General features: G+C 40.2%; 14 protein-coding genes across 34 annotated transcripts; 6 read left to right on the forward strand and 8 right to left on the reverse strand.

The window, feature by feature from the left end:
* Positions 1-20792: 20792 nt before the first annotated feature.
* On the reverse strand, positions 20793-38686 carry C1AH12orf75 (chromosome 1A C12orf75 homolog). Of its 2 annotated transcripts, none has more exons than XM_064702543.1 (6): positions 38469-38686; positions 31384-31408; positions 24386-24421; positions 23361-23440; positions 22544-22579; positions 20793-21193 (listed from the first exon to the last, which is right to left on the reverse strand). In XM_064702543.1, exons 1-6 carry the CDS (start codon positions 38509-38511, stop codon positions 21186-21188), a joined length of 228 nt encoding a protein of 75 aa, XP_064558613.1. In that variant the 5' UTR covers positions 38512-38686; the 3' UTR covers positions 20793-21185. The 2 variants fall into 2 exon arrangements, with proteins under 2 accessions (XP_064558613.1, XP_064558612.1); XM_064702542.1 differs by having other exon boundaries at positions 22544-22584; positions 23351-23440.
* Positions 38687-53788: 15102 nt separating this feature from the next.
* On the forward strand, positions 53789-83522 carry APPL2 (adaptor protein, phosphotyrosine interacting with PH domain and leucine zipper 2). The gene is made up of 21 exons (XM_064702545.1): positions 53789-54047; positions 58720-58818; positions 65090-65149; positions 65649-65720; positions 67950-68037; positions 70209-70250; positions 70368-70426; positions 71400-71546; positions 73553-73635; positions 76181-76339; positions 77405-77593; positions 77911-77953; positions 78030-78086; positions 78198-78286; positions 78723-78875; positions 78995-79047; positions 79827-80001; positions 80710-80746; positions 80856-80996; positions 81660-81707; positions 82504-83522. Exons 1-21 carry the CDS (start codon positions 53994-53996, stop codon positions 82630-82632), a joined length of 1977 nt encoding a protein of 658 aa, XP_064558615.1. The 5' UTR covers positions 53789-53993; the 3' UTR covers positions 82633-83522.
* Positions 83523-83983: 461 nt separating this feature from the next.
* Positions 83984-123437, reverse strand: WASHC4 (WASH complex subunit 4). Its single transcript, XM_064702544.1, has 33 exons — positions 123325-123437; positions 119294-119433; positions 118185-118238; positions 118009-118074; positions 117792-117837; positions 115498-115565; positions 113169-113251; positions 112151-112193; positions 111533-111636; positions 110675-110795; positions 109083-109206; positions 108854-108981; positions 108090-108250; positions 105828-105954; positions 104417-104542; positions 102957-103064; positions 101588-101734; positions 101404-101483; positions 99866-99971; positions 99035-99151; positions 97852-98020; positions 97563-97717; positions 95958-96032; positions 95046-95150; positions 93561-93695; positions 92742-92850; positions 91971-92037; positions 91170-91256; positions 90513-90660; positions 90257-90353; positions 89589-89785; positions 88505-88604; positions 83984-87046 (listed from the first exon to the last, which is right to left on the reverse strand). Exons 1-33 carry the CDS (start codon positions 123383-123385, stop codon positions 86979-86981), a joined length of 3522 nt encoding a protein of 1173 aa, XP_064558614.1. The 5' UTR covers positions 123386-123437; the 3' UTR covers positions 83984-86978.
* Positions 123438-131342: 7905 nt separating this feature from the next.
* Positions 131343-159975, forward strand: ALDH1L2 (aldehyde dehydrogenase 1 family member L2). Of its 2 annotated transcripts, XM_064702547.1 has the most exons (23): positions 131343-131570; positions 136989-137130; positions 138942-139176; positions 142768-142933; positions 143731-143832; positions 144393-144482; positions 145244-145378; positions 145779-145904; positions 147292-147383; positions 148189-148336; positions 148619-148738; positions 150326-150453; positions 152906-153056; positions 153780-153850; positions 153955-154060; positions 154418-154505; positions 154945-155038; positions 155306-155402; positions 155892-155990; positions 156718-156883; positions 157435-157540; positions 158514-158713; positions 159614-159975. In XM_064702547.1, exons 1-23 carry the CDS (start codon positions 131520-131522, stop codon positions 159667-159669), a joined length of 2769 nt encoding a protein of 922 aa, XP_064558617.1. In that variant the 5' UTR covers positions 131343-131519; the 3' UTR covers positions 159670-159975. The 2 variants fall into 2 exon arrangements, with proteins under 2 accessions (XP_064558617.1, XP_064558616.1); XM_064702546.1 differs by lacking the exon at positions 159614-159975 and having other exon boundaries at positions 158514-159232.
* A 1861-nt stretch (positions 159976-161836) lies between these two features.
* Positions 161837-165834, reverse strand: NOPCHAP1 (NOP protein chaperone 1). The gene is made up of 4 exons (XM_064702549.1): positions 165470-165834; positions 164739-164825; positions 163097-163233; positions 161837-162022 (listed from the first exon to the last, which is right to left on the reverse strand). The coding sequence occupies exons 1-4, from the start codon at positions 165804-165806 to the stop codon at positions 161837-161839; spliced, it is 747 nt and encodes a 248-aa protein (XP_064558619.1). The 5' UTR covers positions 165807-165834.
* A 2617-nt stretch (positions 165835-168451) lies between these two features.
* On the forward strand, positions 168452-255596 carry SLC41A2 (solute carrier family 41 member 2). Of its 5 annotated transcripts, XR_010438688.1 has the most exons (13): positions 168452-168640; positions 175920-176651; positions 177869-177976; positions 182688-182759; positions 183931-184075; positions 185909-186055; positions 190478-190625; positions 190960-191039; positions 200935-201066; positions 201968-202116; positions 237948-238205; positions 238370-238439; positions 247596-247665. XR_010438688.1 is itself a non-coding variant. In XM_064702551.1 (11 exons), exons 2-11 carry the CDS (start codon positions 176097-176099, stop codon positions 247677-247679), a joined length of 1620 nt encoding a protein of 539 aa, XP_064558621.1. In that variant the 5' UTR covers positions 168452-168640; positions 175920-176096; the 3' UTR covers positions 247680-248185. The 5 variants fall into 5 exon arrangements, 3 of the variants coding, with proteins under 3 accessions (XP_064558621.1, XP_064558622.1, XP_064558620.1); XR_010438687.1 differs by lacking the exons at positions 237948-238205; positions 238370-238439 and adding an exon at positions 255468-255596 and having other exon boundaries at positions 247596-247844; XM_064702551.1 differs by lacking the exons at positions 237948-238205; positions 238370-238439 and having other exon boundaries at positions 247596-248185.
* CHST11 (carbohydrate sulfotransferase 11) lies at positions 221237-383457 on the reverse strand. 3 transcript variants are annotated; one of them, XM_064702554.1, is made up of 4 exons: positions 383191-383330; positions 316695-316780; positions 225309-226087; positions 221237-224899 (listed from the first exon to the last, which is right to left on the reverse strand). In XM_064702554.1, the coding sequence occupies exons 2-4, from the start codon at positions 316776-316778 to the stop codon at positions 224794-224796; spliced, it is 969 nt and encodes a 322-aa protein (XP_064558624.1). In that variant the 5' UTR covers positions 316779-316780; positions 383191-383330; the 3' UTR covers positions 221237-224793. The 3 variants fall into 3 exon arrangements, with proteins under 3 accessions (XP_064558624.1, XP_064558625.1, XP_064558623.1); XM_064702555.1 differs by lacking the exon at positions 383191-383330 and adding an exon at positions 343332-343402; XM_064702553.1 differs by having other exon boundaries at positions 221237-226087; positions 383206-383457.
* Positions 383458-422546: 39089 nt separating this feature from the next.
* On the reverse strand, positions 422547-458016 carry TXNRD1 (thioredoxin reductase 1). 2 transcript variants are annotated; one of them, XM_064732355.1, is made up of 14 exons: positions 457986-458016; positions 444857-444982; positions 441719-441791; positions 441483-441602; positions 440522-440664; positions 440277-440392; positions 438708-438933; positions 436585-436677; positions 434795-434871; positions 433037-433193; positions 430901-431008; positions 429440-429535; positions 427231-427365; positions 422547-424110 (listed from the first exon to the last, which is right to left on the reverse strand). In XM_064732355.1, the coding sequence occupies exons 2-14, from the start codon at positions 444947-444949 to the stop codon at positions 424048-424050; spliced, it is 1500 nt and encodes a 499-aa protein (XP_064588425.1). In that variant the 5' UTR covers positions 444950-444982; positions 457986-458016; the 3' UTR covers positions 422547-424047. The 2 variants fall into 2 exon arrangements, with proteins under 2 accessions (XP_064588425.1, XP_064588418.1); XM_064732348.1 differs by lacking the exon at positions 457986-458016 and adding an exon at positions 447088-447194.
* Positions 458017-475142: 17126 nt separating this feature from the next.
* Positions 475143-491335, forward strand: NFYB (nuclear transcription factor Y subunit beta). Its single transcript, XM_064732367.1, has 7 exons — positions 475143-475299; positions 483395-483488; positions 483968-484098; positions 485815-486012; positions 487628-487709; positions 489917-489996; positions 490218-491335. The coding sequence occupies exons 2-7, from the start codon at positions 483395-483397 to the stop codon at positions 490248-490250; spliced, it is 618 nt and encodes a 205-aa protein (XP_064588437.1). The 5' UTR covers positions 475143-475299; the 3' UTR covers positions 490251-491335.
* A 6755-nt stretch (positions 491336-498090) lies between these two features.
* Positions 498091-517182, reverse strand: HCFC2 (host cell factor C2). 4 transcript variants are annotated; one of them, XM_064702560.1, is made up of 16 exons: positions 517008-517182; positions 515102-515250; positions 514560-514720; positions 513312-513520; positions 512720-512804; positions 511552-511655; positions 510732-510920; positions 509444-509629; positions 508916-509019; positions 507798-507957; positions 506615-506815; positions 505374-505444; positions 504012-504149; positions 502520-502705; positions 501841-502126; positions 498091-501019 (listed from the first exon to the last, which is right to left on the reverse strand). In XM_064702560.1, the coding sequence occupies exons 1-16, from the start codon at positions 517171-517173 to the stop codon at positions 500994-500996; spliced, it is 2421 nt and encodes an 806-aa protein (XP_064558630.1). In that variant the 5' UTR covers positions 517174-517182; the 3' UTR covers positions 498091-500993. The 4 variants fall into 4 exon arrangements, with proteins under 4 accessions (XP_064558630.1, XP_064558628.1, XP_064558629.1 ...); XM_064702558.1 differs by having other exon boundaries at positions 507759-507957; XM_064702559.1 differs by having other exon boundaries at positions 498091-502126.
* A 322-nt stretch (positions 517183-517504) lies between these two features.
* Positions 517505-534593, forward strand: GLT8D2 (glycosyltransferase 8 domain containing 2). Of its 7 annotated transcripts, XM_064702565.1 has the most exons (13): positions 517505-517785; positions 518823-518995; positions 520486-520762; positions 522037-522156; positions 522659-522713; positions 524181-524221; positions 525405-525573; positions 527247-527364; positions 528724-528808; positions 532240-532352; positions 532788-532954; positions 533383-533495; positions 534037-534593. In XM_064702565.1, exons 4-13 carry the CDS (start codon positions 522111-522113, stop codon positions 534207-534209), a joined length of 1080 nt encoding a protein of 359 aa, XP_064558635.1. In that variant the 5' UTR covers positions 517505-517785; positions 518823-518995; positions 520486-520762; positions 522037-522110; the 3' UTR covers positions 534210-534593. The 7 variants fall into 7 exon arrangements, with proteins under 7 accessions (XP_064558635.1, XP_064558634.1, XP_064558641.1 ...); XM_064702564.1 differs by lacking the exon at positions 517505-517785 and having other exon boundaries at positions 518549-518995; positions 522015-522156; XM_064702571.1 differs by lacking the exon at positions 517505-517785 and having other exon boundaries at positions 518549-518995; positions 524126-524221.
* Positions 534594-534692: 99 nt separating this feature from the next.
* TDG (thymine DNA glycosylase) lies at positions 534693-544707 on the reverse strand. Of its 3 annotated transcripts, none has more exons than XM_064702563.1 (10): positions 544631-544707; positions 542030-542178; positions 541014-541243; positions 540476-540545; positions 539761-539896; positions 539600-539682; positions 539428-539522; positions 537775-537946; positions 537371-537499; positions 534693-536875 (listed from the first exon to the last, which is right to left on the reverse strand). In XM_064702563.1, the coding sequence occupies exons 2-10, from the start codon at positions 542121-542123 to the stop codon at positions 536736-536738; spliced, it is 1149 nt and encodes a 382-aa protein (XP_064558633.1). In that variant the 5' UTR covers positions 542124-542178; positions 544631-544707; the 3' UTR covers positions 534693-536735. The 3 variants fall into 3 exon arrangements, with proteins under 3 accessions (XP_064558633.1, XP_064558632.1, XP_064558631.1); XM_064702562.1 differs by having other exon boundaries at positions 534693-536872; positions 544402-544642; XM_064702561.1 differs by having other exon boundaries at positions 544402-544642.
* LOC135442607 (ubiquinol-cytochrome-c reductase complex assembly factor 6) lies at positions 544674-546755 on the forward strand. Its single transcript, XM_064702573.1, has 2 exons — positions 544674-544869; positions 546492-546755. Exons 1-2 carry the CDS (start codon positions 544714-544716, stop codon positions 546585-546587), a joined length of 252 nt encoding a protein of 83 aa, XP_064558643.1. The 5' UTR covers positions 544674-544713; the 3' UTR covers positions 546588-546755.
* A 3263-nt stretch (positions 546756-550018) lies between these two features.
* HSP90B1 (heat shock protein 90 beta family member 1) lies at positions 550019-559957 on the reverse strand. Its single transcript, XM_064702574.1, has 18 exons — positions 559798-559957; positions 559249-559348; positions 558526-558667; positions 558317-558433; positions 557613-557944; positions 556559-556670; positions 555748-555867; positions 555049-555165; positions 554201-554338; positions 554036-554113; positions 553886-553951; positions 553364-553633; positions 552915-553160; positions 552496-552632; positions 552032-552110; positions 551780-551935; positions 551141-551239; positions 550019-550282 (listed from the first exon to the last, which is right to left on the reverse strand). Exons 1-18 carry the CDS (start codon positions 559844-559846, stop codon positions 550253-550255), a joined length of 2388 nt encoding a protein of 795 aa, XP_064558644.1. The 5' UTR covers positions 559847-559957; the 3' UTR covers positions 550019-550252.
* Positions 559958-576716: the final 16759 nt, after the last annotated feature.

A 576716-nucleotide genomic window follows, 5' to 3' on the forward strand; every position in this document is an offset into this window, starting at 1 on the left:
CCTTCCACCCCTTCCTGAGCCCGAGCCCAGACCCCCCGGAGCCCCCAGGGGACCCCCCGGAACACCCAGGGGACCCTCCAACCCTCCCGCGGAGCCCACCGGGTCCTGGCTCCCCCACGGAACCTTCTGGGGAATCCGCGGTTTCTCTACCCAACCCTTCCCAGCCGGTCGCCGATCCGGCGCAGGAGGCAGAGCAGCGCGCGTGGTCCTTTTGGGGGGATCTCGCGGAGGAGGCCCGAGATGCCGAGAAAACGACTAGTGCAAATACGCGGGCGGCGGTGCCCCCGCTGCTGCACACGGCAAAACATGGCGCCGGCGACCCAGGGGATGGGCGGGGCGTGCGAGTCCGCGGCGGGGAAACCCCGGAGGCGTGAGCGGTCGCAGATGCGCATGCACGGGACACAGCACAGAGCGCACGCTCGGAGCCTTGGGTCCCCACAAGCGCGCATGCGCTGGGGAGCGACAAAGAGCGCATATTTGCTCAAGAGCTGCATCCAATGCTGCTACCATATAAGGGAGAGATCCCTCCCTCCGGGAGGCAGGGCAAGCCCAGGGGGCGGTAGTGGCACCACCCCCAAAGGGAGGAGCGGGGTCGAAGCCGAAGAAAATGGCACGGAGCGCAGGAAATGTGCCGGCAGTCAACTTCTGACTCACAGTCAAGTAACAGCTGCTCAGACAGCTCGGAAGAGTCAAGTGAGCCCGGCTGGGACTTGGAAGCCGAGAGGGCAGAATTAATGCAGTTTCAAGCGAAACTGAATAAAGCTTTAAACAATATCGGGAAAAAATCACAACACAAACTCACCGATTGGGGAAAAATAAAAGTAGCTTGTGCAGACTGGGCACCGGCAGCCACGATACACACTTTCCCGGTGAGGGTCACTGGAGCTCAGGGAAACCAACAAAGGGCATATACCCTAGTTAACCCAAAAGAAGTGCGAGCGATTGTCAAAGTGATTTCAGAAAAAGGGATCAGCTGTAGTATCCACTCTTGTGGATGGCCTTTCTAGCAATAACGATCTGCTCACTTTTGATATTACGCAAATAAGCTGCATGCTTCTTGATGGGGTGGGGCGGATTGTATTTAAGTAAGAGTGGCAGGACGACTGCGTTAGCCCAGGCTTCTGGGGAAGGGCAGCGACTCAGCGAGCTGTCCCCTGCTGGCACAGCTTTCCATGGCAGCATCCCCACTCCAAGCACGCCCAAGAGGGATCTGTTGGAGCTGCGGGAAGACACCTCGCTAGGGAATGCAGATCCAGGCCTCGGGGAAATGGGAGAGGGAGGGGGTAGCCGGGCCGTATCCAGCCTCCTCCCACCTGGAACATGCAGCGGCCCAGCTACAGCATCCCCCAGCGGGGCAGGGGACCCTCATACCCCATGCCCCCACAGGGAGCAGTCAGTTTCGCACCCCCGCCAGCGGTACTTGCGCACCCCCCCACTGAAACCATCATTCAATACATGGACGACATCCTAGTCGCAGCGCCATCAGCAAGCCAAGTAGATCACCTGGTGTCCATAATCATGGAAACCCTTCGGGCCAACGGCTTTGAGATCGCGAGCGCAAAGATCAAGAGAGGACCCTGCGTGACTTTCTTGGGAGTGGGGATCACAAGCTCCTATGTGACCCCCGCCCGAGGCGAAGGTCTGTCGAGACGTCAAGATGCTCCACGACGTGCAACGCCTGGTGGGATTGCTGCAGTGGCTTCGCAACATCGTCCTGATTCCTCCCGAGGTCATGGACCCTCTCTATGACCTCCTGAAAGGAAAGCACCCCTGGGAACCCAAGGAGTTGACGCCGCAAGCCACGAGCTCCCTTGACTTCATCGAAAGCCAGATGTCCACTGGCACACTTGCCAGGTGGAACCCAGCCATGCCACTGGACCTATATGTCCACTTTACACCGAAGGGGGGAGTGGGGGCACTGGCTCAAGGACCTTCTGAAAAGACCCGACCAATCCAATGGGTGGTCCTCGGAAGACCCGCCCGTGCATTTTCCCCGGGAACCTCATCATGAAAGGCAGGAAACTCGCCTTGAAACACCTAGGAACCGAGCCGACAAGCATCCACCTTCCGTTTCGCAAGCAGCCGACCATGGAGTCAGCCACAATATCGGAGTACCTAGCCCTTGCTCTCACCGGCTTCGGAGGAGAAATCTCCTACTCTGCCAGACTACCCTGGACTCAGCTGCTGACCATTGTCGACATGGACATGCCGCTGAAGGTCAAGGACCGACTGCAGCCAGGACCAACGGTCTTCACAGACGCTTCCTCCATGACTTCAACCGCAGCAGCAGTGTGGCAGGCAGGAGAGCAATGGCATTGCATCAAAGCGTGTGACCCCACACTGTCAGTGCAACAACTGGAGGCAGCAGCAGTGGCCTTGGCGTGTGGACTCATTCAAGATGAACACCTCAACATTGTAATGGACTCTATATTCGTGGCAAGGCTTTGCCTAGCCATGGCAGGACCAGGAGTGTCAACAGCAGCAGCAGCCCTAATGCTGGAAGAAGCACTCTCCTTGCAACAGGGCACTGTGTCAGTCATTCACATCAACAGCCATGACCCAGTCAAGGGCTACTTCCAGATCGGCAACGACAAAGTGGAAGCCGCAGCAAAAGGCGTATGGACGTTGCAGAAAGCTCGTCAACTGCACGAGTCGCTCCACATCGGAGCCAAAGCACTGGCGAAGAAATGCGGAATCTCGACAGCAGACGCAAAACATGTGGTGGCCACCTGCCCTCATTGCCAGAAGTCACCCCTATGAACCTGTGGGGTCAACCCGAGAGGTCTCAAGCCTTCAGAGATCTGGCAGTCGGACTTCACCTGGTGTCAACTGCTGAAGCCCCAAACATGGCTTGCAGTGACAGTAGACACTTATAGCGGAACGATCATAGCCACACAGCACCCCAAAACAAACTCCAAGGCAAAAATCCAGCACTGGCTGACAGCCATGGCTTGGCTTGGTGTCCCCAAGCAGATCAAAATGGACAACGGGTCCAATTTCACCTCCGAATCAGTGCAAGAATTTGCCTCAAAATGGGGCATCACATTAGTGCAAGGGATCCCATATAACAGTACCGGGCAGGCCATAGTAGAGAGAGAAAATCAGACCCTGAAAACCAAGCTAGAAGTGTGGAGAGCTTTATTAATAGTTGGTTAGCTGAGAAAGGCCATACTGACATAATGCCGCTGGTTAAGCTAAGAGGGGGAAGTCAGCAGTCAGCAAGCTGAAAGGAGATGTCAGCAATTAGCAATCAGTGACCTTGCTGCAACATGAGGATAGGGAGTAGAGATTATTCCTGAATATCTCCTGAGAATATGTAGAAAGTATCAAAAGTAGAACCATAGGAATGCAGAAGTAGGTGTAGCTGCTGATACGTAACTAACCAATCCTGAGCTCAACTTTTGCAATATGCATGAAGTTCATTATGAACTGTATTTAACCCGCCGTACTGAGCAATAAAATTGGGCTTGTGATGATCAATTGATGTCATGGTCTCCTTCCTTCGTCAAATGGTGGAGAATGCGGGCAACGCTGCGGGCAACGCTGCAGGCAACGATGTGGCAACGTTGAACCTCTGTCCTTTTTTCTCAGATTAAAAAGAAAAAGGGAACTCGCCACGGTCGAGGAAGTTGGGTGAGGGTCCTTGCAGCCGGGACGGTGCCGGATTATAAAAGCACCCTTGAGGATCACAATGGTGACTCAAGCCATCTACGTGCCGCAGGAGCCTTGGAGAGCTGCAACAGCGCGCGCTGATTAATAGGTATGGATAGGCAAGCGGCATACGATCTCTTCTCCTCATATTTAGAAAGGCGAGGAGTAAAAGAGATAGATATAAAAAAGGAATTACCGGGGTTATTAGCTTACGGCCATGCTAAAGGTATATTTAGTAACCCGCACACAGTTCATGAGATATCAGAGTGGAAAAAGTTTGGGGAAATAGTGTTGGATACAATGTTAGACGGTGATAAGTCAGCTAAAAAATTCGGGAAGTTATGGCGGGTGGTGTATAATGCGTTACTTCAGCAGGTCTCTGAGAAAAAGGCAGCAGAAAGGGCGACAGAAGCTCATAAGAGGAATATAGGATATGGTCGTGAGGATGATCCCTTAGCACCTTCTGTAACTAAGATACTTATGCCTAAGAGTCCCCAGCATAGTGGTGTGGAGGATTGCCTGTAGACATAGTGGAACCGTCGGCACCTCCCTGGTCAGAGGGGGAAGGCAAATCGGATGGGGGAGGTAAGAGCAAACCAGCTTTGCCTCCGCCGCCGGCTTCAGGTGGGTCGGATGGTGGGGGTGGGAGCAAGCCAGCTCTGCCTCCGCCGCCAGCTTTGCCTCCGCCGCTACCCCCGAGCAGGTCGGCTCCGGTTACAGCTCCAGCGGGGGGGCCACTTCCCCCGCGCGAGCCAGCCTCTGCTTCACCGCTTTCCCCGTGCGAAAACTCGGTGTCTGCACCGAAAAGCTGGCAGCATAGCACTGCCAAAGAGCCAGCTCCCATCCCAGGGGCACACCGTGATCTATGGGGGGAAATGGCTAATCAAAGGAGGGAGGCTTGGGCTGCTGTAGCAAAAGAAGTAATGCAAATGGGGGATGGCGAGGCAGTGGAAATAGCTTCTAGCCTTGCATGTCCGGTTACATACACACCACAGTATGATGCACAGGGGAACCTTACGCATAATATAGCAGCATATTCTCCCTTAGATTGGAAGTTGTTAACCCAGCTACGTTCCACGGTTAGTCAGTTTGGAGTAAAAAGTGAACCTGTTAAGCAAATGTTAGATTATCTTTTTAATACTCAGATTTTATGCCCAAATGATTTAAGAGGAATAGTGCGTTTAATATTCACTCAACATCAGCAGTTATTGTTTAATGCACATTTGCAAGCGTTAGTAAACGAATCAGTTGCTGTACAACGAGCCCAGGGAGACCCATTACATGGGGTAACAGTGGATGAGCTCATGGGCTTAGGGGCATATTTGCGTACAGAGGCACAGATGATATCGGGACCGGATAAACTTAGAGAGGCTATGCGATTAGTGCATACAGCAATAGATATGGTTAAAGAGCCAGGAGGATTACCAGCTTATATGGGCATTAAGCAAGGTAGAGAAGAATCATTTGGAAATTTTATCGACAGGGTAGCTACTGCTATAGATCGGGCCGGTGTTGCAGACTACCTTAAGGGGGCGCTATTGAAGCAGTGTGCCTTGCAAAATAGTAATCCAGCAACCCAAAGAGTGTTAACTACTTTAGGAGCAAATTGGACCATTGAGGAAGCATTAGAGCGAATGGCGTTAATGCCAACGGCTTCGCAGGCATTCATAGTAGAAGCTCTAAAGGAATTAGGATTGGGGTTACAAAAGCAGGCAGAGTCTAATCAGAATCAGGTGTTAGCTGCTCAGAATCAGGTGTTAGCTGCTCTTGCTCCTCTCCGAAGTGGCTCACTGGCATTCACGCAAGGAGGTTCAAAGCCATTTATCAAGTGTTACTGGTGCGGCAATGAGGGACACACACGCCGAGCTTGCCGAGCGACTGGCATTTGGTGTCAACACTGCCGATCCAGCTCCCACAACACTACGGCTTGTAGGCGCCGGTCGGGAAACCATCAGCGGAGCGCGCTTCACGGGGACCGCGCCCAGACACAAGTTGCCGCCGTGACATCGGAGACACCAGCTGCCGCAACATTGCTGCCACCTCCTGTCTGCAACCTGCAACAACAGGGAGCCTCGGTTTGGACTTATCAGCAGCAGTAGACGTCACACTAATGACGAATCGGCCTGAGAAAATACCAACTGGAGTAAAAGGTCCTCTTATATTAAATGGATAAACATGTGGAGCATTATTATTAGGGAGCTCTTTTACAACTATGTTGGGATTATTTGTTTTGCCTGGAGTTATTGATGCAGACTTTACAGGGGAAATACAAATCATGGCTTACACCCTTTATCCTCCAATTAAAATAACAAAAGGACAACGCATTGCACAATTGGTACCACTATCACAAATGACATCGGGAATACAACCATTTACTGGGCAAACACGGGATGAAAAAGGTTTTGGCTCTACTGGTGTTACACTTTTAACTGTGGATTTACAAAATAGACCAAAACAAAAAGTTGAAATTACTTATGGGCATGAAAGCATAACCCTTTATGGATTATTGGATACAGGAGCAGATACCAGCATTATTTCTCCAGAAGCATGGCCACAACATTGGCCTCTATTCCCATCAGCAAACATGCTCACAGGAGTAGGAGGATTTACATTGGCAAGCAGATCACCTTCTTTGTCTGTGTGCATTGAGGATCAACAAATATCTGCTGTGTTTTCAATTGTGCAACTGCCTCCTACAGTCTCCTGTTTAATTGGAAGGGACATTTTAACACAATTGGGAGTGGTGTTAACTAATCAGCACCCTTTGGGGTAATTGCCATTGCTTGGACTTTCCCCATTCCACTCACCTGGAAGACGGATACACTGCCGATGGTTAAGCAATGGCCACTAAAAGGGAAAAGCCTTATGCATGCTCATGAATTGGTAGAGGAACAATATTCAAAGGGACGTTTACAACTTTCCACGAGCCCTTGGAATACACCTATTTTTGTGATCAAAAAGAAATCAGGAAAATATCGTTTAATACATGATTTGAGGGCTGTAAATGACCAAATGGAACCTATGGGGGCCTTACAGCCTGGTCTTCCAAATCCAGCTATGATTCCAGAACACTGGCCACTCTTAATTATTGACCTAAAGGATTGTTTTTTCACCATTGGCCTGCATCCTAATGATATGAAGAGATTTGCTTTTACTTTACCAGCAATAAATTGTGGAGAACCAGATAAAAGATTTGAATGGACATCTCACCTACAGGGCCTCTGTGGGTGCCTGCTAAGTGGACTAAACCTGCTTTTGATGCAGCCTTTGGTGGACCGCCTCACGGAGGAGGACAAGGAGCGACTGGGGAAGAAACTGCTTCTGGTCCTACAACCGCTACTGCTACAGCTGAAGGGATACTCAAAAGCGGTGGACAGAGCACTGACACACTACTGTTGGACAACACAGGAGCTGATTGGTTTTATTGACTCATTATCAACTTTTCGTTTAACAAATCCAGCAAAGGAACATTGCCTTGACTGTCACGATCCACACTGTGCTGCCTGGATAGCCCTACATTGTGGGGGTTGTGATAGAACTTTTTGGTTAGAACAATCATTATTGTGGGATTTGTGGTGTCACACTTGTGAACACGAGCACCGGTGGGGTAAAAGTTGGCAAGATGAATTAAGGAGACAAACAGGGCAAAATGCGTATATAGCTCTAAGTCTTTATGAGTCTCCTGAACATAAAATTCTTGCTTATTATCAATGGGAAGTACAATGTGTCGTGAATAGAATTAAGGTTCAAAGTAAATCACGCATAGTCTCTGTAAGGTGTAGGAAAGTAGTACCTTTAACACAGCACTCAATTGTAGGGCCCTTCAAGGGAAATCCTGAAAGGGCACTAAACTGCTGCATTGAAAAGTTGCAAAAATTGAGTTTGCAAGTGGCAGGACCAGCAGAAGTAGGAGCAGCAAGATTGAAGGTAGATAAGAAAAGGAAGGCAAAAAAGGGAACGACCTCGTGTAAATAAGGCTATTGGTGATTGCTAATTAATTTTCTATGATTAGGACACCTTTACAGTTGTGGGACCCTCGGGAGGATATAGTTGTTGAGGAAGATAACGAACAAGAACTACGATTGCGAAATAAAATACGTCTTGTGTTAAAGAAAGACCTTGAGCTATTAGCCTCATATAGTAAAAAAGCTAAAGAGGCTTTGCAATCACCACCATTGAATTGGTTGCATTGGATTGAAGAGACAGACTTTTATACTGGTCCTTACTTACATTCACTTCCTTGTTATGTTTGCAAAAGGGATAATGATAAGTGCTATGCATGGGTAGCTTTGCATTGTGCAGATTGTAATCAGGTTTATTGGTATTCACAAAGGTCAATAGGATATTTATGGTGTATACCTTGTTTTGGAAAGTGGATTAGAAATTTTATCTGGGTTAGAGCTCTTGAACAAAGTACTGGCCTGCCAGGACGGACAGGATTACAGCTTTTTGAGAGTGCAGAACAAGCAATTATAGCATATCTTAGGTGGAAGTTACAGGAAACACTTAAAATATTTGAAATTACTAAAGCCTCACGCATCATAGCAGCTCGCTGTAAAGCTGATTTGCCTTCAAACTTATCTTATGCTATACCTGTAATCAAAGATGCTGATTTAGAATTAGATCAGTGTATTCAAAAATTGATTCAGCCTTACAATAGACAATCTAGCAAACCAGGGAAAAGACAGCGAAGAAAGGAAAAACAAAGCAAGCAGAAGGAAAAATGAGGTTTGTTCTTGTTATATTGCTCAATGCTGTAGTAAGTGAAGCAGTAGAAATAACACGTTTTAGTCAGCCAAGAGAAAATTTATGGGTAACGCTTGCTAATCAAATTAACCAATCATCGCTTTGTCTTAGTCTTGGAGGAGTCACTAACCCATTTCAAACATGCCTGGTGGGACTTCCGGTGTGGTCTCCTGGAGAATTTTGCAGCTTGATAAAAAATCGAACCTTATGTATGCCTAGCATGTCAAACATCAAACTGCCAGGGCAACAAGGATATACTGCAGGTCAGAGTGATGGCTATCGTCAATGTTTACTGATCCAATCACTCAATACCTCTTTGCATTCTCCTCCTGAGGAATTGGATCTTTTTGGCAGTACAAACGCCAGTTTGTCTAACACTACAACTGGTGGATGGTTTAGCTTTGAATTTTCAAACCGACCGAAAGAAACATGGGCCACCCTAGATTCATTCCTGAATGTGAGTGGAATCACTCCGCAGCATTACAGTAAATGTAACAGCACAAAAATCACGGCACCAATGAAATTACCCACAGGAATATTTTTAATTTGTGGAGACAGGGCGTGGAATGGTATACCAGCTAGACCACAGGGTGGACCCTGTTATTTGGGAAAATTGTCACTGTTTCACCCTAATGTGTCCTTGCTAATGCAGCTGAGTCAAAATTCAAACAGAAAGAGACGTAGCATACATGACTTAGACTGCAGCTCGATAGGAGATCCACAGTTTTGGGGCACATTCAAACAGGTGGTTGTTTCAACTATCTTGCCGGGAGGATCTGCCAATAAGGCTATGAATTTAGCAAAGCAATTAGGGTGCTGGGCAAAGGATGAGCTGAACAAGACATCACAAATTCTAGACATGCTAACCGCAGATGTGCAGAGTGTTAACCATGCTGTTTTGCAAAATAGAGCTGCCGTAGATTTTTTGCTTTTAGCACAAGGACATGGATGTGAAGAGTTTGAGGGAATGTGTTGCATGAATCTGTCTGATCATTCGGTGTCCATTCACACTAAGATAAAAGAACTGCAACAGGGACTTCACAATCTCAAGGAAGAAGAAGGTTTAGGAATTGACGAATGGCTTAAAAGCTTAGGACTTGGGCCATGGCTGAGGAACCTTGTGATCTATGCTATAGGACTGCTGGGTGTAATTTTACTGTTTTTGCTTATTATGCCTTGTATCTTTAATTGTATTCAAAACATGGTCAGCCGTACAATAGCAAAAACCTAGCAAACTAATCTCCTTGCTCAAGAAGAAAACAGGGGAAATGTGGAGAGCTTTACTAATAGTTGGTTAGCTGAGAAAGGCCATACTGACATAATGCCGCTGGTTAAGCTAAGAGGGGGAAGTCAGCAGTCAGCAAGCTGAAAGGAGATGTCAGCAATTAGCAATCAGTGACCTTGCTGCAACATGAGGATAGGGAGTAGAGATTATTCCTGAATATCTCCTGAGAATATGTAGAAAGTATCAAAAGTAGAACCATAGGAATGCAGAAGTAGGTGTAGCTGCTGATATGTAACTAACCAATCCTGAGCTCAACTTTTGCAATATGCATGAAGTTCATTATGAACTGTATTTAACCTGCTGTACTGAGCAATAAAATTGGGCCTGTGATGATCAATTGATGTCATGGTCTCCTTCCTTCGTCATAGAATTGTTGGCGAAAGCAGAGGGCTTTGCCAATTCCATTCCCCCAGGAGATCAGGCACGTATGTTGGCAACCGCTTTGCTAGCACTGAATCAATTCCCTAGGGGAGATGAAACAAACAGTCCCGTTCAAAAACACTGGGCCAACCGAGCGCTAGAGGAGGGCCCGCAGGTTGTAATTAGAAATGAGCTAGGCGAATGGGAACAGGGCTGGAGGCTGATGCTCACGGGGAGAGGGTACGCAGCTGTCAAAAAGGACGGCAAAATTAGGTGGTGTCCATTTAAGTCAATCAAGCCTGGCCTTCATAACGAGCAGAATGAGACTGACGAGAATTGCGAGTTTCTGTTTACAGGACATGCTTGTGGGACATCCTCGTGACGCGTACATTTCCATTCCAGAGGAAAGAGACAGACCACCAAGCTGCCAGGCAGTGCCCGAGAGATCCGCACGGGTGAGACCCAAGCATCAAAGGTGTTTCTGTGTGATTTTGCTGTTGGGGCTTGTCGCCAGAGGGCAAGCCAGCCCAGACCACTACCCCCATCAACCATTCAGGTGGGCCATGCGACACCTTAGTAGTGACAAGGTGCTCAAAGAAATCACCACACCGAACACCCCATCCTTCGTGCTCCGCATCACCGACCTGTTTCCAGGACAACCAAAGGTAGACCCCAATTCCCCACACGCCACACACATGTACCTATCCTACTGGTGCCCAGCCTCAAACCCAGGAAAAAGCTACTGCAATCACCCAGGGTGGGGATATTGTGGGTACTGAGGCTGCGAAACCATAGTTACAGATGCCTGGCCATCAGGGCCTGGGTGGGATCCACAAGAGCCCGACAAATTCTTACAGTTCACCTGGGCACCCAGCAGCTGCAAAACACCAGTCGTCCTCCAGGGAAGCTTTTATCGAAATCGCCATAAAGTCCCAAAAATTCGGAAATGCACTGGCTACAACATGACAGTCATGCAGCCAGAACACCCTAGTTGAGCCATAGGCAGAACGTGGACAGTAGTCCTTCAAGGGTCAAAAGAGAGGGTGAATGTGCGAATTATCAGGCTCCAACCATCGGCACCCCGAGCAGTCGGACCCAACAAAGTGATTAAAAGCGTGCTGAAAGGGAGAAACGCAACCTATCCCAAAACCTTACCCACAGGGGTCAGCAATGTCCCGACTGGCCATGCGGAAACCTTTCAGATAGGCCGTTCAGCTGGGTCGGACTCAGACCCAATCCTTCGTATGTTAGAAGCTACCTTTGTATCCCTGAACGAATCCAACCCTAACCTAACCGAATCCTGCTGGCCTTGTTACGATGTCAAACCCCCCTTTTACGAAGGAGTCGCTTTAAACACTCCCTTCAGTTACTCCACAACTGATGCCCCTCACCAGTGCAGATGGGATAGCCCTCGCAAAGGAATCACCCTGAGTCAAGTCACAGGCCAGGGCAGATGCTTTGGCAATGCAACCCTAGCTAGGCGGAGAGGCAACGTCTGCACCAAAGTAGTCAAGCCCAACAGGAAAAACAATAAGTGGGTAGTCCCATCCGCACCTGGGATGTGGGTTTGCCAGCGATCTGGAGTGAGTCCCTGTGTGTTCCTTGCCAAATTCGATGACTCTAACGACTTTTGTGTCCAAGTTCTGATTGTTCTTAGCGTCCTGTATCACTCAGATGAAGAAGTGTACCACCTTTTTGAGGAACCCAGCCGGCTCCACAAAAGAGAAATAATAACAGGTGTAACTATCGCGATGTTGCTCGGTTTAGGAGCAGCAGGAACGGCCACAGGTGTCTCAGCCCTAGCGACACAGCACCAGACTGTCCCAGCTGCAAACGACCATCGATGAGGACCTGCAAAGGATCAAGAAATCCATCTCCTTTCTAGAGAAGTCAGTCTCCTCACTCTCGGAAGTGGTCTTGCACAACAGGCGAGGTCTGGACCTCCTGTTCATGCAGCAAGGAGGCCTGTGTGCCGCCTTGAGAGAGGAGTGCTGCTTCTATGCGGACCACACAGGAGTCGTAAGAGACTCCATGGCGGAACTCCGAAACAGACTGGCTCAGAGGCAGAAAGACAGGGTTGGTTCGAGTCCTGGTTCAATCAATCACCATGGCTAACCACTCTGATTTCTACCCTAATAGGTCCATTGGCATTGCTGCTTCTAGCAGTTACCTTCAGACCATGCCTGCTGAGCAAGCTGGTCTAATTCGTTCAGGCCCGCCTAGAACGGGCCAACATCCTGTTCATAGGCCGGCGACAATTGCTGTGAATTCAACCAGGGAACACTGCCAGTCACAAGTCCTAAACTTGTCTGGCAAAAACTTACTCAGGTTTACCAAACCCCTTTCCCTTGTCGAACTACAACCTTATACCTCATTTCAGTGCCTATGTATATGACTACTTCATTCATTTGTGAAAAAGGTGGGGGGAGATGTGGTAGATAGGGACAGGCGGTCAGAAGATCACGTGATGTAACGGAAAGGCAGGACCCTCTTTTCCCCTAAGATAAGAAATTATCCTAGGAATGTAGCCCCCTTAACAGTAGTGCCAGTAACTTTCCATTCCACACCCAGTAACTTTCCACTCCTTACTAACCATAGATAGTAAAGGCAGACCCCCTCTGACGTAGAGAACCCCTTAGACTATAAAACCCCACGAGAAGAGATAATAAATGCCTTTTGACCATCCACCACATTGGTGTCTGCGTGCTTCATTGGCCCGAGCGACCCTGGAGAGTTTTGGGTCGCCGTGCTGTTCCTCAGAACCAGGTCGCCTTGCCTTGTATCAGAAGGCAACAATTCTCTCTCATCAGAACACCTTTTCTGTAAAGTACTGGCAGAGGATCCAAGGTTCAGGGAGCTGTCATTGCCATCTACGTCTGTAAAGCTCTTTCCCATTTGAAAGAAAAGTATCACTTTTGAAGAAAATTCTTAGGAGCAATAGTGAGAAATTTGCTGTCCCTGATTGAAGCTGTTGCTCGAGGCCAGGCATGGTTTGCTGACCTACTTTGGTCAAGGATTTTTTTTTCAGCCTACAGCCTAGGATGAGACTCTGAGACTGCTGGGAGAGCCTGGCAATGTGCAACTGATGACAGATGATGATGAATCTGATTGTCACCAGCACAGCTTTGAACATGAGGCTTGTCCAGGAGGTACACAAAAGGAAATTCAGTGCAGTTTCTTGGGTTCTGCTGCTAAGAGAGCAAGAGGTGCCGAAAAAAACCCATCAGAATTGCTTAAGACTTTGGCCAGCCAACGACCAGCCCAGCCTCTCCAGCACAGTAGTGTTTGTGCTGGCCTGCTGTCCTGGGTGGGGACAGCACCCGGCCTGGGGACAATCACCAGCATGTGGTTGCTCCCTCCGTTGGTGTGAAGCTGCCATACCTCACGGAGAGCAACAGAGACAGTGGGATCAACAAAGCTCTTTCTCCAGGCCAATATGACTGCTCACACAGGCAGACAACATGGAGGTGCACTACAGAACCGTGTGACACAACTAGCGTGCTGCAGAGCAGGGGTTCCAGATTATGAAGAGCTACACCCTGTGTACATCAGCCAGACCCCATGACCTAGGCAAGAATACTGATCAGTCACTCTGAGGAATTAATTTTTAGGGTAAAAAACTACCAGGAGTAATTTCTTTTCCTATCTAGAGGGGCATGGAGGTGAAATTTTCACAGAACAGAACACCAGATACTGCTAGCATTTGCAATGTTTAATACAGGTATTTGTGATACTGATTCCTTATATCGCTCCTTTTGTCATCATTTCAAGGCACTCCAAAGAGACTGAAGTGTGGCCAAGTCGTCTATCCAACTAATTCACCAGTAATGCTTGCTCTTGTTCTGCACATCACTGCACAAACTGAAATGTAATGGAGACACTTTCCCACCATTTTGTGTCTTCCAAATTTGTAATACAAAATTTAAAGGAGCTTGCTGCTGTTGGCTGGGTTAAGAATTTATTTTCATCAGAGTAGCTCAGATATGGCTGTGGTTTTGTAGATTTTTGATGGAAATAGTGTTAGTAATTCAGGGATGTTTTCATTATTGCTGAGCAGAATAAAGGCCATCTCTGCCTCTCACCGTCCCACCAGCAAATGGACTGAGGGCTCACAAGAAGCTGGGTGGGGACAGCCAGGACAGCTGACCCCCAGTGATCCAAGGGACATTCCATACCTGCATATAAAGCTGGGGGAAGAAGAATGAAGGGGAGGACTTTCAGAGTGATGGTGTTTGTCTTCCCAAGTCATTGTTGGGCATGCCAGAGCCCTGCTTTCCTCAAGATTGCTGAACACCTGCCTGCCCATGGGAAGTGGTAAATGAATTCCTATTTGCTTGTTTGTTGTGTGTGAAGCTTTTGCTTTATCTCAACCCATGAGTTATCTCACTTTTCCAGTTTTCTCTCCCATCCCACCTGGGAGGAGTGAGAGAGTGGCTGCGTGGGCTTTAATTGCTGGCTGGGGCTAAACCATGTCAAGTAGGTGTAATGCAGGAGCCAAGATGAGGTTTCAATATCCTCATGGATAATGAAGACTCCTCAAACTGTGCCAGTGCAAATCTCAAGATGACACAGTCATACATGCAGTGAATTCTCCTCCTACAGTATAATCAGGCAACATTGTTCCTGTTTCAACTGAAGTTGAGAAAGACAGCTGAGTAGTGAAACATTCAGGATAAAATCTCCAGCAGCACCTACTTGGAATGCTCAGCTGAGCACAGGGGTGAGCATAGCCCTTTGGGAAAACATAGTCTGTGGCAGAGGTTTTTTATGCCAGAAGTTGAACTCTAGATAAAAATGAGAAGTAATGCAAGAAGTGCTGCAAATTATAAAGAATTACACATTCTTGCAACAAACACGGAAGAAATATTTTTTCTGGGGATTATTTCAACCAACAAGAAAAAAAAAGAAGTATCATGTTTTAATGATAATACTTGAAAGGAAGAGCATGAAATCTAGTGTAATCTACATGAATTTGTTGAAGATTTGGATTCATTTCAAGTGTATAAACACATACATTACTACTACCAGTTATGTTTTTTCTTGTACCTCTGAATGAGAATTATCTGTGATTGTTTGCAGGCAAGGAGAGGTAGGCTGTTTACTCACTGGCTCCAATGAGAATTTGGCTTCCTCTTGAAATTCAAGGAGAAAAATATAATGCTGCTCTTGAGAAAATATTATCATAAATCAAAACTTATTTTTCAAGTAGTGATTTTCAGGGTTCTTTCCAATGGAAGTTTAGGGTTTCTCAAGAAGCAATGCTTATACAAGCAATGATGTCTTTTAAAAATGCTCTTTAATAGTGCTATGTAAATTCTTCAACTATTATTCATCCTATTAAAATAATTTGGAATTTATAAGCCCTTCATATATCCTGGCTGGCACAGTTTCCCTCTTAGAAATTTATTCCCTGCCAGAAATGGTTTGTTTCTATCTGATGATCTGAAGCCGTTCCTTGTAAAGCCAAAAGAATTTATTTATTTATTTATTTAGGTAACTCACAATTTGGAAGAGGAAAAAGAAGCAGGCAGCTAATTTAATGTGAGACTTCAAATATGAAGTACATTGTTTTAATAACCAGATACTTGGAGTTTGATCAAGTTGATATTATTTATACATTATGATCTGATTAAATCTTTTCATTTTAGAGAAAGTCTATTGGTTGATTTCCCATAAGCATGTGAGGCTCCTACAAACAACCCAGGTAGTGGGAGTCCTTCCAAGGCTTCCTCAGAGCAATAACCTTCAGGGAATGCATACCTAGCTGCAGGTAAGGTAAATATTCACGGCTCCAGGTTGCAGTCAGACTCCAGTAATACATAACCATAAACATGGTATTGGATATAAGCTCGAAAGTGTGTGTTACCTCCCTGATTTTGTTTATTTATGTGTGTGGTTTTATATTTGCATACTGACAAGTCAAGTTTGATAGTGATGCGGTGTGGACTCTCCAAAGTTTGAATGCCTCCCTAACTGCAATGAAGTCTTGCATTTTCTAGCAGTCTGGTATCCCCCACAAAACTGTTATCAAATATGACTTGCTTCTAATTAACTGTCATTCTGAATCACAACCTCAGTTTTTATGGAGATGAAGCCATCCTGCAGACAACACTGAGATTCAGACAACACAAGAAGAGGACAACAAAGGTGAAGTGTGGAATTTAGTATTTCACATTACTGCCATCTCCTGTAACATAGGAATCAAACATCAGAAACAAAATTCTGTGAGTGGACAGATAATTCTAGAGTACCAATAAGGTGCTGTGACCCAAATGAATAATTTGCACAGTGATTCATTGGTTATATCAGAAATCTAAAATACATGGCATAACTAAACCAAAGTTTAGGTTTTATCTCTACACTGTTTTTCAGATTAAACATTGGCTTCCTTTTTGCATGTTATCCATTCCTGCAATGTAATCTATTCTTATATTAACCCTGTTAATTGTTTTTACATCTTTGTATTTACGTCTTTTTCACAGACTGCCTATAGACATAAACTAAAGGAAACAGCAAAAGAAATTTTGAAAGATACAGCGGGATATTTATATATCCTGGTAACACCCAGAAGGACCATTAAGGTGCATGGGCTCATTACACTGGACTTTAAGCAAATAAAAATGAGACAAGCTATTTCCTTAAAGGTTTGCAGTCTCAGACATCTGAGGGTTGGAATGACCTGATAAGCCAACTCACATTTCTCTTCAAACAATTGGCAGCTGTCTACTTCTTGCTGTAGAGTTTACAATCACAGAGAAACGCAGTGGATACTTTTTTAAAATAATTTTGTGTTCCTAACCTCTTTCTACATCTCTCTTCACTGCACAATAATCCCCACTCTCCTGTTCTCCTATGTGTTTTCTCCTTTCTGGGACACAAAGCTCACTTTTACCCAGGCTTCATCCTGTGGTACTTTTCTTGGTACAGCTATGCTAATGAGAGTTTCACTGCAGTTCACAGAACAAGCTGGTTCATGAGGTGAGTCCTATCTTCAGCTATACATATTTTAATAGTGACCAGAATTTTAATAGTAAACAGAAGATTCCACAACAGGGGTGACAGATTTCTGCTGTCTAGGAAGTTCTTCTGTGTTTGAAAACCCCTGAGTTTCAGCAAAAATTGTTAGATCAGATAAAATGAAATAGCTCCTATTATGATAAACCTAAGTTCTGTGCTTGATCATCTTTAAAACAAGGGTTGAGTCATTTAGCCCAGCCTCAAAAGATTTCCTGCAATACTGGACCACCATTGCTCTATGGAAAGTTTACAGAGTTGTTATTTTCTTCATCTTGTTCTAAATACATTGCAAAACAAAAATACTCCCCAAATCCCCCTCCTTCAGCCTGTTCTCCACTAAGCCAATTCACCGGAAGCGTTTAAATTGCTGTCAGTAAGAAGCAATGATGATGCACTGCAAAACACCCAGGGACTATAACCAGGTAAGAGCTTTTAGTGGGCACACACAACTGCTAATCTTTAGTAGCAGCCCATAATAACTGTCACTTCTGATCACCATGGGAACCAAACAGAGGTCTACTTTGCAGAAAACAGATCAGCAGTGACTCACTGACTGCTTGAGAAGCACGATTATTGGGAATTACTAGACTTGTGTGGGTGACAGGGAATAGTGATGCCATTTCAACCATAGTTCCATATAGCAGTGTCTCCTTTGCCAGCCATGCAGGATGAAAACAAATAAATTAGTACTTTGTGTTCATTAGAGACAAATTTCACCTCTATGATTTTCTTCAGTTTCAGCCTTGTGTGGACTTTGCTAGGAAAACATTTAATTTCTAGTGAATGAAGTTCTAACTGAGCTTACGCTGGCTTTTACCAGGTCTTCTGCAACTCTCTTAGTGACAAGATTTAACCCTTGAGCAACATAGAGGCTTAGAGTTGTCACATCATCTGAACTACACCAAGATGTGTATGGCACATAAAAGACAGGCATTATTTCTGTCTGGACTACCCAGAAACAGACAAGTTGGGCACTTACAACAAAGCTCCTGCATTAAGTAGAAAGCAAAATAAATGCACTGTCTCATTAGCATAATTTAAAAGAGAAGCTTTGAGGTGATACAGTTTGTATGAGACTAAAATTTGCAATATAAAATATTTTGTGTTGTTTCAATCTTACGTTTTCCTACTCCAGAATTTTTCAAGATTCATGAATTCAAGCATAATATTTCTGGGTTACCAAAGAATTTCAGATCAGAGACTGTGAGATTATGAAGCCCAAAAGAATTCTTTGCTGAATTATTTCCACTGGCTCCTCAGCTCTGGCTGGAGAAACAGTAATCACTGCAAGGAAAATGGTATTACAGCCCCAACATTTAAATGTTTATTTTTCCCAAATGGTAATTCAAGATGTTTTGACAAAACCAAAGTATATTCCTTAATAATAACTCTGTCATTCAATGACTCCTTGTGTTGTTCTCAGTTTTCCCATTGAATCATCTTTTGAGTGCATAAATATTCTCCAAGGATGCCGTCACATGCACAGCTGGCAGCTGGCATATAGGATTTATTTTTTGTTCCTCCTCCTAACAGAAATATCTATAGATTGTAAGTTTTGAAAGAGCAGATACACCCATTTCTCCATGAAATGACTTGTGCTTTTCTTAACAAAGGCGGCTCACCATAGAGGACTTTTCATGAGCAGAAAACCAGTTCCCCAAGTGGAATTTGGCCAGGACAGAATACAGCATCCTGTAACACAGTTTCTAGATTCATGGATCTTTGGGAAAACAAAAGACAATAATCAGCAAATTGAGACAAGAGCATGGCCATAGCTCTTCAGTTTGATGGCACAGGCCTGCATAGCATAAATGAATGTATGTCTATTTTAGAGGTTCCAGTCTGTGATGCTGCACATTTGTCAGTTGCTCAGTAAACTTCTGAGATTAAACGACGCAGAGGAAAAAAAGATTGAGAAACTACTGTACCTCCCACACATTCAGAGGATGAAACATTAAAAGACCAATTCTGCAAAGTGCTCCAAGCTTCTCTGTAGCTCTGCACAGGAAAAACAAGCAATGATGTGAACCAAGGAAAGTACCCCTTGCAACTGTCCCACCACCAGCTGCGAGGAGCTGTTCATCAGCAATCACCTCTTTCCTCCCTCTGCCCACACATGGGGCTTCAGATGTCACTAGCAGAACAAGTGATGTTCGAGTTTAGCCCTGTCCACCTTTTTGATAATTCTTCTCAGCAACTGAAGGACAGAACTGGGTAAACAACTGGGTTGATTACTGGAACCAGCTGTTGGCTTTTTGAGCTCAAGCTGAATGCTGATGTATTCTAGGATGATCGATGCTTTTTCTGCTTTGGGGAAAAAAATTGTGATCAGGTCAGGCATTGCTCTGTACTAAATAAACTTGTGCAAACCATTTTGGCCATTTGTGGAATATGTGAAGTGGAAACTATACCCTCATGCTATGGTAAGTAGGTAGGAGAAAAGCCTGCATGTTTATCACCCAGGGCTACTTGAGTCCTCACCAGTCTGGGTTGCAAGACCAAGACATGGCAGATACAATCTACAGACTTTCATTCATACTGAGAGATATTTAACACCACATCTTCAAGCTTATTTAATCTCAAGCTTATTTCATCTCAGTTTGAGGTTGACAGTCAAGAATGAGATACAGGAGCTGGAAGCCTGAAATCATTGATAACCCAAGTAACAGATTGCTAGAGAATAGCAATAAATAATGTCAGAAATAATTAAAAGACAACAAGCAAGGAATACTTTTAAATATCTCATTTTGCAAGCCTCACATCAAACTACCACTATATAAAAGTAAAAGCTACAAGTTACTGGAAATCATAGTCAATGGTAGTTCATTGGTAGTAATGGGTATCAGTGAAAATGGCAGGAATTTCATAGTTCACGGCAGCTTATTTCTTCATGCCCAAATTTTATGGTTTGTTGTTTCCTTTTAATTTTAAAAATGGTCATGAATGTACAGTAATATATTAATATGGTGCAGATTAGGTGGGGTTTTTTTATTTGACTATTTAAAGTGTATGGTGTATCAAGTCTCATTAAAAAGAGTTTGACTAAAGAATGCTGCAAAAGGCTTTAGTAGTTTAAATACTTATTCAGCCATCTGTAAATGCACAATCTGTTTTATGTTCTATGCGAAACTTACAATTGCTATTAACTTAATGAATTTTAAAACCTGAACAACTTGCTAAAGAAGTAGTAATGCTCATTCTGTTTCAATTTGCCATACTGGAGATGCTTTCAGATGAGACAGGGATATAAAACTCTAATAGTGATCAAAAATACTCTACAGGTCAGGAGGATGCAGCACTGGAGTTTAGTCCCACTAGCTCCGAAAATACTATCACTTCATCCTTATGCAAGGACATATTATTATTACATGGAATGGGACACATAATAGTTTATTTTGTTAGTATTTTTATATGTAATGCTTTATAAAAGAGATATAGCTAAAGTAAAATATAAACAGACATGTAAATAATACAATGAAATATATAATTCTTATTTGAATCAATTTCTTTGAGCAACATCTTTTTACAAGGTGAAAATCAAACACTAATATTTGTCACATGGTATAAAAGGGACAGTAATAATTATAAAGAACCTTAAGGTCTTAAGCTTATTTCATCCTATTCTTAATATTTCACAGCAAAAATATTAAAATTTGCAATATTCCCAAAAAGATGCAAACTTGTCAAATATATTACTCTGAAGTAAAATAACAATTAATTTACAGGAACCTACCATAGAAACTATTGAGTGGACAGTAGTGATGGTTTTCTATATAAAATCTATCAAACTTTTTTGAGGAAATATATGAAGCATAGCTGATAGCTGATGGAATCTGCAATATGGCCACAGAGAAATAAGTTGCAGATCATCAAAGTTAGCTCTTGAACAGAAACATCCACGATGAGTTCACTAATTTCATCTTTCACTGGAGAACAGCGGGAGGTTTCCGTAATGCAACTATCACTGGAAAGGAATTCAACGCTGTACTTTAAGCTTTACCCGTTGTTGGAACTTGGAACAGTTTGGATTTTTTGGTGCTCTGATCTCTCCTGCTCTCTGGAAGGCTGTGTAAATATCAAAATCTTCAGCAAAAGACAGCTCTCTCCAAAGCACTGGCAACTGTTCTTAATAGACTGTTCAAAAAAAAAAAAAAAGGAACAGATTTAGGTAGAGTGGTAAAACAGTAGTGGAAAAGCAACACAGGAATGTTCTATACATAAACCAGAGAACTAGGTTGTCACTAGAAGCTGAGAGATTTGTAGTCCATGAACTTCAGACACACACGCACATAAACTTGCGGAGCTCAGAGGAACCTTTGCAGTTTTGAAGCTGCTCTTCTGTGCAGCTTGAATCAGCAGCCAAGCTCTGATCTTGCATGAATGAAGGCAAAGCACATTTTCAGCTAGTTTAAATAGCAAAAAAAATGTCAAGTGATTGATTATATCCAGCCTCAAGCATTCAACTAAAGCACCTAGACAAGGACCTAAGCAACTCAGACTCTGTTCATAAACCACAGACGGAAAGCTGCAATCTCAAGATGGTGCTTGAGCTTTGACCTGGTCAAGGGTGATGGTGTTTCTAGCTTAGACATCTCAGCCAGGTTACTGAAATTAGCTGTGAAGACCACCTAAAGTTCTCCCTGTTTAGGGCTGCTCCTACCAAAGTTCTGGGGCTTTAATCACTCATATAATAAAGGCACTTATTATATGTGTTCTGCTCTACAAGGCCTGCATCCACACAGTCAAAACTGTTTCTCTAGGAAAGAGTTCTACTTCTTATGGAAATTGTCGGCAGCTTAATAGTTTTCAGCTCCCCATTGGCTAGACATCAAAACAATTCCATATCAAAATTTGTCAATGTTTATTTAGTTCAAGTACTGAATGGAAACTTGATTTGTTTTTATTTTTTCTGCAGATGTGAACTAATAAAGCATTTTTTTACACTTAGTCAAAACTCTTCATTTAGGAATAGAGCCTATAAATCTTCAATGTTCTATTATAGCTGGTGGAAAATGAAGCCCTCACAGATACTCCCATAGCAAGGGGAAAGCTCCAATACATTACATAATGGGTGACACACTATGGTCTTCAAGGTCCTTCCAAAAAAGGAGATGTTTTCTAACTGCAAAATCCTCATTCCTGGAAAAATCTTTGTCTCTGCAAATGCTGATCTGATGTACCTCACCTCTTATGGGAGATCTGAGTACCACTAAGGACATTTGATTTTTATTTGCTCCCAAATGAAGTTTCCTTGCTTCTCAATTTTCACCAAGAAGATGACTTTACTACTGTCTAATTTATATCTGCACCCACTGAGAACTGGTCCCTGGTCCAGCCTTTAGAAGTTACTATGCAGCTGGAGATGTAATTTGGTGATTCCCAGACCAACTTAGAGCATCACAGGGAGCATTGCTGCCTTGTTCTGTTCAACAAATGCATGCCAAGCACATAATGTTAATGTAAAAAAATCAAAACGTACTGTACCTCGGGTTGCTTGCATCTTGATGTCTTTATTTCCTTCTAATCTTAATTAGAAAATGAAAGACAAAGATGGTTAAAATCTTTAAAAAAACAAAACACGTGTTTTGTTTAGTTATTACTGTTCCAAAACCAGCTACTTTTATTTTGGTTAAAAGTGCTACTGTTTTTCATTTTCTTGTTTTGCAGCAAATTTTGAAAGCACCAGTCAGTGACTAAACTCTGTGCTGTACATATGTGACAGTAGCATTTTTTTGTGTTAAATCAAAAGAATATTGCATTATTTCATAATTACATGTTTATGACTTGTCAATTAAATAGCTATAAATCTAATGCTTTTTCCCACTGCTCAAAAATATAACATGGAAAAGAAACAGTTTCTGCTGGGTTTCATTTAAAAACAGAAATAAACCTGAAAGCAAGCACTTACTGTTATTACTGGAATTCACCACAATGCAAGTAAATACCTTCAAAACTAAAAATAGCGCTGGGGCTCTGCAAGTGCATCTATCACAGCCTCTTAGTCCTAACAGGGTTTTGTTTTCTTTCAATTCACAGAGCAGTCAGAGAGTGGAGAAGATGTTCAGAAGACCATGTACCTACACTGTCAGCATCTGCTCTAGGATCCCTCTGCAAAAGCGTGTTAAATTTTAAATAAAAGGAAACAAACCCTTTGACAAGTATAAACAGCCCCACAGCATTAAGAGGCTTCAAGGCTAGTCAGTCTGTCTGAAATAATAATTGACTTTTAAAGGACATACATCCTACTAGATAAAATGATCCCCAGAAAGCAAGAGAAAATAAATCTACAACCTGCCAGTACCTTTGGGTGCAGCTTTCGTCTGACTGGGAGCCATGGCAGCCGCATCTGATGGCAGGCCCACGTACACCCCTCCATAGTTCCTGGTGGAAAAATAATTACAGGCACATCAGAGCTCAGCTGGGACACTTCTCCTTGTGAAAGGAGGTACTTTTTCACTCAAATTCCTGAGGTTTATCACAAGATCCCAGCTGTCTTGTGACAATAATAAACCCCACCTGCCCAGCTTCTTCTGAGTATATCCAGCTGAGGACAGAGCTAATCTGACACTGATGTTTGACACTGGGACCACCAAAGCACCACACTTTAAACAATGCACACCAATTAAATAGCTCTTTTACCTCATTAATAAATGCAACCTGCCTGCCCCTGCTTAGGGTTACACTTAAAGAAAACTGTTAGTATAAAGGAGCACAAGTGTCTTTCATGGCCCAACCCTCTCCCTCTCTTCACGGAGTTGCAGAGGATACCTTCTGGCTCCAAAGAGCCTGTATGAAATGCAGGGACAGATAAAGGGGGGTAAAAAAATGGGTCTTAAAGCCTCTACTGTGCCTGGAATAACCTGCAGAGCCTGCCTTTACACTGCTCTGCCCTGTTAGGTGCTGAATTAATCACACCTTCTCCAGCTCCTGGGAGTCTGAGCCAATTTCTAATTTGCTTGATGATAGACTCATACTTCCTTCAACTTCCAGCCCAGCAGAGATCTCCCACAAGCACTAATGTCACCTTCTGTGGCAGTGATGGTGTGAAGGCAGAGGCCCCCAGCCCTTATTGAGCACACCACCTACAGCTGCAAGATAATGTGCTCTTTTTACTACCAAGCTCCCACCTCCCTAGCTCAATAACAGACTGGGTGGACTCATCAATACCTGACTCTGTGTGAGATTTCCCCCTCTCTTTTTGTTTCTCCTCTGCTTTGTTGGTGTTGCTGGGACTTAGGGGAAGGGAAGGAAGGATGCAGAACCAGCAGCAGAACTCGCTGCAGCCTATTGCAAATAAAGCTAACCCTGGTTGAGCAGAGCACCTACCTCCTTTTGTCATCATCTGATATGGATTCTTCTGTTCTGCAACATCAAAAGATACAAAGCATGTTAGCAGATTCTTTCTTTCAGGTGCTCCATGTCCATCTGGGTAAATTCAGAAGCATTTTGAAGCATTACTGACCCCAGTTTAAATTAGGGCATCCACCATTCAACAAAGTACTCACACAGGTATAAAAAAGGGACAATTTACCAGTATAAGGTACAGAAGAAATAAAGGACTGAGAAAAGATGCAGCTTACTTTTTATGACCCCCACCAGTGAGATCTGAAAGTAGATTTGGGAGCAGAAACACGTGAATTAACACTATTCCTGAGTGAGTCCCCACACTACTCCCCACATAAAAGGAACATTAAGGCTCTACACGTAACAGGAACAAGCCTGGACTGCTATTCCCCTAAAAGAGGAAAGAAAGGGACTGGGTGTCTGTGCTGGCATGTGAGTGAGGATGAGGAGAAAGAAACTTTCACAGCAGCTATTACAGAATCCAGAAACTGTTACAAGGCCTCTCTATAAAATGAGGCACTGCAATTCCTGTTGTTTACAGACCAAATGCTGTTAATCATCCCATATAAATGGGCAATTACATCTCCTTTAACTTTAGGGCAAAATCACAGGTCAGTCTGTAGATCCACAGAGTCACTGAGGTTTGATTCCTCCCAGTTATATTGATGCCAGCAGTTTATATACAGACACAAACGGGACGGGGTCACTTTGATCAGCGTCGTGAGCTGTTTATTTCCAGCATCAGTCTCATTACATGGCTATGGCAATGAAGCGATGCTAACAGCTTGTGGGTCAGACAGCAGACCAAAGAAACTTAATGTTACAACATACCATAAATGCATCTTAGCCAATCACATAGAGCAAAAGCATACTGACAGTAATTCTATCCAATCACCTGTAGCACACGTAGCATTGGTTAAAACAATGGTAGCTTTTCTCAAACACAGTGGCTCATTTGTAAGAGACAAAGCACAGAGCTCTATTCATATTTAACCTTCTAAATTTATACTAAATAAACTTGTTGCAACTTAGAAAGCCCAACTTACACAGCCCTATTGTTTTCTTTCCTATGTCTTCACTACAGCTTAGAAACCTTTTCTGCTCCCTTAGCACTGTTTACAAATCTGCTGTATGAGGCCTGTCTTTTTACCACGTTCCTAAAACCTTCTGATTTTTATGGATTCCCACAATTCCCCCTCTCTGCTGACTCAAAAAGAAACGCTCATAACAGTGTCGTTTACTACTTGCGTTTCACAGCTCTACTATAATATTGTTTCTTATTATCTGCTTGAGGCCTATTCTTGCTGACACTAAGCATTGCTATGTTACAGCACAGCAACTTAATGCTGTGAAGGCCCAGTCAGTGAAAAGGGTATGAGTCACATCTGACAATAGTTACAGGTCATTGTTCAAAAAACTCTGTCAGTTCTATGCACTGTACTGTGTAGTACAATGCAGCTGAACAGGAGCAGGGGTTAAAGTAACCAGCACTGACATGAAGGCAAAGGTAATACAAAAAATTAAAATAATTTATTCTTACTCCTTCAGTGTGCAATGCCTGTGCTGCAGTCTCAGTCTGTGTCCCAACATCAGTCATCATACAAATTACTCACCCACCTTCGCTTAAATATTCAGATTCTGAGCTCTACTTCCATGACTGGGTATGGATGGGGCAGCAGATGCACTTCAGCTGGGTCTCCGACCAATTTATTTACTCTAAAAGGTTGATGTGCCTGCTGTTTAATTGCTGGGGCTCTACGCCCTTACAGGGCCCTGAAGTCAATGGGATTGTGGCCTGAAGAGCAGAGGGCTCAGAGCAAGATGCAGTCTTAAGTGCAAGAAAATGCCCTTAAACCTCCTGGGAGGGGAGCAAATGCCTTAAACTACTGCTACAGCTTGGAAATTTTCTGGCATCTACCTTCTTCCTAAGGGACATTACCAACTATCCTTTCTGCATCATCACAGTGAGTAAGGGTACACAAGTCCCTTAATAGTTGAGGCTTGGAGAAAATCTTATTATTCTTCAATTTTGCTAAATTATATTTATGCAGGACATAGCACTCCTCGTCTGCTGTCTTTGTCTACGTCTTACCACTCAAGAAAGACTGATCAATAAACTCCTCATTTCCTGGCCCTCCGCCATCCCTTCCTGGAGGAACCAGAGACATGTCAGAAGGCATTTCCCATCTCCTGTGACCCCGTGTAGTCACCTAAGTCATCTTACAGTCTTCACACACACTGACAGAGAATGCAGAGACATTTTTTCTTGAGGACCGTGAAGCTGTTCTGTCACAGTGTGGGCCAGTTTCTCCTGAAGAAAATGGAAAGCCTGTGTATATCAGTGGGTGGAAATGAGGATGTATTTTTAGGTGGAAAAAAAATTCTACTTAAGGAAAGGGACTTTGGATCCCAAAAGATCACAGACAGTCATTTCTGTTGAACCAACTAAATGTGTCACAGGCTTGATTTTCTCATATTATTTGGAACATTTTCTATAATCCAGATTAACCATTGTCCAGAGAAAAGAGTTGTTTAAAGGCACCAAAAACCACAGGCACAGCTTGAAGCCTCTGAAATGGAGTTGTAAGAATAATAATCAGTATTGTCCAACAGGAAATTAATGTTGTTTTTGTTTTGGGTTTTTTTATGTTTCCTGGTAGGAAACAGGGCCAATTTCTTCTGCTCCAGAAATGTTTTGTAATATGGCATCACAGACTATTACTGTAATTCTCTCATGAAAACAAATTATCCGGGTTTATGATTGAGCAAACAAGAAGGTTTTTTAACATTTTGCTTTCCTCCTTTCCTCTTACTAGCTATAAATCAAAGCAGTAATTTTGCAATACCTTTTTTCTTCAAATGCATGACAGAAAAAATAATCTGGGATTGTACAGACAACAGCTCTTGGGCTGGGCAATGATTGGGGGCTAACTGTTGTAGCCCTACCAGAAAAGAGGGAATGAGCAGAGATAGGAGTAACATGGGAGTGTGAGAAGGAAAAGAAAGAAATATTTGTACGATGGCACTTAAGGAATGAGCCATTTTACACACCTTTCTGGGAGCTCAGGAAGGAATGCTGCCCCAGTTTATTTACTACACATTTATTTACTACACACCTCTCACCTTCACAAATGGTGGCTCAAGACCCCCTTTTGCAGGGTGCCCACTAATTTTGCATGTTTAGTGTCTGCTGAGCCACTGAGACAGGTGCTGCTTCTGTGCCCAGGCTGAGTGAACACGGGTGGCTCCATGGAGCAAAGCCACAACAGCAATGCTCAACCACATGGCAGTGAGACTGGAGAGAAGCTCCTTTGGTTTCGGCACTGTTCCCATTGCCACATCTCCTGGGCTCACATGGACACAAGAGTCCAGCAGTCCTCCAGGGACAGCAAGCTAGGATAAGCTTTTCTGCACCAGGAATAGAAAGCAAAAGGAACTTAACAGTTCAAGGAGCTTTGTGCTGACTGGCTGCTGTGTCGCTGCCTCAGATGCTGTTGACATGAGCAGAGTAGCCGAGAGCATGGTTCTCAGCAGGTAGCATGGGCAGAGTCATGGAGCCAGTGGGCAGATTTAAGAGCAAATCCACAAAATGGCATTATATTTACAGCTCAATAAGTGTTTCTTTTGGTAAGGTTTTGTCTGTCCCAAGAGTCATCCTGTCACCCAAAATCTGAAAAACACACTTTGTTCATCTGTCAGCTTTTACATCCATCATTCCTATGTCCATTTGATGGTAAAAGAAGCTGTAATTTCTCACATATTTTAAATGTCAGATGACAGGCTGTCCTGGGGTGACATATGATGTTTGTATCCCCATTCCTCTGTTCTGTGCCTTTAAGACTGGCTCTGAAGAGTGGAAGTTTTGTTTGGGTTTCTCTTATCAGGGACCCAGAGAGAGCGTACATCGGGCTGTTTTTCTCTCTTCTTGCCTAGCTTGCTGCTTGGCTGGCTTGCTTTTCTGCTCTTGCTTCTGCTTCTGCTCTGCTTTGCCTCTGCTTATTAGTTAGTTTAGCCAAACAGTCCACATTCCGTCCTGGACTTTTCTCCTCTCCTGTTTCTGTGACCATCTCGAACCTGCTCCGGACTGGAACCCGGGAACACCAAGGTTTGGCTGCAGCAGTTGCCCCAGCGCCGGAGGGACTGAGAACAGAGCAACCACCCCCGAAAGAGACTTTCTGATTTTGCCATCTTTCGCAAAGCGGTGTCATCTGGTATTGTTCATTTTGTGTGCTGGGGGGCTGTGTCTGTCAAATAAACAGGTTCTTTCCACCTCTCTCCGAGGAATTTTTTCCCGAACCGGTTGGGGGGAGGGGCCATGTGGGTTTTGCTTTCTGGAGGGGCCCTCCTTTGCAGATTCTTTAACAAATTTGCCCTAAACCATTACACAGGCATTCACACCAATTCTTTTCATCCACATTTTTCTTACCTCAGCTTTTATGGCTCTGTTTGTTCCGATCATTATAGAGACTCTTTCTACATGGGTTCAGTAGTCCCACTAATAATGATCCATTGAACTTTGAACAAGTGACAGACAACTACTCCTCAGATTCTTGGTGTTTCTTGGGAACAAGTGCCTTTAATTTGTATTTGATGCATTTCTTCTCAATATTTTGAAATGGAATTTAACTGCTGTATCCTTTCCTTCCTAGTGTAACTAATCCTCCCCCAGACTTAGCTGAACACTGAATACCACAGGCATTGCATTACTTTCTAGCATATCCTTTACTTCTCCTACAGCTAGGCTTTCCCAATTAGCAGTGATGAATGTTTCTTGATTAATGGGGCAGGAGTATGGGCTGAAGCTGGCTGGCAGATCCTGGGTTGGAGCACAGAGGGCAGACATGCTCTCAGAGCATGTGTCCTTGTCACCACACAGCCCTCAGAGAGGAAGAACCCTTTCAGAGGAAGATCATATCATCACCCCTATCTAATTGATGGAGAAACTCCAGGCCCAGAGGGCAAAGCAGCTTCCTCACAGTCACCCAGGAGGGCCCCGAGCAGGATCCAGCCCTCTTCGCTTCCATCTGGCTGTGCACTCCAGGAGTCATGGTGCTTTGGCAATGAGTCACAGTCAAGAAATGAGAAACCTCATGTTAGAATAACCAGATTTGGTATCCAAAAGCATGAAAGGATGGACACACCTAAATGTTTTTCTGGATCAAAAGTGCTATGACTGAAATTTGACAGCAAAAGAAAAAGATAAGGGTTACTTAAAGAGAAACTTTAGCTGATGAAAGTAAAAAGGTGTAAAAAAAGTTTTGTGGATCTATAATATTAGTTAATACAAATCTGCTTTTTTTCATTTCTATGAAATGAAAGTAATTTTTCTGATAGTTTACCTCCTTCATAAAAATCTTCTGTTAAGTATTAGAATGCCTGATTAGGGCTTTTGGGTCATCACTGCCATTCCTCTTTAGTAAGTGTGTGTTTCTAACATCCAAATAGAAGGCTCAACCATGCTATTACTCATATGGGTTGTTTGGTTGGCTCCACTGTCCCTAATCTGAATGAGAAATAGCTCCAGAATAGACCCTTTCACTTTGTTGAAGACTGCACAAGTAATTAATTTTTTTCTATGTTATTTTGATACTATTTTGAAACATGACAAATGAACTCACACTAATAATAGGATGTTCCCATTTTAACTCCTGCAGCCAGGCTCTAAAAAGGCTTACACACAGTTAAACACAGTTCTACATATACTCACAGTTTACATATTCCATACCTTTAAGCACAGGAACATGCTTACAACATTCATAACTCAACAGTGCATGAGATTTTGAAATTTAAAACTACTGATGAGCAAAAAGAAAGATGCAGTTCTAAGTCAGTCCTTAAATCGTCTAAATTGAACAATAAATAAGGTCCTGCCATAAATAAAACCAGTGTGTTTGTAAATACAGGAGTACTGAGGGCAGTGATGCTGCAGGCTGCATCAAGAAGAGGTTCTTTATAAGATTCCCTTCTGTAATTTATTGTCTGGCACTACAAGCCCAGAAAACAGACTACAGAGGTAAGACAGATGTCAAGAGTATCTGTGGCAACAGTGTTGATCAGCCAAGTGACACCTGTTGTTAGTTCTCTTGTCCTTGCTCTGTAATAGCAAGGACAAGCCTGTTGTTAAGCTCTTCCCTCCACTTGTTTATCTGACTTGACTGCCTTCATTTCTACACAAGGATTCCTCCATCTAATTAGAGGAGTTATTCTAAGCGAAGTAAATAACACCGAAGGATGCGCCTATTGCATAACATAACAATCTTTCCCAGCTAGTGGCAAATACAAGTAACAAGAAATAGGAGAAGGCAAGACCTTGGGGAGGAATTCTTTATGGTTTTCTTTGGTAGAAAAATACATTTATGGCTGAATAAAGCTGTTCCTGTGCATTCCTGTATCAGCAAGTAAGTATAGCCGTAAAAAAGATCTTGCACATTTAGAGAAAAACAGGATGGGTAGGGCTGCCTCTGCTACCCCGTGTCAAACAAATAGATGCTATCTTTAATGCAGAGAATACCTAGAGAAGGTGGGTACTTTGAAAAGGAAGTTGGACAGGTTAGTGGGTCTCATGCAAAAGAGAGGGATTTTATCTCAGTGGCTTTCTAAATCTCTCACTGGGCCTGGTGGAAATGTATGTGCTGGCTTCATACAATTAGATGGCCTTTGGAAAAAGGTGCACTGGCACATGATGGGGAAAAGCAGTCTGAAGTAACATAACCAGCTCTGGTAGAAAACTGTCTCAACAGAAGCAGAGAAATTTCTGTTAGAGAAATAACAAGCAAAGAAATCTGTAGAAAAGTAAACAAGACAAGGAGTTGTTTTGTGGAGATGAAAGCTGTCACTAGAGACAGTAAACATCTGGTTGTGTTGATTATATGTTAGAAGCCAGATTAATCATGTATGACTAAATCTAGTATAAGGCTAGTATGACTGAAAATATATCCAGGGTTATATATTTAAAAGAGTAGAGAAGAGTAAGTACTTACACATCTTTAGTAGTCCCTGTAGCACCTAGGACAAAAAAAAACACCAAAACATGTTTACTAGGTAATGGCATAATCCTGTAAACCAACCAACAGTGCAGGACTGTTTTTCTGTCTTTCTGTCCTAAACAACACAGAAATAGCAACAAAAATTTGCTACTGTAAGAGAACACATTTCTTATGATTGCTACATTTATCCTTAATGACTATCCACACAATCTCTTAAATCTATCACATCTGGGCCAGACTCAGTGGCCCAGTGTGAAAATGATGCTGCTGTGGACCAGTGCCCAGGTGCAGTCACTCAAGATGGGAGCAACATAAGAAAAAATACTCTTTCTGAATTTTATATGCTTCCATTTGCTCAGAACTCTGGTGGTTTTGTCTGCCACAAAGTTGGCACAACTAACCAGGCAATTACTCCCAAATGCCCGATTATTCTGCCACTTGATGGAGTTGTAGAGCTGGCACCACATGTGTAAAATGCTGCCTCATTCTTCCTGCCAGATAAACAAAGTTTTATAAAATGAGTAGCAGAACTAATATAAACATTGGGACACAACCCTTCCAAAGCCACAGACATCTAACGAGATCAACCACCCCTTAATTCATCTTGCTATTTAACAAAAAACCAAAGAGACAAAAGCTGCCACCTGGCTGCCTGGTATAAGTGACAGACTTTTTTGTTTTGGTGACTCAGATGTTTCTTGCTGGGAGATAAACATTTACCCAAGTACAAACTCTTTCTTGCTCCTCCCAAGTTACTAATGTTATGTTGCTCTTGCTAGTATATAATTCAGCTGAGTAACCAGTAAATTATCCCTTCTATTAATTACAGAAGTTAGAGCAGACATTAGAAAAACCTTTCACTTCTCCTTTCCTCTCAGTACTTAGCTGGAAAAGGTGATCTGAGCTCATTCTGAAGAAACTGAAGTAGCCAATCACAAAGATTTTTTTGAGGTTGGAGATAGGTTGCGTTTTTTTCTTCCACAGTACTTCATTTTTTGGCAAACTTTTATTTCTTCTGCTGATGAAAAATATATATAAATAGCAAATACCTTTCATCTCTCTTTGATGTGTAAGAATATGCCTTTTGCATACTTATTTTTAACAAGAGGAAGTAATAGACCTGCAAGGCTTTCTGGCTCTGTCTACCTGAATGGATTGCTTGAACGGCAGAAAACGTCACCCTTTACAGCTAATTCCTGAACACAATGTCATTCCTATCTCCTATGGCCTGACTATCCCTCATTTTCCCGGCAACAACATCGACTAGACTAGTATGAAACTGTACACATTTTTTCTGTTAGTCTTGCTTCCAGAGTCAGCAAAATCTCAGTATGGCTACATGTATCAGCAGAAAGCCTTAGATAAGTTGAAGGGAGTAGCTCTAGTCACAATAAGCTTAGGCCTTTGCTTTGCAACCTTACTCCACCAGGCAGCCCTCTGAGACTTTTCGGCTTTGTGGGCACATCTATGAAGCACTACCTGTACAATTAATTGTACCCAGATGGAAGGCTGGCATTGCTGTGCAAGCTCAATCTCTGTCAATGTAGGGAGACATTTTCTGCTACCAAGGCCGGTTCATGCAGTCAGCTCAGCAATGAGCCTTCAGGGCACCCCCTTGTACCCCTAGACAGAGCCCAGGCATCGGCAACACTTCAGACAACATGCGTTTTGAAAAACCTAGCTGGACCTAGCAGGATTTTTAATTTTTTCCAGAAGAAACTATTCCTTTGCTGTGTCTGCACAAGGGCCATAACTTTCCTATGTTTTAGTCTAAACTCTCTGTGATCAAAATCAGTTTCTCTAAAAGGTTCACAACCCTTTCAGAGGCCTTTGCCAAGACTCTTCTGAGTGTAAGCACCTTGGATGCCGATCTCAAAAATTTGTCTTGCTTGCAGGAAGTACAGCAAAAGTACAGTGTTTAATCCCCAAACTGAAACCTCAAGCCAAGGGAAAAAAATTGTGTGCCAACAGCAGCACTGCTACACTCCCCAGAGGAGATAATCAAGTTCCAGTCAATCACTGGGCGTACTTCAGTGCCACGTCCATGTTCAGTGCCATGCCTGCCTTCAATGCATTATGGTACAAATACATCCTCACTCTGGAGATGGGAGATGTCACTCAAACCCATCAGCCCGGGCTTTGATAAGAGCTATAAAATTCCATGTTTGGAAATATGCCACTAACATTCACACACTGCAGCACTTGTTTTCTTGGAATATTAGCAAGGGTACACTGCTGAAAAATCACTGCAGTGTTTTGAAATGTATTTCACACAAAAACTTTGAGAACTGAGTATGATCAAAACAAATTCACTTTTTAAGAAATCAGTTTTACTTTTACAATAAATTTAAAAATACATATAAAAAGAAAAACATTGTTTTCTACTTTTTTATAAGCACAGCAAACCAGTTTATCCTCACCTTCATTGATGGAATTCCATTAATTTCAGTGGGGTTTATTTCTCATTTTCACCAGCAAAAGTGAAACAAGTGTTTGGTTAAAATTCATTCAAGTATCACTGAGGTACCTGACAACAGATCTGAGAGTGTTTCCAGTTACCAAAGGAGTTTTCTTCCTGCAAGAGTTCTGAGCTTGCAAATGAACATAATTTTAGCTAGGTGTACTATAAAAAAATCTCAATGTAAAAACTTCTAAATTTTTGTTCATTCGGGAGCCTGAACATTCCTTACACATAGATATTATTTCTCAAGGAACCAAAACAATCTCAGTTCATACGGACATGTTTATTTGTGAAGTCCAATCCATTCACCCTCACTCTGTTACTTCACCAACATATTTGTCTAACTCTTGCACGTTTAGTGAGCAACACAATTTTATTGCTGCCCAAATTCCTTCTGTCAGAAGTTCAGCCAAAGAATCTTGTTTACTCCCAATCCACAAACACTCTACAGCTCGCTCCATAGCAGCAAGGCCTACTGCTCTCATAGATATGATGGTTTCCATAAATGACTTGAGAAAAGGCTCACATATATAAAGTTTGTCCATTTTTTCCCACTATAAGAGCTTGGCCTAAGAAAAGGCAGCACTTGACCCCATAAGCCTTGTCTTGATAGGCTCTTCCTTGCTTGGTTTTTCTAACCGAACCTCAGCAAGACACTGAAGAGTAGCTACAAAGTCACATCCATAAAAAATAGGAAATAATGAATTGTCCTGAATGACCTCTCTGCTCATACCATTTACACAGTAGAATCACGGCTGCGTTTTGGTATTTTAGAGCTGCAGAAGGAGAAGAAAGAGTACAGCCTGCAAATAATCGTGTTCCATTCAGCCACACATTGCTCTGAGCCCCACTGATTACAGAAGAAAAACATTCTGTGTAGAAGAGTGGAGCTGTGATCCCTCAGAAAAACCCCACAGCATTTAAACATCAACAAGTAAAAAAGAAGATGAATTTATCCCAAAGCATCTTCCACTAGGTGAGAGGGGGTTTTGCTCTTTCCGAACAACAGCAGCTTCTCTTGGTGATACTACAGGATTTTGGTAAATGCAGGCCTAATGCAAAAGATGGTTGAGAGACATTTGTAGCCACTGAGGATACTCTTCTGTGCTGAGAAATGCATCATGAGTGAAGGTGAGAGGCAAAAGCTTCAGAAAAGTATAAAAAGCATGAGATGCAACCCCTCACATAAATAAAATGGATACAAAAAATGCCAGGACCTGACTTTTGAGCAGATTATGAAACATTTTTCTAATACTTTTTAATGAACGATGTTCTATGACATTTTCTTGCACACCAAATTGTTACAAAAAGCAAATAAAACCCCTGCAAATTACACACACATACATGCAATTGTTAAGAATGAGTTTTCTATTGCAGGCTTCTTTCTATTGCAGGCTCCAACAGTCAGCAGTAAGGAAGTGCATTCTAACATCCATGAATTTATTTTATTTATATCCCCATTGTAACTGATGACAGAATATCATCAATTTGCTTCATGTCAATTATTTCTTCAGCTCATCAGGTGGGAGTTCGGTACACAGATTAGACCCAATCAATAGAATGGCATGATGACTTCCTGGGCATTGCACCAAACTTGAAGTTAATAAATATGCTAAAACTTGGTGTGAAAGATCTCCTTCATCATAACTTGACTGTACTTGAAGCTTTCCACAGACAAAGAGCTTCTCTATATATTTAAATTAAGGCTAGACTGACAGCCTCCAAAGAGTACTATAATTTAAGGTGCTGTCATTGCTACTATACTAGATATGGAAAGGAGGAGGCAGTTAAAAATTTTTAGTGAAGAATCATTAGAATCAAGGGAAACGCCTTAACTCAGGAAAAAAAAAGGGAATGAATGTATAAGAGCATATTTTAAAAAGACGTACACAAAAAAAAGAGCTATTGTTGAGCTTCTAAAACTCTAGGAAATAACATGAAAGAAGGATATGTAAAATGAGACAACAAAACATAAGGAAAACAACAAGTTGAGACATACATAACTATAATCCATAGTTAATACATAAAATAGCTAGGTAATTTAAGAAGGATGTATATACATCAGTTTACTTGGATAACTGAAATTGCCATTTCTCAATTGAAGAGATTTTGCCACTGTCTGATACTCTGGAAAGAACATTTGAATGCTGTGAGTTACATTGGTGTTCTGAAGTACTGCACCACAGACAGAAATGTTATTCTACATCATGTCTATTAGTTTAGATCTCACAGACCATAGAGCTGAAAGGTCTGATGTCATTCTAGCCATGCAACAGAAGATAATATCATTAGCTGAACTATCACTATATATACATCTGCTCAGAAAAAAATCAAATTAGGCTACAATAGGAATTTTACCAGAGTAAGAAAATGGTGATCGGTGTTAACACATTTAATGTGTTCTGTATACTTCAATATTTTACTTAGTCATCTGATATGACAGAGAGTGTTACAGGTTAATTACATGTTATGTACCTCTAGCTTTGACATTACCGATTACAGAATAGTCATAACTTTAGCATTAAAAATGTAGTCATGCTACGCATGCCACAAAATTTATTTGTATTTACACAGTCTTCACATCTTTTGGTGAAATTAGGAGTTGCATTTTCCTGAAAAGCTCAAGGATTCCAAGCAAAAATGGAATATCCCCTTTATAAAATAATTTTATTTTTATTAGACTCACTTTGTAAGGAATGTTAAATGAAGTAAATAAATAGTAGACATCTGACATCTTGCTTTTATTACCAGCTGTTTGTTATTTTAAGACCATAGACTGCACAGAGTAATTCCTGACTGACAGTGGTAAAAGTGAGAAGTGAAGGGGACCTTTCAGAGCTCCATTGGATTTGGAGAGGTCTATCAATGCAATAGTAATAATTCCATTATACTAAAGATGGGGTTTACGTGGCATTGTTGGTTTTTACCTGCACTAAGCCCTTAGAGATCTGTGGAATGTTTCTAAAGAGCATTTAAAAGTTTACAAAAATGCAAGTTCAAATGTATATGTAAAACATATAAGTAAGTTTAACTATCAAAGGGGTCAGACCATCAGTGAAAATACTTAATGTATCAGGCCAAAACCTGTTCACGACAACTACCTCTAATGCAAAGGGACACATTTAAACAAACTTTGAGAGAAAAACACTGCTGTCAGAGTTAGTCTATTTGACATTTACCCATTTGTACTCTGGTACAAGTTCCACAGGACAGTCAAATCAACATCAACTTAGAAACTACCACAAATGGACTAATAATTGACTGAACAGTCTGAACTTCTCTGGTGCTTTTATCCAGCAAACAGAAATCGGATGTGAACAAGCATCACCTCAATGGTATGAAGCTAGACTGGTCATATACAGAAGGAACTTCCAGTCACAGCAATGTGGGAATCAACTGAAGGGAGAGAATTCATGTATGCAAATGGGACAGCTCCAGTAAGAGCACTGAATGTTCAAGCGAATTCACACAATGTGTTCTTTATGGGTGAGAGAGGCCTCTGATGGACAGACATAGTATCTAAAACCTAAGTTATAATCATTTAACAGAAACCGAGTAAGGAATGGCTGAATCACATTCTCCTCCAAGTGTGGAGTGCAGAGTTGAACAGCATCTCCTCTGAGTGTGGAGCGCAGAGTTGAACAGCATTGCACCCACAAGCATACACACATATGTACTCCCTAAAGAAGACAGCATCATTCACGCTCACAGGCAGGACCAAGAAAGGACTAGCACCACGCAAAGCACTACTGAAACTCTGGTTAATTCAAATCAAATCAAAACAGTAAGAGATGGGGACCCAGTAATTCTAAGTTGTCCAACCATTATTTTGCATATTTTGAAGAGCTGAAAGCTCTCAAGTGCATCTGAAAGACTTGATAAAGGTACTGGAACAGGTGGCAATGTTTGCCAAGTGCAGCTGGGATGAAAAACGATTGGGAAATGCTCATATTATAATTACAGGGTGAAGGTCCACTTACCAGTTTCCATGTACTTTCCTATTCTGCGGGGGCAGGGGGGAGGAAAAGCACAACAGCACCATCTTCCCAGATCTTATCTCTTTTGAAAATAGCAATGAACAAATAAGGGAGCCAGCTGGACTCACCAGCCAGCAGTACACATTAACATGCATGAAACCTCAATCATGGAATATCCTCCAACTTCTCCAACAAGCAAAAGACGAAGATGTCGCACAAATTCATTTCAGAAGTGGCATTCGTGGCCTTATAGGGAAGCGAGGAGGATGGAGCTGACACCCCTGGCGGGATCGTTACGTCCAGCTCCCGGCCTGGGTTCGCCGTGCCTTGAGCAGCTTCTGTCGGAGGTGGTGACTCTAGCGACAAGCAGGCACCAGAAAGCCGCCGGGGCTGCGGCAGGCCACATCACCCTCTCGCCCTGAGCAAACGGATCAGCCTCGGGAAAGGAAGATGCTCTTGCAAGAGGGCGGGCAGCGATTCCCGCGGCTCGGACGGGTATCCCCCGCGCCGGGGGCTGTATCCCCGCCGAGTGCGGTGCGTGCCCGCCGCCGCCCCCCGCAGTCCCGCAGAGCTGCCCAGCACGGCGGGGATGCTCGCTCCGCCGCTCGCCCAGCCCGGCCCGGCCCGCCCCGCCGCCCTACCTCGCCCGCCCGCGCTGCCGGCCGTGGAGTTGCCGCAGCCCATGGGCGCTGCCCTGCCCGCGCTGCGCCCGCCGGTGCGCTGCGGTCACGGGAGACAGCCGACGGCGGGCGGAGCCGGGTGGGAGATAAAGCCGCGAGGACCCCTCCTCCTCCTCTTCCTCCTCCTCCTCCTCCTCTCCCCACCCATCGCCTGGGAAACCGCCGGCCCCGAGCGTCGCCGCCCGGCCTCAGCCCCGGCCCCTCGCCTCACGCCCCGTTCCTCCCCAGGGAGAGCCACGCCCCGGGCTGTCCCCTCGCCCGGACGGGCTGGAGCTGCTAAGCCGGAGATATAGCTCAGTCCAGACTCAAGCCTGCAGGACTACGAACGACCCCCACTCTCAGGCGACAAGCCCAGAGCCTCCCCGGGCAGTGGAGATGCTCCTTGGCTCACGCTCCTTGGCTTCACGAGAGCTTTGGGAAGCCCCTCATTTGCAAAGGGGAACATCGGCGTAACCACAGGAACAGGCTGCAAACTCTATATCTGCTATCAATAACATCCTGTTCACTATTTTAAGCAAATCTTTATCATGGATTTGGGTATTTCTCTCCTTAAAAGAAACATGATGGTGAAACTGAAGACCCATTGAGTTGAGAAGAGCTTCAGATTCACTTTCCCCAAGCAATATCAGCAGCACTGAGAAAGATGAAAGATAAGTTTACAAATTCTTCAAGCAATCATTTTCATTCAACATTTGTGTCATTTACCAAAAAGAAATTGACTTTCTGTTAACCCAAACCTGTCTTCCACACAAAGGAGTAAAATACTCTAAAATCTTGATGGCTTGGTTTCTCCTCCTCCATCCTCAAATGAGCAGGAAGCTGAAATCCAATGGATACATCTAGATACAGCTACAAATACTCCAGATAGATAGATAGATACTACTGCTACAACAAATTTGTTTAAGGGCTCAGAAAGATGTTTTAGGGGTGTCACAGATACATCAGTATGATCATCACATATGCATCTGACTGATAACTGTCTTCTACAAAAGGACCAGATATAAAGAGCTTCTGCCTGATCTTGCAGTGTGTTCTGAGAAGGGGGTAAAAAAAGAAATCACAATTCTCTTACTGGTTTCCCAAGAAGTACACATTAAAACAAAGCAGCTCCATAAGCAGCAGAGGCAATAACATCCAGTCTCCTATGGATTTTTGGCCTAGGGAGGGACAGCTACATGGGCTCACTGATGTCCACCTCATGACAAGGGTGTAAGATCTCCCTCCTCTGACTCCCTCCTCTATTTTCATGTCAATTGCAGAAAGTCAGTATTTCCAAGGTCTTTGTCTATACCTTCCCAAGAAATTGTCTGAACTGAACAACCAGCTCAAAATTTAATAGGACAGGGCTAATGGGCACATAGGTTTGACCGCACAATTTCTTCACCATCACTGGTCCTACAGCAGACAGACAGTGCAAATGTGTGTAGTTTTCTTCAGAAAAACAAAATCTCACAAAGGTTCAAAACCACATCTTTTTGATAGTCAGTTTTCTGAAATTCACACATTGAAAAATGAACCCTCAGGCCTAGCTTTCAGCACCAAAGCATCAGCTCAAAGAGAATTTTTAGTGGCAGAGTTAAGAAGGAAGAAAGGGTGCTCTGAAAGCAATGCTGAAAGACATCCTCCTTAAGGCCCCATGGTTTTCTAAAGTAAAAAGAAACAAACAAACAAAAAGCTCCCAGCAACCCACACTGACCATAGGCTTGGCACATTTTGAAGTATCTATGAGCGTATTTTTAATATGCAGTTTACATTGGAGGAAGCACTTGTGGTGAGCACAGAAACCCAGTCATGTCCTCACATATTAGAAAAGGCAGCTGGGAGGCAAAATTCCCCTGGAGATGCCTTGACACCGAGCCACTGCCCTGGCCATGAGGAGAAGATATGAGGCTGTGGTAACCTGCAGTGGTAGAAAGGTGATGTTATTTCTAAATGTTCTCACTCCTCTACAAGTTCAGTGTATTGCACACAAGCCAAGCACCCTGTGTGCACAAACTAAGGGCTGCACTATTGTCTACACAGTAAGACAAGAAACTTCCAGCACACCCATCCAAAGCTGGAGTTAGTAGCACTTTCAGGGGACTTATGACAGGAAATGTGATGTATTCCTCTATACAGTGTCTGGGATTGTAATGAGTCAGCCCCTATCTTGGCAGCTCTATTGTACTTGCCTCCTACTACAAATGGGAAGACACATTTTAGTTTCAACTTTACTTGTGTTTTACACTAACAGAGCATTTCACTTCATTACTGAAAATAACTGGTAGCAAAATACAGTCACCTAAGCAAGTTAATTAAATGAACACTTGACATTAAGGGAAGGGAGCGATGTGTTACGTGCATCAGCAAACTCCTGCCATCACACACCCTGTGTATATCATCTCCTCTGAGGAAGACTGGGAGATGTATGGATGTAAATTTCTGTAAGTATTTCAGAAGATGTAGTGGAAAAGGATTTTGTTATTCTTTCCCTAAATTAACAGAAAATTTACCCAGCTGAGAAAACAGATTGATTGATGAGATTATCTAAATCTGAAATTCCAGTGATTTTCCCCTTTTGAGCATTTTTGCTTGTCTGAGTGCTTAAAATCCAAACAATCTGTCTGTCAAGCTGGTATGCAAGTCTATGGAAAGGATTGATGAAACCCATTACTTCTGGGTCCTAGGGAACATCCCTTATTTGCACAATAATATATACTTTCCAAAATCCTTTTTTCATTTAAGTATCCACACAGAAACATTATGTATCCATTATTTCTTTCTAACAAAACTTTTGCTTACAAAAGGTTAGATCTCAGTTTATGCAAGTATAAAAGCAAGACTTTGATGATCCTTGTGCGTCTCTTCCAACTCAGGATATCCTATGATTTTATATTAAAAAAATATAGTGCTAATTAGCATCTTCTGAGTATTTTTTTGAACTGTGTCTCGTAGACATGGCTGTTCTCAAAATTGCAAATGTCCTGAAAATATTGTCAGTTCTTCATCAGTAGTTAGCACCATGAGATAATTTTTTTCCTAATCAAACAGGAATTCAATTTAGACCAAACTTGCCCTGTTTAAGAGGTGCAAGTTGCACTGCAAATATGTGGTCAGAGTTTGCCAGTACAACCACCTTGTTTATGGTTGATTCTCAATTGCATTGCTTTCAAGTTCTACTTCCCATGTTTTCAGGCTACCTTGTATTATGTTTCTCCCTGTCCAACTTTACAGTCTTGCTAGAGCACTGTTGTTTTATAGCTGGCAACCTGGGCTTGTAGGTTTCACTGACTTCTTCAAATATTATGATACAGGATAGATGGCGCTTGTGAACACTTAGCCAGTAAATGACAGAAAGTTACGACTCAATTTCCCAGTAAGCCTGAAAGGATGATTCTTGAAAAATTCTGTAGTCCAAGCCCCAGTCTAACCAAAAAAAAACCCCAACCCCAAAAACCCCCCAACCCCCCCCCCCAAAAAAAAACCAAACAAAAAACCCCCAAATTATTTACATTAATAGAAAGGGGGGGAAATCAAGAACTTCTTTTTACTAAGAAATTCTGATTATACAGACCTTGAAGTTGCTTACTACATGGCAAAGGGAGACATTGAGAAGATCTCTACATTGCTGGGAACATTTAATTCTTAACAAAAAGGGTTGACCAATTTGATTTGGGTTACAGAAGCCAAATGACAGTCATAACAAAACACAGAGGGCAACAAAAGGAAAGAAACCTACAATCCCCCATGTTTCTATACTATTTCCTAATAATGGCTATATTGTGGAAGCACTTGCTTGCACCAAGTGACCCCAACAGTGCAAGGTACTATCTGAACACAACAAGAATGTTCATCTTTGCTGGCAGTCAGAAAGACAAGAAATAGCTGATGGATGAGATAATAGAGGAGCCAAAGTAGGAAGCAGTGAGATAGCATTACTATTTATAAAATGGATGTGCCTAATAAGAACAAAAAAACAACAACAAAAAAATCTATATCAGGTCAAAGGAAAGATCAACCTTATTCAGAATTCTGCCTCTGACAGCAGCTGAAGAGAACATAGGAAACTCATATGGTATGTGCCCCCCAAAGTCTCCCATCATCCAGCATTTACAGGTCACCATCTGCCTGAGGCAGATGTATTTAGCAACCCTTAACACATTCTCTTCTATAAGCTTGTTCCACCAACCCTTGAACACATGTAAGACCCTAGCACCCACAGCATCCTCTGTTCCACCTCCCAGCCACATTGAATTGAAATGAAGATCCTACTTTCGCGTGCTTTGAGCCTGGTCCCTGCCCACTTCAGCTGCTGGTGGTTTGTTCCTTATATCAGGATAAACATTGAATAATCAATTCCCCACCTCACACATTTCTGGCTTTTTGTTCTTCATAGTAGAATAAACACCAAAGAATCAATATACCATATCCCCTACCTTCACCTTTAGTTAGCAGCAGTGATAGCAAGTTGTCATTTTCTGGCAGTTGATCAATAGGTAGTTAGAACACTTTGAAAGAGATTTTCTGTGAAAGGGTTTAGAAACTCCATTCTAGAGACTAGGTTCTGCTAATAATACCAAGTTTATATGACTTGTGCAGGGGAGGGACCCTGCATGGAGGGAGCAGCCACATTTCTTTGCCCCTCATAGACTTACTGTAATCCACGCAGCGTCCCCCCTTGCATTCCTTGTCAGCAATGAGAAAATGTGGTAGAGGGCTTTTTACATGCCACTCAGTCCCTTTTCTGGCTGCCTGGCAGCCCCGCACTCACCATGGGAGTTTTTCAGCGCCTGCCCTACGCTCCTCTGAGCTGGTCTTGCCTCACCTTCAGCTCACACCACAGTGAGTAGCCCACAGATGGGCCAGCTACCATCTAACCTTAAATGATCCACGTGGCATTACTTATCATGCCAGCACAGTGAGGAACAGAATCAAACTGCAAGAATGTAAGGGGAAAAGCAATTTGTCTTTCTCCTTGAAGGGACTGTGGAAAGTTTGTCTTGAATATTTTTTTAAATTAAAATTATGACTCCTTCTGTTATAAAAACCACCACAAAATGGTAGAACATGTATGTTTATAAGGGTTTGTGGAAGCAGACTTAAAAAATATTATTTAAATACCTCACTTTAAAGCAAAAAAATAGTATTTGCCAAAACGAAGGATTTTCTTTCCTCTTAAGTCAAGATTTTAATTTATCTATCTGTTCCTGCTCTCATGAAAGTGACTAATAAAATTCTCACTGTTGGGCCAAATCAGACATGAATTGAGACAAAATCAATGATTTCTCCTAAAAAATCTAGTAAGCAATGAACAAGGAACCCATTGGCCCATCAGTAAGTGCCAAAGAAATGTGAAAATTCTGTTAGTGGATATGCCAGCTTTACAGAAATTTCTGCACCCCCTTCCTCCCCGGTCTCTGACAGAATAAATATCAATTAATTTTGCAATAATTCTTTCTGAATGTGATTGTTGTCCACAGTCATGAAACCCCCTTCGTTTTTAAAAGCTTATGGGGCATATGATTCTCAGCTGATTCACAAAGTAGAAATGGAGCTCAAGATTAAAACATTCAAAGGTATGTTCAGGGAAGAAATGTCGTAATTCAATGCTACTATGCTCACATCAGTGTTATATCTGTTCCTAAAAAGTCTGGATTTTAGCACACAGACCTGAAGAATTGAGCTCAGCTATTACCCCCTCCCTGCAAATATTTCTCTTTAAGAGTTATTTTCAGGTGCCCTTGAAAATAAAAAATGGCCAAATGCTTAAATCGGATACTAAGAAACAGTTTGGAGTCCTTTCTGTGCCCAAAAGGTTGATATATATGATGTATGAGATTCTTCTATTAAAGGTTTCAGAAAAATACAGGAGATAAGTAAGGTTGCTTCTTACTTCTGAGATGCCTGAAGCTTCATTGTACTATCTCAACAAAAAGCCTCCCAAAGCTCTATTCCAGAGGAGAAAAGCATCTTACTCTCTTATTTTAATATACTATGCAGACAGATTAATTTCTTTCCCTGTCTCTCACTTCATAAATTAATTTGCAAGATGCAGCTAAATCAGCTTTTCCAATGACAGCAATACAAAAAACAAATATGAAAAACTGACAAAATGCTAGAGAAAGGACCTTTACACTGTGCCGTCTTGAAGATGTCAGTGCAGCACTGCATCTTCTTGAAACAGTGTGTGCATCACTTCAAGCACATGTGTACCTCAAACACACTTGCTCCATTTGAAAAGCCCAAATTAGTACTCAAGTAGTGCAAGACAACTGCATTTAGATCCATGACAGGAAACTCTCTCTGCCTCAGAACTGTGTATGAGAAAGGCACATCTCTTGTTTTAAGTCTCACACTTTTATTTCAAGAGGCCCCTCTGTACACACAGCTGTTATTTGTGCACTTCTGTGGGAAGATGATATCCCTGCTTTATTATGTTTTATTTTCCTGCACTTTTTCAGATGCCAGTTCTTCCTGTGTTGTTCATATAAATTTCCATTACAGTTTTCCACACATAAAAATTGCTTTTGCCCTATATTGGTAATGATGCCAACCAGCACAGTCTCTGCCCTGTTTTTGTATGCAGTGTGCCTGAAGACTATCGAAGCAGCAGACACATCCTCACAACAAAAAATGTCTTCATCAAAGCTGTATATTTATCTACCTCTGCTTAATTAACGTCTTAGTTTTGAAAACTTAGGGAAAATTTGCTAGTCTTTTTAGAGTAGCTATTTATAATTCACATGGACTGTGACTTTCATAACTTGCAAGTGCCATTTAATTGAAATAATAGAATTCTGCTTCAGCAAATACCAGCCAGACTAAGAAAAGATAAATGTACATCAAAACGGCACCTCTCTATATAAATATGGGTTTAACACAAGAAGATGCTAACAATTTTGATTAATCAAAACTTCTGTTATACTCAGCATACAGTAAACAGAAGTTCTTACCATTAGCAATATGGAAGCAGTGTGTGTTAGGTCATTAAAAAGAAAAAGGCACCCACAAATACCGAGTACATATTGTGCTTTGGTGACTTTTAACACACAGAATGTAAGTTCTTGACAGATAAAGTACTAGCAATTTTTAAGCATTTAAGGATGGCTCTTGTATGCATAATTTCAAATATTTGTAAGAGCAGAATATTTGTACCCATGAAATAAAACCAACTGTAAGCAATCCATAGTAGTTATATGAGGTCCTCACATGATGTTCTCATAGGAGGCATCCTTTCAGTACCTATATAAGGGTGACAAACTCCTCTCATGTATATTAATAAAGATTAAGAAATTCACCCTTGTTAAACACAGACTCAGCTTTTGGAGTCCACAAATAGAGGCAAATGGTAGAGACAGACAAAGAAATTGACAGTTTGGGAATTTCTGCATTAAATACTTTATCTAGTTTCATTTATTCCAGGTTTAACAGCAAAGTGGAGGCAGCACACCCAAACCATCTGTTCCTTAATATATACCTGGAATTACTCCCAAAACACTGGTATTTTGTTTATTAGTATTTGCATGGCATTTCAAAATACATGACTTGGGGCTCCTAAAATGCACAGAATTGTGTGAAAACAATGAACATAGATTAAAATAATTGCTGTGGAGATTTAATTCTTTGATTTCTGACAGTGAGCATTTAGGATTCAAGGACTTGCTTTTCTCTTTCCTCCAGAATGAGATGGGCCAATCCCAAATCCCTTCCATCTCATAATAAGAAGAACATGTCACTTAGGGAAGGTCTGATGGGGGGCTGACAGCCTGGTAGCCCCTCACAGCAAACCCGTCCTAGAAGGCTGAGACATGGTAAAACCACAGGTGCTGGCTGCAACAGTTCCGATGTACAACAGCAAAAACAAGAAGAGATCTGGACTCAAACCTAACAATGACCAGAGCACTTATTTGAAACAAAGACACTCTTTTTTGATTTAGTTTTCAAAGTACTGAACATTGCTCCATTTGGCAAGGCTACAACACAATGTAAATCAAATCTAATAAAACCTCTGAAATTCTGTATGCACAAGCAGTTCTGTTCAGGGGAGCGATGAAAAACCCTGGCAACTTCTCTTCTGTCACAGATTTCTTTCAAAACTTTTAAGTTAGCTAAAACACAGATGAGAACATTTCCCATTGCATTATTATTCATGTTCTCCCAGTAACAGATATGATACTGCTCTTTTCGGAGGGCTTTTTTTCTTTTTGCTATTTCACAGAAGTGGGATTTGAGAGGGTGAAAAAATAATTAGAAACCACTGGTCCTTTCTGAGAAAAAACTATGCACATTACTAGGTGCTGTTGACTCTAACAGCAGTACATGCTGTCTGCATGCTTCACGCTTCAACTGAGAGATAGTTGCTGACCTAGGATCTTGGAAGCACTTACGTTTACAGAGTGTTTAAAGATAATGACTGTATGTGACTCTTGAACTAAATGTTCTGGTTTTAAAATGTGAAAGAAAAACAAGGAAAAGCAATATGTTATCATAAATGAACTTGAAAGAACTGAGAAACTATTTAGTGATCCAGCCAACATTTATATGCCTGATTAATTTCCAGGAATCTGACAGGCTAAACACAAGTTTCTAAGTTTGCAGGACTGGAGCTGGGCTGTCAAGTCCACAGGTAACATGTGGCGTTGTTGCAGGGTTACAAACCGCCTGCCTGCATGGCAAATCACATGATGGAAAGCAAAAGGATGGAGCAGCTTCTCAGCTGCAAGGCAAATTCTGCACAAGTTCAGGTGCTTGAGCAGTCACATATCGTGGGCATTTTATAGCCCAAAGAGCTGGCCATAGCCTGGTGAGATTCACCTTGCTTGTACCTTGCTCACAGTGACCTTTATCCAAGGAAAATATTGAGAGAGCTTTGCCAACTGGAAGACTTATTTTGCTAACAGCTCCGCTGTCAGCCTCCTAGGGGCTGTGCTCTGTCACCCATGCTGTAAGGGCAACACACCTCTGAAAAGACACTCCAAGAGCTACAAAGCTGCAAAAGGCAATCACAATGTGTAGCTTGCAACCGCTCCTATAATGATTCAACTCTGCTCCCCTCACACTCCTCCCTGGCCCTTCCTAAAGCAAGTCACCAGCTTGCCACAGCAACAGCCCTGCATCCAGCAGCAATGCTGGACGGAGTGCTCAGTGCACATGCTGCAGCATTCCAGCTGTCTGGCAAGCCCCTCATTTGCAGCAGTAGGTCCAGTCATATGATAGGAAAGGGTTCCCAGTATTTGGCTTTCTCCAGACAGCAGAAGAACTTCTAAGCAGCCGCCACAGGAAGAAGAATTGGAAACATCTGATCCTGTGACAGTGGAAGCATCTGAGCACTGTGGAGGAACCCAGAGCTCTGGGGTGAGAAGGTTCCTGCTGAGCTAAACTGGGGGTGCACAGACCTGCTGCCTGGGCAGCAATGCAGCACTGTATTTTCCTTGTACAACTGTACTTGGTTGGGTACTTGTGCTCCTGACATTGTCTCAGCAGCCTGCTGGGAGGAGTCACTGCCCAGCAGGAAACAAACAGATTGTGGTATCTGTGCTATTTGGGTACTGCCTAGCGTTTCCTTAATGCTTTCTGTATCATCCTCTGGGGGTTTTTGCTGTTTCTCTAAAAATACAAAATGACATCCTATTGCACCACCACATCCTGCTCTGCCTTTGCCCTGGGCAGCACAGACAGGCCCTGCTCAGGGGGGAAGCAGGCAGGAGAGCTGTTTGGGGCTTCTGTGGTCTCCAGCAGCCTCAGTTATGTACCCAGACCCTGTTGTGCTACATGGTGTATGGAGAACAAAAAGAGTCCAAACAGAAAATAGGAAGACCAAAAAGGATATAATTATGCTGGCAAACTTTTGTGGACTTCTAATAGGCCTTAAGGTATGTTCTGCTACATATAAATGTTAAGACATTATCAGTCAGCTTTTTTTTAGCCTAACCAGCCATAGAAAAATTAACAAAAGTGAATCAAAGGGAGTGATCAGAATTAAGACCACATGAACTTTTCAGTTGTGTTCAGAAAGAAACACAAAAGTACAGGGCTTGATTGGTTCATGTGATCTCATGATAAAAAAATTAGACCAAGAGCTGGCTTTAGACACAGTAAGGGCATTTGCTTCTGATAATTGTATTGATGTTGCAAAGACTAAAAAAGCAGGTTCCCTCTGACACTGAACTGACAGTCTTTTCTGCAGATCCAGCCTGCACTTGAATGTGGTTTTCTGACTTTTGGTAACCTTTATTTCTAACAGGTTATTTATTGGCACTTGATAATCATATGTCAGGCATTGGAGGTCTCATATTAATGTAAAGAATCATATTGGACATGCATTTCTTTGATGAAGTACCTGTATCATTCTTTCTGTCACTTCTTGTATTTCATCCAAAGATTTTTCACCACTTCTCACACAGCCCTGAACTCTATTGGACCATCACCTGAAGCAGGTTAGGGAGCAACATATACCACAAAAAGCACAGCTAGGAGGAGGAAGGAGCCTGTGCATTGAATTTGCACTGCAAAACCATAAAACTTTTAGCTTAAAATATTCCACTAATTCTCCAACGAACTACCCGCTATCTCATGTTCCTGTTTCTTGCAATGCAAATGCAAACTGTTAAATCAGATGCCCTCCATCAGACAGGCCCCCAAACAAAATGTCACGGCAACACTATCCAAGCCCCACACAGCGCAGGGCAGGGCAGGCATGGAGGAAGTGGTGGCAACACCTCTGACTGGTATTGCCATCAGTGACTCCAGCATTTGAAACCATATTTTTATTCTGGATCTGGGGGGAGACTGCTGCTGTGCTTGGTTACAGGAGGACACTTAATTGTCCTTAAATTACATGAAATAAAGATGGTAGTTATACCCTTCACCTTCAATGAGGTTTTAATTAGATTCATCCCACCAGCCAGTCCATCTGTGCATGTCCATTTTGGCATATTAGTAACATGTTTAATGGAAATAAACAAAGCCATGTGTTTTATGTTAAAACAAAGAAAACGACCTCTTGGTCACAAAGCAATTCATAATTTCAGTGGAATTTTATTTCAATTCAGTATTACGGGTCATACACAAAATCACAAGATACTCGTTTCCTGTGTATCCGAGAGATGTCCAGTACATCAAATGTCCTAGTATTAATTTAACCAGTAATTTATTCAGATACTATTAAAAAAATTGTTTTGGGATGCTTCTGATAGTGAAAGTACTAAGAGTCCTTTTCACATCTTTCACTTGTATTCATTTGAAGCAATTTATTGCTACTATTATATAACATATACTCTGTATTTATATATAAATTTATATAAAGTTGCACAACTTATGGTAAATTATTACATGTCTAAAAGTCATCTGTAGTTCAAAGATGTGTTACTGAGCACAAAGAAGAATATGAGACACTTTGTTGAAAGCATAAATATACTCAGCTGACTTAGCAAATATGTGACTACCACACCACTGCTTGGAAATTTCTTGTAAAGTATAAGGTATGAAGCCAAAAAGGAAGCATAATGCAATAAGTTCTTTAAAGATATAATGGAACATATGAGAAAGAGAGCACAGTGCACTATGACTTAGTCTGTAACCAGTCTAACCAGAAAAAAATAATTGCAGTCAGCTCTCCATTAATACTGGGTGGATTATCAAATTTGGAAATAAATTAGGCTAAGGATGCACAACAGCTGCCTTGCTTCCAAACAGTCCAATTAAAGCTGGCAGGGCTTATTAACTCAGGCACAGCACCATCCAGGCTTGGCGCTGCTGCTTCCAGCCCTGAGCTGGTGCTGGGCAGTTAGGGGGAAAGCACTTGGGCAGACTGGAAGCATGGCACTGACACCTTCCGTCCTGCAGAAGGCACAGTCCCAGCTGCCACCTCACACTGTGGTCCTTCCTGTCCTGGAACACAGCCAGACTTGACTGGCTGGTTACCAAGGGATTTTCCTGACCATCCTCAAACAGGAACAAGACTGTTCTGTGTAAAACCCCAATTTTAGGTTTGAAGATTCACCAGTTTCTGTGGACCTACAGTAATACTGGAAGATTTTATATCATTTTGCGAAGAGATTTGTTAGGAAGACAAATCTTGAAATTCCAGATGGATTCAAACTTTCTTCTTTCCTTTAAAATTGATCATTCTCCCAACTATGAGATTTTTTGGCTACTGTCAGGCTTTCGCTGGAAGGAAGCATCATCTTTTCTTAGAAGTAGGATAATTAGTTTATGTAATAAATTACTTCATACTCAACTCTCAATTATTTATTGATTTTACTTGATACTATGATCTCTTGCTAGTTTTGTAAGCAGTATGGATCACTTTAATTGTAGTTTTTCTGAGGTTTTTTCCCTAAAGTTTTCCCACTCTAGGAGCCATTTTCCTTAACATGATTGAGTCATCTGTAGGTTATAGAATACACACATGCAAATTAATTGAGTTGCTTCCTGAAGTGATCCCAAGCTCACTTCACACTTCCGTGGCAGGTCTTTTGAGCAGTCAGGTGACTGATTCTGGGTACTGTGCCTACTGTTTCCCTGTTCTCTTTCCTTATGTTCAGTGTTCCCAGAATGGCTGTAAGAGTGCTTTTCAGTCAGCGTGACTTTTTGTAGTAGTTGAGTATATTGCATTCAGTACCTGGATATAGAACATGGAAACTCAGGAAATCCAGAAACTGTTTTCTTGTGTCAAAGAATGAATCACCTCTACCCAAAGGACTGCCCGTGGACAAGGCACTTAAATTCGTTTTATAATACTGCTAATGCTGCATAAATAAATTGTTGAAATGTTTGGTGGTGGTACTGTGGGTTATTTTAATTCTTTTAGAAACATTATTTGGAGTTACCAAAACTGAAGAATAATTCTTAAGACCCAATAAAACCAAGTGACTGTGAAATTAATTTCAATTCCTAATAGGCAACTTTTGAAATTCAAAACCAGCTGGACTGAATTGGTAAAGTTCAAAACAAACATTTTTTCACTATAAATAAGCAATCTGCCAAGTTTACAGCTGTGTAGGAAATGATACAACAAAGAATGACAACTAGTAAAAAACATCACCCTTCAGTAAGTTAATGAAGTGTTTTTTCGTTTTATTTAAATAAAACCAGTAGAACCTGTTCTGGAAATAACTATTCTGAACTTTGGAATGACAACAGGTTTCCACTCTTGAACCTCAGACTAAACAAAGACATCAAAAAGAACACAAAACCTTCCAGGTTATTGCAGTGATGTGAAATAAAACCACAAACCACCTCAACGCTTTCCTGGTGAAGGAAATACTTCAACTCAATGGGTAAGAGCTGTTGCTGAACTATTTCAAGACAAGAGGGGGAAAGGAAGAAGCAAGAGTTATAACTAAAACTAAGTATTTGGGAAATATTAAAAAATGCCCTGAAAGTACTTTAACAGATACAGAAAATCTGATGCAGCATGGTTTTCTTGTTCTCCATTAATGTCAAGTAATGCTTTCAAAATCTCTAGTGAAAGAAAAATAAGACTTAACACAGACTGACAAAATTGGCTCAAATGTGATCTCAGAGTCTTAAGCCTAATGCCTAACTGGTGTCCTATTTCATATTCTGTAGAAAAAAAAAAAATCTCTGGCCTCTTTTCACCACTCTAAAGTTCTCTGAAACATTATTATGATAAATATGTATCTATTTTTCTTTTCTCTTTGTGTAAATACATACTGTAATCCATGGTATTTTTGGTATTAGCTAGAGATTTTTATTATGGTTCAGTGTCCTTATTCAGGCAGGAAAAAGAACTGAATGTGAGACCTCTCTTCTTACTCAAAGGCCTGGAACAGGGAGTCCAGCTTCAGGACTGGTGGAGCAGTCCCACTGTTATGGCATGGCACATTGGGTTAAAGGTCCCGTCACAAGCTTCAGAAGCAATACCAATCAATGTCAGACACACAGAAATACTGTAGCCGAAATTGCAGGGTTCAGTAGTCTTTCTCATACATAATTAAGCAAATAATCATCTAGCCAATCTGCAAAAAGTCTTTTAATTAGGAAAAAAAATCCTCAATCTTTATTAGCAATCACCTTGTCATATAAAATGTTTCCTATAGCTTAAGAACAACAGAAGTGGAAAAATCCACTAGGATTTAGATGCAAAAAGCTGGTCAATATTAATGTTTGGAGTTCTTTTACAACACAAGCTGCATTTTTTAGAATTTTCTTCTTTTAATAGAGGCCAGCAATATGAGTTATCTGAAGACTGTGAAATTTCTTCGAAGATGGTATCATCTTAGAGCCAGTATGGTTGTTTGCATATTATTTAATTAGCAGGATTCTTCCTGAAGTCTTCAGAAGTGGGTTTTTGTTGTTCGGGTTTTGTTTTGTTTGTTGGTTTTGATGTTGTTGTTGTTATTTTGGGGGTTTTATATTTTGTTTGTTTGTTGGTTTTTGGGTTTTGGTTTTTTTTTTCCTTAAATGAGATTCTGGATTTGAGTATCTCCATTTTTATCTAAAGCCACACTGGAGCAACAAAAGCTACAGCTGACAAGAATGGAGCAACTTCCCTACAAGATCTGTAACCCTGGACTTTTGGAGAAGCTAAGGTACCTAAAAGCAATGGACACCCTTCAAAGGCATGTACATAATCAAATAAATATCAAGCTGTGGTTTCTTTGCAAATATTAATTTTGTTTAACTAAGCATCCAAATTAATGTCTAAATGCTGAAGTTATCCAACACAATTAAGACAGCATTAGGACCCATAAAAACATAGCTCAGTACATGAACGACTAGTAACTCAAAATGCATCCCTTCCAACCCCCCAAGTGTTATGGGGTTATGGTGATATGGGCTATGGCTGTGCGGGGATTTGCCTGTTTCAAGCACAAGGTCTCACAGTTTCACTTGCAGAATTGTCCATGCACAAGAACAAACGCAGATGCCACAAAGGAGGGTCACTGATAAGCAAGCGGCTGTGTGATGCCAGAAGTGTCCCTGCCGCGCACCTGAGGAGAGCACAGCCAAGGGCTCACCAGCAGCTGGGGATCCCCAAGCCCCACGAGCTCAGGCTGGAGGAGCTGATCTTCCCCTGGTTTTTATCACACCCACGCGCCCTCACAACCTCTCTCAGCTGAGGGGGCATCCGGGGCCGCTGCTGCGTCCCTCGTCTCGCCACGGAGCTGCGGGAGGCCGCCCCGAGCCGCCCTCCATCGGCGCCCTCCATGCCGCGGCCCGCAGAGCTGAGGGCGGCAGGACGCCTCCCCCCCGCGGCGCTCCCCGTGACTCGCTTCCTCCGCCGACGGGAACTGGGCGGAGTGAGCGGCCCTGGCCCCGCCAGCGGAGTCGTCTGGGCGTGCCCAGTGCGTGCAGAGCGCCGCGGCTGCCTCCGCGGGGACGGGACGGGACGGGACGGGACGGAGAGGGAGAGAGAGAGGGAGAGAGGGAGAGGGAGGAACGGACGGACGGACGCACGCACGCAGCCGAGCCCCGCCGCCGGGGCGTGCCTGCGCTGCGCACCCCGCTCCTGCCAGGGCTCCGCCGTGCTGCAGCGCCAACATGCCCGCCGTCGACAAGCTCCTGCTGGAAGAGGCTCTGCAGGACAGCCCGCAGGTAGCGGCCGCTGCCGGGACAGCCCGTCCGTCCGTCCGTCCGTCCGTCGGTGTGACGCACCTGAGTGCTCGGTGCCGGCGGGTCTGGTCGGGCTGGGGTGGGCTGAGAGCAGGCGAGAGCCGGGGAGAGGGGTGCCGAGAGCGGTGCGGGGGGATGGCGCGGCGGGCCAGGAATTGGTCGGGGCGAGCTGAAGTGGTCGGGGCGAGCTCGGCGGTCGGAGCCGTCGGGGAGCGGGGATGCGCTGAGACGCGCGGGCGGCAGCCGTGCGGCCGTGGGGGAAGTCTGGTGTCCTGCGGGGCGTTCGTCGGGGGAAAAGCAGGCAGAATCTGCTCCTCGGCGTCCCCCAGCGCGGGGGACAGTGCGCCCGTTCTCCTCACCGCCCTTAGTGAAACTGCTGTGGCTTTTTCCTCGTACCGTCCCGTCTGGGTGTGCGCTTCATGGCTATAAATGTTGCCTGGAACAGCCGAGATGTGTCGGGGAAGGACAGGTGGGCTCGGTGCGCTGGCTTCCCCCGAAGGGAAAAGACACCTGTGCGCAGTGAGTCACCTTGCCCCCGTGGCAGAATAGGCTGGAGGAGTGTCACCACCAGCGTGCCTGATCCTCAAGGGCCGCAGTTCCCATATAGGAGCTTCCATGAGGATAAGTGAGGCGGATACCATCGAAGATGACCTCCTTTGAAGGGGTGTGAGGAACGAAAAGAGGCGGTCGCCTTCCCTTTCCTTCCCGAGTGCGGGCAGGGGAGGATATTCCTCCTTTGGCCCCAGCGTCCCGTGCCCGCCGCCGGGAGCCGCGATGTGCCGCAGCTGCACAGGGCACCCCTGGCACTGTGGAAGCCCCCCCGAGAAGAACATGCCGTGTCTTGATGTGTTCAGGGGCTGGTTGAGTGGAAGAGAGAAGTAACAGGAAGGGGAAAGAATGGAAATTCATCCGCTGGGGGATGTGGAAGGTGTTTTGGGGACAAAGTATGGTGTGGAACGAGATACAAAAGTAGTTGGTGAAGCAGGGAATAAACAAATGAGGGCAGGGTGGATCAGTATGGGTGCAGCTCCCAGGTAAGCCTGTGTTGTAATCCTAAGTCGTGTGCTGATGGATCAGGAGGAGGAATGACTGGGTAAGCTGTAGAGCAGATTGCTCCAAGGTGTTACAGAGTCTGTCATGAGACATTTTGGAGGAAAGATTGGAAATGCACTTGTCAGGACTTAGTGAGCTTTGGGTCTTAATTGCCTCATTTTATCCTGTTTTTTTGGTAATTTCATGAAATCTCATTCTAGTAGGAAGGATTTCATCATCTGTTTGATGTGGCGTGTTTGTAATCATCCTTAGGAATTTTAAACTCTGGGCTGGAAGAAGTGTTGAGTAATGTGATGTTACACCAAAGTCAGCCCTGCTTGGAGCAGAGGTTTGGACAAGGTGACCTACAGAGTTCCTTACCAGCCTGAACTTTTCCATGTTCCACAGTTTACCAGAATGTACCAGATTCATTATGGGTAGTTAGTAACATTTTTAGTGTTAAACTACCCACTGTGTCCTAAAGCTGAAGAAATTGACATGCAGGAGAAATGAACTAATTTACCTCTTCAGTCAACACTTCCCTCAATGATAAAAAATATAACGCTGACTGAAAGCAGCTGAACAATGCAATGAACGGAATTTGGAGGTCATCATCTTTCCTGTGTCCTGAAATGAAAGCTGTCAACGTCTCCTTTGCAATCACTGGAATACCGGGCAATGCATAAACCTGGGTATTGCCAGGATGTTTTACCCTGATTTGGTCATTGGTTTTTCTTCAAGCTCTGCAGCTTTTAGCGGGGGTGACGTTTAATTTTTATAATGGCCCAGTGTTGCTAAAATATATTATTGTCATGCAAGGAAGAAGAAGCGGGTTTTTTCAATCTTTTATATTTTTATTATTTTTTTCACTGGGGAGAGCTTTAGATTCACAAAATCAAGGCAAAAAATTAGTCTCTGTTCCACAGAAATAAGCAGCATAGCATTTTATAGGATCAGTTACTTCCGGAAGAAGGAGCCTGATTCTGTCCTGCTCTCTGCAGTTACAGGAGTGCAAAGGGATGGCGAAATGAGGATATAACCTCACTTTGCATAATCTGTGGGAAGTATGTGATTTACATGCAAGACCGAGGAGAATTAGCCAAAGTTATTTCTTCATCAGATTTCTGGAACTTGATTTATCTCTCCCCATCAGTACAGTACTTTTGTCTTGATTTGTCTCCAGACACTGGCTGAAACAAGCCATAAGAAGTGTCTTAATTTTGACATGTTTGGCTACAAAATACAGAAAAATTTATGTCAGCAGTCATGCTAAAATCAAGGGAAGTACTTACATGAAACTAGAATTTTTTTTTCCTGTCCTTGCAGACATTGAGACAATGTTGTGAATAATGGAGCCTCCTAAATGTTAGCTTAATATTTGGATTACTGATTTCTTTCAGCAGAATTAGCTTCTATTCCAATATTTGTCAATACAGCAAGAAAGAAAATACATACATGCTAGTATTTTGTTACAGTGATTTCATGTGGTATTCTTAAATGTTAAAGTTTCCAAGAATAACTTCCAAACTGTCTGAATAATTTATTGTTTTTATTAGTTTTGAACAATGTGACAATAACAGAGGCCAAGACTTTCAGAAGTTGGTTCCTGGAGCTGTTCTACCTCAAACCGTATTTAGACAAATGAAAAATCTGAATCTGCAAAAATTCAGTAAAATTTACAAATGCAGCTGACATTCCTGTATTTGGGAACCTTTTCCAGCAGGCAGAAGTATGTGATTTGTAGCCTGCTTCAGGCAATTTCTTTACAACCTTTGAATTTTGGCTTGAGATTTGGCTTGTTAAACATTGTGTCAAGTTTTATAATTTTTGCTTTTCCCAGATTGATTTTTTAACCATCTTTGTACCCTGTACTTTTTATGTGCCATTGTAACACAAATTGAGTACTGCATAGATACAAAATAGCTTGTTGACATTATTTTGCTTTACATCATTGAAGGTAAAACATTTGAAACCAGATATTTTTAAAAATCAATATATTTGCAATTACTGAAATAATATGTTAATGTGGAAGACACTCAAAATCGTGCCCCTGTCCTTACAGGGATGTTCTGTACAAAGGTGCTTTAAACATTTGGGTTCATGCTATAAATTTCATTGACTTGGACTTCCCTTCATTCTCTGGTTTTTATGTTCACTTAATTTGAGAACAATACTTTGTAATGCATATTCCCTTACATGCTAGGATCTCAAACTAGCTTCCCAAACTGCCAGCATCTCTCAGGTAGGGGGTGTTGAAGCAGCTCAACACATCAGCCAGGTGAACTGTTGAGAGCTTTTAAAGCTGCTCATAGGAAGAAGGTTCTGAAAAGAACCTAAAGACTGACTCCCAGGTCATGTATTTTAACCACTGACCAGCACTGGTTTCTGACTTGGATACTTCTCAGCAGAGATGAAATCATAGTCAGTCATAGGCCAGAATTCTTGAAGGATGCTGGTGTTGAGTTTTCCAGGATGAATAAGGTCTGGGCAGAGAGTTTTGCATAGAAGAAAAAATGCCTTGAAAAATGCACGTGCCTTCTGTCAAAGTAGTGGATTATCTTAAAACTTTGAAAAATTTCCCAAATTTGAATCAGGTACATTAGAGATTCCTGTAAGAGGGGGATAAATAAAGGCCTTGCTCTTTTACAGGACTGACATGTTTATGAAAGTATTGGAGTTTGTGTGCCCCTCATGTAAGCAGATGAAGCTCATTAATATCATAGGGCTTAGCTGTGCAGATGGAGAGACATTTCCAGTTAGCCTCTAGTAGATTGGATTTATCAAAGCTAAGACTAAATATGGATCATGAGTTTGTTAAAGAGACAATCTTTCCTCTTTAATTATTGTAAAGATCTAGCAAATTTTAGAGCCTGGCATTATTCTGAAATATCTTTTTTATCCTATCTTGGGAGCTGTGTCAGCAACATAATTCTTTATTCCTGACAATTCAATCAAAAAAAAACCAAGGGAATTTCTGTCTTTTAAGATAACACAAGTTCTTCCTTCCCCTTCCTGCTTGCTGGCTAAGATGAATTAGTAGAGTGAAGAAAGTACAGGGTATCTCTGAGTGGGTGTATCCTTGTGTGCCTCTTGGAGATGAACACTCAGTTGTTTGGTCCAGTGACATCAGCTTGCTTTGGCCAGGGCCCCTTAAGAGTTGCTCAGGACAGTGGGGAGTGAGTAACAGAGTGTAAATTATCTCAGTGGAAAGGGGTGCTTTCAATGCAGTCTGACACTGGAGAAGTAAAATGAGCAAGCAGTGGTGTTTGACCCCCAGTCCTTAACAGGGTTTGAATTACTGTTGTCAGGAAGATATTCAGGATTTTTTACATCCCTGATTATGGACTATTGGAAGGACTGCTAGTAGGAGCAAGAGCCTGGGAGTTGTGATGTGGCTCTAGCATTTTATTAGTTTGCATCCTTGTGCCTCAGTTTAGCATCCATAGTAAAAGAACCTATTTCCGCATGTTTAGAGATTCTGAATAAACAGAGTTATGCAAGTCAAGGGCATATTATTTCTGATCGTTTTTTACTTTTTACTACCATCTCTTTGTAGTTGTTTAATTCTTTTTAATATTTCTGCTTAGGACTGAAAGCTTTGCTTTTTTTTCTTTTATTGAAGACTCGTTCTTTGCTCAGTGTCTTTGAAGAAGATGCAGGAACCCTTACAGAATACACAAACCAGTTGCTTCAGGCAATGCAACGAGTCTATGGTGCTCAGGTAATTTTTCATTTGTATTTCTTTTGTTCTATCTGGAGTAGAAGATAAATTGCTATTATGATGCTGTTATTTACATTAGAGTTGCTAAGTACATGCTTCTTATGTAGTTTAAGAGGAGTTGTGTGTGTTTTTCATCTGATAGCTCAACCTCTTCCTGCCTTGATGCTCAGAAAAGTAGTATTCATTTAAAAAAAAAAGTTCTTTATTTTGTCTGCAAACAATTAATCAGAGGGAAACTGTGTTGTGTCCTTACCTTATGGTACATTGGGAGGCCAGCCTTGGCAAAATTGCTTGCCAAAATGCAGACACAATTCCCAGGTCTGCACACTGACTTTAGGCACATAACTTTGATGCTGTGTCTCAGCTCATGAAGGGAGCTGCCCATGTCCATTGATTACAGAGCAGATGTGCACTTTGGGTCATACTAAAGTCAAGTGCCTAGAGTAGTTGTGAAAGAAATTAGCAGGAGCAGAAAAAATAACATTTTCTAGAGTGTTTACATGACCTAGATGACTAAATCCCTTTGAAAGTAAAACCTGTAAGAGAAATTGCATGCAGTGCTTTGGAAAATGTAAATCTGAGTGATTTTCCGTGAAGCTGATTCCCATGCGCATAAAATTAGGTGCTTCAAAATTCCATATCTGGGTCTTTAAAGACATACACAGTGTCTCGGGGAAGTTTTGCAAATATTTATGTAGGTTAAATTCCTGAGTTCACTAGAAACAACTTTTCTGTTCTTAAACCAGTAAATCAGAGCCCGCAGAGAGATTAAGAGCTGTGGGGTATTTTGAATTTCCCTGAGGAGTGTGTGATCTCTACATTATTAGAAATCAGCTCAGCTGTAAGTCTTGCTATAAGCAAGGTATATGTCCATTTGATGGGATTGCTCTTTGGATGACTGATAGTTTGACCTGGAGGAACAATTTGCCCAGGATCTGGCTGCCTGCACCTGGATGAACCAGCTTTGGAGAGCTTCCACAGTCTCCACATCTTGGATGTAGTGCAAATGCAGAGCAGACAGAGGTTTGCAGCACAGCTTAGGTACATAGGAAATTATGCAGGACATGGCCAAGGGCTTGAGAGGTAGCATGAAATCAGCACTAAAAGTCGGGGATAGGCATTTTGGTAGAGTCACTGTGCTTTAAGAGTTACAAAGAGTGTGGGCATGTTGTGTGGTAGGAATCTGACAGCAAAGACTGGGTAGGATTGAAATGGATGAAGAAGGGAATCAGGAGATAAATCTGATTCTTAATGTCCACCCTGAGGGCTTCATGTCCCTTTCCACTGCTGATGACATTTTAGGATGGCATTTTAGGAAGTGGTTGCTCTATGTGATTCCAGAAAAAAAAGCGCTTTTTCTGCTTTTCTTTTCCTCTTCCTTTTGATCTTGGTTTTTAGCCTTCTCCATTTCTGTTTCACCATAATTACATTTCCTTTTTCTTCTCATTGTCTCAGTACATTTACCCATCACTGTTTTGCAGTACTACTGAGTCTACTTCATTTTTCCAGCACTTTTTCACCACTTCTTTCCTGAACAGATGTAAGATGTACTTTAGTTTGATGTAAGTATTCAGTTGCTTGTGACTATTTGATATAAAATCTGATTCTTTAAAATAGGTCTTTGGAGTTTGATGCAGTTTTGAGATGTAGAAATAGAAGAGTAATGCTGAATTGCCTACTAAACATAAAGTTAGTTATTGACAGTTAAGAAAAATGTATGTGGTATTTCTTGGCTGCCTAATCACAACTTGAGAGAAAAAGCACTTTTGTTGATATGTTATCTGGGCCTCAATAGCAGCATATTAGCAAATGTTACCAACCCTGTAAAAGCTGAGTATTGCGAAGCCACTTTCTGAATTTGCCTTTTTATTTTCATGACTTAAATTTTGACTCTGCAAAGCCAAATTTTCTCTTTGCAAAGTCATTGTCATCTCCTGCTCTGATTGCCATGTCTGTAAGGTAGGAATTACAGTTACTGATCTTCTTTAAAGCAGTGGCCATAAAATGACTGGGATCACAGTCAAGGCAGTCAGACAAAGCATCAGTGGGTTGTACTAGTATCCAGTACTGAAAATTCTGGGTTTATGCCCCCTCAAAACACTTATGACTGTTTAAAAAAAATGTTAATTTTGTTTTCTTCCATAGTTTTTTCTGAACTTTAACATTTCCCAGATGTTTTAACCATGTTTTCAACATTTTTTTGGACTAGCTTACTAGAAATTTGGTGTTTCTTCTGATGGAAACTCTGATTTTCATGTTATTCAAGCCACTGTAGCTTGTGATCAAATAACAATAGTTAATGGCTCTCTAGAGATTCAGTGCAGAGTCTCAGGGGAGTAGCAATTAGTACCAACTGCATGCTGTCTCTAGCTGTGTCAAAACACTGCTCTGTGTGGAGAGCCACACTAAATTTGTAAAGTGACAGCTCAAACTGCTTAATGCACTTTGATCAGTGCATTTGAAAGGAGTGTGAAAAAGAAATACTTGCCCTTATTGTAAAAATAAAAACGTTTAGGAAAATAGGAATCCTTTTAAACATCTTTTCAGACTTACGTGTGTTCAAGCAGGACTTTTAAAAGAGTGTAAGGAGGGATGTGCAACATCCTGTGTAGCAGTGGCTCTGTTGCCTGGGCCGCAGCTGGGTGATGCATGGAAAGCAGATTGCCTTGGCTGCAAGGCCCTCAGTGCTTTACAAGCCTCTGGTTGCCCTGCAGGATGAGGACAGTGCTCTCACCTCCTGGGCACCCACACCACATGGGATCAGGTGGTAACTCTTCAGTGCAAAAGAAGCTGTGATGCTGCAAGGTAGATGCAGTGTGTGATGCCCTGATTAAGAAGTCACAGGACCTGAAAGTGGCACTAGGGGAGTGAGATTGCCCTGATGCCCTGATTAAGGAGAAGTCACAGAACCCAAAATTAGCACTGGAGGAGTAAGGCTTGTTGATCTGGCAAACCAATGTGATTAAATACAGTGAAGCATTTTTATATTCATCAAATAAACCACACCTGTGTGAGTACATACTTCCTTTTGTAGATCTCCCAGCTGTGCTGTAGTACTCTGGAATAGTTACTGCAGTAGTGGTCTTATACAGGAGATCTTCCTTGCAGAGTTTATTCTTGTAGTGCTTCCTTCTTGTGTGCAAGCCCTGATGTTGCATCTGGCATTACTGCTGATTTCTGTGAATGTTGTGTTTGTCAGTCTGGATATTTTATTACCTGAGCAATATTATAATGCAGCAGCAAGCAAGGACTGTTAGAAAATTTAATTTGCTGAATTTACAATGCTGAGATTCTTGCAATAGTGTATGAGCAAAGTGTGCCCAGTTTACCTTCCTGACCACTGTCATAGTAAATTGTTTTCAGAGCTTTGCTGTCATTTCCAGTTCTCCATCATGCTCTAGAAATGGCTGAGCAGGGAATCTTCACTTGAAGCAAAATGCCTTTAGGAAACTTAGAAGACTCTTGTGTCTCTGCTGACTATTAGAAGAGATAAATAGTTGAGCAGGTGAGAGGAGAGTAAGATGCAGTATTTTGTCATTGTAAAGATATTTCATCTCACGAGTCCTGACTAGACCTCTCTAGATACAGGGGCAGTGATATCAGAAGAGGAGTACAAAGAAACAAATGTTGTGTTTATCAATGTATCTGGAGAGGGAACAGCATGGGAATTGTGAAGCATGATCTTGTTCAGCATCTCTGTCTCTGTGAGCAGTTGTCTTGTGATTCCAGAGGCACACGGGCAAAGCAGCAACAACTGTGGTGGCTCACGGCCTTTTTACATCCAGACTCTTACAGAAACTTTTGACAATTATATAACAGTCTTGGTTTATAGGTACCATGTTATGGGTGTCAGGACAGCTTGAATCTGTCAAGCTATTTTTAAAGTAGTGCTGTATAAATGTTACTTCTCTCGGCAAATTCATGATTCCTCACGTCTGCATTTTTCAACAGTGCTGCTTGTTTGATTTTCCTGTGTATTGCCTTCAGGAGGCTGTAACTCAGTAGTTGGGTGTCAGGCTCTTTAGACTTCACATGGACTTTCATATTGATTATGTTGCATAGCTAACCCCAAGTGCTGAGAGTTCTTGCTTATTTAGCAAGTAAGCACTGATACAGCTTTTCTTTTAATTGTTTTCTTTTCATGTCTAAGGGAACAATTGTGTTGGCTTTTCAAATTATAAGACCTTTTTTTTCCTAAAACGTTTTGATGGAATAAAAATTAAGTTAGCATTTTATAAACTTCTAATTTAACATAGAGAAGCTTCAACAGAGTGTTAGAATGGGACAAACATTTGCAATAAACGACAGTTGGCATCACTGACTTCTGTGAAATACTGTGTGTGTTATTATTCCATACTTGCAAGTTTGCATCATACCTCTTGCCTTCCTGAGGCTTATTTACCATATATTGTATTTAATAATATTACAATTATTTGTAATGCCATTGGGTAATGCAGTTGGGTTTAGTGCTGCCTGTAAAGTCAGAGTTGTCACTGTGCCTGGAAGCAGGTTAACATTGTGCTAAGGAGGATCTGGGGATCTGAGGCATCGTGAATGTATAGATACTCTGCTGATAGTAATTGTTTTGACAGAAGAGGTTCTTTCTGTACTGAACTAACCATGCTGTAGATGCTTTTGGTGTTTTTCAGCAGAACTTTGACTGGTTGCTTCTGTTCGTTGGAGCTACTGGATGATTCTTTGCTGAACTATGTGATAGGTGGCAGCAGGCCAAAGCAAAGGGTGCTTCTGGGTCTCTGGCCCAGATAGTTCACTGTGCTGGGCTCTGCTTGCTCAGGATGATAAGGGACAATAAGAGAGCATACAAGTTCTGTCCCAGTTTTAATGGTTTTCTGTATCAGCCCTAGTAAAAAGAGCTCTATTAAAGCAGTTCAGAGATCTGTTCCTAGTTTTACAAACTCCCTATGGCCTTATATATTTGGAGACAGGAATAGTTTGTTAAGGTTTAAAATTAAGTTTAAAGTTACTAGTTCTCTGCCTTTCTGAGGATGAGAAGGATCTGATAGGGATTAAGATGGGTGTCAGTTACCCCCTTCCCTTTTTTCTTTTATTCTTGTTGTAAGTCCTTGTTAACAAATCAGGGACAGAGCACTTGATATGCTACTGTTAGGAATACATTGATTAAAGATTGACATATCCAAGTGCTTGTCTGGTTTTTCCAGCTGTCAAGTAAAATTATACAACTTCCCTACAGATCTTACCTGACGTAAGCACATCTTAAGTGTGTGTGTATTTTCAGGAAAAGACAGATGTGCTGGTTTGTGCTCTTGTAGCCACTTAAAGTGCTGTAATTACATTGGTACATTCCCTGAGTGTGAATGCAGTGTGAGGCACACCTTCTGTTTCTCTTTATTGATGTAGGTTTTGGGGAGAGATGATTAACCAGTATGAAACATTCATTTGCTGGTATGGCAGCCTATGTCTTTGATGTTGTTCTAGTTTTGTTATATTCTTGTGATATAACAAAACATTCTTGTGATGGGGGAAACCCAAGCCTGAAACCAAACCCCCAAACATTAACTCTATTCAAAGTAGTTAAACTGTAGATCTGAAGTATGTCCCTCTTACTGCTGCTTCTCTGTTGTCATGGTTTAAGCCCAGCTGGAAATTCTGCCAGCCCCATTTGTGGGGCTTGCCCAACCCCATTTCTTTTTGCCTCACCCCAGTGGAATGTGGAGGAGAATCAAAGTAAAACTTGTATTTGGAGATAAAAAAGTTTAATAATGGAAAATAAAGTAAAATACAATAATAATGGTAACTTATAATAATGATAATAAAAAGGGGAAAAAACTGTGATGTGCATTGCAGCTGTTCACCTCCCACTAACTGATGCCAGAGCTCCCTTCCTGAACCCCGACTGGCCTCCCGTAAGGGTACTTGCCCCAGTTTATTTACTGGGCCTGATGTTCTGTGGTGTGGAGTATCCCTTTGGTCCTTTTGGGTTGTCTGGCCCAGCTGTACTTCCTCCCAGTTTCTTTTGCATGCCCTCTCACTGGCCAGGTATGGGACAAGGAAAAAAAATCCTTTACTTAGGATGAACACAGCTTCACAAAAATCCAAAACATAAGTGTGTTTTCTGCACTATTATTAATCTGAATCCAAAACACAGCACTGTAACAGCTGTTGAGAAGAAATTAACTCTGTCTTAACTGAAAGCAGGACATCTGTGCAGGTATTTTGGGACTAGCTGTTTGCACACAGCAGCACTGAGGACCTTTCATTATTTCTATTAACATGTCATTTTTGTTTGTAGAATGAAATGTGTCTTGCCACACAACAGCTTTCGAAGCAGCTCCTTGCCTATGAAAAGCAGGTATGTTCAGCACGTGACTTTGATTTCTTTTCTGCCTCAGCACTTGTGAAGAAGTCTGTAAACTGTAAACCAGCACTTTTCTGGAAGTGCTCAGGGCATTTGCTTTACTTGCTATCATGTGAAGGCAGTTGTGAATTTCCTCAGGATGTTCAAGGGAGTTGGGTCATTTCTGAGAATCTTACGAAAAGAACCGGATTAGAAAAAACCCAAAAAGGTACAAAATCCGAGTTAATAAATTTATGAAGATACAAGTCAGTTTGTTCCAGTTCTATGAGTTTAAAATGAGTATAATAAGAATTAAGTGCTGTCCAAAATTAATTCATTTAACACAAGAAGAGCAGAGTAAAATGATGTATATTAATGAGCTTGTTTTTACATTTATTTTTAGTATTTGTTGCATTTTGTAGAAATATTAATTAGATTTGCAGTAAAACAAGCGTTGTATTTTATATTCATCTTTAAATAAAGTTATGGACCAAATGTGTTTTTCTATTTCCAGCATTTTGCCTTAGGTAAAGGAGATGAAGAAGTGATATCCACCCTCCATTATTTTTCAAAAGTTGTGGATGAGGTAATTTGAATTGCTAATATTCTCTTTTTACAGTACAGAATATTAGTGGTTTTTCTTTGGGTCTCTCCTTTTGATTCAGTGCCTTCCCACTGAAGGCTAGATTTAGAGTAGTTTAATTTTGGATGAAGACATTTGAAACCACCTTTCCATAATGGTTAGAGCTGTTTCTGTGGCTTCCTCCCATATTCTATCCTCAGAACAAGGCTGAATTTCCTTGGGGAACTTAGAGAATAAAACAGGATGGGCCATCTAGGCTAGGGCTATCTTTTCTATAATTCCATATTAAAATGACACATTTCTAAGCTTTAAACACTGCAGTTTGAACCAAAACTTGCTGGATGTGGATGCAGGGCAGCTGTGAATTGGTAAAGTTGCAGTTTAGTTGCTATGAGATCATGCAGAATCCAGAGAAGTTTGGGGAAGGCTGCAGTACTGTGAGGTGAAGACAGTGAATCTGTGTGCACTGAATACTCCCATGCCCTGGAGGTTTTTGCTAATTACTGGAAGTGTTTGTAAATGCTTTTGTTAGACCTTCCCATGTAACATTTCAATATGGCCTTGGTATCTAGGTCCTTCTTGCTTAGGTTTCGTCAAATCACTCTCTCTGCTTTTTCGTCAAATCACTCTCTCTGTGATTTCGTCAAATCACACTCTCATCTAGGCTAGGGCTATCTTTTCTATAATTCCATATTAAAATGACACATTTCTAAGCTTTAAACACTGCAGTTTGAACCAAAACTTGCTGGATGTGGATGCAGGGCAGCTGTGAATTGGTAAAGTTGCAGTTTAGTTGCTATGAGATCATGCAGAATCCAGAGAAGTTTGGGGAAGGCTGCAGTACTGTGAGGTGAAGACAGTGAATCTGTGTGCACTGAATACTCCCATGCCCTGGAGGTTTTTGCTAATTACTGGAAGTGTTTGTAAATGCTTTTGTTAGACCTTCCCATGTAACATTTCAATATGGCCTTGGTATCTAGGTCCTTCTTGCTTAGGTTTCGTCAAATCACTCTCTCTGCTTTGAGCAGTGCTGTGCCATCAGAAAAGTCTGTTCTTGTTGGTCTACTTCCAACTTTGATTAAGAAGGCAAAAGGCTGTACTGAGGTCTGCTGTTTGGGAGAGGAGAGAAGGTTGTGGGACAAAAAGTAAGTTAAAAATTTTAGAGCCCATGAATAGCTCTGAGGATGTATTGAGAGGAATCCCAAAGGTTTACTTTTTTCTTAGGCTTTTCTTTTTGCATGTGTGTTCTCAGGATGCTTGAAAGTAGCATTTGTTATCGCAAGTCTTGCAATTGCTTATGTGCCTCCAAATAGATCAAAACAAGAAGTTTATCCTTCCCAGGTTCAAGAGAACGGTGCCATTTGGGGGCAGAAAGCTGAAAGTTGCTGCTCAGTTCTGTCAGTCACATTTTCCGTCATGAGAACTCGCTCCATTCCTTGGCTTCCTTTTCTGTGTGTTAGCTTCCCCTTGTGCCTGTTTTAGTTGTCTGTTCTATCAGCATTGAATTGTATTGTCTCATGGGAGATCTTCAGTTCACCCTTACCTGCAAGAGGCTGCCTGGAGGTATCCAGGATGCTCAGCAAACAGGCAGGATATCACTGCAAGGTGTTGCACCCTCTTGGTGCTCCAGCAGTGTGACTGATAGCTGTCCTACCTGCTCCCATTCCTAGCAGGCCAGTGTTGACATGAGAGCCTTGCCTGCCTTCATCCTAAATGGTGCCACGTGGGTGCTTTAAAACAGCTATTTGCTGAAGTTTAGAAACACAAAAACAACAGTGGGCAACTGCTGTCGAGGTAAAATACTTGAATGGGATCTTGCGTTGCAGTTGCCCCCTGTTGTGATTGTGTCCTGGTGAGTCCTTGTTCATGGAAAGACAGTGTAGTTATGGTGGTGGGACTGTAACTCCATGGCATTGAGACTTAACTAAAACAGGTTAATAAAGGATAATTACAGTTTAAATCCTGTTGGGTTAAGCATTAGAATTAATGGTCAAGTGAATTGCCCTAATCCGTCATGTGGGAACTGAGAAGTTCTTGGATCCTTGAGAAATACCAGGCAGGAATGAAGCATTTAGGGAGAGCATCCCCATCTGTCTTAGATACCATGAGAAGTGTATTACAAGTATTGAAGTACATTATATCCACTGGACACAAATGGCAGGTGTGTTTTGATGTTCTCTGTGGTTTGGGTTTTTTATGTACATTGTGTCTCAGAACAATTCTCTGTTTCAGCTCAATATTCTTCATTCTGAACTGGCTAAACAGCTTGCAGATACAATGGTTCTCCCAATAATACAATTTCGAGAAAAAGATCTCACAGGTAAATTTTATTCTAAGTTTCAATTTTCCTTATATGCTCCTTCTTGTTTATTTCATCACACACTGAGACATATTTTACTCAGACAAAAGCAGTTCACGTTCACCTTGTAACGTTTTATGCGCCATATGGTGCAAGTTTAAAAATACACAGCTTTATTCTTTGTTGGGTCACTGTGTTTTTATACTAATGTAATTTCACTGAAGTCACTGATGTTGTAATTGCCAGAAGGGAAATTTAGCAGTGAATTGGGCTTGCAAACAGTATTTGTTCCACTTCAGAAGTTTGGGGCTGTTTGACAAGCACAAACAAGAATGTTTTAACTTCAGAGAATAGTATATTCCCTCCTTTTTAAGGAATCAGTCCTCTTTAAATTCTTGCCATGCAAGGGTAATTCCATGCAAGTTACCTGATTTCACAAATTTGGGATTTCATTACTTAAACAGCAAGGCAGTAACACAAACATTCTATATAATTACAGAAGAAAAAAACTCATATTCAAGGTCATGGGCCACTGCCAGTCTACTTTTTGCAACACCGTCTTCGACTTTTTGTCAGCTTCTTGTCTTTTTCTTTGTCTTCTTTCTTTCTTGTCCTTCCGTTTTCTTTCTTGTCTTCGTTTCTTTCTTGTCTTCGTTTCTTTCTTGTCTTCCTTTCTTTCTTGTCTTCCTTTCTTTCTTGTCTTCCTTTCTTTCTTGTCTTCCTTTCTTTCTTGTCTTCCTTTCTTTCTTGTCTTCCTTTCTTTCTTCCCACTACTTATTTCACTTTTTGCAGTCCCACTTATGTCCTTCTTGTAGACATCATTTTGGTGTGAGACAAAATGACTACAGCAAAACATTGACTGGTTTAAGTTCGTTATGGGATCTGATTGAAAATTGTGAGGACATCTAGGTGTCTATGTTAACAATATGTTGTTTATCATATACTGTCAAATATAAAGGAGAATTTGGATGGTAAGATGTTGATGGGATAAACGCTTCCTCACCTCTTTCATGTGGCCTCAGAGATAGTAATTCTTTTTCCATATTTATGGTTTCTTCCCTCTTGTTCATTAAAAAAGATATGAAAACACATATGAAGCCTGCAACCACAGCTTCAGCTGCTGCATGACAAAAACCAAAAGTTTCTTCAACTTCCTTGGATGTCAATTTTTTTTAAAATTCTATCCACTTTTTCTGATGCAGTTTGTAGAACAGCATTTTTGGTAGAGACCTGGCTGCATTGGAATTTCATAGAGGGATTAAACAAGGAAGCCAGAAAGAATAACTGTGTTACTGTTTTTACTTTTCATCTTGTTAAATCTATATTGAATATTGTAGAAACCTCTAAATACAAGTTAGTTACAAATGGAAAAATCTTCTGTCTTCATCTGAGTAATAATGAAGCATTCTGGGGGAAAAAAAAGGTGGAGTCAAACGGATTAATGAGTAGGATGTTAAAAATAATCAGAGACCATGATGACATCCTACAATTTCCCCTTGGTATTTTCACAGTTGCATAATGTCTGTTCTTGTAAATGTGCTTTCTTTGTAGCTTTTTGAGAGAGTTTTTGCCAGTTGCAGCATATGTCGGTGAGGATACTAAGAGTAGCTTGTGTCTGACACTTGTGAAGTTACATTCTGTTCAGTCTGTCTTCTCTCTACCTGTATCAGAATCTCATGGCCAGTATTTGTAATGCAGGCATCATTACACCAGCAGTCAGGTGTGTTTTATACAGATTTATTTTCACAGAGCAGCTTAGCAAAAATGTTCCACACTGAGGGAGATTCATGTACAGGAAAAAGGCTTTACTTCATACATCTGTGGGTCTTAAATTTCTCAGTATCACATAAGCACTGTCAGGTTGTTCAGAACTGCTGATCTTGCATGATAGTGGTGGGCCTTTAATCAGAATAAACATACTGAAATGGTGCTTCTTTGGACAAATGACACTGGCAGATAAGGCATCTTTCTTGGAGTGACAACTTGCTCAATAAAATAAACTCACTCCACCCTTAATTATTCATTTCTCTAGCAGCTGATCTGGTTTAGCATTTTCAAGACAGGCACAATGTATATGTCTCTGCTGTGGAAGGGCTGGAGTGACTTGGACAGTAAATATGGCATAAATGGTCTAAGTTGTACAAAGTGTTCACAGCTGGTTTTACTTTGAATATTTGATTTCTCTTTTCCAGAAGTAAGCACACTGAAGGATCTCTTTGGCCTTGCTAGCAATGGTATGTGTCACTGTTTTGTTTCTACTCATGTGCAGCTGCTAGAGCAAAGAAGACATGTTGAATCTGTGCACATACACATATCACATTTCTAAAAAAAATAATATTCCTTGTCTACAGAACATGACGTATCCATGGCAAAATATAGCAGGTTACCGAAAAGGAAAGAAAATGAAAAGGTAACAAATGTGAAAGGGAAAATAGAATGTTTTCATCAGCCATTCTGTCTGCATCCTTGTTCGTTGTGAACTTCAGAGAGTTCATTGCTTAAATTCACAGTAGCTCAAGAATACTTGTGATTTTGTTTCCAAGCAGACACAAAGCTTTTAAACATCAGCTCAGCACTCACACCTGTTTTCTCCAAGTTGGGAAGGTGGTGAAATATTGTGCTCAACTAGAGCCTTTCAGATCCATGGGAGCTTTTCAGATAGAAGCAATCCAAGTGACTATAAATAGCTTTGTATAGGCCTAGAGTTGTACAGCTGAGGTGGTGATGCAGTATCACTGAGCACAATTCATTGTGAACTGCCATGAAGCCTTGTGTCTGCTGTTCCTAAAGCATTGCATTTCTTTGCATGTACCTTCCTGTTTAATTACTTTGTATGGCCTGTCATTCCACTTAACTTAAGCAAGAGAGTGCACAAAACTCTCTTGGTAGGACTGTTCTACATTCCTTCTTCTTTGCCCCCTGGACTGCTATTCTAAAATACATCCCTTTGTCAAAAAGTGTATGGCTGGCCCTGTCCTGAGAGTCAATCTGTTCTACAGGATAGTTCTTGAAAGGAAATGCCTTACAGAGCACAATGTGATATAGCATACTGTTAATTACTCACCTCTGAATTCTGCACTTGCAGACTTATGTTGTGATCTCAGCTGCAAATAAATTTCTTGCACGGACATCTGATCCAGATTTTTAGTGGCAGTAGTTACATAGTTTGTAGTCACAGGGGCTCCCCAAATGCTTTAGTTTCATGGCAGATAAAGGCTTGAAGTACTTGCTTTGAGTTTTTCATTTGCTTTGTTTCTCATACTTCACTTTAACCTGGAGATGTTCTTTAAAGACAGTGATTTAAAAATAACTTGAAGATGATCAGTAAATACATCCATATACACAGTAACACTTTGTCAACCTCTTTATAATTTTTTGTTCAGCTTAAGGCAGAAGTTGCAAAAGAAGTGGCAAATGCAAGAAGAAAGCAGCACCTTTCATCCTTGCAATATTACTGTGCCCTGAATGCTCTGCAGTACAGGAAGAGGGTGGCTATGATGGAACCTATGCTAGGATATACACGAGGACAGGTATTGACAGCAAAGTGTCTGTATCACTTAGACATGTTCCTGGGAAAGGTGAAACATTGTCGTTCTGGATTTATTTTGAGACCTGACAAATTATAACAAGGGTGGTGGGGAAACAATTTGCATTCAGCTTGCCTAGATTCTATCAGCAGATTTTGTTTGTGGCAGATAGTTGAATGTTTAGATATTCAGGAAAGACACTAATGAAAAGAAAATCCAATACACTTCTATGCAAAATCAGCCTAGGGTTAGTCTTTTCACAGCTGAGCTAAATGCAGTAGCATTTACTTCCACTGTTTACCCAGTCTGCACAAACTCTCCTATGTAGCAGTTCCCTTCCTGGCACATAATGTTCAGCATACTAATGAGGAGTGTGCATGATGAGGAACAGAGCATGCTCTGGAGAGCTGGAAGGACAGAATAGTAGAGAGGATTGAGCATAAGGCTGGCAAATCCTTTTTCTAGTTTTTATTCTAACAGCAATTTGATAGAGCATTTCTCAACTCTGATAGTGTGACCCTCCAGAATATCAGGGGGATCAACAAACCAGTATTATCACAGCACTTGACTCTCACTATCACCCATTTTAAGGGTCTTTGATTTTGATGAAAGAAAGTGTTTGGAAAATGAGAACTGGGCTATGAAAAGAGGAAAAATGAATGTGGTGCTCTGTTTGAGATTGTAGTGTGGCTCATCATCATCTACATCATCCTGTCTTTTGAAGCCCATGTGCCTCGTTTAAAATAGGTAGTGAATGAGGATTCAGTCACATTCCTCACCACGGGAGATCACACTGCTTCTCTGCTGTAGCTATCCTAAGTGAAAGAACTGCATTGATTTCCTTTACTGGAAACCAAACAGAACTTTCTCCATACTTCATCTGGCAAAACTGCTTTATCTATATGGGGAAGTCTCAGGCTGTCATGGGAATGTCTGAATAACCAGAAGCCAGTTGATGCTTAAATTTTGTGAACTGCCTTTCAGTACAAATATGTATTTTCTTAATTAATTACTCAAATATGTGTCTCCAGTTTCACATTTCCAACAAATGAATAGGTCAAATGGAAATTTTGGAAGAAGCAGTGGCTAATAGAGGGTTCATTTTGACTGAAAACTGGCCATCAGCATTTATCATCAGTGGATTTTAGAGCTCTTTCCTCTTGAAGCAGGCTTCTGAAATAGAATAGGTAAATCATTCTTTAGGAGGCCATTCTTTCTCTCCTTTGTAAAGGGAGGCCGTGGTCTATAACATTTGCTTTTACATCTCTTCCCAGAGTAGATCACTGATTTTTATGTGTTTATCCTGATTAATTGCACACACATGCTATCTGTATCCATGTTTCATGCAGTTGCCAGTAGGCTCTAATGATGACTGATAGTACAAGGTCAAGTCTACACCAAGTGCTTTGCTTTATTGTGTGCCTGCTGAGCAATACCAGCTAAGAGAATTAATCTTCTGTCACATCATGTGCACTTTGGCCCTAGTAGCTTTTTTTTTAGCTCCTTCAGTAGAACAAAACCAGTGGTAAAACTGTAGTTGATACAACCAATTGCTCTGGAGGCTTCTGCAAGCACAGCTACACTTTCCTGACTGACTTTATTACAGCACTTTGAAGATGTTCATCATGGTAGTTCAGGTTGGACTGCAAAATCTAATGGATGATTTCCCTTTGATAGGGTGGCATTGCACACAGCAGTTCCTAACACCACGAGCCCCAGCCCTGCCCAGTGCCAATGTGGGAGAAGCTACCTGTTCCTTTATTTGAGTCATTTAGCAAGTTCTTTGGAAACGTACTTGTCAGCAGCCAGCAGCTTATCTGTGTGTGAAAGGTTGTAGAGTTGCAAAAGTGGGAAGTAGCAAGAAAGGCAATGCAGCTGTTTTGCCCATGTGTTTGATCACCTGCCAGAAGTTCAGTCATAATGGGAGCACTGTTAACACTCCCACAATCTGCTCCTTGTCTGCCAAAGCCAAGAGAACCTTCAGTGCCCTTTTTCTTGGTATTTTTCAGATCAACTTCTTTAAGAAAGGAGCAGAGATGTTTTCCAAAAGGATGGACAGCTTTTTGTCATCTGTTTCAGACATGGTTCAGAGGTAACCTAGTGCTTTTGTTTGCTTTTGTCATTCCATTGGAGTCCGAGCTGTAGCACTCTAACCTTCGGCACATACGAGAGAGTGCCTCTTTTTCTTTCTAATGAGATTCCTTTTATGCTTACTTGGCATTGTTGGGCATATTTTGTTGAAGTAACAGGTAGAAAGGAAATGTTTGTACATGGAAAAGAAAATGCTGTCTGTACACTGAAGAGAGTATTTTTACAGTATAGTCAGAAACTATATACTGTAAAATGTTCACATGCTTTCTTACATCCCTGTGTCTTGTCATGAACAGAAAAGCATGGAATTTGGGCTAGAAACAGGTTAACAGTATTAATAAAATAACTTAAGGTGCTTTCTGAATTATAGGTATTTATATTTACTGGGTATTCTGTAATAATACAGCAACAATAACTCATTAACCTCTCAAATTTAGGACCTAAAGTGTTTGATGGTGTAGCTACACAAGGCAAACAAAAATCCTCACTGTAGGGAACATATTCATTGCATCCAGTGTAGACTGTATTAGTCCACTGAGTTCAACCTACTTTGACTAAGTTGTAAATTTCAGTAAACTGCTTTTGTACTCCTAATTTTGTGATCGTTTTTCTTACACGTCCCTCCACATCTTCTACTTGTATTGAAGCGTTTAATTATAATTAAGTCCCTGTAAATGCAAACTTTACATTTGAACTGTAATTGTAATAGCGAGAATATTCTTCATGGAATGATAAAATGTTAACGGGTTGGAATGGACCATAAAGATAATATAGTCCCAGCTGAGTCCTTGACTTAATCCTTCATTCCTTTCATACCGAGCCGTAGCCAAATCATTATTTATTCTCACTCTGGTGGCACTTTAAATAATGCATATTTGTTAATTTGAGAACCATGCTACAAACAAGTGCTCTGTATAGTGGATTATTTCACTAAATGATTCTTTACTTTTTCTGCTTATATAATTAAATATCTTGGCACACTCGCTTGTGAAATAAATCCCTCTACACAACATTTGTACTGACTGGAGGACAGATTTTAAATGCCATTGAAATTGTGAGTTTTGTTTAAAAAGTGTAGGGCATCTTACTTCTGTCTTACAGGCACAGGGAGGATCTTGCTCTTGGATCCTCACCGTAGAATAAGCCCGTTTTCCACAGTCAGATGAGTTTGAGTTCTGGACAATGTACAGTAGTAAATGGAAACAAAAATAGGCTGCTCAGTTATTTTCCTGAGTCTGGTTTTTGTGTTTAGAGTCTGTCACACAGTAAAGCTTGAAAGTACAACTCAAATGTAACTAGTAAAAGAGTATGATGTCTGTGGAAAAAACAAAAGAGAAGCTTGTAAAATTCTGAATGGCACTGTGCTGCACAGAATTACTGACAGAGGACAGAGTTTCATGACTTCAGTTTGCACAGCCACAGAAAACTGTGCTGCCCGCTCCTCTCCTTCCTTAGTGCTGGGGATCACAAGGCCTAAGTGAGTGCTGGCTAGTCAAGCTAAAAGCTTTTCACTTATCATATTTGTTCTTTTGGAACAACAAGCTGATGTGACCCATTATACAGCTACAGAATTTCAGTGGTATTTAAAAGCATTTTCATTTATACGGTGAATATTGTTAATGGTGTAAAAACACAGGAGATACCTATGCTAAGACATTCTCAGTGACCACTTGGCCTGATTGCCACAAATGCATATAACTTCAGAATTGTCAGCACTTTTCTTCCTGCCTTGGAGATGGGAGAAGCACATCTTAGAAAGAGGAATATAGCCTCAGAAACCATGAAGGTGCCAGGGACATTTTGTCAAAAGCATTTTGTGGTGCAACAAAAATGACAGATCAAAAGATTGATTGAAATAACACTGAGGTAAAAACTGACAGCATAGTTCCATTGTATTTAAAAATGGAATTTAAATAATTCTTATTCTGATATTCGATGATGGAGTGAAAAGGCATTAGTTTGCAAAATATGGTCTAACTTAATTCAGATCTGATGTTTTCTGCATCACACCAAAACAGGACGCAGTATTATAAACAAAGAATTAAAGCTAAAGGGAGATTTGAGCTATAGGTCTTTTTACTGTATTGTTCTGAATTAATGAAAATCCATTACCAGTTAATAGGTGGTGTCAAGGCAGGAATTCCTGTGTGTTACAGCCTTGGAGGCATTAGACAGTGCTAAGAAAGTCTAGAGATCCTCTAGTACAGCCTGCTTTGAACTATGCTGTTATAGTAGGGCAATGTCTGTATGTGTTCAGCAGTGTAAATTCATAGAAGCATTACTTTTAGAAGCTGTCTCTCAAAAAATAAACTTTACTCTTTTTTCTCAACATGTCTCAACAGTTCTCACATGCTCATTTCAGTATCACAGAACAGTATTTCCTATAAAGTCTATTTGAAAAATAAATTTCATCTTTGCACTACCCTCCAAGGTAATCTCAGATGGTATTTTTGTTCATTTTGGCTTACAGATGTTACCTGTATCCTGGTATAAATGGCTAATGATGGCTTGTGTTTCTTTTTGTGTTGTCGGTGGTTTTTTCCCAGCATACAAGGAGAGCTGGATGCCGAAGCTGAAAAAATGAGAATATCCCAGCAGGACTTAATTGCAGTTAATGAATCTGTTTACACTCCAGATTCTGATGTAATTTCACCTGCTATCAATAGAAATCTCATCCAGAAGGCTGGCTACCTTAATCTTAGAAAGTAAGAAGATTGTTATCTGTTGATTTGTTTAGTGGCTACGTTTTTTGGGGGAGAGTCATAAGGACTCATCAGGTATTGATGTTTGAGGGTCCTTAATCAGTTTGGTAGCTCTACTTTTCGTCCTCTGAGTACATCTGTCATCTTTGGAAATGTATTTTTGAAGCTTTAACCAAATTAGAGACATTTGAGACTGTTTTTCTGAAAACAGAATTTTGCTTCTGATTGAATGTACCTACCGGAAAAATTTCCTGCATTCAAGTGGCTAAAAATTAGAAGCTAATGAGACTGGGTTTACATTGTTTCCAGATCTTAAAGGAGACATGGTGTTTACAAAAGCAGCTATATTTTGTAGTTAACATGTGTTTTCATGAATGACCTTTTTTACATAAATAAAAGCTTTATGGACAATGCAAGTTTGTAACTTTGAATGTGTATCATATGTAGAACTACCTCTTCAGATTTTACATATAAAATTTTCCATGAACTTCCACAGAAGTAAGGTATACTGGTGGCATGTAATAACCCTATTTCTCTGATTGATTAAATATCAGTTTATTATTTTGTTTATCCAGTAATTTTTTTCTTTGTGAGTATGCATCTGATAATTTCTCTTAGTAGTCCAAAAGCTGGATTACATTATAATAGGACTCTACAGCTAAGCAAGAGATGGACTCTTGCTTAGCTGTAGAGTCCTATTATAGTGTAATAGTAGTATATAATAATACTAGTATATAATAATAGATAGTACTGCAGCAGATACTTTTTTATATTATGATTTTGTGCTGAAACTGCTCATAGTATTTCATGTCAGTTACTCAATACTCTTTTATTCCTTAGCTAGAAGATACGAATTTTAACTTCGATGTTTGGAATTAACTTAATTTTTCAGCTTTCATTACGGATTAGTTTCTGCTAGAAACAGGTGCTGCTTTTTCTTCTTAAAAGAGACCATTAAAAAATGCCTGGGTGAACATGAAGTTCTGATTAGTATCAGGATGTGTTTGCAGTTTCATATCTGTTACTTCTAAACAGTAATGAGTCTTTATCACTGTATCTCCTCATCAGTAAAACAGGTCTGGTGACTACAACTTGGGATAGACTCTATTTCTTCACTCAAGGTGGCAACTTGATGTGTCAGCCAAGGGGAGCAGTAGCTGGAGGATTGATTCAGGACCTGGATAACTGCTCTGTTATGGCTGTGGACTGTGAAGACAGAAGATACTGCTTTCAGATCACTACTCCTACAGGGAAAGTGTATGAGAAGTGTTTTGTTTGAGGACAGCTAGTCACACCTACCCCTTCAGATGCTCTTTCCTGTAAAACTTGCTTGGTGTAGTAGTAAGCTTTTCTGGGTTTCCAGAAGGATGTTTCCAAATTAAAAGCATATTCCTTCCAATCCTCCCCCACAAGTGCCTGAATGGAACATGTGGTGTCTTTTAGCTGCAGCTTATTCACGATTCTTGTTCCTTTGGCAGTTAATAGATAAAAAGCTTGGTATATTACTGTAAGCACTGCAGTCAAACAGTCCTGGTGTCCACTGTTAGCACTTATACACTGTGTTTATATTTTAGGGGTATAACCCTTCAAGCAGAAAGCAAGAAAGAATACGAAGAGGTAAAAATATTTTCTTAATGTTATTATTCTTGCATATAAGTGAGCTTGAAGACTTCAATTTCATTTTCCCTTCCAGTGGATATGTGCTATCAACAACATCTCCAGGCAGATCTATCTCACTGACAATCCAGAGGTGGGAGCTTGTTTTGATCTTTCAATCCATTCCTTCAACTTGTTCTCCCATTATTCAACATGGTAAGGTAAGCTGCATGTCTAAAAAAACTGTTCTGTCTTGTTTTCATAGGCAGCTGCAATAAAATTAAATCAGACAGCCCTGCAAGCAGTGACTCCCATTACCAGCTTGGGAAAAAAACATGAAGTTCAGCACCCCAGGTAATGTTCTCCCTTGTGTGGAGCAGAGACCATGTGCAGTTGTATTGATCGTGGGGCTGAGGGATCCTAAGATGTTGGAATTGTCACTGAGAAGTGTAGACACAAGTCCAGGTCTCTGCTGGTAATGCAGCTGTGAATATGGACAGGGCAGGGAGACACATGGTCACCTATTACTGAAAGTCAGCCCACGCTCAGAGTTGATCTGTATTCAGGTTTAATATACCAATGTTTATTTTTGTCCTAAATAATGCTAGATTAAAAAAAGGATTTTATTGGAGCCCTCAGTAATAGGTAAATAGGAAAATACCTTACATATCTGCAGAGTGGTTCAGTCCCTCTTTGGACTTTTGAATAATCTTATCTCTGTTCCAGAGCAAAGGTAGGATGTCACTGATGGATAGAAACATAATTTTTTTTTTTTACATTTGCACTTCAGCCAGACTGTAAAGAATATGGAAAATGATGAAGTAATTCCCAGTGGATCAGCCGGCATTCAAGATTCCACACAACTCATTGCTCCTGGAACACCAATTCAATTTGATATTGTACTGCCTGCTATGGAATTTCTGGACCAGAACAGAGGTGGCAGGTATGGCCAGAGACAGTGATCCATCACTGTAACAGTATGATTTCAGGCGAGATGAAGTATTGCAGCATCTGTTAGTAGTGATAACCAGAATCTGTAATTCAAATTTTCTTATTTCACAGGCGTGCAAACCCATTTGGGGAATCTGAAGACAGCAGCAAAGATGAGGAGGAAGGTCAGTGCTTCTTCATCCAGATAAAATCAGTCATGATTTTAGCTACTCAGTGTCTCTTAAGAAAAGCACCTGACATCATGGAGCAGAAGTAACAGATCCATAGTAAAGTGACCTTCCTGTACTAGCTTGTGTAGGGCTTGGCCCTGGCTGTTCTCCTCTGTGCCTGGAACCCATGGCCCTGTCAGAAAGGTGCTCTCAGAACCAAAGCACTACTACCTAGTGCTCTGAACATTCACCCTGCTTTCCCTTGCTCACCATCGGCCATAAAGGGAGCCTGATCAAGTGTGATGGCTTTACTGCATAATGGCTGCTTAGTTGTCATTAAATCTTCTAGTGACAGTCAAGGAGCAAGGAAGGATTTGGTGAAAACCTCACTGTGCCCAACTGCATGGAAGGTCAGGACATAGAAGAAAGGGAAGAATGTATGAGGCTTAATGGAAGCCAAGGCTTATGCCCAGTCATAAATTCATCATAGTTTATGTGCACCCAATAGCAAAATAGGCAAGGGAATTTTACTAGCATATGATCAAATGAAGCATAAAGGACCAGTCACACTTTTAAAACTTCCTTCCCCACCTCCACACTGCTGCCTGTTCACACAGTTTGAAACTGGGTCAGGGCACTGTGTGACTCATGGCAGAAAGCCACTGCTCATGATGGCCACCAACCACAGGCTTACTGTTGAATTTCTAAAGTGAATAAAATAATTCCATTGATACTTTGAGCTACTGGGAAATTGAAATAGCGTAGTAAAGGAAGTCATGGCTTTTCTCTTGCAGATTCCCTGCTGCAGCAGATGTTCGTGGTTCGGTTTTTAGGGTCCATGGCTGTTCAGTCCGATGAGACGTGCGAGGTGATTTATGAAGCCATGAGACAAGTGCTGGCTGCTCGGGCCATTCACAACATCTTCCGCATGACTGAATCCCACCTCATGGTCACCAGCAAGAACCTGAGGTATTGTAAAAGCTTTAACTTGTCAGTGTTCTGTTCTCTTCATACAATTTGTGATTTATTATGTATTGTTGGTTTTGTTTTTGTAAGACACACAACCTTTGAGGAAGCAAGATCCCAAGAGTCACTTTACCTAGAAAGAAATGCCTCTTTTCTTATTCTGTGGTACCTAGAAATGATCCTCCAGACCAAGTTGTAAGAATGTCCTATCAAAATCTAAGGGACAGTCTTATAGTGGGGGGCTGTAAGACCCTGCAAAGATACAAAAAAGAGATGCAAAACTATGATTGTTTTAATGCAAAAATCTTTCCTAATAATGTCCTTTGACAGTAGTGTCACTGTAGAATATGCTGATGTCAGACATTCCCTTTTAGTGAGGTATGTTTATGTCCCTCTGCATTTGTGTTAGTTTAGGCACTCAGGATCCTTTCCACGTGACTAAGAAAGGTGCTATCTATAATAACAACATCACATCTATCTATATAGATGTGATGTTTTATTTGCTGTATATTTTTGCTGTACCTGTCATGCAGCTGAGAGTCAAAGCCTAGTTTTGAATCTTGCCAATCAAAGTTAAAGCACCTGATTCTATGCATATGTTTCCTCATCTGTAAAACTGCTGGAGTTACTGCTTTTCTATTATAAAGGCCCTTGAAATTACCAGGAATCGCTCTAAAATAGTTTTCTTTTTTTCCCTACATGTAATTGCAGGTTAATAGACCCTCAAACCCAAGTTACACGAGCAAGCGTAAGTAACTTTTTCTATCACAGCAGTGACTACTCAGTTACATGAACCTGAGCTAACCTGTGAACTTGAGCTGAATAAAACAAATAAATAATTTATTTGACTTTTCCAGTTTGAACTCACCACTGTGACACAGTTTGCTGCCCATCAGGAGAACAGGAGACTGATTGGCTTTGTGATCCACCTCAGTGATACTCTGGGAGAAGAATCCATGAGTGCATATGTTTTTGAGAGCAACACAGAAGGGGAAAAGGTTTGTGTAACATTTAATAAAATTCTTTATTTAGAAATAGGTCTGTGGCTTCTTGACTTACACATCTGGGAAACAGTGCTATAGAAATGAGCAGCTCAATTTCTGGTCAAGAAAACATGCGTTAACATGCAAGCCTTTACTGGCTTATGTCTAAAAGGGACCAAATGGACAGATAATGAAGCAGCATGTATAAGGAGGAAAGGATGTGATTGCTAATCCCAGCATTAAGAGAGATGGGAAAATGCTCTCTAGCAGCAGCACTAACAAAAGGAATGTCAGCTATGCTGAGACATGTACAGCTGTGAAGCTTTCACAGACAATGGTGTATGTGCTTACACCATTGACTGCTTACTGCCTGCTGCAACAGAAATAAGGAGTGGGATGGAGAACTTTTGTCCCTACAAACACTTACATGCACAGTGTGGAAATAAAGTGTGGTGACTAAAACTGATGAAGATTTACCAGCCCCTGTGAGCTTTGAAGCTGAACCCAAGACAGTTTTCTTCACCAGTAGTTAGCATAGCAAATTGGTATTCCACCTCTGCTTTTAGGCCTGGTTTTAAGACTAAGTCTGCACTGACAGTTGTGTGGTGTATTTCTAATCAAGGAACAAAAAGCCAAAACAGAACTGAATGGAACTTTACATGTATTTCTTCTTTGTAGATATGCTATGCCATTAGCTTGGGAAAAGAAATTATTGAGGCACAGAGGGTAAGTTAGTTTCATTCCCCACATGTGTATGATACATCTTGTTCTGGTTTTCACCTGCACTGTCCAGGTAGCTCTGGTGTGCATAAGAAAAATGAACTGCTACTTTTCCTAAGGACAGTTTTGCAGGTATTATTTAACACAGCAAAAATAAACTTTGATTTCTCAGTAATGTGATTTCAGAGAAAATGTGCCACCTCAATCCAAGTTCAAAATTACACAAATCCAAATGTTCAGGTCTGAAAGAAAGCTGTGAGCAAAGTTTTCAAAAAAACCAAACACACTCTTTGGGATGATGTGTAAATCACACACACTGCTGTTTCACTTTTAGAAACTTACATTCTTTCCTCACCTAGGCATGAAAATCAGTGTTTCTCCAATTAAAACGAATGGCAGAATTATCCTGTCCCTTGTAGATATATTTTATCTATATAGGTGTGATGTTATTATTTGCTGTATATTTTTGCTGCTAAGGTTTCAGAACCAGTTGGGGAATGAGCTTTTAGTCACAACTACTAAGCACATGTATAATAAATTCTTGAGACAGCTACTTTTTTCCTTGCTTTTCAGTAACTAAAGCAAAATAAAGGCTCAAAATTAATTACTTTTTTTTTCTTCTTAAATGCTCAAGCTGTACTTGAGTCTTTACTTACCCAAAAAGGTATTACTTATGTTTCAAATCTTTATTCTAATGCTTGTTAAAAATAGCCAAAGTTGCAAAAGCTTAGCAAGAAGTACTGGGAAATGTGTGTTCCTCAAAGGCTGCTGCAGCTTGCTGACCTCTCTTCTTTTTTTTCAGGATCCAGAAGCATTAGCTCAGCTAATGAAGTCTGTGCCATTAACAAATGATGGGAAGTTCATGCTTCTGCATGACTTGTCAGAAGAGGATGGAACCATGCATGAAGGAGGGGAGGAATCAGAAGCATAAGCAGCTCCTGTCACTTCCTGCAGCCTGTGTGGGAGCAGAAAAGCAGGGAGTCTTTTTGCAAGAATCTCTGGTTTTCAGTCACCTGCACACACCTGAGGCCAGCTGCCCTTTCCTGCTGGAGAGCAGTGGTGTGTCTGCAGTGGAGTCCCTCTGGATTTACAGTGGAAGCACAGCAGGACTCGCATTTAGCATTTGTGAACGTGTAGGGGTGGAACTGTGTCTGGGGAGCTGACAGTCCTGAGAAGGAGGCTAGTGCTGCTGGTGGGCAGGAGAGCACAGCTGTCAGCAACTAAGGGTTAATGGCATTTCTTACATTTACAGGGCCAGCAGCCTCTCATTCCAGTGAAATTTGTGTGAGCTGCCAGCTCCTCTGACAAATTTCAGGCCTCAAATTTCCTACCACAGTCAATGTTCATAGTTTGCATGATCATGTGCATCTGACTGAAGGTTAAAAATGCACTATCTACTTTATTTCAGATGAAGTTATTTTTAGTCTAGTTTGTGTGTAACAAGATTTACCTTTTGTGTTAGCCTATTTACAAAACGATTTGTTAAACACTAAATTTTTCCTATTAATATAATCTATTTTTATATTGCATCTAGAAGAAGCTTACAAAACAAATTTTTAAGTGCCTACTCTTACCTTCCAGGGGACTGTACTCTCACATTCTGTAATTAATAGACAAATTGTACTTCCTTGGTTTATTATTCTAAGTACCACTGACATGCAAACCTCAGAAGCAGGCAGCTGAGTGCAGTTTTTCTGTTGTTAGGTTTCTTGCCACTTCTTACTATATGAAGAAGTAAGAATTCTTATGTAACATGCAACAGCTGAGTCTGACAGCAACCTTTGATTTTAAGAAACTGAGCAATAAAATGTTAGATTACAAGTCTACAAGGTACTGAAAAGTCTCACAGTACATTCGTGAGATTAGATGCTAGAGAGATTTGGCTAATAAGTTTACATTTTTCCATCCTGAAAACATCAGCAACATCACTTTGCAAGAACAAACAAAATAGACAAAATAAAGAGCTGTTAGTGGGGGAGGGGGTGTAAGCTGTAGTATAGTTTATATTAATCAAGATAAGGTACCTAGAAAATACGCCTGAAATTCTTCAAACTTAATTTAACTCTTCTCAGTCACCAAGAAACTAGATTTTCCATAAGCAGAATCTGTGCAACAGTATCTGAAAGATCCCAGATTGGAAGTGTTTGATGTGGAATAAGTCTAACTGGTTATTGAATGTTTAAAAGTACCGTGGAAAAAAACTTCATAGTAAATAAAAGCTGAAGCTATCTTATTAAAAAAATTAACACCTACTGAACTGGTGTTATTGAAAACACTGGGAATGAGGTTCTCAAAATTGCATTTATTAACACAGTTTTATATACATAATGTTCTCTACTCCCAAACCAAAGAGACTGGAGTAACAAAATACCCTTTTGTACAATGAGTTAGGAAACATTAAGTATTACATTTGGTCCTTTGTACCTGAGAAGCTGAAAACAGCTGTTGATGGATGTCTGATGCAACTCAAATGTTTTTCTGGTTCAAGGCTGCATTAGGACCTGCAGAGTGTGCCCTTCAGCACCAGGAGTTTGCAGCTGCTGAGGCCATGCAAACCCTTGGTGGCAGGGCTGACAGAGAGCTGGGTGTCCACAACCCCTCAGAGCAGCTGATGCACTTCCAGCAGCCTTGGCACAAGGCTGAACACCTGAGGGCAGTGTTGACAGCTGCCTGCTGGGGGTGAGAGCCTGGCCTTTAGCCTGTTCCAACCCTGCCCTGAAGGAAAAAAACCCTAGACATGTTTTATATCCCTGCAGAAAATTCATCATCACTTCTATCACCCCTGGGAATTTCTGAGTGAGCAAGTTTGGTTTAGTTTAGGGGATTTTTTTGTTTTAGCTCCATTCTCCTCTCCAGACAACAATTTAGGGTCCATTTGGTTCCTGTAATTGCGACAGGAGGTCAAAAGCAACAGAAAGAGTTGTAGCACCACAGCATGAATTTTGCCCCCCTTCCATATCCTTGTGGGGAGAAAAAAGACTTAATGCAACTCAGTCACGTGACATCCAAACCCAGGACCCACCTTGGATTTCAGATGAGAAAAATCTTTCTGCATGTCTATGCTGCTATATGACAAAGAAAAAGAAGGAAATACAAACTACAGTCCTGTATTGGCAAGAATAGCTCTATTATCACTGTACATGTTTGCGTATGTATATATTTTTGCCACATAGAGTATACATTCAGTTCTCCCAGATTAAACAGGCATCTATAAAAATAGGCTATGTCTTTCCTCTAGAATTTCCATCACCAGAACCACATGAATTTGTTAACTACTGTACACGAAGGCAATGCTCAGTTCACGTTATGTTCAACTGCAAAGTCTTACCTTAGCAAGATAATGGCTCCAAAAGAAAAAATGGAGAAGGGAAAATAAAAGTGCAGACTAGAATGTGAGCTGTGTATTGACTGCACACAGCCCCCTAGCAAGGCCATCCTGGGGAAAGGAACATCATGTGTGGGTGATTCTGCCGTTGCTGTGGAAGAAGGAAATGCAGCACTTAACCATTCCACTCCACGAACTTGGGTGACTTCAGCAGAGATGGGATTGTGGAAGGATGTGCACAGCAACTGCAGGATGGGAAGCAGCAGCAAGAATGCTGATCTCAGCAATGCTACTGAGCATTCAGTGTGGGCAAAATTTGGTCAAAAAAGTGTACACAAATTAAAAAAAAAAAAAAAAACCCTGTATCAAAGTACAAAAGCAAAAATATAAATCAAGTAATGCAGCATTTTTTAGGGCAGTTATAATGAACTAAAAATAAAAACTTTAATGAGCCCAGCTGATTTTAACAGTCCACGAAGCTTGTGTGTCATGTTCTCAGAACCAATAAATGGAACGTTCGTATCAGTCTGGTCTTTCCAGTTGCGACAAAACATTAATCCTTGCTGTCTGAATGTTGAAGTGACTGGCAGGAAAGGGCGAATCAAAGTACGCCAGGAATTGTTTAAACCAATGACCCAAGAGTGGGTGGAACAATTTGAACCATTAAACCAAACATTAAAGAAAGTTTGGTCTAAAAATACAGTTTAAGAGTGCCAGAAAACCCCCCAGCAAGGGTAGTTCTGTCAGCTGGACTGACTGGAGTAGTGTATTCTGGTTGGTAAGAACTAGAAGGGTGTTAATGTTCTGGGAGATTAAAACACACATGTATATTTTAATAAAGGTGGTGTTTTCTTTTAACTCTAGCTACTTAAGTTAGGAATCTGAGTAATTCTTGCACAATCTAGAACCTCTGCTTGCAGGCATGGACAGATGTTAAATAAGAGTTCTCACAGTGTTCAGCAGCTTCTGAGCCTGCAGTGCAATTATTGTTAATAATCAGGCATGTAAGACTATATGAACAACACACAGTACAACAGACCTACAAAGGCTAGGAAATACAGAATTGAGGCTGAAACTTGCAATTAGGCGCAACATGTTCATGAACTGTGAGATCACTTAATAGTTACAGACACTCATCACAGTGCCTGGTCATGAAAGAAAGAGCTGATTGTGGTTCTGTCTTGGCTCTGGATTTCCTTACTTCTGTGGATGCAAATCAAACCTTCGGTGTGAAATGAGAATTTGTTAACATTCACTTTTCTTGTTTCCCCATTCTTTGATAAGGCGGCAGAAACAGGGGGAAATAAATGTTTGATGGGATCTTAAGTTCCCACAGTACAAATACTGTCTGTAGTAATAACAAGGGAGTTAGGAATAAAACAGTAATAAGCATTTCCATTTTGTGTAACAGATTTAACATATATTCACAACATACAGTTACACCCACAGTGTAATCTGTGACTGCATTAAATGCAACAGGACTGCACAATGACATGTCTCAATTATTTTTTGGACAATAGATACAGCCAATATCTGGATTCAGGGGTTTTTTTTTTGGGTTGAAGAGATGCCAGTTCAAACCTTGGACCAACAGCCTATGAGTTCGGGTTTTTTTAAAATGCTATGATAGAGATGCGAAAATGCATCTAGAAATTAATAAGGATTTTTTTATCTGCACATCTGTACTTTAAAATACCTCCAAGGTCAACATTTTATTAAATTATTTTCAATCTAAAGAAAGTGCTGTAAATAATGCAAACTCCTGAAAAATAGGAGTTTCTACAGAAAATACAGACAAACACAGACCTAGCCCCAGTGGATGCTAGTATGCTTCTCTTGGATTTAACAGAGCAAGTAAGTCAAATCTAGAGCTTTAGCCCCTACAGAGTGTTACTGATGAAGACAAGGACATGAGTTATTTGAGTAAGTAATCTTCACCCATACCAGCCACGTCATTTCACAACAGGCTCTGCAGGTGTAGAGTTGGAAAGATCTCCATTGCTTGCTTTACCAGATTCTTCTACAAAGACAAAAAAAAAAGCATGGATCATGTTTAACACTCTATTTGAAACAAAACCCCTCAAATTCTACTGTGCGTATGTATATATATTATATAAATATAAATATAAATATAAATATAAATATATATATATATATATATATATATATGATGCTGATGTCCAAATGAACACCTTATGCAGTATTTCACAGTGAGCATATCCAACCTGATCTCACAGCACAAGACCTTTGAAGAAATTCCTATCTGGGGTGAAAGGTTCTTCAATCAGCAGTACTTGTCTAAAAATTACATATACAATGCTCACGCATTTTTCAGAGTCCAAGTCCAAAGATCATGGTAGAGGGCATAGGTATTATTACCATGTTGAAAACTCTCCACCCTGGTATGCATTTCCAGTTTTTCTCCCTGCAAAATACATTGCCTGGGGAACTGAACCGGTATCATAACAGAGAATATTTAACCTAAAATATCATTAGCTGATGTTCTCCAGAATGGTCTCCTACAAACTCCAGAGCAGCATGTCTATTCTTCCCACAATTCTTGGAGTTCTTTGAATTTATTTTTTTTCTTGCACTGAATATTTATCTGAGCAACTTCACTGAATATGATCAAATATAAATTAATGCTAAAAGAATTTTTCTTTACAAACAGTTTTTCTAGTGCAGAAGAAAACTAATCTTTTTCTCCAGTGACTATAATCTCACAGGTCACTCGTGCCTTTGTCAGAAGTACAGTGGAGAATTATTTACCAATTCAGTTTTTAAGATACTACTGTTCCTTGAGTTTCTAAGTAACTTGTGACTGAACTGCATTTCCGTATCTTAATCCTTAGGAGCATTCTCATTTCTTTGGAAAGAATTTTCCCAAGAGAATCTTTCAGAATTCATGAGGGAGAATATACAACCAGGAATAGAAATGCAAAATACCAGTGTTACCTAGTCAAGAGACCACACCACAAATTAAGATCTTATCCTTTGAATATAGAGTTCAATGGGTGAACAAGCATATCAAACATCTAAATATCTATAGTAACTGCATCATCTGCTATGTAAGTTGAAAGCCAGTCAGTACAAAAGGTGAAAACCACTTTATTTAACACCACCTAAGGCTGTCATTGTCAACACTGGTAACTGAAGAGGTAAGGATGCTGAAGTTACTGAATTTAATATTACTGCAAGTATGCAATTCTCCCTGTACCAGACTTTACAGCCCATTTTTTTGTCAGCTGGGTCTTCTGTGGTGGTGTTGTTTTTTTTTTCCCACACCCCAGAAGCCCAGCTTGGAATTCACCTATTCCAAAGAAGGACTTCTTGAGCTGTTCTTGCTGAGTCTAAATCACCCATGACCACATAAACCTCTCTCATTAACCTATGAGCAAGAAAGCAGATATTAAAAAAAACCTCTATTAAGGCACACAATCTCATTAGCCAAAATGATCTACATATAGGATTCACTCGCCTTCTTTTTCTTTCTTTTCCTGGCTTTCTTCTGCTGCAGTTTTATCTGCTCTGAAAAAAATTCTTGCACTACTTAGCGAGAAATAGAGGAGTTCAAATTCCTAAGGGAAAAGATAAAGAGGAGCATCAGTGTATCACAAATATGTAGACAAATATCAATGGGATTTTTCATTAGTATCTTAGGCTCCTACATTTCAGTATCTAAATCACTTAAATGCTCCTGAAAATCTTCCTCCTTTCATTCCTTATTCACACACATTTTACAAAGCAAACATCAAATTACATTAAAGGGCAATCTAAGCAAAGCAGCATCACTGCAATAAGTCTGTCACTGATCTACTGAGGCTGAAAATGAGTTTTGTAACAGCAGTGAGAACAGAGCAACTTGCCCATGGAAACTCATGCAGCCAATAGTTTAAACAACCACAAGCCTGTATGAACAAGGCTCAGCGATGTGTTTTTTTAACAGAGGACCAAACAGTGCACATTCCTGGGAACCATGAGGGCATACAGGGCCTTATCTATTCCAACAAGACATTACAGAATGTAATCATGGGTTGTAAAAATATAGCCATTGACAGATTTGTCAAATAGGCTTCTCCAATCCAGAGAGAGAAAGCACCACACCATAGATGAAACCTGAGCTGCTGTGCTCCAAAATTCAAATGCACCTTTCCTCTATTTGATAGGTAATGCATCATTCATTATGCATCACGCAGCTCAGAATTAACACACAGGCAGCTCTGAGGGTTCACAGCGTTATGTGCAATCCTTGTTATAAGCTTAACCAAAAGATATTTTCTCCTATTTAAACATTTATGGTTTAGTTGCATTAGCCTTCAAATTCCATGGGACAAAGAATTCCAATGAAACAGGTCTTCAAATATCACAAAAACCAATGGCATTCCCTCCAGGTCATACACCAAGTCCTTATGCTCTTTCTGCACTGTTGCTGTAGTCAGTGTTCAGGATTTTGCTCTCAATGTGTTCCATTAGAACAGTTACATGATTTGTAATGAGTAAGTGCTGAACTCAATACAGAACAGAAATTGTTACCAGAACTCGTAACCAGGCTCATGCTGTACCTGTAAACAAACTTCCAGTCGCTTGTGGGTAAGGTTCATAGTCTGTAGTAGTTTTTCATCTTGATTAGTGGACTGTACGTTCTGTTGCTTAGCTACTGCTCTTATTTCCTTCACATACTTCTCTCTAACAGACTGGAACCAGTGAAGAGAATCAAACTCCTGGTACTGATCCAAAAGCTTCAGAATGTAAGCCACACCTAGTCATTAACAAACCATGTATTGAAGTCAACATGCAATTAGCAAAACATTTTGTGAATGTCTTCAGTGGATGAACCTAAGTTAATATTTCCATGCAAATATAATTTAAATTGCTATCAACTTACAATTAATCTATCAGGAAAAATCACAATAAAGAACAAGCTTAAATTTTTTTAAAACATCACTTCTCCAAATACTTGCATTCCTTCTCATCTGGATGAGAACCACAAGCTTGGAAAGAAATTTGGAAACACCACTGTGTTAAAACTGTATGCTCCCATACACACCTATTCCATGGTTAGGAAATTCTGAACACAACCATAACCCTCAAATCCCTTGTGCTGAAGCAAAGATAAATCCAAATAAATTATGGAATTTTTAATTATGGGAACAAAGTATAAACAAAACTTTTCTTGCAAATGTCCATTATGTTGGCTTACCCAAAGGCTAGTGAGAATGCTGAAACTTACCCATGGCAAACCCATCATCAGTGAAAGCTGCTCCACTTTTGTTCTTCTTATTCAACTTTTCCTTGCAACTGATTGAATGCTCCACAAAATTGAGGGTCTGAAGGAATGAAAGGCTGTCTTGGAATCACAAAGAAACTCACAAATGTCACAAAGCACTGTCATACATGCTACTACAGTCTAATACAAAACATTTAAACACAGCCCTGATCTGACAAGACCTTTTTGAAGAAATCCCTGGTGCAATGCAGACACTCACCAGGGGGGGAACAATGATGTAGAAGTTCCGCAAGTGCATGTTCTTCGTGCTGCGGAACTCGGGGGCAAACACATCCACCAGCATCTTGAAGTACTCTGTTCCCTCTGCAAAGTTCCGGGTCAGGTCACTCAGCACAGAGTCCAGCTGCCTGCAAGGGATGAGCAATGAGTTACCTAGTTCTGCTGAAAATCCCTTTGCTTACCCACCTCTTGGAAAACAACCCTCTCTTTGCCCTTTGCCAGGGTCCACAATCCAGGATTTGGAAGAGTACCCTCCCTCTACAGCCCATTTGAATAGTGGTTTTTGATTTCACATTGTCCCAAAAAAAGGCCTGTGAATAGAACACTTGCATCTTTTTTACCTAAGACCCTGAAAATTTTAAAAGTAGAGCTCGGGCACACAGTGAGGAAAGCTTGTTAGCTTTTGAACAAGGATTTCTTCAAGAAATCAGGTTCTAGGTCTATTACTATCAATGCTACTTCACATTTTCAAAACAACTGCTTCTATTTGCTTTGCTTAGAAACAAATAGTTTTGCATAAAGGCAGCAGAACTTTTAACACATACACACACAAACAACTAATAGCTGCATTTAGTAACATATAATGTCAATTTTCTCATCCCACCCCTGCCCCAGACCTCAAATGATGTTAGTGTACCTTGCTGCTTTTTGTGTTTCTTCTGAGAGACCTTCTTCTTTCACCAGCTCTTCAAAGTTAACAATATCTTCCAGATCAGGAACAAACCTGAAAATGTACTGTTTGCTAGGATTATGCTCATTGAAGTATCTACCCTAATTTACAATTTACTTAATTTAACCTTCTGGGCATGAACTACTTAGTTCAAGTTATGTCATATCTGTCACACATTCTCATCCAAGCATTATTAACCTCATTTCCAAACACAGACACATCATCAGTTGTACTTCTGTTTTTACTGGGCTATCATCTCCTCCCTCTAGCACTGGATACTCTTGGTAACTCTGTTTCCTACTATTTGCAAGAAAACTAACTATTCCTTATTATGTAACAGTTACTATGTTTTAATGACTTTTCATAAACACAGACAAAATCTGTATCAGAAAAAGGTATGAAAGGAATGTGTTTTCCAAGTTCCTCAATGTTTGTATTATTTTTCCTTAACACATCCTTGAAATTATTTAACATCACAAATTGCTGGCTTATGGACTAATATCTTACTAATGTGTACATTCTATTAACTCTTTTGCCATGTTTTTGCATGCTTTGATAGAAACTGTTTTATTTTTAGTGATTTATGTCCATGACTGTACAGTGCTGAATCCCAGCACTGTCTTCAAGAATTACACTTAAATAAAAGCATATAAATGGAGCTTTTCAAAATTGAAGGGGAATAGGAAAGGGTTTAGGGAATATCAGCAAGAATAGAGAGCAAGGGGAAGAGAAGGAGCTAAGAGAAAAATGAACTATTTGTAGAAATACCTAATGGCACTACTGCAGCAGTGAAGTCCACCAGATCTTATCATTCGTACATAACCCAAAGCGTTGCCTTTAAAAACAAGAAAAAACAAAGAAGCAATTTATAATTACTTAAACACACACACACACTCTGCATAGCTCCTATAGGCTCTGAAATGTAAATTAAAGTTGCCATGTAGTTCTGGCACAGAACTTGGCTCTGAAAGCTAAGTTAAGAGAAGTTAAATTGAACCGTGCTATCAAAAGTCTATGTAAAGAAATAAAACAAAAATGCATCATCAAGCAAGGTTTTGTCCACTTCGGTACAAACTCTTTCCAGTGGGCACATTAAACAGTTGTAAGTTCAGATCAGTTCTGCACATTTACAGCATCAGTGGCTGAAAATATCATTGTCACATCATGCATCACTCAAGGAGGATACTTCAGCTGGATATATGGCTCATTTTTGAAATACACAAAACTAAGCACTAATAGGTTTTTACTAGGAAATACACTCAACATGGGTAAAAGTCAGTTCCATAACAAAGAAAAGAACTCAAAAGGGAACAGGAATCTATGCAAACTATAACTGTATTTTAGATTAAGACATGTAAAGGCCATTTCTGTGAAAATACGTGAGAGCACGTTCTTAGCATGGGATACAAGTGAACTATTTTCCATCTGAGTGGAAATAAATCTAGCTTTAGCCTCAGCTAAAAGGTCAGTTACTAGGTGATGAAGATCTCTTCTCTTACATTTAATAACATTTATAACACGTTAGATAGCATTACATACCAATTTGACTTATGAGTTGTCTGAACTGGTCAAGATAGCTCTGGCCATCTGGAGTTATTCCAAGTTTTCTGATGCCACGGTTGAATTTATCTGCTCTTTCAAAGGGATACTAGAAAAAAAATTTTAAATTATTTGTAATAATTACCTCCCTGTAGAAAAAAAGCTTTTCATCACATCAATAAAGTTCTATTTGAAATGTAGTTCTACATCTCATTTACAGCTTTTTTTTTTATAAATTATAGACCTGCTTGTCTGTATTAGTTCCTAAGAGTCATTTTACTAAGTCACTTCTGCAAGTTGACAAGTTAAATAGTTTTACTTTGAAAAAGAAAGTATTCTTAAACAAATAAGCACTGGACATGTAAAGAAGCTAGCAGTCTATTTTAAGAAATACATTGTCTCTCTCATTTTTAAGACAATCTTCTAGGATGGAAAACCTCATTCCCAAATCCTGACATACTAGAATGAGTGCTACATGATCATCATTTTGGATTCCATTCAAGTAAGCTCATTATTCAAAACTGAAAACTATTATGCATGAGTTGAACAAGAAGCAACCTTCAAGAGACTACAACTCCATCAAATCAATATTTAAGCCACTGAAGAGAATGATTTTAGCCAACTCCAGATTTACACAGCAGACAGAATGAAACAAAGCCCTCCTGAATACAGACATTGGTAACACTGCATTTTGCCACAAGAAAAGCTGTCCCTTTGTCTGGGGATACACATTTGAATAACAGCAGGGTTATGGTTTGGTCACATGACAGTAGCACTTCTTTTAGAAAAATACTCTTGAGCCTTCAAAAGCTACTATACCTTGTGATCACTTTGATCTTTGACTTCCCTGAAGAATCTGATGTCTTTGATAAGTCTGGATTTGATATGTTCATCATACATAAACTGGCTAAAAATGTAAAACTTTTTTCTCAAGAACTGGTAAGTGAAATTTACCTTGAAGGCAAGAAGAAAAAAAATGTCAAATCAAAAAAGTTAAAGTAAAACAAAGACATCTAACACCCTGTTTTCACCACATGCCTGAGTAACTTCTAATGCAAGTTCTCAACTTACTTCAATTTCACTGTTTTAAAAGAATAAGGAAAAATGAATAAACATTCTCCTGGAAGGCCTACTCTCTTCCAGGAAAGGACCAAAGAACAAGGTCAGTATTTCAGTTGATCCCCTGCCCTACACAGCCATTAGTTTATCTGGAATACCCTGTAACTGCCCTTTTGAAACAATACAAAGATCAAGTGGAAACAGGCAGACACGATCAACTTCCTCAGTCTGTAGAATCTTCATAACCTCCTGACACAACTTTTTTACTTCCTCAAAAAGTTTTCTAAAGTACTTTCTTATCTCAATACTTCTCATGTCTGCCAAAACAACTTAACGCACCATCACAAGTGAGTAAATCTACATCACCAAAAAATAATGTCTGTAGCAGCATTTTATGAGACAGTCCCCACTGTCCCACTCTCAGAAGAAAAGTGAAAGAAATCATCAAAACTTTTCACTTCAGTAATTTCCACTTCTGAAATAATGACTTGAGAATGGGTTCAATATTTCAACAAATTAATTTTCTTTTTTTTGTTTCCTTATTTGATAGAGCCAGAAGAATAGAAAAAAGGAAACAGCAACAAGGTAGAACTGAAGCAGCAGACTGAAAAGCACTGACCTGAAAACACCTTTGTCACTGTATCCAAATTTGAGAATCCCAGTGACAAATTCCTGCTGTAGCAGACACAATGCACGTCTTTGCATTTACCTTGCAAAGAGGCAAATACCTTTGGCTGGTTAAAATGGCCACCTACACCTCAGACATCATTTAAAGCTTTGTAATAGGAACCCATTTTTCCAACAAGTGATCAGAGGTCTGTAGCTTTATTTTGCAAATTGAAAAGCTGGTATTTCTTAAGCATAACAATTACAAGAAGAACTTCAAAAATCAACATTGCATTTTTTCAAGATTTGCTTTAATAGATACTTTTGCTGCAGTTAAGTGTCAATAAGGAGAAAATCAGGCCATACTGTCCAGAACAATCCAACCAGCACACCTATTTCTCCTTTGATGTGGTTTTAGATTGCTTCCTTAACATATAGGTAACTGGAAGTGATAACACTCAGAACATTGTGATTTGTGCCATATCCAAGAACTCATTTGTTTTATTAATTCATGCAGAACATTATTACTGCATTATTAAATCTGCATAATCAAATAAACTATTAGGAGATGCAAGGAGGAGGTTTTTGTGCACAATCACAAACAAATAACCCAACAGCAGCAGAGCAAAAGATACTCACTGTTGTGTTCATGATTCCTGTTCCGTGAGTTCGAATTGAGTTAGCGATGTGTCGGATATTGATGGTGTTCAAGTGTTTGTTATTACTTGTTCTTTCAATGAAGATCTGGGAGGCAGGGAGGGAAAATAAACTTAAGTACTCAAAATTGGTTCTGTGATAAATTATTGATCAAAATAGCCCATATCCTGAGAGCAGCTGATAACTGGTGATTAGGGAAAGAACCAAGAAAATCCAGCATGGATACAATGAACTTTATTTAGTCAGTTCTTCCAACTTCAACACAGCATTGATTCAACAATTCTAAGGCAAATGTTGCACTAAAGACTCCCATATCTGAGATTATATCCTACATTAAGTGGTCTAAATTCTTTTGGCATCTGTTTGCACTTTTGACCCCACATATACCACAGCAATGAGTTCCACTACTGAATTTTAAGCTACGAAAAAAGGTACTTATTTTCTTTCAGGAAGTTGCTCATTTTTGTAATGCGCACCTCATTCTCACACTGTGAGAAACCCCAAAGGTTTGTTCCCTGTCCATGTTCTCCATGTCATTCACCGCTTCATCTCTCCAATAAGCCATTTTCAGATACACATTTTTCAAGCTCAAAAATCATAACATACTTAGTATGTTCTTATAGAGCAGCCAATTATCCTTGCTGTCATCTGGCTTCCCTGGAAAATTGACATGCAGTGATCCTACTGGCAACACATTTCTAAAATATGCTACACAACATTCTCCAAAACCAAGCCATAGCATCACCCAAGATGTTTTTCTAGAGCACCACTACTATTTTATAGCCTCTCACTACGCATGTTCAGCCTGGGTGTTTTTACGCGTACTACACTCTGCATTTCACAATCCCTTCAAACTGGAGCCAAATGCCAGGAAAAGTATGGGATATACCTTACCTGATTATTCAAATTGTAGAGGTAGCGGGATACAAAAACATGAATATTTCTCATTATTTCCAAAACATCCAGACCCTGAAACAATATTATTTATTGAGAATTACTATGACAAGACTTCTCAAGACCTCCTGACACACCGAACCACTAAGGTGCAGAAATACTATTTATGCAGTTATTTGAGGTATTTTAGAAAGCAGTGTCTTTCTTTGCAAAATGAAGAACCTCTTAACAATTTTTGTTTGGTGTCTGAAAGATAACACTTAGAGGAGAAAAAAGCAGCTCAGCCCATGTTTTAATATTTGCACTCCTGCCTGGCTTTTTCCAGATTCTCCTGAAAGTAAGGAATTCTCCAGCCTATTCCACAAGGTGGAATTAAACAATAAAAAATTAAAAATTGAGATGTATCTGTTTTCACATTCTAAAATATAAAATCTTGCCTTAGAGATTCCTACAGACATATAGATGTCTACAGAGAAATAAGCAACTAGCTAATTATCAGTACTGCTGACCCAGCCTGTAAAAAATACTGAAGTTTGCTATTTACCAGTATAAATTTTACAACTGTTTACACTATTTCCCCTAAGGAGTCCTTTAATTATCATTGTGCCTAGAGATGATGCTATTTAATTTATATACCCTGTTTCCAGTTGTGCCAGGGATTTCATTGCGCTTTTGAGGCTGGGGGTTTTTGAAGTATGAGGTGTCTTTGTTGTGAAGTAAAGTTCATACCACAATCCATGTCATGAAACCAATTTGTTAAATTGTTTAGTTCTTTTAACAATGTGCTGATCAAATATGGCCAAGAGAAAACCAAAGCTGGAAACAGAAACTGATCTACAGCACTTCTGTGCCAAAAAAACAGCTCAAGTTCTTAGTTCTATGCAGTCTTTCAACTTAGGAAGACACAGCCATTATGAACATCAGAAAAAAAGGGGCTGTGTCTCTAAGAGCCTTCACCGATGTGCTAACCTAAATGAGGGAAAGAAGCAGACTGTCAAAAAATGTCCAAGATCTTATAACTCCAGAAGGAAAGTCTCCAGAACTATGCAATATGTAGACCCTGTAACAGTGAAAATCTTCACCACTAACTTGATGACTCCACAACTTTATTCTGAATGTCACCATGTGTAACAGCTTTTAGGAGGCTCTAAATCACTCTCCTAGAATCTAACTCACAGGTGTCCCAAAGTCTTCCATCTCCAGCCTGTGAAATAATTTCTCTTGATGATCACTAAGCAAAAGCTAGCAATAAACCAGGGAGAAAGACCCATCACTCAAAGGTCATTCCAGACTTGTAACAGCTGTCTTGGCAGTTTGCCAAACTGTTGACACTGAATTTTCAAGAACACTGTCTCTGGCTTTGCATACTCAATTCATTTCATTACATTTCATTAAAAAATGAAAAATTCAAGTCCAACATAACATTAATGAATATCAGTGTGATCTCCAAAGGCAGATACAGATGCTGCCTCACAATTCAACCAGAAATTAAAGGTCACTTTTTCCAAACAGTTCTCTGCTCTCAGATACTTTCATTTCAGTGATTCAGTCCTATGACAGTGGAATGGTGGTTTAAATTCTATTCCTGCCCTGTGGGCACTGTACCTGCTCCAGAGTCTGGCTGGGAAGATGAGCCTCAGTCATACTTAAACCATAGCGCTGGGTTGCCAAATTTCTCATCTCGCTGTAGGTGGCCCAATCGTGAAGTGCTACAGTTGTTAAGTTGTAGAAGGTCTTGTCCAAATAATGAGTTACATAAGCTGTGAACACGAAGGATGAACTAAAATAATGCTATCTATTTAGTTAGGAAAGTGTGTAAAGAAGTGAAAAGATAGACAAAGCCAAAGTATAAGAGATGAAAATAATAGAACCAAGCAAATGCTTAACTCCTTACCTTTTATGTCAATGAACCGATTGAAAAAGCGTATTGGGTTCAGAAAGAAGAAGTGAGCCAGGTCCTTCATGCCAGCTCTGAAGGGGTTTCTGTCATCTAGCTTCAGGTGAGTGTGAACTGATAAGCGCAGGTCCTTTTCTATCTCTTTACACAATTTGTCCAGCAAGTGCTATTCAAAAAAGTTAAAAAAAAAAAAAACAAAAGGAAAACCCACCAAAACACCAAACAAACAACACACACACAAAAAAAGTCATGTTCAGTGTCCACTTACAATGTTAGAAGAATCAACATTTCTCTCCACAGATATGTGTAAGACTGATTAAACTAGTGAAGAAAGCTTTGCTTTGGGAAGGCCACACCAGTCAAAGTGAATAAATACTTGGGAACCAGAAAGATACTGATTTCCTGTGTTCTTGTTCTAGTACAAATAGCAAGAAAAAGCTACCCAGCTCAGAAAACATAAAGGTTTACCTACCTAATGTAATTTTTTACATGCTTAAAACTTCCACATGCAAGTTTAACACAACTCAAGTATTCTCACTTCTCATTTTAAGGGGAACTAAGCTTAGGGCTATCTATCTAAATAGTAAGAACAAATTCAGTGAGGAAGAGTCTTGCAATAAGAAATTTGGTCTGATTTTCTGAATAATATGTAATGTTTTGTCTTGAACTAGTCAAATAAAAAGCATATTTCAAAGGTTAAAAACTAAGACTTGGGAAATCCAAATTTGCATTTTCTTTGTCAAATCTCCTTCATAATTCTTGATAATAATTCACTCAAGAGGGCATCTGTATTTGCAGACCCTTCACTACTAAAAGCCATGCATGGAAACTAAGAACAGTAGCATTGATTTTAGGCATTCATCCAAACAGAAGCTAATCTGAAACAAAAGCACTCCTCTGTCTGCACAGTCAAATCTATAACTGAGGTTTTGTAAATTTACATAATTCAGAGTGCAGTATTTTCATGTTCCCAGCCAACACAGATACCATTAAGCATGAGTCTTAAATAATCAAAATTGTCAGTCAAACCAAACACTTTCCTATTTATTAAAACACTTCACACCAAAGTTCTCTGTGCTATTTTTACAGATCACATCAGATTTGCTACAATAGATGCTAATCAGAGCTAAAGATATTTCAAGCACAGTGGTGTGTTTAATTCCCAACCACAAAAAATTACCTCATTGAGCACTTCCATGATTTCTTTGTCATAGCATTCCAGAAGCACCTCATAAGATTCCAAGTGTCTTGCATACAACATAGCAGGTACACAGTCCCGTAGTGCACTAAACATATACTTATTAAAAAACACATATTATTAACAGACAGATACGTCACCAGCACCTCAAACAGAGTTGAAAGGTATCAAAAATCAGAACCACTAGTCTTCCCATTTTCATTAAAAACTGACTTCATAAAGCCTACTGAAGTGTCCTGTACTTAATCTGAAGTATTATTTGCTACTGACTGGAAGATCCTAATTATTAGCTATTTCATCAGAAATTATTTGCACTTTATTCATTTCAGTACTATACAACCCTGCAACAGACATTTGATTTTTATCAGGATTATCATGCCAAAGCCTGATTCACATCTGCAGAAAGCACACATTACTTCAACATGAGGAGAAGAGATGAGGGGTGGAAAAAACTACAGAACAACTATCTAACACAGAACCCCTGAACACAGTGATAAATACTTTAGAAATATGTAACCACAAAGAGGAACAAAGACTTTTAATGTTCAAGTCTAGCTGGTGTTCATTTCAAATTAAAATGAAGAGAGAAACAAAGAGACAGACACAGAGTCAACAATAGCAACCCGAGATTTTTAAAGAAATCTAATAGATTTAGAACAAATATTGCTTCTATATCCTCCTGGATGAGAAGAAATGTCTGAGTCAGTAGTAGTCAGGGATCTGCTTTTTGAGCTCTTCATTTAAGAGCTTCAGTTTGAGGTTTATCATTTATTCATCTGAATCTGTCACAACAATTTTAACATTATTACTCACATGTAGTCTAGCAGAATCCACTGCATTTTCATAGACATCATCTAAATAGATTGGAAAGACAGCTCGATGCCAGTATAAGAAACAACAGTCACATTGTGCTCGAACTCTGGAATAAAAGTTTAATTGTTAGACACAGATTTGGAAGAAACCATTCTTCAAACACAATGAGTGTGTTTAAACTAAAGACAAGTGCATTTCAAGCCTAAGTTTTACACCAGCACTTTAATGTTCCAGAAGCACTGACCATCAGAAGAAAGTTCTTTATTAAAGAACTTTTTATTTCCACTAGCCTATTTATAAATCAAAGGTACTTGCTTTTGAGAAAAAGTTAACTCAGTTTCTGAAAGACTTAAATCTTACATTACAGCAAATTTCTAAATAACTGTTTTCTTACTACATGCAATTAATAGCCTAGAGATCAAACATATTTTCTAAATTTCTCCTGTATGTCAAAGGAGAAACAGTCCTCTCCTGATAAATTCCTGGGATAAATGCAGACAGGTTGTATCTCATAAGTTGACCACTAAGAGAGCCCTTATTGGCCTTACCCCAGGCAGAGCACGAGCCCGGGATCCCTGTCCCCAGGGGCACAGAGTGCCAGAAGCTAGCTTGCTTAGACCAAGACGCCGCGGGTCAAACTGCCAGCAAGCAGGGTGAGATTCAGCTCTTGTAGTGATTAGCCAGCTCATAAGATTTCAGCTTGCTGCTGGGTAAGTTTGCCCTTGGCTCGAGGCTCCAGCAGATGGAGAGAGATGAGAAGGAAGAAGACGCCAGCTATTACACGAAGATGGCTTTATTTGGGGAGTCCATGAATCTCAGAATCTCAGCTCTTCTTCTTCTTCTTCTAAGTTAGTAGGGGTACAGTATGCTACTTTTATAGCCTTGGCCAGAATCCAAGCTTGACCAATGGCAAAGGGTTAGAGGGACCATAAAGTGACCAATACAAGCTTTTTCCTTAAAAGGGTATAAAGATAGGCTCTGAGTCAGGGGGTCAGGAACTTCTCTGCTGCTGTGTCAGCATTCCTATTGTTAAATCCTCCATGGTGCCTTTGCTAAACCTGTGGGGTTTGCTACAAACCAGTAAAGGTGTTTGTCTCTCCCCTAAAAACGGCATGGAACCCAGATATTCACCTGGCTTACAAATGGCCAGCATGATGTAACTTGAGTGTGCACAGAAACTACAGCAGCAGTAAAACATAGTTCACATGTAAACTAGCAGCCCAATCTCCCAAACAGACTGATACTAACTCAGAAATTTTGGGGTTGGGTTAATGGGAACACTTCAGATTATCATAAAACAAAGTCATCCAAGAAAGTCACGGAATTTCTAAACAATCAACAACCAGGTGAAATATAACTTGCACAAAGACACGTGAGCTTCTGGCTTAACTCTGTAATTCTTTCTGTTCATTTCTGGTCTAAAAAACATGCAAAAATCACCACCAGCATGAAGAGACCAGATTTTATTATTCACACAGTGAGGATCCACCTTCCCCAAGACACTATGCTACCTTCTATATACTGCTGTCACTGCTTACCTCTCTGTAAGTTCACTGATCAAGTCCAGTTTTTTCAGAACTAACTGAAGGGGAATAAGTTCTTCATCTTTAAATGTTTTCTGTAGAAATGAAGGAAAAAAAACCACATGAGATCACAAGCTGATACTTTTTCATAAGACACTCCACCAAACAAACGAAGGGCTGGCACAATGATGGCACGTACCATCTGTGTTCCCACACTCAGTGCAAGGGAAACAATCAGTCGCCTCTGTTTTGTGCTTGGCCCATTGAGGGTGTTCTCAGCCAACACCAAAGCAGAGAGGACATCCAGGCGCTGCTCACTGTACTTTCTATCAGAAATCACCCTTTTCTTGATGACAAAAAGACAGAAATTCAGAGAAAAGTTACCTAAGCCTACAGGCAACAGCTTACTACTACTTCCCAAAGCTTGTGGACTAGTCATAAATTGAAAATAAAAATATATTTTGTGAACAGAGTTAACTGAATCCAAATTCACTTACTCTGCCAATTCAGTGATATCACCTGTCTATACTCTTGGAATATGTGCAGCCAACATGAACACAGGTTAAGTCATACTAATGGATCCTTCTATTTACCAATTTGCCTTTTAACATATTTTCTGATAAGCAGTCAAAATATCAAGACCTGTTCACACAAGTGTTTAATATTCTTCAGTGCAAAAGTTTTAACATATTTTTCTTAATTTAAAAATAATTGCAACGTAATTACAGCTATAATTTGAAGTGTTTATGAAAGATATATACATATACACGAAGCGTTTGAAGATATACAATTTTTCTTAGTGACTTTGAAGTTTGGAAACTCCTCAGTTCAATTTATATATCTGTATATAAATTTTTCTAGATACAACTATTTTTTTGCTTACCCTAGAAAATACAGAGATGCCAGATACATAAATTGAGATTACAGTCAAATAAAAAAGAAATTTCATAGCTGCACCAGTAACAATAGCACATATCCTTTGTAACTCTGCTAGTGAATGTGATGAAAGAATAAAACCAATGAGTAATACATCAGAACAGGCATGCTAAAGTCTCATTTTTCCCTTCGACCTGAATTATGAAATTGAAAGTTTGACAAGCAAAAGAAATTATTTTATTCCACAGTGAAACAGAATTTATGCCCACAGTAGGCTGCTGTAAGCCATCACATACTGCTATTTTGCCAAAAAGACAAAGATTTAAGTAACAGCCTGTTTGCTTAGCCCAGCAACAGACTGCTTTATCAATGTGCATCAGAAAAGATATAAGCAGAGGTCAGCTTGTGAAAACTCACAAGAAATAAAATCTAGAAAGAACAAAAGAAGATAACAAGAGATGCGGCAGCTTAGAGGAAGAGGGGAACCATTTTTTAGTCAAAAACCAGGTAATCATCTATGCTGTACAGTTTTCTAGGAAAAAGCTTGGAATGACTGGAAAGCTTATATATCTCTGGATTATGATAGAGCATTACACTACACATGTAGAAAAAATACAAAACCCACTTTAAATTAAACTTAATAGTTTTAAAAATACTTAGGGAGATTAATTATTAGAAGTTTGATTACATACCTTGGCCACAGAGATAGAGAGAAGAGCCTGATACTGCAGATGCTGAGTGATGTGCGTCACAGAGTCTGCCACAACCATGCTTCTTCGGTAAAACATATATTCTATTGCCTGAAGTCAATCCCAAAACACATTAGCTCATGTAGCTACCAAAATTGCTGCCTTAGGAATCTGGCTTTATGCTGTGTAACTCATCCACACTGCAAATACAGACTCTTTCAATTTTGTAACGTGCTGTTACTAGCAGTTACAATTAACCCTTAGAAACCAAGAAAATAAAACTATTTTAGAGCATTAAAAAGTTTCAGTTGTGCTGAATTAAGTTTTGTTTTTCAAATTAAGCTGATTTAAGCTGAATTAAGCTGATTTAAGTTTTGGTTTTTTGGTTTTGGATTTTTTTTCTGTTTTGTTCACCACTGCTTTCTGAAGTTATCATGAAAAAGAGTATCTTCTTTTTGGAAAAACTACCAGGAGAAACATGAAGTGCCACATCTGGGGAGGAACAATCTCTCATACACGAGTATATACCAGGAATCACCCAACTGGAAAGCAGCTTGGAAGGAAAGAACCTGGGGGGTCCTGGTGAACAGCAGGTAGAGTGCAAGGCAACAATGTGCCCTTGTCCCAAAGAAGGCCAACGGTAGCTTTGGCTCCACTGGACAACACTTTGCTGGCAGCTCGAAGGAGGTGACCCTTCCCCCTGTGCAGCACTCGTGAGGCCACATCTGGAGTCCTGGGTCCAGTTCTTGGCTCCTCAGTACAAGAGAGACATGGACACACTGGAGAGAGTCGAGCCAAGGGCCATGAAGGTAATTCACAGACTGGAGCACCTCAAATGTGAGGAAAGGCTGGGAGAGCTGGGACTGTTCAGCCAGAGAAGAAAAGACTTGGAGGGGGATCTTGCCATTGTACATAAATACCTGGAGGGAGGGTGCAAAGAAGATGGAGCCAGGCTCTTGTCAGATGTGCCCAGTGACAGAACAAGGGGCAATGAGCACAAACTGAAAAACAGGAGTTTCCCTCTGAACATCAGAAAACACTTTCTTACTATGAGGATAACCAAGCACTGTCACAGTCTGATTGGCCAGAAAGGTTGTGGAGTCTCCACCTTTGCAGATATTCAAAAGTCACCTGGACACAGTTCTGGACAACTGGCTCTACATGTCTCTGCTTGAGAAGGGATAGGCTGGACCAATGATCTCCAGAGATACCTTCCAACCTCAAACATTCTGTGACATCAACTAAGGAAGTCAGTTAGAAGCTATGGAAAAAAACCAACCAAACAAACAAACCAACTCAGTCCTAGCCTCCCTAATCTATTCTCTAACCAAACCACTCTCAAACAAGAGGTCATGCATGCAAAAACACTTCTCATCACAGTTTCTATTTTTTAATATGGGATGTTTGGTCAATGTTCTCTGTATTTCCTACATGAAAGAAGTAATTTTCATCCAGTGACCTACCTTCAGAAGCTCCACAAGTCTGCACAAGGCTTTTACTGAGGTTTTGGTCATAGGTTTTTGCATTGACATGTAAAGATTCATTGTTGTTTTAATGATGTTGCTAAGACTGTATGCATAAAGAAAACCCTAAAAATAAAATGAATACAAGGGGAAGAAAAATTAAAAATCAGTTTTTCCACATGTCAATAAAGTAAGTGCCCTCTGTTCCGTTCCATACATGACAGCTAATCTTTGCCTTTGCACAACAGAGAGCCTGGGATACCAAAGCTGAATGAGACCATTTTATTAGCATACACCATGAAACTGCCTATGACTCATTAGATCATCTGATTAACATCTTCTAAAGCCATTCCAATTAAACACAGTTTAGTGAGTCAAATAATCACAGAGCCTCAAAGGTTTAATAGCTTCAGTCTATTGTAAACCAACCCATCAAACAATTTCCATCTGCCTAAGAAATATCCCATCACAAAAACAATCTAAACCTTCCAGACTCTGTGGAACAAATACACTGACAGTATTTAGACAGTTTTACACTTTCTAAACAGAGATGTCCATCCCATAATAAAGATACCAATCATTTCTATATCAATATATGCTAAGCTTTAAAATGTTGATTATATACAACATGACAAACAATTATTAAACCTACTTCAAAGAAGAAGCAGTAACAAAAAAGAAAAAACTAAAAAGGGACTAGGAAAATACAGTAAGTGGTGTGGCAAACTCAATTCAGTATGGAGCAAATTTTTAAGTCCACTGCAACTAATTCAAATGTAAAAAACACAGATCCTGGTACATGCCTATCTTTAGCTAAAGGAGACTCAAGATCATGCCACTTTCACACACCTATTCTCATCAAATCTCTGTCGGAGAGATAGATACTTATAAAAACTACCAAAAAATAAATTAAGAAATAATTAAGATTACATGCTGTTTGTAGGCAAAAATACCCCAGCTGTCTTGGAAGGTAGTAAGATTCTTACCATGTATCATCACTAGGCAAAGCACAATGAAACAACACAAAACCTTTACTGGGAGTATGTACCGTCCTAGATAAAACTAAATAGACACCGGTTCAATCCACTGTAAGTACCTCATGACTCAAAAGAAAAGAAACCCAAAACCTTTACTACAGAGAAGGTTAAGCTTTCTTGATTTCCTCTGTCGAGAAAAATCCAAAATTCTAGCTACTGAATATTTAGTCAGATTTCCCTCTCCCCACATTCTTTATCAAAAGATCTTTTATAGATTTTCTTGGAAGAGTACTGGACATTAAAAGCTTTATAAGAATTCCATAACTGTGACATTACACACCAGTAATCACAGAGCTCCTGTGATTTCTTTTTATGTTCAACAACTTGCACCAAAACATCAGTTTGCTGCATCACCACATTAAAAGATTGCACACCTGGATGAAGACATTGCAGCGGTTAGAAAGATCTTCAGAAAACTTTGTTGTGCGCTGATCCTTGGACAAGATAGATTCCATTTTTGTCATCCATGAGCTCACAAAAACATAATATGACTGCATATCTCTGGGGAAGGAAACAGAGAAAGTTGCTCACTTCAAGTAAGAAGATTATGAAGATTTTCTTATTTCTTTCCAAACCTTTCCCTTGCAGGGGAAATATTCTAAACCTTAAGTCCCCAAAATAATTCACCTTCCCTAAAGTATCAGAACCCTACACTCATTTACATTTAAATTCTCTACAGGTAAGGATTAGTTAGTCTGCCAATTATGTCTATACAATGAGTCAAAAATAATCTACTTTTCAAGAGAACACATGGCCCTGTTATCAGTGCATATACCACACTTCCTTAAATTAAAAGACTACATAAAACTGTTAGAAAATGCTTTTAAACACTAGACAGAAAAGTCCAACACTGGTGCTACTTTTTTTCACCCCAGTTCGAATTTTTGTTGCTTACACACACACACACACAAAAAAAACCAAATACAATTTGTGATTACATCACTGCCAGACTGGACTGTTTTTAAGTAACATAATTCCACAGAAGTTCATCTGTGTGAATTACACTAGTTCAATAAATGGTTAAGTGGAGTTAGAGAATTGTGACACTGTAATATAAATTCTTCCAGCAGTTGTAGTAGAAAAGTATTTAGGTCATTGATGCTGGGAACAGTCCAATTATCAAAGGCAGTGCAAGGATTTGTAAACAAGCAAGAAAAAGTTATTTGCACAATTCAAATCAGCAGATGCAAAACCTGGATTTTATTAAAATATTCTCAAAATTGTGTGTAAAAAGTAGGGCAACAAAACTGGGGAAGGAGCATAAGGTCTGCAAGGGAGCTGAGAGTGTTCTCCCTGGAGAGCCAGGGAGACCTCACAGCTCTCTACAACTCCCTGAAAGCAGATTTTTGTGAGGTGGGGTCTGGTCTCTTCTCCCAAGTAACAAATGACAGCCCAAGAGAAAACTGCACAAGAGGTGGTTTAGATTGAAGATTAGGAAAATTTCTTCACCAAATGGGCTATTAAACACTGGAACAGGCTGTCCAGGGAAGGGGTTGGATCACCATTGCTGGAGGTATCTAAAAGATGTGCAGATCTGGGCCCTGGGGACATGGTTTGGTGGTGAACTTGGCACTGCTGAGTTATAACTGGTGATCCTTCAGGCCTTCTCCAAGTTAAATGATTCTATGTTTCTGTGAAATGTATATGAATACCAAGATGTTTTTCTGAACTTCTTAATCTTAAGACTTGTACCACTGCCCAAGACCAGAAGCAAAGCAGCAGTGCAATTATGCCCTACCTAGGAATTAAAGCCCAGGAAAGAATCAGGGCTGGGAAAAAGTGGGTTGAAAAAGAAAGCAGGGCAGAATTGAAAATAATCTGTCAGAGAATCAGGCACAGAGCTGCCTTTTCCCCCTTCCCTCCTTTGTCTCCAACTCAGTTCTGCCAGCTTGCTTATTGGAAGACAAAATGCAAAACTTAAGTTTTTATTGCCATTCCACAGACCCCAGTTTGCACTTTCTTGTTTTGTTCTCAAACATACAAACCTTACCCCTGTTATCTTCCTATGCAGGACACTTGTTCTTAAGACTAACAGCTAAAAATATTCCATCTCATCTTTAAGCATATTTTAGAAGATAATGAAGTGAGCTGCACACTACATGCAGAACACAAAACAAGGGAGGCTTTCTTCAAAAACAGATAATTTCAAAGACCATTAAACAAGCAATAAAAAAGTCACAAAGAAAGAAAACCTTGCAAAGAAAGTATCATCACCAAGCAGAGGAAAGCTCCACTACAAGCGTACTAGCAATTTACCTCCATAAACACATAGAAAGCAGAGAGCCCTAATAGAAAACAAAGCAGCCCACGTCACTAGACACTAGTTTAAAAAACAAAAGGGAATTTGAAAATATGGAAACAGAAGTAACTGAAACAAATATTTAGAACTGCTAGGAACATTGCTATTTTGATGTAATAATACATATTTTTCTGAAAGCATGACATGAAATGCAGCTTAGTTTTGACCAAAATTTTGGCACCAACCCTAACACACACACACTGCTGCAGTGAAGTGGAACAAGTGACTAACACCACTGAGAGACACCACAGAACATGCTACTACACTGAATGAAAAAGACCATGTGCTCAAAAACTATTTGCCAAATAGCATCATGAGGCAGTATTAGGATGCATACTTGGTAAGTGACTGTGCCCTCTGCTGCAGAAAGTTCTCCCTTTGTGTTTTAACTGTATGAATACTTTTCTTGTCCAGTAGTTTGGCAGCAGCTGGAATCTTCTGAATCAGAAAATTGTCAGCAAACCAGATAATGCTAGCTGTTAATGTAATGGCTGGTACCTGGGAAGACAAAAAACAAAGGAGGGGGAAATACTACCAAGTAGCAATAAACACAATTAAGACACTTCAGTTTATTTCTGTGTAACTGTTTTCTACAGAGTATTGCATTGATATTAAAAAAGTTTCCCTGGATGTTCACTAAGGACACCATGGGCAAAATTATAACCACTCTCAGTGATTCTAAACAATATTAGACAATTTAATAATTTCTTCATACCATCCAATATGAAAACATCCCACTCAACTTTGCATTTAGAGGTCTTCCAAAACAAATGTTTCTAGTCACAGTCAAAACCCAAAGCATTTATTCAGCACCAGAGTATTCATAACTCAAAGAGATTCTTGTCTTCAGTGCCATATTAATCTTGAGAAGAAAGATTGTAATAGAAATGGTAAGTTTATTTTGCCTTGCTGTTATGTAAGTGCACCAATTTTAGATCATCTTTAAAAGAAAATAGCAGGGGGGTGTTATAAAAAGTGGAAAATTTTTAACTCTATTTTCAGACGTTTTTGTGCTCTTTCTTTTCCCAACACTGTAATACACTATGTAACTCAGGAAATTATCTACTTCATTACTGAAAGACAAAAGAATAAAGCACTTACCTTCTTACAGACATCCAACAATGACTTATAAAATTTCTTGTCTACAGTCCGAAAAATCTGAAAATGCAATACAAACAGGCCACAGATGCCCACATATTTATCTCTCTGGTCAATTTCTGAAGGTTCACCTGAAAAACACACCCTTGTGAATTTTACTCCCACACAAACAATATAAACAATTTGAGAAACAGGGAAGCTGTCTCTCTGGAAAAGCATGAGCTTGCCTTACCAAGTTTGGCTTCAACATTTGAGAAAGATGTACGAAGAATATGAGCAAATTCTTCAGCAAATGTGCTGTTCTTTGACACAGACACTCCACCATTTAAAGAATCAAATTGTTGCTCTATACAGGCCTGAATAAAAAGGGGGGGGGAAATATCAACATATCAAGATAATGCCATGAGTTCTGGACCTTGAAAGAATACCGGTTTTCAAGAGAATACTGGAAGAACACACTGATTTAAGACTAACCTAAAGTAAGCCTTAACCTTTTATGACATACATATTCTGAACTATGACATACATATTCTTAACTATACTTACATTTTTAAGTATAAAATAGAAAATATTAAAACACTCTTACACTTGACATTTCAAACCCCATTTTATTTATTTTCCCATTTCCTTTAAGGAGCATTTTTAAAGAAGCCATTTGATGACCTAGTGCTAAGAAACTAGTTGCATATTTTTATTATCACATTATAACCTGTTACTAACTGTCCTTTAATCAATATTATCACACAAGTCACTTACAGGATGTGGCTCATGGCCTTGCAGCATAAAATCACACTCTACTGCTGGCAGTTTAAAAGCTCCCAAAACCTCATGACAGTCAAAAAATAGAGACACATTCCATAATTTACAAAGAGACTAGAAAAGTCTTTATTAGAACTGCATCTAATATTTTTAATGAATTTTTGTTAGGAAGAGGCATTTGCAGGACAGGAGAGGAAACTTTCTGAATAAATTCCAGTCAAATCGTATTGATGTCTCAAACCTATAATTAAGTCTTTGTACTTAAACAGCATTAGGGAAATACAACATGAAAAATGGATAGCTTGGTAGCATTGTCCTTTGAAAGAATAAGCCAAACTGTGCTTAATTATTTACCTACAATTTCATTTTGAAGGTCGAAACAATTTTTTCCTAATGCCATTTAAGATGTAATGGCACGACCCAAGCAACTGACTCTGCTTTGAACAGGTTCAACAATATTATCATCTGCCCACTATGCCACAACATCCCATTTCAATGTCTGTAATATACACTTTTCTAAAGAAATAGCTTCTTGTATGAATTTAATAAAGTTTAATTTAACTATACAGAAAATGTAATGAAATCCTTCTCATGTACCTGTATTGCTGAATGATCCAGGGGTATGTACCACCACAGTGGTACCTCTAATGACAGGTCACACTCAACATATTTTAAATTTTAAAGATTACTGAGGAAACTAATTAATTTGCAGTTAAAATAAAGACCTATGCTATGTAAACCTGCTCACTATTATGCGGACAAAGCAGAATTCTGATAATACACAGTCCTAATGCCAAGCTGTCTGTGCTTCTCTAGTTCAGCAAAACAGTCAGCCTTTACTGCTATCATTCAAAGCTTGGCACAGTTCAAGCTTGCACGAGAAGTGCAAGAAAGGCTCTGTTGTAAGATCCTTTTTTCTCCCAGGCACAGATCCAAGAGCCAAATTCACACATCACTGTGACTGGAACAAAACCGAAATACAAACAAACAAACTAACCATTCCGAAAAGAGTCTTGCTTTCATGTAAGCTTCCTTTATCATACTGGGGAATATGAAGTTCATTACCTGAAATATCATTCCATCAAGTAACTGGCATTCCAGTTTTAACAGCAGTTTTTCAAATGGCTTTAGTTTATCTTCTTGAATCCCAAACTTAGAAGGGTTGTGATGGACAGATTTTAGCAGCCTGTAAGGGGTAGATGTGGAACACACACATGCAGCACACTTAAAACATAGTCACAGTTTTATCATATCCTGCACTATTTTGATAAGACGTTTTAATTCCCACCTCCTGCCCTTAGCAGCAACCCCAAAATTAAAAAAAAAACACAAAAACAAACAAAAACCAAACAAAAAAAACCCAACAAAAAACCCCCCACAAAAATCAAATCAACAAATAAAAAAACCAACCAATCAAACAAAAAAAAAGCCAAAAATCCCCAAAAATACACTCAGACTGTATAAACAAATTGCATTTGAGTAACTACTTGGGTTTTCAAGGACAGAGTTAATATTCCACTAATTCAGCCACCTTTATAATTGCTGACTCTTCAGCTTTTACTTAAGGTACCATCCCTTTTTAAAGCTCTATGCCCATTCCCATGATCAATATGGACAGGGATAGTCTTAGCTCAGTTCTTTACACAACTAAATTTCTTACTGAATATTCTTTAAATTCCACCAACTATTTCGTTATTTGCCAAGATGCCTACCCTGAACTGAAAATGCAACATTCATACTCAAACAAACAAAATATTTACTGATGCCTTTAGAAGGACACTGTGGGAGCTTAGCCCTGCTCTTCCACAAATTTCTGGAGAGACTACCAAAATCCATGTTCCCACACTGACTTTCTTGGAACACAGACAGTCATATGCTTTTATGGCTTAATTTGTGGGAGTGTTTTTCACATCGGAGACACACCTCTTATACATGGTCCAGTGATCTTTCAGTGTGGCATGATTGTCAATTATTTCATCCAAAGTTATCAAGATTGTGAGCAACTCTCCTAGATGCTCATACATAGCCTGTTCGCGAAGGGGAAAAAAAAAAAAAGAAAGTAAAGGACAGTAATTATTAGAAAGTTTACTGCAGTCATATGAGGCACATAAAATTTCAGTTCCTTTCAATGCATTTTCAGCCAACAAGATATCAGCTAGAGAGTTAAACAGGAGAAATTGTGGCTTAGCAGCTTAAAGATTTGACTTGTAGTGACACAAGAAATATTAAAGGGATGTCTGCACACAAATTAAATTCCTTGATCTATCTTGACACTGAAGACCCAATTTTTTAAGTAGTCTATATGCCAAGGCACACATTGCAATAAAGGAGCATGCAAACACTTTGTTGTTAAGATATCTAGAATATGACAGACATGGAGACACCAGGCCTTCCCATACAAAGGTCAGAAAAAGCTGATTAATAAAATAAAACCTTTAAATTGAAAGCTGTTCTCTAAAGTCACTTTCATGCTGTCTTTCTCAGGATTAATCAAGACCTACATATATTCACATAAGCAAAAGAGTTCCAAATCATTCCCACCTGAAAATGAACTCCAGATGTCTCTATAATTTTAGGTGCATTCCTGTAAATAAAATCAGTATTTTAATGCCTTTTTAATCCTTAGAACAGATCACATTTATCAGTTCTGTATCATGGTATGTTCTCTGTGTTCTGGGTACATTTTTCTTCATTAACATAGTAGCTTCAGGAAACAAAAGAACATCAAAACCTGATGAAAAATATATACTGTTTGGAATCTGTATGCTCTGATCAAATTTAGAACTGTATTTTTAAAGACACAGCATGTGACTGATTGAAACCACCAAGTGTATTCAATGCACAGGTGTGTCAGCAATTCCCACTTCAGCTATGCGAATAGCCTTTACACACCCAGAGAATAAAACCACTTTGTATTTACTCAAGCCATGTCCAAGCTACGCATCCAACACCACACAGGAAGTCTGCCTTGTGCTGTGGTATAAGCCAAAAATAAAAGCAACAAATAAAACTGAGAAGAATGATGCTATCCTACTGGGGGATGGGGAAACAATTGAGAGTCCTGCACAGGTATTCAAAGCTAACTCCAACAATCCTGTTCAGAACTAAACCTTCCTCACAGTTTTCAAAGGAGCTAAACCAAACATCCCTTACTAAGCTAAACTTCAGATGTTAAAACCATGGCTGTTCTGTGAGAAATATATACCAAGATTTACATTTTCAAATTAGACTGTAGAAGTGATTTGATTTTTAAGCTATGTATCAAGAAACAGGAGGAGCGTCTCAAACAGAGCAAGGATAAAAATATCAGCAATATTTCTCAAACATAAAGACTAAAAATGACAAACACGAACATCCTTGCATCTCACTATATACAAGCACTTATCTTTTCTGAAAGCAAAACAAAACCATTTCCATAACTGTTTATGAAACTTACACAGCAAAGCACTCTATCTCTAGACAACAATATTCCAAAAATGACTATGACTTAAATAGAACATTAATGTTTTATACATTTAACTCTACATAGTAACAATACAGCACTTTAGAAAATAATTACTTGTTGCTGGTATACAGAACAGCCAGCTGATGCACTACATTCACCACCACTTCATAACATCGGGTAACAAAGCAAGACAGCTCCTGAAATACAAGAAAACAAAATGCATATAAATGTATAGATCCTCCTCATAGACAAGGTGTCATTACACAAAAAAAACCCCTGAACATACACTACAGAATATGGAGCCGAAGCTCCAACTACATCCCTAACCCAAGTCAGTGGACAGATTTACAGCAGGATGGAAAATATCCTACTAACAGCTCTGAAAAAGGATCTGGGGCTAAGCTAAGAAACTACCAAACACAAGCTTCCAGTACAACTCTGACCATTTATATAGTATTGGTTCAATTTATCAAAGACAGCAAGAAGTGACTTGACAACAGATCCCAAGTACTTTCAGGGACAAAATCCAGCAGAGGTTGTGCTTTTTCCCCACTAGATTCAAGAGTCACACTCTGGATGCTGGTAATAGCCAAATTCAAATTAGAAATTACCATAGGAGCTCTTACTGTAAGAGTGATAAGCCAGAGAATATTGCTTTAAAACAAAGAAAGTCAATGTCTTTGAAAGGTTTGCCTGACGAAGGCAGAACTTAGGCTTGGTTATGTAACACAAAATGAGTAAGAACATGTCAACTCTGACTATGTAAAGAAGCATCTTAATTTCTAAAATGGATTTTAACATGGCACTCCTTGAACAACAGGATAAATTAATATGAGTTTCCCTTAACTGCAGTAATATCTGCTCATTAATTTACCTTACAAATCCCATCAGGGAAATGTCAGTGTGTGATGAGTCTAGCCAGTCTGCACGTAGATGGCTTTATAGCAGACAGCCCACACTGGATGAACAGTCAGCCAGCCAGGAGACTGGCTAGCAGCTGAATTCTGTCTTCCTCTCCATCAAAAATAGATCCTATTTGGGCTTCTGCCTTCTATTAGTCATCAGTTTTCACAAAACATTACTTCTTAAAATTGTACTGCTCTAACAAATGCAGCTGAAATAAGCCAACAGATTCCAGAAGAATGGATTAATAGACAGATGAGATCATGTTTCCTGGGGAGGCAGCACCAGCTGCCATTTTAAAATTTCTGGAAAGAAGTCCAATTCAACAGCACATGCATATTAGCAGCTACATAATACAAAAAAAGACTGTAATAAACTAATATTTCAGAGCATTATTTTGATAATGCTTTAAAAAAACTTTCTGACCTAGCAAATTTGAGGCTACTGCATCTAGCTAATCCAGAAAGCCCAGAAGAGCCAAGAAACCAATACAGGGTGATTAGCTCTATGAAAGCAACTTTTCACCTTTTTGTTAATTTCATATTTTCACACCACCCCTGGGGATATGCTTCTAACACTGATCAGAAGAGCATTTCCTAATCTAGGGAGGTAGAACACTGAATGGATTTAGGAGAATCCAACTGCTGAAAAAGAACAAACTCCATAAGCAAAACAGAGAATGAAGGATGAAACCTACAAAGCTGGTAAGACAAAGAGGTTGGAAAACGAGAAAGAAAACATGAGTGATCCTAACAATTCACTGCACTTCAGCATGGTAAAGGAAGTTGAGAAATTACTTCCTACACAGCATTTGTCTTGTCACGACAATGATTAGTGTCATGCTGCAGAATCAGAACATAAATTTTAACCCTTGGTCAACCAGAATTTATTTAAATATTCTGGAAGCTTCCTCTATATTCTCTACTTCATCACATCTACTCCTTACAAGCAATATTGCATAAAAATAGAAACATTTTTGGGAATGAGACAGTTGCTTAAGTTATACTAAGGACAAAAAACTCCACAATAGACTGAATCCCAAGAGCACAGGTATTCCTCAGAATAAAAACAGATCCTGTTTTCATTGAACGGAGTGATCTTCCAAAAATGTTTGAAGGAAACATAAGCAATTTTTTTCAGGTACATACTTTGATTTTGTTTTTTTCTATCAGCTAAAAAAACCCAAATATATAAAAAAAATTAACCCATTTCCAATGTTCAATAAACACCAGAACTTGCTAACTAAACTCAGCTATCTTTAACTACGGATGAAAGCAACCTCAATTTATCTTCTCCTACTGAAATATTTTTAAGTAATTTCTAATTCCTTCTCTCATTAGACTTCCAGAGAGAAATATAAAAAAATCCCCAAACAATGTGTGATACATCCATCAGCTGGTCTGCAGGCAAAACATAGCAACATATCAGATGACTGCTATGCCTTTCAGCAAAATGCAAACGGGATATGGCAGACTGTTAAATCCATTTTGCAAGTAAAATTAAGATTATATTGCTGTCAAACAATCAAAACATACTCTACCTGCAAGAAAGAAACAAATCTTCCCATCTGTATTTGGCAATCTCCCTCCACCATGCTGGAATCTGTGGCTTAAAAGAGAAACATTTGTCAACAGTTTCTAAAGCCTGTATTGTACCTGTTAAACTAACACTGAATCTTGTCCTCCAAGCCATTTATTTGTCATACTAGTAGAGTGCACTATTATAAGTGTATTGATGGAGCCTCAAAACCTCCTAATTTTGCTTTGCTAAGGTGGACTTATTTTTGGAGTTTCTTTTTCATTAAAAACTACATGGTTTATAAATTAGTTACAAAGCTGGGAAAAGTCTTCTTCATCTGAAAGAAAACAAAATAAACCCCATAATTCTTTAAGGGCATATGTATTATGTAACTTCATATAAATGTTTCTATTTTTAAGAAATTTGCATGAAAATACTAGTTATTTATCTTGCAAGAAACATCCAGATGTTTTTTATGGAGAGAATATACTACATGATTAACGAGAAAGATTTTTTTTTTCCTACATATCCTTCTGCACAAAAGAACAGGCTTACCACCATAGCTTCACAGCATTATCTGTATGACACAGAACACAGAAATACAATAATTACATCAGCCATGCCAAGGTGTTTCAGTCATTTGGAGCGGTTTGAACATCACCTGACACAATACTGTCTTTTTAATGTGACAACAGATAGATGCTCTAGACTTGAGATTTTTCTTCTGAGTCACTCACTCTGAGCAAGAAGAGCTCACTTAAAATTACAAGTTTACCTAAGAAGTGCAGGTCTTCTTGCTACATAAAATATATTCTTTTACAGCTGTCATAGATTAAAGGAGTCTCCATTTTTCTCTAACATGGAGCTCTGGGACAGAATACTAAACATTGCTTTGCTTCCCATTTCCATATTTTATGCAACTTTTAATCTCTTCAGTGTATGTTCCAAAAAACCCTACCCCACTACCTGAAGTTCCTAGACTAGTCCTAGCCACTGCAATGCCAAGATGGGGCAAAAAGTTCTCTTTACATAGATAGAAAAAGCCAGCATAGTATTGGTTTAAATTTCAACCATCCTTGAGCAAGTAACTTTGCCAGTTGTTTAAAGTAAGCAAGCTTGCTGTTATCAAAGAAAATGCTACAAGTAGGGATATGGAAAAAAAGAACATAATTACTGCATTCCTACTTAATCCTCAGAAGGCTGACCTCTCAGTTCCTGACATTTCCAAGCATTCTCTGCACAATACCCATCAGGAACAAATTGCTGCTGTAATATAATAATCTGCTATACTCTGGCTTTTTCACACTAGAGACATGGAAAATTCTGAAGGATCTCCTAGTACCATTTTGGCAACATATGACTTTAAAATATTTAAAACCATATCTGATAAGACACGTAAGTCTACTAAGAAAAAAGGGAAAAAAACCAAACACCCCCCAAAAAACCTCCCACATAACAAGCTAACAAATCCCCCACTTTTCCATGTTCCTTAAGCACAACAGTTATCTTATATAGCACTTAAAAGAATTATAAACAGCCCCGAGCTCAAAGATTTCACATTCCCTGATATTTCTGATGTCTCGTATGACAACGATCTGTGCTTATTCCCACACTAGTACCCCTAGTCATTCAGGAGTTACCAGTTTTAACTCCAAGGCAAAAAGCTGTCACCTACAGCAGTGTCTCACCATTTGTGAACTGACTTATGATGACTTGGGCCCCTTCTTATGCCATGGTCTGAACATGTAGTGTGAGTTACCTGCACTGAAAGGGGAGGTGCTATCAACATACTCCAACTTGTCTTGGAATACCAATTGCATAAGTGAAGAGGCCAGGACTTGGGCCAAGTTATTTATTAATGGTTTCATTGTTTTACTTAGTTAAATCACAGATTTACTGTTTAACTACAACCGATGTCAAATGTAGCTCCAAAAGGAAGTAAATTGGTTTAGGATGTGTTTACATGTGAAAAACATGTTTTCAGTGCCATACCTTGCAAAATAGCTGCTACAGTAGACAAGCTGTATGTAGGGAGCTCACACTCCCTACTTCCCATGTAAACAAGGCTGCAACAAAATTTCCTGTTCGTGTAACAACACATACTGCAGGGCTTTACAGAGAAACCTTATCTTAAGCTAACTCAGGATAGCTACAAGACACTAACATATATCCCTATAGGCTCAAAGTTCTCTATTTGGTGTGCATCACAGAGAAAGCATATATCCGTATAATAAAATTACAGTAATTGTAGCATTTAATATAACCTGAAGCAATAATATAAAACTACATACATTTACAGAAAAAGAAGCTACTTACCTCCTTCTCCATAAAACAGGAGGCCATTATAAAATTTAGTTTCTGCCTAACAACAAAAGCAGAAATTTGGTTTTTAATAAATAGGATATATGTAATTAAGCTACAAAATTATTTAGACATGTCTTGTTCCTTTATTGATAAAAATAAATGCATATATCAGCAGCATGCCAAACTGCAAAACTTTTCATATACAATAATAAAAGTCAGTTGAATTTACCTCATATTTTAACTTCTTGATTTCACAGCAAAGAGCAGCATACACTGTAATAACTTTGTTTAGAACCTAGACTCAAAGTGAGGAAAAAAATCACACAGATTACAAACAAGTTCACATTTAGAGGGCTTGGATTGAGGTTGAATAACTTTTTTTCCCTTTAAGCATAAAGTGCTTACCTTGTTTTCTGTCTTTATGAGCTCCAGTAGGGAGGACTGTTCATATGGCAAAAGCTAGAATTAAAAAAAAAAGCAAACAAAAAAACACAAAACAACCAAACAGAAACAAAAAATCAACAACTTTAAATAAGCATTAGTCAAAAATACATTCATCCAACTAGGCAAGTATTCCCTCCAGTTTAATCTCAAATAGGGTCAGTAATAAGAGAGCCACAATTGCACATGACTGCCAGCCTGCACTGGAAGAGCCCTTCACTCTTCATGTTCATAAGGAAATACCTTTCCTTTCACTTTAGGCAGACAGACAAATACCAAGGTATATTATATAGCATTTTCAACAATTTACTTACAAAACTTGTAAAGCAAAAGCACAATCATTATGGCATATGTAGGAGAAAAACAGCTCAGGAAAACTAAAACATTATTTAATAGTTCCAAATGCTGGAAACAGGAAGCAGAAAGTACACCTGTATGCAGGCACTGGCAATTTGTACTTAAGTCAGCCTGATTTTGACTAGTCCATAAACATGCAGTACTGTGCAGTACTACACATAATTTATTCAAATTGTTCAGACAGATGACTGCTTGAGAGTGCGTCTTCAGCACAGACAAGTTTCATATGGCAACAAAAGTGCTTTTAAATTATGTCTGCAAATTCAGTGAAGAGGAAAAGCTAATGCTCCACAGAGGAGACCAAGAAAACAGCCAATACTGCACCAAGGCCATTAGGTCAATACACACACAGTTCACTGTGCAGTTTTACAACTATTAGTGAGCTCTCAGAACCCCAGCCCCCAGATAAAAACACTAACTGTCACAGGGAAGACATCTGCTGCAACCAGCCTTCCCAACACATGAAGAATTAGAAATTCATTCAACTTCAGGTAGTAACCATAAGACTAGAAACTAATAATGTGAAAGCTTCTTCTCATATGATATGCACCAATTTATTAATTATTTGATAATTAAAATAGTACTGGATAGTTTTCTCAAAGACACAAGTCAAAATTTTAAGAGCACAAATGCATCAAGCTTTTACTTAGGAGGTTTTGAAGGAAAGGATAAACTAGGAAAGTAACAGATGCAATGTATATTAAATATATGAAGACCTTTAAAGCAATGGGATCAAGACTGAAGTCCCAAACATCTCCAACAGAGTCATCCAAAGCATCTTCAATTCTTTTCAGCTGAGATGTATATTCCTCAAGAAATTTTCCATAGCTCTTCAACTGCACTTCAGCATGAATTTCTGAAAATTGATAACATCATACAGTTTTACAGACAATTCAATAAATGGCAATTTCAAAAAATGTTATTAAAAACATTCAGTATCTTGCTATTTAACTTTAGTCCTGTATTCTTCTTTTTGCTGTGGCATTTTTCTTTAATAAAATGTAGATTTAATGCAAAGTTCTTATTTGTTTAAAAACAATTCTATAACTTAGTGTTGGTTTAAAAGAAATTCAAATACTACTTGAAGAGTTTCGAATATCTAAGCAGTATGCAGAAAATTATTTTTTTTCAAGGTACGTGTATTGTTAAACTAAGACTTTAATAATCACATAATCTTTGCTGAGCAAAGAAACTACTGTGGAAATTGCAGCACAGCAGGTGACCCTACCCATCAGCTGAACCAGTACAAATGCATTTATATAAGAACTTTGAGGCAATGGGTCTAATCATTTCAGCCTGAGTGGCAGTTGAATTTCCAGCAATACACTTTCCACTTCTCCCTGGTATCTCTCAGTGAGTTATTTGAGCATTACATGGAAAGCTTATGGCTTTTAGTAATTTCCTCCCACTTTCAAATTCACTCTTCTCAGGCAGAATTTTTCTTCTGCTGGGCATTGAAATGCATAGCTATCCTGTTAGTGTCAGGGGCAAGTAGTTTCAAAGGGACAAACAGGTTCAAAGGCTAACATTCAGCTGGTCAAACAAAAGCAACAGTGGTCTTAAGTAGCAAAGTAAATCGAAAGGCAATTGGTGCAAAACAGTTTCATGCTCTCTATCCTGATCTTTTTTATTTCCCATATTAACACTCTTCCCCAAATTATACATAATTGCCGACTTAGCTGCACAATCTGAACGACAGAGTAAATGTTCAAGGCTCCTACACTCAGGAAGTACAATCTTTTTTCATGTGAAAACTAAAGCGCCTTTCCCATCATTAGATAACAAATCTAACAGCTTGTGATCATCTGCTATTCATTGAAAATAGGATTATCTAAAAAAAGTTAGAGAATGAAGGTCAACTGGACAACTGAACTTTTCTTACACAAGAATTCAGCTGTCACGTAGCTTTATAGGTGCCCTTTTTGCATTTCAGCAAGTGGACTTGCCTAGAAGTTAAAAATAATATATTCTTTTATTCTGCATGTTCAACCTCTTAGTCATTGTCTTTGCAAACAACAGAGCCAAATGGTAGCTGATGCCTACTACAGTGGGAGAGCACTGCTAAATCAATCATCATTGAAATATTTTTTGCAGAAAGAAAATATCTGACTGAGAAAGTGCACCAGCCAGAAAAGGAAGAATGAATAAAGACAAATTGATAAGGAAAAGATGAAAAGGACTACGTGCAGGGAGGTTGAGACTGAGAAGGAGAAATGACTGCAGTGAAGGCTGAATTAATTTTAAGATAGTACTTTGAAAGTAGCAGCAATGCCAACCATAAAGGCATGCAGACTGCAAAGCCTACCCAAGGAGCACAGAACACTCTCCCACAATAATGGCATTAGTGCCGTTCAGTCCTAGCAGTACCTGCAGCCTAGAAAGAGCACAGGCATTGACAAGATCAGGAGACTGAATTTCACGTAGGAGAAGTGAGTAAAACACTCTCCATCAGCAGCACTCCAAGCACTGATGTGTAGCCCTTAAGTTGTATCATTGTACAATTCTATTCCATCAAGTTCATCTCATCCTTCCAGTTCTTTCCAGTGCATATTCTGCAGGCTCTGCTGCAGCAAGCCAGTAAAACACTGATAGATCCACAGCCCCGTTGAATGGATTTTAACCAGCCATCATGTCAGCTTCAGTGCTTTACTGCTACAAAATCCAGAGTAGGGGAGACATTAAAGAGGTATGCTCTGGTGCTTTCCCCATCACATCTCCTCCCTTCACACAAAAGACAAACTGAGAACAAAAAACCAGACAGGCACTGGGGCTTTAAAGGAAGAACAGAAAAAACTTCAAAGTCATACAAGAGTAGGAAATCGGCACTGCTGTTCAAATCAGTTTCTATGAATCAAAAACATTGAGCATTTCTCAAACAAACTCTCACAACAGCACTCTGCTAGAAATTCACTGACTGTCACCTTTCCAGCAGACAAATGATGGATTTGAGCAACAGTACACTCATTAAATACTTCCAAATACTTAATTATTGACAGCCATCAATTTGCTACCTATAAAATAAGGCACAGGAATAATTTCTCACTTTCTTAGTGAGACAAGAGAGTGGAAGCTCTTAGCTAGCCAGAGATAGGCAGTTCCACAAGTTAAGAATTACCTGGGAGATGAGAGAAGCTTTCTAAGATGCAGAACATTTTTCCTAAATAAATTGACTCACACAGAGGAAGAAAATGAAATCATAGAAAGCAAATATCATCCTTTTCTTCAGAGCAGCATACATGCTTAATAAGGTCTAATGTGTTTACAAGAAAGTTCGACTTAGTTTCCCCTCAGGTGATAAAACTAAAGCATTATAGTTCGAACAGTGCAAGAGACCAACTCAGCAGCAGATGCCTCAATCTTAACTTCTTCCATAAAATCAGCAATATCAATATTCAATGAAGTTATTGGCAGTAAAGATTTGCAAGCGTCATAGCCATATATGTCTAGGACAGAGATCTTACAGACTAGACTTATGTCCTCAGTTGAGAAAGTTGTAATTGCTAAGTGTTAGCAATGCGAAGCAAAAGTAGACAACAAGAACAAAAAATGCCTTTCAAGTCACACGATTATTCTTTGGCTTTTCTCTAGAACACTGTGTGCTGTTCTCTATGGAAGATCAGCCTGTTTCTTCACCCTTGAGATGGTGATAACAGGGCATATTAAGTCACGTCAATTTTTTGGAGTTTCATTTCATGTCCTGGTCAAACTAGTGGAGAGCTGGCATTTTGGGTAAAAGCTACATTTTCCTTTCCACAGCTAGAGAATTGATAAAAAGCTCTGCTCAGGACAGCCTGTTTCCACTGAAACCAGACTATCCGAACATGGCATAAACAGTATCATCCCCTGGGATACCATTATATGTGAAACAGTTGGTCCATGAGTGACATATTTCCACAGCAACACCAGTAATAATTGAACTTGCACAGTTCAATTTACAGCGTGTTTTACAGTGTGACAACCATATAAGTTCCCTGTTTAGAAACTAGGTCACCTCCACAGGCTGAGTAAAACGTGTATTTTGACGGGCATACGAATCCATCGTGAAAGATTTCAGCATCGCTGAAGATCTTATTCAATTCTATTTTAAAGGTGAAACTACAAATGACCGCCCACCTGCCGTGACAGAGAGCCTTTACCAATGAAAGCTGAGTACAACTAACTGCTCACAACATATCTTGATGTGACTTCTCTGGATAACCAAGGAAGCCACTGCAAAAATTTGTGAGCCACAAGAAATGACCAGGAAGGAAAGAAACACCGTTCCCACGACAAGCCCCGTCACTGCGAGAAAAGACAGGGCGGCACAAGCAGCCTAACCCTCCCCGCCGCACGGGGGGCACCCCAGACGACTCCCCCCGGGGAAGCAAAGGATGAAGGGCTGTAAAAGCTACTCCCCCCACCCTAAAACAACCCCGACAGCTACGGAGAAGGTGGTGAGAGCAAAGAAGGTCACGGCGGCCGCCCACTACTGCAGGCCGGGCCGCAGGGGAACCAGCACTGGGCTGGCGGCGGGGGCGCGGGGCAGAATCCGCGGGGCGGGGAGAGCGACCCCGCTCAGCTCCCGCGACTGCTTCCTCCTCCGTCCCCCCCCCTCCCTTCCGTTCCCGACGGAGATGCAGCGGGGCGGTTCAGGGGGAGCAGGCTCTGCTCAGCCCGCGCCTCCCCCCGCTCCGAGGTGGCTCCGAGGCGGCTCCCGCCGCACTCCGCCGGCCCGGCTCCGCCCAGCCCGCCCTCCGCAGGTGCTCACTCTGCGAGCCGTCGTCGAGGCGGTCGAACTCCCAGTCCGGGGACAGGGTCTCCAGCGCCATCGCCGCCGATCCAGGCAGCGGCCGCCCCTGACTCAGGCGCACGGGACTTCCTGCCCCGCGCCCGCGCCGCACGCCGGGAAATGGAGGCGGAGGGGAGTCTGGGCTCAGCAGGAGGAGGCGGGACAGCGCTGGCGCCGCTCCGCCGCCCCTCCCTGCTTCCCTCCGTCCGCCCGCCGCGCCCTGGGGTCGGCGCCGGGCGGCGCTGCCGCGGCTGAGAGAGCGCGCCGGATGGGCCCCGCGGGGCGCGCCGCGATGCCCCGATGCCCGCGGCGGGGCGGGGAGTTCGCTCCCCCCTTTCCTCCGACCCCCGGCAGCTTGAGCCGGTCGTGCTGGGTGAGGCAGGGCTGGCCTCGGAGGCACGGGGGCTTTCCTGGTTTTCGGCTGGGGCTCGGCACCCCAGCCCAGTCCCTGTGACACCGACTCCGCAGCTCTGCCAGGCTGCTGGCAGAAGGGAAAGCTCTGCCGCCTAAAGCGTGACAGACCCGCAGCCGCCCCAGCGCTTCCCCTTTCTGGTGCCGGAGGAAGGAAGCGGTACGAGGAATTGCCCCTGCTCTGGGACGGTCTGGAGCTCAGGGAGAGTTGCGAAGCTCCCGCTAATTATCCCCCTTGTCGTTTGTGTCACGGCCTCACAATGGCCGTGAGGTACTTACCGGCGTACCACTTTTTTTTCCCAGGACCCTAGGGGGTGTAAAATCAGAATAAGAATATAAATACTTGGAAAGGAAGAGAAGTAACCGTTCAGGGCCATTAGCAGCGACAATACCAATTTCATTAGCTCAGCAGAATCAGTAGCATCAGCAGAAAAGGAAATGGCTTTCAAAAGACATATCATGAGGAGCATCAGCAATGTCAGTGGGGAAAATGCAAGAAAAATAGCAACCCGGATGAGACATGTATCAGGACCATCCATAAAAGCTAATTTTGTAATGCAACAATTCTGAAATGAGTGCATGACCATCCATAAAAGCTAACTTTGTAGTGCAACAATCCTGAAAATAGCACCTACCTTCTGGTTGCTTTCACAGGAAGCCATCCTTTGGCATCTATTGATTTTAGAGTTTCTAGAGATAAAAGATGTGGTTGGTTGAATTATCACATTTATTGATGATTTTTTCTTACCTAAAGTGCATTTTAAGAGGCCATCCTGGGAAAGAAGAAATCAAATTCAGCTTTGTGTGAAATGAAATAAAGACTGTTTGGAATAAGTTGTTTGTTTTGATGGGTTCGTTTTTACTGGAGAGAACTCTGATTTGGAGCATGTTGTCAAATAATCGTGATGTAATATGTCAATACATCTTCTCCACCCTTTGGCTCTTACGCAAACTGTTCACACTGGGTTTTAATGGAGCCAGAAGTTTAATTACGCAGGACATTGACAGCTGGCAGTGAACACAAGTGCCTCTAAGGAGATGATGATTATCACACAAAATGAAAATACAACTTCTGCTAGATTTTAAGGATCTTTTTCTATCCATGCAGCTTTATTAGAAGTCAGTATAGCTGCTGTACATTTATTCAAAATCAACGTCTTCCAATTCTGAAAAATGAAATAATAAAATAGAGTTTTCTTCACAAACCTTCTTTGAAACAAACACTGTTTCTTTCAGCTGTGTAAGACTGCACATGAACAGAGGCTTTCAGACCGCTTACAAGGTAGTTATCAGGCCTTTTGCTCTCTGTCCCAGGAAAAGGCGTCCTTCAATTCTGCAGGACTGTATAAGGGAGGAACCTGCAGAACTGGCACTTGGTAGGGCCCTCACTTCCCACATCTAAACTGAATTTGTAAAGTAAATATTGCAGTAAATAAAGTAAACATTGCTTATTGCAATGTTGTGAGATCATCAAAACTGGATGCAAGGTAATCCAGGTGGGTGGCCTGTGCAGTGGCCACACCAAACCAAAGGGTGCACTGTGATCCCCACAGCATAAGTGATGTAGCCCTTATTTTAAATATGGAATAAGAAAATTTCTTCAAAAGAAAATACATTGAAATAGAATGGGTTTTTAAAAAAAGGGAGCAGGAGGCTCCTTAACTAAAAAAAAATTTCACAATTATACTCAATTAAGTACACCAGTTAAATTCATGGCTGGTTTTATTTAAATGACTGATAATTGTCTTTTCCTTTGGCCCCCTAGGTGGCAGTATTTTGTTGCTCACATTGAAATCATTTAGGTCATTTGGAGATTCTGCTAGAATTTCTGTTTTCTCTGAAAATCTGATTTAGACTTTGTCTTGAAGCTCACTGGCAGTGAGACTGGCTTGGATTTGATTGATAAGTTTGCTGGGCTGTCTTATCAGTGAATGGCTTTATGCTGTTCACTCGTGTGAAATTACTGACATTTTATAAACAGAATTTCTGCAAGTTGGATGACACAGCTTCCATTGTACCAGGAAGCTTTTATGTGGTACAAACTCATAGGAATTGCTAAGATTGCTCAAATATCTGTTAGAATCTTTAGGAAATAGAGTAGTAAGAAATTTCTTTAGACTTTCTTTGATAGACAGTGGTTTCTAAGCTGACCATTACTGAACACAAACATAATCTATAAAACAATCGTTTCTTTTGGTCAGGCCAAATTGGTCATGAAATGAAATTTCATAATGAACTTTCACAGGAACTGAGTAAAACGTGAACACAAATATGTTCCAGCTGAAATTACTTGTTATACTTGAGTACTAGAAAAAGTAGATGAGAGAATAAAGTCCAAAATACAGTAGAATTAATATTGTGCTATGACTGTTTCATTTATGAAGTGGTTAGGTTTCTATGGATTCGTAAATCAACAGGACCCTGATTCCATGAGGTATTAAAAACCCTTTTTCCTTGAAATAATCCCAATTGGAAATATCATACTACAATGGACAATTCAGTTGCCTGGTATTTTAAACAGCATTTTTCTGATATTTGAAACCATCCATCAGATATTTTAACCATCCAAACAGAAACCATTTTCCAAAAAAAACAAGGGGCGGGGGGCAGAAAAGCACCCAGATCAGATATTGCTTCTAGTGTATACAGGCAAAGCTCCACCAAGATTATTGACAGTCATTGATTACTAGAATTATAATTACTTACAGGAGAAAGAACTTGACTTGCTGTATCTACAAAAACTCAACTATTCTCTATGTTCCTTGTCTGTGGAATGTTTGATGCTTAACTCTGAACATTTTAAATAAAATGAAGATCTTGCTTGAAGTTCTTGTGGCAGAATTCCCAGAAAAGATTTACTATCTGAGATCTGCTCTTTGCAGCTCCACTCCACTAAGACAGCAACAACTTTTGCAGATGTAGTTCCTAATCTGTCGTATGTAATGTGAGAGAATTCCATTTATCCATATGAGTAAGGCATCAGCACATGATAGTTCTTGCTACTTGTTACATTGGTGAAATAATCTCCTTTTCTCATGAAATATATACCTCCTTTTGGTTAGTCTGGAAAAATCAAATGTCAAGTGTAAGGTTTTAAATGGTTAATGTCTAATTAAGATCCTCTGGGGGAAAAAAATAATAAAAGTTTAAAATATAAGTGTTTCAGAGATAACAGACAAAGTAACTTTCCCATAAAATTTTGCTTCAGCAAGTGGAAATGAACATGAAATGTTTTTATTGTGTAAAATTTTAGTTTAAACTTGTCATGCAATTAACATACTTAGCCATTAATTAACAATTAACAACCATACTAAGCCTTATTTTATTTTTTTTAATTACTCAGTCTTTAAAACTGGGTAAACTCTAAAGTACTCCTGAGGAATTTGAATCTGAACTATGACCAAATCTTTAATCATCATGAAAAGCGCCATCAGGGCTGATTTCCAACAACAAAAAGCCTATGCAGAACTAATTTAGTTGATTACTGAGTCCTAGGGCATAATTTTCAAAAGAAAGCAAATCCTGGAAGATTCCAAGAAGTTTCTCAAGCACTTCAGTTTGTGCGCGCTGTGCGGAACAGTCTTTCCTAATGATCTTGCCAAGTCTTGATAGTGTCTTCAAAGACACTGGGTAGCTTCTGCTTCACAGAAAGTATTTAAAATATTCAGCTACATTAGGTCTTATATTTGTTCTGTACATTTCTGCACATGCAAACACATTTTTGCTATTGTACAAGCACGTTTAACTCCTGAATAGCTTTGGTGAACATACCCCCTATCAGTTTTTGCCATTTTCTGACATACATTTCCTTAAAATTTGGTGACACAAAGAAAAAATCCTATGCTGAAAAACTTACTATAGGTAATTGCAGTTTTTTTCCCCATAAACTTTGGCTTTATGAAAAGGGATCAGAACTGAAAGGAGAAAAAAATCAGAAAATGAAGCTTAATGTATAAAATGTGCTCCAAACAAAGTAAGCACTGGTACTAGGATATTTTTCCCCAAACGAACAAGAAATTAATAATTTGCAAGGTACTTCTCTGACTGGAGTACAAAAATTAATGGGTAATACTTTGTGTCACTTTTTCCAATAACCTAAAGCCCAGAGGAATGCACTGTAATTGTTATGATATTTAACACTTATGATGGATTTACTAGGTCATACTAGACCTATCTCAAAGAGGTCAGTCTAATAATTTTCTGGATACCAAAAATCTTGATTGTAAGAATTTGCACTTGAAATTCTACATATGCAATTTGTTATGTGGTTATTAAAACCCATTTGTATGAATTCATAACTCTGATGATAATGCAAAGCTGATGGTATGAAGATACCATCTTTGTCTGTGCTTTAGCACACCTTCATGGCCATTCATGTCCCTGCCCCTCTTATTGTTAATAAATCTAAAATAAATCCCTCCTCTTCCTTCCCAGTTCTTATTTATATAGCTCTTCTTATATGGTGACATCAGATACCTCCTCTTGTGATTTTTCCCTTTCGTTACCTAACATTTTAGTAGTCTGTGAAGTAAATAGATGTCTATTATTTTCTCACTAGGTTAAGAATTGTGTTTGGAGATGAAGGTGTACCAACTAAATAAACTTTGGTGCTTTACACTTGTATTGTTGAACTGTCTATGTTGTGTGTGTACAGGGAATAGAGCCACAGGTTATTACAAATTGCTTGCCCAGGAAAACCAGGCATTTTGCCGTAAGCTTGTGTGTCAATGGTTAAATGCCAAGAGTACTGTTCAAGTTGGAGAGGATTTTGGATCATGAACCAAGATTTGAAGTTCCATAAACTTCAGCAATGCTTTAATTCAGTTCCAAACTTTGATTATAGGACCATATTGATGCCAGCTCTTATAGTAGGAGTTGATTGCATCCTATTTATTGTATGGAATTCGTGCAGCTTCCATCAAGTCATGGGAATACTACCCACACATTCATTTCTCCCACTGTCAGAGGTAGTGTTATAATTCCTTTAGTGAGGACTGTCAATACTTGTTTGTGGGTTTGCTCAGCTGCAAATTGAGCTGCACATGAACTTGTAAAATCCTTGTATTGCTACATGACCTATCAGACTGGGCAGTTAATCTTTCTGAAAGAAACTGCCAATTCAAAAAGGAAAACAAGATATTAACAACAGGCATTTCAGAGCAACGGCTCCTGCAATAGTTAAATGATGCATTTTAGTCCAACAAAATTATGAGGTTTAATTGTTTTATTGTACAATTTAAAGAAGGAATATTTTAAAAAAATGTAGCAATGAAATTTTGTAGATTTTCTGTGAGATCATTGGAAGATATGAAGCTGCATACCCATGAAAGTAGGCAATAACAATATTTTAAGAATAAACCGCAAAGCAAAATCTTTTAGCTTTCTTAATGAAATCTGGAATTATTGTACACCATTCTTTTTAAACCCACAGTGCCAAAGATACTAGAGAAGGAACATCTTCTATAAACATGTTGTCCCACTTTGTTAATAGAACTTTTTGATGAATTTTACTTGTTTAGCTTTTAATACTTCAGAGCAAAGAAAGTCACTAACTCCCTTGGCTGATTATTCCATGATCTAATAAATCACCATACACTCTACATGATACCATCATAAGAATAATTTTCACTGAAGCAGACAAGTACTCCTGTAGCTTTTTCACCCTATAGAAAAGAAATTATAGGAACTGACTAGTGATTTTTCTTTGTGGAACTTTCTTTGCAAAACAGAAGTGTAGTGGTTTATAATAATTTAAAAGTTTTGTTTTTAATTTCTGTTTATTCCACTCAGTGCCACCTACACTTATGACCCTTGAATAAAGGACAGGATATAATTGTGCTACACAGGACTAAATCAGGGAATGAATAATGGTATGAGAGTCATGATGCAAGCCCTTGTGTAACTTTACTCTGTGGGGGGGTTGTGTTGTGCCCACCCAACTTCCTTGGGGACTGACACAGTCTACCTCTTGCAGCACCTCTTCTTCCTATGCCCCCCTGAACAGGGATGGAACAGCCAGACTTCAGCAGTTCTTGTCCTTAAGGTACTTCTCAGCATTTGAAATACCCTGAGGAAGACATTGGGGGCCTGGGAGTAAAACCCTGCTGATCACTGCTGCAGTTCTTTTGCAGAAAAGCATATAAAAAAGTGATATCTCACTGAGATATGGATATTTGCATATCTACTCGATTTTTAACTGTAGCAAGGTGACTGCAGTTCATAACTTTTGCTTAATCATTGTCTCTGACATAGTTCACAACTTGGCTATATGAAATATTTTTCCATTTTTGTCTTCCTTGTTCTCCTGACAGGAACGTCATGTATTTCAGTTTATTACACACTCATGTTCTTTGTATTGCTGGGGTTTAAACCTGACCTAATTTGCAATGATGCAAATTATTACTGTCATGCTATCTACTCTTGCTTTTGCTATTCCTGTCCTTTTTGGGGTCATTTTTGCTTCCTTTCTGGTCTTTTTAGCACCTTGAATATTTGTGTTTTTAAGACCTTCTCTATACCTCTCACAAGAAGATTTTGTTGTAGCTTCCAAACAATATTGAAATTGAAACACTTTTAGTAGTAGAACTCAAGAGCAAGATTTTTAAGAAATAGCTAAGTAGAGTGAGCTGCTTTAATAATACTTGGCAAAGGAAGTGATACAGATTTCCAGTAAGTCATTAATGTTTTTTAACCCCATTACTAGCATGAAATAAAGTAAAAATTAATGCTAATAATCCACATGATTTTTTACTGCCACGGGAGAGTCAAGGGAATGTTTTGCCAACAGTCTCGGTAGAGAGAGCAAAGGTGAAGCCGAGGGGTTCTGTCCCTTCAAGCTGCAAATGGCTAGAGCACTGCTGGGACACTGCACGCATCTCAGGCCGCAAAATGCCCCCCGGGTGGTATTGGTAGTCGTGACTATGCAAAAGACAAGGAGCGGCTGGAGAGGGTGCAGTGGGGAGCCACAAAGATGATGAGGGGTCTGAGCAAGAGCTGTGGAAGCTGGGTCTGTTTCAGTCTAGAGAAGGCTGAGAGGAGACCTCACTAACGCCTACAAATACCTCAAAGGAGGGTGCTTACAGGGTGGTGCCGAACTCTTTCCAGCGGTGCCCAGCAACGAGGAGCAATGGCCATAAACTAAAACACGGGAATTTTCACCTCAACATGAGGAAGAACTGTGCATTGAGGGTGGCAGAGCACTCGAACAGGCCGTCCAGGGAGTCTCTCTTCATGGAGACATTCAAAACTCACCTGGACGCGTTCCTGTGTGACCTGCTCTAGGTGACCCTGTCTTGGCGGGGGGGCTGGACTGGATGATCTCCAGAGAACCTTTCCAAACCTAACGAGTTAGTGATTCTGTGACTCCCGTGCTCTCGGGCCGGGAGCCCGCCACGACACCCCGCTGGTTCCTGCCCTGGTGCCCGGCGGCATCAGCGGGAGAGCTCGACCGCCACGCTGGGATCGGGGAGAAGCGGCGGTCCCCTCCCCTCCCCTCCCCTCCCCTCCCCCCCTCCCCTCCCTCCCTCCCCTCCCCCTCCCTCCCCTCCCCTCCCCTCCCCTCCCCTCCCCTCCCCTCCCCTCCCCTCCCCTCCCGTCAGGTGCGGGCCGGCCCCGCTCCCTTCGGTGCCCGCGGGCCCGGGCGGGGTGGCGCCGCCGCGGATGCAGGCGCTGGCCCGTCGCCAGCGGATCGGCGCGTGTTGCATCAGACGAGGCGCTCCGCCGCGGCCGCGGAGCCGGCTCGGTGTTGGCCGGGTGGCCGCAAGATGCTGCGGACATCACCCCGGCTGCTGCGGACCATCTGCACCACGGCTGCGGTGAGTGGCACGGGGCGGGCGGCCGCGGACCTGGGTCCTCCCGTGCTGCGCTGTGCTGTGCCGAGCCCGCGATAGAACCGGTCGGGGGGCAACTGCAAGGAGGGGGATGGCGGGAGTGGGTGTTTTCCAGGATGTGATGGCTATTGTCTCTGCCGAGGACTTAGCAAAGCGCTTGTGGCGCGGCAGGGTCGGGAAAGGGCTCGGTGTGGGTGCGAAGGCTGCATCTTGCCCTTTTCGGCGAGCCTGGTCGCAGCCATCATCTGGGCGCTGCATCTTGGAGGGATGTGCCTGGAAGCTGCGGGGAACAGGTACCGGCGATGCTGTGATAGTGCCCCGTAATCGTGTGTAACAAGAACAATGTGATGCAGCCGTTCTCTGCCTCCCTCGGGCCGGATTTGCCCTGCGAGAAGCTGAAGGCTGTCTTCTCAATTAGAAGGGACCGTGCTCGTTCCCAGCGCCACAGTGAAGCCCGCGGCTCTGGCCTGTTTCGTTTGTGACATTCTCATAGCCGGTTCATTGCTCTGGCATGGGCTGCTCAGGGCTGAAGTTGATGGCCTAAATTCCTCTGCACCCCATGGTTTAGTCTTTTACAGCTCTGAGCATTTGTTTCAAGCCATTTTCTTTGTGTCTGGTTACATATAAAAACTGCAGGACTCCTGCAAAGAACCTCTCCCTGAAAGCCATGTCCAGTCCAAATTGTCCAGATGTGTACGTCTGGCTAGTTGAATGAGGCTCGGGGGATTTTTTTCTTCTCTAGAGATTGTTCGTTGTTTCATGTTTGGCTGCTCAGTTTTCTTTGAGGACAGCAATCCTCCAAAGGTATCTGCATGGAAGGCATTAGAATAAGGAGATTTAACACAAGCCTTTTGGAAATGCAACCAGCAGTGCCAAAAAAAAGAGAATGAATGAACGATGGGAACATTGCCCTGGATGTGTATGTAGATGGGGCGGGGCTCTACTATAGGCTTCTATTTGCAGGCACTGGAATTCAGCACATGTATGGGGATCTCAGTAGAAATAAAGTTGCAGTACTGCTTTTCAAAAGAAGCATCTCTCTGTAATAATTTTAAAAAGATATAATGTTCAAATTTTTTAGCTTTACTAAATTCTTATGTGAATTAAGTAAAATATTTTAATCTTTTTTATTAAAAGGTTTGTACCCAGAGTAGCAGTTACTAAATCTTAATTTTCAGGAAATTTATTTAGAAGCGATAACCAATTGAAGTTTAGATGCACATACAAAAGAAGCAGTAACAGAAAATTATTTTTATTTTATAAAATATTCTCTTCTGAAGAGATTTTGTAAATTTAGGCTCTTCTTAGAGAAGAAAATATAGATATTGGATTTATCTCCCGTTTCTAGAAAGTAGAAATTGACAAGATAGTTACCAGTATTTGTCAGGCTGTCATCTATGCAGTACTTAATTCTATTTGTTAGTTTTATTTATATTTAAATGTTTTGGAAGAAAAAGAGAACCAGGATGGAATCAAACATTAAAATACTGGATAACTTTTAATGAGCTATTTTAAAATATATTCCAGTATGGTATCAAGAGATCACATGGATAGAATTTTTAAATACAGAAGTTAAACTTAAATCTGTGCTTTTGTATTGAGGTGGTCAAACACATGTGAACTTTGAGACATGTTGAGCATTTGAGATAAGACTGCTTGTACAAACACTTATTGGATTTTATGCTTCTACCTTTATCTTACTGTCTTCATTCAAATCATGAGTCAAGGAAACATAATCACTGTTAATCTGTGTTATGCTATAAAAAATACAAAGTTAAAGAAAAAATTAAATGTTCAGACAGTGAAAACAACAGAATTACAGTAGTGTGAAAACTGATTTCCTTAAATATTGTATTTGGCAGCTCTGTCATAATAACTGTATTATTCTATGATTAATCATAAAAGAAGGGCCAGATCTCCCCAATGCACTTGAACTACATTGTTTACTATAAATAGGAATTGGACAATCTTACAAAAGTGCAGCAAAAGATCCACTCTGATGCTACATGACCATTAACCTTCACAGGCATGGTTCATGCACACTGCACGTTCATGGTCAGCTGCAAAAGGAGTCTAGTGTATCTCTTAACATCACTATCGAGAACAATAAAAAGTTTAATCTCTGTGTATAATGATAATGATGTTAGTGATAATGATGGAGTATCTGTCTAGCACATTATTCAAAACCAAGATTGTTTTGTTGTTCTTTAACAGAATTTCTAAAGTTTTGTGATGAAGGCTAGCAGTGACACTCTAGCCAAAATGTGCCATTTCTGTAAGACAGAAAACACCAAACTCTTTTTCTTCTCTGTGTCATCTTATAGAACTTTCCATTTTAATTGAGTGCTATGTCCACATTAAATTCTTCTACAAAATTTTCCCACTTCCACAGGTCTGACCCATTTTAGGTAAAAATGCTTAAGGAGAGTTTCCAAGAGAAGATATGAATGGCTATAACACCTCATGCACTTGTTCCACTGTAGTTTTTCAAATAAAACAAAAAACAAAGAACTCAACTTGTGGTCTGAGCATGCAAGCCCTTCCACACAGATTTTTTTTTCACACACAGTTATCCACACAGATAGCTTTTTTTTTTAACTCAGTAGAAAACCTGTTTGAAGCTGACTTGTGGGTACCATTCAGTGGAGAGAGAACTCAAGAATCACTGCTCACGGTTACCAGAATCATTTTGCGATTGAAACCAGTCAATTTGAGCTATCTTCTGGAAGTGTGAGGCAGCAAAGCTGATTTACTGCCAGAGTGATGTTTTTGTGCTCTACAGAATTTTCCACACTGCAATCTTCTCAGTCTTGCCAGTTTCAATTTGGATTTGGTGGGGTTTTTTTATTTGTTATTCATTTGGGGACTACATTCTCTCTTTGCTTCTCACCATTTGTTGATTCAGTTCCACAGCTAGCACAAATTAATGTGTGGCTTTACTGAAAATATGTTGATTTACAGCAACTCATGATTTGGTACTGGAACTGCTATGCCATTCCATGTAATATGAGAATCAGATTTATTCACAAGGCAACATGAACTGAAAGTGTAGGAATAGAAGGTGCATATGTTATCAACACTTCATGAGTAAACTCTTCGTGAAAAAGTAACTCTTCAAGTGGTGATAAATTTGGACTTAAAATTACAAGAAGATTGTCCAAATATCAGAAAATCAGCAGATAGCACAGTACAGAAATCAGAGGATTTCATACCATGTTAAACATGGTCAGTGATCCAGCAGGTTAATCTTTCTCCAATTTGCCTGGCTATAGTTAAAATACTTGGGAAATTCTAATAGTTGTTTTTTGTAGCGCAGCAACATTTCTGCTGTAACGACATCCATCATAAAACATTAATAATGAGCACCACCTGCATCAGTTTGGCCTTGCTGGATAAGGATTGCAAGGATAAGTTGTAATTCAGAACAAGGTCTTGTCTTTGTTAAGAACAAAATAGTGGACTATTTGAGGTATAGCTGCCAGCAATGCAGTGTTGGTTAGTAGTATTGTTATCAGCAGTGTCACAGATGTTTTTTGCTGGCCAGTTTTAACAGTCTGATTTTGCAAGGGCCTGAGTTGTGTCCATCTTTGCATCTTACTGCTTGTTTCTGATGAAGTGACACTTTACTATGCAGTTTCATTCTCAGGGAAAATATTGTTTCCAGTACAAATAATTATTTCCTATTGTTTTATATTTAAAAAGCCCCACACTTCAATATTCCTGTAATGGAACCTACCAATTTATAACTCCCTTTTCTAAAGCCAGCTGCACAACAGAAATGTAACCTGAAACCAGTAAAATACATCCATGATATGTCAGCTGTGAAATGAATTTCAGTGAATTGTGGTTTTAAGTAACCTGTTTTTCAGGACATTTCTCTTTGTCATATGATCTGAGGGGCAGTGCAGACCATTTGTTATCCAATCAAAGTATACTCATGTCCCAGCACCCTAAGAAAAGGAAAAGGAGGGAGAAGATAAACATGCAGGTGCCAGCTTACAAGGAAAACAAACGTCAGTGGTTAAGACATTCATAGGGCGCTTTGATTCCTCTAATGGGTCATAAGGAAAAAAAGAAGGCAAAGTCCAGTAGTGAAAAATGAAGTTCAGAACAAAGGTGGTGGGGAGTGTGTGGATTTATTTCCTATCTTTCTATCAGGCCTCCCAAGAGGAGGGATCTGTATGGTTTGTGCCAGATTCAGCTTTGAGGAAGGTTAGTTTTCTCTTTATTCTGTGTGGACCTTTCCTTTTTAACCAGGTGTCATAGTCTATTTCTTTTTCAAAGGTTTCCAGTTTTTATTTTCTTCTACTGACTAAGACTGAGCTGACTAAGAATGCAATGCATATAGAGACTGTTCCACCCTTCTGCCATGTTTCCATGCTCATTCCTGCTCCCCTGCTGGCCCTATGTTAGGACTCATGTCTGTGCTATAAATTAGACCAGTGGAGAGATCCAGTTAGAAATAAGCGGCATTTTTCATGTCGGTGCCTGCTCATTTCAGTACCCTAATGCAGTTCTTGCAGCTACAGCAGTACCAGTTCTGGGATAAAGGAAGTGTTGGAGGTGAGGGACTGGAGTTAGGGCAAGAGAGAAGAAAAACTGCCACATAAATCTAAAAGGACTCAGAAGGAAAAAGTAGTTTTTTCAGGAAGAAATCACTTGAAAAACATAGCAATATCTGATATTGTGATATAATTGTAGTGTTGTGATTCTATCATATCATAAATTTAACTATCATAAATTAAAAAAAATAGTGGAGGTGGTTACTTGCTCTGTCTGAAGAAGCTCAAATCACTGTCTGAAGAAGCTTAAATCCCAGTTCAGTGTGTTGGGATCCAAATGCAGCAGGCAGTAGAAGTCCAGCAAGGGAACCTCACCTTTAGCACCTTTTTTTGCTAGTAGGCGTATCAAATGGATGATCATCACCTTTAACTTGGCAGGAACAGTGCAAGTTTGTCTTCTTTAGCCTATACATGTTAACCACAAATAATATACCTCGGTTTAATTACAGGGATTTAGAGGGCATGCTCCAGCCACATAAATTATGTCTACAAAAAGTGTTTTATGTATGTTTAAAAAAATGTATTTTAATTTCTGACTATGGATAAGATCATGGAGCCTCTCATAAGAAGCAGTGGCTGGTCTGTCTAATGAAAATTCTAAAAAAGCCATACAGACACCACTGACAGTATCAGATGATAAGTTTCATGTGAAGTATGCTCTCTCTGAATTGTATGTTACCTGTCATTAATCTCAAAAATTTGATTATTGTTCCTTCAAAGATTATTAGGTTAGAAAAACTATTCCATTTTAAATCAAACTGAAAATTGACAAAGAAAGAGCAAGACAGAACATATTTTCTTTGCATTCTACAATATGTTTTGTTATAATTCTTTTTACCAGGCTTATCAACATAAGCTAAAGCTAGCCCTCATAGGCCAAAGTATTTTTGGACAAGAAGTTTATAACAAGCTGAGAAAAGAAGGACATAAGGTTGTGGGTGTATTCACCGTGCCTGACAAGAATGGACAAGCTGATCCTTTGGGTAAGTGTACCCTGAATCCAAACGTAAAAATTACAGGTGTACATAGTTTCCCTTTTAATTAGAAGGTTGTATCTATATGGGAATGACTTGCATATATTGCCTTAGATCCACGAAATCCAGTACAAGACCTATCCTTTAACAAACACCGGCCCCAGAACCAGTTTAATCTTGTCCATTGTTAGTACTTTAGAAAAGCAACTTTTAAAGTAATTTCTAAATATGCAGGGCTGTATATTAAGGTATTGGAAAACCAAAATTAATTTGAATATCTTATTTGAATGTACACCCTAGAAGTAATCATTCTGAACTAGAGCTGTATCTTATAGCAAGTAGCTGCTGAGCCTACATTCAAGTGCAAATGTCTGTCACCTGCTTCTTTGTGCTGGCTGGGACACTCAAGGCACAGAGCCAAGATTGTTTATCCCGGGCTTTCTGCCCTTTTTGACAAGCTTGTGTGTGGCAGTGTACCTGCAGAGGCTATTTCTCTTCCATCTGGACTATGGAAAACACATTCAAAAGGTTGGAGGAGGCTTTGCTCTCCCTTTTTCCATTCTCAAGGTGCATAAGGATTTTCTAGGCTTACTAAAGAAAGAAATTTTTCTTATTCAATTTTGTACTCATTTTACTTAGAACCCAGCATGGCAAAGAAGCTAATTTGGAACCATCTGAATTGTCACTTTTCTTTGTTTTTGTTTCAGTGACACAAGTTAATTAATATGATTAGCAAATAAAAGTGCCAGAATGGAATGTACTTTTATGGAGAATCTGAAATCAAAACTACATTACATGAGCTGTTTCAATTCTCTCTTGGTTTGATTGGGGGCTTTTTTGGTGGTTTTTGTTTTGTTTTGATTTTGGTTTAGTGTTTTGGTTTTTTGTTTGTTTTTGGTTTTGTTTTTGTTTGTATGGTCCTGACACGTTTTTACAGAACTCTCATGAGGGAAGAAACAAACATAAGTTTTGCTTACTGGTGCTGTGGTGTTCACAGACTAGTATGTAATTCTCAACTCTACCTCATTAAAAGATTTAATCACACTTTGGAAAAATTAGAGAAGGCAACTATTAGCTTAGAAAACGAAAAATTGACTATCCAAGTCTTGTTGGATTACATTGTATAAAAAGTTTATGTACAATATAGCATAACTTGTTTACATTATATAAATTATTCTTGTACAGTTGTTACACTAACAAATGCAACTGAGTAAATCTTCCAATCTTGCAATCATGTGTTTATTTTTAACTAAAACCACAGGAATAATTTAGTCAAATCTTTCCTGATGGGGGAAAAAAATGAAATTAAATTACTAAATAACTTCACTTCTTTTTACTTCCAGATGACTCAAAAGCTTAAGTCTCAAGTGTTTCCTGAAGTTTTCTGTGCCCTCAGTCAGCTACAGTCTTTGTTTTCTTAAAGTAACTTCACTACACACTAACTTGCATGGAATAATATTTAAATAAGAATTTACCTAAGATTTATTCAACAGGCTAAAGATGCTTCAGGTCAAGCTCAAGAACAAGTTTCACAGACAAAAAAGAGAAAATAAAGTTTGAGTACCTGTCTTTTCTGCTTCATTGGTACTTACCAGCAAAGTCATAAGAGTGAACTGAAAGTTGAGATTTACCCAAGATGTAGGAAAGATAATCAAAGACAGAATTAATAAAATACATCCAAGCACAAAGGTTTTTAAACAGCATACAGAAGAGCACTTTGTGATCACATAATGGATGATTCACTTCAGTTGTCATATGTCTCTGACTTGAATTTTTAACACAAAATGAAAAAAAAAAATAATACTGTTCTTGTCCCTCAGCATTGGCAGCAGAGAAGGACGGTACTCCTGTTTTTAAGTTCCCCAAATGGAGAGCTAAAGGCAAGCCTATCCAGGAAGCAGTTGCAGCCTACAAATCAGTTGGAGCAGAGTTAAATGTCCTTCCATTCTGTACACAGTTTATCCCCATGGATGTTATTGACTGCCCAAAACATGGCTCTATTATTTATCATCCATCCATCCTACCCCGCCACCGAGGAGCTTCTGCAATCAACTGGTGAGTTCTGTGCACCCAAACCACGTGTTTGTCATGTTAGGCTGCTGGTCTGCACCTGTTACTCTTGTAAATGCTTTAGTTCTCTTGACTTGCAAGTGCTCTGAAGGAACTTCTCTGGAGCAGCTGACTATTTGGTACATGAACTGCACTTCATATCTGGGATTCATTATTATTTCCAGCGTGAGCTCAGCTGTTACTCTGGAAGGATCAGTGGTATGAGCTGTACATTCATATATTTTACTCACATGCATGAATTGATAATCTGGAGTTTCCATAAGCAGAACACTGCTCTAGTGATTCATGCAAACAAACACTCGATAACTATCACAGGAACGTCTGATACAGACCCTAAGATTTCACAGAGTGGGAAGGGAGAAGAGAGAGCCCACAAGAAAAAGCTTTATCTCACAACATAGGCTCAAATCATCACCCTAAAAGAACTACACTGCAAAAATGGCCTCAACAGACTCAAATTTGGCACTCTTGTGACTACAGAAATGACATTATCACAGTGTCTAAATACAGTAAGAAATAATCTAAATATGGAGAAACAATGTTAAAAGAATCTTACAGGCAGCATGACGATTATCTGAATCCAGAGTGTTGTGGATTCAAAGCAACAGCATACTTAGTTTTGTTTAAATTTAATCCTTCCTGGAAAAAGTACTAAACTGAAATACTTAAACAGAGGTGTTGAGGAGACTATTAGAGAGGTAAAGATTTCAAAAAGTGTCAGTTGTGTCCAAGTGTGTAAAGTAAAATAGCATCAACTCAGCAGAAAATGAGAGTGAGACAGTCCAGAAAATAAATAAAGAACCAGCTTTTTAAGGCACAAAATGTAATACCAACAGTTCCTCCAAATATGTTAAAGGTGGGAGGTATGTAAGTGGTAGAGATGTGGGATTTAACAAAGGTATTTTATCAAAGAGAATACCACAGTAGGAAATCTGTATTGGTATTCAGGATAAAGGAGCTTAAGATGTTACTATCCTATAGTCCTTCTTTGTGTGGAATAAATCAAAACAATTCTTTTGAGCTGAATTGTGAGCAGAAGATATTTTTGTGAACTGATGAAGGAATAAGAAACTCTTTGTCAGGACCACAGGACTTCAGCAAATTGGAAGTTGCAGATTTGAGATGACGTGCAACATTTCATTTTCTTAAGGTTATGTTGATGCAGGTGACTGGGAAATAGCACAAGTAATACCATTTTTAAAAAGGCTGAAAGAGAAAGCCAGGAAACTTTAGATCAATGACTCTGATTTAAATATTGAAATTCCTTAAATAATAAGGAATACACTTTCTATGCAAATGAGTAAATGTGATAATGTGAGAGTAAGAAAATGAGAGGTCAAATTCAAAATTAAGAAACATTACACAATGCACACAAGGGGGAAACCCCCATGACTATATATAAGCAGTGTTAAAGTTAATTGTTGTTACTCAGAAAAGGATTATTGTTACTCACCATGTAAGGATCCATTCATTCAAGAGTTGTACTCGATGGTCCTTGTGGGTCTCTTCCAACTCAAAATATTCTGTGATTCTGTGGTCCTAAATACTGTCTGCAACTCAATTGGAACATGAACTAGCTAAGTTCAGAAAAGGCTAAGAAATATGGTCAAGGGTATAGGACAGTTTTGACATGACTGGAGACAAATAATGGAGTCTTCAGACTGGAAAAGAGGTCATTGGGAAGGACATACACTAGCTGAGCCATGGAAGACATGGAAAGATGAAAAAGGAATGTTTGCTCATTCGAATCAAAATCAGGGAGCAGCTAGCAAAGACATCAAGTAGTAGAATTTTTCCAAATAAATGAGTTCCTTTTACTCCATGCTGTTTGTTGTTAAATTGTGCAACCTCATATATAGAGAGCTCTAAAAGGATGCTTTTATGGAGAAGTTCATCAAGATGTATTTCACAGTAAGGTGTAGACACAAACTCTCAGGAAGTTCTTTCAGCAAGTGCAAAGATTTGCAGAAATGGAATGTATTACAGTGTTGTATCACTGTGTCTTACTCTATTTTGCATATTCCTTCTGCAAAAGGAATCTATCTTCTCCTGCCCTTCTCAAGTAAAGGCCATTGTCCCAAGGCCTTTAAACTAAACTAGGATTTGGCCTTGACTGACTGTTCTTGTGTTTCACCCTCTCACCCCTTGCTCTAATCACTACTTTCACATATTGCGGCTACAGCCCTGGTGCTGATCAGATCCTTTATCCCCACAGTATAACCAAGAAAACCTTTGAGAATTAGGCATGGCTAAACGTAATTAGATACAAACAAGGGCCCTGGGGTGCAGAGGGTTCCTCACTCACTTCTTTTACAGTCTCTTCCAGCTGCTGCCACTCTGTTATCAGCAGCCCTTTGTGGAGGGAGCTGGTGGACAGAGGAGGGGACACACAGTAGTTCTTACCTTGTCACCTATTGGGCATCAGAGGCATTTGCTTATAAAACCTTCTTTTCCATGCTGAGGACATCCATTTCTCACTAGAGAACTCTTTTGGAATTTTTACGTAATAAAAGCCAGAAGAAATGCAGCTAAATATGTGAAAGATCTGATAAGGGCTAGCCAAACTTCTGTAAGCTTTCACTTCTGTTATACCTGCCAACTTCCCCAGTTGTCTTTGGAGTTTGTCCCTTGTTCATCCTATATGTACTTTTGTGTACTTCACTCATTTTAGTAATGCAGCTTTCACTGCTTATAATTAATAATGAATTTTCCTGTGTATAAGCCAGATCTCAGACAATCCTGCTACAACATGGGCTGCTGAGGGAATACTTACATGAGATATGTATTACTTAAAATAGCATTGAAGTTTGCATGCATACAAATGGCTGAAAATATGCAGGAAATATTTTTCTCATAATTTCTGGCTGCTCCCTTAAGCACACTTCAGTCTGATTTTCCATTATTCTGAGACACGTGCCAAAGGAGAGCTGTAAAATTTTAGTTGGCTGAAGCTCCCTTTGGATGCAGAAGCAGATTCTGAGCTGAGGTAAATCAACACAGGTCTAATGTAAGCATTGCTATGTTCATGAACAGCAGCTCAGAATCTGGCTGGAAAGCCTTAGTTCCATTAATAACTTTTCCTTAAATAGTTGCATATTTATCATTTTTCACTCTGAATTTAACTCCTTTTCAGCTGTGTGTCAAATGTACTTTCCTTTTTGACCTACAGATGAGCTATGAAGCTTAGCTAATTACACTAAACAATCATGAATTATTAAGATAATATTCTGTTAGATGCTTCCATCTTTAAAATTCTGTCATAACTGTTGCACAGATTTTGCTCTGTGTCTTACCATTAATAATACTTTAAAAGTAAATATCACAGTAACCTATGTGAGACAGCCTGGGTTCCCTTGCAGCATTTCCTGTGTCACTTTGTGGGAACCATACATCAACAGTTTCAAAACTGTGGGTTCCTGGATGTGAAATGAGCAGCGAAAATATAGCAAAGATTGTTAGGATTTTCTTTTCTATCTTCCTGAAGAAAATGAATGCAAACATGAATGTAACGTGTGAGTTGATATTCCTAACTACTTTAATTTTTCTGTATTTACTGTAAGTATTTTTTATGCCTAGGACTTTAATTCAAGGAGATAAGAAAGCAGGATTTACTATTTTTTGGGCTGATGATGGTTTAGACACTGGACCGATACTTCTACAGCGAGAATGTGATGTTGGCCAAAATGATACAGTGGATGACCTGTATAACCGGTTTCTCTTCCCAGAAGGAATAAAGGCTATGGTATGTTTAAGCTTTTAAGAGGAAAAGGGCTTGAAAGTAAAGGAAAAACAGACAAGATATATGCATTTGGGAAGGCAGAGGTTGTGATACTCAGCCAAATCCTAGATTTCACTGGAGCTGTGCGGCTGCCCAACAGCTGAGAATATGACCTCAGAATATTTGTTGCTGACAGCAGGCAGAGCATATTCTGTTTCCACAGATGGCATGAAGTTGAATTTGTTTGGAATGTGGCTCTTTCCATACAAGACCAAATCTTTTAAAGGCTTAGCAACAGCAAAAAAATTAGGTGTGAGATTTTTTTAAAAAACAGCAGAATGGTGTTTGAGGCTCAGAGTTCTGGTGGATTGGCTTTGGGTTCTCTATGCTTGTCATTTTTTGTATTTTTTAAAGTGAATTTAAAAAAAGGCACAAAAAATACTCAGCATTGCTCCTTAGAGGTTTTTTTCTCTCCTTTCATTTAAATGCAGAAAAATAACTTTTTGGAGAGAGAAAAAGGAAAAAGTTGAATGCAATCATACTGAGGCACATTTTTGTTCTGGAGAATTCAGACAGCTGCTCTGAGTTTGGTGACTAAGTGCTCCCATGAAATTCTGGAGGCTATTTCTTTTGTCAAAGAGACTCAAGGAAACACACATGTTTGTTCAGGGCAGCACTGGTCCCTTGGAGTTTGGAAATACCAGGTTTGAAAAATTCGAAACCAATTCATCCTTGTGGCAGAAAGTCTTATGCTGTCATTCTGAAGTATGACTGAAGAAAAAGGTGAACAAAGCTAACATTAAATCTACTTTTTCATGTAGGTGGAAGCTGTACATCTAATTGCTAATGGTAAGGCCCCTCGTATACCTCAGCCTGAAGAAGGGGCAACATATGAAAGGATCCAGAAAAAGGAAAATGCAGAGGTAGTGTGAAGTAACACCATTTTTTTGTGCATAGTACTAGAAAAGTTATTAATTCAGATTACAGTAGCAGCAATATGAAGTTAACGTGAATTTTAACTGAGTTGTTTCCTTACCTCTTTTTCCTGGAATACCTCTTAGGATGCATGTAATGGAGCCCTAGGTTAAGTTCCATTTTCCTTTCAGTAGTTACATGTATTTAGAAAATTGGTGTCCTATTCGGGATCATGTACAGGCAGCTAAGAGGCAGCTGCAATTTCAGTGGATTCTTAGTAAGCCACCATACTTGTGAATACAAAATTGAATCAAGGGCACTCTCTTTGTTTGCCAACAGGCCATTATGAAATTCTCTACCAGAAATACATTTGATTTTAGGAAAAAAAGTTTTGGCGCCTTTTCTTCTAGTGCCAAAAAATAACACTGGCCATATAAACAACAGATAAAAATATTAATTGAATTCTCATATTAGAATTATTTTATCTAAGCATCCCTACTGCATTATATGATCTTATTTGTGTTTGGGAAGGTGTGGTGGTGCATCCTAGCATGTCTTGATTTCCTAGATCTCCTGGGACCAACCTGCAGCAACTTTGCACAATTGGATTCGAGGGCATGATAAAGTGCCTGGAGCATGGACAACAATAAATGGACAGGTATGCTCTGAAAACCAGAAAAATATTTTTATCTATACTCCCTTTTTGACTCGTTTTTATTATAAAATTAAAGATATCTGCATACAGGTGAATATAAATGGCTATTACACTGGAGTAGCTCTAGTCTGATGACTTTATGTTTTGTGTGTATCTAGAACAGGCACCTAAAGAAATATGCAGAACACAGTAGTTAAGAGGTCTTAATAGTAGAATTAATTTAATTTGAAGAAAGATAAATACAATATATGAAAAAAAAGAGACATGGTACAAAGGTATGAAGAGCAGAACAAACTGTGCCAGTCATTTTGGGAAGCAGGTATGCATTGCAATATAATACAGCCCACGTATAGTGGCCAACATCACAGTATGGACAGCAAAATGAAACACTGTGGGCTGCTGAAATAACAGGATTTCATTTTAAGGAGATGTGGGCCTAGATAGTTTGCAAAAATAAATCTATGAAATTTTATAGAGTGAAGTGGTCCCTCACTCTGGGCATGCACTGTCAAAAGCTGCTCCCTTTCCTGCACTGGTTGCAGTATGCACATTGTTACAGCTCAGCTGCTTTGCAGGTTTAGGCAATTTGCAAAGTTTTACTTGTTCGGGGTCGTAAAGATCTAGAATTGTTGTAACATGTTTTCCATGTATAGGTAATTATATTTTATTTCCATTATATTAAAGCTTCAAAACAGTATAATAAAGTTGTTAAAACTTTACAGCGCACCTAGAACCAGTGCACTTTTAATTACATTTCTTTTTAGGTGGTTACTTTTTATGGCTCATCATTACTTGATGCTTCAGTGCCTGCTGGACAAGAGCTGACAATAAAAGGTGCTTCAAGACCAGGACTTGTGACAAAGAATGGTCTAGTTGTTTTTGGAAACGATGGGAAGATGGTAAGTGCTCAGTCTGGCAAACATAAGCATGGATGGAATAGTTTGAGCAAGAAGGGCAGGTAGTGCGGAACTGTCAAGCTAGATAAATCCAGGTGCTACCGACTGAGAGCTGATTCACGTGGAGTTTTATCAATCCTCTACCATCCTATAGAGAAGACATTCACATTGTACTTTTCACTCAATCCATAGTAATTTCCTATATGGAGTAAAATCTGTTCTTACTAGGAGAGAATTTAAAAGACAGGTACGAGTGGCCTGTGCTAAATTGCCTGTGTCATATCAGATTTCCTGTAAGCAATTTATTTCACTATTTCAATCACTCTATTAATGCCTAAAAACTCTTTATCCAAGGATGTGCTACCTCCCAAACAATTTAAAATCATATCCTCTCATTTTTCAGGTACTAGTGAGAAATCTGCAGTTTGAGGATGGAAAAATGATCCCTGCATCTAAATACTTCTCTGCTGATGACATAACTGCCCTGGAATTTACAGAAGAGGAGAAAAAGATTGCAGAAGATATCAGAGTAATTCCCTAAACTCCTTCAGTGGGATATTATTCAGACAAAAGCTTTACATACTTATTTTTGGCAAGGCATATCTTTTGTTTAGTCATGCAAGTAAATTTTTCATAAAATGTACTCAAAGTATATTGGGGGTGAAGGTTTAGTTATTGATATTAATTCAGGAGGGAATTCACTGGTGTATTTGTCTCACTTTACAAACTTTTCTTTCAGATACAGGTGATACAAAAACAGTCAGTGCAGGTAGTGGTAAATATCTACAAGTGATGAAGGTGGGGTGAGGAAAAACAGACTGAGCTTCACCTCATAGAAGTGAAGTTTTCAACACTGGCAGACTCGGACAGTTCTGGAATCTTTTTTTCACTGTGGTGTTCATCACTAGGATGTGCTCAGAATGCGCCTGTTGGACAGGCTCCAGGAAGTCTCAAAACAGCATTCTAAAAGCAAAAGGCAGCAGTTTTCTCACTGTACCTGTGTGCACTTCTTCTACCACAACAACACACAAGGGGCTGGCTGCCAGAGGGATGGGAACAGATGGAGCAGAAAACTCTCATAGCCAGAGAGGAACTTTCCTACCCTCTCTTGAAATCCATCCCTCTGTAGTGTCAGGGGCTTAGCTGAAAGCTGCATTTATCATTAAAGTTTTGTGCCGGAGCAAATGAATCATAGATGTCTTCCCTTGTGCTGACTCTGCTGCAGGGTTATTAAATTTTGGCACAGGTCAGGCAGCTTCATGTACTAATATTTTAAGCTGCTGATTCAAGATTACCTTGAACCTGCTGCCAGCAACCTAAATGCTGTCTGAAGCAATTGAATGACTGAGAAAATTATGAAAATAATTGTAAACTGATCAATTGAAGACACTGACTGCTAACTGCGAAACTCAGTTATAATTAATTTAAATATTACATTACCAGTTATTGAACTGTTTATTTCTCCATCTCATGCATGCAGCTTAAACTACTTCTCAGCCTTGGCCAGGTGCCTGAAATACCATCAATCCATTCATAAAGTGCCCTAGGCTGTCCTTGCCTATACTGATGACACATTCTGTAATGCAATGGGAACTTATTATTTGGAGGATAAAACATCTTTCAAAGATGGGCCTGAAAAGTTTTAGCATTACACCATGCAGGTTTCTTGCCTGACTGGATAAAATTACCATGGACAAAATACTATATTTTGATCATCTAATTGTACTGAAAAATTTCCTGTCTGACATCATGTCTCTACACTGTTTTAGACCCTTTTAAAATAACTTCATGTTTTAGAAACCTTTGAAATAATATATGTTGTAGGTACTAATACTACAGAAAATACAATTGGATAAATGCTTTTTGCTATTAGATCATTATTCATTATTGCCTCTGTTATTGTTCTGTATTATTAGGCTATTTGGAAGAGAATTTTAAGCAATGTTGCTGTGATTGAGGATTCCACAGACTTTTTCAAATCTGGAGCATCCTCTATGCATGTTGTCAGGTAGGAATATTCAAAATAAGGAAATTGCAAAACCAAAGTTAATGAAAAAAGTTGTCATGGTGCATTTAAATCAGTGATGTTAAAAAACCTAATCCCTCTATGTTTTCCAGTAACCTAAATATTCCCTTTCTTACCTTGGAAGCAGTTCTTCTCCCTAAGTTGAGATATTGCTGCAATCCTGCTCTTTCTACTGAAGGAAAATTCCCCTAAACTTCAGGAACATCACGCCCAGGGGAGCATGGTGATGCTCAGACCTGTCTGTGTGCAGCCACATCCAGACCAGGGGACTGACTGGGAACCTGAGCAAAGACCTCCCCAGAGGGAAAGAGAAACCTTTCACAGAAAGAATTGAGCCCGGCTTAAAGATGCACTGAGTTTGTCATGGCTTGGGTCACCTTGTTTGCCTTCTTTTTGCAGCACACACCCTAATATAAAACCAGCATTTTTAAACAAACAGATTATTGTGCTGGTTACCTACCAAGCTCATAGTCCTCCATATTTTGGTTGGAGTAGTCCCAAATATTATTTTCCAATGGCATATCAATATCTTCTAGTAATTGATTTTCAAAAGTTCTATTGAGAGTATTCCAGAAATGACGTTTTCTTTTTCATAGCATCCACAATTAAACCAACAGATTTCAGGAAAGTGCATCATTTCTGTGCCCTTGTCAGAGAAACACACACACATATTCACATGCATGCAAACTGAGGCCCAGTTTTGATCCCGTTTGCCTTTCTAATGATTCAATTATCTGGAGAATTCTTTAAGTTTTAATTAAACTTACTCCTTCTTCAAAATCTTTAGAATGCTAGAAGAGATCAAACAGAAACATTGTGAACTGCAGCTACAGAATGAAGATGTGTATATGGCCACTAAGTTTGCAGACTTTATTCAGATGGCTGTCAGAAGACTCAGAGGAGAAGACAAAGAAGAAGAGTTAGTCATTGATTATGTAAGGCCTTTAATTTTGCATCGTTGCTTAGTCTTTCCTGGGTTTTAGGGGGGGCAGACAAAGCATTTTATTAGACTGCTTGATGCAGTAGGAAAGCAAACTACGTGGTTATACAAACTTCTATATATTTGTATCTGCTTTCCATTACATTTTACTTCTAACAGCCACATATATAGGCTAAAATGTGTCTGGATATTGGCTGCAGATATCAAAAGCTTGTTAAGCTACATTAAAATTTTAGTTATTATAATTTTAAAATAATTTAGATTTTATTTCACCCAGGTTTCAAAAAATATGAACAACATGACTGTGAATATGCCATACCAATGTTTCATAAATGGGAAATTTATAGATGCTGATGATGGAAAAACATATGACACTATAAATCCAGCAGATGGATCAGTAAGTAATTTCTAAATATGATTAATGCCAGTTTATTTAATTGGTATTGCCTATTAAAAATCTGAAACATCACCTGAATATTGCTAATTCTAAAACTTGAATTTTAAAACTTGTATTCTAAAGTATAATAAATTAAACAGCCTCCTTAAATAATTTCAAATTTCCATTTACTTTACATTTGGGGTATTCTACAATTTCTTCCATTTGAGTCAAGCTACAAAGCAAAAATAACCTACTTCTACTTCAATTATTACATCACTTTTCACACCCAGCTGAACATTTTGCCTTGATTTCATTCTTGTTTAGCTTTGCAAACAGAAATTGATGGAGTTTATTTGCTAAAGAAGTGTTTCTTTTAGGATATTTGGTATATTTCTGTCAGTAATCAACTTCTTTCTTTTTTTACTTTTTAAGTAAATCTGATACATTAGGGTAATTTTGACACTAAAATGTCCCTTTAAATTCCCAGTAAGAAAAATAACTTTTCAATAGGAAAATACATACTGTTGCACTTTAGTCCTGAACTACCCAATATTGGTTGAGCAAATCATAACTGTGAATTATATATAAGTGATTCTGATGTCCATGTAGATGCCATTTAATTCTGAAGTAAATGAAGTCTCCTGAAATCAATGACAAAAATTTCACTATCATTAGAAGTCAGACTCTGTTACTTTTCCTGAAACTCATTATAGAATGGAATGAAAGTCAAAACCATTCTGTGTTAGGATTTACAATGTGTGTATTTAGAACACAATCATCATAAAATACTTATGTTTATGGTGGTTTATGATAATAGAAGCTGCATTCCTTAGAAATTGAACATGTAGGAGTTGTTTTAGCATGTTGAGATTGAGATACCACACAAAAAGACTTCCAGCTTTTGTTGGAAGCGTGAAACCAATCCCACATTGGTTTTATATATGGAAAGAGAGGGTGAGATTCAGTGGGACAATATAGTATAAGCAGGGCAACCCTGATGAAGGGAAGAAATGACAAGGAGGACTCCATTGATAACAGAAGGCTAATTAATTACTTTATTATACTATATTACATATAAACTGAATCTGCACCAGCACTCAACTCAACTGAACAGAATCTTGTCCCTGTCTGCTGACTGACAGTTTGGACATGCACTTGGCCCTGATAGGCCAATGAAACAAAAACCCATCACTTTGGTTAAACAATCTCCATATTGTATTCTCCTTTTGCACAAACGGAGGCACAGCAAATGAGATAAGAATTGTTTCCTCTTTCTCTGAGGTTCCTCACTATGATTCCCAGAAAATATCCTTGGGAAGGTGTGCCTTGCTTTTCTCTGTGAGGAGAAATGCAGCCACAGGACAGTGCGCCTTACTTTGAAGAAAAAGAAAGATTAAGGAATCTGTCTCCCTGCAGTGTCCTCCAAATTCTGCCACCTCAATTGTGTCTAAACTTTTTGCAGCCTACGTGGCTTGCCCACGACAACTGCCACAGATGAGGATATTAAGTATTTTCTTATACCCAGTCTAGAAGTTTGGGAGGAAGGAGTAACATTCTGTATCCCAATATTTCTTTTTGAGCTAACACAATGCTACCTTTGCACAGGTAATAGCCAGTGTATCTTCTGCCTCAGTGGCTGATGTTGACAAGGCAGTGGCAGCAGCAAAGGAGGCTTTTGAAAATGGTGAATGGGGGAGGATGAATGCGAGGGAAAGGGGGCGAATCATGTACAGGTATGTACAAGACAGCTTGCATTTGTTTCATTTTCTCAAATCTTGTTTTGTTTCTCTGAAGAGTTGTTGTACACATTTTCTGAAGATGATGGATGTTCATAATTCCACTGTCAGAGGATCCAGACTAGCCATCTTTTCATCCCCTGATTGATTTCAGTGTAGCAGCCTCAGGCTCTTAGCCTGCCAACCTTTCTTGTGTCAGAGAAGAACTTATGGTCTCTCACTGCTGCCAACCTTTCATTATTATTTATGAATGGAAGCAAAGAATTTGAGCAAAATATATTTTAAATACTTGATGTCTTCATTTAATTTCCATGAGTTTCATTGCAAAGATTGAGAATTCCCTTGTAAACCCCCATTCCTTCCATGTAAGTGAGGCTAAGCTTTAAAAACTGTACGTGAGTTAGGTAGGCAGAGATTTGACCTTGCTAAGCCTGCCTGCATGTGCACTCCATACAGTAAATGTACACCTTCATTGCCACTAATTTTGAAGTAGACTGTAACTGATGCTAGATTTTTCCAGGATCATATGCCAGCAGCTGGCTAAAGACCCATTGTAGGAGATGTGTTATGGTCTGCAGAGAAAGAATTGTCCTGTGCAGGAATTTTCTAAGCTAATTCAAACATTTACCTGAGATACTTTTATCTCTTTTTTGTATCTATCTCACCGTGTCTGGTTAATGCCTCTTATTTTTGGCCATGTTGCTGTTGGTTCAGAAGATAAGCAGAGGTTTTGTTGAATTAATGCTATTTTAATGGTGAGCTTTGGTTCTTGAAGGGGTAGAGGTGATCTTAGAAAGATGGCAATGCTGACTAGATAGTGTGAGCGTGACACAGAAGGCAGCTAATAAAACCCCAAGTATTATAGATTCTCCATATGCAGTATGATGCTTCTCCCAAAGCATAGGGAGAACACTGTCCTGCAAACTTCAGGTGACTAGAAGCATCAGAACTTCCCTATTAAGAAAACCTCTTTGGTGGGCTATATGAAAAGCTTTCAATGCTTTTTCAGGTCTAAACATGCAAATGAATGAGCAGACATGAGTAAAGAAGCTACTTTTTCAGGTTGCTTCTCCTGAAAAAACGCCACATGTTTTATAAAACATTGCAGGAATCTTAGCAAAAAAGAATGAAAGCAAAGCGGAACATTCTTATCTTATTAAGTATGTGACCAGGCCATGGAAAAAGACCTGCAGGGCTCTTGCAAAGTTAGTAGTCATCACAAGAGAAAATGGTCAAGTCAGAGCTGAACGTTAAATACTTATGTTTTTCATAAGTGTGCACATACTCAAGGCATGCATAAACTTGTGTTTAATTTTTATCAGGAATGTAGAGTACTTGAGAAACGAAGTTAACTCTGACCTAAAGAGAAAATTTTAAGGTGTGAAAACTCCTGCTCTCTTTTAAACTTGGAAGATTTGCAAGAATAGCAATATTAGGTAGAGAAAAATACAGTTCTCTTACCATGGGCTGGTTATCCCTGGATTAAAAGCTTTGCTTAGGGAACTTCAGGATAAAACACCAGAGTGTTTATGTTGCAAACCATTCCCAGTGGATAAAAGTTCTCTCTGGACCACTTTAATTGAAATAAGACCCCTTGTTCTCAGGCCTCTGTTCAAACTGGAGATTTTGAGTGCTGAACCAAAGGGAATGTGTGTGCCATTAAAGCTCCTAGCTCTGCTGCTTTGTCTTAAGTATTCATTAATAGAAAATATTAAGCACACTTTAAATGGAACCTTCTCATTTGTCCCTCACATGCCCAAATCCATTCTCTTACACAACACTGCCAATGCCGTGACCTGTAGCTGAGTCTCCAGGATACACTTAAAGCAGGTATTAAAAGTGCGTTTTCCCACATCTATGCAAATGGTTTAAATGGTTAGAAGTTACATAATGGAAAAATTTCACAAGTTTTACACCCAGTTTTGAATACTGTTTACAGGATCCAAAATGCACTTTTCTTAAGCTCACAAAATCACGTGGGAGCACTGATTATATATCTGAGTACCAAATCACAGAGGGAAGTTGAAGAAAAACATTAATGCATGTGAGACAATGTGGAGGACTGAATGTGAAAATTCTTTGATGCAAATAGACCTCAACAGGGGACACTAAACTAACAGTAGGGCCTCATAAGTACAGGTATCAATCTGTGCAGATGTATTTTTGAGACATTGATAGTTATTATCAATTTAGTAATACTTACTATGGTCTTACTTACACCTTAAGTGAGTTTGCACAGTTCATGTCTTCATTCAGTCTCTACTACAGGCAATGTAAAGGCATTTGCAGAGTAATGGGCAATTGTTCAATCCTTTGCTGATACTAAGGAGTAGTGCCTCCACCTCCAAATTTAGTGGCAATGCTATTTTTATTATGCTTCTTTGCCACACCTAATATAATTTTAGATGTCATTTCCTTTAATGCGGATTTTTAACATTTTTCTAAAAAGACTTGCAGATCTGATGGAAGAACATCAAGAGGAGTTAGCGACAATAGAGTCTATTGACTCAGGAGCTGTCTACACTTTAGCTCTGAAGACTCATATTGGAATGTCTGTGCAAACATTCAGATACTTTGCTGGATGGTGTGACAAAATTCAGGCAAGTGAATATGTAAAGGAAATGATCAATGGCAGTGCTTCTCTACACTTCTTTTTTGTTGTTATTCTTCTGAAACAGTGCCAAAAAGTAGTAAAAGGAAAAATTTATTGAGGAATCAAAAACTAAAGCAAAATTAGAATTTTACCTAGAATGGGTTTCCCTGTCAATACAAAAGGAAAGTCCACCTCCATCTGGAGAATATGGATTTAGAATGTAGCTCTAAATAGTGAAGAAATCAGCTGAGGTGTCACAGTTAATATACTTGCTTGGTCAGCTCTTGGTTATTCATGGAGCAGAATGTCACTGTGCTTATTAAGCAGGTAAGTGCAGAGACTTGTGCTTTGCTGCAGTCTGACCAAGGCTGGTGAGTTTGCTTGATGGCAGAACGTGTGGCACACATTCAAGAACATTTCTTCCAGTATCTTTAAGACCAATCAAGAATATCATCCAGCTTTATTTTTGTTCATCAGACCCTTGATTTATGTTCTCCTATACATTTTTTTAATCTGTGCTGTTATTTCACCCAGCTGACAATCAGGACCCTTACAATATTCACAATAGGAAATCATACAGTAGAAGCATCTGTGCCCCTTTCCCTCATGCAAAAATGCTTGTGGTTTTGAAGCCTACTCTGTAGCTTTCTGAAACATACTTACATGGCAAATATATTTGTAATAAAAGTTATAAATCAGTATGAAGATTTGTCCGTCCTCTGTCTTTTAGGGTGCTACAATTCCAATTAACCAGGCCCGGCCAAACCATAATCTAACATTCACCAAGAAAGAGCCAATCGGGTAAGTGTCACTTTTTCTTCTTAGTGACAGATTTGACATACAGAAAAGCCATTGAAAAGCTGCCATCAAATATTTAATCTTTCCCCATTTTTCCCCACCTGAAGTGTCTGTGCAATTATTATCCCCTGGAATTACCCACTGATGATGCTTGCATGGAAGAGCGCAGCATGCTTGGCTGCAGGCAATACCCTTGTACTCAAACCAGCTCAGGTAAGAGCAAAAAGAAATATACAGATGGCCCAGATGCCCCTGTTAAGGCAGAATGATTTAGGCAATATAGAAGATTTCACTCATACATTGATCTGTCATATGTTGACTGTGTCATATATTTGAAAGTGCATTTGTAATAATACAAACTGCCATGGTGATAAAAAGTATTGATTGACTCCAATTCTGCTCCGGTGCTAATCTCATTTTCAAGAATTAATTATTTTCCATAAGAAGCCATCACTTCTAATATGCCAATACTGTAAGGTGAATATTGTATCAAAACTAAGATGTATTGAATGTAAAAGGTATCATGCATCTGATTAAAATAGGAGACTTAATATAAATGTTTCTACTTAGGTCACACCTCTGACTTCCTTGAAGTTTGCAGAACTCTCAGCTAAAGCTGGATTTCCTAAGGGCGTTATAAATATTCTGCCCGGTTCAGGTAAAACTTGAACTCATTCTTTTTCTGGGAGAAATCATGCTAAAACTGGTGAAGTTCTTCACGTTTTTGAAGCTCTTTTACATAGGTCTGTTCACAGGTACTAGGCTTGCATCTTTTCATGCGGTGATTTCATATGTTTCCAGAAGAGAATTGGAAAAATTTGGCTTTAGTCTGTGGTAGGAGCTGTCAGCCTACACTATTTACAAGTTCACACAATTGACACAAACACTCTGGAAAAGAATGTATTACAGAGAAACATGCTCACTTAATTATAAAACTTATTCATAGACATAGGAATAAAGCTGCAAATATAAATAGAAATGTGATACTGTATTTGATTTGTGGTGTAAGCTCCTTCTCAGCAGCTCCAGTGCTGCTGCTGGAATAGTAAAAATTGTCCATGTACCATCCAGTTACACTGCTTTCCTCACTCTGATAGGTGGCTTAGTGGGACAGCACCTCTCCGAACATCCAGACGTTCGCAAAGTTGGATTCACTGGTTCAACACCAACTGGTAAACAGATCATGAAGAGGTACTCTCAGCAAAAGGATCATAAATAAACACTGCTTAGTCTGGTTCTGAAGTACCTTACTAGATATGTTGTGCATGTAGCAGTAACAAAAAAACATAACTGTATATGGTTGTTTACCCCTATGTAGAATTCTATTAAATCACTACTTGACAGTAGAGTTTATACATTTTCACTAGTTATAATTCAAAGGAAACAATGGAAAAATATATTAAAAATTGGGTTTATATTACTACTTTGGTTTTATATTACTATTTTTATTTTTTACAGTGCAGCTGCTAACCTGAAGAGAGTTTCTCTGGAACTTGGTGGCAAATCACCATTGATCATATTCAGTGACTGTGAACTTGACAGAGCTGTAAAAATGGTAATGTTACTTTGAAGTAAAATTTATTCAAAGCCTTTATCCAAATCCTCACAGTACTGCAGTATTCTTCTTGACTTGACAAAAAAATACCAGGGATCCTTTACACAAAAAACCTTGAGATCTGTTAGAAAACAGACTCATATTTCTTTGTGCTAGCACAATTTAACTGTTCATGCTGCCCCAAAAAGGCAATACTACAAGAAATATACATTAGCAATTACAACAAAACAAAGAATTGAGCTCCCTATTGCCATATAGTTTTTATTTCATCAATCGATCAATCAATCAATCATGCATCAATTATCAATCATAATAATTCACCTCCCTACCAGCCATATTGTGTTCAAAGTCCATAAGATATTGCATTGGTAATATCCTTTAACATAAAGCATTAAACATCTGGGGTCACAAACACTGCATACAACCTAAGGGAGCAGAATGGTGACTAAACAACATGCATATAAATATTTATGTTTTTTTCCTGATCAGGGTATGGGAGCAGTGTATTTCAACAAAGGAGAAAACTGCATTGCAGCTGGCAGGCTGTTTGTGGAAGAATCAATTCATGATGAGTTTGTTAGAAAAGTGGTAAGATATTCAAGGACAAAAGTTTAAGCATATGTTTTACTGTGGCAGAAGGATCCACTAGTTTTATACACACTTATGTTTCTTATTTTCAATTGCCTATTTTCTCATTATTGCTTATGATAGACAGTGATGCTTCTCAGGGTCCTCTTACATGGTTAAAAGGAAGCATTGAAGGGAGATATTTGTACCAGTAATACACAGCTAAGTGGCAGTTAAATAGATATTGTACCTTCAGTGAAAATTCATATTTGACTAGGAAAATAAGATTACAAATAATTACTGAACTCAGGTCAATATGTTTGAAGAAGGCTTCTGTAAAGTCAAAAAAAGGAATATAGGAAGCACAGCTAGAATAATACAAAGGTCGCTATTAAAAAATGCAATAGTCGCCATGCTGTGGCACTGGAGAATTCATTTATTTTGCTTAAGAACAGGAAATGTCTGTCCTAAGTCATTTACCACTACTAAAAGTTAACATTTTACATGCCTATCTTAATAGCAGAAGATAATACACACATAAACAAAGCATCAAAAACTTTTGGAAGTAATTAGAGATTATGAAACAAAAGACAAAGCCTAATTACAAAAAGAGAAAAGCATTATATCTAAGAATACAGTATTTTCTTAGATTCCATCTTCCTAGCACCAAAGACAGCATTCCTAATTTCTGGTCACTTTAACGATATTGCTGTGTTATGTAACTTCATTTTAATTGGGTAACCCATAGGTTGAAGAAATAAAAAAGATGAAAATTGGTGACCCACTTGACAGAGCTACAGATCATGGTCCACAAAATCACAAGGCACATTTGGAAAAGCTGCTTCAATACTGTGAAACTGGAGTAAAAGAAGGAGCCACTCTAGTGTATGGAGGAAGACAAGTACGTAGACCAGGTAAAAGGCTTTCCAGAGATATTTAGAACTTTTACACTTTATGCAAGAGCAGTCACGATTATCTCAGCTGTATTTTGTGGAGTTGCAATATCATGGGAACAGTACCAGGTAAGCCCATGATACCACAGAGATTTCAAATCTCATATTATGAGAAGCTGTGCAAATAAAGTATGAGATCTTTATTTAGATCTTACAATCCATCTTCTTGTTGGGTAGCAAGAAGAACAGTGGCCTCTGTGTCTTGCTGTAACCTTGTCTTCCTGCTGTCAGATAACAGGGGTCTTCCCCCAAGAAGTCACCTGGGCTGTGGCATGCAGACCTCCCAGCCTGGCAGGGAACAGCACACGTTGTCACTGATGTACAAGCTGTTCTTTTACCCTTTTGTCCGCTATTTCTCTTGAAGTGCATATATTTCCATTCACACTTCATTCATAATTACTTTCTGTTTCAAGTTGCAAGTTATTTATGACCTCAAAGCATGGGACAGAAATGGCCTGGACAACAGAAAACCCTTTTACGATGCTCAAAACCATGCTCTATCCTCTCTTTAGGTTTCTTCATGGAACCCACTGTATTCACAGATGTTGAAGACCACATGTATATTGCCCAGGAAGAATCCTTTGGTCCTGTGATGGTCATCTCTAAATTTAAAAATGGGTATGTTCTCGTCTGGTTACTGTATTTTCATCCAAAGTGAAGAAGTAACAGCATACACAGTAGTTTGTAAAATCTTGTTGGACCAATCTGAATACCTAGTATTTAGTGAAACGTTTTAGTGAAGTTTGTGTGGTAATTGCAACAGCTTGCTCAAATTACAAAATGTGTATTTTTCCCAGTGGAATTACTTATTTTTCCTGTTATAGAAGACTGCAGTGTTGTGTATTGTGTAACACTGGCACATTACTGTTGCAAATGAAAATTGCTCTATTTATTTTGTAAACTGTATTTTCTAATCTCTTTCATTCTGGATCATAAGAATTATTTAGCATACAGATGAGATTAAAACACTACATAGAAACTTCACATAAATATTTCCATCAGGTTTCATCTTCTGCAGTTTGATAATAAAGTTAAGAACCAGCCACGTAGATAACCTTTCACATCCATAAATTCTGTAGTCTTAATGAACTGCATTAAATTTTTTAAAGTTTTAAACTACTATTGATTTTTGAAGATGTATGGAGATGAGATGCAGATAGAAAACAGCACTCTGGAAATAGTCTGAAAAGTTATGTTTTGATAGCAGTTTAAATTCCAGCTTTAATTCTGCATTAACTTGTAAAGCTGGACACAATTTGAGCAAACTGATTCATCATCTGCTTTACAGGCATTTTTGTATTGCTCTAATTCCCAAGTTGTACAGTAGCAACATTTCCTGTGGCATTTCTCAGTGTAGCTATTAACCTTTGAAAAGTGAAGTTACGAGCTTCATGAGCTTGAAGCAAGAGTGTGAACTGCCATGGATCTGTCAGATTGACACACAGATTCGTCCTTAATAAGTCATCTTTTAAAAAGCTCGCTGGAGAAGAAAGGCCATGGGAAAAGTTGTCTCAATGACACTGAAGGTAGAAGGTTGCTAACACTTGTTTATTTTACATAGCTGCAATTAAATAATATATTTTCCCCACAGGGATGTCGATGGAGTATTGCAACGGGCAAATGCCACAGAATATGGCTTAGCTTCAGGAGTTTTCACAAAAGACATAAACAAAGCTCTCTACATCAGTGAAAAGCTAGAAGCTGGAACAGTTTTTATTAACACTTACAACAAAACTGATGTGGCAGCGCCATTTGGTGGATTTAAACTGTCTGGCTTTGGGAAAGATTTAGGTAAGTTGTCTCCTTCCCTCATTTATTGTCTCAGAGTCCTAATCAATGAAAGAATTACAATCCTTAACCCAATTCCTCTCCCCCCCTAAATATTCCCACTTCAATACCTCCCATTCAGCATTTCCTGTACATTTGCTAAATAACGCAGAATATTCCTTTTCAACTGCTCTGAGAGCAGACAAATAAATTACAGCTTTTAGAGCTCTGTATAGGCTACAAAAGGCTGTCAAGTAACAATGGTATTGGCCAAAATATTATTTCCCTCAGAGAGAATGCTAATTTAGGTTTCTCCTCTAGGTAAGAGCATGGGAAACTTTTTATAGCTTAAAATGTCACCAAAATTTGTCAACAGGCTCAGAAAAAGATGCATTAAAAAACACTCTCTTTCCAAAACAACTTTCTAGAAAAGTGAAGTCCACTGTCAAAGAAGCTTTGCAAGTCTGGATAAATCAAGCTTCAGGGCAGAGAAAAAAGGAAAATCAAATTTCATTCACACAACAGATTTTTGCTTTTGGAATCTTCAAAGACATTTCTTGAAACCAAAATGAGTGATGATGTCAGGGAAAAAAAAATTACTGCTTTTCACACAGCTTCTCTATCTCTTTAATAGAGGAGAAGCAAAGTTCATAAATACAGCTATGAGTTCCCCAGTGGCCATCTAAAGACTGCTACTGCTTGGGGAACTGCTTGTTAAATCCAGTTCCTTTTTCTTTCACATGTGTTGGGTCTGGCCCCTTGTCAAACCAGGTTTGTAAATCACAGTGGGAAGGTAATTAGTTTTCATTGTTCCTTAAGGACTCAAATATTGGCTACAGTGTTTCAAATTTTTTCTTAATAAAAATTACACTCACACAATTCATTTAGCTGCTGTTCTAACAGGTGAATATTGTGCTTGTACAGGTGAAGAAGCTCTTCATGAATATCTCAGAACCAAAGCCATCACTGTAGAATATTAAAGTAACAGCTTCACTTGGGAAGCAGACTTTCAGCAGAGTTTGAATCTTGATTACCACATGAAGCGCTTGATACCACACCTAGGATATGCTGTCTGCAGTGCTACAACCAAAAAAACAAGTATTCATTCCACGGATAAGTTTCTACAAATTAGGTCCAGATTTTAGTCTGACTGACAATGGCTTTTGGAAATCACCCTGAAGTTATTTGAATTATGTAGCAGCAACAGTTGGTAGCCCAATTTCCCCCCAACCTCCCCCCACCAAAACCACCCCCCCCAAAAATATGGTTCAGTTTCTGTTTTTTAAATAGAACTGAAGAATAAGTTCTCACACACCTACTTCATATTTCTGTGACATAATGTTTACATGATCATTTTAAATCCTTAAGTCATAAGGCTTCCAAAGTTGAACTAGAATATACTGATTATGCCATTTTTGCTACAAACCAGTTCAGGTTTTATGGTAGCAATGAAACGCTCTGCTCTGGTGACTTTTCAGCAGTACAGAAAATCTTTGTGCCATAAGAAGTAAATCAATGCAAGGAAGTGCACTTACTATGATCTTTGTATAGTACATACAGAGTTCAATATTGGTGTTAAACTATGCATATCAAGCTAAAGTTACTGAAAATATTTTCTACCTTTTTGTTGATACAGAATGTGTGATCTGCCTGCAGTTTAAAAGGTGGTTACATTAATGGATTAAAATCACATTTTGTGTCTGTGCACATGGACTGTAATCACTGTTTCATACTGTATGATTATTACTTTGTATTTCACACTTTTGGGTTCTTTTTAATCTCTGGGAAAATGCCTTGTTAAATGACCAAGATCAGATGTTGGTTTTCAAACTTTTTTCAGTTTGGAAGAAATTTTCTATAGATTAAGACCTTATTTAACTAAGCCTTCTAAGACTCCTTGCTCTTGGAATGCAAAAACACCCTTCAGAAAAGCTTCATTGATCTGTGGGCTGCTATTAAAGGCAAATAGTCTGATTCTTTGATCCCCATCCTTCCCCTTCACTAAAATATTCCATGGTTTAATCAGTAAATAATCTTATATTTAAGCCACATTGTAAAATAAAGACTAGAATCCCTGTTATTTCTTAGCACAAATACTACAGAAACAGGTATTAAAACTAGAACTTTAAGTACAGGATTCAAAATAAATTCTATAGATAACTGCAGATTTCAAGTCATGACATTAAGTTTAATATTTGAGCAAATACAGTATAGAAAGTTTTACTTTAATGGTGTAGAAAATACAGTGTTCCTTTAAGAAACAATGACATCCAGGAGCATGACAGATTCTTCTGAAATGCAGACTGATCTATGAAGTAAATGTAATAGCCCAAACCATTGTACTTTAAGAAAATTCACCCTTTTGTCCTTTTGTCAGTAACAAAATGGAGACTGGAAACATGGCAGGGAAATCAGGGGATGAGATGTGTAGCTTAAAGCCATCTTAACACCCCAGAGGCAGCCTTGATCCTTTGAGTATGGAGGGTGTTTGCACCACAGCTACAAAGGTTTCCCAGAGGAGCCTCTAAGCTCCCTGTGCTGGTGTGGAGCCCAGCGCAGGCACACAGGGTAAGTACTAAGTAACCCTTTGCTGAACTCTGCTCAGTCCTTACCCAGGCTGGCTCATCTGGAAATGAGCTCAGCCATGGCTCCAGTGTTGAGCAGTCACTGCCATTAATGCAATGTAGATATACCTCTAGGGTACTTAAAGATCATGTTTAAGAGTGAAGAACAGTACATGGAATATGAAAACAAAGCTTTTTTCCTAGTTAACTCTTTCTTGCCCCTGAAGCAAAAACTTCTATCTTCCTATAAAAAAAAAAATCTTTATTCAACAAAGAACAAAGCAACAGAACAGGAATTTTCAATTTTCAAGTGTCCCTTTACTCTAGCTGTTTTCTGGGTGTAATCTACTATGAAGTGCATTTTCCTGTTATTTGATGAATAAAATTGCACTTCATTCTTCAGAAACCCAGCCTTCCCCAGCCATGAGCAGATCCTGAATTCTCCACCATGTAAACTATAGCATTGCACAGGATCCTGAGAGATCCTACACTGGGAAACAAAGTGGTTTTAAAGGACAACTCTTCGAAGTGAAAAAACATTATTTGGTTGGTTTGGGGTTTTTAAAAGTAAAATAAAATGGATTTACTCATTTGCTTTGCTGTCCAAAATTTCTATTTTGCCCTTTTCTCCCTTTTTTTTAGGAAACTTAATGTTGTCTGCTGTTACTTCATCAATTACAGAGTCATCTTCATCAGATTCTGAGTCATCTTCTGAAGTCAGCAACTCTTCATCTGTATCAGAATCACTCAGTTCAACTACAGCCACATTCTGAAAAAAAACCATCTTGTTTACATGTAATGTATACTACATACATACACATATATATACACACACACTACAGCACTTCTATCACTGGAGTAAAACAAGGTAAACACACTAAACATCCTGCTACCATAAGAAAATCACAACCACCATAAAAAAGACTTTTGAGTTTCCCTAGGGTTTTACAAATATCATTAAGAGATTCATCAGTATTACTGGCCCAGGAAATCTAACGCCATATTTATATCACTACCAAAGACAGAACTTAGTCAATAGCTGAACTCAGATTGTTTAAATCAGGTATTTAAACTAACAAGCAGCAGGCAACAAAAGTACTTTTCAGTAAAATATTCAAATTAAAACATTTAGTGTATAAGGGGTCTTTACAAAAATACAAACACATGTAGATATAAATATTAATATACTTTATATCTTAAAATGTAGTAGTATTCAGGGCACTACAACTACGCTAAAATAACTAGCAGTTTAAGCCACCAGAATTTCTTTTGAAGAGATCTCCTATATGCATATACAGAGCTATAATTTTTGAGGTCTGCTTAGCCAGAAGGCATTTGGCTGGGTCATGCACATATATCACCTTCAAAACAAAGTTTTCTTATATAAGCATGTGGCTGCAGCACTTCAGTTAAAACAGAAATAAAATATTTATGTGACTGTAAAGAAACAGACAAATAGCATCAACAAAGGATCACGACAACACCAGCAACTTTTCTAAACCCAAGATCTAGTCATTCCTAAAAATACCAACAGAGCAGAGTTGAAAGCCAGTTATTATTCTTATACTAAAGCCTTCTGTTATGCCTTACTAAGCTTTATATTGTCCTGTTTCTAAACATAATCACCTAGATGACATTTAAAATACAATTTGTGACTTTTGATTCAGAGTTGTAGATTCAAAAGCATGTCTTATTCCAGTCTTAAACTACTTTATCTCCTGTGATTAAATTCCGCAAGTATGACAGTAAAGACTTTGCTTTATCTATCATATTACTCATTCTAAGATCAGAGAGTTATTTTAATCCCATCTAGATTGATGTTAAAATAAAAAAATTTATTTACCATTTCTATAACTTCTTCTGTTTCACTGTCTAGATGTTCAATATCAAACTGATGAGCGGGTGCTGTTACCATTTTTCTTTTGAGCTCATCATTTGCCTGGGCCATCTGTGGTAAAAAGCTCTGTACTTGGTCCAAAACTGAAAAGATACATACATATGTAAAGTCAAAGAGATGCTCGTTAGTGCTCACATTTATACCTCAGATATAAGCCTTTATAACAGATTCCATTTCAACTGTAATTTCCAGCTGTCTACGATAACTAAGTACAGACTGAAGGTCTCAAAGAAGTTGGAAAAATTAGCTGCAGCAGATGCCACGATAGACTAATGAAAGGTCAACATAATTAACAAAAGAAAGTCTGAAATTAAGACGGTGGAATAGAGATGGAAGCTCCAGGTTGAAGTATAAAGCACTTATCCTCTACAGCTCCAGTGGGAGTTCACAAGAATTTTAATGTAATCAATGGAAATTAGGAGAATCACACTCATAAACCTTCCTTGGAGGAAGACAGTACTTTCACCTCCAGAACTTCTTCAAATAAACTGCTCCACACATGCACGCCATTGGCACACTATATACAGCCACAAACAGGGATGGGACACCCGAAATCAGTGCCGTGAGCTGTTTATTTCAAACATCAGTCTCAGTACATTGTTAGGACAACGGAGACAACAGATGTGAACAGCTCGCTGATTCAAATGGAATGCCAAGGAAACATAACGTTACAGCATAGCATAAAGCCATCTCAGTCCAAGTTTCAGCCAATCACACATAAAGCAACAACATATTGACAATAATTCTATCCAATCATATGAAGTGCACGTAACTGTAGTTAACACAATAGAGACTTCTCTAACACAATGGCTCGTTTATGAGAGACAAAGCACAGAGACTCATTCATATTAACCTTCTAAAGATATACATTAAATAAACTTGTTGCAACCTAAAAGGGTAAATCACAGAGGCTTATTGTTCTATTTCGTACGTCTGCTCTACAGCCTAGAAAACTTTTTCTGCTGCATTAGCACTGTTCACAAATCTGCTGCCTGAGGCACCTGTCTTTTTTACCATTTTCTCAAAACCTTCTAATTTTATGGATCTCAACAATGCAGATGAGCCAAACACTAGTCTTCTTTCTTTAAGAAGAGGTACTGTTTCAGGTGAGCTACACAAAGATCTAACAGTTATAATCTATCTTTGAAACACTGTCATTTTTGAAGAGACTTTTATCCAACAAAGAATTTGATGTAACAATCTTTTCAAATTTCAGATCAATCACAAAACATAAAGTAATTTGACAGGAGTCCTTTTTAAATTAAATGCTTTAATACAACAAATATATCATACTGAGAAATTACTTCTAAAAAAGAGCGCCCCCCAAAAAAATCTTCTAAAAAAATACTGGGAAACTACAGCTCTAAAGAACAATCTTTAGAGCTGTAACACCAGCATTGCAAAATCTAATTTTGCAGCAGCAGTTAGATGACTCACCAGTGGGACATGGAACTGTAATGGGAGGAGGATCAGCCACCTCTAGAAACTGAATACAAAGGCTTCTCCCTTTTCAAGGAAAGCGCCAAAGCAAAAGTTGTGTCACAAATGTTAGGTACTACTTGACACAGTACAAGGGACAAGCACTTACCATTGCTCCTTGGCACCTTAACCGTCTGTAAAGTTGTGGCCTTTTTGCTGCTACATTTTGAATTAATCAGCAAAATGTCTTCCAGCCCTGCAAACAAACAAATCAGTATTGAAATGCTTAAGCTGACAAGTTCTCCATAATTGCCATCAGCTTTTCCTGCTCTTGGAAGAAATACAGGCCTACATAGGGGTCTCAGCCTGCAGGTCACCTTTCATACACTCCTTGAGTTTAAGCTAAAGTTCCTTAAGCTGTTTTTGAGACAAATTTTGATTAAGCTACAGTAATAGCAATTAAAAAAACAACCTCTAATTCCCCTCTGCAGGGCACGGTGAGGTGGGAGCTGAGGCGTGCCAGTCGCACTGATTTAAATCCCGGTGCCAATGACCTCTGCTAACCGTGGGCAGCAGCAGCGCCGGAAAACCCAAACGCGTGCCAGGAAATTCGGCATTAATTATTCTTATTATCCTTATGACCATCAACGAAGCCATCCGCCCGGTATCATTAATTAAAGCGCAGCGTTCTGTCTTTTTAACTTTTTTCTCTGTCCTCAGAAAAACGTCGTTACGACTTCCCATAGCTTAACGTGGATTTCCTCGCATTGCCCCTCCCCGGGAGAGCAGCCCTTCAATACACGCGGGACGCAATCACCAGTGGGTCACCGGCGGCCCGATGAGCCCCTCCCTCGGGCTACCTGGGAGCCCCCGCTGGCTGCAGACCGGTGCCGGACTCACCTGGCCGGGGCCTCACGTCCAGCAGCTCCCGGGCCGCTGCCGGCCCCGCCGCGCCGCCGGGCCCCGCCATGCGCCCGCACACACGGAAGTGGAGCGACCCGCGGGCTCGGCGACGGCTCGCCCCCTGCTGGGCGGGAGGAGCAGCGGCGCTGCCGCCCGCGCGGGGGCGGGGACAGCGCTCCGTGGGAAGATCGTCGTGACACGGACTGAACCTCCTGAAACACAACAAGAGCAAAGGCACGAGGGGCACCGCTGTCCTGGCGTGCATTTGGAAGGGCATTGCCAGCAGGTCCAGGTTGGTGGTCCTGCTCCTCTGCTTAGCCCTGGTGAGGCACATTTGGAGGGCTGTGTCCAGTTCTGCGCTCCTCAGGACAAATGGGATATGGAGCTCCTGGAGCGGGTCCAGCGAAGGCAACAACGGTGATTAGGGACTGAAGCATCTCTTTAAGAGGAAGGGCTGAGGCAGCTGGAGGCCTGTTTAGCTTTGAGATGATTGAGAGGAGATTTCATCAGTGGCAAGAGTGACAAGAGGATGGAGCCAGGCTCTTCTTGGTGCTACCAAGCAACAGGACAAGAGGCAAGAGGCAGAAACTGATGCCCAGGAAGTTCCACCTGAACATGAGGAGGACCTTCTTTACTGTTCAGGTGACCACACACTAGATCAGTTGCCCAGACACATTGTAGAGTCTCCCATACTGGAGATATTCAAGAACTGTTTGGACATAATTTTGTGCAAACCCTGCCTAAGCAGGTAGGTTGGACCAGATGATTCACTATGGTCCCTTCCAAACAGATTGATTCTGTGATTTGGGACAAAAAGTCCATCCCAACACCATGAAGAGGCTGTCGAACCAATCTACCAGCAGGTAACATCACCTGAACACCTGCCAGTAGCTGCTTGTCTCTCAAAACTCTCCCATTTTCATTTTCAGAATTTGATAAATGAACCTAAAATGAAATATCAGAGCCTGAGGGAGTTTTAATCATCCTTAGGAAAAGAAACTTACACAACCACCAAGTTCAGATGACACTGGTACAAACAGCCTGTTAGTCAGGATTTCTTCTGCAATCTCTGTCCTTATCTATCCTTATCGGTTCCGCAGTTTCTGTCCTTTCACATCTAGACAATGTGAAAACTGCAAAAAGAAAACTGAATGGTTCATAAGAAACAAGATAGGAAGTCCAAGATGAAAATGAGAATAAATAGTAATCAGGTAAGTGGTGATTATAGACCCTCATTGCAAAGGACAGAGGAAAATGATGAAGGAAAAAACCCAACCACACAACCATCCAGATCCCAGTATCTTGGAATTAACATGAAGAAGCAAACCTCTTCAAGGCCTCAAGCAAGAGACCACCCTGCTGTTTTCCTGACAGACTGTCCCAAACAAGTGTCCTCTGCCACTTCCCCAGCCCATCCACAGTGTCAGGTGCATTCCACCGAATTTGCTACCTGCACCTTTTCTTCCTCAGCTGCACTCCAGAATTTTTATTTCCCAAAAAAATCCTATTGCTAGCTTTAATAACTGAAAAATCTTGAAGACTGAGTTTCTTGCCCTGGGCCTCAAAAGTGAATTTCTGAATTTGTACACAACCCAAAATAATAGTGTGTGAACCTCAAACAATATATTTCATCCATGGGTATGATGTGATTTCCATGGAGGGTGGGGCATAATGCTGTCAAGGAACCTGTAGTTGTAAGTGATGAAATGATTGCCCAAGATAACCAGACAAGCAATTAGAAAAGCCAGAAATAGCACCCTCAGGTGCTATTGCCAAACCTCAGATTTACAGTCTCACCTGTTGGCAACATAGGCAGATGTGATCTTCATCTGATTTGTAGGGTATCCACAGGCCATGGATATATAGGTTTGGTACTAGGGTAGGGAAGTTATGGTATCTGCAGCCCAAATCCCCAGTACATACAAGCTTGAGACAGCCGAATTATTAGCTCTGAAGTTTGGGCTACTTCATTCATTTAAGGTGGTATTGATGTGAATGTTCAAGCTGATCCTGTATGTTTCACTCTTGTAGTGCAGAATGTTCTGGCCCGCCAGTCCTGCGAATACATTTCACCACCGCAACTAGCTCCAGTTTATGGCAGACACTTGGTGACTTGCCAGTGCTTTTTTCTCTCTGTAGACAGGAAAAGAGATGCTATGGGCTTGGCTGTTGTCACCAATCTTCTCCTTTCATCCTCTTTCTTCCTTTCCTCCCTTTTACCTTCCAGTTAAGGCATCCTCACCTCTTCAAAGTGTTGAGCAACAACTGAGGAATAATACTAGTATTGATAATAGATGCACAAATTTAGATGGCTTGACCATTTCAATGCATTAATGTAAAGTGTTAATATTAAGTGTTTTGCAAAACAGGAGTCCAGCAAGGCCTTGGCTTCATACTTAGTTAAACAGAGGCAGCTGATGTCAAGGGAGGAAATTGCAGACTTACATGCTGTTTGCCGGGTGCAGAGTCTAGTTGGGCAAGAACAGGGATATTCCAACTGACCCAAACACTTTACAGAATTGGATTCTTGGGGAAGCTGCTTTTTGCCAACTGGCAGGAAAGAGCGCAAATGTTCTGGTAACTGGCAATCAGGAGGCAGCACAAAACGGCGTCTCCTGTGCTACGGCCAAGAAAGCTTCTGCGAGTGGAAGCAAAGGCACTGCCGCCGCCGGCGCTGCCCGGGGAGTGGTCTGGCGCCCCACTCCCCAGCGCTTTGTTTTCCTGGCTGCGGGGCACTAGCCGGGCTCTTGCGGGGCAGAGAGGCGGGGGTGCAGCTTCGTCCCCCGCTACCGCCGGGGGGCCGGCAGGACCAGTGACAAGGGTACTCAGGCGGGCTCGCAGCGTGGGCAGGGGGGATTCGCCCCGGGGGCCAGGCTGGGAGCGACCATGGCCACGGAGCCCCATCCCATCCTGTCCCGTCCCACGGGCGATGCGGGGTGGCGGCGCTCGGCTCCTCCCTCCCCCGCCCAGCGGCGGCTCGGACCGGCCGGTAGTGGCGGCAGCTCTGCGCATCACGGGCCACATCATCGCGGGGGCCGCCCGCTTTCGCGCCTGCTCAGTGGCGGCGGCGCTTACCTAGCGCGGAGCTGTCACCGCCGACGGCTGTTCCAACTCCGCCGCAGCGATGGAGCGCAACCCCGCCACGCTGCCGGCACCACTCTCGCCCAGGTGAGGGGAGGGAGCGGCTCGAGGAGCGAGGGCAGCGGGGCTGGGCGGGCCGGGGACCTGCCGCCTCGAGCCGTGGGAGGTGGCGGGGGCCGCGGGTGAGAAAGTTTCCTGGCCAGTGGCGGGCCCCCGAGCGCCACGCTGGCCCGCCCCGATGCCGGGGTGCCCAGAGCGCCCAGGGCTGGGGGGCACTCGTTGCCACCTGCCTCCCGCCCCGGCCGGCGTTCCCGGATGTCGCGGGGCTCGCTCTCCCGTGCTGCGGGGCCCGACGCTCCCGCCCGCCCTTCTCCCGCACCCCCAGCTGCCCCCCGGCGCCGGGCGGGCTCCGCTGCTCGCCGGCGGGCCGGTACCCTGCTCTCCTCAGGGCCCCGCAGCGCGTTTCATCATGTGCGCGTAATTATTCACTGCTCCAGGTAGCCGAGACAATGAGCCTTTTCTTCGTTTTCTCTGTGCCTGCATAAGACCTGCCCAACACTCCCAGTAGCCCCTTTTCCTTGGCACTCTTTACATCCGTATGTACAGACAGTTCTGGTCCCACCTTTGCACCCATAAAAATGTGCCAGATGGTCACTGCATATGCGTCACTAGACAAGCATGGAACCTGTACCTGAACAGCACGCGTATAGACTTCAACGAGCATCTATTTTTTGTTAACAAACGTTATTTAATGTGTAATTAAGCGTAATTAACGTGTGATAGCACATTTATTCTCTTTCCATACTTTTCTGCTAAAACATAGAAACATTTTGTGATTTATTCTACTTTACTTTCTATGCTGTCATTAATTCTCAGTTAACTTCAGGTTGTAGCTATTTCTGTAGTTTCACTGAATGTTATTATTTCTGCATCCCCTGGCCCACTGTTCAGGATGTAGTTGAGTGTCTTCTTCACTCACATTTTGAATCTAGGTTATAGACCACACTACAGTATGTGGATCATGTAAAATAAAGTAATTGTTTAGTCTTGAGGAAGAGTCCTAGCAATGTTTAGAATACATGCCTAGTTATCCTCACTTTACCAGTTTAGTAATGTGAGTAAAAAGATGAGAGCAGATAGGATGACCCGTTTTGGCAGCAGACATCTACTGCCCTAAAGAGATTGTGAAACTGGATCCGTAAATACTGTAGTATGCCTGGTAGATACTTCAGGAGGAAAAATAACAGTGTATAATTTTCTTTTCAAGTATCTTTACTATATATCCACAAAAGCAGTAGGAAGTCTGTATCCTAGTGCCTGAGTTAATAAGTAATTAATCTCTCCTCGGTGATGACAGTAGAGACCTGTAATCAGAATCCCAAAGTGTAGTTAGGATTCATCCTGGTAAGTACTTATTGGTTACTTAACCTAGAGGACTGCATTAACCCCACCTGCTTTTGATGGTCTGAAGGATGTGATTTGCCTGGTATTTTTCATGCTGGTATTCTGTTGGGAATTTAGCTGCTAGAAAATGGAAAAGTACAAAACCATGGCTAATTCCAAGTCCTGCACCTGCACAGATAGCAGTGTCCTTGGGCCTAGCTGTGGTAGGATAACAAACAGTGAAAGAGACATGAGAAAAGAGAGATGTAACCCCTAAGGAATGAGGAAGAGTTGATAGTATAGTTTAACCAAGAGATTGCTTAGCTTACAGAATATTCATAAGCTTATTACTTGCTGTATAAGTGTCTGATGCTCTCTTCAATAAACGGAATTTGCTTATCACTCATGTTGAGTGTCTGAGTCTCCCCTCACCGACAAATGGCTTGACCCCGACAAAGGCCTTCATTTCTCGGTGACAGTATTCCATTTGTGTCATTTTACAACCAACTACATTTCACAGCCTTGCTGTTGTGTTTTGACTGTTTTGATCTTTTCTAGATGACTTGCCTTAAAAGTGCAGAGTCAAACTAAGTCTTTTTCTCTCAGTTGCTTTTCTCTTCCTCAGGGCCAAAATTGAAAGCTGCTGTGTAAAGGAAGTGGAATGCAGCAGTCTGAAACTTGTCTGAAAACTGAGCCTGAGGGTGGCAGATCATTCAGTGCCTTACTGACAAGAAGGCATCTGGCAGTTCTCTAGTCTTTTTTCCTCTTGTTATTTGTTTCTTTTGCTGTTAATTTAACCAGCAACTGCCATACAATAAACACAGGGTTAACCAGTTTACTGCATAGTACTTAAAAATGGTACGTAATATTCTTATATCTGTCTTGCATGCAACATTTGTTGATTTTCAGCATGTTTTGCAGCCTTTTACGCGCTATCCTCAATATCTGGTGTAAGTAATCTTAGCCCAGTGTACCACATTGGTTTCCGGATTCTGTGGAATGGTTGATGATAATACAGCCTCTTTACTCTCTGTAATGCTGAGGTGATATTATGTAGCATTCCCTTTCTACTGATAGGCCCACTACACTAATATAAATGATTAGCCCTGGCTGTGATAAGGGTGTCAGTGTGATAATGACACTTGTATTTATACATATGACAATAGTGGACAAGAGGCCATGCAGATCCCTGTATCACCTGTTTTCTGAACTTAAAGAATGCCCCCAAACCCTCATATTTCCAGCTTTACAGAATCTCAGAATTGCCGAGGTCAGAAGGAATCTCAGGAAATTTTCTATTCAGCCATGTCTGCTCAGTGTAGGGTCAAGAAGAGCAGGTTTCTTGGGACCATGTCCACTTTGTTTTCAAATGTCACCAAGGATGGAGTTTCCAGAACTTTTTTGAACCTGTGTTCAGCCACTGTCATGATTAAAACCCCCAGCTTTTTCTTATATTCAAATGCCATTTCCATTGTTTCAATTGGTGCCTGCTACCTCTCATCCTTTCAGTGGGAGGAGTCTGGTTTCATCTCTGAAGACACAAAAAGAGTCTTTCATGCCAAGGAATAATCCAGCTTCATCTTTGCTTATTATGGCAAATTGTTAAAGTTCAGTGTTTTGTTAGCGTTTCATATTACTTTCCTGAATCCTTTTCTAAGGCTTGTTCTTGTCCTGAGAGGCATTTCTCAGACAGGTATGTTTACAGAATTGTATTTTATTGTGGACTGCCTGGAAGTGCAGTGTAGAGATTATTAATGCTGTAAAAAAATGTTGGCAACTTCAGCTGTGCTGTGATTAGCTTTGGGTCCCATGAAAGCCCTCAGAATTACTTAGATAGATGTTATCTTTTGGTTTTGTTAGCCAAGCTCTGAAAAAAATCAGAAATTTCCCTCAACCTAAACTTTGGTAAGTATTTGTTTTAGCCTGTCAAAATGTTTACTCTACAGAAATTTCATGCTTGATTCTTCCTCCTTCCCCTTTTTTTGAAGGTTCTTAAAAGGTCACCCTGATTTATTGTGTTCACGCTTTAAATGAATTGTTGGCAGTCTAACATTTTTCTGATCAAATTTAGCTGTAGAATCTGGTCCCTTAATCCTGCTAATGCTAGATGTTCTTTAAACCAAGGGGAAGTAAAGAAGAAGCATTTTCTTTCCCATGCTCTTGAGAACAGCATTATAGATCTGTCTGGAACAATGTGGACAATTCTTTGGGCAATAGTGATGAGAGTTCTTTGAGCTTCTTCCTGAACAGTTGAATATTTTTGGTCATGTGGTCTTTCTCAAATGAAGCAAGCCAACCAACAGTGAAGGATAGAAAAATGTCTTAATGATCAGGTGTTCAGTTTCATAGCTCAAGTACCTGAGATCTTTCTAAAGCAGCTTTGCATTTGCAAAAGTCAGCATCTCTTCCATTTTGTGGTCCTGTTCTCTACAGCATTTATTTCTTCCTGTCAGTCATGTACACTGTCTCCATGTGTGTTTTTTAAATTGCTGCATGCATTGTGTTAACTCTTATGGGTAAAATTGGCTTGCTCTCTTTTGGATTGCCAAGTGTTTAATTTTTCAGGAACACATTTTCAATGAATGGCAGAGTATGGCTGCATTTGCTATTTGTTTAGGTTTACAGAACTATTTGTTTTTGTTTGTGTATGCTTGCAGGACTGAGAGAAAGAGGTGGGTAGTACATAGGAATTGTTATTTGCTATGAAATATATGAAGGAAAAGAAGAAACTATTGAAAGTAGATACCTGGGAAACAATATGGAAGAGGGAACAATTATTTTCATAGTTTGGGCATAACTCATTATTTTGTCTGTAGGGACAAAGACAAGGTGTCCTTTCATTTCATATGTAATATGCCAGCTATGATAAATCTGAGGCTAATTCCTGACTTCTGAAAGGGTCTTTGTCTCTTTCTTTTTTTTTTTTTAGTACTTCATCTTTTTCTGTAACCTCCAGATTATATGTCAAGGAACCAGAACCACTTATCTCCTCTTCCTACAGAGACCAGGAAAGAGATTTTTGAGATTTTAACTGCCTTTTCTTCACATGAATTACTCAAGCAGAGCTTGCTTTTTTAGCTCCCGTGTCTTTTCTAGACAACACGACAACATAGGCATTTTTCTTGTCAATGATAAAGCTTCTCAGGAAGTTCTTGTTCTTCCTTAGTACAACACGAACAAAAGGGTTTCCTGCATCTTGTGGGTACAAAATACCCCCGAAAATGCAGCAATTATTAGCATCTTGTAACTTAGGATGAAAATATTGCACCAGATGACATTTCGTAAATCATTTTTGTTGGAACACACATTTAGAAATGAGTTACATTTAGCATGTAACCAGATGACATTTGGAAAATCATTTTTGTTGGAACACATGTTTAGAAATGAGTTACATTTAGTTACATTTAGAAGGGTTTGTAGTTATCTTCTCTCTGTATACTCTGAAGGAACTATTACTCTTTCCTGTATATTGTACTATACAATACTTTTCCAACCTAAACAATTTTATGGTTCTATGGTTTTCAGTTTGTCTTCTTAAGTTCTCATTTTCCAGGTTTTATCACTAAGTTCCCATATTGTCATTCTAAGTCTTTGTGGTAGGAAAAACATAAAAGGCTGTCATCCAAACTGCTTTGTACTACTCAATTACTAGCCATCTGCACTAGCCCTTCCTCCATTTGGAACTTGACCAAATAATGTGTTGGGGAGGATGAAACAAGAAAGCCTTTTAAATATGACTGCTTAGCAAAAGATTTTGAGAATATAGAAACTATAAGTGAGATAGAAATGAAAGCAACTTTTGAGATACTTTAGTTGAGACTAGTTGAATGTAATCTCCCCTAGAGGAAACAATTCCCTCTGCAAGCAGGCAGGCCTAAGAGTCAGAGCAAGCCTTGTAGCTTGGCAGATGGGGCTCAAAGAATAAGATTTAGGGTTTAACACGTAAACATAGTATGGTAATGTAGTGATTCTTATAGATTGTGTGGAAATGTTATAAGATATGCATGCTGTAGTAGATTGGTTAATGAGAATCTGCATATTCAACACTGAAGACGATTTATTGTATTGTAACGGGAACTTCGCTCTCTTTTTTGGCGCTTTCTTATCTCTCTTCTCCCTTATCTCTTCGCTCGCTCTCTCGAGCTCCTCTTCGCGCCCTTTTCTTTCTTTGTCTCTTTGTCTTCCCTCTGCACTCCTTCACCTCCTCCTTTCTACATGCTCTCCGCTCTTAAACCTTTGCTGTTAACTCTCTTACACTTTAAGCCTCTCTTCTCTCGGCCCTGCTCCAAGCTGCGGCTGGCAGCTCGCAACAGAGCCCTTCACCCACGGCCTTTGTAATAAACTACAAGTTATACAACTTAGCTTCAAAGAGATCTCGTCTCCGTCTGTCCCTACCGTGCATGACCCCCCGTCACTCCTACAATAATGTTTGTTTCCTTTTTTTTTTCCTTTTAAATATGATTTCTATTTCTTAATACTTTCTTATATTAAATGAAACCGCAATCTTATCAAATAATTCATTTCTCAAAAAAACCCTAATAAAATATAAACATTTTAAAGGAGAACAATCTATATGTTAAAAAATATATGGATAATTAACCTAAATATTTTTGGCCAGAGTTCCAGTGCAGTGAATAATTTCCATGAGTCACTGGTCTAGCACTTTGGTGATGTGAATGGCGGACATATGGGAGAAACTGCAGTGAGCCGGACTCTGCATTGCTAAAGCTATCAGAAAATTTTCTCAATGCATTTTCCTGGGAGTGAAGTGAAATCCTTCAATTTCTTCTTGTTCTGGCTTTCTGTAGCACTTAACAGAGCACCATTTTGACCTGTGGTTAGAGCTGCTCCAGGATAGCAGCTACAGTTTTTTTTTTTAATTCCTAATTAAAGTGTATGGAAACCAGAATTGAGGCCTAGGAGTTTTTTATGCACTGAAATGGAAAGATTCAACAATGCACAATCTGCTAGAGTGGCAAAAGATTGAAGGAATCTTGGTTACTTAAATTCCTCTGTTGGCTTTGTGGAAAAAAGATTGCTGTTTCTTGCAAAACTTGGCTTTTTTCTAGATCAAGCCATACATTTCATTGTCATTTTTAAAATATTTCTTTCTTGGTCAAAGCTCCCTTGGATAAAGCAAATGGTAGAGGGAAAAATCATCATGTTGCTTCTGAGTCTTTTCACTCAGAAACCCCAAATCTAGTAGTTCTATGAGCAGCAGGAATTCTGAAGTGGACTTGCTCTGGCCATATTGGAGTGAGTTATCCCAGCTAATGTTTGAATACACTTGGCAGCAAAGGCACAAACTTGGGTCTCTTACAAGTCTATTAGTTGCTAAAAGCTTTGGCGTCTCCACTTCCTGTAAAGTCTACCTGAAATTGCTCTAAAAATACTGGGTGACTTAAAAGTTTTGAAATAGAGGGAAGGGAAGTATAGGAATCATAAAAGATATGATCATAGGAAGCTGAGTTTCTTAGGAAATGCAGTTTAAAAGTCCTCCAGCTCTACAATATTTTCATTTGCTGCAGTCTGTAAAATGTTTTCACAGCTTTGCATAGATACCACGCCATGTGTTTTCCTACATTGTGCTGGTGCAGTCTCCCTGACTATTGTTTCTCTGTTTATGCCAATAATTTACTTGTATTTATGGAGTTTAGTAATAAATACCAAAGTCAGTAAAGCTTTGTGTCACATTAGAACTGTTCTTCTAGTAAGTTGCTACAATTATTACCACAACATGAAGATTGAAGAAAAGCAAGGTAAAGTGGCTTCTCGTGGAGCAAATGTGAAATGACTTCATACTGTCAGTATATCATTGTTTATTTTCTTCCCATGATGGAAATGTCAAAATAGAAGCAACATCACTTTAAATCATGGTAAACAGAAAAAAGATTGTGATCTGAAAAATTAAACCAATGTCTCATGTATTCTGTAGAGTTAAAATATTTTAGAAGTGAATATATACTTTCTACTTTTTTTGTAGATCCAGTCTTGTGTATGGAAATGTTGAAGATTTGAGAGCAGTGAAAAAACACTTTTGCTTGCAAAAAAGGAACATTTTGGTCCACTTGTAAGTGTGACACTTGGTGACTAACCTGCAAGATTTCTTGGCTGACATCTGAAGAACAAAGTGCTTTTCAACCTGTACTTCTATAGCACTATGACTAACTGTAAAGGCAGATCTACCATCTCCAAAACAAATGGCAAAGTCCATGACAGAGAAGGCTTTGTAAACTGGACCGTAAATCTTAATACAATTCAGTCTGATAAATTTTTGAGGCTGCTTTTAAGTATGGTTCCTGTTGTTTACCAAATAAACCAAGAGGAAAGACACAAAAAGATGAATGGTGTCTGGCAAGATGGATTGCAACCAGTAGGACACAATTTTAATGTCAGGTCCGAACAACACCCGGAATACCATCACTTCTCAGAAGCGAGCTTTCATGGTAGCAATGGACACAGCCCATCCAGCTGTAGCCCTAAATATGATGATTTTACCAGTTACAATTACTGTGATGGAATGGACACTTCAGAAACAGATGCCATGTTGCAGGACGACACTCTTTCTAGTGGCAGTAATGAGGATGTCATTGTGGAAGGAAGTAGAAAACAACCCAAAGAATCGAGTAGTATTATGGCACTGCAGATACTTGTACCTTTTTTGCTGGCAGGGTTTGGAACTGTTTCTGCTGGCATGGTTTTGGACATTGTACAGGTTGGTATTTGCTTTGTAAGGCTTTTTTAACAGGTAGTCTGTTAGGTCTATAGTTCTAACATGTGACATTGTAGATGTCTGCAATATTGAGATGTAATTGGGTCTGTGTGTGGTTCTACTACTATGAGCTTATTAAAAAAGTTTGAAATAAGCACAATGTTTAAACAGAACTACAATACAGAACTTAATCTTTGTGGATTTCTCCACTTTTGTTTGGTTTTGCTTTGTTCAGATGTAGGAATTTCTTTATCTACACTTAAAGAGTTTACAATGTTAATTAAAATACAAGGAAGAGGTGGCAATCTTTGTCACTCAAAATCTTAAGAAAGTAAAAGAAGCTTGGACTTCAATTAGTTGCAATGGAAAGAGACTTTGTTACCTGAAAAAAAAGGTAAATAAAATTTCACATAGAAACTTTACTGCTTTCTTGGGGTATTTGACACCAGTCTGGTGCTTTGTTTATTTACATTGTACAAATTTATTCTTTATACAGATGCGTTAATTGAATCCTTTTATTTTCATTAAAATAATAATTTAAATTGTTGCAGATCCCCAAATAAAAAGACAATTTACAGTTTTGTTAGTTTAGTTAGAGTTGGTAAATGATGACAAATTAAATAACATGGGTTGACAAGACATACAAAGTAGCATAGCGCTTCAGTGCTAAGAACTTGGTGCACAAAAAAGGAAAATAATTTTCTTTTAAAAATCTGGGTTTTGGAAAGCTGTGCTCTTGTAAATTTCACACTTAGAGATAAAAGAATAAAGATAAGCTTTTTTTACTTACAAGCTCTGTTCATATGATAATTAATTCCTTGGTGATTTTATGTAAGGTTTCTACACAGCTTGAAAGGAAAAGATGAAAATATTGAAAATTAAGAGCAGAATTCAAGAGCAATCATAGTATGTGGGACTATTTTAAATAATGAAAAGCAAAAACTTCAGATTGATGACATATTTTTTAACTATATTTGTTTTAAGGCCAAGTTTTGTATCTCTTGCTTATAGTCTTCTTATCTTTGAAGTAGTAATATGCAGTCATAAATCTGTTTTATCTAAATAGGTAACAGTTCTGACTTCAGACTTTTAGGTCTAATACAAAAATAAAACATTTTTTTAGAGGGTTAAGTTATGATTTACAGAATTTCTTTAATAGTTTATGGATGGTCTAAAGATAATCTTTCAATTAAATGTTTCCCACTGTATCCTTCGTATAGCACTGGGATGTGTTCAAGAATGTTACTGAAGTCTTTATCTTGGTTCCTGCGCTCCTTGGTCTCAAAGGAAATTTGGAAATGACCTTAGCATCCCGGCTGTCAACTGCTGTAAGTAACTTTCTCTTCCTCTTCACTCTTCAGATACATGTTTAAACATTTCAAAGGAAACAAATCTTTGAGGCATGAGTGTTTTATGTTTATGAATTCATCTGGCTGTTATGGGGCAGTTTAAATCTGTTATTAAGTTGGCAAAGTGGAAAAGGTGACCCTTGTTTCCACACATCAAAACTTACTTCTAAAGTCTCTTCCAACTCATCATTCAGAACAGATAAAGCAGATTTTTGAGATTTATAGGTGTATTGAGAGATCTCTTTGACCTTGAGGGATTTCTAATAGTCTAAAAAAAGGTTGTGTTTTAAGCGCATTTTTTAAAAGACCATTAGTGTGGCAGCAAAATAAAGCATTGGTAACATTGCTATTCCAGATCTCTGTTGATTAACCTGCAAGAATTTTTTTAAAGCTTTCTGGCTAAACAAATTCATTTATTTTTGTTGTGGCAAGGTTGTTTTGGTTTTTTTTTTTGTGCTGCTTATTTTTTGTGTGTGCCAACACTGTAATGTAGTATAACTAGGGTTTTTTCTATGTGTTCTTTCTCATGTATTTTTTACATGTTAGCTGTTTTTTACATTTCAGGGGATGTTATATATCTTTGTTTTTTTAGTCTAAGTAAGGCAGATTGCCTTCCTGTATATCTTTTGTGTGTGTGTGAATAACTAGTGATTAGATCAGTCTAATAATGTAGCTAGGCTATTTCTGATGGCTGCACTGGGTATCTCTCTAAGACTGCCTAACACAGAGCTTCTGTTCTCCAGCAAAGCCCCACTCTTTGCCTCTTCCTACTTGAATGAATTTTTCTAGTATATGTCTAGTCAAAGGTGTACATAAGTCTAGATGATATTTTACTATGTCTTTGTAGAATATTGCTCTTGAAACTTTCTATGGTGTTATGTGCTTTCTTGCCTAGAAGGGTCAGTTCTAAACCCCAGTCACTTTGTGATCAGTGGCTGTGCCCTATTATTTATGCTTTTGTTCATTTCCAGCTGTCACTTTTGTCTTCTGTCAGTAATATTAGTCCATAAGTGCATGACCTTACATTTCTACTTTTGAATATTATCAGCAGTTTTTGCTGCTGTAACCGTCAAGGACATTCAGTTTTTGTATTGTATTACGAATGCTTTGTATTGACAAGGTCTCCCTGTGTTCTGTCATTAATAAATGCCATTCCCACATTCTATTGAGTTGTTGCCTGAATGCACACTGTGATGGACACAGCCTTGGCAGTCCTGTGAGGGTTTGCTTGTTCATGCCCATTACAGGAATTGATTACTTTAATACATAAGGACATTGACATTTCTGTTGGATCTTTATCAACATCATCCTTAGTCATTCAATCTTGTTTTCTGTTTGATTTTATTGTTCTTACTTTTCTGAGAATTCTTACTGTTTCTTAACAGTATTTTGTGTTTAAACCTTACTACCTTTATTGTCAGTCATGAATGCTTTTATCTATTACTTTACCTTTTGGTTTTTGTTGACCTGTTGCTAAATTGGTTTCTGATTGGTATAGTTTGTGGCCTGAGGATTAAAAATGCTTGTATTGCATAGTGAAAAATACACCAAGTCCAAGATCTACCACTGTCTTACTGAAGGCTTAAAATAAAGAAGGTCAGAGTACACTTCACCATTTCGGCTTAGGTTAATGTGATCTTTGATTCTTTGTCTCAGTTGAGCTTATGACCTCTGCCAGATCACAAATCCAGAACTTCTCTGGCTTGATCAGTGACTGAATTCCCCATCCTCACCAGTACCATCACATTTGTGAGCATCACAACTCTCACAGGACGTTTGGAAAAGGGTCACACAGACCCTTTCTCTGCACTGTGACTCCTGACCTAGGTCCTTGTTATCCACCAGCTGTTGCCAAGACAGGAGATGATCCCCCTCTCACACACAGATGAAGGGTACTGGAGTTTCCACAACACAGGCTGCATGTCCAGTGGATAAACTAAGAGAACAATCCTGTACAAGATAAGAACAGTGTGCATCATTCATTATCAAGGGTATGCTAACAAGATTATATTTAAGTTTTTATGTTAAAAAAAGCCTAAAAAACCCAAACAAATAAATAAAACCCCAAACCCAAGCTGTGGAATGTTACAGGTGATGTCTTACTGCTAGACCGGCAATTTACATGCCAATTCTCTCAGAAAGAGGTCATTCTGACTTTTGTTTCTTCCCATTGATTTCATTGATCCCTACTCTCTTTAACCACTCAACCTTTGGTCCTGTCACCCTCATCCTAGGAGAACAGGAGGAGAACATTAATTCAGAGTATATCTAAACAGTTGTTTGGAACCCACTTGTCTGATTAATCTTCCCCTCTCTGGCCTACGTTTGCCCTTTTTGGCACCCCAGCAGACACCTGTCTTTCAGTAAGAGCTAGATGGTGTCCCTGTGACCAGCTTTACCTTTTGAGGATGAAATTTCTGACATGAGTTCAGCATTGGAGTTAATTCATGTTCTGCTCACTCACTTTGCTTATTATTGCATCTGAATTTGCAGACATGTCTGTGCTCCTGGGGCTGTATACTAATTATATTTACTTCATTGTTAATTATATGGTCAGCCAAAAAGTAGTGTCTTCTTAGCAAGTATCTTATCCATAGTACATCAGTTTCAAGCATTGTCTTGTCTGGTCACTTTCCTTCATCTTGTTGCCCAAATTTCTCTTTTAGCTGCATCTTGCTGATTACTCACAATTTCCCATACACTTTAGAATCAGTTATTTCACTAAATCTGTCTTAAGACTGTGTTTTTCATCTGTCTCAGCACAGATGTACTTCCCTTTGGTGTTAGTTAGTGTAAACATTCCATACCCTGTCAATCTTACAGCCTACTGTTTTTAAAACATTATTTTTATCTCACCAGAAGTTACTTCATATGTAGAATACAAATAGAAAAGAGCAAGAAGGTGCTTCTGGAGTTCTGTCTCTGTAAGCCCTTCTCCCTCTGCCCATTGCTGTGCTGGCATAACTATGGGTGGTGCACTTAGGTCAACTGCCCATTCAAGCCCAATATTTATGTTGGGTTTTGTGTCCTTCAGTTCTTCAGCTTTGTTCTGTTCTTTGGGTCATTGTCATTGTCTCAATTCACACTGCTGTCTCTTCTCTCTATTCTCTTTTAATTTTTAAAGAGTAACAATAACAAAAAAACCCCAAAGAAATGACACACCACCAACACCAAAACACCGCTTATTCATTCATTCCTGTAAATGTGTGCAGACTCTTGTTCAGACCGTGTGTTCTCATTGTTAAGCATTAGCAGTATGACTTTACAAACCTTTTGTTTAGATCCATGTATTTCATAGTATCACACTAAACTTGATCTCAGTTTGTAGAAATTTGCAGCTGTGAGGAGTGGTCCTGCTCTTTCTCCCTTCCAAACCCTGAGAGCAAGGTTACATGAGTGGATGTGATGGATCGGATAATTTTATAGGAGATGACCCCTTTTCACTCCCTGAATAAAAATGTTTTCCATCAAATGAGCATTTTTTTGGTGCCATGAACTCACTCATGGAACTGATTCAAGAAAAAAAATGTGAGTATGTAGGTGACAGTAGGAGAAAGAAGAGCTGTGGCATTTGGCAGGAGCTCACCTTTAGGATTAAGCATTTTGCAAGATTACTTTTTTTAACAGGGATTTTTGGGATACTTTTCCAAAACTTTTTTAAAGGAGAGAAGGAGTGAAACTCCACAGCCTGCCATTTTGTTCATTTAGCATATATATTTAAGAAGGATGCAATGGAGATTCTTATGAGCAGTTCCTGAAATAATGGCTGTACTATATAAACTTACTGGATGTATTTGCAGAGCTTTCACTGTAGTTTGAACATTATAAAGTATTTATAGTTTGATTGAGATAAAGTGCCTCATTATATTTCTGGTTTTAAATTAGCATTTCTTTTAATACTTTGTTCCTTTCAAGTCACTACTATCACAAAATGGAAAAGAAATTGAATTGAAATCTACTGAAAAGAAATTACCAAAAGATGAAAAATATATGAAGGTTTTTTTTATTTTTTGAGGAGTATGTTATCTTATCAATTAGTATTGTATAGGAAAAACCACTAAAATTTATGCTCAACATGTAAAAAATGTTCTGTTATCTCAAAAATGAAGTTATTTTAAACAGTCATGTATCAGATCTTGTCATCTAACTCAAAAAAAATCAAAATAAATACATTATATAAGGGGTGTATGTACTTTTAAATTGCTTGGAATAATTTATTTACTGTCTTTCAGCTACTACCTTAATACTGGACTTACATAATTTTTTAGCATCAGAAATCTCTAGCTGTACTGTATAAATGAAAAGTTAGAATGCTAAACAGTATTAGATTCTAGCATTTTTTATTTTCAGAATTTAAGCACCATAGGAACACGCTTAGTGTAAAGGGATCTTCCAGCCACTGATCTAATCACTGGCGGTTCTTGGACATTCCAAGAATTTAAGATGGCTCTTATATCTTGCAGAGCAAGCTAATGGTAGATAAGTTACTATGTAAAACTCCATCAAATTTAGCTGCTTTTGGAAGGATAATGTAAGTATGATGCAAAATCAAAAGCATTGTTTGACTTTTTAAAGACATATCTTGTTTTTAATCAAAGTGTCTTATTTTATTAGCTGAATTATTCCTGGGTATTTTCAAATAATACCATTTTAACCCCAAATGTCTGAATTTCTCTTCTGATTTTGATAGGTAAATGTTGGAAAAATGGATTCTCCCATTGAGAAATGGAACCTAATAATTGGCAATTTGGCCTTGAAACAGGTAAATATAATGGGTTTATTGGATTAATTCTTGTGAGTGAAGTTATTGAAAAAGTTAAATCACAAACATTGTTAAGTATGGAGATGAACACTGTTAATGGGAGAGTAGCTCTACTACACTGACTCTTCTCTAAAACAATATGAGCTTATATTTATTAGAAAAAGAACTAAAGTATTGCTTATGACTGTACCAAGGGTATTTCCTTTATAATTTTCCCTGAGAAAGAATCTGAGGGTGATTAGAGAAAAATTTCAGATTTGGTAAAGCCCTTGAAATTTGACCTTTCAAATGTTTCTAGTACCATATTTGCATTTGATTTGATGTTTAATGGAAGTGTGGGATAGAGCTTTTGGATAATAAACAATATTTTAGATAGCTGGGTCATTTGAGGAAAGGAGTGCATGCTCTCCAAAGCAGCTGTTTCTTGAGAACTGATTCATAAGTTATAATGTAACATTCCTAAAACACGGGTGAAATATTTATGTTGTGACTTCTCTATTTTGAGTGGTTTGGAAGCTTCTTTAGCATTGGCTTCTTGTAATTTCTGAGCTCCTCTTCCTGATTTTACTTCTTGTCACAGTGGTCACAAGGGTTTTCAGGGTGAAGAGAGAGACGAGAATGTTGACCTCATGTTCAGAAGGCTTAATTTATTATTTTATGATATATATTACATTATGACTATACTAAAAAGAAATAGAAGGAAAAGTTCTCAGAAAGCTAGCTAAGCTAAGAATAGAGAAGAATGAATAACAAAGGAGCTCTCTCTGACTCTGTCCCAGAGAGAGCTCGGTCCTTGATTGGCCACATCCAACATGGGCCAATCACAGGTGCACCTGTTGCATTCCACAGCAGCAGATAACCATTGTTTACATTCCCCTTCTGGGGCCTCAGCTTCCCAGAAGGGAAAATCCTAAAGAAAGGATTTTTGTGAAAAGATGTCTGTGACAACTTTTGCTATTCTGGAGTCTGTAAAATGCTGCTATAGCCCTTTCTGCTGGCCTAAGATTTTTCTTCTTCGTCATCCAAGTTTGTTATCCTCTCTACAAAATAGATGAGCATGCTCCTGTTATACCTGGCATGTTAATGTAGATAGGAGGAAAGGCTAGCAGAAAATGATTCTGTGGTCCTTCTAAGTGTGTCAATTATTTTATTAATTCACTTTCTTTTCCAGGTTCAGGCAACAGTGGTTGGTTTTCTGGCAGCAGTGGCAGCAGTAATATTGGGCTGGATTCCAGAGGGCAAATACCGCTTTGATCATTCAGTCCTTTTGTGTTCTAGCAGTGTAGCAACTGCCTTCATAGCTTCTCTTTTGCAAGGTAAAGGGGGTACATGTATTATTTTGTGGTATTTATTTTTCTGTGGATGCAGAATGTGTCTTATGTTGCTATTCCTTTAGAATTTCAATCCGGTAAGGTACAATACATCTGAAAAGCAGCTGAGGATATTGCAGTTTGCAATTTCCATATAGGTGGGCATGTTGCATTCCTCTCCTCTCATAGTCTTTGAAAAGCTTTTGATTTTCATGACCTGCTGAGCATATCTAAACAAAAAAGCGTGGTCTTGAGAATTTACCTACTATGATGCACAACTTCTCCCCCGCCTTCTATATTCATTAATGTACAAAATATATTCTTACTACTAAGCAGGTAAAACTTGTTTATAATTACACTGAAGTGATCCTGGATGTTAGCTTAACTGAATTCAGAGTTCCAGGTTGCCCATGCTGCTTGTGTGTTAGTTTGTGCTCTGCTTTGTGGCTGAGGGAACAATTTGGCTCATTATTTGAAAGTTTGGACCAAGTTCAAGTCCAGCTCTACAAACAGTGCCAGTGTCTGTCTGGAGCAATATGGCATGATGAATTTAATTCTCTTCGTAATTGTCAGGAAACATTTAACTATAAAACATTGTACTTAATGGACAGGAAGGGGAGGAGGAAAGTAGCTCTACTTGTGACATGTTCTTAATGAAAATACACGGTCAGTAGTCTTAAGAATAGTAAGTCAAGTGAAATTCCTTGTTTTACTGCTTTGCTATCCTTACTTATGTGAAAATTACAAAACAGTTAAAGTTTTGCATGGAATTAAGAGCACACATATTTTTTAGAGACTAGAAAGCCACTGAGTTTGATCATGTGCAGAATTAAGGGCAGTGAGAAAACTGTGGAACATGAGTGCATGTTTTACACTTCTCATGTATGATTTGGACATGAAGAGAAACTTTGTTTTTTGTCCTGGTGATGTGTCAGTATAGGAAACTACTTTCTAAGCTTTATTCTCCTACATGTGAAATAGGTGCTTTTGCAATATATTTTTACCCTACAGTATCATGCCAGTTCATTCTTTAGAGAATTTCCTGGTGTCTGTAATTCCTTAGGCTACAATTCCTTATAAATCCTTAAATTCCTTAAACTCTTTAGTTTCTCTGAAAGTGAACTCCTAATGTCGCATACCATTTATAATATAACTTAAAGGATAGCATATACTGTTGAATTTCTTATACGTAATATCTGATGAGAGGGAAGTTACTCAGGTTGTGCCAAAGACTGTAACAGTGTGAATTTTTTTTTTGTAGCCACTTACATTTTGCAAGGAGATTACTCTTCAAAAGTTAGTGTTGATGTTTATAGAAAAAATACAAATTAGCACCTCTAATTTTTTCAAGTGTGTAGCAAGTAATATTTTTTATATGTTGTCTTGGTTTAATTTATTATGTAGCTTCTTGGTTGTTACTTGAAGTTACTGAAAGGTTGTTCTTGAAGTTACTGAAAGGTAACTTCACCTGACTGAAGTTGGATTGGAAAAGGATACACTCCATTTTTTTTTTTTCAGGAAAGAGCTGCCTGACAATAGTGCAATAATTCTAGTAAAGCAAAGTAGCTTATTATTCTAATAAGCAAAGTAGTTCATTGTACAGATTGTTGTTGGGGTTTTATGTGTGCTTACTGTATTTTTTAAAAATGTATATGTTCATTTTTTTAAATGGCTAAAACTTAAAAACACAGTCGTCAATCAGGAAGGGAGACCAATAATCCTGGGAAAAAAAGCACTGACTTCTTATTCATTAAGTTTGAAATTGTCATAGTCTTGGAATTTTTCGGGGAATTGCAACAGTGGATGCAGTTACTGTACTGTCTTCTTTGTTGAATTTAGGAGTAATAATGGTTGGAGTTATTGTAGGATCTAAGAAGACTGGTATTAATCCTGACAACGTTGCCACTCCTATTGCAGCAAGTTTTGGCGATCTCATCACCCTTGCCATATTAGCATGGATAAGTCAGGGTCTGTACACTTGCCTTGGTAAGTGTGCTTTTAAATGTGTATGATTCTCTAGGAACCTTTTTTGGGTTAGGAGGGTGGGAAGAAAGCTGGGAGGGAGAACTTCAGCAAACCTTTTAGTCTGACTTACTTTTTTGTCAACATTTATACCATTAAATGCTAAATCTTAGAGTACCATGATTTTTTTCCCCTTTATTTTAATAAATCATAGAAGTCACTAACCTGAACTTCGGCACAATCTAGAAATATTTGAAAGACTTTGACAATATCACAGGCAACCTACGTGTGAAATACAAACCATAATAATGAAGAAACAAATAATGTGAAAACATTTTCTCACAGTGGGAAAAGAATGTTAAGAGCCTTATTAAAAATGAAATCATTTCTGCAACTAACTCATTCCATAGAAACAATTAGAAGTTTATTGTGTTTTAAAAGACATAATTGTAGGCAATTACACTATAATATACCACAGATAAAATATTGTGTTGTCCATAATTTACTAGAGATGCTGATATCATCACATATAGTCTTTACAGCTCATTGTCCAAAATTTTTCATATTTACAACAATTTTCTGTATTACAACATCAGCCAGAAAAAATATCTAATAAGACTCAAGCTGCCATAGTGTGACTTGCAGGGTTTTTTTCAGTGTTTGGTTTTTCATGTTTACAAAGCGTTGTCGTGATGTCAACTTTAATGTATCAGCGTGCAAAAGAAGTATTTTTCAATATTTTCTGTATTTTTGTTAAAATTTAAATAGTATTTTTTGTTTCATAACTATATTTAAATCCTTCCTATTACATTCTAATAACTGTATTTCTCAAATACTTCTTTTAAATGCGTCTTTTAAAGAAGTTTGTAAATTCACAGTGAAAATTGATGAAGATATTTTTTAGCATTTCTTCTTTCTTTTCTTCTGATGAGAGAAAGTCCAATAACGTTCTATTCCTGTTAATCCATCAAGCTAAACAAAAAGCACTCAGCCCCCCCAAAAGAGATGGATAAAGAAACTTGGACTTCTTTCTCCCTTTGACACATTTGTAGAAATTTACCTTTCTAGATACAGATATCCTAATGTATCTCGGAGGAATAAAAAAGAAGTGGGTACAGTTTGAACTGATCCTTTGCTGCTTTAATAGCTGTTGTTGCCGCTCACATTTTGCTCTCCCACTGCAGCTGGAAAGCATATCCTACATGTGTAGGGGTAAGAATCAATATGCTTCCAAGAGTTACTCCCGATTTTCTATCTATAATGTCTTCTGGAAATACTTCTCTTTTGGTGGAGTATGTAATTATCTAGTTGCTCATTCTGCTCTTTGTATTTTTTTTTCAATGTCTTTGTATTCTTTGGTTTTGGAAACAAGAAAGTCTTTCTAAAGAAAGGACATGCCATGGAAGACCTTGGAAACAGGTGGTCTCCAAGATACATGTGTTTGAACTATGAAACAGTAACAAGGAATAAAAGTATGGAGCACCCTCTGCTCGGGGGAAGTATATCAAGTTGTGAATGGCAGACAAGAGACATTCAGAGAATGATTAGGCAGCAGGTTAAAAAAGTTAAAGAAATTTTTTTACACAATACATGGATGGGATGTGAAACTCTAATGTTGTGATCTATTAAGAGGTCTAGAGTGATTTTAGAAAACTTTGGATAAACCATCAGAAAGAAATCCTTTGAGAAGCATTGACGAGACAGATGTAGAGACTTGAGAGATGGAATCCCTGATGCAAACCACAGCAAAAGCTGTCAGAGAATGCTGAAAGAACCATCACTCTAAACCTGTCATTTTTATTTTCTTCTCCCCATAATTGAACTGTTGACCATAGTCTGACAAAGGATACTAGACTAGGTGAGAACTTTGCCTCATCCAGCACAGATATTCTTATGTTCTTGCTATGTTTCCATGCTTTCTCAATGCTCAAATAAGAAGCACAATGGGAATGTTGATAAGAAATCTTCAGTTTATAGGGTAGTAATGAAACTGGTGGGATTCACTTCTGGACTGTGTTCAGAATTAACCATTTTCCCCTGTAATTTATTAGCCTAACTGATGAAATGGTCAGAAACAAAAATAACTTTCTGGCTGCTCTCTGCAAGGGATGAGTTGTTTTCAGACAAAAAAGACTGTAAGGATGGAAATTATTTCTGTACAAGTTTTATGTTTGTCTGTAACAGAGGTGTACAGCCTTTGGGTTGTTACAATACTTTATGGCATACCCTGAATAGACAGGGGAAAGCATTTTTACCCAGGCCAGGGCCAGATGGAACACCCTGTTTGGCCACTATCGTATATATAATTTTTTAAAGGTTCATCTAAGTGCTTCAAAAATAGTGACAAAGTTATCAAACATGGGGATTCAAATAGTGAAAAGTTAACAGTTCTTAACAGTTCCCGGAAAAGAGCTGTGAATCCTTGTCAAATAGCTGGGGAAAAGCACTAGAGGGCTCCCCAGGACTGTCGCTGGAACCTGGCACATCCCCTCCAACAGAGCGCAAGAAGTGCTCTGGAATAGGAACACTCAGTAAATTAAATGTGGAGGTTTGTGTTGCCTGTTATTTGTCAGTAATGATTTGGAAACTTCTTTAAAGCTTTCCATTTTTCTCACAGAATATGCATTTAGCTCTCATATATATTTGATCCAGGTTGAGAAGAAAAAGTGTGTGATTCACATTATTGTTTTCAGGTTCTTAGCAGTTGTTTTGAAGCAGTACATTTCCAGTTTACCTCTAATTTCTAATAGAGGCTGCATTATTTGAGCAAGATGTCTTTTCCCATGTAGGCTGCCTGCTATAAATCTAAGAAAAATTGAGTGAAATGAGCTTTAAAAAAGAATTAATTTATTTTCTCTTCCCATTCTTCTGCTATTGTAAAATACATTTGGTTCTTCTGTGAATTAAATATGAAGAGGAAGATGTCTATCCTTTTCTTTAAAGATGCATCTCAGGGTTAATATTTTTATATTTTTGTAGTAAGATGTTCTACTAGTAGAGTCTGCCATAGATTTAAGAAAAAAAGTCCCTCACTGTTCCCAGGAGTTAGACTGGAGCTGAGTATTCTCATGGTCCACCTCTTAGGTCACAAAAAGAGGTGAAAGGATGAAAAAAAGGCCCCACAAAGGAAGAGGGAGATAATACACTGTAGAATAATTATATAAGGACAGGAAAAAATTACTTCTCTCTTGATCTTTGTCTTGTTCTCACTCTAAAAGCTTTCTACTTTTAGTTAGCCCAGGGAAACATAACTTACTATGTCATGTAAGTTACCTTACAGCCTCTGGCGCTGCTGCAGAGGTTGTTACTTGATGCAGAAGGGTAGTAACTTCTAAAAATTCTACAGCAATTCTTTCAGGAGATCTACTATGGTAATATCAAAATAGTAATTGCTTGGATTTGCAACCATTGTAATAAGCCATAACACATGGGTGAGGATATTTTTTATATACCAACTACTCCTCTTTGGTAGTGTTTGTGTGATCTATATTAATTATTTCAACCTGTTAATTCAAAATATATTTTGCTGTAAGACTTGTCTAAATTTTGAAGGTTCTATCAAAATGTGTTTTAGCATTAGGTACATGACCACACTTCTCATAAAACAAATATTTAAAAATGGAATATTTGCACAGTTTATACGTATATATTTGCCATTAGGATAAATTTTCCATTATTTACCTCACTGTTGAATTAGGAAGTTTTGAATCGCTGTAGTAGCTTCTGTGAAGATGGGATTATAAAACCAATTAATCAGAAAAAAGTAGTGTTCTTTCTGTGGAAGCAACTGTTTACTTTACAGTCTCAGCTTTATGAGGGTACTCACCAGTGTTTGCAGTTGTATTCCTATGAAATAGGATGGAATTGTCATGGGTAGGGGCAGGCAGCAGAATTGCCTGTTAGTTCTCAGACTCAGACTGGCTATGAAAGAACTGAGCTACTGATATAAATGTCTCAATTTTGCACATCGTGCTTGAATCTTTTTAGAAATGCTATTTCTGGAAGGATTACCATTTTACCTGCTTTGGGAAGAAGGAAGTGTACATATGCTAAGAATTTGGATATAAACAAAATGCATTTTATTATATTCAGTTTCTTTTAAACATTTTTCTTCAGTTACAAAGTAATATTTCGTATTCTACATCCTTACTGTATTTTTTATCATAAAGCATTATACAAAAATCCTTTTCAAAATTCATTCTTTGTACTGATGGTTCTGTCCTTGAGAAGATGAGAGACAGTGATCACAGATGGCAGATATTAACCATATTGCTTAGTGCAGTAGTTGAAACTTCAGGTGTAATGGTAATGAAGGCTATTAAAATTTCTCAATTGTATGGCATAGATCATAATTTATTTTAGATATAAATAATTTCTAAATTAAGAAAAACATGTAGGAATATTTGGAGAGTAAAAGAAGGTTTTTTTTCTTTATTATTATTTTAGAGACATATTACTATGTATCTCCTTTGGTTGGTGCCTTTTTTTTGGCTCTGACTCCAATGGGGATTGTCATAGCTGCCAAACACCCAGCTACCAGAACTGTCCTCCGCTCAGGATGGGAGCCTGTTATAACTGCCATGATTATTAGCAGGTAGGTCTCTTTGTCTTGCTGTATGGAAGCATCTTGATTGTCCTCCTGTATCTCTGTGTATCTTACTTGATTGTACTTGGGAGACACAATTAAGACCCTCTAGAATTTAGATTTTGGAATTTTGCCTCTGATCTAAGGGATTATTTAATCCAATGAAAGTTAGGAATCTTAAAAGTAGAGGAATTGGCTAATGCTCTGTGGTCTTTGTTATACAAGAGCCAGTTTTAATAATTGAATAGCTATTGTGATGTTAGTCTGTAGCTCAGAATGAGGTAATGATCTTATATTTAATGATCTTGCTTGCCTTATTTTAAATGTTGTACTTTTCTTTCAGTATTGGTGGCCTTATTCTGGACACGACAGTATCTGATCCTAACTTGGTTGGAATTGTTGTTTATACCCCGGTAATTAATGGTAAGACTGACAGGATTAATTGCTACTATGTATCAATTGATATACCTTGTTTTGAGACTTGTCTATTACAGTAAATTTCTCTTGTGCTAATTAATGTCTGGAATATTAATTTCAAGTTTTGAATTTGATGTCAACAGCTGTTTATTTGAACACCTGAGAAGTGCTTCCTGTTTTCACCACAACCACCGAAACATAATAGAGAATGTGAGAAGTAGAAACCTTAAGTATGCATTAAGAAACTGAAAGTGTAAATATTGAAAGAGTATATTCAAATATTAAATTATAAAATAATATATTGAAGCAGTTATGTCTTGAAAAATGTAGATTTTTTTTTTCAAAGGGTTTTTTTCCCTGAACATCCAAGACAAATTTTCAAACAATAATTTACTATGCACCTGTAATGTATGTAGATGTAAGAACTAAGAAGCATACTTACAGGCAAGTAAATACATTTCTCAAGATAAATGTGTGCTGTTTCTGGTGATTGGTATGCACTTTTGAGATGAGTAAAGAATGAATTTGTGGAAATTCCATTGTTAGGTGTTCTACCTCCTAAGGATAAGAGCAAGCCAAATTTCAGAAGAATAGTTTATATCTTGTTAGGCTGGTGCAGTTTGAAAATTTCTTTCCTAGTACAGTACCACAAAGTTGATACCTATTTAGTTTGCAACAACTATAATCACCAGCTCTGTTTCTACTGTGTTGCTGTCTAGCTGTTCTTTCTCCTTTTTGTGTTTTTCCATTTGATTTCTTACACTAATTTGCACTTTTATGTATTGTTATTAAAACCATTTCTCTAGTTACCAAGATGATTCTGTTTTAACTTAAGTTTGCCCTTGCAAATTTCATACGAGTATGTTCAATTCTATTTCCTAAGCTATAAATGAAATTAATTATGGCCACTTCTTTTCCACCTTGATAATAAGATGTTAATATGGTCGCTGGATTTTAGTTTTGAACCACATTGCCTTGATATAATTAATTTTACAGACACTGTTAATGGAAATGTAACACTGGACAGTACCTAAACATTTTATAAGCTTTACTGTGGTTGAGAGTTAGTAGATCTATTGCTACAAACATTAAACAAGATGTTCAGTTAGAGGCTTTGACAGAAGCATGTTATTGGTAAATTCATGTTAGCCCTTGTTTTACAGCTTTCATGTCTTCTGGATGCTTATATATTGTCTTTTTAATAATTCGCTCTAATTCTTATGCAGGAATATAAATTTCACTGATAAACAAATTCTCTGCATCATCCTTTTTGACCCATTTTAAAGATATATTTTCTGTTTTCTCCATCACAGCCCTCAGGTATTCTCTAACCTCCAAAATAATTGGTTTGCAAAAATGATGACTAATACTTTATGGATTGTTCATTTAGCTCTCTAGATGCAGTAAATCTAACATAACTCCCAGGCTCTAGTATTTATTTACTTGTGATCAGGTATCACCATTTTTATGAAGGCAATAGACAAAAGAAACAGACTATTTAAGTCTTCAGCAGAGCATGTGGCTCTGCCCATGCTTGCTCTTCTTTCTCACTGAGGCCCTCTATTTCCTTTCTTCTTACTTTTAATGTGAAACACTTCCATGTTGCAACTTGAGTTCCTTACTAACTGTAAATGAAATTTTACACTTCAGCCATTAGGTTTCCCTATCTGTCCCTTGCCTTTCTATTAATTCAAAATTGTAAATACTTGCATCTAACTTTCGTGTGTTTCATTTTGATTTCCAGATACCTAAAAGGCAAGGCAGATGTGTTGATCTCCAGCTTTTTTTCTGCTTTACACCTGTAACTTTTCTTATAGTAGTCCTTTTTTGGTTAACCCCCTGGATTTGCTTCCTAAGAGAAGAGGATTGTTCTTTTTTCTTTTTAGGCAGGTGTACCCAAACCAGTATTAAGGCAATGCCCATGCATGCTTTTGAACTGTCTTTATGGGAAAAGAACTAGCCAAAACCTAGAGCCCTGGAGGTTTAGCTGACAGGTCAAAACGTCCTTGAAGAGTTAGGCAGGTGTAAGAGAGGGGAAGCTGAGGCTGCTTCAGCAGACAAAGAGGGAAAGAGTCTTTCCAGGAGGCTGGCATTGCAAGAGGCACACTTGACTCAGAATTCTAAAGGTAGAGGCATTTCTATTGGAAAATACAGAGAATATATGTACTTTGTAGAGGATGCAGGGGTTTATGGTACACCTCCTGGAAAAGGAAACTATAGGTAGGTAATTTTTTGGGTTGCTGTTAGATTAGCCTCTCCTGGGTTTCATAATTCTACTGACACCTTTTGATATTGCTGGTCAGTACAGTGTAGTAAACTGGGGGTAAGGCAGTTCTTCAGTTAAAAAAGTACATCTGTTGACATTCATTTACTGACATGAAAGGTGTGTTAGGTCACTTAACAGATGGCTTTTAAAATATTAGTGTTGCAGAAAGTTTTCTCTACCTTTCTTGGCCTTGGAATTCTCATTGTAAGCCTAAGTGCTGAAAGAAATTGAGGGTTTCCCTCTTCTATTTTCTTTTACCTTAAAGTTTATTGCTCCTATGGGACAGAAAACCTGGGGGAAAAAAGCATCAGGGAAAACTGAAAGAAATATTCTTTTCTATTGGGAATTTGTCCAGCCAAAATTTGAGGACATTGTAAATTTGTCCAGAATTTCAAGCTGTCACTGTTTTTTCAGGGCCATTTGCTGTATCTTGAACACCTGAACAATATTGACTGCAAAACGCTCAGGTGTTAGATAGGTTTCCTGTGCACCATTAAGTGGGTTTCATTCAAGTCCTGCCTAGATAGTTTGCTTATTGTTAGATGTGAGACAAGTGACTTTAATCATGTCTTACACTGTGGAGCCATAAATATTTTAGAATATTGAAGATATTCAATATTCTAAAGATACTCTGGTCTGAAACTTGAGCAACCTCAAAGTTTCCCACTCCTATTAACAATACCTACAAGTATTTGCCCAAAACATTAAAATATTTTTTAAGCAAAAAGGCATTTATAGTCAGCTTTACAGCCAGTGGCCAAACATATTTCACAACTGTTTTTTCTATTTTTCTCACTGTTAGACACATGTTTAATTCTATGGTTGGCTGGGTTAAATTGCATCTCTGCTTTTTGAAAATAAACAATTGATTTTGTTGTTTCAGGCAACTTGCAGACTATTTGAGATTTAGATGTCTCTTTTATGTACTGAAATTCTGAATAAAATAACTAAGCCCAAGTGTCGCTATGCTTCATTCTAGAGTTGATTTTGAGTTGTGTTTTTTCATGAATTAAAATTTGCAAATCCTCTTATGGCATCACAGCATGTTGAATTTGGCTCAGGATTTGCAATTTGCAAGTAACTGAGTTCCTTTCGTGCAGAAAAAAAAGATAATATTACATGCTTCTGAATATGCAACATAAATGAGCTAAGGTGCAGTTACCGGATAAAGCCACTTTCCTCTCCATTTTTATGTGTTTATACAAAATATTTTGAGATATCTTCTAAGTATTTGCATTTCAGAAGTTACTGGGTAATAACCAACATGTCAGTAGACTCTACCCCATTTTTATGCACCTTAAAGAATGACAATTCTGCAAATTAATTCTTAAAACACCTGAAATTTGGAAATGCTTCATATCAAAAAACTTTCCTTTGCAGGTGTTTTAAAGCAGTACTCTTTAAAGGTAACACAAACCTGTTCTAATATTTTTTACTCTTTGGCTGGTCATACCTTAAAATTATTTGCTGTCTGGTGGGAATACATAGCTATTGAGGAATATGAGAAACACATATAGGAAAATTGAATACAAGACTTAGTGAATGCCAGTTGTCTGGGAGATGAAAATTAAGCTTATAAAAAACATTCCCCAAAACATCCCTTTTTTATCTGTTAGTAGGGTAAATTGAATGACAGACTTTTAGGTTTTTCAGAGAGCTTTTACTGTAAATTGTTTTGGAGAATATGGAAAAAAAAAACCAAGAAACCATTCTTCCTCCTCAAAAAACCCCAGCTTTTAATAGCTATTTATTTATATTTCTTTTAATATAATAGTACTTTGATTTTTCCCACAACTGAGTGATGTTTTGATTATAATATAACCATTGTCTCAGAGAGCTGAGCATCTGAAATTTGCCTCTGTAAATCACAAGGGAAAACATTAGTGTACCTGGATGAGAGTAGAGCAATTTGGCTGGGTAGAAATTAATTTTTCTGCATCCTGAGTTGGAAAGAATGTGTTAGTCTCAGAAGTCACCGCTACTGTATGAGAACTGTATAATTCAGTCTTTATTTTGGTGTTAATAAGGAGGAGGGTTTTGATTTTTATTATTTTCTTCTGATGTATTATTGGGTAATAGATTTACTATCTTTTAGTTGCCAATTTGTACATGTAAATTTGCATATACTTTCACTGTGTGATCTTTCTTTTAAAGTCTTAAGTCTTACTTGTAATTGTAAATTTTTTAGAAGATTTCAGTAATCATGGTGTTGTTTTCACAACGCAGTTATATCCAGAGCATTTTCATTTCTTGACATTTTTTATTAGTCATATGAAAGGAATTATTTATGAGTCAAATCAAACTTGGAATGTAATAGTTGCATATATAATAAAGCTTTCTCCTAAAAAAAGTCCATCTAGGTAAAGCTAATATTTTCCATCTGCTTTCCCCCAAACATTTGAAAGTACTAAAACACATGCTTCAAAATAAAATGGAAGATAAATGAAGAAAAGCCCATATGAAGAGGTAGCTAGTTAGGTTTCTAATCTAAGTATTTCACTTGCAATAATCTAAGTATTACACTTCACATAAAACAGGATTTTTAAATGTTAATGGTAGAGAGGTTGGGGCATTCATCTTGCATTTTCTGAAAAATAAGATGATTATTGCAAAATTTAGAGTTTTCAGTCACCATTGCAACTGAGATTCTTTTTCATCCTTTTAATTTCATTTTTGTGATGCAAATGTTGAACTTCAAAAAAGCCTGTTTGGCAAAACTGACTATTTTGAACTGTGGATTGTGCTCAGGAATGTGCAAAAATGAGAATCTTCTAGCCTTCCCTCTCTTAGATAGATTTACAAGAAAGATCAGTTTGGGAATTATGTTGGCCTGATTTTTCCCTTATGTAGATATTAATTGATTTTAGGCCCATTGCACAACCTGTATTATAGCTGCTTGGGAACAACACATTATTCTGTGGCTGACCCAGTCCATAGAACTGGGTTTCTAAAAGTCTTTAATCTCAGGTTTGCTTTGCCTGTTCTTACACAATTTTTTAGGTGCCTCATCATGCAACTATTTATATTTTCATGAACAGTCATAGCAGTGGTCATTAAAGCTGAGTATGTTCACTTTATCTGGTGCTCTCAATACTTTAATTTGAGGCAGTTTCCTACAGGAATAATTCTTCAATTATATGTATCTAAGGAAATGAACAAAAAAGAAGAATGAAATGGGAACTGACAGGGTTCATATATATAGGTAGTTGAATACTGCTCTGAACATTTTATGTTGCCTGTTGTACAGTTGTCCCCTTGTATTAAACAAGTACCTAAATCATGATTTTTTACTGGTTAATAATAACATGATGCATGGGGTTATTCCTACTCAGATGGAGGACTTTGCACTTCCTTATGTTGAATTCCAGAAGATTTCTCTTTACCCAGCTCTCCATCCTATCCAGTTTCCTCAGAATGGCAGCACAGCCCTCTGGTTTATCAACTACTCCTTCCAGTATTCCCTGAAAAACCTTACTCTATTTATCAAAAAGTTCAATGTAAGATCAGAGGGAAAAACCAGCCCAGTGCATTACCCAGAGGAGGGGATGATCTCAGACTGAGATCAGCAAGATCCAGCTTCCCTTAACTTCTCATTTTTTTACCTGCACTGAGTTATGAGACACAGATTTGCTTTGAACGATTAAGAGTCATTGATGTAAAGTGCTTTAATGTAGTTTTCTGAATAGCATGATTAGTTCTGTTGTTAGAAAAATTTCTTTTTACTAGATGATGATTAATAGAATTCTGCCCATAGGCCTGTTTGCAAATACATGGTATGGTTTTGGCTCTATTTTCAATATGGTTTCCTGTGCTTGTTAGACAAAAGACCTGTAACAACAATTTTTACAAGAAATATTCTTTCTTAGCCCTTAACTGCCTTAATAAAATGATGAGGTTTTAAATTTCCTTTAAAGTTTTAAGTCAGTGTGACATCCTTTGCACTTTAGCAGACAACGTCTTTGCTTATTGACCAAGCAGCACTCTCATATTGAAGTAAAACACATTTTCTCTTCTGAGAGGAATGAAGTAATAATTGCTGGATTTTACTTTTAAAATAAATTGTTTCCCCCTATGTTGTAGTATAGTATTTGCTATGGTGGCTGCAGTAGTGTTTTCGAGGAGAAAAATTTCTGGATTAATTAAATGTTGATGTAAACAGTCCTCATATACATCCACAGAGCTTTTAATAATATGAGCAGCTATTGACATGCTACTGAGCATGTGACTATTTTATACATTCAGAAGATGCTGAGAAGTTATCAGTTTTGCATATCGTCACCTTGCCAACCTATGCAGTTTTATCTGTTTTCTGTTTCTTGCAGAGATCTGATTAATCTGGTGTAGCTGAGATGGTTATTGCACATGCACAGTAGCTGCTGTTACCAAACAAACTGAATATCTCTGTACATATGAAGTGATTCATTCAGCCTTATACGAGTCATTCGGTGACCAGCAGAATAGTGAGACCTGACTCTGTTCTCATTTGTATCCTGTGGTTTTTAGACAGTCTTTGCAGCCTGTGGTACTCCGTATTGTCTCATGTTCCTGCTATACCCACTGCTCACAACATCATCTCCATTTTCTCTCTGCTTTCCACAGCATTGCCATTCATCTTCTGGCTCACTGATCTGCTGGCTGAGCAAGAGGCATCATGCCTCTCTCCAAGCTGAGTGCTGACTTGCCAGCTGGCCTGCTTACGCTTATGCCATGAACTATATAGCTCATATTACTGTCTTTGTCTCACTGAGGACATGGCTTTGAATCTTTTCTTTTATTCATCTAGTCGCTGTTTTGTTTTTGGTAGATTGTTTAAATATGCCTGGAAGTAGTTACCATGTCTGTCCTTGTGTCAGATGTGGTTGAAATTGGCCCAAAAGTTCAAAAACAAGTTTTTAGGAATTGAAATTGAATAGTGAATGAGCAGAACTAAAATACAGTGTCACTGCTGCTGTGACCACCATACATTGTTGGCTGGCTGAGACTGAGACTATGGATTCTAGAAGCATTTACACTTCACTATACCTGACTATCTTCTGTGAGTTCAAATTATATCACTAGTATTAGTGATATAATTTAGAATAATTTTGCTAAACATACAAATATTTCATTTTCATTTAGCTAAAATAGATTGTTCAACTCAACTGTAATTAGTTACACCTCTTGAAATCACACTCTGCACTGGCTGTTCTGGTTAGCTTGTCAACTTCCTTTGCAGAGCAGCTATCACCTCTTTTACCTGTATTCCATGGTTGGCCAGTTTCTTTTAGCATAATTTTTGATACGTGTCAGTAATTTCTTGCTATCTACATGAGCAATAGGGCTTGGGGAATACTTTCTCTAAATGATGGGTATAAAAGTGAAAAGGTTTGTCATTAATAGCTTTCCATCAAAGGATTGACAACCAATCTTACACCTTCTTTCATAGACTTGTCAATGTCTGTTGTTCAGACAGATTTTTTAATCACCGTTTCAAGTGAATTTATTTCTATCTTCCTTAATTCTTTTATGTCATTCAGTTTCCTGTATTGTTAACTACGGGAAAAAAGTCCAGATCACCTGTTATATTTCCATGTCTGAATTTGTTGAAGCAAATAATTATCAGTCACAAAAGAAAACTACATACATCCTAGAAAATGTTTAAAATCTAGAGAGTTGTGCCAAAGTGGTTTGTAGGTGCATTGCTAAAAAACTGAAACCAGCCCTATGTACTTCTGTCTTTTATTTCTTTTTGTAGTGCTATAAGAGAAGCAAATAGTGGTAGAATATTTTAGTATTTTTTTCTCTTAATATTGTTGTGCATAAATCAATTATTGCAGTTGTTAGCCTGATTGTAATTACCCAGATTGCCTTTATGGCCTCACTTTTAGCAGAAACTTTCATGTTTTCCAGTCATATGGCACTATCTCCACTTTGTAGCTCTATTAAGAAGAGGTTTTACATGACAGCTTTTTCATAATTCAGTCATTGAAGTTATCTGATCCCCTTCCAAATGTAGTACATTGATCCTTAATTTTACTTCTGCCTCTCTTTCTGTATCTTATTCTCCCTAGTCAAAAATATCTAATTTATTATTCTCAATGGAAGGACACATTTTGAGTCCTATTTAGATTAGTTTTAATAATTTTAAATCTCTCCTAATTTAGATAAATTCCTTACTTTGGTACTTTTCTTGTAGTTCATCTGAAGAAAGATCTACTACTGTTTTAATTTTCTTTGCAAACTCTCACTCAGCCTTTTGGTAGTTCTTCTTTTATCCCTGTTTCTCCTGACTTGGAACATGCATTTCCTGATTTGTATCTGACATTTTTCTTAAAAGGCCTTTCTTGTTAGCTTCAGCCATTTATTATATTTAACTAGCAGTGAGGCAGGACATCTTTCAGATCTCAGTATTAGATCTCTGTGCTAACCGCTCTGTAATCACCAAAAGAATTTGGGAAAAGTACCTTCTGTTCACCACAAATACTTGTTCTGCAACTAGACAAAGCCCTAAGCGTCAGATAAACAAATTAATTCAACTACAATAAACAAGGCCTTTCTCCTTCTGATGTGGGGACAAGATCTGCATTACTTCTGCATCTTCTCAGACCAACCCATTGCTATGTAAAGCATCCAAATCAGGGAAAGAAAAAGCATGTGCTTGATATGCAAGTAGACAGCAACAGAGTATAATATTAGGAGGGTTTTATGTTACTGCACTCTGCAGTGTGGATATAACAAGTTGTTTTAGTTTTGTGTTCATTGAAGTAAAAATTCACAGGACGTGAAACAGCCTAGAGTGGAAGGAACCTCGAAATATCATCTGGCTCAACCTTATGTGAGAAAGGCAGCCTGGATGAGATTTTCTGGCACCTGCTCCAGTCACATCTAGAAAATCTCCTGTGAAGTGGACTCCACCATGTCCCTGGGGTGGTTGTTCCATTGAATTTTTCTCACCCTAACAGATTTATTTTTTATATTGAGGTGAATACTCTGCCAGTACAACTTGTACTTGTTGCCCCTTTTCAGAAAGAAACTAGAATCTCTATCACTACCATTCTTTTAACAATCAGCTCTTCTGACACTCATCTTCCTCTTTCAGCCTGAGTTAAAAGTGGCGGAAGGCTATAGTTACTCATGCTTTGTCTCAGAGGGGAATAAATATATTAACTCTTGAAGCCTTCTCTGGCCCTGTGGTTGTGTGTGTAAAATCTGCATTTATGTTTGTGTTAGTGAGCTTTCATTACTTACCCTGGCCAGAAATACTCCCCTGCGGAGGTAATCCAGCAGTGGTGCAACTATGTCATACTTCTGGTGATCCAAGAGGGGTTTCCAAAGACGAGGCAGTGATAAAAAAGAGTTTCACCTATGAGAAAGCATAAGATTGAACCTTTTGGACTTTCTGCACTTGCCATGGTTCAAAACTGATCTCCAAATTCCCAGTGATACATTAAACTGTAGCCCACATTTTTTGGACTGATTTTAATGACTTGCAGCCTGTCTACAACTAATATACATTCTAAAGATATTTTTCATTTTGGCTTTTGTTTGCAAGGTACTGTGATAAACACAGAGGAAGTTGGTAAATGTGCAAAAATATTGCCTGCTAGAGGAAAAAAATACTTGAGCATTTTTCATTGGTTTCCCTTTGCATTTCAGGTATTGGTGGCAATCTAGTAGCTATTCAAGCCAGCAGAATTTCTACCTACCTCCATTTACACAGCATTCCTGGAGAGCTGCCAGAGGAGGCCAAGGGTTGTTATTACCCATGCAGAACATACTGTGGTACAGGTATGTCTGAGTTAAAAATCCTGTCTCACATCTCTTTATCCCTGTGTGCCAAGCTGTATCACTAGTGAGAAATGGCAATGAACTGAACTTGCTGTGTGCAATTCAAAGGCTGGGTGAGGCTTGGCAGTTTCATTTACCTGCAGCTGTTTTTGCCTGTGAGAATCACAAAAAACTCCCTGAGGGATGGATTAGCAGAGAGGAGCACAGAGAAACGTGAAGCCCCGGAATAGGCTGGTGAGGCAGGACACCGGGATAACTGCTCAGAAAGGTTTCAGCCTTCAACTTTCCTTAGCTTCTCTACCTGCTCCCAAGTTTTGGCTGCCTTCAGAACTTCAAACCAATTTCCTGTTAGGGCCAAATGGACGTAATTACTAAGCCAAATCCCTGCTTTCCATTTCCAGTTTGTCATTTTTTCTCTAGATTATTTATTCACAGGTTATTCCTCCCCTGTATTTCTCACTTTCCTAATGATGTACTAACTGTTGTGAAATGTGATGTGTCACCACTGTGTATTACACTTCCATATTTATTAAATGAATTGAAACAGATGTGAAAGTGGTAAATTTCTAGAAATATAAGGTATTTTTGAGGATGTCTTGAATCTGGAGTCCAAAAGATCCTCTTTACTAGTAAGACTTTAGGAAGTCCAAAAATGTAGATGAGCACAGAATGAAGGCAGTTTGCACCCTTTTCCAGAAGGGCTCTGCTTACCGTTTCTGGAAGACAGTGAAATTCCTCAAGGAGTCTTTTAGTGGAAAATAATGCCTCCTGTTTCACAATAGCCAATGCTGTGGAATTCCAAAAATGGGAGTTCTTATACTGAAATGAATAAAAATCTAATATATGAATTGAAGAGCTTAACCAAATGTTGTATTTTTTTATTTTTATTTTTTTATTGTAGGAGTAAATAACAAATCAGCCCAAGTTCTACTTCTCTTGGTGATTCCTGGACACTTGATTTTTTTGTACACTATCCACTTAATGAAAAGCGGACATACTTCCTTAACCCCCATCTTTATAGCAGTCTATTTGTTGGCAGCTCTGCTACAGGTAAGAATAAGTACAACTGGCAAATGCTTGTATAAAACAAGTTCTTGAAGAAAATAATTTTTTTTCTGGTATCTGAAATCTTATGAAGGGTACAAGAAGATGTGGTTTAATAGAGACTTTCAGCACAGTTCTGGATTAGCTGATTATCTGCACAAATATACAGTTTACACAGGTGTACTGTTGTTGTGAGTGCTTTGCAGAACATACTTGACTGCATTATCTCCTTGTCATGTATTTTTCACCTGCTTTTGGAACCATTGCATCTAAACCCCCATCATTGTAATCAACTAGAGGGGAAATGGAAAGAAGGGAACGGAAACGGAAAGAAAGAAAGGTAGCATTTATGAATAATGAAAGTCGAGGAAAACTGTTAAAAAAATCTCCTAAAGTGGTTCACGTTACTGTTTTAGTTAACATAGTCCAGTAGATGAAAATATTACAGCTTCCTTGGTGTGTTCTTAATATTTAGTAGTTTAAATTAATATGACAGCAAACACCGTACAAGAAATTGTACTTGCATTAGTTGTCAAACTTCGTTACCTTATTTGGCTGTTTTACATAATGGTCTGTTCATACCCAGCAAGGGCAGTTATTGAAAGATGTCTTTTGAAATAGCAATGTCTTAAAGTGAAATGATTTCATTTAGAGAAATCACTAATACAAAATAAAATATTTTATTAAAGTCACACCTAATTTTTAGGTATAACTTGCCTGAATTAACTATAATGTTTCATTACACCTTAAAACCAAAAAGTGACTGTTTGTGTTACACGGTAGAAATGTAATTGCAATATCCATACTTTAAATATATGTGCTACTTAAAAAAATGTGACCAATTAAGTTTTAGAAAACAAACAATGACATTATCAACAGGTCAATACTTAATGAAATGATAATTTTTAATGTAATGAATTGTCCCATTTTTTTCACACTGCTATCTCAATAAGGACAGGTTTCAAAAACTGTTACAGTTTTACATGGGAATTTTATACCTTTCTGGTGGAACATGACTGGTAATGTTTCAACCTTTGCAAGTGAGAGTGTCATACTAAAAGACATAAATTAGTTTTCATTTTCTTCTTATATAATATTCCTAGTTTCCAGCCTTATCACTTGCTTTATAATGTGTTTTCCTGAGGAAATGATGCTATTCCTTTACTCTGTCTGTTCTGTCTGGGTTGGGGCAACAGCCCCTGGTAATGGAAGATTGCAGAGTGATTCCCGTCAGTATTAAACTTCCAAGATTTCCTGAGGAAATCAACCTGAATTCATAAATCCAGTTCTCCTGCTCACAGAACTGCAATCACAGCATGTTTAGGGACAATTTCTTCAGCAGCAAGACTTGACAAATGCAGAAATCTCAGGTTTTCACCTGAAAACCTGAGGCATTATGGCAGAACTCTCAAATGACATAGTAATTTAAACCCAGCAGCAGCATGTATACAGGTGTAAAGTTGAATTTTCATTAATTCAGGATCTGATTGGAGTATTCAGATTTTAGTCATGTGTGTCTATTGCAGTACATCAGGCCACACCTGATTTTCTTGATTTTTCACCAAGAAAGCAGACATAGGGCTTTTCTTTTTTTTTTCCCTGCTCCCTTTTATGGATTATTTTTTCCTCTCTATCTTCGGTCTTTAGTCATAAAAGGCAATTTGAGATGTATTTACTTGGAAACTGAGTACTAGTATTGCAAACTATAACTTCTCATGGGTCTTGACATATTTACAATTTGAAACCCTTTGGTTTTAAAGACCTGGAAATATTTAATAGATTCCTTTCCCCATTTGGATTATTCTGGCATTTCTCTAGTAGTGAATATTGTAGTGTTGCATACCTCTAATTAGAGCAGATTTAGTTTTCAGAGATATGATGCTTGCTTTAACCCTTAAATCTTCATCACAGTTTATTTACCTGTCAGTCTGAAATACTTCCATACTGCAGTTTCATGCTTTTAAGTTTCTCCTGTCTCAAGGAAAGCACTTAAATATTTGTACTCATTCCTCTTCCCTTTTTTGGTGACAACATCTATGCGCCTGCAAACAGCAAAAACCAGTTTTCAATCTGCCATTTATTTTGGCATAACCTAACAGCTACTGATCTTATTTTTCCTGAATTCTTTTATATTTTTGCCCTCTCAGTGAGAGCTTTACCAGTTCTGCTGTAAAACTGAAAAGCCTCACAGCTAAGTGTTATTATTTCAATTAACAACAAACTAAATGCATTAACAGTCTTTTGAGCAGTGAGAGATCTGCATTCTCTTTTTTATAATATGTTGGACTTTGATTTATTTTCACTTTGCATGGAAGATGAAAATGGATGTCAAAAATTAAAATCCTGCTTGCAAGCTGGATATTTTTTGTTTGAGGTGGTAGATGATAATTTAGGAGAATACAGTGCTGATATCACTCTTTTGACCTTTGCCATCCCTTACTTGTATTGAGCTGGGGGCCAGAAAGTGTTGCTAAAAATTATTATGGCAATATACCACCTATGTAGGTTTTTCCTCACTATGTTAAAAAATAATGCTAAATTAAAAAATAACAACAGCAATTAAATTAGTTTTCTGTCTTTAAAATTCAAGTGACTATTGTAAGGGGTTAAATTATTTAATAACATATTTCACAGTGGACTGCAATAGATTGTTAATTGACTTTGATTCTGTTTATTATTTCTGACAGTCCATCTCTGTTTATTTAAAATGGAGAGGAAAGGGTTAGAGAAATGGCAAATGTAGAACTCTAAATGGAATGTTGGAGTAAATGGGAAAAAAATAAAAAAAATGTTAATGCAAAGATATTGATTATTCCTTTTATATTTTTCTCTGTCTCTATCCGTTTATGCTATCCTACATTATTTCTACAGTAAAACTGTAACATGTATATTATTTCTATTTTACATTTTAACAAGACTTTTTCAAATTGCCTGTAAACTACACTATCCATCCCAAAGTGATAAAAATGGAATTTATTTGCATTGAAAGCTCTATGCAGCATCACTGAAGTTCCAGTCAGATAGTTTAATTTTCATCCAAGTCTGATGAAATTCATCTTTGATTGTTTTTTTCACCACCCAGGCCTACCAGCTTCTTTCATCTCATCTCCCTACCTGTTCTGAGGTATTCTTAGATATTTTCTCCACAGCATTTCATTTAAATAAGCTATTTATGGGAACTAAATAATAGTATAATTCACTTTTTATTGGTTGAAAATATGCTGTGTAATAAAATGAAGTGCAGTTTCCCTGAATAAGCAGTTTTTTTTAACAATCATTACATTAAGATATTTTAAGTAATATGAGTAGTCAGAGCTATGATTTGCATTCTTTTTGATTCTCTGTGAATGAAACTGTTCTGGGTTTCCAAGCTTAAGAAAAACCAGAAAACATTTTATTTAATTTCATTTTCATTTTCCTATCCTTAATAATACAGCTGTTTCTAATCTTTAAATAAATATACATTCTTGAAATGTTCTTCAATTAAATTTATAAATTGATTGTCTTGACATCTAAGGCTGTACTCACTTTAACTTGAGAGGGGCTGGGATTTCACAATTATTTTTCCATAAAGGGGGAAAAACTGCACAATTATTTATATTAATCTGCATTCAGGTAAAACTTTTAGGCTGAAGTCTAAAAGGTTTTGCTCTGTAGTGAAGAGACTTTTCTTTGTTTATGAATGGCAGCACTAGAGGAAAATGCAGTGAAAGGCACTATGGGGATTGTATACCCTGTAAGCATGCAGGGTGCTTCACACAATGCACTGTACAGTATCAGGGCAAGCCAATGTGCCTAATCAAAGCCAGTATAATATTATAAAGTGGATTTGGTGAGTGTTCGAGAAGAAAATTCTTTCCTTGAAAGTCTTACAAGAGCAAGCCACAAACATGCACCAGCACACTGCATGCAGTTATAATATGGCATTTGACCGATGAAGGTTCTATTAACTGGGAAACAGTCCTCCTCTTATTCCTCACAAAGGCACAAGTATTTTTTTCTGTATGAGGCTGTGCATCAAGTAGAGTTTCATCCCCTGTCTTGTCAGGCTGCAGCAGAAGGAGAGCAGCACTGGAATTTCCAAGCTGTCAGTCCTGGTGCACGGCTCAGGGCGCTCAAAGGCAGCCTCTATTCTGTGTGTTCTCACTGGGCCAGTAAAATGCCCTGTCAGGAATTTTCACACCTACTGACCAAATCTGAACACACAGTTATGTTAAAGTCTCAGGGAATAAACAAACAATAGGAGATTCCCAGAGCTATTACCAAGAAAATAAGTAATTCTGAAATTCTTCTTACCCAGTGAAGGTCAGATGTGCACAGCTGTGAAGTCACTTTTGCAGTGCTTCAGGGCTGTTTGGGGCAATAGAAAACCAAGAATTCAGCAGTGCTTATAATGATTTCCTGCTTACATAAAAATGTCTAGGATTTCTCACCAATGTGAGGATTCTAGTGATGGTATGGGCCTCTTTAATGTGGAAACATAGCTTGTGGGATATACTGTACGTTACAGAGAAAAAAGGAAGGTTGTGTTTATAGACAAAATATTGATGAATTTCAAATATTGCTTTTTCTAACAGGAAAGGTTACTTCCAAAAGATGAAGCGTATAACTGCTAAAGACACTATATTTCAAGGAAATACAGAAAGCCAAGCCCAAATCTGGACAGTTCTGTATGTTCAGTGCTTTTTCCTTGCAGCATGACAAGCAGACTTGCTAGACTTGTTGGGGTCTGACCATGGGTACAACAGCTCCTGCCTTTCCAGCCATGTTGCTGTCTGGGGTAGAAGCCCAGCTCCTACCGAGTCATAGCAGGGATTTGTCATTTTTGCCTCCAGAAGGCTGGGCTCAAAATGCTTGTGTATGAGCATACCAGAGCACTTACTGGTCTGGGCTACACATGCTAGCGGATAGCTGAGAAACAGCCTGAAATTAGGACTGTTTTGGTGAAACCAGGGTGTCTGGCAAAGCTACAAAGAAATCAAGATGACAATATGAAAAACTTATATGAAATATGAAATTAAAAAAAAAAAAAAAAAAGAGTTCCTTCCCACAAAATTAGGTCAATATAATGAAATTGACTCAGAAACAACTTCAGTTAAAGCGGTTTCTTTTTTTTTACTTCAAAGAGGTCTTAGGGTGACATCAGTGTATGCTGTGCTGTCTGGGTACGGATACCTTAGAGGAGCTGATGCCACTTACCTACAACAGAAACAACAGCAACAAGAGAAAGCTTGCTGTTCAGTGGTTTCTTTGCAGCCAGGCATTAAAGGAAATCTCTGCATGTTTGGAGGAAACAGTGACTTGTCCCCCCTGGACATGACACATGCCAGATACTCTACCAAAGAAAATCATACAGAAAAATGTCTTTTGAAAAATGTGTGTAGTTCCTAGTTCGAGAGTTCACTGACTACAAATTTTTGGCTGTAGAAATGGAAACTCAGAGAGTTCAGTGTAGATCTACTACAAGCACTTTACAGTTACTACTTCATCAAAAGCCATTTAAAATTGGAGATATGTCATGCATAATTTGAAAATAAACTTCATGAAGGGTCAAAGCCACTGGAAGACCTAAATCATAACTCTGGTGAGAACGACAGTCAGAACACAGTAGTCTTTAGAGATTCTTAAATGGGATTTTTTAGTCATAATTAAAATAACAAATAAATAAACTTACATTCGAATTTCATAGATTTGTAAGAGTTCTTATCCAGTAATTGCCGGATCTTTTCATAGTGAAGTTATGGGTAAATTTTGATTCAGTATAATTTTGAAAGTAAAGGAGACTTAAAACACATTTGAAAAAGATTATCTCAGTTTATTTACATCTGTGTTTCCTGTCTAAGGTAATTGAATGCAACTATTTTGTAATGCATCTTCAGATGGAAAAAATTTAAGGTGAAATCATCAGTAATAGCAACAGGCAGTTTAACAGTTTAATTTTCCAGCTTGGTGTTGCAATTCACTTATCACAGCAAATAATAAAAGTGAACAATTCTATGCTGTTTTACAAATATTCTCCATTTGAATATTACACTTTTATCACTGTGAATTTGACATGCATCCACATGCATCCAATTTGACATGTCCACATGACAAATAGACATTCCAGATGAAAGAAACAATGAAAATATTGTAGCATCCTGCAACTTATTAATTAGGCTATAGGAAGCCTAGACAGTATTAAGAATGTTTGGAAGGAGTTATGTATTTTTATTTTAAATAATAGAATTTTGGTCTTTTCCCATTTTAGGAATCATAAGAAATTATTTTCATGAGAAAATACAGATGTACTACATGCAAAAGATCAAAAATAACTTTTCTTCACCTAACTTTCCTTGTTATATGTATCTAAAGATCTTGAAAGAATGAAAGTAAATTTAGTACACAATAACAAAGGAAAAAGAACCTGCTTTGTAGTGTGTTATGTTCCCATTTCTAGTCTTGCAGTCATAAGATTTGAACTTTCAAAATAGTAAAGCTCACTCATATTTAAATATTCATGTTATTTCACTTCCAATCTGAAATTCATGATTTGAGTAAGAAAGTTCAGTATCAAGAATTACTCTCAATTTCCATCCTTTGTTGTACCAAATAATGTGAGTACTTATATTCCTTATTTTTAGATTCTTCATCATTAGGATTTTTCAAGATTTTCCCCTCCTTCCTACTCTAATTTCTGTATTCTGCTGCTTCTGAGGACTTTTTTTGACAGTGAGACCGAAGGGTGATTTTTAGAAATGCAGTCTAAGTCTGATCATGCCTTTAGTTTCATTTTCCTCTCTTTTGATTGTGTTTTTTTCGCTGTAATAACGATAATAATATAGCATGATTTTCCTTTTAAAACATCTGGAATTTTACTAGTATTTTTGCAATCCTGTCTCTGGACCCTTTTTTTTTCTTGATCAGTGACTATTGAGCGTCTTTTCTTTTCTTAGCCAGATCTCTTTATATAGATAGATATTTGGTTATTTTTTCCCTTTCTTAAAGCCTGCAGTTATTTCATCCTTCAGAATGGAAGAATTCCTAGAGCTTTTTTTCATAATTCTACTACTACTCATCTCCCTTTTTGCAGAAAACTCTATATTAAATAATTTCTATGCTAAATAATTTCAGCTCGTATCTTGAACAGTGCTAAATATATTTATAAGTTTTCCTATTAATTTTCTATAGCATTTCATTCTAAACATCAAATTTTTGTACTGTATTATTAGGCTTTTCTGTGATGTTCTTCCCTTTTTTTTTTCCCTCAAAACCAGCTGGTTTACCATTGGGAGAAGTAAGGCTTTCTTCTTCATAGCATGGCTGCGGGGCAGAAATGCAGTGTTTGTACTGCTGTGCCATCTGCATCAATTTACTAACAGAAGTATCTGTCACTGATAAATAAAAAATCTCACAAAATGTGAAGTGTCATCTTGCAATGTCTCTTTTACAACTTTTTTTTAATCTGTCAGATATTTATGAGTCACTTATCACTTTGAATTCAAGACTCTTTCAAAAATTCAGCAAACTCATAGTAGGGTGCTTATTTTCTTTTTTTCCCTTTATTTTATTTTTCCCCCAAAATAATCATTTGATTGATGACTTTGATTGCCTTGTTTTAACAGTGATGAGAAGCAAAATCTTCTTGAAGTCTTAGTCACATCGATTCCGTCTTGCATTAAATACTGATGTGAACAAATAAGTAACCATTTCCAAAGACTGAGCCAAATAATTCTTAAATGTATGTGAGTTTCTAGCCATGCAAATGCATGATGAATGATCGCATCATTCCTTCACCAAAATAAGTGAAGGCTGGAACTGCAGTCTCATAACTTAATCTGTGGGCACAAAGTCCTGATTGCCATCACATACTGTTACAAGCACCAGTTAATATAATCTGCTGTAAATTTTTCTTATGACTTACAAAATGCAGACTTGTTATAATTTGCATTATTTGTTGTGCACCTGTACATTAATACAGCAAAAAAAATTATTTGGGAAGGTTCACAAAAGCTGAGTTTCCAAACTGCCCACTTAACACTGTAGTCTAATTTCAGGATGGAAAACATAGCCAACTGAAAGGTTTTCATGTTGTGATTTTTAAGAGTCAAAAGTGAATACTGTCATCTAAAATGGAGTGTGCGTGTTATGTCTAATTGGTTGTGTTATATAAAGGCAGTGTATATTTTTCTTGGAATGGGTGCTCCCATCTTCCAATAGAACATGTGTAATCATTGTGGATGTGGGGCGCTGCTGCGTCCTCTAAGCACATCCTGCAGGAGATGGGAATGTGCAGGATCTTTTATAAACAGGCCTCTTTTTGCCTCTGTAAGAAGAATTAGCTGACTCAAGGAATCTGATCGTCTTCCAAAGAAAACATCTGTTTTAAATATATTTGTTTGGATTCCAGTCAGCGCACCTAGGACTTGCATAATTAGCTTAGACTACAGAGTTCCCTTTTCAAAAGATACATTTATATAAATAAGCCATGCATTTTTCATTAAGCAAATACTCTTCCTTTCTCCCTTTTTTTCTTTTTTTTTTTAATTATAAATTCAGGCTTGTATTTTAACATACAGTTTTGAAAAGCAAGGATTAATTGAGAAACTTTTTCAACACAATTATTTGTATGATATTAATTTTGCTGTACTTATAGTGGAGAAGTGTCTTTCAGCTATATGAGTGTATGCATTTATAAGCATGCTTTTGATGCTGATAATTGATTATTTAGTAAATAAAATATTGTCGTACTTTTTACTACTTTTGATACCTACATTATTTTAAATGTATATACTGGAGTTTTGAAAAATTAATTATGGTAGTACATGTCTTAAGTTTACCCTTCTTAAAGATCTGATTAACTAAAAATACCTAAAATACAGAATTTATTTCAACTTAAGCATCTCCTTAGAGGCTACAAGAAGAAATGAAACTCAGTGGCCCTTTCTCCATTCATCTTGTGCCATTCCGTGCCACATGATTCCACTGAACCAGAATCCCCTATCATACAGCTGTGCAACATTAAAAGGATTCTTTTCTAAAATTGGGTTAATCATTATGCATATCTTTCATATGAAGATCAAGCCCCTCAAATGTTCAGACATTCACAGATGGGAATTAAATCTTTTACTTTGGGAAAAATTCAGCCTGGAGTGACAATTTCATAATATACATTGCAGGTGTGCCTTATTGCAGAAGGGCTGAAGGTGGTTTTTCAGCCATAAAAGTAGATTCTAGGCCATTTTTTGCAGTTCACGCAACCCAGGTGAAATTGTTGTCAATTTGACCTGTTATTCTTTATATGACATCTGATTTTAGTACTAGACCTGTCCAAACAGGAATTATGCCTGGGTTGAGTGTGTTCATGTGGGGCAACATGATTTGGTTCTGAATTATCTCAAAGCCCTACTTATTTTCTCTCTCTACAGACTGATGTGTTATAAGAGAAATGCAGTTGTGTGTTTGGTGGAACTTTTTTGGCTTTTCCTGCCATTTTCAGAAGTCCTCAAGCATAGTCTGGGTAAAAAATGCTTTCAGTAGTTCTGTATGTTCCTTCCAGCAATGCCTGTGATTGAGAGAAATTGTCTAAGACTCCTTCTCTCTGGCTGTGCAGCACTTTAATTATCTGGAATTAATCATATTAATTATTTGTATTTTTCAAAAGCAATGGTATGCAACACTTTGGTCTAGTATGGAGACAATATTGATGGCTATTGACTTCCTTTGGATGTAACTTACAGGATAATAATACAGATTTTATTTGTTTGATGTTGTGTAGGTGTTTACTTTGTTGTGGATTGCTGACTGGATGGTGCACCACTTCTGGAAAAAAGGAAAAGACCCCGATAGTTTTTCTATCCCTTATCTTACTGCACTGGGAGATCTGCTTGGAACTGCCTTATTAGCTATAGGTTTTCATTTTCTGTGGCTCATAGGTGACAGAGATGGTGATGTTGGTGACTAATTATTCCAATGGATGCAATGACTTTTCCTGGAATATTGACAAGACTGCTCACTCCACTTGAGGGTCCTCAAAGTCTTTGTTCCTTTTGGTCTAAGTAAATCCAGTTGACACAGACATAAAACAGCCTTAATGATTATAGTTTGGTTTGCTTTTAAAAACGGATGGAACTACAGTACATGAGAGCTTTTTTTCTGAAACCAAGGTGGATTGGAGGTAACTGAAGATATCTGAGTAGACACAATAAAGAGCAGATGAATCCTTCATCAAGTTTTAAATTGCCTAAAGAGTTGATGATACATTCTTACCTTGCAATTTCAATGTTGCGGCTCTCTGACCATTGTAGACTTGACACCAATAATGACTGTTATTGTCCACACATTTTGTCACAGGCTTTATTTTCTGTAGAAGAATATGACTATCAGCGTTTATAAAATTAGACACTTGGAAAGTGTCAGCAGGACTCAGCCTGTTTTCTTTGTGCTAAAATGAGCAACCTAATTATTTTCCTGTTGGGATTTATTAGAACAAAATTAGAAAAGGCAAATAATAATGTGACACTGATCTGGTCACTATTAATGGGTGAATGGTTAAAACTCCTTGTGTTGAAAAGTGTATGTTCATTTAGCAACTGAAAAGATGTTTAACTAACTGATATTAATGGTGTTGTGATGGCCAGTATCCTGATTTTAATGAAGTATTTAGAGGTGTTTATTTAACTGTATATACTGATCCCTGCTTAAACTTGCAGTATAAAAGATGAAGTTTCTTTTATAGGCCCTTAGGAAGTTACACGTCAAATTCCAGACCTATGTCATCAATTTCTGAGTAGAAATCTCTGCTTTCAAGCCGTGCAAATAATACAGTCAATAAGGAAATTTATGGCTTCTCAATGATTTCTCTTATTTTTAGACCTGAATATTTCAAATAATACATTGATGATGAGGACTCTGGTTGCCATATCGGGAAAAAAGGTACTAATTGCTCTATTTTAAAATCTACTGGGAGTTCCTCACAGCATAAGTTTTAGAAGGCTACTGCACACATCCAAAATGCATAATGAAATAAACAAATTGTATTTTAACTGTTGTGATTGAAAGTTTTAAATTTTCAGATTTAAATAAGACAACTGAATCCATATATCAGCATATAGTTTAATCTTGTAAACATTAGTCATCTGCTTTATGTATACAAATGCTTTTTAATTTGATGGACCTACTCAGATGAGTAGATTACATGGATAAATGCTAATGGGACTTCTATATGTGTTGGTCACCTTCAACTCTTTGGAAGTTCAAAGTATTTGCAATCTTGAAAATGAAACCAGCTATTCAGTGCCTACAGATGGCTTTAGATGCCTGAATTTTAGCTCCCTCATTTAAATATTTTTATTTAAGCATTTTCTTACTGTTATTATATAGTTGTTTGAATGAATCATATGTATTATGTCTTTTATTATGTGAGAGAAAGATGAAATCTTTCTAACTTCAGGTTCTCTGACTTTTTTTTAACTTGTATTAATGTTATTTAAAATAGTTTCTTGTATGTAGCATTGCAGGAAATATTATTAAAATGTTTAAAATGGAATAGAAGAAACTAAATTTTTTCCAACAATGGTTAATTATTTTTGATACAGCCATAGATGCAAATTTTTGTATTTGTTAAAATTGCCATCTGAATCAACTCAACTGACATTTCATGCACTTATTATAGTTACTGGACTTTAGGGTAATTTTTAAATGAATTGTAGGATTCTTAAAAATTAAAATTTCTTGAGATACATGTGATCTTGTCTCATCCAATGCATGAGGGAGTTGTAGTATGGCAGTATCCTTAGTGATTAGTATCATAAATATTTCCCCAGTAAATAAGCAACTGTTGGTACAGTGTGACTGTTTAGATCATCAAAGTGGGGAAGAAATGTTACATGAGTAAAATTAAGTAAAATTTGAAAAAGGGAAGTGTATTGCCAGACTGAAATTATCTGGTCTTGAAAACAGTAAGTGATGGGGAAGTATAATGGAAAAATTTGTTAGTTCAAAAAAGTTCAATCCATTGCATGGTTGAGAGAGCAAAACTCATTTTGTGGGGAAGAAAAAGGTGCAGACTTTCACAAAGCATTCATTATTAGAGGCAAGAGCAAACAGAAGGAAGTTATTTGGAGAAAAGAATCAAAAGGAACAGCCAAACGTGTTTCTCAGGAAGGGAAGAAAAATATAACTTGTGTTGAAAGGATTTAGGGAAGAGGTGTAAAAAGAGATACTTTAGGGAGGGGTGGAAGTGAGGGAGAAAATAAGAATGCTCTTACATATGATTAAAGAGGAACTTTTTGAGGAAAGAAGTGCGACACTGATAAAACAGGAAAAACCGTGATGTCCAGAAAACCAAGGAATAAATAATCTATGATGTCAAAGGGGTTTGATTCCTATATGAAAGGAGCATTTTAGGGACTTAGAGGCTTCACAAAGTCTGCTACCTTTTGTTAAGAAGGCAAACAATTCTTACCACATTTCATGTATTCCAGCTGTGAGGATAATATGGGAGGTGGCACAAAAGAGTGCTTGGATACCAGAGAATTTTTTCAAGTACTCAAAAGCTGAACACCCTTAACCAATTTTAATTTTAGTCAAGTCAATCTCTTCACAGCATTCCACCTACTTGATTTTTTAAAAAAGCCCAGTAATAGTGAATTACTTTACTTCATATGTGGATAAGAAATGTTAGCAGAAATTCTGTCAGAGACAAATTGTGTACTTTTTGTACCGCTTAAAACATAGAATTGAAAGGGACATCCTGAGATGTTATTGTCTCTTTTTTATCAAAACAGCCATATTTTATAATCTTGCAGATAAAATGGTGACTCTTGGTATTAAAATTCATTAAGTCCTTTCCTCCTTTCAGGCTGCCAGAAGATTCTTTCAAAACTTCTGTTATAATTTGCCCAAGTAGGGCAATGGCTGGTTCACATCTCTTTGCTTTTGAGTCAGCATGGAGCACTTCCTTCGATTCTTGCTTTTATCAGCTCATTCACCTCTTTTAAGTTGTGGGTCATCCTAAAGCTCCTCCTGGAACTTTTTGCTCCATTTTCATTCTGCTGATGAGCTAGACCAGCCAGAAGCTGCAGGTGGTTTGCCTTACAAGTTACTGTCTGTAACCTGGTGCTGAGCAACTCTTGGGGTGGTCTTGTTTGGCCTTTCTTATTGTCTGTTATTTTTTTTCCTCTACTTCAGAAATATCTCTAAGGGGAGTAGAACTACAGGCAGGTTAGTTGAAATGTGTGTTGTTTTCCATTCTGAAGGACTCTGTGGCCGTCTCAATGGCTCTGTGAGTGTGTATGAAAAGGGATAATCTTATTTGTAAACTACAGTCAGGTGCAGCTTTTAAATGTGGAGTCAGTAGTGTTTCATACCATAGGTGTTTTTTTTTCCTGTGTAATGCTTTGAAAATTATCATTCTAGTGTGTTACTGAATGACTCCAGCTCCTTTTTAGAGTAATTATATAGCCAGGATTGTTCCTCTGCTTTATTATGCAGTTTGATATAAGGGAGGATTCTTCTTTTAACATATGTAGATCAATATTTTGATTTTTACAGCATTACTGTACATCTTGTCTTAATCTGTAATGTTTTAATTGGTAAAATTATCTCCCACTCCCATGTTTAATATATTAATTTTACTGGGATTTTTAGAATATTGATGAGAAACTGGTGAGCAGCAAATGAATTTCACTCCTTTTTACAATTTGCAAACAAAATTAGACTTTTCTCATATAAAGATTAGAACAGCATGAGGATTAAGGCTTTACAAATGCAGTACAATTCGCAGAATCAGGATTCAAAATGAGACCTATCATCTTTTTAATGTATTTGCTGCTTCAGTTGTGAGCATCACAAAAAGCTCTCTTAAATGCAAGAATGGCCTCAGAATACATCATGAAACAGTAGCATAAGTGCTCTGTGAAATGAAGTGTTGGAAATTCCTTATTATTATTGTAATGGTAAAATTTCTATTGCAAATGAGATAGTCTCTTTAGAGGTGCAGAAAATGGCAACAGAATATGATAATTGAATTATAATATTCTTTGGAAAAAGTAAGGTAATGTTCACAAACAGTACTAAAAGGACTGGAAGTGCTGTGAAGTCTCTTAGTAGGATTTTTCTTTTCTTTCTTTGACTAGATTTTTTGTGATACCGTACACTGTTTTGTGTTTTCTAATCCATTCCCAATCACGTCAGTCTGTTGTTTAGTAATCTTTAGGATTATCATTTTCTCATATGTATTTGAAGTTAAATAAACAGTGTTTTTTATATATAGGTCGGTAAAGAACTAGGAAAAAAAAGTGCGTTTTGTCATTAAAGCCTCATTCTGATAGTCCTAGAGGAAAGTCTTTCGGTTAAATTTAATGAAAATTTGATCATCCTGCATGCTGTGCATGAATACTCTGGGGAATCCAATATTAGCAAGACATGAATAATTCACAGTTAAAGCTAAGAACCAGTATGTTTACTAAGTATACAAGATTGCCATATTCTGGGTGGGTACTCAAAAGCAGGAGTCATTCAGCATTGGCTGGACTGGGTGGGCTTTACCTTCTCTGCAGCTAAAAAAATGTCTTGGTTTCAAGTCCTGCTAGTTATTTATTTAATATGCAGGCTAGTTCATCATATCCTCTGTTTTTGCTTTTATTTCTCAGTCCAAACTATACTTGAAATATGCTTCTTCCTTACTTAGCATTCTTCAACTTGCACTTTTGGGAGATTGTTTCCTCCTCAAGAGTTGCTTAAAGTCTTAAAAGGTAGAGGAAGTGCTTTCCTTGAATAATTCTAAATCTGAATTTCCTTGAATAATTCTAATTCTAAATTCACTTTTTGCAAGTGAAATGGGGTTCAAGTGAAATCTTGAATTAATTATATGGTGGACACCTTCTGAACAGATCCTCAGGATTTAATAATGCTAAATTCTCAGATTTACATTTGAAGTTTTACTATGAATAGGATCTTTTAAAAGATTTTGTCTGTTTAATAACTTTTTTCTCTCACTTCTTGGTTCAGATTAATGAAACTGTTGCCCTGTCCCATGTACAGTAGAATAGTATTTTAATAAATCTGACATTCTAAATGGTATTTCAAACGTTATGAACAACAATACTTGTTTTGTACTTGAGAAGCAATCATCCACTACTTTCCTCTGAATCCTCATACTATGGTTAACTTGAGATTATCCAAAGCCCTTTTCCCCCCTTTTTGTTTCTGTTCTCTCAGTGCTGACAGAACTAATTATTTTATTACCTTATAGCATCCAGAGTTCTGGAGTAATATCAGAACATACTTTATGTCAATTGTTTTGAAGAATGAACCAATTTTTACTAGCTAAAAAGGAAAACAGATATGTCTGATTAATTCTGGTTCTAAGGAGATGAAGGGTAGCTTTCACTTAAAAGAGATTAGTACCTCTGGAATTTGGAGGATTTCCAGAATCCAAGTGAGCTTTCTAAGCTTGACCACATTTAGGTAACTGGGATCAGCTCAGGTACCAATTTGTGGACAAAAGTTTGGATGATTTGGAGACAAAAGCAAGCTCTGTATTTGTCTGATACATGAAGATTGGCTGATCAGCTCTATCTCTTTCATTCATTTCATCTTCATGCTTTGCTATTGCAGCTTCTTTAGTCCCAACCCAGTAAGGCCACTAAGTACTATGGTAGTATGTAAGTCCCCACATGTGTATGGGGACTGTGGTCCCCCTGTAAGAGCAGACAGCAAGGCCTTTGAAAAAAATAAACTTCTAAAAAACCTGCATGTCATTTGTCCAAAATGAAGGATCTAAGTTTTTTTGTGAATTCAGATCCAAAAAGACATACTTATTCCCTGGCTTCACTTCTAGCTGGCCTTTGCTATATTCCCACATTAGAAAGCTGCTTCATTTAAAAAAAACCCCAACTTTTTGGAAGCACTGTAAAGTTACCTAGCCAAAGTGCAGGAAATGCAGCTCTGTTAGACCCCACACTGGTTATGTGCCCTGTACATGAGACTGACATGAGCTGCAACAGCGTTGACCCCTCAGGAAGAAATAAACCCCCTGCTTTGAGCCTGACTGTAGAGCCTTGGCATTAAAGCGCTGGTGAATGCACACATACCTCTGGAATTTGTGTAGCTTTTAGACTGGCACTAAGAGAAAGAAACATTTTTAGCATCCATTACAAGCAGGAGAAAGAGATCCTATTACCATAGGAACTCTCTCACAATAATGACATGAGACAAAACTAATGAATGTTCACCTTTTTGGTTGTTGATTCTCATTCAGCTCTAAGTACATTGCATACAGTTTTCTGTCATATTATGGAATTGAAGTGTTGTTCAGCAAAAGCTCATGTTGTTCACCTATAAAGCAAACTCCTGCCCCACATAAAAGGAGATTTCCCCCCCCCCCCCTCCCATTCTTCTGCTTTTAGGAAGATATGGCTTACAGCTCTGTAGACTAGGCAAGACCCATTCACCTTTCTGTATGCTCTCAGTTGTCTCCTGTTTGCAGGAAGCCTCTGAAGACCACAGAATAATCTGGAATTTCTTTTCCAACACAGGACCAGGAATAGGAGGGCTATTTCTGCTTTTCCACAGCTATACAGACTTAATTTCTCACCTGAATTGCACTCACCTGTGCTTCCTTCTAATCTTTGCACCATTGACTCCAAGAACTTTTTTCATTAAAAAATTGTGGATTTAGTTTTTGATTTTTTTGAAGGGAAAAAGGGAGGCTTTGAAAGCAGCTGCTTTGGGAATTCTACATCTAGCATGTAAAATCATATTGCACACAGAGCAGGAACATTTCTACAATAAACTAGAAAAGCACATTGTAGAATTAATTCAAGCTAGTGAAGTTGTTATGTCCTTCCATATAACTGAAGATAAATGCCTTAATAAATCATGAATAGCTGTAATTCCTGAAAGGAATAGGTTTTGTTTTTCTTCAACGGAGGTCTCAGCATTTACCTGGACACAGTGGTCGTCTCTCCACAGCATGGCTGCTTGCTCGGATTTGACCTTTCTATCTAAATTCATTTCCTTGAAGTTTAAAATATAGTAAAAAATGCAGTGATTGACTTCATTCATAGAGCAATCATTTTTTAATTAAACCCCTCTACTTCAAACATAAAACTAAATCAGTTTTAGCTAGAATAGTTATCTGCTAAAAGAAGTCTGAATAAATTGAGCCTAAGAAAGGCTTAGATAAAGGTTAAACCCTGACTTTGCACAAGCTTTTATGGGAAATTTGGGCTGCTGTGGGTTGCGGATTTTGACTTGATGTAGGACTGCAAATACCTGCTGACAGCACAGAGACCTCTTTCTGCTAAAAAGGCATGAATTGCCACAGTAAAATTCTAGTTTTTAGAACAAGCCAAAGCTTAATGGGTAAACTGTTATCACTCAGCTGTATGTTACCCTGACAGCTTTATGTATTAGTGAAAAAAAGAGAAACTGGGGAATAAACTTTGGATTGATTTTTTTTCTCTGACTGAAGAAAACAGCTTTGCTGGTTGCTTGTTTTTTAATTAAAAACTCTGATTGAAATGAGATTTTCAAACCCACCTAATTTTACTGCAAGTGCTATGTCTCATTTTCCAAAATGATCTGTGCATTTGTTGCATAGTGCTAGGATGTGTGCTCCTAAAGGAATATTAGCTCAGGTTGCTTTTACTAAAAAAATAGGGACGGTCAATGTCAAAATCAGTAATCTTATTAAGATATTGGCAAAATATATTTTAAATAATGTATAAAGAAATAATATTTTCTATATGTTTTCCTCCATGAAGAAGTTACTACTGTAGGTCCTTAATGTCTCTGACTTAGCCAGCAGAAGGTTTTTATTGTCAGTGAGTTGAATCTCAGAGTCCAGAGGCTCAAGCACATCAGTAGAGTGACATTTCAAGTAATAGGGGAAACAGGTGGCTTCTTGTCATGCCAATAGAGAAGATGAAGTTGATTTTACTCTTTTAACATAGATTTCTTTATCAAATTGATTAGCATGCAATCTGGGGAGGTGGCATTTGGGTACGTCTTTCAGTGCACTGAGGAATAAACCAGACTCTAATATTTCAAAAATTGCAATCTTTGGCAAAGTTGTACGTGCAACTGGAAAAGCAAGATATTTTATTTTTTTGTGGCTTCAGGAGTCTGGTACATGATGATGTGTAATACAGCTAGTGAGAAAGGCATGGTGCTGCTGGTTGGCAAGCATATGCCCTGATTGCTGCTCTGCTGCTGGCTGAACGTGCTTGATTTTTTTCTCTTTTCCTTCCCATTCTCCACATTTTAAATTCTTTAATAATTATGATGGAATTGAATGATGTGTGTTTTTTATCCAAACAAAGGTTTGGAAGTATTGGAGTTCATGCCTGCACAGGGAGCAGGTTATGACCACAGGAACCATCTTTCTTCAAACTTTGCATAATCTCTACTGGACTTAATCCCTTATTTGGGCCAGAGGACACTTCAGTTGTGCAGGATCCTGTCACTGTGTCACACCCTGCAGTGCTCCCTATCCATCTCCCAGTGCCAGGGTGCTGCCCACAGCCCTGCTGCTGCCAGCTCTCCTGTCCTACAGCAGCTTCCTGAGGCCAGTACCACAGGGCAGCTGCTGGATATAAATAGAAATGGGATTTTGTAAATTTGGGGTTATTTAATGGAAAAATTGAGGCTTGCCAAAAGGACAGATCCTCAAGTTTCCTTCACTGGTGCAAATCCAATTTTTTCAGTCTCTGTAGCAGCATGAGAGACTGGTCTTTTCTTTCCACTATCTTACAAGCAATGAAGGAAACCACACAAAAGCTGTGCACCCAAGGCTGTGCAGAGAGGCCATTTCTTACTCCATTACCATAAAAATGGAAGTTTCTGGGTTTGTATGCAAGTGATTTCAATTTTGCAAAGCCCCCAGCTCCCTCCCTCTGTCCATGGTTGAGTTCTGCAGCTGTTGCTTCCCTGGTCTCGGTTCCCTGGCTGCTCTGCCCACTGAACCCCACCAGGGGAATTCTCCTACTCCACAGGAGTAGAGATAATTTTGAGTTTTCAGTGTGTCCTGCCTATAATATACAATAAGGCAGGTAAGAAAGCAAAGCTATGCGGACAAAAATCCCACCCTGAAAAATCTGCCCTGAAAGAATGAGAGCCATAAATAAAGCACACAGAGAGGAATTTTCTTTCTTCAATTTAATTGAAGTTACTTAGAAAAATAATCAGGCTTGAATGGCTTTTTTAAGGAAAGACTCATGAGCAGGTCACACTTCTGTTGGCAATGTGTAATTTATCTTTTTTGCTTTATTAACAGTATATTTAAGTATAAGGAGATACTTTTCTACAACAAGCCTTCTACTGCATACAAATAGATTAAAAAAAAAATCCAACCCCACATTGATGTTAAATTATTCGTACACATTGTATTGTGCATGCATGTAAGAAAATAACACTCTCTGTAACAAGAGTAATAGTAAGGACAGTCCCTTTTTGTACCTGAAAAGTGCAGCAGACTACAGTGAAACCCTAAAACATCTGGGGTCAACTTACTTCTAAAAGCACTTCTGCTAGTGGATTATTTATTTCACTTGTCTTACACAGCGCATGGTTCATGCAGCTTGCATGTTTCTGTCATAATGGACATGGTTTATGAAGAGGCTGAAGCATGGACTGAGCCAGGTTTGGGGGAACATCCCACCACCCAACAGTCTCTACCATGTTCATATGGGCCAAATTCAGCCTGCGCTCCCAAGTTAAGGTGCTTGATGGCATTTGGGGGGAATGACCCCTCAGCTGTGGGTATCGTGCCAAGTACAGAGCCACCAGCACTGCTGGGCTCAGGGCTGGCCCTGTCAAATGACAGGGAGGCAACAGCTGCTCAGAGATAAGGATCACTGCTCCAGCAGCTTTGAGGGGGCTGGGGACAGAGGTGGGGAGCAGGAACACTGCTGTTCTCTCTGTGCTTATCACTACTAGACATAATTAATAAACGCCCTTCTACAACAGCATCTTCCCAGGTGGCCCTTGCAGCCCCATGGGCATGTCTGTGTTTCACATTTTGCTGTGGCTCTGTGCTGCCCATTTGTCTCCCAGGATCAGCTGTGGCCACAGCAGAAATGGAGCTGGGAGAGAGGCAGAACTCAGGAGCAGACCAGCCCCTCTTCTCCATCTGGGAAACCCAGGGAAGAGTTAGAGGGTAAAACCAACCCAGTTCTCTGGCTGCCCCCCACGGCAGGTGGTGGCTGCCAGCTCACTGACATGAGCACGAACAACCCTGAATGTCCTCCTGTGTAGCTGCAGTGGAAAGACAGATTTTTTTGCTGAGTCAAAACAGCATGCCGAATAGGCCAAAATAAATGGCTATTCCTCTGCATTTGTCATCCTGCTCTGAGTGGTGAGGGCTTGCTGCTCACTGCACAGGACATGATCATATCTAGCATGTCAGCTATTCATTTTAAACACAGATCTACAGCCCATTCACAGCACCTCAAAATAGATATAATGCACTAAATAGCCAGGTTGTAGTAGTTTGGGGTCAAGGTTTTTCAAAAGCAAGGGATTTCATGCACCCACTGAAGTTCACATAAAAGCCTTCTCAGTGCTGAGCATCCACCTGTAGAGCTACCCTCTGTGGGGAGCCAGAATTTAGGTAATCCAACCCAAAGCTGTTGCTAAAAATCCTGGCTGGAGCAATGGTCACCCCTCATATCGCCTGAACACATTTTTCACTTAAAGCTTTTCTATCACAGCTACCATATAGAGGTTTGGTGTCTCCAAAGCTGTGAAACTACAGAGAATATTTCAGAATGCATAAAAATGTGGTGATGGTGCCAGAGAAAAGTACAAAAAGAAAGGGGGAAGCACACTCTGTTCTTGAAATATTTACTTTCTGAAGCAACTTTTGTCTTAAATGAAAAAAATTACATCACATTCTGCTGGATGGATGAAGAGCTGACTGAGAAGAAAATTGGATCAAAATATGAGCACTGTGGGATGCAAGACCAAACTAACACACAAATAGCTTGTAGGAAGTATTGTGAGGAGGAGAAGGGCAACGTGCCTCAGACAGTTGTTTTTTTAACAAACATACAACCGTTGAACTAGGAACATAAGAGGGCCAGGCCACTGTGAGAGGTATAGCTCCACACACACTAAATGAGACTAAACTGCTTTAAAGTAAAACAACAACCAGTAATTAGCAATGGATCAGGAATTCAGAGGGGTGAGCCAGCCAGCGAGCCCCTTGTCAGCCACTGGCCCAGTGCTCCAGGTTATAAATAGGGGATGGGTTATGAAAACTGTGGCTGTTCCAAAATGGATAAGAGATTTATTTGTATGGTATGATAGAGAAAATAATGACCTGAATCCTGCCTAAGACCAAATCCAATTGTGAAAGGACTTCAGTTGCTGTTTGTTATGTTAGTTTTTCAACGAGATTTATTTAGCAACTTATTTTTATCAAATAAAATGCAAACTATTTTCTTCTTTAATCACATCTGTGTCCTGGAAACTAATGCAATTCAGTGGATATTACTGGCTACTGTACAATTTGACATTTTTCACGATTGGCTCTGATACTGTTGAAACAGCTCTGCCTTGAGCTGAGTTTATTTAAATCATCAATCTTTTCTGAAAGGGTTTGTTTTCATCAAAAGATTGACATGAAGGCAAGTTAAACCCCTCGTTTTAACCATCTATCAACTGTAAAACAGATCTTATATTTTTACAAGTGTCAGTTTAGCCTCTGCCTCCTTTTGCCCATCAGCTGCCTGTGGATGCTGAGGTGGCTACAGAGCATTCCCTCACCTGCTTCCAACTGAAGGAAACATCTGGAGAAGCCTGATTTTCTGCTCCCACTAGCTGGCTAACAGATCCACACTGAAATACCATTTTTCATTGTTTATCATCTGCTGTGCATAGATTACTATCTGCTTACCCAAAAAAATCTGCCATCTCAAAAAGCAGTTAAACACAAAACAACTGCTACTGAGACATTCCCCTTAAGAAAAAAGGTTATGGTCTTACATTAGAGATGACTTGGATGAATTTCGAACACATCAGAACTTAGAAAAATTCCTGTCAATGGCATTTAGGCATCAGCTAAAAAAGAAGGCTTCTTCTCCTCCCTAGGAAAAAGCCATGAATCCATCATGTAGGAAGATGAAAGCTTTTTTATTGCCTTGCATGCTTAGAGAATCAACATGAAGATGACTTTTTGAATTTTCAAATGACATGCCCAGATTGTTTACAGCAATGTATCATTACCAGTTGGTTGCCCATCTTAGGATCAATTAGGGAGGCATGACTTGAAGAGGATGGATGTCTCCACAGCTCCATCCTGGATATGAATTAAGTCAATGCCAGTTGCTTTGGGCATTCAAAAAATCTCTTACAGCCACTTTCCAAATGCTGATTCTTTTCTGATGGACCATCCCCAATTCATTTGGGCTGGGAGGCTTCAAATTAAGAGCCAGAGGGAGTGGTCGTATTCTCCAAAAACTCATTAAGACTTATAAAAGGTTCTCTTCCTAAAGAATACATTAATGTTTCTTTCAGTCATGGGTATTAGATACCCATGAATCTACCCAAATCTGGGTTACTTTTCTTTTTCAGGCCTAGAAAGACAGATTTTGTACTAGTATGGAGCGCAACATCACTTTCTAAAGAACTTATTTTCACCAATCTTCTCAAAGCGTGTGGTTCCAGAACCATTCCCGTATTTACCTGCATCATTGCCTAATTGAAGAATATTATTACCCAGAGCAAGGTGGAAATCGAGGAAAGCCCAAAACCAGACTCCTTTTGTCCACATGTTATCCTGTCTCTGCTGCTGAAGTGAAACCTACCAAGAGACAATGTTTTAAATAAGTATAAATAACATTAATTAGAACTGGAGGAATGCAAGATCAATGAAATTCACCAGAACACAATTAATATTTGTTTAAACAGTGTAGCAGTATTATTCATTTCTACAGCTAGATCATCACAATCCCATTACCCTGCAAAGAGAGCTGTCCTTTCTTACAGTTGATTTAAATAATTTTGACTGTGCTGCTCGCAGCATCATTCAAAAAAAGAAAATATTAATTTACAAAATAACCCACTCTCCATATTTATTATGACAAATAAAAATCTTAAATAAAACAGGCTTTCTCTCCCCTCTTTCCCCACAACCCATCCCTCATTCCAATTTCAGGTAGCTTGGCACTGAGTAATTAAACATTAAAAAATCAAGTTTGTAGACTTCATACAGCTGCATTTGGTGCAAGGAGCTGATGTTCTGGAAGAACTCTGTGGTCATTTCATCAGTAGTTCTCGTAGACTTTGCATAGGTGGGGAATTTCAGGTAGTTGCCTACTCCTGCCAGCTGGAGAATGTAATTTGAATCCTCTTCGAGCGTTTCGTACTTTCCTATGAGGTCGTAGTGGATGTGGCAAGGGTGGCAGAGGGAGTACACAGTCTGCCAGTGCTCGTTGAAGGGCTCTTCTCTTTGGGTGTGTGGGTCGATGAGATATGCCACGAACTCTTCAAATTTCACATCATCACCTTTCTGCAGAGCCTCCTGGGTTGCGTTTTTCCTCTGGCGCCTCACAATTTTGGTGCCATATCGTTTGTGGAAGGAAGTGTTGTACTTCTGGGTGAACTTGTTCCTGTAGGCTGACACCAGTCTTTCAAAAGGCTCGCGAACAAAGAGGAACTTCATGTAGTTTTTCAAGCGGTGGTTGATCTCTGGGATGCTGTACTGGTTGAGAGTCTTCAGGTTTGAAGACACGTGGGCTTCATTGGCCGGGATTTCCATTGGATCGCTGTACTTCCCTCTTCCCGTCAGAACCATCATGACTCTCTTCCAGTTTGTGCAGGCCACTTTGGGAACATAGCAATAGATCATTTCATGATCCTCATCCACGACCAGGTGCTTGAGATCGTTGGGTGTCAGCACACGGCGCTTCCTGCTGGACACGCTGTTTGCTCGGCACGTGTCTGTCACTTGGTCTCGTCTGATCTGATGAAGAATTGCTGTGTTGGACAACTGCAAAGGAAGCACAGGCACCAGAAGTAAAGGGCTGGGAAACTCTCAATGCCTTTTTTGCTTATTATACAAATTCATAGAAAAGCAGATCTTTCCCTGCATGGAATAATTCATTATGTGACTGAGTACAACTGACACTATTCTAGAAGACAAACGGTTTTTGTCTCAAAACTTCTTGATACACATTGATTAAATGCTGTTCACAGAGTATTCAGAGCTTTGCTTTGAAGACAATATTAAGGAGCACAGGTGCTCACACAGCATGGTGGCAAGTGCATTTACAGAACCCTCATCCTCAGATGTGGTCACTGATTCTCTTAGGCCTGGAAAACAAATTTTGCCTTCACTCTGCAGTTAAATCCACAGCTACAGCAGTGTTGGACCTTTTTGCTGCTGAGATGGGGTAGGAAGATACTGGAAAATTTGACAAAATGAAAATACTGTGTGTTCTTGTTATTGGTGTCTTTTTGGTTAGAAAATTTAATAGTCATGGCTTGTTTCTTGGCTATGACCTTGAATATGGCTTACATAGCTATGGCCAGAATAAATGAAGTCCATGGATATTCCTGCAACTCTCCAAGAGGAAGATTCATTCAGACCATGCCAGTACAGTGCTCCTGTGTTTGGTTATTCAAAGGTGTCTCTGCATGGCACGAGGTTTTTCTGTGCAGCCCTATCCTCACTGCTATGAATACCGTATTACTTATTGAGAACAAACTGCATCAAAGCAACAGTGGAAAGATGTTAGTAATGTCATTTACACTTATTTAACACCATTTACCTGTGAATTTTGAAGAACCTTATGCTCAATAATGCGTTTAGCCTCAAAGACAATAATTAATTGCAAGTATTGACCTTCCTATTTAATAGGCAAGGAGGTCTGAGATTCCTTCTTCTATGCCGAATCTTTCAAAAGTATTTATCTTGTACCTTCTTGTTGAATTAACATGAATCACAGGACACTGAAAAGAAGTATTTGAGGCAATGCAGACTCTATGCACCTGCTATGTGTGTTCCTTTGATTATAGGGGTCTTTCTCCCTGCCAGTATACCAGGAAAAAACAGTACATGCCAGGCAAAACCTTGGCAAATGGTTTTGCACCAGCTTGGGAGTTCTGAACCTCCAGTTCCTGTAGTCACGGGTCAAATCTCTGCTTTCAATAGCAGTACTTAGCCATGATTCCTATTTTAAAAACCCACCAAAACTCAAGGAACAGAATCCAAATGAACTGTAGAGTCGAAACCCAAATGAAAGTCCAAAATGGGACCAAGCCAGTTGCAGGATTTCTGAGCTTTGCAGAGAAAAGAAATAGAAATTGTTTTGTTACAGACTAGTGATAAGAGTCCAAGTTTCACCCACCCAAAGGGCAGCAAAAGCTTTTGCAGCACGTGAGCAACAGAGACTCTCCCTCTGCCTGGGCTGTGGTGGGTTGCAGAGAAATGTCTCCATAGTATGAGCAACACCAAGGGGCTGATGTTGCTCAGCTCTGAGCAGGAGGACTTTTTCTTCAAGAGAGTGCGTATGTGCCAAGCCTGGGACCGCTGTATTTTGCACAGTACCATCTACCACTTCTCCTCTGAATTCCCTGATACTTGCCTCATCTATTTTGCTCCTCTGTTCAGTGAAATGCTGGCTAGTGGTTAAAATGTGCACTAGCCCAGTGCAGTTCTTTTAGACAGCTTAGCTTGTCTTTTATGTGTGTGTGGTATCCCCCTGGATATCTCCCAGATGCACTTCAAGGGCAGTTTTATGTCACAGTCAAAGTGATGAGAAGCCAGATGTGAAATGTGCTTCGTGCTTCCTAGGAAAACTGACTGGCAGGGAGTTTCCAAATTAGATGTTAGAAAGCAGTTCTGAAGGACCACACCGATTTTTCAAGAAAATTACTTTTTCTGTTAAAAAAAAAAATCCCTTTTTCAATTTATGATGTCCTCAGAGAAAAACAGAAAGGATGGATCTCAACCAGCTCAATACACTTTAGTTACCAGTCAATAATTTTCAAAGCACTAAACAAAACCCTATGCAAACACACAGACATACAAATTCCCTTTTGCAAATAAAAAGCTGAAATCTCTCCTCCTGCAGATTTTCATCAAAAATCATATAGCACAGGAATGCTGTTTGCCCCAAGTTTTAGGGAGAGGGGAGTGAAGGGGGAAAAGAAAGAAGGAAGTGTCAGAAGGAAGGAAGAGTCAGAAGGAAGGAAGGAAGTATCAGAAGGAAGGAAGGAAGTGTCAGAAGGAAGTGTCGGAAGGAAGGAAGTGTCGGAAGGAAGGAAGTGTCGGAAGGAAGGAAGGAAGGAAGGAAGGAAGGAAGGAAGGAAGGAAGGAAGGAAGGAAGGAAGGAAGGAAGGAAGGAAGGAAGGAAGGAAGGAAGGGAGGGAGGGAGGGAGGGAGGGAAAGAAATGCCTGAATATATTGCTGCATTATAATATGTTAATGCACTGTGTCTAATTTTCTGGTGCTGTTCTTAGGATAAATACAGAATTAAGTGGATGAGATTCTACGGTCTGTATTAGATAGAAGGTCAGATTTGATAATCTAATGGTTGCTTCAGACCCTAATCTGCAGATGAATCTTTGTAGAGCTGTGCTTTGCTCTGGATTTCATTCCTCCATCAATAGGCTAAGCACTTCCCCATACATTAACACTAATGAGCTTTTCAGACATTTAGAGTAAAGGGAAAAACTCAGCCTTAGTATTTGCAGTTACCAATGAGCTTGTATTACTTAAATTCATTTAGAAGATTACACTTGTGCATTTTCAAGTGGTACTTTCCTCTCATTCTTTTTACCATGGGAAAAAAAAAAAGAAGAAATGGCATAAAAACCATTTCAAGCACTAAGTACACAGCAACACCCCAGGGTGAGCTGTGCATGTGCTCTGACCTGCCTGGGGGCACACAGAATGCATATTAAATAGCATTAAACAGTAAAAGATTGTCTAGTTCTCATCAATGACAGCACTCTTTGGAATGGCAGATGGATGAAGGGCCACATAGGAAATAGAAAGCTCGACTTCCTTTTTATTCTATCGTACTAACTTCAGTTTATTAAAACAAGCAAAAAAAAAGATAAAAGGCCAATCCAGAGACTGTCTTAGAACAATGCCAAGTGTATCAAAGCCCATTTCTTCTGCAGCTGACTAACACACCTGATGCACCCTAGAAAAGCTGACCTACCTGCTTCTCCCAGAGACACAGAGTCCTGCTGGCTCTCCTCGAGGTTTGATGGCAACAGCCCCCTTGCTGAAGGAGTGGCTGATAGAAAAGCCATATTGACCCTGCTCTAGTGAAAGGCCAGGTAAGGCACCTGAGAGCCTTTAATGGAACCCTGAAAGAACCAAACTCTCCTTTGCACAAAGGACACGCTCTGTGGCACCTAGAGTCTACACAGCACCATGGAAGGTAATCATAAGAGCATTTTCAATTTAGTATTTTGAAACTATATATCAACAGTGGGTGAGCTGATGGTAATATGGTTCCTCTTCTTTTAAAGTTACAGGCAGGGCTTTTAAGCCACATAACGATTTCACTCCTGAAGCTGGTAAGGGGACCTGGAGAAATGGTTAAGTTTAAATGAGACTGGAAACACATTTGTTTAAACTAGAGACCCCCTGGCCAAGGAAAAAGTGCAAATGTGCTCACAGCTAATGAGGAAAATATACCCCACAAATTTAACCAGCCAGAGAGAAGATCCAAGGAATGGATATCTTTAAACCCATGGATGGTAAAGGACAAGACAAACAATTGGGGTCATGAACTTTTTTTCCTCCAAAGCTGTAACAGATGTGGTTACAGCAGTGTTGTGAGCATGCAGCTGCTGCCTGGACACTGATGGCTGTGCCCATGCTCATTACCAGAGGTCCCTGCTGACCCCTCAGTTCTAGAAACCGCAATAAGTAATGGTCTAAATCCACTTTGGCTGAGGACACTTTTAAGCCTAAGAGCAGTGTGGGGATGGTGATAAAGTCGTGCTCAGGTGTGTCCTCTGACAGTTCAACTTGGACTTCATCAGGCCATTAAAATTTTGGGAAGACTTCTGATAAAAGCAGCTGTTCTCCCCTGAAAGGATTGACGCCAGAGATGCTCTTAATAATGTTTTTGTTTTCCTGCAGAAGTTGTAAAGGGGGACAGAGAAGAAGCGCGTGTCAAGATCAAAGTTTTCCTTCCTTTTCTGATGCAGTAACTGAGTTGAACAGTGAAGCGACATGAGCAGTGGGCGACTTCTAAGCTCAGTAGCATTAAAAGAAGAAAAATAAAAAAGTAGTCTGGGGACACTCTGATCGCAGAAGCTTCTCATCTCTATCAGTCTCAAAGTAACAGCAAGGGAGGAAAGTCCAATACACTCTGCCCTCTGTTCAGTGGAAGGTGGGGGGGTGTGTGCAGGGAGGGCAGGAGGGTGTTTTGTGGAGAGCACTAGAGAATATGCTGACCAGAAATGCATACGCTGACCAGCTGGCCGTCATCAACCCATTACAGGCAAAGGTTATTCAAGGTAAACCAGAGTAATGAGATGGGAGGTATTTCCTTCTGGTTACTTAGGCACAGCAGGATAAAGTAATCTTTGAAGACCTTTCCAAGCTTGATGGCCAAGCAGCAAGTACAGATTTAAACACAGGGAATTTTAAAAAAAAATTTTTTTCTGAATATAGTAGTCTACTGAAAACTAGGTGCAGACATCAAGTCAATTCATAGGTACCTACACTGAAAGCAGTTTTTTAATAGAAGTATGGAAATACTGAAATGTAACTCAAAAAGTCCATTAATTAGGTTCTGTCTCACTATGAAAATTATGGTGGAAACCCTCCACATTTACCAGGCAGGATTTTGTTTATTTCTATTGCATCGCCTTCAGCTAGTTCTGTATTACTGTGACCAGGCTCACAACCAGCCTATGCTGGGACTGCTAACATGACACTTGATCATGGCAGACTGAAGGGCAAAATTATCCAAATTAATTTAGCAAGGAATAAAGAGGATAAATATCGTGAATGGCATTTGCAGGCCCATTCCTTGCTAAATTGTTTTTTCTCTTCAATTTTGCCTTAACGAAGACTTTGCATCTGCCTTTAATTCTTCAGTTACATTCATATTTGGAGGTTTGGTTTGTGTCCTATGCTAGAACTGTACTAGTTGCTGCAGAGCTCCCCTCATCTGTGGTCCATCAACTAAAAACCAGCTGACACCCAGCTGGGTCTGTCCAGAACTGATAAAACCAGAGCTCATGTCCACCAAATTCTTCTTAACAGTATTTGTTCAGAAGAAGTGTGTATAGCAGCCTCAAAATCCACAGAAAGAAAGGTCTTCAAGTGAGAACTGTCAGACAGACAAACTACAGGTGGCACTAACGGTCCTGGTTGTGTGACATCAAGAGAGTCAGTTGTCTGAAATCTCAATTATTATCAGCTCTCCTTCCCCCAGCCCATCAATTACACCATCTCAGTTCGAGGAGGTGTTAGTTATTCAAGATACAAAATGTTTTTTAGTATTACTTTTGTTTTACCAGATGCTAAAAGGGTGGGGAATTTTTGAGCATGAGGTTACATGCAAGCATGTTTTCAATTCTGTTTTCACATGAAAGGTGTGAATAAGATTCTTGAAACCTTGATGGAGAGCCTTGAAGTTACAAACATGGTTTAGACTATTTTAAGACTTGGCTTTTACAGTTTGCATCCATAACTACCCTACTTAGTGTACATATGTGCTATACACCAAGTTCTAGATTGTATTCTTCAAAATGTTCAGCATTAGACAATAATGGGGACCAACAATTTTTCATACTTGACAGTCCAAGCATTTCTCAAATCATCACAAATAATTATTACTCTGCGCAGATTTATACAGATGACAGTCAGACAATTGTAGCTGTGCAAATCTAAACACTGTATATAAAAGAACAATTGCATTTTCAATAAAGGGATTTTATTAAACTGACCTGAACTGCAGCATTTTTTTAAAGTAATAGCTTTGCAACTTTTCATACTTTGATTTACTTCACATTTCACGGCATATTAATTTTGATTTTACTTTTTCAAAATGTTTGAGCACTCAAATGAGGAGCATACCAAAAATTAATATTCAGGGAAAGAATATTGTGTGTTCTGAAGATGGAAATGCTTAACATCTTCCCTGAAAACCTGGGGACAGACAAACTGGAATATGAATTTGCTCCGAAAATGTCTCTATAGAGTGACTGGATAATAGAAGATAAAACCAATATTAACTTAGGAGCATTTTTACCAAGTGAGAACATTTTAGAAGCAAATTATATCCTCTGAAGGAAACTCTTGAAATATTACAAAGCTTTATTATTTTCTCCATTTCATGCATTGAACCTAGTGACCTACGGAGAAGATTAGGCTGAATACTCATTATTTTTTCAATTCTTTTTATTGCAAACCAAGATAACCTCAGTTGCCATAGCAGAGAATGCACCAGGGCTATGAAAAGAAGGATCAAAACTCTTGAAAATAAAACAGTCATACAGAGTAGTTGCTAAAACTGTATTGCCAAAAATCACAAATTGCTTCATACATTCCCTCCTTCTTCTTCTATGCACGTCTCCAACTTTGTCCCTGTGTGTCTGTGTGCACTCAGAGAAGGGCACAGCAGAGAAGAGTGAGACAATTCAGCATTACTGTGGGGACTACAATGATTTAATTAAACCCCAAACCCACATCAACTTTGGCCTTCACTCTTCTTTGACCAGGTGCTAGACAAGTACTAATTGGGTGCTAGGAAAAAAACAATACTGAACTGGGCAAAACCTGGCAACAGACACACATGCAGGCACAGATGCTGATACTATTCTGGGACAATTTCAAAAATAGGTCATTAAGTATTGGCCTTTTCATCTTGGACAGAAAGTTAAGTACCACAGAGAGGCTAAATGATGCAAAGTCTTGAAAAATCAGAGACTGACAACAAATGGCACAGCTGTATAGAAAACCAGCTTTTTAATTAGGCTAAAACGGTCACACAACATTCCTGATCCAGGAAAAAAAGAACCTGCTCCCTTCCAAAACCACCTTCTCTTGTATAATCCCATACATCTTCGGAAGCCTGTCCATTCCCATTCTCCCTAATAGGAACTATTTGGTATCATTACTCATACCACACACAGGGTTTGGGGCTAATAAGATAAATGTATACATCTTGTAAAGTATCTCCTCTGAACAAGGAGAGGGAAAAGCTGGAAGTCCCAAGGAAAATCATGCATAAAGGCCTATGGCCTGGCCATATCGAGGGTGATGGATGTGCTGACATGCATGTTGCTGTTCTGAAGCTCTGAGGAAATATTCTAAAGACAGGGCAGGAAAAACCTGAAGTGACTGAGTTTAAGTGCAATACATGTAAGAGGTAAGAAATCTTCACAGAGGGCTGGAGAAGTCTTGAGCTGGGAACACCTGAAGCAAGCAATCTTCATGCTGGTGGGCTTATTGGGATTTAATTTATTGGAGATGAGTTTGGAGCTTCGTGTTGCTTGTACAAAGAGCACTTTGCATTGTCCTTCCAGCAGCCAAACAAAAGGAGGGGGAGAAGGCGAATAGATGATCAATCCTTTTTTGTTGTTCTCTCACAAGAAGAAATGGATGAAACCCCAGGCTGGGACCTCAGCAGCCATGGTGGGGTGAGGGTGATGGAGTTGTGCTGCTTTCCCATGGCAGAGGCTCTGTGGTGGGACCTGACCTCTCTGCACCACTGCTACAGCTGCTCGCCACTGCTCTGGCATGAAAGGATGGCGTGTGATGAATCTCTTTGCTCCTGGCTCATTCTGTAATGCAGCAATAAATCACTTTTTGCATGAAAAAGCTAAAAGGTCTGGTTATTGTATGAGTTTAATTTTAAAATGAAAACTCTCTGCCCTTTCCCCTCCAACACAAGCACATCGACAGATGTTCACACTTGTGATGGCTGGGGCTGAGCTCGTGCTCTCCAGACCTGTGTGTGGAACCTGTAATACACAGGGACACAACCACTGTCCTTCTAACCCTCCTTTCCCAAGGAAAACTACTGTTGTCCACAGGTGCTTGGGAAAGGGCCAGGCTTGCAGAACTGTCTCCAAGTCAGCAGGGGCAGCAAACAGGGTCAAAAAGGCTACCACTTCCTATCTCACAACTGCCAGGTTACTGTTGGGGCATAGATGAAACATTAACCTGGTACAACCCAAACTCAGGGACAAGCACATGGGTTGGGAAGCTCAAAGCCAAGTGAGTGACCTATAGCTGCTGCACTCTGCTGTTACATCTTTACTGTGGGAGCTGTAGATATGATTTTCAAGGAAAGGCTTCAGAATTGGTTAGGAAACGGCATGCCATGGACATCAGCACATGATGCACAAGGAGGAGCCCTGGGCTGGGCACACATGGAGTCAGCCAGGGTGGAGCTGGGAGTAGCCCTTAAAAAACAGAGTAAGAAACAACATTTTAACATAGCTGACATCTAGGAGACAATGGAAAAACTGACATTTGTTTCTGTGTTGCAAGGAGTTGTGGTGACCGGGGTGAGATAAACTGGGTGGAGTGAGGAAACAGGATAGAGTAGATACGTAAATACAAAAATACATAAGAAATTCCACAAGGAGGAAAAGAATAATTTGGACTCAGTCTGGTTAGGACAAGTAATAACAGAGCTAAACAAGAGCAACTCAGATACAGGATAGATGCTAACAGAAAGGTAAGATACATCTGTGCTGAAACAGAATGAGGAATGTCCAGCATTGGGAACATCCATCTGCCCAGAAAAAGGGAAAAGGACTCGAATTATCTCACCACACAGGCAGGTGTTTTCTAGCAGGTCCGTCATGCTTTGCAAATGTGGGATGGTGACTTCTGTAAGCTAAGCTCACTATCATAAATCTCAGTATTCCACACACTCCAGGAACAAGGCTTTTGGCAAACATTGCAGACCCATACAGGCAGGAGCCAGTCAGTGCTGTGAATGAAACACCCCTGAGGAAAAGGCAATATTATCCACCTCCAGGATGGGCTGAGACCAGACGGGAGCTCACACAGAAATTGTGTGAAACCCTGCACAGGACGTGGGGAGGAGATACAGGAGGTCTGAATGCCTGGAGTTGCCTGGGACATATGTGCCCTGCTCCCCTCAGCAACTCTGACCTGGCAGCCAACATTTATGGCTTTCTTAGTAACACAAATCCTCCTCTTTTACCTCTGGGTTGCAGTTCAGGTGTCACACAGTCAAGTAGAAATACTTTTTTTTTTTTCCTCAGCAGGATATCTGCTATTTTAAGTGAATACAATTTACTCAGTCCCATGCTAAATCAGGGTAATATGTTTCCAATTTTTAACTCAGTGTGCAGCACACCCAGAGCTTTTGAAACTGAAATAGGAGAAACGGAGAGAGTTGCTGCATAGCTGGTTTCCTTACATAGAATTCATGGGCTTTAGCAACCCCCTCGAGGAGAGGGGAACCCTGCAATTATGTGTTTAGTGTGTTTGGTTCCCCAGTCCAAGCAGGCCTTTGGTTGGGACAGTGGGACACTGTGGGATGTCCCTTCCCACAGTGATATTGTGATTACGGTAGCTCCTCAGAATTATATTTGGCCTCATGGTAGCATGTATCCTACGAAGGCGGCTGCTATGAGGGTTAGGAGGAGGATGACTCCAATGTTCCAGGTTTCTTTGTTTAGGTATGAGCCGTAGTAAAGTCCTTGGCCGATGTGTAGGTAGATGCAGATGAAGAAGAAAGAGGCTCCGTTTGCATGGAGGTTATGGATGAGTCAGCCGAATTGTACGACTCGGCATATGTGAGCAACAGAGGAGAAGGCCAGATTGGTGTCTGCTGAGTAGTGCATAGCTAGCAGAAGGCCTGTGACGATTTGGGTAATTAAGCAAACGCCCAGTAGGGACCTGAAGTTTCATCATGTTGAGATGTTTGATGGTGCTGGGAGGTCGATTAGGGCATTGATGATTTTGAGGATTTGCTGGTTTTTACGAAGGTTGAGGGCCATTGGTTGTTTCTGTATGAGGATGCGAGGATGAAGAGAATATCTCTGAGCTGGTCAGGTGAATGCTACTCCTGTGGGTCAGGGATGCAGGTTCAGGCCTTCACTAAGAAATGCTGTACTGTTATTTTTAAGGTAAGAGGCTGGAAGTAGAAATGCTGATGCCTGCCATGTGTAACCTTGCTGTAAGGTCTACCCTGTGAGCCCTGCTTCTGTCTAACTGGATGGTGCCAAGGTCCAGAGAAGAGAGGGAAGAGAGCTAATTTCACCGTCCCAGAAAGTCAATGTCAGAAACAAGAACAGATTCCATCTCCTATCTCAATATGGCTCTTTTTTCTTGTAATGATCTGGATGAATTCATCCTGGCACAGACTGGCAAAACACCTAAACACTTTGGGTAATGATTTTCTTCTCCTTGATAAAACTATCACAAATTAACGTTAAGTTTATTTTACTTTCTCTTAGTAAGGTTATATTGTGCTCAGACTACACCTTGCTAAGGTAACTTTTTCTGGCATGGTTGACTGTGCTGCTCAGTAATGCTCACAGAAAGTGACTAACCAGGGTTGCTCATTCTCCATGGCCTTAATTACAGTTAACTGGAAACTTTTCACCTTTCTGCTGCTGTTCAAAAAGAATTAGATGACCTCCTGCTTGAAAAAACAAAAGGCCTCTTATACTAAAATGCTAGGATTCATTTATAATCTTAATTACAACAGGCTTCCCAGGAAACTTTCCTGCTGCAGAATGTAGCACGGAAATTACAGGTTAGCACAAAAAGCCTGCCTCATCAATGGCTTCCTAGGTCTGATTTATTCTTTATTGAGATAAACACCAGTGACTCCAATCCTGAGGGATGCTCAGTCCCAAACAAGCCAGCCAGCAGTCCTTTAGCCCAACTATAATTCTGTCACGATTAGGCCCAAAGGAATATCAAGACAAAAGTCAGAAAATGAACCATGACACAGAAGAGGAAATAATTTGCTTTTTCAATGTTTTCTGTTTCTGTTGAAACCCTCAGCTGTTTCAGTCTTTGTACACCAAAACAAACCCACTCCCATAGCCAACCACAAGTTATTCTACCCCAGGTTGGCTGGGAGGCAAAGAGCACATCCATAAGTCTGCTTTCCCTGTTGGTCCCTGACACCTCTTCCCAAATGCCAACATGCTCCACCCACTGTGTCTGCTCTACACAGACAACATCCAGCATTCTCTGGATCCAACCACCAGGGCTTTGCTGGAAAATTCCAGTCCTCCTGGGTTCCTCAGCACAGAAATAAAAGAACAGAAAATGCACCTAGGTAATCTTCCTTAAAGATTGGTTCCATTTTTGCTACATTAATTCTTCTTATGTCAGAGCATGAGGATAATGTTAAAAGTCGCTTTTGTCAGCCATTCAAGACAACTGGAAGGTACGAATATTAGTATGATGCCTTATTCATTTTCCTCTAACACCTCTACAGCTGTGTTTACTGTGATTTCTAAGAGTTCTCTGTCTCATCTAATAACAGATCTATTTATGGACTGCGTACTAAATGTCGTTTTACAATAAAAGAACAAATTCTTAGCGTTTCTTTAAATGGCAGTTATTTTTTTCAAACTGTTACCTCAACTACAGTCTGAAAGAAATTGCACATCACCTTCTTTTCCTTTTTTAAAATGCTCATTCTTTTAAAAATCCCCAAAGAAAATGAGCAGAAAAGGTCCCTCTGAGCTCAGGCTTCTGGGATCCTTCTCTGGCTGCAGCCAAGTGCTGTCTCCTCGCCCTCTGCTCCTTTCAGAGATCCTGAAGGCATGCCAGCCTCTCATCAGTTCCATCTCTATCTAGCGAAAGGGCTGGCTCCCTCTTCCTTGCTCTTATACCCTTGTCATCTGTTTTATCCCACCTGCAGTTAAAGCATGCCAGCAAAGATGGGAAGAAAACAGAGCTCCAGGACTGAGTTTTCAGCCAGCTCTCGCTCTGCATGCAAAGCCCCCTGGAGCAGGTCCCTGCTGTCCCTTGAGCTAACAAGCCTACAGCACCAGGCAGGGACCTTGGTGAGCGCGGAGGACATGGAAAGATCGGGAAGCTCCCCCCTGTCCCTGAGCAGCGAGGCAACACGGAGAGCTGCCAACCCGCAGCCCGAAGAGACGTGGTCCGACAGCCAGCAGTGAGTTGAAGCATTCAGCTGCAGGGTGAGCGGAGCCAAGAGTGTGTGCTCCGTGAGGCTCTGTGGCAAAGCGCCCATGTGCTCCATGGAACCATGCCTGCTGCTGCTTTGGGGAACAGGGCAGCTCTGTCCCACACACAGCCTGGCCTGTTCTGTCTTCGCAGGCTCCTTGGTGGCACAGGGTGAGCTTGGCCTGCAGCTGCTCACAGCGGCGTCAGCTCCATCTCAGCTCAGGTAGGACACAGAGTCTGGCAGTTCACATTCACTGTGCCTCTTGTTGTTGTTGTCAGCTACCCCTGACTTCTGCTTGCCCACCCTTACCAGTCTGTTATGGTTCCCAGGACTTTTGCTTTCATAAGCTGCTTATTTTCTCTTTGATGAACAACAATGCCAAGTTAGGAAGGAATGCATGCATCTCCCTCAGCACATACCTATGGATACTAGTATATGCATCCCTACCCACATCCCAAGCAGTAAGCACCCAGATGGCACAAGCAATTATGTGGGTCACAGACCAGGGCTGATGAATGCTCCCAGGCTGTCCTGAAGCACTGAAACACATTCTGATGTATAAATAGGTAGGATTGAAAAATTCAGTGGCAAAGTGGAGGGAAAAACACACTTGTCACTGATTTTTCTTAGTAGGGTGGTGTGAGAAGCATCCATGGTGCCTACTCAGTCAGTACCTGAAACTGCTGCCACCTCCCTGATGATTTCAGTCAAGCCATCAGCAGAGATGTCTGATGGCTCCTGAGAAATACTGGCAGTAGATTATGTTCTGGTGTACTGAATAGAGGTTGTCCTTCTCCAGAGCTGCCAGGTGACATAGACTTCACCAGCAGAGAAAAGTGACAAGTTCACATAATGTAGGAAGAACTGATATTCCTGACAGAAGTAGTTTAAATTACAGTTTCTTGCTAAGAGAACTGTCATTTTAGACACTCGCAGGAGCTTTCACTCACTGGATCCATGAATGAAAAGCTCAAAGTTTCTCCTCCAACCCACAGCATTGCCTGCTGCAGGACCTGTCTTCTCAAGGCAGGGAGAGCTGCCAATGCTCCGTGCCCTTCAGCTGATAGGGATGCTTCCATGGCACAAATGTCTCCACAAACACTCTGATAATGAACAGTGGATTTTCCTCTTTGAACGTATCCTGTCTTTTATGAGATATGTCAGCACAGCTGACCTAGGGATTAACAAGGACATCCAAACTGCTTTCAACCATCTTAGTTTTGCATTTCAAATATAAAACTGATTTCATGAAAGTCTGTTTATCATATTGTTTCTAAATTCCTTCTGATGGTTGATCCTAGCTGGAGCACGTCACTGCATGAAGGCCCACTTGTAAGGACCATACTTAAACACTTTTGATCTGGTGTTTGCAACTTTATATCCAATCCTGCAATCTATCCCATGTGTATCTTCCGCTGATGTGTATCCCAGCCAGCACGATCAGGGAAGTCTCACAAAGCCTCTTCCCAACTTCTCCCGTTTTTAGAGATACTCGCTTCCTGCTTCATGACCTAACTTTATCTCTGGCTTTGTTTAAAAAAACTTTGTTCACAGGGGAAAGCAGTACATAGGATTCACTGCTTCCAGGAACAAACTGCAATTTCATTCAATTTATTCTGCTTTCCCAGGCACTGTCTTACTCCAGCTCTCCCATCACCTCTCTTTATGCAGCTGCAATTCCAAGACCATAACTTCAGTCCTTCTCCCCAGAGCTTCAGAAGTGGTTATGGCCCCTTAACTCATCAACACCACCATGTCCACTCAACCCCTGGCTAATGCGATAAAGGGTCAAAGGTAATCCCAGTTATTTTAAAGTTAGCACTAACTCTTCCTTCCACCTGAGCTTCTTTTCCACTTCTGCTTCTCACTGCTCTTCCCTCTCTTTCCTTGACTGTTCTCCATTTAACAACCCCTTTTGCAAGCTGCCCTCAACATCACTGGAGCTCAAGTTAATCTTTCAAACCCATGGAAGGCCTGGGAGAAGAGCAGGGGAGATGCAAATGTTTTCAAAGGAAGACACGGATGCTAAACAGGATGAGTAGAAGGCTGCCCCAAAACACAGGTATTCTTAGGAGACTGAGATAAAGCAACTACCATACCCTGCTACTTTAAACCTGATGCAGAACATCTGCTCCTGTTTTGCTTTTCATGATTCATGCCCTCTTGTCTGCAACTCTGGAGAGAGAAGGACCACCTAAGCAGAGACAAACTGCTGGTTCAGTCGACTTTTTCCAGGAGGAGAAAACACTTGCCAAGATAAACTGAGAAAACCTGAACTACTCAACAGACAGCTAAGCTATGAAGAGCCTGCACATAAGTGTAACAATACTTTTTGTTCCATCTTCATCCGTTGTAGACAGGACTGTGCCCTCCCATCCTCTGGACCCTGCTTAGTTTTTGGGGATCAACTGAGATCAGTAAATCTCAGGGCCACAACTGCTGCCTCAAAGTGCAGCTTGTCAGAAGTACTATGAGATCTCTCAGCTTCCTGTGGTGAGCAGTGGAGCAGATGTGAGTCCACAAAAATATGGGCATATTTTAGCTATGACCAGCCTCTTTAGGGACTGAAGGCAACAGACATTTGTTCAATGGGAATAAATGCTTATTCCCAAATAAAGCTCAGATAAACTGCAGAGGGATCTATCTGCAGGTGCTAGTAGGATGGATAACTTCTCCTGAGGCTGCACCTGGAGCCACTATTGCAGATCAAGGTCTGGGATAAAAATAACACTCAGTACTTATCTGGTATTTTTTCAATCTACAACCTCTAAAGCATCATCCTCACTTTCCAGATGTGAAAAGCCAGCCACAAAGAACCAGTTCAGTTTTGCTGCATTCTTCTACCATCTTCACAAGCTGAACCTTGTCCTCTTCCAACACTGTCCAAGTGCAACTGACAGGCTCAAGACACAGCAACCTAATGCTATCAGCACTTTAAATTTTTTGCCATCTTGCCTTTTTCTTAAGAAGGGAAATGGGATTTATTTTTCAGCACTGGTTCCTGGTACTGCTCTGGGAAAATTTCAGAACAAGATATATCTCCAAATATTTGTCCCCCCTGAGGTTTCTAGTCCTTTCTCCTACAGACAGGCTAAGTAAATGGTTTAAACTGGAGACTCAAGATACAGATTGAGAAACTGTGGCAGTAAAGAATGCTGGAATCAGTCGATTACAGATATTCAAAACATTCAGTTTAGGCTTACACCTTTCCCTCCTAGTCATTTCTTCTCTGAAAAGCATTGGGGAGATTCACTTTTGGATGTAAATTCCATAGCAACTCAGTGTCTACAAGAAATCAGTAACAGACATTTGGCACTGCCCATTCCAAAAATTTAGCATGTTCTGCAGTAATGCATTTAGCTTTCTGTTTATCAAAACAACTATCTTAAATGCCACTGAGATCTCACAGAAAATCATCAGAGTTAAGTACAGTCAGAGTACTCCAAGACATACCAGAATTTTAAAAAATCACTTGAAGTACAAAATAGAAGAGTTGCATGTGTTGGTCTCATTTTTGATTTAATAGTAAGAGTTTTCTACAGCCCCAAAAATCAACCTGTATGTTACTGAAAAGGAAAACCAAACCTTAAAGTTTACTGATCTATAAAGCCCACAGCTAAAAAAAGAAATTAGATTTTTTATTTTTTTTAAATACTGGTTCAGTGCAGACAAGAGAAAGGTGAGAAGCAAACAGTTTATCTGGAATAGGTGGACAATATTAAGCCAACCAGTCCAATTTGGAGAAGTAGCATCAAGAAGCTGGTTAGTGGGTAGAGCTTAAATGAAGTACTACAGATCTACCTACCTGTTTGAGCCAACCACAACTTACTCATTGGTACTAAAAATAACTAGAAACACAGCAGAGAAGGTGAAGGAAAATGTGAAAGAAAGTAAGCAGTCGGAGCAATTCCATTAAAAAACTTCCAAACAGTAACAAAACCACAGCCTGCCTGGGAACAGCCCTCTGGGTTTGAATGGCATCTGCTAAAGCAGCCTGGTATGTCCACATCAGTGCAAAGACAAATGAATGGTCTAAAATGTCTATCCATGGATGACAAGAGAAAAGACAACATTGGTAAAGTTGTTCCTTCCGAGGAAGCAAGTGAAATCAGAGCCTGGCACTGGTGTTAGACAGTGAAGGGGAAGGAATACAGAGAAGGAAACAAAAATGACACTCAGTAAAAATACTGCTCCTATGTCTCTGGGCTGAAGAGCTTCCTTGGAGAAGGAAGAAAACTTGCTTTTGATGGCAGAGGATGATATGTCTCTGGGACAAGAGAGGAAAGGAAAACAGAAAAGTCTGTGATAGATAAAAACTACTAAACAAAAGAGACTACTTGGGGAATTAATCTTTATGAAATGCAAAGAAGATTGTAGTAAAATAAGAGATAACACAAATCTAGTAAAAGGAGAGTTGTTCTGAATTAAAAAAAAACAAAACCACAGATGCAGAGCCTGCAATCTGGTGCTGTACTATCAAAAACCAATTCCCCCCTGTCTTAGGCAATGTCAAAACAAAACACCCCACATATAGGCCTGGTTCAAAAACTATTGAAGTTAATAAAAATTTCCTCTTGATTTCCAAATCCTTTGAAAATGTGGCTCCTTGGGGATTTCTGATGTTATTAAGAGACATTTATGAACACTATCATCCCTGAAAGAAACCCCACAGCTCACACCATATCACACAGAGATTCTGTAGGACAGAAGGGTTACTGCCAGAAGTCACCCAGCTTCTCTGCTCAGTAGAGGATGATGGCTCATCCCAAATCCTGGTGTGAGGCATTAGGGAGGGTTACCTGCAGTGTTATGGAGATGATTATTGTTGAAACTGCATATGGGAGTTACTGCACCAGTGGCTTCTTAAAACCTTTGAAAATTTTCCCCCATCAGAGCTGTCAGCTAGAAAAGATGTTTTCATTTCCTGCTGTGGAATATCATAGTGTGTCATATTCAATGCATCACCTAGTCTTGTTTTTGAAGGACATTTGCATTAGGTGAGGAAAGTATTCTATAATCCTCATGCACTTCTCTGTTGAGAAACACTTCTGTTGATATTCTGCTAAAGTTAGTTTCCTTTCCCAACCCATTCCCCCTTAAATATACCCAGAAGATCATGAATGTGGAAATGTGTCAGTTAGAAAAGGCTGAATGAAAACCACTGTGATGATGTAAATTCTGAGTCTCTTGCTCTGTATGTGCATTTCTTGGAGGATGGGGCTTTCATTTTCGGTAGGGTTGTTTTTCATTTCCAAGCCATGGTTTGTTCTGGTTGATGCCCAAGAACTTGCACTAACAAAGTCTGATGGTTCTGTGAAAGGAGTATAAACACAGATGCTGATCACCGGAAAAGGCAAATCTGAAAAGGCAACTGCTCTTGGAAATACTGGCTTCTTCCTGGGCAAGAAGGGGTAAGCGTCCAAAGGGAAATGACAAGTCACAGGGGACTTCAGACCTATTAATATAATTTAGAAAGAAAAACAAAATCCACACTGGGCTATTAGCACAATCAGGTGTTAGAGTGCAGGGAAGAGGCATAAAACACTGTATTAAACTACGACAGTTTTGCTCTACCTCAGAACATAAAGTTTATTGAATGGCTCCCAGAAGAAGGAAAAATGGATTTGGCACTCAGCAATAAAGTCTATAATTACTTTTTTTATAGAAAATCCATGGACTGCGTCCAACTCCTGGCAATTTTTTATGGTGTTGACTTGTGAATGCTCTTGTCCAGTGCCACTATCAGCGGGAGCAAGACGTGCAGCTGGAAAAGGGTCCTGAGCTATCCCTTGCCAGGAGCAAAGGCAATCAAAAAGCCCACAGAGGAGCCCAGTTCTCCCTGTCATGCCATTGGAAAGGAATAGTGATGGGTCTTGTTACCTGCCCAAGGTCACCCAGCTACCTGGAGAGCAGGGCAGTGACCAGCTCAGCCATACTGGAAGAGCCAAACTGGTGGATGTGTCTGTGGAAAACCTGGTGTTTGGTGACTCATGGGCTCTTGAGCATTTCTAACCATCTGGTTTCCCAGAACTGGCCAATCTGACAGCTTTGCTGCCAAATTAACAAAGTTAACAGAATGTGTGGATATGTGAAATCATGAGGATGCAGTTAGGGATGTAACACATCACTTCACAGACATGTAAAAAGCTCTGCATCTCTGAATCAGACAGGTTGGGCAGAGGTGGGATGACTAAAAAGGTTCTCTAGCATAGTAAGAAAACACTTTTGGATGTTACTTACACAACAAAATTTTATGTTCAAGGTTGCCTGAGTAATTTGATAGGTAGCTCACAGCTACACAGCTGTGAAGAATAAAAATTACAATTTTGGATGAGAAATTTATAGATGTATTTTTTAAATACACATGCTGACACCCTTGTTTTACTTTTTTAAATGGCCCTGCCTTCTGTGCATTCATGACCTTCCTGAACCTTGAGTGAAGTTTACAAGGACTTGTAAATCAGTGCCTCTTCTAGACATTTAAATAGCAAGTGATTAAAACTAAAAAAGAAACAGCTTGACTAGTTTTGGTTGTGGTCAACAGGCATTGCTCCCTCTGCAGCTCAACAAAGCAGAGAAAATACAGATTATTCCCAGGCTCAGCTGCTGTAAGTCTGAGTCTAGGCAATATACAATTTCTCACAACTACAACCTATCTTTTATATTTAACTTAGCCAGACCAGCAGATAGAGAAAACACACACTTTGCCTAAGAGATTAAGGAAGAGCACTCAGCAGTGCTCTCACTGCTGCACACTGAAGAGGTGAACCCCCATAAAAACATGGTTAGCCCAAGCCCATCTGTCATGCAGTCATAAAGCAGCAGCCTTTCACTGGGGACACTTGTGAACAAGCAGACAGTCTATGTAGGAGCATGGGCAGTCTCCAGAATTACAAACTCTCAGGCCCACTGTGAAGCATGCAAACATTATCACTGCCCAATAAATGTGAAACTTGGCCATGCTGAGTCTGTGGCGGGGTCAAGCCACATACGCTCAACAGTGTCCTGGTCTCCTGTCACCAGCTTTACTGCAAGCAGTAAATATACCAAAATAACAAGATAGTCAAAGTAAAGCTTTCCCAGTTTCTTGTCCAACATTTCCCTTTCTGTATCACACTTTTCAATTTTCTTATTGAGTTCAGTGCTCAGTGAAAAATGTGCCATCAACAAGGCTGGAATTAAGCACAGCATAAATTTCTACCATGTCCACATTTCACTGCAAGAAGACTGTGGACTGGATCATGTGCCTTATGAAAATTAATTTCAAGCCTGTCAGTCACTTCAAGGAATTAATAATTTCCTCCACTGTGTTTGTGCTATGTCCAGAACCATGAAGGGCTGATTGCTAGCTGAGACCAGTAAGTGCTGTTCCAATAAATAGTAAAAATAATGGAGAAACTAAGCAGACCCAAATTAAAAGGCAAAGAAAATGAGAAACAGTGAGAACATAGACAAATAACATTAACATACTTTGCTGCTTTATGGCAAAGTTCTTGTCATTACAAAGCCAGTTGTAAGAGGTTTTCTTTCTAATGCCTTAGGGTAGAGCATCAACAGCAGTTCCAGAAGAAAGCACCACTTTGTATAATGAGGGAATGTACAAAAATTTTTTGTAAAAAACAAAACCACAAAGCGGAAAATCTGTTAGTGTTTCCACACTCTATGCCTCTGCAGGGCTGCTCTGTTTCATCAGTCTCAAATGATGGAAACTCTCCAGTAGTTATGAAAATATCTACCTGAGAAAATTATGAGAATTCTTGCAGGATGCAACGCACCCTGCTGAGGCTCAGCGAATGGCCCACTGACACAAGGGAGATTTATATTATGAGGACAGCTGCCCATGGGTTTTATTATTAAGCTTCACAGCCAAGTTTTCACATAGAAGGAATTGAAACAAAAAGAAAAAAAAAGACAAAAGAAAGTATTTTGATATCCTAAGCATGAGTCAAGTCCTCAAAGTTTACACAGTGATGTGACTGAGAACTGCAAACAGATGAGAAGAGTCTGATGTCTAGATCAACACACTGACAGTACTCTGCAGGTGCCTTCTCTGATGCTGGGGTTTGTTTTAAGATCTCTCACTTCGAAGAACATAAGAGAGACATCGAGGGTTGGTAAGTTCTGACCTGAAGACATTTTCCCAACATTACAGGTCATTGTTTCCTGCCTCTGCAGACACCAGAAGCCAATGGGACATTCATGCCAAGGCAGCTATTTCATGCTCTGAGTAACATTCCAATTTCTGTTACCAGATTTTTGGAACAGCAAGTTCTTATTTTGGGCAAATCCCATGTGAAAGGCATGCTTCAGTAGACAGATGGATATCCTCAGTTTATTGATATAGCATAACTATTCTTAGATGCACAAACAGCTACCGTCTTGTGCTTCGTATGTTAAAACTAGTATTGCAGAATCCTGTTAATGCAATAGAGCAATACAGATATTGCAAGGGAAAGAGGAATGCTCTTATCTCAATACTCTAATTTTGATCAAAAAGATTAGCTGCTTTACACTTCATGGTTCAGATGAACTGCAGTGTAAGTGGCTGGGAGACTTTATCATAGGTAAGAGGAAGAGGTGCCTCCAATGGAAATTTCTGTATTACACAATCACATCAATTTCCACATTGTACACAATGGCTACAAGACAGAATATTGTCTGGGGGTGCATGCAAATGTGTGGGAATGCCCAGGCAGAAGTTTATGGGCCGATCTATGGAGAATCAGAACAAAAACCTTCCTGTTTCTACCAGTGATTTATACCGGGCTGCAGCAGGCTGACATTTTTTTTGTATGCATAGACTCTGGGAATCTGAGCACAAAATTTCTGCTTTCAGATCCATAATGCCCAGAGGATCAGGTAATGTCAATGAAATTCCCTCTCGGGGACCAAATAAAACATGAGAGAGAAAGATGGGTACAGAGACCTGAGAGAGAAATTCTTGCCCTGCAGTTGGAAAGGCTGTTTTCTGGATGGTGCTCAGGAAAATGCCTGGCTCATGCCACTGTCAGTCACTGCACAACAGAGGCACTGGGTTTCCACTACCTTGGACCTTTTTCCAGCCATATGTATGAAGAGGATCAGATTAAAATTTCCAGGCCTTCAGGCAGGCAGCCCAGCACACAGCTGGGACTTGCACCAGAGGCAGGGTTATGTCCTATTTTCAAGCCCCAGTTGGGTGTGACATTGAGCAATCAGGGAAAGGTGTCCCTGCTCATTGTAAGGGGGTGGAACTAGGTGATCTGCAAGGTCTCATCCAGCCAAAATCATTCTATGATTCTATGAATAGTGACCTGCATTACAGCAGGCCGCATGGACATATTCCATGTTCATCTCTCAGACATGATGTGTTTGTTTGTTTGTTTGTTGGTTTGTCAGGCCCACCAGATGGAGAATCACATAACAAAACTACTCTGCAATGTGATAGCAGCATTTCCCTTCCTGTCGAGAACCACAGAATAGACAGGGGAAACAGCAGGACCTGGACGATGGAAAATAAGGTTTCCTGACCCCTGGGCATCCCTACCTTGGCCCTGGATTGACTGTGCATGAGCAAGAGAAGAGCCCATAATAGTTGCTACCTCGTCATCATCATCTACATCATCAGACCCAGCTGGGCATGCTGAGGTTGGTCACATCTTTTGAACCCCTTTAAGGGTGGCAACTCCACCGCTTTTCCAAGCAGGCTGTTCCAACGCCTGACAACACTTTCAGTAAAGACATTTCTCCCACTATCTTATCTAAAACTCACTTGACACAACTTGAGGCCATTTCCTCTTGTCCTGTTACTGGGAGAAGAGACTCACTCCCCACCTGGCTACAACCTCTTGTCAGGTACTTGTGGAGAACAAGAAGGTTCCCTGTCTGCCTCCTTTTCTTCAAGCTAAACAACCCCAGCTCCCTCAGATGCTCCCCACAGGACTTATGCTCTAAAAAGTACACATATTGCCCCAAATACGTATGAAAACAAAAAAAAACAAAATTCACCAGGCTTTTTTTCCTAAGCAAAATTCACTTTATGAAAATTCTATGAGTGATTTCAGTTGAAAATAACAGGCCTAGTGCAAAGCCCCTTTAAGATTTTACCCTGCTGCAAATCCCACAGCCTGGACATACTGTCAAACTGTGCAAACGTTACCACGCATTACTGCTCTGTGGGTTAATAGTGTTCAGCATTGGCCTGAGCTCTGCTCCCACCAAAGTCATGCCAATGAGATTAACTCCTCACTTCAGTGGGGAATTAATTATTATAATGGTGAGTGCTGGTTGAAAAATCTCACTTCTTTTGCATTGTAGGCTGTTTGGGTTTTTTCCTTAATTTTTATATTTCAATTGGGAAAGGCAAAGTTGGTAGAATTATAGAAAAAATAGCAAAGAAATATTGGAGTCATGCCGCAATACCTGAATAACTGTCAAGGCTCATCTAACCATTTACTCCCCATCTAAATGGGGTCTGTAAATAAACATTGAACAAATATATAACCCATGTGCTGAATTTTATTTTTGCTATAATAATAAAAGCCATGGAGAGAGATTCAGGATAACATGACTCCTCACTTGACTGCACACAAACAGCATTTATTACATTCTGATGATGCATTTAGCCCTCAGAGTACAAAGAGTTTAACCTTTTTTTCCTTTTTCTTTCTGCATCAATTTGCATGAGAAGTACAGAGCATTTAGTCTTTGAATTAATCAAAATATCTCTGGCTGCACTGAAAAAATATATTTGAATACATGAATAAATAATATATTGAGTAAAGTAATGAAACTCATTTAAAATGATGCCGAGAATGAGGTCATAGTTTTTATTAAATGTGACATTTTCCACACTGTTTACACTGTAAGAGATAACGGCCTATATATTTTAAAGTGGGTACAAACCATCAAAAATCAACTTCAGATAAAATAAAGCAGCTAAATTTTCAGCTGGCTCTGGGCTTTTAACCTGATATTCTGAAAGTCAGGTTAACATGATTCAAGATGAAACTTGGGCTAATGTGTCTAGGATGAAAATCTTCATTTAAAAAAAAAGGAGCCACCTAATTGCTAGGCAGTCCTAAGGACTAAAAGTGCAACTGAAAGGTCAATCTGGCTAAAGCTGTCAGACACCTACTCTCAGATAAAAATATTTCATCTAGTACTTGCATTTCAGCAACAGACATATCATAAGCACAATATACTGATTATAAAGAAAAATGTTAAGCTCATACAAAATCCTGTTCCTGGAAGCCAGCAGAGAGTAAACAGGAACTGAACTTGTAAAGCTCTCATGAAAACCCACCAATCCACATATAAAATCTATTCACCAGCTGACATGAAGACAAGTCTATTTTACTTGGCTGCTTAAAGCCATTGCTAGTCCATAAAAGTCAGCAAACAAAAATGTGAGTGAAGCAGGTATAAGAAATGAGCTCAATTAATTTGGAAATAGAAGAGGAAGAAAGGAAGAAGAAAAGGGACACCTTAAATACTGAAATCCATGGAATAGGCCCTGTTACTGCCATCACCTCACTCACATCCCAGCAGCCTGCAGTGAGGAAGGGCTGGACACAAACAATGCATGGTAGCAGCCGGTTGCCAGATTGTTTTCATTTGCTGCAGTCTGCTCAGGGTTCATGTCAATTAGTACAGGCTAAGCAGCATTTCATTAAAAACATAATGAAAACCCTAACTCTAACACAGACTTATACAGTTGCCTATTACCACCATATTTGAGTGCTGTAATTAAAACAGACCTTCATTATGCTTCACCTCTTGTACCTGTGACCCCAAAGGCTTCATAATATTTAGCAGCTACATGAAACACCCCTTCATGATCTCTTTGTTATCACCCCCATGCTTTCAGATGGCTGACAGGATGGAGTTTCTCAGATCAAAACGATCCAACAGCATAGCAATATTTGGGGTAACTGGAAACGTTTGCTGTGCCCTGCTCTTTCTTCCAAGGTAGTGGGGGGAAAGGTTACTTGACCACTGATGTGTCATATACTGTGCAGTCACAGTAAAATAGATTAAATACTGAGACCACTTGATGTAGGTAACTGACTAAGGGGATTAATATGCCAGCCTTTTTCAGCTGAAAGTGTTCCAAGTACAAAGCTACTCTATATACTGACCAGGTTGGCCAAACTCATCTCTGCACCTGAGCAATGGTCTGCCATGTCCATCCCTGGGGCCAGTGCCATGCAGTCCTCTCCTAGTCAGTCCCTGGACGTGGTTTGCCCACCCTGGACCATCTGCATGGTCTGGACACAGCAGTCCTGATCAGGAGGTGAGGCAGCTGAGCTGCAGGAAAGCAATCTGTGCCCTGGCAGCTCATCTCTGGGCCAGAGAGCAGACTGGCTCTCTTTGCCTGCTGTTGAATTTCAAGCTTTTTGTTCACTCTAAAAAGTAAAATGTTTTGATTTATACTCTGATACGCTTTTGAGTTTAAAAGCCTTTTTGGTCTTTTGGTTTGCAGTAAGTAGAACACTTGATGTTGCCAATCAATTTAACCTTTTCATTGAAACCTTTATAAATCTAATGCATCCCAATGCACTCGATTTTCCTGTATGGTGGAGTTATTTGGCTAAAGCAACACTCACAAAGCACAATGCAAGCAGTAATCTTGGGAAGTCATAAGGATTAGTGATGGAACGATCTGCAATGTGGCTGGCCCATGGAACATGGAACAGAGAAAGAGCTCAAAGTCCTTATCTGGCTATACATAAATCTTCCTCATCAACAAGAAATGATTCATTTAGTCCCACAATAACTCAAGTTGAAGGCTGCCTTTAGGTTGTGGAAACCCTTCTCCATCTAGAAGTGCTGAGGCCCAGCAAGCCCTCCCTCCACAGCAGGCCTGAGAGGAGCTTCCAGTGGTAGGAATGCACAAGTGGTTTCCACTGATCTGCTCAGGTATTTCAGCAGCAGAGGAAGTAGGTGGAAGAGGAGTTTGGGAGACATTCTTGGCAAACTGGTGAGGCACTGAACACAGGAACAGCATGATTTATGGACCCATGGGAGCAATCCAGGTTGCAAGTCAGTGCCAATCACACTGCTATGAATGGTGACAAAGAAGTCACAGAAGCAGGACAGAAGTGCTTTCTCAGTTCCAGCCAGTTAACCCTGGCACACTACAGACGGCAAATCTCAATGATTTCTCCAAAGTCATTTTATTAAACCCCTGCCTTTAGGAATAATTAGGTAAATGAGGTGAATGAAGTACGACCTCCAATGGAAAAATCAATGCTTTCTGGATACATTTCACATATCTGGCATTAGGTAAAATAGCATTGCTTTAGGGCATCCCTCCACCCCAATCCTTCCTTTTCAGTCTGAAAAATTAGTACCTTATATCCCCTTTAATTAACTCTTGTTTAGCCAATAATGCCACTAACTGCCATGTCATAGCTCTTGTTTATGCCATTAGAATGATGATTTATGCTTGATACAAGCACAGAAGTCCAAAAATACATGTGCAAAACCATTCCAACAAGCACCCCTGCTCAGAGGGGACCTGGTAACTGAGACCCCAATGATGTCATTAGTATTATTAAATAATGCCCACCTTGCTAAATGCCATCCTCTGTTACCTGACATCCCCCCTCAGATTCTCTGAGCACAAAGTGTTCACCACCCCCTTTTAGTCTCACAGGGAAGTATCCTCACTCCAGGAGTGCTTCTGACAAGAATGCAAATTCAATCCTGAATTTTTGTGAGGCCGAGGTTGGGATTGGACACTGTTGGACAGTTAGACCCCAGACATCCTGGGATTAGGTTTGAGAGCCAGTGTTAAGCCCTCTCTGCACTGACATGATGAGCTTCAGAAATTCTCATGAAGCTTCTTGACAGGAGTCCTCAGGCAACACTGCCTGGAATGCAGGTCTGTCCCTCAGGCTAAGGGTGCATGTGACTCAGTGCGAAGTTAAACAAATGAAATTAGATTTGTTGTTTTGGGGTTTTTTTGGGTTATTTTCTCCCCACTGGTTTCTGGAAAAGCTGGAGCATGAAGATCTTCCAGGACAGGGTTTGCCAGCAGAAGATGCCACTTGGGATGTTGCCCAGGACTGGGTGGCAGAAGTCACCATATTATAGACAGTTAAAGGCGAATAAATGAAATGAAAGCAATGGAAACTATGCAAGTACAAAGATATAAAAATGAGCAGAACTGACAACCTAGAGGCACAACCCCTGCTTACAACCAGGCAACAAGACAGAGCACACCCCAGTGGTGTTGACAGAAAAGGAAAGTTTCCCATCCTGGCTGCCTCCTACCAAGGTCAAAATGGACAGATGCTATGTACATTTCATGAGAAAACCAGGATTTTAATTTTTTTTTAAAAAGAGTACCTGAGAATAATGCCTCTTATGACCAAGAGCTTTTACAGCTCTGGGTAAGGAGCATTAATCCTCAGTCTGAGTTTTCTCCTCCTACAAGATGTTGGCAATTCCTGCTGCTACATCAATTGGAGAATAGTATGCATTTTCCCAGCATTTACAAAATTAAATACACCGTGCTGCTTGATTTATTCCTCTTACTCTTGATACAAATCACACTAAGCTGTGATTCATGTTTTAATATTGATCCTGTAATTAGTTGAGTGTAGGTAAGCCTTCATGGTAGCTGTAGTCCTACATTTACTCACTTGGATGACATTGTAATATTGTGTTTAGATGCTAAACCTTTACAAAGAACCCTTTTTCACACTGTGGTAACAGCCTGAGGTAATGATACCTTACCTGAGCTAAACTTCTCATACAACTTGCTTCACCCCCCTCGCACACATCCAGATGGGACATGAACAGTACCATCCTTGTCACATAAGCTCTTTCCATTCCCTGGGGATGGATCACTCATCCTTCCACTGAAGAGCATAATGGGATTTGGAGAGTGTGGAACCCTGGATCCCATGAAGAGCCATCCTACTGAGCACTGCCAAGAAGCCTCCACCTCTAACCACAAGGCTGCCAGGCTGCTATGGCCAATCCTGCTGGCTACAGTTGCCAGCAGCCCCTGTCAGCACCATGGGTGGCTGTTGGAGACGTGGGGATGGCAAGCAGCTCCTTCTGCTAGGCTCTGGAGCAGCTCAGTTATGGCCACCAAACCCAGCAGCATTCCTCCACCCCTTCAAAGCCTCCTGCCAGGAGCCTCAAGGAGCTGAGCTCTGTATCAGATGGTGCAAACCTCCAACCCTTCCATCTGAGCTTCCCTGGCCCATCATCGCGTTACACCTGCACAGGGGCCCTCTTCTTCCTACAGAGACAGGAGCAGAATTTTCTCTGCAGTAAAGGAGCTCTTCAGCTTCAGAGAAATTCACTTTAGATATCAAGAGAACTAGAAATCCATTAGGTAAAGCTTAAAAAGAAAAAAGTATGTAACTGTAATCAGTCTGGTACGGTAGTGTATGTATAAAGTTCTGGATCAAACTGGACTTCTGGCAACAAATACTATCATAGAAACAACAACAAATCCTGCCAAATTTTGCTACTTGCTGGGAAATTATCATTTAGCAGATTAAACCAAGTCTATACATCCAGCTTTTTCACCACTACCAGCATATGCCCCCAGACAAAATACTAAACACCCATTTTATCCATTACACTGAGTCCTTGGTTATTTTGGGCTTCATTTTCAATCACACTCACAAAGCACAATTGCATGTTTTCATATGGTCTTTTTCACAAAGGTAAATTCTTTTCATGACAACTGATTGCGAAGCAAACCAGAAACACAGCCAGTAACACAGACCCATTTTAGACATTCACCACTTCTACTGGCATCATTCTCTAAGTTGGAATAGGCTTTGCCTTTCATTCAGGAAAGAGAAGGGAGCTGTTTGTATGGATGGACATTACAGGCACTGTCTGCCTCAGAGTACACATGTCTGAACTGGCACTCAGCTGATTTACTTAGTGGCCTGCAGAAATCACATATTACAGATCTAATTTACATATATTTTGGAGAAAATGTCAGACTCCAACTTAGCTCATCATCTTGACAGAGCTGTGCACTTAAGCATGCGTTTAGCATTAAGCCTGTGCTTAGTCGTTGTGAAAATCAAGCAGCTGTTCTGTCACTTTGAAGAACTGTGCCTTCTGCTTTTTTAAGAAATAGCTACAAAAAGTAATAGAAAAACTTACTCCATCCCCTGTTAAGTGCTAAGAATCTTGGGGGTCCTTACAAAATCATCACCATCAGTATCTCTTTCCATGACTGCTATGGTTTCTCAACACACAAGAGTGCAATTATCTTCACATTTTGAGGGCAAATGTGTGATTTCAGAGAATCTTGCCATGTGGTATGTGCCACTTGATTTCTCATAAAAAGTATTAGCTGCTACACAAACATCATCCTATATTGATACTCCCTTTAAAAGGTTAAGAAGTACATCAGGAAGGCTTTGTGATCCAAAGTGTTGCTACAAAACTTGAGATGGAAACCAAGAAATAGTGCTGCACTAATTACAAATTTGTAATTCCCATCTTCCCAAACGAGGTTGTGGGAATGGAGAATTACATATCTTGGAGCATGTGCCTTCCTTGAGGAAGTTATCTTGAAACTGGTTGCTCATGTGTTTGAGAAGGACAATAAATATTCTAGATCAGGACAATAAATGTTCTAATTTGGTCAGACTGATTGAGGCTTCAGCTCCAGACTGGTTCAGGGGACCAGATTTTCCTACACTGATGTCTACAACCACATTTGCTCCCATTAGCAAGCAGAGAACAGCATCCCCTGCAGCAATAACATACTTGGGCAGTAGTCTATGTATTCTACTGAGTATTTTTTGACATTTTATGAGATAAAGGAGAGCCAGCACCATTTGATCAATTCTTCTCCTGTGTCAAACATCCTTGCTAGCCATGGACGCTGCCTGTCCCCTGCAGTGGATCTGCTGTGAGGCACAGCTGAGAGCAGCCACCCTGCTCACATCTTCCCCACACAAGCACGGCATGACAGCAAAACTACATGCTCACCAAGCATCTCTCTTCCTAACACACATGCACTAGAATCCAACAAAAGAACATTTCAGAGGCACATAAAGCAAGACTCCTTGAGCTTTTGCAAAGAAAACCTGGTTCTAGGCCCTGAAAAATAATGCTAGGGATGGGTAAATGCAGAGTTGTCTTTCGGTTACTGGGACTGTAAGCTACAGCTCTCCCAAAATGTTAGGTTTGCACTATGATTTAGATACTGGACATATTGCTTACATGGTAGACAGAAAAGGAATTATAATGTCATATGTTGTTTTCTGTCCTTCACAGAACCATGGAATCATTTGCTTGGAAAAGACCTTTAAGACCATCGGGTCCGACCCTCAATTTGCTTTCTAATGTCTATGAAAGTGCACCCTGAGAGAAAACCTCCTCTTACAAGCTACTGGAAATACCACTGGCAAGGTCTAGAATGGTTCCACACATAGAACAGTAGCCAAAAGGCCTCACATCTCTTGTGCAAACAAAGGATGTTGGGTGCCCAGGGAAGGAAAGCTGAAGCACATGCCAACACTGGCTCCTGTTCTAAGCCATGCATTAGTTTGGCTCAAGTTAGAAAGGCCCATGGGCCACATAAAACTACACAATCAAAGTCTATTCTATAACACCCAGAGGGACTGTGTTAAGGTTACCAGGCATCTCTAATCCTGCTCTTTCTTAAGTTCTCAGAGACTGACTTTTTTCCTTGCATTCTTGCATACAGCCCTGTTTAACCTGAAGTTAGTGAAGACTGTGACTTTTATAAGCAACGGAACAAAGATGAGTCAAGGGAATAATTATGTTATGGCAACAGGTGAGGCTCCAAAGAGAAAACAGACGTCCTCAGATGTGCTAAGAAAATTGTTCTAAATTATACTATTTGTGAAAAAATTTGAGAAGTGTCAATATAGGGAAAATCACAAAGATTAAGAGGAATTATTTCCTTTAGCCAGCTATCCATGATAGATGATCTTTTGCTAATCCCTTTAAGCACTCTACAACAGGAACGCATACAAATGCACTTAAAGAATACAAAGAGGTTTTCCCTCTGCAAGAACAACAATGTAGGTCCAAAAATGCATGATCCTCAGGATGCTGACTATTGTGGTCAATTACTGGAATGGGAACAGCAGGTCATGAGAGACAACAGAGCTCTTATTCTTGGAACTAAATACAGTTATTTCCAAAGCCGAACTCACAAAACTGACTCATAGACCTGTTAGTCGAATCACGATCAACAAGTTCCCAGATATAGCTGAACTGTAGGAAATAAGAACAAGTTACTGCTCACAGGACTCTTTTCAGCTGAAGTTCACCTCTGGCAGACCATTGTATCTCCTGGAACTTCAGGGGGGGGACATAAAGCTAACTGAAGATAGCATCTTGAGAGATCAGGGTTTACTCACTGTCAGTTCTGCACAGTGATTAGGTATTTAACAATACTGCTTCTTCCCTAGGGCTCTGATCTGTGGATCTGTGGGCTTCAAAACCTCAAGACAAGGTCAGCTTTACTGAGCTAGAATAACAAAAAACCAAAACAAACCAAGACCAAACAAACAAAAACAGCTCTGGGCAAAGCCATTTTTTCACTTGTGGAATAGACAGTCTCAAGGCTGAAGGCAGTGATAGTGGGATGGCACCAAACTCAGAGCTAAAGTCTAACCCAAGAGAGCAGATGTGCTGTTGGTGCAATCAGCTAGAAAAAGAAGTATCAGAGCAAAACTGTTCTGTGTTGTCCAAGAGGATAAGTGCTTGTAGCCTTATGAAATTGTCAGGAACTCAGCATAACATTTACAGAGATATACACTGAATTACAAAGCCACAGATGAAACCCTGAGCAATAGATATATTCCTATTGAGTGTTTTTATTAAGCAAAAGTCACATTCAAGACAACAGAACAGTCTGTGATGACTTTGATCACTACAAATAAGCCTCTGTTGCTAAGTTAGCTCAGGTCACTGGCTGCCCTGCTCAGCTGAGGCTGATTTTGAGCGGACATCCTGCAAAACTTTACTAGAGACAGTACATCCTCATGTGTACATCACATGGAGCACCAGACACAGCAATGCCTTGTTGGAGAAAATCACCCAGTCTCCTGGGCTTCCACGAGTAGCTCTTTGGCAGTCAACACAGTGAGGTCTGTTTGCATTTCTGGGCACACTGAGTAGCAAAAGGTCCTGAAGCAAAATGAGAAGAATATCCTTGCTTGAGAGCAGGATGGTCATTTCAGGACCCTTGTTACAGAGAGGGCCAGTCAGCATCTGGAAGCAAAGATGTACCTGAGTATATTTCCAGGTGGGCCTGCTGCCCCAACTCCTACTTGCCACGACACCCAGAAGGGCAGGTTTTGTGTGTGGCCAAGGACTCAAGAATCATTTGAACTGATGCTGCAGAGAAGATAAAATCTCAGCCTGTAGCCCATGGAAGTTCTCTGTTACACGAATTCAGTTGCTGAAACACGAGACAAATGGATGATATTTCACACACCTGGGACTTATTTAGTGCAGCAGCCGGTGATGTTACAAGATCAGCAATTAACATATCCACATCTCACTCTGGAAGACACTGTTTTTCAGGCCAAGGCTGAGATCACTCCCAAGGACATCTGTTTACTCATTCCTCAATCTCTACTAACTGCCGTGTAAGCACTGCACATCACATAAATATACGGCAGATGAGTGCTTTCATGATCACTGTTTTATAAAGAGGCTCTAGCAACTTTTAAATAACCTCTACTAAATGATGTTGTAATGTATGAAAGGGTTCCTCTTACTTTCTGAGTTCCCAGCATAACACAACAGATTAGCTTAATCCCAGTGGATATAAAATGCAATGATTCTGCCATAGCAGAATTTATGCACTGGAAATTACAAGCCCTTAACATCAGCCACAGTAATTACTGCAGGAAGTGAATCAGAAACACAGGGCCTGGGAAGGGTCTTTCAAGGAAAGAAACTCATCAGCCTCAGGGTGATGGGGGGCTAGCTCATGCCTCTGTCCCTCACTTGCCCTCAGCCTGCCATTACTTGAAATAGCTAAAGAGGGCAGATGATAATGGAGATGCACAAACGGAAGTAGGCATGTGTGCTAAGGCTGAGAGCCATTGTTAAAGGCATTCCACTCTCACCTGCTTTGCCTCTGTTATCCTGTCCACACCAGGGCTGCCCCATGCACATGCTCAAAAGTGAGTGGAAGAGCTCAGGGTGCCTCTCAAGCCAGCCTGGGACGTGTTTTGGTGGAGCCTGTACTGACACAACTCACTGCAGGCAATGGGGTCTTTGTTGTCTGTTCTAAAAACACCGGGACTTCAAGGTGAGCACACAGCTGTGTGTCAGGCACATCTTATAGATATTTGCAGGTGCTTCTCCACATGCTGCTACCTCTACAGAAGAGGGAAAAGCTCTCAAAAGAGGCAAAATTAGCAAAAAGGTCTTCTCTGGATCTTAAAAGAGGACGCAGATTATGCGCTAGCCTTCCACAGAGGAATGATTTTCATATGCCATTTCCTATCTTCTTGTCAAGTATCTGATCCTGGTTTTAGCCTCTATTGTTATTTAGAAAAATACTCCTCCTGTACTCCTGTGAAAGCCCAAAGTTAACTTTTTGTTGGTTTGGATCCACAGAGGGTCTTTTTTGCCTGTTTTCTGGAGGCAATAACAGATCGTGCCCTCTGAGTTATTTTCCCTTCATGCATATTCATCCAAGGACAGGCGAAGTTTTAAAGCTTCAAGCTAACACCACAGTACCTTTTACAAATTTTTGAACAAATGTTTAGTTTTAAAGCCCAGAAAGGAGAACTAAGAGACCATCATTTGCTAAACAAACTCACTTGCCATCAAAAGAGAAGAGAAAGGAATTATATACCTTCATAAAAGTCAGCGAGTCATTAAGGAAAGGAGGAGAAAAACGTAGATAGTGTTTAACATACTTCGAAGGATTCCCAAGGGATCTAGCACTACACAGCATGTATTCACACCAACTGCTCTGCCAGACGAAAAATAAGCAGATCCTAGATAACTACTCTTTGTTAAGCCTGTGCTTCTTCCAGAACAGAGATGCCAGATGATTTCTTTGTAGAATCTCATTTTATTTTCATACAGATGCAAAGTATTCAGCAGCTGTAACCCGTATTAAAATGATTCCAGGAGATGACAATGGTGGCCTCTGTGTAAAATAACATACCGTCTTATACTACCTGTACACTAACGACAGACCCTGTAAAATGAGAAGGAATGGTTAACCCCCACGTAAGGCTGGTCCAGGAATCTTACTTTACCAGCATGTAAATGTTACCTCCCACCAGCAAGAACTCCAACAGGAGCTAAGCTTCCAGTTAAGAAAAACGTTTCCACTGTGACCTTCCTTTTGATGTACAGTCAGTGAACCTGTAATTTCATAATCTGTCCTGTTTGGACATGGAGGACATAGTTTGGTCCCCCAAGGCAGATACCTATGTATGTTTGTGTAAGTATTCAGCTCTTCAAGAATTAATATCACTTTGAAATGCTGTTTTTCAGTTCTCAAAACTATTGATCCAATTCCATTTCAGAATTACAAAGAGGGCTGTAATGTAAGCAGGTGCAGCATGAGAGAAGAAGGTATGTACTTCCTCCATTCCCCAACCAGGGGCTGCATAGACCAGCAGGACCTGGGAGAAGCTGCCTCCCAAAGAGGCATTGTGACACCAGGCAGCTGCCCATCAGTATCCTACCTCTGGGCAAGGCTCCCACTGAATGTCAGACCCTTTGGACTGGACACCATGCCTCTCACCTTCTGAAAATCACCTTGGTGGCTGTGCCCAATTCTGCTGTTACCTGGCATACCTATTTCCCTCTGTGTATTTGCAGGCAGCAAAACAGGTCTGCATTTAATGACTTTCAGAAGTGTAAATTCTGCTCTCTATGTCAGAGCTATCAGCAATTGTGTTAGAGCATTAGGATGCATGAGGGAGGTCTCATGTCTGAGCCCCCTGCCTTGTAACCCCAAACTGAAGCTTGATGAAGTCAGAAAAAGTCTTTCATTATTTTCAGTGAGTGTGGATCAGCATCACTTTAAACCTGAATCACAATACCTTCTAAACACAGTCTTTCATACCTGAACTCTGTGCAAAGCTGAACAAAAGGAATATGCTATATATAAATATGTGGAGGAAAGCATTGTGAAATTCTTTATGTTTCTATAATGCTCTGCCTGAATTGAATCTTTTCATTCAGTGCCACATCGAGATAAGAGCCCGTCATTATCTTCCTGCATGCAGTATGAAAAACTAAATCCAGCCTCACTTTCCTGCACATTCTTACTCTTCCTCACCACTGGAATACCAGCTACAAAGGAGAGCACCAAACCTTCCAGCTAGCAAAGCCAGAGTTTGAGTCACTGTTTAAAAATATTATGTAACACTGCAAAGTCTCAGATGCATCCATCTCCTCTGAATTCAATGCAGTTTGGCCCAATAATTATCCTGAAGCAAAAGCAGAGAAAAACATTTAATAAAACCCTCCTCCTTTGCCATCTAATGCTCCATCCTCCCACGCTGCCAGTCAACCACTCTTAAAATTACTCTTCATAAAATTCAATTCCTAGCTTCAGAGAGCTACAAATCCCCTAAAAGTCTAATTATATAATTTCTTGAGCCCATGAAACTGATGCTGTATCTTCTTTAGGTAAGGCCAGGTGCCACATAGAAGCAATTGTCTGCATACTGATGGCTCTAGCCCAAAATCAACATGGAGAAAGTCAGAGACTCTATATGAAGCTAGAAATTAAACTTAATTTTATGAACACATGGATATATTTTTTTTCATGCTCATACAACATTGTCTACAGTGTAACTGGCATACTCCAGGCTCCTCAAGGAAGGCAGGAAGCACCACACAGTACCTGCTGTGTGATTTAATATTGGCTCATTTGTCTAAGGAAAGCCTCACAAATTACAGACAGCATTTGATGGGGAAATTAAAATATCATCTACCTTGCAACTGGTCTGCTGCCAGCTGTATGGATTGCATTTGAGATGCAGCTGCTGTATAAACAGAGCCATTTACCAGCTTCACATAAGACAGACGGTTAAGTAGGTTTCAGCTGCCATATAAAAGATTGTGAAGCTCTACTTGCCTGCAAATACAGTCTTTGCAGAGCCATAAACGTTTTGAAGTCATGCTGCACTCCAAATCCCCCAAACTGGGCCTGAATGGGCTGAGTATATCAAAAGGGTATTATCCAGCTCTTCTGTTGTTGGTAAGAATGCAAGAATGCTAAAAGAAACACTGTTGCCAAACTATGTTTTCTTAAAAGAAATTTGGAGTTTCAACTTCCTCATTTCTCATAATCCTCACAAACCAGGATAGCATGTACCCTGGGAGGTGTTTAACTTGAAACCTGTTGAAACAAAAGGCTCTGGATTTCATCAGTATTATGTCTTTTACTTGCTGCAGGATGGAAAAAAAATCCCTTAACAGTCCCATCAAGCTATTACCTTTGGATCTTGCTCTGACTGCTGCCTCCCCACTCTTGGAGCAAGCTGTTCTGACAAAAGAAAGAGCATGAGTTGCAATTGAGATAATACATAAATAGATCACACTGAGCTGACCAATAAATTTTATTTCAATGCCTTCCCCTGAGGGTGTTTCATTTGTCTGTGGGACATGCACTAGAACAGAGAAGCATTTGGACAAGGAAAAAAAATTGAAATATAACACAAAATTTGTCTGTGATTTTAATAGTAGCAGTTGATTCATGGCATGGGAGGGCGGGGGAGCAGTTCTGTGGCTGTATAACAACGATCATTTTTTTCCAGCATCACCGTAGCAACACTGTAGTTATTGTCAATGAAGCATTTTCATTCGAAGGTGCTATTTTTAGATAATTTTACCTTTCCAGAAGAATTACCCTCTGGGCTGCAATTTATCATGTTTGTTTCTTGGCCCACGGGTGAATTTTAGTGGGACCTTTATTTTATTATTAAAACAAAACCAACCAGCTCTCTTTTTTTCCCCACAGACATGTATGCACTCAAGCTGTTCTGAGCTTAAAGTGTCTCTGCTACAGTTCAGACCTGGCAAGTATCAATGAGGGCTGAGCTTCTGGAGGAACTAAAAACAAAATACCAGCCTCCCTCCCTCCCCCAGCAACCACTGGTAAAGACAAGATGCAGACCAAGTACATTTTCAGCACATGAAAAAACTGGGCTGAGGTTGGGAAAGGGGGAGAAGTGAGAACAGCTGGAGGGAGGCTGAAGACTCAGCCTTCTCCAAGGCTGGAGCTAATGGCTGCAGCAGCCTCCTTAGCCTGGGCCTTATCCTTCTCCTAGCAGCTTTCCAAATCTCAGCCTTCTCCCCATCACTCCATGCCCCACAGTAGTATCCCAGGATGCTCCTGCTTAGGTGTCCCATCAGCACTACCACAGGACAACCAGCCTGTCCCAGTGGCTACCCTGTGCTACTGTGGATGGAGAGGAACATTGGGAAAGCCATGTGTGGATCAAGTGCCACTGAGTGTCCCCAACACACCACATTCTACATTTGCAGAGGTTAAATATATACTTATACAGTGCATACATAGGACTGAGATTGTTGCACATGTCTACAGAGCTTTGTGGACACAAAGTCCACAGTCATTTCAGAAGGACTAAATTGACATAGTAATGCTTTGAGATCTTGCCTAATCAGGCAGCCCGCAAGCAGAAGCTGATTACACATATCCAGTTACAAGACCCAAGTGAGCTCTCTGATCCTTCTGCTGTAAAGTTAAATTGATCCTGCATCTACAGTGTGTAACCACATTCACGAGATGTTGAACTGATACAACTATTTCAGTATAAACCTATGTTCCCACACGAAATGTAGATAAAATCTCCACATTACACAAATTCTCAGGTTTCTGAGGGGTTGAGGAATGGTTTAGTAGGTTTGTGATCATACAGCCAGGGTGACAGCCTCAAAGCAATGCCACAAGGCAAGCGAATAGAGATACCCAGGCACACAAGACACCCGCTCACATGCAGCCAGGGCTGCTGAGGAAAATGTCTGTGTGACTCTGTGCCAGGCACATCATTGCACTTAGCAGTGCTAAAACCTCTGAGAAGGCATGGTGCAAGCCCCACACAACAGTGACAGGCTGCTGGTGGCACCCTGAGGGTCTTTCATGTCTTTTTTACATCCAAACAACATTTCAGCCTCAGAATCATGACATCTCTGCAACACTGCAGGGTTGTCAGGAAATGAACTTAGAAGCACACAGGTTGGGTATGGGGCCCAACATCAAACGTGCACACCATGTGCAGTTTGCATGCAGTGATGGCATGGATCTGTAGAAAAGCAGGAACAATTTCCTATTCATACTGCTGAATAATGTTTACTGTCCGATACCACAGTCTGCTTTTGGGGTCTGAAAACAGTCCCAAATTTCCATGGTTTCCTTAACTCTATCTCCTGTTCCACCCCTCTGAAATGTGTTGAGCCCAATCCCTTGGCATAAATGACATGCTTGTGCAACCTCCATCCCAGCAGCCATCCTTGAGCAGGATTTGGGAGCACCCCTTGCCCTGTTCCAGCCCCACAGCTCTCATCAAACCCTTGTAATCATGTCATCCTTTGCTCAGAGCTGTGGTCTCTGACACCAGACACCTAACTCATAGGAGTTTGGAAAAGACTAGTTTGGCTCTCAAATTTAAAAGACCAGTAAATAGTCCACCTCTTACCTCGGCACAGGTTTTGTACGCAACTGCATAAGGGTTATTGTTCTTAAATAACTCCAGTCACAAGTCAAGGAGAACTTAAACAGATTACGGAGCACTATTAAGAAATCAAGGAAGAAAGTATCTGCTTTCTGTGGCTTCCTGTTCAGCCACAATACTTCTATGAAATGTATACTATAAGACGTCACACATTCTTCAAACCTAAACTTAGTTTTTTGTTACTTCATGAGCCTCTTAGTTTATTGACTAAGAGGCTCATGAAGTAACAAAAGTCTCAGTCTGACACATAACAAAAAACAAACATTGGACCAATGCTGGAAACAGGACAACACTTCTCACAAAAATTCTGCCTTCCCCTTCTGTTAGACATTTTATACTCCAGAGGAAGAAAAGCAACCTTAATTTTTTTTATTTTCAACCTTAATTATGTCTAGGCAAGCTGTAGCAAAGCAAGAAATTCAGATGTCACTGGTCCCAAACAGTTCTTTCGCCTGCCACACTTTCATACAAAGAGCACCTCTTGTTAAGTTTTCATAATCAATTGAATGCCCTTATTCTGCTCTCATGTTGTGGAAGCATTAACAAATAATCATTACTGGAAATTATCTTTTCTGAAAGCTGCTATCTATCTGCACATACTGCCACCTTCTTCGTTTGTAGCCTGTACCTATGAGAATAACTCCTTGAAGCACCAGCTTATCAACTGTTTGTGGTGATTATGGGGATGTGCTACCATATTAAAGCTTCTAATCTATACAAAGGAGTGCTAAAGTATTGCAGCTTCATCATAAGAGAGCACAGGCTGGAAATCTCAGCAATCCTAAGTTGATCTGAGCAAAACTTGGCCTGATTTTATAGATGGTTGGTCCAGAAGCCAGTGCCAGTGCCCAGCTGGGCCAGCAATATACATGAGAATATAAGTACCCAAAGAAAGCAACACACCAAGTCCTTCTGCTCACTGTGTAAATTTGTAACTACTGCATTAAAAAAGGCTTGAATAACACTATCTTCTCCCTAAAGAAAACAAAGTGAAGTGGAAATATGTAACTAGTATCCAGGGAAGCAGAAAGGACCATAGAAGTGCTAGACAGCAGAACAAATTTCCTTTGCAATGATTCTTTTTCCTTCAAAATACACCTCAGGCCAACAAATCTGGCCATAAATTCCACAAACTATTTCAATCAAAAATGGCATATTTGTAGTGGGCAAGAATTTGAAATGTTTATTCAAAAAAAAAAACATTTTAAAGTCACTGGCAGGAGAAGGAAACCTAGCCTGCAGGAAAATATTTTTCTCTACGACAAAAAAATCATTCAGCTTGGGCTGAGAACAAAAAACATAATTTATAAACCTTAATTTTGGATTTCATTTTAATTGGGAAATCCCTTTCTTTTGTTCACCTCAGATACATTTTCTGTTATCTTGCTGGATGGTCAACTAGCTGAAGAAATCAAGTATTCAGCTCAACTACTAACAAGCCTGTTATAATTCTAATTTAAGGTCCCTGTATGGCAATTGCTTGGTGCTGGCTTGTGCTGGGTTTTGCAATAGCACAACCTATATCTTCTGCATACTTGCCAATATTTCAAAAACCATAAATGGAAATCTTCAGAGAGAAAAGTAAAGGCATACCTAAGGAAATACACTGGTCTTTTAAAGATTTGTTTAAAAAGTCAAAGAGGAATGCACATCAAAACTTCTAAAGAATTGTAACCTGTACCTACTAATTATAAGGGTTGGTAACTATTTGCTTGGAGGCAGAACATTAGCCTAATTTTTATGCACATCTATTGCACAGTTCTGACTCCATTTAGGGCAGAAAACTTTCTAGGTTTCTTTTTATAAACAGGCAGCAGGCATATCTACCTTTGAGATCTCTTCTAGCTCTATCTGGATGACAATGCACTAAGCCCAGAGTGAGCTGGCTGCCCTCATGACAACAGCTCAGCTGAAATCAATACTACTATTTACATGCCTAAGTGCAGTTTACTGGGATTCAGTCTATTTAGTCTGCTGTTCCATTCTCCAGTCTTCACTGTGGCTTTTCTTCTTTTTAGCATACAATTCTGATTATTTAAAGAAATTCTTTAAAGCTACTTAAATTGGAAGTCAAATGCTGTTTCAAACAGTTCATCATTAGGCTTAAAAATTTTTAAAAGAGTACAAGAAAACACTCCTGGTGATCCAGTGGCCAGCTTGGCAAGTATAGAAATAACAAACCGCAAAGCAGCCATGTTCTTCTGGCACTTCTTCCTTGGCCCTCACATCTCTTCTCTGAACTACTACAGTAGTTCATGGATGTTACCATCCATGTTTGGTATTTTGCTATGGTAACCATGCTTTTGGCTTCTGCTGTTCCCTTATACAACTGAGGTGCTTTGTGCAACCTCCTGTGCACCAGCAGAAACTCTCATAGGGAACCAGGCAGACCCTAAGATTCACAGGTTCAAGACTCCCAGTGCAGGAAAAGACAATTGAGGATATCCAAATCCAGTTTTAGAAAGGCCATATCCCAATGGCATTCCTCAATCTCCATGATCTCTAGAGACATTATAGTCACTATACAATCCTGCTCAGTAGCATGAAGAGATGCCTATGCTGACACCCTGGATATGAGAAAAAAAGGAGACCCATGCAAAAAGCTCATCCCAAATATGTTGCACATCTCAACATGACTCCTAGACTCCATTCATATATTTCAGAGCTAGCCTAGGTGTCTCAAGATCCCTGTAACCTGCAAAAATCTTGAGAGAAGCTAAGCCATATGGTTTGACTATTTGCTTCTGTGCAGGACAGAAAGGAGTCAATGGTACAGATGGGCTTAGGGTTCAGTCAGTTCAGTCTCCTATGATACAATCCCCAATGGAGAAGAAATTTTGGGCTAAAGGACATCTCCTAACCCTAAAATCTGTGAAACACTGAAACCAACTGTTACAATAAGGTCTATGTAAACATTTCAATTAAAGGAAATTAATCACATGTACTTTTGTTGCACATCACTCTGGAAAGTCTACAGTTTCTCTTTGCAAGTTGGAAACAATTAATGTATTTTAAAAAATAAAGCTTTTTAGGTACTTGGTTTTTTCCCTGCATTTACAGGAGAGGGCACATCCAGACAGAAAGGCTGTGTCCTACAAATCTTCAACCTTCCCACAGCCACTTCTTCTTGTTGTGGAAGTTTAGCTACAGCACCCAGGAGTCAGCCGGTAGTGTCTCCCTGGGCCATGCTGGGTACCTGGGAATTGCTCCCATCTCCATCCCACACCCCCCAGAGGCTACTCTGGCTCTGAGCAGCCTTTGGCAGACACAATTCATGGGGGAGGTGGCGCCTCACCCTGAAGGTGTCCTGTGTATGCCCTCACCTTCAACTGAGCACACTAATACACAAACTAAACAGTCATATTAGCAATACCATTGCTATCATTTTTATGTAACATTTAAAGCAGTGTTTTAAGCTTAAAAAATCATTACAGCCCTGCGTCCTGGGCTGCTGTGTATTGGCATAGATCTGTGTGTAGATGGTGGGTTTACCTCTCCTCCATAAGCAATAGCACTGTTAAGTATCATTTTAGAGTTGGACCCCATTGCTTTGGACTGCAAATATCCACTAAACTATTGTTTGTTACAAGTCTGCCTGCTTCTGCATTATAAAACCCCACAAAGTTTTATATTTAATTCCTAATAGAAACATTACATTACCTGTGAAAGTCTGATCAAGCACTGCTGCTCTTTATGTTCTGTCACTGCTGATAGGCACAGCAATATATCCAGCCTTTTCCAGCATAAACTCCCTTCCATGCAACAGGCTTAAGTGGGGTATTTAAAATGAAATGTTCTTCACATTCTTGGGTCTTGCATCCCTTGACCCCTTCACAGGTGTCTATCACTTGTTCAATTGAATAACTCTTTGTTTCCTGCTATCTCAGGGTGGTTTTTTGTTGTTGTTGGGGTTTTTTTTTGCCGTTGTTGTTGGGTTGTTTTTTGGGGTTTTAATTTGTTTGTTTGTTTTGTTGTGGTTTTTTGTTTTGGGGTTTTTTTTGTTTTTGGGGTTGTTTGTTTGTTTTTTTCCTAAAACAGTTCTGTATGGTTTCTGGTCTGTAACCACTATACTGACTCTTTCAGCTAAGTACTGATCATTTGTTTAACCTAACTCTTCTTGAAATAAAAGCTTTATTTGTTGTCCCTTGTTTCTTTTATTTTTTAATGGTGGCTAATAAAGACTAAAACACATACATGCTATATATTTTAAAAAACAACAAGAAGAAATCAACACATAGGTGTAATTTTCAATCATTGCTCTGGAGGGGCACAGGAGGGAATAGGGCTATTGTCAGGAAAGCTTGGGCTACTTTGGCAAGGTGAAGGAAATGCCTTGGCACTTGCCAGCATCGTTTCAGGCTGTTCTCAGTCCTGCCGGGTATTGGCTTTTCATAAGCACTGAAATACCTTTCTCTTTTCAAATACATGAATAAAAAAACAAACAAACAAACAAACAGCACTGCCTGAAATCTTGCAGGAGCAGGAAGGGGTAATCCCAATGTGTCATTTGTTTCAATCCAAATGATCAGCCAAATGCTGCTCTGAGGAGTTTGGCTCTGAGCCCTGTTGCAGAACAGTCATGCTCCAATGTCCCACTGCAAAACAGTTTCCAGTTTGCTAAGGGGCTGATAGAGCTACCCACCCTGTGCAGTCTGCACATCCTAAATCTGTAGAGGCTTCTGTTTGCACTGCTAAAATTGTATGATGGAGGGCTGGATGAGTAAACCTGTTGTAGACTTTCTTGCACATTGGGCATAATTTGTGCTGCTTTATCAATTTAATTGATGGCTGCAGATCCATTCATCCATTCCAAACTCATCACTCTTTCCTGAAGCTAATCCAGACAAAAATAAGAACTGAGGAAAAAAACCGTAACTAGCCTTTAAGAAAGTACTGGTTTGTAAAATTAGACTGTGCATGAGAGACACACTGGTTATCATTCAGCTGCTGAAGCAGGGAATCTCCAAGAATTCCATTTACCAAGGATTGACTGTTCTGTCAGGAGCCCGTTCATATGTGCTCTCAAAGTTCTGGAAGTTTTGTTTTGAATTAATTTTGGTTTTCCTAATACAGACTGCATTTTGAAGACCCAGGATCTGAGAGCATCTTGCTGTCAGCTACTTTGATTATAAAGCAAGTCTCACAATCCCAGCATGTTCTGGGAGAAGGGATGAGGCTACCTAGATGACATTCCAATCTAGATGACCTAACTACCTGAGACCCACCAGGTGGGGGAAAGCAGGACAATTCCCTGATGCTTACAGTCACACAGATAGGTAAACCATAAAAACTTAAGAGGAAATAAAAGCAAACATGTCTTTAGAAGTTTTGTTTTAAAAAATATGCAACTCATTATTATTTTTTTTTTTATTATTATTAGGGAGCCAGTGATGGTTGGGAAACGTGGCCCTTGGGAACTGCACTAAGAGTTCATGAGAGTGATTGCCAATCTGTGTATTTTCAGTAAGTGCCAGAGAGGCTCAGCAGCAGCAAAATCACTCTCCTGTTACCACCCTTTGAAATTTTGTACCCAGTACACAAGATATGACAGTGAATAAAGCAAGAATCCATCCCACCCTTCATCATACCAGCACCTGAGGATGGGGATGGACTGAGAATAAATCTGGGGACAGAAAATCCTTCCCTGCTGGCATGCCTCTGGATGGCAGTAGAGACAGAAGCCCCATCTGCCAACAGTTTGTTCTGGAAAAACAGAAGATGATATCGACCTTCAGATTCCATCAATGGAGAAGAGAGATGTTCCAGCATATATGAGCAAAACAAGCCCCTGCAGCAGATGGCAGCAAAAACATTGCAGCAGCACGGGTTTGGGAAGGGGTGCAAGGGTTTGCCACCAGGTCTCCAGGGTGGAGCTGCTTGGCTGTTTGAATAAATGGGAGCAGACCTGACAATATGGAAGAAGAATGAGGTTAATGTGTGTCACCACTAAATGGTTAACTACAGAAAGGACAAAAATTAAAATTTCCTTAAAAGAACAGAAGCTGCTTTTCTGTAAGGGCAGAGAGGTAATTCCTTGGAAAAAAGCGTTGACTGAACTGCTGCTCCCCTGTTAAGAGCCATCTAGGTGCAAGTGACTCACAAAAAATAGTAACACAGAGTTTTCTGTTTGTTATATATTGAAAGCTATAGGGCTTGATTCATAAACACTGACAAATCCATGGGACTCTATGTGATTCACTCACATGGGCTTTAGACCAGATCAAGAGCAGGTTATAGAGGGTCTCAGAAAACCATAAATTTATTACTCAGATATAAGAGCACCAACTTCCTGCAGTGGGTATTAAAAAGAAAGAAGAGTTTTCAGGCAAGGAGCAAGGCTTCACTGTTGCAACAGCCAGCCTCACACTCAACAAGGAACTTAATTCCTGCTTGTATTTGGGTTTTTTGAGAGCTGCTAGGGTAAGGAGGCAAGGACAGAGGCATGGAAATGTGCCTCCATGCTCTCTCCCACCACTACCAGGAGATACTAACCCCAGCAAGCTCTGTCCTGGCCAAGCTGGCAAATGAGCCAGCTTGCACCTAACATGGCTGTGATAACTGGCGCCCAAACTCACTTCATGAATATCACCATATCTCTGCTGGTGACAGCTCCAGAGAATAAGTCAGTCCAGCCAACATAATCCTTGGTTAATGTCCCACCACCAAGTGAAGCTGGAGGAGCCCCAGGATGACCTTTCCTAGATTTGCTTACTCTGGTACTTTGAGGAATTACCCACAGTTTGCACACCTCATGGAATATAGGCATACTGACCAGATTCAGCGGAGGTTTTTTGAGGTCCATGCACCAGCCCAACAAGCCTGGGATGTACCGGGACATCTCACCCCATTCCCATCCAAGCACACGGTGGGTCTGGCACATGAGGATCTCAGACCTCCATTTCGGATGTGGACACCACAAGTCATTGCTTGGTCACTCTGGCCTTGAACTGGCTTGTGCTGAGCACCTCTTTGCCCATCTTACCCCTGCAGAGCCTGATATTGATACTTCGAGTTGGTATTACATAGTTCTCCCTCAAGAGAAGCCTGCACCTTACAGCCATGGTGCCTTCAGCTGCTGCACACCTTTTCTTTAATTCAGGGGAGAGGAGAGTTTTCCTTTTGTGACAATTCTTCTTTCAAACAGGAAAAAGAAAGTAAAGAAATGCCATACAGCTCCACCCTTCAGAGGCAGTGTCTGCCTGGCACAAGCCATCAGTGTTTTTATTCTGTATTTTTACACATCCTGAACTTTAGGAAGTTCAACACAGTCCTGTGTTTGTCCTTGTCATATCCCAAAAGTGAGGTTAGCACGCATGCCAGAGCAAATGCATAAAAGCAAATAAACTCAGAAATTGGTTTACACTGCCTTTAACTATCTGCAAATAAATATTTAAAACATATTTTCGTACCTTATCAAACAGTTTGATATTCCAAAAGTATGCAGTCAAGTTTTTCAGACTTGTATTAATCCAAACCAGAAGCATCTCTTTCTGAGATCAAGTATTTGTCATGTAAAAATAACTTCAAAGTCAAAAATACTGTACTTGAATAACTAAAATGAGGGAAGAAAGGATTCATAAACAAATAAACACAACTATGCAAATAAAACAAAAAGTTAAAATTACCCGGTTAATTTTACAGATCACACAGAGAACTTTTCCTAACATATAAACAAGCTCCTGATTGTTGAGGCTTAAGACCAAGCCCATTAAAAAATGGAAAATGCACTAGAGGGACAGGAACTTTCAGCACAGCTGATCTAATGTAAAAACAAAGTATGTAATTGTTGGCGATTAACAAAATTGTGCCTTGAAGAGTTGCTAATTTATCCAAAGCTCAACTCTGAGCAAGGACTGACTACCTAATGATTTTCATTTTTCCAAAGACTGTCATACCACAAAGAAGTTGCTAAGAATTTGGCTTCAGTGCTGGATTTCTCCCTGTGATACAATAAAAGTGGACTTCTTGATCATCTCTCCTACTTCTCTGCTTCCTTCAAGGACTTTGCACCTTCAAAAGAGCAGTAACAGAAAGAAGAGTGGCACTGAAATTTTGATAAGTAGGACAGTATAAACTTCAGTTAAACTTCATCTGAAGATCTTCACCTTCAGTGAAAGCCGCTGTGTAAGAAGCCAGAAGGGAATCTCTACTGATTTATTATGGGAGACCACCAGAGAGAGTCCAATCCCCTGGGGAGCAGGCACCTGGGAAACGGTCTGCAAGAGAAGGATAGGACCAAGGGAAATATTTAATGGCAAGTGTCTCCTCCCACAGAGGAGGGTGAAGTCCACTGCACTTCCAAGAGGCAATGACATTCATGGAAAGCCTGCAGTACGTGTCAATCACACTGCACACAAGCGCAAATAATTTGTTGCTTTTTCAGTATCAAACTCTTTTTCCTTGCCAGAGTGCTTATAAACCCAGAATAAACTTGTTTTCGTCTAACTCATTGCATGTTACTATGCACCTCACTTCATTTCCAAGGTGCCTATGGATGACCTGCTTCCTTTGGATTTCCTACAGCAGCATCCTGAGTGGGAGGAGGGCTCACATATTAACCTTTTTAATTACTTTTATATTTAGCAACCAAAATCAGAGTCCAAACCAGAGGACTATGTTAGCCCACACAATTAACATAGGGACAAAATGAATTACTTCCCCCCCAGGCTGAGTTTCAGCAGAATGCCTGTCAAGGAAGACGATGGTCAGAGATACACCTTTCAGGAGACATCCACACCAAGGCCAGTGGGAGGGAAATCATTCCCTTAAGATTAAGAAAATGAGAAATCCAAACAGGAGCAAGTGCCCCCCTCCCATCTCCTGCAGATTCACAGGATTGGGGAAGATTACCAGGAGCATCGAGCCCGAGCTACTGCCTCAGCTGGAGTGCAGAGTTTCAAAGACAGGCTCTAAACTGAGTTACTTGTCTATGTGAATTTTTAATGACTTTTTGATTGTGAACATATGCTGTGGCTGGGCTTGCTCCAGCTCCCAGCTGAAGTCAGCTGGCACCTGTCAGGGTGCAGCTCTGTGTCACGTTTTGTTCAGTTCAGTGGGGGACTCCAGACAAAGCAGGTAGTCCTGGTTTCCTTGTCCTGTCCAGCATTTCGTGGATCAGATCAGCTCCTAGATCAGACACTGGGGAGAGTGTGTTCAGTTACCCGCAAGGCTCCACAAAACACTACCACAAATACAGTTACCAGGGCTTCCTCTTCACTGTGCAGGGGCTTAACCCTGCAGGAGCATCCCCCACCCTCCTCAGGAGCTATTGCTCCAGTAGGAAGAATATCAGGAGCTTGAAAAGTAAGGAATTGAGAAACAAGCCAAGGGCAACAATCAATGCTCCTTGTTCATCTTTTGTACTGTTTGACCCTTCCATTTCCAGCACAGGCATCCTGCACTTATCTCAGTGCTTTCCTCCTAAAGAACCAATGTTTCAAAGCATTTTAAGACATCAAGGAAAAAAAGCAACCTGACCTAACACAAGAAGCATTATAAGCAGAAGGATTTTGTTAAAACAAATGTCTACTGCATTCACCCAGGAATGCACCCATTACTTCTTACTCTGATAAGTGTAAACTGTTTGGAATTCAGGCTCAAAATACAAACAGTATAAAAACAGTTTCTGCCAGGTACCTGAGCCTCCCAAATTTTCTGTTATTCTATAAGAACAGCAGAAGCAGTGAGGAAGCTCACAAGCCTGAAACAGAAACCCTTGTTTGCTATTTTAAAGAGCTTAAGAGGGAAAAATAACAACTCCCATTGAAATGTCACAGAAATTAGGTGTCTAACTGCTTTAGATGCCTGTGAAAACCCTGCCTACTACCTTTCTTTTTCTTATTCTCTTTTGTGGTTATGATATTCCAGAAATAAACACCCTGAGACATTAAAATAGAAAGCTGGACTGTAAGGGAACACACCACACTTCTGATGAGCAAGAAAACCATCCCACTCTTACTGGTTTTATGTTTTTTAATCTCTTCCCAGTGAACAGTTGTGAAATCTTTAGCTGCAGCTTGTAGCAGCTGTGTAGTATGCATCACATTAAATACACTGGTGGGTCCTGCACAGTCATTCTGGCACCACTTCTATTTCATACAATGCCTTCAGTTTTTCTACATAATCTCAATCATTTATCAATCATTCACCAATGCCAATAAATCAAGGGGTCTGGGGACCCTTAAACATAAAAATAAGGAGCCGTAAAAAATATTACTGCAGCAATTAAAGCCTCAAATAGTAATAAACTCTACTTGCATTACACTTTTAGAAAGCCCCACTGAAATTAAACAAACATCCAATATCAACAATATGAAAGGGGCTTTTTCTTCTAGTTTATAATAGCTATGAGTTTATCCAGAGGAGAGGAAAATTAGGGTTATTTTTATAGATCATGGAGATTATAATGTAAAAAATGGGGGAGGGGAAACAAAGCTGAGAAAAGCAAAATAAATTAGCAAATTTTCTTACAGAAGACTAGAACAACATGTACGAGAATTTACAAAATAAAAGTGAACCTTTATTCTCAAATTTTAATCTTTGATTTGGATCAAGACTGTATGATTAACAAATCTATTTTGAGTCAACCTCACAGCTGGGTTTTTTAAAGTAAGTTTTCTATTTTAACACATAAACTTCTTTTCTGTTGTTTTCCTCAAAAGGCTTTTTTATTTTCCAGAAAAGCCGTTTTTTTTCTGCCACCCAAGACGAGGGAAAAAAGATTTGCCTCATTGAAAAGAAAATTACAAATATAAGCCAGATTGGGTGAAAACACAATCATGAACAGACCTAGAGGTCGCCTTAATTAAGATTACTGCTCAAACCCCTGATGAGAAAGGGGCATTCCTTTTCAGAAGGGTTGACATGCTCTAATTGCTGGGACAGTCTAGCACTGCATTTACTGTAAGAACCTGACCATTAATTTCCACTAAAAGCCACACAGCATTGCGGGTGTGTCCCACAGAGAGATGAGGCTTGGGTTTCACCCATGACAAAATCCTGAGGTTTTGTCAAAGTGTTCCCATCTCCCCTCTCAGGGAGATGTGAGCTTGTGACTACATACAGTTTTTCCACTGGGAAGCTTTTGGAAGTGTGCCATAAAGTGAGCCTGGCTCATGCTGCTGGGGCAGGGCTCTCACTGGGCTTCCATGTTCCACTCATTAGATGAGGGCAAACACTTGTGAAGAGGAGTTTTTATGACAGTAATAATGCTGCAGGGGATCCAAGTGCTTTGATTAATGTCTTTATTAAAAATTACCAGTCCCACAGTGCTGTTAGTTTGGCTTGGGTTTTGTTACTTGCCCACCACAACTACAGCCAACCCAAAAGGACTAATGCATTGAACCAAACAATAAATGCTTTGACACTTTTTTCTTTTCCCCAGCTCTTTTTGCTGGAGCTTTTTAGATGGGATCAGGTGTGACAGCCCACCTTTAAGGGGGTGCACCCTTCCCTGAGTCTCTGCACGAAGGCTACAAGGGTTAGAGGGGGCTGCACCAGCAGCCAGACCTGAGGAGACATGGAGAGCCCTATCTGGGAGCCTCCCTAATGGACCCCAGGTCAGGGCTGTCATGGAACCACAGAATGCGGATCATGGGCAGGAAGGGACCTCGAAAGATCATCTAGTTCCAAACCCTGTGCCATGGACAGAGATACCTTACAGAAGACCAGGTCATTCAAAGCCCCATCCAACCCTGCCTTGAGCACTTCCAGATGTGCTTGTTAAACATTTTTTTGGCCCCAAGTAATGCACTTATGATTTCTTACATTTATCAATCACCTCCAAAATGTGCTAACTGAAAAAAAAAGTCATAAATATTGATTTTATCTGAAAGAATTGCACTGGAGACTGAAGGAGGTTTGGTCTGGAGGCTGTACCTAGCTGTTTTTCTGGGATCAGTGGAAATTTCCTTCATGGTTTTTTTTTTTTTTTTTTTTTTTTTTGTAACAGTATTCTCTTTCAGTAGTTTCCTCTCGGCTACAAAGTGTGCTTTTATTATATCTGTGTTGAGCCATTTCCAATGATGCACCTAAAACAGATGAAACTACCTCAGTGTGCTTTCCTGTGTCTGAATACCAAGCTGTGCTGTCTGTAGCAGTGCTGGCACCAAGACTGAGCATTCAGCAAAGCCCTGAACTGTGCCAAGCACAGGTACTGCCAATATCATCGCCAAGACAGGGCCAATAAATCCAAACACACTGTGCATCTCCTATCTGTACTGCCTCTGTGCTCAGAAATTCAGGGGCTTCTTTTCCCAGAGAGGTTACTACCCACCTTCATGCACCTCCACCTTTCAAAACCCAGGCAAGCTGCAAATCTACAGCAGGAGGACTAACAGACTTAGCACAAAGCTTTATAGAAGCTGCAAAATAAAAGGAGTTCTTGGAAAATAAGCGGTAGGCTTAGAAGATGGCTGCAAGGAAGCCCGGCAGAAGTGGGCATGATGACCTGCACCCAAGCCACTCCAGCTGGAGATCTGGCTGAGGAGGCTGCACCAAGCATGCAGTGGGGGAGCTGCCTGCCAGCTCCTCACATTTAATAAATTAGCATGGATAAGGAAGGTAAGATTGGGTTTACTGACACTGAATATATACAAAACCTCTACATGAAGGTGCATAAACACTATTGTTTGAGTCTGACTCATCGTGTCCTTATTATAGTGCTGGTTGCTTGGAGACAGACTGAATGCACACAGCAGCAAAGATGCTGGCTTTGGAGTCACCACCCTGCCTTATTTTCTCTTTCTTTGTGCACATAATTTTCCTTTAAAGACTTGCCTTGCCTCTGCAGATTGCTTGACTCCCTCTGCCACTGTGGAAAACTACAGCAGGGGAGGCAGCCGGGTGTCCAGAAACACTGTTGGTGTTGTTCTACGCTCACCTCCCAGCCCTGGCTCCATGCACTTCAGGGGGAAAGAAAGCACGTCTTTATTCCTCTACAGGCTCGACTGGATGCTAAATTTTACCTTAAGCCAGAGCAGTCACAGATTGCTTATTGAGAGACATTCCCACACATTTCCAACGGGTTACCCTGAAATCCTCAAACTTCCTTAGCTGGGAATAAATAACTACAAATCCAGGAAAGTGGTGGAAATGCAATGGGAAACTTGAGCATGTTCCACTTTTTGACAGGCATGGCACAACTGAGCTCAGATGGTTAATGTGAAAATCTTGCTTGGCTCATTCCTTACACAAAACTGAGCAGAGTGGAGACAATTATTCGTGATTTAACAAGTACTGAAATTTAATACCTGTCATATCCTGAGTGCTAGTATCACACTTCAGAGCCTGAGCCTGTAAAATATAAGCTGGACTTTTAGGACACTGTTAAATTACATGGGCCAGAGTTTACCTTAGGATAAAAGTAAGGATTGTGTGTCCATTTACAACAGCCCCGTATCTCATGTATTCTTAATAGCTGGAAACCAAGAAATATGAGGTGGTACAGGGTAATAAATGACCTCTTACTTCTGTTTTAAGAGGTCTTTATTCCCCTTATCAATCTCATCTTTCACACCAGGGGAACCACCTAAAAGCTCTTTAAAAATACATAGGTGTGCTCAGGACACATCCTGCAGATTTTTCTAAAAAGACAATTTCTGTAAATAAATTATTAGAAAGAAAGCAGAAGCAAAGAGTCTTTGGTGGGAATTTCAAAAGAGTAAATGTTCCCTCTCTGGAGTCCAGAGGACAAAGGGAGGCAGGCCAGCCTCCAAGCCTTGGGCTTCTCTGACCTCAGAGCTTCTCTCTCTACCTAAAGAGGATGCCAACTGATTTCTGCTGCAAGTAAGAAAAAAGTGGCAATGAGTTAATTGGAATTTCAAGAAGGAAAAAAAAAAATGTAGCAACAGCGAAGGAAGAAGCCTTACAGAGTTTACTTACAGTGCACTTAACGTGAATGAAATGCCCTGTACTAAATCAATCTCAGAACTGCAGGGGCACATTGTACTTGCATGCTGAACGATGCAGGCAGCAAGACGAGGGGTTTTGGGAACACTAGTCTGAGTTTTGCGCCCTGTTCTGAAAGCTGGGATTCAGCAGCACACCACTCTGCACCTGAGCCACCCTGTGTCCCCAAGGCACTGAGCTGGCACAGCTGGGCACCATACTGCCCAAATGAGGCATGACAAGTTTGAATTAATCCACTGAGACAAACTGTTCCCTGATTTTCTCTCTTTGCCCTACAGGTGCTCTCAGCAATTCAGCCTGGGAAGGCAGACATATGCTTGGTCAGTAGTCAACTAATCTGAGCACAGCAGGATGCAAAGGCTGCCCTAAGCCATGCTAGTCCCATGGGGCTGGGGCTGTGGTGCTTCGATGGCAGCAGGCAGGATCCTGATGGTGCACAAGTGGTGCTGTGCCTAACAGGATCTGCTCCCGCTCTCTCTGCAGAGTCATAGCATCTCTGTTATGCCAAAACCCATTCCAGAAGTGGTTTTTAACTCACTGTCTTAATTGTCAGCAGTCAAAACCAAAGGTTTCTGCAAGATTAAATAGCTGTTTACAAAAAAACAGGGGGAACTCTTAACCAAGACATGGCTTTTCCAAAAAAAACTGTATGAAGGTGTGCAAATTAGTTATATGCTGTGTCGCAGGGTGGCCGCAGAAAGCCTTTGCTGCAAGTATGGTGGGCTACAAAGCGAAATGTGTAAAAATCAAGTGAACTTAACACTGATGCTGATCATTCAGGCCTTTTTCTTCTCAAATGATCCAGATACAGTTTAGCTCAGGGACAAGACAAAATGAAGAATGAAGTGGCTCTTTAATACCCACATTTGTCCTCCATATTCGCTCACAGTGAAGTTCTCAATCTCTGCTCTGAAGAAAACTATAAAATCAGACCAAAAATGTGTGTAATTGTCCAAAATTTCATCAGAGGTATGCCAAAGAAAAAAAAAGGAGTACAGAATGGTAATTTGGGCAGGCTTCCCTGTGCAGGCTGCTCCCCGCAACTAATGCTGGTTTTGAATAGGGTCTCTCATTGCATGTCTCCATGGCAGTGGAAGCCAGACAGCCAGCTAGTGTATTCTATAATAAATAAACAACCATCCCACTTACCCCCAAACATATGTAAAAGATGGGTTCTAAATCATTACAATTTACTTAGCTCTGAAAGGGAGTAATTTTTCACCAGACTGCAGAAAACCCACTGCAATAGAGGGACAAAGGCTGAGATTTTCAGAAGAAACGGAAGGAGTTCAAGTACCCAATTTCTACAGAATTTTAAGGTAATTTGGCCATGGAGCACCCTTGGGAACCTTTCCCTGCAAACCTTGTTTATACTCAAAGTTAGATTTTTGCTAACTTGAAAACAAGCAACTGAGTAATAAAGCTACAAGTTGCTCTTAAAATAGCAGTTTACAGAGGGCTTGCTTTCCTCCCCATGACTGTACAGTTACAGGCTTAAGCAGCCCTCTGGACATAATATGGGATGGGGTCTGGGTGGGGGGAAGGGCAAAATTCCTTATTCTACTGTTAGCTTTTTGTACACACTTGGGCAGACAGTTGGAAATTTGTAAGGATGTCTGTGTCCAGCAAGGCATTTTCAAAAGTGCTTAGATTCTCTGGATTTCAAACAAGGACAACAAGGTAATTTTAAACTACCTTAAATTAAAGTTTGACAGGATTTTCAAACACTCTGTTGATAAGAGCAGGGATTGCTCTTTACAGCTGGAACTTTCCATCCAAATAATACCAAAGCCCTTTATACACAAGAATGATTAAGGATGAGAAGTATGCCTATTACACAGGTTTATTATTTGTTAATAGCTCAAATTTGGAAAAGCATGTAAACACTCCAGGAGCAGGGCCAACGTAATATTTCATCATAGCAAGACTGAGAGGACTCCCAGGACCTCCTCAGGCTTTCTCTGCTCACCTCAGCAGCCAGACTGCTGGCTCATTTTGCCAGAATCTCATCCAAGTCCGAGACAAACTGCTCCGCCTGCATTCATGCAGGGAAGCATGGGTGGTTTCTTCTTGCCTAGTGCAGCACTGAAGCCACATGTAAGGTCAGTAAGGCTGATCTCATGTGCTGTCTCTTGCCTAACTGGACCTTGATGAAATTACCTTAGGCCTCAGTAAAAAACTGAGTAGCCCATGTAAATTCAAAGAGGAAAGCCTAGAAGCAATTCCATCTTCATGCAAATTTCCTACCTCCCTTCCTGCCTCAAGGCAAACCATCAAATGCAACAAAAGGAAGTATAAAAGTCACGAAAGAAGCTTCAAACAGCCCTGACTTTCTTCATGCAACTATCTCTATCTTCTCTGTTACATTATTCCTGATTTCTGACATAAATATACAAATGAGGGGGAGAAACAGAGAAAAGACAACACTATCAAGCATCCAGGAGCAGTCAGACTGGACTTAAAACAACCAAACTCACATTTAAGACTCCAGCTCAGAAGAAATTTCACAAAGTATTTAATGCCAGATGCTTATGCCCTGGGCGCACACACATGCACCATGGAGGAGGCTAAAATTTCCATGACATTTTACAGAACTGTATTGTGTTAGCCTTGATCCATATATAGGAGGTGCAAGATGCAGTGTGCAAAGCTGCCCTCCCACACCTTATGGCAGATCCCAGCTCTGTGAGGCTTCATGGCATGTCCTGGTGGCATGCCCACACTTAAAGAGGGTTTCACACCACTGGAGGGCAGGATTAACAAGGCACCTACTGGGGAAGGCTTCTGCCAATTTCTAAATTGAGTAGTTGCTGCTAATTTCTAAATTGGCAGGAGGCTTCAACTGACTAAAAAAACAACTTCTTTTTGTTAGAACCAACCTCAGCTTCCAGAAGCCTTAGTAGATCCTTCACAGAGCTGCGCTACATTCTTAGTGAATTGGCCCCTGAGGATTTGATCCTAAATGTAGCACAGCCTTTCAATCAAATTCCCCTTATGTGCTGAACCAGAAGCTTGCCAAGCAGTAGGAACATTGAAGCATTAAATAAAGAACATTTTCAGCAGTCAAGAGCAAGGTTAAAAGCATAAGGAATGCGAAGAGTTGCTTTGGCAGTGAATTTATTGTATAGGCAAACTAATAAACCATTTGCATTTGAATGATCTATAGCATAATTATGTAGATTAGTAGTGCTTCTGTTGATTTTTTTTAAATATATTTTTTTTAACACAGGGAAACTCACTGTTGTCTTCTATAGGGCTTTGCTCATAATCCTTCAGCCATTGTGGCATTTGGGTGAAGGCAGTCATATGCTTGCAGTGGTTGTCCCATAGCAAGCCCTCTCTTCCCAAACTCCCAGCATTCCTTAAGGAAGGATGTCAGTTGACTGTCTTTTTACACTCATATTTCTGAAGTATAAATTCTCTAACCAACTACTTAAAAAAAAAAAAAAGGCATTGAATTTTTAGACCAGACTAAAAAAGGCTTCTCTTTTTTTTCTGGACACAAGCACACACAGGCTCTGGTACAGTCACTCAGAAGAAGAAGGCCCTATCTGCAGATGTCTGCATACCTGGGCTTCCACCAGCAACTACTCAGGCTTGCAAATTAAAAACCTGTCTAAAAACCTGAGACTATTCATGTACTCAAATGCTTTTAAGAACATGGGTTTGATCCAAAAATCCATTAAGGCAAATGGAAAGACGAATTGATTTTCCACTGACTTTATATCAGATGCTAAACTTGCAGCCAGGTCTAAAGACCATCTCATTCCCTCAGCGTTTAAGCCAAACCTATTCAAAGCCTCAATTTACAAATCCTGGCATTATAATGGAGCATTCAAATGTTGCTAGCAGTTTCCCAAAATTAGCTCTTTGGTCTGTAAAATACGCATTAAACATACCTTCCTGCCAATATAAACATCCAGCTGCAGGGATTTCTAAAAAAATCTCACTATAATTGGGCTCAACAAAAATAGGTTACCACTTGTGACTATTAAAGTGTGAGGGAACTAGAGGAATGAATGAGAAGGCAAAGCTGAGTGACTTCACTCAAGTTCCTCTCTATCTGCTGCTTTTTGCTTGCAAAGCCTGCCTCGCAAGGTGACGATGGTTGACAGCTTTCCAGAAGACAAGGCACAACAAGATGAGAATTCATTGGTTGTTAAGGTAGGCAACAGGTGATCAAGAATCTGGCACTCTGAAACCAGGAAAAGATTAAAAGATGCTTTGCAAGATGACAAATGGTACTGAGATATGGAAGTGTATGTATTTAAAATTAGAGCACTTGAGCAGAGCAGCCGCTAAGTTGCTTGTGGCTTAGTCTGCTGCTAAGTCCCACAAGCTTCCTCCCGCACCAGGACTAACTCAAAGGCCAGTCAGTCAAGCATCACTGTGGCAGTCCCTGTCCAGGCCAGGGGTTGCAATTAGATCTTGAACATCCCTTCCAGCCCTGGCCATTGTACGATTCTGAGTCAAACCTAAAATGTTTATCTGCTCCCCAAAACAGCAGAGTGAATTTGAGCCCTTTGCCCATTTGCAATGTTGAGGCATGTGCTCTTCGAGACAAAAGCCACTTCACTGGGAACAACCTGAAAAGCTGTGGAAAGCAAAAGACTTGGAGGCAAAGAAGAGCCACGAAGTCTTCCTACCTTACAAAAACCAAAAGGCACACGTTAAAATTTACAGTTAATAAACAGCATGAAAACTCTCTAGCAAAACTGCTTTGATAAACCCAAAACTACTCTATCTCATCCTGCAGCCTGGTCTAAATACACAAAAATCAAAATTTAATTAAAATCCGAGGCTGCCAAGTTTCCAAACTTGAGCAAACAATACCAAGTCAAGAGAGAATCCGATCCCAAACACTCCTATTCCTCCTTTCCCTGAGAGGTCCTGTGTAACAAAAAACTTCTCTTTATTTAAGAATGCCAAGGATAGTTCTCCTCCAGCAGCACATCACTAAGGACTTTCATGAGATACTTCCTTATCAGCTCTTTGATTACCACCAGCCATTGCTGTCCCAAGGAGCTCAGCATGTCCTGTGAGCTGCAGCAAGGAAGTCAGTGCTGGAGCACTGAGTGGAGCCTTTAAAACACTGTTGATGGCAGCAGAGATGGAGACAGACTCCCTGGTTATGGAGTTCATTCCCTGAGGGTGCACAATACACTGTCTGTGCTGAGAGCTGTGCCTTGCCTCACTGATGTTAGACCCCTCTCAGTAGGAGAAATGAGGGACTCATCTTCAGCTGGTGTTTCGTGATACACCTGGATCCCAGCTCTGTTTTTCTGCAATGTATTGTGAACCAGGTACTGAAAAAAATCCTTAAAAAAACTCATTGATATAAGATAGCAAAGCAAAGAAGCCAGCATTCCTCTGTGGTGGAATTATGGGATCTGGCAGGCAGAGATCTGAAGAAGAAAAATGCTGTAATGACATCTTTACTACTGTTTCCTATCAAACATTCCCCCAGCTGATGGTGTTTTTCAATTTACTAATGGAGATGGGGGGAAAAAAACCTCAGTTCTGAGTAAAACAGAAATCTCAGTCTCATTTCACTCCCTTGCATCCTCTGTATTCCCTTTGGAACAAATTATATGGAAATATTCAAATACTTGTTGTATTGGGAAGTGAGAAGATATGTCAGAAAGGGCCTCTGCCAGGCAGAAATCCCAAAAGACATATGACTAGCAAATGCTTACATCCTGCTGACAAACCCCTGTGATAATTTTTACAGTGTGTTGCTGAATGTGTGATGGGGATACAATGCCTGCTATTATGCCCAGCTCTCCCTGTTAACACATCCACACCAGAGCTGCACTTCATCATGCACTGGGTGACTGAAAACTTCCAAGGATAGTAGGACCTGAATGGACTAATGCTACTAATTTTCACAGCATCCAACACCTTAACTACAAACTACCCTCATAGTATTTTCCATTTTTTTTAACAGACCCTTTCTCACACATCAAAAGGCTTTCCCTGAGTGATTTGGACACCCAGCAACCCACTTTAGAAGGTGCCTGGTATATCCTGTTGAAATTTGTTTTGTCATAATACAGTTTTCTCTTCCCCATATATATTACAGCTGTTCTGAATGATCTAAGTCATGGTTATATCTACAACACATTCTCTGCTACCAAGCAGAATAAATTGATCAGCTCTGTGATTCACTATTATCATCACCCAAATGTGAAGCTGCTGCATAGATCATGGTGCCGTACTTTACTTCCAGGGCTGAAAACACGAAGGTTTACAAACTTGCAGCTCTGTCTTTCACTGTCTGACTGCTGTGCTGGGCTGAGGATTTTTAGTCGGCTCTTTGTTTTTAACAAAACCCCAAACGTTACTGATGAAATATCTTTTCAAAAAATTATTTTCAGTCAAAAAGCCATTTTTCCCTGAATGTAGAGTGGTCTGAGTGATAACAGTATAATAAAAAACCAAGTAGGGATCTAAATGCCAGACCTGCTTCAGTGCATAAATCACCATTAAACTGTGCTGGTTCTGGGGAAATTGGTTTTAGCAGCACATTTCAGCACAGACATAATAAAAAAGGATATTTTTCCACCCCTGTTAGGCTATGCAGGTTGAAGAGGGGTTTGGAGTTTCATCCAGGAGACTTTGTTTTCTTGTTTAGGCCGTAGGATGAACAAGCAGCCACTCATTTCAGTGCTGTCATGTATGGTGTGGGGTGGTTTTGCAACGCCTAACTTTGACTCTGGTGGGTCCCAGTGTATTTTAGGTACAAACAATAAATACAATAGAAGGAGAATCACTTAATGAATCCAAATCTAGGCTTAGGACTGAGGTCTGAACTTCCCAGCTGATTTGTATGCAGGTATTAACTTGCAGTCAGACAAGCCAGACACAGGAGATACAGTTACAGGGCACAGGCCCAACTTCAACTCACTTGCAGACACCCTTGTCTTTTCCCTTTGCCTCCTGAGGTATCCCACGCAGAATGAGACCATGAGAGTTGGTTTTACCTCTTGCAGAGCTCTACTCAGATGTCAAAGTAAGAAGGAAAATAATTAAAATATTTTTAGTGAGATTCACACACAATTCATTTTTGTTCACTTAGGAGATTCTCAGCTATGACACACTAGAACAGTTCTGGGGGTTTTTAAAGAATATTTCAACAATGTAAGCATTTGAAAAAACTGGATTTTTAAAATCCAATTTTGTCATTTTTTATGGGGGCTTAATGACACGAACAGCTTTCGAATGCCTACTGCAGTATAGTCTCCTAAGATGCAGGAATATATTATCAATAATAAGTTTGTCTAGGTCTGGCAAGAAAAAAAACACATCAAAACAATACATCTGTATGTTCATTTCCCAACATTATTTTCTGAAAAACAAACAGTCCAGGAAGTTAGGCAGTACAAACTAGAGAGACATTTTTTAATACTTTGAGCTTTCAGAGAAAATAAAATTTCACCTCCAGACCTTCAGCTTGCATCCACCATTCTCCCAAATAACTGAGATATTCTCCCTCTGAACCTCCAGCACTTTCACTGTCAGCAGTAGACAATCCATGTGTAGGACTTTCTAGTCTGGGTTCAAATACTTGCACTGTCTTACATTAGGATCTAAAGCCCACCCCTGAAGTTAACAAGAACTAGTTCTATTGACATTAATGGGGTTTTAAATCAAGTCCTATTTCTTATCGTCAGCTGCGTTTAATTGTTTAATCCTTTAAGTATCTCATTTTGCAGAGTGCCAGTAATCTCTAGAGAGGTGTGGGCCAGCTCATAGTTTGTCTCTATTCTTTAACAATGGCATCATATAAAAAAGTATGTCTTAAAAGAAATAATAGATTAATAACAGAACTTGTGTGCCTTATCAGTCTCCCAAGCTTTTTTTTTTAATGTTCCAAGAAATATTCACCTAAACCCAGCAGGCTTATACTGAAGGCTTTAAACAAGCCAAACTCCCTCTCAAATCCATGGCTAAGTAGCACCCAGCCCATAGTGAACAGATAATGAATTTAAGATTATTCTTCAGCAAAGCAACAGATGAAACAACTCGCCTAGTAATTTAGGGTGTTCCTTCAGAGAAAGCTGCTGTCATGTATGGAAATGACACTGAATGGGAAAATGGCTTTCAGAGAACTCTCAAGAAATTGCTATAGAAAATCTGCAGACGACTGCACCAAAGTCAATGTCTACATGCAGCTAGGAAAGGGCTCATCTCTACATAAAAATCCAGAAAGACTGTTTCTCCAGATTTCATTGAGCAGAGCTACAACACCGTTCCACTGAAAGATGGAAAAGTGAAGGCCAGCCCTGGTGGGTACTGAGTTCAGCCTTGTAACTGTGGTGTAGTCCTTGCGGCTGGATTTACTAGGGACATGGCAAGAGACAGGTTAAAGACAGGCTAGCTACCACTGACCGCGTTTCAGTGTGCCCTTCAGATCAGCTGGACAGGTCTGTCACTTTCATCACAGTTTCAGTCATCATTAATAATTTGTAAAATATTAAGACAGGTATTGAATCTACCAAAATCGTTATCATGTTATCACAATCATGTTATCGTTATCATGCCATACAGACACATCAAAAAGCCATCAGGTGGTCTCTCTCAGCTTTTAAGGGATGATCTTCACAAAATTCAGAATGCCAAATAATGCTGCCAGTTAAGAGATGCAGTCAGGCAGTCCCCTCTGGAGGGTTAACAGAAAGAGACTATTCAGATACTTATTACATTGAGAAGAACAAGTGTTGGTCCAAGTTTTTACCAGTCTCCTTACCAGAAGCTACAGATTCTATAACAGTTCTTTACTTTTTAATTAATTTATTTTTTTGCCTCAAAAGGGTGAGATGAGCATGGTCCTGGGGACAGACACCACCTACACCTCTGCACAGCAAAGCCAGAGTCACTCAGCTCCGCTTCTGCCTCAACACAGCAAGAAGAGGTGCTACATTCTTCTCCACTGCCAGATGTGGCATTTGTTGCCAGTGATTCTAATTATGTTTCCAGACACAGAAAACCACTTAGAGATCTGTTAAGAAGTTAGTAGGGATATTCACACTATAATTTAGTAAGAAGATAACTACTGCATTTTCTCACTGCACTGAGTACACCTTGCCTTTCCGCACCACGTATCTACTAAGCTACCTTCAAATAAATTTCATTTATTATGCCTTCATACAAATCCTATTACTTGCTCAACAAACAGTTTTGTTTTCCCGTCTGGGCAACCCTCCAAACACAGGCTGCTGTGTATGCTTTTGTAATTATTGATACACTGTATAAGAAACTATGTCATGTTTCTGACAGACTAATTAAAGGCAAAGAACAGCCTTCCTGAAACCTTGATTCAATTGTTATTCTCTACTTGGCTTCCCCTGTGATCTCCACCAAGCCATGTCATCTCTCTACATTTCATTTCCCCACCTGCAAAACAGGGATGGGAACCTCTCATCTGCCTCACCTACTTATGATGTGAGATCTTCACACAAGGGCCATATTTCCAACTAACTCCTGTAATACAGGTGGGGTTTAACAAAGACACAGGGCAAGCCCAAGCCTTCCACATTTGGGTCCCACTTAAGTCCCTAAATGGAATCCCAGTGGCTGTCAGGCCCCAGGGGCTGCTGCCACTCCCCTGCCCAGGAGGGTGCCAGCAGCCAGGGAATGAGGCAAACCTCAGCTTTGGAGGCTCCTAAACAAATGTTTAAGTGCATGACTGGAAACCTAAGAACAACCTCTTCTTCAGGTCCATGTTTTAGGCTAAATCAAAAATTTTCTACAGCTTAGCTGTCATCTCATTTTTTTGCACAGTAACACTGAGAGGCAATAACTGTCAGCCTCACTGGGAGATTCAGGGGGGAAAAGAGGAGGGATTTTAAAACCTCATTACAGAAATTCCTCTGGGTTTTGAAATATCTTTGTGCAAATTAAAATGAAACAGCTGTCATTTGAAACCAAATATCACGTGGACTTGCATTAAATATTTCATGCAAATATAAAGTTTGGAGAAACAGTTAAAGTTGAAATATCAAAACTGCCTCCAACACTACTTGTCTCAGTCTACTAGAGTTTTACCACTAATCCATTAGAGCAACACAGCTTTTCTTGACTAAGCACAATTTTTATCCAATTTGCATCTTTTAAGGCCTATTGTACATGCATAATATTAACAATAATAATTATTATTATAACTGGGTGGACAGATAATGCTCTTCAATTTCAGAACTAGAAGAAAGAACCTATCTTCTCAGAACCAGCAGGAGGTGGGCAAATATTAACAAAAGCAGAGGTCAAATTCTGTATCAAGTGTCACATGGAGAAACATTCAGTATTGTTATGTCTATTTAATCGGCTAAGTATATGACCTTTTGTTCTTAATACTTCTATCATCCATCTGAATAAGCTCTCAATATTTGCCTAATATACTTTCCTTTATTTTACATGGATTGATTGTGCTAAAGGGTTAATGCATACAGGCTAGGCTGGGAGGTCTAACTTTCTCTGTTTTCTCTTCAGGTGTAGCAGAGATGAAGATTGCTGTTGATAGAGAGTAGAAATTGAAATAGGATGAGGCAAAAGAGAACAGTGACATTTGTTGTGGTATGAGAGGAAGTAAGTTTTCTGGGATGCTGTGGTCACACCAATGGATGCTCCGATTTGAATACTGGCACCTGGTGTGGCCACTGGAGACATTGGATACACCTCTGAGAACACGGGTTAAAAAGCAGAGCATTCCGAGGAAACCGTCTCTTGGGTTCCAGCAGAGGGAAGCAGGTCAGACCTCCTGCGGCCATGCGGCCAGATGAGGTAGGCCTGGCCCTGAGGATGGAAGGGTGGAAGAGACAGAGCACGGAGAGGCATTGGGCAGCCTCCCCCCCCAGGAGACACAGAGAGACAGCCTGTGCCACCTTGAAATTTGATATCATGTGCTGGCAGCACAGCCTGGCCGGCGGAGAAGGGGGGGGACGTGCAGCGAGAAGGTGTCCGGCTGCTTGTGGAAGTTTTGGCCAGGCAGAGCCCAAGCTTTTAACAGTTTTTTGGACCATAAAAACTTTGCAGAACATTAACCTTCCTAGAAGAGAGATAGAGATGAAATAGAGGAAGAAATGGGCAAGTATGATGAAGGTTTGTGCAAGTGAAAGATACAGAAGAGTAGAAAAGAATCTTAGGTAGGAGGAGATGATGGAGTGGCCTTTGGCTGGACTCTTCTTGTTATAGTCATGGACAGAACCATGTTTCTTGTGACACAGAGACTGCATCCATGGGGAGACAATGGCTCAGAGCCAAGAGGGTTCAGTGTTGATACCCCTTGGCCCCAGGGGGTGAAATTTGGGGGGGACAGGTGTCCCAAAGGTGAGACTGTGCTCTTTTTGGAATGGGACAAAGCATCCTTAAAAGTGGAACCCCTAGAAGCAGCTCTGGTCCATGCGCAGTGATGAGAGCACTGGGCATGGAAGGAAGATGTCATGATGGCAAATGTTCTCCAGGCAGTGCCACAAGTGACATGGAAACACACAAGGTTTCAACTGTGTTTCCTGGGGAAGCCTATGGCACAAGAGGGACTCCTCTCATCTTGATGAACTGAGAATTGATTATCTGAAGGGTGGTGATGGACCAAGAGTTGGTGATTTGGGGGATGGATGTATTGGAAATTTGGTGGGGGAGGAGGAGATGTTTTTGGAAGGTTTTCATTTTCCCTGTGTGTTTTCTTTTTACTAAGAGTTGTGGTTTAGTTAATAAAGTTTTCTTTTCTTTATTTCTAAGTGGGGGCCTGCTTTGCTTATTCCTGGTCACATCTCACAGCAGATGCCAGGGACAATGTATTCTCATGGGGGCAATAGCATTGCACCAGCTTCAAACCATGACAACATTATATAGACTAAATGCTGTCTAGAGGTCTGTATGTTAATCTAAGCGTTATTAAGAGGTAGACTAAGTGAAACCCCACAAAATGGGATCCTGACTTTTTTCTGAAATAGATTAAGACACCAAAAGAAAAAAATATTTATTTTCCCAACACAATACCAGTATTTTTTATCATTTTTATAACAATTTGCAAATGTAAATAACAATTTGGCAAATGTAACTATGTAGTATGCTATTTGGACAGCACAAAGACCAAACAAATTTCAGACAATGTGGAGAGCACATTAGGAAGAGCTTTTGGAGCTCCTAATAAGCCAAAGGGGAAGTACATTCAGTAATGGTGTTTCCAAACAGAATATCCATAACCCTGACAAATGGGGAATTGGGAGTCCCCTGGAGCAACCCAGAGACCATAGCTGAGGAAGGTAAAGCACTCCAGGCATAATGAGCTGCTACACTGAGCCTTGCCTAAGAAGATCAGTTTTTTTCTTGCTCAAGCTGTCTTTTTTTTCCCCTGACACTTCCAGCCTGAACAATACCAACTTACTCTGCAATTCTTCAACCAGGTGCAGCTTCACTGTCTTCAGCTACAGCCTGAGTGAGAAGCCATCAGCTGCAACAGCCTCTCCATGTAACCTTCCTGCTTCAGAGCTATGCCTGGGCTAATAACTGAAAACATTACCATGCTTCAGATAAATCCAGTCTCAAAAAATATTTCTTTATCCTTTCCTAGCAGGCTTTTTTCCCTCACCAACCTGAACAGAGCAGGAAAATATGGCAGGCTGTAAATCATGCCAAAGGCAACCATGGAAGGAGTGCCTGTGCCCCCCAGCCTGGCAGACAGGTCTTCCCTTTTTGCTATTTAAACTGCTGGAGGCAATAACAAGGTGAACAGGACACAAATACAGTAGCAAGAAATTTACTTTGTAATCAAAGGTTTCCCCCTCCTTAAATATTCAGGCTGCCATGCACTGATGACAGATAGAACAATACCAAACCTTGCAGGTGTCAGCAATACAGTCTATATTTAATGTCCTGTTTCTGGAAAAATTGGTGCCTTTAATACTTGCCTCTGAACAAATCAGACTAAACACTAGTCTAATTAGACTAAACATTAGTTTAAATTCTACAGAAGCAGAAAAAACAAGAGGTCCAATTCTACTTTCCCAGAAATATGTCCACTGACTTTAAGAAGCCTACAGAGCCCATGCAAAGGAGGACTAGCACTGTTTCCATTAAAAATAAAAAAATCAGTGTTCTAAAGAGAAATAATGTGTATGTACAATGGGAAGAACTATATTCCTCCAGGAAATGTCTGCTTTTGTTGCAAAAATCGACCTTTGGAGTTTCTACTACCGTGTTATTCCACCTGCATGTTTCTCTTGGTAAAAGATTTCTGTAAAGCTGATGATTTGAAAGGAGGACTCCAGTGAACAAGTACAATTTACATTCAGGTTTGTAAATTAATGTTATTGCTGTTTCCTTCAGAACACTGTATAGGTTACAAATACATTTTGCTTCAGCTGTTGCACTTGCAAATGAATGTTCCTTTTAAACAAATAACTGCTTACAAGGCAGCAAAGCATGATGCACAGCATCTGCACAGAAATTGCTCCATGAGCTGATTCCTGCTGGTAAACATCACAGTTTTGAGGCAGAGGGTACCAGCTGAGCCCCTTGGCAAATTTAGCACATATCACTACAAAAGAGATTTTGACCTCAACAGCCCCATTCTTCCACCTCTTTGTAAACGGAAACACTGTTGACTCAGTAGCATCAAGTGCTCTGCTGCACTGACAGAGGAAAGAGGGAACAAGAGACAGAGAAGAGACAGAAGATTCTGTGACACTAGTTTCTAGGGTGGAAACAGCAGACTTACAGCTAACACTGTAAAATAGCTACCACTTACAGCTACCGCTACCACTTTTTTATATTATGAAAGCTGAATAGGAAGAAAGTGAAAAAGCTGAAACACAATAGCTGTACAGAAGCATGCTGATAAGAAAATGACTGGCATTTCTGGGGAAGATTACTGACATTTTCACCATGCCTATTTTGTCAATCTTGAAAAGGCCTAGTGCATATCAGGCATTTAATGAATCATGCAACACATCACCTTGTGAACTGAATGCAATCAAGATCAGGCAAATGGGGATAGATTTCAATGAACATGCCACCAGAAACAGAAAACAATGAAAGCATGCGTGGGTTCCTGTCAGACCAGTATTGAAACTATCCCACTAAAGAGCACTGTGCAAAGGCTGATGAAGAAAATCAAATGTGAGGGAGAAATAAAAATCCTCTAAAGATGAAGTTGAAAATCAAACCTTCATGCTGCCAAAACTGTTCCTGTAGCTCATCTCTAAGGAATGATCCTCATTTGCAGACTACACTTTTCAGTGTTTAATACTGTGACCACTTCAAATCCTGCCAACTCCAAGTCTGCCCAGTGCTACAGAAACTTACCCACTTAGTTGGAGAGATTTTTAATGGTTTGAGCTTTCTCCTTCTTAGCTGCAAATCTTAAAACTTAGGCATTGCCTAATAAGCCTAGAAAGCTTATTTAATAAGACATAACTTCATTAGGAAGGTTGCTAGCATACTGATCAAATCAGGAGACCAGAGGCAAATTCAGATGAAGGTTTCCATGAATTTAAGAATACTCAGTTGGCCTAATTTTTTCATTCTCTCTTAAGTAAGACTCCATTTATTTCAGTCTCTTACATCAAAACCTTTCTTCTCTATGCGCTACAAACACCCCTTGCTTTATTTATAACACTACATTAATAGCAAACACCCAGAGCTGTTGAAACACATCTGCAGAAATATTCAAATTATTTCCCAGTGCAAAATGTGATATTTTCAACCAAACCAGATATTTTATTTCCCCAGCACAGAATTTGAACAATTCTGACCACATGCAAAGAAAATCAAAACAGACCGAAAAATGAAGTGCCCTTTTACCCCAAATGGCAATGAGCAGTATGTGGGACAATTGGTGGTACTGTCTCTCTCTCACACTCACTCACTGCTCACCTACCAGGCAATATGCCTGTAGCTTCTTTGGTCTCTGTGGTATAATTTCATACAAATAATCAACATCTATTCAAGTGGAAGTTAGCTCTAAAATGCCTTAATTCCAAAAGGTAGTGTCCTAGTGCTGGAGAGAGACTTTTGATAAGGGCATGGAGAGATTTAGCAAGGGGAGAATGATTTGAACTGAAAGAGGGTAGATTTAGACTAAGAATTATATTTTTTTTACAATGAGGGTGTTGAAACAGTGGAACAAGTTGTCCAGAGAGGCTGAAGAGGCCTCATCTCTGGAAGTATTCAAGGCCAGGTTGTACTGGGCTCTGAGCCACCTGACCTAGTTCAAGATGTCCCTGCCCATGGCTGGGAGGGTGGACTAGATGACTTTAAAAAGTCTCTTCCAACCCAAACTACTGTATGATTCTAAGTCACAGACCTGACATTATGTCCTTCAGGTTGAGAAACGTTAGCTACAAGCACCAAACTAACAAGTAAGGGAAATCCACCAGTAACTCTCCTTCTTCCAGTATTGTAAATCCTGAAAAACAAGTGTTGTTGGTAGATACACCTGCTCTAGTGGAAGGTGTCCCTGCCTGTGGCAAGGGGTTGAAACTAGATGATCTTTAACACCCCTTCCAACCCAAACCAATCTTTGATTCTACAAAGGTGAGATGGCTGCTTTTAGTACATTGGAGTAATGATCTTAAAAAATTAAAGCTCAGTGCTCCAAGGGTAGCACAGAGCACACTTGCACACTGGGCAAGACACTGAACCAGGATTAAAAGTGTCCACAGAGGACGCAGTGAGAGGACACTGATTCATTGATGTTCACACAGTACTAGAGAGAACCTCTGATTGAAGGCTGTACAGAAGCATAGATAACTATTAACTACAGAGACACTAACTGTGAATTTATGAATAATGAAGAGAGCAGAGGAAGAACAACCAGACAGTTCAGTTTCCCTAATCACTGCCTCTCCAACATTCACCCACACTGTCAGATTGGCAATTGGCAACTGCAGCTAATATCTAATGTAAAATGAAGCGTTCCCCATACAAGCCTCAATGTGGCAATTTATTCAAGTTCACTCTTGAAGCTCACACTTGACTATGAACTCTGCTGAATGAAGGTGTCAGCACCCAGCAGTACATGAAGCCAGGGCAACACACAAGGCAGCAGAGTCCAGGAATTATGGTGATGGGTGCAATAATCCTTAAAACACTGCGAGCCTCACTCAATACAGCTTGAAGAGTCTCACAGCTGAACAGCACCCTAGTGATGCCCAGCTCTTTGATGTATTCAAGAGTACATTCAAATGTGCTCTGTGTTGTTAGAAGGTAGAAGGGCTTTCACCGTTGGTTTTCATTTGAGTTTTCTTTATACTACAATATTTACCTGGTGCATACACCTTACCAGCTCATGACATGTCACAAAGGTTCCTAACCTGGGAATGTGAGCATGGGATTTTTAAACAGCAGTAATGAATGAAGAGGTGTCTCACAAGCAGTCAACTCATCAAAAAAGGGTCAAAAGAGATAGTTCAGGAAGCAGGCAGCAGGAACAACACCTGGTAAATGTAATTCTATCCTATATAAGACTGAAAATTACTTAACTGAAAATTATTACAAAAGTACCAGAAGTTCCTTACCATTTGTGGGGGGAGACAGAACTATAAACCTTATTTATGATTGCAGTAACTATAATACTTCTCTTCTTAGTCCCATGTTAACAGGCAGGAATCTCACCTCTGTTCCATTTTGAACTGATTTAGAATACATGACTTACTGCACACTGCTTGAATGTAGGGGTATAGCTTAGAAGTCATTACTTACAGAAGCAGCTGCCAATGATAAAACAACTATTGTACTGCTGTGACATAGGTTGACGGCATAATGCAATTTTTAGGAATTCCATTTAGGGTTCACTAGGATGTCTGCAACAACAAGGAAAAACAACCAAGCAAAAAAATGGTATTCTGCCAGTGTTTTTCAAGGCTTTTATAAAAAGATATAGAATTATCTATGAAGGACATTTTTTCCATATGAGCTTAGATATTAATTTATATGGCTATCTACAGAGACCACTGCTTATCAGATAACAGTGTCTCAACTGGCAATTAAATATTCCAAATTCAGGGAAATCCTGTGTTGTTCTGGGTTTAGCCATGAACTGGTAGTAAATGTTCAATTTTTTAATGGTGATCACTGTACGTCAAATAATGAAACCACCATGAGGCTTTCACAGAAGATTAAAATGACAATTTTATTCCTTTGAAACATGCCTTAGTTTGAAAAGCATTAATGCAAATACAGTACTGCTCTACTTCATAAACCTGCTTATTTATACACAATGCCAAGTGATTAAAAATACAGTCCAGGCTCCACAGAGTTCCTGTAGGATTTTACTGTTTACACCCCTTTAGAATCAGTTCCTGTTAAAAAATGCACACCTTACACTCCATTTCTCCTTTTCCACCATGAAACAATCCTGTCAAGAATATTTCAGACTGACAATTTCTGGCTCACCAAAGACAAGGAGTTGAGCCAAACTATTGCACTCCACCTCTGAGACACTGGGAACAAGGGCAAAAACAGACCAAACTGGAAATTTTAGAACCTGCACCAGCCTCCCTGCAGATTTTATTTGGGCCACTGAATCTTTTTCTTTCTCATTACATTTTGGAGGGGGGGGAGGGGGCAGGAGAAAAGGAAGAGGTGAAAATTTTTACAGTTTTCAGATTCCAAATGGAGCTTCAAAATGAGAAACTCAAGCAGCCCTTCCCAGCATCAGCTGAGAGCACAGGACCAGTGTATGTAACGTTTTTGTGCAGCAGCTATTTTATAGAATAGACTTACACTTTGAAATTCACCATGCTGCTGGCTGCCTGAAGCATTTTCAGCAGTACTGGAAAGCACGCCTTCACCTCTGTCGTGCACCACAGCTTCAAAAATGAGCACATGGGTGAAGCACAGGTTCCTCTCACCACCTCCACAATATCCCATCCAAACACCATTTAATTGGATGGCCCTCTTACCTTATCAGTGGCAAGCAAAGGGTGGGCTTGGCTACATGAGTATAGTTAGTAACATCAGCACCACCAAAACACGGGGCTGAACAAAGACAAATGCTGGCTTTCAAGTTTAAGATGTGCAGATCTTAAACGGGTCTTTGATGATAAAGTGGTCCATCCCAGTCCTAAGATCAAAAATCTAGATCTTATGTAAATCCCTGCAGCTCTCTATGTAAGATCTGAAAAAGTATAAATGATACATAGATGAAGTAGGAACATGATATCCAAAGGACCTCACGCAATGCTCCAGTCAAAGCTTTAGTGCTGAGTGGCTGACAAATGAGGGAAAGGACACAGAAAGCTGATCAAGACCCAGTCAGATGATTCAGTCTGGTTGAAGGATCGATAAACGCAGTAACAAGAAAAACACATTAGCATTTCCTCACCAACCCTGACCCCTCAAAGCCTGCAAGAGGTCAGGATCAAACACTATCACAGTGAGCCATAGCACTGGGCTGCCCACAGCCATGGTACTGCGAGCCACTGAGAAACAAAAGCAAAACCAGGAGACATCACTTTCTAAAACACAATTAGAAGAATTTAAGCATTGCTTGATGGAATGATGCACTGTTCTGTGTAACTGCTTGTTTGATAAAGAGCGGGCAGCTCACATTTTTAGCCCTGAATTATTGTCAAACTGAGTTATTTTATGAGGTAGAACTGAATCAGCAGTTCACTTACAAAAATTAAGCCCTGGAGAATGTGAAACAGTATAATACTTCTACTCATTAAAGAAGCTATTGGTGCTGATAGTCAGCATACAGACACAGCCCAGAAAGGTGGAATATTTATGCGTCCAAATCTGATATGCAAATTGACTACTACTTCATAGCATCTCTTAAATTTACCTCCCCTACAGATTTATAGCCATGTCCTAATCACTGCTTTCCACCACAGGGCCACAGTGCTCATACAACAGTACCTGACTAGGGTTCTCTGCATCACCTCTGTGAACCTTACTCTAAAATCAAGCAAAAGGTTGTTTCTGCACCAGATGCAATGCTAGAATTTAGGAGTCAATTCAGTGGTGCATAGAAGCAAACATGGTTGCAGTCCCACTTGCCATGGACGCACGTTCTCATCCTCCAGAGACAGCATTACTTCAGTCACAGAAAATTAATGCAAGGAACTGATGGCTGGACACTGTTCTTGCCTGTTTGCCTGTCCCAAGGGAACAGCAATAGATACTGTAATATATCTGAATTGTGGTTAAATCCACATCTGACAGTTCTGCATCCTTCAGAAAATAAAAAATTCATGTCCATACGTACAAATAAATTCTTTTTGGAACATACAGAATAAAATAATTTGGGACACTTAACAAAGAGTAATTAGCAAGAGTAATTTACACTTAGCAAGAGTAATTTTCTTCCCAAGTAAAAAAATATGTGTATTTCCCTCTATAGTGCAAATTCATTCCCCACTGGACAATATTAGCCTCATTTTAAGTATGTGCAAATTTTAGTTCCAAGACAATTACATGTTTTGAAGCTGATATTTCACAACTCAACAAAAGCACAGATCAAAGCTTTTGCTGCTTTAAAAGGCAGCATCTCTTCCTTCCAAAAAGAATTACAATATCCCTTTCGAACTTTCAGAGATACTGAACCATCAAACTTCACTTTCAGTTTTGTCACAGTTGAAAAAAACTGTGCAAAGTAATTTGTAAGAGTTTCTAAAATTTATTTTAATTTCCTCCCTCACTCCTTCGAGCCTCTGTGACTAATGGATAGTAGTTTTAGAAGTGGAACATTACTGATGTAAGTTGAGAATGATGCAAATTTGGGAGTAATCTTAAATCCATGCTAACAAGCCTTTATATCACACTTCAAGTGTGTACCTCTCTCTATCTGTTAAATGCTTGGGATCTTGGGAAGTATACATTTTCACATGTATGTCCAACCATGCTATTATTACATTTAGAAATCAGAATCCTTGAGTTTAAAGCAGATAGTAATGAAAAAAAAAAAACCAGATAAAAATAAAAAAGTGTAAAATGACAGAAGCATATTATCTTAGGGAAAAAATTATGAGCATAAGATCCAACATATTTATTCTTGTAACTCTTCCATGATGACTGACTGTCAGGACCCCAGCTTCATCCAGCCCTCCAGTGAACAATGTGTCAGAAAAGGGATTCCTGCCCAGAAGTGACTCGAGTCCAGAGCAGGACCTGCAGGGTCATGGACAGTTCCCTCCTCTCTTCCACCTCTGGGACCCCAGTGGTCCCAGTCTGGTTGTGCTTCAAAGGTCGCAGCTGAACAGGATCACAGGAGCAGATGCATATCCCATTATGGAACACACAGGATTGGAATAATGCATTTGCTATTGTGGAAATTCCTTTCCAGTGCTATTTTTAATACCCAGTATTAAACATGCTTATATGTATTTCCATTTCTAGCACAGTTATTACTATTCAACTGCCATTCATGTAAATGGCCAGGGCTGGTTAATGCCAAGTCATGTGATGAAATTATTTCCTTTCCCATCTGGGTTCCTGTAGTCTTAAATAAACTAAGAAATAAAAAAAAGACACCATTGAGATCACAGCTGAAATGTTCATCCCGATCCCCACCAAGCACACACAATTTCAGAAGAAATCTCTGTTTTTAGGATAAAGTACATCACAGGCATTATGCTCTCTACCTAACACGTAGCGGATAATACTACAGTTAAAAATATTAATGAAAAATAACTAATGGTAACTAAATGGTTCACTTAACTTGGCACCCTCTGTAATGTATTCTTCATATGACAGACATTTATTAGCTCTCACTGATGACTCCACAGACACCCTGGTATGCACAGAGTGCCTGTCTCCACATTAAAACTTAATGAACAGAGCAAGAACTATTGATCTTAGCTCCATTCTAACAGAGCATATAAGCAGGACTTTTTTTTCCCCCCATCAGGTCTTTATGTTCCTTACCTACTGAATAATCATGCATTTTAAATTTTACTAGATGCTAGTGCTCAAAAAAACTCTTAATTTCACCAAAATCTTATTTGTCCCCCAGCTGCTGGCTTTTTGTATGGCTGGCTTTTTGTTTTGGTTTTTTTGTTTTTTTTACAGACATACTTAAATAAATACACATGTGATGTTTCAAGACTTAAAAAAAAAAAAAAAACAGCTTGGAAATCCTGGTGCTTGCACATTGTATGCCCGGGGAAGCAGCAAGTCTTAGTGGACCTTACGTTTTCCTTGGGATTTCAGCACTTGCAAGAACAGTCAAAGACTGATAATTCATGGAGCCAAACATTGCATGAAGTTGAATACTGCCTTTAACATGAACATACACTTGTCTTCACTTAATTGAGTGTATTTATAGGCTCTGACTGAGCAGGAGCTGAGTGTTTTGCTTCTGCACTGATCTGACCAAGCATCTCACATGCCAATGTAACAACTCACCGCGTACAGGCCTTCTCCACCCCAGGTGCTGCTGACTGCCCTGAATCCCAGGCCTAGCTTTTAACACTGCTGGGCGCCCACCAAGACTGCTGTTAATGAACGGTTTAACTGCCTTCTAGAGTCCCTGAGTGAGATTTTCAAGTGCCCACATTCTAGGCACTTGGGAATCTCAGAAAACCCATGGTATCAGTATCTCAGTCTTTTGGGAAAACCAACACGCAGTGACTATCTCTAATTATCTAATTATTCTAAAACCAATAGATGTTCCACTTCTTCCTGAGCTAAACAGATCTCAGGCATGATAAACACCTTTTTAAAGGTGCCTGGCCATCACTGAAGGAGATGTTCTCATTCCCTGGGACTGTTTAGCTCTCTTTGGTGCAGCACAGCAGCAGCTCCTGAGTGCTAGCACACACAGGATCATGATGGACCTCTGGAGAGCCCGTGTTTGCTGCTAGGGAAGGTGGGTGGTCACCATTTCTCTTCATACTTTAGACAGCTGGACCACAGAGCAGCACTTCCTGCAGTTGGACAGATCTTGCCTGGAAGGATGTGGCTAGAAGAATCTGTCCAGAAGCAAACCTCAGTCAGACACATCTGGATATTGCTGCTACCTTGTAAGGACCTACAAAAAGGCACCCAAGGGGAGCTCCTTCTGGCCTACCCTCCTCTACCCTGAACCTGGTGTAAGCCCCATGCCAGTGGAAAGTGGGGCAGAGTGGATGCAGAATGATGCTGCCTGGATTTGGCAGACTAAGGCACCTGGGCAGCAGTCCTTCCCTACTCAAGGAGCTTCATAAAGCCTCTACAGCCACTGGAAGAAACAACTAAGCCTCTGAGTCGAGCAGTTGAAGTGCTCCCTCCATTTCCTTTCCTCTGGGTGGAGACAGAAAAGGAAGCATTTTCTAAACCGCTTGAGTCCCTGTTGTCAATACTTAACAACCACAAACCTGGATGAATCACACACTTTTCTAACTGCAGTAACGAGGCTGGAAACTGACTTCAACCTAAGACACAAAAGTTTTTACCCTAAACCTAAATATAATTCCATTAACAATCTATGCCACACTGCCTTAATATAAATGGCAGCTTAGACCAGATTTAGTAAGGGCCTATCATTTTTTTTTGCTGTATTTCAACAAAAGAGAGGTCAATAGGTTATTTACCATAATCTATTTTTAGTTTTTGTGAAACTACATGAATAAGAATAAAATCAAGCTTGGCCTTTATGATCAGGAAAGAATGCCTTTCTGTGCATTTTTCTGTTAAAAATAGCTGAATATGGAAAGAAATTGAATTATTTGTTAAATGGATATGTTTGATAAGGGAATATTAATGCATTTTCCAATAATAAAAGTGAAGGATGCTGTTCCAGATAGACATTCCTTTTCATTTTTATTGCACAGACAGTGCTTGATTACAGTTTAGGGAAATGAACTGAAATAACAGATGTACTATTTTTTTGATAAGTAGTCAGAAGGGTATTTTACAGAATCTAAGAAGAGTTGGAAGGCAGATGATTCAAAGGATAATTGAAGAATGATATTTGAACAGGTTACATTTGTGCCCTCAGACATTAAACATTAGAGACTTTTTTTAATTCTCAACATGGGAGTTCACATGCTGAAAAGCAAATGAACACAAGGAATAATTTTTTCAGAGAAATGCAGTAACTGCTGGTTAGCAAGAAGGGAATTTTCCACAACACTGGGAAATAGCAACATTTTATCTGAAGTTATTTAGAATATGCCAGATGTTATTCAGCTTAATATTCGTCAACATTCATTATGTTATAGTATAATATTTTCAGTAGTTTCAGAACAGAGATCAAAAACATTTCAGGGTAACACAGGCAATAGCAAGAATGGTGCAGAAACAGCTCCAGGTGCAGGACTCTGACTCTCTAGCATTGAGACTCAGATGCAGAGGTCCTCTGCAGCCAGTTTTCACAGAGATTACAGCTGGCCCTTGCCTCTGGGAGCTGAGGTTTCTGGTGAAAGCTGTCAGGTGGGTGGCAATGCCCCCTCCCCCTCTGGATCAGGTCTACAAAAAGCATGAGCACTTCTATCCCCTACTACTGCTGCAAGCTGGGACTCCCTTGTCAGGCCATAAGGGATACTCAAGATAGGGACAGTACTTTATTCAAGTTACAACTTTGGTGTCAATTTTAATATCAGATTTCAGGGGAAAAAAAGGTACCTTTCTAAGGGTTTCAGCCCTCAGTAATGTGTGCCCTGCACAGCAGGACAGTCTCTTTAAAACCCCTGCAGGTCTCACACTTCCATATCCTGCTTAACAACAGAGCCCACATTAATACTTTTCAATAAAAAACAGATATATCATTTAGCGAATTTCAGTGGAGCACACACCCTACATCCACATTATCAACATGTTAGTGCATCATGATTAATGCTGTGCATTTCATGCCAGTTGAATTCTTAATGATTAGCCACTTAATTCTGAGCTGAAAAAATTACTCTTCCCATTGAGAAATACTTGTTTCAGCTCAAAGCTCAGCAGCTGGAGTACAGAAAACCATCTATAGCCAGTCATGCAAGTACATCTTGTGGAATCAAAACACAGGTTTATTAATGCATATTTTGGATGCATAATGAAGCACTGGGCCTAAAAAACCATCTCTTTTCAAGACTGGCACAAAAGCTGTTGGCAGCACTGAGCTCATCCCTAATTCATAGACTTCAGCAGCAGCTGGGGCATGCACACACTCATGCTCATATATTTGTGCGTAAGAAAGCAGACTGCCCTTGGTCCATAAAGGTCTTGACACAAACGCTGGTTCTCCCTGAAGTCATTTACATGAACACTTCAGACTCAGTATATATTGAAGGCTGCAGTGACAAAGATATATGTCAGAAAAATCAAATGACCACATCTTAGATAATTATAGGAAGGAGCAAATACTTGGCTTGCCTTCAAGTAAGGAAGGAATTTCAGAGGTACATCACATGGCAGCTGTATAGTTTTGCTAGATGCCCAATTTACCTTGTAACCAGTAATTACACTTGTCATTTTTTATGATCAAAACATTATGCAGACAATAATTAAACCACCAATGTGCCCCTGAGAAACAAATAAACAGGCAGAACTGCTACAGGCATTACAAGTGTATCAGAGAGACAACAACCTGATGACAAAAAGCACTAATGGCAGAACCAGTATTAGGATGCATGGTGTGCTGACGGTGCAAACCAGCTCAGGCACTGGCTGAACATTCTGCAGCACGGCAGGAACAAGCCGCTACTGCAGTGACCCTGATGTGGTGCTGATTACTATATCATCATTTAGATGGTGATTCGAGGAAAGTTTTTGTGCTGCCACACTCAGAGACACAGGCTGCAGTACGCAGGGCTGAGTATCGCTGAACAGATGGGAGTTCTCCAGAAACTCAGTGTGGTATTTATAACAAAATCGGAGCTGCTAACAGTGTGAGTGGAGCATTTTCCTAAGTCTCTGAAACTAAGGGACTGTCCCTAAGGCAACCTAAGCCACGGGGAATCTTTCTACTGACTTCAGTAGCCAGCGAATGAGACGCCTCTTATGTGTGATACAAAGAGCTGCTCTGACATCTGGAAAAAGATCTCTGTTGACTTTCAAAATGCATCAGGCTATGTCATCACCTACATGCTGACCCACCATACAGTACAGTATTTAGATTTCTTATTCCATGTGGACTTGCAGCTTTGCAGTGAAACACACTCTAGCACTTCATTGTGTAAGAGATCTGAGGCTGATGTGTATGACAAGTGAAAAATCACAAGGGAGTGAGTTATTCCAGGAGACCACTGTGGTGTCCAGGAAATGTTACTTGGAGGAAAGTCAAAACTGCTTCTCAGAGTTAATTTTACAAAACAAAGCAACAGTGGCTGACAAGTGTAATAAATATATAACTCCCAGTTTCTAAATCAATGCACTTTCAGTGTCTGCGACTGCAGACTGAGTCCTTGCCTTTAGTTTTATCCTTGTTTGGCCACTACAATCACCCTCCAAGCCCCATTTCTCCAAGACAGAACCCATGTGAAGAAACCACAGTCCCATATAAGCATGTTTTCTAAAGCCACACTGGCCAAGCCGAGTTGCATTCAGACTACTTTCCTACCCCCTGTTCTTATTTCTCAGGCCTGATTTGTCTACATGCTTTTAACAGAGCTAAAGAAATCACAACAGCAAGTACCTGGTGCAGCCTGGTGAATGACCCAAGTTAGAGGCCACCCATAGTTCTGTGACAGATCAACTGGAAACACACACAAATATCGACACACCATGCACAAAGCCTTCTGCACAAAGCAAGAATCATTTCAATGTACAGCTTCCAAAGTAGGAGCAGCTTTAGCAGGAAAGGAAGCTTATTTAGGTTATTTTTGGATGCAGATATCAGATTGAATACATGGATTTTTATCATGTTGGCACTTACACAAGAACAACTTGTTAGTGACACAACAGATTTGGAACCCACACAACTGCAGGAGAGCCTTTAATAACAGATGAGATTACATTGCCAGTTGTGGTATAAAGAGATTCAGTGTCTTAGCAGATGAGCTCTGCTTAAGCTCCTGTCTTACTTCTTGAGTCGCAGATTTAATTACACTGATGTCATGAGAAGCAAAATAAATTATTCATTAAACCTGCCTAAGAAATCATTCTTTTATTCCACGTATTTTGTTTCAAGATCATTTACACTTGGGTAAAAAGGCAGTTTTCTTCCTTCCATGTCAATATTTTATATAGTAATTCACTTTACAGCCCAAGTGAAAATTGAAGTGGGTCTCTCAAAGAGGACCAGCACATGATACTCCATGCAAGGCACGAAGGTAATGCTTGAAGATTCCACCAATCAGTGGCTGTGTGATTGAAGGATCTTAAGCAGGATCAGGGAGAGATCTGTTACATTCCTTTTGAAAACAAACCCCTTCAATGCATTTACATCTCAGTATCCCATGACTTCTTTAGTGGTTGTTGGAGGTGAAACCGTAGGTCTTGCACTATTTGTTTTCTAGCTCCTTCCATTTTCATAAACACCTGGCCTGTCATTACTTTGGTGACACACTTTCATGTTACTTCTACCAGCAAACAGATAAAACTTTTCTTTTACCTGGTTTGCTTTTGCACTAGTCGCCTAAAATAAACAAATAAGCAATAGTGCAATTTTCAGAGGGAAAAGTGTCTCCAAGTCATTCTTTCACTGTGTGGGTCCTCCACTTTCTGACAGTCAAGATCATAAATTAGCACAGTAAATTAATTTAAAAAAATACTCATTTTTGTAAGATAAAAAATACGAATGGGAGAGGGAGACTGAGCAGAGCTGAAGTCTGAGAAGGATTGAAGCTGAGGAGGAGACTTCAGGGCTGGAGGAAATGGCAGAAAGGAATTGAAAGAACAGAGAAGTAGGTCTTGGCAAGAAGACAACCTTACCCCCCTGCACACAGCTGCGAATTCAGCAACAGTTTATTACTCCAAGTTTACATGAAATAAAGAAGATAAAAGCAGCTGCAGAGAAAGCAGCAGGATCATTCCTATGCCTCCAGTGAGGCACCCTGCCCAGAGTAACTGAGCCCCATGAGGCTGTTTAGGACCTGGACATGCTCGCTGTGTGTGCTGCACTCCTCATCACTCTGTCAGCGCAGAGCTGTCTGTGCTGTGACATTTCCTACCAAATGCACACAACCACACATCTGTACATGCATATTGCATTCATTTTTAGCATTACCCCAGAACCCCTGAGTTCCTGCCAGAGTCCAAGCCCTACCTGAGCTTGAAACTGTGCAGGGACAGAGACAAAAACATCTCTGCATCAGGTGGGGAGCTGAGCAGAGTGCCCAGAGTGCTTTATCTGTTCTTCAGATAAAGACCCAGATTAGCAGAAATTCATGCACAAATGAAAGTGTCATAGAAGAGGTGAGAAAAGCCTGCAGATCCAGGGCTTACTCCCATAGTGACAGTGTGCTCCTGCCTGGAAAATGCAGTGTGAAAGGATTTGTTTTCGGGCTGTAAATACATGGCATTTAAGAATAAGAAAATGCATGGATATGCTTTTTTTAGGTCCAAAGTTATGGAAATTAAAGAACAAAAAACCTCTCCTGTGCTCAGAATAGTGACTTTTGGCTATTACTTTATATAGAGATGTCACTGGTACAACAATCTCTTATAGAAAGAAAACAATAATGTGCCTAATATTGCATATCTCACCTTCCCCACAGGGGCCTTTATTCAATTTACATTAGGTAAGATGTTACACTTTTGGAGAAGTACCAGTGATTTCAGCTTTTCCTTACTGGTTCAATGAAACATTTCTTTTCTCCTTCAGCCAAGCTTTTAATGAATATTTAATGTATCAAAATCAATGGAAAGCTAGCACTATGCATCTGCTCTCCAGATCTTTCATCCATGTATTGTCAGCCATGCTCAGTTCACAAAATATGACACTAACTATATTGCTATGTAAATACAACTCCTTCAACCACTATTTCATAAGTAAAATATATGCAAGGCAAAAGCCAAGTCTGACTTGAACAGATGAAACTATTCTCTTCTAGCTATAGAGATGTCTATGTTACTTGGACTCTGTCATGGTTTGAGCCTGGCACAGAGCCAGTGCCCCCCATGAAAATGCCCTCACCCTGGTGTCTGCTGTGAGATGTGACCAGGAATAAGCAAAACAGGCTTTAGCTTAAACATAAAGAACACTTTATTACCTAAACTACAGGGAAATAGGGAAAACCATAAGGAAAAGAAAAAAAAATTGAAAACCTTACAAAAACCACTTTCCTCCTCCCCACTACCTGACTTTCCCAATCCGATACATTCTCCCAAAACACCCAACTGCCCAGCCTTGGCACCACACTTTAGTATACTCAAACTTCAGTTCATGAAGAGGAAAGGAGTCCTTCTTGTTCCATAGGCTTCCCCTGGAAACACACTGAAACCTCGTGTGCTTCCCTGTCACTTCAGCACCGCCCGGAAAAAAGTCCTTTTGCCGCTTGTGACATCTTCCTTCCATGCCCAGTGCTCTCACCACTGACGCATGGACCAGAGCTGCTTTTAGGGTTGTCTTTCAAGGATGCCTTGTCTCACTCCAAAAAGGCACAGTCTCTGCTTTGGGACATCTGTCCCCCCCATATTTTTCCAACCCCCTGGGGCCGGGGGGTCCTCACGATGAACCCTCCTGGTTCTGAGCCACTGCTTCCCCCTAAGTGCAGTCTGTGTCACAGGAACAACTGAGTCCATGGCCACAAGAAAAGTCCAGCCAAAAGGCCACTCCAAATCATCTCTCCCCATTCAATCATCTCCACGTTCTTCGGGCCAGGTCCTTGTCTCATCTCATCTCTTATCTCCCTTCTTATTCAGCTTCGAGGAGGATTAGCATTTTTTGCAAGGCCCCAATCATGAAAGAAAGGGGTTAAAACTTTCAGTCTCTGTCTGTCCCGGAGCGGCACTCCCACACACGCTGCCGCTCCGGCCGGGCACTCTTCCCCTCCCCTTCTCCTCCTGGGCCGGCTGCTATCACATTCGGTGTCGCTGGCTCTCTCTCTCTCCCTCCTGGGGGGGGGGGAATGGCTGCCCGAGGGCTGACTCCCTGGGATCTTCCACCCTTCCATCCTCGAAGCCTCCTCACCTCCCATCTCTGTCCAGGCCCAGGGCCTACCACGTGGCTGCCCCTCCCCTGCCCAGCAGCAGCGACTGGACAGGGGAGGGTGATCTGACCTCTTCGCCGCGACGTCCCAAGAGAGCCTGCCAAGGGCAGTGCCCTGCTTTTTAACCCCTGTGTATTCTCGGAGGCGTGTCCAAACCCCACTGGCTACACCAGGTGCCAGTCTCAAACCCAAAACCTTCATTGGTTTGACCACAGCTTCCCAGAATTCCCACTTCTTCCTGGTCAAACCACCACAGACTCCCAATGTCAGTTCCCCATGCCAGCTTGTACGTTCATCTTCTGTCCTCTAATTGAATTAATATTCACTTCCTCTTACTAATCCCCAGATGCTTGTCTGAAATTATCTAAGACACAGCTCACATTTACATGGAGAAAAGATTTATATTAAAGCATGAATTTCATAGATACAGAGGTTGCTAATCTGCTGTGCAGTCAGGTGGTCTGACTGTGGGGATGTTCTGATTTTTTACTGTTCTTTTAAAATTTGGATATAATGTTTTGCTTTCAACTCTCTGCTGGACAACACTTGGAATACTGTTCAGATGTGATTTAAGGTCGAAAAGAAAGGAACACTCCTTCCTGGATTTTCCGGGCACCAGAGATACACATCAATTTCAGTGCACTGTAAATTTTCCAACTCTCTTTGGTTTGGATGTATTTATTATGCCACTACCAGGGAGGAAAAAAAAAGGGAAATCTTTTTGGCATAAGACCTTCAGTATTTTATAGTGCGGAATGTGTGGAATGATGCAAAGACAGGTAAAAAATTGCTCACAACTATAGCTCCTTTCTAAACCCCTGGAAGAGACCTTTTAACTTGAATTTTGGCCTCTTTAGACCTTAGGAGTCTTGCTATCAATTTTCAATAGATGGAGTATCACTTTTATCCCAAGGTAATAAAATGATAGAAACATCTACACTGATAGCATGCTGGAAAACCTGGAATAAAAATCTATTCCTCCTTCCAAAGCAACTGCACAAAAGAATCACTGTGAAGGAAATAAAATTTTGCTTTCATTCTGCCCCCTGCATTTTGCCATTGCCTCATGAACATAGGGATGGTTCAAATACAAGATCCCATCCACACTAGAATATACAACTGCAACAGGTAAATAAACCAAGAATGACATCCTTGAGTGGCCTCAGTATGATAGATACTATGTTATTTATACAGGAAAAGGAGACATACACAATACAAATACTTTTTTTGTTCAAATGCTGTATAAGTATTGCCTTGTAAAAAATACTTTTTTCTTACTTTTCTTTCCATACCTGCTCCATGTGAGTAAGAAGCAAGATCTGAAAACTAGTGAATAAAAGCAGTTTAAGTGTGGCTGCCCAGATGATGATTACTGAAACAACCAATCTCTCAGTCTAATAATTAAACAAACAAATGTAAGAACAACCAGCAGCTGGGTGTTTCCCACGCATGGGGCACATGTCCTCTGTTTGCAAGGATTCGGACCCCAGTTCTGTGAGAGCACCCTGATCACTGGCAGGAATAGCCCAGGACCCTTCAGTTCGTGCTCTGGATTCAGGGAATTGCTAATTACTGCTGTCACAAGGGTTTGATGTCACCAAACAAGACTGTCAGGGCAAGGCAGAATTTCCTCCTTGTTTTACTATTTCAACAGACGAGCACACAAGGTCTTAAATCAGCCATGGTTGTTATTCTATTATATCCTCAGATCATCTTGACAGAGGCTTAATGCAGAGCCTACCAGCCTGAAATCCTCCTCATTTCTTCTGTTTAGTTTCAGAACGCATGACAGCATGAACAGGAGAGACTGAAGACAGTCTCTGCACTGTGTCATCTGGATACATGACCTGCCTAGTCTGGGATGCACAATTGCATCATCTCAAATCTATCATTGCCCACATGCACACGACCCCTGTGAGATTAACTCCAAGCCAACCCAAGTGTTCACCACCTACCACAACTGCTTTCAGCCATCCACAAACTCTGTATTTTCCAGCTGACCTCTCTGCTCAGCCCTGTCCATAACACCATGGAGAGCAGACTCACTCCAGGGGAAGCCACTTCTTGTAGTGCACTAAGTGTGGATTGGACTGCAGCATCTGGCTTGACCCACCTTACACTTCCCCACAAACTGCAACTAAACAAAAACTTCTTTAGAAAGTGCCCTTAAATAATTTGTGCTTGATTTGATGATTTACACACTTGTACAAAAACTCTACAGCCTGTCTCCCCACAGTACCATGAATTTCCTTAGTGTAGGAATCCCAAAAGGCACACTGGCTTCTGCAGCCACATCTTTCAAAAGGCAGTATGTTATGTTCATCTTGCTATGTCTGTGGCATTCATAGAGAAACATTCCCAAATTTCTCTGCATAAACAGTCAAGATTATTGTACTTTTACTGAATAAAGCTTTGTTAAGGTGCAGTACATTACATCGTTGAGGTTAATTAATATTGTACAAAGTGAAAAAGTGAATGAATAATACATCTTGACATTACATATAATATCAATGGATATTATAGACCATTTTGTACAACTTGAGGTTCTGCATCAGATACAGTAAAGTCTGCAAAAATGGAACTTGTGGAATCTAATCTCTTGAAATTAATTGAAAATTTACCAACTTCTACTGTCCCACCTTAAAATTAAAGTAAATGAGAATTACAAGCACCTGTAGACAGATTGTATAACTATATTCTCTGATTTTCATAGTTACATCTATTGGGATATATTACAATCCCCCAGGGGAGAGAGAGGTTACAGCTGGGCTCTCAGGATTTAAAGAGATCATCTTGCCCTGTCACAAGTGGGCAACAACTCTGCTGCAGTTAAGAAACCTCTTCTACTAAAAGAATAAAAATACCCAACACAGGGAAAAGAAGGCAGATGTTTAACCAAACACAGCTGCCTTCCTTCATGCAACCGAGAAAGCTGCCCCAAAACTACTAGCACCAGAAACAAGCAAGAGAGGCTACAGTTTACAAGGACTAGTCTGTAAACACTGGGATACAGCAACTTAGCCACTGATACTGGAGTACTTGATGGTTTCAGATGCTTGGAGCACAGACAGGAAAGAGACACTGCTCTGCAGGGACCAGGAGCAGAAATCTGTGATCATTACAGACATCCTCCCATTGCCCTTTGCTTCCTCCAAACTGCCATATCCCCCTGCATTCTGAAGTATGATTACCCAGTTTTTCAGGTCCAAAACTTAAAACTGGGGAGGAAATATGAGGAATTTCGTGCAGAGAAAGAGGCAGGCAAGGTGTCCCATCAGAATATTACTGAGTTCAGAGCAAGCATTTGACTGAACCAACATGGTTCAGATCTTCAGAGGTCGATTTGGAGACAATTAAACACAAAAAGCCACTGAATGGCACCAGGTTGGAGTGCTGAGTCCAGGTGTTCTCTCCACCCATCTGTCCAAGTGCTTGTCTAACAGAGAGCCCACATATTGCACACAGATAATTTTGAAAATCCGTGCTATGCTCTTTCACCTCCACCACAAAAAATCCTTTTGGTTTTGGCCACGTCTCTTGCATTATTAAATCTTTCCTCTCATACTTTTATGCCTCCACAAATCTTTTATAGTAAAACTCACATGCTCTCAAAAGAATGAAATACAAATCAAGGACTGGAGAAATTCATTTTTTTTTTTCTATCTGGGAAATCTGAGCTACTTTGAGCAACAGTATTTTCTTTCATTTCATGCAGGTAATGAGTCTTTTATTAAACACCGGTGCCCAAAAATTCACCCCAATGCACTGCAAGAACTTGAATGAGCATGTCCCGTGGATAATTCCAGCCTTGAGGGCTGGTAGTTACTGTACATACTTTTCTGATTAATTCCTCTTGACTTACAAAGGTATCCATCATGTCACAGTGAATGATCTATGAAGCACACCATACATGAAACGTTCCCCTCTCCAAGTCATCTCCTCAGCATCTAAAACCAGCTCTTATCATTTGTAATCAGTAATTAACAACAAAGCATTCTCACAAGTGCAATTTTTCTACTAATGTTAATGTAATATTTCATTCCAGGCCAGCTGCTGTTTTATGACTTCCAAGCACGACAGTAAGTAATGTCTCTCCATAAGAAGTCATCCATGGAATAAATCAATTATCTCCTCTTTCATCAGCAGTCATTTCGCTGCAGCAAATGAGGCTAATTACATATGAAGTTGTTGTTTACCAACAGGAGTAGGTACCTAAAGTTTGACATTGCACATCAACTGTTCTTCCTTATGTCTCCATGCTGTACTTTTCCCATTAAGGAGTTTTTAATTTATGATGAATCAAATACTGTGATTATGAGCCATACTTACCATCCTGTTATAATCTGCACAGATTTACCTACAAAGATCAGCATCAACCAAACAACATATGTTCTCAGTACCGGTAGAACTTTTGGGACACTACTTGCCCTCGATAAGGAGGGCATACATATTTATTACACACATACATATTTATTACTCAGTTGCAAAGCATCAATAACTTCTAACATACTGTTCTTTAGATAAACTGCACTATTTCTCATATTCAAAAATTCACTTCCCAGGACAAATATATGGCTGTCTCAAGGAAGAAATCTGAAACCCAGAACATATCTACACAAAAACTGGAGAAAAAATAATGGATAGCACTGGTGCACAGTGCTGGTGTAATTTTCTTGTCTTACTGGAATTGTCAAGTAACTCTAGAGATCTACTTTTTTTCACCCCTTTCTGACTGATATAGTAATTGTCAGTCATCTCAGGCTTTTCTTGCATGATATAGCTGACAAAAAAGCAAGTCCGGCTCAGGATGCTCATGACCCACAGGTTGTGCTCTGGAAGAGTATCATGAGTTTTTTATCTTTCTTGTAGTCTGGTCACTTGCTGCTGAAAAGAAACCACTAGGTGAACTGGACCTCTCATCTTATTGAATAACCTGCTCTTTGTGTGCTCTGTTCCTGAGAATGAGGATCCAGAGCACACTGAAACAAACTACACAGTGTTCAGAGCCTAAGACACACCAAGGACAGAAATAACAGGTCCTTAGCACTGGAACCTCTGATACAAAGTGCTGTGGATGATGTGCACACAGAGCTCAGACCACAAAGCTCACCACAAATCTCTGTCCATGAATGGGTACAGCCCCCAGAGTCATCCTAGGGAGTGGAAATCAATTAAGACAGCAAACTACAACCCTGGTGGGTGATATGGGCTGAACTAGGCTAGGATTTGCTGATAGGCTAGGATTTGCTGCAGTCTAAGCCACCGATAATCACAGGGCAGCTCCCAAAATGCAGCATTTGTGGCCTGAAGAGACTGAGGATGTATAAACACTGTCTGCAAGGCAACAGTTCACTTACTTCCCTTCTCCTGGTGGGAAGGAGACAAGGGGAAAAAAACAGAATAAAAAATGGGTCATTTTGGAATGACCAGTTCATACAATTTCATAATGCAAAGGCAACAAACAGTTGGTCTACAGTTCTGACTCACGAGTTTTAGCAAATTACTAGACCTGGCTCCAGCTACACCAAAAGCAGACACCTAGAAATACCTCTCCTCAACAAAAAGAAATTGGCAAACAGTGTGACCTTCAGCAAAACAGTCAGGTTGATTCATGAATTAAAGTTAGGCAATGTCAATGTCAAACTAGAAAGTGAAACAAACTTATCCTTGGATTTGGATCCTGATGGATACAGAACTTTACCTCTTCTATGCTCCTCTCAGAAGCCTAGACAGACTAAGCAATGGTGCTACTTGCATTTAATGAAAATTAAACGGTAATCTTGACAACTAGAAGACAAAAATCTAACCTTAAATATGCAATTTTTTCCCATTCCTCCAACATTTCTGTTTTGGTTTGAAACTTCTTGTAATTAAGTAGCACACCCTCTGTACCAAACATATCAATGTTAATCATGAAAGTGTGAGCAGTGTTACCCAGTTCTGAACTTCTGGTGACTCCAGCTCATGGGCTGACCCACAATTATCTGTTTTTCTTGGAGCAGTGGGGCTGTACAAAGCTATGTAAATTACAAGACACAGTTGTATATGTTGTCTTCTAAGAATATGTCTTGCATGTATTTGTTTCCCCACATTCTTAAATTCTCGGGGTTTCATATGCAATAAAAACCCCATAAAATCTACCCAAGATAAAATGCGAGCTTGTGTCACATTCCTGCAGAGCCCTTCATCTGTGTTCAATTACATCTAGATTCTCTCCTTTGCCATTTGTTGTGTAATTGAATCCTGTTTCTCTTTCCATTCATAATGATGTGGCTTTTTAATAAACTCATTAAATAAACAATCCATTTCAGCCCTCAAAATTTGCCACTGGTATCTCTGCAGCTTAGTACTAAACCTCCGCCTAAAAAGGAAAGGCAAAACAACAGACAGTAAGGTCTGAGACGTGCTGCACATCGCCTGCTGTGTATGAGCAGACCACAGCCTGGAAATCCACTTAGTCAGTGTAAATCCAGTTATATTGACTTTTCTTTCCCTCATGGTATATTAGTGCTCATGAAAAATCTTTCAGTGAAAGCCCTAGAGAAGAAATCTTTTGTGCACAGACAAATGCACTTCCCATTTTCTGCTTTATTACCACAAGCAAAAGAGAAAATGTACTATACTTTTACAATAATCACAAGGCCAGACACCCAGCTAAGGCATAGATCCCACATGGGCTCTGTAATGGACACTTTCTAAAGTCCTAATTCAAGTGCTCTCTCCACCCACCTGTCCTCTCTTTCTCCACTGAACATAGCAACAATTAAGATTAACCCTCTGAAAATCTGACTACAATCCTAACATTCAGCTCCTACAAACCACCCAATGACCCATTCAGTCACCTTCAGATCATTGCTACATTTGAATTTCCTGAAGACCAATCTTTATTTCTGCCTTTTTTTTATTGTTATTTTTTATTTTTTCCTTCTCTTCTTTTTCCCTTTCCTTTCTCTTTCCTTTTCACAATCATTCACAAGGCCAAAAAAAGATTTAAGAGACAAATTATGGCATCTGCAAACAACTCAAGTAACTCCATAGAAGGAAAAACCAGGCCAGGATCAGAGAGGCTGTTATATGTCAACATATTAAATAACCACAGTCAAACTCTCAGCTGGTGGAAATCAACCTGTCTCCATCTGGTTTCATGAGGGCAGTTCAACTTGATATCAAACACGAGTAGAAAAAACTCACTCATGTTAAACTACAGCAACCGAAATCCCAGTGAGTATTGACCCTATCTGACACCTATTTCAATCAATGACCAAACTCTCTTCTCCCAGGCAGGGAACAGGCAGGAGCACACAGAACGCAAGGCAGAATGGGCCCTTAATACTTCTCAAATTTAAAGTTTCTTACCCTTTAAAAAAATCACTGCTACACCTAGCTTGTAGTAATCCAAAACCATAGCTTCAAGGCATCTTTCAGTGGCCTAAGTTTGGTGTTTAAATTACACATATTATTTTGAACTACGAATATCTGCTCAATCAACTCTGCTGCTGCTCTGAGGCAGCTAAACTGAGTGCCAGAGAGTTTCTGTGATGGCACACACAGCCACTGGCACCCAGGAGAGAAACATGGATTCACAACATCAGGAGTCCAAAAGGTTCTGAGAGTCAGAGGTTAAAGATCTAACTGTTTTCATCACTTAGCTTAGTAAGAGAGATTTTGGCCAAAAATGTCTTCATAGAATCAAAGATTGGTTCGGGCTGGAAGGAACCTCAACGATCATCTTGTTCCAACTACCATGTGCAGGGACACCTTCCACTCACTACAGCTTCCATCCAGCCTGGCCTTGTCTTCTTGCATATTTATTATATATTTGACTTCTGAGCTGACTACAAAAGACTGATTGCAACTGCTTCAGCAAGGAAACAAATATGAGAGATCTGCCCTCCATCTCCCCCCATCCTTGCAAGTACATCTGAACCCTTGAGGAACAAGCACCCTCCTGCCAAAATATACAACAGTCTCTAATCTGCCGCCTCAAGAAAGGTGAGACAGAATTCTCTTTGGGCACCAATGGAAAAAAAAAAGATGAACCATATATCTGATTAAGCATTCTAGGTGTCATCTCCAACCTGTTGTTTCCTCTGGCAGCCTCTACTCACTGCCTTTTCTTGTTACTCTTTTCCCAGATTGCATATGCTCATTTGTCTGTCCCTCTGGTACTGAGGGCAGCATGCAAAGCCCCTTCCAAAAAAATCAAGCACCAACTAAAAACAAAGAAAGAAACAAAAATTAAAAGCTTCATAAAATGGGTATCAGCAAGCTGATAGAAACACTTCTGCATAAAAAAATTTCAATAACATCAATAACAATAAATATCTTTAGTTTAACATCAGCTGCCAGAACTACTGCACTCCCTCAAACATTGACATTGGCTGGCTCACAGGTGAGCCCAGAAAGGGATGCTAACAGATCACTTCGTCAGGGTACGCAGAAAGGAAGGAGCTGCCAGTTATGTCCCCCTGCTTCAGGAAGCTCAGGAAATCTTTTCAGTGTTCCAGGTTTGCAAGGGCTCTGGGATTATGGCCCTTCACTGGATGGGGATGTTTCTTGCCTACAGCTTGGCCTTTAATAATGTTAAAGGGCAAAAGGTCTTGACTGACACACAGCAGACACCAGAGAGACCAATTACTCAGCCCATCTCTTCTCCCTTACCTGCTCCTCTTGAACATCTCCAAAGAGTCTTTAAATTTGACCTGCAAATACTAATAGTTTTCCTTTGCAGCACTGGTTTGTTCCTCTTCAGGGCTTCTGCATGCACTTCCCATTTATGCAATGCTGACTCCCATAATGGTCAATAAAGGGCAGTATAAGAGTATGACAAACTTATGTTCCCAGCCATGCCCAGAATTCAAATTGAATTAGAAAGTCAACCTGTGTTCATAAAAACAACATTAACAAGCAAATGGAGCTTTACTGTGCTTCATAACTGATATCACGCATCTTTGGATTGCTGTCAATTCTTTATGTAAATACTTGAAATCCCTCAGACTTTGTTTTGCACATGATATAGTGAGTGTCTTCATAATCAAATAGTATTTAAAACATTTATTGCCTTGTTAAATATAACAAGTTAGATTTACTGGGATAGTCACTTTCCATAACAGCTAATTTAATAAAACTCAATCTATTCATTCACGGATAAATATATAATAGGCGGTTGTTAAACTTTAATAAATATGTTTAATAGTCAGCTGGCATTTTCTCTCAATGGCAGCACTTCCTCTCAGCTGCCAACAGGAAATGCTTCTCCTGAATGTGCCAATTCAGCCCATATGTAGGGAATACATTGATCTAGAGGACCAAACAGGAGCATGAATTTCAGGTAGTTTTCTTATTCTACTTGTCAAAAGAAGAGCAATAACTGAGGTCCTAGCTCTCATCAGGACAATCAGGTATTGAATAGCATACATGAGCTACAGTGTTTGTCTAGACTCCATATGAGCCACAGACCAGGACAAGAAAGGCAGCTGGCTAGCTGAAAGTAATATAAATTATATTAATGCAATATTATGGCAATTTACAGTCTTACTGCACTCCTTGTCTCATGTAGATCATGTCACATTCTCTCACACCACCCTGCCAATCCATGTCAACACATTGCGTCAGCTTCTATCTAAGTATCCTTTTAAGGCTTTTGGGTACCTAAGAAAACATTTTGGAGGAGTCTGCATCATTAAACTAAAAGCCTTTAAAAATCAGGCTTTAACTTAAACTGTAGAATGTTATAGTAAACCCTGCAGTATCCAGGATCAGTTCTCTCAAATGAAGGCAGCTGTTACATGCAAATAAGAAAACATCAAAATATCATCAAAAGAGACTGCATTTGTATGCTGCATTGGGAAGCTTAATTATAGCCACAAGACACTCACCTGGGTGGGATTATACAGTTCCTGGAGTGGGCTTCTGGATCCCTTCCGACAGCAAATGTCCATCCCAAATGGATTTCTACGCATTACTGCAAGGAGAAATTGAAATTAGTACAGGTTAGCAACACTGGCTAGCTGAAAGCAATTGCAATACTTAGAGCAAGAAAAGATTTTCTGACCATAGATCATAGGATTCTAGACAGTGTTGTCATTTAACTCCCGATTTTCCTTTCCCTAGAAATTGTCTAAGAGCTACATCCCTTATCTATTGTGGAAGTTACTGAAAATAAAAACTCTCTTATAAAAATTGTTATGCAACAACTCTCAGTTTGGGTGCACAAAAATTCAAGCATTAGGACCAATGCAACACAATTTTCAGCAGTGCCAGACACCTGATCATCAGGAAGGAATCAGATGGATTCCTATAACCAGCACCTCTGAGAGGCAATGTCTGAGCCTTTCTCTGCCTAAACACAGATGTATAAAGGAACCTCATATTACATTGCATTCTTCTGTTTCTCCTAGAACAGATACTAATCAGTACGTAACAAACATACAATCAAACACTGCTGCCCTTCTTGCCACAATTTTGCTTTACATATTACAACTGGAAATTTTGGCTGATCCACAGAACAACATGCACTCTGTTATACCATTAAAGGTGAGCTGGCTTTCAAACAAAAGGCTTTGTCAAAGGTCTGATCAAGGAGCATTTTGGATGACAAATTCTTCAGGAGAGCTGTTGGCCTGAGTCCCAGCAGGGATGCAGACCATCAGCTTCAAGTTAGACCTCTGTGGCCATAAAACTCTGTAAGAAGACATTCAGCTCCACTGTCTATAGTCAGGAGGAAAACAAGAGCCTGCTGTGCTTCTTATCTCACACGGCCCACATCATCCTCTGATAACACTCTCCTGCCCCCAGCTTGCCCTGGGAAATACAGAAGGAGCATCAGGCTGTCAGACACCCACATCCAGCATCGCAGCATTTTGTCTCATCAACATTTGATTAAGACATAACCAAAAAAAAAAGGGGAAAAGAGATGTTCCTGCTGGGAACATCATGTTAAGCCAAGTCAGGCATGCTTTTATCATCTCACCACGTTTTGTAACCAGAAACTATTGAAGCGTCCTAGAACAATGAGCTGCACCACTTGCAGACATGCTATCATGGGCTTCAAGCCAAGTCAGAGAATACAGTCCAGTAATGTTTTAATACTGAGACCTAATATCATAACTGATACATCAAGTAATATAAACCGCAGAAAACTGCATACGGTCCAATCTGGAAACATAATTGATTCCTTCACTCACTCAATATCTATTTTCAATAGGAGGTAATTATCTAACAACATGCTGGGTTGCTTTTTTCCTAAGCAAACAGATTCCACAAGTCTTGTGGCAGGAGGCAGACATATTCAGTAAACAAACTGGCTTCAGTTTTGTTCACAATTAGGACAGTAATGTTAGCAGAGGCAATAATTTTATTTTACACATTGAAACACCAGATTAAATTCTGAGCATTTCTAGTGATGCAGACAAGTATTGCAATTCCTCCATTGTTGTGCTAATGCGTCTTTTTAAAAGATAACTTACAATGTGTTTTAGAAAATTAAAACTTAAGAAATGTTTTACAGTAACAGTCAGCTTCCAAAGCCTGGAAGTGGTTTTAGGAAGAAAATTTTGAAATGAGAATGCGAGATATCCAACAGCCATTCTAACTACAGAGCTCCTGTCCACCTTATCCCCCCTCCATGCTCTTGTACCAGAACTGTGTCCAGAGAAGCTTTCAAAATCATTTTGTAGCCCCTTCCTCAATAAAGAAACCTTTCCAAAATGAAGTCTTCTACTCCAGGACAAAGCACATTAAAACACCACAGCAGGGGGAAAGGGAGAGGGGAACATTTTAGTGTATACAGCTCATTAGACTGTGATAAGGTCCTGCAACACTGATGTTCTAAAATGAAGAATAACAAGAATTCTAGTGTGGTGTTCTTTAACTTGTTATTTCACTTTTAATTTCCATTAAATACAGTAAATAGTACAATGCATAATGGTATCTATCACTTCCTGCTTCACTTAGCCAGCAGGTATCAACACGTTATTTGCAGCAGTAACAGTAATAAAGATTAAATTATTTACGCAACATGAAAGATTTGTTTCCAGATGTAAATAGACAGTAGAAAAAGCTATCTCCCCTGCAAAAGCTAAATACTAATGTAGAGCCTTAATCATAGAGGTGATTCAACCTTATTTTATCATTTCCAGTATTACTTAATTTGTTTTGTTTTTTCAATAAAGCTTTTAGAATCAGACTGTGGGGTCAGCATAGCAACACTGCACTTGGTTTCCTATTTATTGATTCCAGGAACAGCACTCCCTGGTACAACTGTACACAGCACATCTGTGCACACCTGGAAAGTACTTGTGCCTGGAATTTTACTGCAGCATCAAGATAAAGGTAAATACTCCCCTTTCCCCAGCAGAAATCCCACCTGCACTGTTTGTACAACTGTCCTCAAGTGAATAACTATCAGAGATGTTTTTATATAGTCCAAAACACTTTCTAACATGTCTGTGGGTACATTTACCTCTCAGGGCTCCTACAACATGTTTTCTACTGTCTCAGCTTCTCTGAGGCAGTGCTTCATTATGCCAGTGACAAAACCTATTGGGCCTGAACCTCGCCTATAGCAATCTGCAGTAAGAAGAACTGTAGTATGGAGCTCTACTAATTTTAACAACACTTTAGCTAAGGATCCATTACACCATTGTGCATGGGAAAATTAAAAAATCAAGCCCTTTATCCTCACCAAATCTTATTAACATAGTAAATATAACAATCTACATTTTATGGCTTGGGCTGATCTCCATACATAATTATGGTTAATTATAATCTAATGATAAGTACTGCATATGCATGGCTCCAAGAATCGTTCAAAAGATCACAAGAATCGTTCAAAAGATCACATTCAGACACACCAACAGTGTGAAGCAGCTGACAAAGGATTTTAGAATTGTCTAGGTTGTAAAAGACCTATAAGATCAATAGCATTCTGCACCTTTAATGATTCAAGAGTAGTGCTAACACTGCAAGGGCAGCAAGAACATGAATCCTCTGAATTTAGCCAGGAGTGTGAGCAAGTGGATGTATCATGAGTTTGTTACTTAAATACAAGAGCTGTAAAAACAAGAACTTTGTTCCATCCCCAGCAATGATTTGTCAAAAATGCAGCCTTGGCCCATTTTGCTAAAATATGTCTGGAACAACTAGTTATGAATCTAATAAGGAAGTTTGTAGAGCATGCTATCTAGACACCAAATTTCAATTTCTCAAAAGAGGAAAATAAACAGCCCTGCATAATCAACACAACAATCAGCTGTGTATGCTCTGTATACATACAGAGGAGTGTGGAGGCCTTAAATCATCTCAGAACAGGAGCATCTGCGCACAGCTCCAGCTTCCAGAAAACTCCATTTAGATCCACCAGTACCAACAGCAGGAATTTGACCAGTGAGTTACAGTGCACTTAGGACAAGAACACTGAAGATCATTCACACGGAAACATGTGAGCCAGGCTTAATCTGTTACCTTTCCTTGGCAAGAAGGCATTACTAATGCACTTGGTAACCCTTCAAAGACCCTATCCTAGAATTGGAGACCTCTGGAGAAAATACTGAATGTAAGAAGCTGCATAAACATAATTTCTGCCTCTCCCTATCAGGAGCTACAAAAACCTGAGAGAGGACATGTACAAGAGGACATGGTAGCACTTCTATTGGGAGATTACTGTCCTAAAATGAATGTGAACACTGCGATTACCTAGACAGAGTGAAAGGGGGTCAGGCAAAATCATGAGATTCAAGATTTTTGAAGACTGAAAGCCATAAAAGGTCACCTTCTCACAGTGTCAGAAGGGCAAATCAAACATTTCTCCCAAGTCTGTGTGGGATTAAGTCCCAGAGGAGACTTTGCTGGAAGAGACACACAAAATAACTGCCACTTCTTCAGCACTGAGAGAGACAAACAAGTGGCATTCAAGGATGGGTGTCTGCATTCAGCAGCCATCTCTTTCACTACCAATCTACTATCTCATAGATGTCTGAAGCTCCAGTTCCCAAGACTTCTGCATATTAAAAGGTACCAGGCTGCTTTCTAGCAACTGCTGCCCTGCTTTGCAACATTTAATTTACATTGCTCTGACTACTCTAATTACTGGCATGATAACAAAAGCCGAATGTAAAAATTTTACCTCTGTTCACTGCCTCTTAATTTAAGTCTCATATTACCAATATTTGAGAAAAGTTCTGAGGACATGTTAATATTTAACTTTTCATTACACTGGTCTAAAGCCCAAAGAACAAAATTCCCTAATACAGCATTGCTTAAAACTGACCTACATAACTCATTCCTCCTATTGGGATGCAAGTTTTCTCTTGTAACTGATACTGAAGAGGAAACAGTATGCACTGGCAGCAGCATGGTGAGACTCCAGTTGAGGATCAGATCCTGTTCTTTTTTAAAAGAAACAAATCCAATATATTCCTCTTTTTGGTCTGATTGATCTTAATTTTTAGTCTGATTTCTGCATGAGAGGCTGAAAATGGTTGCTTCCTTTGGCTGAAATACACTGCTCTCCAGCTAATCCATTGCTCTCCTCCTGCCCAACCACCCCTAATTTCAGGCCAAAGTAAATGCTTTCCATGGAGCATCTTCTCAACAGCAAAGAGCATAGTAGATTTTGCTTGACCCACTGGGTTAGGGCCAAACATTCACCTAAACATTCCTTACCCAACCTAGACAAAATATCAGTGCCACTCACCAGCTACCACCTTTAAACTTCCTGAATTTTTAAGTCAAAGCAAAAATATATAATTATACCCGTACTGAAAGTTCAGAGAGATTCTCTTCAGCTAAAGACCTGGACATGGTTTTTCTTGCATAGATTTCTGCTGCAATCCCAAAGCAGCACAGAAAAGTACTTCTACTTGGTATATAGGATGAAGCATTGGAATACCTATCTCAATACTACACCAAACACCTTAACCACAGTGAGACATCCACAGCCCAATTGTAAACATTCTTCTGTAAATGGTATTATGAAACAATGCTCTGTCTGTACTGGCAAGAATTACACTCAAGGCAAGCTGGTCATATCTGAATACAAATCAAGCAAGGTTCAATCCAACAACATTTTGCACATCCAATGTTCTTGAAGCATGATAACACAGTGCAGAGTTGAAGTAAGTGACCCAAAGAAGTAGCCCTTTCCCAGAGTTCCTCAGAGGTTTGGGACTGATTTTGCTTTTTTATTGTTCAATTTGGAATATCTTGTCTTGGAACACACCTTTCTTACAGTTAGCTAAAATCATGCTGAACAAGCTTGTGATTAGTAAACAGCTTGTACTGCTGCAGGAAAACGAGTCTTGCATAATGATTTACAACGGTTTGCTCCGCAAGACTTCAGCCAAGTTTAAACCACAGGCAAAACAGGAAACTCAGCAAAAGAAGTCTAACTCATTTCAAATGTCATTAAAATTCCTGGGCTCCCTTCTACAGAGTAATCAGGCTAAGCATACTGAATGATATGAAAGGGTTAATTTTTAATCAGCAACCAGGAACATGAGGAGTGAATGTAAAAGCTTAAATAAAGAGACTTAAGTAAGGAGATAGCTCTCCAGGCAATGATTTATGAACACTAATCTTTCAGCAGAGATTCACAAAGATCAATGAATTGATAGCAACATTTTGTGACATCTGGGGCCTTGTGCTTTGCTGCATTCAGCTCAGGATTTTAGACTAAATTATTGGTCCTTCATCTGAATACCACAGGTACAAGGATTTATGACTAAATTCTTGTCTGGCCTCCTTTGATTTCTTAAGGCAACACTGCAGCTTTCTTCCCTGGAGCTTGAGAGATCTATTTTTAGAAAGTCAACATCAGATTAGGCATTGTATATAAGTATGCCAAAGTCTTAAACCCAGAGAATGCAACAATTCTTCTGTTTATCAATGGAGAACAGATTTTACCTTACATCAGACAGTAACTACAGAAACAAGGATTTACTTAGCTTGAGAAACAAACAAAAATAAGTACAATAAAAGCAAAGGATAAAAAAATAAAGAAGAGATCACACCTTAGTGAAAGGATTATAGCTAAGAAGAGCAGAAAAGCTCCAGATATGGGGCCAGGGACCAGCAAAATAACAATCGTCACTTCCCAGGTCAGAAAAGTAGAGGCAAAGACCCTAAAAACTTCCACTAAACCTATTAGTTGCTACGTTCTGAATTCGTATTAGGAAGTGAGATTTCTATAAGCTACTCATTTAAGCTCCTACAATTACAGAGCCACACCTGCATAGGTGGGCCAATCCAGGGGGCCCTGGAGGTGGCTCCTCTCCTTTCCACTGAGGAGCAATCCTAAATGGTTGAGGTTACGTAAAATAAATCCTGGCACAAGTAAGGAAATTCATCTCAACATTTGTTTCTTGGCACTAATCACTAATTACAAAAGTTGTAAATGCCCTCCAAAGAATCAAGAGATATTTAGTTCCTTTTTGCTTTAGACAGTTTTCCAGAAACAAATTTGTATTTTATCCTGTTTGTTCTCAGATTTGCATGGGGATGAATTTAATTGGGCACAGTGGGGAAGTTAATATCCTTGGGTGAAATTATGTAGACTTAGATCCTTGGTCAACCTACAGACATTACATGTGGCATAAATTAGCACAACATCTTCCCTGTTAATGAACAATGAGAAACTTTTTTCCAGTAATTAAAAAAAAAAGTGAATATATACAGCATTTCTTTAGAAGGCTCAAGAACTTATCCACAAACCTAAATCAAGAGACTTTTCCACAGGCATTACTACTTCCATGAGGAGAGCTCTATTTTGTTTATCTCAAACACACAGGCTTGTTTAAACGCTGCAAGTTTCTGTGGGTGCAAACCACAAACTGTATTCGACTTTGTCAAAACTTTTCTGATACAACGTTGTTGTCTCTGGCATGAAATGCAGATGTGGGAGCATCACAGTATTTCACAGGCCCATTCTAGATGGATCACTGACCATCTCAGCTGTCTGCTCATCTCTGAGATTGCTGTAATTTAGGTCATCAATTAGCAAAGCCAGGTGTCACATAATATTCATCAAAATAGTATATTTATTTTCTTGCTGAAGTACTTCTATGTGTTCATAAATAAATTTTTTAAATTTTGCCATCTACATCAACTTAAGAATTTCTTTTGTTTCCTTTTATTTTTCCATCTCAAATGCAGTTAGATGCTTAGGAATTATGACTCAAAATATATGTATTTCACAAACAAACACGTGCATTATGAATTTGCATGAAGGGACACTGCGGATCCAGTACATCAAATGCAAAGAAAAACTCTTTCTAACTTTTTCTGGACATTACACATTTTCCTACTTTTCCATTATAAGTCAGGCATGTGTTTTGGCAAACGAGACTGCAACAATCTGGAAAGGTAGGAAGATTTCTAATGAGACTTAGAGGTTTCTACATACACCTTCTTCCAATTTCTAGATACTCACTGTAACAACATCAGCAGGCACATCTGCTGCTGGGTTGTCTTCATAGCAAGGAGCCAAATTTTCTACTCTGGTCTTCTTATCAGCCTAGTTTTCAAGCTTGTAGATAGTTGGTTATATCCCATCTCTCTGATGTAAGTTCAAAAGAAAACTGTGTAAATGTAGGTCCAGGGGAAAAAAAGCAGATTGTCCCAAAAAAATAAGAAGCTGGATTTCTTTTTCTAAATTTCCCACTACTTCCATCATGCCGTTAGTACCAGTCTACTTAAAAATGATTTATGAGTTCACAAAAAAAGAGAGAGAGAGAAATCTTTAAAGGAGGAAGGTTTCTTTAGAAAGCTCTAATTTTAAAAGCCTTTGTCTTGAATCACAGTCAAAATGAAAATGACAACTGCTGCAGCCTATTTGAGCTACTGCTTCTTTGCTATTCTTCAACAGACGTACACAGAAGATGAAATACAACATCATATTTGCAATGGATATACTGAAATGCACAGCAAGTCTTCTCACAAGCCAAGCAGAATAGAAAATAGAGCTGCAGCAGTCTTTTTAACCTGGAGCAATGAAAGGCTCAGACTTGTGGTATCTGAACTTGAGGCAGAAGCAGTGTTCACACACATATGCACACCTGACCTGACAAAAAGAAGCCAAGGGACTCAGGTCATTCCTGTCCTAGCAACATGTCCAGATAGACCAAGATTTACCACCTCTGAAGCAATGCCTCTGGTATTTTACTGCAGTCACAGCCCCCTGATACTTTACTGTGATTTATGAGCAACAATTTTCTTTACAAAAAAGAAGCACTAAAGAATTCAAAGACAGTATGAAATCCTGTAGTAATCACTTCCAGAGCAGTCATTCATTATGGCAAAGAGGATTATGACTGTAGCTTTTTGGATAAGCAGATGAGCTCTCACAAATTAAAGACACATCTTGCTTGGCAATGTGAAGGCCAAATGCTGATATTAAAAGGAAGAAAGTATCACGAACAGCAGAGGCCTGATTCTGCGATTTGGAAGTTGTCCGAACTAATAATTAATACACAGCTGGGCTTACTGCCTTATTCCAAGAGTTTATTCTGTTTAAGAATTCTAAACTCCAAGTAATCCCAAGGCACAGAGACACAATGGGCCTCTTTGCAAGATCTTTTACTTTCCCAGCTGCTGTTTATTGCCTCAGCTGACCGAGATCAGCACAGCTCCTGGTCTGTAGAGCAGTGCTGGCCCCACAACCTGCCCCACTGCACCACAGAAGTTCTCCACCACTCCTCCTTCTTCCAGCAGGATCTACACATCTGTACAGGGAGGCTGGGAAGCTGCTTTCACACACTCCTCTCTCCATTAGCAATGAGTGCACATGGATAATATTGCTTTCAGATGTATGAATCCCCTCATGTGGCATTTTTTAAATACCCCAAACCACAGATCCTTCACAACATTTTACATGTGAATAGGATGTTTTCAGCTCCCTCAAACTCAGACTGCATTTCACCACACAGAAGAGTAAAATACACATTAGCACTATAAAACTTCATCTCAATTAGCATAATCTATATTTCCATTATAGAGCCCAGCCAACTCTGGGTGAGACACTGAGCAGTCTGGATCTGTCCTTCTCTGAGGAGAATTTTTTCAAAACACAAGAAAACTATTCAGCATCGCAAATGCACGAGGTCTCACTGCCTGCTTATCTTTATGTGGTCCTACTCTCTTCATCTGTCTCCTTCCACCCTACCCATCATTTCAATGACTTTAATTAAAACCTTTTGATGGACTTTTGTCTACAGTGAGGAAATGCAGTCATGCCTCACACATAGACAAGTGGATGAGCCAAGCATATCAACTCCACCTCCTGAAGGCACACCCCAGAGAAAAAAGGAGTGAACAAGGAATGATTCTTCTGTGATTTTACATCCAATGAGAGCATTCAAAGGGGAATCAGAACAGGCAGCAGCTGTAAAAAATACATATTCTGCTATCACTAACAAATAGGATAGACTAAACATTTTAAATTTACTGGGACTCTTCAAATAATACAGAGATGCTATATGCAAATAAAAGCAACATGCAGAAATAGCATGAAGCCACTATGCAAGTGGTTTTCCTCTCCATCAGATGACAATTAAGGAATCACACAGCACTTCAACGTGTAGTTTCTAAGGCTCCAGAATACTGGATACCTGTGACCTCTACTGATAATAACACTATTTAATAATTAGCATGCAAAATACTAAGCTTTGCTTTCAGTAAAATAGCTTGCCAAGTGCATTGAGAAACTCTGTTAGTGTTGCAGCTGGTGACCAGTAAGTAGCTAAAATCCAGGATCTCTCTGACAATATCATTCTGATGGAGACAGGCAACAAAACTGCTTGACATAGACTCAAAGTTCTCAAAAAACTCAAAAAGCCATAGACTCAAAAAGTTCTTCTCTAGGCAACTAATGTTATTCTTGCCATTGTGATATCTCATGCAGAGAACAACAGAAAGAGCGGGAGAGGAAACAAAGGAAAGCACCCTTTTCAGAAGATTTTCCTGAAATAATTCCCAACTAATTATTTCAGATTTTCCTGAAATAATTCACCTTCCAGAAAGACAACTCATCTTGTTTCTAAATTTGCCAGGAACAGAAAATACACCTTGAGAAACTGATTTGATGTCAAATTTTCCTCCCCAACCATACCATTTTGCTAAGCTGATGTGACCTGTCTGCACCTCTCAGCCACTTGATCTTGTGGTACATTGTCTCCTCACCTCTATGCATGTAACTTGTGATCAAGGCATCTTCTAATTTTCTTTTATTCTGTGACAAATTTTCTGGGCATCTCATCATTCCTTCCTTTCTTCTGAACACACTCAAAGCTATCACTGCAGATTGCTGACACCAGGGTGCCCCACATCACAAAGAACAAGCTGTGGCAGGACTCACAGGATGAGCAAATGCCACCTCCCCTTGCTGGCCCTGTCCCCCACCCTCCTGTGCTTCCCTGTGTGCCAGGCAGCAGGCAGGCCAGCTGATGAACCATCACCCTCAAGCCCTTCCCAGACCTCACTTACAACAAAAAAGGGTCCTCTACTAAGTAAGCATCACCTAAATTTTATTCCTCTATGCATTTAGTGCTGCAAGATGACTAAAACAAGGCTGCCACCCAAGTCACTGGGTATTCACAATTCTGCATTACTGATCTGCAGTTCTCTTCCTCTCCATTTACCACTGCCCTAACTTTTGCATCCTCTGTAAATTTGATCAATAAAAGAGTATGTTTTGTTCTGGTTGATAAATTAGAATATTTAACAAGCATCAACCCAAACTCTGGTCCCCCAGGGATCCCATGGGAAATGTATGTCCTTAGTGATGATTTTCCAGTTACAGCTATTTTTAAAAACTGTTCCAAATTTTTAAAATTGGTAATATGTGTGCCAAATTGACACGCACTCTTTGCGTGCCAATTTAACTTTTGGGTTGTTCATTCCCATGTCACCTGTATAGGTGTAATTCTGACATTCAAATATTGTATCATTAAAACAAAGAAGGTCATCAGCATAGACAATTTAAAAACAGTTATTTCCAAAAAGACTCCTTGCCATCTCTAACCTTCCAAGGCTGCAGAGAAGGCTTCTGTGATGTATTCCAGTCTTGCTTTGCTCTCAACTATGTACAGGTTAATTTTATCACAAGTTCTTGAAAGCTGATACATCAAAACTGCATTTTACTTGAAAGTATTTTATACTTTCAGCTTAAAAATATAGAGCAGAATAAAAATTACAGTCTAAGTGATGCTTTCTCCAGCCACAGAGCTGAATGGCAGATTGTTCCCTCCTGATCATTCTTATCTCAGAGCCTGGCTGCTGCTTTTGGGGAAATTCTTCACTTTATTCTGAAAAACTCCCTTTGTCTTCATTAAACATTAATCAGCCTTAACCAAGGAGTATATGTAAAAGCTGTGTTAAATAACAAAACACAACAATTGAAAAAAAAGGCAGATTTGATTTCAAATTTACAATAAGGGGTTGTCACATATTACCCCTTACCAAGCTGAGATAAATCATCTCAGCTCCATGAACTCAAACAGATCTCTGTTCTTCTGCATGGTTGGGAATTGCACCTGAACTGTGAAAGGCAAAAGGAAGATTTACTGAGATTGACTGCTCGAGTCCTCAGCAGGCAAAGCAGTGTAATCATTTTATTCAGCTGGGAAGGACACCATTTGTGTGCTTACATGAAGCTACTCATGCAGGTATGATATGAGTGAGTAGATTACACCCATACATGAGTGAGTATATACTCGCATTATTGATGTTGAAACAGCAAAACAGTGTTTAACCCACTGCCAGATGCTGGTTTGTTTATTTTTATTTTTAAACAATTTTCAAAAATAGTAACATGCTACATTATGTTCTACTATCCAAATCCAACAATGAAATACCAGCTTATTTTGGTTTCTCCTTTCCATTCTCTGTATTTTGCTTCTCTCCATTACAGGACTCTCAGAATGAAAGCTTAAGTAAAATTCAGAGAAAATGGCAATGTGATTTTTTTCATTTATAGCAGTCTCTTATTTAATAACCTTTTTTTTCCAGAACACATGACTTTTCAGCTACTCTATTTAATCAAGCTCTTGACATAATATTTTCCTGTCCAAATCTATTCTATTTTTCTGGAATCTTTATCCTCTCTTTATTCCTCTCTGACCTTTTCTTTTCTCCCCTCACCAAATTACTCCCTTTGCTGCTCTGTTTCCCCTACATGCCTCTACCAATCTTTTATGCTGTTTCCCAGCTAACCATTTCTCTTCCCTCATCTTTCCTAGTCTTTCCACCACAATCCAGCTCCCTTCGTCCGTCCTCGAAAGACACAAACCAAGAAAAATCCCAACTTACTCCCTAACCTGGCCACCACACTAGAACCTGTGTCCTGCCCAACACAGACGTAGGGGTGGTAAGGACAAGGGGTGCTGAAGGCGTGGGAGACAGCCTCAGTTGCTCAAGAGGAAACACAAACCAGCCCTCTCCCATGTGTCCCCCTAGGTTTTCAGGTTTTACGCCCATCCCTGTGTGGGACCTCAGCACCTCAGGACTGAGGTGCCGAGTCACCGAGACCACCCTTGGGGGGCTCGGGAGTCCTGGAATGTTGCCAGAAGTGTCTGGTGGCTGGACTTTGATCCTACACAGGAGACAACACTTGTATGAGGATAGGAGGATTTCACCGGAGTGAATGGTGAAGGGATAAGTTAATTAGAGAGTGAAACACAGGGTTTAGGATTTCTGTACAGGGGGGTTTAGAGAAGTAAGATGGAGGAATTGGGGCGTGTCCTGTCCTTCTTCTTCTTCTTCTTCTCCTCCATCTTCTGTGGTGATGGTGGCACTTTGGGATTGGTCATTACTAAAAGTGCACTGGTCAATAAGGGTGAAAGGTATTGGGGAAAAATGATAAATATTGTATACGTAACTTTGGGTATAAAGATAGGTGACCGCCCGGAGGGCAGGAGAGTGTGCTCATGGCTGGCTGCTGAGCAGACCTCTGTCGGGCCGAGAGAAAATCTTTTAGATAAACAATTAATAAACACCGAGACCGAGAAAAGAACTGAAGCCTCTTCTCGTCCTTTGAAACGCGGGCTGCCCCAAGGCCACTCCGGGCCTTTCCAGGCCATCCAAACAGCCGAAAATTGGACATCCCTGAGACTGGTAGACTTCTTCCATTGTCTCCATGCTCCATTCCCACCTCAGTGCTGTCACTCCACACATTCACCTCCTCTACTCCCAAGAGACCCCATCTACCCAGGGCCCTGCATCAGCTGAAACCAAAAATAATGAACAAGAGGCTTGAAAGACAGGCAAATTACAAGGGCAGGAGCTACAGTGCAGAAACGTGAGGAGGCATGACTGGTCTTATTTATAGTTTTAACTCAAGGCTTTGTTTTTCCTGCAGTTAAAATATTCAAGGAAGATGACAGAGTTCAAGGCAAGGAGCGTTGTCACCAAATTGTTTGGCGGCGACATTGCCAAGTGCTTTCCCATTTCTCAACAAATAAAAGGCAGCTTTTCCTTTCCTTTTTACATATTCACTTTCAGTTCTCAATCCCAAATGTTTAAGTAAGGAGCAGTGATCCCTCAGACCATTAAAGGCTGTGAGTATGGAATATAGTCCAAGACTTTACATGCTATTTTCTGATATCATACTTGAGAATTTTACTCTTCCCCCATCAAGGCTGCACTCCAGCTAAAATCAGTGTTGGAAAAAACATTCAGGTAAATACAAACACCCTTAGAAATTAGCACTGCCTACTGCCTCTACCTCAGCTCTGAATGTTTCTTTGTAATGGGAACCCCAAATAGAAAAGAAAAGGAGTACACCACAAGTTGGTAACCCCACTGTCACTAACCTTGCAGAAACTGCATTTGTGTTTGTGGCTACTGCAAAATGTGTGATAATTTCAAAGGACAGCCGAATATGCGTACTTAAAAAATTCAAATTTAAACCACTGGCACCAACTAATTTTGCTCAAGAACTTCGCTATCTCTTTTTCTTGCTACTGTTTTACACTGCCCACAAAATAATGAGGGATACAAAGGCTGTAGAAGAGGATTTCATATTTCAGTGAAACTGAAAAATAAGTGCTTTGGATGACCCCAAGATAATTGCAATATAAGTAAAGAGTGCAGGGTGAAGGTAACAAGTGATTAAATTTAGATCCTCCCTACATGAACAGGATTAATTCCAGACCCTGTACATGTTCATTTGTGTCCTACTTATCCTATGAAGAAATTAAAACACAGGGTGGTTTACTGTGTACTCTGTTCACCATGGTAAGACAATGTCACTGTTTCTCTCACAACCACACTACTTCCTTTCTGAGAGTGGACAACAGCTCTAAAGCCTGCATCCTCCATCAGCCCAGCCCTAGCACCAAGGGCCTCATGCCTCACTGTGGAATATCCCTTTAAGCAGGAGGCTCTCCCTACCTATGTCATCTTGCTATACCAGTAATTACAGAATCATGGGATGGTTTGGGTTGGAAGTGACCATAAAGAACATCTAGTTCCAACCCCCTTGCCATGGGAAAGGATACTTTCCTCCAGGCCAGGTTGCTTAAAGCTCCATTCAACCTGGCCTTGAACACACCATGGGTGGGATGCCCAAAGCTTCTCTGGGCAACCTGTTCCAGCTTCTCATCACCCTCACAGTGAAGTATTTCTTCCTTTTATTTAATCTGAATCTATTCTTTTTCACTTAAGAGCCATTACCCCTTGTCTTGTCACTCCATGCACTTGTAAACATTGTACTCCATGCACTTGTAATGCTAGCAAGTACTGAAATTCAAATTAACTGTCTTAGGCTAAAGTTCAAGGTCTCAGAAATAACACATGCTTCGGGATTTGGTGTGAACTCTTCCATAAGCTTCCACTTGTAGTTTTCTTTAAAACATCTGACAGCATTATCCAACTTTCCAAATGTGTACCCCATCACAGCTACAGCTAAACACCAGTTTCCACTCGGACAATGCAACAGCAAATCTCTTTCCAAACCTGTTTTGCTTCACAAACTCCCTGTTGGAGGCAGTTTTTTGCATCAATGCTTCTTTGTGTGGAAAAGGGTGGAAATGCTCCAGTTATATTCCCACCATTTTCCATGCAAAGAAGCTTCAGAGAAGCTTCTTCATGGCTGTGTGAGAGCTGAATCTTCAGCACACCCTTTGGATGGTGCTCAGGGTTGGTGGCAGGATGGGTTCAAGCCCATCCCAGCGTGCTCTCCACAAAAAACAGCTGGCAGTCAAGTCATCCCTATCCTTAAGTCAATCCCTAATAAAACTCACAGTGGAGAAGGAAAAAAATAGGAAGTGAAATACAAGCATAGCGAGCCCCAACCAAATATTTAGGGTTTCTCTCATTCACTTGTTAGCTCCTTGCACAGCCAAAAGACAAAGTTAAGCTAGGCACATGAGTAAGGGTTTCCAGCACAGGAGTTTCCCCATGCTATTTGTCTAATCAAAAAGTCAACAAGCTCCATCGCAAATTTTTTGGGTTGTAAAAACAGTGTAGGACAACACTGAAGAAAGAAACCACAAGACTTCATTTCCTTTCTCCTGTGTTTTTCAAACAGCATCTGTTTGCTCACCACAGACAAAACAAAACACAGGCTTCTTCCCTCCCTTTAAACTTGAGATTAAGACAGTCAGATAGTCTTTATTATTGAGAAACAAGTGACCAAAACGTTTCTTCCAAACCCAAGCAGCATTCTTCTTCCCCAACATCCAGACAAAATATAGTCACACCAGTCACAGGGCTCTGCAATCATCTTCCCAGAATCTCCCTCCCAGCAATGCCATTTATCCTCCTTATAATAAAGCTTTAGTCACTATTAAAGGAAGGGAGTGAATGTCTGAAATACAACAGGCCTTTTACTGGCCTCATCAACTACAGTATGCGAAGCAGAAACAATAAAAGCCAAAAGAAGATTTTCAGTGCCACTTCCTAGCAAAAAGTAGCCACTAAAAGCAGCCATCAAGGCTGGGTGCCAAGCTAAACACACAGGGTGACAGCCAGCCCTACCACTTGTCACTTGGTAAAATCACTTTCTCTGGACTAATACCTCAACAAGCACATAGAGACATCTTGCTCCCCCCAAAGCACACTGAGAGGAGATGAGCAGGGATGAACTGCTGGCCACCCCCAATAGTCAAAAATGATGCAATCTATTTCAAACAGATATGGCATCACAGCAATCAGCATTACTGCTTGACTTGAGAAGTGTAGAACACAGCAAGATCAAAAACTTCTTCCTCCCTAAATCACCCCTTTCCTCTTCCCATGGCCTTTCTCCTGAAAAAGTGGGAAAAAAGTGATAAAGTGAAAATAAGACTAATAAAAAGCTGTGCCTATTTGTCACAAATAAGAAGAAATGAAAAAAGTTTCCAAAAAAAACCCCAATTTTCTTAAAAACCTAACAGTATTCTATCATCTTTCTTTTTGCAATGACAGCCACTACAGGAAAGATTTGTACACTTTCTTACCCAATTCTATAATTTGACTGCTGTCACTGCACAGGCACCAGTGGTATTGAATTTACACAGAGTCACAGCCAAAAGGTTATTAAAAATACAAATTACACAATCCAGTGCAAAACACAGCAGCTTTCCTGAATTATGGCCGTTTCCTAAAATATGAGCTGGTACCACATTGCCAACTGGAGCCAAAAGCATGACCAATCCATGTCTATCCAAACTGCTTCAAAATAGAGCAGGAGCATGAAATGACTGCAAAGCAGGAACACTCAGCCTGAATTTTGAATGCAAGCACAGGTTTATTATTAGGTTGTTCTTCTGAGTTACACAACCAATGCCTTGGCTACACTGGATAAAAATAAAAGCACAGTTACAGATCACCTGCCTCTCTTGATGTGAGCTGCTGCTCATGCTCCACAGTGAGAAGGAGCAGACAGCTGAAGGGAAGCACACAGAGAAGCTGTGTGGCTCCCAACCACAGCCCTGGGTGAGTGGGAGCAGAGACTAGGTCACACAGACACTCAGCTGGCTCCCACTGCCACTACCCACACTGCAGAGCCCTTCCAGAGGAAAGCAGAGAATGATGGAGAGGTCCAAGGCAGAAAGAGCATGGCCACAAGCCAAGCTTGACCCCTCTGCTGCCAGCAACGGGGAGGAAAATACTTCCCTTACTGCAACAGTGTGGAGCTGGGCCAAAAGAACAGGGGAGAAGCTAACAGTGCCACTAAGGCAAAAGATAACATTAAGAATTATATCTATTTGGAAGATATTAGCAAACTAGTCCTTGGTAGACAGGATTAATTTTCAATGTATAAAACCTGAACTCCACTATGGAGGAAAGAGAAAAACTACGACTCTTTTCAGGAATCAGCAAGAGCAGCAAATCTGTTGTCTTAGATTTATACACCAACAGCTACTCACACCACTCAGAACTGGCTGCCTCCCACTTTCTTTCCCTCCACTATGAGTGACTTCAATGACCCTTCTCTAGGCCCAAAGCATTTTTGAGTTACTAAACTGCAAAATAGCAGGTATTGAAAAACAAAAGAACACAGCTGATGATAAAACATGCCATGCCTGAAATTCAAGAACAGATTCAGCAAAAACACTCAGACTTCAGATTCCCTACTGAAAGTAACCAATCTTTACATACCAACTCAAGGATAATCTAAATCTAAGATCATTATTTGTCTCCATTTAACATTCCTAAAGAGCAGCTCCTATTTATTTAGCAAGAGTTAACCAATCCAAGTTGAGAAGTGTCTAATCCCATCATAATCTTCTTTCACACCATCATCATATACTTTGTGCCCTGTTCTTAAATGTACATATGCACTTCTCAAAGTCCACGGGCAAGACTCAAGTCTTGGGCCAAAATTCTTTCCCAGGAAGCAAGTGTCCCCCAGCTGACACCTCCCACTGGACTTTACTTCTGGCTCCCTCACAATCTTCTTGTGTAACCTCGGAGGTACCACTTCAGCCCAGATTCATCAGTATACTGAAGTACTCGCTTCACATCATGCTATGAGTTCAAAGTCAATGTAAGTATATTGATACAGTCATGACTTGCTGAAGGTCAGAAAAAAACTGGTGACAGAGCTGGAAATAAAGCAGAGACCTCCTGATCTCAAGATCAATTCCTTTAACCTCCAGGCCACATTTGCATGAATTAACACGGGAAACAATTCTGCACGTGGTCTGAGTCATTGTAGCCATTTGATGGCTCTGGGCTCCAATTTCCACCCCCATGTCACTTGCCCATTTCCGTCCTTGGGAAAAAGTAATCAAGTATGATAAGAATGACAATCATAATTAGCTTAAAATACAGGCCTGTTGGCATGTATTGAAAACACATTTTTATATAAAGAGCTCATGCAAAGGGAGCAAAACTAAAGCAATAGAAATTTTAGATTAATTGCCTATGGATATCCAAACCCAAATTATAAGAAATCATCATTTTAGGAAATGGTAGGAATTCCCTTTACATAAATTACTCCTTTAAATATTTAAAATCCCACTTCAGCCTCACTAGAAATTAATGTCTAATAGCTGCTCTTCTGTAACCTGACAGAATAACATGTAAAATGCATTTAGCCTGGTCAGCTCCCTCAAAAATAAGAGGGACAAAGACCAAACAAGGTAAGAAACAATCTGATTCACTAGGCTACCTGTCACAAAGTAAATCACTTCCCAGAGAAGAAAGAAGAATGGGCTCAAACGTTTGAAGCTGACTCTCTGTAATAGCAACCAGTTATGAATCATATCATATTAGCACCACTTCTGTGTTGTAGAGATTTTCTTTCTAATATATTTGTCCATCTTCTGCTATTTTTCACAGCTAAGCAACTACTGGTCTGTTGGAAGGATGCCAGCTGTCAGTAATTTGAGTAATTCTGTCAAACTGATACTTCACAAATCTGTAATAGTCCGCATTTCTGATGATGAATTCCTCACTGTGTGTGTGACAGGGTAAATTACTGCCAGCAATACCTACACAATGACTCCATGGGTCAGTGAGCTCATTGGAAAGAGAGACAGGAAACGTGAAAAGCACTGCCACGGGATGACAACTGCCACACTGAGGGATTTAAAGAGAAAGTTGTGTTTGTTTTCTGACCTTCACTGAAACTCCAGCCATCAAAATGCCGTGGGCACTATGACCATGGCCATTACATCAATAAGATATAAGGTATGACAAGAAATAAGCAGAGACACGGGATATATTTTTATCAAGATATATCAAAGATAGCAACACTAGGTTCTTTTTCAGCCACATGGATAGAACTCCTCAGAGGACCAGTTTTAAAACAATAAGCCTGGTAAAACAACTCTTTCCAAGAGTTTCAATTAAACATCCACTGACTATTAATCCTCTTGTCCACTCCACAGACTCGTGTATCAGAGATACAGATAAAGAGATTGATATCACACTGATAAAACACAGATATCAAAGCATTATCACAATGAGCAGTATTTATCAGGGTAGTGTTTGTTACATTATCCACTGCATAAGCCTGCCATGGAAATTACCACTAAACTTGCTGCAATTCATGTCTTTTACAGCCCCCACCAACACATAAGCTTAGCACAAGTAGTAAGTCCTGGTGGGTTTCCACTCCTTTGCCCTTCTCACTGAATTTCAGTCTAAGTTACACATTGTCCCGTGAGCTTAGGAGAGAAAAACTGGGATCAGCAAGCTGATGGATAAAAAAGGCTTATGTAATTAACCCTTATTGAGCAGAGCTTGAGCAATTAATCTGTGCAAGTGCTCCACTCTTCCACCATCTCCTTTGCTGAGTCTCTCCTGAATAACTCATTAAACAGAGCAATGAAATATCACCCTTGCAGGACAATTAAAGTCTCTGCATGAGGAAGTGAGGAATCCTCTGAGATCACTCAACGTGCAAAGTCCAAAATAGGACTTTCCCTTCAAATGGAGGGAAAAAAAAGTGATGGTGACTGTGATTTAAAAAAAAAAAAAAGGACAAAAATATTCCCTTATTCTTTTAGTGATTTACAGCACTATCAAAAGACATAGAGGCACAAGTACATCTGAAACAAACCTCAGCAAATTCAGTGACTTTGACAACACTACACTAATCTAAAGCAGTTGAGATTTTGGACCTAAAGTCTTAACAATTACAAATAAAACAGTAACACCCTAAATTTTGATTCCCATTTGAAAACCCAGTGCCTGCCACTAACAAAACTGAAAGTACTGACTTAGATTTCTACTCGCCCAGGCAAAAATGTGCTCAAACCTAACAGAAAGAACTACATGCTGCTTAAAATAACTGCCTGCTGCCTCCACTCCTACAGTTATCTTTCATTACTGGAAGCAAGCAGTCATTGAGCTTAAGTTTTCTGGACAAAGCAAAACCAGAAAAAATACAACAGTCATCATATAAAAGCAAAATATTTAAAACAAAACAAAAAATATTGAGCCATTTGAAGTTAAATATTAGTCACACAGATTCCATCAAAATTGTTACTGACTCATTATTACTAATAGAGGATAAAAATGTACTACAGACAGCACACAAAATATGTCCTTTTCTAAAAACATAGCTTATATATGTCCATATATAATTTATTTGAAAGACTATGAAACCACAATTGCAGGGAAGAAGTACGATACAACAAAAGATAATACTATTTTTTTTTTAATCCCACAAACTGCTGAAACATCTGGTTATTTTCAAAATAGGATCCCCATAGTAAATGAGAAGCCACTGAAAATAGCACAAAGATGCCCAAATAGCACTGAAAACCTGACAGAATTAAAGCCTCATAGGAATGTGTTGTAAAATGTCTAACTACAGCTTCCCTAAATAACTCAGCCACACATGGATCATATAAATCATATTTTTTAAAAGGACAGAGCATCACAAGCAAGTGTAAATCAATAGGGCTGCACATGTACAAGCAACTGCTGAAAGCAAACACAAAACCCTCTGTGCTAAGGGAGACCTTGCAGCTGTTCCAGGAAAACACCAGAGCAAGCAAATCCATGGAGCAAGGAGTGGAGTGTGGTAGAACAGTATTTGGACAGCACAGGGAAGCTGCCAGCACAGAAACCTCTGCAGAAACACCCTGACTTGTGTTTTTGGGGTGAACAGGGAAGGATCTGGAGCCAGCAATCCACATCACAGCCGGCTCTGGCCATCAAACTGGAGACTGAGCCACAAGGTAGCTGCGCCTCCATCGTAACAGGGCAGGGTTTGGGCTTTTTCCCACACAGACTCTTGATCCAAGTCTCAAAAAAAGGGAGTGATGTCCCTCTGGTTGTATTTAATATAGGCCACATTGACCACGTGTACTGTCAAAACCAAACTAGACAGAGGCCATACCGAACAACCATATTTATGTAGAAATTATTAAAGGTATCCTTACAGTTCAAAAGCAAATCTGAATCTTGGACTAATTCCTCTCTAATTTAGGCTAAAAAAAGTGAAAACTATTAATTTATTTTGTTTAGAAGGATACTCTCCTGTAGCCTAAGCAACCCAACTGGGACATGCAGAAGGTCTAAACTGGAACTGACTACAGTTTAAACCAGGATATAGTAAAAACACGTTCAGTGGGTGGAGCTCTGTCTCCTCTCCTGATTCAGGACAAAACTAGTCAAATACTGTCATTTCTTTCTCTATGTAATAAAAAAATAAGTGACAGCACAAAAAACTGGAACTTTACAATTACATAACAATCTTCTAAACGTACACAAAAAAACCTACCTGGATTAAAATATTTGATTTTTTTCTAATTTACTTTTCCTTGTTAAAACCTGACACTGAAATAGCAGAAGCCGTGAAATGGAAAGATATAGCAGTCTGGCCTTAGCATACGAACCAAATATAAGAAGTAGAAGTAACATCAAAAACTGCATCATAAAAGATGCGAAGGAACTAGCACAGTACTAACAGAAGAAATAGTCGCTATAGTAGTTTGATTTTTTTAAAAATCAACAATTGTGATTTAAAATACTGCAGTTTGCAAATCTGGACTCCAACCTCAACTACTTTGAAGAAATCTGTGATAAAGACAGAGGAGACACAAGAGATCCCTTTCTTGACTTAACACTGCCAAAACTAAGGAAGGTCAAAGGTAAGCAGGGAAAAGAGGAGAGAGGAAACCCAGCTGGCTGATGCATCAAGCTACAACTACAGCTGGGAGCTAGGACTGTGGTAACCGGTGAAGAAGCTTTTAGGCAGCAAAATGAAGGACATGACATCCCACACACCAAAGGTAGGGAAGGACCCTTCTCGGGAACACACAGGGATCAAAGAAAAGGCAAGTGGTCTCAGATTAGTTGAATCACAAGCACTGAATGGAGCCAGAAGTAAAAAGAAACATGAAAAAAAGCAGCTGTCATTAAAGAGGAATGACAAGACAGGTTGGGACAAAACTCTGGAGGAAGCACAGGCTAGACTCACTGATGAAAAGAAGACAGGCAGCAGATACAGGCAGAGCAATGCTGCCAGAGTACAAAGCAAGAAGCAGTCTGGGAAATCCGACAGCATAGAGCAGAGCAGAGGCTAAAAAGGATAAATAAAGGAGAAAGCTATAGCAATTGAAATGACCTTTGGAAAAAAAAAACTTTCTGAGAAGGAAAAAATCAAGTGGAAGATGCAGTCTCATACAATCTCCACACCATAATTCAGGGTTGGAAACCTACACAAGAATACATAGCAAGGGCAAAGCTTGAAATAGGAATATAAAATTTGCCATAGAAGATAATTAATACATCTAAGCATCTCACAGCTTGCTGTGGCCCCATTTATGATTCTACAGAAAGTATCCAATTAAAGATCTGGTGCTTGGCTGAACACAAAAGCAAAAATTATGTCCTAACACCAACCATGGTCTTCCAGTGGCGAATGCATTATTACCAGAACCAATCTAAGCTTTACATACTTGACAAGGGAAGTCACTGTGAGAAGAAATAGTAGACCATTTCTCTTGCACTTTAACTTCAGACAATTTCTTTTAGACAATTTAATTTCACTTTGACAAAACCAAGACCATACCTGGTCTGATCAAAGAATGGAATTTTTTCTCCTTTTAATCAAGAGATCTTTTGTCTTCCTAGGATAAAAAAAACTTGCACACACTAACTCATTACAAATTCTTGCTCATATATTCATTTATTCAAGTCTCTTTCAAAGAGATCTTCCCAGATCTCTCTCAAATGAGGCTGTGCCAGCCCTGGTCCCAGACTGCCCACCTCCAATAATGTTACTTAACAATTCAAGAACACACTCTGTGCTCACATTGATTCTCTATTTTGCCTATCACAATTCTACTTCCTAGTTTCTAGCTAAATTGCCTCTTTCATCTTATTTTGTAGAGCTTCATTTTATATAACTACTTATTTTCCAGAACAGCTGCTTTTAAAGGGAAGGCTTCAATTTTGAAAATTCAAGTTAGTTATAGCCTCCAGGTCAGGTTTAATTACCATTATGTTAACTTTCTCAGGTTATTCTTTGCAGATGAAAGGAACCCTTGCTGAACCTGAGCACAGCTTAGGCATTAGCACATGGCTGGGGTGCAGCCTTGCTCTGACCAGCATGCTCGAAGAAACCTTATTTTGAAAATATGACAGTATTTTACCAATGAGAGACAACATGATAAGTAAGGAAACAGCTTCATTTTTTCATGCTTGGACACTCATTAAAATGGAAATTGCTTTTCCAGCATTGATGGCAGAATTACAGTGAAAACTGTTTTCTTTCCCTCAACTGCCAATGATAATAGATGCAGACTCTTAATAAATCCTATCTAGCCACACCCAGAATTAGGCCACATCAAGACTATTTCTGATGTAGTTTTCATAAGAAAATCACAATAACAGGTTTTCAAGCCTCACTGGACACAGAGCATTCCCTCTCCCTCATCACAATTGAGAAGCTGAACTGCCTTTCCTTAACAGCTTCCACAGCTGGCACCATAGTTCAGTTCTTTCCCTCTTTTCGTCTTTCTCCAATGAAGCTCTTTTGTACTTCTGACCTTTCCAACACAAACCTCATCATCCAACATGAACAACACATGGAAGGGAGGCAAAGGGCTTCTGTATGGAAACCAAAAAATCTCCAGCTGGTGTGGTTCAGCACTTCTGCCTTGTCCCATAGTTTTTGGGAACCCTCTTTCCATATACATGAAACTTGTCAGCCAAAAAGCAGAAAGCACATATCTGGAGGCCTTGCACTGCACCTATGACAGGACCCGCTTTTCCCCCCTGTAGCCTCTGGCCATTCAGTGCAGAGGAGAGGGAGCACTGCCAGTCCCTGCCTGATCTCTGCAGGCGCTCAGCATGATGCTTCCACCAAGACAGAGCAGGGTAAACACTGATGGTCAGCTCACCGGCTGGAATGACAGCAAGGGACTCTATTAACAGATTAAAGTCCATCCTGAATGCCACCACGGCATAGCCTCTCTGTTCTACTTAAATTACTAATTGACATTGTTGTGCTTTTGGGTGGAGCTCTTTGAAATACCCATCAAGCATTTCCACACACAGAGGAAGAGGAGGGGAGGTGGTATACATCCTCGGGAAAAATCACCATTTTCAGAACACACAACGCATCCATTTAAAAAATACACATCTTGCAATGATAAATAATAACAAATAAAAACTTCCACTCAGTTTCCCGTGCTTGTGTTTTAAAGGACTGTTAACCATGTCCCTCCATCTTAAAGAGCTGCTTAAACTCCAGCAAACTGTTAGAAACCAAGCAGTTCCACAAGATACCAATTCATTACACTGGCTAAAATACAAACACTGATTCCCTGACAGCTTTCTGACAATGATGTAAACTTCATTAACTTCATGTTGTGCTTAAAATGAAATATTGTCTCATCACGTAATGCAATGTAAAGATGGTATGAATGCATTGGAGAAAAATGTAAGTATTTATTACAGAACTAATCAAATGACAAGTAAAGACAGACTAATCACTTTTTAGGTTGCTTTTGTGTGGATTTGTCTTTTCTAAGAGAATTAAGCATCACAGAGGGCCTGCTAAATGGGAGGATTAACACAGGTGTTAATGTGCACACATTCAACTACTTTTATTTCAAATTTGCTTTGCTCTCAAAATGAGGGATACTCCAGCTTTGAGGAAATAGTTAACACCAAGCTACAGACATGATTTGAAAGTACAGCTGCAGGACACACAACCACTGTTTGCTCACAGAAAAGGAAGACATTACACAGGATTTAATTTCTCAAAAATATTTTCTCATCACTTTGTACATGCTTCTGCAATTTAACCTTCACCATCTGGTTCAAGCAACTTACCAGGCTCAGTTAACCTTACTTTTGGGGTGAAAGGAAGCAGGAGTAATTACTGTTTACTGTGCTTAGTGTGTTTCTGCAGCAGAGATTTTAATATGGGGGTTTAAGGAAAAGTGTAAGGAAATAAATTGTTGTGTGGTCCATGAAATAGAGTCCACCTTAGCAAGCTTTCCCAATGACACTCTGAGTCTGACTTTATCTTCTGGGTGAAATACTGAAAACTACTTCATTCCCACATGCTTGCCAATTTGGACACTGCACTTGCTGACCCAGAAGCATAAAAAGAATATGCTAGTTAATTAGATGAATTATAATTATTTTGAAAAAAATCACTTAGAAAGGAGGTTGAACATACTTTCACTTGAGGGATTTGCTACTTCTCTGCAAAAATCGGCAATTTACAAACTTTCCAAACACAGCTCTTTGCAGCTGTGAAGTGCTGCAACAGAGGCTCCAGGGATATGAGGACAACACAGATAGCTAGAATACCCTCCTTTCTGTGACTTTGATATTTTTCTACAACATGAGGGCTGGACTACTAAAGTCATTTTGTTCTGGCCTTTTACTGTGGTTTGATACTGGATGAATAAAATTTTAAGAGTCAATAACTCCAGACAGTTCAAATAAAAGAAAAATAAGATTTTTCTTCCCCTTAGCTAAAGTACTTGAGGTGAAAGATGAGACATAAAACAAGATATCCTGAAACTATTAGTTAGAAAAGGCAGAAAAGTCAATGGCTGGTTTTCTATAACTGAACTGCTTTGCCTTGTTAAAGCATGTACATGGCTACAGTACATGGCTAAAGCATGTACAGGGCTAGTTTCCATTCACAAAGGTACTTGAGGGTACCTTTTGCCAAAGTGCCTGGTGCCTTTTACTCTTACGACTTGTTTTGGGAGAGAGGGTCATTTTTGACAGATCAAAGCAGTTATAAAAAATTCAGTCCGTGAAGATGACAATTGCTAGGTGATTTTTTTTTTTCCAAAAAAAAAGAAGGAAGTCACCCTTCATCTGGCCTTTTAAATGTCTTCTCTGGATAGTGTCAGAAAAAGATTGGTTAACACATTGTGGATGCCACTTCCCCCAGAGCAAGAAAGCCTCCTTTGACATCATTTATCACATATAGCGCCTTTCTAGGATGTTGAATGATGGCAACTGGTGGCATGTTTGCACTGCATAGCTGACAGATACATAATCCTCTTTTCCTCAAATATAAATAAAACATCTCCATCCTCACCAGCTATTGCTGCCCTGGCAAAGCACCCCCTGGATAAGAAAGCTTCCCCGTATGTGCTCACCTGATTGCTTCAGCTCTGTTTCTCAGACAATGGGTGGTGCTGCTCAGGCTTTTTTTAGTCATTCATCTGTCACGCATTTTGCAGCTTGGCAAGTATGACTGGTCTCTCAGGTAGGTTCAGAGCCATGACTTCATAAAATGCAGCAGAGGCATATAGCACATGTGCTATATGCTACATAAAGAATTATCCTGCCAAACACAGATTGCAAAAGAGATTTAGATTCCCCCAAAAATTCCTTCACAGTTACCTTGCAGCTTAGCATGAAGACAGCAAATCAACAACTGGCACACTTCTGCTTTCTCAAGTACAAACTACATTTTTCTAGAAAGAAAAGACACTTCCTAAAATTTATAATTAATCTGTACTCTTGAAAGAAGTTTTTTCTGCTGCTGCCTTTGTCAGGGAGGAAAGTTACCCAGCAGTTGTCTAAAAAGAGGCTTCTTATAGCTCCTAACTGGGGCACAGAGCAGGATTTTTTACAGCTGAAAAGGACTGGTAAATCTACAAAGGATGTTTCCATAGGACATCACAGAATTAGCTATGTAAATAAAAATATTTGATTTATGGATTTCCTCAACACCACAAAAATAAGGAAGCTGATAAACATTCACAAGACCCACTCCAGATAACTGAAAGCTTATTCAACATATTCCAGTAGTGTTCTGTTGTGTGTTGTCTTGGTTTTGTTCAAAATGTACATGTTTTATGGTCTTAAATATGCCCGTGTTTTTTTTTACATTAGGAGTATTATGTAAACAAACATAACATGAAACAAAATTGTGAATAGATTCTTCTCTTTCTTCTTCCAATAATAACAAGGGTCTTTATTATCACAGCCATTTTTCTGTGACAAGTCCTTCTAGTTTCTCTGCATTAGTTTTTTCAGAAGTTTTCCATCCCTCTTTCTAGAAATGCAGGAATTATTAAAAAATGTTCACATCACTTTTCTCTGTGCTTTTCTCTCCTATATTTCTATTAAGAATTGTTTTGAATCTTATACATGAGTTATTCACTCCTTTCCTTAGCCACTCTCCCCTGCAGTACCTTGGGTGAAAGACAGAGTAGCAGTGGATAAATATCCAATATAAGGGTGACAGAGGACACCCTAAGCTCTATGGCATTTACAATGTCTTGCTGGAGTGTTCAACAAGAAAAGAAAGGACAATAGGACAGCACTAGGAAGGAAAACAAACTAGTTTGAAGGAAAATGCTTATCTCCCACTAGTCTCTGAGAAACAAGGAAAGGAAGACTCACATCAGCAAGGAGCCCCAAGGAATTCTGCTCTCAAGATCATGGTGAGTAAACAACCTATAAAAAGATACCTGAACTGTTACCTATAAGTGATCAGGCACTACAGGAATCTGTAGTTTTCTCCACGAGACTGACATGAACTATATACACAGAGATAGATCTCTAGTATGTATGCCTTTGATCCAATTTATCCTCACTGGCTTTCTGAGACCATTCTCTCTTTACAACCTCCCAAACAGCTCCTTTGGTTCCACCAGCATCTCACTAGAATGTTTGAAAGAAAAACTGTAATTTCCAGAGAAACCCTGCAACTATCTTTGCACTTACAGGGCCCAGTGACACTTGGATTTGCTCACTTGGACAAGCAGCAAAACACACAGCATTAAACTCTTGAGTGGCTGTCAAAGATGATGCCTCCCTGGCATTTCTTTAAATTTATGCTGTGGTTTTATACAAGCCCTACAACTACTGAAGGGATTCTATGCTAAGAGGCCTCAATAACATAAATGTTCATAAAAATTCTGAGTTTTAATGCACCTGTATCTGCACTCAACAGCATGTCAACACAAAAGGAGATAAAATATCAGATTTTTTTGTAAAAGCAAGTTGAAGCAATTTTAGAGGATTTCATCACCAGCAAAACTTCGTGGATAGTCCTTTCCGAGTGGTCTACATCTGGAACAAAAGCACAAATCTGTCTTTAAAAGGTAAGACTGACCCATGAGCTGCTCCAGTTGGGGCAGAGCAGCTGCAACAAGGCAGGCAATAGCAGCACTGAGCCAGGCCATGTCCTTCACACCCATGCTTGGCTCAGACTGCATCCCCAGCCACACTGCACTGGTTTCCACTAGAACAGTTTATTTTCTTCACAATGGCTATGCTTTGAATTTTATTGAAAACACTGTTAAGTAACACTAGGATGTTTTCCTTACTGATGAGCAGTGCTTATAGAGAGTCAAGGCCTTTCCTGGCTCTCATCCCACCCTGCCAGTGAGTAGGCTGAGCTTCACCAGAAAGCTGGGAGGGGTCACAGCCAGGATAGACGCCCTGTTGGAGCCCTGCTTCATTTGGTGGGCTTTAAATTCAAGATGTTTTGTGGCTATGTGACTTTACCATGCAGGGGGTGAAATCAAAGGGAAAAGGTTTTTCACTCAGAGGGTGGTATAGGCTTCCCAGAGAAGTGGTCACATCACCAAGCCTGTCTGAGTTCAAGAGGCATTTTGACAACACTCTCAGGCACATAGTGTGACTTGTGAGGTGGGTGTTGTGTGCAGGGTCTGGAGGATCATTGGACTCAAATGATCCTGATGGGTCCCTTCTAACTCAACATTTCCCTTGATCAAACACTTTTAAGAGGTATAATCTGAACAGGGTACTGAAGTATAAAAGAGAACAGGGTTATGAAGCATTGGACTTTCAATGATGTAATCTGGATCCTTAAAACAGTACCTTGGCTTTGTTTTCAAAGAACAGAAAACTTACAGTAGAAAGAAGAGCAAAACAGTTTTAACTGCAAACATTGCCATTGAACATTGTGGAACATCATCCAGCCCCAGTTCCCACTTGGTGTCTTCCCCATGTGAGCCCTGGCAGGCTGGCAAGAAAGGGGCAGCCACAAGCAGAGATGCCCATGGCAAGGCCATTGCCCTCCCTGGCTGCTCCTTCCACACTGCAGCTCCCTACTGCAGATGTGGGATGTGCAGGCCAAGATCAGACTTGAGCCATCCAGGGGCCTTCCTTCTGTGGTTCTGGCCTCTGTTCTCCATCTGTACATCTGTAACTAGCCAGCGGACAAAGCTGCCAGCAGGCAGCACTCAAGAATCTGTTACACAGTTCCTGGCACCTCCAAATCCAACAAAACCCATGGCAGATTGCACAGGACTCAGCTGGAAAAGCTCTACCTTGCCAGTTAATGGAGAACATATGTACAACTCCATATGCAATCTTTGGAAACTTAATACTCAGAAACCACCCTGTCAAGATAAGGTTGAAGAAAAACAAAATCACAGTTTTTACAATCCAGTTTTCATCTCCGCCAATTTACCCTCCAAGCCTCCTGTTCTCCAGGCAGTATTTTATTATACAGTGCACAAAGAGAAGGAAAAAATGTAAACAAAAGAAAAAAAAAAAAGACCTCTTAGGCTGCAAATTCATTTCACATTTCCCTGACTCTGCAAAATGACTGCTCTTTCAACACATCCCTCAGCCAAAATTCTGCACACCCATTGCCCCTAAGAGCTGAAGTGCAATAGGGAAAAGAAAAAAGGAAGATTTCTATTGCAGCTGCAGCTGCCAAAAATTGAGCTATGGAAAACAAGAGGACACAGAAGAACAGGGTGAAGTATGTTACATAGATTCTGCTTTTGGTTCAGCAGCCCAGAAATGCCTCCTGCACACAGCAACAATCAATCTTGTCTTTCTGGACTGAAAATATTGCATAATGGAACAACAAAGTGCAGATTTTGGTTAAAACCACAGAAAAACTCTGTAGGGTGAACTTGATTTCAAAATTATTCTCCTTAAGATCTGGCTACTGCACCAGAATAAATATTCTTAAGGGGACCTTTTCTTCTGAGCAGCTCTGCAGTCTCTGTGAACATGAGAGCTACTCAATACACCATGTCTGTTTATGACATTTATGATAATCTGGCTGAGTTTTGAAAAGGTCTAGAGGGCTCAGAAGAATATCTCCAGTTATTTTTCAAGAGGGCTCACATACTGAAGTCACTAAAAACCCACCTTTATGAAAAAGCTAATAGATACATTATGAAGAGGTGTCTGAGGTTAAATATTTTAAATAAAGTGGATGCAATATGGACCATAAGTCAGTTGCATGATCTTAATTTAGACTAATTAAAAGCTAAAACATCAACACATGGAAGAAATATACAATAGACTTAAACTGATAAAAGTTTCTGAACCTGAAGTTCACTGGCTGTATATACTGCAGATCCTACACATCAACAAGCCCAAGATACTAGACGTACTAAACTTTTAAGTATGTGGATGATCAGAAATACGTATCTTTGTTACAAAAGAATGTATTTAAAGGCTGTCATTTTTTATTTTTTCCTCCATCTTCATGGTACTATTATCCAAAAAAATACAACCATTTAAACAATTAAATTCAAAATTTCAGGCACATATTTTTTTGTTTTGGTTTTGGTTATTTTACAAATAGTGGATTCAAAAGGTGAGACCAAAGTACTATTACATGTCAGGACAGACATAGTACATTATCCTGAGAAAGGTTACTTCAAAGTGTTAGCAGTGGAACAGATTTTGCTGCTGTTAAAGTTCACACGCATTTTTTCTAATAGCTTCCACTGGAATAAGATAGGGCCATTTTGGTAACTCCTCTGCAACAGCAAAATGGATAGAACTGTGCACTGAATAAACAGTAAAGCCTAAGAACAGTTGGATATTTTTATGTAATTGGGCTATCATTTTGTGTATACACTGATATCATGTATTTACACAGCTAGCAAATTATACCTGTAATTGTTACAAAGCTACAAAGATTAGTCACCAAAATCAATTCTATCACTACCAATCCCAATAAATATTAATGTCCCACACAAAACTACTTTATCTGCCACGGGGAATCAAAATCATTCCAACTTCACAGAACACTTATTTATTCCTAAAATTTACATGACAATTACCTTACCCTGTTTATAAGAAGAATTAGTGCAGTTCCATAAAACTGATAGTATAAATCATCCAAGCAGTGTCAAAGGACAGCGCACTTTGCTCTCTGATTTTATAGTGTGCTTGTTTGGATGGGTAGCACAACATCAGAGTTTAATCTTGCAAAGGCAAATTCTGCACTGATTGTGGCAGTGCAGGAGACTGATTTCCAGATAATTTTGTATAGAGTAACTTCACCCAGAAGCTCCAGCACAGAACCAGGGAGACCTGCTTTTGCTGCAGAACATCCCCCAGTAAGGCAGGACCTCTCAGGAAAGCACCCCAGCACATACTCTCTGTGTCCTGCAGGGCAGTTCTGATGCATGTCTCATCTGCCACTCCACAGAAAGCAGCTGATGGAGGGAGAGATGAAAGTGGTGCCTTTCCAAGGTAGAGTGGCAGCTGTCACTCACTGATTTTGAGGAATGGGTGCTCAACTTTGAGGACCTGGGCAACCAAGCTCTCATTAAGGAACACACAGCAGAACTGCAGCTCCCCTTCACATCAAAACCACAGTGACAAGGTCACTCATCCTCCAGCCTTGTGATACAAGCCTCCCAAGACACTTGCTAATTAATACTGAGACTCCTGGAAATGCAGCAGAAATTTAAAAGATGTGGTACTAATGAATTCTCCATATCTGACTCTGACCACAACCCGCCCCACAGATGCCGCAAGTTTTTCCATGTGATTTTAATGAATAATAACTTGGTTGCTCTCAGCTTTACAGTGATCTCATAGCTGAAAACACTTCAAACAGACAATTCAGAGTCTTTCTCCTTTAATGTCAAATATAACAGAAGTAGCCAGAAACACGATTTGCAAACCCATAAAATCACATTAGGCTCTCAGCTATGGAACAAAAATAGAACAAAATCACAGAGGCCTTACATAGTCCCCGGAAGCTTCAATCAAGAAACCAACGTAGGCTACAGCCTTTGCCCAGTTTTTGACAGATCTCTGTTTCCAGCAAAAGTAAAATGGTTATTGGATTTGATCTTCTGCATAAATCAAACCTCCACTTTCACTACAGCTCTTTGTTCAACAACCTTAATCTAACATGGATCGCATTATATAGAATCCCATCCAATTTAAGTAAACACTGTGGGCAAATGAGGATTTATCACATCGATGATAATCAGTCCCACTGCTTCACTGCATTCACTGTTAAAGATATCCTTTTTTCCCCTCTTGATTGAGTTTTGGTGACTAACATGGAATCATAGGAAGCAAAAAGTCCCCCTAGGAACAGAGATATTCCCCTTGTGGAAGCAGTTATTTACCCTAAAATCCATTGCCTTCTTTTTTTTTTAAGAAGTCAGTGTGTTTAGTTTAAGTTCTCATTATAAAAAATGTTTTCCTAAATTCTCTGCAGTTAATTCCCCATATAGAGTGGTATGAAAATCTTGTTCTTAATTAAACAATGTTTCTCTTGTACTTTGCATGCTTTCCTAATTATATTTTTCCTTTTTTTTTAGGATGAATTGCTTTGATGTGTGAAGCAAAGCCAATGAAAGAACATTTCATATAAGCTCTCCACTTTCCCATGCTTTGAGCATCAATATTGCTATCTAGTTTTGAAAATTTTACTCCAGACAAGAAAGAATTTTTTGTTTTGTTTAAAAAGACAGTGTCAGGATGAAAGTAACACAGTTAATCAATAAGTATAAAATTTAATTTAATTAGTTAACTAGTAAAATATGAAAGAGTAGATTACTTTTTTGTGACCAGTTTTCTGATAATGACAGTTACAACAAAGCAATCATTTCATCACCAGCAGTTATTTATTACCTATATGAAGCAACAAAGTAACCCACTCTCCTTCAAAGAGAGGTGGCTCCCAAAATAAAAGAAGCATAAACATCAGCCAGCTACAGCCAGTAAGTGGGGACATGCCAGGGTTTCTGATGGCAGCGTACATGCCTTGAGAAGCATTGTTAGAAGCTTTCCCAGTGACTGACGGCTCTCCTACAAATAAGACATAACCTGGGACATGGACCACAGTGACCATCTAACCTGTCTGCCCATACAGCACTGGCCCCACACAGGAATCCTCCCCCAAGTTCGTTAACTTAGAGTCAATCTCTGTCAGATGGCAAAATGTCTAAAACCCCCACAAGACGAAGTTTCACACACTGTTTGCATTTCTTCCCAACTGTCTCCTTCAAAGGATCTTCCAATGGTCTGATATCTTTCCAGGGAAGGCTGCCCATCCCTTGACTCTGTATGACCAGGATATTCCACAATTTCTGCATAATCCACAGAGCAGCAAATGTTCTAAGTGGATTTTTCCATCTTCCTTCATTGAGCACAAGTACTCTTGCCGCTTCACATTAAATGGTTTAATTTCTTAAAAATTAAAAAATTCTTAAAAATTAAAATTAATTTCTTAAAAACTTAAAAGAGTTAGGACATGTCCATGCCCAGGCTTTGATCAGTGGCTGTGAAATACCTCCCTGGCCAATGAATCTGGTCCACAAAACTCAGAAACAAAACAAATGTTTGCACAGGAACAGAAGTATTTCATCACTACTAAAATCAGTACAAGAGCCTAAGTGGACAAATGCATAGTTCTCAAGTGTCACATCATAAAATGGTTTGGGGCTTGGAAGGGACTTTTAAAGGTTACGTAATCCAACTTCTCTACAGTGAAAAAGGACATCTTCAGCCAGATCGGGATTCTCAGAGCTCTGTCCAATCTGACATGAATGTTTCCAGGGATGGGGTATCCAGGATCTCTCTCGGCAACCCTTCCCAGTGTTTCATCATAAACACTGCAAAAAAACTCTTCCTTGCATCTAGTCTAAATCAAACTTCTTTGAGTTTAAAACCATAACCCCTTGTCCAATCACTACAGATCCTGCTAAAAAGTTTGTCCCCATCTTTCTTATCAGTCTTTACCCACCCATTACAGGCTCAGGTAAAGATCCAGTAAAAGCTCATGCAGAAATACAAGCAGTAACTGCAGCAGGAACAAATCCTCTCCAGCTCTGCTTTGTATGGTGACAGCAACAACAGTAAAAACTATGTGAATGCTTTAAAAGCCTGTCAAATCACTGCAGTGCAATACATACAAATATCCACTGTACACTGTAGAACCTCAGTACCAGCTAGCACTTCCAGCATATGTTTTTTTACTTTGTAAAGTAAAATCAGCCTAATTTTGAAGACCATTGGGCCCCTGCTGCTCCTACTGATAATGACAGCAATAACTCCCCAGCAGCGATGGGGAGGGAAGCCCTATCACCAGCACACACTGAACTACTTTGCCAGCAGGTACCTAACTTAATATGATTTTATGTGGATCTGGGCCTGAACAGTTTGGAACAACTTTCTGAATTAAAAAAAATAATAGCAGTGTGGTCAGGGTATTTTTCAAGAAAGGTTTACATAATGTTCATGGAAACTGAATGAACAAAAAGACATTGTAAAACCCTATACAGACTAACTTTTCATCTTTAAACTATCTTTGGAACTTCAATTCTATGCATATTAGACAGGATGGGGCAGAGCTTTTTGGCTTTTTCTTCCTTTTTTTTTTTTAATGTCTGACACTGAAGAGTGTTCAAAAACGGTTTATTGTTCAGGACAAAGACAGGCCCTATCTTGCAGGCCTTGCTGCAAATTACGATACAGAGAACAGAGGCTGGGAACACAAGGAGTCAAATTTAACTTCATATTCTTGTTTTCTGAAAGCTGCATCCTTTTCTAGGTACCAATTCTGCAAGTACTTAAATTGATGCTTATTTTCAGTCATACCAATCATCTCACTACAAGCAATAAAGGTATATAAGGCTAACAGGCAAAGAATTTTATTTGCCTGGGGGTTTCTTGTGACAGTGATGTGTTGATGTTTTTAAACTCAATTTCCATGTTTTCATTCTTAGCTTTGCTAAGGATTAAGACATACCATTACTGAAATTGAGACAGGCATTCTTTATCCCACACCTGCTCTTGGACAGGCACTTCTAAACCAGTTTCAGTGTTAAGGCAACTGGGACTACTGGAGATTTATACAGGAACTCACAGGGGCAGATTCTGCTCCTAAACAAATGAGCAGTAACCTGAACTCCTGCAGCTTGCTCATGAGTTGAGAATTAATAAACACACAGCTATCAAAGTATCTCCTCCTGTTTCCCCACATTTAGTCCACAGGGCAATTCTTTTTCTCTTTGGCACCCACATCACCAGGGAGAAAAAGCACCTTTTAGTTTCAGTCCTATACTAAAATGAAGGTGAGCACTCAATGAAAAGCTATTTGTTCAAATGTGGCTGGAAGGTTTTTTTTAATGATCTCAAAAGAATGATCTCAAAAGAATGTTAAAATTTTGGGGCTAAACTATCTAGACCAGATTTGAGTTGTAAAATATTCCATTTTCTAAGGAAAATGCACTCAGAAGCAAGTCCACTTTCAAAGAGGATACTCTCCCAAACTGCAGGCACAAGAAAATAATTGCCAGTTAATCTTCGTTTTCACTTCTTCTATTTGTCCATTCCCTTAGACCATCTGTACAGCATTTTGCCTGCTCTTGCCAGATTTGTTATTGAAAGCCTGATCACAAATGACAAATTAACTGAAGTTTCATCCCTATTTCTGGCTCTCTCCTCGGATGCCTTGCTCCTAAACAAGAATATACTCAGCTATGGTGTTTTCCAGGGACCTCACCATTCTCTAGAAAAGACTCTAGGCATGGTAGTCCTATTGCCTCTTAGTGCTGGGTATGTTATCGCATGACTTTTCCTTCTCCAAAAACCCAATAAAATCTGCTGTGCAGGGAATTAGAAAATCACAGATACCAGGCTTCAAATGACACATGGTTCTTTCCGCCCTGTGCACACCCAGCCTGGATTCAAAGCCCCAGGTCTTAGAGCCTCCAGACACACAGAGGATACTTGCAAAGAAATCAGCAGCAACAGGGAAAAAGTATTCAGTGCTCCAAGTCTCTAAGTTGTTGTTTGCATTGACACAGTCTCAAGGTTTTCCTCTCAAAGATCAAAGTTTCCTATGGGACAGAAATTGCTGGTTCTTACCGGCTCTGAAGATAGGCATTGGAATATAAAACCCAAACTTCTAAGCTATAAGCTTCTTCTGCATAAGACATTATTTCTGTGCAGACATAGCCCTAGCTGTAACTCAGAAATGAACATGACATAAGAATCTCAAAGTCATCTAGTTCCCGGAACTCTTGGGAACGTAAGCAGCAGAGGAGAGAGAGACTACCAGTGTTCCCCACAAGGAAAGGCCACATGTCTTAGCACTCACTATAAAGCAGAAATTCAACACTGCATGGGGGGAACGCTGACAGGGAAGATGAAAGGAGGACATTAAGAGACGGTGCTCCAAGCACAAAATACACAGCTGCATCAGCAAGCTTCCCCATGACGCTGCTTGTGTCAGGCGAGTGCACTTCACTGTTCCAAGAGGTTTTTATTCATCTGAACAGAAGGGACAAAGAACTTATCTCTCCAATGGTGCATCAGGATTTGACTACAAACATAGTAGTCCTGAGCTAGAAACTGCACAAGTTAAGGTCTTAGACTCTATATGACAGACAACTAAAGTACACACCTGCTTGCACACATCAGCATAACTGCTATTGAGTGGAGACCTTCCACTGGTTGCTGGTGACTATAAAACCTGCCAAAGAACATGTCTATTGTTCAGTGCCTTCCAGGGCTGCTCAGATGACAGATGTCTTGCCATAAGTAGCAGCAATCTCTTTGAAACAGAAAATACCCTCACAGAGATCAGCAGCTTTCCAAGTTCCTTAGATTACTTCTAAATATACACAGTACAGCAGATTTTATTTTTTTTTTTTGAAATTAAGATACCCTATCTGAGCCTTGCAGGAGATCTCAGTGCTGTGCGGTAGCAGTTCAAAACCAGAAGCATGACAAATAATTGTCATTAAAGCATAAAGGTCAGGGGAGTCCTAAGCACAAATGTAGGCTGGCTGGAAAATGGATCAAGAGCAGCTCTGAGGAGGACTTGGGGGTGTTGGTGAATGAGAAGCTCGAATGAGCTACAATGGGCACTTACAGACAGAAAGCCAAATGTGTCCTGGGGTGCACCAAATGCAGTGTGGGCGGCAGAGTGAGAGAGGGGACTCTGCCATTCTGCTCTGCTCTGGTGAGACCACACCTGTGGTGCTGCATCCAGCTCTGGGGTCCCTAGAATAAGGAGGATGTGGACCTGCTGGAACAAATCCAGAGGGCCACAAAGGTGATCAGAGGGCGAGAGCACCTCTGCTATGAGGGCAGGCTGAGAAAGCTGAGTTGTTCATACTGGAGAACAGAAAGGTCTAGAGAGAACTTACAGCACTTTCCAGTACCTAAAGGGGACCTGTAAAAGGAATCTTATCCTTTTACAACGACATGTAGTGATGGGACAAGGGGCAATGGCTTTAAACTGAAGGAGAGTGATTTTAGGTTAGATTTTAGGAAGAAATTCTGCCCTTTCATTTGTCTTGCCTCCAGCTTCCTCCTCTTACACACCTGAGGCTGGGTAAACTAAATACAGTCCTTCCCCCTTCCTCTTCCTCCCAGCGATCAGGGATTCAGACTGCAGCAGCATCAGATAAATCTTGCAGCTACCTTATTGGCAGATGACTGAATCCTGCCTCCACCTCCAGCTTCCCTCCTCCCCAAGGCAGCTGCTCTCAGTGATAGGCCTGCTGCCACCACCCTGGGGCTGCAGATGAGCTCAGATGAGTGGCAGGAGCCCCTGCAGAGCCCAGATGCTCCTCATGCCACATCTGCCAGGGAGCCATAGGAACCAGCCATGCAGAGCCAGAAATTCGGAAGGCAACTTAGGCTTCCTGCTCCATGGACCACGAAAAAGTGTCACAAGCCTCACTTCTGTGAAAGAAATGATGCAACATGGTTTGGTCTTAAATGTAACATTGTTTTCCCCCTTCCTCCATCTACACCATAAGCAGAAAAAACAAAAATTAAATTGTGTACCAGCATCCCGAGGCACTTCTGTCAGTTGTCATCATGGAATTATTTGCACTGGAGGCAGAATAAAGAACAGCAGGCACGCACTTTGGCCTCCTTTTGGGCTAAGCAGCAACTGATGAACAAAATCCAGTATACACACACAAAAAACAGATAACACGCAAATCCTAGATTTATCCTAGCCTTAACTAGGATTTAGTCTTCTGCTTCTACCCGACATGTTCACGTGGTCTCTCATGGGGCTGACTGAAAAGGATTGCCCAAAATATGCCAACACTTTCATACTCTGAGGGTCTTCAAGAGAGATGCAGTGATTAGAATTTTTTTTTTCAGTACCTGGCGAGCATATCCTTTTCCTCAATAGTTACAACACACACCCATGAGCCAAGATGTCTAAGGATCATCCTCAACTTTTTATCACTGATGCTATCTGAAAGGACCATGCTGCTTTGCTACTCTTCAGCTCTCCCAGCTCATTGCAACAAGACAGTAGGCTTGTAGCAGTAGCAGCAATGCCACTTATAGAGATCGGAATATGTCCAAATGTTCTGAAATCCCCTAGGCTCATTTAGAAGAAGGAAAGTGTCAAGAAGCAGAATTTGGGGCAGTCGCTTAAGGAACACAGATTTACAAAAGAATCTCATCCATGAATTATGGACTTTTTCAATGACCTAGTCCCTGTTTAGCCACCAAGATCAAATCTGAACATTTGGAAGAGAGAAGGAAGAGAAAAGGAAGAGGGGGAGCTCCTGGGGCTGAAATCCTGCAATAAAGAATGAATGCCTAAATCCTCCTTAAAAATGTTTCCTTCATACATCACATTTCCATACTTGCTACATGGGAAATGTTCCTTAGATGAACTCTAAGCAATCTCTGACAATCATTCTCTAGAAAAGATATGAGTGTCTTGGATTGTCTTTTTGCAAGTTGAAGAGAGTATCTTGTCTTATGTTTCTGAATAACATTTTAAACCAAATTTACAAGAGCTGTCTTAGAAACAAGTAACATCTCACACTAATGTAGGTTTAACAAATTCAGAGGCAACAAAAACTTCTTTATATAGATTTCGTGGGCTGAAGGCTGTTAGCAACTTTCTAAAAAGTTTTGGAAAAGAAAGGAAGTTTTAATGCAAGAAAATTCAAAACTTAAACCATCAGATTGTGTGAGAACTAATCTAATGTTTAATAAATTGTGCATTTAGAAAAGTGTCAATAAGTCAACAGCACAGAGTGAACCTCAAATAAATCAGCTATTGATTTAAAGACAATTCAATTTAGGCAAAGCAAACAAAAAAGCTATTGCAAATGAAAGTCATCTATCTTTATTCTACATATACTTGGACTTCTGAAGGTCACGTATGTGTGGAGAAGTTCAGGTTACAAAGGAGATGAAGAACAGTTTCAGGCAGTTCAGTCTAAATGCTAAAGCCCTGTAATGCAATGCCAGGTCAGGAAAAGTGTCTTGACAAAATACTGTTATGGTTCAGACAGACTTTTGTTTCAGTTTCTGATCACATCATTCTTCACAACCTGAATCCAACCCTCATACAATTCCTCACAGAAAAGTCTGGATCTGTTGTATTGACTAGCTAAAGGGAGCCTGGACAGCACCTTTATTATTTATCCTTGTTTAAAGTACTCTCTATTTTTCTGTCAAGTATTTAGGGTATGTTGTTCTGCCTCATGAAACACCTCCCTAGACAGATGCAACATGAGGTTTCCCTCACACTCCTTTTGCTCAGATGTGAAACTACCATGATGATTTCATGAGTTGCCATGAAAAACAAGACTCAGCATAAAACAACTGAGTGGAAAAGAGCTGCCCACACCATTACTCCTTCCCTGCGACACAAGCTGGGAAACCAGACGTGGCTGCATCTTCCCTGAGCCCCAGCCAGACCCACCCTGCAGCCCTGCCCATGGTAATTCTAGTATGAAACAGTATCCAGTAGTTTAAAAAGAAGATCAGCCATAGCAATGCCATTCCAGAGTCACAAGGAAAAACGTGAATTACAGCAACAGCAAGCAAGCAGAAGCCTAAGAAATTATGTTTACATCCATCATCACACACACAACCCACAAACCCCAGTGATGCACAGAGAGCCTAGGGCACAGACCTACCAAGCTACTATCAACATGTCAGGCGCCAGTCAATGTGACCTTTTCCACATTTAAGCATACACATCCTTAGAATTTCAGTGGAGTAAGTTTCTGTCATTCACTGTTGGCTCAATGTAAGTATTAAAGAAAAAAGAATTTAGTAAGCTGAAAGTGGGAGGGGCTAATATATGCAGACCTGACTGCAGACTCAGCAGGAATAGCAGATTGTATTTTAGAGCTGTCTGAAAGAAACAGATTTATTGTGAAAGAACTGAACGCTTAAGCACCCTCCTCCTACAGAATTATTCATTTATTTCTGCTCAAAAGCTAAACTACTTTAACTGGCATGTGTAATTGTAGTGGCTTCTGTCAGCTGCCTGCTTCCATCCCACCCTCTCAGACCCCAAGCCAGGCTATGGACTCAGCAGCTGCAATGGGCTCATGGGGCCTTTCCAGGAGAGAGGGTGGCCACCTAAGTGCCCACAGGAGCACACCTGTGCACAGGAGCCAGGGAGCTCATGTTAGAGGCAAATGCAAAAGGACTACAGCAGCTCTTCCAGAGAGAGCCAGTTGTGGTGCAGTTCTGAAAGTTTCCTTTAATAGACAAAAATACACATGAAAATTGAACTTAATAACAGGAGAGAAAACTTATATGAAGATACAAGACAGCATTACTTGGTTTGACACAAAACTGGACTTCATTAACTCTACTAGAGTCTCCTGTGTAAATGCACAGTAAGACACTGGGGAATCAGCTCCTTGGTGCACATGTTACATGAGAATACATTTGAGCATGGAGGAGAGGAGGTTGCAGCTGCAATGTTACACTGGAAAACCAGTGGAGACCAATCTAGATAAATGAAGTAGAGGACTAGTATAAGAGCTCCTATGAGAAAAGTCTTGTCCTTTAACAAAAACAACTAAGTAAGCAGAAAAGAACTGACACAGGAAGAGGCTCTTCTGACCATCAGAGATACAGAAAGAGAAATCCACTTCTACTGACATACTGCAAAGGAGAAACAACGAACTTGATTGATTACACCGAGAGGTGTAATGGCTGATGATATACAGGACCAGAGATGAATCAAGGGAGATGTATTCACTCTCTGGCTCTGCACTGAACCCAATGCAATCATGAACAATCTACTCAGTTTCTGTGCTAGGGCATCCTTCCCAGTCCCAACAGCTGAAACAATTCACATTTTGACTCAGCCCTCACTTCAAACCATATGAGCATGCATTTCCTAGGATACCAAGGCTCCTGTAATGAAAATACTCCTAAATGTGTATCTGATACAAAGTGGTATCTATGGTCTGACTGTCACTTTGCATTCCTATTAGAAACAAAGGAGTTATTTTTCCACTCAGGAAAGAGAAGACAAAGTGAGTCACAAGCAAGGGGATGAGTCAGTCAACTTAGATGCTCTAGCTTTGTGCTGATAAATGACAACCCCACTGCAGTCTATAGTCTCCTCTAGCCACAGAGCCTGCAGCAAAAGGAGGCCAGATCCTGCCACCACCTCTCACTCCAGCCTGTAGGCCCATAAGTGCTCCCAGCTTCCAGAGCCCACAAGTGAGATTACACAGGAATCAAGTTAAATGTGAAAAGCAATTGTGAATTTGAAATGTCGATGGAAGAAAACTAAGTTTTCAGTGGAAGGAACAAAATACTTGCAGTGGAGTTGCTAAGTTAGGAAAATAGGAAAAGACATCTTGCTAGCTCCCAACAAGAAACAAATGGCACCTACCACTGCAACCTAGAAAAACAAAAACAAAAAAACCCCAACCAAACAACAACAAAAAAAACCCACAAAACAAAACAAAAGAATAATTAGGCTGCCTGTATCTTATACAGGGCAAGTCTTCACCTGGATTTTTTCAAATTAATTTACTTTGGTAAAGTAAAAAGCCTAAATGGTTTCAAAGCCATGCACTCCCACAACCAATAGTAACCAGCAGTGCTTTGTTTAAAACAAAAGCAATTTGCAGTACCATGCTTAAAGGCACACTTGGTCTAAATTACTAGCAAAAAAATAAAGAGAAGAACAATAACCATGGAAAAACAATAAATCACAACAAACTTTATCTAGTATTTGCCATGGTTTCACAAGTATGACCTTTCCCATGTTCTATCATTCTAGCCTGGCCTTATTTTGGCACAACAGTGACACTAAGCAGTTTTCTGTTACTGCTACATACAGATAGTGAGAACTGCCACCAGCTTTAGAGAACAAGTTTTTTTCTACTACATAGTCTGTGATAGGAGAGAGAGCTTCAAGGTCAAGGTAACACAGAGACACACACTCAAAAGCTAATTATCTGTTTGTAGAAGTCCCAGCCACCAGGCAGAGAAGCTTTGATTTCAGTAGCCTCAAGGCGGGAAGAGATGGTGGCTCCTGCTCCAAAACACTTTCACAGAAGTAGGATCTATCAAAGAGTAGTGTCTTCTTTTAGCTTATGTCTCCTCAATTAGATTCAACAAAAATACTGAATCAATGGCTTTTTTAGACTTTCCCCACTTGTGAAAAAAGTGGTTAATGTTACAGTTTACTTTGTTCAACTCAACAACCAATTTTAACAGAATAATGCTTTTACACAGCAGCTAATGTCTCATGGGCACATCCTAGTGGGAAAAACAATGCACTGTTATTACAGTGATGGCCCTTGGATCAGGCTGCTGGGTAAGGAGAATTGGGACCAACTGTAACTGGACCAGGCCACAAGAAAGAACTCAGCATATCACTGGAATGCTCAACCACACCCAGTAGCTTGAACTGGGCTTAGCCACAGATGCAGCCAAATGTTCATTTAACTGATTTATTAGGGAATGAGGGTGGTTTGACATCATAGGAATGATTCAGAGTGAAAGTTTGCTGTCAGAACTTGAACAAGATTTTTTTAATGTATTTTTTTCACATTTTCAGGATGTGCTTTAGTCCATGCCCACATTCTCCTTTGCAGTCCACATGATCCCCAAGAGGATCTGTGATTTGGTCTAAGGAAGTCATTAGCAACATCACCATCGACTTGTACCATCATCTTGTCATATTTTAGACTTTTGGAATAAGAAAAATGGGTAAATTCTTAAAAAACAAAACAAAAAAACACCACCTAGACTAAAACAAAACCCCCACACCATCACGGGAAAGACCCAAGAATAGGTGCAGTTATCACTTATTTGTGTATTATGCACTTTGTGGCATACAGATCTCAATCAGTCTTTGGAGTCTGGAACTGAAGTTCCACCACTATCTAATAGTGTTTCCCTCTTCAAGCATATAGACTGTGTAACAAAACAGTAGAGATCCAAAATTCAGTGTTTTCTTTCAAGCAAAACCCATCTATTTCCCAAGTGCACTAAAGCAATTATGACTGCCACAGGGCCTGGCTGCATTAAGACATGACTAGGGAGTCAAGTTCATGGTAGATCATTGCTTCTTACTACTGTAGGTAGCCATATTTTAAGACTTTTTTTTTAAAGTATTTAAAGGTTTAACACTCATTTATTTTATTTTTCTTCCTTCTTTGCAAAAACTCTTCTGGTGGCTAATTTATTCATGCACAAAGTATGTATATTTGTCCATTTTTAAAACTAATCAAGTATCTCTCATCTTGTGTCATTCTTGTAAATACATCTGCAAACAGCAGTCTCCCCTCACCAGAGTGAAGCACCTACAGCTAACATTGAAAAAAAGACCCAGGAACTTTATAGCAAGGAGCTCTGTGTATTTCAAACAAGGATATTGTGGAAGCAGCTGTCATCATTCTTGTGATGATCTAAGCTTGGGAGCCTACAGAGGAGTCCTGATACAGCTGCTTTACTGAGTGCTTTTGACCTAAGAAAGTTGGTGCAGAAAGTTCCTGTTGAAGCCAGATGCCAAGCTTTGGAAAAAATCCTCCCCTCTAAACTGTGGAAAGTCCAAAAGTTTATGGTGTCAATAGAGAAGGTGTGGTATTTTGGGACTCCACTTCCACTCTCTCAGTGCAAACAATACATGCAGGTTTTGAATGAAGAACCCACTTTGCTTGAGCCATGGCTAAGTACTTGACTTCTACAAACAATTCCCTGCCACTAACTGGAAACTGGACACAAAGCCAGGTGACCTCCCACCCCATTCAATATACTCAGCTGTTGTAGTGTGTTGTAATGTCCTGTTTTAGACTTCCGGGTCCCGGGTTCCTTCCCAGGTGTGCCAATACCGGTTTCCCTTCTCCCCTCGCCCCCTTGCTGAGTGAGTCCTGTCAATCAGGCTTAACATTCCAGCAAAGGCATTGTGTGGTTGGTCAGATTCAAAGGATGCCCCTCAGGCCCAGAGGTCATTGGCCTGTCTAGGTGTCCCTCGTCCCTTGAGACCCTGCCCCCCCACCTGGCTAGTGGCTCACCTGTCCCCTCCCCTCCCCACCCCCTGAGCTTAAAAGGTGAGTCCAGCCATGTGCTCACGATTCTGTTGGAGGTCTTCCCAAGATTCAGGCCTCTGTAACCATGGAATAAACCACTGCGTATAACCCTCCAGCAGAATCCCTCTTTTTTTCTCTTCACCTTCGCCTGAAGCCTCTTCCTAAGGTAAACGGAGTCCCTAACAAGCCTGGACTTGTTTAGTGCCCAGCTGAAACCATCAGCAAGCTAAAGGTGTCTCTGGGGTGAAGCACCACAGAAGCTGCCTTTGGCTCAGCAGTGGGGGTTAGACTGGCCCAGGCACAATCTAACTGGTAATATTGGGATTCATATTCCAGTACTCAGCAACTTGCAGGTATGCAACTCAAATTCCTTCTTCATTTCCCTCCATCCAATAGAAGAGATGAGTTGGGAACTGTTAGGGAAGTCTTTAATAATTAACTAAGGAGAGGGGAAAAACCTCACCTCTTTTGTTATGCTTCACTAAATTTGTTCTTTATTCAAATACTGGTCAATTATTTTTAAAAATGAGAATTAAAACCACTTTCACATACTATTATCAGGGCATTGATTCCCCTACCCATATAGTATCTACTTACCAGGAGATACATAGCATATCTGTAAGAATGAACCTTTGCTTGACAAACAGGGGTTTCTCTTAGGCATTCCCTCAAGCACTCATTCATTTTAATGGTGTATGCTTCACATTGAAATTCAGCCTTGAAGATGTTAATTATTACTGGTGTTTCATTGTCCTTCTAGTGTTCTACAGCAAACCCTGATGAAATCTGTCATGTGCTTTATTTCACACTGCAAAGCCTACCACGAGCAGAGTTGGTTTGGTTTCTTTTAACCATTCAATGCTTTCAGGGTGCATACCTGGTTGACACACCTTTGAAGTCACCTTGCTCTTCATCTACAGGACTTTATCTCAGCCACTTAATTTGCTCTACTCACACAGCCAAAAATTGTGCCTTTCACAAGTCTCCAAAGGTTCGGGCGTGAATCAGCTTTTTAACACAGCTTTTCCCTGTGATAGGAGACATTATAGTCTGTAGATCCTAAGTTGTGTTGATACATTTGCCAACAACTGAACTCAGATATTGCCAAATTACACAAAAGATAAAAAAAAAAAAGTCACATAACTAGTAAGAAACTTGAGGGATAAAAAGGATAACTTAAAATTTGTTGCTGTGATCACATACCCAGGAACAGAAGTAGAGACAGGATAGAAGAGGAAATTCCCAAATACAACAGGGACAACATGAATTAAGCTTGCAGCCCATCAGCACTTACCTGTATTCAAATAACCTCCTAAACATCATTGCATGAAGCATGAGATGCAGCAAGAAAAGCACAGCATGTTGGAAAAACATGTCTATAAAGGGAACTCCCTCATTTGCCAACCAGACATACCCACTGTCACCAATTAGCATTAAAGCCATGCATCCCCTCAGCCAACATAAAGCACATGCCAAATGTTTCTAGTGTTGTTCCACTATATTAGATATAGAATTCACATGCACAATTCACTGATAAAATGAACATGGATTACATTCTAGTTCTTCATCTCAATATCATTTAATACCATTTATTTCACATCAAATTAGAAGATGTTTCAAGTTACTTAGCAATAAACTCAACCAAATACACAGGGTGGCACTGCACAGAAGTGTAAAATATACTGATACAGGCAAATATCTCCAGCATGAGGCCCTCACCAGTAATCCTGAGAGTATTCAGCAATGTAATCCACTGTTTGTACAGCCTCCTAGGCCTACCATCAGACAGTGCTGAGAAGGTTCAGACACCAGGACAATTGCTACTCTACTAGTTCATGCACAACTTCTGTCCCATCTGCCACAAAGTATGCAGGAAGGAAGCATCTTGCACTTAAGTGGTTGTCTTACAGGAGACTTCTGAATTCAGGTTTGCATGCTTTTTTCAGATATTAGATTCAAATTAGGTCTCACTTTGCTCACAAATTTCCCACTGTGTCAAGATCCTAACATAACCACAGCCACACCAAGTATCACAACTTACAAGCAAAGTATGGAAATAAGTGAAAAGTGCTCAGCATGGACCAGGATGACTCAGTAGGTGATCTTTCATACATACATATAGCTAGATAAGTAAACAGGGGTCCCTGGGGAGGAGGGCTGGTTGTCACTTCAGAAGGGTACATTTTGAATTAAATAAATAATACACATTAGCAGTCTAAGAACTCATTAGTATTTTGTAAGTATTTTACATATTAAATTCTCTGAATTCTAATGACACTAATGGGAAAGCTGAAGGCAGAGCCCAAAAACCAAGCTGTCAAGCACTTTAAACTTTCTCATGGAGAACTGGCAATTTCAGATGCTGTAGGTCAGCCAGCTGATAGTGATCCTACAAAACCATGCTATAAAAAGACTGCCGTAGCTCAGTGACAAAATAAGAAATGAGAAACTTTTCTTTTGATTTCTTCTTAAATAGCTTTTCCACAATCTTACACACACACACACAAAAAGAGCTTTTAAGTTTTCTCCTTTCTCATTTCGCTGAATTTCTCTAACACAAAGTAGCTATGAAAGCAAGAAACTATTAAACTGTTCATTGAGGACAGCAATTAAACGTGCTAGAAGGAGAGGGCATAACCACCAGGATATGAAGTCCCTTTGGCTGACCACCTTAGCCAAGTAGAACAGCTTCACAAGGCAGAGGGAACACCAATCCCCACAGCTCAATGCCATGGGCTCCCTTCTGAAAAATGGAGAGTCACAAAGTTTATTTTCCATGCTTCACTGGGAGCCATTTGAGGGACACAATTTCATCTCAATTGGGTAAAGCAGACAGAACTCAAGAATTTCAACTTCCTTAGGCAAGTAAGCTTTGAAAACAAGCAATTTTGCAGCCGGAGATAGGAAAAAGGAAAGAAAGGAATAGGTCACTGAAAAGTTAAATAAAAACAGAAAAAGGTCAGTTAAAATAATTTTTAATGGGATACTAACAAAGGAAGTCAGATGAGTGCTGCAGTGTTCTACATATCTAGTGATTAAATAAAACAAAACACCAAAGGCAAAGGATTTGACCTATTGTGGAGTCATGCCTGATCAAAAATATTTAATTAAGACTCTGGGGCTTGTTCAAAGACACCAGAAACAGTTTGAAACAAAAAGTTTTCGTAGCACCACCAAAAACTAACTGTTAGGAGCACGTTGGAGGTCAGGCAGCTTACACTGAGCTTGGAATAAAAAAGTAAAATAAAAGGAAAAAAAAAAAAAATCCTTTCTCATCTCATCTGTGTCCACATCACAGAGCATTCCCAGGAAGTCTTCACTTGACAGCAGACCCTGAAGCAGCTTAGACTGACACATATCCTCTTGGCTTTCAGTGCTATCTGTGCCCAAGGTAGATCTAGAGGTGACCTAGAATCAGAACATTTTCAGCACCCAATTCACATTCAAAGCTTCATAAGTTCTTCTTAAAAAAATAGGAAATCTTGGATAATTAGATAATTTCATCCTTGCTGAGAATGCTTCCAAAACACAGAAGTGATCATAAAATTTGGATCACTGATGAAGAGAAAGTGCCTTATGAGCTCTTTGGATCCTGCCAAAAAAGATACAGCCGTTATCGCCAAATGTTGCATTCTTTGCAATTTCGAAGCAGACGCGCCTCTTCCCTGTACCAGTCTATTACAGTCCCCTCCAGATTCACTTACTGGAAAGGGAAAATAGAAGGAATAAACTTAGAGACAACAGTAAATCTGCTTCTTGCTGAAACTCTGATGCTGAAACTCCAGCTCAGATGGAGCTGAGGGAGGGCCATCCTGACAGCTCACCTGGCTGTGACTGTGCATGGTGACACCTGCCCTGACCTCGCTGCCTGTTTGCACTTGCAGCTCCCCAGCAGCTCTCACACCACACTGACCTCGTGGGCCAAGGCATCACACTTCCTAAAAACTGCCTGAGGCACACACATCCCTCCAAAAAACATGATTCTGATGATCTGCCTGATCAAACAGGCAAGTGCTAGAGATGCCAGAGCAGTGGGGCTGGAGCAGAAAGAGCAGGACAAAGACAACTGTATGCAGGTGACACACATCAGATGACATACAGAAAACTAACATAAGAAATACAAAATGGGTTCAAAAAATGAACAGACTCCTGCTCCAAATGGACATCCAATTGTTTTACCCTTGATTTTTTTCACAGCATTTCCCAAAGAACTCCCACCCACCTGGGACCTCCTGGCACCCCCGTGCTGTTCATCCTCCCCTCCCAGCTGTCAATATATTACCTCACATTGGTGAGCAAAGGCTGGAAGATGATTCTATGGGATGAGTGCTTTCCTCCACTTCAGCTATGCCAATGACTTGATTTTGAAAGTTGTGCCTGTAAGGGTGATTTAAAGGTGTAACTTACAGCTACAGGCACATCTGTAAGCATGTTTCTGAAAACATTCTCTGGATTGGCTTTTCATCACTGTTAGCCATAAGCACATTAGTTCTACACAATGATGCAGTAGCAGCTACAAGTGACTATCCCCCACCAAAGCTGCTGGTCTCAGAAGGCTACCCAATCCTCCCCAGCCTCCCTCCCTGAAGGAAGGCAGCACAACCCTACTCATAAATGCTACAACTTCAAACACAGCCAAAGCCACTGCCTTCATACATTCATCTTTTAACTTCCTAGCAACAATTCTCTTTCACCAGAATTCTTCATGCCACTTGCACTTTATTTTTACTGAGGTCTCTTCTTACAATGCTTACAAGTATACAGTCTCACCTTCATCTTCAATAAGTCTTTTAAGCCTCAAAGTGTGAAGATTTTCAGTACAATGGTGAATTTTTCACTTGAAGTTTAAGTATGGAACAAAATCCCACTTTAAAGCAAGACGCCTCAGTCTGACACTCAAGCTTGAAACAAAGTGACATTTAGGCTTTGATCCTCAATCTTATTCGCAAGTCAGCTTTGGAAACGGATCCAAAGTTATCAAGGACCAGTCTCTGAATCAATTTCAAACATGACCCAAATTGTCAGTCTTGCAATTAAGATCCCCTCTGCAGAGATTAACATTGTATAAATTGACATAAGTTTAAATTCTCCTTCCGTAAAAGTAAATTTTTACAGCCAGATCACTTAAACTTTCCATTCACAGTTTGGCTTCACCAGAAGTCCAACCCCAAGACTGAGCTCTTGGATGCCATGAAATCTGTCTCTTTCAGACTAATGTAAATCAGGAGGGTTGGTTTTTTTTTTTCCCCAGACAATATATGAAGATAAAACAAGATTCATTTGTTTTTCATGTGAGTGTTGTATCTGCTTTGTCTTCTTGCCTTCCTTCAAGGAGAACTGCCAACACCCATACTTCCAGCACTGTAGTAGACCCTGGGAAAGCCAAGCAGTAGGACTGCTTCTGCCACTGCAGTTCTACAGCAACATGGAAAGATCAAAATAAAAATATCAAACAAGTCCATTGCCAGTCTTGCTAGAAAAGTCCTAACAGACTCTCCTATGGCTTCTAAGCACTCCTGGTCATGCTGTCAACTAATTACTTGTGCTTGTCAGTCAGTCCTGTGCACAGGTGGAAATACTGTCCTCCTCCAAAGGTATTGCCCCTGAATAATGTATTTCAGGAACAGCAACAGCAGTCAAGTACAAGACAGAAATCACAGCTAAGAATATCCAGTAGTGAAACACAAACCCTAACAATATTAATCAATAATGCATTATAAAAATGCAAGCCTTAGCTTGCACACTAAATTGCCACTTAGTGGCACACTAAATTGCTCATAAGAAAGGATTAATATATTCCTGTCATAATGGAATTGAGTGACACACGATTGAGAATTAGGAGAAGTTGTCCATACTGCTGCAGACAAATTGCTCTCACTGTTACCTCTCAATTTAATTTGAAGTATGTGTTAGCACTGATAACCCAGCCCTAAGGTGGTGACTGCCAGAATGAAAAGTATGGCAACACTGCAAAAGAATACTCATTTGCAAATTAACTAGGATACATGGCAAAATATTAAAAATGTAAGTTAATTAAAATTCTAGTTATCAGTTTATTATTCCAACACAAACTGCAGAATCTTTTGCTAGTTATGTTGACACTTCAGTTGAATCCACATGTTTCTTCTGCTCAGTCCTTCAGAAGTACAATGCCCTCCTTCCAGAAGAACCTCTGACAGAGCTAAGAGTAAGAAGCTCCAGTGCACAGCAGCTCCCTTTTTCCATACTTACAAAAAAGCTTCCCTTGCCTTAACATCAAGCTGCAGGCAATGGCTTCCTACATGCACCCAGAGGTTCCAGCGGTGTTCTTTATTTCATGAAAGCATTTCTTCTAACAATATTAAGTTCAGTAATCTCTTTTTACTTATACTGAAATTCTGACTCCAAAAAACCCTACCTGGTGACATGTTTCTCCTCAGTACTAATGCTCACTAATGGGAGTATTTGAAAATCCCACATTTTCAAGACCAAAAAATTCAATTAGATGTGTGCTTTGACCAGCTTTTGCCTGCTACACCACCAGTTCCAGCTCAAGAGGCACCAGGAACTGCAAGGAATAGCCCAGCATGGAATAGCAGGGTGTAGTTTGCATGCCAGCACCACCACAGCGAGACAAAAGGGCTGAAGAGGAAGCAACAAAAGCCATGACCTTCAATGTTCTTGCATGTCACCAGCCAGCTCTGCCAGAGATCAAACACTTGGAAAGTCAGTCCTGCCCCTCTGTGAACACATGCTAGGCTATGTGTATCCATTTAGCAGGAAATTATTGGCTTTCCTTTGAATAAATATTCCTGATGAAATAGATTCCCCTAGGAGAGATTGCTCCTCCTAAATTATGCCTTTGCTTTCTGTCCTGAAGGTATACTCATATTTAGCTTCCAAAACTGAGAAAGTCTAAGAGCCAAGGTTAACTATAACCCACCACACAAAACACGAAACCCTTACAACCATGGTGGTGATCAACTGGCACAGCAAATCTTCTCACCACCTACCACTTGTCTCTGGGTTCCTCTGTAGCACAAGCCCATATGTGGGGGCTGTCAGAAGAGCTTCTTCAGGAGCTGGTAAGGTAGTAAATCAAAAATGAGCTAGCAAGCCTACTGCCAGAACCCTGAGGGAACCAAGAGATATCAATTGACTCAACCAATCTTTCTAGAGTCGCACCTCTGTTACTAGGACAATCACTTCCTTCCCACCATGCTTGTCCTTGTTCCACTAACATTATCCAAAGACATGATCATTCAGTAGCAAGCCTGAAGCTTCCTAGGTTGAAGTCCCAGCTCTTCCAACCACTTCCTGAAGTTATGGGCATATGCTAGGAAGGAGGTTAGTTTTACTGATCTGGCCAGTTTACTACAACCTGGTCTCCCAACATAGCAGATGACCCACACAAGAACATTGCAGGGGCACAACTCATCCCAACACAGATGTCATGAGAAGCATGCTGCTCACAGAGACAGCTCAGCCCAGTGCCCTACAAAGCAGAACACTGCCTGTCCCAGAAAGGAGGCCACAGGACTAACTTACAGAGCACAAGCTCACAGTACTGGTAGAAGGCATTTCAAGATATGCAGGGAAGAACACAAGTGGGGAGCTACAGACAACCGTTGTGCTTGGCTTACCATGCTGCAGACATGGGTGTACATATGCCTACTCCAGTAGTAATGAAAGGATGAGTGTTTTCTCCATCCATACCTTGGAGCTCCCATGTAGCCTGTATCTGACACAAACCCATTTCAAAGAAATTGCAGAAGTGAGGCGATAATTGGGGTCATGCACAGGCTCACACTTGAGTTTGAATAAATCTGTCAGAATTTTCAGTTTTGGTAGCCAGCAATTGTTTTCAGCAGTAATTTGCTTTTCTATTGTGCTGGTGATATCCCCTACCTATGCTCAGCTGTTCAGGTTCACAGAAGCTCTGTAACATACACCACTGTTGCTGCTCTCTGTCAGGCCCATCAGACTCCTTGCCCTCAACATCTGGTCTGCTTTGTGCCTGCCACAGGACCATGCTTCAGCCGAGCCACAGAGGTGGAGTGTGCCCTGGCACTGCAGAAGAGCAAGAACAGAGATAAAAGCAAGGCAAGAACCAACTCCTCCTTCCTGAGAGCCAATTGCTTTGGTCCACTTGAACGGGAACTCATCTTTGCACCCTTTGTTCTGGATCAACACCCTTCACAAGAAGTCCCAGTCACACTTTAGCCATGAGTGCAGAAACAGGGGGTTCTCAGATCATATTCATTTACAGCACAATTCCCTTGCAGCTGCCTTGCTTGCGTATGAGAAAGTGAGATGCATTTGGGGCATAAGTGCTCAACTTGCGACATTGACCTGTGAGTACAACCCTGAGTTGCACTCACAGATTATTGGCAGCCTGGGAAGACAAAGCTTCCCTGCTCCCTGGGATCAACCTCTTCTCCCCAAGGACCAAATTACAACAGACAAAGAAAGAAGCAATTAAATAAAATCCGAGTTTTATCCCCTGAACTTGACAACATTTTCACATGTCAGAAAACTGCAAATCCATTTGCCAAAGGGCACAGGAACAGATGGGAACCGAAAGGGCTATTACATAAATTAAGCATGCAAACACTGGTTGTCTGCTCAAAGTCCAGCCCCTGTAATTTCCACATGTGCAGTACTTGGTGTGGCCATAGCACTATCCCCACATGCCCTCACTTGAGGTAGATGGGTGCACGTTTTTCCAGTTTGCTACATAACTACATGGTGCTTAAAACTGTCTGCAGCTAGAAAACATGACAAACATGACAGAACCCTGCTATTCCTAGCAAGGGAATCAAATGTGAAAAAAGGCACCACATGTATTTTTAGGCTATAATTGAAATTTTAAAGTGGTCCCTCCCCTGAACATCTGAACAGATGTAGTGTGCAAGCAATCCACTACCAGCCACAACTTGTGACAGAGCAACATTTTACATAATTCAATGCAAAATTAATCTGACAGATGAGGAAGAAGCAAACAAGCACCAGAACTCCAGACACAGATATATTTTTTATTATGCTTGACTGTGAGGGGGGACACAGAAACTTAGAGGTAAGCAAGGGAGAGAAAAGGTATGAAGAAAAGCCTTCCTAGATGTCTTGCAGTGATGACAAGAAGTCCATCTCTTCAAAATGCCAAAGAACTTCAGTTCATGGTCCTGTGCTTGCTGTCCTTTACTTGTGGCAAACAATCACACATGTTCAGTGAGACAGATGGGAAATGTTTTGTTTCCAAGACTGAGGTAAAAAAATAGCCTTTCAAACACATCAAGTAGCTTCCATTTTCCCACCTTGCACTGCATGAAGCATTGTTTCTAATGCCCCAGAATTTCATAGGAACTCAAAAAGATCCTAGATTGAGATCAGAGGCCACTCTGAGCAAACACATTCATGAAATGCTGTAGCAAGGTTTTCTTTTTCAAGGAATGAACATCAACCATGTCCCATAGGCACCACAGAAACATGGAGGTCTAAAAGGGAAGGATCTGGAAGAGCATCAGCCAGCAGCTGCAGCCCCTCACAGCGACAGCTGATCATATCTTCCTGACTTTGACTTTAAAGCTGCAATAAGAGAAGAATAAGCAAAGTGCAGGGACAACATACTTTACAGAGAGGCGCTATTTTAATTTACAACTATGTTAAACATTGGTGCATGAATAAAAACCCAGGATGCATCATGCACATCAGCCTTGATCAACATGTAAAAGCTCTGCTGACATAGCAAGACCATAGAAATGATACAGTTTCACTGTATGTGGGGTTTTTTTCCTTTATTTTAGTAAACTTAGATTTGCTGGCAAAATCTCTAGCAGACCTGGACACAGAGGTAAAAGAAAATGAAAAGAGAAGAGGCAGACCTTTTTCCCACTTATATTGATCCAGTAAAACTTTCAGTGGCAAAAGCTGTCCAAGCACAACACTATCTAGATTAAGTCCGGCTCGCTATTCCTGAGAACAGACTTCTAGGCACAGGTGTGGCCTCCACCTCAGTCTGGTCTCATGAAGGCAACACTTTGTACAGGAGCTTTCAAAAGGAGCTCTCAGAGCCCTGTGTATCTGCACCAGAAGCATTTTCTTGTCAGGAGCACTCCAAAGGACACAAGACTGTCCACAACTGTCATTCTCACAAGCAGAGAGCACACTTGAAGGTGCCTGCAGAGGCATTACTTGGGCTGAGTGCTGGGAACCGGGTTGTGCCTCATATCTAGCTTGCATATCGTCTATTCCAAGCCTATAAGGGATTGCAAACCTCAGATCATATAAGCTCAAGAAATCCACCCTACCCCTCCAGTTTCATTCCTAAATGTGTCACTAGCCTGGTGGGAAACCATTAAAAAAATCCCAGCACACGTACCCTTCCTGACCATGCCTCAGTGTTCCTAGCTATAGAGTGAAAAAGAAAGCCTGAACCTACTTTGTGCACCATTTTGAAGACTCCTGATTAAAGTATTAACTGTCCCAGAAGTAGATTTGGACCCAAATTCTCAAAGATTTCCAAAAACACTGCTCATAACTTGCTCCCAATGAAAGCTTCAACTGCAACAGATAGTATCAAAGTACAGACTCATCATTAACCAATATACAACACACATGGCTTGACACTAAGCAGTGTTTCTGGACTCCCAAAATGCTGAACAAGTACACCAAGCATAAACCATTCTAGCAAAGTAAGAGTGGTACAATCTGATGACAAGAGATCCCCTCACAGCTGGAACGGAAGCCTGAAATAAATCTCTTGGTCACATCCCAATGAATGCAGAAACAAGCAAAAGATCTGAAGAGTACAAAAAAAAAACCATCCTAAAAGGATGGGGGGAAATGCTTCTGTAAAGACTGTCAGTGGCAAAAAAACCCAGTTAGTTTAGACAAACAAGAATTATGGCCTGTTTCCCTTGGTGCCCAGGCACACTGGGGGGAATGAGGCCTTTCCAGCTGCACAAAGAGTTCTCACAGTACTGTGTTAACACGCTGGCTATAGCATTCTGGAGATGGATGAGGCTGTAAGGGCACTGACATTATACTGATATATGGACTTCAGGCATTACTAATCATTTAGACACAATAGCCCCGCGTATACTTTTGCTTTGCATCCTCTGCAAATATTCTCCTCTCTCTGCTCTGGAAGTTTTTTCTTTAAAAGTGTTCAGGAAACAGGCACAGAATGGGGAAAGACTCACCAGCAACACTGATGTGCTCTGGGGAGGACAAAGAAAAAAATGAAACAAAAACAAACCACAAAAAAAAAAAAAAAAAAAAAAAAAACACAAAACAAAAAAACCCACACAAGCTGGATCAGGACAGCCAAATATGAAGACAATTTTAATTAAATCATGTCTATCTTATATCATCTATTTCAGCTAATTTAGCATCTCAAACAAGTATTATCTCAAAAGAGTTAATAGCTCTAGAAGCCCCAACTTTTTCACAGTTATTTTTCTTTAATGCAATTACATTTTTGCTGCTGCACCAGAAATATTAATAGCCTTTTCTGCATGAGACAGAGAAGCTCTACAGCAGGACAAGAAAGCTTCAATCCTACTGATGATCTGCATGCTAATAGTTACAGACAGCTTGTCTGTCAATGTAATCTCTACTGAAGCTATTGAAAATAGGCAGCACTCCTCCCAATACTTCAAGCATGCATCTCTTCAGGAAAAAAAAAAATCCATTCTCTTGACTGTAGAAAGGACAATAACTGGGAAAACAGACAAGCAAAGCTGTTGTTGCTCTACTGTATACTGGTCTGTAGGAAGACACAGAGGGACAAATTCTGCTCTTCATTACAGTACCTATGATCCAGAATTGATCTAACCTAGTCAATGGAACTGACCCAGATATACAGGGGAGAAAGAGTCCAGGGCTCCAACCAAGCCTGCAATCCTATATTTCTATGTCCAAGGAGAAAGTACGCCCTTTGTAGAATCCAAAATCCTCTGCTCTAAGCACAGTAGATCTGACCTAGTACTCACCAAAATCAACTGAAAAGCAACCAGTGTCTCCAGTCATTATGCAGACCTCATGCCATCCACCCACCAGCAAATTCAAACCACTTAATGTACACCTTTCAGAAAAAAAAATTCTTATGTCTTGCCCAAAACAAAACCCCAAACCCAACACTCTAGTAGGGAGCCATGTTCACTCTATCTGAGCTTCCCTAATCTTGCCACAAGGACAAGTAAGACTGATTTGGGAAGAGAAGGAATGTGGAGAGGCAGAGATTACCTGGCACAGCCCACAGGATTGCCCGTGCCATAGTGGCAGGAACTCTGCACAATGTCCAGCTGACTGATCCTGTAACAATTAATAAATCCAGCAAGTGGGACAGATCACGTGTCCAGTCACCCTTTTAGTCCATCACACTCTGGTGTATTGCCCCAGTGATAAGCAGTTACTTCAACTTTATAATTACGTGCACACATACACATGCCTAATTCTAAAGATAAAACTTATCACCAGCTTATCACCATCTGGAAACTCAAATGTATTTTAGAAGTTAATCAAGACCAAAATACACAATCAAGACAGGCTTTATCGTTTTGTATTTATGACACCAACTGACACATTTTATTAATCATCAAGTCTTTAAAAAGTGTTAAGGCCCTCCTCCTCAGTTACTATAAATTTTCTGCTACCACTTCCAACACAGACTGTAAAAATCCAGACTACTAGAAGGACATATTCCGTTCCTGGTACCCACCAGCATGGGTGCAGAATGTGCTATTCCACATCAGGTCACTTCAGATAATACAGACATTTTTGTTCTGCCTGCATACCAATCAGCTTTAAAGCACTATGATGCAAATAGTCTTTTAAAGGATTTTAACTATCTAAAGCTCTTTGTTTTAAGACAAGGTATTACAGTAAAGATCATCCATGAGATCCAATTACAGTCACCTTAATAATTATATGTCTACCTTGACTAATTCAAAAATCCCTACAGGCTATCCATTTTGAAGTTTGATTCCTTTATACAATCATTTATTAGCCAAAAAAAGCATGACAATTACTAGCTACAATGTCATTTATTAAATTAATTCAGAAGGCATTACTCTAAGGGTCTTGAAGCCCACCTTTTTATCATTTAGAAAATGTATCTTGAGTGTCAATGCCTTAAAAATTAATAAAAGACAAAAAAAAAAAAAGAATTCCACAGTTCCCTGCTTTTTACAGAGTACAGTGTGTTCAAGAAGTGGATTGAAACCCAACAAAGCCTTTTATTCCTTGTGGATTATATACGTGCACTCTGCAATTAAAATCTATGTCTCCTACCACTCAGTCAAATAACAAAAAGAGAAAATCTTTTGATATTAAGATGACTAAGGAGGGCATCTTTTAGCCTGAGACAATACTCAAAGAAACCAAGGCTGCCTCTCCCTGCCAAAAGAAGGGCAGACAACATTTAAGGATGTGAGCATTTCACACCTGTTTTTGCACAGTGCAGGCAACTTACCTCCATGACATGTGTTGGATAGAGCTACCATCTCTCAAATCCCCAGAATCACAGTGCTGTGAGAAATTCTGCTTGATTGCATTGTTTGTATTTTCCATTTCCCCCAGCACCTTCTTTTACATTTTTTCATAGGAGTGTGAAGCCATTTCAGCAGTGATTGATAGTAATGGAGCAAAGTCATCCCTCAGTGTCTACAGCCTGGCACAAACAAGACAAAGGCTATCTTGAAGAGGCACTCTTACTGTTTAAATAGATACCCTGACAAACTATAAAAATCCTTGCTCTTCTACAGCCTACAAAGAATTAATAAAATTATTCCTCTCTCAACCTGGATGTTTCCAAATGTGTAAGTTGAGAAAGAGTAGCAGAAATGAGAAACCACACTTATCACTCATTGCACATAGTAAAATAACAAAGACACCTATGTGGAGCACGTGGCACTTTTGCAATTTCTTTTAATATCAAAGAACTTCAGCAGCCTTGTTAGGAGAAAAAGGTTTGCACTGCAGAAATCTGTGCATTTGGATTACCTGGGCCACCAACTACAAATTTTGTAGACGGTGGGAAGATGAGTGAGTGCATGTGCACATTCATACACATTTGTGCACATAGCCCTCTTTTTTTTCCAGTCAGCATTTTATAAGTGCTCATACTTGGCTTTTTTAATGTACAGATTCAAATTTGTCAGGGGAAAAGACATGAAATACTCAGTTTCCAAATCTAGCCTCAATTTCAGTCAGTGTGTTCTAATGAACATTTTCCTTCAAATGTTCCAATGGCAGCCATCTTTATTTCTTTTAAATAGCATCCCCTTCTGATGCCTGTAACCTAAATGTTAATGCCTTATTCAGGACCTCATCTCTAATGTGTAAAATTAATATGACCAAAAGGAAAGCTGTCATCTGCTTTCATTGCCAACACTGGGCACAGTGTAAAAGGCAACCCAAAAAAGCATTACTATTTTAAAGTATTACTATTTTAAACTCCAAAACCCCTGGATAATTAAATTTTAAATGCATAAGGCAGTGAATTGGTTTTTTTTACACAAGGAAGCCTTCCTTGACTCCCATGGACACAAAGCTTCCTTACTGCAAATTAAAAAATGCTTGTGCTGCACCTACTTATACCATGCTGTTACCCAAAGTCCTGTTAGCATATCACAGAATTGAGAGTCCTGTCATCCACTGTGGCTCTCTGAGGCTTCCTGCCACAGAGCTTTTCAGTCCCCGAGTTCCTGTAGTGGAACCAGTAAAACACACCAGCTCCCACAGACATGCCTGCAGTTTCCATGTTCTGCCAGAGAGGCTCCCCACCAGCCTGCAGGGATCTGCAGAAAGGGCAGAGCAGAGAATGCACACTGCCACAGGACAGTCCTTGTGGATAAGTGCTCCTAATCTGTGCACAGGTTGCCTTCCATTAGGTAGTGCCTAGTCATGTTGACAGCACCAGAGGACACAGGGGAGGGAGCTGAAATCTAACATGGGCCATTCATGTGGAAACTTAGAATTTCAGTTCCACAGAAGGGAAGGGAGCTACTCCAGACAACTCCCCCAACAGCTAGCTCCTTATGAAGGAGCATGTGGGGAGGGCAAGAAAACAAACCATATACATTGATCAGCATTAAATGAAAAGTGGAGGATGAAAATATTACGCAAAAGAAGCAATGCAGAGTCCAAGTGCATATGAGGTAAAATTTTGGTTTATCCATGAAACCTTAGTTTCAGGTGCCAAATAATTACATCAAAGCGGGAACATACTGCACCCAATGCTGATTACAGCCACAAAATTGAAATCCAAGAAAATCCTGTGGCATGAACTGGAGATAATTAGGAACTGAATTCTTTTACTGGTTCACAGTAGCCTCTGGTGGTCTTATCCTCTAGTTAAGAGCACAAGGCTTGTGCCAGAAACACCACTTTGTCACACACAAGCATTCTGACCATAACAAAAGGATATCTATAACCTGGGTACTGAATCGCAAATAATGAGGAATTAACTGAACTAGTCAGAATTCTGACTGTAACAACAAATACCTTGCCCACAGAGATCCTATATGAATGAGCTACAGGGAACAGGAACATTCAAAAAAGCACAAACATGCTTTGAAATGTTATCCTTGTAAGATAGTAGGTGGCTGCTGAATCTATGTAACTCACCACAGACATGTCTTCATCTTTATCCTGGACATGCCAGGCCTACACAAGTACATCATTCCTGATCCTAATTTCATTCCTTTAATGTGAAGGGGAAAACTCTTTTCATTGATTTCAAATGGACCCTTCATCCATGCATCTTATGCTTCATTTTATGTATGTTGACACTTCAAGTCACACACAGAACTCAAATGTTTGCTTTGAACAGCACAAACAATCAGAAAGAAAAACCATCAGATTCAAATCATTGTGTCCCCCATCCCAGTCCTTAACTCCCTCAGGATTAACTTAGAGTTAATACATAATACATATGCACCAGCCCAAAAGGCTTGAGAGGAAAAAACACTGTGCTAGAATGACATTCACACAAGGACAACTGCAGAAGCTTTGTCAGGCAGGATTTGATATAGTACAGCTAGCAACAGAGTCAAACAAAATAGTGCCAGCTTTCAAAAAAGTAACATGAATCTAATTTCTTTCAATTGTCTGAACCATTTTTGAAGTTAATTACATGGTACAGTACAAGATAAATTACCTGCCACTTCTGAAGCATAATGGAAGCAACTTAAGAATTCAGAAAGAGAATGCTTATATTTCTGAATATGAAATAAAAATGAGATTCTAGTTGCAACAAATCAATTTTATCAATTTGTTCATAAAAAGCACTGGGCATTTCTGCTCTATATGCTGTTTTGCCGAGTTCAAGACAAAGTTTCCATGCACACTGACTTTATCTCTGAAAAAGTTAGCTTAAGCTGAGTCATGACACTTTACATCCGTGAATAGAGCATCAGTATGCTGAAAGTTAGGACAGTTACTTTCCCAATATTGATGTACAGTAATAATTTTAAAAAACTTATAAAAACCTACAAAGTAGAAAATGTAACAGTGGAGTAAAAAATATCCTGATGTAATAAGACAGGAATGCAACATAATTACCCAGGTAATTTTTGCTTGAACACATTCAGAGACATTTTTATTTCTTCAGTTCAGCAAGCAGTTGTTGCAAAAACCTACACTCATTTGCACTGCAACAGAAAAAGCTGCTCTTCTAATAAGATTAATATTCACTAACCACAAAGATTTTCACAAGATACAAAGAGCAGCTTAACTCTCAACTCAAAGCAATTCCAGACTACCAGTCTTTCTGGAGCATAGTGACCAGAGTAGGTTTGCTCACACTGATGACAGTTCCATGGAAATCTATGAAAAGCTTTTATAGGGACACCAACAAACACATATAGCACACAGCAGGGTTTCTGGGGGATGGATTTCATTGCATGCAATTAAATGAGGGCCGGTTTCTTGTGGCTGTCAAATTTCTCTGTATCCCAAACACAATAATTTAAAATCAGTATACAGGGTCCATCAAAGGAATGCCCCACACCCAACTGCCTTGCAGATCTCATTCTCCTTTGTAAGCAAAAGAGAAAGCAAGGATCAGTTGCAAGATTGGAGACTGCTGCATTGATTTTCAAATAGAATCTGCCATCAAAACCAATGGTAAGCTTGTCTTCAAACCTAAGGAAAAAAATCTCCTGTGGTCTGAGTTGTTCTGATATTTGAGCAAAGGCAGACATCAGCCATACCATTCTGCAAATGTAACTGAGATGATCATGGAGATGAGGCAAGTCTGACCTGTGAGATCTAGCCTTCATCAGCATCCAGAGGAGAGCAGTATGAGTCTAAAACAGGACATGGAAAATGGAGCAAAAAAAAAAAAAAAAAAGCAATGGGAGGGATGGGAAGGGAACCAGGTTTAGAATAAGCCAGTTTCATAAACCTGTCTGAGGTAAGATAAAAACAGTATTAATTATCCTGCCTCAATTTTACACCTTGGGGGATCCTAACACACCACCAGTGTGACCCCCAGCCCAGCAGAGCAGCTCCTGCCTCCACTGGGTGACTCACAGTCCCCCACCCGCTGCAGCTGGGAAGCAACAGAACAAAGCAAACATCTATGAAAGTGTAGGCAGGCTAAAGACCAGTGAGAAAACTGATTTCATAGGAAATACAGCAGATAAAACTATGATGGGCTGTCACATAAAAGCCCAAGACTGAGCTATTTCACACAGACTGAAGTTCCAGGAGCATGGAGAAATAATAAGCTTGCACTCAGTTATCTAGATAGCACATGGCAGGAGAGTGAAAGGGGGAAATATTTGAGCAAAAGAGACAGGGAAAATCAGCTATATATTGCTATATCTCCAACTATAGCAAACACTGCAGCATGGATTTTTTTCAGTAAAGGCTAGACAGGCAATGGGAAAACACATTGAAGTCCCCACTACCACTTCACCCCCCCCAGGAACAAACATAGCTTCAGATAAACCACAACAGCCAGGATTGTCTCCAGCATTTTCTTTACAGTGGTCCTGAGCACTGGAGAGATGCATAATTCACCTTCCCTCAACAACAACTGGTTGGGGAACCTAACTTGGGAGGGTGGGTTCCCAGCTCTTCGGTAATCTCTGACAAAACTCCGATAACGCAAAGGTGCAATAACCAAACAGCACATTTACAGCTGGCTTCCCAGCAAAGAATGGGAACACAGCCAAAAAGAGAAGAAACAGTAAAAACCACCTGATTTCCTTCCAGCATGAATGTGTCGGTATTTAAGATAGTGAACAAGGGATACCTTATATTCTTTTGCAAAGATAAGGCAAAGCTCATCTTCTCAGCTTCAGGCATTAAGTGCGTTTGTGTTGTTTGGGGTTTTCGCCTGTCTTTTTTTAAAAAAAAAGGTTTCTGTTAACTATGTAATTTTCTTTTTTTTTTTTTTTTTTTTTTCCCCAAAGAAAAACAAGCTATCAGCAGAAATTTGGGTCTCACACTTCTAGCAAGAGTTCCATATTCAGATCTCCTAAAATGGAAAATCCCCTCTAACAGATAAATCTTTATCTTAACCCAGAAGGGGTTGGACTCATCATCTGGTGGCCTCCTAGCATCTTTCACCTTCACTTTCTCTCACCTGAAACTGACAAGAATGCTCTGTAAGCAGCCTCCCGAAATTCACTGAGAGAACTCTGGGGCTCAAGAAGGACCTGACACTTCTCGCTGAGGACTTATCTGAAAATCTTATTTTCTCTCCAAAAGGTTTTGAGTGGGAGTTTTTCATCTAATTCTGATTGCAAAGTACCTCTGCCAGACACCATGGTAAGCTACCAACAACAGTGACACTGGCAAGCCAGAGATGAGAGAGCTCCCTCCTGCAGCCATCCAAAGACATGCTTCAGTGAAGACCAGCTAGAATTTAGAACACCCTTCAACAACAAAAAGGACATTAACCAAGATTTTGAAAGCTCTTAATACCTCCAGTCCCAGCATACACTCTGCCCAGGATCTGGCTCCAGTGAATTCTGCCACACAATAAAGGTTACAAGCATATGTTACAAAAAAAGACTTAATTCCTAAAGATGATCCACTACACAATGTATATCACATTCACAGGTCTACCACCTCCCTACTGACCCTTCAGGAACTCTACATTTATCTATCAGTTGCGTTATCACAATGGTAACATGTACAATGGCATAACATATCTGGGAGAGCAGCTGTCTGAGCCTTACAAAACATGTGTAACTGTGTAGGAACTAGGTACTGAAGCAGAACTTGAGAGCTTCCCAGCAGTTCCTGCCATGGAAACAGCCCACCAAAAAAAACCCCAAAACCTCAGAATAAGTTATGATGAAAAAGGCACAATAAAGGTTGTGTTCTATTTATTTCCAGATCTACTCCACTCACACTAACAACCTATGTGCCACACAGAAAACGGGTGCACATTATCCTCCCAGTGATTTCACAGCATCGCATTCTCTCCTCGGAGCTTATGCTAAATCCTTTGAACTGTACTAAAACATCAGCCTATTTATAGCCTCACAATATAATGAATATAAAGCCATAATCTCCAATAGTTAACTATAGAACATATTGAGAATTCTTAAAACATGATTTTTCTACATTCAAAAATTCACACAAGAATATTTAGCCTAATCTCTCACCTATTGCATGCAAAGTTTGTGTTCCAGCAGTATAATTCATCTGAAACAAGGGGAAATAATAAGTCTTGGCCAAATTTTCTGAATATGTCTGTAAACTATACTATCTGTGGAACTCCACCAATTAAAATATCACATTTCTATTCAATTGGTGAAGCTATGTTACAACCCATAATTCTGCATGGTGCCTTGAAGACTAGAAATAAAGCCTTCTCCAGGTCTGCTAAGGACAGAGCAATCCTTGTGAAACCAGTAAACATGGGACAGACACAGCAGGAAAGATAATAAATATGCTAACTTTCCCAAGAAGTTGGCAGGTATTAACACAGAAGGGCACCATACAAGAACACATTAATCAAGCAAATTATACCAACTCTGGAGGAGCAGACAGCTGATAGAAAAGCACCAAACACAACTTGGCTTCACTACAGAACAGCAGATCTACTGATTCCTAATTCTCTCGGTGCATCAAGCCTCTACAATTTGATGAAAAATTCTCCAAAAACTTTCAGGAAAAATCAATTCTCATAGAATCATTTAGGTTGGAAAAGACCTCTGAGGCTGAGTCCAACCACTAACTCAGCACTGCCAAGTCCACCACTAAACTATGCCTCTAAGTACCACATACACATATGGCAACTATGGGAGCCACAAACAGGGAAAGAAAAATTCGACCTGAATAGATCCTTTTTCCTTTCACTGGGCTGCAATTCCCTTATCAGCCACAGGTATATCCTGTAGGCAGGACACTTGAGAGCAGGCAGTAGACAATAACAGGTACGGCTGGGAAGACTCGCCTGCAGAGGAGTGTGGCCAGCCTGCCAGCTACAGCTGCTGGCCCACTGCGAGGTATCACTCCCTCTCACCTGCGTCGCTCCTCTGCTCAGCTGTCAGACCCCTCCAGAAAGTCACTGCAAGTGCAATTCCCACGTCATTTCTCAAGCAGAAGGGGGGAAAGTGAGACAGATCAATTTTTTTTTTTTTTTGCCATGCTGGACAAATTTCACCAAGCTACACAAAGCATCTACGAGGGGTCTGTGCACAAAGCTGACTCATTAAATTTTACAGCCCAAGCCCACCTTTGTGTGAATTAGTAGCTGATCGACGTGGGACTTCCCTGGGAGCCAGCATCCGCTGCCCCCGACACAGGTCCGTCCCTAGGATGAGGGAAACTGAAAAGCTGAAGTCGCTTTAGGTACCCGGGAGTGTGGATCCGAGGTGATCCCTGCACAACATTCCGCAGCCTGCGTCCCTGCGGACACCCGTGCCCAGCCAGCGGCTCTGCGGCCGCCCGAACACGGCGGGACCGGGCCGGGCAGCCGCCCCCGCCGCACCAGACAACTCGGGCGAGCTGAAGCGGAGCTGCCGCCGGCGGTAGTGGGTGCCCTTGCCGGCCGCGGTGTCCCTGACCCTTCCAAAAACGAAAAGATGAGAAGACGAAGGCCCGCGACCCCTGACAGGAGAGGGGAGCTGAGGTCGCGCTCCCGGCGAGGGGAACCCGCGGGGACCGGGCAGCTCCCGTCGCCCCTCAGCCATGAAGCGCTTGCCAGCCGCTGTCGTCTCCCTTCCCCCCTCACCAAACGCACAATATAAAGCGGAAAATAACAAAATTCTTAAACAAACCAACTTTCCTCCCTCCCGCGGGAAGTTTCCTGCGGGGGGCGAGGGGACCTTCCCGCAGCCACTGCGGGCACTGTGCTCGCCGCCACCGAGCCCCGCGCCTGCCGCAGCGGCGCCGGGAGCCGAAAGCTGGAGCCGGGGGCAGCCGGCGAGGGCTCCCAGGGCGGCCGCCACCTGCGCCGGCGGGGAGCGAGGAGGGCACCGCCCTCGGCGGGGCCGGTGCGGTTGGAGTGCCCTACCTGGGTACTACATACTTTGGAAATAGAAGATGACGAGGATGAAGGAACCCACAGAAGTGACCAGGACCATCCTGCACACCCGATTCATCCTCATTACTTCCAGCACCGCTGGCTTCATGGCGTTGTCCGGCGGCGCAGAGAGTGGCGGAGCGCGCAGGTCTAGTGCCGGGAACCGCTCCGCGTCCGCCTCGCACCAAAGCGCCGCCGCCGGAGGATGCCCGGACGCCCGCGCCCCGCGCCGGGGAGCGTTAATGCCGCGCTGGGCGTGACCATGCGGCGCGCCAGTCGGAGGGGCGCTCTGCGCGCGCGGAGGGGGGGGGAGGCGGGCCAGGCGGCGAGCCGGGGCGGAGCGCGGCCCCCCTCGCCAAGGGCAGAGATGGTCCCGCCCGGCGGCGGCGGGCGGGGACGAGCCGGGCGGCCCCGAGGGGCTGCGGGGGTGTGTGGCGGCCGCCGTCCGAGCGGCCCCGCTGCCCGTGAATTTGACCACCTCTGGGTCACTCTCGACCTCTTCAGGGGGGCGGGGTCCGGCAGCCGCCGGCGGGCAGGGGCATTCGTTCCTGCCTGGATATGCCCGATGCCCCTTTCGTGAAGAGAAATTCTCGCACTCTTAGCGGTGTCCGTCGCTCCGGTAACCCTAAATGCCTCCTTGCAGGTCTCCCCTCGCTCCGTAGGTTATGTTACAGCCGGTCCTTGCCGTCGTGTTTTGCCGATGCCGCGCTGTCCCGTCCGGGAGCTGTTCATTTTATCAGCGGCGCAAACACCAACTTCAGGCGCACGGAACCATCCGGGGGCAAACAGTGCCACCTGGCCTGACGGAAATGAAAGGGGCTTATTTTGTTTTCAAACCCAAGACTTCTAAGTTTTATGCATTAACTAACACTGTTCATTTATCGGTGGAGTCAAAAGGTCCTTGCGCCGCAGTCGGCCCGCCGAAGGTGGATCTACCTTTCCGTAATCGAGAGCAGCACCAGGCGATGAGGTACGAGCCCGTACGTGGGAGGAATGTAGAGGAGCTGCGAGCTACAGAACAAAAGGCCTCTGCCGTGCCCAAGCGAGCATCGGGTTTGGGACAGCTGGGGCTGCTGGGGAGCCGGGCACTGTGAGCGAGTGCGGCTCGGCGGAGCCCCGAGCGAGGTTTCCCAGCGGCGAGCCACACGGCACAGCCCTCTAACTGGGACTGTCCTCTTGCTCTGACCTGCACAGGTGTTGAAAGTACAGTGCTGAATGGAAATGTCTTCTTAGCAATATACCATTCATGTTTGTGCGGTGGTGACAGTTCTGTTTGTTCCCCTGACGCGCCCAAATACCACTTTGCTATTAGTTTTGTTTTTTGCTAAAATGAAGATCATTATACTGATGTTGATACCATCTTCTCGCATTAAGGGATTTTTTTGCTCTCACGCTTCTTTCTGCTCTTCTGATTAGTTGGGGGAGGGGGGGGGTCTTTAAAATGAAAATAGCCCTGAACAGTCTGAATTCAAAGATGGGAAGGAAGTGGAGTAAAACATACTTTAGGCTAAAAAAAATTCTCCAGCTTCCATCCCCTCCTATCACTGCCCCCTGCCCCCTCAAAAGAGGCAAACCCCACAAACAGACAACCCCAAACAAAACAAGCAAGCAAACAAACCCAGAAGGTATGAGTGTTCATTCCAGTTAATGGTGACAGAAACATGCAAAGTCATCAGAGTCATCTTCCTCTTTCCAAAAGCCAAAGATTTTACCTCAAGGATAAACCAGTAATTAGTTAGGCATTTGCAATGGAGTAGATTATTTAGTTTTGGCCTGGAGTTCCTTTTATCAGAAACAAATTCCATTGTTGATTAACAAAGGTTTGACACAATATTTTTCTTACTTTCTCTAGATTTTCTCCATTTTTTTCTTTTAGCAGTTTTAATATGCAGTGACCATTTTCTAGTCTTCCTAATGTAAAGGAAGCTTTAAATTTATTTTTCTCTTTTAAGTCCAAACTGCAAACATGACAAGAAGTCATTCTATGATAAGCACTAGACAAAGAGAAGCATTTCTATGTAATGCAAAGTGGTGGATAGTTAAGGCAGTCAGCAAAAGTCAACCAGAAGCAGAGCCTGGCATTTCAGCATCCCCTGGCAATACATGTGCTGCAGCACAACAGTGCACAGTATTTTAACAGAAAGAACTGGACTGTCTCCAGGAGCCTGGATAAGATATTGAGGACTGAGGGAAAAAGCCTAGAACTCAACACTCAGCCAAGTAACGCAACATAAATCTTTATACTGTTAGAGAAGGCGGACAGTTTTTCAGTGTGGCTTAAGAATAGTTACTTTTCTTTTTTTCTTTTTTTTTTTTTGTGAGCATCATCCTCTAATGGAATGATCGAGAGTTTTAAAGCATTGAGAAGAAAATCACCAGCTGTGTTGCCATTTATTTTTAAAAGAATATTATAAAGCAAAAGCATCAGTATGGACATTGTCAATTATAAACTCAGTATCCACCCAAATGCTTACAGCATCTCTGCAAATTTCCAACTATGACAACCTTCCTGGTGAGTCAGGACAGTATTTTTGAGATAGCCAGTTTTTTGTTTTCCCACAAAAAAAAGCATAACTGAGGTAACACAAGGAAACACAGTTGTCTTTCCAGGTGGTTGCCAAATTGTAGAATAAGCATATGAACAGCTCAGGCACTTCTTCTAAAGTATGCCTCTCTCTGAGTGGAAACTTCAGCAGCTCCAGAGCAGCAGGGAGTCTGGATAGTACTGTAGGTGTGATCACCTATCATTCCCATGAAAAAAAACAGCATTCAGTATCTCTGAATAAAAATTGTCCCGTCATCCAAGAGATATCTGGAAAGAAAAACTTAAGAGATTAAGAACTAGATGCCAGTGACATCAAAAGTACAGACAATATTTTGTGGATTATTTTGTATAATAAAAGAGCTTCACAAAAGAAACCCAACAAACTGCCAAACACAACCACCCGCATCACTATTTATTGATAAAACTCAAAAAATAGCAAAGCTGCAATTAAAGAATAGCACAGATGTAAATACAGCATGTAGTAAATTCAGGGTGCAATTTATCAAAAAAATTACAAGCAGGCTAATATTGAAGAGTGTGTTGAAAGGTTAAACAGAATGCCGTTAGAAAACAGAGGTATCTGTGAGACACATATAGGTTCCATGCAACTTTTTCTCTCTAAGGAAAGAATCCGAGAAAAAAAAGTTGTTTTGTTTTATACTGATAAGCTTCATACTTTAAAAACAGAGGGTGAAATTTTTACAGAATGTCTAATGTTGTTGAAGAAATACACACAAGATTTAGGAACGAAGGCTGCCTTCAGATCTGAAACAGAAACTACAAATTTCAGACTCTGTCTAACCTGAGACCATTGTGACTCCAATCCCATCACATCATAGGATAAAGTCAGGTGGATGAGAAAATCTTCTGGATGTATCTTCTGATTATTTTCTGTGGGGATAAGTTTTTAAGTTCTCTGGTGGGAACTGCAATATCATAAAGGTCTTAGGGTCTTAGGCTTTATCCCCCAAGGAATATGGACATTGCTTTAATGATTCCAGCCAGTCAGTGGACCTTTCATTTGACAAGCTGCCCTAAAATGTGCTGTCTGAAGGCAGGTGGACAAATAAATAACTATGTTAATATTCAGACACTCTCCCTACCTCAGCCTGAGATTGCCTGTCAGTCCAAAAGTGTTTGGCAATGTTATTCCATTAACATATGGTACCTCATTTTAAGATACTGAGCTCATTAAAAAAAATATGTGAGAATCTCCCTAACCCAGCTGATTCCAGTGGAATTAGGACAAAGCTAATTTCCCTACACAGATTTCTCAGTCTGCAACTCACTGTCTGCATGAATGAAAGGCCACCCATCTCCAGGAAGCCATCTTCGTAGAGAACTGAAAGACAATCCTTTCTGGAGCTAAGCAGATGTCTTGCCCCTTCTTCTTCCCTCCAAATAAATCCCCCCATGTACCTGTGAAGCAACCAGGAGAAGCAATATATGATGTATTTCAAGATTAAAATAGAACCTTCAAGCAAAATCTATACTTGATGTAAGAGCACTGTGGTATTAATTGTAAAGTTCTTAGTAACAAGACTTGGAGGTGATAGGCATAGAAGCAATTTTTAAGCTTGGCTTTGAAGGATGCAATTTCTAGAGGTGATGGATGTTTACACCTCTGCCCACTGCAATAAACAGCTGTAGGGGATCAAACCCAGTGGTCCAGCACTGTCCAGGACAATGTCATTGGCTTCAGAGGAAACATCAGTTTGCCCTGCAATAGGTAGTAGTGGTCAAGGTTGCCAAAAAATTCGTGTTTGCTTGTGACATTTATTAGGTAGAGCTTAGCTTTTGTCCTGCAATGCAAATGGCTTCACTTGGAGAACACTCTCCTGAAAATCAAATCCAAGAAAAATTCCAATGCATCCTGTCACCACAGTTACAAAGAGAGCAGCCTGGGCAAAGCAGACATTAAAATATTTGCCAAGTTCCATTGAAGTTCAGCTCTCTTTTTTTTTTTACTGTGTGTATACTTCCTTTGCAGTTTTCCCCATTGCTAATGAAGGGCACTTTTTATGAAATGAAATATTGGAGTAAAACCTAACAATTGTAAGGGCCAAAGCAGCTGCAAGACAATCAGAACCCCCTTGCTGACTTTGTTGCCTGTGTTGAAAGGAGATTTTTAAATGGACAAGCATTTTCCCCAGCAATGACAGTGCACCCTTAAGTTGCACTGAAATTCAGATCTCTTTGTCAGCTGACCTTTGGGGCATCATCTCCAGTGTGACTCAGAGCACAGAGAGGCTGAAATAAGAGGAATCACCAGCTTTTTTTAGGGTTGCTCACACCAATTCTATTCTCAGACACCAGGGATTACTCATGCTCTTCAGAACATATTGCTGGCATCCTGCTCTGCTGCTCATTAGACACAAGGGTGTTAGGATGAAGCCTGGTAGCCAGGAAGGATGTAGTGAGCAGAAGCCACACAGCACCAGAACAGCATAAACTGCATACAGTTTACAAAACACAAGCAGCTCACTCCATTCACCAGGTAGCACTTTCCCAGCTAAAGTTCAAGCAAGATGCTTTTGGGAGCAAATTGATTTGTCTCCAAGAGTTGGAGTGGCTTATGTGTTGCTTGGGGAGAAAAATCCAGCTGAATAGGAATGAACACACCCAAAGAAAACCCCCAAAAACATCTTTGCAGAAGACATGAAGAGGATCGTAGAATAAATTATTATTGGAGGGATTTGGAACAAGGAAAGATCTGCCCCACCCAAAAAGAAAAAGGAAACTGGAAAATCAGTTACTCATATTGTCGAGATTGTAATTTTTGTAAAATAAAAATCCATAATCATCTCCTGTGTTTGGGATTTTATAAGAACTTTGACATTATTTTTTAGCTCTTCTGAAACAGTCTCTATTTCTGGTTATATAAGTCAATTACTGGTATTTTCTGTAAAGTTTCTTTATGAAAGAAAATGGTTTCTTTCCAAACCATTACTATTGTCTCTACTATGGTAAATCCATTGCCCCAGCTCTCATATTCCATCCATCTGGTCTCCAACTGGTAAAATGTTGATACATGGTTAGTCAACAGAAAACACATTTACATGACACAATTAATTTGCCCTGTTTTAGACATCCAAAGTGCAATAAGGTGAATCATGCCCTGAAAGTGCCCATTGACTGAAAAGCTCCTGGATGTCTGTCTCTGCTACAGGCACCTATATTGTACAGCTAGGTGAATAAAATCCCAGCAGAGCCTTCTAAATCTTCTGTTTTTGAAGGAAATGCTGTCAAAGCTCATGTTTTCTGTGCTCTAATGTTCATCTGGTATCCTTTTATCTTTTCATCTACATTACAGTCAAAAATGAGACCCTGATTTTTTCTTGCATTTGACCATGTTAATCTCAGTAGAGGTTATTTTAGGTCAATAATTCTCGGGTCCAGCTGTCTGTCTCTGCCCCGAGATGCATGGGATGGTGGTTCTGCACCAGCCTGCGCTTTCAAAGAATGAGTCTGGACTCTTTGCTTTTTCAGTCTTCAGGTTGTTTATTATTTCTTATCTACAAAATTTTCTTTTTGCCCAGCTGAGATCTGCTCAGCAAGGCAGCCATAGGCACTCTGACCGCCCCCGAGGTGGTGTCGTCTTTTTATACTACAAACAACATATATCATAAATGCTTTTAATTTCCAATACCCATCACCTATGTTAGACAGTGCACTTCTATTCTAAACCAATGCCCAAGTACCAACATCACAGCAGAAAATGGAGAACAAGAAGAAGAAAGAAGGATGAGACATGTCCTGATTCCTCCATCTTGTTCCCATACCCCTATACCAAAAACCTTAAAATCTATATTTTCAGCCTCTAAATACATCATTCTTGCACCATTCAAACCCGTGTGACTCTCATGTCCTCATACACAGGTGGCAATTCATTGGAAGGATCAAAGTCAAGCCACCAGGTGTTCCTGGCAACATTCCAGGACTTCCAAGCCCCCCAAGAGAGTTCTTGGCAACTCTGGACATCCGGAGGGATGTGCTCAGTTCCCACAAATAATATGTCCTCTCTATTCCTAGATTTTTTTCTACCAAAAAAAAAAACCAACCCTACATACAAATATAAACATTTTTATTTATGAAATGTTTTCCCATAAAAGCATTAACCAATTTTCTGGCAATCATAACGAACTGAAATCTTGTATGAAAGTATGGAATTTTGAGATAGAGTTTTCTCTTTTCTTTTCCTTTTATGCCAAAACTGAAGACAAGCACATATCCTCTTTGGATACCTGGAACATGTTCAGAAGACCATTTTAAGCTGACAGATGCTGGAAAATTTCTTAGCTATTTTTCAGTAGTGAAATGAGTTCTATGCAATTTTTCATTCTCATTTACATGTATAACTACTACATCTTCAAGTTACACATGTATTTGATTTAATTGTGTGCTTAAATGTGTTGAATAATTTCCAAAACCAACAGCAAGTCAACAACATTAAGTGGAAAATTAGATACCTCTTATGTTGCTATGCCTTTCCTGTCTCATTCCTTTGACATTTGCACTAGGAGAAAAAAATCCACTGAAGCCAGTAGAAGTATCGTTGTTAAAAGGAGATCCAAGGTTGAAAACAAGGTGGGTTTTGTGCCCAAAGGACAACTGCACAACTCAAAATCAACATACTGAAGAGAAGAGGCAGAAATTTGCACTTAGAAGTAGGATTTTTCTCAGTCTACTCTACAGTGACCTTAGGCTTGGGAAGTGCTATGAGGTGCTTAACTGAAAAGCTCTATGGGATTATAAGCAGCAGTTTAGGAACACATTTAAAAGAAAAGTATTTTCTAGAGCTAATTAAATGCTAGGGTTTTTTCTCTTTCACCATCCCTTCTCAATTAAAAAGTGGGACTTCAGAGACTCTTTGTATTTAAAGGATGTCTAGGTGATTTTACAGGAGAGGGAACAGAGATAATAAATTGCACAGCAGCTGTTGAAATAATATTGTTCAACCTGAAAAGACATTTTTCCAAATCATTTCACACACCCAACACTCCATGAGTGTCACATCTGTGTAATGAGTTGCTCCTTACCTTTGCCCTCTGGTGTGGCTCCCTATTCTTATGGACTGCCCACACTGGAGTTACAATTCCAACTGTGCTTTGAAGTACTTGCAAAGGAGAACATGACTTAGCTTCAGCAAAGAGAATCTATAAACCTTGTTGAGATGTGGCTATGGAAAGCCATAGCTGAAACATGAAGTATACCTTGGCCTATGTGAGAGGAAAAGTTTGAGTTTACCAGTAGTTCAATTACATTAAGAAAAATTAACTCAATTAGAAAGGTTACCCAGTTCTGGTAATTTGATACATCTTCTTTCTACAGTCTGGAAGGCAAAAAGGGATATTTATGTCACATTTCTTCAGAACAGAAAGTTAACAATGTCTTCCTGAGTAACAGCAGCAGCTACAGCACATTTTCTTGATCCATTCTGGTATGGTTTCAGATCTGATTTATGAGACATGAGCCTTAATTCTATCACAGCTTATCTCTTCCTGGAGATGAGCTAGGATAACATATCCATATTGACTCTATAACATCTGTCAAAGGCTGATGACGAACAAATACAATTAAGCTGTCTGCCCAGACCTGCATGGGAAGAAGAATGACCATTTGCTACATGTGATTCATGCACATTTTCTGCATGTGATTCATCATCATAAAAACCCCAAAAACCAAACACCAAAAAACAAACAAAAAACCCCAAACCCAAAACAAAAAACAAAACAAACAAAAAAAACCCCCACCCAAACAAAAAAACAAACACAAAACCAACCAAACAAACAAAAACTAAAACCAAAACAAAAGCCACCACAAAACAAAGTTGTTTTCTGGAGGCTTCATGCTGCCTTGTTATTCTCTTCTTGTCAATATTTAGGTAAAGCAAATAGAGAATGCATATGCATAGTGCAGTCTGCAGAAGGTTATGGCTGACAACTTTCAAATCTGCATTAGTTCCCTTTTCGCTGGTCTCAAAATCAAATAGTGTTGCAAATGCATCCTGAAAGGCATATTGTTTTTCCCCAAAAAACATATAGCTAACCCTAAGAAGAAAGTTTTCTGTCAACGCAACTTCAAATTCATCTTTCAATGACACAAAACAGACTTGAAATCACTTTAAAAATAACTACTGGTAGAGATTCTATTTGAATGACAGTGCTTCAAGCTCATGCTGTTGAAAAGCAAACTGATCTACTGAGAGAGTGCCCTTTCTGCAAATGATGCCATGCAATTAAACTGTTGGCATTACTAGGGAGAGTGAGATTTTCTTAGAGGACATCAACCTCTGCCAATTCACTTATAGCCAATAAGAAATAAACAAATATGGTGAGTAACAAAAACAGAACTAAAAAGCAAACAAAAAAATCCCCACAAAGCCAAACAAACAAAAAGCCCAAACCCCAATAAAATCCAGAAAAATAACCTGACCTTCACCCCAAATCCCATTCCACCTAGCTGAACCTCCTGACTCTTCTGCCTTCCTCTCCCCCAAGCAGCACAGGGCGATGGAGGAATGGGGTTTGTGGTCAGTCCATATACACAGTTCCTCTCTAGCTGTCCTGCCTCCTCACACTGTTCCTCTGCTTCAGCATGGGGTCTTGCGCAGTGGATGACTGCTCTGATATGATCCTCCATGGACTGCAGGAGGACAATCTGCCTCAGCACAGCCTTCTCCATGGGCTATAGGGTGACCTCTGCTCCAGTGCCTGAAGCACCTCCTCCCTCTCTTTTCTCCTTGACCTTGGTGCCTGCAGGGCTGTTATTTTGTTGGGGGGTTTTGCCTCATTCCTCTCTCACACAACTTCTACACAGCATTTTTTACCCTTTCTCAAACACTTTTCCATCAAGGTGCCACCAGCCTCACTGATAGACTCAGCTTTGGACAGCAGTGGGACTGTTTTAGAGCCAGCTGTATCCAACATGGGGCCAGCTCCTGATCTCTTCTTACAGCCTTCCTGCTGCCAAGACATGGACACATAAGTTCAACACACTGAGGAAGTAGATATGATCTTTCTTTTTGTGTTTGGACTATAAACCTTTCTCCCCCTCCTTTTCCACTATTACTACCAGTTTGTGAAGTAAAAAATTAAACAGACCTAGTTCAAACCACAGAGTGCTCAAATAACAGCATGCTCACCCACCATGTGAGTGATGGGATTAAGGGGAAAAAAGCCCCAAACAACAAAACATCTGTGATTCATTCTAAGGAGAATATAAACATGATCAGAAAGCACTTTAGAGAAGTGTATTTTAACAGTGTGTGCACAGCTTGGATACACATTAACACAACTTTTACTGAAATGAGGTTTGAGACTTTACAGAACTGAACAGTAGCATTCTGTGCCACTGGCACAAATCCCAGGCTAGAGGCTGGAGAATGACACCATCCCTTCCTGCAGAAGTTTTCAGCAGTAGCAGTAGTTCTTCTGGTGCTCCTCAGGCTGGCTGCTTCCTGCAGAGCTCCTCCCTCTGAAGGCCGACTCCAGGTTTCTTCCAGCACTGGAGGCAGAGTCCTCATTAAGGCATACAAGCCATTATGGTAACAATGCACTGACAGGTCCTCAGTGCAGGCAGCCACTACTGTGTTTCTGATCTCAGAGGCTTTCATCCTCATGGAGGAGGGAATGTCCTGTAGTGTGCTAGGAGATTGCCTTTCCTCTCTGGGCAGCAAGCAAAGGCTTGTGACAATATTTCACTGCATTTTTGGGTACACAGAGAAGCTTGTACCCAAAGCTCCCTTGTAAGAGTCTCCTCTCCATTCCACAGTGTTATGGACTGTCCAGAAGGTACTGAGGAGAAGGAAGAACAGAAAAACAGGCCATTTCTTTAATCACTATGTTCAGTGGCAGGGCCCGCATTTAGCTTTATCTTTGCAATTGTGCTTTTCACTACTTCATTTATAAATTTATGCTAATTTTTGTAACTACCTCTATCTGTCACAATGCTAGCTGCAGGTGCCAAATTAAAGCAAATATCAAGCAGCTTTGCAGTTAGGGCAGGGAAAAATAAATCAAAATTAAATTCTCTCTCAAGGGACCCAATCATCCTGCCAGTTAACACACACCTGATGAAATGATTGTGCTTCAAATTAAGCCTTCTAAATTGTGTATAAAACTTGGTCACAAAGCTTATTTCCTCTTTCTTTCACAGCTCCTATATATGTTGGTGCATTATATTACCCAGAGAAAAAAATATGCTGAAGGGTAGAGCTTTGTAGATGGCTCTCCAGCACATCTACATCATATGTTAAAAGTACAGCTTGCAGCCAACATGAGAACCAAATCAAAACAGAGATGCTCTTTTAATCTGTTACTGTTACACTGGTCACTAACCATAACACTATCAATGTGATAATATTACCTCCTCCTTTTTTTTAAATTCATTCATGTCACCAGCATCCAAAAAATCTTCAGGGCTATTTTTTCAAATGTTTCTCAGATCTTTGAGTCATGCAGACAGCTTCCAGACTGGAACTTGTAAGCTAAATTAATTGTTGCCTCCATTAGATTGCAAAATGGCCATTACAATATACAGTAGCCACAGAAAATTTCTGTTTTCTTCCCCACAGGTTAAAAAAAAAAAAAAAAGGATTAAAAATTTTTAAAATATCTAAATTAATCACAGAATCACAGAAATTCTAGGTTGGAAGAGACCTTTAAGATCATCGAGTCCAACCCATGTTCTAACACCTCAACTAGATCATGGCACCAAGTGCCACATCCAGTCTTTTTTTAAACTCTTCGAGGGATGGTGACTCTACCACCTCCCTGGGTAGATGATTCCAGTATTTGACCACTCTTTCTGTAAAATATTTCCTCCTTAATTCTAGCTTGTATCTCCCTTGGCGCAGCTTGAGACTGTGTCCTCTTGTTCTGTCTGTTGTTGCCTGGAGAAAGAGACCGACCCCCATCTGTATTTATTTAAAAAATTCTACTGTAAACTGGGAGATGATAAAACATTTGTCACACAGGCTGACAAAGCCCCTCAACCAAAGTCTCTTATCACTCAAACATTCAGACAAACAACTGATGGTTGTATTTCCCCAACAGATGTTCCAGCTGCTCAGGTTAGCAGAATACACACTTTCATCACTGCCCAACAGCAGCATACTTCAGCCCTTGAAAGTCCCCATCTGACACCAGGAACAAAAGGTCAAACCATAGTCTAGACATAAGCGGTAAACTGGGATGTTCAAAAATTACTAGTCTGACAGACAAATAAGAGCCAAGCAGGGCCCTTCTCAACAGATTAAGTGCATAATGGGTATCTTATCAAACATACCTTGCTCAGATTTTGGCTCAAACTACAGTCTACATAACTTAATAGTTGTTTATGCATCCCAGCTTATCCACAAAGTAACACAGTTTTGTCTATTTCGGGGAGGTACTCAATCATCTAATGTTAGAAAAGCAGATGCAAAAGCACAAGTCCAACACCCTATAGACATATCTTTATGGAGATAGGGTCGATTCAACTGAAGTTACTAGAAGATTTCCAGAGATTGATTTAGCTCTAGGATTAAACTTACTCTTCTGTCTGGAAACATCACATTGAAAAGCCATGGCAAAACAGAGAACTAAACTATACAACTGTTGCACTTCCATTCTTTTTCTTTCCCAACCCATCACAATACTGCTGGTGTTATCTCAACATCAGGTAGTACAAGCTCCTCAGTCAGATCATTGATACTTTTATTTGACTTCCTTGGAGCTCAGATTCCACACCACCTGTTTTATAGCTCCCTCATAGAATAGTAATGTAGGTGATTAATGAAAAAATGCAGCAAAACATTTGCATGCAGGATTTACACTCAGCTTGTGCCTTAGTATGTTTCCAACTCTCTAAGTTCTGCTGTGGTGTCATGGAGCACAATTGAACATTTTGCTACACATCTCTAATATGCATGCAGCTCCTGTGCCTCCTGCCTACCCTGATTTCCCCTGATTTTGGCAATTAACACCAGGAGATTAGCAATTGGCTCCAGGACAAGTTACTCTGGAGGCAATTGTCTTCTTACGGGCACCTCACTAGCTGCCGATTTCATAGAGGTGAGAGGTTCAGGGGCTATTAATGAAATACATCAGGAAGAAATAACTGAGCTGTCAGTTAGTCTTGGGCCTCATCCATAATTCTGCCCAAGAACAAATGCTGTAATTGCACATCCTGTGTGAATCACAGGAGGCTAGAGTGAAGTCACCTTAGATGGACAGCTTTATTTTGCCCTAAACTATGGATTCATTAGATTCTCCCATTATGGTAACATCCATTTAAAATTTTCCCTATTTTATACAAATTAAGTGGTAGTGAAGTGAAATTACAAGGACATGTAAGGCTGTGCCAGCTGGAGTCATACCATTCCTGTCTGACTTCTAAAACACTGATTAAACACATCTCTATTGCCAGTCTCATGTTGTGTATAAAAACAGATATCTCCACAGATCAGTGCTGTTTGCAATGCTTGGTCAGTTTGTAACCATATCCAAAAATACATGAGCTGTTGCAGAAGCAGAGGGTCTACTTGAGCCATTTAAACAGCAACAAAAATTGTAAGGTTTTGGGGGTTTTTTTACTATTTGTAGTATGCTATAAGCTCAGTTCAGCAATCCTTAACTATGTTAAACTTCATTTATATTGGTAAGAGTTTTGGTAGTTTATATCCTTTGAGAATAAAGAAGATGGCTTCAAGGTTTTTACTGTTCAAAGAGCATGGAAATACACTTCATTCAGCAAATCCTCATGTTAGAAAAACAGGTAATATACAAGTAACACAAAGCTGCCAGAGCTGCATAGCAGAATCTTATCAGAAGAAAATCTATGAAAGGAATTAGATGTTTTAACTCCACAGAGGAATCTTCCTCTTCTCAGAGATTCTTAAGACTGACAAGGAACAGAGTGTTGAGCCATCCTCAGAGAGTCCTGAAGGAAAGGCTGGCATCTTGCCTCTTGTCCTGTTCCATGACTCTATTTCATGGCTATGGCCACTGGAGACCCCACAGTGAAGTCGGTGCCCTTTGTAGCCCTCAAAGGGGGGCTCCAGGAGTAGACTTTCTTTGAACTTGGAGAATAACTCCCTTGCCTGCATTTCCATATATCTCTATTTAGGCTCCTCCCTGTACAGAGTTCTGGACCTGCTGGCTAACAAAGTACGGGAGGAAGGTCACCTTGGACTCAATTAAGAGCAAGGTTTGCCAGAAGGATTCCTACAAGCAGGACCAAATGGTTGAAAGAATCTAAACCACCTTTACAAAGAGCATTAGCAATTCTGGTTTTTCCTGCTAGCTGCAGCATAAGGGGCAGCAGGATGGTCTGACTGAAGGACCTCCCCTGTGCAGCAAGCAAAATAGGCAGGATTTTAGCACATTGCAGAAGAGGGTGCATGGTTAAGGCTGCACTTATTTATCCCATGCTTGAGTCCGTTTCCAGGAGTTCATTGCCTGCAATTTCAGTTTCTCTCTCCCATTCTAAAAACATCTCTTACCTTGTATAATCCTCCTTCAAAAGATATTTTCCTGTTAACAAATTAGTCAAGCTAGTGCTAACAAACTAGTGCTCTCGAGGCCAACAAAAAGCAGTCTCAGTGCAGGTGGGCTCTTTAAAAGGTGCTGAGCATTTTATTTGAGAATTGGAGAGAGAGAAACAGTCACATAAAAATTAAATTACACCTATTTGATACCAATCATCATTTTATTGCACATAAAACCTAAAAAGCAAAACATTTAAACGCTTCTATATTTTCAATCTAGTAAAATATTGTATTTAGCATAAAATATATTCTCAACCAAAATATTAATCTTCCAGTTACTTTAGACAGAAGGCAAATAAGTGTCAGTGTAATGTCTTCCATTTTCAGTTTATAACCTCTCAGCTACAAGAAGAAGGAGGTGAAATCAGAATACCTGTATTCCCATTGGGCTGGATCATCTGCCAAGATCACAAGCAAGGGATGTACCTGAGGCTGGTACCTGGCTGGGACAGAGAAAAGAATAGAAACCACAGTACCAGTGCTCTCAGATAAAACTGGATTGCCTGCACAACAGAGGGAACACAGCTGCTCTCCACAGCTTGATTTCTCTTCCATGGTATTTCCCGTGAAATGGACATTGGGGAGCACAGTAGAGAGTGGAGAAGAGGGACAGTGTGGCTGATGCTAAGTTGTTCACCTACATAAAGGAGACAGTAATTATCACTGTTCAACAAAATTAATCTCCTCTAGGAAGATGTTTTTGAGACCTCCTCCATTTATGACACAGGTATTTCACCTAGGAACATATCCACGACTGGATTGTGGATTCACACTCCTCCATACAGCCTAGAATGTCAGAATTTGAAGGCAAGACAGAGCTGGAAGCAAGCCTGACAGTATAGGGAGCAGCAAACACTCCCCCTGAAAACTACATAGCCGTAAAACTCAGCAGTGTCTGAAGAGAGGATCCATACAGATCTGAAAGAAATTGAGGGCAAAGTCCACAGAAAACCTGTATTCCTACTGAAACTAATACAGGGACCCATTATCTGTCAGAAGGTGTAATATACCACACTAATTCCAAGCACTCCAAGCTGGCTCCCTCTGCAGAAGACTATCTAGAAGGAGAGGGTTGGACATGTCCTTTTCTAGCGCACAGAGCTCCAAGGCAAGACTGTTACAAAGGAACGACAGCTACACTTCAATGTGTGCTGGTATTCCAGCACATCTGTGGCAGAATGCTTCAGAACAGGAGCAGAAAAGCAGTGACTGAGAAAGAGGGAAAAAAAAATCATTTGGATAGTTTCAAATCTTTTCAATCCAACCAAAAGTGAAAAACTTCTGCAGGGTGTCCAGCTTGTATGAACGGAGCAGGATGCCTATCATAATAGGAAAATGTAGCTTTGCATTTTTAAACCCAGGAATTGGTATAATGCCTAACTGCCTCACAATAAAAGTCATATCAGAAGCTTAATGGTATGGGGGAGGGAGAAGCCTTTGAATTTGACCCTAAGTCAGAACAGAATTAAGACTTAAAGGCCACATATATGGCTGAAAAGCACAAAACTTCTGCATGCAGCTTTGGTAAAACAAATAGTCAGAAGAGTTTTAAAGAGCTATTGCTGCCAGTAGAGATCAACTTCTGTCTTCTGACAAGCATATTAACCTTTTGAAACTCTGGTCCAGGTGCCTCATCAGTTCTGAGATAATTCTCTCTCCACCATCCACGTGCACATTACGCTCACACTGTTCCACTTGCCAGCCAGGTCACAGGGTGCTGCTGCTCCGAGCTCATTTATGGTTTGATTTCACACACCCTTCAACTGTTTTTTTTCAGTCTTAAGAAAGCTCAGCTTCTGCAGAGAGGCCAGATTTTTTTTTTTTTTTCAAAAGAGCTTAAGCTCCCAGAGTCTCTTGTTCTCAATGGGAGATGAGCCCCTTAGAAAATGTCAAATCTTCATTTAGAGTGTGCAGCTCTGTTGGAAATCCAACCCTTGGTGTTTTGGAGAGCATTACATACCCACGTGCTATGTCCATAGCAATTGTTTTGCAGCTGAAAATCCAATACTATACAACTGCATTCTTGATGAGTGGTCTGAAACCGGATGGAGTATGCTCCTTTTTATCAGCTAAAAAGATTGCAAGCTAACTACCTCTGAAGAGGGCAATTAACCTTCACATTTAGATAAGAAATCTTAGGTATTTTATGGTTGTTAGTACAGTAATGCCTGCACAATCTCTTGATTACCTTATCGTGTCACCCCTATGGGATGGTGTTATCATCTCCATCTTGTCAATAAGGAGCTGAGACAGGGAGATGGATTAAGTTAAATCACCCAAGGTGCACTGAAAATCTTCACTGAAACTGTCAGCTAACCCAGAATTCTGCTCAGGGCTTGGTAATGAATGGGAACTCTTTAACACAGAGTACCTACAAAATGAAATTTATGAATTTATATTCCAGAACTGAAAAACTCAATCACAGTGACCTCATTTGATTATTTTAAGGAATATGCTGATAGCCAAGAATGACTCCTGCATTCCAGAAAGGATCCTGATATCAGGCAGAAACCTAGGCAGGTGGAGAACTGCAGTATGGGTCTCTGAGAAACCTGCCACAACTTTGAGTTCAATACCACAGAGCTGCTGTATACACCATATCAGTAGGAAAATCCATTGTAAAAAAATCTTGTTTTGTAGAATTACTAAGGGGAGGAGCTTTTTGTTTAATTTCTTTTTTTCTGCCATAATGCCTTTTGGGTGTTTGTGCCTATGGGTGTTAGTCCTATGAACCCTTGGCCCCTTTCCCTCCCAACAAGCAAAGCTGCTCACACATATTTCTCAAAGAGATTCTTCTTCCATGTAAAGCACTTACAGAATTGTATTCTTTGAGACTAGAAACCATCATTTCTGAATTGGGTAATAGTAATGGATTTTTTCCCTTTGTGTGAATGAAGCAAGCTAATATTAGAAGGACCTTAATAAACCTTACTGTCTTCTCCAGAAAACCTTTCAGACCTAACTTATTTAAGTGTTCAGCCCCTTTCAAACTTTCTACACCCACCTTCACCTTTTCCTTACCTTGTCGCCTGGAGCCAGAACCTACCATGCTCTAAGGGCATGGCTGTTGTCATTGCCATTAGAGCTTCCTGATCTACCAGAGATGCATTCCTTCAAGAGCCCTTGTCACTGAGCCCTGATCCTGGAAATGCTGTTGCACAGCTGAAATCATGCAAAAGAACTTGCCCATTCCACTCTCACTACTCTTTTTCGAAGGCCATTTCCTCCCTCCTTCCTCATGGGCTGGGAACATACCACACATGATTGTGAGAGTGTAATCCTCCAGGATTGCAGTTTGCTCAAAGCAGATGTCTACAAACTGTTTTCTCACCTGAGTCTTTACAGGGATTTTCTCCAGCCCAGGTTTGTAACATTTCTGTAGAACATTTACTACTTTGCTATTCACCAGCATGAAATCCGTCCTCCATATGAGTTCATCAGCTACAGCACAGCAACTTCCTAAACATCCTGCTAAGCCCAAGGTGCAATTCTTAAATCCAATTTTCTCCACTTTAAGGCTGGCTATCACAGTTTCCATTTGAGACTAATTCAGTAGCTCAATTTTAGAATCTGTTACTCCCAGCAATTTTAGCAAGACTGGTCTAATAAAGACAATTTTTCAAAGGTAAGCTGGTGCAGTTCTTTGTTTCTCCATCTCACTTACAGGCAAATTATTTATGTTCAGAACACACTAGGAGGACCTCCAATTCTGGAACAGCATGATTCTTCATACAGTGTGATATGTTACCATCATGCCCTCCAGGTGCTGTATTTTCTTGCTCAGAGAAGAAAAGCAGGATTCTGCTTCTACCTCAACTATGAAGATGCTATGTAAGGCCAGTGCTTCATATTCATCATCTTCCTCAGCTCCTTTACCTCCAAAGTACAGATAAAATGGATATTGTCACAAAGGGCTACTAATGTTTCAGGAAAGAGGGAAGACTTCTGGCCTAACCAAAAGTGGGAGAGCAAGCCAGAATACAGCATTTGAATGTTTCTGTCCCAATTATCTTTCTTGTGCTATCTGAAGCTATTTCTCCTACAGAAGCAGTCACCTTCCTCCTTGCATTGTTTGAGTACCACCCACAATCAGTAACATCTGAAAAGCTCTTTATGGTCTATCTCACGTACTCTCCAATATGTTTCTTGGATATGTTCTGCACTTTCTGCTTTTGCAATGACTATCTATCACTGCTAATTAGCCATGGTGTCATTACAGGTCTCTAATCAGTGAAAAAGGCCACCACAGAATCTTGTACTGGACACACCTTGAATGAAAAAGTAGCACCTCTTCCAGTGGGTTTACAGTGTGCAGGGGACCATGAGTCAGTATATGGACGCACAGAGCTCCAAGTAAAAGATGAGGATCAGGTGACAGAGTCCAGCTCCAGTAAAAGATGAGGATTAGGTAACTGCCTCTTCCCCCAGCAATTTCGAGCATTGTGTATGACTGGTTAATCCCCTTTCTTCTCCTGAATATCAGATGCAGATTCATGCGTACAACACTCCAGACAGCTTTAGTCTTGGCTTCCTCACAAGGGACCATCTCAGCACATTCCTCACACCAAATCAGGCTGCCTAGCCCAGGGCAGGCAGCCACAGCAGCTCCCAGAGCAGCAGCTCCTGCAGCCATCACGGTGCCTAAAATTAAAGCACACTAGGACAGAAGGCACTGCCCTTCTCTGCCACCAGAGGGGAAAGGGAAAGCTGCAGAGCAGCAATGCCCGTGCAGCCCGAGAGGGTGCTATGCTAGATGTAGATTAGGTAAGGACATCTGTGCTGCTCCATCATTTAACTCTTTGTTAAGCTTCTGTCTTCTGCTCTCAAGCAGCTACACGTTTACAAATTGGGTCTGGGAAGTCCTGAGAGCAACTCAGGGAGAAATCAGTGATGAACATCAGCTGCAAAATCTGGCTTACTGAAGAGATTCCTACAGAGGATGGAGAGCCTGGTGTTTCTATAGCCTTAAGGCACTTGGGATTTTTGTAGGTTCCCAGGGCCAGCCCTACATATAATGAAAACCACAATGAAAAACAGAGTCCCTTAGGTCTCTTAGAAATAGAAAATAAGGATTTAGGCCTGAAAATTAACTTCTTTCCCCTTCTCTTGCCTATACAGAGCTTCATCTGCTGGGACTGGGATTCCCCTACATTCTCCCAGTAGGGAGGCCCAGGATCCCAGCTAACTGGGTGGCTTTTTGCTAAACGCCAATTTGCTCCTCCTTTGTAAGGTCGCTGGAACAGATTAAGGTGCAGAGAAAATTGAATTTTGCTGCCCTGAGAAGTGGGAGGTGAGTTAAGCCCAAGTTGCTCCCACTGTCAAGCCCCAGAGGCGACAGCAGGGTTTCCTCCCCTTGGAGGTGTAGTGGGGCACAGAGGAGGTGGCACAAGTATTTAATACTAAGTTTAAGTTTATGGACATGCCCTTTTTGTCACTAGCAACAAGGAGAAAGACAACACATCACAAAAAATGCATTGATGTGATGCATACAAAGAAGATGTCAGTGAAAACAGAGAAAAACATCTTCTGTGCATGTTATTGTGATAGAAAAAGAAGCCAATTAACCATCTTTCCCCAAAATTAAGGCATAATTATATTTAGTGTTAAAATATACAAACACATATATAAAATAAGTGCTATATATTCTTTTTGAATCACTGCATCAGTTCCTAAGATTATGTGGAAGCTAAGATTTTCTAGCACCAAAAGAAAGCACGTATGTTCAGGTAAAATGAAATAACCCATAAGTCAGAACAAAGGAAAGTTCTTGCTGTCTTTTTTTTTTTTTTCCTAGTACTCTTTCGTATAGGAATTAAGAGTTCATTGGTAATTAAAAACTAATAATTTGATGGTGTGTTGCTTTCCCGGGCCTCGGGGAGGGCTCGGCCCGCGCGGCGATGGCGCCACCTGGCGGCACAGAAGGGCACGGCCCGGCCTGCGCCTCAGGGAAATGGGGAATTTCGGCGTTATTGCCCCAAAGCAGCGCCGCGGGACTGCGGAAGGACCCAGGGGAAGCCGCACGAGGAGGGGCTGAGGTCGCCTGGGTTGTTGAGCCTGAAGAAGAGCAGACTGAGGGTCTGCAACATCCTCACGAGGCGAAGTTCAGGGCATGCAGCGATCTCAGCCCAGCGGTGGCCCGTGCCAGGACTTGAGGGAATGGCCTGAGGCTATGCCAGGGGAGGTCTAGATTTCATGTTAGGGAAAGGTTCTTCACCCGGAATCTGGCTGGGCACTGGAACACTCCCCACAGGCCTGCCAGAGTTCAAGAAGTGTTTAGAGAATGCTCTCAGGCACATTGTGCGACTCTTGGAGCTGTTCTGAGCAGGGCCAGGAGATGGACCTTGATGATACTTGTGGATCACTTCCAGCTCAGGATATTCTTTGATATCATCATATCTCCAAGCTCCTGGTGGGGCCAACCATGGCTGGACTGCCACTGGCCTCTTGGCATGAGAGGGATTATATAGTGACCAGGTGGTGTTGGGTAGGGACACCGCACAGCTGCAGGAGAAAGGCCTGCAGGGAATGAAGCGCTGGGCACCTTCTGCTCCTGGACATTCATCAGTGTGGGATAACCAGCCTGAGATGGGAGGATGGCAGTCAAGTGGCATCTTGTCTTGCAACAAACTCACATGAGTCCCACCACCAAAAGTGGAGAAAAGAGGCAGTTCTTCAGTGTCATTTGCCTAAAGGCTTCTCCTGAAATCTGAATCACTGGGCAAAAAGTTTGAACTAAGAAAAAAGACAGGGGAAAAAATAATCCCAGTGTTTTCTTCTCCTTCCTGCCCAAAATAATGATCCACTACCTGAAGCTTGTTTTAGCAATACAGGAGCTTTGTCTGCTTGTTTTACCAAAGTGGTATTTTGCAACAGTGAAGACCTGAGAACTTTCTTCCACTTGGACAAAGGCTGAAGCTGGTAAAGCAGGGGGATAACAATGCTGCACCGAATGTGTCTGTCTGTATAAATAAAGCTTTAGAGTAGAAGTTTCTTTTACCTTGTCTTTTCTTTTTTGTCATTTTATATTGAAAAATACACTCAACTGGTCCTTGCTCTCACACCAGAGCATCTCAAAACCGGTGCAGCACCATTAATCTTATGCTCATCTAAATTTTAAAACCAGGCCTTGGCCAAAATAGACTGCCCACAACACCGTGTTTCAGCTGCCCCCCACCAAAGGCACTTACCTGTAGGAGACACATTCTGTGCTGTTCTTGTGAGCCAGCAAAGGCCTCCTGAAGATAAAGGAAAGCCTCATATCTCTCCTGAGGAAGACACCAAGGTTGTCACCATGCAGACATGATGAAGGAGAGAAAGTTAAGAGATACAGACTCTAGCTGGCTCAGAGAATGACATGGCTCCTTGGTCACCCAAGGAGAACTTTGTTTCTTTCCTATAACCAATGGGCAGTGAATGTGTATGTTGGATGAATGTAAATATCTTGAAAAAGTACAAAAGCAACATGTTGCTGTAATAAATCTCTCTTGCAGCTTTCTGATGGAGTTGTGGTACTTTGTACTGTGTCATGCTTGATAATGACACCAAGCTCCTTGATGGGTACTGTGACATTGCTTTAGAAGTAAGGGCTTTCCCACCACATGTACTGCTCGAAAGAGGAATTAAAGAAAAGGGGTATTTTCTGTAATTTCAGAGTAAAATTTCTCTGTTACTACTAATTAAATATTATTACCCCTGTGGCCTTTTTGGAAGAGTTTTGACAGGTGGTGGGATGAAGGTAGCTTGTTGGAAATTCTTTCTTTCCCCAGACGTCACAAATCCTTTGAAAACATTTTCTTGTTTGCATTTTTGTCAGAGGATCAGAGATCAGGCAGAGATGCATAAGACAAGGAATGGCTCCAGTCTGTGCTGGAGCTTTATGCTCTGATACACTTAACTTGAGCTCAGAGGAGATGAGTGAGGTTTGTCCAGAAGCCACAAATAGAGAGAAGTAGAAGGAAAATAGCCTACTGGAATTTAGGGGCTTCTGGATACAGAAAGGAGTGTGGCAGAAGTCCATGTATTTTATTCTCCCTGAGAGATACTCCCCTTTGAGAGAAAGTGCTCTTCATAAAAAGAATATTCTCCAAACCACGTGTCATACTGAGAAACATACTCTTAACAAAATGCCTTTCTTAACCAGTTTGCTGTTTCTACCTTTACCTTTTGGCAGGAGGAAAGGAAGTATTTATAACATAGACTACTTCTGCTGAGAACTACAAATGAGCCCTTGTGTCAGCAGAAATGGAAAAATGCCATTGAGAAGGATGTGGCAAGTTACACAGAAGGCTATTTTGAAAAGAATTCCTTGCTAGAGAATATTTTATATGCAGAGAGGCTACAACACAAATGCTTATGCTACAGTGGGCATGCCCGCATTGCTTTGGGAAATTTTGTACATAGAATTCACACATGAAGAGCTGGAAAGGATCTGATCCTTGCAGGGATGAACTTGGTATATGCCACACTTGACTGACAGTTTTCTAGATGTTTCTTAAATACTTTTCCAGTAACAAATATAATGCTGTCCTCCTGGATAATCTATCTAGGTGCCTCACTATCATTCAGGGACAAGTATTTCCAGATGTTTAAGCAGAATGCCTGGGACAGAAATAATGTATGAGGTGTGGCCAGCAGTAATGCATGATATTTTATCTAGCAAGGCTGAAGGTCATCTCAAAACTCCGAACAAATGGTCAAAATTTCCAAATGCCCCTTGGCAAAACTGCTGGGAACAAAAATTCTAGGATGTCAAATGCACATAAAACCTCTTCCTGCACTTTTCCATTGGCACTGCAGAAAACCATAATGGCAAGTCAAAAAGATTGCCATTTCAGCTATTGTTACACATTTTGAAGAAAAGATGATGCAAACAAGCCTGTGCATTTTTGGGATAGGCTGAGTGCCTGAAGAGCGCAGTGGGCTCTTTTTCACTGCACAGCCCAGCTCCCATGCAGAGCATTCCTCCAGGCTGGTGCAGTTTCTGCTACTTGGTCTAAGGCAGCGGGAGGATGTGAGCAAGTAGCAGCTCCTGCTGCCAGCTCCACTGGGTGTCCCTGGCCCCCTGCTTCATGCTCCGCCTTACTGCTCTCTATGTTAGAGCCGTAGGACTGACTTGTGCCTGAAGTGCCTTCTCCCTTCAGCATTGCAGCTACTTGGCTTTGCCATCCTGTCACCAAGACATTTTGAGTAGTAGTAGATCCCAAATACACATTGCTTAAAAAAAGGATGCTGTGTAAAATATCTGCCATGGAAAGATTTCTATCATATTACGAGCAATCTAGGTAGCTGTTTATAAAACCCATCCCTCCAAGAGCTCTTTGTTTCTTTGTGTTTATACAGACACCTACTTTTGCTGAAGAAACAGGTGTGGGAGTGAATCCAGTTTTAATGTGTGAAATTCTCTACAGCTTCTCAGTTGAAACTCTAAACTGACTATTCTCTGAGGTGACATTCCTAACTGGAACAGCAGCCATGCAAGAAAGTGAACTGTTTGACTGGCCAACACTTGCATGATCAAATAATTATTCAGCCTCAAAGGCAAAATTAGATTTCCAGTGACTCTGTTTCTTTGGGATTGGATTTTGGCATGGAAAAGGTCAGAGTTTTGTCATTGTCATTTAATTTGTAATAAGAAAAATAGACTTCCATCCAGAGTGAGGAAAGAGTTTATTTTTTCTTGTTAAGGTTCACAGGGCAAAATCCTGACATGCTCTCTTAAAGCTCCAGTAGTTATTTTTGACTTCATCCCAGTTTAGTTTATAAGAGATATTTATGTGCAATACAAAAGTCCCCCTGGCCAAGAGCAAATTTATTCACTCGAGAGAGAGAATATCCAGGCTGGACAGTCAGGACCCTTTAAGTTGCCATTCATCATAGATCCGACCAAGACTGGACTCCTAGCAAGATCTGATTGTGGAGTTTGTGCTGCTGCTGAAAGATGGCAGGATCTATCCCAACATGAAAGAGAAATTAATCTTCTTGTGCTATTTAGAGTCTGGAGAATGGTGCAGTGGGAAACAATGAGCCCAAAAGCACTTTACCCATCCCTACAGAGATGGCAAGCTGTGATGGTGATAGAGCAAGACCCTGGGCCACAAAATATGCTCACATGACAAGAACCTCTAAGTTTCCTTGGGATGCCAGTTTCAGATAACAACTTACAGAGATGTAGGGTACAAAGCCTGCTGCAGTTAAGCTCAGCTTCAGAGGTCCTCAGCTGCTTTGAAAGCAGAGATGAATGGGAGAAAAATCACAGCATTCAGGGCTTTTTCTTCTGTTTATGTGACACTTCACATGCTTTCTCAGTACAGCTTTGACACTAACCTTCAAGTGGCTGAGTCCATTTCTGATGCTTCTATAGAACTTTAATATATTTGCTCCAAAAGGGGAATCTCCCATGACCTCCATTACTCCAACAAATTGAAAAATATTTCCTTTGTTCATACTTACTTGATTAAAAGTACTTATTATTCCTTGCAGCACTTAAAAGCTAAGGAAACAAGACAGACCAAGACAAGGCAAGGTAAGAGGGCAGGATGAGAGGACTCTCCACAGTCATTCAGGTCAGTGTGAGAGACTCAGTCTAGTTTGTGTTATTGTAGTTCCAACAACCTTCAGCCACACAGCAGGACTCCAGAATATTCCTGACAAGCACATGCTGGGAACAGGCACTTTGGCAGTCCCTTCTGTTTACTGGTAGACACAACCTTGTAGGTTTCTTTCTTTAAGGTGTAAGTCCCTTAAGACACATATGTCAGTGGTTATAGAGAGGAAGCTGGGGATGTAAGGAAAATACATTTATCCTACAGCTTAGGAGTGGAGCAGCTAAACAGCAGGCCTCTTTACATTTGGTACACAGGGCATTAGTAGAACTGAATGTAATTCATTATTCGTCTACTGTTGCTAAGCTCAGCCATCACCAGAACTTTTAGTCCTCTCCTTTCCTGAGCAAAGAAATCTCTCCAGTTTTTTTGCTTTCTAAACAAAAAATAAAAACTAAAAAGGGTGGTATTTCTAAGATATCTATTCACTGCCAGTTGTTTATGGATATGCTGCTGGGACAGCAAAGTCTGGTTTAGTGACTGTTTGCACTATGAAATGTCCCAAAGACAAATTTCTGTTTTGCCAAGAATAACCTTTCTGTATCAAATTAATTTCCATAGTGAGTGTACAAGGAGAAGTGGAAATTTTAGAAGTAGGCTTGAGAAATAACATGTTCAATTACAAGCTCTCAACAGGCTCTGGAAACATTTTTCTTGTCTACACACCTATGTGTTTTAAAAGTATATAAGGCCACAGCATAACTGGAGTACTGTTGCCATCATTTTCAAATTAGGAGAACAGCAAACACCTTACCAGGAAACACCTCTGAGGTTATTTGTAAATGATGCATGCACATAGATCAACAAGATGTTTGTTGGCAGTCAGCTTTCAGCTACTGCTTTTCACTCTTCACAGTTCCTACCAATGTCACTGTCTCTGAAGAACTGGCAGAATAAAACAAATGGTACTGCTTAAGGTACCCAACTGTTACACAACCACCTTTTTTGCCACAGACTGGAATATTTTCCATTTTTTTTCTCTAAGTTATAAGATTCCTCTTGAGCAACCCTAACTCCAATGTATTTAGGAGTAACTGTCCTGGTTAAGGGCAAATTTTAGAGAGACCCCCCAAAAGGGGCTTCTCTAGGTAAGCAGATTCAATCCACCCCTCCTCCCAACCAGTCCGGGAGGAAATACCTCCTTAGAGAAAAGTGGAAAAAATCTCTTTATTAAATAATAAAACCTAAACAATGTTAAACAATAAAACCTCTTGCTATTCCAAGGAGCAGCTTTCTCACTTTGTCGTCCAAAGAGATGACAAACTCAGAAAGTCCCTCCCCAGGTTGAAGCTCAGCTCACTCAGTCTCTGATCAGACCCTCCGGTGCTGGAAATGTCGTAGCCCAGGCCTGGTCCTGTGGGCCACAGGTGTGAGCTGCCTCTGCTCTTGTGGGTGTTCAGTCCAGAGCAGGTTTAAACAGGTCCAAAGAAAAGGGGAAAAGGAAAAAACCACAGTCCAGGGAACTTCTTTGCCTCAGCTAGCTAAACTAACTAAAAGCAAAGGAGAGCTCTGTCCCACTGTCTGTCCATCCACAGACAACACAGTCCAGGAGCAGGAATGTGGAGGAGTGAGTGCAGTGTCTGAAAACAGACTGCATGCTTCTTCTCTCCCTCTTCACTCTCTGGAACAAGTCTCAAAGGTGCAAAACTTATTATTCAGCATAAACAGAACAAGACAATTGAGGATAAAAGCATCATATAGTCAACCTAGGACAGTAACCAAGAACCAGGCTGCTAGCTGTGACCTTCTAGTCCCTTTCAAAGATACAGGGTCATCTCAGAGAGAATTCATAGCTAGACAAATTTAACTGTGCCTCGACCACTGAATTACTGAAATGGACTAAACACACCTAAGAACCTGGATGTGTGAAATGGTGATTTTTTTTTCTTCAAGCTGATGTAATTCACTTGAAATATACAGAAAAAAATCTTGTTTATCTGTTGCTCATAAAAAGTCCAAACTTAAAATGCCTGACAGAAAAGTTTACCATTCATAATAAAAAGCAGGTCTCAGTCATTGACTACAGCAAACTGGTCCAGGTTCACTCATTTTTTGTCAGCTTAACATAAGGTTTTCTTAAGTTATAAATGATAAAATTTGTTTAATCTAAACAAAGAGATGAACAGAGGAAAAAGTACTGCTCTTTCTTCACTGATGAAGAAATTAGGCATGAAGATAGGTAGGACAATGACAGTCATGAGGAAATAGGTTTGTGTTGAGGTAGGAAATTGTCTTCCTGAGTTGGACAGAACCCTGGTCCTTCAGGACATACATGTGTGGGCTTATTGCTGTGGGTGAAGATAGTAAAACACTGCTTACAGTAAATGTGATGCAGGGAGAACCCAACATTGTGTTAGATGTTCCCTTCTATTCCCATTATTAGTGACGTGAGCTCACATGAGGCTCAGGATACACTTATTGTTTCAGGTCACATCATGGGTGTAACTCACAAAGTTATTTGACCGGAATGTTGAAGTTGGCAAATGCCTTCTGTGAGGGCTGAGAGGGTCAGACAGGAGATTCAAGATTCCAGATGATCAGCATCTCAGAAACTTGTGAAGATGAGAAATAGTATTTTCCTGGGTGTCCAGGTCCACTCACATCTGGTGACCAAAGCTTGACAGGCTGGGCATTTCACACCTCAATTGCCAGTTATTCACACCACTGAGCCTTATAGGTCACTTGCAGCTCTGGGCTGCTGCACGTGGTGATGGGCATATTTCTCACAATATCTGGCATCACTACGGAGATGCCAAAGTCACCCACCTGGAAAAGGAACAGCAGAAAGGTTTCTCTTCTGTGGTACTCCATTGACAAGGCCACAGAGAGCAATCCTTTTTCTGGAAGGAACTACAGAAGCGGAGAAGTTTGCCATGGCAACATGTCAGAGGCAGTGTTTTCCCTGTGAGTTTTATGAGTCTCCACAAGAAAGAAATTAGAAACTGAATTCTACACTCTCTCCCATTTATAAATGTGCCCATAATGGGTACATTGTGCTGTAGGTTAATGATGCAGTTCTCAAGCAAAATTAACAGCTGCATCAGACAGCCATCAATTTTTTATGATTGCAAGACCGTTTCCCTACTAAAAATGAAAGTTATGTTCCCCAAGGAATGGGCTGTATTCAACGTCAGTCAAGTGTGCAGGGTGGGATGATGGGAATAAAATTAAAAAAAAAAAAAAGAGAAAGCAGAAGACATGAGTTAGTTCCCCAGCTCCTACACCAGGGAACATGTTTGTGACCTTCCCCACTGTTGCTTCTGAGCATCCTGAATAAAGTTAAATATGCAGATGGATGTGCCACTGACACTCACTTGTGGGGCCAGCTCCTTCTGAAGTGATGCTTGAGGCACTCAGTGCCCAGTAGCAAGCTGCAGTGACTTTGTACAAGATCAGTACAAGTGTCATCCTGCCTCAAAAGCCTGGGACATTGTTCACGCCTGAGACTGGCAGTCTAAAGATTGCTTATGTTACAGTTGAGCTTTCTATCAAACTTAGTCTATATTTGGCTCAGATTCTGAGAAGATGCCTATAGCTGCATCAGCAGAGTGAGGGAAGGCATCTCACTCACCATTGCCTTTTAAGACATCTATCTAAGAAAAGTGGGAAAAATGGCCCTTTGTAGGTGTCTCTCTTATCCTTTCTCTCTGCAACAACTTGATGGCTAGAAGGGAGCTTGATGTCTAACTTTGATTAGAAGCACATTTTTAGATGCCTGAAGCAAGGGGAGATGAATCCTCATCTGAGGTACAAGTTTTTGTATCAGTGATTTATATCAGGTACTGTTGTGGCTGAAAGGATCCCAGCTATCTTCATTAACAGTAACCCACATTTTAACCTGATTGATAAAACCATTACCACTCAGTTGAACATTTTCAAAAATCTAAGGCAAAAGCCATAGCTGTCGTCACGGGTCCCTAGCTGGGTAATAATTAGCATTGACTCCGTGATTCCAAAAGGCCGATCAACTGCTTTATTCTACTATACTATATTATACTATACTTATTAAGAAACTCATCCCCTTACCGGCAGTCTGATACAGACAGATTTAATTGGTCAATGAATCTAAATGTCCAATTAAGAAATCACCCTTTGGTAAACAAATCTCCATAACACACTCCACATGTGCACAACAGGTGCAGCAAGTGGAGATAAGAACTGTTTCTCATTCTTTTCTCTGATCTTCTCACAGCCTTTCCCAGTAAAATGCCTGGGAAAGTCTTGCCTGCTGCTCTCCGTGGAGAGAGCTGTGGCTACACACAGCATCTTTGTAACTATATCCTTTGATTGAGTTTTGGGCTGGTTTGTCCTCACATACCTGCTATTTATTGTATGTGGAGAAATAAATTACTTCTGTACAAAGACACAAACACACAAGACAGGGAACTAAGTCTGTAAAAGACTTTCAAACAAGATAAAAACATTAAACTGCACATGTCACATGAGAGTTGTGGCAATTGTGATGGTAATAATTTTCATGTTTCTTAATACTTCTGCAAGATACTCATTCCACTGGCTATTATACTCAAAAACAGTCACAATGCAGGGGGGAGAGGGAATAGCTTCTATATGTATAATGGGATTGCTGCCTATACATCAGTGTGTGAAAACAAATGAATGTATTTTCCCTCAAGTACCAGAGTAAGAGCCTACATATCAAAACCATTTGACTTAGCCTTGTGAGTTAAAAATAAATGTTTAAATAAATCGCATTTGAAGGCAGAAAAGCAGAATAACTTTATGGTCATTTCAAAAGAAAAGCAGAAGGCTCAGATGAGGATATCTCACATCACAGTGGCTGGTCCTTACTCAAGCAAAGAAAGGAGCAGGAGAAATATGTCCTATTTCTCCTTTTCTCTGTATTTAATTAAATCATTTCCCCTCTATTTTTATATAGGTGTCATAGGTTACAATACAAAGATGTATTCTATTCTCATCTTCAAGAATTGTTGAAACCAGGAGGGGCATCGTTTTTTTCCTTATCTCCTATTAATGGGCCCATCAATGTCTTTCCACATGCCTCAGAGATAACTCCTTCAGGGAGCCATTTCTGTTTAATGGGTGATCAAGGACCCACTGCATGATACAGACTGATACCAGCCCATTGTGAGATGCTCCGCCCAGGGGGGAGGAGCTAAGCATCCCCAGCTGGATATAATCTGGGTTTTGGGACACAACAAGCTGCCCTTACCCACTGGTTTCCAAAGGACAAAAGCTACCAGATGGTTTCTATAGGATCACCGTTTCAACAAGACCATTTCATCTGGACTGCTACCACCACCCTAACCAGCAGGGTGTCAGGGTGTATTCTGACTCTGTCAGTGGTTTTTCTTTTGTATTAATGCATGTATTTTGGTTAGGGGTTTGTTTGTTTGTTTGTTATTTTTTCCTAATAAATTATATTTCTGACTTGTAGTCTCTCACTGGTTTTGCTTTCAAACCAAAACAACAGGCTACAAATATTAAAACATGGCTGCACATTCTTTGCGGGAGGATCCTGGCAAGCTTATTGTGATGTTGCATAAGTTTGTAACTTGAATAGCAGAACTTCCCAGCTCAAGTTACAGGGAAGGCATGCTGAAATTCAGGCCCAAAGTTTGGCCCTTTCAGATGAGGCCCTGCTTTGCTTCTCAGTTTGCTTGGATCATAAGAGGTTTAGCTAAGGAAAGGGATAGAACTATAAGGTTAAAGGGGAAGAGGGAGAAGAGAACAGCTTGATTAATGGATCCTTCAAACACTTTGGCTATTCTGAATTCTCAACATAACAAGAATTAATGAGTCAGAACTGTAATTCAACACCAAAATTACCCGAGAAGTGTCTCTATCACTGAACACCACACAAGAAACACAAGGCACACTCTTGCACCCACCTTCAGACAGCCATAACTAACCAGTCTTGCTTTCAAATAGATCTGCTTGTGATGGAGCACATGAGGGACAGGCAGGTAGACCACAGGGAGCAGCAAGCCTAGCCAACAGGGGAAGGCAGTGCAGAGAAGGAGAGCAGAAGAAAGTTCTATGAGTTACTACCATGGCCTTGGTTCTTCCATATCAAGTAGGAAAGGCCATAAGAATGATATTTACCACCTCCTCATTGTTTCTGTCTGTCATGTAGGGTATCAACAAGTATGAATCACTTTGATAGGGACAATGATGCTTCCAATCTAGACAGTTTCTGAAAGGACAAAAAGCCAGGCTGCACAGTGGTAGCTTTCAGCCTGCTCTCATGAGTCTTAACACTCCTGGGTCTCTCCTAGCCAAGCAGCAAACAACTTAATTTAAACAATTTTCTAACAGAGGAAAGATATTTGTGTATCTGTCTTTAAAACAATCCATACAATGTATTTGGAAAAGAGAAAAACCAAAACCAAGTATTACAATTATAATTTCTGTATAATTGCATGTAATGAATTCTTATGAAAGCCAGCCTAATGCATGTATTCACCTGAAGACCATCATCTTCATCTTCTTCTTGATCTGAGGAGCAACTGAAGATCATCCTTGTAAGGGAAGAAGGGTGTGTAATCTTCATGCTTTTGTCTCCTAAATCTCATCCTGGTTAGTAGATTTATTCAAAGCACTCCTCACTAGGAACCAGCATGGCAACCTTCAGCATCAGTGAAAATGGTAGATAACTGTGCTACTAGTTTCAGTTTTATGTCAATTGCCTCCTAACCATGGGCAGGTCCGTAAGCGACAGGACCATGAGGCAGTTCCAGGGTCACTGAATACAGGCCTGCACACATGCAGACTAGAAGCTTTATGGAGAAAATATCTGTCCTGATCATCTACAAGGGACAAAATTCAGTGTCTAAACATGGATGTACATTTTGTACCAGAGTTAACAGAGTTAACAAGAGTTAACATCTATGGTATTTAGACCCAGAACCCCTTGAGTCCAGGGAAAAGCAATTTTGGACTAAGAGACAACACAACTCTATTTCCAGTTACATCTGCCCAATTCACTTACTTTGAGCTGGTTAGAGAATGTTTTGTTTGTTCGAACATCATGATGCTCAATGCTTGATCGTCATTGAGCATCATGATCCTGACACCAATGACACAAATCAGCACAGTCTCAAGGAAATAAGCAAGAAAGACAACAGATACAGTCTTTAGCATTCTGCTAAAGACTGTTCCCAACATATATGGTGACATTTTAAATGTCCGATTCACTTGGATAATTTCCTGTAGGTTCTAGAGCTATAAAAGGAAGTGAGGCAGAGAGAAGTTGAGGAAGAAAAGAAGCTCTTACCATGGATGGATCATGTTCTTGATTTGCAAAATCAGCCTGAACTCACCACCTTTGCAATCCAGTTGAGGTGGCATTCAGCATCAAAGATGGGTTTTCATATGTGTCACCATTCTGGATTTATCACTGCAGAGGAAATGAAAATACAATAATGAGCAACCTACCTTGTAGACTGAGAGCTAATTATGCCTCTTTCTTCACAAAGTGGGAAACACAGAAGTTGGAAAGATATCCATGGAGCAATTAAACACACACTTGTCAACACGTCGCAAATACTGTGTTTTTACAGTTGAAATGAAAACACAAAATGCCATCTGATTGAACTTCAGATTAATTAGCACATCACAGCACACAGCCATGACAAGTACCTGTCAACAGCTATCAGCACAGCAATGACATTTTCCACTGCAAATAATGATATCATTTTCCACTTTGGAGAAGTAATGCTATTTTTTGTCTTTTCAAAAAGCTACATTTTTTATAACAGATACAAATACATTCTCCATAAAACAAGATTTCATTCTGCAACGTTAACGCTCAAACAGAATTATTTTGCAACCAAGCTTTAATTCCATATGCAAAAGTTAATGAACCTCTAATTCCACATCGTAGCTGGAGGAAGAGGAGGATGCAAGTTGTGGAACACTGTCTTTATTAGCCAATGGCTATTTACTCCCAGAACACTCTCTCTGTAAGCCTAGATTCATAACCAGCACTGCTCTGGACTTGTACTAAACAGGGAAACTGTTTCTTCTGGGAAACACACCAATTTAAGAAAAATATTCCACAGTCAGGTACTGTGGGTGGTTTTCAGAATTTGCAAGCAAGCTAATAACATCAGCTTTGATGTGCTCCAAGAGTAACTCATTAAGAGAAAGGTAAGGAAAAGTAAAAAAAGTTTCTGTAAATTTTTATTAAAGTTTTAAACTGTTCTACTGGTCTGTTTTCTGTAAACAAGCTGGTTATTAATAGATGAGGTTTAAAATGCAAGTTGAATTGCGCATACTGGCACATCACCCTTTTTGGGTGGCTCTGTACAATTTTATGCTTACTGAGTATGACTTTAATTAACAAGTCATATAAGCTTAGACTGTTTTATGTCTTTACAGTCCATTAAAAAATACAGTTTCTTACTAGGAACAACAGACTGAAAAACCCTACAAGGACAAGTTTTGAAAGAAAATCTGGAATAAATCAGTATAGTGACAGCCTTGAGTACCCACAGTAGGGCAGAACTGGGAGGAGTCAGATCCCTTATGTGATGCAGCAAGTGTGAAATCACTGTGTTGATTTGCCTGATAGAGGATGCAGTTTTCCAACTTGCAGGACACCAGGCCTTCTTTTTCCACCCTACCTGTGCTCTGAAAAATCACAGCACAGGGAAGCATCATGTGGAGATAATAGATCTGCCTTCCAGAGCCTGAGGCTTGGGTGGCAACATGGAATAGCCACCTGGCTGAGCATGCTGCCCAGGCTGAGAAGGAGGGAGGTAATTTAGGGGGAGTATTCCTGCATGATGCTCTGTTGTGACACATAGTTTTGCCTTACATGAGAGGTAAATCCGTTCCTGAAGCTATTCCTAACTTGACTTGTCTGTCCACCAGAATGACAGCTTTTAATGGCAGCTGGAATAAGATTGATGCCATCACAACAAAAACTCTCAATTTATATTAATGGGATTAAGTAACTGATTTTGGATATGTCTCATCTCCATTCAAAGCACAGAAATCCTCCTCCATAGAAATATGTATCGTTTATCACAGTCCAGAGCAGTCAGTTCTGTCAAGGCTTCATGTTCCCTAGAGTGGGATTTGGCTCTTCATGATTTTAGCCATTATAAAGGCAGTTTTTCATCTTAAGTGGTAGTGATGGCTTCTGGTTTTGTTTGTTTTGCTGGGTTTATCCTCTCTCAGGAAGGAAGGGGAGAAGATCTGAAAAGAAAATCCACCAAACTGAAAAATGGATGAATGCAGGGCCAGCTGGGGAGAGGTCCCTTCTCCAGAGAACTATGTAAGCAGTGAACTCAGAAGGTTACTGAGCTTGCAGTCTCCAGTACAAATCACCCTTCATTTATTGTAATTCTTCTGCATCCATAGGGTTTGGTGTCATCAACCAGGGCAGACACATGGGGGACTCCACAGCAGCTGTACATGAGAAAATTCACATACAGGACCAGTGTTAACAACTCTCTCAACTGAAGTATCTTAGACAGGATAATGCCATTTTTACATACCAGAGACATTGATTCAGCTCATGGCACCACTGGAGGAGAGCTGAATGTTCTCCAAACAGCAGTATGAACACATCTTGCAATAACTGCACAGTGCTAGAATCACTCCAAAATGGAGACAAAACACCTTCATGTAAACTGCAGGTCTAACCACTTCACTAAAAAATTATTAGTTAAAGGTTATATAAGAAAACCCATAATGAATATATAGTGATGTTTCCTGTAGGATTCCTGCCCAAGCTTCCACTACTTCCTCCATCATAAACTACAGTCAGATTTCACTAACCCCCACTCTGTATGCATACAATTAATCTCTTTTTCAACATAGATTTATTTTTAGAATATAACATACCACGACAGTGACTTACACTTAGTTATGTGTAATGCAGAAAACCCCAGCCTTCCTTGACTGCTTCAGCCATAGCTGTTCTATGTGAGAAATGGTGAATCCTTGTTCCTTGTTTGCCTTCTAAAAGCATGCTGAGAGAACCCCACAAGACAAGTCTAAACCAATAACAAAGTGATAAAGAAACAAAGGGAGAAGAAAGACAAGCAGATTAAGGCAAAAGTAAATATGTATCAACTCAGAGGGTTAAAGCTCTACAGCATTTAAATAGGTGTTGGTACCATGCCCCTTTTTCTAAGAAAATTAGTAGCACCTCACATTTCCTGAGTGCATCGCTTTTCTTCTGTCTTATTTGTAGGAAGCAGCATGTCTAAATAAGGCACTACTTTGAGGTGCTTTATGGCAACTTTCCTACTGGTTTTATTTTCAGGCTGCTTTGATTTCCATCATGACTTCACCTGTAAAGGTACTTCACAGTGTACACAGTGGATGGTTCATGTATATGTCCTCAGACTAATCAAGAGTCTAACTCTTGCTTTCACACACATTTTTCATTTTTAACTTCCTAAATTGAAAGGCACCCATGCACACACCCACACACCCCAGCATAATTCCCATCGAGTGTCCCAGTCTAACAACTGTGCTTTAATTTGCCTCAGGCATTAAAAAGAGCCCAAGAGCTGTCTGAGCACTGAGCTGTGGCTCCCATACATTTTCCATTGTTTTCTTTTAACATTGTACCTCAGATAGCAGAGAAATAAACATAGGCTCGGTACCCATCTGTCAGACTCATTAAAATAACACATTCAAAGGGGTTAGCAGCATCACTGCTTTGCTTCCTCTTCTGGCCCTGCAGTAAGAGCTGCTCAGAGTGTTCATGGGGGGGGGGGGGTGATCTGCAGAAATAGCCTTGACATGCTGCCTTCACCTATCCCAGCCCTGTGATGAGTTCTGCTCATCAAATGTCCTCCAGAAATAACCCACAAGTGCATTGTTGAAGCCCTCAAGGAGACTACTCACCTCAGACATGGGCACCTTCCTACCTTCCCTGGATTGTAGCTGACCCTCCTCCAAGAAATCACTGCTCCAAGAAAAAGCAAACACCTCCACAATCAGAATTACCTACCCAATTTCAGCTACCAAAAAGAAACCTGGAGGACATAAGCTTTAAATGTGCAATAAGCAGCCCTTTTGGCATGCCATGTTGGAGTGACCAGTGCAACTTCAACAGTTGAATGTGAGTGTAAGCCATTAATTTAGCATGGTTATTTTTAGCAGCTGTAGAGGTAAGGAAGAAATGGTGCTTGAAGAGCCAAGAAAAACATAAATAAGGGTAGTGTGGACTCTCTGTATCCTCTCTTGTACTGGCACCATGGTGCAGACCTGCCATGCTCTCTTCCATACACAGCTCCATTGTGGCCCTCCACACCAGAGGAAGTTAAAACAAGTCATGAGCTTTTATTTTCAGATACACTTGTGGTGTTGTGTCTACAAGACACTTCACGTCATGCAGTTTCTCTCTCTGTATTGTCCCTCCCTTCCATGATGTAGCAACCTCAAAGTGTCACCCAAGAGAAAATATGGCTGCAAAGAGTGTGGAATGAGTTGCCCCCCCATTCCACAGTTCATGTATATGTATCTGTATGTACATATAGATATATGTAATTGTGCAGAAGCTCCAGAGTGTGAAAAGCTACTCTGGGTCAAACCCAAAAGAGAGTCACCACTTTTGCCTACCTGGCATACACACACTTCTCCTCGTGGTGGTCAATTTACACTGACATTAAGAAGGGAAGAAGATCTTCAGGCTAAATGTGTTACCATTTATTTTTGAAAGCAGGTGAAAAGGCAGAGCTCAATTTATTCTTTGTCCAACCTACGATAAAACCTATTTTTATGGAAAGAATCACTTGATGAGACAAGTATATACAGAGGAAAGAAGGATCTGGGATTTAGTGGCAGATTTGTCACTATAGGCCTACGCTAGCTTCTGTTGCAGTCTTGAGAAGGGGATGCATACTTCTTTGGGCTCATCATGGCCCCTTGCAGCAGGGAATGGGCTCACTCAAGGAGTCTGGTCACATCACGGCCTTCTTGGCAGAAAAACATCCCTTGTTGGCACCTGATGATCAGCCACCTTGATGGGGTAGGTCAGGAGTCACTGGTGGTGCTGAGCAGGGTCAGTCACAAAGGTTTGCAAGGGGAAAGGAAAGCCTGCCCTCTCTGTCCTGATATATACCCCGCTTGGTGCCAACATTTTTCATTATGTTAAGATGCAGAAGTGCACTGGGAGAACTCCCTCAGACAAGTCTGTAATTAGGAAGATTTCTAGCTTCTAGAAAAGAGACATAAAAAGAACAATTTAATGAAAAAGATATCATATGTGTAAAGTCAAATTCTGCACAACAGAATTTGTCAGGAGCACTTGGCAAATAAAAGGAAAACAAACCTATTTAGATCTGCAAGCTCCCACAGGACCCTGTAGGATGGGCCCAGCTGAAGGACAGCCCCTCACTGCAGAGGCCCTCCTGCATTTCCCAAGCTCCATGGAATCTTGGGAGTGCTCTCAGCCATACCACCACCACCCCCACCCCAAGCCCTCTGATACCCATCACAGCACGTGACTTGCTCTGTGTCTTTGCCTTTCCACACTGGCAACCCTTCCTGATGGATGCCAAAGCCCTTGCTCTACTCCCACCCCCCACCAGCCGCACCCAAACCAAAACCCCGGAGGCACAAATGGTCGCCTCCAGGATGGAAATATTTCAGGAGCATTTTGCCATTTTGTGCATGAAGAAGGGAGACCAGTGGTGTGGCAGATCCTCTGGTTCCTTCTTTCTAGGTTTTTTCTTTAAACTTTTCAGGTTTAATTTCTCTCTGGAGGCCAAGCAGGCCTTGGCAAGAACAGTCTCACATCATCCCACACTGAAGACAACTGAGCAATCAGAAAAGCCAATCATCAAAGAGAAAGGGCTTCTGAAACGTCACTTGTGATGTTACATTTTAGCTAAATGGTATGCTCTGTCTCACCCCTCGAAAATGTACAGTTTGTTCCAAGCCTGTGATCCTCCTCTGATCTGTCCCATTGGCCCAAGTCTTATTCCGCCCCCACTTTGAATCTCCCTGTTAAGCTGTTCGAGGGAGACCTCTTAGCCCGTTGCTCTCTCTTGGCCCCTTTTCTCCCTAGGCTCTCCATCTCTCCCCCTTTCCCCCTTAGAAACCATGCTGCTCCCAGGCGTGAGACTCCCAATATACCCTCACCTATTTAGCACCCTCAGAAGCTGTCTGGAGTCTCCTTGCCTGCCTGCTGCTATCAGGGAATTTACAGCTTAGGTGGCCCACCGGGGACTCCCTGGGGAGCCTCCCCCCAAAAAAACGGCAACAGGCATTCTCGGCAGGGCTGACAGTTTCCACAAACATTTATACCCTATTTTGACCTGAAAGGTGTCTATTAAGTCTTGTGTAAAAGACTCAGCCATGTGGTTCCTTCTGGCACAGCCAGAGGCAAGATCAGTAACAGGCTTTATGAGTTCAAGGTCATCCCACACGGCACAGCAAGACCCTGTCATGAAATCTCCAGCATTCACGGCAAGTCCAGAAAATCCACCATGTCTGGCACAGGTCCTGCCCAGCCTACAGCTCCACAGCAAGGGAGCCTTCTGCACTGGGGTTCTGGACAGGCAGCAGGGCTCAAAGGAGGGAAAGTGGGATGCAAATTGGAATACAAAACTTACAGAAAAGTTAGGATTGCTCAGATGACTCACACCAAGGGGAGAGGGGTAAAAAAGAAAAAATTCTGTGAGCTGTCAGTGAAACTCTATTAAATTCCCTATTCAAATCTGTGAAATTTCCTGTCAACAGTTGTATCTATAGTATCTGAGGATGATTTCAACCCTCATGTAAGAGCATCCGAAAATGTTAATTACAAATCAATACAAGCAGAACATAAATACTGATTAGCTTAGTGAATTTTCTAGTATGCGCTTCCAAAGCATGCATTACCCCGAGCATGCTTAATTTGATAAAAAACACCGAATGCTTAGCTTTGGCGTTTAATAAATCCTTATGTGATAATATATTATATACCTGTATCATCATGCACAGATTACATAAATACACACCTGAAAATGTCTTCCTTATGGAAGATTAATGGAAAAAACTCTACCAAAAAAAGTCTCACAATTTTTTATTTTAAGTAAAAATAGAAGTAATTAAGCCCAGTGTAGAAACATGCATCATAAATGATGACACAGCCCAAGAATAGATATGCGTAGGTCTAGCCTTGCAAAGCCAAGCTCATACATATCTTTATTCCCTCCAGGAAATAAAGGATCCTGATCTCCAGAGCCTCTCTTAGACACCTGCCTGAAAATGCTGATATCCATGTGCTTAAATATGAGCAGCTATACTGCCCAACAGCTCAGGAACCGGCACTCCTGGGTTTTCAGAAGTGACATGGATGGCAGCTGGTGCAAATAGTGTAAGATTTGTTTCCTAATTATCTTTTATTTTTAAGTATGTCCTTCTGAAATATTTAACATGCAAAACAAATGTTCATGAAGCAGCCCCAAACCCTGTTTTTAAGAGAAATATCTACCCTCAAAGTGCAAAAGACAAAGGCAAATCAAGCTGGGTTTATCACGGTTCCCTCTTCTGGCCCTTAAAAAAACAGTCGCCTTGCTGTCACCTGGTGTCTGCTTGGAAGAGGCATCACAAGGATCATCTGATTTTGCAAATGGATTTATTTATTAAACTGGCCAGAAAAATACCATCACAGACCCTTCCAAATACCATACAAAACACGTTTAAAAATTCTTCAGTTATGTACGGGTTTATAAAAATAACTAACAACACTATTTTAGAAATCTCAGTAGAAATACAAGAATTTGTTACCAGGTAGGAATTTAGGCATGAGGCATTCTGCCCACATGGCTGGGGAATTCACCCCCTGTTCACACTGCACTACTGAACTCCCAAGAACCATTTAATAAAAGTAATCCAAATCTTTCTGCTAAAAGAGAGTGAAATGGAAAAACTGATCAAAAAACCACATTCATCTCCATTACAAAGAACCACTTTTTCCATTTCTTGACAAGTAAATATGCAGCTTATCCAACACAGGAGGGATATTCAAGAATCTGGTATTTTCACTGAAACCTCTGTTTTAAAACTATTGTTTTCTTAATTAAATATAAAACATAGCACACATTGAACTGAATAGAACTTTTAGACCCTATTTATACATAACAGATTTTTCCCTACTGGTTTTTGGAGTTTGGCTGGAGGGTTTGTTTGGATAGTTGTTTTGGGGGGGTATTGTTTGGTTGCGTAATTTTTTTATCCTAAGGGTTCACTAATCTCCAGGAAATCCCAATACTTTTGTGTTCAAAGTGGCCAGTTAAGACCTGAAACAGTGCAGCTTATGACAGCTCACCTGGAAAGAAAGAAATTTACTCAAATTTAATGAAGTTGCACAAAGTTCTTAGAAGGACAGTTCATTCAACATTGGAATCCTGTCAGCTCCAAATCAGATTCATTATAATCACATAAGCTTGAGAAAGAGCTAAAATCATCACATCTGCATTATATGCATGATTTCAGGGAAGAAACACAACAACTTTCTGTATCAAAAGGCCTTCATAAATTATTTTCCTTTCTCATTGAGAAGAATGTTTTCACAAATAAGGCTCTCTAAATGAAAAGTCACAACATAGTCAGTTTGGAATACAAGAAATATGTTATTTTAAGTGGTACTAAACTTTTTTCCAAGGCTATTTTCTTCCTCATGATCAAACAAGTAGAACTTGCCCTCTATAGGCACATGAGCTGGTAAAATGTATGCTCATGAGGAGACCTTGCATTTGTGTGTCATGATCCAGAACAAAAGAGCTGTTTTATCTGATACAACTACCCGAACTTGGGAGGAATTTTTCTGTGGTGGGAAGTTCTTTGTTCTGGAAAGAACTAGAAAGGAATGTTCATGAAAGAAACTAGAGAGGAATAAAGCCAAACCAAAACAGTTGTTTTCCAGCTGTGCTAGCAGTTCTTCCATCACTGCCCACCAGACAATGCAGGCTTCAGGCTATGACTTCATGAAGGCATTTATTAAATGCCCTGCTAATCAGCAACTCAGCAGTCCAGATTCCCATTGTATTGCTAATTACCAGCCAGACACCAACTCCCACAGAGCTCTTCTCATTAAGATGATGGAATGTCCAGGTTAAGCTCTACACATTTCTGCAGGTGTCCAAGGGCAACTTCTCCCAAAATCTTCTGAATTGCAGGAGTCAGACACTGTGATGAAAGTCAGTCTCTGGCAATAGCAATTATGGGGGAATTTAACCTCAGCATCCACTCAAAGCGGTGTTTTCACCAGAACGCTTAGTCACAGACAGGGTGGTGAATACCTTGAGACAAAGAAGAAAGAACATTCTCAGCACGGCTAAATTTACTTTTTTTTCCTGGAAGATTAAACTGGGCATGATGCTCAAAATCGGAGCCAATTCTTAAAGTAAGAAAATAATGAAAATCCTACTTTTAAAATCCTTGTCATTAAACAGCACACACAAATTACTTCTCTTCATTTAACTTATGTTCTTCCTTTTACAGTGGAAAAGAAAGAATTAAAGAAAGTCACACAGCTTTATACCACTTCTCATCTTAATGCTCCTAAGTTTTTACAGTGGGAACAAGCTCAGCAATAATAGACTCCAGTACACCTAATGAATAAGTGTCTTTATGGCTCAAAGAAAACTTCTTTGTTGGGGAAAGTGAAGTTAACTCAAGGCCTGGGCATTTGGAGAGAATTTTGCCTTTGTGCCTTTCTAGCCATTATAAAAACATGGAAGTGATTGCTGATAAAGACATTATGTCTGGTATCTGTGTCCTCTTGACAACAGTTATGGGAACACTGAGTAAAACTAGTTTGAAAAATTCCAGTCTTTACTGCTTTCAAGTCACATTAAAAAAAAAAATATTCCTAAATAATTATTGTAAAATTAACAGATTAGAATTTGGGAAGGAAAATTAATTCTAGAAACATTTGCTTAATACTGGTACTTTACTATGCAAATAATTGCATTGTTTTGCATACATACAATATAGAAAGGAAAAACAAAAATCAAAACCACTGTTATCTAAATGTTCCAGAGTTGCAATAATTAGTTATCATCAGAGCTATCTCTCAGGAATAATAAACTTAGCACAGAATATAGTGCATACACATTTCAGCTATACAAATAACACTGAAGTATCTGAAGATAATGGGGATCAGAAAGACTTATATTTCTTTAAGTAGAAGTTTTGCTACATTAGGACTGCTAGCAGGTCTTCAGAGGACAACATCAATAAATGATAAACCTCTTCCACTTTCTATAAGCACATAAAGCATTATCCACAAATCAGGAAGACAAATGCATGTCTAATGTATATGGCATAAGAACAGTGACTTATATAAAACATAGTGCATGTTTTGAGAGACGGGTTTGTAGACTTCATTTCTGATCCACAGCCTGACAACATATGGGAGTCTTCATTTATTGTTATTTCATTTCAAAAGACCAAGATTAAAAAACACAAAATTTATCTGCTTTCCTCCTGGCTAGACTGCAACCTTCAGGTGTGGGAGGGAACCACACTGCTCCCTAGTAAGTCAGCTGGAGTAATTTGAAAATTGTTGGAAACAAGTATTTTAGATAGAATTTGTTTTTTACTTAAGGAAAGTCAAAACCTTAGATCCAATAGCTGGAAAGCCATCATTAGCCACCTGGAAGAATCACCCCAGCTTTCAGGAAACAATTTCTCTTTATCACAGATGATCAATAGTACCCCCCTGAATTTCAGGCAGCACAGTGCAGTTGAGGCTGAGATGTAATTCTCTGTAGGTCCTACCAGTTCTGTGCTTGCAGTTATTTGCACTCAACCTTGCAAGAAATTCCATTCTGAGCTCCTGTTTTCTGCAGAAGAAAATACTGCTTCAAGAAGAGAAGGAAAATCTGGCTCTAATTCATAGACAGTGAAAATGGGACCCTCAGTCTTAAGGTTTTCTTCAAGTGGAATAAAACCATGTTTCACAAGAGACTCAGCAATTAATTAGTACTAGTGACAGTGAAGATGTCAGCACTTGACCCTGTAACACTGGTCCTTCCTGCTCAAATTGACTTCATTTTCTTTAACTTTTACAGGGATGTAACAAAGATAACGGTGATATTATCCATCATTCTATTCATCCAATACACTCATTTCTCACAAATCCCAGTTTTAAAGCATTTTTCTAATCAAAGAGAGCCATCTTGCACTTTGATTTTTATTTACTGCTCAAGAGATTAAATTAAGTAAAAGCATAAAAAACCCTTTTGAAGACTGTCACTAAAAATGATCAGTGTTTCCTGGAGTTTTTAAATAGCATATTTTTCCTGAGCCAATTTCTTCCTCCCCCATTCAAACAAATCTGATTATCTGAAATTACCTCCCTGAATTATATCTAATCATCACTCTATTCAGTTTCTGTTTTAGCAGCTCAGATATCCAGAATAAATTATGACTCTCATCCTCTCTTCACACTGCATATGCTAATACCCCACTTGAGTTCACAGGTTTGAATGCTGCCCTCAGAGATCCCCTTCCACAGGCCCCCTGGGAAGACAAGGACCTGCTAGCCCTCTTCAAGGGCCTCCAAGAATATCATTAAATGGTACTACAAAGAACAGAATATATTGTGGATGCTTTGTAGAGGATTTAGATTGCTAGCAGTCCATTAATGAAGTCCTTATTGCGTTGCTTTTACTAAACCACCTAGAAAGTAGGAAAGAGAGGTGGATGTCACTTCTGCAGAGGAGCATTCTGGTGCTCCCTTGCACTGCTTTACTTCTAACACAACCAGAGACTCTGTATGAAGACTTACACAGGTCATAAAAAAGTTTTCAGGGATCCTCAGCTAATATAAACTGGTCCTAATGCTACTAAAATCAATCTCTGATTTACATCTGGAAGGAGCTGTTCCACACCTGCTAGAGAAAATGGAGCTCTTCATTCAAGAGGAACAGCAAGATAAAAAGTAGAAATATTTGTATGGCTTCCTTAATTGAAAGCCTACAGAATAAAGAAGAGATCTTTAAGAGGAGGGAGTTTAATAGAAAAATTGCCATGTAACTGGTCCCCTTTCCCAGCACTAATTTGTAAGCCTATTTTGGGTGCACTAATCTAGCTTTAGCAGAAATAGTATTTGAAGCCTTCATAATCTTGAGTAGGATAAAAATTCTATATGTCCCAGTAGAGAGAGAACTGGATTAAGGGAAGGCATAAACTTTTCACAAAAAACCACAATTTTTAAAAAACAATTTTAAAAATCCCAGACTAAGCCTAAGTGTTAGAATTCTAAATATCAAACCAGATAATTTCCTCTCCTTTCCTCCCCCCACCTTCCTGCAAATTTGGACCTCTTTAACAGAGTTCCGTTATTCAGAGTTCTAACAGCTTACCCCAGAATGCCATGAAAGCTGGGCTTTGAGGTGACTTTGTATACAAACCTCTGCACAGATAGGATGGATTCCTACGGTGCTGTCCAGATGTTCTTTTGTCAACCCACATTTAATAGCAGCGGCAAACCCTTGGGTGACCTCTCCAGCATTTGGACCAAGGACATGGAAGCCTATGACTCTCTCCTAAATGTCAAAGACAATCAAATGCAAGCACAATCTTGAATTCAGTTCTCTTTAGACAACATGTAAAGCTTTCTTATTCAGAGTATATCATCTAATCAGCTCACAAAATGTATCACAAATTAATGTAACCACTAAAATATTAATTATAATTAGCACCAACAGATGTGCAGCCATGTAATTTAGTTCTCTCTCTCCAAAGATTGAGCTAGGAACTCAAGAGATTTTATTCAGGTGAGTTATTCCAATCATGCCAACAGAACATTTGCCTAAATAAAGGTGACCACCCTGCATTAAGGTTTCCAGTATGAGGGCCTGTGGTAGGTGGCTACAGGGTCTGTATCTGTTGAAGAATTTTCAGTTTGATAGTTGTTCACAGAACAGGACCACAAGGTGAAGTTGTGGCCAACCAGACATGGCAAGAAGTCTATTCTAACTGAACTGTCAATGACTCTTGTGGCAGTCTTGGCTTTCAGTGGGAGATAATACACTTAGAGACTGGCAAAAAACCCATCCAGTTACAAGGAAGGTACCATTCACACTCTTTCTCTCTATACTCCTGTTCAATTGCAGAACACATTACACTGCACATACACCCTCAGAAAACATCCAGCAGAACAAGCTGTACTGACTTGACCTGCGTTCCTTAATGAGAGAGACATGAAAATTTAGCACATCACATGCTGTGAGCTTTAGTGGCCTTCAGGAAATTCATCAGTTTTTGGTGAGCATAGATATAGCTCTGTTGAGTATCAAAAGTTATCTGCTCTTCCTGCTAAATATCACATATATTCCGTATAGTGAATACTACTGAAAGGTTATTATTCTTTCAGTAAATCTGAGGACTGAGATTTACCACAGGGTTTATTTAAATAAGAAAAGCTCTAATCAGGTAAAAAGTAAAATGGAATTATCTTAATTTTCCTTTAGAAATATTGACATATGTCAAAATAAAACCATAGCAATGAAACCAAGGCAATGAGAGATTTAAATAGTTACTGAACTATTATTTTTTTCCAGGGTAACTTTCAACTCTACACCTAGATTTTTAAACACATTTCAAGCTTTCAAGACAAGAAGTGAAAATAAATTAACGAAACACTTTAAATCACCATTAAATCTTTGCATTTTCTTAAGTGACTCTGGATTAGAGCATAGCTAAAGGCTCTAAAATACCTTCCACACTACTGCAAACTCCTCCAGAAAGAGGAGATGGACAGATGTGTAAATTTTACAAAATGTTGACAAGATGCTTAGAAAGACGGCAGAAAGAAAAATCTGTATCTAAGAAAGATGAAAATAAGTTAAGTTAGTTTTGTTTTTTCTCATAGGACAGATATGCTACCATCTTAACAGGAATATATGTTAATAGAATATTAGTCTTCATAATAATTTATAATAATAAAATCAACTACAGTTTATTGAACAGATGATGATCATTCTTCTAACAATTCTTCTAACCAATTACTAGTTTTGCTTTTGCTTCAGCGGGTACTGTACATTTCCATGGCCAGGAAATTTGATCCTAGTCCAAGGATAATCCTGGTATTATCATCCTAAATGGGATTTGTGCAGGGAAGATACATTATCCTATTAGAACAAGCTCAAGAATTTTATGAACACAAGCGAATTTGGAGTGGTTACAAGTTGTGATAGTTTCTGAGAGACCTCAATTTCAGAGAGAAGAGTCTCCCAGTAGAGAATGTCCAAGTCTGGGGCAGAGAGAATAAACCAATAAAATTCCTAACCCTTTTTACATACATTGATTTGCTCTCTTCTCAAAGTTAATCAACAGTCTTAAAGATCTCTACTTCTTATTTTACATATATGGAAGAAGTATCATATACAAATAACAATGGCAGAATTTTGTATTTTACTGGGAGTTGGTTTTGTATACACAGAAATATGCATCACTATAAATATTTATAACACTTCAAAAGGTAGTGAATGAATTAAAATTCATTTTAATTTGTTAAAACCAACCTATTTATAGCTCTTGTGTCATCAACAGTTTTATGATAAACATTTAGATATTGTTTTCCCAGGAAGGAAATAACTTACGTTAAGGATAACTTACATTATCTTGAGTATTGCAAATTATCTTCGCATAGCATTTGTTGTTATCTCTGGATGGTACAGTCCACTCCAGTGGCCAGAAATGACTATGGTACACCTGGAAATAAAGCACGGGTTAAAAAAGAGTCGTAAAATTTCCAAGGAGAGAACATGATCTTCCAAAAGCTGCCCGATTATCCTAAATAATGAGCTATGTACACAGCATTTAGAACATCCAAAATCATGATGATACTCTTTTTCCTCAATGAATGCCAAAGACAGAAGTCTCTATAAACCAAGTACTAGTGACATCCAATAATTTAAAAATGAGAAGCCATAAGAATATTACACTTCCAGAATATTACACAGTTCACCATGTTCTTATTAAATTACAAAATCACAAGTGACTCAATAATCTTATTGAGGCTTGCAAAAACCTTGAAAAAGCCAATAAGGTGACACAATAAAGAAGTCAGAATACATTAAATGAGGACTTAGCCAGAGCACAAATGCTTCTGGGTGCATATTTTAAAAAATAAAATGCTTTCAAAATCAAAAGTGCTTTTTCCAGAATAAACGGTCCAGTGTTTCACATATAAAACCAAGAATTTCACTCAATAACAAAAATTTGCCTGGGTATATACAAACTTTGCAGGAAGAAAAGAGTCTAAGCCTTTGCCCTGTGGTCAGGTTTACAGTATTTTTCACACTGCTATTTTGAGTTTTATTTACTTATTTTCCTCCACAGTTAAAATCGGAAAAAGTCAGCTAAGAGGGGGACAAGTTTTCAACTTCATGCTCTACCACTTACCTGCTTATTTCTGTAAATAATGCTCCTCAGGTGATATTTGCAGGACATAAAAGTTCAGTTTATTGTGAGGTTTCCTCCCCTCATGCTTTCTGTAATGTGGTCAGTACAGCATTTTGGAAGAACAGCCTTAGACACTAAGTGCTTATATTTGTCTAATTTCACTCCTGACCAGCAATCCCAGGGAATGAAAAGAGATTACTCACATGAGTATAATTAAGCACATACCTCTTTGTACAGTCCAAGGAAACAGGAAAATGAGCTAACATTTGGCTTTATAAAGTAAAAATCACTATGGTAAGAAATTTGTCATGCTGTAGGTAGAAAAGCTCCACTATGCCATTAAAACCAGTGTATTGTTTCCAGCATACACCCAGTTTAAAATTATCCTGAAGTATTTTCAGACACATGCAAACCCTTTTTCTAATTTTTTTAAACCAAACATTCCACCTTTAAGCCTCCTTTTGCCAAAAATAGAACATACCTGCAATTAGAGCTATTGGAATTGAAGATTATTTTTATAATATGTCTAGGAACAGCCAAGGAAGACAAAACAGGTACCTAGTCGCCTCCTGTCCTTACATCAGAGCACAAAATGCTGGTTTAATTTACTCTTAATATTATTTTAAATTACAAATTGGAAAACTAAAACCCAGGTGAAATTAAGGCATTTACCTCAATGTTTTCCTCCCCAAATTTCTCCACTGCGGTCTCTTCAGAGTACCCACAGGCTCCATACTCCAAAGGAGTAAATACAGTAGTTGGAACATTCACATAGTCACACTGTATGGCATTCAAAACAAAATGAAAACCCACACAACATCAGTAATAAAATCAGCATACAGTAGTCTGAAATACAGCAAGAAAAGCTTGAATATTCACAATTCTGAAAGCTCTTTTTTTTTTAAATTGTCTTAAATTAAGGTACAGTTTTTTGTTTGTTCATGACAGAGGTGCTAATTAGAGCAAGAAAAAAAAGACAGCTTAAAGCAACTCAAACATTAGTAGGCATTGAATAAATGGAAAAGGAAATTCAGTGCCCTATTTAACAAATATACCAGATCACAGGCCAAACTGGACATAAAAGTTGCCTGTTCAACCACTTCTAGGAAGCATACTATTTTTAGTTGGAGATGCTGCAAGGGCACCACTACCATTCAAAACTCATTTTTCATCAGTTGTGGCCTAGGTGATGCCAAAAAACCAATGACATGTAGTACAACCATCTGGGGGGACAGTGAAAACTTGTCACTTCTCCCAGTTTTGTATCATCTCCAAACTTCCTGAGCATTGTTCTCAGCATCCAGATCCATAAGCTGTTAAACAGCACTGGAACCAAGCCCAAGCCTGTGGCACACCACCAGGGACTGGCCTTCAGCTGGTCTTTGGAATGCTGAGCATTTAAGCTTGTCTGTTCAGCCAGTTTTCAACCCACCTCACTGCCCACTTACCCAGCCTGCAATTCATCCCTTTGTCCATGACGATGTTATGGAGGCAGTGTCAAAAGCTTTCACTAGACTCAAAATAAACAAACATACTCTGCTCTTCCCATATACACCAAATGAGTCATTCTGCTATAGCAGACTAGCAGGCCGGTCATCTCTATTTCATGTCTAGCAATTTTATTTTCTACATATTTCAACACTAATTAATTTCCTTTGTGACTGGGGATCAACTAAGGTGTTGACTACTGTTTTTGCCCCACCTATCCATAACACCTCATTATATTTCAATCACCTTCCTCACATTTGTTACAAAGGCAGTATAAGCCACACTCCCATTTTTTTAAAGTAGTTACTCTTTTCTTGGACTCACTGAATAAGAATGCTTCCTTTGGCAGCATGGCAATTTTTGTACCTTGACAGACTTCTCTAGCATAAAATGTAAATTAAGACATATCCATAGCATTGCAGCAATAAAAAAATTTGGCTTCTGCTACAGTTTCTTAAACCTTGTCTGGCTATTTCAATGACATCATGTGCACTGATTCAGGGTTCTGTTACTGCCAATGTAAAACAAACAACTCGATCATGCTCTAAATCTGGCTGATAGTAGAACTTGCTATGAATACAGCAGGGTCTGAAAGGGATAAACCTTTATGGTCATGCCATATGGTTATGAAGGTGAGACAAGTACCCATATCAGTGTAACAGTTCTTTAAAGACACTCTCCTTTCCTTCTGGTTTAAACATAAGGTGTAAATGAGTATCCACATTACTCCCATTTGAAAAACCATAACCTGGCTGAAACCCAGAACTGCACTAGTACGAAACATGAACACTGAATCCATTAATTCAACTACTCAGGTATAAACATGTGCTGAGTTACTGGTACATGTCATCTTCGTTTGTGTCCACATTCAACTGCAATTGGGACTGCATATGACATTGAAAACATACAGATGAGAAATGAAAAAAAATCATTAAAATAAGACTGAAAATTAAGATCACAAACTCCTATTCCACTCTATTTAGGGACTGTAGGTAGGTTCAGCAAACTGCCTTTGAATTGGTGTTAAAGCATTTAACAGGATGGGAAAGATTGATGACTTTTAAGGAAGGCAGTAGTATTGAAAACAAGTTAAATCATCTCTGTTAATTTCATTATCATTGTACTTTGAGAGAAAACTAAACCCTCTTAATAGGAAAAAAAGATACTACTGCTTAATCCACAAGGTATTAATTTCATCCTACACAATTAGCCAAACACATCTGCAGTAATATCTTTGCCAGGGGAAAATTAAAATGATAATCAAAGCTAATCCTTAAAATTCTACTGGGTTTTCCACAAGCAAGCAGACTGGTTCCTTACCTTAGTGGTTGTCCCAGCATAAAGCCTCCGAACTAACAACCTTCCTGCCTGGATTGCCACCGGTGTGAGTTCCAGCTTGTCCTGCAGGATATCTCCAACAGCATAGATATACGGAACATTTGTCTGCTCCCCATCATTGACAGGAATTTTTCCTGTTCTGCAATTGGAATTAACAAGAAAAAGATCCAAGTCTTCTGCTGTGAAGGCTGGAGGTGTAAATAACCTTGCAGGCCCCTTAGCTTTAAGAGAAAGACTTGTATGTGAAGTATGAAGGAAAGAATTCATATTCATAAACTTACAGTCTCAGGCAGGAATATAAAATAGGGCAAATTTGACCAAAACTACAGGAATTCACACACTGGACAAGGAGGTAGCTTCAAAAGCTGCAATTCATCTGAATCACTGAGGTGAAGCATAAACCTCTTCCTGAAACACTTTCTACCACCAGCTGAACTGTGTACTGGCAACTTTCAGGAATGACAGGAAGAGACATTTTCCCACTCCTTTTGTAGGACAAAACAATTTTTCCACTACTGAAATTTCAGTCCAGTGGCTGAAGCTTTTTATAGGAACTTATTTTTCAGGCTTCTACACAGAAACAGGTCAAGCTGATACACACCCTACCTAAGGAACAGACAGCAAGCTTTTTAGATGTAAGTGCACTGAGCTAATGGAAGTTTTTAATTATTAATATTTCCTACTTCATCAATAAATGAAATAGTGCAGTAATCACCCCAGGAAACGCATGTAACAGGGAAACCTAATCAGACAGACACAGAAACACAGTTACTTGAGAAACCAGCAGCAATTCCCATATTAAAAATCCAACTTCCTCAATTTTGCACTCACTAAAAATTATACAGTTTATGCTAATATCTTTATAGTTCATTCTATTAAGCTAGTAATAGGTGTCCTGACATCAGAAAGATGTGTACTGTTCTACAAACCAACATGGATCTGCCAATTTTGAGTGGACCAAAATTTCCACTTATTTGAACTATCACATTGTGCCCCTTGACAATATCAGTTGCTGCATTCATATATAAATACTCTGCATTGGTCAGGGTCATAGTCCCTTGTTTTCACTTCAAAGGGAAGATCTCTGAGGACGCACATTCCTGCAAGATGTTTTAGTTACCAATATTGAAAACGTTACTGATAGCTCCGCTCCCTGGTACAACAACCTCACTACATTTAACATCAAGTACTCTTCTACAGAAGACACAGATTGTATCCAAGCGTTGATTAAAGGCAAGAAATCGTAACACACATCAAGAATTTCACGTGAGAGTTTAAGGAATGCTACTTGAACCTTATCTTTCAAAATAACATATAGTAGCTTTTACATTAAAATTTGAACAAAACTCACTGCTCTAAAAGCCTGTATGAATGAACAGATTTTTGTTCCAAGAGGTGATAAAAGCAAGAAGATGAGAAAAAGAGAGTATAAGGAACAACTGACAGATCCTAGAAAGCCCTGTGGCTGGAAGAAGCTAAGATGGACCTGTAAATCTAGAAAGAATGAAATAGACACTTTTTCCTCCCAGGAATTAGAAATTGACATTTCAGCAACAAAAAAGCAAATGTAGCAGTACCATGGGAGAAAATGCAGCTATCTGCTACATGGTCTCCCATCCAAGTGTACAGAAACAAGAGACAAATTTTTCCTCAAAGATTTGGGTGTCTCTGCACTACTACCATTGTGGCAGCACATGACACAAACTCAGCAGTGAGTGGTACACAGACATCCGTCCTTACCTTTCATTGATATTCACTCCAACTTTGTCCAAACCAATTTTTCTTGTGCATGGATTTCGTCCAACTGCCAGCAGCATCTGCGAAACAGCAATGCACATGACTGATTTTTAGAAACCCCAAAGTGCATTTTCTTTGGCTATTATCTTATATATATACTCTAGAGATTAGTATCTAAAGTTTGTCACAGTAAGGTTAATACATTCGTTATCCATTGTACATTCATAGAGTTTGTGACAAGCCATTTTACCACCATGGCCTAACAATACCAGGTTTTAATGCTAATATTAAAAACAGGCAAATAGCTTTCCCTTGAGGAATACTCCAAGAATATTCTAAACCAATCAGTTAGGGACAGATTCTTTATTTCCTTACAGTTTTACACCAAGATATTATCCCGAATCCTTACCAGAGCAAGTGACCTCAAAATGCTCCATATGGAAAGGGCTCTTTAAGAAAGAAACTCAGATGCTTAAGCAAATAAAAATATCATAAAATAATATTTTTTATCTGAAAATATAATTTACTTATATAGGCTCTCAGTCAACCACTCTCAAAGAATATTATTTTTTTAATATTAGTTGTTTGAACATTTGTCAAGGCTGAAATCCCATCCTATCAACTCTGCTAACTTAACAAATCGTGTTCCAACTTCTGCTATCTCAAGGAAAATTGCTACATGCTTTGTAGTCTTGGACAACTGCCTGGATAACTAACAATGCTTTTCATATGACAACTAAGAACTGTCCTGAAGGAATCCCAAGATCTCCTTCAAGTCTTACAGATGATCAAACACACCACATCTTTAGAGCTGAAGGTCTTAAAATGCAGCACACACAGCTCTCAGCTTCTATGAGGAGTGACAGCATTTCAGTGACTATGTAGCAACAAGAAACCAGAAGTTTCGTTAATAAAAGGATGGAATTGATTTCCTTCCTAATAAGCTTTCACTATTATGGACTAGAAAAACACCAGTATTACAATCCTGTGGAACAGCTCTGCTGTCATTGCTAAACTTTCTCACAGTATTGGCTCCCAGATGCACTGTGTGTCCTTTATAGGGAATGACTGATGCACTGTACAGCTAAACAAGGCCACTGGCACACAGTATTTGCAGTCTGATGTCCCAGGCTGGCAAAGGCCTGTCTTTATGCATTCTGTGTGGTTCCAAATACTCTATTCACAATTTTTTTTTTTCTCCTTTCAGCATCAAGGCCGATGAAAATGAGTGGAGTGAGGTGTGATGGAAACAGTCAATCAAACATACAATACCATTCCTGCACGCTACAATTTTACTGTCTTAAGTGTGTAACGACGTTTCCTGACTGACTTGCCACAGGGCATTTGCTGTATTTGTGAAGATGTGTCAAGAACAGGTCTTGAGATGACATGTCATGCATTTGTTTAACTCCTGTACTGACCATTGTTTTGTGCTAACAACACAACATGCCCTAATCACTATGAAAGCTGTTATAAATCATTGCTTATAATTTATTACAAATATCTCACAGGGAAAAAATCCTGCAACTGATTCCACAGGACCAAGCTCATCTACACCCCTAAGCTAAGAAATAGGTTTCAAAAGCATGCAAACTGATTTGCCAAGGCAAAATAACCATTGATTTGGGGAATTTTATTTCCAGATTAATTACCTGCTGAGTGTGTGCAATTAGCATATTGTAATGACTAAAATAATTTTTAAAAATCTAATGTGTGGATAAAAACACCCCACAAAATACCAACATTTAATGGAAGACTATTTCACATGCTTCATGCATACAGACAGGACTCACAGTATTGTATTCCACTTCAATTATTTGATCCCCTGTTGTGGATTTGGCTGTAACTTTCAGTATTCCAGGAGTTCCTTCCTCAACCCGCTCAACCTACAACAATTTGGGGATTGGATAGGGTAAAAAAAAAAGTTTCATATAAAATTATACCAATCTATGTTTTCCCACCAAATATCATTGAGAGAGTTTTAACCATGATCTAAAATAAGGCACTCTAAAAATTCTTTACATTTCTACTTGCATATTTTAATGTGGTTTTTTATGTCCCTACATTTATTTTTATGACCAAGAAAACAAAATGTCATTTCTGTTTTTAAAAGTGGTCTCATGGTTAAGTTCTTGTCCAAGTCCATCACATGACCTGGGGACATATGCCCTCATTCCTGTGGGGACAGAGGACACAAGTAGGAAGGAAACACCATCAGACATTTTCTCTAAGTGCTGGCATCATTCCCTCCACCCATGGGAAGCTACTGTCATAGAAAAGCCTCATCAGTACATACAACAGACATGTAAGTGTGCAACACTTAACATAATTCTGGGAAATTTTAGTGTTCATCCTACAGATGAAAAGGTACTTTTCAACAACACCCTTGTTCCTACTTCATGTTCAATATTTAGAGGCAGAAAGAGCAAAGTTTCTGATAAAGATTTTATTTCTGTCTATTATTTATATTTAGAAAAGCCAACTGTGCCATCCTACCAACCTTAAAGGATCACTGTGCTAAACTGCTCCTATTCAAAGGCAACATAATTTATAATAATTCATCTTCTACCTTCAAAAGTCCCAACAAAGGGTTTTAATAAGCACAACATGCATAACTTCAAACACAATGTCTGAAAGAGATGAGAAAACCTGCTAAAAACCTACCAAGCAACTTAAGCTGAAGGATATTCTCAATCAGAAACAGGGCCAAATATTTTATTCCCATTGAAATCAAAGACATATAGTGACTGGACAGGGCAAAATACACAGAAGTGCATTTTGTGATGGTGGCGATGAACTGCTTATCACAGGATGCGTCTAGAGGAGCCTGTTTGCCATTCAGTTGAAATTATCTGCTTCTAAACACAGCTTCCTTCTTTCTCATTCCCCATTAGGGCTTACAAAAGGCCATGTCTGCAACAAAACCTAGATAATCATCCCTACTTTTAATACAGCATGGGATTTATGCAACAAAAACTTGCATAAAAACTAAGTTCCTGGAAAGATCCATTTTGTCTTCTTACAGCAACTCTCATTCTGTGAGAGATGCTCAGACTCGCAGTACCAACTGGCAAGAGCATTTTTAAAGCTGCTCTTGATATTGCTAAGAATGGAAATGAACAGTCTTCACTGAATTTTAAACTCCAAAGTGTTAAACTCAGCAGCACACTGTTTTAACACCAAATTGAAATTGCTTAACACATGATTTGCTATGTCAAAGTAAGGACTATGGTGAAAAAAACATTAAAAAAATACTGTTAGCACCCTCTGAAGTCTTTGATAGGTCAATTTTCCATTGGAAAATTAGAAAAGCTCCAGTACTCCTAATTTTGTTTACATTCGACCTGAATTTACCTACACACGTGCCTATAAATATATGTAAGTAGCTGCATGAGTACTCTTACTGAACTCAACAAAAATTGAGCAAGTATTTAAGGACTCTGCCAAGTAAATTATACAGATGATACTTCTAAAGACCATTACTTTTCTGGATAGTCGACTAACCCTCATCATATAAACAGAATTTGCTGGCTGAAAATTTGAAAATTGGCAATGAAAAATTGAATTGTTTTTGATGCACTGGGCCCTGATCTTTGAGGAAATTATGTATCTGCTTAATTATGGGCCTGCAAGAAGAACCAGGATAAGCAGGTGTAACATTTTCTGTGTAACATAAACTAACCCAACTAATTCTGATAAAAACAGTGAACTTCATAATCTCACAAAATTTTCATATTAAGATTAATTAGTTCAATTAATTAAGTTTCATGGAGTTGGTTTAAAACAAAAATTAACCCATTCTATGTCACAGCAGATACTGTAATGAAAGTTCAACTTTTGTATTAATTGAAATAATTTACATCTTAAAACACTATGATGGGTACGTCCTAATCAATTGTAGTCACTTTGCGCCTACCTTGATTGGCACAAACTCCCTAATGAAGTTGACTCCATGTTCTTTCATATATTCACCAATTCTGTTTGCCATGTCCTGGTCAAATCCTCTTAAGAGAATGGATCTCACCATTACAGTGACATCTAATCCAAGGCCTGCAAGAAATCCTGCACACTCTAAGGCAACATAGGAAGCTCCAACCACCAGGGTTCTCCCTGGACAGTAAGGCAGAGAGAAAAGGTCATCACTGGAAAAAATAAAAAGGAATAAGGAAATTAGAGGCAGTCAGAAAAATGTAGTGTGTTTTATATTTATATAATTTTTTCTGTAAGAATAGAACTTTATTCCTTTCCCTGTTCACAAAAAACACCCTGCTTCATTTTTGGAAGTTCATCTGGAATACAAAACCAGTATATGACAGATGAAAAAGTTATATTTAGGAGTACACATACAAAAAAAAAGGAGCATGAAAATTCTGAATCACCACAAAAATGTGGAGAGTTTTTTTAAACAGAAATTTAGGACAAATTGTTAAAAAAGGTAGGCGTTTATTTCCCCTCTAAATCTTGCTTTAAATATTTTGCAGCAAATTTAACTTCCAAGAACTAAAAGTGGAAGGGGTTCAGCTTTAAGATAAAATACCATCATCCCTTAGAAGACTTATCATTTTGCTGAAGCATTATACACAGTGCCAGATATATATACAACAACAGTAACAGGCAAAGATAGAGGCATGAAATTATGGAAAACAGGCTCCTTTGTCTGCTTATCATTTCTTTCAACTGCTTCATCAAGCAACATCAGTTCTACCACACTTTGGACCTAGGCTATAAAACTAGGGCTTCTCCACAGAGCCAGGACTCATGGAGGCACCACATTTAGACACTTAGTGTCTGACAGTACAATTCTGTGGATATTTCACTCTAAAATAAGTGTCCCTTTCTCAGCGTGATGTAATAAAATGTGATTGTGCAATTAAAGGCTGTGGCATAGCTCCTATACCCCAAGGAACTCAATGAAGATTACACAGATAGCCTCAATCTGATAGTCTAACTCTGGGATTTCTCAGTCCTCCATCTTGAAGCTACTTTAAAGCACCGCTTTACAGGCTGTATTATCTGTCATCTTTAATTTCATTACCCCTTATTAAAAGGGAAGCACACCACTTGGTGTTTTGGTTTCAGAGGAATTGTGCCACTTATTTATTTCACTGCTATAGGTTTGCCAGCCTGTAATTCCAACCTCTGTTTCTACAGCAAATAACTTAAAAGATACTCTGATATGAAAACACATTTAATCTTCATATAACATTTTTGCTTGGCATAAGCAATTAACCAGACACTCAAAACCATTTTTTTTTTCAAAACTGAATTATCTTTACTGAGTAGCTGGGAAAAAAATTGTGCTGAATTTCAAGACTGCCCCAATGCATGAAGACAGATTCCTACCAACTTCATAACATCAGCACCTATGCTATTCCCACTTTCCCTAATATCTAAGTACAGAGTTTTCTTTCAAGTAGACTGTGCTTCTCAGTATGGGGAAATATTTACACACAAGGAATGACTTTGTATTCCTCCCTGTTTTTACCTGGTAATGCAATATTCTTTGTCTCCAGGTATACCCAGGTAGCGTGGTCGTTCACCAGTGGCAATGATAAATGTCTCAGCTGTGTACAGCTTCTCAACTCCCTTTTTATTAGTTGCCTGCATACAAAGTATTGGTGCAAAGTGAGCGTTTTACAGTCCCACCACAGGAAAAATTATTCTATTTGAGAAGTATCTCTATTCAGACAGCACTACAGGAAGACACAGCAAAGAATGGCTATGATGTACCTTAATTGTGTGTGGCCCGACAAATTCTCCATATGCATTCTCATACGTGACCTTCTTGTCTCTCAGGGCAACCCGATAGCCCCAGTTCAGTGAACCAATGTAATTCTGAATAGATTCTGTCATGGTCATCCAGTTGTGTTTGACTGTCAGCAACAAAAGAAGAAGGTTCAAATTTTAGTCTGAGTTTTTCTTTTTCCACAGCAAAATTGCTATTCTCAAAGAGATTATTTTCATGACCCAGTCTTCCTGGGTTTGTCTTACTTCTGTTTTATTTCAGGGTAAAGCTACTGAAATTCAAAGAATTACATCGGCACGGATAACATGAGAGGTCACAGTGCAATAGGTATGACATAAAACATTGAAAATTAAGACTTACTGAATTATTGACAGTTATATATATATGTCAATATATATTGACAAATATATATTTACAGCTCTAAGAGGTGACATTGCTCAACAAATGAAGACAATGCATGTCTGAGAGGTGCCTCTGCATGCTTCCAAAAACAGGATTGCAGCCTAAATAAATCATAATCCCATAACCATGCACATCAGAGATAATAAAAAGTAAAATCCATCTTCTTACACAGTAGTGATGGACACTTAGGGAAAGGAAATCCTTGCTTGTAACTATAAGAAGTTTATGTCAGTCAACATTCTGGTGTATTCCCTTAGATGTTTTGGTACATACAGAAACGGAAGAGCACCTTACTGGCTTTTTTCATACAACTGTCTCATCAATTACTAACATGATCAGGGCTATTAACAAACATAGAAAACATGGAAGCAATAAGCCCCATGGCTTTAGACTTGAAAAGCACTTCAATTTATGTGTAAGCTCTCCAAAGTTACCTCACTTTGTTAAAGTCAACATATGCTGCAGTGCAACGTGCTCCTGATTATGAAGCACGTCAGGATTTTCAGTGCAAATGACAAAACTGGAAAAAGTGTCCTTCTTTACCTTCTTCTGTAAACTGCCACCCAAATTTGCGTGAGTCTTGCAAGGCTTGTCCCAGTAAAGCTGCCTGGTGCATCAATTTTTTAGGTATACAGCCCACATTTACACATGTTCCTCCAAGACCTGAAAGAAAGGAACAGAATGTGGTTTCCACATCAGTGTAGTAGATTTCAAACATGAAAATAAGAGTCTCTGAGCAAAGCTCCTTTATAACAGGATTGCAATGAAGAGAAATTTACCCCATGAGCTTCCCTGAGGTGTAGGCATGACAAAGTCCAGCACCATCACTCTCTTTTCATATTTGGCAGCCTCCTGCAAAACAAATTAAATAAGACACATTTCTAAATATGAGAAGTTAAACTTGAAGCAGACAATAACATCATGCATTGCTGAAAAGCTTTGTGACTTTTAATTAAGTAACAGTGAATGATTTGCAAGGGAGCAGACAGTCATTAATCTTCTGAATTCACCTGTGCATTCAGTAGGAAAAAGAAGCTGAAAGGCAAAAGAAGGCATTCATCCTACTACAAAACAACATGGCACCAGTTGATACACAGGAGATTCTGTGAGTCCAACCTCCTCTTCACTCCTCCTTCTTGTCACTTTGTTCAGACTATTTCCCAACATACCCATTTACTTTTAACCTACTTAACAGATTCCTAATTCATCCAGTTTTCCCTTCAAAGATGGTTTCTCCAGCCTTTGTTTGAAAACACATCATAAAATGACACAACCAGTCATATGGCCAAGCATGACAACCTTAATGACTTTAGGATCCTATATTCCCCCTAAGTTTCACTAGCAAATCTACAATTAATGCCTGTAAATGATACTGAGAACTATCCCATAAGATGAAGAAAAATAATTTTGCTACTTGGAGTAGCCACAACTATGCTGGCATCATATGATAAATTCTTAGACATGTGAGCAGTAACAACTATATGAGCAGGCCTTGGGTTTGGTTTAGGAGGAGCTGGACAGCCTTCAGCATGCTGTTACCGGTAATACTTGTTAATCCAAATATTTGACAATCAGAATTTCAATTTTAAATGAATCTTACTTCATGCAAAATGCAAATCACACTACAAATAACACAGGCTATAGACACTTTCAGAAAATATTGCTGTACTGGATTTCCACTTCCAATGAAGATCCAGTCTGGCCAAGAAGCTAATTCCTATCCATTAGCAGCACCTTTGAGAAAGTTCCTCAGAAAGGCACTTAGGGACTGAGACGCATCATTAAAGCTCCTTTATGATGACAAGTCTTAAGCACTGCTCCAAAGAGCCTTAACCAGGGTTAGCTAAGCAGAATGCATGGATTCCCAAGCTTCCCTTTAGCTACATGCTCACATAACACAGCATTGCATCGCCACCTTGGCGATCATACACAGATATAACCATTTCTGAGTGGGCTGAGTGATCTGCCCACAGCCACAAACCTGCCCTGTAGGCTCTCAAACCTTTCAGGGCTCAGTGCAGTGCTGCGGGAATGCAGCAAGGCTGCTTAGGGAGCTATTCTGTGGGAGCTGAGAGCAGGGGCCTAGCACCATTCTGAGTCTGTAGCTGAGTTGTACCAAGTCAGCCTGACAGTGTTTGCATTCCCTGTGGAGAATGGCCTCCAAAGGAGCAAGATCTGGGCACAATGTAGAGAGGGAGATGTGCACACAAAGGTGCAGGTTTCAGAGTGAAAACACACATCTAATCAGTCTGGGTAAACTGCTGCAAACCTGAGTGCAGGTATCTGGAACTTTGTATGAGAGCTGTGTAGCTGGGTTTTTTTCTGTTTTGGTTTGGTTATTTTAAAGCACTGTCAGTGAATTATTTTTTAAAAATTGAACAATCTAAGTAAAAGTCAGAAGTTCATGTGTGTAAAACAGTTTCGCTTCAACTTTATTAAACTGATTAGAAATACACACATTACTACTTATAGGGATGTTGATTTTATTGATCTACCATCTTCTGTTCTACTAAACAATCAGCTGAGAACACTGAGAATCAATATACTTCACATACTGAGTTGAAGGAATTAGGCAATTATTTTCCAACTGCACACTTTTTCTATTCTACAACTGAAAAATGATGCAATAAACATCACTGTGTCAGTTAGTCTTCTTATAAAAATTTCAGCTGCTGGCTTCTTATTACTGCAAACTCTTTTGCATTACTGCAAACTCTATTTTACTCTTGTTAATCTCTCCTGACCCAGAACATCTCCATCCTCTGAAAATCAGGACTTGCTTCTCTTTGTGGTTCTTAGAACTTTCATAGATCTTTCCTTCAGTCCTCAATCCTACACCATGACAACAGTGCCCCTATCATAGGAAAGCAGTAAACTATGAAAATAGATGGATCTACAATCCATCACTCAGCCCTGCATATTTCCATTATAACAGAAGTACTTCTAAGGGACCAGGGTTCACTGTGAATTCAACACTATTCTGAAATATTTTCTCCTTATTTTCTTTCACTGTGCATGACCTCCTCCACTTCTTGAGAACAAAAGAAATGCTCCCAAATGGAGGAATAATCCAGCTCCAGGTCTTGAACAACAAAGTAATTTTATTCACAGGAATGCTCAATTCACTTCTAAATAGCTAATCCTACCATAGACAGAAGAAACACAATGTGCCTGACTACTGATGTAAAGGAGAGTTGCTAACTTACACTAAATTTCTTCAAGTTTAGAATATTTGGGATTATGACAGCTCTAACAGCTGGTGTATTTTGAATTAGCTTTTAAAATTTTATTTAATTCTAGATAGACTTCTAATAGCAATTTCCTAAAAAAACACCATAATTCGTCTGGCTACAGGTGGAAGAAGGAAACACCAGACCCTGGAAAGGAAGGGTGAGACCATAGCTCAAGTATAGGCAAAATCTCCATTTATGCAACTATGTAAGGTCAAAAATCACAGAATCTCCCCCATTGCCAAGAATTAAAACAAGATACACAACTATGTCTGAAAAGATACTACTTCTATACAAAAGTAGATACCTCCTGATGGTAATTTTGAATAGAACCTTCTCATTGTTGAGTTGAGTTTAAATTCAACTACTAAAACACTATTAAGATATTTACTTGCTGTTTTCCAGCAGCATCATCTCCCATAAATGGGGACCAAGTTTAATTCTAGTAAGGAGTTTTAGGGAATATTAAGGAGTATACCATGTTTTCCATCTTCAGAACATAAAGAAAAGAATATTGAATAATTGGCACTAACCAAAATGGTGAAAAAGTGAAATAATGAAAGAAATTTCACCAATCAAACAAAAATGTTATGCCCCCTACAGTGTTAAAGATACCAAAGCCGAGACACTGGGGATGTCACCCATCTACTTACAAGGAAAGTATAAATGTGTATTTCCTCCTCATACCTTGGCAGCTGCCAGACCTCCTGAGCCTCCACCGATGACAATGAGATCATAGTCATAGGAATCTGGCACCGGCATAAACCCACTCACTTCCATTGTCTTCAGAGGATTTTCTTCTTCCTTATGTGCCTGAACAGAAAAAACAAAAAGTATAATGGAATATTGAAACATTACCTACAGTGTTCATAAATTAGTATTTTCAGTTGCAAATATTGTGATAAGAGAACATAATTGCATCAGAATTTTCTGAGCTCTGCTTTTAATTAGCTTTCAAATGTCAGATATTGAACGATATATTTTCTTGTTCATTGGAGCACTTGGGCTTCCTTGCAGAACTTAGTTTCCCACAACAATGCAACCCTAGAGCCTCCTCATACTGTATACCACGATACATAAGTGCTGACACAAGCATTCAATTAATTTATTTTATTCTTTTCATCTGCCCTGGACTTCCCTAATTAGTGTTTTTCTCGTCCTCATGCAAATGTTTGTAGGAAAATACAACAATCCTGTGCAGCACTGTACCTCAATAATTACCAGCCTTACTAACTGAATGGACAGAACTGAATGAAGAAAACCATGTCTGAAATCTGTATTTTTGTAATATGCCAGTGTTTATCATCTCTTTGGTTTAGCACAACTTTGGCATTAAATGGATTAAGTGTGACCACTATGGTTTCACAAAAGACTTATTTTTTTAATCACAGAAATCACTACCACAGAAAAACTACCCATTAGTCCTAAAATGCATTTTGGCAGTTTATGCCACAAACAAAGCACTCTCTTCATATACACTTTCTAAAATGAGCCTTCATACTTCATTTGTGAAACTCCAATTTATTAGGGTTTCAGACCTTCAAGCCTTTGGAGTTCTGGCAAAATTCTCAATGCCTCTCAAATTGCAGGACAAGACCTGGAGTGAGTAAAAATCAGATTCCTTAGCTGACGTAAATCAGTGAGCATCAACTAAAGTAATGAAAAAAACTTTTAAGACCCAACACATCAACTAAGAAACCTATACTTTGCTACTTTACAAATATGTGTTTATGTCTGTCTAGCTTGGTAGGACTTGATTCGGTACTACTGGAATAGTTGTGGCAAATCAAAGGAAACAGGAGAGCCCAAAAAGTTTCCCTTGTCTTTTCATCCTGATTTTGTTTTGCATTAAACAGCCCTTTGTACTCAACCCATTCTACTGTTGCCTTCCTCTGAGGTTATTCCCTCTCCATCGCCCTCCTCTGAGGTTTGATTAGTCCCTCTCTATAACTTTGTCTGCTCTACTGACTGCTGCCAGTGCAGCCATCCCACTGACAAAAATCCCCTCCTGCTTAGATGAATTACACAGCAATGCCAGGAGAAATTCAGGCTGTGTATCTGTCTGTGCAAAGTTAGGTTGTAGTAGTATTTCATAACCCCAGGCAGCATGTTAACAGTAGAAAACACCTGAGGCCACGGTGAAGACATCCAAAAATATCTCGTTCTTCTTTCTCTTTTCCTCCTGCTCCACCACCCCTGCCACTGAACCTACTTTGCGCTTGATTCCCTTTTTTTTATTTCTCTAACACTGCCATTAGCCAGGATCAAACTTCCTACCACAATAAGAGCAGAGGGGCATGTATTGTACTGTGATATGCAGCTTCACTTCATTTGTATTTAGAGATATAAAATCAGAGAAAGGGTGCCTTTTCAAAGAACACCTTGCTAGCTTAGTGGAAACAGGACAGTGTGAAGCATAAGGGAGACTAACTCCCCCACAGTCATCAGACCCAGGATGATGAACAGAAGGAAACCACACCAACTACTCATTTGCTTAGATCACTACTTTTATCATGCTACTTTTTTTTTCTCCTTTTAAAAATGCTTTGTTGTCACATGGATTATGAAACTTCAGCTTTTATTTCCTACTCTTTGGTTCATTTCTCATTAATTCTTCATAATAGCTCTTCATGAAAACATATTAAAAGCTTAGATTAGACAAAGTAGATTACAAGCTTCCTCTCTTCCTCCCAAACCCTGCTCCAAAGCAGCCAGGCTCTTGACAAGCTCCACATCCCATTTACTGGGGGAACTTCTTCATGCCATGATCCCATCCTGAGAACAGATCATCTTTACTGAAGAGTAGAGGTGAACTCTCTACTCTCTCACCCATGAACTACAGATTTTACAATAAATTCTACACACTGATTATTTTTCAATGTCAAAAATTACAAACTTTGAAATGTACCTCCCCCTACCTTAAAGTTCTCTCATGATCTCCTGTTTGCTTCTCCTGTGCCGAAACAACTGGCTGGGAAGTTTCTGCTGCTGCTTCGTGCTGCCCTTCTTGCAGCTTCAGGGCTCCCCCTGTGAAATCAAGGATGAAATAACGTAGTGTCTGGAGAGATGTCTTTTATGAGGGCTGTGCTCCTCGAGAGAAATTATCTGGGGGAGTGGCCTGGCAGCTTCATCGCTTCCTCATCTGTGGCATGTCTGTCCCAGGGGAGAGTTTCCTAAGGCGACTCATGACTCATTTGCAATGTTAGGATGACTTGCAATATTTTCCTGCTGAATAAAATCCCAAACAAGAGTTGGCTGCGATTTCAGTACTTTTGGCAAATCTAACAACATGACTGCATCAAAGCAAGGAAATCATATTTCCTGTGACTAAGCCTGAAACTTCAGTCTTAGAAGAACATGATAATTTTTATCTTTCTTGCCCAGAAAGTGACACGTAAAGTCTCATACTTTTTAAACTTAATTAAAAGGTTTTAGTTTTCTCCTGCAATTAATTGCCTGGAAACTTCTTTCAGTTCAATATATTGATAAAAAGGCTGGGAAAGATCAGTGTTCCCACTGGTCATAACAGAGTTCTTATATATATATATATATATATATATATGTATTCCCAATATAGAAGTTTAAGCATATTAGTGAAAAGAAAAAAAAACATATTTACACACAGTGAAACTTTATTTGATGTGGTATTGGAAAAGAAAAAAGTGTATTGGAATTAATTGTCAGCTCTGCCTTCCTCCACATAACCCTGAATTACGTTATGCTTAATTTCTAATAAATGGGTTAGTACACAGTTGTTTGTACTTAATCACATACATACTTTGCACTGTACAACCAGCATTAATTAGCAAACCCTGACATGTGCCCATACTTAGAGAAACAGCCATACTGAACGCTATGTATACATTCCTTGGGCATTAAGCCCACAAACCTGAAAAACATTCACATACACACAAATTAAAAAAGGCAGTCATTGAAAACTGGTCTGTAATCTTGTAATTTCTGAGTTCTTCTCCTGAACTTGTTGCTAAAATTCCTTTATCTCACAAAGATATTGGGAAGAGTACTTTGGTGATGTTGGTAAAGGGGTTTAAAGATCAGAACTCCTAACAGTAATATTAGTGATGGATACTACTTTTCCTGTTCTAGTTGGGGAATACACACATGTAAAAAAAGAAAAGCAAGAACACAGGTTTTGAACAGCTTTCAAAAAAGACAAATTTTTGCTTTGCTATATTATACTAAAGTTGCAGTCCTGTGTGTATCCAAAGCAACAGAAAGAATATTTTATTCCTGCAAGTTTGAACAATCTTGGGAATGTTCACCTAAAACCGTAGCTTCAGTGAGATAAAATCTAGGCATTAGCCAACATGGGCACTTCTATAAATATCTCTAATTATTTTCAGATAGATCTGTGCCAGAGGTACCAAGTTTTAGCAATAGCCCCAGAACCCAAAGGCAACCTAGCCCCTGACAAAGACTTGAAAGAGTTTGTATGTTGGCTGGCTCTGCTTCTGGGGGCCTCTCCCTTGTTGGTTTGGGCAACCTGCCACAGGCAGCATGACAAAGCAGAAAGTGCTATGTGTGTCACCAGCTTGCTCTCCATAGAATTCCACCTGTTAACAGCAGTTGTGATAACCCAGAGTCCTGGTGAATAATTGATACTTTCCAAAAACGAGTCAGCAGACACATTTTTTTTTAGAGTGAGACTGCTAAAGAGAACCTGAACCATGGATCTTCTCTGGATAACTCTCCTAGATGCGGTGGTGAGGATGACTCTGCCTGGTACGCATCAGCATTACTTAACAAGTCTGTAGCAGGGAAGCCCAGTGAGGTTCTTGCCCTGCATAACCACCAACTTTTGGTTTTGTTAATCCCAATCTAGGAGGTGGTGGCTGGTGAGGTGGCACCTTCCCTATGACCTGCCAAGTGCTCCTTGGTACGGGGTGAACCAATATAATCAACCAATACTAAAAAAAGGGGGACAACTCTATTATCTTTCACCACACTGTTTTTTCCTTCTTTATGTCTGCATACTTGGCACCATTTCTGGCAGACTTCAGACCCGTGCATGAGCTATATCAACTCATTAACCTAGGAAAAAACTAACCCAGGAGAAGAAAAGTTGTGGACAGTTTCCCACCAGTCTAACAAGCTCAGCCAGCTCAATCAAGCCAGGGAACAATCCTGTGATCACCCCTGCTGGTGCCAGGACAAAGGCAGGCCAGACCAGCAGAGAGTAAGAGGAGGCAGCTACACCTCTTGCTGATAGTGGCAAAACTGCCAGGTTTGCTCAGAACTTGTTAAACCAGAAAAAACCTTACCTGGGGAGATCAAAAAAATACAGTGAAACAACTGTGGTGTTTTCAAGCCATATCCTTCCTTACTGGGAGGGAGCTTCCTCACAAACCAAAGTCCTCCCTAGCACTGAGGCCTCTGAACTTTTGACTGTTTGTTGTGTAACTTCTGGCTAGAAAGAAAAAAGGCATGATTGGTTTCAGAAGGCTTTGATCAGGTGGGAACAGGACCAGCCCAACCCAACAGCCTGGATGAGCTTGGTAAGCAAAACTGCTCCAGGATAAAAATTGCCTTGCCCTGCAAAAGTGATCCAGGGATCCCACCAGCTGCAGAGGCAGGACATGGGCACCCATGGAAAGCACTTGCCTTTCAACAATTCACTCCGGAGGTCTAGAGGTGGTGCTTCAAGGCAAAAGTCTCCACTGATTTACCTAGAGTTTCTAGGTATTTCTTTTCATATCATAGAAAAGAACATTACCAACAAGAACAAACTTCACATTTTAATGAACAATAAGTTCAGAAGACACCTCTAAATTTGAAATGTTTCTGAGCAAGCACATAAATTGCTTTACAGCCCTGTCTTCAGACATTTGGGAAGTACAGGCTATTTCATATGACAATGAGTATTTACCTTATGTTCAAGTTATCTTTGTAGTTTGAGAAATTCTCATGTCTTCCTTCTTCTAGATATGCTCATTTCTGCACTATCCTCACAGGTCACTACCTCCCCTATTGAGCAAACTCAAACATTTGGTAGTGATGGCAACAGAGCCATTATATCATTCAGATTACCAGGGAAAATCCCTGAGCCCTTAAAAGATACACCTCCAGCCTGGATCATTTCACAATTGCACACTGAGAGGCTGCCTTGCAATCAACAGAACTGACAAAACTGAGAAGAAATGGAAGCCTGCAGCCTTGCTGGCATGGTGTCATTTGCTTTACCTATTGAATTGTCTTTGTCCCACTTATAAGTTTTCTCACCTTCACTCTTCCAATTTTCTCCCCATCCCACCAGGAAGGGATGAATGGGGCTGACCTGTCTGCTGGCCTCTCAAATCCAAAACCCATCAAGCTTTAACATTTGACAATTAAAAGAGTAAAGTGCATTTTCCTAAGAAATGAGAAATTCTCTGAACTATGTTATTGCTTATGTTTATCCAGTATGTTGCTGCAAAGTCCTTGAATTTGAATTCTAGTTTTGTTCATGCCCTTTTCATATCTAAGAGCTTAAAACTCCTTCCATTTAAATAAGGGACTGCTTGACTTGGATCAACATCAAGGCATAATGCGGAATAACTGAACTTTGCAGCTAGTTGAAGCTCTATGAAGAAGGACTCTACTTGGTCAGGTTTCTGTTAGCAGAGTCCTGACAGTGGTACATAGTACTAATCCAGAACACCTATTTCCTTCATGAAAATATAAATTCTTTGTTTTTACCACAACTATCTGAGTACAAAAAGCATTTAAAGTAAATTCCATACGTGGGAAAACATTTAGATACAAACTTCACTTCAGGGAACTTTCCAGCCTAAGTGTTGAGCGCTCTAAGCCAGAAGAGAAAAAACCCCTCATCATTCTTAGCCAAACAAATGCAGTTAATATATGAAAAATGCAGAAGACAGCAGAAAGCCCCAGAGCACAGTATTCTCAAAGGATAGTAAAAATCTACTGATAACTGTTAATCTAACTTCTGCATTGGCATAGCAGGACAGGAATTACAAAACCAAGACCAACCAAAGAAGAAACACTGACAGAGGAATGATGAATGTCAGATCAAAGAGAAGACAAGCTTTCAAGTGACGTCAATTGGAGAGCCTGAATCAAAGCTCTCTATACCCAGCAGAAAAGTTCCCACTCAAAAATGGGATTAAGTGACAAAATTCACCCTTTCAGGTTAATTTTCCAATTAACATCTGGGGACCGACTCAACAACATCCTCCAATCAGTTTTCCACTCAAGATAGGTCAGCACTGTGCAAGCAACCCACCACCTTTCCATCCAAGAACCCAGGGCAAAATACTCAACACTCAAACATCCCCTTCTCTAACAATCATCCACTCAAATTTATAATCGGTCTCATCCAGTTAGTCTGAAAACAGGGCTCCTAAAACTGGTCTCAGTTCCTAGTAAAAGAAGTAATTCCTACTTCCAGGTTTTTGTTTCCTTTTGCTTTTCTGAATATTCATGCAGCTATCACAAAGTCCAACTGCTTTATGAAAAAGTATATTACTTTAGGGATTTTAACAAGGACATAATTATATTTGTTTGTTTGCTATGAAGTCCTACAAGACATATTTCTGCCATAATAATTATGGAACTTAAAATCCCACTCCAACAAGACCTGGGCTTTCTTACAGACTTTCCTACTAGTGCTGCCACCCACAGAAGTTTCTCAGCAGTATCAGGCAGTGGGTACGTACCCTTGAAAATCTTCAGCCATTCTTCATTCCTTATGTCATTGTTTACAGTAAGCCATACAGGAATTAGCCAGGTTGCTCTAATTAGCACTAATAGGGATGTTTTCTGCGAGCATAGCATAACATGCTGACCTCAAGTATTTCCAGAACATCTTCAATACAAACTCTGTTGGCTTTAACAGAACAAGCTGTACAAATTCAACAAAAGTAACTTTCAGATTCTCTTCTCCTCAGTAAAAGGCAATCAATCTTACATTAATTATGTATCTTGGAGCACTTTCATCTTCAATTTTATTTCATTGTGAACTAAACTAAGTAGGATATGAAAATCTTAATACAAAACTTGTCTGCCTCTGGAGCTGTGGTAAAAGCTACAATATCTCATATAACAATTTATATGCAATTTTAATGGAAAATATCACCTTACAGTACCATTAATTTTAGCATAGATTTTTGTCTATTTCCTTCAAACATCACAGTTTCTTTGAGATTCACTCATATTAATTAATGCTTTATCTAATCTGAATCAAAACCAAAGGAAGCTGGGTTCTGATAGAACTACCTGTAAAGTGTATCATGCTCACAGTGCCATTTATACTGGCTCACCCTTTATTTGGGATGACCTGAAAGGGCTGAGCTTCCTGACTTTTTGAAATTCCTGGGCCAACACAAACCTGTGGTTCCCACAAACCGTGATTAATATTCCCATGCTACCTTTTTTTAATTCCTGGTCAGTAAATAAATAACTCTCTGACACAAGGAGGAAGCATCACCAGCCTCACTTGAATAAGTGTGGCACCTGAGGCCAGAGAGGTAAAACAGTACTCATCAGGGATGGAACAGGATCTCCTGGTGCTGGTGCCATTCATTACTCCCTACTGCCACTGGCCATGCCTTTATTGCCTCTACCACAACTAAAGCCATTTATTTATTCACACATTCTTTTCTTTGAAATCAGGTTTGCATTTGAGTCATAGAGAACATAAAAAATGGTGGAAAACAACTCACACACAATCAGGCTTTTTTGTCTAACAAACCAGTTACAAAATTGAACACAATTAAAGGAAAATAAGCTCTTTGCAGGTAATCTTACAGTAAAGGCATGAAGTTTAAGGCAGGTACAACACCATGAAAAGTACTTGGGTACCTGACTCAGAAACATGTGATTTATTCCCCTCCCACAAAGTCCCTCCTGGGACTTTTTTAAGAGATGAGGAAAAAAACTAGATATTTGAATCCAGAGTAATCAAATTTTTTATCTTTGAAGAAAAAAAGGATTTGAGTGGAACTATTTAATCCTGTTTGTAGCAGTTCAGCAAACAATGACACAGAATTTCTGTGAGGAGAGGGAAGCAGCACAGCCTAACAGGTCACTCCGAACTCTCCTGCCACCAAAGCAATCCAGGAATCCAACCCTATGCACAGGACCCTGACAAAGGTCTGGCTGGGAATGGCTGTGAAGGAAAACAAGGCTGGAAAACAAGAAATACCTTATACATGTGAGCCAGAGCTACCGAGAAGTGCTTGCTTTTTGTCAGGCTGTGCAAACAGCAGAGGAGATAAGGAAGTTAGGAGTTTCCTTCCCACCATGCTGGGGATGCAATGCCAGGACACGAGAGAGGTGACCATGTCAAACAGCTCTTTCCTCCTTGAGGATCTGACTCAACAAGCAAAACAGGCAACTTTGCTAGAACAGAAGATAAAATGAGATGGTATCTCCATTCACTCAGTAAAATAAGTCCATTAGCAGCTTCTTAAGAAAAGCTAGGACTACACTAGAATACATCACTACTATTTTCTATGGAAATAAAAGCATTTGCATGCTCTACTTACTTCCTCTCTTTGCATTTGTATCTCTTTTATGCAAAAGACAGTGCTGGGTCAGTTAGGGTTGTGGGGATCAAACAATTCCATGGAGTTTATCATAGAAGAATCCCTACACGGCACAAAGGGTATATATAGGAAAGGCAATACGCTATGGAAAGCAACAGCTGTGAACTTGTGAACTTTATGAAGGAAAAACAGAAGGTAAAACCAAACTGAAGATAAGGAAAAAAATAGGACATCATATATAATCAAGCAAGTTAGGGGATGGTTATGCAAGGAAGACTTAAAACGTGACAGCATATTCAGAAATGAAGTTATTTAAAAGTATGAATGGGGGAAAATGAATAAGCAATGAAAAAAACCACTAGGAAATACATGAGTTGAGCTATAAACTGGAAGGCAGCTGCATGACAACAGGCAGGTATAAAAAACCAGGTATCAAAAACAAGGGAGCTGCTGTAGATAAGATGTCCTCTGGAGATAGCAGTGGTAAAGAAAAAGGAGAATACTTTAGCAATTCAGTATACTAAGCCCCAGTGCACAATTTTATCTGCTATTTGCTTTGTTTTCTACAAGCACAATCAAAACAGAAACAAGACACCCTAATAAGGGTAACTGAGATGAGCTTAATGGAGGAACAACCTTCAAACAGGAACAAGCAATGGAGTTCTACCTCCAAAGTTTTGAAAATAGAGAAACCATAAAAAAGGACTGGAAAAAGGAGGTGAATACCATACATTGTTGAAGACCAAGTATCGTTTCTGTTCACAGCAGAAATCAAGGGGATGGCATAATTATTAACAAGGTAGAGGAAATACATGGGCATCCAATAAGCTACATCCAGGATTTGAATTCACTCTACTTTTTTGCACAAAGAGTGCTATGACACATCTGTTGTTGTCACCTGAGCAACGCACATGTAAATTATATGGTCAACACATTTCCAGGAAATACTGCAAAAGCAAAAATATTTGGGGCCTCATTACTGCTATGCTCACCACATGTAAATGTCAACATAACCTAATTACCACTGGTGTTTGTAGTACAGCACAGAACTAGGACCACCAAAGTGGATCCCCTGTTACTCCATCTCCCAGTTATGCTGCATTCAGAGGCTCTCATATTAGCACTAAAAATTAGGAATAATTATGCTAAAACTACCTTTTAAACTGACTTTGTAGAATCCAGCCCAAATTTCATTCCCAGTCTACTTTCCAGGCCCACCAGTGAGTGTGTCCTGAGTGCCCAGTCCTGAAAGAAGCTGAGCAGCTTCAACATACAACAAAGTCGAACCAATCTAAAACACAGCCCCTCATAATATTCAACTATGAGAGTCTGGGATGGAAAAAAAGCAGCACTTGACATTATAACAAGTTGGAGTCCCACAGAAACAAAGAATGTGTCTTATAAAGTAAAAGCTGCAACCTAGGCTATCTTAATTCTGAGATGTGTAAGTTTAGCCCCTTATTGTACAGCTTTGAATTTTATCATTAATCCTTTCTGCAGTAAAGTGGCTGTTTATAATACAGAAAATTAAGTAAGTGAGGGGGCCTGAATATATGTATTGTTATGGAGAGAGTCCCTGCTCAAGATCTAAGTGTTGTAAGATCTATGTATTAAATAAGTGGGTCCTTATGGAGAGAGTCCCTGTAAGATCTGTGTGGGTCCTAGTTACTCCAAACGAGCTAGAGCTGCGAAGTCCTTAGTTGGGCAGCAGCTGCAGCTCGTGAAGGTAACTGGAATAAATAAGAGGTGGGTTGAGAGCCCAAGAGGAGTAGTTCTTGAGAAGACACATGAAGGGCTGTGCTGCAGAGAAGTATAGCTTGGTACAGTATGGGACTTGAGAAATATGAATACAACAAGTAAGTGTGGAGATAATTTAACAAATATATCAGGAAAAGCACTGTCTTCTCAGTTAGTTCTAATTTTCATACCTTTACACTCATAAAATGTCATAAATACTGCACCTGTAAAATGCAATTGCTGAAGTATACTGAATGGTATTTGAAGATTGAGAACGACCTTTTTGAAAGCACAAGGTAAGGACAAGGACAAATATTTAAGGCCTTTGTTATGCAAGCTATATATAAGAACCTCATCTTAACATTTTTACATTTTCCTGTGCTAGGCACTATTATTTTTTTGCCAGTTGTGCTAATTGTCAGCTTGCTACTATTTATTTTTGTAACATTTTTCAATCTTACAGTGAATTGATAACTGAATCTAATATTGACATTGATAAAAGATGGAAAGGTGAGAAAAAATCCAGAGAACAAAGAAGAAATTATTACAGCTATCAACAAGCCAATTTATTTCTCTTACTACACACATAAGTTTAAATATACTTTTTCCAAGGGAAGTATATAGATATTAAAACAACTCTCCTACATGGTATGACCAACTATAGAAAGGGGATAACTTTAGATTGTTTGTTTCAGTCAGTTAAACAATAAGTAATTAGTATATTTGGATTATGTTTCCGGTTGCATGTAAATTGTGTATCTCTGTTCAAATTTCTGTAAATTATTTTGCTTTAGTTTTCTGTGTAAGTCCTTCAACAGCACCCACAACTCTTCTCATCTCTTGTCCTAAAAACTAAAATCTTTGGACACTAAAAACTTTGATGTGCTCCTTTAGGAAGTGGACATTGGGTTTCAGATAATAATTTACTCATAAACAACTATCCCAGAAGCAAATCTGCTGGGATGCTGAAATATAAAATTTGTCTCACAGTTTAAACCAACCTTCCTGGGGAATTACTTTAAGATGCTGCCAGAGTTGTAGAATAGGCAACAGGGAGTAGTAATGTCTAAAATTGAAAAACCAAAGTCCAAACAACGTGTTCTTCTAAATCATTTAGCCTAAATGAGTCAGCTTCACAATGAAAATGCTCATTGAGATGCAGGCTTCATTTCTGAGTTTATGGCAGCAGATGGATTGTTGGCCAGAGAAACCAGGTCTGGGTACAACTCCAGAGAAGCTCACTCTGCCCCAGACTCCATGCTACCAGATCTGCACGGATTCCAGTATCAGATTTAAAACTAAATTAGGTACTTCTAAAATCATAACATGGTAGTGGCAGCATTAGGTAAGGGAACTGCTGTCAGGTCACAGCTGTGCCCTGAAAGTAAAAGGACGGCTGGACTCTCTAGACAGTGCTTTGAGAGGGTTTTATTGTTTGCTTTTTTTTTTTTCCTTCCCCATTCCTCCTCTTAGGATCAAGAAACATCTAGTGCTTCCAATGTTCAGACTGGAGGATTTTATGTTGGTATAATTGAAAGATCTAAGCAATATGGAGCCATAACAATAAGTCAATTTCAAGAATTTTAACTGTTACAAATGTTATCTTTGTATTTGTCAGCTTCTGTGCCTTATGCAAATTCTTAGTGCACAGGCATCTTTACTTTTTGTTTGCTATGGTTTTGACAATTTCCATCCTGCATAATAAGACTTAAAATATCATGTAACACCTTAAAGCTCCTAAGGTGGTTTTGTGTCCATATTCTCAAATTATTGCAAGTGTAAAAGCATGTTTAAAAACAGTCCCCTCTCCCAGGGATGTGGCAGAGCTGAAAACACTTCTATAGTAATACAAGCTCATTTAGGCAGAACTGCTGCTCAGCACCAGATGTGAGCATAGGCTCATTTTCAGGCGTTCACTACTTCAAGCCCATTATTTAGCTTCTTTCATTGGGTTTTATAGACTCGATGAGAGCACGGTTAATGCTATGCCCATGGAGGATCTCAGCCTGAAGCTCTGACTCTGACGAGATACAGAGTAGTCAGCTGAAACAGAAATTTCCCCATTCTGTCGTGTTAAGATGCCTCAATCCCGGTAGGCAGAAATCATATCCATGGACCAGAGGACCATTTAATTCACATGTAACTCCAAATCTCGTTCCCTCCTCAGCACAGACATCCTTCAAGCCACACTGTGGCAGTTCCTGGGGACGGGGTCCCACACCCAGAATACTTCTGATCTACCGTGAGAGGGACGATGGGCATAGCCCGCCCGATAAAGTCAGGGGACAACCAGGCGGCAGAGGCAGTGTTAGGGAACAGCTCCCCAACACCCGCGAGGGACCCGCGGTCACCCTGCTGAAGGCACAGCAAAGTTGTTCTGCAGCGCGGTACCCACGCGGGGCGCCCAGCCGCCAGCAAGGGAGGGAACCCAACTCTGCCTTGCCGGATATTTCACAGGGAAACCGGAGCCGGTCCCTCCGGCAGCCCTCCCGCCCCACTGCGCTGGGAGCCCGCCAGGTGCGAAGCGCTGCCGGGCGGGCTCTGTCCGCCGGCAGCCGCCTGCTACATACCTGCCGGGCACCGTCGCTCCGGGGGCGCAGGGCCGGGCTCTTCCGCAAGGTGCTGCCGATGTGCGGCCGGACGGGACGGGCTGGGACGGGCCCGGATCGCCGCCCCGTCGGCGGCGGCGCCCCCTGGCGGCCGCGGCGCCTCCCTCAGCCCCGGCGCCCCAGCGCGGCCCGGTCGCGATGGAGACGTACGCTGGCGGGCACAGCCAGGGGCTTGTGGGGCCCGTGGCGGGGTCCGGGTGGGCCTGGGCCCTGCGCCCCCGAGCGAGCCCTCCTTCCTGGGGGCTGTGGGGTGTTGGCGAGACAAGGGAGTTCAGGAGACGTTCTGGGAGAGGGTTTCCCCTCAGAATTAATGGTTCGTGATGAGAAGTGCATAGATAGAAGAGATGCCGGAACTGGAAGGTTACCTGTGTGAGACTGGTCACAGTGCTCCTGTCTGGACTTGGGCCATTATTTGCCACCATTACCTTACAGTGCTGCCAAGGCTGTGGCCCCATTCTGGTGGCTTACACTCAAATATGTGGGAAGAGGAACATCTGCAAAGGACTGATGGAATCAGCTGAGAAGCCAAAGCAAGATGTAAGCCTTAACCCTTTAAACTACTATCAAGCCTGTACACAAATGTCCGCTGTTGCTGTCAGTCAATATGAACTTTCTTCACTCTCCTAGTGGTTTGACCCTGGCTGGATACCAGGCACCCACCAAAGCCCTTCAGTCCCTCTCTTCCACAAATGGATAGCTTTTTTTTTTGCTTTTTTTTTTCTCCAAAAAATATAACAGAAGGTTCATGGGTTGAGATAGAGTCTGGGAGAGACCACTCACCAAACACCATTACAGGCAAAACAGACTTGAATTGGAGTTATTAACTGAATGTATTACTAACAAACCCAGAGCAGGGTAGTGAGAAGTAAAAGGAGTCTTAAAAACACCTTCCCCCCAGCCCTCCCTCCTTCCCAGCTCTACCTTCTCTTCTCCAGCAGCGCAAGGAGACAGGGAGTGGAGTTTATGATCAGTTCGTCCCAGGTTGTTTCAGCTGCTGCTCAGGGACAAACTTTATTTCCCTGCTCCAGCATGGGGTCCCTCCCACAGGAGATGGTTGTCCATCCCACATGAACTTTTCCAACATGAGTTCATCCCATGGACAGCGGTTCTCCATGAATTGCTGCAATGTGTGTCACTCTTCCACAGGGTGCAGTCCTTGAGGCAGAGCCTGCTGCAGCCAGGGTTCCTCACAGGGTCACAACTCCTACCAGAAACCTGTTCCAGTACAGAGTCCTCTCTCCACAGATTCACAGATCCTGCCTGGGGCCTTCTCCAGCAGGGGTTTTCCAAGTGTTCACATCCCTGCCTGGGGCACCTGCTCCAGCATAGATCTCCTCCATGGGCTGCAGGTGGATCCTTGCATCCTCTTGGACCCCATGTGTTGCAGGGGGAAAGTCTGTTTCACCATGGGCTGCACCACAGCCTGCAGGGGAATCTCAGGTCCAGTTCCTTGAGCACTGCATCCCCCTCCTTGTCTACTGACCTTACCATCTCCAGAGTTGCTCCTCTCACATATTCTTACTCCTCTTTTCTCTGTCTGCAGAGGAAATTACATCTACACAGTAACTTTTTTCCCTTCTTAGAGGGAAAGCTTCTGGCATCTCACAGAGACCATCCTTGTAACTTCCCGCTACCAAAATCCAGCCACACAAGCCCAACAAAACACTTCACATGGAAAGAAATGTGTCACATTACATCAAACAAGGCAATTTACCTGGTCAGTATTCTTGCTTACAGCAAACACTTGCACTTGTTCAAAAGGGTTTAAAATTATACAAACCTAACCACTGATGATTTTGCTGGATGAGTCTTCTTTTCAGGTGCACTGGTTGACTGCTGGGATCTGTGGCTGAGTGAGCATGAAGGATGCTGTGCCACCAACACATGACAATGAAATGAATGTTGTAGACCAAGGAACTCTTAGTCTTAGTGACCACTGGGTTGCTCTGTGGCTCTGCGTAAGTCCTCAGTGTTCCCCAGCGTACAGTGCATCATGTCTACTTCAGTACTCAGCCACAAAAGGAATAATGAGCAGCCACAAGGATCAAAAGAAAGGGAAGCAAGAGAACAGGATAATAACTTTGAGTCTTGGTGTTTCAGGCATTGCCTCTCTGTCCCCAGTTTTTTGCTCAGAGGACTTCAGCAATGACTATTTGTGTTTCTGTGTTACTCTTTTACTCTCCAGTGCCAGCTAGGGTTTCAAACACAGGAAAAAACCCCTAAACTTAAGACTATTAAGTGGAAAAAACTCTCTGAACTTATGAGAATGACCACTGTAATTTTAGAAGTTATGTCTTCAATATAGCTATCTGTAACAGCAAAAATTATTATAATAATGAGGATAATAATTGTTGCAGGCATTCATGGATTATTATGGCTTCAGAAATACAGTTATTAAACTAATTTGCTGAACTTAGTGAAGGAACCCTATTCTAACAAACCCATCTCAATATTTTCATTACGTGAGGACTACCAGCTGGCAATTCAGGCAATTTGAGAAAATCAAATTAAAAAAAAAACACTTGCAGTCCTGTTAATCATTCACAGTGCTTTGTTTTGCTTATTCTTTTGCAATTATGTTTTAATCATATTTCCTTTCATTAAGAAAAGGGTCTTACATTGCTGTGGTGAAGATCCACTGAAGTAAGAGAAAAAATTTAATTCTACGTTCTAGATGTTTCATAAAACCAGTGCATACAAAAATCAGAATTACCCAGTGTCACTTATAATCAAGAAGTCTCACTGTAGAACAGTGGTATGTTCACCACCTCTACAAATCACAAAGATTTGCATCTTATATATACCAATTCCTCTAACTTCTAGAAAACCTGCAGGGTATCATCTCTTACAGTCGATGACTCAGTATGGTTCCCTTATGACTTTGTTCAAATACCTTGAGAATCAAATATTTTAAGGACATTACAAACATAAGTATGTGTCAGTATCAATCATATACCAAGATGTGACCTGTAAAACCTAAAACATGGGATGTTTCCTTTGATAATTTTGAATTGGTTTGGTAAATGGTAATTTCAAAAGCAGTTGTATACCTTACTAAACACAAAATGACTTCTACAGCTCTGGGGTGTGTTACACACTGGTCTTCCCCACATGGCACTTTAAAATGTATTCTTTTTAGACATGAAAAGGGGGGATGCCTGATGCTATCTATACCCTAAATCACTTGGCACAAGGATTATTACAAGGATTTTATATATTTAAAGATATGAGGACTTGAAGATTTTATCTCTTTAAGGATATGGACCACAGACCTGAAGTGAGACAGATTGTGTGTCCTATTGGTTGGTTTTCCCACGGTTCTAAAGTTGAAATGAGTTTTGTTGTAAGTTTGTAACTTGCAAGTAATAAGCCTGCGGCATGCTGTTTTGAGAACTTGTATCATTGGTAATCCCCCCTGACAGCTCCTGGGAAAGAATGTTACAACTTCAACCATTGACGGTATGCATCACTGGCTGGGCATGTTGAGTCGGGTGAAATCATTGGTGTCATCATGGTGCCTTGTAAAAGCTGACCTAGAACAGAGGCTAGACAGAGTTAAAGAATAAAGTAGGTTGTTGAGAGCTTTTCGCAGGACAATGGACATATGCAACATATGCATAATCCAGCCTTAATAGAAACTGAGTAAGGTCACCATGCCCCTAAAGGACATGAAAGGAGAAGAACATGCCCAAAAGCAGTTCAGGATGCAAAGGCAGACGAGAAAACCATAGCAAGACACATGAAGAAGAAAGACTAACTAAAATTAACTGAAATATTAAAATGTGTGTGTAAAAAGGATTTGAGGCGTGAACAATAGAGAACAGTATAAACATATTTTGGATTTTGTAATAAATCGGCTTCACATGATCATATTGATCATGGCGTGATGTCCTGTTACTAATCCTCCACATATTTAGGTGTCCAAATGAGGGACCCGAAGACGGCTCTTTCACTGCTGTGAGGGGTACAGTGACAGCCTTCAAGAGGTGGAGAAGCCAGTCAAAAGTATCCTCACTTCCCGGGTGAGAAGCAAAGGTGGGAAAAGGAGCTGCAATTAAAGAAGAATTGTTCTCACCCTGATCAGGTGAGCGGCCGGGGAGGAATGGGGTTGGACCATGAAAGAGATAGGGTGCAGAAATTCTTTCAACATATCCTCTCTAAGAGAGGGCAGAAATATGATGCTTATTTACTGGGCATGGGAATGAAACTTCATACCAGGAGTGCAGATCCCTTTTGAGATATCAGCATGGGAAGCCATGGGCAGCATGTTGTGGGACTGTATTTCTTCGGGAGGAGGTGAGGCTAAAGAGGCATCTAAATATGCTAACCTGTGGAAAAACATTGTAGAGGTAATATGGGCAATGAAGGTGGACAAGAAGGCCGCTGCAGCAGCTTGCATTGCTTTTTCCCAAACTCTGATCCTGAGCCACAGGAATTTCCTGCTAGCAAGTTATTTTCAACTATGTTAGACATTCCTTTGCACTGCCCAGGACCCTGTAGCCTCGTTCCACTAACCAAAGAGGAACTCAAAACCTCAGGACTCTCAGATGAGAAACAGAGTCAGGAAGCAGCCTCCCTTGGAGGTTCCAGCTGCCAACTCCAGAATAAAAGTATTCAGGAAAAGGGGACAGCTGATGGTGAAGTTTTAGAAATAATGCACTCATCATCTGAAGATGAGGCTGAAGAAGAAAAGACAGATTCAGGATCTGCCTCAGTAGACAAGTAATTAAAAGCTTTGGTAGACATTTCACAGAAGTTAGTAATTCAACAAAGTGATTGAGTTGCTCCCCGTAAGGACTATTCTTTTGAAAGGAGGGAGCTGCCAGCTATTTTGAGCTCTGAAAGGGCTCTTGAGGACTGGAGGGGGAGGCAGATACCCCCCTCAACCATGGAAGTTTGGGAGTTAGAGCTAAATCCCGAAATAAAAACAGCACCAAAAAGAAAGAGGAAAGGAGTTATTACTGAGGCAACAATTTGAGGGGACATTCTCCCCTAGTACTATAGAAGTCTTCCCTGTGCTAACCTGAGCCACAGGGTGAGGGTGGGAGCCATTTGATTGGAAGATATTAGAAAAATTGAAAAGCACCGTTACACAATATGGCTTAAAATCTCAATTAGCACAATCATTATTACAATTCATTTTTACAGCAGATACCTTTATTCCAGCTGATGTTCAAACTTTGGTTAGGTTAATCATGCCTCCTCACCAGCAGATTCAGTTCCATAAGAATTGGGAAGGGGCATGTAAAAAAGAGGAAGCAAGACATCGGGCTCAGGAGGACACATTGTTAGGAATTACAGCACAACAGTTATTAGGAGAAGGTCCCTGGTCCGCAGCAACTGCCCAAGCCCAAAGTACTGATGAAGTTTTGCATGTAAGCCAGCAACTTGCATATCACTCAATCCTTGCATTACCTGATGGGCTGCATACTCAGGCTTTTAGACAGATACGTCAACGGGTAAATGAGGACTTCAATAAATTCATAGACCGCATGCATAGAGATATTTATGATCATCCCAACCTGGATCCAGAAAAATAGCAGAAGCTGTTTAAGATGCTTTCCTTTGACAACACTAATGACAAGACTTAGCAGATTTTAGACATGTTGCAAAAAGAGCTTCATGGGTAGCTCAAAGGTCTGGAGGACTTTACTCACTCCAATCCGCAACTCCTGGAAGCACCAGAATGGACGTGGAAACCACGGTAGACATTACAGTCACTGACTCTGCAGTACATCTGGTAGAGACTAATGTAAAGGGAACCTCTGGGAGGTGGGCTTAGTGCTTTCCTGTAAGGAAGGCATCTGCAAGCAAAAGGGAATTGGAAATAATTTCCGGGGTTATTGATGCAGACTATCAAGGGGTTATCAAAATTATGATTAGGACATTTTTCCCTCCTGTATCTATCCCTAAAGGATCACAAATTTCTCAATTTGTTCCTTTTAAGTCTTGTGTTCCCTGTACAGGATTGAAGGAGTGGGGAACAGGCAGTTTTGGTTCCACAGGTAACCCAGAAATTTATTGGGCAATGGACATTACAAGACGTAAACCAGATAAGCAGGTAACCTTGACACATCCCAACGGTAATTCTATTACCAAGACACTCACAATTGATACAAATCAATCAAGCATTATATGGCCCAAAAATTGGCCAGTAGTCAATCCTGTTTTGGGAATTGCAGGGATTGGTGGAAACCAAGCATCTCGATTAAGCAGGGAGGTAATTGCCTTTACTTTCCCAGAAGGAGTGAATGTAACAAAAAGACCCTATGTCACGCAGACTCCCAGAAATTTGTTAGGTTTAATTGGTAGGGATATGTTAAGTCAACTAAAGGTTACAATTGTTACACAGCCTTTTTAGCAGTGTCTGGAGGACAGACCATGGCGGTCTGAGTGTCTGGTACTAGGACTAGAACAATTTTTATTGATGCAGGCAAACGATCTAAAAGGGGTGCTTCTATGTGGCTGCAAAAGTGTTCATGGAATCAGCATATAATTCCTGGGGAAGTAGGAGATACATTGCAAACCTTGGAGTTGAAGGCAGTTATTTGGGCCTTTGAGAATTGGAACGATCAGGCTATTAACATTGTTTCTGATTCACTTTACACGGTTGGCTGTGTACAATGCCTTGAAAGGGTTGTAGTTAAGAAAGATAATAACAAACATCTGTATTACTTTTTAAGCCGACTACTGAGAAATTTGAACCAATGCCGACAAGAGTGTTTCATTACTCATGTTCGCAGTCATCAAAATCTCCCTGGTCTGTCTGAAGGTAACACTTGAGCCGATCTGTTAGTAGCTGCTTGTCTGGCCAATGCCAACTTCCAGTAAATTTCAACAAGCAAAAAATTCTCATGCTTTTTTACATCAATCTGCAAAGATGTTGGTTAAACAATTAGGTACCCCTCTTACTGATGCCACTGGCATTGTACGATCCTGCCCATATTGTCAAAGGGGGGGCATTGGCTTAGGCACTGGTGTTAACCCAAGAGGTACTCAGCCTTTGCAATTATGGCAAATGGATTTAACACACGTAGCAGAATTTGGCCAGAAGAAGTTTGTGCATGTTTGTATTGATACTTACTATTGTGTTATATGGGCTACCCCTTTAACAGGTGAAACAGCATGTCATGTTGAGAAACATTTGTACAATTGCTTTGCAGTGTTGGGAATCCCTATAGCCATCACGATGAATAACGACTCTGCTTATTGTTCTTTAAAGTTTCAACATTTCTGTAATTTGTGGGGTATCCAACATGATACTGGTACTCCACACAACCCTACAGGTCAGGCAATTATTGAGCGCGCCCATCAGATGTTCAAGGGCACGCTGCAAAAACAAAAAGGGAGAATGATAGATCCCTGGAAGAAAGGACAGCTAAGACTAACTTTGTTCTTAATTATCTCAGAACGACAGGAGATAGGGATGAACCACCTATTCTTGTGCATCATGCCCTCATACGTAGGCCAAGTGATGGTATTCAAGTCATGTTTAAAAGCCCAGAAACCGGGATATGGGATGAGCCAGCAACAGTGAAATTAATGGGAAGAGGTTACATGTGCTTACTTACAGATAAGGGGATTTGCTGGATTCCAGCTAAGTGGGTGAAACCTTACCTAAAGTCACACCTGCCAGCTAATGCTGTGTCCAGAAGCAGAACGTCGGCACCAACACCAACTCCAGATGCAGCTGAACCCGATACTCCAGCACCTGTGGTTGAACAACAGTTGAACTTTTTTCTACAGCTATTAACAGATGCGGGCCAACTACCTGGACCTGGGGTTATGGTAACTAGTAGCAGCTTACCAGCACTTCCAGTACAGGTCTTAAACCAAATTGAACAAGCTTGTTCTGTTGATGGTTTTTTTTGCAAACCAAGGATCAGGGTCCAGTGTGTTAAATGCAAACTAAAGTGGTGGTGACAAGTCCGTCAGGAAAATAATCTCTTTATAGCTCACAGGAAAAAGCAAAAATTTAGCTCTACTAATTTATCTTGAAATAGATGTTTTAGTATATTTAATATGCCTAATGTTGAGCGCACACTGGAAATATTTTTAGGGCCTTGTCATAGAAGACAACCTCCCCCTGAACTCCTTAGAGGGATATTTTTACAGCCTTGGAATTTTAACCAGGATTTAGCCCTTATTGAAACACAGGATCAGCAAAGTTTGCTTTGGATTCAGTTTCAATTGGCAAAACAGGGAATAGCAAATCAAATTGTATTGCAAAGTCAGATTACAGCTGCAGAGTGTGGGAGAGGAATAGCAGTGCCACAACAGCATCACGTTTCTGGCAGTCAGTGGGATGAGGCAAAGAATATTGGCTAAAGTGTAGACGTGATCAGCAAAGGTGGTGACAATGGCAATTGTCCTGCAAATAATATTGATGATAATCATTACGGTAATAGGAAAAACACAGGGATTGCACAACACTGATCAGCAAACAAACGTGGGTTACACGGGCTAATCAAACCGGGCAGGAATGTATTTGCTTATCTTGGCTACACCTTCTGATCTATTTCGTACTTGTTTAATTGGAGTTCCATTAGATTCTATAGAAGAATTTGGACCTTGGACTAAAGCCAGAGTGCACAAAAATTTAAATGAGGCTTGATCAAGTTGGTGCATGGTCCAATGGTGGAATATCCAGAGTGGACCAACCTCTGCAAATTGGTGCAACACTTTTGGGATTTCAATGAACCCCCTGGGAGCACAAGCTTTTACAATTGTCCAGGGATTGAATGTCACCGGCATGAAGCCATAGGAGCTAGACATCCTGGCTTCTATGCCAGGCAATTACTGTCTATTTTTTGGGTATTATTCTATAGGCTCAGATTTGTTTAGCATAAAAGAGGGATGACCAAAAAAATGATAGCACTTGGATATTCCCTGGTTCCTCAGGGTACTACAATACCACAGATTATTGTAACAACTGGATAAGGCCTTTACCAACAGAGCAAGGTGCAGCTAAAATGCTACCTTCTGGGGTTTTCCTCATTTGTGGTGATAGAGCCTGGCCTGCAGTGCCCCAGAAAATGTTGGGAGGACCATGTTATTTTGGCAAAGTAACATTATTTGCCCCTAACATCCACCAGATGCTTAACATCAGTCACAAGTCCCAGTGCTCAAGACATAGTGTGCATCAGCTGGGCCCTGAATGTAGAGATGAGGTACAGTTAAGGGACTCACCATCAGTTATCTTGGCATAATTTTTCATGCCAGGAGTAGCCTTGGCACAGGGCCTCACACAATTAAGCCAACTAGCGTGCTGGGCAGGGAAACAAATTAACATCACATCCACAGTGTTAGATGAACTCACCACTGATGTTGATAGCATAGGCCATGCTGTGTTGCAAAATAGGGTTGCCATAGATTTTTTATTGCTAGCACAAGGGAATGGGTGTAAAGATTTTGAAGGGATATCTGGCATAAACCTCTCTGATCACTCTGAATCAATTCACAAGAAACTTTCGCAACTTAAAGAAAACATGAGGAAACTTACAGTTGTTAATAACTTCTTTAATGAGTGGTTAAAATCTTGGGCATTACTGGGTGGCTTAAAGACTTAGTTCGCTTTGGCATTATGGTTTTTTTGCATTATTTTACTAATTTTGCTTATTGTGCCCTGCTTATTAAAGTGTGTGCAAAGAATAACTGAATGTGCTAATAATTTGGTCTGGTTTGTGCAAAAAGACAGGGGAACTGTTGAGTTTTTTTTGCAGGACAATGAATATATGCAACATATGCACAATCCAGCCTTAATAGAAACTGAGTAAGGTCACCAGGCCCTTAAAGGACATGAAAGGAGAAGAACATGCCCAAAAGCAGACAGTTCAGGATGCAAAGGCAGATGAGAAAACCATAGCAAGACACATGAAGAAGAAAGACAAACTAAAATCAACTGAAATATTAAAATGTGTGCGTAAAAAGGATTTAACCAATCACGTATTAGCTTGAGGCATGAACAATAGAGAACAGTATAATGTCTCTGATAATGTCTCTGAATATATATATAGTTTGCTTTTTGTAATAAATTGGCTTCACTTGATCATATTGATCATGTCATGATGTCCTGTTACTGATCCTCCGCAGTATGTGTTTATTAGAAGGCCTCAATGGATACACCTTGGGTAGCACAAGAGCCCAGCCAGGGCTACACCCAAGATGAACCCAAAATAGTCACAAAATGGATGACTAGTCATAAGGTCTCTCTCACTTTTATAAGGTATGGTCCATTAGCATATTTGAGTTAATTGCCCAATTATAGCTTTTGGTTATGAAGTCCCAGCCTTCTTGTTTTTCTCTCTTCACTCCACCATTGTTTATGCTCTTGGGCCTGCAACTTGGATCAGTTGTCCTTGGTCCCAAGCTAGGAAAGGAATTTTTTTGTGCAGCTACTCTGTGAAGAGAGCTTATCATCCCTTAATTTGAAGCTCAGAACTACACACTAAAGCAGTAAAGGATCTCAAAAATAAAAAAAGGAAAGCCTAAGGCATCAATCATGCTGTGTTGTCATCCTGTCTGGAGGGCACCTGCAGAGGCATGACAAAGAACACTTTGCATTTTTTAAAACAGAAAGGGGAAAGTGTAGCAGTTATAGCTGGTCTATAGCCTCCCAGATAATTTGGCATAACAGACACCAACTCAACCAGCCTGGCTTATCAGAGAGTGGAAGTAAACAAGCTCCTAGACACAGTTCTTATAGGTCAGATTTCAATTCAAACAGGGGACGTCATCCAAGCCCTCTGAACCGCAAATGGAATGCATCCATTTCATTGGCCAGTGGAAATTTGAAGCCCCTATAAAAGGCGACCAACAGTAAAATCTGGGTGTTGCTGCATGATCTCAGTGTGTTCTTGTCACATTCCTATCTGCATCATCAGAGTATTAATGTAATATTAATGTAATTGAAATGCCACAGGTCATTTTTGCAAGCTTAGATTCATTTTCTTACCTCCAGATCTCACCTCAAAATTTGGCCTCTTGTATAAGCTCTGGATCTAAGATCCTTCTGCAGCCAATAGAGAAAGATAGGCATATCCAGGAGTTAACCCATCCTTCTGAAGAAAGGCACTTCAAAGAGTGACCCTATATCCAGTCCTTAGTCTGGACAAGTTCAAGAGAAAAGAATTTCAGCTTTCATGTTTAAGTTGACAGAAGTCATCTATGTCTCTGCCTACACTGCAAATGCAATGGTGTCAGTCAGTATGTTAGTGAGAGTTCAGGGCCATGGCTAAGATGTTCCTTGTGTGACCAATTGTAAGAGAAGAGTTTTATTTTCATCATGTTGCTGACAGAATGGTAATGTACACAGACCTTTGAAGCAGTGCAGTTTAGGGGCCTATATCTACAAGAAGGAAACTACAAATACTGACAAATGCCATAGCCTCTGGAAACCTCTGATACCTTTAGGAAAGTCCTGAATTCTTCCATTCATGCTGGGTTTGGCTGAGAACGAGTTAGTTTTTTTCCCTAGTAGCTGGCACATGTTTGTTTTAGATTTAGTATTAGAATATTATTGATCATATATGGATGTTTTAGTTGTTACTAAATTGTGTTTTACTCTAAATCAAGGACTTTTTGTCTTCCCAAGCTGTGCCAGTTACCAGGGTCCAAGGAGCTGGGGGAAGCACATAGTGAGGACAGCTGCCCCGGCTTTGCCAAAGGGATAATTCATACCACAGAATGCCATGTTCAGTAAATAAATTATGGGCAGTTATCCAGAAGATGCTGATGACTTGGGGTCAGGCTAGGCACTGGTCAGTGGGTAGTGTGCAACTGTGCCGCACATCACTTGTTTCTCTGGAGTTATATTCCTCTCTCTCCTCTTCTTTACTACTACTACTAGTAGTATCATAGCATTTTATTTTAATTATTAAATTGTTCTGATTTCAATCCATGAAGTTTACTTTTTTGTTCAGATTCTCCTCCCACTTGAGGTGAGGGGGACTGAGTGAACAACTGCATGGAATTTGCTGACTGGGGTTAAACCGTGGCACATGCCAAGAAAACCAAGTGCTCAAAGCTGTGCAATTCAACCACATGGTCACAATGTGAAAACATGGGCATTATGTAAGTAAATTTTCATGATCCAGAGAAAAGCTTAGTTCTGTAGGCCACCAGGGCTTCAGCTCTGTAAACCCACTATGTCACTGCTGACAGCCTGGGGCTTTCATAACTGTAACTTTATCATCAAAACTGGACTGAGCAAAAGTCCACATTTCCTTACTTCCCATCTTCATCTGACATGCCTTCTGTGCTCCCTCTGCACTACCCAAAACAGAGCTGTAATGCAATGCAGCTTCCCCACCCCTGGGAGATGTAGAATTTCACTGCATAGCCATTAAGCAGCTGTTTGTTCTCTTCCGAGTAGGATTAAATAAGACATCTTTCACCATACTTGTATCACTGAGAAATTTCAATCCCACATGTAATAAGGAGAAAATCTAAAACATAACCATAGAATGCAGCTCAATGCCAGTGATATCAAACAAATCCATGTGAATGACCCTTGCAAATGTGTAATAAATATAGTTATGAAAAATTAATTTGAAGTTTTACCAGAGCTACTTAGCTTTTTCATTTTATACTTTATATTACTTGTCATAAGGTTTGAAAAAGCTAAATTACTTCACCCTTTGCTATTTAAAATAAGTATTGTTTTTTTTCTGTTCTGCGTTTTGAGAAGAGACAAAACCAATGCTAATGGTTTTATCCAGGAGGTTGTAATGGCACAGTTGAAAAGCGACCTCTTCTCAGACTGCATCACATAATGGTGTCATTCCTTTCTTGAAAACAAAGAAGAGAAGATATTGTTATAGTTTTACCTCCACTTGTTGCTGTATTACTCATGGACAAGTTAAAAGCTTCTGCCAAGATCTCTTCTAGTCCTTCAAGTGGTTCTGTCTTGCACGTGTACTTTGAAGTTCCTATTGCTTGTGTGGAATGTCTATACTTGATGTTTTAGACATGTCTTAACATATAAATTACCTGATTATAAGTCAGTACTATTCCAGCTACCTTTCAAAGGATTGCTGCCAGCCACATTTAACCCCACTGGGCTGAGATTAACTAGCAAACCTAAGCTTCAAGCTGTATCTTTGCATCTATTTGCTTGACTACCCATTCCACTGGTGAAAACAGTAAATTGGTTTTTCTTTTCTCTAGAGGAACAAAATTTAAGCATTAGGTACAGCCTATGTGTCTTAGTTCTCCCAATAAATTTTGAAATGTTGGTCAATTTTAATAAAGTTTACTTAGTGGAATATGTCTCAACAAACTACATTTCTGTGCATCCTGTGAAGGAAAGACAGTTGAGCAGTAATTACGAAAAGCCTCAAAAATGAATTCAACTCTCCTTAGGGATTGGCATATAGCAGCTTGATGTCAAGAAGCCTTCAAAAAATAGTTTTGCTTGTCATTTCTTACCGCTGGTACTCCAACCTCCCCTGCTTTCCCAGTATCTCAGCCATTCACAGTTCAGCTCAAGATAAGAAAATGATACTGCTACTAAAAAAGCAGATGGGGAATTGAAGCACAATATTATTGAAACTCAGACTTTCACAGACATTTATGCATGTCTCAGTTGAAAGCGGATGGCTTGAATTTACAGTAATTTCCCAAGGTCATACAAGAAGCATGCAATAGGGCTGGGAAATTGCATCCAAGCTTGCACTTTGCTCTTTGGACCATACTTCCTAAATGGGATGTAGTAATTTCAGAATTGCACCTTCCTGGCCCTCTCTCTGGTGGATACCAGTCTGCTGTGAATAAACGCATCCTTTGGTCCTTGTGGCATGAGCATCAAAGCCAGCTACTCTTCTAGATCTGCCTCTCAGGCGCACTGGCACAGTGCAGATGCTGTACATGTCTCCCCTTCAAAGCTGTGGGGATCACAAAGAACAAAGGCCACCTGAGCACACAGCTCCTTCCAGTGTAGCAAAAATGTTACTGCTAAAGGGGGAATACTATCTAAAAGGAAGGCATGTCTAATTAGCAAAAGAATTTTTCAACACAACAGCAAGCTACTGATCATTAGAAAAATAAAAATGTCTTGAACTTTTTAAATTCCACCTGGTTTCATCCCATTCTGACTTGGATAATTACCTGTAGCTAATTTCTTGTGGATTTTCACATTTCATCTTTTTCAGATAGCGTTGCTCAGCTCTGTAGCTTCGAGAATCTTTTATTTAGGATCATTGAATACAAATAAGAATTCTCCAATTGACAAAAACAAAGAAGACAATGAACATTGGAATGATCACTATGAAGTATGAATACCAGTTCCTGATGCCCCATGGAGTTCACAGTTTGATGACAGACCTATTTCCAGTCTATTACACTAAGAATTTCGCAGTTTTGAGAACTCTGGAGAAAGTTAGATGAACAACTCACCCACCCTACATCCAATGCTATTTCTACAAAAATCAGAATTTCTTATTTCAAGCACTTATTTTTCCAAATGACAGAGTCCACAACACAAGTAAGGCACATTCTGGAACAAGCTGATATGTCTGTTCTGGTATAAAGAAGCATACTTTCTCACCTTAGCTAACACCTACTAAGTAGAACATAAAATATCTGAAGATTTTTATTTCCTCACTGAAAGTTTTAGGCACAGAATGACAATTTCAGGAAGTAGATCACTGCCTCACAAAATATGGAGCTTGAGAATATACTTAGCACAGGAATAAAATAACAAACCGATCAAAGACTGAGTTACAAGTGTGTGATAGAAATTTTTACTAACGGAGGAACACAAAATAAATGTGTGTGTGACAGAAATTGTTATTAATGGAGGAACAGAAAATAAAATGTTTGCAAATGGGAATGCTGTCTTGGATTCCCTGGCTCCAGCTGGCTGACAAGTTTAACCACTGAGTGCTGTCCTGTTACCAGTAACGGTGAACACTTGTTCCCATTATGCTGTCCTAAAGAAAAGTGCTGAGTAGAAGAGGTTAAGTAGTTTTTCTATCAACACAACATTGATAAATATCAGTACAAAAACCACAGGATAAACAATATTTTCATTTCAAATTTGAAAATTTGAAAAAATTTGAAAATTTGAAAAAAATGCAGTAGAAAAATTTGAGGGCTGTGTTTTCAAGAAGATTCAAAACTAGCAACTAGCAGCTCAAAAACAGGGCACTCCCTACTCTGTGCCCTGAAATCCTGCACACTGGTCAGCATTTGTCTTTCTAATCACTTGTGGAATTCTGAACTGACATGACAAAATCCACCCAAAGATCTTAAGAGTGCACAGATTAATAGTGTATTGTCACAGCATTGTACTTAGTGAACACAAGCTATAAAATAGATAAAGGGGAAAATGCATTCCCTGAGGTCCCAGACTTAGTGAATATTCTTGCATTACTTAACATCTTCTGGGCACTTAAAAAGAAGAAAATTACTAATTACTGCTCATAGTATCCATGAGGCAGCATTAAGATGCATATAGCATTTGCAGTAAAAACCCATAGCCATGCAAAATTCTTCTTGCTTGATGTTTCACTTTAAACTCAAAACAATCCAAACACATGGACATTTGGAGTGAATCGAAATCTTTATGATATATCAAAGCACATGAAACTAATGTTGTTATGTGAAACCATGTGGAAATGAGTTTTGCTTTGTGTAAACCCCAGTACCAGAAGAGAGTTAGGAAATGCGTGTACTGTGCTTATCAGATATTAAGCAGAAGAGGATGCTAGTAGAAGCTACTGTGAAATGTTTCATACTAGTTTAGTTAAAATACTTAAGACCTTCAAATAATGAAGGTTATTAAGAATTGCACAAACCAAAAATATTCTTATTACCTCCACTGAGAGATTGCACACACACGTCTTGGTGGCAGATGTGTGGAATGTCTTTGGCTGCTCTTTGGCCCTTTTTGATTCTAATTAATGAAGGGACTATGAATTAATGGAGGGATTATGAAGTGTTTCATACAAATGCTTCACAAGAGAGGCTTATAAATCTCAGTGGAGAAGTCAGTCCAACTAATATCTTCACTCAGCTGCCTGTATTTCTTCAAAACAAAGCCTAAAAATGGAAGAAAAATGTTCTCTTTAAGCCCTGTATCACCAGGGGGAAAGGATCCTTTTTGGTTTCCAGTGAAATTTTACTTTATTCGGGGAAAGGGGAAAGTTATACACACCCACAGATCCCCTCACCCAAGGTTCTATTCCATGAAATGGTTGGTTGGACCTGGGTTCCATGAGCCATCCTCCTCTTTTTCAGGCTGCGCAAAATGTAGCAAGTCACTGGGGAGATAACCTGTTCTTCTCTCAGCTGGTAAATCTTGATGCAGGTGGAAGACAGATTAGAATAGATCTAAGGAATTCTCACAACAATTGTGCCTGCCTTGCTGACAACAGGCACCAGGCTGGTGAGGCAACAGGGGCGTGAGGCCAGGATCAAGGCCAGTGGGACACAGCTGGCCACTCTCCCCCAGCCCCCATCTCCCAGGACAGCAAGGATGACTGGGGGACTGGAGCATCTCTTTTATGAGGAAAGGCTGGAGGAGCTGGGCCTGTTCAGCCTCAAGAAGAGATGACTGAGAGGGGACCTCATCAATGTCCATCAGTATCTGGAAGGAGGGGGTCATAGGATGAAGCCAGGCATTTTTGATGGTAACAAGCAAGTAGAACAAGCGACAATGGGCAGAAACAGATGCACAGGAAGCTCCATCTGAACATAAGGAAGACATTCTTTACTGTGTGGCAACTACACACTGGAATAGGTAGCCCAGGGAGACTGCAGTCTCCCTTACTGCAGCTATTTCAGAACTGCCTGGATGCAATCCTGTGCTTGTGCTCCAGGATGACCCTGCTTGAGCAGGGAGGCTGGACCAGCTGTAGCACTGTGGTCCCTTCCAACCTGACCCATTTGTGATTCTGTGAGACCGACGCCGCAGGACGAGCTGCCCCTGCTCAGAGGCCTCTCTATACAATCGCCAGGAGCAGGACCGAGCCCTGTGGCAGGGACAGCCCTCGGTGGCAGCCACGGCCGCCGCTGCGCCCTAGCCCCGCGCGGGGGGGGGCGGGATCAGCGCCCCCCGGGCCAGACGTTCCATAAAGGAGACGGGCAGGGTCGGTCCGGCGGGAGGGGGCGCGCTGAGGGAAGAGCCGACACGAGTGGCGGGGAGGCGGCGCGGAGGGAGGGCAGCCCGGCTGCGGGAAGCGAGGCTCCGCGCTGGGACTGGTTCCTTCGCAGCCATTTTCCGTCCAACCAAACAGCCGATTTGCGGAGGGAGCCAACCAGGGCCGCACTGGAGGTTTGTGCCTGGCTCCGGCCAATGATTGGTAACCGGTTGCACTGCAGGCTCGAATGAAATGTCCGTCTCCCTCCCCGGGCCCCGGCGCTGCCGCCACGCCGCCGCCGCGGGCACCAGGAAGTGCGGGGCTGCCGCCCCGGCCGCGCGTCGCTTTATGCGGCCGGGGAGCCGAGCGGGGTGGGCGGCCGGGGAGGGGAGCGGAACGGGCGGGCAAGCAGGGAGGGGGGGGGCGGCTGCCCCCGCCGCTGTCCCGCTCTTTCCGCGGGGCCCTTCCCGCTACGGCTCCATTTTGCGGCCTAGGGCAGGGGTGGAGGCAGCAGGCGGAGCTGCCCCGCGGCCGGCCGACACCCCTCACCGCTGGCTGAGAAGCGGCGGGTACTCGCGGGCGTGCGGCCTCCCGCCACCTCTCCGTCTCCGCGCCAGCCGCGCTCGCTGCGCCCCGGGGCCGCGGCTTTGTGGCGACCGCGCCGGGCGGAGCGGGCTCGGCGCTCTTTTGTGTCTCCCACCGAACTCCCTCCCCTCGCCACGGGAGCGAAGGGCCGTGGCCCCCACCACGCCCACGGTCCCCAGCCGGGCCGTGAGCCGGGTAGCGGTGCCACAGCGGCCCGAGCTCTCCTCCCGGCACCCCCCGTGCCGTTGTCGGGACCGAAATTTCCTGAAGGGTTTGGCGGTATTTGCAGGGATGAGGAGCGTAGGGTGAGGCTTCAGGATGTGGTGCCGGTGACCGGCTGGCAATGCGGGCGGGAATGCGAGGCCTTGGTGGGCTGCACGGGGACCCAGCAGAGGCGCCCGACCGCCCCCGGGCAGGTGCGGGCAGCGCGGAAATCACAGCCAGCGTGATCAACAATAAAGTTGGTGATTAACTGAGGACTCGTCGTCTTGTGCCATTTGTAAACAAGGGGTCACGATAGACGAGTTACCTTTCGAACAGATGTGAGCTGGGTGCTAGGAAGGCTCAGAGGCTGTTGGTATAAGTAGGAAGGTGTCGTCGTCGTCCCCGTCCCTCCTCCCCCTCCCTCCTTGTGCCCCAGCACTAACTGCGTTTGCATCATTGAAGGGCATGAAATCAGGAAATGGGATCGAGCAGCTTGCAGTGGCGGAGAGGCAGCTGGGTGGCTGCCTGGGTGGCTGTCCTGTGACACACATGACAGATGGGAGAGAGACGGGACCCTGCCATTATCAATGTCTACATAACTTTTCGGTGTGTGGGAGGTGTTCTTGGGCAGACCTATGTGTGTTAGCCACCGTGCTACCTCCGGAAATTATGTAGTTGGTGATCATGAAGAGTACTGTCGACATATTAACCACAATCCTATAGACAATCATACTGGAAAACCACAAAAATTCATGTGTTCTAGTAATGTTTCTGCAGCTATGATATATATTCTGCAGTACAACTGCAGTAGAAAATCAGGTTTAGCTTTACCAATTTCTTTGAGGCTTAACAAAAAAGATTTGTTCTGAAAAGAGCTGTGAGGTAAAAGCTGTCTAGTGTGATTAGGTTGCTTGTGGGATGGCAAAATTAATGATAACAATGATCTGGACATTTTTAGGCAATGAGGAGCACAGAAATCTGTATTTTAGCCCATTCATCGACTCTATTACATGTAATAACTTTTCATTGGCATCTTGGTGGATGGCAGTTACTGTCAATGAAAGAAAAAAAATCAACTTTCTCAAAAACAGCTCTGGCAAAATAGTTGGAAAAAGGAAAATGGCAGGTGCCACTTTGGGCAGTATTCAGTGTCTGGCTTTAATTGGCTTGCAGGAATGGAGAAATTGTATCTATATATAATCATTAACATATTGTTCCTAAACAATAAGCTAGTGGTTGCTTTCTTTTTTTCTTTGATGATGTGGCCTGTGGCATGACAGTTGCAATGTAAAGGCAAGATCCATCTTCAGTTCTCTAGGACACCCAAGATGGCTCAATCTGAACCTTTCTGAGGCCTGTGTGAGTTGCTTTTGCACTATGCATTGAGCAGGTGGTTATACATGGTCTTGGCTGCTGGGATTTACAGCTATGGCATTATATTGGGAGAAGTTAGAAGCACTTCTGGATTTGACCGCCACAGAGTTCAAAGCTTAACTCTTATTTGTGGTAATAATTAGATGAAGGGAGGCAATGTTCAGAAATTGAATGAAATATAATGTTTAAGATAATGTCAAGATATGAAACATTAAACACTGAAACTTTGAAAGTCTGATACCTTGTTTTGCCAACATTTAAAAAAGGTTTGCAAGGTTCTTCCTTTAGTGCTTTCAAATATAACTCTAATGGTGCTCCACCTTTAAAATTCTGCTTAGAAAGAAACTTAGTACAGAGTTTTGCAGTAGTGTTTTGAAGAAACTTAGTATTTGAAAATTGATGTTTTAGTGGCAGGATGCTTGTAAAAAGAGCAAAACATTACTATATATATGCATACTAAACAATATGGGTAAATAACATTGGTAGAATAAAAGCAAGTGTCAGCAAATTCAGCAGTTTTGGCTGAAAATAGTCTGGTCTGAAGCTAGTTCGGTCTGGTCTGAACTAGTTTTGTAAAACTCTTACTTGCCCTGTTGCTTTAGAGGAAAAAAGCTGCTTGGCATACTTGAATTACTACCTCAACAAAGGAAAAATTACCTACTTAAAAACGTTATCAAACTTCTAAAAGGAAAAAGACAGGATTTATGGATTGCTGCTTTAATAAACAGATAATCTTAGTTTTTTACAAAAAATACTAGAAAAGTATCAAAAGTACTATTGAAAGGTAATACGGGGATTTCAGTGAGGTTGCTGAAGGAAGGAGGTGCTGGTGCAGTGTGTTCAGCACTGCTTTCCTTTTCCAGCTTCTGCAAATGTAATTAAACTGCCTCCATTCCTCTGCTCATCTTATTTTCTCCCCCAGCTTCTCTCTTCTACTGCCAAAAAAGAGAAAGTGTGGAAACTGGATTTCTCCTGCTTGCTCTGTATCACTGACCCTCTTGATGTGAAAATGCATGAGGTTTTAGTCCAGCCATATATATTGCAGCTAACAGTGCTTGTGGATATTAGCCAGTCTTGGAAGGAGTCATCGGCTGCTCTAGGAGAGCTGGATCCACGTGAAGGGGGCCTGTAGTCAGTGGCACTGGGGCTTTTAAGATAAGATATAAAGTTGATAGACTGTTACATGGACTGGGAAGGTGTAAAGGTGGCAATGCTCTCTTTGGATTTCATAAGAGAAAGTTTCCTCCCCACGGGCCAGGGGAAGGATTCTGATATAGCCCAGATGCTAATGAGCCTTGGTGACGCTGTAGTCCTCTCAGCATCAATCTGCTTTTCTCAGTGTTACTATGCTGTGGGGGGAAACACTGAATGTAAGGGATTAGAGAAGTCTGAGATGGAGAGAGAGTGCAGCATCTGGTTTTGTTGTATGTGTGAAGGCATTTGGCATTATATTTTTATGTGTCTGCTGAAACAATGTCCAGTGAATGCATTCACCAGTTGGTATTTCTTAAATACCTGAAGGTGGGAATTCAGTGGGAAATTAGGATCCCCAGAAGTCACTGAAAAATAAAAGGAAATTAAAGGTGCGTTTTTAATGGAAAAGTCTTTCTGCTTAACAGGCAAGGGTGCAGAAAGCTCGAATAAAACTTGGTGTCTCTGCTGTTATGTACTGATTCACAGCTTTACATCTCTTGTGATAAAGTGTGGCAAAATGAATGATGTGGTTACTACCTACAGCTTTAGTTATTGTTCCTGTCCTGCTTCTTTGGCCGACATGACTGCATGGAATGTGTACCAAGTGCTTCAGTTCATTGCATATAGTTTTTCCCTCCCCTCTCATGGGGTAGCAATTTTGGGAGACAGGGTGGATAAATACCACATGAAATACTTAAATCACAAGAGGCCTTTGGTTTCCCTTCAGGAGGGCAGTTTGTAAGTCATTGCCATATAACTTCCTTGTTATGAAAACAAAAATCATGTTTCTTCAAATTTCTTTTTTCTTCTTTGTTTTTCCTTTTATACTGATCTAGGTTTTAGTCCCTTCTTCTCAGTGCTAGCAGGCTTGGGCTTGTATTCTTTAGTTATAATTTAGCTGAGCCACTGGTATTGACTGCAGTCTTAAGGGAGCTTATAAGATTAAACAGGATGCAAGATTTACTTTGAGATACTGATGTTTTATTAGTTTAGTACAGACATATTATAGAAACAGTCTGAGTTGTGAGCAGCTGACAGGAGCAAATTTTTTTTAAGCATCCTCAAGAATATGTATACCAAATATCAGTGTAAACCTGTGTGTTCATTCATGTGCATCTTATCACTGAACCTTCTTTGATGCTCTTGAAATGTGTCTCTTATAACATATTTCTTTGGTTAATTTCCATGCATCTAGGGATATACAAACTATGTATATCCCTAGTAATATTCTTTTATTATTAGAGAGCGAAAAAACAAACAGAAAACCACTAACAGAAAGCATTGTGCTGCTGCTCTATATTCAGATTTTAATTGTGCTGTGTAGTGCTGAATTTTTATGTCTTGTACTTGTTTACTCTCCCTGGTTGTTGATAAAATCAGATAGTGGCATGGTCATTTTAGAGACTGACATGTCACTTCTGATGTGCTTAGCTCTCATTCTTTATTCAGTCCATGTGTATCCATGGAGGAGCTTCATTGTCTTCCTAGCACAGGAAGCTGAGGATAATGTACAACCTGTAGTAATTGCTTCCTGCAGTTATGCGCTGCACTTGCTGCTGGAGGACTGAGGTGTTGGAAGCCCTCCCTCGTGCAATTTGGCAGCCACACAGAGTTAGGAGATGCTCTTGTATTAAAAAGCACTGCAATGTTTGCAGGCTGAAACTGCCATGCAAATGTGATGTATAATCTGCAAATGGCTACTTCTCCTTAAAGCAAGTTGTAACAATTTGGCAATCTAAAGCAAAATCTGAGAGGAAAGTTCTTTCCCACCTGAACCTTTTAGGATTAAATCTTCCTGGATTTTGCCTGTTCTAGCATCTACTTCCATCTGAAGTAGCAGATCTTCCTACTAAATGGGCCAATATAGGAACTGTTGGCCTTTTTAGTCTCCTAGTGACTGCAGTTAGTGTAGGCGAGGTGTTGTTTCTATGCTATATTGCACTGCTGCCTTTTCCAGAGCAACTTCACGGACACAGAATTTAGTTTGTGTCATAGTTTTGGAAGTGTTTTATTGGTTGTTTGGGGTTTTTGTTTGTTTAAAGGAGGGGGATTAATTAGCAACAGTGTAGTGGAAGAATGAAGAAAATGTTTTCTCATTTTCTGAACATTGTTGTATGTGTTACAGAACTTGTGCTGAGCTTGACAGTCAGATAATGTGGGGATTAACTAGAGTTTTGAACACCTGAAATTAAAACTGTAATGTGTGAGCATATAACTGTTTGTTATGAGATGGCTGGGATAGCCGTGGCCATGTTTTCCTGCCAGGTCGTGTTTGTCATCCATCAGGCTCAAAGAAATACTAGTAGGGTGACTTGGATGGCACATTAATTACAGCTGCTATATTCAGATGCCTGGATCTAGATTTGAATTGAATGACAACTCTGGCTGAAATTCTTCCATCAACTTACTTGGATTGAAGTAGTGTGCTGAGATCCCCTCCTTCCCTCACGGTGCGGTCAGCTGGAGAAGGCATGTGGGGCAGCTGGGCCAGCTCTGTCTGTGGTGGCCTTCAAGACGTGGCTGGAGAAAACCTTGAGTGCTCTGCTCTGAGCTCGGAGCTGACCCTGCTTTTAGCAGGGGCTGGAGTAGAGACCTCCCACAGCCACTTCCAACATGAATTATCCTGTGGGCCTGGATCATGACCTGGTTATGCTGAGCATTACGCAGAAGGGTGTTAGTGCTGTCCCTAATCTCCTGTCCCAAAGTTGTCCTGGCAACTAAAAATCTTTCTTCAAGTAATACCAACAGAAGTAATTTCAGTTGATGTTAAGCTGTCAATACCTGTTTTCTTTATCTGAGTCAGATCTGTCTTTTTCTGTTGCAAGCCTTTTCCTGTCAATTTTGCTAATCACTATTTTAGATTCATAGTGCTGATAAATGTCCACGCAAATGCCCAATAATGGTGAAATAATACATCCTGTAAGTAGATCTGGAAATATGCGCACAGAAAAAAATAGAAGCAAAGGTATTACCTTGAGGATGCATTAGTTTAATATGACCAAAATGTCTGTAGATGCAGCACAGGTTTGAAAGAGATTCAAGCAGGAATTGTCTTTTGAAAGCAAGCTGGGCTAATGAAAGTAAGGTGATTTCTTAGTGTTGCTGAGTCTTGGCAATAAAGATTCAGATGGAGTAGCCTGCAGGAGAGGTGAGCAGAAATCAGTTAGTTATCACATCATGGCAGAAATTTGAAGAATATTGCAACCCTGAAGGAAGGAAATAATTTAGAAGAAATGTTTCACAGAAGATTGAAAAAAGAGAGGGAAAGAAAGATCAAGGTATTAAAAATACCTTGTATTGGGGCTGGTAAAGATTGAGATCCTAAATTAAATTCCATCAGGGATCAGAGAGCCAAAACTGAGAAGACTACCAGAAAACTCTAACATAATTTTGGAGGTAGCTTTTGGGATTTGCCAGACTGCAATTTTAATTCTTTCAGAGTGCAGAAGGGAGAGGGAGGCACAATTCTCTTAATGATGTGTGATGTCAGTTTTAGTGATCATGACATGGCAGGATTGTGATAAAAAAAGCAAACTGCAGACCCCTTGGGAGATTGAAAAGCAAAGTTAAATCTCCCAGCAAAGAATCTGCAAAATGTGGATAAAGTGAATTTATGTTAAGAATGGCACATGGAAGGTTGATGCCTAAAATACTGCCCTTCCTTTGGGTAGAGCTACTGTGTAAGAAGTGAAGCTGGTTTGCAAAAGCCCAGCAAAAGGGACCTGAAATTCTTTATAGAAGTGTGTGTAATATTCTGTTCAGTGAAGAAGAGCTGGAATAGTCTTTTTCTCTTGAACAGCTCCTAAGGCTCTGTCCAGCTATTGTTGGAATGTGAGCAGCGCTCGCGTTATTTGTGCATCTCTGGCACAAATGTAACACTGGACATTGCTGGAAGGTTTCAAAGTGAAACTCAGCCCTGTGGCCACAAGCAAAGTGCAGATTAGCGAGAGGTTAAATGCTCATATTTCTGGGTAGATGTAAAAAAAATCACAACATTGCTTCTCCCTCTCTCCCTCCCTTCTCTCCCTCTCTCCCTCCCTTCTCTCCCTCTTCGTGGATATGCAAAAAAGTAAGCTCTGTGGTCTCACTGACAGCAACCACAAGATCCTTCAAAGACACCAAGGTACCTACACAGTGGATGTGGGGTCAATGAGTGAAGTCAGCTGGGCTCTGCCTCTCCAGGGCCCATGTGTGTAGCTTGTCAGTAAGAAGGAGGGAAGCACAGGCTCTTTTGGCTTCCCTTTTTCTCCTGGCTTTTAAGTTACCTATTAAACTGTGACCGCCCCCATCTCCAAACCCTCGTGAAGAAGTCTTCTTTTTGGCCACCACATCAGAACCTTGAGAGAAGAGCACCAAAGGATGCCCAGAGACTGAGGCAGGGCAGGACCAGGGAATGCTAAAATGTGACTCAGAAGGCACATAGGAGTAGCTGGTGTCTCAGGGAGGATGAGAATGCAGAGCTGGTCCCACGGTCTGGCTAGAAGTTTATCAGTGGGCTTGACAAACCAACACGAAGAGTAAAGGTGAGTGAGTGAGTGAGTGAGTGAGTGAGTGAGTGAGTGAAGGATGCATTCTGTGTAGGAACTAATAGGTAAAGCATTCAGTGAACAGGGGGCTGGTGTAGGTTTTGAGGGTTGTTCAAGACACCTTGCACATTCTGGTCAGACTTTCACAGGAGCTATGTGTTACATAAACCAAATGATTCTGTCATGGCCTGTGCCTCTGGCCGAGTTTGTTGAAAAGCCTCACAAAACAGTTGAACTATTTCCATTGTCAGTACAACTCATTAATGACAGTGGGGGTGCTGTTCTCCAATAGCAAAATATTTATGCTTTGTATAAAGTGATCTCCTGGTTTGTGCTGGGTTTGAGTAATAGCTGTACTTAATGATGTAACAATCGCACCTGAAAGGTTTCCTCCTTCTGATTGTAGATGGATGGTGACAGCTCCACAACAGATGCTTCTCAGTTAGGAATTGCTGGAGATTACATTGGTGGCAGTCACTATGTCATACAGCCTCAGGATGGTAAGAAGTGAGAGAGCAAATGCTACTATTTCTCTGCATATATGTGTATACATAATTTTTCTTCCAGTTCTTATATCATTCTCTGCTATCTTCTCTCAGGCTAAGAATTTGCCATTGTTTTTGTAATGCCTCACTGTATAAAGCATTTTCTACAGTTTGAAGGGGGGAGTTGGATTTTATGTTGGTACAGAGACCTTAGGGGGATGACAAAAAAATTTATGTTATAGGAAGCAGTTTGTATTTTGGCATGGCATTAATAATGGTTGTTGATCAGAGCCATGTACACTTCAGTGCATAATGTGATTAAATGCTATCTTTATAAAGGTACCCTGATGTTGCATCTATTTTTAAAATTATTTCTATGATGGTAACACATTGTGTTTTCAAAGGTCTTCATCCTTCAGTGTAAGATTTTAAACTGAATTATTGCCTGTTGTCTATCAAATATAATTTCTGTTAACTTTTCTTCATTTCATTAGACACAGAAGACAGCATGAATGATCATGAAGATACAAACGGTTCAAAAGAGAGTTTCAGAGAACAAGATATATATCTTCCAATTGCAAATGTGGCAAGGATAATGAAAAATGCCATACCCCAAACAGGAAAGGTAATACTGTTGTCTGGTAAAGAAAGTGTGTTAATGAGTTTTATTCCTTCCTCTCCATGAACTTGAGCTGATTAGAACAACATATTTTTCCAAATGATGCTGGTTTATTGAAGAAAAGCATTATAAAAGGAAAGGGGAAAAAGCCCCAGGAGCAGGAGGTGATTGAGTTTAAGCCAATCACTAAGAATATTTTCTATGCAATTCTCTAGAGAGATTTAGTCTGCTTTCATTGATGTGCACAAAATTTGGAATAAGTGAAAATTTTTGTCTGAAATAGAAATTCAGTGCTCATCCTGAAGGGAAGAGAATGGTTAGCCTTCCATCGCCCAAATATTTGCATACCCAAATGCCAAAGTGACATAAGAAGTCTGCTTTATATCATGGAACAGATAAGGCTAGATATTGAGAGCCTTGTTTATTTCTTACTTCTAAGAATAGACTTTTTAATCCATTCTGCTGAGCTGGTGATTGTATAAGTACTTCATCATTCTACTGGTTTATCTTAAATCTTTGCAGGGCTCCTATGATTTGCTCTTTCTCTGTTGTATTCCAGTACAATTCCAGCCACAGTAACATTTCCTCCAGCTAAAACTGATCTCTTTGGAGATCACTCTAAATAGAAGCAAGACATCATTTACTCGCCTCTGCTTGTATTTTCATAGTGTTCAGGGCTTTCTGGAGATCTGAATGTTACGTTTATAACTTTGCTGTGAAAAACTGTACCCTAGTTCATATTGTCATAAATTTTTAGTGATCAAAATTAGATTTTTCTTTAGAATTTAGCATAGGGGATGTGGAGCTATCGTGAAAAATAAGGATGGTTTTTTGTAAAAAACTGCAAGAGAAGCTGCTGACTGATGACTTCTTCTGAAAATCTCACCCTACATGTCTGAAAATATCAGAGGAGCTAGTGAAGACTCTGCACACAGTTACTGCTTCAATTTTTTAGATTCTTTTCATATGAAGAATAAGCATCTTAATTATTATAATCTTCTTACTGATTCTTGTCAGCTTCCCAAGTAATCATGAGTAATACTTTCTGTAATTTTAAGTCAGGTAAATTACTTTTGTCCAGCTGAAAACTGTAATCAAATTTACTTACTTCATTCTTGCCAGGGGCATATGTTGCTTCATTAGAGTTCTCATTTGGTAAATTTATACCAGAGCATATATGCATATATATATATATATGTATATATGTATGTATGTATATTTATTTGGTAATTTTATAATAAAGCATTAGAAAGGCTTTCTGCTAGATGTATATTCTAGTGCTTGAATCTAGGCAGGATAAAAATATTTGTCAGTGCTGAATTGGTGGGAATGTGATGAACTGAGGTTGGAGCTACCAGGTCTCTTAAAAAGAAGAGGAAGTGGGCTGTGACATTGTGATGAACAGGTTTGAGGAGACATAGGTAAGCAAAGCAAGAAGTATCTGGGTGTAAGAGCTTGTATAGAACTTAGGACTTCAGGAGATCCTGGCAGTTGGCTGTGCTGCTTGAAATAGGAAAACATGAGTAAAATCACATCACAGCTGGTCTTATGTAGAGGAGTGAGGACATCCAGTGGTTTGCTGTGCAGGTGTTGCCTAAATGGGTATTATCATTGGGTTTTGGAATGTTTCCTCTATTATGTACTCCTTGGGGGGGTTAGTGGTGAGTTTTTTAAAGTCTTATGTATTTATTAATGATTTTATGATACTTTTTTCCTTACTAGATTGCTAAGGATGCAAAGGAATGTGTACAAGAGTGTGTAAGTGAATTCATCAGCTTTATAACATCAGAAGCAAGTGAGAGGTGTCACCAAGAGAAAAGAAAGACCATCAATGGAGAGGATATTCTCTTTGCCATGTCTACCTTGGGGTTTGATAGCTATGTTGAACCTTTGAAGTTATACCTCCAAAAATTCAGAGAGGTTGGTATATATGGGTATTTGCTCATTTATTTAACCTGGTTGCATTTATCCTTAGCTCTCTGTTGTTGTAACTATATAATGGCTAACTTGCACAGTATCTCACAGCTCTTGATTAGGGAGTAATGTTATGTTTGAAAGCATTCCAGAGGATTCTTGACTCCCAGAGGATGTCAAGAGAAAAAGGAGGAAGTAAACATTTTGATTAGACTTGCTGATTCAGAGTAATTAAAGCTTTCAACTGAATAAATTCTCTAATATATTGGTGGTCATAAATTGCTCTGCTCTTTGAAGTGCCTATTAAGAATGTTTAATTTGATCTTTGGGTTCAGTCAGTATGTACTGACTGCATCCTCTGAGGAACTGGCCTAATGCCTATTGTTTGTCTGGACTTCAGGTCTGCAAAAGAAAAAAGCTGTTTTTCTCATGTTGGAATAATGATTCACATGGAAAACTATCTGTTTCAATGGGTTTTTTTAAATTACTATTTTAGCCTGTCTCTCAGTTTGCTTTTGATACATAGTACATGCTAGATATGTGATCCAAACAGTTAATTTAATTTATCCCTTCTGTAGCAGAAAGTGACTTTATTCCTTTCAGCAGTTTAGACCTTTTCAAAAAAGGAAGTTGCTTCTGCTTGAGATTTTTTTTTCTGGTCTGCCTCCTCCTGTCTAAATTGCCAGAATAGTAGATAAGGATGCTCTTCTGAGTTTCTTTGTTTTGTAAACCTTTTTTAGTTCAGACTTGCTAACCGTATTTGTTTTGCTGACAACACTTGAAGCTTCCCCTTCCCAGAAGGTCATTGGCTGAATAACTGAGTAACAGGAGGTGTAAAGTTGGAGTAGTGCTGTGTGCCTTTTCCAGTTCTGTGTGGCAGTTGCACATCCTGTGATAGGGCTGTATGTGCTTTTAAAAAGGCAAGTATTCCCTAACTAGTTCCAGTTCTTACCGAATAAGTCTGAAGTGGGTCTGTGATACTTTCATTCTTAATTGATCAGTTTTGCAGATTATAGATACTGTGGTAGCACAGTAATTGGATTGGATTTTAATTGCATGGATAGGTTAAACAGCTTTGCTCATCAGTTTTAAATCTCCTTTCCAGCAAGGGTGCCTTCAGGGTGAAATACTTCAGTTTTGTAATTGAGTATTTTGTCTGAAGCAAGCAGTTGCAGAGAATCATTTTTTATGCCCACATTATTTTTCTAGACATTCTTATGTAATAGCATAGAGCATCAAAAACTGCATGCAGATGACTTGGGGCCTTGGCTTTCTATGCAAATGTTGCACATTCTTGATAGGTGAGACTCTGTGATTTCTTGTAAATTCTCCTTCTGGATTACCACAGATTTTGAACTTTCTGCAGAAGGTGAAAAGCCTTTCTTAGAACCACACAGTCCTAGTTTGACAAGTTTTTCTTTCAGGAGTATGGTTAAGATGAAAAACACTTATGTAATATGCACATTCTCAAATCCCACAGAGTTTTACAGTTCTTGGGATTTCAAGCTCCAGCTGTTGCACTGTAACTCTTCTGCAAGTTTCAAACCTTGGCTAGAGTTCCTGGGGCTTTGAAAAAAATCTCAAGCTTTTTTTCTGCTTTTTTTGTGCTCTCTCTTCTTAGGCAATGAAAGGAGAAAAGGGAATTGGGGGAACAGTTACAACTGCAGATGGTCTAAGTGAGGAGCTCACAGAAGAAGCATTTAGTGAGTAGTGCTTTTTAATTTATTATGTTCTTACTACAGCTGTTGTAAATACAGCACTTCTGGCAGCATTCTTACTTGAGGAATATATCCTGCGCTAGTAATAGCTCATGTCAATTGTGAAAAATTTATAAATGCATATATTAGTCCTTGTGTACACTTAAACACAGGTTGTAATGAAAGGTGCAAACCTTTTTTTTCCTTTTCCCCCAGTAGCTACATATTTAGGCCCCATCCATTCTACTTGCAAGACTCTTGGGGGAAAAAAGTTAAACTGACTTGAGGAGCTCATCTTTGAGAAGTGAGGCAGAGAAGAAAATCATCTTTGTCTAATTCTAAAGACCTTAATATTTCTTACATTCAAAAGAATGCACAGATTGGCAGCTAGAAGGTGTAGGGTGTAGCATTCAGTGTAGTTTTCTTCCTTTTACTGTGGATTAAAACCTGACAGTTTTTTGGGATTTACACTGATTTTGTTGGTGCTGATTCTTGCATGTAGTCTCCACCTTGGCTTTTAAATGTTATGGGCTGGTAGTGTTGAACCTGATAGAAGACAAATTAGAAAGCACAGCTCTAGTCCTATCTATTGACAAGCTTTAAGTTTTTAAGTATGTGATAAAATCACTGGTAAACCACCAAACAAGCAAAAATTCAAAGCCTGAGGGCTAAAATGACCTATTCAGGATTGGAAATACACTTTGCTCTCAGTTTGACTTTGGCTGCATAAAACAGTGCAGTCTTGTTGGGTCTCTTCTAGCCTGGAAGAGGAGCTTACAAAACTGGCTGGAAATTAGGAATCTGAATCTAAATTGCAAGCGTCCCTTCTAATATTTAGATTCAGATTCTTAAAAACTTTAGGTTGCTGTGACTTGAAAAGAGCAACTTTAGAAATGTCCTGGCAGGATTAAGGATGCAAAGGAGCTGTTGCAGTATTAAAAGAAAGTTTAAAAAAAAATTATGTTAAATAACTGATCATGTCAAGTGCTGCAGGTTTTTCCCTTCTCAGGGGCAGCTCTGTCTGGAATGAATGATGGTGTCACTGCAGCAGTAGTAGTAATAGCTGTGCTTCTGTGGCATAACCCTCAGCTCTTTGTGGTGGCCTCATGCCGGGGCTGGGTCAGGGTCTCTCCATTAAGCTGTGTTGGATGTGGAATGTGCACATTGAAGGGCAGTAAATTTTGGACCTGCCAGAGCCACTCTCACTAATCTTCATGCATCTCTCAGCCTGCAACTGAAGCAATTGAAATTTTGTTCAATGAAGGAGGAAGGAAAAAAAATAAAAACAACCAACCAACGAACGAACCAAAAATCTAATTACAAAACCCTCAAACATCATCTTTCAAATGAAAAGTGTTAGGATTATGCTGTGCTTTCAGAATTTTTTATTGGTTATACATCTTGTTTATATTTAATAACTACATGAACAGAACCTCATTATTATTATTATTAACCTACAGTATAAATCATTGTGCTGCTTTGCTTTCAAAAAGCAGTTGTAAGGCACCTACTCTGAGTGTGAGAGCTTAATATGCATGTTTGTGAAGGTCTGCCTTGGGGCATCACTCCCTGTGTTTTCTCTTGGTATCTCAGAAGTATTTTACTCCTTTTGTTGGCCTCCTCTTTTCTCTGTGAAATCAGAGCTCTTCTGTGTGCCCTAAAGGACATGCTGAAGTTGACCACTACAATGTCAGGCTCTGGCAGTGCCTTTTGTTTTTTGTCATTGCCTGTTCCTGTTCCTCTCTTCTGCCTTCCATGGAGCTCCTGTATTATGGAGTCCCTGATGGATCCCAATTTATAAAGCAGCACAATGATTTAATTGAGTTCCTCCCACATGGCTATGCTCAAGTGCTAAACAAAGCCAACTGAATTCTTCAGGCTTGTTGGGATACTGAGCACTGGAGATGGCCTTTTCAGTGGTCAGGGTGGTGAGCTCTGCTCCATTTGCCTGTGTGCAGGTTTGGACATTCTGCTTACTCTCAGAACAAAATCAAGTTGGATTTTATGTATTTCTTCTGAATGGGAATAAACTTGTTCACCTGTAGCACTTGGTAACAAGTGTGAATTTACCAGTGTAGGATGGTAACTCGGGAGATTAATGGCTCTGTAGTCCTGGAGTGGACCACAATTATTTAATGGTGACAGACACATCAAACAAGGCTCTGTATATCAAGCATTCCTGCCTAATGTTTTTAAAATGCTCTTTCTTTCAGCTAACCAGTTGCCAGCAGGCTTAATAACCACAGATGGCCAACAGCAGAATGTTATGGTCTACACAACATCATATCAACAGGTATGATCCTGTATCTTGTCCCCTACTCTCCCTTCTGCTGCTGAAATCCAAACACTCGTTCAGCTGCTCTGTTCTGAAAGATGAGAATTAATTTTATATAGTCCTTTGGTGGTGGCTGTCATGCCATTCTGACACTGAGAATTCATGGCTGCTTGCTGTGAACTGCTCTGCAGCTTCAGAAAATGTGCAGTGGAATGTAAGCTTGAATTTTCTTTCTCTAGATCTCTGGTGTTCAACAAATTCAGTTCTCATGATTTTGAAGAAAATTTTCCATCTGGGAACATGAGACGGAAAACCTGTGCAACTCTAACGAAGAGGCAGTTTTAATGACTGGTGAAGAGATTTATCTCTTTGTATATTAAATAGCTGTAATGTAGCTACCAGAAGCTTGACTAATTGAGGTGAGAGTTCTGACTCAAATCTTTTTCATGATGATTTTAAAGAAATAATTGGATTTTAAAGGTATTAAAGTATTTTTGTTTTGTACAAGAGTTTGTTGCTCTGTATAACTCCTGTATGCATTGTATATTGCAATTTATTACTGTCAGAGATTTGTAGACAGTTTCTTATTTTCATATTGAATCATGTTACTTTTGTAATTCAGGTGAACAGCTGGGTTAATTCATGCTTACCCTTTGAATAAAATTGTAAGGGTAAAGTTCATTTTTGAATGCAAGTTGCCTTTATTATGAAGATTGAGTTAGTCTTGGTTATGTAACTTGTCTTGCATGACAACCTCAACTAACCAGACACGTCAGCTTATTTATTGAGATTTTGAAAGGGACTTTTTCCTCATGAAACTAGCAGCTCAAAAGCATTGCTACAATTGTTTTTTCTAATGTAATTTCTGAATTAAAGGTTAATCAAAACCAATGAATGCTCTACTACATTTAGAGGTTTAGAGCTTATCAACAGTGTTAATGAAAGCAATGCAGGTTTTCTTTTTTTAAATTTTTTTCAGTTGCATTAATTCTCGTTCGACTTACTTTGATACTTTTAAGGTAGTCTTTCTGCTATTGAAATAACTCCTCCTTTTTATGTATGGCTTGTAGAATCCCAGACTTTGAAATCCAAGGGTAGGGGGGATTTTGTAGTCCTTGTGGTAAAAGATCTCATTTTAATTTTTTACTGAAATGTTTTAACATTTCTTGTGAGCCTGTGGAAACTCAAAAGTGGTAGTGACTTTCTATGTCTGGGCTGCATGTTGTGTGGATGTGTATGGGCATGAGTGGCTGACACCTGATTAAGTGATACAAATCTGAAATGGAAGACAGACTTCAGGTTTGCTGTCTCTTTCTTGGTTTTGCAATAAACTCTATCTAGGTAATGTAGTTCTGTATATTAAGTGAGCTGTTCTTGGTAACATTGCTGTTTCTTTAATAATTGGATGGGTAATTTTGTTGCCATGTCTTAGCCTATTAGGGTAGGGATGAGGGTTTTAGTAATAGCTTACTCAGACTGGATTTTGGGACCTTCCATATTTTTACTGTTTCCAGTGGACTGAAATGTAATATATTTATTATCCTTCTAATAAGGATAATAAATATATTATCCTTATTAGAAGGATAATAAATATATCCTTAAATTAATAACAGGTATGTTATTAATTTAAGCAAACCACACCTTGAAACTCTTGCCATATGATTTCTTGCTGGTTTTGTCTTTTCTTTAAAAAAAAAAAAAGAAATGTAATAGTTCAATATTGGGAAATTAGCATAACCTAAGATATCCCAGCTCTTTAGCTAAACAAAAACTTCATGTGCAGATTTGAGCAGTGTTTCCTACCAGTCAGCATCCTCCTGGCAGAGCCTCTGGAGACGATCCAGTGTATTCAGGGCAGTCTGCAGGATGTTCTGGGCTTTGTGGCTGCCTGTTGTTGTTCAGCAGCTATGAGCAAATGGAGTTTCTCATTAAATGTAAAACTGAATAACATGATCCCTGCAAGAGCCCCTTCTGTTTCTATTCCATTTATTTCAGGCCAGCATAGCCTGTTCTTGCCGTTTCCAGATTTGCAATGGAAAAAAGCTGTGATACCAAGTAAGGAGAAGCTAGGAAAGATTTGGCATTTTGATATATAGAAAGTGGGTTGAGGTGATCCCACACACTTGAAACAAGAAACATTTTTCAGGCTCCCTTCTCTGCTGTGAATTTAGGTTGACGTGTGTTAAGTTTGTAGTTTATACTCCATCATGTGAGCAATGAAGCTGATACCTAGTTTTTCCTTTTTGTTTCTTCTCCCTTTGAGGGCCAGGGACAAAACTGCATAACTTCTCATTGTCTTCCTGAAACCACAGCAGTAAAAGCAATAGTACAAAACTTTGTTCCATGTCTCTCTGAAATCTTTCTCCTGATAAAATTTTGCAGGATAGCCATGGTACACCAAATAAAAAAAAATGTGGTCTGAAGAAATACTTGCCTAATTTTATTAGCAGCAGCACAACCAGTGCATTCTTTATATTTGTTCAACAAATCTGTGTTCTCATTTTGCTCTGTTTGGGTGTTTAAAATTTACAAGTAGCTAAGACATGGACCAAGAATGACCATTCTTGCTACATCTCACCTGCTTCTACAACACTCCTGTCTTTAGTCCTCTGAATGTTTTTTTGAACTAAGATACCCCCAAACTGAGCTTGAGTTCGAGACAGCTGTGGCAGCGTATGTTAAGACTTGGAGAAAGGCTGCTTGAAAAGCAGTGATGTTTTTTTCCATCTTTTTCCAAGAGTAGTGACTTTTTAGGTGCCTTTTCACAAGACAAGCAAGTTTTACCACAGTAATTTTTTGAAAAATGCATTTTTGTGTAACTTGATCCTTCTGGTATTTCTTTATAGGGTGCTTTTGGTATCTTTAGAAGCACAAAAATGCTGTTTTCTCTAGTCCAAATGCAGTTGTGAGAAAAGCTGATTTCGATGATGTTCTTGTATATCCAATTTTCTCTTGCGTCTGTCTCTGCCCCGAGGTGCATGGGATGGTGGTTCTGCGGCAGCCTGCGCTTTCGAAGAATGAGTCTGGACTCTTCGCGTTTTCGGTCTTCAGGTTGTTTATTATTTCTTATCTACAAAATTTTCTTTTTGCCCAGCCGAGATCTGCTCAGCAAGGGAGCCACAGGCACTCTGACCGCCCCCGAGGTGGTGTCGTCTTTTTATACTACAAACCACGTATATCATAAATACTTCTAATTCTGAATACCCATCACCTATGTTAGACAGTGCACTTCTATTCTAAACCAATCCCCAAGTGCCAACATCACAGCAGAACATGGAGAACAAGAAGAAGAAAGAAGATGCCCTGATTCCTCCATCTTGTCCTCATAGCCCCATACAAAAAAATCCTAAAACCTACATTTTCACCCTGTGAACACCTTGTTTTTACACCATTCAAACCTGTGTGGCTTTCACATCCCCATGCCAAGCTGGCAATTCGTTGGAAGGACCAAAATCAAGCCACCAGGTGTTCTGGGCAGAATGCCAGGGTCTCCGAGCCCCCCGACGGGGTCCTCAGCAACTCTGGACATCGGGAGGAATGTGCTGAGTTCCCACAATTTTCATTACAGGCAAAATGGGAACTGAGGCTCTGCCTTTCCCAGTCTCATTGATGTACACATTCATGGTTAACGGTTTTATTTATTCCCTCCTTCTGATCTCTACTGAATGCTAAAACATGTGGCTGGATGGTGTACTAAGAACACAGATGGAGTTCTGGCATGAGGCGGTACGTCCTAAATACCTACTGCCCCATGTTTATATGCCTGTAGCTAAAAATCAGCCTGGATTATATGGGCTATTCTTTAAAGAGCTATCTTCCTTGAACTGCACTTTGGATCACTGTGAATGCTATGGGATGATTCCTCTTTCAGAATTTGAGGATGATGCTCATGAACATGTTGTAGGCATGAACAGGTGATTTCTCTCTAGCCTTTGGCAGGAGAGGAAGCATATGGGCAACTGCACACGCAGAAGAGATTGCTCAGTGCAAAGCAAGGGGCAGAGACAAGGGCTGGTGTTATCCCCAGCACCTTGCTGTCATGATAAGGGTTGGCAGCAGCTTTGCTTATAGCTATAATATTCCTCATTTTGCAGAGCTCTGAATGTGATTAATGGTCCAGGTAAATCACGGAGGCTCGCTGCCTCAGTTACATTTACAGCAGTAAGACAACTTTCCTTTAAGTCACTGTATTACCAAATGGTGCAGGGTTGATGTTTTTGGGGTTTGATTTGTACCAAATAGAAGAAAGGAAGTTTTTCACTGAAACTAGTAGTGAATTTTCTTGTGTTTGTAGGTGAAAAAACTTCCAAAGCTGGATGTAGATTTTAAGACAAGTAATGCTATAAGGAAACTATATATGCAGTCCTATAGAATGAAGTTTGATCTAATGATTCCTCTTATTTTTCCCCTGTTGCTGGTTTGGTGAAAAGAGCAGTTGTGGGAGGATGCCTTTTGGATGTGGTACACTCCAAGACATGGGCCTAGTTGAAAATATCAACCAATTTTTCCTCTTTGAAAATCAGATATGCTGTTGTGGCAAAATAATTCTCACTTTCACTCTTTCAGAAGCTGAAAAATACATTTAAGCAACCAAATGTTGATATATTTGTTTACCTATTGATTTGTGAAATTGGCATGGTAGTGGACTGCAATGACCTCTGACCCTCAGGATGTGAAAGTTGAATGGGAAGCTCCCTGGAATCTGCAAGTTCAGCTTGCAGTGACATTCAAGGCCACATGCTCTTGGGAGGGAGGGCACTTTGCTGCTATGCACAATAGTCTTCAAATTGGTGCCAGCTGCACTGAGTTTATTAAACCCAAGTTCCCAAGGATGGCTGTGGAGGCAGAGCCAGAGTGATGCAGTGCAGAGCAGGTCTGAAGGAGTCAGCTACCCTGCTTTATGAAATCTTCCAGGCAAATTTCTAGGCTCATTTCCTGGAATATTTTACTGCAGCATGCCAGGCTAGAAGGCCCATTTATCAGAGCAATGGCACCTGATTTGCTTATGTGTGAAAGAAAACTATTGAGGGTTTAAATCTGCTGGGCAGAGGAGCAGCCTTTGGGCTGCTAATTTAATGTGTGTGTGTGCCTGATAATTACCCTTACAGCAACATGAACAGCAAATAAAATTACCTCCAACAGCAGAACCAAGACTCAGTTTATGTGCAAGGGCTGTGTCACTCAAAATGCAACTGCAGCCAAAACATTTGCAACAGTATATACTATTTCTACTCTCTGTACCCTGGAGGAAGACAGTCCAGCACAGCAGAGCCCATGTCCCAACACTGTCAAGGGTAGCATGACACAGAAAAAGGACGCTGGGATGCACAAGTTTGTTTCTGCACTGTTCAACTCTTCCTTGGCCCCAGCCAGGAAATCCAAACCCACCAGACACCTGAGCTCCCTCTGCAGTGTAACATCCTGGGAAAAGCAACCTGGTGAACAGGCAGATGCCAGCAGCCAGCTGACAGGAAAAGCTAAGCACTGGGGGAGAAGGGGAAGGATCGGAAATCTCACCTCCAGCCAGCTGGAGTGCATTTCTGCTACAACGAAACAGGCTCCAGCACTGTGGGATGAGAATGTGGAGACTGGAGCCTGGGGAGGGCTGCAGCAGAGGACGAGTCTGCTCTCACTATCCAAAACCACAAGCAACAGCCACGTTTCACAGGCCAAGCAGCTGAAACTCATCCAAAATGTTTCTGGAGTAGATGCAGTGGGACCAAGTTCTGTACACACAAGAAGAAGAAATATTGACAAAACCTGGCCATTTTGTGTCATCTGGCTTGACAGCTCTCATGTTGCTTCAGATGGCTGAAATGTAAGTAGCTGAAACCTCAAGCTGTTTGATATTTCAGGTATTCTTTTTCAAGACAATAATTTCAAAGAGTTGCTCCCAAACTCCAAACAGTTTCCTTCTGGAGCAGACAGCATTTAAAGTCAACATATAAAGTCTCTTTCCTACTCAGGCAAAATACAATGAAGAAATGATTAGGAAACTGCTGCTAAAAAGAAGAGTTTGGGATGTTTGTTAATACTGCTCAAAGTTACAAGATAACTGCTTGTACCTAATAACTTTTTGTTAAAAGATAATTACCAGCACTGCATGCAAGACTGATGGTTACTCTAAAAGGCAGTTAAACATTTAAATGAGCGAATGGAAACAAAAAAAATAAGAGGATACAAATAACCAACATTTTGGACCTTGTAAAAGTTTTTGAACCTTCTAAAATGGCATATAGCCAGTGTGCCTCTTTTAAGAATTGCTTTGAAATAACTGTATATTGATAACTTCCATGTGTGGACAACAGTATTTTATAATTTCAACAGATACAGAAATAATTCTGAATGCTAGGACACAATGAAATGCTTCATCTCTTTTTCTCTTTGAAGATACCACATCCAAGCCTAAGTTTTCATTTTAAGGAGCTGTTGTACCAACTTAGCAATTACATCAGATATTAAAAGCAGATGCTTGTTAGAGGCAAGAATCCCCTCAAAAAAAAACAAACAACCACCAAAAACCAAAACAAACAAAACCCCAAATCAAGCAAACAAACAAAAAACCCCTAAAAAACAAAAAAACCCTACCCCAAAACAAAACCAATGACAGCAAACTATGCCCACTCCCAATCTGAGATATTTTTGTTGTTCCTGTCAGGACTGTAAACCCAACAAATACATTAAATACTTCAGGCTTTTGAAGAATGTAGGGAACAGACCCAGTTGAAATTGACCGCATTTATAGATGCCAGATTTTCACCACTTAGCATGAGGCACATATAAGGAGCGAGTAAGACCAAGGGGCCCAGTAGCTCGCATGGATCTCTTGGGCCTTCCTGCCATCCTAACTCCCCTTCCAGGGGCTGCAGGTGCTAGACATTCTCTGGCTGAGCCCCACCACCAATCATTTGTGCTGAGATTCAGCTGGATGCCCACCCTACCCCCACCTACCCCACATCACAGGGATTTCCTCTCTGGGGAAAGTGCTGGACATGCAGTATCTTAAAGACTCTATGGATCAAGAGGAATTATTTTAAGCTCATCTTCCTGATACTTTAAGCTGACTCATTGAAATTCTAATAAAAGGGATCTCCACTTCAGACCAATGGCAAACACCTCAAAATTAAGATTTCACTATTATTAACAGAAGGAGGAACCCATGGCCCATACAGTGCCAGCAGTCAGTGCTCCACCCCTGTCCTGAGAATCAGGAAATCCTTCAGTGTCAGAACTGGAAGCCACAGAATAAAAGCCTTGATGTTTAGCTCACTAGAAATATTATAAAAATATTCTAGGGACCAAATAATGCAACAAAGAAAAAATAAATAAATTGGAGTTGTTTTTAAGATAAATTCATACAGCAAATTCAAATTTGCCTTCAAGAGAAAATAACTCCTACTCTTAAAATCTTATTAACAGAACGAAAACAGCACAAGAGGATTCTTCACTGATGTTTTAGGCCTTCCCATTTGTTTTCCACTAATGCAAGCATCATAAATAACAAGACAACAACCATTATTATGATAGCTAGGAACACAAAGAAGGAATCAATCTGTAGCAGACAGCTTTCAGCAGTTTATCATGTGAAGTCTCTTAAGGAGATCTAGAAACAATCCAGTAGATCTTTCAGTTCATTTGCTCCTCTCTGCTCCCCCCCTTCTTGCGGACATGAACACAATTCAAATCCTTATTAGGAGCCTTCTGAGCAGACTGTGCTCACACATCTTTTTAACAAACTGCAAAAAAGCAACACCAAACTCTTTGTGACTCATTGTCAGCAACAGTGACCCCTGTATAGACAGGGGAAGTAATGTCAGAATTTCAGTTCAGAGGCCACAGCCTGCAAGGCACAAAGGCATGGGAGTAAAGTAATGGTGAGTGTACAGCAACTGTAGAAGGTGGGACAGGGATACTGGAGACCTCAACTAGGGAAAGGCTCATGAGGTAACCAAGAATTAACTTAGGAGATAGTATTTATGGAAGAGTAATAGTACTATGACAGTGCTTATCATTAAACCATCTTCCCCAGTTTGAGAAATTGACTCTCTGCATCAGAAATTCCAAGTTTGTACACATACACCTCTGAAAAAACACACACACAGTGTTAACAATGTGTTTGACAGGACAACCACTTTATTACAAAGAACAAACAATGCTTCAAAATAAGACTAATCAACTTGTATTGTACAAAATGTCAATTTCCTTGTAGAGGTCATGAAGTAACAGACTGTAAGATTAAGTTCACATCAAATTCGCTATCCTGAAATAATCAGATAACAACAGTAATACTTACTACATCTTCAGAGTTTATGGCAAGATCATGTGCTCTACTCCAAACTACATTCAAAAGATATTGCTATAATTACTTTGAAAACACAAAGTGTAAGTTATTGTTCACTTCATTTCCACTTTCACAAGAACATTCTGAAGATGAAATTGTAGCAGTGCCTGCCATAACTGGCACAATTGTTCTATGCTTACACAGTCACAACCTCCCTAAGAAGTTCAGTAAACCTAGACATTTCTACAATACGGATATAGTAATCTGCTAGATTTCAGCTTCTGTTGCATGTCCTTTAGCAGTATTTGAAATAAATGGATAACACGGAGTCTCAAAGAGCTGGTGTCAACAGTCTTCTAAACTTTAAAATCAAACAATCAATATTTGTCTAGCTGATAGGCAAACAGGTGGGATTTAGACATTATAAATACAGTTCTAAAAACAGACCAAAAAGTGTATTTTACAGTGTGTACCACAATTTCAGTTTAAAGTAAAAGTGTAAGCAACTGAAGAGTTGCATATGATCACTATTCAACGTTACCCAACTTGGACAAAAAAAAAAAGTGACATCTTATGTCAAGTCAGCTGAAGAAAGCACACTCACAAGGAAATTATACTTTCATTGAAAACGCCACAGTTTTACCCTTTGGTAGTCATAACACACCCACTGAAAAAAGAAATTGTGCAAAGCATGTGAAACCAAGTGCAAAAAACTCCACCCAGACACACCCAACAGGTTTTATTCTTAAATAACAACTCTACAATCACAGCTATCAACCAACAAAATCAAAGCCACAAGTATTTTCTCTAAAGGCTTCTTTCACAGTACTAATAAGAAAATCCAAGTTCTATTCTTCTAGTAGACAGTTCATTTGTATGGTACTTTTGTTATCAGACAGTATTGGTAGTGAGATCCTACCTGACGAAATGGGCCATTAAAACACAAATATCTTAAAGCCAGTTAACTTCAGGAAAAGTCCTATACATTCATACTATAAACACTGTTTAAAGTGAAACTGGGATATGTGTCATTGTCATAAAAACATGATTCTTCTCTGGAGTCAAACCACGTGTGTTACTCCTGTGCCACAATTAACACTATTATAGCTATTTATGGTCCCTAGCACTTTCTTGATGCTATTGGAGCATGTGATGCATTGCGATAACTTAAGGCTGTACCAGCACTTCGTTATAACCCTGATTCTCAGGGCAGCCAACACTTGGCTGTTAAATCTCCTCTGGGAGACTTGAGCTGCTAAATCTTTACTATTTTAGTGATACTTTTCCCACCAAACCAGGCACATCATTGATTTTAGTTTATATCTTTACAAATGTTCTTAAGACAAATTTTACTGGAAGAGGCAAGAAATTCTACTTTGATGTATAATCTTTTGGCATTTGGGGCAAAATTAAAGTGCAAAGTATAAACTTCATTGCACAGTAAATAATTTAGATTTTATTTTTAAATAAATCTTATTTAGGTGCCTCAATCTATTCACCTAGTGACCTTGTCCAACTCAGCCTCTACACTTTGATAAACATAGTTTTATATACAGATACATAAATAGCATTTAAAATGTTTACCTTTATTTTACTACTGTGAACAATTTTTCTCTTTTCCCATAGGAATGGATGAACCTATTCCTAGAAGTAATGCTTGTTGATTTTATCAGCTAGCTAGTTAATGTAAAAGATGCATAGTAAAAGGGAGATACTGAACTTGATTGGTAGACTATATTGGTAAAGCAAACAAGCACTTAAGAAGATTAACTGGAATAAATATGTTGAAAGTTGCCATATAATGTGTGCAAAATTGCTTACCATGTATTCCAAACTTTGGTTAAAATTTTCAGATTGAAGTTTTACAGAAACATTATGGAAGCAACACAAGTGATTACTAACACAGGAATGAGGTAAGTTATTATTAGTGCAAAAAGCAAGCATATGCTAAAAGCAAAGCATATGGATTAAAAAAAAAAAAAAGATAATAAATCTCATGGATATTTTAATACAAGACCAGACAGGTCTCTTGTAAACACTGGTATTTACAAGTTTAAGATTTGTACAACTACAAAATGATAATTTTAAGTAATAGTAGTGCATTTACAATGAATTTATGTTTTTTGTAATAAGAGCAATGGATAAGTTTATCTTTTTCCTTTTAAATTTTCAGGGGATGTTTTTCAAGACTAAGATATTTGTTACAAATAGTAGAAAAAATCATTTCTTTACAAAAAAAGTATATATTAAAATAGTTACACATTTTAAGTTACTATATAATATCTGGAAATTTTTGCCTTGTACTCAGGCACCAGAATGAAGAATGTGATATAGGGAATGGAAACCAAACAGAATTTGCTCATAGCCCTAATCTTATGAATTATCTATGCAAGATCTGTAGCAATCCTGGGGACTCAACCTCAAACACTACTACTTGTGCCAATTCTTTTATTAATTTTTAATTTGAAACTCTGTGTTCTTTACATTTTAACTTATCACTACCAAAAAGAGCTGCTGGATAGAGAGCAATCCTCCACCCCACCATCTTGGATATATTTTCTGTATGATACTCATACCTGAGCAAGGCTCTACAACATCAATGTGTCAAACGTAAAAAAGGTTATATATTTTTAAGATAAAAACAATGCAAAAATAAAATATTTGTAGCATTTACAAATAGTACAAGAGTTACATTAAACACTACATTCGAAAATTGAGATTTATTAAGTAATTTCTACTTTGAGCCTGATGTTTTCATATCTGCAAAGCAAAGGAGACATTGTTAAATGTTTCATAATTTCACATGGTGTACACACTCAAACATTTTCAAACAGCCACTATTTCAAAGTTGTAGGATATAGGTAACCCCTGCCAAATAAAGTGTTAAAACAGCACTGAAATACTGAACATCACAGAAGACAATTTCTTCATTGTTACTCCCCATCTTAGAAAAGCACATATTAGAAACCAAGCAGTGGAGCATTCAACAGGTGGGTCTCAGTCCAGCAGCTGAGATCAGCTACCCCCCCACCACAGTTCCTTGCTGCCCAAGGGGATGGGCACTCTGCCCTTCCTACCTTCATCTGTGCCCACAGTACCTCTTGCTGAGCAAAGCCAGTTCCCAACAAAGCTAATCCAGAAACGGGAAGGAGCAGGAGGAGAAGCTGGCAAAACTTGATACCCCATATTGGCTTACTTATAAGGCAGGCCAAAACTGACCAGGCTAACACTAATTTTAGTTTCAGTGGATCCATTCCCATCCCCAAATCATCATGAACCTGTACAAATTCAAGCTCAGGGACAAGATGACAAAACTTTTTCTGGCTCTAACACAGATTTTAAAGTGTATATGCATCACAAAAATGCACCTGATATCACCTGATGGAATTTTTTTTCCATTCAGGAAGGTGAAAAGACTGAAAAAAACCCTGAATTATTCAGAAGCAACAACTAGAATTGCATAAAACTCCCATAAGGAACAAACTAACATTTCAAGTAGTTCACATGCAGTGCTGCGTTGGTTCTGGAAGAAATGCACAGCTCCTGCTCCACTCAAATGCTGTGTGTAACAGTGACTTTACCTTGGAGCCACCGAACCTGTGTGGCTGGGCCGTAGCCTCTCTCATTCTTGGCTGAAATCCTGAACACTATGGCAGGCCGGGAGGTGTAATCCACGTGGGCATTGGAAAGCTGGGCAGCAGTCACTATGCAAGATGTTTTAAGACCACAATATATCCTCATAAATACAAGTTGACTTGGATTTTCCTGTAGTTGCGTGGAACGGATGGCTAAGTAGGCAGAATATTCTAAAATATTTCCAGAGGGTGAAACAGGAGGCTCCCAAGAAAGATGAATACAGTCTACACTCTGAAGAAGAGAGAAACATATGATAGTATGTAGCTAACTGTAAATATCTAAACAATACAAAAAACCACCAAATTCTAAAGATTATGTCACCACCACTCTGGAGATAAGGATGTCTTTTGACTTTTTTTTAAAAAGTGTGGTAAGCCCCTATAGATTTAATGATCCAACACTAGAAAATCATGGGAAAACTATAATTAGCTCTTAAAAGAATTCTTTTTAGCAAATTTCTTAAAGAAATATTGAGCAGAGTTAACTAAGTAAGCTTTGGACACTATTCTGTATGACAATTTTAACTTAAAAATAAAACTAACTATAACTAAGAGCTCTGAGATTACACTGGCAACGAGAATTTCCCACATCAGAACCAGAATCAGAATAACCTCTATTTCTCACCTTGGTGATTTTGACTGTTGAAGGAGCTCCAGGAAAACCTGGAATGCACGTCTTGAATTCACTGATTTTACTGAAAGGCCCGACACCACAGCCATTAATTGCAGCAACTCTGAATCTGTACACTGTGCCTGGAAACAGATCTTGTTTCTTTAGTAATCTGTAGTCTGGTACATCTGCACCTTCCATCTGAAAATAAAGCAACATTTGTGATAATTTTAAAAATATTATAAATACAATTAGCCTAAAAAGTGTTAAACTGAGATTAATAAAGTTTAATTGAAACTGAAATCTATTTAATACTGCTGTACTTACATCAGAATTTAAGAAAAGGTTTTGACTGACAGTATTTCACATCAAAACAGCTGATGCAATATGCAAAGTAAGACTACATGTCTAGACCAAATGATATCCCATTTTTTCAATCATTTAAATTAAACTGTGCCTTGTGGTTATTTTTACTCAGGAAAGTTAAAACAAAGTAGCATTTACAACTACAAAAGTTATGATTTAGTTAACATAATCTTCTGTCCTAAAAAATATTTTTACTTCAAAAGCAGTTATTTCTAACATTAGGAGCTGCAGTACAATGTGTAGGTAATCAAAATGTTTTTAAGGAAACACCCAGTAACTTAGTAACAAACAGCTTTCTGAAACATTATGTGCTACCATACTTCCATTATTAAAATATGCATTGATGCATCACTGATCCTTACAGTGGAACTATTTTCCTACTGAATAATGTAAAAGAACTACAATTAATGTAAACACTGTATAATGTACTGTGCTCTTTAAAACTAAGACATAGAATATTTATAGTGAAGTGCTTGCAAAGGAAGGCTTCAGGTTTTTTTTTGTTTCTGTCTCAAGAAGACATAATTTTTGTTTCTAGTTAATAAGGACATCACTAATTTACACTTTTACTGTCAAAACTGTTACACTTTTTCGAGTTTCACACTCATAATTTTCATGTATCCACTTACATGTACCAAATAGTAAGTCAGAAAGATCTAATAGAAAAGCCAGTACAGTTCCAGATCTACTCTTTTTAAACAGTCTAGCCTATGTCTTACTAATGTCTTTAAAATTTTTATGCAAAGATTCTGGGAATAGAGAAGAAACTGAAACATTTCAATGCTGGACTGAAATAACATATTAAGAAATTGTGGGGGTTTTAGCTTTTAAGAATTTTACTGGCTTGAAAATTTATAAGTTTAAAATTGTTTTCTAAGGCAAGAAATAAAAAAAGAATAAGCAATAGCAAAATAAGATATTTTGTATTATCATACATAAATAACAAAGGAAATTCATCTAGTTTAGGAAATAGTAAAAAAAGGTGAGAAAAATACATGAAGAAATACTGGTCATAAAATGCAACTCCTACAAGCACCAGATTCTGCTGCAGTATTAGAAAATCCCATTTTTTTTGTGAACTATATAAGTAACAAATTCTGTAATAGGTATATGCAAGTTATATCAGAGAAGCAGCAGCTACCTTGCTATTGATGTTCAGTGTTTCCTCCGGCAGCAAGTAGAACTGGCTCACCACAGCACTGTTGTTCTTAAAAATTCCCACATCATACCACCGGCGGTCCCTGGTTTTCACCGGTGCTGGCAGCCTCTGGGGAGCTCTCTGGTATTTGAAGAACACATCATGTAGATTACCCACACTTCAATGCCATGGAAAAAAATGTCAAGCCTCTAGTATATGTAAGAGACAACCCCCTTTTATTGCAGTATTACTTTCCTATACTTCAAATCAATATGCATGTATTATTAAAATACTGTGCAAAACCAACTGGTTCTTATACATTTACTCAGACACAGTCTGTCATTTAAAAAGTAACAGCTGGGATGTCGCATCTGATATTCTGAATGGGGCAGGGAAGAAGCTTAAATCTGTTGAACTAGGTGTCTGTAGCAGCATCTAGTTGAGAGAAGATCTTGACTTTCAGAGGTCAAGAAGTTTCCCAAGGTGGTCCAACATCAGCAGCTCCCCCTAGGGCTCAGCTGTAGCTCAGCCCCACACATGCTCGTTCTCAGGCACTGTGGAACTCGCCTGCAGCTGAGAACAGCCTTCTGCTGTGGCATGGGGCTGTGGGGATGGAGGGCATGCAAACTGCTCCTGACTGACCCAGTAAGACAAACTGGCTTTCTTGCTGGTCTCCAGGCACCAGGGAGAGCACTTGCATAGTCAGGTGCCAGGCACAGATCCTGCTAAGCATGGAAATGGGGCAGGAGCTGCAGCTCTTGGCAAAGAGCTTTTGCTCTTGGCAAAAGCACGCCACCCTTTGGCAGCAGCTGCTTCTCCCCATCCTTAGTTCCTTGCTTTTGGTGGCAACAGTAGCACCTTGGGTGTGTATTAAGTTGTAAGCAGGTGAAATAGGAAGCATTTACTTTTTCAGGCAGTATTTACAGCTTGCATAGTCAGTCCCCATCTCCTCTAGGGAAAAACATCAAGATGTCAGTTCAGTTACGTTTCAAATCTATAGAATCAGCAGCTAACACTAGTCTGATTTAATAATTTAACTTCATTCTAAATTCAGGAAAACTTTTTATATTTGCACATCATGCAGCAGAGACCATTCCCCTGTGCCAGTTGATGAAAATGACTCCACAGCTGAAACATGCACTTGGATCTCCTCCCAACTACACAACTGTTACTTAGATTCACATCTAACCCACACAATGCAATTAGTTTTACAACAGAAAACTTTACCCCCGTATTATTCACTCCAAGCTCAAAATAAACACTGCTTTTCTTTCAAAAATATAATTAAAGGAAAACAGAAGAGCCCTTACAACTAATCAACAGAACAATAGGTAAAGCAATTTGATAATACTTTTTCACACTTACAGAAGAGTGTGAATCATTTGTCTGTCCAGTACTGACCCTTGTTGAAGGCGTGACATAAGCAGTTTCAGCAGCTAAAAACAAAACATGAAATCTTAAAAACATAAGCAACAGAAAAAATTTAATACAAAACCCACAGAGTATGAAAGTTGACCTCAATAGCCATTTACAAATATTTGTTGCACAAGAATGTCTCAGACTTTTTTCACATGCAGTTCTATTTATAACACAAACTAATTCTGGCTTCTATCAAATTCTATCAAATTCAGAACAATTCTGAAAGTCTGGCACTGGAGGCTGCTACAGATAACACAAACAGAAGGCAGGACTCAGAAAATCCTAAAAAGTGACAGCATTATGAAATCAATATAACATATTTGTGAACAAATAATCTAAATACCAGATTGAGGCACATACTGGGGACATTGTATGAATAGTCTAAGTGTGAATTCTTAATTTGATTGCATTTTTTCTGACATCGATACAGTTTGAATTCTGAACATAAGCAGTTAAACTGTAAACAACCTTAACAAATGGGAGCAGAGCATTCATTAAATTTAAAATGGAATCTTTAAAGAAAAAAAAAAGATTAAGGACATGAGTAACACATGAGAGTGTTAGTATTCTATACTTGTGTTCCTGGGTTCTGGTCTTAAAACACAATACTGCTTGGTAAAAATCACACATCAATATGAGAATACAGTTCTTTGGTTAACACTCAAAACAATAACAAACACTGCCTGTGGATATTTGTCAAAAACAAAACTTGAAAAACTACCCGTTTATGTTCTGCATTGCTGCTTATTTTGGTTATTTCCAGCAGCGAAGAGGCCAGCACATTAGACCAGCAGTGAGCTGGCCACATTTATTACAGAGGTCAGTTGCTTAAAGTCAAAATCATCCAAGGTTACCATTTTACTCTTTTGCTGACTAAACAGACAAGCACTGAATAAAAATAAATGTGCAATAAGCAGCAAAACAGGCTACCACTGATATTTAGAAAGTGGACCTCTGCATAAATGAAGATTTGTCACTGATAGGAAACAGGGTGATTTACAAATGCATAGAAGGAAAATCCTGATATTAAAAGATGTATAAATCCAGGCTGCACAAGGTCTTCAATGCCCAAAGCCCTATCTACATCCCAGGTACTACTCAAGACAGGAATCCCACCACACTATAGGAACTCTGACGGCCTTAGAAATATATGGCTCAAAATACAGTATGTGAAACACATTTCAAACCTTCAGATTTTGAATTGAATGTTGTTAGTGAAGTTTCATCTTTAACAACTGCCCCATTTGTACTTGATGACTCAGTTTTAACAGCCTGCGGGGTTACCATAGTTTGTGTGCTGGAGATAGTACTCGTTACAGAAGAATCAGGATTTACACTTTGTTTGTCCAAGTCATGTAATTCAGCTACATTTGGTGATGTCTGAGCACCTTAAAAAAGAAGAAAATATTAGCAAGAATTCAATATTGATAACACACCAAATCTCAACTTGATCTAATGGATTTATTTTCATATAAAGCCTGAGTTTAGCTCAGAATTAGGTTAGAACAGATCTGATTATATTGATTGCTAATGCTTCCTTTAGGTTTATAAATTAACAGGAGTCTGTCTCCACAGTCATAAACAGGTGTATATTAACAGTTATTTTAAGTTTGCTGTTTTTTATGTATTTGGTCACAAAAAAATTAATTAGGGGAAAAAACCCTACTAAAATAAAGCATCCACACAAATCAGTATCACAGATTTCTAAAAATCAATTTAAGATTAACCCCTGTAGAAGTCTGTTTCTCACTTAGCAATAAGAACCAACACTTCCTCATTTAATTAAATTACACTGTGAAGAAAATAAAAATCCAACTACCTATAAAATACATTGAGATCAAATATAAACAGATCAGGTGATTAAGCCCGGATTCACTACGCTGAACTTAAGGTACTTCAATGACATGCATAAATCAGAGCCTTGCGATCTTTTACTTCCTCTACAGTCAGAGAGAAACATGCTTGTCTCTACATTGCCTGAAATTTTACATCAGCCAATAGCTAAGAGACAGACACAGTGTTGGAGTTTGGAGTTACTATCACCATAATGTTGTAAAATGTCGTCTGTCCCTTTTTACTTGATACTAAAAATGGCTATTTATGTTTAGAGAGATTGTCCATCATAACAATGAATATATTGAGAATTTCCCGTACCTTGCAACACTTCAAACAAGTTAAGATTTCAATTTTCTTTGTATCTTCTAAAAATACATTCAGTAATAACTAACACAAGTTGGGTTTCTTAAACTACAAAGGACTCTTTAAATAATTTTAAACTACAAGACAGAAACAATCTTATTTTATGTTTTTGAGATTAATTTTAACTCTCACTTTTTTTTTCCTCTATTTTTTTTCCTATAGTCATCTTACTTGAAGAAGTACAAACAGGCAAAAGAGAAGGGGCATTTAATTCTTTGAATCCTGTAGCATCTGTGTGGTTTTTCATAGTCTCCTGTGTAACCTTGTTTTCAGGTGCTGCAACCTTTTCTTTTCCTTCTACTTTTGAACTGGATGAAAGGGCAACTCGGACCTAACCAAAACAACACATTTGTTAATGTTACAATCCAAAGTTCAGAGATTTCAATTGCAAACATGGCATGAAAATGCTTGCTCATAAACAACAATATAAACTCCTCCAATAATTCCTTCTAGTACTTTAAATTAGACCAAGAAATCAATCTCTCAATCTTTATCTTAGTCATTATAAAACAAAGACTCAAACACTGAGTTGACTTGGAACACTCACAGTAAATTTTATCATTACATGGCATTTCATTGCTGTGTATATTTAGTCTACTGGAGGGACTTTGGGCAATGGGGAAAATCACAATTAGGCTTTCAACCTTCGCTTTCCTGACATGCACTTGAGATATTTCTACTCTTAGTGAAATTTATGGTATTTCTACGTATGTTTTCTCCAGGAATACATTATGGATCCCATACAGATCTCAGACTTTACACAACTAAGAAACGAGATCCTTTAGCCAGAGTTTGTCCTCACTATTTCTGTTAAATTGGCAGAACAGAGGAACACATACAACTGCACACCACAGATAATAACTGGATTTAACTTGCTGTAGGAACTTGCAAATAAGCAGACTAGCATAAAACTAAACTAGACTAACAAAGCAGGAATATGCCTTATTCTTTTTGTTTCCCACATAATGTCACCAGCATTCTGAGAATGAATAGTATTCCTATTGGAGTCAGACTTACAGTTGGCACTGTGGAAGACAATATAGTTGCAATTCTCTTCTGCATTAACAAGAAGAGGTCTTGAAAGATTGTATCTCAATCATAAAAGCAAGAAGTATGTAAGAAAACAGACAACTACTTCAGCAGGTGTCTTTCTATTTTTTTATTTGCTTTTTTTTTCTCTTCTAAGACCTAAAAAGTATGCAGGAAGTTTTGAAACTGAGAAACATTTTGGCAGTTCACTACCTTATCACACTGTTTTGACACTGAAGCATTTTTCAGTTTACACTTACGTTATTAGGAATGAGATTATTTGTTTGGCTGGGATGATCCACCTTCATTTCTGCATAAGGGATGCTAGGCACTGATTGCAGACTCTGATGAAGAGAACAGCCACCTTGCAGGTAAACAAAAGCAAATTCCCATCAGTTCTGCAAAACTTAATATTATGATTGTTTTAACCTATTTCAGTAAGAAAAAGAGAGGCCAAAGTTGCCTGAAGGAAAACTTTATTGTAAGTCTGAAATGAAACTGTATGGCTAAATAGTCAGATATAATCCCTTCCTCACTGTTTCCTTTCTCAACTTGTGCCTAGCATTCTAAAAATATCTTCATAATTCAGATAGCTGGCCAAAACCAACAGAAACAAGTTAAAGGGGAGTTTGCCATAATTATGATGCAGGCATTTGTAGAATAACCAAAGAAACAGGGTCTCTCTCTCATAGAATGGTTCTTTAAAAAACAAAACTCATATTTATTACTTATGCAACCCTCCAGTCCACCTGTGCACAAGCATTAGTGTAATGGCATCTGACTGCTACCTTGTGAACTCAGCACTGATGTCTCAGGAGCGCCAGTACCAGGAGTTCCAGCCACCAGTGGCACTGGTGAGTCAGCATGTAATTGAAGAAGATATCCTTCAACTGTAGGTACTTCATCCCACTTCAATTGAAAAGAGTTGGTTGTAGCTCTGATCAGCTGTACCTGTGATGGTGCTAGAGGTCTCTCTACAGGAAACCAATAAAACACAGATGGCATGTTAGAAATTGCCTTCCCCTACCAGTTTATTAAATAGCTGCATATTGCAAGTAAAATCAGTCGCTCCTTTTTCACTGATGTACAATATATACGAACATATACTCAACAAAAAACCACTGCCAAAGGGGGCAAGTCAAGACAGAGAATTACAAAGTGTCTTTTCAAAGTGTTCAAAAATGCTCCAGTTTTTATGTTTTGTTTTTAATGGTTCTTCTGCTGCCAGTAGGCCTTTAAGTTGTAGCTACATCACTGTAGGGATTACAGAGAGAGCAGATCCTTGTGCTTTCCTGAAACGCTGCAGGTAGCTCTTTGGCTCCTAAAGCTTTACATATTCCTCTAATTCACAAATTATTCCTCTTCCTTTTTGCTTGCTCTGTGTTGCTGAAGTGAGCTTTAACTTCTTCTGCACAGGCTGAAACATGGACATGACTAGCCCATGGCTTGCTCCTCTCACGTGCCTCTATGCCTGACCAGGCTGCAGTCCTAAGTGCACCCCTTCCCCGCTATTTTTCATTTTCTGAGGGAAAAATGAAACAGGAAAAAAAAAGTTCTATTCTAATTCCCTCTCTCCCAACTCAGTGTCCTACTATCAATGCAGCTACTAATGAATGATAAGTCTCCAGAATTCCTTTCATCCCCAGGAACAATTTGGTCCTTTCTTAGATTGAAGAGTATCTTTTTGCAGTCCGAGAGATGAGGAAGCAGCAGCAGCAGCAATGATCCCAAGAGATGGGATTTGGTGAAAAAAGTAAGTAGTAGCAGAAAAGATCACTAAAAAGAGGCCAGGAACCCTGAGTTTAGGCAAAACAGCCTTTAGCATCTTGTATCAACTGACTATGGCATGCAGTGCAGAATTTAGCACAAATTTCTTTCAGAGGCTTTAAACAAGCCTTCCTATTTTTTTTTTTTTGGTTTAAGTAATAGCCTTCAAACAACCAGCAGTAAAGCATGATTTAAAAACCATTTTTAAAATGTAAATACTCTTCAAGTCTGCTCATCAGTCATGCAAGCTTTCCATATGTTAATAAAACACACAACATAGTACAAGTCTCTTATTTATTTCTGACTCACCAGTATCAAGGTACCAAAGATCTTTGCAGCAAACTTGATTGTTCCAAGCTTTTCTGTAACCATCTCTACCACTCCAAATATACAGACGAGTGCCAACAGCTACAGCACAGTGTCCTGCTCTTGGCCCTGGTAACAAGTTACTTTTGTCCTCCTGGCAATCTGAGATCAGACCTATCCATTCTGTGGTATCTAGTAAATGAAACTCAAAGCATTTAGTTTCTAGATGATCTCCAAAACAAGAAATAAAGATGTTAACGCATTTAGTTTCTAGATGATCTCCAAAACAAGAAATAAAGATGTTAACACACTTAACTGCTCAGAAAAAAATGAAAATAAATCACCTCTCTTTTTTATAGGCAGCTGCATTTAAAATGGAAATATTATGAAGAGACGGTCACTTGCCAATTATTGTGCAAGATAAAATCAATTCATACAGGCTGAATTCTGACCTCTGGTTATCTCTCTCAGGCAAAGAGATCAGAAATTGAGAATTCAGGGATAGTACTAACATGCTTAGAAAAACCTCATTTCAGAATCTGTCTCCTGTGTTCTTCTATAAATGAAGGAATATTTACATTACTTAGCATTAAAGTTGTATTAACAAAGATTTGAAAAAGCAAACCTGCTAAATCTTCAAAGAAAAATAATAATTAAAATATTTATTTTCAAGTAATGTGCAAAAAACTGGCAACTTTTTTAGTCAGCCAGGATTACAACTATGTATCCTCAACATTTATCAATGTCTTCAAAATAGTTACTCTACTCTGTTAAGAAAATATTAATTCAAAATACCCAGTTCCAGAAAGAAAGAAACACTAACCCAAATTAAGATAAGAAAAAGAACCGGTGCATTTCCATTCACCATCAGGAGCAGAAATTTCACCTCCTGCTGACTGCGGAACCCATCCACCAAAAACATACATTCTGAAATACAGAAAAAGAGGGAAGAGGGAAAAAGAAAAGAAAAGAAACACCAATTAACAGCTAGATGTGTTGCATGGGCTCTTTCAAACTAGGACAAAAAGGAAAATTTCCAGTGTGTCACAGTTCTCGTTCACAGCAAATTTTATTTGTATCTACTGTCTTTATGAAGTACTGAGGCGGACATCTACCTCCTGAAATTTCTGAGTAAGCTGACTGATTGAAAAATGCAACCACACAAAAAAGTCCCAGAAACTTCTCAAATAACTTATTAGAAACAGCAGTCAATACTGCAAGGTTTAGCCAACCATCAAACTTCGAAGGCTCTCCAAAAATACCACACGTACAACAGAATTTCTACAATCCTTTACTGCAGAGCCCTCAGTAAGTCAGGCTAAAACAAGATGACTGGCATAATATTAAATTTTTATATAATTCAGATATTAAAATTTAAAAATATAATGCAGGCTACAAACTACTGACATTTTAAGTAAATAATAAAAAGCTAAGCTGTTGGATCAGAAGATATAAAGCTTTCATACTTCTTTACTCCCTTGCCTCTTTCTCCTCATGCCAGCTTGTAAATTGATACAAAACACACTGAAACCCACATTTTAAAATCCATTTTATCAATGCTACCTGCCAAAACAAACCATATTGGCAAGAAGCAGAGTAATGAGGGACAGACTGCAGAAGAAGCGGGGAATAGTTTTGCCTAGAACTAGTTTTACTCTTTGAGAAGTTTTTTTGTATAGCTACCTAATCTGTCACACACATAGCAGCACTGCAGCTTACTCCTGACAGAGCTCAAGCCCAGCTGAGGCTGCCCCAGAATGCACACAGGTGCTCCAAGAAGCCCAGAAAGCTGCTGGTGGCTTGGGCAGATTGTCCTGCTGGATGGAAACACTGATGGACTTCTACCCTTGAGTTAATAATGGCACTGAAACAGCAGAAGTAAACTACTCTACAGGGCTGATGTTTATACTGAATATACAGTAGTGGATAAGCATCATCATTCCCCTACTAGGTATACCTTTCTAGAGTTGAGCTTTTAACAACAGACATACTTGTTTCCTATTACATTGGCCGTATGGAGACTGCGAGGAAGTGGTACTGTCCCTTTGGTTTCTGGTCTTGACCAGGTCATGGTTTCTAAAAGAAAGAGAAAAAAATTCGCAAAAAAAAAAAAAAAAAACCCAAAAAAAAAAAAACCCACACCTTGTTGCTACATATTTCACTACCTGGATTTTAGGAGGAAACCTACCTCTAATACTCAGCAAAGCTAAATTTCACCTTTTTAAAATGGCTACTTTTAGAAAAAGGGTGCAATAACAAGCACTTGGAACTTCTTTTTAACAAAACACGGGAAATACTGACAAACTAAGTGTTTATCAAAAACATAAATTATGGTTTCATTATGGTTATTCAACTTGGCTTCTTTAGAGTGTTTTAAAGACTATGGTATCTGTGTCATGTAGTACTCATAATTAGTGAGGATAATATATGCAAACAATCTATTTAATTCCAAATATTACAAAAGGTTAACACTATGGTGTCAGTCTCAATAATATCTGCACCACAGCCTGCCATTAACCATTCTATACTGTATTTTTTCCCCTCAGCCAGTAAGCACTGACTTCTGCTGGCAAACCAACTCACCTATGTCAAGTTCCCAGAGATCATTAAGCCGACAGCCACACATGCCTCCAAAAATATACATCTTTGGGCTTCCCACATCTTTTCTGCAGTACACTATGGCTGTGTGAGATTCTCGGGGAGATGGCAAGATTCCTTTGGTCACAGGAATACTCCAGCCGACCACACCAGACCCATGTTGCAGCTCCAGTTCATAGAAATCATTTAAATATCTAGAGTATTATTGTCAAAGTATGAAAAACTCACTTATAAGCATGACAACAAGTGCACTTTAAACCCTGACTGCTTCCAGGTATTACAAACTTCTGTCTTGGGAGGGTGCAGAGTTCTAAACTCTCAAAATATTTGATGCATTGTGGGCAGTACCAAATCTGAATTCAAAATGGATTTTAAAAAAAATTTAACAGTTATAACTTGTTGCCTCTGATAAAACATGCTCTCTTATTTGATACATTGTATTACACAAAAGAAACATGAAAACAACATTTATTGCAAAAATTGCTGCATACCGACACACAATAAACCGCAAAGCAGTGGGAAATACATGAAGACAAGAGGTATTAGAGAGAAATTTCTGCAACTCTTAAAGCAATGAAGGTGAGAAGCTGATGTTTTCTTGTGTCTTCAGGCTGGCCAATACACAATTAGCCATTCGTTGCTGAATCTATCAGCAAGTTATTTTTAGATAATGGTCTTTGAATCTTGGCATTCACACCAGATACCTTTTGTTTACTGTGCTTGAAATTGCCAGTTTACAGCTCAGTGGATATAAGTGCTCTGAGCTGCAGGTGAATGTCGATATAAAACTTCAGCATTCTAGCACAGTTTCTTACAATAATGGCAACTTCAGCTGCTATAGTAAAAAAATTCCAGATGAATTTATAACTGTTTTCCACAGCAATACAGAAGAAACATCCATCTAAGTCCCTGATGACTCATGAGACTCTGCTGATTGAGATAATTCTAACAAACAAGCCATTCTTAGAAACATCACCCAAAATACCAGGAGAAATACAAAAGCCTACTCAGGTTGCCCTACAAAAGTGTCAAAGCTGTCACTCAGTGTTCCATATTGTGGGATTAGCAAAAGGAATGCTTAACCTTCTTCACATGTAACCCCTTCACTGCACAAATAATCCAACTTTGAGCACTTGGTGTGCAGGATAGCCTGCCTAGAATGTTCCTTTTCAAAGCTGTTAAATCAAGTAATTTGTTTTTAAAGCCGTTAAATTCAAAAACAAATCAGCATACCTTGGAACATTATTATTTGAATCTTCACTTTCATTTGCCAGGCCACCAAATAAATAGCACTTGTTACCATACAAAGAAAAGCTGTGGCCAAGCCGAGGACAGGGTGGTGATCCATTTGAAGGAGCTTGAGGTTTTACTTTTTTCCAGAGCCATCGACTTGCCTTGAAGACAAAAAAAATTATTTTAAAACAATATCATTGATAGTCTGTCATAAGAGATAGAATTCATATAATATTAACACTTATATATTTTCTGAATTATTTTTAAGGGAATGCTGAGCTTTTCTTAGGACATTATTAAAAAGGATATGTAAGAGCTAACCTTAATAAAATATTGAATGTATTACACTTAATTTAGACTAGATGAAAGTCTCTATTTCAAAGTTATTTAGAATAAACTTTAGATTCTTAAGATGGAAAAAATCTTCTGAAAAGCAAAGATCATCTAACTTTCTTCTGCAGTTGGTAAAATAAAATGTGTTTCTTCATAAACAGATAAATATAGTAGTCCTGAAAATCAAAACATAATCATACATTTCCTACCTGCAATTCATATAAATCATTGCTATATCTTCCATATTCAACCATTCCTCCAAAAACTAGTATTCTGGTACCATCACAAACAAATCCATGTGCTGCACAGCCTGGAGGAATATCTCCCCTAACAGCAGGAAGGAACCATTGATTCGTAACTATTGTAGGAAATAAAAAGCCAAAATCCAGAAAAATATATTAGAAAAACATTTCCAACACTGAAACATGTATTTTTAAACACCTCTGCTTTCTAAAGAATTACCTTTTATCTGCAGACAACTACGGTTATTTGCTTCACACTAAGTTTTAAATTAATTCTTTTTTTTTTTGATGACAAGAAAAGCAAAGACCTCTATCAAACCAGTGTTACCCAGTATATGAATGAGCCCATGAGGTCACTGTAATTAAGTCAGTCACTTGCCAAGAATAGAGGCTAATGAGGAACACAAGTGCAGTTCCACACAAAAGAGATAACCACGCTAACTCAGAGGGAGCTAGCTCTAGAAACAGAATTATTAGAGCTACAGCAGCATGGCACTGTGCCTGGACTTAATAGCCCTATTCAAAAACTAATTACACTGTTCTGAGACTCATTTTAATATCCACAGAGTGGGAGAGGAGAGGCACAGAGTCGAGAAAAAGGAACTGAGACTGTCTGATCCAGCAGCAGCAAAGTGGTGCCTAAACTGTTCTGAAATTTAAGAATTACAGGGGACAATGTCTTCTTTTTCCTACACATTTTACGAGCATGAAGAGGAGAAGAAGGAAATTAGAAGCTTCCAGTGAACGTTGCTGCAGGGGATTAAGATGGTCTCAGTGTGTGCCAGCTCCTCAAAAATCATCACATGCACAGCAAGGGCCAAGGATGATATCCCACACTCGGGTAGTTCAGGTCATAACCCTGCATCTTAACCCCAGAATAAAAAAGGTCAGTTGCGGCCAAGCACTCATCCAGAAACTGGAGCAACTAAGTCATGATGCTTTTTGTCACTGCTGCAAAGGGGAAACACCTTAAGCAGCAAGTCTGGGAAGAAAAAAACCAAGTCATTATAAGACTCACTGAAAAGGCACTAGTCAGAACCTCTGTTCTGATGGCATAACTATGTTAAGAGTTTTCTTTGGATTACTTGTCAGAACAGAAAGGTTAAGAGATTTTTTTCGTTCTCCCATCAGAAATCTGATTCAAGCATAGTAGATCTTGAAGATATCCGGAAAAATCGGCCTGGAAAAACCTCAAGCAGCCAACACTGTCTGACTGAGAAGCACAGATCAGTCACTAAACTCCCCCGTCTCGGCCTAAGCCCTGAAATTACACACAAGTTTTCCAGCCTCATCCAGTATTCAGTACAGTAACTATTTGGGCATCTGATCTTTCACAAATAAAATCGGTCTTGGGCAGCTTCCTGGTTGCCTGTTCCCGATGTCAACACGTACAGTTTTCCAAACAAGATTCCCATTCCAGGGCATTCGGCTCTCGTGAGCTGCCGCCACCAGAGGGAAGGAGGGGGGGATCCGGACACTCGTAGGGAATAATCCCGCCTGCCGCCATTCAGCCGCGACCTGCCAGGGAAGAGGCTCCACATCCCTGCGCGACGGTCGGGGACAGCAGAGCAGCCGCGATTCTCCCGGTCGCTTTTCCCCAGCAAGGAGAACCAACCCCGCAGCACCAGCCAGGGCGCAGCACTACCCCACGGAAGACCCCTGGCCCAGGCATATTTTCCCCGCCATTTCGGCTCTGGGCAGTTCCTCAGCCAGCCCGCCGCCCCCTCGGCCACGGCCCCCGCGGACAGTGCCGGGGGAGGGCGGGAGGCCTGGGGGGGATCCCCGGCGCCGTGCGGAGCCCGGTGCCACCGGCCGTCGCAGACGGGACAGCCCCGCCGCTGTCTCCCCCGTGGCCGGGCCCCGCCCCGCGCACCCGTGTTGTAGACGTGCAGCTCGTCGGCGATGCCCTCGTTGCCACCGCCGAAGATAATGAGCAACTCTCGGATGGCGACCGCGCGGTGCCCGTGGCGGGAGCGTGGCACCGGCCCCGTGAAGGAGGACACCCGCCTCCAGCTCAGCCCGGCGGCGGCCGCCGCCATCTCACAGCCGCTCCCACAAAGCACTGCGCGGCCAGGGCAGCCCGCCGGGGAAGGGGGAGTGCTGACGTGAGGGTGGCGGGTCCGTGTCCCGCCCCGCGGCCGCCTCCGCCGCGGCGCCGGCCCCGACTCGGCACGGCCCCCTCCGCTCCTGCGGCGCCTCCGGGCCCGGCTGTGCTCCGGCGGGTGCCCTGTATTGGGGCCCCATGCCTGCGGCGTACGGCGCCCGAGGGGCGCTCGGACACCGCAGGGGCGGCGTGGACTCCTCTGCTTGGGGCACCCCCTCTGCCGCCAAGCCCTCAGAAACGTTCTCCTTTTTTTAATTTATTTTTAACTGGCTTGTGGTAGGCGAGGCAATGCTGCTGCTTGCGAGGTGTGCGGCGTGAAAGAAATGAGTTCAAACACCGAAGGTTGAGACTAGCAACCGAGGTTTTGGTTCTACAGCTGGCAGCGGGTGATCTAAGTGAATTCGAAGGTCTCGTTCTACAGGAGAGAAGCTGCTCTGTCCTGTGTGAGGGGAGTGTTTAGTGAGAATATAAATGTATGATGCTGAGGGGAATCCAAAGAAGGTGTATCTGATGCTAAAAGTCTCTTCCCATTGTTCAGTTCTACACGGTAAATGATGATGCTGAGATGTGTAATTGAGGTTGGACATTAGGAGGAATTTCCTCATGGAAAGAGTGATTAGACATTAGAATGGGCTGCCCAGGGATGTGGTGGAGGTGTTTAAGGAAGAACTGGATGTGGCTCTTACTGCCATGGTCTTGTTGATAAGGTGGTGATTGGTTATTGTTTGGACTTGATGGTTTCAGAATGGTTTTCCAACCTGATTCTGTGATTCTGTGAAGGTGTTACTGCATTGCCAGCAATCCCGACTGTTCTGCCAGGTGAAGCAGCCAGTCCCAGTTCTGCAGGCTCACATGACTGCGTGCTGCTTAGATCTGTTCAGATTCACATAGAAATGGAAGGGAAGGTGAAAAAAACATGGGTGGATTTTGGTGAACATGTGCTTAATACAACTTAAATAGCACAACAAAACACTAACTGTTGTGGCCATCTGCACTAAGCATATATCTGTATGTATAACTCTTCATTTAATTTTTGCTCAAGCAGAAGATAGAGTCCTGTGCAAAATCAGACACAGATAATACAGTTCGGGCATGTTTGAGGCACATCATTGAAATCCCACATTTTTGGCTTCTGCAAATGGAGTAATTGTCATTTAAAACAGTTAAGATTATTAAGAACTTTATTGACTACTACTCATAAATCTGGCACTGCCTCATGGTAAAAATACAAAAAATAGTTTAGAGTTGAAGATGTTTGTTGTTATTCCTTTCAGTAGTCATGAAAGTCTTGTTACAAAACAGTGGTTTATCATTTAGAAAGTTCATTCCTAGAAGAGAGGGACAGAATTCAAATAAAAGAAGTGCTGTAGAAAGAAAACTTCAAAAGCATTCCAGAAGAGTTTAGGAGACAGGATATCACCATGTGCTGATTACCTTGATCCAAGAGCCTTTTGAATCTAAATCAAACCTGTGGATTAAATGCTAAAAGATTAGGAAATGAGATTATTCAAGTCAAAATGCATGTTTAGAGTTGACTTTTGCAAGTTTCCCTTAGCTTTTAACTCTCAAGAACTCTGCCAACAGTTGGCTGTGGCTGTCCTGCGGTCACGGAGCTTTGGAATGCCGGCTAGCAAGCTCCCTGTGACCAGAGGGACACACAAGAGAGGCTGCCCCTGACCTTCTACCAAGGCCTTTCAGGTGGCAGTGGGTGTAGCAGCGTGGGTGACACTGCAACAGGACACCACTAGGATCCCAAGGTAAAGAGACGAAGGAGAGGACACTGGTATGCAGTCCAATGAAGCTTTATTCAGAGAATGGGTCAAAAATGAGTGACAAGGGAAGAGTGGTCTGGCCAGGGTTTTTAAAGGAGGCTACTTTAGGGGGTGGGGCATCACCTAACCAATGGGAGAACACTTGGGGAGAAGCATGGGATCAACAAGATCAATGGGATTAACATGGGAGAGGGGAGAAGCCTCTAGGACAAATCAACTGTTAGAACCAGGGTAATTGACATTGAACATTCGGGAACAAAAAGGGTGGATCTAGGTTGATGGACTGTCTCTGTTCCTCTGGGAGCCTCTCAGAACCCTCTGCCAGTTCTGAGTCGGCAGACACCAGGGGGGCAGTTCCGACACGGCCGACAGCAGGGAGACACTCTCCTGTGCCCCGAGGGTACTGAGGGCACCTAGGCTAGTTGCCTTTGCAGCAGAAGAGACACTAGAGACATCGGCAGAAGATAAAGGGCCGACTGTTAGCAGGGGTTAATCCAAGGTTTTATTCAGGGGCTCTGGGGAGCTCCTGCACCTTAGGGGGCCTCCTGCCGAGAGCCCCGGGAGATGTGCAAGGTTACATTTAACTGGAGTAGGAAACCGAAAGTAGATAACATTTTACTAACCACTAAGTGACCCTAAGGAATGGATATTGGGGGATAGACATTTAGGACAGCGAATGGGGCTAGGCTTGGGGGACTGACCCCTAGCATCTGGCTAATCGCTCGATGTTCTGGACTGAAGCTTCTAGATGGAGGGGATGGGATGCTGAGTGATTGACAGCCAGAGTTGGGGTTTGGGGATGATCTCCGCAAGGAAGAGGGATTACACAGGTATAGGGAGTGGGATACAATCTGGAATAAACCATTTGGGAAAAATATGGGGATACAAAACCAGAACTACTTCGAAGTATTACAAAGTATAAAAACACACTACAACAATGGACAAGGGAAGGGGATAGCACAACTTGGGTTGACAGGTCCATACGAGGGAAGGAAGGGAGGAGCAAGGATCAGGCATGTTGAGGGCCAACTAAGCGGCAGGAAAATTCAGGGGCAAACAACTTGGGAAAAACCATTATGAGGGGATAAAACGGGGGTACAAGGATCAAACCATTTTTCTTAATTAACATTGAACTACTAACTGTTGCAATTGAAATAACTATAGAACTCATAAAACATACCACCACATTTGGCTTTCTGTTAGACTTCAGCATGCTATAGTCTGGATCTGGCACACTAGTTGCCTGTTCACATTTACCATAAATAATGACTAAAAGCATAACTTGCAGCTAGATTTTGGAAGTGACTTCTGGAAGGGTTTGTTTCCTACTCTTTCCCCCACCCCTTTAAAGCTTTTTGTCTTATGGGATTTGTTTGCAATCTGCTAGCTGAATTTCGGAGGCAAGTTTGCCAGATCTGGGGCTGTATCATCATTCTGCACATCTGGAAGTGGTTTATGTGCTCTCATTCTTCCAGTACAGCGTCTGGACTCTGCCTTATTCCTCAGCAGCAGAGAAAGGAAAGAAAACCAGCACAACTCCAAAGTAAACTTTGAAGAGTTTGAAAAAGGAATCAAATTATAAAACTGTTACTTTGCCCTGTAAGGCCCTCGTGTGGGTGACTTCAAAGGAGGATGGTGGTCGAGGACGCTTTGGCAAGAGTGCTTATGGCTGTGGGCTATCTAGGATCCAAGTAAATAACTCCACAGCGCTTCAGGAAAGAAGAGTCCCAAATACTGGGCTGCTTTGAAGAGGTAAAAAGACTAATTAAGCAGGAAATATCTGATCAGTAATGTCACTGTTTTTTGAGCTTTCCCTTCTGCAGCCCCTTGCTTTGTTATAGGATTTGGCAGCTGAGTTAGGGACTGCCAGGTTCCAGGAAATAATGTCTACAGTAAATGAGTAAATATTTGCAGGGGAACAAATATACCTCTGTTTCCTTAAAAATCAGTAGGTAATCAATTGGTGTTTCAGGGGCGTAGGAATGCTGTAGTTGTAGAATTCAGACTTGTGTGAGAGTCTGTCTTTGGATTTTAAAGTTTAAAACATGGTTCAGTTTATGTGGATTTAATAGTTTCTGGAGATAACATGAAGCTGTGGCTGTGCTCCTTTCATCTTGCAGTGATCATCAGGATTATTTGTAGCTACTGTTACAAATGGTAATTCAAAGGTAGCTCCGTGGAAATCAGGGGAAGATTGTGATCAGCTAAAGTGGGGTTAGAAAATTAGTCCAAGAGCATAGCAGGTTCTGTTGTCCCTCTGCTTACCTAAATGTGTAAAGTTTTTAAGTGTAAAAGAAAGTAATACTTCTGTGTAATGCATGAGAGAAAGGCTTTCTCAGCTGTGTTTTTTTCTGACAGATAAGCTTGATTTCCTCTGTGTAAATTAATGCCACATGAAGAGAATGGTCTCCTGGAATGTAGATAAGTAGTGCAGATGTGGAAGAACTTCCGGAGTACTCCTTTCTCACTGCGATTTAGCCATTAGTTGACTTAAATAAATTTGAATATAAATGGTTTGTAGACAATGCCACATCTTAAATTTCATATATATATATTTGTTGTTATTGTTGTTGTCATTTAACTTGTTGGTCAAAGTAAAGACTAATTTAATATTCTGCCTGAAGTTGAGCACTAACCAATGGGAGGTGGTCAGCTTTGTGACTCAGATTTCAAGAATTCTTGCTGTTCTGTCTGATTTGTCAAGGAGCTGGAATAAACTTCACTTTTGTGTGTGCACAGAACCGATCTTATATCTTAATCTGTGTGGTAATGTGTCCATATCTGTAGGTGTGGAAGCAGGTAAAATTGTTTTTTGTTCTATCCCTACGTAGTGTAAAGGTTGGATTACACAGATGGATTTTTCTCTCCCATCCAACTTCTGGTGCTGTTTTTTACTGTTGGTGGTTGTTGTTTTGGTTATGTGCTTTGTGTTTTCTTTCATAAACAGTAGTTTTGGGTCCAGAATTCAATCGAATGTTGTATTTCTCATAATCCTGTACTTTAGGGGTTATGTTCTGTCTTCTCAGACATGGCTGCTCTCAGGCCTGGACTAGAAGCACAGTTTTAGGGAAGGCTATCTCCTTTTGTTCAGCATCACAAAATGTGCATAAATACAAGCCTACTACACCCACTGGAAGAATACAGCTGTAAGAAAATATTTGCACTATTGCTCTGAAATTTTTGAGGGTCTTGAAGACACTGCCCTGGTATAAGGTTCCCATATGTTTGGGAATGCATACTCCAGCAAGACATTAGTATTTGCTGTAGTTACTATGTTGGAGGTGAAATCAGAGATAAATGTATTTATAAATTGCATTGGTGCATGTTTTAATACTTCTTTGCACAGTATCTTAAAATGTACTAAAAATCACCTACTGGTGTAGAAGATCAGGTGGGATTTATGAAAATGTTTTTCAAAACCTATTAGTTGCTAAATTATTAATAAAAATACTTCAAACCATAAAGCTAGTATTTGTTCAAAAACAAAAGGTATTTACAGAGATTAATTGTCATTTTACTTTTACCAGTTCCATAGTAAAATTTGATAATCCAAACCCTAGACCTTTATATAATTAACAAGAATACGCTTCTGGCATCAATGTTATTTCTCACTTTTATTTTTTTTCTTTTAATTATTTTTTATTTTAGTTTACCATAAATCACAGTTCTCATCTAACAGGACGCATGGCTCTTTTAAAGAAAGGTAAGAGAGATTAAAAACATTTGAAAGATGTATTTTTTAAAAGAGGACAGAAATATGAAATCCCATTTCTCATGCAACTGTTTTCAGAGTTGCGTACAAATTTATAGTTCTGGTATTGCTAAATTATGCTTAACTTTAAGTATGCAGATAAGCCTTTTCCTGTTAATTGTGTCAGATAAGTACCACCATAATTCACATTAATTTAAAATTACTGCGTGCTTTAGTTCATGAGACTGGAGATTGTGAAATTTCCCACCAATACTGCAAGTAGCTGCTGTTTTCACGTGAATTCTGCCCAGGGCACTGAAGCTGAATTTTACAGAGATCTGCACATTAATGCTGTTCATACTCAATATTGAGGTGTGGCCCCCAGAATTTTGGGGTTCTCATCAGCTGTAAGGGTCAGTGACTGAAAATGGACTTTTGCATTTATTTATGTGCCCAAAATTTCTCAGAAGTCAGTGGGCTTTTTCCTCAGCTGGTTTAAATTAGTGCAGGTTTGGTTTACCAATTTCAATCTAGTCTTGTGCCCAGTGGTGGCCAGTTGGCCATTTTGATTAAAATAGATCAAAACTCTGTTCCCTTTGCTCTTTTGAACACCTTAAATACATTTTATGATGGTACAAAAGTAACAAAGTAGTCTGAAACAAAGAACACCCATTTTGATGAGGGCAAGGTATTCCTTCCCTATTGTGCTTGGTGAACTGTCCCAACACCTGCACATGCTTGGTTTGTGTTGAATGACTTAAACCTGTACAAGACAGTCTTCTAGGAACTATGAATCAGAATATAAAGTCAGGTATTTGCCTCGCTTGATTTTACTGATTTAAATTACACTGTCAAAATAAGTATTTTCGAATATTTTGGAACATTCCTGGTTTCACTAGCATGGTGGGTTTGTTTTTCTAGAATTTTTAGGGTTTTGCTCAAATACACTTTCAGGATCTGAGCATTGAAATAGATATAAAAATTCTCCTGTGCCTGAAGTTTCATCAGGGAAGCATAATAGAACGGAAGGGCTACATAATAAGAATTAACTCATTAAGTGAGTGTAAACAGACAACAGACTAGCCAGGAAAAAAACTGTTCTGAGCTGCTGGTTAAATTTAGAAATATGTGTATTTTCTAGTATGGATAACCCAAATATATTGTGACTCTTATGATTTGGTGAGCAAATTAACCATGAAAATCAGATTGTTGGGGATTATTTTAATAAGGGAGAATTATTGTTATGTTTCTAATGCTTCAAGTTTTTAGGTTGATCAAATAACATGAGAAAAACACAACAGATACAGGTTACCGAATTTTTCTATCACCTGTGCTAGTTGCAAATTGGGGGTATTTTTCTTTAGTCAGATACTTGGGAAATAGCTGTTATAGTGATTGTTAACACATTCTCCCTCTTGTTGCAGTTAACCAGATCTTATTGTTACTTCTTGTCTTAACTGTGTGCACTATTCTATATAGAAACGTTCACCAAGTGCCCTTGGCATTAAGAAATGAAACAGGTAAGTGACTCTCACTTCAGTTTCATTTATGTTCCTGTTTTGTATTCCTCATGTCTTAACTTGAACAGCACTTTTCACCTTACTGAATGTTTTGCAGTAGATGAACTACTCACACTGTTTCTTAGTCTCACATAGTCTGTAACAAAAAACATTTTGCTTCTGAATTACGTGAATAAAATTATAGGAGATTGATATTGATGACTAAGAGTTGTAATTCTGATTAAGTTTCTATCCAGATGTCACTGATGTAGATGGATGCTGGAGTATATCCTTACTTGAGCTGAACAGATTGGAGTTGTCAAGTGGTAATGAACTTTGATCATGCCCTGCCTCCTTGGCTTGATTATTAATTTCAGATAGGCCATAAAATCTTCATATTTACAGCAGAAGTTTTAGCTGAAATTTTTATAGTGACAGAAACCTGCTAGGTTAATTAGGTTGGACTAGTACTAATTGTAGTAAGCTATTTATATAGTACCTTTATGAAGAGCTGGCTTACTGCTGCCAAGGTAAACAAACTCTATCTTGATATAAATAATTTATTTTCAATATATTTTTGTTGAGGTTGTTATGACTGTAATTGTTATGTTTCAGCCAGTACAGTTATATCTGTTTAAGTCCTGTAAGTTAATCAGTGCTAATCAGGGATATAAATCCTTAGCAGGAATGTGACCTGATTCAGTGTAGTCTAGGGTTTTTTCCCTTATATCGTTAGCAACTTCCTGCTGACATAAACTTTTGCACTCTTCCTTTCAAGCCAGCTTGCCAAAGAAGTGGAGCTCATGCAATTGCACTGTCTCTTTGACTTGCCTCCTTCCTTTGATAATCTTGGAACTTATTGTTCAATTTGCACTAAATATAGCTGAGAAGTAGAAGTCTCAAAGGTATTCAAACCTCTCCATATTTCATATGAATAAGCAGCTACATGAAGGACAGCCCCTGCTGAGTAGAAGATTCTGAGAACTCTCTTATTTATTCTATTTGGAGGCATCCAACCGTCCAGTCAACCTGCAAGTGGTTCTGGATTAGCAACAGCTCAAGCTATGTGCCTTGCGAGATGGGAATGTGTGTAGGATGTGGTAGGGAAAAATGCAGTGGTGATAGAATGATTCCACTGCTTATGGTAGTACTTACTCATTTTTGTGACCCAGATCTGGTGTAAAATGTAAAATGTTTCTTGTAGTGGATTTGGAGAACCTTGAGGAAATGGAGGAAGAAATCCCAGTGGTAATCTGTGCTGCTGCAGGCAGGATGGGTGCGGCTGTAGCAGCAATCAGCAGCATCTACAGCAACACAGAGGCCAATGTTTTATTCTACATCGTTGGGCTGAAGACAACCATCCCACACATTCGGTACACATCAGCCTTGCTTTGTTTTGGGCTGTAGTTAGAGCCATGTTGTTGTTCCTCCTAGTGCAGGCACTAGTCCTTTTGGACTTCAGAGGACTTTTCAGAGAAATCTAGTAGTATTGGGAGCAACCCCAGGATTATGTATGTGATAAACAAAGGACCACTTTGTCCTCCACAAGGCACTGACTCGTGCAAAGAGGTGTGAAATAACCAGACCATGCCATGCCTGTTCTTAGGTTTTGATAGTTAGGATGCAGAAGAATCTGTAATGAGGTAAGGATACACTGCCAGCTTGTCACAATCCCACTTTGTGCCACTGCACTTATTTCTCTTCTGGTGCTGAATCTTCATCTTCAGAGTAGAAAAAACTTGCTGTTTAAAGCTAATTTCTGTTGATGATGTATTAAAGTTCTAAAAAGAGGCCCTAAAAGTATTGTGATGACTTTCTTTCCATTTCACTTCGTTCCTTAATTTTTCATGTAATTTCCTGTCATGAAATAAGAATTCTTCATTTCATGACAGGAAATGAAATCTTAGGATTTCAATGAATATTCATCTCATTAAATTTCAGTTCATTTCACAGCACTTCATTCCATTCAATTTAATTGTTTTCACTTAATTTCAGAATTTTCTTCTTCTCAGTTTTACTGCAATACATTTTCCTTTCCTTTCTATCCTTTTTGCTTTAGTCTATCTTTTCTCATTTTATTTCCCTTCCTGAAACGAAAATTCCTCATTTCATGAAAGGAAATGAAATCTCAATATTTCAATGAATATAATTTCTTGAGGTTTCATCTCATTTCAATGCACTTCATTTCATTCTATTCCCTTTCACTTGTTTCACTTCATTACATAGTTTTCTTCTTTTTTCATTCATTATATTTCATGTATGTTCATTTCACTTCATTCCTTGATTTGTTATTTATTTTCCTTCATAAATGAGAATTCTTCATTTCATGAAAGGAAATTATATCCTGACATTTCAATGAATGTAATTTCATGAAGTTTCAGTTCATTTTGTTTCAACATTCAAATTTGCAAACATTGTCTCGAAGAGAACCAAGTTGTGATTGCAAACTAAAACATTTCTTAGCAGTTCTCATCTCTGGCTACTTCACTTCTGTAGCCTTTGTACCTGCAATTTGTGTCAGGAGAGAAAATAAACAGGGTGATAAAAAATCTGACAAAAAGATGAAAAGAAAATTAGTTTAGTATAAAGAATACATAATTAGGAGGTGATGTAGAAGTCATCTGGAAGACCATAAAGCTGTGAAAGGGTGAAGACTAACCTCAGCTTGAAAAGCACAGTAGATAGGGTAAGAAATTATAATATTTAATTATAGCAAAAAAAAACTTAGAAGAATATAGTTTATTGGAAGTAATGGTGAAAGATTAGTTGTTTGGGCTATATATGGAGTCTCTGGTTTGGGGAGTGGTATGGGGTGTTTGTTTTATTGTGGTTTTGTGGGGATTTTTTGTATTTTAAGAACAAGTTTAACAAAGGACTATGTGCAATAGCTGTAGACATAAGGGATTCTGTCTTGGGACAGAATAGATCAAGTGAGATTTTAAGGTCTCTTATTATTCTCCTAAGTGTCTGTGAATTTCATGCTGGAAGTACTTGCCATGCCATGTACTTGATATTTCTTTTTTTACTTATTTTCTTTCCATCACAGAAAATGGATTAAAAATTCTAAACTGAAAGAAATAAAATTTAAGGTTGTGGAATTCAATCCTATGGTACTAAAAGGAAAAATCAGACAAGATGCATCACGTCCTGAGCTACTGCAACCTGTGAGTCAATGGACACCACATAATAAATTATTGAGGTTTTTAATACTTATTATGGGCTTAAAAATGTCCTAGATCTGTTCCACTTCATGGAGGAGGTGTGCATATATGTCTCTTCCAATGCAAGAGCCAATGTGCCAGTTAGTCAGAGTGATAGCATAAACAAGAGATGTTGCACACTTTTCATGCAATGAGTACTGCATCTCTGGAATTCCTTGCTGAAAGGTCTCATGGATGTAAAAATGTTAAGGGGGTTCAGTTAGGATCAAAGTTCATATTTAGATCACACCTAGATCAGAAAATCTCTTGAGCTGAAAATAGTTGAAAGCTAGAAGAATACATGGAGCAACTGTTCTGTGTGCTTGCGTTATTTTTATTTTTCACTGAGCATCCAGTTAGGACCACTCTGAAGGCAGGGGCTGGGTAAAATTATCTGAATTCTTATGGTTGTTCTTACATTCTCAGTCCCCTTTCCCTCTGCTCTGTTCTTCATTGCTGTTGTAGAAGTTATCCCATGTCTGTGTCACTAGTCAAATAATTCCTTTAGAGTGGATTGAAGGTACTATCACATTTTTAAATGTTTGCTGTGATTTATGCTGTAAAAATTCACTAGGAAGAACACTGGCAGCAGGTCCAGAAAGGTGCTCCTTCCACTCTGCTCTGCACTGGTGAGGCTGCATCTGAAAGTGCCCAGTTCTGAGTCCACCAGTATAAGAAAGAAATGGGCTTACTGGGGCGAGTATGACATGGGCTACAAAGATGATTAAGAGGCTGAAGCATCTTCTATATGGGAGGCTGAAAGTTGAGGCTGTTTCAGTCTGGAGAAGACAAGATTCAGGAGGGTCTTATCAATGTGTGTAAATACTTAAGGGGAGCAACAAGAGACGATGGGCACAAATAACATGAAATTCCCTCTGAGCTAAAGAAAAGGCTTTTAAAGCATGAGTTTAAAAGTCTCAGGTTGCCCAGAGAGACTGTTGGGTCTCCATCTGTGGACATATTCAGAACCCAACTGGGCATGGTCCCTGTCAGTCTGCTTGAGTGGGCTCTGCTGCAGCTGAGCCCTCTCAAGGGGGTTGAACAAGAGGATCTCAAAAGGCCCCCTGTAGCCTAAAGGATTCTGTGAGGAAGCAACATATTTGAGTTGCATGATTAGGGCCATAACGGATAAGTAATAACAGCAGTAATAGTAATAATACCAGATTTGAGATAGCAGTAAAGCTATGGGGAAGAAGCAAGTGGTCACTGATTAGTGCTCAATAGAGAGAGAAATTCCAACTGACTTAAGAGAGACAGACACATGAGACTGCTGTGATAAACAGCTTTACCATTTAGTCTTTACCTTTTCTTTCTCCTTAATAGCTGAACTTTGTTCGATTTTATCTTCCTTTGCTTATCCAGAAGCATGAGAAAGTAATATATTTGGATGATGATGTCATTGTTCAAGGTAAGCTGTTAAAAACCAGTTTCTAACAGAATTAAAATCCAAGTTATTGCAGTTTTACAGCCATTTGGAATTATGAGACAGAAACTGAGGCAGCTAGTAGGAGTGTTGGGGAAACTACAAATGATCTGTTTGTTTAAATGAAAGTTTGAGGAAGAACTTACCTGCATATATTTTGAATAATTTTGATCAAAATTGTATGCGAGTTTCATTTTAATTGATTCTGGTTAATTGGTAGAAGATACCATAGATTTCACTCAGAAGCTGCAATGTCTATTAAGTGTGTGACATGCATTTCCTTCTGGTATTTAAAGTCCCACAAATGCTACCAATTCCTTATCCAGAATTGCTGTTCTTGAGAGTGTTATGTTTGCCCAATTATCCCATCAAAAAAAACCCAAACAATATTTAAGGTAGCAACAATTTTAATTGAATAGTTTAGAAAATATATAAATAAGGGATAATTTGGTTCAAATAATAGTGCATAAACAAAAACAACCGCGGGGTACGGAGGGCAGGGTTCTTGACCCTTGCCACTTCACGTACAAGCTTGCCAAGTAAAAGTCACCCCTTATATGCCATGTGTCAATGCCATCTCCTCCTATTTTCGGTTCGTCACTTTTCTGTCTCCGTCTTCATTACCACCTTTACCACGCATGCGCCACCACTCGGTTTGGTGGTCGCACAAGTCTTTGGGGGTCGTCACTGATGAAGGCCCTGTAGTCTTCTTCGTTGTCCTTTAATTCACCTTTGGGTTACACATGCGCACCAAGCCCGTACAATGTAAGCCAAGACTAACGTATCACTGCATCTACATATCAAAGCAATAAGTCCCTTATAATTAGCATTTTCTTGGACCCAACCAGGTTCTTGGTCATTTTTAGCAACTGTATCTTCAGCTTCTTTCCTGTGGTCCTTGAGAACATCTGCTGGGAAGGGGAGGTGGGTGGAGCCCCTCCTTTCCATCTCTTCTTTGGCATTACAACTTTTAACTATTAACTGTTTTATTATTCTCAAATATTAATTATTGTATCAATATTGATTACTGTTTCAATTTTTTATCAGCACGAATCATACCTATTTATCACAAGAGCAAGAGAAATTTAGTCAAAAACGTGGATGGGAGCTCCAAACACTCAAAATATGGTTTTGAGCATCTTCAGCTCAGAATGTAAAGCAATTTGCAGAATCACGAAGATTTCAGACTTCCTAGTCAAATGGGGGGAACTTACAAGGCATTGAAATCCTGAAAAAATATTTTATTTTTTTCTTATCGTCTAAGTGATCTCTTTTGATCTCTTTTTAAAGATTAATTTCCTGTGAGTTTTTTCTGTTCTGTTTCCAAATCGTTGGGGTTTTTTCTCTGTAGAGCTTTTGTCTTCATATTTGTTTTACCATATTTTCTTGTAACTTTAAAGCACTTTTTAACCAGAGTGTTGTGCTTTAACCCTGGTGGGCAACTAAGCAAAATTTCCTTTGGAAGGAATGAGTATAAGTACAATAAATTTTTGGGCCTTTATTAGTCTTTGCTGTAAGAACACTAAGATGAGTGAATTTGCAAATGGCAAACGTATAATTCTCCACTGCTTTTCTGCACCTTTTTATAGTTTTGTCTCCCTAGAGGCAGATTTCAGACAACCTGCGCTTAAAGGGGTCACTATTTCCTGCTTTGTAAAAGGCAGCTAATCTGTTCTGCCTCATTTTAATTTGCCATAGACTTCCTATCACAGTTCTCCAATACAGGCGCTTCCAGTGGCAATCTCTGCTTTTTTTTTGGTTTTGTTGTTCTGCCTGTCATCAATGGGGAGCAGCAATATTTAACTCTTTGAAAGGTTCCAGGTCTTCATTTAGACTCCAATTTCAGGAGCAGCTCAAGCTGAGCCTGCCACTTCCCCGTCACCCCTCCCTGCACTTGTGTTCACCAGCACAGGGCTCTCCCCTTCCCTGGGGGTATCAGCTGATGATAATCGTGGAACTGCGGGGTAAAGGTGTAGTTTCACATAAAACCTCATGGTGGGCTGCTGCTGACCAAGTGGCCTTTCCTGTCCCCAGACAGCTCCTTTTATGTGTGTAAAATGCAGTTGTGCAGCTGCAGAAGCAGCTGATTCAGCTGTTTGACCTGGCAGAAGACCAGCAGTACAAAAAGTAAAAGAGATAAAAGCAAAAGTAAAATTGGAAGCTGTAAGGGGTTGAGATGCAGGCTCACTTGATTGCTGTGGGAGTGTTCTGCTTCCTACCTGCCTTGAAACTATCCTGGCACATCTTGGGTACGTGACAGTCAGGTGATGAGTGAGGTGCCAGGCATTGCAATGTTTCCCTCCACCAAGAAGGAGTTGGGTGGGCTGTGAAGCCAGCAGGGATGGCCAAATGACAGACACATCTCAATCAGCCATTGCTGGGAATCCAGGTATCTTCCTAGGAGATAAATACACCATAACAGGAAAAACCTTATCTGTGCAAAACACTGAAGTGGGGCTTTTGTGGGACTTAAAGAGGCTCAGAGAAATTGCCTTTGCCCTCCCTCTCCATAGAGAAGCTCTATGAATGCATAAGTTTGTAACCAGGCTTTTTAACAGTCCTGTTGGCTTCTGCTGTAGCTGATTTTGGACAACAGTATCAATGTATTGAATACCAATGATCCTATCTAAAGATAGACCTTAGATATCCAAATATGGAAATGGTCCCATATGTGCTGGTTTAGAGCAAATCTGGGAGAAAACCCCCAAAGGGGGCCCCTCCCTGTAACCAGTTCGGGAAGGATTCCTCAGAGAAAACTGGAAAGAACCTGTTTATTTAACAGGCAAAGCACTCTCCAGTACACAAAATGAACAATACCAGATGACGAAACTCATTCACTGCTCTGAAGAGACGACAAATTCAGAAAGTCTCTCTGGTGGGTGGTTGCTCTGTTATGAGTCCCTCTGGCACTGGAAAAGGCTGCAGAGTAGGTCCCAGCAGGCTGTGAAGTGTTCTTGATGTTTCCCCGGGTCCTGGTCTGGAGCAGATTCAAATGGTTCCAAGAAAAGGGAAAGAAAAACAGTCCAGGGAAAGCTCAGACTGCCCCAGCTAGCTAAATTAACTAACTAAAAAGCAAAAGGAGCATGATGTTCTGCCCCATCTGTGCCCAGATACCAACAGTCCAGCCAAATGTGGAGGAGTGAGTGAGGCTGATAACAAAAACCTTGTGCTTCTTCTCCCTGCCTTTGCTCTGAGAGCCAGTTTTGAAGGCACAGAATAGAATATCCAGCATGAACAGAACACATGACTGGGGATAAAAGCATCATAAAATCACCCTAGGACACCATATTACAAAATTCAATAGGGGCTATCCTTAAGACTGGTGTGTTTATAAGATATGAGAGCTGATGTTGTCCTATCAGGTCTGCAGCAGTGCAGTAGGTGTTGTCTCATGCTTGTGACCTTTCTGTAATCAGGTGACATCCAGGAACTCTACAATACTAAGTTAGCTCCTGGACATGCAGCAGCTTTTTCAGATGATTGTGACCTGCCTTCTACACATGAAATCGTTAGAAGTGTAGGGATGCAGGTAAGATGCCATTCTGGAATTCTAATAACAAATTTGTTTGCCCATAAAGGTAAGATGATTTTATGTGTTTTCCCCAAAGTGAAAGTTTTATATATGTAGATATAGATAGCTTTGTAATAGTACAGGTAATTAAGGACTTTTTGTATTGGTACAATTGTGATGCTGCATGACTTAATGTGGGCTACCAAAAGACAAACATAGCAAGAGAAAAGGCTTATCAAACTTCCATGGTACAATATTGTGGAAAAAGTAATTTAATATCTGGAAGTATCCTGCCTTACAGCCTTGTCATACAGAGCTAACAACAGGTAACTACCATCTAGAAACTTATCTTGGGAAGAGCATATTCAATCTCCTTCTCAGTGAGAGTGAAGTGCATTTAAATGTATCTTTACAGAGATTCATAGGGGATGAATATACTTTTTTATTTCTTAGAACACATACATGGGATTCCTGGACTACAGAAAGCAAGCCATTAGAGATCTTGGCATCAGCCCCAGCACCTGCACCTTTAATCCTGGAGTAATTGTTGGTAACATGACTGAATGGAAACATCAGTGGATCACACAGCAATTGGAAAAGTGGATGCGAAGAAATGTAGAGTATGTGTAGAAATTAGCTTCGCACTGGACTTTTAATACTTGTTTTACAGTTTTACATTTAAAAGCCCTTACAGGTTTTTTTAACTCCAAGCAGGCTTTCTTTTGAGATCTTGTCAAGTGAAGTAACTCGTGTTCCAGCATTTCCATCTGTTTAAATTTGACCAATCCTGTACCAGAAAATGGCCACTTGGAATTTTAGTCTTGTGTTCAATCACAAGCCACACTTAATCCTGAGGGACGTTGAGAACATGTGGTTCTCATTTTGGGTGACCAACTTAGCCTGGGATGAAGCCACTGAATGATCTTCCCTTCCTGAGGCTTGCTTAAAGAAGGAGGAGTATTTTCTTCTTGCCAGATATTTATTTTTAATCTGCCTTTTGTACTAAAGATTCCTTGAGGTTTTGAACATATTATTTTTCCTTTTGCAGGGAAAACCTCTATAGCAGTACCCTTGGGGGAGGTGTGGCAACCTCCCCAATGCTGATTGTATTTCATGGAAAATATTCCTCTATTAATCCTATGTGGCACGTAAGGCATCTTGGTAAGTTGAATTTCTCACTGTTTGCAAGTTGGAACTAAGATGAATCTGTGAGATTCCAGTGCAAGACCTTAGGTGACTTTACCTCATGTGCCACTTACATGGAAGGAACATATGAAATACCTGAATATAGTGAGACTGAAAAAAGTCAGGTGCAATGGAAGAAAAGGGGAGACCTGGCAGTGTTTGTTATCAACATTTTGGAGGATGTAGTTACCTTTCACCTAGGGAGTGGTGAATTACCCTAGAAAAAACATAATGGCTTAGCTGGTATGGTAAAATTAATAGATTTTACTTTGTTTTTAATCCCAGCTATGCCAAGATGTTAAAAGTGTTGAGAGAGAAAACTTGCTCAGTTTTTGCTGATGCCGCATAAGAGGCATCAAGCTGAAAATAGCTGCTGTATCATACAACTAGTTGTAAACTAACATGAAAGCATACCTATCAGATTTCTGAAAAAAGTCACCTGAATTTGACTCACTCTACAGTGTCTTCCATTATCAAAAATTGCATTTAAATTTTTTTTTTTAATCTACCTATGCAGGTTGGAGTCCTGATGCCCGTTACTCAGAGCAATTTCTTCAACAAGCTAAATTACTTCACTGGAATGGGAGATACAAACCTTGGGACTACCCCAGTGTCCACACTGATCTCTGGGAAAACTGGTTTATTCCTGACCCCTCAGGGAAGTTCAAATTAACTCGTCCTGACAGGTGATACTGAAATACTGCATAACATAGTGTATAGGACGCATTTAATAGTTTGAGATGCAACATGTTGTATGATTTTACAAAACAAAGTATTTGTTAAAAATATGAAAAACTGACCATCAGTTTTGTGTGCTTATGGCAGCTGAGGGAGGCTGAAGTGACCAATACATGGTTCAGATTTTTCACGTAAGGTGAGGAAACAAATGTATTTGACAATGAAGTATTTTCATTAAACACAGAGGTGAAATTCAGTGTCAGAAAGAGTGCTTTAATTTAAGGTCTTTCTAAGATTCCAGTATCTTCTAAGAGAAAAAAAATCTACACAGGAGATAGCTGCAGTGTTATGTACAAGAAGTGTTTAGTTATCTAGCCCACATTAAACAGCCTGAATTGAAAACCTGGGCAGATATTACTGTGTTCTGTTGTGGGGTGACTGTTTTGTGCATCTCTGTGTATAACACATCCTATCAAGATGCAAAATACATTCCAATACACTGAAGTACAATTCCCAATTTTATTGTGAAACACTGATAGATTTAAGACAAATTAAGAACTTCTGTATCACTGTAACAAAAAGAGCACCAGTTTTGAGGAAGGACACAGAACTGCAGTATTTAGTGGAATGGTCATTGTACACTTAACTGTATTTTATATCCAGATAACCAAGTGGGTGATTCCATTAAGGAAGAGACCTTTCCCTTCCAATCAAACAGGATAGCCTTTCAGGAGTTACATCCTACTGTATTACATACGCAGCAGTGCTAATTTCATGCTTCTAATTTTATTGAAAATAAAACTAAATTTAAACAAATCCCTGATGCAAGATACTTCAAGCACCTGCAGGAAAACATCCATGTAAACAGTAATACATGTTTCAGTACACGTTAAATAACAGACAAGTCCTATAACTTTCTGACAATATGTGGAATAGCTTTTTGCTGCAGCTAATAAACACAATCAGAATTATAATGCACACTCACTCGATTGAAGATTTTCAGAATTAACCCACATAATTTGGGAAGAAACTGTAAACACGCCTGCCTCACAACAAGCTGACAGTATGTGATCTCTGTAAGAGGTGTTACAGCAGGATTAGAACCTACATTAACCAGTTACACACAACTGTCACTAGCTGTGAAGAGAGGATAAATCACACTGGTACAGGAATCTCTGACCAGCACGGAGTGTGGAGATACTGTTTGTGTCTGTTTTCAAGTATGTGAAGCACCAAATGTCATAAGATTATCAAAACTTTAGTGTTTTGATCAGCTTAGTGCTTTTACTTCATCTTTTCCTCACATGATAAAAGAGGGAAAGAAGATGAGAGTTAGGCACCAGGATGAATTTTTTTTTCCTCAGTCACTAATATTGGCCAAAAATGTGTATAATTTAGGCAAGTTCCTCAGAAGAGAGTTATAGTTTTTACAGACAACTTATTCATGGAACAGCTGTCCCTGTATTCAACTTAGTGTTTTTAACTTTTAAGTGGAATAAAGGGAAGACCCTCTAAGGTAGGACAGATTGAAGAGAGCTTAATGTTAAAAACTGCTAAACTGCAAATCTATTTCACCCAGTGCTAATTGTACATGATGTAAATAATATAGCTGTGCTTGACTTTTAAAGACAAAGCAGTCTTTCAGTTCTCTGTCTCATTCAAAGGGGTTGTCTCCTGCTAAATGTCAGGCAAAAGGACTAACTTTATGGAAATGATGGGGTTTAAATACCACAGAATTCAAGAACTACCACTGCTCTTTGTTTTTGCTTTTTTTATAAAAGCAATTCTAGTTCCTTACATTGGAATTTAAGGGGGAAAGAGATGGAGTGGTAGAGAAACTTTATCCTAAGAGATCTCAGCTAGAATATTTAGGCCCTGTCCTGTGTGACACAAGTTTTCCTCTCCAGTGTTGTGACTTGAGATGATGTCTTCACTCCCTTCATCCTCAATTATGGTACACTCACTGAACAGACAGAGCTCTCTCATCCCACCCAGAAGACGGCACCCATAGCTGCAGAACACAACTTTCTATGCTTTTTAAGACGGTAAAAGGCAGGCTTAAAAAGCGCTATTTCCTTAACTGTGCATGATTAAAAACACTGTTTTACACAAGGTAAGGGTACATTTTCCATTTTCTCCTCTGGATATAAAAGTACTAAGAGATATCCAAATATTGAGGCATCAGTAAAAAGTATACTGCTGCTGTTCCTACCACGTTGCCATTTATGGAATAAAATTAACACCCCAAAGAAATCTTCACAAACGAGAAAGCAATTTGTCAAAACTGGAAGAAATGGTATACGTTAAATATAAAACTCATATACAAAAAAGGGCTAACTTTTTTTAAAAAGTTTGGACAGTTCCTTAAAATTATCTAGTTCATGGATTTCAGCCTACCACACACTTACTTTGGACTACAATAAAATAACTAGGGGAAATAAAATACTATTCAGATGCTTCAGTTGGAGAACTGAGGTACCAATCTTGATCACTGCATTAAAACTGCAGCATGTGTGCATAGCCGAGAAGAAACAGCTCCTACATGCTGCTTCCTTCCTTTTCTTGTGTCATGCCAGCATTGAACTCTGGAATCTGGTCTGCAAAGGACTGTGTCATCCACTGTCCATTAGGAACCTCACCGAAGGACGAGCCTTTGCAGTACTGTGGATTGCTTCCTGCTGAACAAACAAAAATCACACAATTTTTAAAGGCAGTTTGTCACAGACATCTTTTGTGAAAAATCCTTTCTTTAGGATTTTTCCCCCTTCTGGGAAGCTGAGGCCCCAGAAGGGGAATGTAAACAATGGTTATCTGCTGCTGTGGAATGCAACAGGTGCACCTGTGATTGGCCCATGTTGGATGTGTACAATTAAGGGCCAATCAAAGGCCGAGCTCTCTCTGGGACAGAATCAGAGAGAGCTCCTTTGTTTATTCTTGTCCTTTTCTATTCTTAGGATAGCAAGCTTCTGAACTTTTCTCTCTATTCCTTTTAGTATAGTTTTAATGTAACATATATCATAAATCAATAAATCCAGCTTTCTGATCATGAAGTCAACAATCTCATCTATCTCTTCACCCCTGAAAGACCCTTGCAAGCCCTGTAACAGCAGTTGACACCACAGGCTCTTTGTTCCCCAGCAATGGCTGCAGACTGAATGCCCCAAGCACTTTACCAGTCCCATCTGAAGACAAGCTGCACTGGTCAGTGTCATACAGCGCACGGTCACAGTAAGCTCCTCCATATGCTGCTTCATAGCCTGGGTCATACTTTTCTTCTTTGACAGCCATCTTTTTAGCATCCTCTGGACAAACAGAACAGCTCAAGCATTAATATTTAGAATAAAAATTATCAAAGAGGACTTTTATCAGAAAAGCCACAAATTGTACAAGATTCTACCTGCTCTCCTTAAAAATGTAGGCTGTACTACAGAGAACAGAATCTATAATTCTATACCACACAGTTTAGTGAATCACATCGCCCCATTAAAAAATTCTTTATTTCTTTCTGCTTGGGAAACTGCTAGTATTGTACACTACATTACGTTTTAATGAAGTGTTAACAAAATAAAAACAATACCTTGTGCAAGTTGCAAGTCAAATGTGTACTGCACCTCCTGGACCTCCATGTTGGGTGCGATGCCTTTCAGTTGATCCCTTAAGTCTTTCAGCTTAATGTAATAATGTACTTTATCTTGTGCCCGAGGAAACTGAGCACATCTTGCACTGGAAGATGGCATAACGTAGCAGAGCTTGAAACAAAGACCAAGAAAAAAAGCATTACTGATCCCTGAGCTATGAGTTACTACTTAGTGCATTCAGAACAACTTAACTCTTCTAACTATTTGTACAAACTTCAACTAATGCCACAGGTGGTTGTGGAAGGGGCTAAAATGAGTTTTCATTTTTCTTGGCTAGCCATCTGTCTTGCCCTGAAGACAAGGCTGATTACCAGCTGCTAAGTGAGCACAATTTTCACCAGTTATTTATGTGCTGCAGGAGAAGCAACAACATGTGTGTTACAAGAGAGCAGAGCACACTCCAGAACTCCCTGAACAAGCAGAGGTCTGAGCCAGGGCATAGAGGAGTACATGATAGCAAGCAAAGACCCCAAAGCAGTGAGGGAAGCAGCACAGGTTAATTAGCCTGGCCTATTGGTGAAGTGCATCTGCATGATGTAAACCAGGGTGTGAAACTGTTGTTAGTGCGGTTGGAGCCAGCTTCAGTGTTTCTACCTCTGCCTACAGCCCTAACTAAAGATATCAAGTTAGTTCAAGAAAAACAAACTGTATTCAATACTTCTATTATCATGCAGTCTTTATGAACAAGTACCAGTAAAGGGGATTATTTTTCTTACAAATACATCTACTGTAGAAGTCCTTAAGGGCTACCTAAGGAGAAAATATTTTATCCAACGATTCTTCAGGCTCTAATGGCAACACTTCCACCTTTAGAGAAAGGCAGCTGAAACTTGCAGCACTAGTAATTGAGGATAGAAATAAGAAGAAAAACAATCCAAACTTTTGAACTGACAAGATAATGAAGCTTTAGAATAAGCTACCTTGGCAAGCAGTGTAATCGCCTTTGCTCAAACTTATTTATAAGAACACATTAAACAATCCAATTATTAATGATACATAGCTGGTCTCTTGAGATATTTTCCAGCATTAGAGTTCTATGACTAATGCACTCTTCATCAAATTGCTTGTTTTATCTTAAGCATCCAATTTAACTTCAAACTGCAGGAAGTTAAGGAGACCCAGTCTGACAGAAAAGCTTGGGCATGCCCAGATCCAGCAATGTTGAAGGGTCACGTGCAGTAACATAAGGATGGACTTGCTGTTCTTTCTCGCGCACTGTGGTACTGCATGGTTACGGTCAGTATCAAAATCCAGTAATACAAATACCCAGGGAATTGGACACGGGATCAGATAAAAATTATCATAAAAGCAGGTACGTGTTACTTGTATTTTATGCAGTCCTCAGAGAATGCACCAACCTATGAACCATAACAAGCCATTTCTCAAAAGAAGTCTGCAAGGCTGAAGAAGCTGCATTAAAGATGGGTCCAAAAACTGCACTACTCCCCTTTCTCTAAGTAAAAACCTTTCACACCTCTTGTGCTCTGATCAAACTGGTGTAATCCTAAGTGTGTGCAAAGCCTGAGATTTCATTAATTTTAAAATAATCAATATGGAGTGTCCTAGTTTTGTTTCTCAGTCTCAATACTTACAGTTTCTGTATCTGGCACTTTGTGTGGCTGCAGTCCAAATTCCAAGTTCTTTACTTTAATTCCAAAAACTTCTTTACTAAAAATTTCATAAATACCTAAATGAAAATATAGGGTAAGTGAAAAAAAAAGCTAACAGCAGAAAAAGATTCATTTAAAAGTATAAGTTCCTCACATTTTCCATTAAAAGCTGCTATACGAGGTTTATACTTTTGTAGCTTCTGCATCAGAATTCGCCCTCCTTCCCGAAACTCTTTGCTACAAGACAAAATACTCAAAATTATAATCACAACTATTAATTCAATAACAAGCCTGTATTTCCTTTTATTGTCTTACCTGGAGAGGTCTTTGCTTCCAGGTGTTGTCCTTTCAACCATGTTTGTAAATCCAATCCCATATTTATGTGGCAAGGTGTGGTCATCCATGTGGTTCAGCTGTTCATTACTCAGACCAGACATGAACAGACACTTCCCTGTGAAGTAGGAAGACAGATATGCATTTACCTTTTTCCAAGGAAAAGAAAACAGAGCCAAAAAATTCCACTTGACTACTGCACTACTGGAATGCTAAAGGAAGAATCTATTTTAACAAAGTATCAGTTAATTTGGGAAGACTACTGACCTATCCAGAAAGTTTTAAAGTAGCCAATATTACTTTACCTCTTCCACAGGCCCCAGTGAACAGGAATTCCTTATCATGCTCAGGCAAACCAGTCTTTTATTCTAGAAGCTCAGTACAGAGCTTTAGATTTTGTGATTCATTTAAGCAGCGATCAATATGGATTTGAGGGGAAAGAGTGTGGCAAATACTATGTGTCAGCTTTCTTCGACAATTTGCCATTGCTTCTTCTTTCACTGGGCCTCTCTGACAGAACTCACTGTCTTGAACTCATATTTAGAATACAAAAATCCCTCTCTGAAGAAAAAATACCCAAAAACCAACAAACCAAAACCCAGGAGAAAAACAAAAAACAAACTAGTTTAGTTAAAATGCCACAAGTTCTAATAAAGTTCTGCAAATGCTAAAAGAAGAAAGAAAAACAAAAACGTACAAAAATGATTTCCAGGTCCTGGGTAATGATGTCCTTTGTAAGCTGCCATCAGGCCAGGGTTTATGCCAATCTACAAAGACAGCAGTCCATTTTAACAATGACAACATGGCTTGCTAGTCAAGAATTTAATCAAGTTACAGTAAGGATGCTTATTCAATTCTCACAAAGTTACTGTTAATAAACAAAAATGTATTAATGGCACCTTCCATAATTTTTTAAAAAACCTGACAATTTTGCAGCAGTGCCTCATTCAAATGTGCAAGGTCAAAAGAGCAGCTCAGAGGGTGCAGAGCTTCCAGGAAATAAAGCACTGAGTTATGGGCTCTCATGAATCTGTACTAAACATGAGCCTTAGATTCCTCAGAAATTAGAACTAAGTACATAAAATGTAAAGCAGCTCTACACACAGGAAAGTTTATGTACTTTATCTTGCAAGATCTTGCCATATAAGCAATATAGATGAGTAAGCAGAAAGAATGTAAATCATAACAAGTAAATACAAGACTTTTCTACCTAATCTTGAAATTGAATTACTCACTATCACAATATCCAGATCAAAGGTCAAAATATCAGGCAAAGTCTTGGTCAGAAGTTCAGCTTCAGATACACCATTAAAACGGTCCACTTTTCTTTTGACTTTAAAAGTATCTGTGATCTTTTCTTGTTTGCCTTTGGACTTGGCTGGTTTTTCTTTTTTAGCAGCAGGCTTTTTGGGTTGCTTTGGCTCAGTTGGTTTGGCTTTTCTTTTCCTTCCCCCTTTTTTAACTTCTGAAACACACAACAAATACTCTTTTTGTACATTTCCCATGTTGCAGTGTGGATACTCAAATAGACTCAGCTAAATGTATGGACACAAGGAGAAGGCAAAGAGGTAAATTTACCTTCAAAATTCATTAATTTAAGCAACACACCTGAAGCTTTCTCATCTTCTGGCACTTAAAAGTTTAGAGATTCAGGCAGCACAGGCACTGGCCACGACATGACCACCCAGAGATTGCTCTCTCTCTCTATGTTCATTAATAATGTTGAGCTGTAGAACGGTGTCACTTTCCAACAGTTAGTCTTTGTTTAAATAAGCCACACTATACAAAACAATTCTTAGTAACCAATTCCCTACCTGTGATTACTACACAAACTAAGCAACCATTCAAACAAAAATATTTCAAATAAATTATACTGTACTTCTCTTGCAGAAAGTTTAAAAAAATAGGTATTTTGAAGCCAGAATCTTAAAAAAACCTTCTCTAACACAATACTAAAACCCACTACTTCAGCAAAGATAATGCATTTACCTATTGAAAAAAAAATCTACTTTTCTTGGAACAAGATAATTATGTGAGACTGAACAATGTGCATATATTCACATCCATTTACTTCCTCTCTTTTAATTATCTGTTAGAACATGTTTCTTAAAGAATACAATTAATCAGTACTTCTGCAGTGACCATCAAGGAAAGGAAATCCAATAGGTCCAAGGAAGCAATTTAAGAGCAATATTTTTTTCCCAATCACTCACTCTCACTTCAGCTCACTCGCATAGCCCAGTCAAGCTACCTTTTGGAGGCTCCTGAGCAATGTTTGTCTCTGGAATGCTGTCTAGAGCTGGCTGCTCAGTCATCATTTCCATGCTGGGCACTGCAGTCATCATCTGATGGAATGGAAACGAGTAAAATGCTTGAGCTTGCTGAAGATATGCGTAGTATCTTAGAGAGGAAGAAAGAAAGAAATAATTTGTCAACAATTTAGAAACTTACCGATGTACCAAACAGAATGTAAAGGTCAAACTTTATCAAGGCTGGCATGTACTGCACTTACATTCTCTGATGACTCTGTTAACCCACAACATCAAAGCAGTCTGGCTGCTTAGCTGGTATCAGTTAACCCCAACATTAACAGCACAATTCTCCTGTAATTGCTATGATGTGGAATTAACACAGCATTTGTAAGGGCAGAATAGAGCTTTTATCTTTTCTTTTTTTTTTGTCAAATCATGGTAGCACATATTTCCAAAGCAAACTGTCTATCAAACAGACCAACAATTTATAACACATGTTGAGCTAAAGGTCTCTGGGCTTCCAGAAGTTCCCTAAATTTTAGATCTTTTTTATGTGGCATCAGTTGCTTGATCTGATAAGATACAGAATGGATGAATCATTCAGGGTTGTAAAGCATTAAGAATACACACAGGATTTGCCACTATGCAGATTATTAAACAGCTTTAACAAGTTGTGTGGCAGATGTTGTCCTGCTATCACACACTGGATCCCAACACAAGTATTGCACTTATTCCATATGGCAGCGTTCACACATACAGAGATCCTATGCATAAAGACATTTTTCCATAGACAGCTCTCTCTCCACACATTTATTAGTCATATACAACCCTCACACCCATTTCTACTTTATTCTGTCACCCCCTTCTATCTACACAGCCACCTTCTTGTCCATAGCTTCTACTGCCTCACAAATACATAGCAAGGACTTGGTGAACAGTAGATTTTCAGGAAATAATTTTATCATCTCAGAGCTATAATTAAAAACACCAAATAAATTTTAGATATAGAGATATTTGTCCAAGAAGGCCAATGGCATCCTGTGTTAGCAATAGTGCGGCCAGCGGGACCAGGGCAGGGATTGTCCCCCGGGACTTGGCACTGCTGAGGTCACATCTTGAGCCCTATGTTCAGTTTTGGGCCTTTCACTACAGGAAGGTGCTGGAGCATGTCCAGAGAAAGGCAACAGATCTGGGGAAAGGTCTGGAGCAGCTGAGGGAGCTGGGGGTGTTTACCCTGAAGAAAGGGAAATTCAGGGGTGACCTTATCATTTTACACAACCACCTGAAAAGAGGTTGAAGCTGGGTTGGTCTCAAGCAACAAGTGACAAGACAAGGGGAAATTATCTCATATTGTGCCAGGGGAGGTTTAGATTGGATATTAGGACAAATTTCTTCATGGAAAGGCTTGTCAACTATTGGAACAGGCTGCCCAGGGAACTGCCCAGAGTCACCACACTGGAGGTATTTAAAATATGATGCAGATGTGTAAATTTATGGACAGGGTTTAGTGGTGGGCTTGGCAGTGCTGTGTTAATGGCTGGATTCGACAATTTTAGAGGTCTTATCCAACCTAAATAATTCTGATTTTAAATTTCTCAAAAGAAGGGACCAGTCCCTACTACACACTGGATTTTTAAGAAACCCACAGTCCTGTGATCAAGACACTAATTTTAACCCAGGTATCTATCCTGAAACAAGGAGAATATGAACATTCATCTGTCAGATTCCAGGGAAGTTGTCTAACGAAGCTATAGGAGATTTTTTGAGTACAGGGAATACTTTAAACCTTCTGCTAGAAGAGTTCCATTTTATTTAAAATACGCGTACAGTTAACGAACCAAAAAAAGCTGATTTTCAGATTTGTATATACTTTAGGCCAGATTTCTTGCGTGGGTTCAGAAATATTTTTTTGTATTGATGTATACATATTACAGAACATTTAATTAAGTACTTTTAGTATCACCATGAAAAGGTAGTGATTTGTTTCTTTCCCCTCCCTTCAGTTCATTATTTTTTCCTCTCCTCTCCCCGCCCCTCCCCTTCCGTTCACGCTAAAAACAAAGGAAAAAAAAGAAAAAGGTAAAAGAAAAATATATGCTCACTGCAACAAAACCAGGTATTAAGTAATTTTCAAATCCCCTTCGGGGCAGAGACACGATAGCGCCCACGCTCCCTAGGGCCGCCGCGCTCCCCCAGCCGCGGGCCCGGGAGCCTCAGAGCCCCGGGAGCGCCTTTCCTCCCTCTTTGTACCCAGGGAGGAAGGCAGCCGCCACAGGGCGGCCCCGGCTTCCCGTGGGATGCGGGGAAGGAGAAGGACAATGGGTGATCCCCACCGCGAGGCCCGAGGGCGGCTGCGACGGCCCGCCGGTACCTGCCCAGCTCCGGGCCCTCCATGCCGGGCGCGCCCGCCGGGCCCGTCGCTGTCGCCACGGTCGTCACCGCCGGCTGCCCCTACGATCCCACTGACCCGCCGGGCGCCCCGCTCACGTGACCATGCCGGCCAATGGGGGCGCAGGGCGGGGCCGCGGCCGCCCCTGGCGGGGGTCGTGAGGGGGCGGCCGGCGGCCGAGCCGAGGTGCGGGTGATGTGTCGCGACTCACCCCGCCGGACGCGATACTCCCCGGTAAGGGCGGGCCTTCGCACCCTCTTCCCTGTTCCGTTCCCCCTCCTGACGGCAGCGGGGATGACGCACGTCCGGCGCGCTCTGTGCACAGGGCCCGCCCCCGCAGCCATGCCCGCCGGCGCGCCGTGGCCCACCTACCTGCGGGCGCTGGCGGCCGGCATGCTGGCCATGTTCGCGGGGGCAGAGGTCGTGCACAGGTACTACAGGCCTGACCTTGTAAGTGCTGAGAGGCTCCCAGTCGCTGGTAGGGTGTGTGCGGGATGGAGGGTGTGCTGGAGAGGCTGTGCCTCGGGGAGCTCTCTGGCCTGGCGGTGGGCAGAGATCAGCCTCTACAGAGGCATTGGCCAGGCCGCCAGGATTTCATTGTGGCCGGTTCTGGGCTCCTCAGTACGAGAAGGACAAGGAGCTGCTGGAGCGGGTCCAGTGAAGGGTCACGAAGATGATGCAAGGTCTGCGGCGTCTCTTGGGAGAGACGATTGAGAGGGGATCTCATTAATGCTTATAAATACCTCAGAGGTGGGTGCCAGGAGAGTGGTGCCAGACTGTTTTCAGTGGTGACCAGCGACAGGATGAGGAGCAAGGGCCATAAACTAAACCATAAGGAGTTCCACCTTAATATGAGGAAGAACTTCTTTCCATTGAGGATGGTAGAGCACTGGAACAGCCTGTCCATGGAGGTCATGGAGGCGCCCTCCCTAGATACATTCCAACCCACCTGAACACATTCGTGTGTGATCTGCTCTAGGTGACCCTTCTTGAAAGGGGGCTAGGACTGGATGATCTCCAGAGGATGATCTTCCAACTCTTAACAATGCTGTGACTGTGACACTGTGGACATAATACCACATGTCGAGAAGGGGTCTCTGCTGTGGGAAGCTGGGTTTTGAAAAGTGTGTGCAAAAGTGGCAAGAAGGGGCTGTACTAGATTTAAAATAGACTTTACTTCCTCCAGTAATAGAAATGAAGGTGACCAAAAGTTAACATTAGAAATTATGACAGATGAGGATGTAAAAATGGCAGTAACAGAATTAAACTCTAAATGAGATCATCCTCTAGGAATAGTAATAGTTTAGTTTAGCCTCCTGGAGGTCTGACTTGAAAGCTTTCCTCATCCTCCTGCTCACATATTCTTCTTGGGTTTTTTAATTCTCTGGGCTACTTTCAAATGGGAAACAAGTTTAAAAAATTACCATGCTTGAGCTGTCAGCTCAAAATTGAAGCAATGATGCTTCAGTCATTGATAAATACATCAGAATCTCTGTGTTTTAGTAGTCTCTACTGTAGCCTTCATTACTGGCAAATCAACATATTTATTCAGAATGATCAAATTATCTATATCTCTTAAGTAGCATGAATTTTGAAGAGGTGCAGTTCTTGAAATGTCATGTTATCTGGTACTTTTTTAAAATTTTAACTCTAGTTTCAGTGCCTTATTTCTAAATCAGGGCAGTAGAAGCAGTGAAACATTTTCTTCTATCACCAAGAGTATGTGAGGAAACTTCAGCTGTGCTAGAATTCTGATGTATTTATCAACTGTCTTTAGCAAACTCACTTTAATGGCAAAAATAAGCTTTGCTCCTTTAAAACAAACTGTCTGTTCTTCCTTTTATCTTGTTTTTTTTTTCCAAATTGTATTTTGCTACTATAAAATAAGTCAAGTTTCAAAAAGGTAATAATTCCTCAGGTGTTTTGCATGTAGGAATTATATTCTGCTCAGAAAAGAGGGTGGTAAAATCACAGTTTAGCTGTCATGCTCTTGCAGAGTAAGCTCATTTACTGTTTTGGGAGTTTAGTTTTTCCTCTGCCACAACACTGATGTCTTTCTCTGTTTTTAATAGAGCATACCTGAAATACCTCCTAAGCCTGGAGAACTGAGAACTGAACTGTTGGGTCTAAAAGAAAGATCAAGCGAAGTTCAGACGCCGCAACACTGACCAGAGTTTATTTTTGTTGTGAAAACTAGAACTGATAAAATATTTATCCAACTGTTTAAGTTCCAGAAATACATATGTGAAATACTGTGCTCCTGTCATGCATGTGTCTTTGCTTTCCTTTGAGCAGAGTTGCAGGCAGCAATAAAAACAAACATACAGTGAATGGTGTCCCATCAGTTGTGTGCCAAAATGCTTGTCAGTTCATAAATCTGGATTACATTTTAAGTATACTTCAGAATAAGACATCAAACCATGACACAGATGTATCACTGACAGGAAATCTGCTTTGGTCCACTGTAAGGCTGGAATCTTACCATTTGGTCATTCAGTTAAAATGGGGCAGATTACACTGAGATCAGATTTGTTTTTGCTCCATTTGGGCATCTTCATCTGTCTATGGTTGCTTTTGATAGCTGTAAATATGCAAAACTCTGAAATAGAAAGTGCAGGTTTATCAATGACTGAAGCAGCATTGCTTTCAGTTTGGAAATAGAATCACCACAATACTCTTGCACCAGGAACTTTACGATTCAGTCACCATCCTGTGAAGGTGGCTCAACAACCCAGTTTTGAATGGTACATAGAGCTTGGGAAGTTTGGGATTGTTTTACTTGAGAAAGGTGCCAGGACAAAGCACAGACTTCATCCTCAGTTGTCCCTTAAGTTTAACATGTAAAAACACAGTCTGACACATTACCTGGTAAGGAAACAAAAAAGCTCCCTAATTCCTACTGCCAAAGTACTTGGAAGTCTTGTAAAAGCAGAGGGATCCAGAAATTATCACAGAAAGTGCTACATTTACATCAGTTCTTGCTATGAAGCTATTATTTTATTTGTGCCTATGGCAGCTGGAGTGGTTTTCCTAGGAAAAAAGGTTTATAGTTCTTATGCATGTGTATGTGTCTGCTCTCACCAAGTTTTACAGCTATTGGTGGGATGAGCTCCCCTCCTGCTCTTGTATGCCCATGTGTGCACTTTTTAAATAACTAAATCACATCCTCTCAGGCATCTTTATTAATGACAGCAGGCAGTGAGAGAGAGGCTCTGGTAAAACACAGACGTTAAGCCCAAACAAAATCTATCAATGAAAAAATCTTAATAGATCGACTTCCAGTGAAAAGACTTTTTCCTTCACTGCACCTAAACAAAGCTGAGATTGTTAGCCTTCTAGTTCAGCAGAAGATAAAGTTTATTGGAGAGAAAATGAGACAGTTCAGTATTTTGTTTCTGTTCTAACTGGGGCATGAACAGCAGTTTTTTGATGACCCTTTTAACAAGCCAGCATTCACCAGCCCTCGCACTTTGTCAGATTATCACCTCTTATGTTGTTGATTTCTGACATGCAAGATGCATTTTTCTCTATTTTCTAAAGGTTTTTCAGATCTTAAGGCTGCAGAGGGAAGCTTCTACTAATTAGGCTAGGATTTCTAAGTGTGTCCTGCTGCTACTAGAAACTGAGCAACAGGAAGCTCTGCCTTTTCTAGCACTGAGGGAAATGTCCTCATTAGTGCCCATCTCAGAATTGCAAAGCTGACAATGCACCAAGTTTCAACAGCAGAGGTGACAGCCCCAGAATCAGCATAACTACAGCACTGAAAGAAACAGTGCTGAGTGACACTTCCACTACTGCCATCATTTTGCTTCAGAGCTGACAAAAAAAAAAAAAAAAAAAGGCAACTTAGAAGTGATTGTGCTTATTAATAGAAAACACTTGTCACAGCAGCTTGTAGAGAAAGCCGCTGGACCACAGCTATGTTGCACATGATATTCTCAGCTGGAGTATATGAAGAAGCAGAAAGCATAACTCTCAAGTATGCTCTTTATTATTTCTGAAATTTAATCAGTTTTGTCACCCTCAAACCAACCAAAGCAATGAGAATTTCAGCTATACAAGAGAACTAGGTTTGCTTAAATCTCCAAGTAACTTACAGATTAAAAATACTGGAGGCATTCCCCTTTAGTTTGTTAGGCAAACTAAACTTCCGAATCATACAGGAGGTGGGAGCAACCTTTGTTAACTCAGATGTCAAATGGAGAGATGTAGGTAGCAATGATACATTTCTGAGTGTATCACTGAAAATAAGTGATACTTTAGGAGGTTGATTGCTACAGAGCACAAAGTTTCACTCCTAAAGTAAGGGGATAGGCCCTTTCTGCCCTTTAGTAACAGTGCTAAAGGCTGCTTCTAAAACTGACAGTGCCAGCTGCTGAAACTCGTGTTAGACCACTCAGGCCGGGCCAGTAACAAAAAGGCTTTTCTCTAGGATACCACTGCAGTGAGAAGAAACCAGAGCCCCCCACCCCCCCCAGACTCCCTTCAGACCCCCCCCCCCCAACTAAGCTCCCTTTCCTTGACATCTCAGACTTCAACTCTAAAATCCTGACACAACAATCACACTCATACATGGCATATTTTGGGCAATACAGAAGCCTAGTAAATGGAAAGCAAGTGCTTCAGGTCAGTGTTTAGTGCCCTCACCCAGTAAGAAAGCTTTTCTTGCCTCAGGCTGCAGAAACTTGTAACTTCTAAGAACTTCTGTTAACAAAAAAGAAAAGATTGGTTCTTAAGTAGAATCACTGTGCAGAAGCACCACTCCTAATCCTTCTTCCACAGAAGGAGAAAAAAAAACCCCAAATCCTCACTGTAAACACTTTCTACCAAGTCTGTGAAGATGTTTTCAAGTAGAGGCACTACTGAAAAAATATAGTGCTACATCCAACCACTACATAAAGCTAACATAATGACTGGAAGCTCAACACGTCTAAAACTAACCAGATTTAGCTTCAGTAACATTAACTACAATGCTTTGCCATAAGAGACCAAGAGTGAAAACATTTAGGAGTAACAGCATTAAGAGTATGTGAAAAGAACTTCCACCTTTAAAAAAGCTTGTAGAAAACAGAACTGCTGTAGCTACATAAGTCAAAGGCAGGGTTTCTAAGTGCCATGCAGGATGGTACCAGCTCATAGGTAGTAAGACAGTTCTGGTGGTAGTTGTCCACATAGTAAGTGAAAGGAAATGTTTTTTCCTCCCCTCATCTGTAAAGCTCCTGCTGCCTATCCTATGGAGTCAAGTCAGAATCCAGCACAAGCTGTCAGCTTCATTTCCAATGCTATTTTTAAACATCCAATCTCCTCTTTCTCAGGCTTGCAGGAGATACCTAACTCAAAGTCTTATTTCAATTAGCAAGTTCAGTACAGCTCTCAGTTCCCAGGTGTATTTGTATTTAAGCAGCACAGCAGGTTTGGAAATATAAATCCCAGCCACAGGCAGATGCGACAAGTAGGTGTGGCTGTGCTAGCATAGGAAGGCCCAAGTATTGCCAACAAACAGCCTGTTTGCACAGAGGACCTGAACACCCAGGACCATACCTTCATTTCTTTCTGCCAGCCCACAAAATCAGCTTGCTATGTATAAACTTAGAGTTGGTGGTGTTTGGGAACATTTTATTTTGTACATGACAAGATTTGACACCATGTCAGTTAAATAATACAAATTTACATTCATGAGGAATGTTTTTAGAAAAGTGAACTTAAAAAAAAAGATCTCCTTTACCCTTAAAACCCCATACCACCCATCAACATTTTACAGTGGAAAAAAACAAAACAATCTAATTCATATTCCCTCCTAACCCCCCAATGCAGGACAGTAGTTGAGTGTAGTTTACAGTTCATCTTTCACATCTGTGGATTCCTGTGAAGACAAAAAAGAGAATTAGAATACTACTTTTGGAAAGTGGATAAAGGTTACAAGAACTGCCCCAGAAGAACAGAATTTTTTATTATTGTCACTGCACATTAGATTATCCTGCTATGCAAACATAACAGCAGTGGCATCAAAATTAAGTAGGTATAGTACAATAAATACTGTTTCTCAAATTTATTCTTACCTATTACCATTTAACAGTAGGAAATTACATTGCTGTAATCTATATATTTGCACTAGTCACAGGGTATCATTTTGCAGGTCTCTTCAAAAAGCAACCCAAGAAAGCAGGCCCAGTTGGGACCTCATAGCAACTTTACAAGTTAGTACTATCAAGAAGCTATGGTATTAGAAGAGTTCAGCATATCATCAAGACATAATTAAAACTGCAGCCATGAGCTAAGTGAAGGCTGACTTCACATGACAGGTGAACTGTTCAGAAGCAATGGTATTGTCTGGAATGTTGTTCCAAGCCTGTATTATAAGCATTTAAAATTACACAATTACAAACAACTGTTCATGTTTCTGCCCACAAGCTGTGGAAATGCCATGGATAATTATCTTTACTAGAGGATTTGCTACCTTTTTCTTGCCACAGGGCACCATTACCATCTCTAAAGCTTAACTCAGCTCCAGCTTTGAACATACCTCAGTGTCATCTTTTCAAAATACTAGTTTAATAATAAATTTGTTCTGCAGTTTTCTTCCCCCTCCAAGAAAAGCCTGGAACACCTGACACTAAAATCTAGTGTCATGAAAGGCAAAGTGAACTTTATTCCCAGGTAGCATCCACAGATTAAGGTGCACATAAATATTGGCAAGAAAGCATCAAACCTGAGACCCTACCTTCTGTGTATCACTGTCCTCAGCATCAGCATCCAGTTCCTCTTCATCCTGCTCTGCCTCCTCAGCTGCATCTTCAGGCTCTTCAGGTTCCTCATCCACCTGCACACAAAGGTCACAAGCAATTTGCTTTACTTGCTTAGGTTGTTTAATTAGTTGTGCACTAGCTAAATACAGGCTATGTAAGTATTCACTATTATTTCCTAACATTTGCCACCAGCTACCTGAAAGAAAAAGTAAAATCTGTTCAGCACTGCTCCACTCCAGCAAAACAGCCAGCAGAAGTTCTTGCACAGCATTAGGAGAACCTGTATTACTTGTACCCACTTAGAAATTTCTCCTCATTATAGAGATGGGAGCCAAAGGCCTGTGTGCCTAGTTTACTCCTGTAGAGCCAGCACTTGACTAAGGACAGGAATATGCTTAAGAAGCATAATGAAATAGCAGAATCTCAAGCAGCTACAAAGAGCAAGGAAGGAGAACATGAGCTTTAAGTACAGATTCATGGCTGGACTTTTGGTGGCCCACTTAACTGCAGGAAGCTGGATACATTTCATTTTATGCAAGTGAATGAAGCAGCTGCACTTTTTAAGATGGAGCAACAGTAGGTCAATTATCAGTCCAAGTGGAAGACAAACTAACCTTTGCATCCAGGTCAATGTTTAAACTCAAACGAAGCATCCTTTCTATTCTGTCCCCATATTCCTTAGTGTCCGGCAACATATATCCTGATCTCAGAGTTGCAGTTTCAAACAATACCACTGCAAGATCTGAAAGAGTTTTGTCATCTTCATTTTCCTAACATGGAAGAACACCAGAAAAATCAAGAGAGACCTGTTAAAGCAGGTTGTATGCAGCCAAGTCAGCCAATGTTTCACTACTGTATTTATTTACCTTGACCCTCCTCAGCATGTCCTTGATCAGTGGATGCCTGGGGTTAATTTCAAATGTCTTCTTTTGGCTGGCATAATAACTGAGAAGAGAAATTACAGCACTAAGTGCTAAGTTTCAAAATGCAGGACCCAATGAGATGTTTAAATCTACATACACTGGTTACAGTCACAGTAACAAGTGAAATCCCCCCCTCCTTTAATACTGGTGCAACTATAAAAAGCATTCCAGTTACTAAGTTCATCTTCTTTTGCCAACAAATGGCAGATACCACATGCCACCAATGAGTCTTGCTCACCAGGCAGTTTTACATACTGGGCTTGAAAATAACAATTTAAGGCTATAATGGAGACTAACTTGGTTGTAAAATGACCTTAAAAACACCAGGATCGTTTGAACTGGGCAGGAGCTTGTTACTAGGCACACCAAGCCATTTCTTGTCTGCTACTACAGTACTGGAAGCTTACTTTGTAGATATATCCTTCCCAGTCTGGTAAGCTTGAGCCTTCATGATTCTCTCCATGTTACCAGACCATCCATACTGACTAGCCACAAGAGCACATGGAGATTGGGTTAAACGTTGAGATAACACAGCTTTCTCAATCTGTAAAGAAAAAACCCCAAAACACCCTAATGTTAGTTCTCAGAGCTAATAGCTTATACTTAATAAAGTAAATAACTTGCACTTCCCTGTCAAAAGAATCTCTGAAAAATGTCTAAGGTGACATTCTAACTCTTTATCTTCCTGAACAATGATGTTATCCATAAAGATTCACCCATGAAGACAGAGAAGCTACTGTCAAGTTTGTGCTCAAATAATCTGCAAGGTATGTTGTAGCAAGTATGACAAATAAAAATAATCACTACATATAACACAATATTTTACCTTGTCTTTGAGAGCTTTGTCTTTCATCCAGTTTAAGAGGGGCTCAAATTCCTTTTCCAAGGCTTCTCGACTCTCTTTAGACTTTTCACTTTCTTCAAACTTAACTCCTTCTTTTGCTACATTCTGAAACCTCTTGCCATCGAACTCTGGCAAAGCCTGAATACAGTATTCATCTACAGGTTCAGTCAGATAGATCACTTCATAGCCCTTTTTCAGCAAACGCTCAACAAATGGTGAGGACTCAGCCTAGGATGAAACATTTAAGACATGAGTTTAATTGCATTTGTAATAGCAGCTACGAAAACCTGTACAACTATCTGGCAAATACTGCAGTACTAACAAATATAGAGTCTCCACATTTACAGTAAATAGACAATTCATAACATCTATGGTACTAAGATGACAAGCTATAATATACTGTACTCCTTCCCTCTTTCACTCTTACACACCTCCTTTCTGCTGGCACCAGCCATGAAATAGATTTTGTCTTGCTTCTCTTTCATTCTTTCCACATACTGATCAAGGCTTGTGAGGTTACTTTCATGATGAGACGACTGGAAGCGCAGAAGTTTAGCGAGCCGGGTACGATTGGAGTGATCCTCAATAACACCAAGCTTCACATTAGTGCCAAACTCTTTCCAGAATGTGTCGTTGTATTTTTCCTCTGCAATTTTCTTGATCATATCAAGAGTTTTGCGAACAAGTTTCTTTCTGATCACCTAAAAAAAAAAGCAGTAATACTGAGTTACAAAAATAAGTGTCTTGAATAGCCCTCAATGCAACCTTACTTCAATACAAATTCCACTTTGTATCCCTGATCTTAAATAGACAGGTAATCTGTAAACAGCAATAACTGAATTTCCTTCACATTAATTTCAGAGCCATGCAACAAAATTCATCAAGCTATTAAGTCTCCTAAACTTTGCTGCTGTTGTGCTTACAATGAAGGAATTTAAAACCAATTAGCTTACCTTTAACAATTTATGCTGCTGAAGAGTTTCACGGGATACATTCAAAGGAAGATCATCAGAATCCACCTAATTAAGAAACAAAATTTTCAGTATATCTGACAGTATCTGAGGCTAAAAAAAAAAAATAAAAGTAATATTTATAATACTTACAACACCCTTAACAAAGTTAAGATACTTGGGCATCATGTCATGAAAGTCATCAGTGATGAACACTCTTCGAACATACAGCTAAATTACAAGAGCAGAGAGCACCCAAGTTACTTTAGGGGTTTTTGCTTTTCCACAAAACCATACCCACACACTTTTCTGTCCTACCTTAATGAAATCACTTTTTTTGGATCCATATTCATCAAACAGTCCACGTGGAGCAGAATTAGGAACAAACAAGATGGATTTGAAAGTGACTTCCCCTTCAGCAGTGAAGTGGATGTATGCCATCGGGTCATCATGTTCCTGTGAAGAGAAAACACTTTCAATTAACATGGGGAAAATAACAGTGAATTAATAAGTTTCCAATAATAAGAAAGAGTTTGGCAAATAAGTGCAATTATTTTACAACTAATCCAAGTAGCTATGTTTGGAAGAGTATCATGGAGACAGAAGTTTAAGTTACAAGAGCTGAGTTACTCATGTAAAAATAGCTTTCCTAAGTAACCCTCCTGGAGACCTCTCCCAAGTTTTGCTGGATTTTAATAAGCTAGTCACGAAAAAGTTACCAACAGGACAATAACCAATAGTGTTATCATCATACCACAGTTAAGATACTCTCAAGTTGCACGTTACACTGTATGATACAAAGACAACACTTCTAAGAAACTGTCTCCTTCTTTCTTCCACCACATGCAACAAACAGCACAACTCTCAGACTAAATACAAATTTCCCTGTAACATTTAAACACATCAGTAAGCTCCCCATGAGCTGCAACATAATACACAAACCTAGACTAATCAACACTCAGATGGCAGTATCTTCTCTCTGGAAAAAAGATTAATTCCTGACTGAGATGTTATACCTTCCAAGCTCTCTGCAGTTCCATCTACTGATGACAACTAATTAATTCTTCTGAAATAACCCATTCTATAAGCACTTAGTTTTATTTACATAGCAAGAGATACTATATCAAGCCTCTTGCTTTGGAATTATCTTGAAGCCCAGAGCTTACCTTGGAAAAGGTTTTGTAAAAAGCTTTGTATTCATCTTCTTCAACTTCTTTGGATGGTCTCTGCCAGATTGGTTTTATGTCATTCATGAGCTCCCAATCCCAGACAGTCTTTTCAACCTAGGTAAATAAACACAATAGTATTAAAAAGACTCATTCTTTACTTCAGGTTAGGCCAATTAAATGTACTCCACTGAAGCAAAACATAAAATAGCATGTAAAAATCCCAAACATGCTCTCAAAAGTATGCAATGACCTGGACATTCTCATTTTAAGCATACACACTAGTGCAACACATGGGAACAAAACTTTAGTCTACAATGTAGTGTGTTCCATGTTCATTTAACACATTCACTAAGCACCAGCACTTCTGTTCTAATGTTACTGTGGAAAAATCTTCCCAGCAGAGTATGTTTAAATTTAAACTTATCAACAGCATCAGGTTACAGAATTCCACTACCATTTCCAGCAATTCATGCAAGTACTTATAATTAGCTGTGACCACAGCTTCACAAGGCTACTGCCAATCATCTGCCTGACTTCTACCTAGTCTGTTTCATTTAAAACCTTCTCTCCTACCATCTCACTTTAAAAGGATTTGCTCCTTGAAAGCACACACTACTGAAATGCACCTCTGCAAGACTACCTAGGAAAATTACTATCTGACATGAGCTACAAGACACCAAGGCTAACAAAGCTCACCTTCTTAGTTTTTGGTTTCTTTTCTTCCTCCTCTTCTTCAACTGCTGCTTCATCATCTGTTTCTTCTTCTTCTTTCTCCTTTGCTTCCTCCTCTTCAATGGGTTCTTCAACAGTCTCTGTCTAAAGAGACAACCACAGTTGGAGATTTGAAGACCTTGACTTCCTACCAGGTATGTTGTTGTATTCTGTCAAACAGTTTAATCTTATCCAGCACTAGCCTGATTTCTGCTACTTGTCTGTAGCAAACTTTTCTACAGCTAATATTTTTCAGTTACTTTTTCATTAATACATACTTCCCTTCAACACACTGGGAGATCACCACACTCTAAGTTTCTCAATGCTTTACACATAATGCTTATCAGAGACTTGGTGGATTTTAAGTTGGTGCTACACTAAGAAAACATCACAACAAGCTTAAAATCTAAGACACTGCCCTGTTTCTTATAGAAGGGTATCTAGCTATGGCTCTGCTTGAAAACTTAACAGAGTTTCCATCTACCAAAGTCAGTGGAACAAAGATCCTTATTATTAATTAGCAGTGTTTTTTCTTTGGTAAAATTGTTTGAATCAGAATAAAACCAAGTTCCTATCAAGTTTGTGATTTTAGCAACAGACCAGCATTTGAAAAAAAAACTAACAAACAAAAGAAAACTCCCTAGTAAAATAGTAGCCAAAAGAGTCAGGAACAGAAGAGTTTTCGAAACTGCACAAGAAGCAGCTCTATGGCAGGCCCTCAGCCTTCATGAAAGATCTGGCCATGAAGATCTTAACCAAACCTTACACTGAACAACGCTCAGTTAAATACACTTACCTTGCTGCTCCACACATATATGGGGAAGTTTATGAACTGGGAGTATTTCTTCACTAGATTTTTAACTGTGTCCAGCTCAAGGTAATCAGATGCTTCCTCCTTCAAGACAAGGCTTAAGAAAAAAAAACCAAACCAAACCCTTTAAGTGCTGGACAAGTATTTGACAGTTTTATAGCAGAATATACATTTCTTATGCCTCTGAGACTGACCAACTGAGCCAGAGCATGGTGCTAATAACCAAGAGTGAGGGTTGATCAACATACGGGATCATTCATTTAAGAGCTGGACTTGATGATCACTGTGGGTCCCAGCTCAGAACAATCTGTGATTTTTGCTGCAGCCATAGCAATTCAGATTTATGCAAGTGAGCTTTTTTATTAGTTCAGCTCCAAATAGCTCTTAAAAAACGCAATTCTTACTCAACCAGCAATTGCTTTCACTGACTGAGGCAGAACACAACATTCAAAAGTTTAAATGAAAACATCAAATCATATTGATACTTATCAGGATCTTGATGCACCCCCATGGGCTGTACTTCAAAACTAGAGCATCAAGATCAACTTTTTTACACTGAGTGCCTCCTCCAGAAGGACATCCTCTAAATCCAGGCCAAATAAATTTACCTACTCATGAAAGCAAAGAGAATAGGACTAGCAAACTACCTCCAGTTTGAACTTTGCATCAGACCAGCCTCACTGATATATAAACAGCAGCCAGATTCCAAGCAAAGCTCTACAGCCCCTGTATAGGTTTTGCCAGGCCAGAATTATGCTGAGTGACTGAATGAGCCTGAAGGGAGCTGAACTGTCTGGAATTACTTGCTGACAGTTGTAAAGACATTCACATCTTTGTTAGCTCATCTAACAGAACATAAACTACATTACTACATTTATTTTTGGATGCAGTTTGTATTTTGCATATTTCTATTAAACTGGATAAAGCGTATTACAAGAAGTCAATCAGTCACAAAGCTAAAGTCACTCACTTATTCCAGTAAGCAAAGTGTACCCACACAATCTTTTTTATTTTAAGACTAAAGAAACTTAATACTTACGTTATGGTTGTGCCACGTCCTAAGGTGTTCCCTCTTGGGTCATTGATCACAGAGAATTCATTTGAATCTGACTCCCAAATATGCTGAGTATCATTGTTGTGTTTTGATGTGACAATAACTCTGTCTGCTACTAAGAAAGCAGAATAAAAGCCAACACCAAACTGGCCAATTAACTCAGATGTTGACTGGCTATCATCCTGCATTTCAGTCATCTTGTTTAAGAATTCACTCGTACCAGACTTTGCAATGGTACCCAGGTTTTTAACTAACTCCTCCTTTGTCATGCCAATACCCGTGTCTGTAACATGAAGCATGTTCTTCTCTTTATCACACTGAAAAAAATAAAGACAAAAATGCAGTTTGACTTCACTGTGATTTTTAGTACATGCCAAAGAAACTTGGTACATAGTAGGTATTCAAATATGACTAGCTACAATAAAGTGAATCTGCAGTAACTATAGAAATGAGGAAGACTCTCCTTCAAAGCAGTCCAATACTTCAGCTGCTCTTTATAAAACCAGAAACATATCTTTACCACTAGAAGAGGAGTAGTCTTTGGTAGAGTTAATTGCAAGGGTCCTCATGTGGTCCTAGTTTGTATTTGCATCAGTATTAAGCTAAAAAAAGAAATTTAATGATGGAGTGTATTTTTACATTCTTCCACCACTTCCTGAAAAGGTATGTTTGTATCTAATCCTTCTTACCTTGATTTTGACGGTAAGTTCCTCATTGCCAGCAAGAGCATTTTCATCAGTTAACGATATCAACCGTATCTTATCTAAAGCATCTGATGCATTTGAAATAAGTTCCCGCAGGAAAATCTGAAATAGGAACCAGTAGTCAGGAATGGCAGGAGAGAAACAGACACACACCTCCCGAAATTCTAACATGATATGAAGATGAAGGCACTAACCTCTTTATTTTTATATAAAGAATTGATAATTAGCTTCATCATTCTGTTCACTTCTGCTTGAAATGCAAACTTCTCAGATTTTTCTCTGATTTCTTTGATCTGGGATGCATTTAGGCCATCTAGCTGGATAGCTTCTTCCTCTCTGTTAAGACAGTGAAAAACCTATCAAGGAGTCCCGTCCACAAACAGCAAGACTAATTTAATCACGAAGCAGCAGCAATAACACTTAACTACTGATGCAGTACAAAATTACATGATCACATGAGTCAAGTGCAAGAGCAGCAATCCTCAACTACATTACCATAATCCAAAAACTTGACTGAAAATTCATGCTTGCAAGTAACACTTTTTTAATAAAATATTCAGGGAATAATACTGGTAGTCTTAAAGCTACTGCAATCCTCAGCATGTGGTACACCTCACAGGGGTGAGGCATTTCATGGGCACAGAGCTATTTCATCCACAGGCACTAAAATGACATGATTTATGATGTGCACGAGAAAACCCAAATTAACAGTTATCGATGCTCTATAAAAACAAGTTGAAGTTTTCTGAATCCAAGTTCTCAAGCTCATTTTTATTTAGAAGGAAACAGTCTTGACAGGAACGCTTTATTTCCCCCAGCTGACTAGGGCTCTCTTTCGAACAGCGTTCACCCCTTACTTGACGCATTACTGGTGCTCAAACTGACCCATTCAAAATCAGAGCGCCCCGGGTACCAACCTCTGAACAACTTCATCATCCGTTCGAGACCCTTCTCTGCTTTTGCCCAAGTCATCTTCCACAGTCCCATCCACATCCACCTCATCGGCTCTGACCGACACTGGGAAAACAAGGAAACCAGCGCTCTGAGCCCAATCCCCACACTACGCACTGCCCAGCTTCTTCGCTTACCCCTCCCCACGCCTTCAGGCTCAGCGCTGCCCCTCGAATCCCCCTCCCTAGGAGAGTTCAGCCCAACCGGAGACACGGGAGATGGGCAGGGGAGGCCCCCTCCTACCCTCGTCCGTGATAGCGCAAGAGTGGCGCAGCCCCCTCCCCCCGCCGCCCCATCTCCGGAGAGGGCCAGGCCCGGGCAGGGCATGAGAGGACTCGAGCATCGCTTCCCTCCCCGTGGGGCAGACTGAGGGGTCCCGCCGGAGACCCCACCGCCCCTCAGCGGCCTCCGTCCCCTTCACCCCAGCAAACAGCGGGGGGGGGGGGGGTTGGGCCTGTTGGCCGGGACCAGGACACCCCTCCGCCAGAACCTTCTAGAAACCCGCAGGCGCTCACCGGCCAGGAGCAGCACACACGCCAGAGCGAGCCCCCAGACCGACTTCATGGCGGCCGCAGTGACAAGAGAAGAGCTCCCGACGCCGCCGCCCCGGAATCCGTCCCGCGCAGCCACCAATTCTACTGGAGCACCCGCAGCTCTCCCCCTCCGCCTTATCAACCCCCGGGTGGGGGGGACCGCGCCACTCGGCCCAATAGCAGCGCACCACGCCAAACACGCAGCCAATGGAGAGCTTTGAAAGGCGGGGCTTTCGACTGGCGCCGCCAATCGTAACTTTCCATGTGCGGTTTCCTGCTGTCGGAGCGTGGCCGGCGCCCATTGGCGGGCGGAGCAGCGCTCGGCCAATGGCGTGCGTGGGGGGGCGTGGCCAGCGTGGCCCCGCGCGGCGCTGCAATGAACGATGCGCGCTGTTTAACGGCGGCACAAAGCGCGAAACACTGCCTCCAACCGCTTCCGGGGACGCCCGGGATGGTCATCCGGTCGCGGCGGCTCTCACGAGTGCCGAGAAGAGCTAAAAGTAATGATTTGAGTCATAACCAGCTGGGCCGAGCAGCGGGAGCAGAGCCAGGCCCGGGCCGCCGTAGCTGCCGGCAGGGGCAGGGAGGCGCTGACGAGTCCTGCTGTCCGCCCCACCGAGTAGAGGCGGGAACGCCGGGGGCCGCATGCGCCTTTCTGCGCATTGCATATCGGGAGCTGTAGTGCGCGCTGTCGATGTTCCGTAGCGCCCCCTGCCATGGCTGGGTGCTCCTCCCGGCCCCGCTGTTGTCCTTGTGCGGCAGGTTTCTGTCTTCCGGTTTCCAGCGCTCGTCAGGGCAGCCATTCTCCCGGGAGCTCATTAGCGCTCCTTAGCCTACCTTGGGGGCCTTTGTTTATCCGCCCGCGGCCCTCTCTTCTCTCCGGGGAGTGGCGGCTCCAGCAGCCGCCTGTGGTGTGAGGGGACTCGGGACCTGCCGCCCCAGTGCCACCCTGCAGGGCACGGTCGGTGTGAGGGCAATTGCGATCTGTGGCACGCTAAAAGGGAGCCCTGCTGCTCCAGAGACCTTTCCCATGCATTTCCAGTGTCCCTGGCAGGGGTTGCAGCTTGGGACATGAAATGCAGCCTGTGCAACTTCTGCAATGCACCGCTGTTAACAGCGTATGTTAATAAGCGACTTGAAGTAACTTACAACCCTCCTCATCACTCTGAAGAAGTCTGCCCAGGCTTGCATGTGCCAGTCACCTGTTTCGTCTTACATGTGTAACTCTAGACTGGGGGAAAAAACCACCGAATACCAAAAAAGCAAATTTGCACGTGATGAACTTTGTACTTGGAGAGTAATGTATTTGAAAGAGATTGACCGGCAGTGATCAAGGCAAAAAATAAAAGCCCTCACTGTGTTGACAATTTCACAAACAGAGCTTGTTTATCAGTAGCTGAAAGTCTTGGCAAAAATATGTTTATCATCTTTAGTTATACAATGGGCCAGATAGATTTTTTTTTTAAACTCTAAAACTCAATCTTGTACCTTTCTGTTCTCCTGATAACTAATGTTTATGGAACTTTACTCCAATTCTTTCCAGTAAAGAATTGGAGTAAAGAATGGCTATCTTTGGGTTTTTCTTAATGAAATGTCGTGCTTTAACCCCACCCGGCCACAAAGTCCTGTGCAGCTACTTCCTCTCTCCTCCTCTTGGGCTGGGGGAGAGAATCAGAAGAGTAAAAGTGGGAAAACTCATGGGATGAGATAAAAGTTTAATAGGTAACAAAAGCCATGCATGCAAGCAAAACAAAACGGGGAATTAATTCACCATTCCCCATGGGCAAGCAGATGTTCAGCCATCTCCAGGACAGCAGGGCCCAAGCACACACAGCAGTGACTTAGGAAGACACCATCACTCCCAACATCCTCCCCTTCCTCCCCTTTCTCCCAGCTCTCTACGCTGAGCATGGTGCCATATGGCATGGAAGGTCCTTCAGGTCAGTTGGGCTCAGCTGTTCTGGCTGTGTCCCCTCCCATCTTCTTGTGCACCTCCAACCTCCTTGGTGCTGGGGTGGTGTGAGGGGCAGAAAAGGTCTCGACTCTGTGCAAGCGCTGCTCAGCAATAACCAAAAATCCCTGAGTTATCAGCACTGTTTCCATCCCAAATCCACAACAGAGCCCTGTGCTAGCTACTGTGAAGAAAATTAACTCTAGCCCAGTGAATACCAGCACAAGAAGGCAAAATTCAATTGTAACATCTTTAAAAGACTCATGAAACTTTTCTATATGATTTGCAGTTTTAATCTGTTCCTCACAGATCACAAATTATATGAGAAATTAAAAGGGCGGTTACTCTTCCAACATGTATGTGAGAATCACTGTGAAAAATAAATATGAGAGGTCAGTATCAGGGTTGTAAGTAAAAAAAACCTGTCAGATTTTTGTGAAGATTTGTGTGAAGTTGAAGAATTATTTTCTGAAGAGTAGTCTTGTTTGAAAATACAATTTCATTATTCAGGAGTCTAAGCACAGAAAGTTTTTTTTTTCTAAGACTCACCTACAAGCAGATCAGGATTTGATTTCCTAATTGTGCCTCTGTGATTCCCAGAGCGACATATGTTGCTTTATGACTGTGAATAGGCATTTGAAGGACACAGAGATAAACAGAGTAGTTATCTCTGTCTTGTAGAATTCCTGCATTAGAAGATTTTTCTGGCATTTCCGTTTTAGCAGTCATTTCGCTGGCAGCAGGAAAATGTAATGCTTTGTGGCAATCATTTTGAATATTGGTAGCTGGAGTAGTAAGAATGCAAACCAATTCTGTTATTGATTGTGCTAAACCAACACAGATTTTCGATTAAGTTTTGTGGAATTCAAATTTTATTGGTTACTTTGCCCTTATGATTATGCAGTGTAGAATGTTGCTTTTGAAGCAGAAAACCAGATAAATCCGTATTTGTCTGTTGAATTTAAAGGCTAGACTAGTAAGAATTTTAATGAGTTTTCCAGCATTGATTGCTTGGTGTAGATTTTACTGTTTGCTTTCATGAATGCCAATTTGGATTACCCAGGACAAAACTAATAGGCAAGAATGAGGCAGCTGAGTACTATGCTCTCAGAAAGTAAGTTTATTCTCTCTACAAGGAGGCTGTAAACTGGAGAAAATTTCAGCTTTATTTCTGCTTTAAAAACTTAAGAGAGCTTTTAAGCTCTTAGTTGCACTGACTGCTGCTGCCATTCAAAAGAAGTCTGAATATCACCTTTCAGGAATTAATACCAAAGGGGAGATGTAACTGTCAAGTGGTGATAGTTCTTCAGCAACTTAGCTGCATTACAGAGGTCTATAAAGCAATTAGAAATGTTTTGATAATTGTGTGCATAACAATTGAAATAGTCTATTTTAGCACAGTGCTTTTCTGTGTTAAATAAAAATTCAGGGTCCTGTGGTGATAAAAGGAATGGAATACAGGCAGCATCTCCTCCCATGCAGACAGCAGAGACAGCCCCTTTCCAGTCCATTGAAAGCAACTTGATCAGGTCAGCCCCGTGTCAGTGTGGAAGTCACCTCTCTGAAGCAGGCCATGGGATTCCAACGTGATGTTGGAATTAGCAAGAAGCATAACCTTTACAGAAACAGCTGTGTAGATAAATTGAGAGGAGTCCGTAAGACCTGACTATGGGTATTGGACTTAACCAGTTAAATTAGCCAGCTAATCTTTCTGGGCTCCATCTATAACAGTGAGCCAGTCCTCCTTTCACTGCCCTACTTTGGCTCTGTCAGATTTTTCCTGAGCTGACTTAACTCTCTGGCCCAGCAAAATACTTGGTAATTAAATCAGCTTATATTAGGTGCAGGCTGAACCAGACACAGTAAAGAGCAGGAGTTTGTGGCTAAGAGAAGGTGATATTCTGGTTTTTGTGGTGGTGGGCTGAACCTGGGATGTAAATTACATAGGACAAAGATATTTTACATAGGTGCAAACATAAGTAAGCCATAAAACTAAACAGTGAGTTTGCAATTTCAGAATATCACCTCTCTTAGTACACAGTTAACTTGAAATCTGCTACTTACACAAGTTACATTTTTGTTCATAGATAATTAAAATGCTTTAAGTCATGTCACTGCTAATCAGCCATGTACGGCCATACTGTATTTGAAAAAGATACGTGAGTGATTTTTTGTGAGAATAATTAATACAATCTGAAGTTTGTACCACCAAATGGAGCCTTATCTTTCCTACATAATAATGCATTGGAAATATGAAGAACTACTTATCTGCATTCTCTATGACTTAAGATTAAGTGGTATCTCTTAAAACAATACATTGAGAGTTTATAATCACCCCCTCTGCAGTGTCTGCATCAGGGACTAAAAACTGTGTGTACAGCACGAACTGAAGGCAAAGCCACTTACATAAGATGTTCTGCAACATCTGGGACTGAGTGTGAATATGAAACAAACAAAAAATATGCTGCCAGTAGCTAGCTTTTCAAGCTGATTATCCAAATATTAGAAAATTTAAACAGTAGCTACATACAATCAGGATTAAACTACTAATGTTTTAAGTTTGGAGGAAAGTATTTGTTCTTCAGGTGTAATGTGTCTTTTGATTGTCTTTATTCCATTTCTCTGGAGGCTGATGATTTCATTGCAGCTGGCACTGTTGAAAAGTCTGTAATCTGTGGTGTGTCCCCCTCATCAAATATTTTTGAAATTTGCAAGGTGTTCATTGATGTTTAATGCTCTCTATCTTTATAGTAGAAGAATTCACAGAAGAGAATGGATTTTAAGGAGCCCACTACTATGGGCAAAAATTAGTTACGATGAATATTTGTATTTGTAGAAGAATCTTTATACAGATAAAACAACCATGTTGTGATCATTATGAAACTCTCCTTGAGTCTTCAAATACTGAAACCTCTGTAAGTTTCAGTATCACTAGAAATCTGCATCTGCAAAAACATATTTCTGTGGCTAAGACTATTTCTGCCCACAGCCACTCATTTACTCAAGAACAGAGGCATGAAGGTATAAAAGGTTTTGAAGAGAAGACATTAAGCTTTAAAAAGCGTGTTTTCTTTTTGCCCTCCCCTGCCTGACAGCATGGGAGGAGGAAAGAACCAGAGTGGTGGAGCTGCAGGGCTGGGGCTGGATTTGCTGAGCAAGAGCTTGTCCTTGTTGGGATCCATAAAATTAGAGGGTTTTGAGAAAATGGTAAAAAAGACAGGCCTCAGACAGCAGATTTGTGAACAGTGCTAATGCAGCAGAAAAACTTTTCTAAGCTGTAGAACAGACATGAGAAATAGAACAATAAGCCTCTATAATTTTCCCTTTTAGGTTGCAACAAGTTTATTTAATGTGTATCTTTAGAAGGTTAATATGAATGAGTCTCTGTGCTTTGTCTCTCATAAACAAGCCATTGCGTTAAAGAATAAGTCTCTATTTTGTTAACTACAGTTACGTATGCATCATATGATTGGATAGAATTATTGTCAATATGTTGTTGCTCTATGTGTGATTGGCTGAAACTTGGACTGAGATGGCTTTATGCTATGCTGTAATGTTACATTTCCTGGGCATTCCATTTGAATCAGCCAGCTGTTCACATCTGTTGTCTCCGTTGTCCTAACAATGTACTGAGACTGATGTTTGAAATAAACAGCTCACGGCACTGATTTCGGGTGTCCCATCCCTGTTCGTGGCAGTATGCAGTGTGCCTGTCATGGTTTGGGCCTGGCACAGAGCCAGTGCCCCCATGAGTATACCCTCTCCCTGGTGTCTGCTGTGAGATGTGACCAGGAATAAGCAAAGCAGGCTCCAGCTTAGAAATAAAGAAAACTTTATTACCTAAACTACAAGAAAAGAAGGAAAAAACTATAAGGGAAAAAACTGAAAACCTTACAAAAAACACTTTCCTCCTCCCCACCACCAAAAATTTCCCAATCCGATACATTTCCCCAAATCAACAACTGCCCAGTCTGGCACCACCCTTTAAAATATTCAAACTTCAGTCCATGAAGAGGAGAGGAGTCCTTCTTGCACCATAGGCTTCCCCTGGAAACATGCTGAAACCTCATGTGCTTCCATGTCACTAGGTACCGCCCGGAAAGTCCTTTTGCCGCTTGTGACATCTTCCTTCCATGCCCAGTGCTCTCACCACTGTGCATGGACCAGAGCTGCTTTTAGGGTTGTCTTTTAAGGATGCCTTGTCTCACTCCAAAAAGGCACAGTCTTTGCTTTGGGACATCTGTCCCCCCCATTTTTTTCCAACCCCCTGGGGCCGAGGGGTCCCCACAATGAACCCTCCTGGTTCTGAGGCACTGCCTCCCTCTAAGTGCAGTCTCTGTGTCACAGGAACAAACTGAGTCTACGGCTACACAAGAAAAGTCCAGCCAAAAGGCCACTCCAATCACCTCTCTCTCCACTCAGCCAGTCTTCTCCACTTCCCTCAGGCCAGGTCCTTGTTATCTCATCTCTTATCTCTCTTCTTATTCAGCTCTGAGGAGGATCAGCATTTTTGCGAGGTCCCAATCATGAAAGAAAGGGGTTAAAAATTTCAGTCTCTGCCTGTCCCAGAGCTCCGACACTCCCACACTCGCTGCTGCTCCGGCCGGGCACCTCCTCCCTCACTGCACTCCCCCCCCCCCCGCTTCCTTCTCCTCCTGGGCCAGCTGCTATCACATTCGACGTCGCCAGCTCTCTCTCTCTCTCTCCTGGGGGGAAGAATGGATGCCCGATGTCTTTTGGGGCTCCTCCACCCTTCCATCCTCAAGGGCCTCCTCACCCCCCAATTCTGTCCAGGCCCAGGCCTACCACATGGCTGCCCCTCCCCCGCCCAGCTGCTGCTGCTGGACGAGGGAGGGAGATCCGACCTCTTTCCATCGAAGTCCCAAGAGAGCCTCCCAGCACCAAAGCTCTGCTTTTAACCCCTGTGTGTTCTCAGAGGTGTGTCCAAACCCCACTGGCTACATCAGGTGCCAATATCAAAATCCAAGCACCCATTGGTTTGACCACAGCACCCCAGAATTCTCACTTCTTCCTGGTCAAACCACCACAGTGCCAATGGCAAAATGAAGCCACTCCTCTGTGAGGAATATAACTAGACTAGGATAAAAAAGAAAATTGTGGAAAAACCCAGCCATCGGACACCCAGGTGTTAATCAGGAGAAATATTTAATCCCCTTGTCATTTGCATCTTACGTGTTTGTAAGTAATTTTTCTAGGGGTTCCTGGGTTATGGAAATGGGAAGTCATTTATCTAAAACAGAATGGGACATTTTTTACCAGCTTGAGAAAATTTTACAGGATAAAGGACGTTCAGATATCTCAAAAACTGAACTTATAGATTTGCTCATCTGGGTGAAAGCGAACACTCAAAATATAAATTTACAGTCTGCTTTTACCTTTGATTTTTGGGATCAAATAAACTGGAAAATCTATAATTTGTTCTCTCTCAAAAAAGATGAGAGTCTAAGTTGACTTATCCCTGCTTTGCTGGAGTGTTTCAAACAAACTGACAGTAACCAAGACAGTTCTGAACCACAAAACAAAATATCTTGCTCAGACTCTTTAAATCCAAGTAGAATTGAGCTTGCATCCCTCTCAGGGATATTTTCGGGTTTCAGTCGGGATGATTTTCTCCCTCGTGATTCGTCCGGTGCTTCTCCCAGAAATGCTGGCTGCATCCTGTCCTCCGGAAAGTGGGAAGCGGAATGGCTTTCAGATTGGGTCGTATCTTCTGTTTCCCCCGGGTCTCTCTGTGTCCCTGTGGCAGAAAAGAATCTCTCTAGCACCTCTCCGGGAAATTATGAACTCTTTCCATGTTGGGAAAAGTGTTCTGAATTTTCCTTGTGCTCTGGGAATGTAAGAGTTCGTGAAATTTGTTTGGGGGTGGGTGCAAGCTGCGCGGAGGGGGGAGATGAGAATTTGCAGAGGTTTTGTGATAAAGGAATTATGTGTTCTGAAATTTGATAAATTGTTCAAATAAGCCTCTGGCAGGTTTTTCTGCTGTTCACCAGCCTTTTGATGTACCGGATGAAATAGCAGTGAGTGGGATTTGTTCACAGGACAGGGCAGGGGGGAGGACAAATGCGGCAGGCAGCAGCCAGGAATTGAGCCAAACTAGGGGGACTCTGCCTGGTCAGAGGCTTCAGGAAAGAGCAGGAGATTTTTGAAGGGTTTCTGGGGAGAAACAAGCTGAGTTTTTGAAGAATTCAAAATCTATTTCTTTTGCTGTTGAGAGAAAGGATAGGATGTTAAATTCTCAGTCTGATGTTGGCTGTTCCCCAGCTGAGTCTCCACAGGCAAAGGGACTTTGTGAAACATGCCATTGTTTTTTAAAAATTATCAGAGATAAAAATTCAAGGTTATGTTCCCTGCCAAAGGCAAATTCTGGCTTTTGTCCATGGTCTGGAGACCACGCCTCCTCCCCTGCCCCTCTGGGCAGGGCTCCTGAGGGGATGTGTTCTCTCAACAGCGTCTCTGCCAAGAATTCGGAGTCTTCTCCTGCCCACACTGGCAGAGTTTCCGGGAAAGTTCGTTACTACCGCAACGTCCCTGCCAAGAACTCTGACACTGGCAGGGTTCCCAGGACAGCTACTGTCAGTGAAATTGTCTGTTCCCCTGAATCAGGAAAAGTATTGATGAATGATAGAAATAAAATGCAAACTACAATTAGACAAGGTGAAGCAGAATCCTACACTTCATTTTTAGATAGATTAACTCAAGCAGTTGAAAGGCAATGTCCATATGAACAGGCCCGTTCCTATATTGTTCAAAACCTTGCTTTTGTAAATGCTAATGATGAATGTAGAAAAATTATTTTAACTTTGCCGGATCAGCCTCCAACTGTCATGCAAATGCTAACAGCTTGCAGCAGACTCATGGGTTCACAAAATCTGAAACCTTCATACTCATGTCGTTTACTACTTGTGTTTCATAGCCCTACTATAAAATTTCTGCTTACTATCTGCTGGAGGCCTATTCTTGCTGATCCTAAGCATTGCTATGTTACAGCACAGCAACTTAATGCTGTGAAGGCCCAGTCAGTGAAAGAGATATGAATTATGTCTGACAATAGTTACAAGTCATTGTTCAAAAAACTCTGGTCGCTTCCAGGGTCTTAATTCAAAACCTCCTCCATGTCTATACCTTCATCTACTACCTCCGTGAGATTACGAACACTCTCTGTGCTTCTACTTCTTAATTCTCTCTCTTGTATGACAAAAACTTCTCGGACCATTTTGTTCATCATTCGCTGCACGCACTGAAGTATGCAAGGTATTACTATCAATATCACTACCAGAACACCCAATACATAAAGACCTATCTTGCAAAGTTGCCTTAGCCAAGGTGAAAACCTCCATTCTTGAAACAAATCATCCAGCCAGGAACCACCATCTTCTTTAATTTGGGCTGTCAAATCTTGTCAGTTTTTGTATGCTTTTGTGAATGGATTCAGAATGATCGGACAAATTCATACAAAACAATCCTTCAAATTCCTCACAACCATGCCCTTGTGCCAGTAAAAGAAAATCAATTGGTGCTCTATTTTGAAGGGTAGCATGTCTAACACTATCAACATCGGTTAACATATCACTGATTGCAGAGGATGTGGCATTAGCTTGTTTACTCAGCCAGCATCCAACTCGATCTAATTGTTTCAATGCTACTGCTGAAGCCAATTGGGGTAAAAACAAACCTGCTGAAACCCTTCTGGCAGCTTTCCAAGGCCTAAAATCACTCTGACAGTTGTCCTCATAATGAGGAACAGCTCTTGTTCTCCTTTGTTTCTTTTTCATGACCGCTTTGGCAGTGAGGGCAATTATAGTGAGCATCCCAATGCTGCAAGGGCTGCTTTCAAGGTGTGCTGGAATGCCTTGCCAAGCTCTATCTCCACAAATGCACCAATACCCCTTCATCAATTGCTGTGGATATTGGTCAGCCTCAGAAAGCACATCCCAACTATTTGAAAAATTACACCAAAACCTCAAATTTCTATATGCAAAAAATGAGGAGTAACATTGTACTTTGGAGAATCACCTTTTCTCCAGGCATTAGCTATGAAAGTAAAGCAAAAATCCATTGTTGAAGAGCCAAGGATTTCTACTTCTTGGGGTTCAGATGCTGCCCTGGGAAGTTTTTTGGACCAAATATTCCAATTCAATGAGGGATTGTTTTCGTTGCCAATTCCACCTGGCTTACCATTGGATTGCTTTTGACCAAAGGCAACTCTTTTACTGGCACACCAACCAGACAGGTTGAAAAAGGTTTTTCTGGTTCCGAGTTAGACAAACATATAGCATCCGAGCCGGCTGCCTTGGCTAAGGTCACCCAAACATTTGTTTTCGGTTGTTCCACAGGCAAATCTGCATGACAAAAAACAATTAAAATCCACCAATACCAACCTATAACTTGCATTTGCTCCATCTTTTCCATGAGCTAAGTTTTGGAAGAATCCTTACATATATATCAATTTTAAAATTTTGTTCTCGACAAAAACAAAACCCTAAATTTTGCCAAAAATCAGCTCTGTTAAACAAACATTCAACATACAATTGACACACTCATAAAAAACATCACAAAATCAGAGTTTGCAGGTTCCACCGATGCACAAAGAACGTCAGGCACAAGGAACGTCAGGCGTGACCTGGGATCCCTCTGCTTGGCTCACGTCTGAGTACTTGCTTTCTTGGTTCTGGACTCGTCAACACGTTCCGGGGGGCAATATGGTTTGACGTTTTTGGCAGGGACCCACTTAATTCCTGCACCAGTAGAGACAGAAGCATACCCTTTGCTCCAAGTTATTAATCAAAAAGGACCTTCAATTTGTCTGGATTCAGGGTTTCTTATTAAACCAGGAGGATTTTCTTTCAGTTTTGCCTGTGTGTTATTTGAAAAGTGCATAAAGATTGGTGGATCAGGTTCTGCACTCAAACTGTTTAGAAAATTAAAAACATACAAAGCCTTGTTCAGCCTCATTTGTGGTGTGAACTCACTCCCCCTCTCTGTTGATCTAAAATGCGTTTTAATGTTAGATGTGCCCTTTCAATAATTGCTTGGCTTGTGGGAGAGTGAGCAATACCAAAGATGTGATGAACACCCCATTCATTTAGAAACGTGGCCAATTTTTGAGATATATATGTGGGACCATTGTCAGTTTTTACTTCTTGGGGTACACCCAATGAAGCAAAACTTGCAGAAAATGATGACAAGCATAATTGCCTGTTTCACCTCTGTGAAGAGAAGCAAAAATTGCACCAGAGAACGTGTCCACTGAGACATGAATATTTTTAAATTTACCAAAGGAAGGGTAATTAGTGATGTCTGTTTGCCAGAACTGCAGACTTTGCAAACCTCGTGGGTTGACAGCTCCTGTAGAAACAGGAGGTTGCACAAGCTGACAGTCAGGGCAAGTACTGATGATAGCTTTAGCTTGACTTTTAGAAATTTGAAGCATTCGCACAAGTGCTTGTGCGTTTTGGTGGAAAAAGCATGACTCAGTTTTGCTTGTTCAAAAATGTTTGGCAAAGTTTGAAATAACCATTGTCAGTTTGTCCGCTCTCACGTTCCCTTCCACTAAAAATCCAGGAAGCGAAGAATGAGCCCTCATGTGAGAAACAAAATATGGATTAGTTCTATATTGCAAAGTTGTAAAAAGACATGAAAGCCAATGATATAAAGTTTCATTACTAACATCCTTTAAAATTGACCCTTCTGATCTCTTAACAACATTAGCAATATAAGCAGAATCTGTGATTAAACTAAAAGGTTGAGGTAAAAGCTGTAAAGCCCGAACCACAGCAGCAAGCTCAACAATTTGAGGAGACCCTTCTACTATTTGAATGTCAGACTCCCAAGCATTAGTTTTTGATTCAACCAAGTTACGACTGATTTGTGACTTTTGCCAGAGCCATCAGTGAAGAGAGTCACTGCATTTAAAGGTTCTTCATTTAATTTAGGTTTTTCTCTGAAACTCAATTTTGCCTGCAATAGTTTGTGAGCTGGGTAGTGAACAGAACAAACACCTGGGAAACCCAAGAATGCATATTGTAAATAATCAGAATTTTGCATTGACCAATTGAGGTAATCTTTTTTCAATGGTAAATAGATAACTGAAAATTCTTGGCCTGTTAAGTTAACAATCTGATTCTGGCCTTAATTACAATGTGTGCAACTGTTGGAGAATTTTGCTCCAAAATGGCTTAAAAGGCAGCTGTGAGGAGCAAATTCTCACAGCCTGTTTCTATAAACAGCTAAGTTCTCATGCCTGTCTTCAATAACATGGAGGCCTTGAGAACTTTCATAACAGGGTGAGAAAATAAATCTTGGATTCAATAACAAACCACAGGTATTGAAAACAAAAGGAGGGGTGAATATTTGCTCTGTGACCTATGGTGAGCTCGGATTTTGCAATATGCATGAACTTAATTAACACTGTTATAAAAGTGACTGATTGAATCAATAAAATTGGAGTCAGTGCTGATCAACAAGGATGGGTCGTCTCCCTTTGCTTTCAATATGCAACCATTTCTAAAATTGTGAAAATAGTCTTTGGAAACCTGTAGGGAGGAAAAATCCACTCTATTATCAACAAAGGATCTGGCTCCGAAGGGTCCCACTGAAAAGTGAGACCACAAAGTTGCATCTTCTCTCCTAAAACTGCGAAAAAGAAAGGCGTGTGCAGAATGCAGCGATGAACTTGTTGTCTTTGAAGAGTTGATGTCTCAGCCCGGGATCTTTGTTGTAGCCTTGAATTTTTGTCGTAGAAATGTCAAGTCCAGCATTTTGGATTTCAGTCCCAACACTAGCACGGATTCGCTCCATCTCTGTCTGCGTTGAAGCTGCGATGAGAAAATCATCCATGTAGTGTAGTATCTGGAATCTTGGAAACTTCTGTGAACTGAGGACAAAACTTGTACAAAAAGATATTAGCAAATCATATACATCATGACAACTTTGACTGTTTTAGCTGGAATGTTTTCACATGACAATCCCTTTTCAGCATCAAGGGCAGATAGAAAATTGATTTGGTGGAAATATTGTCACCCGGCAATTCGTTTTTAAGGTGACCTGGTTTACCACAAGCAAAGAAGCAAGGCCTTTTATCAGAGTCCAACCACACAGTGCTAACAGAATTTTCCCAATTTTTTTCTTCTTTTTCTAAAAGCTTTTCAATTTTATCCATTCATTATGTCAGATTATCTTCTAGTGTTTTTCCTAAAGCATTTTGACCTGTCAACAGAGAGGGGCAGTTGTTGGGATCCATAAAATTAGAGGGTCTTAAGAAAATGATGAAAAAAGACAGGCCTCAGACAGCAGATTTGTGAACAGTGCTAATGCAGCAGAAAAAGTTTTCTAAGCTGCAGAGCAGATGTAAGAAATAGAACAATAAGCCTCTGTGATTTGCCCTTTTAGGTTGCAACAAGTTTATTTATTGTATATCTTTAGAAGGTTAATATGAATGAGTCTCTGTGCTTTGTCTCTCATAAACGAGCCATTGTGTTAGAGAAGTCTCTATTGTGTTAACTACAGTTACGTGCACTTCATATGATTGGATAGAATTATTGTCAATATGTTGTTGCTTTATGTGTGATTGGCTGAAACTTGGACTGAGATGGCTTTATGCTATGCTGTAATGTTACATTTCCTGGGCATTCCATTTGAATCAGCCAGCTGTTCACATCTGTTGTCTCCGTTGTCCTAACAATGTACTGAGACTGATGTTTGAAATAAACAGCTCACGGCACTGATTTCAGGTGTCCCGTCCCTGTTCGTGGCTGTATATAGTGTGCCGACAGCAGTCCTGGTGGTCTGTCGAGGGATCAGCCCTGCCAGGTCCATAACATGCACACAGCTGTGTTGGATTTGTTGTTCCTCCTCCTTTTAGGAAATATTTCATCACCGTATTCTCCTTTTGGCACTGCCTTTATATGTTTATCCCCTTATAGAGACATTATGACCAGAACAAGGCATTTCTCAAATATTTCAGCCATTCTTTGCACATCTGTATGCACGCATGTATTTAAAATATTTCTCTGTTTAATAGGGAGAATATATTTTTGTGGTTAAACAAACTGCCTTCATCTTGAAAATGTGTCATGGTTTCTCTCTTGTTGTGTCCCAGGAAGGCTCTTTGCAGTACTGCTAAAGAAAGTTAATAGTCAACCTTTCAGCAGCACTCATTTATGTCAGGAAAAAACTGTCTTTATTCCTCCATTCAAAGGAGTAAACACGGTAGCATGGGAACTTCAGACCTGTTCAACATACAGAAAGGAGCACCAGGATCTCTGTGAATAGCTGAAGGTGTACTTTAGTTATGTTTGAGTTTTCTTGCTTGTATGTTAAGTCAAATGTAATGTACCTGGAAACACAAGGAGCCAGGACAGAAATGTCTTGCTGGACTATACCTCCCCATGGTACCTTTTCAGCTCCCCTACCAACATTGCCACTATATCTTTTACTTCCCTGGGAAAAGCACTTCAAGTCACTTGCCTCCAGTACCATGCCTAGTTTTCCTAGCCTACCCTACCCTAGCTTTGCTTGCTTGCCTATGTCTGCCTTGCCTAGCCCTACAAATAACTTCCTGGCTTTGCTTTGCCTTGCCTACCACTCTTTGCCTTGCCTTCCATGCAGGTAAGGCAACGCAAAGCAAGTGTAGGCAATTGTAGGCAAGTCAAGGGAGAGGTTGGCAAGGCTGAAGCTGTGAGGGGAAGCCAATGGAATGGGATGTGAGAGAAGTCCCAGAAGTTAGAGGCAAGTCTGGCCATAGGAAGTCATGGTAACAGGAAAGGCTAGGCAAGGCAGAGCCCTGTAGGAAAACTGTAGGCAGGTCAAATGTGGGGCATGGGCATGCAAAGGAATACAAAGCAATGGAGAATCAGCAGGGCAAGGCAAGGAAACTGTTGGGTTGCCAAAGCAAGGCAAGTGGCAGGTCCATTCAAAGATTGCTGGTACACAAAAGCGGCCAGGACAGAACACTCTGTCCAGCCTTGATTTTGTATGGGCCATCTCTAATCTGCACCTAAGACACTTGGGTTGCCTGCTTTCCTTTGTATGCAAAAGAACTGCCATTCTGCTCCTGTAGCCCAAGGGTGAAAGATGAATTTTGTATCCAAAATTCAAGACATGTATGGATAGATGTCAGAAGAAAGCTATCAGGACAGATAGGTGTGCTTGCACATGACCTCATCTGGGCTTCCTTTCACATGCTCTTGAAACACTGGGGCCTTGAGAAAAAAAGCCAGTAGAAGCTTGGAGAATCCTAGGAGAAGCAGGCAAGGCAATGCAAGTTGAAGAAATTCCACAAAAAGAGAGGTGGTGAATTCCAGGTGGGGGACAAGTGAGCAAGGTAATGCAAGGCAAGGAAGGGGTCCAAGGGTAAGGCAAGACAAGTGGTGGCTTTGCCAGGCAACACAAAAGAGAGGGAGGCAAGGCAATAAGAGTCCTAGAAGGAGAAGGAAATGAAAGATTGGAGCTGGACAACTGGGAAGGAAAAGAAGCATAGGTGAGCAAGTCAATGTAAGGCACTGGGTTGGTATGAAGGGCAACGGAAGGACATGCATGAGTCAGGAAGGCAAAGGAAAGGAAAGGAATGGTCAGCAATGACAAGGAAATGCAAGGCTGGGTAGGAAAGGCAAGGCAATGTGGGGGAGGGATAGAGGCAATACAATGGGTATCTTAACAGGAAATGTCCATGCACAGCAAGACCAAGAGCAAAGTGGTAGAGAGGTCAAAGTGGGAAATAGGTGAATGCAGATAAGAAAGAAAGAAAGAAAGTACATAGCTCTTTTGTGTGTGTGTATGTGTGTGTGAATGAATGTTTTTGAATGTAAGTGGCAAGGTCCAAGCAACCTTTTCATCCTGGCACATCTGTGTGTGTGAGATATAGCCAGAAACTTCTCCATTTAGATTTAGACTGCAAGTAGGACACAGAATGTGATGGTGTGAATAGCTGAGCAGGAAAGTACATCACATGAGCATGTTTCAACAGAAGCAGTTTGTGCAAGAAGGAGATGGATGCGTGGGACTCCAGCAATATGGCAATGCACTCAGCTGAGAAGCAAAGTGCAATGCCTCGGTGCATGCTCTGAAAATAAAAGGCTGCAAGGAAAAGGCAAGGGGACAGGTCAGTGGAAGCTTTCTGTCCTGGCACACTGAGCTGTTTAAAGGTGAACTTCTGTTTGGTTTTACGAAGGACTCAGCCACACTGAGAGGATGTGGTTTTTCCACGTAGCTGACAAGGCAAGTGAGAATCACTGGTACATTTGGCAGAGTTTGTAGACTGTGAGGAGAAGTTGACGGCCAGGCCTGGTTTTTGATGTGGCACTTGTTGCAAGGAAGAAGCTGCTGGATGGTTTAAGCTTTTGGGGATCCGGGAGAGGGAAAGACTACGCTAGTACCTCATTAAACTAATGATTGTTGATCATGACATAAACCAGAAGTGAAATTTCCCCCCATTCACCCCAGTTTTTTCACCTTTTCATCCAGCAGCCTGAGCCTTTTTGAGGCTGCTGTCAAAGGCCTTGCCTTGAAAGCTAGAAGGGTCTCAGTTCACCAGAGACACATGGAAAACAGCTAAAGTCAATTGCAGAATTGCCCTGAGCAGAGCTGTTGTTTCAGTACCTGAAATTACCATTGCAATTATTGCAAGAATCACCATTTTATTACTCAAATATTTGAAATAAGGTAGCAATCTTCTTGTCGTTGCAGTCCTTGGAAGTTTTTGCTATTTACTGAAACAGGTCACAGATCAAACACAAGAATCTAATCTCACTGGCCATTGTGTCAATAGCACTTGATGAATTCAAGGTACCATTGTAACATACAGAATGGGGCTATGCAAGAAAATGGACATGGGGGCAGAAAACCTTTCTACCATGTGAACTCTGGGAGTAATCCATCATGCCTCAGTGTGCTGCGGCTGGTCAGAGAGCTACATGATGGGTCTCTGTGCCCA

This window comes from Zonotrichia leucophrys, chromosome 1A (genome assembly GCF_028769735.1).
Source record: "Zonotrichia leucophrys gambelii isolate GWCS_2022_RI chromosome 1A, RI_Zleu_2.0, whole genome shotgun sequence".
NCBI lineage: Eukaryota > Metazoa > Chordata > Aves > Passeriformes > Passerellidae > Zonotrichia > Zonotrichia leucophrys.

Bases quoted from the DNA above. Each gene is read 5' to 3' on its own strand.
- C1AH12orf75 (XM_064702542.1), bottom strand. From the start codon at position 38,511: ATGGGCTGCGGCAACTCCACGGCCGGCAGCGCGGGCGGGCGAG. The intron at 31,409-38,468 runs GTAGGGCGGCGG...TTTTTGTCCTAG, and splicing joins CGGCAGCGCGGGCGGGCGAG to GTGCTACAGGGACTACTAAA. The intron at 23,441-24,385 runs GTAGGTGCTCTG...TTTTTCCACCAG, and splicing joins TCAGATGATGACAAAAGGAG to GAACTATGGAGGGGTGTACG.
- APPL2 (XM_064702545.1), top strand. From the start codon at position 53,994: ATGCCCGCCGTCGACAAGCTCCTGCTGGAAGAGGCTCTGCAGGACAGC. The intron at 54,048-58,719 runs GTAGCGGCCGCT...CTTTTATTGAAG, and splicing joins CTCTGCAGGACAGCCCGCAG to ACTCGTTCTTTGCTCAGTGT. The intron at 65,150-65,648 runs GTATGTTCAGCA...TTCTATTTCCAG, and splicing joins TCCTTGCCTATGAAAAGCAG to CATTTTGCCTTAGGTAAAGG.
- WASHC4 (XM_064702544.1), bottom strand. From the start codon at position 123,385: ATGGCGCTGGAGACCCTGTCCCCGGACTGGGAGTTCGACCGCCTCGAC. The intron at 113,252-115,497 runs GTAGAGTATGTT...CTTGTATTTCAG, and splicing joins GATTTGTTTCTTTCTTGCAG to GAGCTGTCTTGCTTTGTTAC. The intron at 88,605-89,588 runs GTACAGCATGAG...CTTTTCCCTTAG, and splicing joins GACTGGAAGTTTGTTTACAG to GAATTTGAACTCCTCTATTT.
- ALDH1L2 (XM_064702546.1), top strand. From the start codon at position 131,520: ATGCTGCGGACATCACCCCGGCTGCTGCGGACCATCTGCACCACGGCT. The intron at 153,057-153,779 runs GCAAGTGAATAT...TCTGTCTTTTAG, and splicing joins GATGGTGTGACAAAATTCAG to GGTGCTACAATTCCAATTAA. The intron at 155,991-156,717 runs GTAAGATATTCA...GGTAACCCATAG, and splicing joins ATGAGTTTGTTAGAAAAGTG to GTTGAAGAAATAAAAAAGAT.
- NOPCHAP1 (XM_064702549.1), bottom strand. From the start codon at position 165,806: ATGTGCCTCACCAGGGCTAAGCAGAGGAGCAGGACCACCAACCTGGAC. The intron at 163,234-164,738 runs GTAAGTGCTTGT...GTATCTTTTCAG, and splicing joins TAAGGTGCCAAGGAGCAATG to TTTTGGACCAAGTACAGAGC. The intron at 162,023-163,096 runs GTAAATAAATTT...GTTTTTTTTCAG, and splicing joins CAGAAGAAGTTATAGAAATG to AATGTGGCTGTAGTTGAACT.
- SLC41A2 (XM_064702550.1), top strand. From the start codon at position 176,097: ATGACTAACTGTAAAGGCAGATCTACCATCTCCAAAACAAATGGCAAA. The intron at 177,977-182,687 runs GTAAGTAACTTT...TGATTTTGATAG, and splicing joins CATCCCGGCTGTCAACTGCT to GTAAATGTTGGAAAAATGGA. The intron at 191,040-200,934 runs GTAAGACTGACA...TTTGCATTTCAG, and splicing joins TTATACCCCGGTAATTAATG to GTATTGGTGGCAATCTAGTA.
- CHST11 (XM_064702553.1), bottom strand. From the start codon at position 383,308: ATGAAGCCAGCGGTGCTGGAAGTAATGAGGATGAATCGGGTGTGCAGG. The intron at 316,781-383,205 runs GTATGTAGTACC...TTCTCCTTGCAG, and splicing joins CGTCATCTTCTATTTCCAAA to TAATGCGTAGAAATCCATTT. The intron at 226,088-316,694 runs GTGAGTGTCTTG...CTTCCTTTGCAG, and splicing joins AACTGTATAATCCCACCCAG to TTGTCCAACACAGCAATTCT.
- TXNRD1 (XM_064732355.1), bottom strand. From the start codon at position 444,949: ATGGAAGTGAGTGGGTTTATGCCGGTGCCAGATTCCTATGACTATGAT. The intron at 441,603-441,718 runs GTAAATTTCTCT...CCTTTCTTTCAG, and splicing joins ACCTCAGGGAAGCTCATGGG to GTCTTGGAGGAACATGTGTA. The intron at 440,393-440,521 runs GTACATCATAGC...CTTTGTATGCAG, and splicing joins TCGGGCCACACACAATTAAG to GCAACTAATAAAAAGGGAGT.
- NFYB (XM_064732367.1), top strand. From the start codon at position 483,395: ATGGATGGTGACAGCTCCACAACAGATGCTTCTCAGTTAGGAATTGCT. The intron at 486,013-487,627 runs GTTGGTATATAT...CTCTCTTCTTAG, and splicing joins ACCTCCAAAAATTCAGAGAG to GCAATGAAAGGAGAAAAGGG. The intron at 489,997-490,217 runs GTATGATCCTGT...TTCTTTCTCTAG, and splicing joins ACACAACATCATATCAACAG to ATCTCTGGTGTTCAACAAAT.
- HCFC2 (XM_064702556.1), bottom strand. From the start codon at position 517,173: ATGGCGGCGGCCGCCGCCGGGCTGAGCTGGAGGCGGGTGTCCTCCTTC. The intron at 509,630-510,731 runs GTGAGTCAGAAA...GGTTTCCTGTAG, and splicing joins TCTTTGGTACCTTGATACTG to AGAGACCTCTAGCACCATCA. The intron at 507,958-508,915 runs GTAAGTGTAAAC...TGTTTTGGTTAG, and splicing joins ATAATCTCATTCCTAATAAC to GTCCGAGTTGCCCTTTCATC.
- GLT8D2 (XM_064702565.1), top strand. From the start codon at position 522,111: ATGTGCATAAATACAAGCCTACTACACCCACTGGAAGAATACAGCT. The intron at 525,574-527,246 runs GTACACATCAGC...TTTCCATCACAG, and splicing joins ACAACCATCCCACACATTCG to AAAATGGATTAAAAATTCTA. The intron at 528,809-532,239 runs GTAAGCTGTTAA...TTCTGTAATCAG, and splicing joins TGATGATGTCATTGTTCAAG to GTGACATCCAGGAACTCTAC.
- TDG (XM_064702561.1), bottom strand. From the start codon at position 544,424: ATGGAGGGCCCGGAGCTGGGCAG. The intron at 541,244-542,029 runs GTAGCTTGACTG...TGTGTGTTTCAG, and splicing joins TGCTCAGGAGCCTCCAAAAG to AAGTTAAAAAAGGGGGAAGG. The intron at 540,546-541,013 runs GTGAGTAATTCA...CTGTCTTTGTAG, and splicing joins TTGATCTGGATATTGTGATA to ATTGGCATAAACCCTGGCCT.
- LOC135442607 (XM_064702573.1), top strand. From the start codon at position 544,714: ATGACGCACGTCCGGCGCGCTCTGTGCACAGGGCCCGCCCCCGCAGCC. The intron at 544,870-546,491 runs GTAAGTGCTGAG...TGTTTTTAATAG, and splicing joins GGTACTACAGGCCTGACCTT to AGCATACCTGAAATACCTCC.
- HSP90B1 (XM_064702574.1), bottom strand. From the start codon at position 559,846: ATGAAGTCGGTCTGGGGGCTCGCTCTGGCGTGTGTGCTGCTCCTGGCC. The intron at 557,945-558,316 runs GTAAGAAGGATT...TATTTTTTTCAG, and splicing joins AACTTACCGTCAAAATCAAG to TGTGATAAAGAGAAGAACAT. The intron at 556,671-557,612 runs GTAAGTATTAAG...TTTTTTCTTAAG, and splicing joins GGACGTGGCACAACCATAAC to CCTTGTCTTGAAGGAGGAAG.